Source organism: Lycorma delicatula, chromosome 1 (genome assembly GCF_047948215.1).
Source record: "Lycorma delicatula isolate Av1 chromosome 1, ASM4794821v1, whole genome shotgun sequence".
Lineage (NCBI taxonomy): Eukaryota > Metazoa > Arthropoda > Insecta > Hemiptera > Fulgoridae > Lycorma > Lycorma delicatula.
This window is the reverse complement of record NC_134455.1, coordinates 234,712,494-235,280,573: the sequence shown is the minus strand read 5'-3', so window position 1 is coordinate 235,280,573 and position 568,080 is coordinate 234,712,494. Positions and strand designations below refer to the sequence as shown.

At 31.7% G+C, this 568,080-nt stretch overlaps 3 protein-coding genes across 3 annotated transcripts; 2 read left to right on the top strand and 1 right to left on the bottom strand.

Moving 5' to 3' along the window:
• Positions 1–33,822: 33,822 nt before the first annotated feature.
• Positions 33,823–98,583, top strand: LOC142329662 (sorbitol dehydrogenase-like). Its single transcript, XM_075374335.1, has 8 exons — positions 33,823–34,091; positions 71,150–71,183; positions 76,810–76,974; positions 78,902–79,061; positions 82,403–82,587; positions 84,993–85,171; positions 94,708–94,829; positions 97,793–98,583. Exons 1-8 carry the CDS (start codon positions 34,005–34,007, stop codon positions 97,947–97,949), a joined length of 1,089 nt encoding a protein of 362 aa, XP_075230450.1. The 5' UTR covers positions 33,823–34,004; the 3' UTR covers positions 97,950–98,583.
• Positions 98,584–147,681: 49,098 nt separating this feature from the next.
• LOC142329654 (lachesin-like) lies at positions 147,682–563,191 on the top strand. Its single transcript, XM_075374331.1, has 9 exons — positions 147,682–147,778; positions 259,102–259,368; positions 372,352–372,473; positions 414,569–414,776; positions 435,574–435,744; positions 455,500–455,628; positions 471,951–472,092; positions 530,419–530,567; positions 562,948–563,191. The coding sequence occupies exons 2-9, from the start codon at positions 259,245–259,247 to the stop codon at positions 563,100–563,102; spliced, it is 1,200 nt and encodes a 399-aa protein (XP_075230446.1). The 5' UTR covers positions 147,682–147,778; positions 259,102–259,244; the 3' UTR covers positions 563,103–563,191.
• Positions 383,296–384,525, bottom strand: LOC142318522 (uncharacterized; the record flags this gene model as incomplete). The annotated part of the gene is made up of 1 exon (XM_075355086.1): positions 383,296–384,525. A coding segment is annotated over one exon (1,230 nt), but the record flags the coding sequence as incomplete, so codon positions are not given.
• Positions 563,192–568,080: the final 4,889 nt, after the last annotated feature.

Sequence of the window (568,080 nt, the reverse complement as noted above, 5' to 3'; positions counted from 1 at the left end):
CTTGTGGAGAAGTGATTCTATAAAACTTTTGGGGAAAATGTAGCTTTCTTCTTTCCATTTCATTTGTGAAACATTTATCTATCCTTCCTGTACATTCAACTATTATTGGCCACATAAAATTTTATGAAATTCTCAGAAAAACATTAATACAACATACAGTTTTTCTAGTTGGGCAGAAATTTGAAGTCTTATTGAATAAACTGAAATATTTACCTTAACTAAATTTCTTTATCTGAACTAAATCTGGTCTAATTTTTTTATGCTATAGTATTTTATCTTTATCTGCTAGATTTGTTAATCTATTAGCACCTATTAACACCTCTTACACTGTTAGTTTTTATGCTTTTACATTAAACGTGTTAAAAAGCCTACTAGGCTGCTCTAGTAGTTAAAATTCAATGTACTTTTTTCAGATCAATTTTTTTTGTATTTTTATCACAGTTCCATGTCTAATTGGTAAAACCCCTTATTTTCCCTTACTTTAATGTTAAAGGGGATGATTTTACAAGTACATGAGAAATAGTAGTTTGCTGAAAAGCTAAAGAATTATCTGCATCATTTTAAGTAATCCAAAACAGTTTATTTGCCACAGAATATCAGAACTATTTTTTACATCCTAAAGTATAGAATATTTAACAATATTTTTAACAATTACACAAGGTTAGAAAGCAATGAGTGCAGGTTATGTTTGGTGAGATTATGTTTATACAACTGAACAAAAGTGATATTTTAACTAAATACGATAATGTTATCCAAACAACTAAATGCAACAATTGCTGTGAAATTCCAAAAATTAAGTTATGTTTTGATATACAAACTGTTTGAAAAACTAGCCATTATTCAAAAGTTTCTCTCTATGGATTGTACAGTAAAGCTGTCAACACTAATTGATCTACAAAATTTCCAAATTTTATTTGAAATAAACTCAATGTAAACATGTTGAAGTTCTGTAACTCAAAATTCAATTGTATTACTCTATTTAACAGTGCTTAAATACATTTGCTTAATATAAAAGCATTTGCCTAATATAAAAGAAATTTTTTTAAATATTAAGGTGGTTAACTTGAAGAAAAACATCTGCTAAAAAAACTACTGAAATATAGTAAATATTGCAGTAAATATAGTAAATATTTCACAAATTGTATCAATATTTACCTGCCGTAAGTTCTTATTCTTTTAACAGAGTTTTTAATTTTGATATATCACAAAAAGTATTAAGTTAAATTTGCAAAAATAACAGTGATTTTAAATAATTTTTTATAAAATTGATATTTTGTACCATTAAAATTGTAAAATTTTGTTAACATTATTCTGACAAATTTTACCATAGTTTTCCTTAATCCACCTCAAAAAATGCTGAGATCTATGTATACAACTGAAAAAAAAGGTTTGTTTATGGTTTATTCTTACCTTATCCTTTGTAAGTGAAAATTTTGTGAAAAAAGTGTAATTTTGCTGTACATTTTAATTGAAACGATTAATTTGGTCCATTATTCAGGTGAATTTGTTACACCGTGAATAAAGGCTACATATTCATCATACCTTTCATAACATATTTCTACTTATCAGAAAATCATAATTGTTGCTTCTTTTGTATAGAAAGTTTTTCACAACAATGATAAAATTTCTTCGGTAAACTTCTTTTTGCGTGAAATCAGCTGAGACAGTAAGCGGTTGAGAACAACCTTTTTATTTTTTTATCCTACCATAAAATTTGTATTTTTAAAAAATTTAATCCTAATTGTATTTTGCAAGATATAAAAATATATTTGTTTTTATTTGTTTAAAGAATAAACAGAGATTAATTTATACGTCTTTATGTACAGACACATTATACATAGAGATTATCGATGTGCATGTTTTTTGTTTATTATCGATGTTCTAAAATTTTAAATCAAGATTTAAATTGTATGCTATTTTTTCTCAGTTCCCAGCAGGTTAGTTGGCGTTCTGTTAGGTAACATGTAGTAAACACGTTGCAGTTAATCAATATGTAATGAACACGACGGAGGAACGAATGACTAACGTTAAAATTCATCGCAAATAGAGAATATTTATTGCAAGTAGAGAATACTGTGAGTTTATTAAGTGGTATTTTTGGTATGAGAAACGCTCCAAATAAAACTGTGAAAAGACTGGTTGAAATATTTGTACAAACAGGTTTGGCTAGAAAAAATAAACAGACAGGCCGAACTCGTATTTAGCCAAAAATACGGCTGTGAGAGGTAGCTGGCGAATGTCGCGTTAACATCAGTGCGCCCCATCGGTCACTGCAACTGGACATTTCAAAAAACACGATGTACAGATTTTAACGAAAGAATTGCGCTCATTCAGTTAATCCAGGAACTGAAGCAAGACAACAATTTGAAAAACCGGCATTCGTTCATCGGTTGCTGTAGTATCAGTTGGTAAAATGCAGTTTTGCTAAAAAAAAAATCATATTTAACGACAAGGCAAATTTCCACCACAGTGGGTATGTCAACAAGCAAAATTGTTGAATTTGAAACACAAAAAAATTTCTGGTGATTTTTTGCGGTTTTCGAACTGTTGGAAGATAACGATTTGTACTGTTGCCAGTTCTTTAAGTGATCATTATTCTGGATATTCATGACTGTCTATGAAAAACATTACTGTGTCATGATATTGGACTTTGTGTATCCTCATTTGGAAAACATATTTTTGGATGACTTGTGGTTCCAGCAGGATGGCGTACCCACTATAAGTGCGTGAATCAATACATTTGTTGAGGTAGAAATTAAATGAGTGACTAATCTCGTTCAACAGTGAAGTTAATTGGCCATTAAGACCTGTACAAATGTCAAATTGACACTATGAAGAGGAATCAGCAGCTGCAAGTTGAGAGATTTGAAGTGTTTATGATGTTATTCCTAGTTTCATGGCAATTATGATACATGAAACATTCAGATGTTTTAGTTTCTTGCAAAGTGAAATTTTAATTTTTCAAGGAGATGAAAACTGCTCTTTAGGAAATAAATTGTTTTGTGTGCATGATATTTACAAAGTACCACAAGTTGAGTGATTCTGTTTACCCAGGAAAATTTATTAAGAACAAAAACACAGTGTACTAGTGCTTGAGAAAGTGTCATTGTGACAAAGTTTAAAAGATTCCAATTATGGTAAACTGTAAAATAGAAAAGTATGGATGGCTAAAAATAGTAATATTTCTTTTGAAAAATCTATATTTAACTTATTTTGACTGATGCAATCATTGAATCTTTTTGTAACTTATCTAACAAGATTTTATGCTAACATGGTCATCCTGTTTTTAGATTGCCCTTATTATGTATACTTGAAGCTAATTGAGCTCATTTAAGGAATAATAATGTTTAGACTGGCCACCTAAACACAAGTTAGGTGGCTATTTCCAAGTTAGAAGACTATAAGCAAAAGTTGTTTTTTTAAATGCAGAAAAGATGTAAAAATGTTTTGTGAGCATGTTATTGAAAATGAAACAATTTCAGAATAAATGAGATTTTCTTTGTAATTTCCTGTGATTTTCCATACAGAACATTCTGTATGAATCTCCCATACAGAACAATAATTCTTTCAGAATATTTTCTGGATAAAATCATTCTCAAATGCTCTACTTGCGCATACTATACCTATTTTCTCCTAATCCTATGTTACAACTATAGTAGATGATTTATAGTATAAATAATTGGCAACTACTAACTAATTTACTTTGCAGCAGTTTGTATTTTTTCTTTTGTATTTTAATTTAGATTTATTAAATTAGCTTATTTACTTGAAGCTATGGCATGACATACCCATCATATAAAGTCCCATATATATTCATTCAATGGAGTATAAATATTCTTGATTGAACATGCAATAGTGACAACCCAGTTAGGATAGTATGAGAAATTGGTCTGCTTTAATAAAAAATATGAGTGTATGAGAAGAGGACTTTCAGAATAATAATGAATGGAAGGAATGATTAATGATTCTATTCCAAAAAATTAAATTGTAATTTACAAATAATTGTTTGGTGAATTTGCAGCAGCTTCTCTTTCACAATTTGCATCATAAATTGAATTTAAAAGCAATAGAAATAATGTACTTTGATTATGAATTGTGTAGAGTACAAAATATATTACTTTCAAAATAAGGGTAAAAAATAAAGTATTATTGGGTAAAAAAGTACAATAAGTTTTGACAATGGAGTTATTCCAAAATGCGTCAATTTTGGAATGAAGCTAAGAATGAAGCTAAGGAAGATAAACTGTACTCAACATGGAAATTGTAATGTTCTTAGCAGATAATATAATAATTATTATCTTAATAACAATTTTAATTATGGGATTTAACAAATTGACTGCCACACTGAAAACTTCTGCAACATTTCCAGGGCTGCTACACTTATTCTGCTAAAAATATTCACCAATGCTGCCATTATTTTTTTCAATTTCAATACCGATTTTGTAACTTTATTACTAATTTTTGATACAAATTTCACTTTGCAACTTTACTTTTTGAAATATTGAAAAATAAATTTGAGACATAAATTTGTGTCTCAGCAACTTATGACACACCAACTGATGTCTCAGAATGTTAAATATATTTTAATTGAATTATAATATATTTTACTTACTAACAACCGATTTTGTTTATTTTTAATTCTACAACAGAATTGTTTGAAAAATATTTTTATTATTTGCTATACTTTTTTTAACATAAATTAAGCTCTGTAATAAAATCACATTTTATTAATAATTATCCTTTGATTTGAGATATCAATTCAAAGTAAAAGTTGAATTTAATATCTTTAAGAGTACTTAATATTAAAAATCTCAACTAAACTTAGTCAGTTAAAATTAATTCACATTTTATTACAACACTATTTGTTTACTTATCTTTTATTTGGTGATATAAAAAAAAATTCTTTAATTTTAAATTTAAAGAAAAACTTATGTGTTACATACAATATGTATGTTGTATGTAACAACACAAAAATATACAGAATTTTATATATAAAATAATGTGTAATTTGATACAAAAAAAAATTTTAATTAACAATAATATTGCATTTTAAGTGTGACATTACACTGAGACATCATTTAATGTGTTATGGCAGTCAATCTGTTAAATTATAATACGGATGAGAAGGTGTACAGTTGTTAGATTCATTTTTTTTTTTTTGGTGGTTTTCCAGTACTTGTTGAGTACGAGGCTTGTTTAAAAAATACGAAGACTAACGTCATAAAACAAAATGTACTTTATTTAGAAGTTACTTGTCTGGGTCCCATTCAAAATACTCTTTTCCCCAACACACACACTTATTCCAACAGTGTTTTCACTTTTGGAAACAGTCCTGGAACACTTGTGATTTTAATTTCCTTCGTCGAATTTGCTTCAATCTCAGGAATCAGACGATTCCTGAAGACTTATTCCTTCAAAGGTCTTTTGAGTTGGGGAACAAGAAGTCACAAGGAGCAAGGTCAGGTGAGTAGGGTGGGTGGGGAAGAACAGTGATTGAGTGTTTGGCCAAAAACTCATGAGTTCTGAGGGCTGATTGGTCTGGAGCATTGTCGTGATGAAAAGAGCAGTGGTGCATCTTCAATTTTTCGGTCAAAATCTCAAAACATGATCGAACTGAGATCCTATACTCTTCAGCAAGCTCTCTGATGGTTAGACATTGATTTGCCCAAACCAGGTGTTGATTTTTGTCTACGTGTGAGTCGTCAGTTGAAATGGAAGGACGTCCAGGACGCTCATCACCTTCAATCGACTAACAACCATCTTTAAAACGTCCATGCCACTTAAAACATGTCGCACACTTCATAGCAACGTCGCTATTAGAGGAATTGGTAGGTCAAATAAGTTATATTAGAGGTAGTTGAAAACAAGCTGTCAGATAATTCAGCTACAATTGTATGTGAAACAGGACTGTATATGTTTTTATTTTTTATTGGGAAGAAGGTTATTGTTAATTTTTTTTTTTTTGAGCAGATTGTATTTTTATTTTGTGTATTAATCAAATTTTAATAAATATACTTGCTTAGTAGGATAATAATCTAGTCAGATTACAGAAGATGATTATGTTCTAAAGAGATAAATATTAAATCCCAGATCATGTGGGAGGACCTACACATAACTTGGGCCATTTCTGCAGTGCCAGACATTTGCATATTCAAGGAGTGTACTTAATAATTGGTTACAGAGAGCCAACTGTAATAATCATTACAAATACTGGTGCAGTATCTTCTTCTAACTCCATCAGCTTAGAAAGTTATTGTGTTCCAATTGTAGTTCAGGTGTTTTAACTATCCAGAAATTAAACATTTCAAGATATAGATATAGTGAAAACTGTTTAATGAACCTCATGAATACTTAATTGCTTTATGATGCAAGAAATGTACAATGAAGGTATAAACATAATTTTCATTAAACGAAATGTTAAACTAGTTGGTTTATCAAACAGGATAGTCAAATCCACATCAAACAGCCCGTCATAAATTCTCTTCTAAATTTACTGCACATTTTACAGTTTCTTTGTATGTTTGGAAACAGAAGCTTAACCTTTCTTCAAAATCTTAACCAGAATATTTTATTTCATTTTAGAAATATATTAAAACATTCAAATATGACAGAAATGCAAAAGCCCCCCAAAATGGTCATCAGTCTCTATCAATACAGATGGTTTTCTGTTTACATTGTAACTTTATTAATATTAAATTTTTTTTGATAGTACAGTTAAAAAAAAAATATTTCTTGATTTTATTTCCTTAATGTGATATATACTTTCTTTATTTTTACAACAGGTTTGATTTGTAAATTTTAAATCTGTATTTTCTGTCCCATATTGGTTGCCACATCGTAAATATCCAGCTGTAATCATTGAATTAAGTAAGGGTGGTAGGTGGTAAATCTTGTCATTTTCTTTACATTATTTTTATAATTCTTTTTTTTCTGAAACCCCTAGCCCTTGTTAATAGATTTAGCACTTTTTACATGCAAAAAATTCATCTCTCATCATAAATAAAAAGTAACGGGTTACTTGTAATTGGGCATAAAGCTGTAGTTACCACAGATAATAAATAATATTTAATAATTTTATTTATTGAAACATCTTTACTCAATCATTAACATTGCTCTGATCATGGTTTTTACATGGTTTATGAGGATCAGGAACAGACAAATTCTGGGAGACATCTTTTTCTTATTATTTATGAAATAGCATGTTATCTTTATTGATGCAATCTATACAAATTATATCATAATCAGAATAAAAAATTTAATTAATCTTTTGTTTGTGATTTTTATTTTAATTTTACATAAGTCAATAATGGGTTTACTTTTGTAGTTGTACTGTTAGAATTTTTTTTTTATAAGTTGTTTTACATTCAATACCACTATTTTATGCATTTCTGAGCCAAGACCCTCAAATATAATAATGACTCAAAATAAATAACTTAAATGTATAATTTAAAAAATCAAAAATTGAATACAGCAAATAATGAAATGAAAAACCACAAATGAACATAACTTTTACTAGGAAAGAACATTACAATTGTCATAATTAACTCTGACAAATTAACCATCACACCAAAACAAAAGTGTCGGTTCATTTTATTTTACTTAGTGGGGTATTAATTTTACACCTTTGTTTATTTTCATAGCATTAAAAACATAAACGCAGTTATCTTTTAAAATAATGTGAATACTTATTGTTTAAATGATAGTAATTCTAGAAAAATTCTAATTGCATATTTAAATAAATGCTACAATATAATATTCTGTACGTGTTTGATTTCATTGCATTTTATTTACATTCGTATGCAGGTGATATAAATATTTAAAGCCTGCTACTAAGGAATGACAACAACATATGCAGTTTTGAATAACTCATAAATAAAGAACATTAATGAAAATTTTAAATGCACCAATATAACAAAAGTATTTTGAATAGATTTACTGTATAAAAAGAAGTAAAAAAATTTTTATAAAATATTATTTCAGCCTTGTTTATATTTGAATGTTACTTACTTTATTGATTTCTGCTATAATCCAGTTACCTGAAGTAGTACTTGAATGAAAAAGGTGTCACTTACTTTAAAACAAATCATTAAATTATGATTCATTAATTTTAGACCACTTACAAAATTCCTAGAAAATGTTTACAGACAATAGTGACAATGGTAAAAGTTACACCAACATCCAATTTCATAATTCAATAAAAATTAAAATCAAAATCAAATCTTAAAAAAATAGATATTTTTATACATTCAGAATAATGATCTTCCATAATTATTTCTCTCCAATAGTTGAAAAGTACTTAATGAATGAGATATTTGATCTTCTCTGTCTGTAAGTTTACACTACAGAAAAAGTTTGGAAAATGAAATATTTAGGAATGACTTGATGTTGATTAGCCTAACCTAAATAATCATGGAAGAAAGAAAGATATGCACTTGATTTCTGTAGTGCTTGACTCTACATTTTTGTTATGAAAACTTTACTGCAATAGATTCCCTTTGAATACCCTTTTGACCTTTTGAATATATTGACAGAATCCATCCATTATTAAAAGAAGTACCTTATCAAAGACTGATAGTTAACAAATCTTGTTACTTTACAAAAAAAAAATTAAAAAAAATATGCACTGGGTAAATTGAATTTATAAAAATTACAAACAACTGGTCAACTGATCCCATTACTATGGTGTTGTTGTAAAACATAACAAACCAGGTAAGACTTAGAATACTTATTACCTTGGTAAAATTGTTTTTTTTCTTTCCATTAAAGAAAATACCATTCTAAGGAATATTTAAAATAACATATAAAAAACTATTCTGCCTTACCAATTTTTTTTTTGTAGAATCATATAAGGACTTTACTGTTATGAATGTGATGAATCTAAAACTACAAACTTATATGAAGGAAGGGTTAAGTACAGCTAATAAGACAAAAAATAGTTTTCTTTCAGAAAAATCAATGAAATACTTGTTTTACCAGAAAAATGCCATTTTAAACCTCATTATTACACAGATTTTATGCATTATCAAACTCAGGTAAAGTGATGTGTATGTATTACAACTGTTTATTGCTATTAGAATTTATGTTACTGAAGTAGGTTAAAATTGTTTTTTTTTTTTTTTTGCTGTAATTGGAAGAAGTGGGAAATTTTCAATTTAAAAAGAAAAGTATATTATCTGTATGTTGCTTTAATAATTTTTTTTTGTTTGCTAACTTGAATTAATTGAATGTAGTAAACTTCATAGATTTTCCTTAAAAATCCTTAAAATGGGTGACTTACACCCACTTTTATAATTAAATCTTATCTCTCTTAAATAATTTCTTTTTTTAAATTATTACTTAATTTCATGTAATATATTGATTTAGTTATTTGGTTATTATCTGTATACATTTACCTATAAAATATTCAGTCTAATTTTATATTATTGTATTTTAACATGTTTGAATCCTACCTCAAAATCTTATTTTTTCTCTAGTCTTTTAAATTTTCATCTATATTTCATCACAACTAAATGATCATTATCATTTTCCGCCTCTGGTAGATATTTATATTTGAATCTCTTTTTACTGACATGTTGGTAATATCTTTAACTGTGTGTGATTTTATTTTTGTTTGTTGGATCATTTGTAAAAGTTCTATAATTCTATTTTTTTTTAATTTCCCTTTTAAGATGTCTCTTGTGTATTAATGGTGTTTATTAACATATTTTAATTGTAAATATTATTATGTCTATGTACTAATTTGTGAACCAGTACAGTTAGAGTATATATTTTATGGCCTTTTTTAACCATCTTTTAATATTTTATATTAATTAAAATTTGATTCAGATATTTATATATATACAGTATTTTATACATTATTAATCAAAATTATATAATATGAGTATAATATAGTTACATAATTTACTCATGTAGTTAATAATTAGTATAGAATCATTTACAGAAAGTAAAAAGAAATTTCCATTTTGATTTTCAAGCAATCACATCACCAGTTGTAACAAAAGTATTAATAATTATTGTAAATCATATAACAGTGATAGAAAAAAAACTGTAAAAACTATGCAGAAACACAGGCAAAATTTCTTGTGAACAAATCAGACATTTTCAGTGTAACTGACAGAAAAGTTAAAAAAAAGATTTTCACAGATCATATTCTAGAGAACTAACCAAAAATGAATTGTTCAATTTTGAATTGAGTAATGAGGAAATGGAATGCTTAGACACATTTAAAGAAACATGACAAAACTTTCTGGGTATGAATTAATAAAAAATTATTAAGAATTCAGGGAAAAAATTATAAATTCGTATAGTACTAATGGATCAAAAATCATTAGAAAATGCATTTCTTACATTAACATTCGGACTTCTTTCCCCTAAATCTTGGAGTAGTAACTGTTGAACAGGGTGACCATTTACACCAGCAATCGAAGTGAAATCAGTGACGAGATTTTGAATTTGGGAATTTATTGTAAAAATAAATTGTGTATTTTTATTAAGGTACAATTTTCAATGTACCTAAAAGCACTCATTTCATTTAGCAGTGCAGCTGCCAAGAAGTTTAAGATATTTATATGAATATGAAACCTTGTAAATATTAAATTATTTTAATATTATAATTTTAAATGTATAATTTCTGTTAGACTAAAAAATTCTGTTTACATAGAAACATTCTGCGTACATAAACCTATGTAATCTAAACAAAAATCTATGCAGAAAAAAGTTGACATACAGAAAAAATTTGATAAATTTGTATTTTTTTATAACAGCATTATTTACAAATTTTATAAAACAGTAAAGTTATTACATAATCATTATGACAATAGTTAATAATCAGTTTTTTTATGTATTGTATTTATTCAATCATATCTTTAACAAAATGATATCTTTGTCTGGGTCATTGAAATTAAATCATTAAATAAAAGTTTGATTGCTGTTGTAAAAAAATATGATAAAATATACAGTGACTATAGTGATTACAGTGTTTTTATCTACTGTAATCACTAATTAACAGTATAATTTGGTCATTAATTAAGTGATTGTTGAGAGATTTTTTAATAAAAATATAAACTTTGAACTTGCAACGTCTGTTACTTTTTAGATAACAATACTCTTTTTTACTAAAAAAAATATATATATATATATATAATAAGGGAGTCTGTCACGTTTCTCTAATAACAATTATATTTTTCTTGATAACACATTCTTGATAACACATATTTACTTTGATATTTATCACAGAAAACACTAATCACATGACAAAATGTATTTAGATGTACTGCAAAATGGAGCTATTAGCTTTTCTACGTGGAATTGATAGAATTTGAAATTGATTTATTTAATTATAATTTATTTTTATCAATTGAAAAAAGTCTTACTGAAAAATAATTTTTGTTGACTATTTTAAAATATTTAAGTACAAGTTCCAGTTTCAAGAATTCTATTTATGGTTAATTCAAAGTCACTTTCCCTTTCAAAAGATAAAACTCTAAGGTTCACTTAGAAAAGTCTAACCTGAGAGTTATTGCAAGTATCACAATGAATTTCAGGAATACAAATTCAATTATTTGATGAAGTTCAAATTATATAATTTATTATCAACCCATACTTTTCTAAAATTTTGCAGTCATTTAAAAATTTTATTCCTTTTTACTGAAATTCATTTCTCACAACAAAAAAAAAAAACTGTCATTTAGTAATGTGAAAGAAGTTAGCAGGGATGTACTGAAATGACAACTAGTTGAATTACAAATTAATTTTAAATATCTTGAATCTCCCATCTTTTATGCAAAACTTAGTTATATATTTAATTTTATTGACTATTCAGTTTAAAAAAAAAAAAAATACTTATGTTGAAAAAATCATATACTACCTGCAAAGTAAGTAAGCAGATAATATTCACAAAATTCCAATAATTAGAGTCATATCAAAGCTTGAAACGTTGAAAAATTCCCAATTTGATGTAAAACTATGCAATTACTGAAAATTCTGTGTATGTATGGAGTAATGTAAAAATGGGCACTCTGTCATTTCATCAGTGCATACCTAATACTAAAGGAAAATATGCCTCTTATCAACAGTTTGACCTAATTACAATAATCTAATATTTTTACTATTAATATTCACATTACTTTTTAATTAATGATGCATATATTCAACATAACATATGAAAGAAATTTTATGCCTCTTTACATAATATGCATTCCTAATTGTTTTATATAAGTAATGTTTTCTTAAAAAATAATCAATTTTACATTAATTAACTCTTATTACATTCTATTCTTAAGAATTCATTCCAAATAAATACAAACAATACTCCCAATTCCTATTCTACTTTTGCTTTCTGATCTATTTTTATTTTTCTGATTTATTTTATTTTTGGTTTCTTTTTTTAAGTCATACTTCAGTTAATAGTAGTAGTAATAGTAGTGCAAAAGAAAAGAGTTTATTGTAAAAAAGTTAATTTTTTTTCTAATATTTGAAGTAGTGATCCATTAACAAAAATAAAATTAAACACTAAACCGTAGTTTGATAAGAAATCTAAATGCAGAAATAAATAATGAATTAATATTATGCTTATTTTAAGGTTGAAATAACTGACTAGCAGATCACAAAATATTATTTTGCAGGATATTGGATTCATTACTTCTTTCCGCAACCACCATCCACCATCTAATAGTAGTCTTGTACAGTCTCAGGTTGACCATTCCCAAACCCACCAGGTTGGTTTAGTGGTTAACTTGTCATTGCAGATCAGCTGATTTCAAAGTCGAGAGTTCTAAGGTTCAAATCCTAGTAAAGGCAATTTAGTATGGATTTGAATACTAGATCATGGATACCGGAATTCTTTGGTAGTTGGCTTTCAATTAACCACACATTAGGAGTGGTCGACCTGAGATTGTGCAAGAACAATTTTACTTCATTTACATACATATCATCCTCATTCGTCCTCTGAAGTAATACCTTACGATGGTTTTATAGGCTAAACAGTAAAAGAAAAGAAAGGTCGATCATTCTTGAGATGTGTGGTTAATTGAAACCCAACCACCAAAGAACATTGGTATCCATTAGATTTCAAGAAATGTAGGTGAAAAATTGTTTAAAATTTTTCTTAACATAAAATTTTGTATTTAATTTTTTTATCATTCAAAATATTGAAGAATATTTTCATGATAAAATGTAAAAACCATTTTTCCTTTAAATGGAAACATGACCCCAGAAGAAAAGCCTAACTCCTTTGTTGAGAATTTCAATGAAATGTCCCCTGGAATGTCGGCATTAACCCCTAATTGTGAATCATAAACCGCATTTACTTTAATCATGCAGAATCTAATCACTAACAAAAATGTCCCTACATTTAATCTATTACAAAATATTTCTGATAGCCAACCTACAACCATACAACTACAACTATATGGCCTGTTGTAATATTATAGAGAATTGAAAGAAAAAATCCATATTGATTTCATGTTTAACATTAAAAAAAATATCATAAAATGATTATATTAACCTTGAACTTAAATAAACAGTATTGTAATCATATATTCTTACTTCTTATTTGGATTACTTTGTACAAGAATTAAGAATTTCATTTATCACGGATTTCGATAGAACATTACCGGTACGAGTCCGCAGAACCCACCGGATTGGCCAAGTGGTGAACACGTCTTTGCAAATCAGCTGATTTGGAAGTCGAGAGTTCCAGCGTTCAATTTCTAGTAAAGCCAGTTATTTTTACACGGATTTGAATACTAGATCGTGGATACCGGTGTTCTTTGATGGTTGGGTTTCAATCAACCACACATCTCAGAAATGGTCGACCTGAGACTGTACAAGACTACATTTCACTTACACTCATACATATCATCCTCATTCATCCTCTGAAGTAATGCCTAATGGTGATTCCCGGAAGCTAAACAGGAAAAAAAGAAAAAGAAGAGTCCGCCGACGGCGAAGCCAACGAACTGCGTTTACAGTTCCAAACATGACCTAACCTAAAAGTGAAATGAAAACGGGGAAAAACATAAACATGGAAACATTATATTTCAATTCAGTTAGATTTGAAGCATCTAGAAACAGAGTATCCAGAAACGCCTGGTAAGTCGCCACAGATGTTAAAGTGTGGCACGACCACCAAACCCGCACCGAACACTGGACATCACGTTCTATGGCTTTGGGCGATAACATGATTTTACAAACTGCCAGGGGTTGGGCACCTGGTGCACAAGAAGAATGCCGATGCTAATCCTGTTGGACGTAGCTAATGCATATGGTTCAATAACATGGGAATCAATTATGGCATCGCTGGATTCGAAAGGGATCAGTGCCTACCTGAGGAGACAAATTTCTGAGTATCTGTCCAACAGATGAGTTGATACTGACACCCAGAACGGAAGGCTGAGATTTTAGATCTTCGGGGGCGTGCCGTAGGGGTCTGTCCTGGGGCCGTTGCTTTGCTCCTGGTCTGTGATGGCGTCCTACAGCTTACTTTGCCGGCTGCAACTGAATCAGTGGTGTACGCTGATCATCTGGCTGTTCTGGTCAGCGACAGGTCTGAGGCTGAGCTGGAAGAAAGGGGAAACACGCCCTTAAATGCGATTGGGGATTGTATGCGGGGACACGAACGTGAGCTGTCTCCACAGAAATGTGCATCATATTAACGGGTAGAAGATCGGTGGGTAGAATAAACCTCATGCTAGGACAGTTACTACAAAAGAAAGACATGATAAAGTACCTGGGGTACAGATTGATAAATCATATAAATTTAATCAACACGTAGCAGACAGTTCTACATGGGCGGAAAAAATCTTGAAATCACTGAATGCGCTGATCACTACTCAGTCGGCCCCAAGGGCTTCCGATTAATCATGTCAATAATAACTTCAACATTGTTATATGCCACCCCAGTTTGGGGTGGATCAATAAAGGTCATGAGGAACCGGGCAAGTCTACAGAGGGTCCACAAGCGTACATTGTTGGGTGTCACGGCGGGTTATAGAACTACGTCGTACTGCGTGGTGTGCGGGTTGGCGTCAGTATTACCAATTGACCTGCAAGTTAGAGTGTGAGAGCCTTGCTACGATGGTATGGGGAAGAGTGAGGCCGAGGCTAATGTAATGGAGACATGGCGTGAAAGATGGATGACTGGAAATGATGCAGCCTGGACAAAGAGATTAATCACAGACTTAGACATATGGACGAAAAGGAAACATGGTGATATAAATTTTTATACATCACAAATGCTCTCCGGCCATGGAACATTTGAAAATTACCTCAATCGATTTGGCAAAGGGGACTCTTCATGCTGCATGTTTTGCAACAGAGAGGACACAGTGGACACACCTTATTTATGTGTGCACAATGGCATCTTTGGCGAACTCAAGCAGGCATCGACAGACTAAGACCCGAAAACCTGGTGTCCTTCATACTGACCTCAGAAGATAACTGGAGGGCCTTCCACACGTATGCTATGAAGGTGTTACACGTTAAGGACTCTGAAGGGAGACGCTATGGACTTTAGTGTAGGGAAGGGTGAATAGCCTCATCCGTGAAAAGTGGTATGCTTAGGTGTGCCGGTTCCGATGAGCGGTGGAGACTCCGGGATTAGCGTAGGTCAGGGATAAAATTAAGAACGAGACCCGGCCGTCGTGCATAGTTGGGCCCGATCACCTCGTGCGGCGGTTAGAGGCAGGCAATTGTTAAGAACAAGATCAGGTATCTGGGAGAGGGGTGGCCGGGGAACGACATAGTCGGCCTGGTTACCCCCTCACAGAGATTAGAGGCAAGCAAAATAAAGATCAAAAGATCCGACCGGTGAGGGGGCCGAACTGCCCCCGGATTTACTGCCGGTGGGCGGGAGGCTCCCTTAGAGTAAAAGGACACTTACCTGGGGTTAACTTTACTTAACTATTTGTCCGGCCTAGGGGAGTAGGGTGGAAAGAAAAGATATCATTTCTTCCGCTCAAAAAACAAAAATTTCTGTAATATAAATAAAACTGTTTTTTTACAAAATGATCCTGATATCAAAAAAGTAAGAAGACACTATACTTCTATTATCAAAATCCGTTATTAATTTAGAATTTTGTTTAAAAAAAATATATGTTAAATATATGTAATAGACAATAGAAGATATAAAATAATAGATAATAAACAATGTTTAAGTGTTCCATATACTAAGCAAAATAAAGAAAATTTGTTACAAAACTTACCGGTCTGATTTCATTTATTAAACAATGAATAATCATAAGAATTGTATTATTTCTGAAAATATGATATTTATTACATGTAAATGAAATCGGGCCGGTAAGAGTTTATAATAATTTTTTTAATTTTTGCTTACTATATCGAACGCTTAAACATTGCATATTATCTGTTATTGTATATTTATTGTCTATTACATATGTTTAACATGTATTTTTTTTAAACAAAATTCTAAATTAATAACAAATTTTGATAATAGAAATATGGTGTCACCTTTTTAGATAAATTTCATAAGAAAGCTACCTATTGTTATGGGTACTGTGATTCAACTTCCGGAAAATTTTGACATACTTTGCAATTCAGATCCACCACATCCCAAAATTACCGTCAGTTCAAAAATTTATATGTACATTTCAATACACTTTCTTGTGGACACGATAACTGACGTAATTTTGCGCCAATCACTTTCAAATTGATATATAAAATATAACCACCCAAAATCTCGATCGTGTTCGTTAATGGGCAAAATCAGACTAGGGGGAGGGGCGATAATGGAGCGCTTTTTCGAAAAAAAGAAATATCGCTATAATTTTCTTATTAAGTAAAATATCGAATTCGTTTAAAGTTCCTACTATTCTTTGGATAAGGGCCTAAAACTTATATAAGTAAAGTTTTTTGTTATCACCAATCAGTGGCCCAGACGTGAAAAAATGGGATTTCGAAGACAAAAAATATGATACTTTCCTTAATAGGCACAGTATCGAATCCGTTTAAAGAAGTCGTTAGTCCTCTAAACATTATCTAAAACTATTGTCTGAAACAATTTTTGATATGACCAACCCTTACGGCAAGGGTTATTCCTTAAATTGTAAGAAGATGGAGCTTGTCGTATGCTAAACATGTGAAACTTTATTTCACATGCAACCATTGTCGTATTGAGTAAATTTTAAGTTTTTCTTAAATTTATGTTGGAAATCTTTTTTATCCCCTACATAGCACCGGTGAAATCTACCTCCGCCTTCCGGCGTGCTGAAAGGGATTTTTTGATATCAGTATCATTATGTTGCAAACAGTTTTACTGATATTACAAAAATGTTTGTTTTTTGAGCGTAAGAAATGATATGTGCGAGACTCTTACCGTACGGTTTACAATTTCGTTGTAATTAGTTTTTGGATACTTTATACACTGTTCATAAAGTCGTACAACCCAACATATAAATCACTGTATATTTATTTTATGACAAGATTAGCTTAATATGATACCGAAAACTAACCAGACTAAATTTTTAATATTTTCCACTTACATGTCGCAACAAATGTTAAAAATACCCAACTTAAATGTTGTTGCAGGCCTCAAGCTGGGGTCCTTCTTCATTTTCGATGCAACTTTCCTTGGATCTGCTGCACTTATGTTAGAGATTATGTTTTTTTCAATTCATCCAAAGTGTGCTGGTAGTTTTTAAAAAAAAAAACTTTTTAGATTATCGTTAAATAAAATTCTGGGGTGAGAGATCCAGGGACCTGGACCCCGGAAGTCCGCGGGAAATTAAATGGTCATCGCAAAATTCAAGTAACAACTTCTTAATTGAATTGGCAGCGAGGCATGTAACACGCCTTTTTCTATTTAGCTTCTGAAACACTTCAGAGGATGAATGAGGATGATATGTATGTATATCATTGAAATGTAGCCTTGTACAATCTCAGGTCGACCATTCCTGAGATGTGTAGTTAATTGAAACCCAACCACCAAAGAACACCGGTATCCATGATTTAGTATTCAAATGCGTATAAAAGTAACTGCCTTTACTAGGATTTGAACATAAGAACTCTTTACTTCGAAATCAGCTGATTTGCAACAAAGAGTTCACCACTAGACCAACTCGGTAGGTTTGGGAATGGCCAATGGCCAGTAAAATGAAGTTTTTTCTGTCAATGATGACAGTAAAAAAAAAAAAAAAAAAAAAAAAAACAGTTTTTTTACACTTTCTGTTTCCCAAAATCTTAATACCAGATTTTTGGGATGTGTGACTTTAACTATTTTAATACAGATTATACTTGATTTCTTGATATATATTTTACAATCAATGTTAATAATTAGTTAAGTAAATTACATCCTTATAAACATAAAATATTAATTAATTTTAATAACTTGTATGCATTATAGGCAGCTTAAATTTTTATATTTTTGTTATATATATCCTTTTACGTAAACTCACTTTTCAACGAATGATATTTTTAAGTTAATCATATTTTTAGCAGACAAAATATGTACTCAAAATATTGAACAGAAGGTTATTTTTTCTTTGAGGAATTATAGAACAAAAAATAAACGTCTATATAACAAGGATTAATTTATAGTAAAAAATGTAACGAAAGTCGTGTGTATGGTGAACTACCTGTTATTGTTTAGATTGCAGGTATTAAAAGCTTTACTAGTTTATTTTGATAATATATTTACAGAAATAAAACAAGTTTGATAGTAAACCTGAGACGACCTATATCCGACCACTGCGAAACCTCACATCACTATCACTTTACAGCGTTGAATATCGTTACAGAGTGTGTTTTTCACACAGCGTGTAAAAATTCAGAACACTGCTAGATAACCTCGTTTCATTATTTATTAATATTAGGTTATAAAAGTAAATCATGGTTTACTGTAATAATCTAAGATAATTAATAAATAGATAATTAATAAAGATAATTGATAATTACCTAATCGGTAATAATCTCAGATAATTATTTTGCAACGCATAAAAAAACTTTGACAAAAATAACAAAATAAAAACAAACATATTAATAATAAAGTTTGTTATATTTAGTTTGTTAGTGAGCTTGATTTTAACGTTTAAAAAATGTTTAACTCTTAAAATCTTTTAAAAATTTAATCTAGGCGACGGACATGTTGTTTTAATTCAAAATTTCCGTCAATATAGATGTCAATATCTAAAGAATAGTTTATTTTTGAACCGTAATAATATATTACCTTTTTAGAACAATCTTGTTTAGGTAATTAAATGCTGCGCAATATATTTTTTGTCTGTCAAATAGACTTTTAAATTGTGAGTATTATTATGAGTTGTAATAGAGCAATTTATACATTTGCTAGATAATAGTAGTTTATATTTCAACTTTTTTTAGGAAGTAAATAATGTTAATCACATTACCAAGTTTTGTCTTTATAACGAACTACAACCCAAGTATACAGTAATGTCATTCCTGTAGAATCTGTTTGATTTTGTGAAGTGTGAATTTTCCTCGTTGTTATAGGACTGTCGCTACTGTATATGATAGCGCAGCCTTGAACGTCAGGAGTGTAGTCGTGTTTTTAATTTCCGAAGTGTGTTATAAGTTACACATATTTGTTCATTTGAATGCTTTCAGCATTATTTACTTAACTTTTCTTTCCTGTTAAGCATCCGGAAATTACCGTTCAGGTATTACTTCAGAGGTTGAATGAGTGATGATATGTATGAGTGTGTAAATGAACTGTAGTCTTGTACCGTCTCAGTTCAACCATTCCTGAGATGTGTGGTTAATTGAAACTCAACCACCAAAGAACACCGGTATCACCGATATAGTATTCAAATCGTGCAAAAGTAATTTCTTTACTAGGACTTGAACGCTGGAACTCTCGACATCCAATTCAGCTTATTTGGAAAGACGCGTTCACCACTAGACCAACCCGGTGGGTTTAACTACTTAACTTAGTGTATAACTAAGTTAAGTAACTTAGTGGCACATCTATTATACCACTTTGCTGAGCGCAAGCGGCCTTGTCGACCACGGAGGGCTGGATGGACATTCAAAATTTAAAGATTTCTGTGCCCAAGACGAAGTTTATGCTTCTCAAGGATGTAGACAAATTATCGTACAGTCGAAACACCCACATTAAGAATAAAGGCTGTGTAATCAGCCGAGTGAGAGTTCATAAGTACCTTGGTGTTTTGTTTGCTGAGAAGTTGCTGTTTAGCAACCACATTAGCCAAGTAGTGGCGGACGCCGTCTCAGTGATGCACAAGCTTAGAAGGATTGTTCGAAAGGATTACGCGCTGTCGGGCCGTCAAATGTACATGGTGTACCGAGATGTCTTCGAAAGCATGACCTCTTATGATGCATCCGTTTAAGCGTATAAGTTGGAAAAAAATCGAGCACTTATTCAATATTTAATGAGTGCCCAGAGCAGAGTCTTAACCGTATGCACTGGTATGTTTATAACTACCTCCTACGAGGCTATCACCGTATTGGGAAAGGCTCTCCCAGTCGATTTAATGGTGAAAGTTTGGGCGGCCATGTGGAAATTTCGAGGAGGTAGTGAGGCCGAGGTATTTGGAATGGGGTGTGAGCCGGTCCTGTACCGGAGCGGAACGGTGATCGCAATGCACCGGTTCTAAATTTCGAACAGTTGCCCATCTCCCGCCTGCGGAGGCGGCTTTATAGCCTCATGATGAAAGTATGGCAGCAAGAATGGCACGCCACGACTAAGGGTAGATCCTTGTATAGATTTATTCAGGACCTGGGGGGGGTGGTACGCTTCTAGTTCGTTTTTAAGGGCAACGGGAGCCCAAGTGCTCTCCAACCACGCGAAATTGAACCAATATTTGTTGTGTTTCCACCTGGCAGCCGATGAGCTACGGGAGGTCCAGTCAAACGAACACCATGAAGTTCGACTGCCCAGCTCTTGGGGGGAGGGGGGCTAGAACTCAGGCCACCCTGAAACTTAGAGGTCAAGGGAAAAATTGGCCACTCATAAGCGGCGAGTTAACTGCCGTTGCTTTGTTCAACCCGCATCAGTATTTTAAGGGAAATAAGACTCCTACCGCTTGCTGCAGAAGCCCCCTTCAGGAAATTGCTGGCCATCGGTCAAATATATCAACAAGCGCTATAATATGGTGGACAGGTACATGCTGGCATTCAGCGATCTAGGCATGGCAGCATATTGCTGTCCTTGACGGAATAAATTTTAATTTACTGACAAGTCATATATTTTATATGTAGACGGGGTGCGCCGACCCATTTTAGTAATATATGACAAGTGAACGGTGGGACACACAAGCGAGTGGTGTAGGGCACCTCGCTTATTCCGCTCACGCAGTTAGGTAAGCTCTAGGAGCTAATTAGGATATTGATCGCAAGACCGTTTTGAAGAACAGTAGCCGTTTGTGATACGGACATTCGGTCTTCTGCTTTAGGGCGATCGAATGCAGTGGTTGTGGTGGAAGAAATGTCAGACAAACCAAGCACGGGGACTGTGGCACCCTGGAGTGGTTAGACCGAGTCCCGGCGGGAGTGGCTTTTGGGTTTCTTCGGTTAGAGGCAAGCATTGGAAAGAGCGAGTCCCGGCGGGGGCGACTCTAGGGTTACTCCTGTTGGAGACAGGAATCAAAAATACAACGAATTATGGATCCCCTGAGTTCCAAGACACTTTCCGGGGCTGAGTAATGCTGTCCGGCCTCGGGAGGGAGTAGGTGTGATAGTAGTAAATGAGATAGGAGATTTACTCGGTTGGGCGCCATCACACATACACACAAATACACACTTTCATTAATATCTTGAGGAACTTGTTAGCGAGTCCGACACTCTCCCCAAAAATGGGGTTCCTCTGATTCACCACAAAAATAAAAGAAGAAAAGTCAATTAGTTACATAAATGTCAATTCTGCACATTTTTATAGATTGCTCTTTAAATAAAAAAAAAACAAAATTAACTTCTATTGTTTAATATAAATATAAAAATGAATGGAATTAATTTTATTGTGAAATTAAAGCAATCTTAACCTAATAATTGTTACATTTTGTTGTTTTTATTATTATTATTATTATTATTATTAAGCACCTACTATTATTATTATTTCACGGACTTGTGAAGCGACCAAATCCGGTAAGGTGCGGTCGCTATTTGGCGTACAACACTTGGGGGAATGACTGCTATTACCTCTCTCCAGTTGGGTTACATAATACCTCACACACACGCTAATAAGCACACACCCACATCTCCACCACAGAAGTACAATAAAACACACAGAAACAGAAAAAAAAATTGTTCAATTCAGCGCTCTCCTTAAGATATGGTCTGTATCATTTACCGCTATTTCTTGAATTTCCCCTAATCTTAAGTTCCCTTGCACTTTCTTTCAATCTTTTTCCTGGTCCTTAGGGATCATACCAAGCGCTCCGACGATGTGGGGACGATGGTTTCTCCAACTGTAAAAACATATGTAAATGAAAAAACAATATTATTTACTCGTTTGTTTATGAAAGATATATATTTTGGTCCTGTGAAATACTTTTGCGAAATTTTCTTTCCACGAGAAACGTAAAATATTAGTTAAATTATCATTTTTAAATAAAACATAAATATCCGAATACACTCATCAATGCTCCAGAAGCTCAAAATTAAGGAATTAGATACGTTTATAAAAGATTAGTTTTTTCTTTTTTTAATAACGAGGCTAGGTTTTGCAAGGTATTTGTAAATTCATTAAGCGTGACATGATCAACTTTTGGAAAAATTTTCCGTCTTGAAGAAAATAGTATATAGTATGTGCACATGAAATAGAGAGAAAATCTCTTTTCTGTGAAAAAAATCATTGAATTTAAACAAGCCTTTCATTATTTTTTCGCCGAATATTTACTTACCAAAATTCATTTACATCATGACGTTTCATTTAAAAAATGAAGTTTACAATAAAAATATTTATCGGCATTATATAGAAATTAAGAGAAATTTTACTAGTCTTTTATTAAAAATTTCTTGAATACTAAAAAAAATTATCGGTCTGAATTATTGGTTTTAGTAATATGAGTATAAGGAAAAACTTATCAGAAAAGTTCCGTCAATTATGAGAAAAGTAAAACTTTTGTTTGAAGTTAAAATTCTTCCTTTGAAATTTCATCCACATCCGAATTCTTATCATCGAATTTTCTGCATCTAATTTCAAATTCCTCCGTAACAATTTTCATCAATTTTTTCTACATTCAATAAATTATCTTTAAAAAATTATACTTGCCCAGTGTTATTTATCATACGAGGTTATGTCGCACACCCTTAAAAATAACATTATTTAAGTAACTAATAGAAAATTTACGACTGAGATTTGTTCTCACACCTTGCGTTTTCTTTTTGCCTAAGCAGGTAAAATAGAATTTAATTCTGATTTGCATCGTGGAAGCCTCAATTATACCCTAGTACTGAATGATTGTTTTCTTTTAAAGTATTATTATAATGTAACTTTATAAATAAGGTAGATATTTTGCTACTAAAAAAATATCCTTCCTCATTTTACTGTCAAACCATACATTCCATTTTTCGTCAAGCAGTTGTCATCTGTAGTTAGTCGATTTCTAGTTGGGGTTGGTTTTCTTACACGGAATTGAATGGTGGTGTAGCCCATTAATATTATTAGATTTATGGGGAAATGGTTGATGTAAAATGAACATTTAATTTCCTTTTGTCATTCTCAAAAAATTTGCTCATGTGTCCAAAATACTCGTACTGCTGACTCAAAATACCAACAAAGCCCTGCAAGAAAATCCTCTTTTCTCAAATGCCTATTAAAAGACCATATACCTTATCACTCTTATAATATTTCCCAAATTTCATATTGTTATTGATAAAGAAAACTTCATGTTCCTTTAATAATTGAATAAATGGTCTTTCAAATTGTAATTTGAGGTGACTTGACTCTTACTGTAAACCCCATTTTTTTAAAACGAGTTTTATCATTTTTTCTGAAATCAATCATTTCTTAAAAATGTATAATTAAATTTTCCAGGGAGAAAAAACTTTTTTGTACAAGATAAATCTCTCGATTACTATTTCTTACGACATTTAAATAGAAGCTATCAAATTATGAGGCTTTTATCTACAGAATTCGAATGGTTTTTTTGCTTAAGCGTTAATTTAGAAATGTAAGTCAAGCAAAGTTAACTTTCTTAATAATTTTTTTTGTTTAAATCGGATCAATAACCCGCAGTAAAATTAGCCCTTTCAGAGGCTTTTAGGTTTAGAGTAGAATCAATTTTTTCTTTCTCATCTAATTTTTCAGTTACGTTCTAAATAATATTCCTCCTACCTTCTTTCATCACATTTTTATAATACGCAAAATTATAAATATATATAAACGCGACTATATATTTCTAAATTACAAATAGTACACAAAGCAAAATTGTATAACCAAACAGAAAAATAACAACTGATTTTAAATTTTATATCTAAAAACGTAAAAGAATGTAATGCACTGTAACAAACAGATGAATAGAATGTTTTACTTCAATTAACTGCGATCCCACAGTATTTTACTGGACTTCGTTTGATAAAATTTTATCTAATAGAAAAACAAGTCTTTCACCATTTTACGGTAGTTGAAAAGAATATTTCTTATTTCGAACAGCTCTATAATATAAAATATACTTATAACTAATATAAATGCTGTTATTTTATTCCATACTTTATTTTAAAATTATTACTTAACTTACAAATTAAGAAATTAATGAACTGGGCTGCCAATGTAGAGGTGGAATCATGTTTATTTCATCGGGTTCATCTTCTCCATTAGAAATTTCTGTCGTAGAAGAATTTGACTGTTACTCGCTTTTATCATTGCTTCCTCCAAACCTAATAATTAATTCATAAGTTAGTACAACAATTAGTCGGTCTGGATCAAAAATTCATATTTGATACAGTGATCAAAAGTTTTCTTCTAGTCTTCGGATGTTAACTCAGTAAATTTAGTTTTCATGAGTTTTTCCACTTCGTATATTTTATTTATAATATCCCTTGATGAACTACTATTTTTTACACTTGCCCAGATTTGCTCGATGGGAATAAATTCGGGATGGGAACACGATAACCTGACTATACTATTGCATTATTGCTCAAAGATTTATCAAAATGGTGCTCATTAAATATTAATTGCTTCAGTTTAATAAATTCGCAGAGTTCAGCATTATACATTCTCTCATAACATGGAATATTTTTACTTCTGAATAATTAAAATTTTTTAAATATGTGTATACACATATTTTTAAAAAAAAAACAGCTGATTCGCTTGAAACAAATTTTTCTTTTTTCCAGCAAACGTTTTAGATTATCCTCACTCCGGTTTTACCTAACCATTTATTTTTCCTTCGCATTTCTCTATTGAAATAAAATCCAAATCTCGAATGTTCAGTTTTTAATACCGACAGTATTGAATAGATACAAGTAAGTTTCCCATAGTACGTATGAAAATTATAAATTTTATTTCTTAAAGAATTTTGTTGAAAACTTCGATATTGACTTTTTGTTTGGACGATGTCGTGCTTAGCGGGAGTCTAAATGTTTCATTTTCTCTTAATTTATTGTGCTAAGTCAATACGTTTCCCAACCTATGAACTGAAGTATCACTTACGTGGGTAGTTTACAGTTGAAGTTCTCATCGTGAATTTCCGATATTTCGTTCCGAATTGGTGTAAAAACGTTAATAATTTCACACTCCGTCTCGTTTCTTAAAGAAACTCCTTCATGTAAACGGCGAGGTGGGCTGGGTTGAGGCATTGCTAATTACTTTTATAAATATTTAGTGAACTAAAAAGAAGATTATGGCCCTAGGCTAGTCGAAAAATACATTTTATAATGCAAACCGTAAAATAATATGCACTACAATGTTGTAAAAAGTTTAAATGACTGTCACATCATTTACAGAACAGTAGAAACATCGCGTAGGGTACTTTCTGACGATTGTACCCTACAATCGTACAAAGTACGATTTTTAGTGGTATAAATTCTAGTGAATTACACTATATATATATATATATATATATAACACCATATTATAACACTATACTATATATTACACTATATATAAATTCACTTCTATATGCAAATATTGCGATTTCTTTAAAAGAACTAAATTAGAACTTTTCACATTTTAATTAATTTCGATTGGCTCGATAAAGCATAATTTATCGGGCTCGGTACATCCCTGTTACTGCTAACAGTAAGAACGGTTTAACACCCCATCACACCTGCTACTTGTTGTATTTATATCTTTTTCGGGATTTATTCCTCATTTAGTTGCCGTCAGGAAGAGTTGTCAAATTGAATTGATGCTTTGAAAAATCTCCAGGCTGATATATTTATCAAATTAAGAAGCAAAGGGAATGTGAGGAAATAAAACGGTTAGAAGAAAAGGAAATGTATATTTGGGAACAAATTAATAAAATTCATCAGTAAAGCCCTGTACTCGAATATAGTATGTAGTCTGTATGAAATTTTTACTAATAAAATAAATTAACACAGAAGATTGACAAAATTATTATAAATTGTAAGAAAATAGCAGCAAACAATAAATTACATAGAAATAAAAAAAAGTAAAGAATAAATAAAAATAAACGTTGCAGGAAGATACATAAGTATCTATATTTGTTATTATGAACAATTTTCGGAAGAGAAGGTAGAATTTCTACGAGGGACCGAGTTGACCGGGTAAAATTTCTTTTTTTTTTATTTTTACGGGTATCAACTACTATGGGGAGTAGTCTGATGAAAATTTGTTACATATGAAAAAATGCCATGCCTGACTGGGATTGCATTTCCTATGAGGGACCGAATTGACTGGGTTCTTTTCCGGGCGGACGCAACTGACCGACGTCCAAATTTATTCTAAATATAAATAAAATTTAGTTTAATATTTTTAGTCCTAAAGTGTTAAATACAATAGATTTTAAAAGCATACCATTCTACAAGATAAGTTCAAAATATTTCCTCTCTACAGCTTGATAAACCTTAAGTAATATCCATTTATAACTTGTATCATAATTGCTAATATAGGTGAGAGTCGGATTTTTATATCTTTTTATGTCGGCAATGTTTACAGGTTTTTTTGCATACTTTTTTTTTAAGTAACCCCAAAAATAGTTCTCTAGAGGAGACAAATCTGAAGATCTGGTAGGCCATTCTGTGGTATCTCTACGACCTATCCAATGATCTGGAAATATTTCATTTAAAATCTGACTTACCCTTAAGTAATAGTGAGGGGACACCACATCTTACTGAAACCATACGTTTTCTAATTAATTGTTGTCCAAAATTTTCCTTGATATTTGGTAAAATACTGTTGACTAACAAGTTGCAATAATCACCGCCTGTAAGATTTCCATATAAAATAAAGGCCCTACAATACGATTACCAACGATTCCTGCCCAAACGTTTACTTTCTCGGGGTACTGTGTATGACCCTCTAACATCCATCAGGAAATATTGTTCCAGTATCGATAGTTGATGACTGATTATTAAATGGCCTATTCACATGGCAATTTAACGTAGATTTTTCATGGTAAGCTTGATCTATAGATCTCTCAGAGTACAATTACTTTTTTCCTTTTTTTTTTGTTTAACCTCCGGGTCCGCATTTTTTCTGCAGAGGATGAGATGAATGTTTTGTAGCGTGTGTGAAAAAATGCCATGCCTGACCGGGATTCGAACCCTGGACCTCCGGGTGAAAGTGCAGTTACCTAGATTTACAGATTGTACTTAAGAATATGGTAGAATGGAATTTTTTTAATGTATATAATTTGCGATGCTGACAGGGATTATAACTCATTTGGATGAAAAACTGAATTGTGACCTCTCCACCATGGAGGCCTTCAAATACGTTATGTTATTTTCAAAAATCTGATGCAGACACCACATGACTTCCTTATATGCTTAATAAATTACATACACACATTTTTTTTTTTTAATTAAAAATACAAAAGAGTTTATTCCATTAATAACTTCTTATATCTTTTCATATTTATTTCTTTTTTATTTTTATTATTGAATTATTATTTGTCGTAAAACGTTTTTACAATCAGAGGTTAATAATTAATTATTAATAAATCAATATATTTAAATTAAAAAAACAAGTTAAAAAAAAAAAGATGAAGTCAAATTCGAACCGACGTGCCATCCCCTTGTAAGATGCAAATATTTCAATTAATTAATTATTATTTTAATTAAAATTCTATTTGGCTATAACTCTGGAACCAATGAAAATAAGTACCAGTTATGATACATCGTTAAAAAGCTCTCAGTGAGAGCTTATTACTGCAGTTAAGCAAAAGTCTAAAATCCATTATTTTAGATTTTGAGCTTTTTTGGACACTTTTGTCCAGTCGATTGCTATCAAAAGGGGAGGTGCACAACTAGAGGTTACAACAATCAAAAATCCAAAATTTCAACTAATCGTTTCAGCTAATCGTTTTTGAGTTATGCGAGATACATACGTACATACGCCTTACCGAAATTAGTCAAATTTGATTCAGGGATGGTCAAAATGGATATTTCCGTTGAAATCTAAAAGCCGAAATTTTTCACGATCACAATACTTCCTTTACTTCGTACAAGAAAGTAAAAAACGCTATTTCAACTTTTGAGGAGTAATTTTTGTTTCTTGTTGAGTCACCTAATGACCAATATGGAATTTAATAAACTACATGTATGTTACAAGTGAATCATATATCATTTTTAATCCAACTTAATTACGCATCTTAGTATTGTTCAGTCACTTTAGTAATTTAGCTTAAAAAATATTAATAAGTGCATTAAAACTCTGCGAGGTCTAGTTGTTACAATTTTTACTTTGATTTCTAAGTTACATAATTATTTCTACATTAATAATGTAAAGTTATGAAGAAGTCAATTTTTGAAATTTAACTAAAAATATATTTATTTTAAGTTATAAAATAGTTTTATATAAACAGTAAAAATAAAATATCTTTCATATCTTCTTAAACTATTTTTTACTAAAAATATCAGTTTTATAAATTTTCATAAAAATCTGATGTGACACCACATGACTTCCTTGTACAACTATTAGACTACATCTATGAAACACATTTTTGCTGCATTTCATTCAAACTTATTTCAGTTGAAAGTTGGCAGTTGGAAACTTGGTAAAACCAAGTTTAGTTCACAGTTACTTTGGAGCAGGCAGGTATCAGAACGGTACGTTTTTGGAAAAATTTAAAAATTTTCAGACAATTTCTATTTCTTGTAAATCTTGTTCTTATTTAATTCACATTACAAGTTAATCAAGTAGTAATTTTTAAATAGATCAGATCATCTGACTTCATTTTTAAAAATGGTCTCTAACTATTCTCTAATTTAATGGTTAGTGTAGCCACTAAAAAGGATATTGTCGACAATATTCGGATTTCATATCGAGCCGTTAGTACCTGGATGGCTGGTGTAGGATTGGAACTAGCGCCAGAAAAGTCAGAGATAGCCTTAATTATTGCTAGGAAACGACATCAACCCTGATCGTTGAATTGGAGAGAAGGAGGATTGTTTCCAAACCAGCCATCAGATATTTGGGGATATGGGTTGACGCGCGGCTTAGATTTGGGACCCATATCTTGGAGGCCAGACAGAAAGCAGAGAGTAATGTGTGCGTTTGCGGCTCTTAAGCATCTTGGGGTCGGCTTCTTGCGGTGAAGCCGTGTGAACTCTGTTCCTGGTGCCCGATGGCGTTCTCGTTACTACGGAAGACAGTTGCCACTTGGTATGTAGTGGGCTGGTAAGTTCTGTGTTGTGAGTCTGTTTATGATTTATTGTGATTTTTTACTGTTGATATTGGTTATTGCGGTTGCGTGAGTGTGTGTTACTGTGAGTGTACATAGTATGGAAAAAAAATCTACGTTACGTGTGTTGTTTTCCTTGTTATGATGTGTGTTATTTGTTACTCCTTGTGCTGGTGTTATCCTTGGTGTTGTATGAGTTGTGTTGTGTGAGTGTGAGTTTGTATGTTTCAGTTGTAACTGCGGTGACCGATTGTGTGTGCGGGCGTTTACCCCCTTTTGATGTAATGCTGAAAGCGGTTCCCAGGAGGGGCAGAAACTCAGGGTAGAGGTTTAGTCGGTAGTGCGCAGGAACACATACGCACTTAATAAAATCTTGCTGAACCTGTTAGCAAGTCCGACACTGCTTCAGCGCCTGTATATGGGATTCCTCCATCTCTGTAAAAAAAACTATCCTCTAACTTAAATGTATGCTCTAAGATTTCTCTCCTGTAACATTTTTCCTGCTCTTAGCTCAAGTTTTGCTTCTGAAAACAGCTTTGTGATACTATTATGTGTATTAAATCATGGGTACTATTATTTAATATGTAACTATTACTTAGTTTGTTTTCCACAACAAAAAAATAAATAAAATTAATTAAACACAGCATAGAGAAATAGGGGAAAAAGTTAAATGAGTCATTTGTACCATTCTGTTTTATCGATTAGTGAATACCAATTTTGAAACTAAAAATAACATAGGTGCTAGAACTAAACAAGTTACTGAGTGGAAAGTAAATAATTAATGTAAATAGATTTTTACCTAGAAGGAGTTACATGATTATAAGGTTATTCTATATGGAAATATTTTAAAATAACCTCGGTAAGACTCGTTTTGTAAAGAACCTGGTTTATTGGGTTTTTTGACAACTTCTTAAAAAAATAGTTAGATTTTGGAATCTTCAATTAAAAGACTTACAAAATCCGTCCCATAATTCTAGGATTGAAAAAAAAATAAATAAAAACAACTGTTTAGATTTTTTAGGTGATTCGGCCCTTCTAACCCAAAACATCGAGTCGGAAGAAATTCAATTTAATTTTTTAAAGAAATAGCTGAAAAAAAATTAAAAATCTCCATATAAAGAAATAATTAATGAAAAATATAAAAAAATGAACTTAATTCATTAAAGGTCAAGCTTTGAAAAAATCCAGCATGTGGAAAAAATTAAATATTTAGGAGAAACGATCCAACAGAATGCCTTAGAAAAAAAGGGCATTCCATGAAAGAGACAGATTCTTTCATGGATTTCTAAAGAAATTTATTAAAGATTCCCTATCCATAAAATCCGAAATTCTTCATAAATCGAGATGTTTAGATCTGAACAGTACAAAATAAATAGAAAAAGTTACAAAAACAGAAAGTTCCAAGGATAATCTCCCTACCCACAAAATAGAACTAAACCTGTAGAATAAAAAATTATTTCTATGTATACTAAGCAACGGAAAAGCTCTAAGATTCAATACGAAAGATAAGATTAACGTGTTTCGGGCATCTTTCAAGAATGATAAAAATAAATTGACAAAAATACGAATTCTTTAGAAAGAGAGAATATACATTAACATATTTGTCAGAAGATAGAAAATATCGAGAAAAATATCTGTGAAGAGAAATTTCAGTATAGGATATTTTAACTAAAAAAATTAAAAAAAATGTAACTTTTCCAAGCTAAAATAAAAAATTAAGATTTAAGGAACAGAAGAAAGAAAGAAGAAGACATAATGAAATGATGAAGAAATAATGGAAAAGGCGAAGAAACAAAAATTATGAATCGGTTTACGAGTGTATTGGCTAGATCGAAAAAAAGAAGATAAATAAACACATTAAAACTAAATTAATTTAAAATCAATTAATTTATTAGTTTAGTTGATTAATTTAATTTATGAATTAATTTTATTTTTAATAAGTAATTTTTTACTATTAATGTTAGTTTAATATTTAATGAATAAATTATTTCATTTACATAAAACTTTTTTTCTGAGAGCCGTTTATCATCGTAAATGTTGAATGGCTATAAGTTTTTCGAACTCCGTCATCTAAACGAAATAAAATTGATAATTTAAGAATAAAAACGTATCTTTCACGATGGTTCAAGTTTATCTAAACTTTAATAAAAAACTTTAATAAATGCTTTTAACAACCCATAGCTTATTATTAGTTAAAATATTTCGTATTATAGTTGTAAAAAGTTTGAAAAAGTTAAAATTTTTGTAGTTTTGAGCTCAACTGCTGACTGAAGAACGCCTCACCTATCCTCAAACTTCTGGTTATTTCTCTGTCCCATCTGCTAATTGTTATTTATAACTTCTGCGTAATATGTTTTTTACTATTTTATTTTTTTCTCTCTAAACAAATAAATGTCAAATTTATGATGTTTTTAACTCCAACCACTGATGTTTATGAAGAGGTGGTTTAAATCCTATTTTTTATGTTTTTTTTTATCACTAATTTCGTGAGAGTAAATTGACTTTTAATAAGTCAATTTACTTTCAAGATATATGAGCATGTCTATGACACGATGTAATTTTTAACATAATTAACGTAACTAATTTAACATAACTTGAAATTAATTCCATGTTTTTGCTAATACTATTTCATGTGTGAAATACCATATTACGTTTATCGTCAGAAAGTTACAGCACTTCAGATAATGTGAAGTGGTTTACAATGGTATTTTAAAAAGCTTATTTATTATACGGGCAGATGTTTATATTTTGATAAAATTATTTATTACTTCTTCATTATTATACCATTATGAGTCAGTGCATCCAATTTCAAAAATGATATTCACTTGTGAATTAAATCAGTTGATCCCTGATCTGTACTTTTTCGGCTATAACGTTTTGGAAAAATATATTAAATCGTTCAGATGTTCAGTATCGGTATAAAAAGAAGTTCTATATGTAAACATTCAAGGGTACTTGTTAGAAATAAACCTAATAATACTCCTAAAGAAGTTTGTGTTGCTACACTAGAAGTGACAGAAAATATACCAAGTGAATAGATTTTAGCAAAGGAATTATCTGACTGTAGTAATATTTGGTATGCAATTGGTTTCTTATATTACTCATAGAAAACCTGTCCAAATTGTTCGTCACTGTTTTATATGTATAGGTTTTGAACCATTTCATGCATTTAATCAACACACTTATCAAATAACCCAATGATCTAGGAGTTGGTTCCTTTTTTATTAAAAAAGTAGAATAAATTGCAACATAAGTTTAAAGAAATACACGGAATAAAGAAAATATGTTTTAAATATAAAAAAATCCTTGGCTCTTTTCACACTATATATTATATTGTTTGAATTGCATTAATCGTAGACCCATCGAATCTATTAGACCCTATCGTAATAAATAATCTAAATAGACTTTGTTATATTTAGGCATACTTCAGTCCATTTATTTCTGAAACTTGTAATTATTCATCTGGATTTTTACTTCTATTATTTCACATGCTGTAATACATCCATAGTTTGAGTTTAAGTAGTTTCTTTGTAATATGAAGGCTTGACGAATTTGAACCCCGAATTTTCTGATAAAATAAATAGAACGATAAGATTCATCAAGAAGATACAGAAGAAATCTTTACACTTATTTATCCGTATATAATAAATACAAGGGTTAATATTATAATAATGTGTGTGTTGTGTGTGCAGGGGGAAGTAGGCTTGTATTTGAGTAAAAATTACTTTTTGTTTGTGTAACAAATTTTTTTATAAAAAAACATGGACTGGTGACCATAGAGCAATTAAAACATAATAATTTTATTGTATTTTCAAGTTTTAAAGACGAAAATACAGACCAAACGTTTTTTGTAGATAATAGATGTTAAACAACAAATATTATCTGTAAATGGGCTATTTTCATAGTTTATATATCTAATTACAATGTTAATACATAACTATTTTCTTGGCTATAACGTAATCTTCTACATGTCTAACTAATAAATTTATAAAAAGTAGAAATATACGACAATGCTTCGCTCTGCAGTTTGTGGTGGGTACTATTCTCACAACAGCAACATTCATAAGAACGCCAATTAACCAATCCTTCCTTCAGTTGACGTCTCGGATCGTACAGAGCGTTGTGCACGACTCTTTCATATCTGTATCGGTAAATTTGATCCATACGAAATTTAATTTTTAATTAACAAATCTTTTTTTTAAATTCAAATTGTAAGTTAGTAAGTGTTCAAACATCGGTTACTTGCAGTAAAAAAATATTATAACTATGAGTGCAAAATCCAGTACTAATCACGAAGAAAAGTTTGATGATAATTTAAGCGCCGTCTTGTACAAAATAAAAGATTTACGAATTGTGAGTAAAAGATAATTACTTTTATTTCAAATTATCAGGTGTAATAGTAATAATTTTATAATTGATACAAGTTACTTTGTTTCAAAAATTTTGTAGAGTTTTAGAATTACTAAGTTTAATTTAAGTACACAATTTCGTTAAAATTACCACTCAACAAAGTTTTATTAAGATAGTATATTTATAAATGCATTACTTGTTTATAATTGGATAGTTCTTATTAAGTAAACTCATTTGTATCTTTGTTATAAAATTGAAAGCATTCAATTCTATGAATCGGGTGAGATTTTCAATCATTTAATTTTTTTTTTGTTTTCACGTTTTTTTCTCGATAATCTAGTTGTACTTGATGTCTTAAAAATTAGGTACTTGATAAGCTAGAAATTGAATAAAAAACAGAAAATCATACATTAACTACTGTGACGAAATACTTGCTGCTGGCTTAAATGATTCTCGATTTTCAGTTATATTTAAATTATCAGTTTCATGGAAATATATTTTAGAACTAATATTAGCTAATACCGTCCCAATTTCGAATTGTAATAGCTGATGACAGTGGAGTATTTTAATCAGTGTGAAAATAAATTTACCCGTAAATGGAGTTGAAATATTGACTTGTAACTCCAGAGAGGAGCTGTCATAACAACTGATTAGGGACAATATTGTATTCATTCAGAGGGTTGAGGCTGAAATGTTGAAGAATTCAGTAACATTTTTCTAATATTATAATTTATGAAAACTTTTCTATTACACAATTTTCAGTATAAAATTAATGAAGGTAACCTGTATGTAATTGATGCAGAGGTTTGTTTTTTACCTGACCTAATACTTAAAAATCCCCGTAAAGTTAATTTTTTTTTTGTATGTATTTAGTGTTATTTTTATATGTGTCTTTTTTATATTCTGATCGCCGTTTTGGGAAATAGTCATCAAAATTACTTTTACACTATTTTCAGCGGAAATAGTTAATACAATATAATGTTTAATAATCCTACTTCAATATTGTCCACATCTTAGGTAATTACTTTATTTTATTGATTTAACTCGCCCTCAAACAACGTGACAGCAAAGTTTATCTAATCTGAATTGGCTACATAATGTTTTCAAATATTTTACTGTACTTCGCTTTCAGTAACTACCAGAATCAAACTGTTAGATGATTTGAATTTTAAATTATACTGTATTAAATATATTAATCTCATTTTTGTTGTCTTTAATGCAATTAAGGATAAAAACAAAGCTAAGGAAGTCAAAAGTAATGTTACGTTTTAAATTAAAATAAAGTATTCAAACACTATGCTCGACAAACGGTAACTGCTTTATAAAGGAAGATAGTAATTTACATCTCCCTCATGTAAAATGATATCCTATAAATTTAGTTGTCCAAGGATTTTTCTTCGCCCATGGATAAATTAATTTTATAAATTTAAGATTCCATTTATTCCATTCTCAACTACCTTTCTCTAGTTATCTTTTAAATATGTGACCTTAATCAGGTACAATAAAAACTGCCAAAATTAAATGCTGTACGTGTATTAGCACATCAATCTGCATCATACAGAAAAAATGGATTAAATTTTCTTAAGCGGATTTTCTTTAGTGATCCCTATAGACAGTTTTCCGCAGTTCACTTTTACTTTTACAAATGTACGAAATTAGCCCTTTTGAAGATACTTTCTCTTATATCTCTCAAGGATTTTTTTTTTCTGAATTGTAGGTTTAACGAAAGATTGATATTTTGTCAATGAATATTTTATTCGCTATAATTCTATTTAAATGATGGTCTTAATTGTTTTATAAACCGTTAGACAGATAATTTCAGAATTCTGGCTTAGTATAGGGGTTTTTATGGTTTTCAGAGAGTGGAATTAAAATCGGCTAGATTGAAAATATACATCTGAAAATATCAGTATCTGAATTTACTGTATTGAAAAATATACGCGTTCTAAATTCAGATCACTCATAAATGTTCATCCTTTATTGGTTTTGTTTGTCTTATTATCAAGTATATTTGCATCACTTATCTTTATTTTGCATCACTTATCTTTAGTATTCAAAGAAAATAATAAAAATAAATAAATGGTAAATCGTCTATAAATCTGGATTACGTTTGTATACTTTTTCGAGCTTTTTTTCTTTGTAGTTTATTTCAATATAGAGTAAGTAGCTAAAACAGGTGATCGCAGATTTATATCTTGTTTTGAAGCTATGTGACTTGTCATTTACAATTCGAATTAAAAATAATTAAAAAATTATCTTTTTTAACAAATTAAAAAAAATAGAATTCCTTATAAATTTTTAGCATTCATTATAACTAAGTGGCAAGTTAATCTTATACAAGAAATTATCTATACCTGAAAAAAGGGAGAAAACATTTTAGTAATATTCGTAAGTAATTTTTATGAGTATCGTTTGTAGTTACTTTATAATTTTCTTATGTTTTTTACCATATACCAATTAAGATTATTATTTATTGTATATTTTAGAGGGAATTATTCTGATAGTTCCGTTAAATTTTTTTTCCAAATTACTTTTGTAGAAGATTTTTCAAAGTAAAAATTATGTGGGTCTGCATTATATGATTTGAAGATAATTAATTTCTAGTCGACATCCACTCTTTATTTCTATTTGAAAATAAGTTGAACCGTTAACATCAGTGATTGTATTAGACTGTTGTAATACAATGATTTAGAGCATCATATTATTTTCACGTGAAAATTCATAAAATTCGGTCGGTAAATTTGTGGTTAGTTTCCTTAAAACGCGTGTGCTGCATTTAAAAACTATTTCAAAACATTCTTTTTACAAAATTAAGAAAAAGTATTCCCTAACAAAACATTGTATTTTTGCATTCCATAATTAATTCGTTGACTCTGTAGCAGTCTTTACGTCTTTATTAGGAAAATAAGTTTTGCATTTTATATCCGGATTTCTCATCAGCGTTTACTCATAAGATCAATCATATTTCAAATAAAGCTACGAATTTTTAAATTCAATAACTGTTCAATGAATAAACCGATATCTCAGAAACGAACAATATTTACTTAGTCAATTATCTGTTAAAATTTCTGCTTATGTACTTATAAGTAATCGCCATTAAGTTTTATTTTTTTTTTTTGTTTTTGGTTCCTACTCTAAAGTCGAGATTTAAAGATGAAGTCGAAATTTTAAAAGCTTTTTTTACTGCGTAACAGTTTTTTTAGCAGTTTATTTATTTTTTATTAATTAGTCGGTTTACGATCTTGTGGCTAATGGTTTAGTTAAATCGTTAGCAGACGTTTACATAATTAAATTATAACAATTGTTATTTCGTATCTTCTACCTGAAAATTGTGACTATTAAATAAAAAACAAGTGTGTTTTTGATATCATTTAACAAGAAATCATCTTCAGCGGAACTTTGATTTTAAATCAAGCTACGGATAAAATATCTCAGCTGTTTTGAATAAATTACTTTTATAGAATGACTAGCTTTTACCCGCGGCTTCGCTCGCGGTAAACCTTTAAACGAAATACGCGAGCAACTATGTCATGTCGTTCAGTGGCTTTTTTCCCGGGCATTAGCTCCTTAGTTACATCCTGCCACGAAGGATTACAGGTCAAAGTTACAAAGAGGTCAGGCCTGCCGTAAGTTCGTACATAAGCAAAAGCGTCTTGAGTGTATTCATGCAGATAACGGGGACTGTTCACAAAAGTAGAAGGCAGAATAACCATCTTGCCTATGTCGTTAGGTCTAATATTACCATCTGCGCTAATCGCATCTTGTAGATGAATGTAATTTTCAGCTCGTAATTTCGTCTGGTTTATAGAAATGTAACGAAGGCGTTCGCTGTCTACTTTAATATACATATCTACCAAGAACTGATGAAAGAGTTGCCTAGACCACGAAAGGAGATTGAAGTCGTGCTCTTAAAGCAACTTGTGATACGCATAAACATCCATCCAGGAAACTTATTGGGAACTGGCTGTCTTGTTGTTGGATTAATGACTGGAATATTGAAATGATATCCTGGTTCACCTTTACTGAAAATTAACGGGTACTGCAAAGCATCATAAAATTTATGAGTATCGGCTACGCATTTTAGCGTATTATCACGTGCCCGTAACACTATGTCTCGTGGAGAGCGTGGGTCACCAGTAACCAAAACAGCAACTTCATTGATCGTCGGCGCATTGTAACGCCTCTCATATTCGCCACATGGAATCCGATCAGCATAAATGACCACTATATAATTATCTGGAGGCCAGTTTTCTATTGCACTTTTAAAGGTATTTACCAACAAATTGTGGCTGTGTAACATACGTTGAATTTCAATACTGTATCTCTTTCGATTCCTTCAATATACTGACAACAACGGTTTACTTCATTTTCTTCATCACCCATAAAATACACCTGCAAAAATTTATGCTGTTCATTATCTGCTGGACAAAGTGATCCAATTTGATGATATATCTGTCCTTGTACAGTAAAAGTTGGTGAAAATCCGGGCATTCATATCACTTTATCTACTCCAAAGGATTTCATTTGGAAGCAAGAGTTATACTTTCTGATTTTACTTAAAAATTGCTTCAACTCATCTGTAACACTTAAATAAAGAGTTTTCAAAGGCTCCTCTTGTTCACCAAGTAAAAGAAGCGAAACATTACGACTGGAACAGCACATTCCAGCAGTTTCATCTTTCCATTTCAAAGCATCGCAATGCTGACATTTTCTATTCATTGACCCAATACCAATTAAAGAATGCTTATGGTATTCAAGTGAAGGATCATATTGAAATCCAGAATTATTAAATACAGACCAATTGTTACGCATTAAATTTTCGACGGCGCGCGATTTGCATTTCTGCATGAACAATTCTTCTCGCCTGCGATTGTTCTGGAGTTTCTCTCGCTCTTATAGCTGCCTGCTGTTCAGCTTGTCTTTCTAAACGAATTTGTGTTTGAATTGGCGTTTCAGCTGCTCTTAAGGTAGCTTGGCGTTCAGCTTGCTCATCTAACCTTTCTTGTCTATGAGAAGTTGTTTCACCAGCCCTCAAAGCACATTGTCGCTCGCTTGTTGTCGTATTAGTTCTGCGTGAGCGGAAGATTCTTATGTTCGCGCAACTTTTGCCACCCGGGCCCGTGATGAATCCCTGGGCAGGTTAGATTTGCCTTCCGAGGCATTATAGAAAAAAAAAAACAGAGTAAAAACTGAAAGTAGCGTTAGAAGTAAAACAATAAAGTAGAGCAATTGTATTGCTTAGAAGTGACAAAAGAATAACAATAAATATAGAAGGATTCGACAGCAGAAGCACTATACTCAATTGAATAGTGACTTGACCATCGGTATTACAGTGGTGGATTAGCACTTTATTTCATTTACTTACTGGAACTCCAGATGGCGTTGAATTTTGTCAAATTTTTTGTCGGGCGATCATACCTACCAATGTAAATTTTTTTATCCTCCCGAAAAAATATGTTTTTTGTTTTTACTAAAAAGTGCCCTATGTCCTTCTCAATACTTTTGAGAATACGTGTACGAAGTTTCATGATGATCGGTTGAGTAGTTTCTGCGTGAAAGCGTAACAAACAAACAAACAAACTCACATTCACATTTATAATATTATTAGTAAGGATATTAGTACGGTAATGTCTTAATAAACATTTTACCCATTTTTCTTTCCACAACAAATTTGCTTCGAATATTCAATGAATTATCATTGTTTACATCATATCATTGAGCTATCATCTTGTAGTTCCGGTTTTATTAAAAACCGGAACTAAAAAGAACTCAACCGGAATTTAAAATGTCTTCATTCTTTCATGAAAATCTTTCGTAATTTTTTTTTTTCGTTGACAGGAAGCTGTTTCGTAAAATACCAATAAAACCTTTTTCTAAATTCTTTAAAATTCTACTTCGTGAATTTAGTACTTGTCGCCTTCCAGAACCAAAATTGCGTTGGTTTTAATAATGAAAAAGGTTTTTCTAAGAGGACCCAAAAACCCTTTTCATCTAAAATATTCGTTTCTACCTCTTTAAATAAATTTTATTAAGGGTCATACGTATGACGAGATACTTCATCAATATAAAAATAATATATATTTTTTTTAATTTACGTGGAATTAAATATAATTAAATATTGGTTAATATTGTTTTCAAATATTAATGGGACAATAAATTGATGGGCCTAATCTGACTAAATCAGTTTTTCAGCCATTTGATTCTATAACCTACAAAGATTTAAAGGAGAAAAATCAGCTAAAAATTAGGTTAATTTTTAATTAACCGCTAAAAATTGTTTTTTCTTTAGTGATGTATTACTAATTTTATCCGGCTGGTTGCATTAGTAATGTGCAATATAAATCCATATTTGGAGAAAATTTTAAATGAAAACAAACGCTACAATATCGTTAATTTGTTTTCTTTACCCGTATGTTTATAAGTGTAAGTAAAATGTTTATAATAAATGATTTTTTCTCATATAATGATTTCATTATTGTTTACGTTAAAGTTGTAGGCTAATTACGTGAACTTCTTTTTCATATCACCGCAACCCCGAGCTTGAGAAACACACCTATATAATGAGTGAACTTGTTTTTAAGAAGCTACCTACAAATATAACTAGTATAGTTTTCTGCTTTTACTACAAATGATTTCGTTTTGAGAAAAATTGGAATTTAAAAAGACAGTCTATATTTATTTAAAACAAATTTTACGTAAATATTCTGGATAAAAGGTAAATAAAATGCAAAAGGAAAATTAAATGTTAACTTAAAACTAAAAATAATCCCACGGAGAATGTCCAAAGGTTCTTAATGGTACAACTGGCAAGATGGAATTATCAGTATAAATAAATTATTACCTGTTTTTTCTACTTTAGAGCTTTGTTCCGTGATATTTGAAAGTATCACATCTTTCGCAACCAAATCTTTAACTAGAAAATAAAATAAAATTAATAGCCCCTAGTTATAGTTTATACTTTAGCCCCTGTTGGACTAAACATAATAACTTACTTGTTATACTGATCACTTATTTTATTAGAAATAGATAATTTATAGGAAAATTATTTTACAGATGTAGAATAAATACAACCTTACTAACAACTGAATAGTTGCTTGAATCATATGTATTTTACTGTTAGCTGTTTAGTTAGCCTGCAATTTCAAATATCTTATCAAAGTTGTGAACTTTGATGAAGAATTCTTACCCTTATTAACGAAAATCATGCATCTGAGTCAAAAACAGTAGGGAACTTCATATTATGACATTTATAATCTCACTCGTTTATCTTATAGTCTGACATTTTTAGAATTGTAAATTTCAAATCAGATATTAAATACAATGGAACCATCAAACGTTTTCTGTGGAATAATACAAATCCTCAAAATCGAGGATTCAATTATATTTGCATCCCTCGTCCACTTGTAGAAGATGATTTATAATCCAATAATTGTAAATTATAAAATAAATTAAAGAATGTAACTTTGTCTAAGAATTTACTGAAATTTATTATTATTATTTTTCTTTTTTTTGTAATCTTAGAGTTCTATCCAAATCAGTTCAGAAATTTTTTCTCACGTTTATTTGCTTAGGCATATTTTCTCAATAATTTTACGATCAAAAATTTAAAGACAAAATTTGAAAATGTCATGAGAAACATTTTTTATCATCATTTCTTGTGTCGTTAACAGTTAACTGAGTTAATAATAGGTAATGCCAGTGGTGGTTTAATAAAAAATGAAAATCGAATTGACAAATATAACAAACTATCCTTAAATATTAACATCCACAACCCACAAAACCAAAATAAAACCCAGATTCTCCACCCATACCACCAGTATTAATAAAAATGGAAATTCTAAATCAAAAAGGCAAAGCTTCAGCAGAAATAACTTGCCAGTAACAATAGTCCAATTACTAAATGAATGATTCCATTGAAATTATAATATGATGCAGATGAATAGCTTGTTTGCAGATGAATATGCTGCTGTTAGTGGATGGTTTTAGACTAATACCACTGATTAGCAGTTATTTTCTACCAGGTAAAACTAGACTGACCCACTTAGTTGACAACTTAATTGTAAATCGTTTTAAAAGTTGAAAAAACTTTCTACTAAAATAGAAAAATTAATAAAGGAAATTGATCTTCCTATCAATCCTAGAGAAATGGGAAATAGAAACTATATAGAATAATGATATTTAATCAGATATAAACGCCTTTAAAAATTTTCAAATTGAAATAAAATGTCTAAAAAGAGTAAAGTTAAAAACTGGAGAAGGAAGCACGAAAAACTTACGCAGAAAATTTTTTGTGAAAGGTGACCTTAATAAAAAAAAAATTCCGTATTATCATCGTTTTTAATTTCCGTTAAAGGATGACTTTTCATTTAAGAAATTTTATTAAGTAATTATTGATATACTCACATATATATATATATATATATATATATATATATATGTATGTTCTACAAAATTACATCCGGGGCATACAAAATATTTTCCTTATAGACGAGCAGAACTCTATATTTAAAATATAATATAGTTTTCGTTTGACATTGATTAAATAAAATTTCCTTTCAATTCTGCACCTTTAAAGTTATTGTTGTAATCCATCTTCTATTTGTAAATAAAAGAAAAGTTTACTCGGAAAAACTGTCGTAGCTCCTTTCAGAACTTGAAAATATTTTCAACAATGTTTTTTTAAGATTTTACAAATTAATATTCGTTTGATTTTTTCACGAATCCTAAGCAAAGTCATAAAAAATTCTACTTTTTGAAGAGGACCATAAAGATGAAAATATGCCAAGTTGCACAGCTAATATTTTAATCACAATCAACAAAAACTCATCCTGCAAGTTGGCTAAAATCGGTTATGCTAGTTTTGTGTGATTTTTGAACAGGCATTGATTAAAATAAAATTTTAATGATTTTTTGTTTTTCTGAGTAAACTTTTCTTTTATTTAAAAATAGAAGATGAATTACAACAATAACTTTATAGGTGTAGAATTGAAAGGAAATTTTATTTAATCAGTGTCGGAATAATCATGTACTTCAGTTTTCTATTACGTACAAAAATATGATGAAAAGGTATAATAAAGATGTTTTAAACAATGTAAAGAGCAAATCTTTCATTTTATGCTTATTGATGTTATATTTATTAATAAAGCCACACTGAAATTATAAAAAGGGAAAACGAATTAGCATAACTATTTGAAGATTTGTTTTATATGCAACTGTTTTTATTGCTGATTTATCTTGTTAAAGACATTTTATTCCCGTATTTTTAAGCACTAGGCACAATTAAATGAGAATCAATTGCAAGCTCTCAAATCTCTATACAAAAGGTATTTATTGATATACTTAACATAGAAAACCTTGTTTGAGTCTGAGAAGCTAAAAACTATCTAATCTGTACAAAATATTTTACCCTAAGCTTAAAAGCATCTTCATTGTGCATTGATAAATTTAATAAATTTATTTTACAACTTTCCTGTAACTTAACTTTATGCCTGAACGGGTGTTAAAAATTATATTTAAATTTTTGTTAACTTATCTATTTAATTTTTGCGAGTAAAGCGAATTAAATATTATCATATGAAGTTACAAAAACATTTTTAAGGAAATTTTATTGTTATACATTTTTTTAATAAGCATTTCCTTATCTAAAACGTTTAACTTTTCAATAAAAAAGTCTAAAATATAACACAATTTTCGGAGCTACCTCCACTTTTTTTTAACTCGCGATAATCGATCGAGTGATTCTCGAGGAACTTAAATTTAATCAGGGAAACAGGAACATCATGCAACAGATTTGCAATGACTAGCTGTTGACATCGGTATCCACTGAAATGCTTAGGAGTTTAGCAGTGCGCAGCTGACCGCTGTTCTGAGTATTCGTCTGCAGTACAGTGCATGTGTCTAACCACACATCGTCGTTGAATTACTTGACCGGAACGTGAACGAACCCTTAAAGTCAATCGACCCTTTAAAAAGAGACCCACCAGTTCTACCTGGAAATATTAGTTCTATTTCTATTCTTTAACAGCACGAGATGTGTAGAAGATAACCTTTATATATCAACATTTATTTAGAAAGATTTAGGGCGGAAAGTTTTAGGTAAGAAAAGTCTGAAATTATAGATAAAAAATAGGCGACACGTCACTGAACGAAAAACTTATAACACGTTCAATAAATACTGAATAACAGAAAGGTTGACTGATTGACAACGAATTGAATAATGGTTCTCAACTTATCATTGCAAAACATAACTTTATATTTTTAGATCCAAGTGAAAAAAATTAAACGTTGAATCTACGTCATAAAATTCGTTAAAGATGACAATAAGAGTCACGATTAGAACAGGAAGAGTCGCAATGAATGGATTTGATACAAATTTATTTAAATGCAATTAATGGAGTTTCATTAGTCAAAAAAAAATATTTTTATAAATCTGATAACCGAATAGATCAGTTATATTTATTAAAATAGGAACTAAAATCTTCATAACTAAATATCAGGATGCTTAATATAACCAAACAAAACTCAATGTTACAATTTTTTTTTCTTGTTAATTTTTTTTTGGAAAAAGGATGAAAATAATTACTTTTATCATGAAAGAAGAGTGAAAAGTAAACTGTGTGATTTCTGATAAATTATTTTGCTTGAAAATTCTTGCCTCTATGTGTTTCAAGAACAGTAAATAAAATTTGTTTATTTTAAAAATATTAACTTTTAACCGATATTTATCAACTCACAGACCATTGACAAAGATTCTGATTAATAATTCATGAAAATTCAATATTTTTTTATGTTTTAAATGACAAATTAATTTAATAATAAATTTTTCTGCACGTGAAAATAGGAGAAAAACTCTTTTACTTTTATTCTGATACAAATTTCGAACTATTTTTTCTAAAGAAATATAGGAGATTTAATATAGATATATTTTTAATTATCTGTTTAAATTGGTTTCTATGTTTATTAATTCATTATTTGATGCTGAATATTTATTTTATTAATATTTTAGTTATTTTTTATTATTTTCGATTATATAGGATATATTTTGTTATTTTTAGGGATTTTTCTAACAATCTATGTAATTTTCTGATAATCCTATCGATATGTAAAGCTTAATATTGTTGAGGCTCTCCATAATAATATATCTGAAGTTCGATTTTCCAAAACATTTATTTCACATTCTATTTCGTTAAAAGAGGTTTCTTTTTTCTGCTTGAAAAAGAGATCGTCTTTCGTCAGATTAGATTTTCTTCAGAGTCGTTATTACCCAGTGTTACTTGCATAAGTAAGAAGAATTGTTAATACGTTTTAAATAAAAATTGATGCTGCTATTTTGAAGCTAGAAAGGAACAAATATGAACAAACATACAATCCGAGCTTACCATCTGATTCTTCATGAAGAAGAGTAAAAACGGAAAATTGATGTAAAAATTGCTTAAAAAATACAAATGTTAGGCTTGAAATGCAGTCATATATTAAAAAAAAATTAAGTTGAAAAAATTGAAAGTTGCTATCATTGGTGATGAACTTTGTGATATCAAGCAGAAGGTTATGACCAAAAGGGTAAATAACTTCACTGTTGATAGGCTTAAAGGTAACAGAGGAGAATACTAGAGATATAGTCTAACGGAATGAATAGATTGTTAAGAAGATTGGAGGAAATGCGGCCACTAAAATGTGGTTTTTGCAAACTGAGATGTTTAGAAGAAATCAATAATTTCTTAAAATAACATTTAAGTGGCGACGAGTAAATCGCAATTAAAACTAAATGTATTTAGACTGTTGAATATTTACTATAAGAGTGTTTGATAAATTACATGCACTATTATTTTTTACCTTTCGTTGATTTTTATCTGGTTTATTTTCTATTTATTTTAGTTTTTGATAGGTGAATTTAGTATTTAGGAAATTCACAAAAAAAGTCTAACTAGTAAATAATTTGTTTAATTAACTAGAATACTAGTAGCAGTATCATAATGTTTTCATAAACTACATCTATTCTTAAACTGAGCAGGATTAAAAATTATCCATAACAATTTTGATGACGTAATTTATCACACAAATGACTGAGACAGTTGTGTTAAAGTAAAATTTGATCTGTAAGCCTCAATAATAACATATTAAATATTTATCACGTTAATTTTAATTAAATTTGTTAACGTAAAATTGTAATTTATGTTCATTATAAAACTTCCCTTAAAACTTTATTACGATTATAGAACTTTTTTTATAAAAGAAAAGATAAGTCTTAGGAAAGTATACTTGAATATATATTTGGATATACTAAAAGGTAAAATCAAGCAATATTTATTAACAACAGAATGTGAGATCATTAAAACTGATGGATTTTCCAAAAGCAAGATGTTTTTAATTTTGTAAATTAAAATGAACGGTTTTTTGTGCAAGAAACCTTTTTCTTAATTCCCTTTTACTTGTCAATTTTTAAACTTAGCCATTGATTTTCAATGTGATGAATCGTAGTAGGTTAAGTTTTTTTTTTCATTTTTATTATTGTATTTGATTCTTCTTTACCTTTTATGTCTTAGACCAGCACAAAGAACTTGATGTTTTATGCATTATAATTGATGTATGAAGTTCTTAAATGGTGAAGAATGCTAAGTCTGATTGAAGAATATTCTGATATTTATATTAATAATAAAGAGGTTTTTCTCTTTAATTAAACAATTAAATATGTGAAGGATTCTTTTTTTTATATCTAATAATTTCTACTTATAGCGGCAATTGCTGTAATAAATTAGAAAATGACGTGTAACTTTTTATAGAAAAAAAAAAATCGTCATTCAGTTATGGGCTAGAATCAATTCTATAGAACAGCGGGCTATATCCAACAAATATTTTTATCTTCAGTTTACCGGTTCTCGTGTTGTCCAACTATAAAACGGTTTTTTGCGTTTCTTCACTACGGATATCAGTTCTTACCTGCACGAATTTTAATTTTCTCCATTTTTTTTTTTTTTTACCAGGACAACTAGCATCTTCATAACTAATTGTATAATGGTCTACATTTTAAAAAAAATAGAAAGGTAAACTTTATTTTTAACGTAGCACATTGAAAATATAATTTGGAATAATTAAAAATTTATTAGTTATTCTTGCAAATCCTTCCCACTAAACGATTCTAAAACAGGTATTTGAATGAATTAAGTAAACTCAAAGCCATAAAAACTAAACAAAAACCTTAGCTGGTAAGCAGCCATGGATAGCCGGCTACGGTTGTTGAGTTGATATTGCTAGACCTACTGCTCAAATGCGAGTTTTTTCGCTTGATATTTTGACAATATTATCGTTTCTTGACTTTGCGATTAGATTCTTATTCTCACCGAATTTCCTTAAGTGTAAACCATATTGTTCTGCTCCTAAAATGTTTACTTACTTTTTCTTTTTCAAGTATTCAGTTATTTGATTGGTCTGATTCTATTGTCTATTCTTTTTTAAATACATATATGCGAATGTTATATATTTCCACGAGGGAAATATTTCCATGTTATTTCTCAAATGCAACGTTTAAAGGAACGTTTGTATGTCAAACCTTGCGGTAAAGGATAAGGAAGAAATTGAATAAGATATTTCGCATTGCATTTTCCTACACGCGCAATTGTCCATAATTATACCTGAAACCAATACTATTACATATATTACTACTACATATTTATATCCCAGATATCACTATGATGTAGAAGTTCTACAACGACCTGGCGGACAATTGCAGGAAAGAACCCACATGACGCAAAAGGAAAAACAAATCAAAATTCCCTGTTACACATTACAGACATAATAAAGCATTCTTAGAAAAATCATTAAAAAATCTTAAAAATCTTACAGTTTTGGGAAAAGCGATAAAGTAGCGCTGTTTGCATTATAATGTAGGTAGTATAGTACATAATCGTAGGTATATCATAAAGTTCTCCCTAAACTTTCTCAACCTATTCTATACGTGAAAATAATGGAAAACGTTCATATAAACATGTCATAAAACAATAAAATGCTTCTTTTGCGAGTTACGGCTACTGAAATATTTCGCTCGGATTCCAACTACCCTGGTGAAATAAAGTCCTACAGAAATTTTTAGAACGTTAATTAAGAAGAAAAATTAGTGATTTCCTTTGGTTTTTGAGCCGAAAAATCATATAAAATAGTTCCCAGAACTTTATCTGCAGTTGCTTTTGAGAAATATAGGGTGAAAACCAATAAATTGGGACAAAAGCCCTGCTTTTATGTTTGATGCACAATAGCCCTTTGTTAAATGGGTAATAAACTCGTAAAATATTTAAACAAAACTTGTAGCAAATCTATTTCGAACAAAATTGTATAAGATAAGTTGAATAAAACAAAGAAAAGTGAAAAAGTCGAATTATACTCATGTTTAGAAGAAATACATTTGTAAGAAAAGTACTGATTTAGTGTAAATAAAAACAAAATTCATTTTTGGTAATGTCAAAAATTTGTAAAAACTAAATTTATTGTTAAATATTCCTTTTAAAAAAATAAAGAAAACAACGGGAAGTTACACTACAATTGTAAAATAAAAATAATACATAAAAATTACTTAGGTAATAAATCGTTTGTTAATGACTATACAATAGATTATTTAAAAAATTATTATTTCAAAGTTAGCAGTAAAGTAACAACAGCCGATCAACATTGCGCAATACTATATTAGTGTGTTAATCATTCTGTAAGGTATATTAAGTATATCGGCTACTGTGAACTGCGCTTTCATAAGCAAAGTTTTTCAATGAATTTTAGTTTGAACGTGATTGTTTCGCCAAGAATTATCGCAGCAACTTGAAGATACTCCTTTAGCGCTGAGACGCAAAATATACTGCCAGCACGATGGAATTTTATTTAGAAACAGTAGCAAGATACCGCCCTCCCTACTTCTCTTGTGCCATTTCCACTCACTTAAATTATCATTTCCCTGAGAAATGGATCGATCGTGGAGGTCCTCATTCCTGGCCACCAAGATCACCTGATCTTGGTGGCCAGGAATGGCCAAAAATCTATTATTATACTAACTATTATACTAATTCTTTATTGAAAAATATTGCATACAAAACAAAAATAAATTCCCGTGAGGAATTAATTGTTCGCATTATGAATACGGCTGTGCAAGTTAAGAACAGCCCCGATAACTAAAAAGAGCACAGTACAGAAACTTGTCAAGAAATGTATTGAAATTGACGGGTTCATTTTTGAGCATTTATTATAAAGTGGTAGCACAATGCACTTTGGTTTAGTGTACTGTTTCTAAATAAAATTCGAACTCTAAGTTTTCTTTGTTTTTTCGATTTATCTTATACAATTTTGTTCAGAATAGATTCTCTGCAATTTTCGTTTAAAAACTGTATCTGTTTATTACCATTTAACAATGTTATTGTACGTCAAACATAAAAATAGGGCATAACCCCAATTTATTGGTTTTCATCACAGATTTTTCAAAAACTACCGCAGATAAAGTTCTGGGACCTATTTTACTCAATTTTCAGATCGAAAACCATAAGAAATCACTAATTCGGCTCCTTAATTAACGTCCTAAAAATTTAAGTATGATCTCATTTCACCGGGGTAGTTGGAATCCGAGCGAAATTTCACTAACTGTAACTCGCAAACAAAGCACTTTAGGATAATTCTTACCATTACTTTCACGAGTAGAGTAGGTTATGAAACTCCCGGGAGAACTTCGTGGTAGACTCTGTATATTTCACTCACGATAAATTGATTTTTCTTTCTTTCGACTACTTTCATCCTATCACCTAAAAAATTACAGAAAATAAGATAAACTTCTTGACAACAAGAAATAGCTCGAGTGAATAAAGGATTAATTATTATCTATAAATGATAGAAAATTAAAACTTTTGTGTAGTATAAAAAATTAATATATACGTTCAAGTTGTTAATTGTTAAAATTATGAAAAGAAAATTTACTATACTGTTTGGAAATAGTATTACTTATGCCTGAAGTAGATGTAAACAAACCACTTCAGCTCAAGATTTGATTAACAATGATAGAAAATCAAAACTTTTCGGTAGTACAAAAAATTAATATATACGTTCAAGTTTGTTGTTACTTGTTAAAATCATGAAAAGAAAATTTACTATACTTTTTGGAAATAGTATCACTTATGCCTGAAGTGGATATAAACAAACCACTTCAGCTCAAGGTCTGATTAACAAAACATCCATACCGTGATCAACAGATCACGAGATAGATACGTACTATCTGCCCCCTGACATGTCCAGGTATCGACAAAGATAAGAATAGAATAAATAATATTTTTATTTTTTTTTAATTTCAGCAGATAAACTTCTTCTTTTTTTTTTGTCTTCAGTCATTTGACTGCTTTGATGCAGCTCTCCAAGATTCCCTATCTAGTGCTAGTATCTTCATTTCTGTATACCCCCTACATCCTACATCCCTAACAATTTGTTTTACATATTCCAAACGTGGCCTGCCTACACAATTTTTCCCTTCTACCTGTCCTTCCAATATTAAAGCGACTATTCCAGGATGCCTTAGTATGTGGCCTATAAGTCTGTCTATTCTTTTAACTATATTTTTCCAAATGCTTCTTTCATCATCTATTTGCCGCAATACCTCTACATTTGTCACTTTATCCACCCATCTGATTTTTAACATTCTCCTATAGCACCACATTTCAAAAGCTTCTAATCTTTTCTTCTCAGATACTCCGATTGTCCAATTTTCACTTCCATATAAAGCGACACTCCAAACATATACTTTCAAAAATCTTTTCCTAACATTTAAATTAATTTTTGATGTAAAAAAATTATATTTCTTACTGAAGGCTCGTTTCGCTTGTGCTATTCGGCATTTTATATCGCTCCTGCTTCGTCCATCTTTAGTAATTCTACTTCCCAAATAACAAAATTCTTCTACCTCCATAATCTTTTCTCCTCCTATTTTCACATTCAGTGGTCCATCTTTGTTATTTCTACTACATTTCATTACTTTTGTTTTGTTCTTGTTTATTTTCATGCGATAGTTCTTGCGTAGGACTTCATCTATGCCGTTCATTGTTTCTTCTAAATCCTTTTTACGGTCGGCTAGAATTACTATATCATCAGCAAATCGTAGCATCTTTATCTTTTCACCTTGTACTGTTACTCCGAATCTAAATTGTTCTTTAACATCATTAACTGCTAGTTCCATGTAAAGATTAAAAAGTAACGGAGATAGGGAACATCCTTGTCGGACTCCCTTTCTTATTACGGCTTCTTTCTTATGTTCTTCAATTATTACTGTTGTATTTTGGTTCCTGTACATGTTAGCAATTGTTCTTCTATCTCTGTATTTGAACCCTAATTTTTTTAAAATGCTGAACATTTTATTCCAGTCTACGTTATCGAATGCCTTTTCTAGGTCTATAAACGAGAAGTATGTTGGTTTGTTTTTCTATAATCTTTTTTCTACTATTAATCTGAGGCCTAAAATTGCTTCCCTTGTCCCTATACTTTTCCTGAAACCAAATTGGTCTTCTCCTAACACTTCTTCCACTCTCCTCTCAATTCTTCTGTATAGAATTCTAGTTAAGATTTTTGATGCATGACTAGTTAAACTAATTGTTCTGTATTCTTCACATTTTTCTGCCCCTGCTTTCTTTGGTATCATGACTATAACACTTTTTTTGAAGTCTGACGGAAATTCCCGTTTTTCATAAATATTACACACCAGTTTGTATAATCTATCAATCGCTTCCTCACCTGCACTGCGCAGTAATTCTACAGGTATTCCGTCTATTCAAGGAGCCTTGCAGATAAACTATAAGTTCTTAATTAATCGTTTCTCTGTAAAATGTTTTATAGCATACCTAAGGTGTTCAGATTATTTGCTTTGTATTCATAAAGCCATTGTCTAATTAGTTGCCATATTTTCTGACCTTTGATGAAGAGGCTTTTTAATTTCGTTTTTGATTGAAAATTAATTTTATACTGCAATATTTTTGAATAGTATATTTTTTTTAATAGTTAACAAAATATTCTCAATATTAGCCTAATAACTACCCTAACTGTTACGACTAATTAGTAAAGTATGGAATCGGTTTTAAACCTAGAGAGGGAAGCTATCAATAAATTTTAACAGGAAAGTCATAAGATGGGTGTACATTAGTTTAAAATACTACTGCCATAAAAGATCTGAGAATACGATGCTGGACTAGTATAATAGTTTAAAACTAGTGAATGTAATACTCAATAGTAAAAGAATTTAAAGTTCAGGGAAAAATATTACTGACACAGGCGGAAAAGAATACGAAAAAAATTTATTGGAAAGAAAAAAATAGTGATTTTGCTAAAGATGTCATTCGAAGATAACTCATTCCTTTAATTTTTTAAAGGAGTATCTTGCACTAGATTAACATTTTAAAAGAATTTAGAAATTTTTCAAATATTTTAATGTCATGTTTATCGTGTTTAAAACGCTTAGATTTTTTTTTTTTTTTTTTTTTTTTTTACTGAATAAATGAAATTATTTTTACTAAAGAAAGAAATTAAATAATTAAGAGAACAAATATGCGCGATTAATGGAATACGCTAAGAAAGTGCAGTGAGATAAGGACGCAACCGAGAATTAAGTGCGTGGAGCGTTTCATTTTTACATCCGTTGTAAACATTCTTGACATGGACTAATAAACCTACTCAAGTTTCTGTTAAAATTCAATGAATTTCCTTCTCTTCTATAGTCTTTCAAATTGAACTTCCAGTTGCCAAAATACGTGAACATTGAACTTTTTTCAAGGACGTTTTATAATCAATTTAGATAAATTTTAACTCATTTGTAATATTTCTGTACAAACAAAGAATTGTAGGTTGATTTTTTAAGTGTCGGTATAATGTATTTATTTTGTATTTTCTTTGGTTTAATCTTCAAATCAAATATATTTTTATAATTTTAATGTTTTTACTGGTTGCTAGTTAGGGAGTCGCAATTATTATTATCATCCAACAAACAGTTGTACAAAACGAACGATCCTAAAACAGATTTAGATCTACGGGATTCACCTGCGAGTTAAATCTTGCGAGAGTAAAATTAACATCGTACAGTGATTCCAGAACAAATTATTGAGAAATATAACAGAAGTGCCGTGGTTTGCAAAAAACACTGAGACATGATTATCTGGGAGTTGCAAGCGATCGAGAAGAGATACGGCGATTCGGTACTAAATGCAAAATGAGACTGAACAGACATGCGAACTGGCTCGCAGTTAACCTTCTGGATAATGTCTCGGATGTTAGGCACCTAAAGCGGCTGTACATATTGGATCCGTGAGGTTTTACGAGATTTGGGGGGAATCAGTTATCTTAGGATGTTATGCATCTTCAGAATGTTTCGTTTCGTAATTTACTTTTGTTGGTTGTATTTTTTTTTTTTCACTGTTTCTTCGTTTAGTTTGTTTTTTGTTATTCTTTGTGTGACTGATAGGACTACTTTTTGGTGTTTTCTTGTTTATGTTTTGAACTTTATCGTTCTTTGGACTCAACATTGTATGTACCTTTTTTTTTATAACTCCCTTCCTCTAAGGACCGATCCTCGATCCCGTATAACACGGCCTTGAGGGTGCGAGTTGCCTCTACTCTCCCGGGAGGGCATGCCAGACCCGGCTATGCCGTTCCTGAGAGCACCCTCCAGTGGCTGGGTCTCGGTTTTTTAATAAGCGGCTGCCTCTAATCCGGGATCCCCTACCGGGGCCCCAGACCGGGTCTCGGTTTTTGATTTCCCCACCTAAGGACCCCAGGAGCCCCCATTCAATCATTGAAGGTGGGACGCCGGAGCATCCCACCCCTCCTGAATGGGGCTGTCTTCCCTGCTAACGCTAACACCTCTTGCCCATCTTCCACTTTTTCCAGGGTCTTCTTTCTGATGATGTTCCCTACTTCCTTACTGACTATAGACCAGTTTCCCTCACCATTAAACATTACCTCCACTATATTATCTACGGTAACCTCTCCCAACCTCGTCCGTATCATCGCCCTGTCTTCCTCCCACCTTGGGTACTGGAAGACAGTATGTTCTGCAGTATCCCGCTCTCCACAATACTGGCAGCTTTCAGACGACCGTGTTATATATTTATGTGTGCTGCATAAGATATGTGTGCATATATGATTCTTTGTGAAATTTCAACGGAGATCTCTTTGCATGTCATTTATTTATAGTAAGCATATTTACTCGTGGTTCCGGTTAATTGGGACTGATTATAAAATAAAAATATATTTACTAACAAAAAAATCTTTGTGCACAAAGGTATTTAGCCCAAAACAAATAATATATGTAAAAGAGACAGTCTACTTTTATGAATTTCAGGCCAAAAAATTAAAAATACCATTATAATTTAGTTAGAAAAATCTTTTAAACTAAATGTTTGATCACTTCTCAAAAACGTCAAGTAATGCTGTAAAATTTTATTTTCAAATGCAAATAACTCATGCACTTAATTATTTATCCTCTGTGAGTATGCATCAGCGTAAAAAAGTGTATACTTTTGATGTTAAAAAAAGCAGTAGTTAATTTAAAGGTTATTTTGAATCCAAGAGAACGAGCTGTAACGAAACATTCTCAAATAGATTTGTTTTTGAAATCTATAATTTATCTAAGATTAACATAAAATAATATCGTATTAATTAACGTATAGGTCTAAAAATAATCTTATGAGTCTGATATATTTTAAAGCTTAAAATACAATACATCGAACATTATTATATTTAATAGTTTGATAACCGGTTTTTATAGCAAGTGTTGTTTTCCTTATAATGCCATCGATCAATGTGCAGTGTATGTATCTGGATTTCCTTATCAAACACAGTAATTAGTTTTTTGTTCATATTTGCAAAAATAAATTAAAAATTAGTTAATATGAATATAGATGATATATCTATTTAATGTTACGTTATGTAAATATTAAATTAATTATGAAAATAATTACTCAATTGGTACAATCTTTTTTTTATTATTTCGAATCGGCAGATATATGAGTATAAATTAATTTTTAAATGTTAAATCTGAACTACACTCATATCAAAGAGTGTTAGATAAGCGGAATATTGAAACTATTAATTTTTTTAAGGAATAATAGAATCAAAGGGCAGAGATAATTTCATACGGATTAATAATTTAAAATTAATAACATCTTTAAAACCCATCTGAATGACACAACATTCTCAAAAACAGTTACACCATCATTCTGAAAGTTGGACGTTTAATATGAGTAACCTCTGCTCTACTAACTTGGTTTAAAGTAGCAAAGTTAATCTATCAATGTGGCAAATATTATGCACCTAAAATGGAGAAAAGAGATTTACCAGGTATATGACTAACCCATAAATGGATCCATTCAACAAACCATTTCTCTAACTCTAAAACTAATATATCTTTATTTCCATTTTATAATGAGCGTAAGTAATTTCCAGTAAATCTACAATAACCCACCGGGTTGGTCTAGTGGTGAACTCGTTATCACAAATCAGCTGATTTCGAAGTCCCGAGTTCTAATTTCAAATCGTAATAAAAATTAGTTACTTTTGTACGGATTCGAATATCAGATCGTGGATACCGTCTTTCGTGGTTGGGTTTCAGTTAACCACACATCTCAGGAATGGTCGATCTGAGACTGTACAAGATTACACTTCATTTACTTTCATACATATCATCCTGTGAAGTAATACCTTATGGTAGTTCCGGAAATTTAACAGAAAAAAGAAAAAGTATATCCACGACAAGAACTTCTTCCTTAAATATAACAATGATTCACGAAGAAAAGAGTATTTAAACGCAAACAAAAAACGTCTAACCATCGTGAAAAGGAGAAATTAAGCTTCCTTTTTGGAAAAGTATCTAATTCGAGTACCTTTTGATCCTGAGCAGAAGTAGACGCGTTCATGGAATAGCCATGATTACCTTTTTCACATCTCACATGACATTTTGCTATCTCACACAAAACGAACCTATATCGTACTCCAAGTTTTCAATGAAAATGACCAGGACGCAAATTAATTAAAAGAGTTCTTAATCGCAACGTATAAGTGACGCTATACTATTACCGGTTCTAGATAATTTATTTACGATGATTTGAAGTTCAAACAGTTGATTATTTATCTTAAGAAAGCGCCCAATGTATTGTCATCCTGGGGGGACATGTATCGGTAGTTTGCGGCCAATTAGAGCTAGATGCTTAGATACATTAAATAGCAACTTTTTATCGTATTACTTCTAGAAGTATAGGATTAATACTTCATATTAGTTTAGATAACGAGCACGGAGTTTCTCTTTCATAAAATTCATTGAAAGAGAAACTTACATATTTCTTGTGCTACAAAAATTCAATGCAAGCGCTCTTCGTCATGCGGCACATACAACCGTTAAGCGAGTTCGTTTCATAGTTTTACCAGCATGGCTGGTGTAATGGAACCGACAGCCGCTTCAATCCTGTACTTCAAATCGGGTAGATGTGTAGATAGCGGAGTAACATACAAAAGGTCCATTATAAAACCCCAAAGGAAATAAATCACACGGGGTCAAATCAGGTAACCTAAGAGACCACCCCAAACAAGCTCTCTCATCGGGTCCATGCCGATCGATGCAGCAGTTGGGGAAAAAGCCATTCAACCAATCCCGTACTGAATCATGCCAGTGACGAAGCTCAAAATCTTGTAGGATAATAAAATTCTCTGGTTCATCTTAGAGTTGAGGAAAGAACACGAACCACCATATCCAAATAGCCAACTCCTGTTACGCTTGATTAAGCGACAGAATAGCCCGTAAACTTGTCGAGATATTTTCACAGAAAAGATTTAATTTTGAGGAGTCTCTTTCGCACTGTAAGTTTATGGAGATCTGTATCCCAGGTAAGGATATTATGTGTGTTGACGTTTCAATTAAGATGCAGTGTTGACTCATCACTGAACACATTTCGTTGAAGTCGTCATCTTCATGCTCCAACATTTCGATTGTGATTAAGGCACAGAGTAGACGATAGGCTTCAGAGCCTGAGTAGCTGTAAAAGGTATCGGCGAACATGTTAGCCTTTCCGTAAAACACTGCACATTGTCATCACCGGCATTTTTTGCTGCTGGTCTTTCCTAACATACTACATAGGAAAGAGACTGACGCGTTCAATATTTTCTTCTGATAGTCGTTCCGTACTCTTCCCTTTACACATACAACCAAATTGATTTTGCTTTTGACGATTGATATTTCCACTTGGAGGATCAACTCAAATTGTCCTTCTTCCACTTTAATTCTAACCTTAAATCAATTCTGTACACCTCATTTAAGAGTATAACAAATTAAAACCCCGGTATTTTTTTTTTACATCCGGTATAGACAATATATTTTTTTCGAATCTGAATTCCGTTATTTATTTACGCTTTAAAAATGGGTAGATGTGCTGCAGGATCTTGTCTATTATTATTATTAATGACATAATCAGAGCAAGTTAAGATATTACTTTAAGTTTCTTTTTTTAAATAAACCGTTATTCATTTGAGTTAAATACTTGGCATTGTTCTCATTATACATTGTTTTGCTAATTATTTATTTTTCTGCTTACTAAATTTTTGTTTGTATATTATGCTCTTTTAATGTACTCTTTCATTATTTAAATTAACATCAAACTTCTGAACAATTTTTTATTAATATTTTCCTTGTGGATTAAGTCATACATGCTTCGTGTATTTTTTAAAAATATAAATCTTATAAATTAATAAATATTTTAGTTTTCTATTTAGTTTACATCTTTTTTATTGTGTTAATCTTTATTTTTCTGTTTTAAAAACTAACATTTGAATGCTTTATTTTGTGAATCGTTAAATATTTTATATGTGTCTTAATCATTTTAAAAACATAACCTATTCTTTTCAAAAAATTGTAACCTAAATATTTTTGGACCCACTCATCTAAAGCCGAGTAAATCTGAGGCTATCCGTACTGATTAAATATTTTTGTCTTAAGTTACATATATAAAAATAGAGTCATCAAAAGTAAAACTTTTAGTCGTTAAAAAGTTTAATTATCCTTCTCGGGATAGTTTATACATTTCCCGTTTCACCATAAACATTCAAATCTTTTCGTGAGTATTAAAATACAAATTTATCTCGTCGGATAGATTTTTATTTTACTTTTTGGTAGTATTACTTAAAATATATACGAGTATATTGAAACAAATTTTTTTTTCTTTTTTTTTTCTTATTTTTGCATTATACTTAATTTTATAAATATGAAACCCCTACTGAATCTATGTAATACATAAATTTTACATGTTATTCTATGTAATAATAAATCATTTTTATTACTGGCAATTTATGTAAAATCTAATTTCAAAATACATGTTAATTACTACAGGTTAAATGAACAAAAAAAAATGATTTTGTTATATTTTATTTATAGTACATATAATTTTGCATATATAATTTGCTGTCATGTTTAATACATACATATATCGTTTATATATGCAATTTAAAAAAAAAAAATTATTTTTTCAATAGATTAGTAATTAAGGTAATTTTTTATAAGTTATATTTCATGGTCATGTGTCAGTTTATTTTTTTTTTTATCTCCTATATTGCCTTTTAAATACTTTGAAAATTTCAAGTCATTAAAGTACTTCATTCATGAACTAAATTGTTCTTTTGTTCAAAAATTAAAAAAAATAATGTATTATTATTTACTGGAGCCAATCATTTACTAATTAGACTAATTTTTCTTAATTTTGTAATAAAGAATATATTTACATTGTAGACTGATTAATAATAAAGACATTTATATCGCGTGGTTTTATATTTGAACGACTATTATTACTGTTATCATTACAACTGTAGTACATTAATACTGACATAACCATTTCTTTCTTTTTTTTATAAAAACGTTCGAATTTTGGAATAACTAGAATACATAAGCTATTTATAGTACAGTTCATTGCATTCTATGTTTATTAAATTTTTCCATCGCCTATTTTGTTGATTTATTATCCAAGAATTATTTACAATTAAATAAGTTTTAGTGGAATTATTTTAGTTTTATCTGAACAAATGAAACAATCTATCGATTTTGGATATCAATAATTAATTTATTTAATTTAAAATTTTTTTATCGTTAAACCAAAAATCCATCAGTTTTTAATTGCAATAAAGTTAATTCAAACGCTTCAATAAATCATGAATTTTGGAAAACATAAGTTAGGTTAGTTACTTTAATTTTCTTAATGCTAATTTAGACTATAAAAGACGTATTTTCAGTTGCTGTAAACCCCCAAAAAAGTCTCCGAAATTGTTATTAAGATTGCGTTATTAAGATTAACGGTTGAACTAATGCAGTGGGAAAAACTTTTGTACTTGAACCTTTGTTATTGTTATTTTATTATTATTTATACATACGCATAGAGCTGTGCTGTTTTCAAACTCCATACACGGTTGATTAAATGACCGGAGCACGGTGTTATTGGGAAGTGCTGACGTAATAACCTATACGCATTTAGTCTCTGATTTTATTTGTTGGAAGTTTTAAAATCAAGAGTCATCACAGTACGATTCAGAAATCGCTCCAGTCGTGTTGGATGATCTATCGTAAAAATTATTAGAAAAATTTATCAAGTGGTTGTTGCACTTAACAATTGACTTTTTAAAACTTATTTAAGATCAGGTAGTTCTGTAAATCTGAATTTTGTGTGAATATTTTACTTAATGTAGTATTTCAAAGAATGAAATTTTCATAATAATAATAATAAGAAGAAGAAATGGTGTCGTATTGTTGATAGCCTACGTTACATTATTAAATTTTTTTGCCGATTACCTAATAGTTATTTTTTATCTGTTTTTGCTAAAGCAGCTGATTAAAGAAATCCACACTTGTAGCATAATACAAACAATTATTCAATGTATCTACTTATAAATGTGTTATAACAGTATATTATGAAGATAAAATTTTTTTCTTACTATTTTAATTAAAAAAAAAAATCCCACACCGTTTGTTGTTGTTGCGTAAATTGTCTTTCATTAGTTTCAGCAATGGTGCTGTTTATCGGGTCAGTCTTACAAGGTAGATCATTCAATGTACGCATTAGAGCGATTTCTGAAAAAATGTGTAGCTTCTCTAGTGTAACAGAATGTTCCATTGTTGGCCCTCTGTTGTTTTTAATTTCTATTAATGATATTGAGGAAGCGATCACTTGTGATTAACTGTTGTTTGCAGACGACGTTAAAATATGTTCTACAATTAACTGCGCAGTGATCACTGCAAACTACAACAGGTTTGACAGAGTGGTCCTTTGGGCCAAGAAAAATAAAATACCATTAAATCTCGGCAAATCAGTTGTTGAAACCTTTTCTCGTAAGACAGAACTTCTGTTTTTATTTATAAGGAAGATAATCAGTTCTTACGCAGAGAAAAGCTATTTATGAGTTCGACTTGCTCTTTGATTCGAAATTTCTTTTTATGGAAAACGTTCACTTTATTGTCAGCAAAGCAAGGAGGAACCTTGGATTGATCAAGCGGATAGATCGACACTTTGGGAGTATCAGTATTTGCTCTTTGCTGTACAAATTTCTTGTCCGAAGCCGGAATTTGAAGTTTCGAATTTTCATCAATAATTTGGAATCGAGAAAGAACTTGCACGGCCGAGTTGATTGAGAGCATCCAACGGAAATTTGTTGCTTGGATGGAAAACAAATTCCCTAATCAACTGGTAAATAGGGATTATCAGGTCGTGCGTAATGACTTGGAATTGTCAATTTTAAAAACACTTCGGATATTTTATGATATTGTATCTTTTCAAGATATATTGAGAGGTAAGAGCATAATTCCAATAATATTGCCTGAGAACACCTGTTAGAGATTGTAATAAGTATAAATTTAGAATTGCAAGTGACTGAACAGTTGCTGCCAAGTATATCAGAATAACTGTCAATGATAATGAGTATGACGTGGTTGATACTTTCCGTGAATCAGCTGTTTTTAAAAAGAGGTTACGTTAAACTTTCCTATGTCAAAATTAATATTATGCTTACCGACAATTATAAATCGCTTCATTCGATTTTATTTTATTACCGTATAATATTTTATTTATGACTTCATAAATTTAATTTAAGATAAAAACATTTTTAGTAGTTTCTGAATTTTATTCTGTATCTTGGAAAATACACAAAAGTATCAAACTGTTCTGTTGTTCCAAACGTATCCTTTCTTGCAATGGAAGGCTGTTTTCTATCTCTAGTGAGTGAATCAGTTGGCTAGAAGGCGAGTTGGGATCCGTAAAAAAATTATTATTATTACTTTTAAGATTATATCAAACAAATTTTTGAAAAGGAAAATATTACTTTTTGTACTGTTGACAAAAATATTATGTTCATTGTAATGGAATTTCTTATATTTAGCTAACATCTTAAATTGTTATTTATTTGATAATTATCAGTATTCTTACGTCTTTTTGTTAATTAATATCGTTTTTTTTCTTTAATGGCTCAGAGAATAAAATTACCCTTATGAAAACAGTAACGCCATCAAAAATCCAAAAGAAATAATATTATTATTATTATTATTATTATTGTTGTATAATTAAGTTAAAGCATTATGCTTATGAGCCTTAGACAAGTGAATACACAAAAAATAACAAAAAAGAATACAATACATTATCAAACAAAAAAAAAATCAAAATTAGATCAATGAGAATTCAAAAGTCAACAGTCACACTACAATCAGACTTACAGGAATAGATAGTACCTGTGATATCCTTCAATATCTTATCCAATCGACCATTAAAAACAATAAATGGAGCACTTACAACGTCTTTAGGCAGTACGTTCCAAAGATTAATCACTCTTGCTGAGAAGAAATGAAATATTGTTTTATAGTTGTATCTGCCAGGTTGTCAGAGGATAGAACATTGCCATATAAATTGTAATCATGGTGGATGTTATTCCGTCCCAGAAGTAAAACCATAACACTTAGAGACATTTAGTTGCAACATCTGCTCTTCAGATCATTTTGAAACACAGTCTACATAAAACTGAAAGTCGGCAAGTGGCAAGTCCGAATTGTACATTTTATTGTCTTCTGTGTAAATACCAAAGCAAGACAGAAATCCCTTAATGATATCGCTAACATAGATTAAACATAATCGGACCAGTACGTGTCTCTAAGGGACTCCGTTGGCAACTCGTAATTTACGCTACTTATTTGTAGCCAATTAAATGAAGAGCATACGATTGACTAAGAACTCTTTAATCCACTGACAGACGGGGCCGCGAATTCGGTAATGTTCCAATTTGTATAGTAGTCTATCGTGAGGGCTTGTCGAAAGCCTGCTCAAAGTTCTTAGTAAATAATATCTATTGAGTTTTGGTTGTTAATTACTTGAGCCCAGTCATGCAGAATGGTCAGCTGATTGGATAGAATAGATCAGCCATGAAGGAAACCATATTGACAGCGAGGAATGATAGCGTGGTCCAAAGCAAAGTCTAAAGCAACCTTACCTGCTTCATCACAGCACCTTCCATAATTTTACTTAATATAGACTGTATGTACACTTATCGGTCTATAGTTAGAAGGCGATAAGCGCTTTCCTTTCCTTTGCAAAAAAAAAGTAACAGTTGAGGTTCGCCAAGAAATTTTAATAATCCCGCTGATAGTTCTGTTTATCAAAGTTTGCGAGAGGTTTAGCAAGAGCCTCAGAACAGACACTAGCAGTGAATTTATCCAGGCCAAAGATTGAATTGACCATGTTATCCAAGAGCTCCGTACAAATTCCTCACTTAATTCAATTGAGGAAACTGTTTTATCCACTTTTATCTCCGGAATTAACAATGGAAGAGGTCCGAGATGTTTGGTAGAAAACGCCTTAGAAGACTTCAACAAGGAGATCAACGATAATTTCGTAACTGTCCACGACCACGCCACTGGAATTATTAAAAACTGGCACCCTTCCTTAACATTAAATTTCGTATTTATAAATTTTAAAAACGAATTGCTGCTGTTTAGAACACCAATATATTTCGCAATTGATTCACGTACCCGCTGAATTAACTCATTAGACAATGAACTAAACGCTGCGCTATCAACATGATCACTACTTCTAAGGTATTTAGCCCAAAGGCTTCTTCTTCGTTTTCCTCAGTTTTATTGAATTAATCTCTAAAAAACTTGAGTATTTACCCTTCTATCATTCTATTTATCTTTCCTTACATTTCTTTACGTCATTTAATTTTTGTGTAATTTTGATTATTTTGAAAAAAAATTAAAAGTAACCATTTTTTATTTAAAATTAACTAGTTGTTAACCCAAAGGCTTAAAAATTTCAATGCACCCATCAACTACAATCTAAAGAATACATAAAAATGAAACAGAAGAAGACTTACCAGACAGTAATCTGTTCCTTTACCCTTCATAACTCATTGTTAAATACAACAATTAACCACATAATTGTCATTATTATTCACTATTAATGTCATTAATATTCAACAGGATTATAGTAGTCATGAAACTATTAAATGTTTAGATAGGCTAAAACAAACTAATCGGACATAAAGATTGATTTAGAAGTTATAAATATATATTTATTTAATAATTTAAAGTATATAACAAACTTTTGAGTACAAAAAGAAGTTATGTCACTTTATATGACAAAAAGGCATTATATGACAAACTTTTGAGTTTTGTACAATACGTTCTATTTTCTTTATGAATGTGGTGAAGGTATAATCCAAAGTTTAAGAATTTGTTACAGATGCTCTTTTATAAGAGTGATGCCACAATACAATTAACTACTTTGTTGTATTAATTTTAGCAAAGACCTTGTGAAATGTAGGTTAATAGTCAAGTAGGTAGTCAATAGTTTAGTAGGTTAATATATCAATGTATTGATGTCCAGTAATGTACAATTGAAGAAAAAATTAACATGAAGCCATTTCTTTTTTCGGTTTCCTAAAGATAATTAAATACTACCTTACTGGCAGTATAGTTTTTATTTTATAGTTAAATGTTCGTTTATTTTAAACAATGAATTTCAATTATTTAAGTACAAATGTTTTTTATACAGATAAATAGAAAATATACATAATACTTTCAACTGTTTATAATCGAAGTAGTTTTAACAACCATAATAAAATATATAAAACTTTTTTCCGTATAAATTATGTTGCCTCTGCTATTCCATTTCAACTTTATCATTAAATCGGTTTCTTTAATATATATATTTTTTTTGCTACTTTGAAATTTTATCTTGAACCTGATAAAACTTGACCTTGAGTTTTATAATTTTGTAATGCAAAACAAGTAACAATGAGTACCTCATTGATCGTATTTTTTCATCCATTTTTTAATAATAACGTAAATCAGTATTGTTTAATATGACTGATTGGCAAAATTAACTAGAGTAATCATTTGCACACATAGTACATTAAACATACATTTTAAAAAGAAGATGAAGTGAATTAAAGATGTATAAAAATAATTAAGAAAATTAAAATTATATATCTGATAATAACAGTAAAAATACAATAAAGTAATTATAACTGCAACAAATACACTGATAAATAACAGATACAACACAAAGATCCTTTTTGCAGACTTCCTGCCAGTTATCCTATTGCAAGTGCTTAAATGTCACATTGAAAACAAAAGTATTTACTAATGAATTTTTTCCAAACCAGTTGCAGATTTTTAATAATATTTCATTTACTACACTTTAAAGGAGAAGAAAGTTGACAGTTTGTAGATGAAGTTTCTCTGGTGATTCCTTAATAAGTTTTTTCTAGATAAAATAAGTATTTACTACAAAAAAAAATGCTTATTGTTATCTAAAATTATTGAGAGTTTCAATTGTAAAACATATTGTAATGAGATTCTGAAAAATTAGAATGTACTAAAATTCTTAAAAAAAGTAAAAATAAAATTGTAATGAATAATAATAATAATTAATAACAAAATAAACAATACTTACAATGCATTACAAACAATTACAGTAGTATGCAAATTAATCTGTACATGGGGAATTTTTTTTTTTTTTATGTTGTTGCTACACTGCTTGACCATAACCATTCTTTAAGTTTTCTATGTATTGTGAGGTTATTGTTCTTTGATTATTTAGCAATTGCAATGTTATAAATAGTGTTTTGTGAGTATGTTTCATTTTTATTACAAAATCATATTTTCATATTTTTTGTTCTGTCTTGAATATATAATGGGCATATCTCCAAAAAAATTGTTTGAAAATTGTTTCTCTTTCTGAATATGCCAGTGTGACACAGTGACAAATAGCTTCTGAGTGTGTTGTTGGACTAGCGACAATGAATGCTGTTTTAAAACAATTTAAAGAAACTGGTTCTTTTCACCTCATGGAAAGACAAATTTGGCTGTAAAAGAAAAACTATTTCACACAGGATCGGAAATTAGTGAAAAAACTAAATTGATCCAAAATTATTCGCTTTAGACTTAAGTTGAGCATTAACAGCCAATGTAACAAATTTACATGTGACAACTGTTAGATGCCGACTTCTTACAGCTGAACAGAAGCTTGTTGGCCAGCTAAAAAGCAGTTTTAACACCAACAATGTGTAAAAAGAGGTTTTTGTGGGCCAAAGCACATGCTAACTTACTAAAGAAAACTGGAAAAATATTATGTTTTTGACAAGTTACAGTTTTATGTTCAGGAGTAGAGGGTTCCAAAAGTTAGAAAAGCTCAGATAAAAACACATCACCAACTCATACCCAACAATCAGTTAAACATCCCTAGAAAAAAAATGTTTTGGGGTTGTTTCACATTTGAAGGTCCTTGTTCATTACTTCCAGTAGATGCATCTTGAAAAGTGATGGATATATCAAGATACTGGAAAGGGTTATTACACAACTTCAAAACACGTTCCCACAAGGCAACGAGGTGTTCTAATAAGATTTTGTTGCCATGTCATACTGCCAAAAAGTGAAAAAATCTTTTGGAGTATGAAACATTAAAGTGCTCCCATGACTAGCAACTACTCAGATTTAAACCCAATTGAAAATCTTGGGGCAATAAGCAAAAAACAACTCTCAAAAAAGAATTGTATCCCAAAAATTGATCTCATTAAAGCAATAATATTGGTTTCATTATGAAAAAAAAAAATGAGTACACTTGTTAAACTGATGTCAAAATAAGTATGTAAAGTGATTTAAAATAAAGGACATATTAATAATTACTAGATATTGTACAGGTATGACTTTTTTTTAAATAAAGTTTTTTATTAAATAAATTAAGTTTTTTAAATAAATGTGTTCGGTTTAATTTGCATGCAACTGTATATCTACCCATGTTTATAGAAAAATAAATAAAGAAGTTAAAATAATTGCTGACTAGTAACCACCTCATTTCTTTAGATTCATCTTCTTTTTTTTATAGACATTTAGGTTTATTTTCTTTTCCTATTTCCTACAAACTTTATAAAATGAAATAAATTTAAAAATATAAATAAAAACTACTTATAAAATTTATTATAATGAATTATCTTTCAATTTTTATATTTTGGAGTCACAAAAAATAATACAACCACTTAGGGGTTATTCAGCCTTGTCCTGTTACTTGCGCTAACTGGTGCCCCCTCCCCCCCAAAAAATCAGCTTCTGATCACATAATAACCCTTAACTTAGCATTGAACTCAAAAACTAAAAATTCAAGGAAGAACTGAAAAAATAATTTTTTACTGTGTTTCTTTGCAGTCTGATGAATTATGTTTTTATTTTTTTATTTTTTTTTTTGATTTTACTTTAAACATTTTAAAAAATAACTGTTAGTTTTAACTCTGAAGGAATCATGTTCCTTGGCAAATTGTATGATTGTTTAATGTTCAACTAGAAAATAAATTAAGATGAATATCTCAAATAGAAACTTAACTCAGTACATAAAAATTAAATTTATTGTTCTGTATTAAATTGAAAATGTTAATTTTAAAAATTACAATTTTCATAAAACTACAGAACACTAGTTTTCTTTCCTTAATTCACTATTTTCAGGGTTCCTCTCATTTGTATCATCAATATTAAATTACAAAATGATTAATCAAATCAATTTATGTAAATTACCAGTATATAATGTAACTAATTTTAAGAAATTTCAATATGTAGAATCCTGGCACCAGTCCATGATAAAATATAACTTACTAATAATTTTAACTTTATAATTCTTTGAATTAGCTCTTTATTTTAGTAAGAAACTCACATTTATTCATTCTTTAGAGAATTTAGTTCAACCAAAAAACACCAAATTATTTTAATAAATTAAATAAATAAATGTATCTTTTAAACAAATCACCAAAAAGAAAAACATGTTCTTAGTTTCTCTTCTAATTTAAAATGTTGAAGTTTACACCAAACTAAAACTAATCATGTATTCAATATCTCAACATTTTCTAATTTATCATCAATTTCAAAAAACTAAAGTTGGAAGAACTGATTTTTTTCAAATATATATGGATAGGGCAATAAAATACATTATTTTTTTGTAAGTTGATAAAGGCAATAATAGGATATCAAATTTTCAGTACTATCTTAGAGTTGTAAAACTATACAGTACAAAAAAAAAAACAGTATTTTTATTTAAATATCCAAACAATGCTTTCAGTATTTTAGTATTTTGATAATATTAATGTAAGAATGAATGTTATAGTGAAAACTTTTATTACTATACAGGAAGACATTCACCTGTTTCATGTGCATTGGTCCAGCAAATATATCAACAAACTGCTCTAACACACAATAGCTACTGAATCTTAGATGATTTCAGTTAATATTTGCTAATGTTGTAATTGTTAAGGGCAAAATCAGCGATATTTAAATTTGACTTATTTAGATTTTACTAGTAATCAGAATTATTAATACTACTTACTTATTCCCTGTAAAACGAATGAGTTAATTTTAAAGATATTTCATTAAATGAAAATTGATTTGATTTTTTTTTTTGACATTATACTCAAAATACTTTTTATAAATTATGTAAATTGCTATTCCCCATGATTCTTCTTGAGATTCACTACAGAAACTTGAAGCTTGTGCATAGGAATATGAAATGTAATTTCTGTTGTGAATGAAATATGCCACACCTGACCGGGATTCAAACCCAGGATCTCCATATGAAAGGCCAAGATGCTACCACTCGCACCATGGAGTCTGGCAACACTTGAACACAATTATTAGAAATCACTATTATTCAAAGCCTTAGCAGTGTGTAATGAGAAACAAAAAATACTTACTGTGTCCTGCTAGCTCAGTAGTGCAAACTGCTTACAAAGAATATAATATTATACTAGAGGTGAAAAAAGAAAAAGAAATATTTTTTTTAGCTTTTTTGAGAAGTAATTGGAACTAAATTTATTACGAATATTTTTAGAAATCATATCCATACCCAGGATTGTGTAGTCTTTGAAAGTATCAAACTGAAATAGAAATTATTCTGATAGACTCCCAATGGAGAAAATCATAACTATATGCTGTAAATTTGTAAATATTTAAACTTAATTGCACTACTTGAGATGAAGTTTCTTTTTTACACCATCAATTTTTTCCTCATTGCAATGTAATATTTTGAAAACTTGTGGGGGATCTTTTTGTGAATCTACTTCAGTATTGAAGTTGTTTAGATGTATTGTTTGAGATGGTTTACAAATTTTTGAAATTTTTTTACTCAGTTTAAGCGTACACCTAACTAGATGTATTTACTGCCAAATTAATACAATATGTATTTCTGTAAACACTTTTTTTTAAAGAATACCTTTGTAATCTCTGAAAATTGGAAAGGTGAAGAGTAAGGAGATCCATTAATCTTTAAAAAGGTTAACTGCAGAATTTTATTTATTAATAATTTTGGACTTTATATGTTAATAGGAAAGCCGCTAATAATAATGTCTGCTATAGCAAGATGGAACTAATCTCACTCTTTCAGTTGAACAATTATTTATCTGCACAATCATATTCTATGGGACTTTTCAGATAATAAAATTCTAATTTATTTTTATATGGAATACAGTAACAAATTATTTTTTTAGTATATAATTAGGTTCAATAAGAGGTCAAGCCATTCTTTATTATTATAAAAGCAAGCTCCCATTATCAGTTACTGTATATATGTATATTTATGTTTCTGAGTGATATTTGCCCTTGTTGACATATCACACTTTTGATAATCATGTTCTTGACATACAGATTTGCTCACTTACAGGTCACAGATTTCATGATAATAAAATTATCTTTATTGACACGCTTGATTAGGAATTTAGTAGGCTGAATATCATAAAATATTTGTAAATTATTTATTTTTATAATCCAAATTATAACGTAATTTAATTTGAGAACCTTATTTCATAGTGTTTTTAAGGAGTGTTTTTTCACAGTAAAACCTAAAATGTAATTTTATCTACCATCATATATCTACTAAAAAGTATGTTTTTATGTTTTGTCAAACTGGTCAACATATTTATTTCAAATTTTCTACGTTTATTTATTTCATAGCCTAATCCTTGCAGACCAAGTACCTCTTCAACACTCTTTACATTCTTTGCTATTTTTTACTACAAAAAAGTTCCACAGTGTGTTATTTAATGTAACCTGTACATCTTGAATTTTCTCTACCTCTCTTTTCTTCAACTGATTTTTGAAAGTTATAAAAGGAGTCAGTCATTTTTATGATTTGTCAACATGTCCCATTTAATTCATTCTGTGCTTTAATTAAATCACTATCAGAGATTATATTTTATATGTGAAATGTATTCCTGTTTTACATTTCGCCTTATTTTCAATTCTTAAGCTTTTTATCATGAAGGTAATATATTATTTTCAAAATATTTCTTTGAAACACCTACAACAAGATTATTTATTATTTTTCTAACACGTTAATGCTTTAATGGCTACAAAGTAATTCTGAGGGAATAATAAATATTAACTGGTAAATTTTTTTGGCTTATGAATATTATAATTGGTAAATAATACTATGAATATGCTGAATACACAAAAATTATCAGGTGATATTTTTGTAGCATGTTTCTTTCAACAGTATAAAAAAGAAATTATTTTAGGCGATGTTAGATACTTTTACAGCTGAAGTATTCTCCTGTTAGCTGCCTCCATTAATATTTCATTGGAATTGTCTACATAGTGAAAAAAATTATGCTTACAGAAGGCAATTGGTGCTTCTTATATCATAATATAGCTGTCATAATATAACAGAAACGGGGGCAAATTGAAAATTGTGAATAACAGAACAGTTTTTGTTACATCTTGAACAAAATTAATTAATCCTGGAGTCTGGATCTATGGCCTGACCATCTAGTTGATCTTCATAGTTTATCTCTACCACAAACTTCTTATTCTCATACTTATCTCTTAATCCCTCTTCAGTTTGTATTTTATCAATTCATCTAATTTTCATTTCAAAGGTTTCTGCTTTTCACGTGACTCACGTTTTACTATAAAGTATTGCATTCTACATAAATATACATATATGTTTTTTAAGTCTTTCTGATTCTTAGATTTATATTAGATAGTAAGTTTTCCTTTTAAACAAACCTCCCTTTGGTTTTAGCAAACTACTCAATCTGCCATATTGACAGTATGAAATTGATGCCCAGTTATAATCACTGTCCTTTTTTTAATCATGAGAGATAAATTTTGCAAATGTAAAAAATGACAATTCAACTGGAATTCAAACCCAGAATTCTCTGGAGGAAATCAAAATCACTTCCATCTCACAACAAGTTAATATCTCTGTAAATTTTTTTATTGTTTTAATGTAAATTAACAGCGTTAAGTAACACATCAAAATATTTCTCTAGAATAAATCATTTACAAGTTCAGAAAAGAAAATTCTGTATATCATTTAATCATTTATGCACAATGCACTATTAAAACGTATCTTTTTTTTCACAAGTACCAAATTTTTTTGTACAAATCTCTGTTAAATTATACTAGATTATAATTTTAATTGATGTTGTAAAAGTTTATGGTACTGGTACGACACTTATCATTTACTTTTCTTTTTTACTTGATCTAATTATAATATTCTATTTTTAATTATTTATGTTAACAGGAGAACAAAAAAGTTCCAGAACCAAAAGACAATGGTAAGTTTTTAATAACTTAACACCTTTTTAACGCTATTAAACATTTATCTGTTTTAAATTTTAGATACTGTATTAAATACTATTTATATAAATGTATTCTTTTTTTTATTACAATATAAAGTTTTTATTTTTTTTTTAATTTGAAAATGATACAACATTTATTTTCTTTATACTCATTGTAATAGGGTAATAGAATAATTCTGTAACTAAATAGTAGAATGTTTTTTTATAATTGTTTATTATTTTTTTTTTTTTTTTAATTTGGATGGATTATTTATGACTACTATAAAATAATTACATTAATAACTATAATAATTTAAAAAGCAAAAATACTTTTAATTAGAAATGTGTTTTTACATTTTACTAAATATTTGGTTAATATTTATTGTTCATCTTTAGAATCAAATATTGCATTTTATTTAAAGTTTAAAGTTGTTGATTAATTTTGTTCTAAATTTACTTTCAAAAATTTTATGAGCTTTGTTTTCCTTTATTCTGTGTAGCAGTAGTTTTCTTTTTCCTCCTAACAAACTCCAGAATACGAGCATGATCTTCGGTAGTAATATTTTTTATTCTGAATTTATATGAGTATGCAGTTGTTCCATTAATATCTAATGAAATTTTAAGCGATACAGACTATCTAAATGGCACTTTCTATATTTAATGTTTTTATGATGTTGGCGAACATAATTTAGAATTGTGAGATCATTGTTTTTCTCTTTAAAAACCTAAACTGCTATTATTTATTTCCAGTTACGATCTGTATGTAATATATTTATAGTTATACTTCATATAATTGTGCTTGATATAGAGACAGCAGTAGTGATAAGAGTAAAGAAGGCATTTTTCTGGAGTTGCATCATTCATATTAACAAAACTAAACAAAGAAAAAATTCACTATTTTTGTCCATAAATCTGGCTAAATCTTATTAACAAATTAGTTTAGAATACTAAGGAAACATGATTTGAAATTTTGTTATTAGTCATTTTTCTTATTATTTTTTTTAATATGATAGAAATGATTTGTGGACATATTTTAATGGGAATATAAAACAAATAATGGTATGGGAAAATTCACATTTCATTGTCAGGAACTGAAAATGCGACCAGTCAGTTCAGAGTCTGAATGCTAATCACTACACCAATTAGCCAGTATTAATGAATTAATATAACTGACAATGTAATCTAATGTCATATGAAATCACTTTTGTTTGCAACATTAAAAAAGATGCAGTTTTGAAGTAAAAATTTTGGAGTAAGATTTCTTTCATTCAAGTAAACACACAATTCTCTTACTGACTAAATTACTTACCTGATCGGGTAAGTTAGAAAATTCTTAGAGAAATGTGTAAAGTAACTCATATTTTATATGTTAAGTTTATTATATACTATACTTTATTGGTCTGTTTATGTCCTATGTAATTTGGATACCATTTTTTTTTTTTTTTTTTTTTTTTTTTTTTATTAATTTAATATATTTTTGAAAATTTTTCAAATATATATACACATGTATTAGAATTTTGCATACATAGATATGTTATTTAAAAACTGATGTTTCTAGTTGCAACAGGAACATAAAAAATTGATGTAGTATGTAAATCATTTTTTTTTTTTATTACTTATACATTTTTCAACAACTTTTTTTTTGTCTATCAAGTTGTTTATTTTTTTTTAAACTCTCACAATCAGATATACTGAGATTTATAGTGTTCATTTTTGTTTTAAAGAATGGATAATATACATGTTAATGATGCAATCTACTAATCAATTTCTTCTTATTAAACCTGAAGTCAGTTATGTGGTATCAGAACATCAAGATCTTTATCTTATTAATTTTTCAGAGTTTTCTTTTACACCTTCACTTTTTAAACAAAAAAAATTATTTATTTTAATTTTAAAAATGCTTTATGAATTTAATTTTTAAGAAGTCACAAAATTTAGATAAGAAGACATATTTTGACACTTTAATCTTTCACCCAAAAAAATATTTTCAAAATTAAATAATAAAAGTCAGTTAACCCTATTATCAGAAACTTATATTTAGATAGCTTAAGTCTGACATCTTTGTTATAATGCATTCAATGATAGGAATATGATAACCTTTCACTAATGAATAGGAAAAGGAAAAGAAAATCTTAAGGTCACTGCTTCTCTATGTTTTAAAATAACGATAACAGCAATGTGAGTGATATTGTTTTTTTATTTTTTATGATGTGTTAATTATTTTTGCAATAAAAAGGAATTAATAGATCAACAAACCATAAATTAAAAATATAAATTTATTAACAAATTTAAATGATGTATTTTAAAATAACACAAATCAACAATAGTTTTATACACGTAAATTATTATGTATAAATTTATTATCACTTTAAGAATAAAAGGTTTGTAAATAAATTGATGAGACTTATAAGTGCATTTTAATACATTAGTGAATAATTTAAAATATCCAATTCTTATTTTTAATTTTTGCAAACAGTCCTGTAATTTTTATCAAAGTTTACATTAATGTAGGTAGAATAATTAATGGTGTCAATCAACAAAAGCATGAACTTCCATTTATATTTAAAAATTAACACTCTGCTGTCTTCAGTCCTGTTTTAAAAAAAATAATAATATACATGTTAAATGATGCAGTTTTCTAATCAGTTTCTGCTTATAAACCCTGAAGTATGTTATACGGTATCAAAACATCAGATAAGATGAAAATAGAAATTACTTTTTAATATATTAGGAGTTGGAATAGTTTCTTATGCTTTTTCCCTTTCTACTTAATCCAGCAATATTTTGAAAAAATCAGGTGTTTTCGTCCCACTACTCATCAGTCCAGCTCTGTGAATTGTATAACATCAACAAAGTACTGAAGAATTAGTAATGTATAGAGATATCCAATGATTAATACTTCTCACCTTATTAGAACAGTAGGTTTTTACACACCAACATTGTGCATATAACTCAGAAAGAAAAAAATCCAAATGCCCTTGCTCAAATTTTGTTGGTAAGCAAGTATCTGTGCTCAGTCAAGTTACTTCAATGTGTAAAAATAAAAATAGCAGGTATCCAGAAATATCTTTTATGGTAATGCTGCTGCTACTGCATACTGATTATTACAAATATTTTAGGTTTAATGATTAAAAATAGTAATTAATAAAATGTTTATTTCATGATATTTTTAACAAATTTGTCTTCTGTATAATTTTCAATGTTGCTATATTTAAACACAACTATCTGCCAGAGATAAAACATGCAGACTCACAAATCCTTTTCAATACACCAACACAATCAAACAAACATGTGGTAAACATTGAAGTAGATGTAGTGTTTGGTATTTTATAAGCCAAATGAAAGTACAAATCTGAACCCAACCTGTACCCTTTCAATATTTATATTCTATTTTATTACATTCTATTACATATAACTGGCGCCAGTTGAGGAATTACGATAGAAACTTTTATTGGTCTACTTGCTTTCTACAAATTGATAAGTTACTACAGTCTTACAAGTACTTTGAACGATAAACAACAAATAACAACTTCATTTAGTATAATTATATACTTATAAAAAAGCTAATTGATAAGTTACTGTAGTCTTACAAGTGCTTTGAACAATAAACAACAAATAACAACTTCATTCATTATAATTATATACTTATATTTTATAAGTATATTTTAATTGAAATTAATATTTAGCGATTAATTTTTTTTTTTTTTTAATTTTAATTTTATGTAAACATATATTTTATAGTAAAATGTATGGTGACAGGTAACTTTTTGTAAGCATTATACTGTTCTTACCTTTTATTGCATTAGATTTGATGTTATCATTTTAATACACAATAATTATAAGTAATACACATATTTACAATCAGAAAGATAAAATGTGTTTAAACACCAAATACTTACAGTATCAGTAAATTATACTCAAGAGTGTTTATTGATAACATCTTTTGAAAACAATCTTTCACAAAATAAATCCTATGTGGAAGCACTTTACCAAATAAACAGGAATGATTAAGAACAACTTCTGTAAAAATTAAAATTATCTAACAGCAAATATTGAGGACAATGTCATTGTGGACAATTATCTTGTACTAGAATCAAAGTTATAACAAAAAAATTGAAATCTAAACAACATATGTAATATACAAAAAGCTCTGACATATATGTAGTACAAAATGGCACAGCATACAGTATTTCTCCATTACATGAGCTTATAAAATGGTATGTAGATTAACAAAACTAAACAATTGTACATTCAAATTCTTATAAAACTTAAAATACAAGTGTCTTTTTAAATAAAATTTATTTAAACTTTTAAAATACATACTGGTGAAAAAATTTCCTATTTTATAGTATTCTTTTGAATATAAATTATTGTAGAACCTTTAGTATAGTTAACTTAATACAAATAGGTTTTTGTTAATTTGTGATACTTGAAGGGGTTAATACTATATACTTAACTCACACCACAGATGGCCTAATTCAAAATGTATGTGTTCTTTCTAATTTCTACATATGCAAAATGTGCTAATTATGTTGCTATCATAACCCTGTGTAAACTTATCACAAAAACATAGTAGACAATTAAAATACATAATATAAACATTCTAACACAAACTACTAACAAATGAACAGAATGCATCTTTTATCACTATGTAAAATACAGACTTGCAAAATTTCCAAACAAATTACATCATCTACTACACACACCAAGTACAATGAAATATTTAATACTTTTTTTTTAAACTCATCCTCTTACTTGTAGACAAGACATATTACAAAAAATGCAGAACAGAATCAAAAACCCAGAAAACCTACTTAGTGACCGAAGCACACAACACTAATACTTGCTTAATAAAAATTGTTAATGTTTTCAGAAAAAAGATATAACTTTTGTTGAGTAAGTGTTTCAAGAAAAACAAAAAATCAACTTACATTCACACTTATGTACTCGTTCATTCACTTACACACTAACAGAGATAATTCAGCACAAGCATACTAATTAAATTGTAATGACTTTTCTAAATGATACACACAACAAATGAAATGCACATTCATCTGCAGATAAAATGAACATGCAAAAGCTTTATACTTATGCAGAATCAATCTTTGCATATCACCTCTCATAGAAACAACATAAATTTATTGATAATAACTACACCACAAAAATGTTATTCAAAACCAACCTTCGTAAGCACTGTGAAATTTATTACTCTACATTCCACTATACTCTACTTAACTGTATATTAAAGGGTTTTCTAATAACTTCAAGATGGAAGTTGTTAAAAGTAACAGTTCCTAATGACACCAGAAATCTCTGAGATCAAGCTGAATAAAAACTCCAAAAAAATAGTCTTTTAATAAAACCATTTTCTCATATTTAGAGAGTTATTTTTCATTACTTTTATAAAGTTGGATGGATGTTGTCATTATGATCAAGAAAATTTTTGAAATTGTAATTTAAAAATTATTAAAACAAAATCACTTTATTAGTATTGAAAAATCCTCTGGAAGAATAGTTACCATGTAATATGAAAGTCAGTTGTTTATAATTTTTAATAAAGTGTTTATCATATTTTGTCATGTAATTCTACGTTTCTATTTAATTATTATTTATTTTTTTATAGAGGTGTTAGTAAGAATGGCGTGTGTTGGTATATGTGGCTCTGATGTACATTATTATGTTCATGGACGAATAGCAGATTTTATTGTAGATTCACCAATGGTTGTTGGACATGAATCAAGTGGTGTAGTTGTGAAGGTTGGAAAAGATGTTACAAATTTAAAGCAAGGCAAGTATTTTTAAACATATTTTAACAATATTAAAGTTGGATCATAAAATTAGTAATGGTTGTTAAGCACAATGCATCATAACATAAAAAGATAAAGATCAGCACCTGTATTAGTATAAAAAAAATCTGATAAGAACAACATGTGACTTCCTTGTACACCTATTAAATTACATTTACATATTTCTTTAAAATGAAAACTACATAAAGTTTACTACGTAAAAGTTTTTTTTACAATGAGAGGTTAATAATTATTAATAAATCAATATATTAAATTTAAAAAAAAAGTTAAAAAAAGGAGATGAAGTCTGATTAGAACCAATGTGTCTTCCCTAAGATCAAGTATTTCATTAATTAAAATTTTATTTGGCTATAACTTTGGAACCAGTGAAAATAAGTACCATTTATGATATATCATTGTAAACCTCTAAATGAGGGCTTATTACTGCAGTTAAGAAAAGTTCAAAATTCAAATATTTTTAGATTTTGGGCTTTTTTGGACTCTTGGTTCAGTCAACTGTAATCAAAAGAGGAGATGCACAACTAGATGTTACAACAGTCCTAAATCCAAAATGTCATCATCCTACAGCTAATCGTTTTTGAGTTATGTGTGACACATAGGTACACACATTATGCCGAAACTAGTCAAAATTGATTCGGGATGGTCAAAAAGGGTATTTTTGGTTGAAACCTGAAAACTGAAATTTTTTGCAATCACAATACTTCCTTTACTTTGTACAAGCAAGTAAAAATAAATTAATTTAAAATTACTTACAAACGTTTTGCTTAAGTATTAATAGGATGAAGAAATCAAATTATATTTTATCACGGTTCAAAAATTATCTTATTGAGTTCGAATTTTGTAATTACGTTTACAGGGATATAACTGTAATCTTATAGAAAGTATAATTTTAATGGTAATACATATTACATTCATTTAAAATACCTACAACCACCTCTTAGATATCATCTGAGCTCAAGATAAGGGTTGATAAGGGTTAATATTGGATTCATAACATAAAATATGTTAGATGATTAAATCTTAAAAGAAAATTTTCTGTTTTAACCTGTTATTGATGTGGACTTTTAATCAAATATCCTAATATGTATAAACCATATACGAGTATAAGCATATGACCTCTCTGTGACTTTGAGTGAAATATTTTTAGATTCAGTTAATCATGACGTCCTTCGTTTTGTGGGATATTTATAAAAATTCCTTACTGCAAAAATTGTAATGAGATTAATCTAATACTGATTTAGGTATTGGTTTCTCAATATTTTTCTCACATTGTTATGCAGATAAAATAATTGCGAAGTAGAGAATTCAAGTGTATAGCTCTTTGATTATCACATTTGACTTGTTTAAATGGGTATTATTGATATTGTAATCTTGCTAGAAGTAATATCAGTAGTAAAAACAATTAAAGAATATTTCGTAATACATGATTGCAAAATAAGAGTTTACAGTTTTGAATGAAAATGAGTTGCAAATGAGTATGGTCAATACTTTTATATTATTTAATGAATCTTCCACTTGTAGCCTTTCATTTGGGCAGGTAGTAGATAATGCATAAATCAAAAGCACATACTTCTACATGCCACAAGAAGATATATATTTGTGTTGCTTCTACAGTGCTCATTATAGTAAACAGAATTAAAATATTGTGCAAACAGAATTAAAATACCGTATCCAATTAGTTGAAATAAATATACAATAAGAAAGTGCTATTTACAGGTTGGAAATGGAAAAATAATTTTGTAAACAATATAACAAACTTCAATTTTTATTATTAAACTGTTGTGCATAGATTAATAATAATTTAAAGTAAATTTACACACAATTATAATTATTATTTTAGTTTAGATTGTAATTTTTTGTAATAATCCTTAGATAGTTTATTTATTAATTTTTTTTTTGTTTTTCTAGGAGACAGAGTGGCCATAGAACCAGGTGTTTCATGTAGAACATGCACATTCTGTAAGGAAGGGAGCTATAATCTATGTATAAACATGAAATTCTGTGCAACACCACCAATTGATGGGAATCTTTGTCGTTATTACACACATGCTGCTGATTTTTGTCATAAGTAAGTTAGTTTACTAGAATAAAATATATTAATATACACTTGTTCAAATAAAACAATTTAGATTATTAAAATAAAAGCAAATAATTTGAATATGTTATTAATTATATATTTGTTTTTTTTTCTTAATTAAATTATCAGACATCAACTACCAAAGTCATTATTCCTTGTCAGTTCTTAAAATAAAACTATAACTATAAAATAATACATTATTGATAAGGGTGTAAAGAAGCCCTATTAGCTTGAAAGGACAGCACCAGAAGAAAATATAAAATCACAAAAATCATACACATACAAACACTTTCGTGTATATGTCTGATATTAAAAACTTACCAATACATATTTTAAGAAAAACACTTAGTCCTTGATAAACGCTCCACAACTGCATGAGATGTAAAAGGTGCCATTCAGTACAAAACAGACATAAAAACAAAATAAATAAATAAATTTTCTCTCTGACAATAGAAGCTTATATCCAGAAGAGATACATTCTAAAATTAAATTTAGAAACTATAGAAAAGATCCACTGCATAAAGCAAAGACAGTAGGGCTCTTACTCATGACTTTTCGGTTGAGAACCTAAAGCTAGACCTTTCAGCCATATCAACGATATCATTGATTGCTCGTTGCAATCTGTTCCAGACCATTGCAGTTTTCGTGCTGGCATAGAAGATCGTCAGATCGTTGACATACATACATTTACCAATGTCCATTGGTATTGTTTGTAGAACCCTGTAGACGGCAATTGTAAACATGGTATTGCTGAGGGGTTATTCCTATAAAATTCCATTTTGTAATTGCCTACTTATTGAGTAGGTGTTGCCGACGTGTAATTTTATAGTTCGCTAGGTTAAACAGCTAGTGATAATCATGGGGAAATTTCCAATTAGGTCCCATTCATGCATTTGTTTTAAGATTCCATACCTCCAGATCATGTCAAATATTAAGGCGAATATATTGATGTTTGCCGATAACATTAAGATATATGGCAATAAGAATAATGTTGCAGAGTCAAAATTATTGCAACAGGATATTGACTAGGTAAATGATCAATCGTCAATAGAATGCCATTGAACCTCCATAAAACAGTTGTTGTAACATTTTCAAGAAAGACGAATGTACATTATGGCTGAAATATAGCTGGTGATAACATCAGGGGAGAGACCAGCATGCGTAATGTAGGAGTGCTTTTGATTCAAAAGTGTTGTTTAGTGATCACATTGATTGTATTGTTTCAAAGGTCAGAAGAAATTTGGGGTTGCTCTATGGGATGGAAGAAGATTTCATAGAGCAGATACAATATTAAACCTGTATAAAACTTCTGTTAAACCCCTACCCAAATATTGTTTCATGATATGGAATTACAATCGGGACTATACTAATGATAAGGTAGAAGCAGTCCAGAAAAGGTTGTTGTCAGCCTTTTGCTAACAAAATTTGTACAGTGGTCTGTCATACAAGGATGATTGTCAGGATTTGAACATTTTAACACTGGAAAAGAAAGAGCAATATATGATACAATGTTTTATATAAGGCTCTTAATGGACAAATTGATATTGACCTATCGAAAATAGGAATTCGAATCCCAGATGTGAATGTGAGAAGGGACTGGTTTGTTCACAAAGATACTGGTCAATTGAGACCACTAGATAGATGTTTTTGAGTTTTTAACTACTTATGGAGAGGAAATGATGTATTTGGTTCAAAACCTAATGAGTTGTGGAGGATTATACTTGAAGAATGCATCGAAATTGGAAAATCAAGTTGCATGGATAACTGGATAAGCAGCGACAAGTGTAGCAAGTTTACTTTTGACAGGCTGTAGCATCATTGGTTACAGGTTTTATATTAATAGGGTTTTTAAAAAAATTAATTTTATTGTTAAATCTTTCTTCTGAGAAGTTTTAATTTTCTGTTATAGATTATAGTTTTCCCTTTCCCGATAGATCAAGTGTATTACATTTAAAGTTTTAAATGCACTTGCTTGCACATTAGAATAGGTCATTCTCACTTCCCTGTTTAGAGTAGGGCTCTTTTCATGGAGGTTGGAAATGGCTGTAAGGGATATGAGGAGGCCATCCAAAAAGAAAAAAAAGATTATTATTATTATTACATATTATTGTATTATTTAATTAATTAAATTTGTAATTTAATTTATATATGATGAAAGATAAATAATAGATGCAAATGAAAATCTAACTTTATTTGCATGATGTTCAATGAAAAATATAATTTGTTGCAAATATTGTACTTAAAAAAATGAAAGCCAAAATGGTTAAAAAAGTAACAATTAATTTATAATATAATTAATACAGAAAATATTCTGTAAATGTTTATAGGATTTTCTCATTCATCTACATGTTAACGAGATGTATATAAATCCATTGTGATAACAATGTGACTAATAGTAGAACAATATTACTTACTGATAGTATTGCATCAACTGTTTCAATATCTATAATAAATTTGCAATATTCCATTATTAATAAATTAATAAAATGATGTTGTTAATAAAATATACAAATATATTTCATTTACTCATTGTTTACTACTTACCACTTACTAGTAGGAATTGATTAATTTACTGATATTAAGTAATGGTATTAGTTAACTGTAGTATCATCAGAATGAAGCAGTAATTACTGTAGTTGCAATTTTTATTTATCAGTTTTTCTGCAATATAATACTTGTATTAATTTTTTATTTAATTAGATAACCTCCTTGAGATAATGATAGTGTCTCAACCTTTTGTTTAAATTTTTTTTGAATTCAAATCCCAATCAGGCTTGGTTTTTTCTCATCCTACTAAATTTTTCTCCCTATATTCCCACATTCAAACTTAAAATAGAATGCTACAGCTACAATCTAAGACAGAATTTTGCGTAAGAATGGAATAAATGTTGTCAAAACTTTTTTTGAGAATGTACAAATTACTTCAATATGAAGATTAAGTATTTAGAAGTTAACAGGGTCAAAAGTAAATATTATAAATTTATCATACCATGTTTTGACTGGTTTGTATTAACTTTGAAGACAGATAGTACATAAACTTGATTTGTGAAATAACAGTTGATGCTAAACACTTGTATCTACATCATACACATGGAATGCAGGATTAAAGATGTATGAAAAACCTTTTGCTGTTTCATTCATGATTTAAAATTGAAGTATCAACACCTAGGAAAAAGCAATTGCGGTGAGGCCTGAACAATAGACAACTTATTTCTTAAAGTAATAAGATAGGCCGTGTAGTTATTAAATTTTTAATAAGTTAACATATTTGGAATGTACAAGGATAATTTCAAAAAAGGTAAATTAATTTTTGTTTCCTCCTTTTTGCATAGGTTACCAGATCATGTCACTCTTGAGGAAGCAGCCTTGCTGGAGCCTCTGTCTGTTGGAATGCATGCTTGCCGCAGAGCTGGAGTGCATATAGGAACTACAGTCCTCATACTTGGTGCAGGTCCAATCGGATTAGTTACACTCATTACAGCAAAAGCTATGGGTGCAAATAAAATTATAATCACTGGTAAAGTTTTCAATGTTTACTATATTTAATGCAATAATAAGTAGTATGAAATCCAAAGTTAGTAATATAGAAAATTGTATTTTCTTCTATTGTTTTATTATTTCCCCCACTAATAAAACAAAGAACAGCAAAAATATGTTGATAATTCATCAAGCATCTAAAATTAAAAAATTAACATTTTGGTACATTATTTCAGTAGTCATCTTGACATACTTTAGATATTGTTGGAAATGAGAAAGACAATTAAGGAGGGTAGGTCACTGGTTGGTTTGCTTGCCATTTCTCCTGCCCCCACCCCATTCAATTGCCCTAAAGTATAAGACTGAATGTCTTTGCCACAAACAGCCACTGAGCCTTGAAACAGTTTAGCGACCAGTGTCCTAAATAACTTTTAGAGTCTACCTAATAATGTGAGCGGACCACCAGCTTACGTGTCCCAACTGCTCACTTGTCATATATTTACTAAAATGGGTAGGCACACCACAACAGCTACTAAAAATATATATGACATCCATAAATAAAAATTCATTTAGTCGAGACAGCAATTCACTGCAAAGCCCAGGTCGCTGAATGCCAGCAAGTACCTGTCCACCACATTAAAGTGCTTGGAGCCTTAATTGGCTGGTGGTCAGCCATATATTTCTAGGTTAGCTTCTGACAGCAGTGCGGTAGGGGTCTTCCCTTAGGTAAAATACTGATGTCAGTTGAACATAGCAACCTCATCAAGAAACTCCCACACAGTCCAACAATGTGGCTCTCGCCACATTGACTCGCCGTTTGTGAGCGGCCAATTTTCCCCTTGACCTCTAAGTTCCAGGGTTACCCAGTCTCTGGCACCCCCAAGAGCAGGGCAGTCAAACATCAGGTGTTAATTTGACTGGACCTCCCAGCAGACACACAGCTCATCATCTGCCAGGCAGAACCGAAACAGATATTGGTTCAAATTAACATGGTTGGTGAGCACCTGGGCACCAACCCAGTTCAGTTGCCCTTAAATACGAACTCAAGGCATACCATCCCCCCCAGATCCCATATAAACTTGTACAGGGATCTTTCCTTAGTTGTGATGTCCCATTCCAGCTGCCATGCTTTCATTGCAAGGCTCTGAAGCTTCTTCCATAGGTGGGAGATGGGCAACTGAGCAAAATTTACAACAATTTTTTTATATGGTGCATTGTGATCACCATTCTGCTCCAGTACTGGCCCGGCTCAAAACCATATATATCTTGGGAGGCCGAGATATTTGGGATGTGCAATTTCCACATGGCTGCCTCAACTTTCACCACTAAATCGATTGGGAGAGCCTTTCCCAATACAGTGGTTGCCTTGTAGGAGTTGTTTTAAAAACACCAGAGCATACAATTAAGGCTCTGCATTGGGCGCTCCTTAAATTTTGAACAAGTGCTCTATTAATTTCCAACCTAGGCGCCCAAACAGGCGCCATGTAAGAGATCATGCTTTTGAAGACACCTTGGTACACCATGTACATTTGACAGCCAGACAACCCATAGTCCTTCCGAGCAATCCTCCTAAGTCTGTGTATCACTGAAACGGCGTCCGCCGCTACTTGCCTAATGTGGTTGCTAAACAGCAACTTCTCATCAAACAAAACACCTAGGTACTTATGAACTCTCACTCGGCTGATTACACAGCCTTTATACTTAATGTGGTGGTTTCGACTGTACAATAATTTGTCTGCACCCTTGAGAAGCATAACCTTCGTCTTGGGTACAGAAATCTTTAAATTTTGAATGTCCATTCAGCCCTCCGCAGTTGACAAGGCCGCTTGCACTCGATCTTCTAGCTGCGGTTGTGAATTACCATGAACTAATTAAACAATACTAATTACCATGAACTAATTAAACATAACAAATTAAACAATTAATTAAGACGAACTAATTTTTAGAACAAATTAAGGAGGGTAGAGTAAAACCTTTAAATGTGGTCTAGCAATACTAGAAGATTATTATTTTAAACTAACAGGTTGTAAAATAATACAGGCACTTTAAGAGAAAGAACATTTTTTGCAATTATAATAAAGAAATATTATTTCTTTACATAATTTTTTTAACTGCTTAAATAATTTGATGATTTTACAAACAATAGATGTAATATACAGTTACACCTGGGTTATGATTGCTGTAGCACCTTTATTGATTCAATAAATCAACTGATTAGCATGTTTAAGTGAAAGCATTCCCACTCAGATGTTTTAAAACATTGGGATCATGTGATCTGCTAAACTGTTATGGAAATATAGTTGCAATAACACAGTAGTTCTTATCACACCAAACCAGGATAGCAATGATTTGTTTTAAATAAGACTTCCAGAATGTTATTTCTCTCAATTAATTTATAAAAATAACTGAATAACTGCTTTTTATAAAAAAAATTGTTTCTTTCAGATATTGTAGATCACAGACTAAAAGTAGCAAAAGAACTTGGTGCAGATTTTGTTGTTAAAGTTAATCCAGAAGATAATGAAAAAGTATTGGCACAAAGGATTCATGATTTACTTGGTGGTTTACCTGAAGTAACAATTGATTGCAGTGGCTTTCAAGCAACAATTCGACTTGGACTTGAGGTAATAAAAGATAATTAAATCAGTGACAGATAGAATAATAAAAGTAATTATAAGTATTATAATAAAGATATATATATAAAAAATGTTTTATATTTATAAATTTTTATAAAATAACATATTTATTTATATCAATGATATTTATATTTGATATGGATAACTAATAAAACTTCATCTCCACATATTTCAATTTTCATTTTATGAATTTTTCACTTCAGCAGAAAGAAGGTTCTGATTCTTTATAGTTTTTGTTCTGGATTTTACTAGTTTGTAATAAATAAGGTTTTATTATTAAATTTCCTGGAAATGCAAGACATTGGTTTTGAGTTACATTATTAAACAACTAAAATGAAATCATGTGGAATTTCTTAATATTTAAAAATGAATTTATAGGAATAAAATGCTTGTAACAATTGAATAATTAAATTATAAAAGATATTTTTAGGCAAATTAAAGTAGTGGTAATAATGAAATATAAGAATATGCATTTATTTGTAAAATTAAAGTGTTTATTAAACTTTGTAAAATAACAATTAACTTATTAATTGCAATAATTAATATTCAAATTATTGATGCATTAGTTATAAAAGCTTTAAAAAAATAATTTAAGATAACAGCAGTTCGATATAAAAATTAATGTTTGGAAGTAGCTTAAGTACTTGCAGAATATGATGTAATTAACTAAGGTAAATAAAAGTAATCATTTATAAATATTAATAATTAAAGAAATTGAAGTATAATTTAAAAAGTTCATTCATTCCTTAATGCTATGCTGTTTGAACTTTTTATACGTCCATAAAGTAAAATTTATGGCAACTATAATAATTTTACCCCAAATAATTTACATAAGGGATTATACACAGTAAATTGTAATAAATGTATAAACTATTTATTTGTAATTTTAAGTTTGAATGCAGTTTTTATCAAATGATTTGTGCTTTCTTAGAGAGCGTTATTGACAATTGATATTTAAAAGTATTTGTAATTAATTTTAATACTTTGATTTTAATCAAAAGTAAAACACACATTGCTTGCTATCAGATGTATTCATTAGTATCACTGAAATGTTAGTGTATTCAACTTTTTAAGTCTACCTTCATTGTTCACCACAGTTGAATGTAGTAAATGGTTAATTGTTATTCTAATAGTATTAAATTAATGGTTTAAGCCCTTCAATGCAATGTACACAGAGTGAGGTCTAAATAGAAGTAGAATTTAACTTTTACTAGGTAAGGCTGACATCTAAATAGTGAACATTGATATATATTCATTTAATATTAATATAAAAATTATTACAAATGGCACTTAACATATAATTACAATTTAATTATAATTAATTAAAATTAAATAATACAATTAATCCCAAAATCTGCAATTCAATTTTTTTAACTAAACAGGTGTGACCAATTTAAAATGACACTGAAAAATGAATTAAAAAAAAAATATATATATATCAACAAGCATTACATGATTTACATCATTTATCCAAGATTAAATGTGACAAAAGTTTTTCTTCAGTGGTTTGAATGATTTGGAGCACTTCATTCTCTTCTGTGTCAATTTAAAATCTGACTGACCATGGCTCTACCTCTTGCCAATATGAAAGAGATAATTCTAATCTTTGTCTTTGTTACTGGTTTTATCCTCATAACTTGCTTATATAACCAAATTCACAAACCCTGTGTAACTCACCAGCTTTATTCCTTTTATAAAATTTTTCTCTTTTTCCAGTTTATCTTCATACCCCACATTTTATACTCTTTCAACCTATTTAATTTATAACACTCTTTTGTTACATCAAATTTCAAAAGCCTCCATTCTTTGTTGTCTAGCTTTCCTATTCATATTTTGCTGTAAAGCTGTACAATTTATATAAGGATTTATTAATTTCTAAATGCATGCTTAATACCAGCAGATTTCTTTTCTGCAGTAAGCCTTTCTGGCTTTGCAAGTCTGGTTTTAATATTTTCTTCACTGTGTCATCCTTCTCATCTAACTACATAAGTATTAAAATTCTGATAATTTTGATACCTTGTTATCAACCTCAATTTTTAGCTCCTCATATTAGCATCTTTTTTTGTTACATTTCATAACCTTTGTTTAGCTTTTGGCTGATCTTAATGATGCTGCTTCTTCAGCAAGACCAAAAAAGACAGTTGAATTGCCAGAATGTTTTCCAGAAAAATGTGTCTTCATAATAAATAAATTTAAAAAAATTTGTTAAAAGTTATTCCATTACTTAGGTTGGGGAGTAGGTTTAAGGACCTATTGTTATATAGTTACCATTAATAGTATTGTTTTGAAGTTTCTTTTCAGTCATTGAATCCAGTATCTCAACCGATATATTATTCATGGGTTGAAATATTTTAATTCTGTTGTAATATTGCACTTACTTGAGATATGTAAGAATTTTTAAAATTATTTGTTATTATAAAAATACTTGTTCTTAAATGACATTTGAGAAACAACATCTGAAAGTATGACTGATTATTCATTGGCTGTCAATCTCACTTTTATTTTAGATAAAAGAACATCAGTCTTGTATAATAAATTATACAGATTCAGATTTTTATGATTCAGATAATAAATTATAAAATTATGTTTATAATAAAAAGTAGAAATCTCAGATCAGATTTTTATGAAAATAATAAAGATTGTTAAATTCATTGCACAAATAAATATGCTCTTCATTAAACTTTTAATTTGTTTGAATTTTCTCTTTTGTTTCAATATTTAGCAGACGAAATATTTTTGATCGGTGAAATTCAGCTAGTATCTTGGCAGATATTGCACAGAACTGTCTTTGGTTTTAATTTTAACAAACAATTTTGAGAAATATGCAAGCGGTTGAAGTTTCACTCTTTGCTTGCATAAAAAATATAAGTATCCTTGCAGACAATCTTGAAGTTATGGGTTTGCGTTAGTATTTTGTAAGCTAAAAATGAGGATATGCATATTCTGAAGTTATTTAGTTAAAATATTGTTTTGTAAAACTATTTAAGTGAATATTTATAAGCTGTATTTGGAGACTTTTGAAAAAAGCAAACTTCAGTTGTGTCTTCAGGGATACTCAGATTCTTTTTTTTATATATCAGTAATTAAACAGTTCGAATTTACTAGATTTACATTAGTGTTTCATAAGCTAAAAATAAGCATATCCATGTTTTACAAAATGAATACAATTGGCTGGAATTACTGGTTCTGTTAATATATGTTTGGTTTGGATGTGTAGTTGTAAAAATTCATATCTATAACTTAAAAAGTTTTTTGTGAGTAATTATTTCCCTTGTATAAAAGTGAAAAAGTTACCATTATATCAAAAAAATTCCAAAATTAATTTTTTAGAATTAAGAAATTAAAAGATTTTTGAATGTTTATCTATTAGATAATATTTAATATAAAATTATTCTATAAATATCTTTTCAATTGAATAATAACATTTAATTTCATTAGCAAATACTTTTTACTATTACTGTATTATATTTCATTTTAAAACTATTTTATAGTTCATTTTATTTATTGCTTTCTATATTATAAAATATTACATTTTTAATGTCCTATTACAACTACGAGAAAATTATTAGACATATGCTAGTGAGTTAGCATCTTCAAATATTAAAATATTGTGCTATTTGAATCATTCTTCATGAAAGTGATCTACCTTTTTAAAAATAAAATACATATTTTTAAGAGGATCAAGCCTTCTTGCAACCAATGAGTCCCTGCAGCCACTTTAGTTAATAAAACTTAAACATTGCTAGTATTAAAACTTTCTTTTGTAAATGTGTTGTAAGAAAAAAAATTAAATTACTTAATCATGTCCAAGAGGTTTAGCTTTCATGGCCTCCATGGACCTCTACCCTAAAAAGGTTTTATCAAATGCATACGTTTTTTGTTTAAATGGTGCTATTCTATCCACTATTTTAAAATATATTCTACTCTAAAAACAAATCTTTATCATATAGGAGAAAAAGTCTCATCATGTAATATTCTGCCTGTTGGCAGGTTCCTTCCATCATTGTTGTCTCCATCTGTTCCTATCCAATGCTTTTCTTTTCATCTCATCATAACCTTCACTACCTTTTAAGTCATTTATTCACTTCAGCCTCTTCCTTCCTCTTCTTTTTTCATCTTCAACAGACCCTTGAAGAAGTATATTTATTATTGCTTTTCCCATAATTATATGCCTGATCCAGTTTCCTTTCTTCCTTCTGATGGTCACCAATATTGTTCTATTTTCATTTATTTTTCTTAATACTTCTAATTTATTTACTCAGTCCACCCAGTTTATCTTCTCCATCCTCCTCCAGACCCACACCTCAAAAGCCTCAATCCTAACTCTTTCCTCTTTCCCCAGTGTCCATGTTTCACTACCATACAAAAGTATACTCCAAACATTGCATTTTATCAATCTCTTCCTCAGGTTCAGATCCATATTGTTGTAGAGTACGTCTTTCTAAAATTGGCTTCCTTTGCCATTGCAATTCTTGTTTTAATCTCTTCTTTACTCCTCCAGTCTTCAGTTTAGTACTGTCCCGTGATATGAATATTTTTTTACTTGTTCAATTTTTCCTTCTTTTGTTACAACATCCATACTTTCTCTCTCATTTAGGTTCACAATTTTGGTTTTTCTCAAATTTATTTTTATACCACATTCCTTCATTCCTACTTCCAACACTTTATCATTCCTTGCAGTTTCTGAGTTTAATTAACTACAATAAACAGATTGTTAGCAAATCTGACACAATTTATGTTCTTCCACCTATGCTTATTCCTTTTTGGCCATCTAATATTTCTTTCAACTTTTCTTGAAATAAAGTGTGAACAGTGTTGGTGATAAACCTTGCCTTACTCCTCGCCTAATCCTAACCAACTTTAATATTCTCATTAATTTTCAAAGCTGCATTTTGCTTCATATACAATTCTCTGATTAGTTTCCTATCCTTCAATTAACTCTATTTTCTTTCAAAATATCAAGTAACCTTTCCCACTGTACTCTGTCAAATGCCTTTTCCATATCTTTAAAGCACAAGCTCAATCCTATTCCTCTTTCGAAACATCTCTTTCCAATCATTCTAATCAGTCCTACAGCTTCTCTTGTTCCTGTTTCTTTTCTGAATCCAAACTGTTTTTCCCCAGTATTCTTCTCCATTTTTGTAATCAACCTTCTATTAATAACCCTCAGCATTATTTTAGCAGCATGTGATATTAAGCTGATACTTCTATCTTTACAATATTTGGTTCCAACCTTTTTAGGTATCTCTATCATTATTGTTTTAACAAAATCTTCTGGCCATACTCCAGTATCATAAATTGTATTATATTTTATTTATTCCTTCATTTTCTTAGCATTTAAAAGTTCTATTGTAAATTCATCTACTCCTGTAGCTTTCATAGTCTTTTTAATAGCTTGTACAATTTGAGATCTCAAAATTGGTGGGCCTTTCTTTTCTTCCATAAGTACTACTTCTTCCACCTCAGCTTCCTGTGCTCCTGTTTCCTTCTTCCTACAAACAGGTCCTCCTTTGTATTCTTCCCATGGTTTCTTTATCTCATCTTCTTCATAAACACTTTTATCATCTTTCTTTGCAATTTCTATCATTTTATAAGTAGAATTTCTTCTATCCCATGTGACATTTTTTATCTTCTTATACGTGTACTTCTTTTTCTTTTCTAAACTTCTACATCTTTACATTCTTCTTTTAGCAGTTTTTCCTAGCTTTATGTATTTTTCTCTTTAACTTGTTATTCAGTCTTTGAAAGATTTTTCTGTTGAATTCTTCTTTATTTTTATATTTTCTTCTTTCTTCAATTTTTCATATTATTTTTTGTGCTATTCAAGGTTTTATTGCCTGGTTACCTTCATAGAAACCTAGCACCTTCCTTTCTCTGTAACTTCCCTCATAGTTGATTTTATCCTTGACCACATTTCCTCCGTCAGATCAGTTTCCTTTTAACCTTGAGTAATTACCTTTGTCAGCATTTCACCCACTTTTACTCACGTTGTACCCTCTAGCCCCTCTATTTTCCACTAATTCACCTTCATTCAAGTTTGAATCTTATATTCATTTCCATCATTAACAGAATATGATCATTTTCTATGTCGGCTCCTGGAAGCCCTTTTGCCTTCTTAACAGCATTCCTGTATCTATTTTCAACCAAAAAATGATTTCCTGAAAGTGAGATTCATCTGTTGGTCTTGTCGAAGTATGTACTTCTTCTTCATTTATGATTCTTAAATACCATATTCATAATGAGTAAATTATTCTCTTGGCAAAATTCAACCAGCCTGTCTCCTCTTTCATTTTTGTGTTCCCAATTCAAACTTGCCCATTGTCTTTCCATCTTCACTTTTTCCCACCACTGTGTTCTAATCCCTTATAATTATTTTACAGCAATCCTATTCATTTTCTAATACCATCTGAATGTTATTGTACGTCTTTTCAACATCTTCATCTTTATACTCTGATGTTGGGGCACAACATCAAGAACAATTACTAGATCTTTTAGCTGCATTCTAGTCCTTAAAGCCATTAGTCTATCATCCAGATAGATACTTTTTGTAGTCCTCTTGCAACATTAGTTTAACGGCTAATACAACTCCGGCTTTCCTGTTTCAATTCTTGAGTAATATAAGGTAACTTCACCACTTCTCAACTCACCTCTTTCCTCCCATCTAACCTCACTTAACTTAACTATTATATCCATTTTATTTATTTTTATTTCTCTTCAAGTTTTTCAACTTAAGCTGATAATTTTCTCACATTCCACGTACCTAATCTCACAGCTTTGTCTTTTCTATAACACTCCTGCTGCTTATCAGATCCAAATAGGAAATAATTTTACCTCCAGAATATTTAGCAAATGAAAACATCACCACAGTGTCTGACAGGGAAAAATTAATACAGCAGTATTCAATTGCCTTTTGTATCCTAATAGATTGTTGTACTTTTAGAGAAGATTTGAAGCCTATCACCCCTTTTTACGCTACAAACGACTTGTGCCCTTCAATTAATAAAAATTTGAATGTTGTAGCATTAGAACTAGTCTTTTATAATATTGTCTCAGATGAAAAAATTTAAAACCATAATGCTATCAAAAGAGTTCAGTCTTTCTTGTCCTCCAATGGCCTTTAGCTCTCTTTAATTTAAAATTGAAAGACCGAGAGATAATATTTTTTTATTCAGTCATATTACTTAGGAGTAATTTGTTTTGTTCAGTGAAATATTACTTACGGACATGAGAAAGTTTTATATTTCTGATATTTAAGCTTTCTTACCCATAAATCCTGAGATTCATATTTCCTTATTTCCTTAGATCCTTTATCAAGAAAAAAGATTGTGATATTTATACCTTTATTTTGAACTCTAATCCTTTGTATTACAAACATGAATATTTTTTTTGCATATGTCAAGTTATCCTATTTGATATTAATAAAAAAATAATACTTTAATAAAAAAAAAGTACCTTTAATAAAAAGTAATTAAATACATTCTTGGAATTTTATTTATTTTCTTGAAAACAAAAGTGAATATTGAAATGATATTGCATGTGCTAGTGGAGTAAAATCCTTGAATAAAAAAATAAAAATATTTAAAACCTGAATAAAAATAAAATAATGCCATCTTTGATTTTTTATTATTATTTGAAGAAAGTTACTACCCATCAAACTCACTAGCAAAGATATAATGCGACTGGTCATACAGAGATCCAGTACTACTTGTGAAATGAAATTTTAAGAAACTGTGCAAAATATAACTAAATATATAACTAATCAATGAATTGTATTTTTATTATTTGTCTCCTTTTTTGTTAAGCTTCGTCATGGAAAATATGTATGCAAATAGAAAATAAAGGTAAACTTGCTATCATGGCAACCAGTTTCTGTGATCTTTTTTTAGAGTGGAATTAAGGCTCCAGTAAATTCTAATGATCACTGATAAAGAATAAAACTGATTAATAAAATATATAAATATAAATCAAAAAAATTACAATGAAATTGCAAATCATACAGTAAAATTCTTGCAGATAACAAAATGATACTGATATCAAAAAAGTGAGAGACTACACCTCTATTATCAAAATCTGTTATTAATTAAGACTTTGTTTAAAAAAAAATACATGTGAAATATATAGACAATGGATATACAGTAATAGATAATAAAAAAATTTTAAGCATTCCATATAATAAACAAAAAATTGAAAAATTTATTACAAAACTCTTACCGGCCCGATTTCATTTATTAAACAAACTCATTTAATTAGCAGGGGTGGTATTACCCCTACTAATTAAATTTATTCATTACCACAATTTTGTTTAAATTTGACAATTATAAATTTGCTGTCAAAAATTTATCATCTATTAGCGTTTATACTGCATGTTGAATTATTGGTGATTCAACATCTTTTCTTCAATTACATATTTGTTTTGAAAGTAATTTTCACCATATATTTCGCTACGACTTGTATTTATTTTAAGTATTCAATATTATTTCAAGTTTTTAACTTTTCAACGTGATGGAAATTCAATTTTTTTCATTGTATATATGTTTTAACGCGATATTTTTACTAAAGGATATGATAGAAAAAAAATCAAGTAAATGCGTTTTGCATTACTTTCTTTCTCATATTCTGATTTTTTTTAGCAACAGATAGATGTATTGATAATTTATTTATCTATTCTTACTTCGTTAATTACCGTATTTTTTATATATAAAAATATTGAAAATACCATTTAGCATAGTTTCTTTGACGTTCTGAATGTGTTATGATAAAAAAGTTTTTATTTCTCCATCAGTTAGTTCAAATAGTTCTAATTGTTGAATAAAAACTTTACCAATCGTATTTATTTCTGTTTTATTTATTCCTTTTTTTAAAAAAAAAACTTGTATAATCTCTTGTAAATTAATACGTTTATTTTTTTTAATGAAGTGATGAGAATTAAAAAAATTGTTTCATCTTCAGTACTTTTATTTACATAAGAGCATTTACTATTAAAACAAGTTGTAGTATATTTTCTATTAAATTTTATTATTTCAAGCACATTAGCAAGTTGTTGTATGCTACTTAGTATAATCAAGTACTGCTACCTAGCGGTGCGATTCGTAAATTCACCTTTTTGAGGAAAAGTGACATATTTGAGTCCGGTGGTTTGAATTCGATCTATTTTTTGAAAGTATTCTTTATTGCAGATCTAATTTAACTCAAATGTAATGTTTTCATGATTACTTTTTAATTTGTTTTCCTATTTTCATTCCACTTTTAGGTTAGGTCACGTTTAGAACTGTAAACAAAGTTCGTTGACTTCGCCGTGCCGTCCAGATATGCGGACTCTTACGAACGAAGTTCGAATGAACTTCTTGATTAACTAAAAACTGTCTTTGACACATTTTTTCATTTCAAGCAAAATTTTTTTAAATAAATCTAATTCTATTTTTTATTTTTTTAATAAATTTTAGCTAATATTACTGTTTACTGGTCTGATAAATATTATTTTATAATTGCTTTTATTATACACTAATTGCTTTTAACATTTTTAGGCAACCAAAAGTGGAGGCGTAATGATATTAGTTGGTATGGGTGCTAATGAAGTCACTATACCACTGATTGAAGCAGCTTGTAGAGAAGTAGATATCAGAGGAGTATTCCGATATGCTAACGAGTAAGTTTCTGTTTTTCAGTGTGAATACTGTAATTTTTTTTGTTGTCATTTAATGGTTTGATGCAGCTCTCTAAGATTCCCTATCTAGTGCTAGTCGTTTCAGTATACCCCCTACACCCTACATCCCTAACAATTTGATTTACATACTCCAAACACCTGCCTGCACAATTTTTTCCTTCTACCGTCCCTCCAGTATTAAAGCGACTATTCCAGGATGTCTTAAAATGTGGCCTATAACTATATTTTTTCAACTGCTTCTTTCGTCATCTATTTGCCGCAACACCTACTCATTTGTTCCACCCATCTGATTTTTAACATTCTCCTACAACACCACATTTCAAAAGCTTCTAATCTTTTCTTCTCAGGTACTCCAATCGTCTGAGTTTAACTTCCATATATGCTCCAAACATATACTTTCAAAAATCTTTCCCTGACATTTAAATTAATTTTTGATGTAAACAAATTGTATTTCTGACTGAAAGCTCATTTCACCTGAGTAACTCAGCATTTTATATCACTCCTACTTTGTCCATCTTTAGTAATTCTAGTTCCCAAATAACAAAATTCTTCTACCTCCATAATCTTTTCTCTTCCTATTTTTACATTCAGTGATCCATCTTCATTATTTCTACTACATTTCATTACTTTCGTTTTGTTCTTGTTTGTTTTCATGAGGTAGTTCTTGCTTAGAACTTCATCCATGCCGTTCATTGTTCCTTCTAAATCCTTTTTACTCTCAGCTAAAATTACTATATCATCAGTAAATCGTAGCATCTTTATCTTTGCATCTTTTACTATTACTCCAGATTTAACTGTTTTGTTGTTGCTGATTTGACTGTTGCTGTTTGGTTCCTGTACATGTTAGCAATTGTTCTTCTATCTCTGTATTTGAACCCTAATTTTTTTAAAATGCTGAACATTTTATTCCAGTCTACGTTATTGAATGCCTTTTCTAGGTCTATAAACACCAAGTATGTTGGTTTGTTTTTCTTTAATCTTCCTTCTACTATTAATCTGAGGCCTAAAATTGCTTCCCTTGTCCCTATACTTTTCCTGAAACCAAATTGGTCTTCTCCTAACACTTTCAATTTTGTCTTGGTTTTCTCCTCTCTCCTCTCAATTCTTCTGTATAGAATTCTAGTTAACATTTTTGATGCATGACTAGTTAAACTAATTGTTCTGTATTCTTCACATTTATCTGCCCCTGCTTTCTTTGGTATCATGACTATAACACTTTTTTTGAAGTCTGATGGATCTTTCCCTTTTTCATAAATATTACACACCAGTTTGTATAATCTATCAATCGCTTCCTCACCTGCACTGAGCAGTAATTCTACAGGTATTCCATCTATTCCAGGAGCCTTTCTGCCATTCAAACTTTTTAATGCTCTCTTAAATTCAGATCTCAGTATTGTTTGTCCCCTTTCATCCTCTTCGACTTCCTTTTCTTCCTCTATAACACCATTTTCTAATTCATTTCCTCTATATAACTCTTCAATATATTCCATCCACCTATTGACTTTGCCTTTCGTATTATATATCGGTATACCACCTTTGTTTAACACATTATTAGATTTTTATTTATGTATCCCAAAATTTTCCTTAACTTTCCTGTATGCTCCTTCTATTTTACCAATGTTCATTTCTCTTTCCACTTCTGAACACTTTTCTTTAATCCACTCTTCTTTTACTAGTTTGCACTTCCTGTTTATAGTATTTCTTAGTTGTCAATAGTTCCTTTTACTTTCTTCATCACTAGCATTCTTATATTTTCTACGTTCATCCATCAGCTAGAGCTACAATAAAACTTTAAAATATTGAAATTATACTCCACTGAGCTAAAAATATTATTTTTCATCTACCATTGATGTATGTAATTCTTTCTAGTAATATAACTTGTAAAAGTTATGTAACTAGTTGTAGATTTCATGCTGTGAAAGAGATCAACAGTATTATCTATTTAAATCAAGAAAGATAAAAAATCCGTTCATAGTTCATAAAGATTTTTTTTAAATGAATGTGTTCATAAGTTTTAATTTTTACTCAGTTAATTTTAATTTTAATTTTTATTTAATTGTTTTTATTTCTCACTTTAAAACAAATAACAATAAAACTCATTAATTTATCTTGAAAAATGATTGGATAATATGTACTAGTGAAATGTTACAATAATTTGTTGTAAACATTTCAAATCTGTTGCCAGTATTCCAGCAAAATATAAAATTACTTTTTGTTTGTCATAGTATGAGTAAGGTTTTTATCTATCTGCTTTTGAATATACTTTATTTCTAAAAAAATTATTTCCTAATGAAATATTATTTAGCTGTTCAATTTTTTTTTTCAATTAATTTACTTCTGGTGATAGTTTGCCACTGCAGTTGGTGCTCTCAGACAATGAGCTAACTCAATTTAATAAGAAATTTGTCATTTTCATTTACCAAAAGGTGTACACACTTTTATTTATTTATATACAAACCAAATATGTGTGTTTGAGTCCTTTTATAAATCAGAATATACAGCTGAATGTACAGTTACGCAAGTGATTAACAGTAACAAATTCTTGTTATTCATCCTTTAGTTATGTTTTATTGTATTTTTGGATGAAACATCAAGGAAAATTTGCCTCTGAAACCAAGTTGACCACTTACATGGTTAATGCAATTAAATAAATTAGTACTAGTACAATAGAAAAGACAATTATTTTTTGTTTTGTCTCATAGATTAGATTGGCTCTATTATTATGTTTTCAATTTAGCCTTACCACAGCCCCATAGTGTTTAAAAATGTAAAAAAAAATTAGCCTTATATTCTAAGACAAACTCTCAATACTTTGGTTTTTTCATTCTGTTACATCAAATGGGAGTCAGTGTGTTCAAGCAAATTTTTAAATTATTAAATATTCTTTCTAGTTTATATTTAAAATCAGTTATTAGTAACATTCTGTATTTTGTTTTATTTTTCAGTTATCCAATAGCTCTAGCTATGGTTGCATCTGGAAGAGTGAATGTTAAAAGACTTATTACACATGTATACAAATTGGAAGATACTGTAGAAGCATTTGAAACTGCAAGAACTGGAGCTGGGAATGCTATTAAAGTTATGATCTATTGCAATACATAATATAAAAAAGATGTTACATCAAAGTATATGATAAAAGATTATTAAATTATTTGATCTATAAGAAATATATTTACAATCAATTATTTATTACAAAAAGAAAATTTTGTTAATTTTTAGAATACTGCTTATAACTTTTAAATTTACATTGTAGGTTCACATTAAGTATATTTGTTAAGTAGATTTACACGAAACTTCAAGTTGATTATATTCTGAAGCTTTAATTTGAAATCAAAATTATACATTTGTAGTTAATTATTTATATATTTCACACATTTTTAACAGTTAGTTAAAACTTTAAATTCTTTAAGTTGTTATGTTAGTTTATTTGATTCATTAATGAAGTAATCAATTCATATCATTTATTTTGCTGAAATCATACTTTATTTTTAAATGGGAATATTCTTCAAGTATTTTACTGTTTAAATCATTAATATTTAAAGGAGTTCTAAATACATTATGCTTTATATATTAGTTATGTTGTTGTAATACAGTATAAGAGAAATATGTTATATCTATTTTTCTTCTTATGTTTAGCTACTATATAACATATTGTTAACAGATCATTGTTATGGATTATTTCCAATAATTGTTTGATATAAAACATGAAAATTATAATTTTTTTTTAACAAAATAATTTAATTTACAAAAAGTTGAATTTACTTAAAGTAATTCCTTTCTCCTTTATGCTCATTCATTTTTCCTATTCTATTTACATTTTTTTTTTAATCTGAGATGTCAAACACCTACCTGATCTCTCAACAAAAAAAAAACAAGCTATCTTACCTCCCATTTAAACAATTATAAAATAACTTTAATTTCCTAACTGAGGTCTTCATTTCATGATATATCCTACACTTATATATATCTGATGCAATATCTACAGGTAATTAATTGAAGAAAGAAAGGCTGCTATTTATTAAAAAAAAGTAAATTCTAAGTTTCTTCTTGATACTACAAACATTTTCCACTTAACAAAGAAATCTAGGAATTTTCTATTTACTTTATTTTTTATTTTTAATAAGAAATTTTTAAATTTGGTGACAGCACTCCAAAGAAAAAGAGGATAGTTTTGGAGGGGTTTGCCTAATGCTAGGAAGTGTCTGGTACCATTGACACTGCATAATAAGTTAAAAGATGAAATTAACTAAAAAAAAAAATGTTTAAACCTGGTAAAGAGATAGCCTTAATCTATAATAATTTTAAAATTAGGTACTACTGGCCAACTTTATGTAATAACACTCCCTTAAATTGGTAATTTTAACATAATTGTTTTTCTGCTTGTTTGGTTAGAAACAATGAGAGTAGGAATAGTATTTCAACCAATAACATCACATATATTTTGAAACAACACATACTGACAGAAAAACTTTACTTATTTATTGATCATTAACTATAACCTAACTTCTGTACAGAATTTATTTATACATATGGAGGAATAATTATATTATATTGCATTGTATTAAACACTTGAATTCACATAAATTTAAAAATTACTAAACCACTTATCGAAAAAAAATTCTCAAAAAATAATAATTAAAAGAAAAAAGAAGATTGTGATGAACTATCTGGGGGAAAAGTTACATAATAATGCTTTATGAAATTAAGCAAAGTAAAAAAGAAAAAACTATACCTCTGTCTAAACCAAAAAAGTTCTGTATCAGTTGTAAAACACATGTTTACACCAAGAGCACAGTATTAGTACCATTTGCTTTATATTATCTAATTCAGAAAATAAGGACACAAATCTATTCAACTTTATTTTTTTTTGCAAATTAGTGATGAATCATCACTAGCAAAACATCTGACTTTTAATGAGAATCTAAACCAAAAGTTTGTATTATGAACTGTTTTGTAAGTACACCTAATCACCTGAGATCATTTTTGCAAAATGTCTCAGTGGTTATTAAATTTACTTTATTGTAATATAACTAGTTAAGATTTATCATTATGATAGTTAATAGATATGAACAAACTTTACATATGTATATTGTGGAAAATAACTTTTAAAATAAAGCAGATAACAAAATGATCTATTTATATATATTACAAACATAATTGAACTGAGCTCTGAACCTTGTGGTGCACCACATGTAATAGCTGAACACAAACTTAAATAATTTTTTACCCTTACACACTTTGCTCTAGCCAATATATAGCTTCTAATCCAGTCCAGTGCTAGACCCTAATACCAAAATTCTCAAATTTTTGCAGCATTATATGATCCAGTTTATGATCAACAAAATCAAATGCTTTTGTGATATCCAGAAAAATTCCAGCAACAGTTGAACCGGAATTTAATTCATCAAAGATGTTGGAAAAAAATTTAAGGACATCTGTAGATTTATCTTCAATAAAGCTACATTTGACTAAAAAATACAATTTTGTTTAAAAAAATTAATATACATTTCTTTACAATTTTTTTCTATAATTTTTGAAAAGCATGAAAATAATGAAATTGGCGTATAATTGTTTATATCTCTAGCTTCACCTTTCTTAAATAATAGAATCACAACTGCAGCCTTCAATGACTGGGGAAATTCACCTTTTTCAAAACTAAAATTAATAATATATTTTAAAATAGGTACTATGTGCTTACAGATACATACTTGTAAAAATACATGTAAAAATGATGAGATTCCATCTATTCCAGGACTCTTATTTGAATTCAATGATTTTATTGAACCAGAAACTTCATTAACGCCTGTAGGTGCAAGGAAAACAGAATCCCTGACTCTTGCCCTAGGAAAAATGATTTTGAATTCTTTTGCAATAAAATTTATATCATGATCTAAATTATTGTTTAATAAAGATATTACCCTTGTAAAAAATGCATTAAACTATTCAGAAATTCTTCGGAATTAGATATAAAATCATGGGACTCCTCATAAGCTTGTACCTTATCCATTTACCCAGTCTCAGATTCTAAACCTTGAATTTTATTAACAGTTAACCATTGTTTCTTAACATAATTTCTGTTTTCACAAAATAAATTCAAATAATGATTCTCTTTATGTATAATCATATCCACTTTTAATTTATTTGAAAAATGATAAAAATGCCTCACTGATCTAATACTATTAGGTGATTTTTTCAATTTTTTTTTATGTAATTTATTTCTATACTTTTGCCTGTTATGTAGCTCAGAAGTAATCCAAGGTTTTATTAATTTTATGCCTGATGATTTTCTTTTTAAATAAGTAGATTGACAATTTTTTTCTTTTGAAATATGCAGCTGATATTTATCTGCTCAAAAACAGTGTTCCAATCAGTACCCTCCAACAGTTTATCCAGTGCAATATAATCAATTTTATTTATTTCTTGAGTCTGAGAAACACATTGTGAGTTTATAAAAAAATCCATTCCAAGAATGCAGACTACAATGTCATGAATACTTCTGCCAGAAGAAATCACAACAGTACTACGACTAATCTTATCCCTAACTCTAACATAAATATGATCTAAAGAACATTGATCTCCGTTTGGACTATTGATTTGTTCAAACCCATTGCTGTTCATTAATAATTGATATTCATGAACATTAGGTCTGTTCTAAGATACATAAATTCATATTCCCAATAAAGCCAAATTTTTGTGTTTAGATTGCAGAAGAACTTGATTAAATTCCTCTAAAAAGAAAGGAACAACGCAGTCAAAATGATAAATAGAAATAATAGAAAGAAAAATATCTGCATCAAAATCAATGGTTATTTTAATTGTGTCTACAGATACCATCTGAGTTACCACTGTTTGAGTGCATAACCACTGGGACATGAAAACAGCTGTTCCACCAGCCCTATACATTTTATTACAATTTGCAAATTGATTATAATCATCAATCATAAAACAAGATATCCATATTTTAGTTAAACAAATTATGTCCTGTAAATTATTTAAGGAATCTAAAAAAATGTTTTAACTCTCAAAATTTTCCCTAATATATTTTGAAATTCATTTTGGATCGCAATCAAGACTAAAAATCATAAAATATTCCTTACCCATAGTGAAAAATCAAAGAGATTACATAAAAATAAAATAAAAAAATATATATAAAGAATACGATAATACTTAAACTAATTTTACAAACTAAATTGCCCACAATTTTTCCAAATCTTCACTAGAGGTGATACATTTTACTGGCGATACTTGATTTTCCCTCATGAGGATGTTCGCATTGTGGACCCAAAGGAAAGAATAGTTCTTATTTTTCTTCACCTCCCTAGCTGCCTTATACAACTTTTTTTTTTCTACAAGGCCATAAGTTCTCATTAATGTAAACAGAAACCACAGGACACTGGTAATCCAAGATGCCCAGTAGAAAAGTTCCTCTAGACATGTCTCTTAGTTAACACCTCATTCTTCATTTCTCTCCTAATAAATCAGATGATGATTAGTGAAAGGCCATTCACTGCCATGAAACTTGTTCAGCCAATGACACACATCAATACTTTCCCTGTTTGCATTTTCATCCAGAGCTACACAAACTCTTCTCACAGTTTCATACAAATCTTCATTTTTTCTTCAGATACTCTGAGAATTTCAGTGTTATTCCAACAGCTGTATTGTTCATCCTTCTCTAAACAAAATTCCAGATCACTGACTTTTTTATTAAGATTAATATTTTTTTTTGTTGCTTCTAATCTTCTTAAATTTCATTAACTCTTCTGCCTGTTTTCTCATGACAATGTTTGATCATCAATCTTTTTATTTACAAATTCAAATGAATTATTAAAGTCAGCCTTCATTCTTTTTCTGTCCTGACTAGCTTCCTCAAGCACAAATACAAGCTGTGAAATGTTTGTTTTACCTACTTTAACATTCAACCTCACTCTCATACTCTGTCTTCTCAGTTTAGAACACGAGGGTCAACGCCAGATTTGTTTCTCAAAAATTAAACAACCAATATCAGCCTTAGTCATGTAAACACAATTAGCATGTCACAGCTTTATGCATTTTTAACAAACGTTTTATGTGTGTTTATACCTGAGTCTTACATATACTACAATCAGACATGATAATTTCCCTTCTACACTAAACCATGTATGAAACAAATATGCTGCGTAGAAGTTCTTCTTTTCAAACAGTAAACAGAATCATCACAATACAGTTCAATATTACAGTTGATCAAGCAAGAGTCAAACATAAAGAGCAGTCGGCCTCCGTGGTGTGAGTGGTAGCATCTCGGCCTTTCATCCAGAGGTCCCAGGTTTGAATCCTGGTCAGGCATGGCATTTTCACACACGCTACAAATCACTCACCTCATCCTCTAAAGCAATACCTTTACGGTGGACCTGGAGTTAAAAAAAAAGAGCAAAAGGTTTGTCAACAATGTTCATTATCAATACAGTGGTAAGGAACAATAAATGCTAAATTAAAACTCCACACTAATTCTACTCGAATAAAGTTCACTGATAACAGACCACCCACCACACACAACTACTCTCACCAACATATGACTGAATACTGAAAGTTGACTGAAAGAATCATGAAAGCTAATCAGCAGTCCCATGTTTAGTAATGATTTTGAAGTCTGTGTTGTAATTAAAGATTGATATAAATTAGTGTTTGAATATATATGTTACTGAAATAGTGGGGAAATTATTAGGTAACTGATAGTAGAAATCTGTGTCCAATTTTTAATGAACATTAAATGAGTACTCGAAAATACATGAGGCTGAAACAGTAAAAAAAATTGTTAGGTAGTTGGTAGAAGACTCTTGTGATCGATTTTAATGTAAATATTTTCATAACAATAAAGGGAAGTGATGTTTCATAATAGTAAAGGGATGTTTCATAGTAGTAAACTACTGGATTGTAAGTAGTAGTAAACTACAATGGACTGATCAACTGGATGATCAGTCCATTGATATCATCCCTATGCTATGTGATAGTACTGCTTCCATTCCTATTTGAGATGAGTCAGGTGTTGGTATGCTGAGGTAAAAAGAAGCTAATACATCATACTTAAAATAATAAATTTTGTCTGTTGAAACAGTCCTCATAACTCTTATTCCATATGTAATAGAATAAATTTTTATATTTTGTAAAAATGCATTCAAAGCATGTAATATAATTAAGAATTATCAACCTGTTTTGATAGTTTGGAATTAAGAAAAGCTTATAAAATAATTTGAAATTAAATAATATTATCTGACCTCTTGCTGTGTAAAATAATTTTTTTTTATAATTTAATTTGTTCAAACTGTGATATCTAAACGATTTAACTTTGACTAAACTTTATTATCAGTTTTAGTCTTAAAATTTGTATTTATAATTCTTTTGTCCTTAGCATTTTTCTTCAATATTCAAATACCACTGTGTATGTCTTTGTAAGAGTAATTTATTTTTTACTTGGTATAGAATAATATCAGTGAAAAGCATCTCACTCCATCAAAACCATGTTTATAAAACCAAAGTCCTTTATTAATCTAAAGAATATGCCCTTTATCCCTTGAATTGTATAAGATTCATCCTTACTCTGTTTAAATCACCTTAAAATCAATTTACATCCATACTGATCTCTTGAGTTTTTGCTGGAACAGTCAAAGTTTTCCATTTAGAAGAATCCACCTGCATGAAAATAACCCTTAATTTCACCCGTTCAGTTTTGTTTAAACTCTCTCCAATAATTCATAAGGTACGTATTTTATCTTAATGAATGAATATCAATCAGATATGCCCTCTCAGTTAAGCTGAAAAGCTGCTCTTTTCTACCTAGTATGTTTACAAATTTGTCATAATCTATCACTAACTCCTTAAGTCCAAATATCTGGCTTGTATTTTTAATGACTTAAATTTTTTTTCCTTTTTTAGTTTAAGCTCTGGGTCCACCATTAGATATTGCTTCAGAGGATGAGATGAATGATTTGTAGCATGTGTGAAAATGCCTTGCCTAACCGGGATTTGAACCCGAGATCTCTGAATGAAAGGCCAAGATGGTACTACTTGCGCCATGACCATAAGGCCGGCTTATGACTTAAATTTATTTTATCTAATTATAACTCCGTCACCTAATCTCAACCAATTAGTGAATACATTTCTTGACTGACAACATGTAGTATACCCACATAATTCTAGTTCTTAGAAACCTTTAAAAATATCAATATTTTGGCTTAATTATTTCACTAATACAACCCTGAAAGAGTACTACATTAAATAATAAACAATTCCTTGCATAATAGTTTATTTTAATTGTAAATAAATTAATTTTCCTTGTTTGTTATTTAACAATTATATTTTCATAACTTTCATGATTTCCTTATAAACTTGTTCCATCATGTTTTTTTACTATCATTAATATTGTTGCTGAAGATAACTTGTCTAACTAGCATAGAAACTCTTTTTTCTTTTATAAGTTAACTTTATGAAATTCTGCAAATAGATCTTTTAAATACTATGTTTTACTTAAGTTTTAACAGCTTTAAGTTTGAAAATTATGTTCTTCACAATTCATTCTACATTATAAATTATTCTGTAGTAAAATAATATTTTTACACTATTATTTTGCATTTTTCTTAATAGATTAACATTCATTTTTCTTTTGAGATGATCAATAAGATTTTCTTCATTGCTGAATGACAATCTTTAACAAATACTCTTTGTAATTTACATTGACAACAAAGTGTGCAAGACATCAAAATGACTATACAGTTGGTGTGAAGTTGGTACACAATTATTATATTTTTTTATTTTAAAGCAGCCATGGATTTTATTTTATTTTAGTCACTATAATAGTTCAAGTTTATGGTTTTTGATATTGATTGCTTTATGATAAGCATAGACTACTTTAAATGAGAAAATAAGGCCAAATTTTTTTTATGGCTCTAGTCGTTTCAGATTATTAAAAAAAAATTTTTATGATTTAATAATATTTTTATAGAAATTTAAATTTAGGCTTTTAAATATAAATATCCATTTGTAGGAAGCTGTACTCCAACTTTATATATAATTCTGAAATTTTTAATATAAATCATGATATGATCTTAATGAAGTAGTAAGTATGAAATGTAATGAAAAATATTTTTACGAAACAACTACAAAAGATGTTACTTCTCTAGTTAACAACTTATCAAGAATTTATTTTTTCCATCTTTTATAAAACTTAAAATATTTGTTTTATTATACTTAAGTTAACATCATTTCACTTTTTTAAAATAACAGTTTTGTAACATTGCAGTTCTTAGTAGCCTTTGGATCCAGCCTGACCATAAATTGTTTAAAGTTTGCAATCATATTAATATAACACAAATGATAAAAATGAAAGGAAATAACTATATTTTTTCAATTTAAAAAAAAAAATTATTTTTCTTTTTGGTATTATTTTAATATCAATGTGAAGCCTACATACGTATGTATGTATATATATATATGTAATAGTGAATATATTTAATATACCAATTTCTGTATTTTCTTTATGTGAATTTTTATCAGCTCAATTTGTGAACACATTTTCATTCAGTTCTTTTTATTTCCCTACAACTGGATTAGTTATGCAGCAGCTGTGTGAATTTTAACACTTGTTAGTTAATATTCACAATTTTTGTAAACATGAACAAAATATGTCAGATATTACATTTTGTCAAGCTTTTTGGTATAAACTACATTCCCAGTTTAACTTTCGGTGTAAATTTATCATGCTGGTAGTCTATAAAAGTTAATCTTGGAATGGTTCTCCCTAAACTGTCATTTTTTTGTAACATCTTCTGCTCACATCATGCTCATTTGTTGTAAGTATTCTTGTGACATATTTCTTCTTTTCTTCCAGTCGTTGCATTCAAAAAATTTGAATTTGGAACCTTGGGTTCTGTAAGAACCATCTTCAGAACTGAAATATTTGTTCTTAAGCTGTCCTAGGCAAGAAAACATATCATTCTCTTTCATGATTGATGCTTTGATTTGTGTATGATTAATGCCTCTTGACTGAACAAAGGCCTCTATTTCATTGCTTAGCAATTTTCTTAAAGTATTATAATCATTTAACTTCCTATGAAATGTAGGAAAAGAAAAATTTGTATAACTGATACCCAACATTCAACAAAATTGAATTTTCAATCTGTGATCAGTTTCTTTGGAGTTAATAAACAGTGTTTCATGGACTCATTGGCTTGTAGCAATTGATAAAAAAAATTGTGTTTTTTTATTTCCTAGTACAAAGGAAGTATTGTGATCATGAAAAATTTTGGTTTTCAAATTTCAAAGGAAATATCCATTTTGATGAGTTTCAGCATCTGTGCAAACATGTATGAACATGAACATAATAGTTGAGATCACCAAATTGTCCAGACATTTATGTTGACATAATTTAAAAACATATGAGGACCAATTGTTATGCTTTACGCAAATATCACGATTTTCATGAATAGGGCGAATATGAGAGTTCCTGAAGATGGAAATTAACTTTGAAAGTGCTTGAACGTGTTGAATTCAATACTTGGTAATCATTTTTTTGTGTATTAACTATAATTATATACTTATACCAATGGGCCATACTTAACAAAATTATTAAAAATTTTAATTAATGAAATATTTGGATATTACAATAGGAAGGCAGATATGTTTGAATCAGACTTTATCTCCTTTTATTTTAATTTAAATGTATTGATCTATTAATGATTAATAATCTCCGTTTGTAAAAAAAGTTTTACAGTAAATAATAATTCATTAATAACAATAAAAACAAAATATGAAAAAATATCAGAAGTTATAATAAAATAAAATTTCATGTACATTTCATTTAAAAAAAATATGTGTATGTAATTTAATAGGCATACAAGTAAGTCATGCGGTGCCCATATCAGATATTATTCTATTAAAATCTTTTTGTATTTGTTTTTTTTTTTTTTAACACAAAGATACAAAACACAAGCAACACTAAGACACAGCAAAGCACAAGGCTTCAAACGGACATCTTCACATCTTACCTAACATGATTCCCCCAAACCAACTAACCGAAAACGCGGAAGCGCAAACCCTGCGCCTAATAAAGATTTGACATCACCGTTCGTGACTGTGAATGCCTCAGAGAACGAACGAGTTAAATCAATGTTACACTCATACCAATCAAAATTATGTCTTACGCAACATAGAAATTTAAACCTACACCCAAATAAGTCGACCAATTTAAGTCACCTAACAAGGGGAACGCAACATCATTCCGGTCCGCGCAGGAGCCGATTACAAACTCACCACCCCCCACCCGGTCACATCATGGTGTTTCGCGTGCCATTACCAAGTCACGGGTAGGACCGCCACCGGCGGATGGAACCCACAGCCCCGATCGCATGAGTTAACATACCCCGGCGGCACGGCCACCCACATCAGCAAGAGCCCCAAATCGAATCACAAACAATACCATATATCCGTGGCACGATGTTAATGCGCCTACCTACAACCAATCCAATGCCTAAGCCGGAACCCTAGCCACCGGGGATCCTACCACGACCGAGTACCTCGATTAAACTCCCTCTGCAGACCTACATACCGCGAAGAAAACCAGCCATTATACACCACTCCTCGCGGATAACCCAGTTAATACGGAGATCCAGAAAGGAATGTATTCTCTCAAGTTCCCTAACAGCTCGTGAACGTTCGACCTCGTATAAGGGACAGACGTAAAGGACGTGGACCACTGTATCATCACTCCCGCAATTCGGGCATTGATTCGAATCCATCAAACAAAACCTAGCCAAACTCTCCCGAAAGTCACCATACCCGGAGAGAAACTGTGTGATATACCGCTTGGGGGAGACCCATCCAATCGTACCTAAATCAGACACTATAGGAAATATACTATGCGTGTAGCGACCTGTGGGGGATTTTTCCCACCTGACCTGACAAGACGCAAGGCCCCGGTCTTCAATCTCCTGCTTTCGTTCTGACGTCAATAGGTGGTTATTTACCTTGGAAATGTAGCGTTCCTTACGCTCGTTAGCCAAGATATCTATTGGTTTGACTCCGGCTATAACACAGACTGCCTCCCGCGAGACTGTTCTATACCCGCCTATAACAGCCAGCAAGAGGAGTCGCTGGGCCCGCAGCAAAATGTCTGCGCAATACCTAAAAGCCATGCCAGACAGGCACAGCATACAACATAATCGATTCTCTGACACCTTTATAAAGGATACGCACGGTATGGTAATTCAAGCCCAATCGGGATGAATGACTACGGATTTCATAAAAAGCATCAGCGGCCTTTTTTGCTACATAATGTAGAAGTTCCTTGAACTGGAACTTCTCATCAAGGATAACACCCAGGAATTTTTGAGATGTAACGTACCGAATGGGGAGACCAGCCATCCCAAACCGAATTCGTCGGGTATCAGCCAATCGGCCCTTAAGCAACATCATTGTGGTTTTGTCAGGGCTGAAAATCATCTTATGTTGAAGACACTACATCCGGAGTGTCTCACAAGCATGAACAGCTCGGAACTCTACCACGTTACGCGAATCCCCTTCAATCAGTTGCAGCGCGTCGTCAGCATAAGCGACGACACGACAACCACATGGCAACCTTAAACGCAACATCGAATCGAATTATATGACCAAAGAAGGATACTCAGAACACTGCCCTGAGGGCATCCTTTAGTTAAGGTCTTACGAACCTCCAAGCCGCCTATTTACGCGAATCCTGTTTACACACCTAACTACCGGATCAAGAACTTTAGACAAATTCATATCTTTGCTCATAGTGCCTTCTTATGCAGTACGCAGTTTATGTCTCTTTTCAAGTAATTTTCAAATAGCGATAAACAACCTTTTTTATTAATGACCATAGATGATCGATAAGCACTATTAGAGCATATAGTAATCTACTTTATCCCATTTTAAGTTATTGTTTTCAATGAATGATTTTATTTGATTAAACATGTCTTCGCCTCTCGTTGTAATTAATTGCCTCAAGTTTAAAAGCTTTTCATTAACATCAAAATTTTCATTGATACAGCGCAAAAAAATATTTCATTGAGCAGGTCAATATTATCAGTGCTTTGATCAACAGCTAAAGAAAAATATTTACATTAGGCTAAGCAGACACAATTTTCGTATTAACGTTCATAGCTAGGTCATCTACGCGACGCAACACCGTATTTCGCGGACGGGCAATTTGTTCCACCACTTTTTTTAAATGTACGCGTCAGAAGTGTAATTAGCAAAGATTTGTAAACTAGTTTTCATAATTTCTTGCCATCAGAGCAAGATTTCTTTTTTCGCGCTAGAAGTAAAGAAATTTCGTAAAAATTTCTTTACTTCTAGCAATTTGACCGTTTATTAAGAAGCGTCAAATTAAGAAGTTTTGACCATTGACGTTAATTTTTCATGTTTTTTTGGAAAAGTATTTGTTGGCTTAATACGGATTTCTTTTTTTTGTTAACGAATTTCATTCTCAAAGATGTACCGAGAGGATACGTTTCATTAAGATTGCTTTGGTTTTGCTTGAAATGTCGCTCCAAGTTAAAGTTTTTATCACTACTTCACTAGAATCAGAAATCAAACAAACTGGTTTCGATGTATTTTGATTAGTAAACAAAAAGAGTTTCACTCACGCATTATTGAATTCATGAAGAGCAATATTTTTTTTCATATTTTCGTTTTGAAGTAGATTGCTTACTGAAAGACATAATACGAGAAAATTTAAACGATACGCACGAAAATAAAAGTAAAAAACACGTAAATCTGATCTGATATCGCTTCATACGATTACTATGCAGTTCCCCAAGAAACGAGTTGACAAAGCTATTGGGCACCCATATTACTGACTCCGTCTCTCAGACATGCCTGACGCCACAGTAAAGAAACACAAAAATAACAATTCAAAGGAAATATAAATTATAGATACCGGCTAGTTTTGTTAACATTAAAATCCGTCACAACGAAAGAATGCGTATATTAAATATAGTCTACTCGTTTATTCTACTGAAAACAAAGTAATTATTGTAGAGGAGACGTAGAACGTTAATTATTGTTTCGGTTATGTTTTCAAATTAGGGCAAATTTCATTTTTTTATCTAAAGTTGACATTCCAAAAAGGTTTATATTTCTATATTCTCTGCGTACCACTCACCTGAGATGTGTGGTTAATTGAAACCCAACCACCAAAGAACACCGGTATCCACGATCTAGTATTCAAGACCGTGTAAAAATAATTGGCTTTACTAGGACTTGAACGCTGGAACTCTCGACTTCCAAATCAGCTGATTTGGGAAGACGCGTTCACCACTAGACCACCCCGGTGGATACTGCCCGCGACACTGCATGCCACAAGTGATACGCGTGCTACGGATTGGGCACAGATACTTTATAGCGTCTTTAGGGGTCTCCAAAGCATCACCCCATTAACAGGATCATTTGACAGATCAATCAATCGACCTTAAACCTCAGGTTTATTATCTTTCTTCCTCTATTCAGATTCCCTTTTGTTCTTACTTGATGTATTGTCTGGTGGTTGCACCTTGGACAGTCTCGAAATTTCTTTTTGAGAGAGTGATTTCATTTTATTGCCAATCATTCTATCATTGTGGCTAATATTGTAACAAGGTTTCTAAAAGGCTGATCTGGATCAACAGCAGAGCAGGAACAATAGCCGCTTCCTGAGCATAAGTTGTCGTTGCTCTCAGTCGGAGCCGGCTGTAGGCGGTAAGCAAGTAGGCAAATGCCTACGGCGGAAAAACTGCCTAAACTAGAGCGCAAAAAAAACTAAACACAACCCACAAAAATTTATTTTGATTACTTCAATCTAGAAAATAATATTATTTATTATTTATAAGTACAATAGTAAGTACTAAGTACAATAATATTATTATTTTACTAGCTTTGTTTATTGTTTTAAAAATGTATTTAAATTATCTGATATAGTAGGTGCCACTTTTAGTTTATAAGTTCGTTGTTAGCTCGTTAAAAATCTAAATTTTGTTTTTTAATAAAACAATTTTCCGTAAATCTGTATTTGTATTATTGTCTCAAGTCAACTATGTCATTTCCCTGGTCAGCACGGTTATTTTATAATTGCTTTTTTTGTAATTTTAAGTTTTTTTGAGCGTGTGGACGGCATTTTTTTGGGTTTTCCTACGGCGACAAAAACGCTAGGGATGGCTATGTTTCAGTTTGCAATTGCGCGAAATAATTTATTTTTCGTTATTTTTATGTTATTTAGGTTAGTGATTGTTTTTTTTTTGGGAATGGTTTGTTGCAAATATCCCTTTCCTAGTCAAGTGTAGTATTTTTTTTTTTATCTTTTGCGCATCAGAAGAAAAGATAAGAGAAAGAGGAAAAGAAGGAAGAAAGGAAAGAAAAGAAGAGCGCAGGACAATGCAGAAATTCCCGATAAAATTCTTAGCCAGAAACATCTAACCTATCCCCGCCTTGGGATGGTGATTAGCCGCACGATTGTCGGGCTAGGACAAGGGCAGACGCCTGTTCTCTTTCTTTTCCTGTTTAGCCTCCGGTAACTACCGTTCAGATAATACTTCAGAGGATGATATGTATGAGTGTAGTCTTGTACATTCTTAGTTCGACCATTCCTGAGATGTGTGGTTAATTGAAACCCAACCACCAAAGAACACCGGTATCCACGATCTAGTATTCAAATCCGTGTAAAAATAATTGGCTTTACTAGGACTTGAACGCTGGACTCTCGACTTCCAAATCAGCTGATTTGGGAAGACGCGTTCACCACTACACCAACCCGGTGGGTAAGGGCCGACGCCTAAAAGTCATAGATAACACGGCTGCCGAAATCCTAAAGTCTTAAGGTTGGTTGCAGATGGAAGATTCTAGACACCTCTCCAAGTGACTGTGGCACTCGTCACGAGAGCCGAAGTTTCACCACATAGCATCTCTATAGTCCTGATGAGGGACACGTGATTAGGACAATAAGAAACCTTAATGATGTGGTGGCTCCGGTTGATTGGTCTGGAGCCGGATACCAACTGAACATCAACAACGACGGCCTGCCGATCTTTGACTGCAACTATGGCAGGTTTCTGGGCACCTTTGTCAGTGTCACACTGATGTTCTCGGTGGACGATATAGTTCTTATCACAAGGAGCTGTCGCCAAAACAATAGCAATAGTATGGCGAAAAATTCACCCGCTTTGTGTCCGGTAGAAGCCCTGTATAATATGGACAGTGATCTCATCAACACATCAATCAGCTCTACACCTGACAGAGCGCAGGTGCTTGCGACCACGAGATGTTCCAACCGTGGACGAGAGACAATTGATCGCTGTGTGGATATGTTGTACATAGTCCCTACCCGGAAACCCACCGGGTTGGTCTAGGGTTGAACGCGTCTTCCCAAATCAGCTGATTTGGAAGTCGAGAGTTCCAGCGTTCAAGTCCTATTAAAGCCAGTCCTTTTTACACGGATTTGAATACTAGATCGTGGATACCGTTGTTCTTTGGTGGTTGGGTTTCAACTAACCACACATCTCAGGAATGGTCGAACTGAGAATGTACAAGACTACACTTCATTTACACTCATACATATCATCCTCATTCATCCTCTGAAGTATTATCTGAACGGTAGTTACCGGAGGCTAAACAGGAAAGAAAGATTGAAGTCCCTTCCCGGAATAGCCAATCGCCTGGAGACAATCCAGGCAGTGGAGGACGAGAAGTAGCTCGTAGCCGTCGGTAGACTGACTGAGAAGATCGCGCTGATACGCGGCTCGTCTTTCCCTAGAAAGAAGAAAAATGTCCCCTCAAGTGAGGGAACGATGGTAAAAGGCGTTCCTAGCTTGTACCCAGGAAGACAGTAAATTTGATCGGGAGAAAGGGAAAACCAGACTCTACAAAGCGGAGAGGCTGGTATAAAACATAGCGGGGATAGCGAGGCCGAGGCAAGGAATCCCAAGCCCAGCATCCCGAGCAGTAGCGTGGAAAAAGAGAATATGAACATCATATTGCAGTCTCAGCCACTTTCGGACAAAATATCTGACAACTCGGTTGAGCTCATTGAGCACAGCCGCATTGAACTTCCCCACCACCAGAGAGAGATACATGCACGGTAGTAAAAACGACTGCATTGCCATCACCCTCTGTTGTGGTTTGAGTGGGGCGCGTGTGAGTAGACTGAGGTACTCAACAAGACACCTCTGGCAACTAGTTGGCACAACGGAATCAAAGTTCACCCCAAGATTCCGCCATTTCTGGACTGCTTCAAGTTGTGGAATTGAGCCAGAGGACAGATGGAATTGCCCCATAACCAGGATATTAAACGTCTTGCGCTTGCCATGCGAAACAGTGGAAAATGCAAAGCACTTTCCAACATTTAGCTTAAGGCCATACCACTCAGCAGCGCACTCAAAACGCACACCAAAACGTCGCCTGGGAGCTCTCGGATCACCAGATAAATGATGTAGGAAAATATTATTGACGACCGGCGGTCAACCTGATAAACAACCTGTGAAACACGGAAAATAGGGTAAGAACGACCACGGAGTGAAAAGGCGGTTAATGAGAAGACATAAAACCGATCAAGGAAAGAGGTCAATGGTTGGGGGGGGGGGCAAACCCAGAGATTTGAGGGCCAAGGGAATAGCTCCGCGGGAGACTGAGTCAAACGCTTTTGCAACATCGAGAGAAGCAATGTGCAAAGGCGTAAGGGTGCGCGAGCATTATGAATGGCAACAGAAAGGATAAAGTAGTTTTTTGCAAAGCCATCGTCTTGAGGAGGGATGGAAGAGGCAGAAGGCGCAGTGTCAACCAAAGATTCGCTAGAGGAAGAGGATGGAGAGCATCTTTGACCATCCTACAATAGTCTATCTGTAGGCATGCACCCCTTGATAGCCTTCAGGGTGCGACCAGGCAGAAGGTCTAGTACTGGTTGATAAACATCACACTTTGTCCTATTGTGCCATGAGGCGTAATTCCTAATCAGACCAATCGCAGACCAGATAGCTGGCAGAAATGACATAGAAAAGATGGTACTGTACAGGCGGGAGAACTTTAGGCAGGTTAGTGATCTGACTAAGAGGAGTTGGTTGACCGGCCAGTCTAGATCATCCAAGATGTTTATTGTGAAATCGAAACCAACTTTGGATACAACCCACTTTGGCTAGCAACCCAACAGGAATGTTGAGAACCCCCTGTTCCTCGGAATAGCATCCGTTTTTACCTCCCCTGTCCCAGAAAATATGCATGGGGCAAGCTACTAATTGCACCACAGGACACACTTGCAATGAGGGCAAAGGAGAGCGTCCAATGGAAAGGTGATGAATCACACAATCCCTCTCCTGGAGGAGCAGACCTTAAGAAAGTATTCACCACTTTGGTGCCTTTCTTTTTTTTTTATTGAGTTATTAAACCAATAAATACAATATTCAAATAGAGAAATACTAGCGACTACTTAAAGTGTTGTTCAACAGTTATTGATTCATGGTATATAGTAATTCATGGTGCATAAATAATTGTTCAAAAGTCTACAATTCATGTTTACAATAAAGGATAGAAACACCAAAATATGAAATTCAAAAAAATGTTAACACTAAGTAACAAAATTCTGCAGACAAATATATTCTTCAAGGAACACAAGTAATTATATTCAGTTACTTCTAAGCTGAATCACTAAATCTGAAATACAATATAATGCACCCAATATATTAAAATTCAATAATTAGTCCACAGTCAGTAAACACAGTACTTGTAGGATAACAAAATAAACACCAATATCATAATATGGCGTTTGATGATACCATTTCAGAATTCAGGAAAAATAGCACCTTGTAAAATTATTAGGAAAAACAAAGTATAGTTCAATAGGTAAACACTATAAACCTATAATTCTAGGATGCACATCCATAATCAAAAACAAAATAACAAATTATAACAGCTGATAATGCTGCAATCTGGATCCAAAATTCATAATAAATGATTATAATATCAGACAATAGACAAACAACACAAAGTTGAAGTTCTGATAATCAGACTTACATCACTTATAAGTACACAAAATGTAGTAAATATACGAAATAAGTAAAATACTTGAAACAAATATAGTCAGAGATCCATAGCAAAATCATTGTAAGAAAATATTAAATAAATTCCACAACATATTCAATAATGGTCAGAAATCAATAATCGATAGTAACCAATATTCTTAGTTCAGATATTATGTAAGGTAGAATAATCAATTATAGTTCCAAAATCTACATCAGCAAAAATATTATATATTGTGAAAATATTATATATATTAGTAGGTAAGTAAATAAATATCACCATAAATAGATTTAAAAGGTTCCAAAATAAGTTTCAATCAGTTGCCAGTAGTTGATAAATGGTAGTAGATGAATTCATAAATAAGAAAATAAATCCTGTAAATAATTAGAACTCAATAAGCTAATTAGTTGATTTATAATACCAAAAACAAATCATCACCAACAAATAAATATTAATCAAAATTCTTAAATTTAGTTTAGGTTTTCAACTGTTCTGCATTTGCTTCTACATTAGATAGGTCACTCCTGTTTAGAGTATGTAGTGTTTTGTGGATGTCGGGGTGGCTATAAGGGAAAATGTGTGGAGGCTATCCATAAAAAAAAATATTATTATTATTATTACTGATTGAAATGCATTTAAGAAAATAATTGCCTTTTTGTGGAACAAAAATTAAAGCAAACACAAATTGAAGCAGCCTCCACAAAAACATTTTTCAGAATTTGAATAAAGGTTCCTTTCAAAAGATATAAAATGATTTCTTGAGGAATGTCTGAATATTAGCCAGTAGAGTACAATATTTTTAAAATATGTCAGTAAATTTACCACTTCTTGCCTAAATATATATAAAAAATATTGTACATCTTAGAGAAATTATTATGAGCAGTTTAGTTGATTTGATTTCTGTCACAGAGAAATTTCAGAAAAAGAATGTACATCATGATTTACTTTCAATAATAAACATATGTTTAAAAGAAGCAACATAAAAAAAAAATATATAATATTAACGGAAAAAATATAATAACTATAAATAAAAAATTAACTTCATAAAATATGAAATATATTTTTTTTAAATCTTTGCGAAAGACTTAACATCTTATTTTTAAAATATTTGAAAACTGTGCTTATGGGAGATTTTTTGAACCTAATTGCTCTTCTTCTTCTTCTTGCTGTGCTGGATAGGCATTAAACCTTACCAACTTTAAGCAGAAATCATAACCACCACTTAAGCAGTCTCCCCACACTTCTCTTTCATCTTAGTTATAATTAATCACTTGTTTAACCCATCTAGTCATCTTGTATCCACTCTAGTCATATGCTGAAGCCAATTTTCCTTGTAATGAGCTATTTGTTCATTAAGAGAGATATGTGTAATTTTCTTCTTAAATCGTCCCTTCTTGAACAACCTTTTACCAATCTAAGAAATTGCATCTCTGCCTGAACTTTTGATTTAGTCCTCATGCAAACAACCCATACCTCACGTCCTTACATTATCAGAGGGACAGCCATTACTTTTGTAACTTCACAATTGTACCTGTTCTAACTTTATTGTGAAGGGACTTCTTATTGTCCCACACAATAAGACTTATAAGGTACAATAAGGTATTTTGAAAACTCTGAAGTTTATTTTCTACATCTATATCTGATCTAAAGCTGATATCGCATCCTAAATATCTAAAACATGTAACCTGTTCAACTGGTTTGTTTTCCAAAATTATTTTTGATCCTATTGGATCCTTGCCCCAGAAGGTCATACATAACCTTTGTTTTATTCATTGATATTTTAAAATTTTATTGACTACACATGTTATTCAATTCAAATATAATTTGTAATTTAGAAAATATAGTTGAATCAGAATTGTAATATTATAAATTAGTCATAAATATAAAAAATGTACTTGACTTAAAGGTAAACTGACAGCATTCTTATGTTTCACAAATTTATCAATTTATAAAAATATTATTTATTGTACTGAAGTAAATTACTTTTGAAAATGGACTTTTAGAAAAGTTGAACTGAATTTAGAGCATAGTTGAGTGGTTAAAAAACCACTCAAAACTATTAGTGAAGTCAGGGTAAATGGGAAGTAAGAGTCAAATTATTGTATGAACGAAGAGGAAATCTTTTTAGGGTGTCAGATGGCAATGCAATAAGATACTCAACCAATGAGTTACTTTGTTTTGCTTCAATTCTTTCACTCAATAAAATGCACTGTTTTATTTGTACTTTTATTTGAGTACATTCCATATAAATGCATGAGTGTATACAAATAAGTAATGTATTAAATTATTTTTTAATAAAAATAACAGAAAATCTTTCTTGAAATCCACTTTGTTAATTTATAAATGAATCTATTGTTTTCTAAAACTATTATTAAAATAAGGAAATATAAAATTCAAAATTAAACTACCAACCAAATATTGAGTATTATAATGCAGCTTGTTAATAGAGAATAGAATTAATAAACATCACTTTTCAAAATAATCTAATTAACATGGTGATTTCCATTATTAAGTAATTAAGTCAGAACTAAATTAAAGGTAACAGGATGAAACAATTTGAAAAGTTATGTGTCAAATGTTTGAATTTTAAATTTCATGATTTTAAATTATATTTATTATATTTTGATAAATTACAAAGGAAATACTAGTTACTCTATGTAGCATTCTAAAATTATGTTATTTACATGAGTGATTTCAGACAGAAATATAATAGGCGACAAAATAGAGAAAAGAGTAAATTGAAAAGAAAGGGGAATAATAATATTGAGAATGCTTGTGATATCATTACACAAATGAATCCATTTGCATTCATCTAGTGGATTCATTAGCCAACAGTATTTTTTGCATTAGCTAAAATTTAATGTTGAATATCACCTTTCTCAATCATTTGTTAATTTGTATTACATAAAATCTAATTTTCTACTAAGTAAGCATTTTCCTCTTTTAACTCTTGTATGACATATTTATTTTATAATATGTTGTAATAAGCTTCAATTAAGTTTCACTTTTTTGAACATATTGGTGTAGTAATTATGTTCAGCAATTGAGGACGTATTATTCATTATTGAACAATGAAAACGTTTAATAATTTTAATTTTATTTTAATAATGTGAAATTAGACATACTATATGTATATTTTAATTAGGAAAATAAAAAATTCCTGGCTCTTGCGGGGATGAACCAAAGAATGGCTGATCTAGAAACCCAGACGCTAACCTCTATATTAAATGTAATGTGCAAATGCAGATAATGTAACAATAAAAAATCACACCATAGTCATTGTTAGTTAGTATGTTGTTCACCTTCAGTGTAACACAGTTTATCTTAGTACTCTAAATAAATATTTGATGCGTCAAATATACTTCACAATTGAAATAAATATTTTTATTGCTTGTTGATAAAATAAAATAAACTTTAAATTTAAACATACTATAAAAATGGTTACAGTGACCAGAAGATATTTATGATTAAACATAAATTTAACCATATAAGGTTATTCAAGAAACTCAATCAAAAACTACTAACAAAAAGATGTAGGCAAACTATATGAATGTTATACTATGTGAAATTGAAATGCTAAAATAACAAATATTTTTTATTATTAAATTACATCATTTTTTTGTAATCAGTTTTAATTATCTATTTAAGGTTATAAGAATTATATTAATTACTAGATTTAGCAATTTATGAAACTACTTCTGTGAAATGGAAACAGGTTATGGAATGGGTTTTAATAAACCATGTATCAATGTAATACATTACTAATTTTCTTTTCTTTCAATTTAATGGCTTTTAGTCTGATGAGGAATGACATAAATTAACGTTCAAATAAGTTCTAAAAAAAAATACTGCAGAAAAACAGTTACAGATAACTGAAAATTATTATAGAAAAAAGAAAAAGGTTTGTAAGTTAAAAATTGTTGTCCTATGGCCACATTAGCAAGTATATAAATTGAAGGATAAATGCCAAACGTATAAAAGTGAACAAAAAGTAAATGAAAACATGAGAAGAAAGGAAACTGACTCTTTGCAGTTAATATAAAGTGAGGATCTCGCGGTCCTCCCAAACCCTAACCGGACACACGTGTGTCTGGATGATTTTAAAAGTAAATTTCTCTCGAAATAAATCTTCATTTGATAAAAAAACGATGTAATCGCTTTTTCCCCAACAGTCGCGAACGCGAAATTTTTTGATATAGAATTGTAAGACAACCAACAATCCCATTTTCTAATCCAAGAAGAAGAAGAAGAAGAAGTTTTCTGAAGGACAGCGATAATTATGGAAGAAAAGCCCAGCAGCCACCCGACGGAAGAGAGAAAAGGCTTGCACTTTCCCCTGTATTGCTCTTTCAGGGCTACGGAACTATTCAAGGTTTAAGGTTTGTAAATTATTTACAGCCGGTTTACGGAAAGCCAGGCTACAGAAGAAAAGAAGAAAGCAGATTGAAAATCGGTCCGCCAACACGAAGTAGAATCCGTCCCGACGGATCCCAACAGTGACGCAGCAGCGAAGATAGCCTGAGTGAAGGAAGATTACTAATTTCACCTTACCTATCACCCGCCATCCTCTTAACCTAATTCTTGCAATTATGTCCCCAGCCAGCACATGTGACTCCCTCCGGAAAGGGGAGCGCATTGCTTCCTCCAAACATAAGGGCTTCCCGAAGGCATTAGGCTTCCTGTTAGGCCGAAAGGCGCTACCACCAAAAGGACTTCATGGGACGGACTGAAGGGGAATCACGCCTCTTCAGTCCTTCGGGACTGAAGCTCATATGCGCCTAATCTCTCCCCGGTCAATTATTTATCACTGATTAAAGGACCGGAACGCAAATAACAACTCCGCCCATAAATAAAACACAAAAATCTATAACCGCCACTAAATAAATAATGATTCACCTTTTCCATAAACGAAAGACACATCATAGCAGCAAAGGACATTCGTCCAGGCTCTGCGATTAGTAGAGAGGTAATAAACTCCCGCTATCCTTACGTTCCGTTCGGTAATAGAAGGTTCAATGTAGGAGAGGGAGATTGGTGAAAGAAAGATGAAATGAAACAGAAATAGACAGAAAGTTACATGAAATTTTGATACACAGAGTAATTCAGTAGAAAAGAGAAATAATTTGTGAACTGATTCTAGAACTTAAATTAAAAAAAATTCCTACATCTGTTAGAAAATGATTTGTTATCGTGTCACGGTTAGCGAAAAATAAGGCCCGGATTTCATTTTCCCGGTGAAATGAGGTCATACTGAAATTTGTAGGGGATTATATTAGGGGTAAACTAGATGGCATCTTCTGTTTTTTGAACTGAAAAATCGAATAAAATAGGTCCCAGAACTGTATATCCAGCAGTTTCTATTATATCAAACATAAAACATAAAAGTTCGGTGATGAAAATTACGTTTTTTAAGTTTAAATACAATAGCTTTGTTAAATAACTAATAAATGCGTAAATTTTATTATCAAAACTTGTAGAGAATTTAATTTTGAGAAAATTGGTGTAATAAAGTTTCTGAAAAACCAAAACAAAATTACTTCTATTATTAAAAACAAAACTAGCTGAAAAATTTCATTTCAAAAAATTTCAAATTTAATTCGTAATAATTAAAAACAGCTGTTTTTAGTACAATAAATTTAAAACTTTAAAAAATTAAAATACTTTTAATGTAATTAAAAAAACTACTTAATGCCGTTTATACTGTATTAATGTACTACACATGTTTGCAAATTCCACCATTGACGTCGATGCACTTTTCATAATCGTTTCCTTACATTTTCTGTCGCCAACCTATCTTCGCGCTCTTTGATAATACAACTCAATTCGTTTCACCAGTGAGAAATTTTCTATAATTGTAAGCAATTCATTGTTTAAAAATTTAAGATAACTTTTTCCCCTGACACATTGTTCTAGAATGAAAGGCCCTATAAATTGATTGACGATCATGTCGCACCAATTGTTCACCGAAAATCGTTGCTGGGAATTTGATTTAACAACAGCATGTGAGTTTCTTCAGACCACCGATGTGAATTCCATTTGTTGTTTAAAACTAAATTAATTATGCCATTACGGGTAAAAGTAGCTTCGTCCGAAAATAGTATGAATGGAATTAAGTAATAATTTGTATTAACCCATGGACAAAACTGTCGTCGTCTGGCTTGATCAGCAAGCTGGAAGTGTTATACTTTCTGAACGTGATAAGGACGCAGTCGTGAGCATGAAATTCCCTCATACTGTACTTTGTGGAATTATATGAGACGCGTAGAAATTCTTCGAGTCTGTTGTAGTCTTAAGCTCTACCACCTGAAGAATCTCCCCCCTTGGATCACTATTTAGTGGTTGTTAACATTCAGATAAAACACAAGCGCTGGGAAGAGTACCAATCTCACGAAGATTATTAAAAATTTAATAAAATACTTTACGGGTAGGAATTACACGTCTAGAATAGTTAAGTCTTTATTCTGCCAGAGCACTTCCATCGTAAAAGCCATACACAGGAACCATATTGAATATTCTGCATGCATACAATTATGAGTTATACAGTTATACAGAGTTATGAGCCAGCCTCCATGGTGCGAGTGGTAGCACCTCGGCCTTTCATCCCAGGTTCGAATCCCGGTTAGGCCTGGAATTTTTCACATGCACTACAAATCATTCATCTCATCCTCCGAAGTAATACCTAACAGTGGTCCCAGAGATTAAACAAGAAAAAAAAGTTGCGAGTTGCCAGCCTAATTTTTCAAAAATCTAAATTTATTGTAATAAAAAAAGCTGTTTTTAATTTTACAAATTCGTAACATTTTTCTGTTAAGGTTTGTTCTGTTCTATTTTATGAAACTCAGTTTACTCACACCATCATAGTTGGGATACAATTCATTAGCCACTCCATCATTAATCAGTCATTCAGCAATCACTACTGCTTGACGATGAACTTAAAGTTAATCACCATCAACTAATTTATATAAGGTTCTGCTTTCACCTCTTGAATATTAGATTCAGAAGATTCATTAGATTCTTAATATCCTAAGTGAGTTTTTCCAATTGCTTACTGTCCTTGCCAGAATTGCTCAAGTAGAGTTTCTCTTCAATTAATCATTATTTGTGGCTGAATGAAAAGTGTAATAAGTGAGGTGTGAAATTTGCTTTTACCATCACTATAAAACTAAAACATAGTGCTCATGAATTTCCATATTTTCATATTTCAGTCAATGATGGTGTTTTTGTGGTTTTCTTTCACTCGATGACTGAATTGTAAATTTTCTCCATTCCTTATTGTTCCAGCATTTGTATAAAATCTGTCTCGGGCATCTGATGTAGTATATTACGACACAACTGCATCTTCACTACAGCATCTTCTGACACAAGTGTGTAAGAAGATAGTATGTTTGTTCTACATGTGTAGATTTCTTTATTTCAAACTTCAAAAACCTACTTAATTTTCAACATATTGATGTAACACAAACATACTTTAAATTTCTGTTTTATTCCTTTCCGGTTTGTCTTACTGAATATGTTTTCGGGTGAAACATGATGGTGAAACTTTATCTTCCATTAAAAGTTCTGTTTGCTTTTAAAATATACAAGTGAGTTTTTGCTAAGAATACATTCAAAGACATTAAGTTGCATTAAATCTCAATGTATTTCTTCATTTTTTCTTTCATATGGTAATAATTAAACTTCGATTAAAATATGTGGACAAATTTCCAGACCTTCATAAGTTGTACATAGCAACTCTATAGTACTGTATATTTTAGTCAAGTATTCTCTTACATTACTGTTAATTTATTTTTCCTCTTTAAAACCTAATTAAGTAATTTTCCCTCAGTCCCATATCAATAAAAATTTCTGTAGCTTATTAGGTATTTCCTCTCATTAACAGAGGTTTTCTGTTTGCATCTGTAATACATGCACACTTTTATGTCTTTTTTTTTGTACAAATTTCTGTTATTTTAATTTATTCCACTTTCACAAAAATATATTCATTCTCTATCCTGCACATTTTCGTCAACTATTCATCTCTTTCAACTTTTAATTAATTGATTCCTAAAAATAAATCTATCCCAATTTTCATTTTTTTGTTGTGTTTTTAAAATTTATTTTTCTTTTAAAATTACCCATACACTTCTACCTTATTTATTCTTTTGTCCATTTCTAATCCTCAATCTGGTTTCGTTCTTTTTTAATTTTAAATGAATATATTTTTAATTAATGTACATTTCATCTCTGTTGTATGGTTTACCTTCTAAAAATTTTAAATTTTACTATATTAATTTGTATTCACAATGTACATCTAATTTGGATAAGTATTAAAATTTATAATTTTTGTTTCACTATAGTTTATATGATCATCATTTTTTATATATCAGTCTTGAAGCCATTATATGTAGAACACCTTATTTAACTGACTCATTTAAAATAAATTAACTAACATTGAAAATTAAAGAAACAATGTAGATTAATTCAGGTCAATTTATGATTTGTCTAAAATAGTTCACTAGACAATTTAATTCAACCAGGAAGAGGGCATAATTTTGGTAAAGAGTAACTATAAAAAGTGATTCTTCGACCAGTTTTCAAAATTTAACTCATTATTCACTCAAGGTCATTGAAATGACTTCCACAGTAATGTGATTCAAATGTTCTGGTCTATAAAAATTCATTAATTGGTTTAATCATTATGTGATTTTGTTTGTACTCATGTAAACAATTACAGTTAACATTGAGCAATCTTTTAATATACCATTATCAAAAAGATTCATCCAATTTTATGGTTTTCCATTCTGCTGGAAAATGAATTCTCAGAATCTGTTTGTAACTGTGAGAAAAGACATTTCAACATTATATCCAGATACAAGATTCCCAATAGCACTGTTTTCTCTAAAAAAGTATGACCCATAAAGCTTTTCTAGGGTTGTAAATCACATGCTTGTCTCTTGAATGTGGTGGTTCCCCGTATCCTTACCTTGGGGCAATTCACCTTTTCAATTAAGTAAAAACATAGGTTAGTCACTGAAAGCATAAAAGAAAAAGATCATCTTCCTGCTTATCGAGTTTGGATTCACAAAACTGCACTACACTCATTGTTCAGTATTTTTGTTGTTTGAGTATATCTTCCCACTCTTTCACCACTTTGTCCAATGTTATGTTAAATAGCAGGGAGGACAGTCCATCTCCTTGTCTCATTCCCGTCTTAATTTCAAAAGGTTCTGAAATTTCGCCCATAAATTTTATTTTAGATTTAGTTCCAGTTAATGTTTGTTCTATTAATCTTCGAGTTTTCTGAACTAGTCCTCAAATTCCTCTAGAATTTGGAAAAGAAATTGTCTGTCTACAGAGTCGTAGGCTTTTTGAAATCTACAAATGTGTAGATCATGGGTTTACTTCTGTTTTTTTTAAATTTTGATTATCGTTTTCTGTTCCGGGCATGACCTGTTAGATCTTTAGATCTAAAGCCTACTTGATAGTCTGATAGGTACAGTTCCTGTTGTTCTTGTGCTCTAGTTAAGAGGCAGGATGACAGCATTTTGTATGCCACCGGTAAAAGTGAAATTCCTCTGTAGTTGTTTACGTCTGTGCTATCGCCCTTCTTACATAATGGGTGAATTAAAGCGGTTTTCCAGTATTCCGGGATCTTTTCTGTCTGCCAGACATCTTGAATAATTTTTGTGATTTCCTTCAAAGAATTAGATCCTAAATTCTACAGGAGTTCGGCTATTATTCCACATTATTATTATTATCTTATCATCATCATCCTCCCCCTTAGCCCTTCTGAAAAAATTCCTACTTACGTGCCTGTCTACACACGATAACAAATGTTCTTTCACGTTTCCTGTTTGGTCTCCAATCGATGTTGAACACGTGTTCGGATTCTAAAACTTCAGCTTCACACCTATTAACTATGCGTTTATGTCAAATGCCATTAGATCTCCAATTGAAGACGCACTTCGAATTTAAGTCGCAACTGACATTTTGACCCTTTAATCTGTAAAATGTGCGTTTTAAATTCAAAGTAATACTTTATTTGTTTTTTTGCATTGCATTCAAGTATAGATCTCTTTCAAAAACTCTTTATGGTTTTTCTTATAAGAGCTCTGTAAAAAACATTTATTTTTTAAATATATACAGTAATTTTTATCGAAGAAAAATATTACCGTACTAATATATAAAACGCATATTGAATAGAATTTGCATTAAACAAATTTTTTCTTCGTGTTTACCTCGGATTGCCTCGGAAGAGAAAACCTCTCAGCTGGCACAATGAGTGGACTTTCCTGAGCTATGTACAAAATTCTATCTGATGCGCTCAAAGTCTTAGTCCGACACACCAGAGTGACCTGCAGATTTCCCTTTACACAAACATCTTTTTTCTTGAAACTGTTGGTCACATCGTCCAGTGCTCTGAGCAGTAGAAGAAAGTCACACTGGCAGTTGTCACCGACACAAACTCACAATCGTTTAATGCAGAATGATTCCTGTTGAGGGGTTTCCATCTTCATCCAGATCGATCCAAAATCGTGTTAAACATGAATTATATAATCATGTTTAGTTAGTGCGAGTAGTAAAAGAATTTTTTTTATCATACTGTAGCACAATCTTTATATAAATAAATGTTTGTAACAATATTATAATTTCTATACAACCACTTAAAAAAGACTTTTTTTTAATACAAATTTAATTCGATCTTCCTTTTACATATTTGAAATGTAATATTTTTCTTCGATGAAAATTACTGTATATTTTTATAAATAAATATTTACTATAAATAAATATTATAAGAAAAACCATGAAGAGATTTTTAATGACATCTATATCTTGAATGCATTACTCTAAACAACCATCAATCAAATAACATGTCTAATCCTTATGTCACGAAACAGTGCAGCAGATATAAATATGAATTGAGCATTTATACGTTATACCTCAGAAGTTTAGGCTGAATCATCTGTCACTCCCACGTTCAAGTACAATTACTGTTTTATGCGTATAAATATGTACTCTATGCTACCCTTTGTCTGACGCCGTGACTTGCCGATGATAAGAAGCAATTCAAAATTTTGTTATGTCCTTGTTATTAATATTTAATAATAACAAAATCATTTGAAATGCTTCCCACCATTATTCAGTTCAGTAAAAGAAAGTATTTCAGTTTGTGTTATCGTGTTTCTCCATACGGTACGATAGTTTATAGTTCAATTTTATAATAGTTTTATTTTCATTAACAATGTTATTTTCATTAATTTTAATTTTCGCTGTGTTTTTGTGACGATCGGGTTTTAACAATCAGCGATTCTGTCGTGAAATATAAACCAGGAAAACTCTTAAGTAGCTCAAAAAAAAAATAATGAGCAACGTATATATAACCTTAAAACAAGACTTCTCTGAAACTGCAGTCAGAAGACATTGCTCAGAAAACTTGACTATTTTACTAAAACCACTATAAAAAAAGTTCATTTGTTTTATTTCAACAACTAGCTTCCTAACTTGAACAAATTATTAAATGCGTGAATAAAAACTCTGAACTGCCGAAATTTTCTCGAAATACAATACATCGTATTTTAAAATTAATGAATTTTTGTTTGATGTTCAGAAAAAATAATTCTTTTTTGATGGAACGAGAAGATACTATTCCACTGCGTAGGGATTATTTAAGAGAAATTTAGTGACTTCGTTGAAGAGTAAGATAATTTTATTATCTACATGAAACTTCGATTAATGTGGGACATGTACGAGTAAAGGTATAGGTGATAAAGAAATAAAGAGCGCTAAAGATGCTTTTATGAAAGTATTTTCAACTGGGGTGAAAATCTCTGCTGGAAAAGTTAAACGATTAATAGTAAAATCGTTTTACTATTCCAAGCGTAATTTAAGTGTAAATTTACCAAGTGTAAATTTACACTTCCTAGCGTAGGAAGTGAAAATGGGTTTATGAACGGTGGTTTACGGATATTAAAATCCAGATCTTCCCAAGAGTATCACGATGAAATGAATGGTGAGAGTTTTATGCAGTAGTTTAATAAAATTGTCAAAATTATTGCTGAAGGGTGCGTTATAGTAATAGTTAATGCTCCGTATCATTGCCTGAAAAGTGAAAAAATTCCAAATGCTTTTATTCTAAAATCAGAAACTTACGAATGGATGAAATCAAAGAAAATCGCGCACACTGAAGAAATATTAAAAGAAGAATTTATAAAATTAATAAAGTCAGTTAAACAAAAATATATTCTTTATAAAATATATGAAATAGCAAAATTGAGAAGTTGTGTCGTGTTGCGTCTTTCTCCATACCATTGCAATTTTACCCAATAGAATTGATATGGGCGTCAGTCTTAGGCTACAATGGAAGTAATTGCACAATATTTAAGTTAAGTGATGTATAAAATCTATTGATAGAAGGTTTTAATTGAGTAGATGCAAATGCTTGAAAAATTTGCATTCAAAATGTAATTAAAGAAGAAAAAGGCATGGGAAACGAACAGACAGTTGTGTGAAAATATTATTGAAGATATTGTGATAAATTTGGGAAAAAAAAATGTTTACAGTAGTAAAACAGGTAGCTTAACCGGGTATTAAAGAAATACTTTGAAGTAACAAATTTGTTTTGATGAATTTTAATAAAGCGGTTACGTACATTTTTAAAATTCTTGTTTTTAAGATAAATATATCTTTTTATTTTAATTTTTATAATTATTGTATTACTAGTTGTTTTTAATTAATTTTAATGTTAAAACTAAAGAGAAGTATTCTGTTTTTTTGTTTTTTTTTTTATTGGATGGATTGCTCTAAATTAAATTAAATTAGAATCATATTCTTATATTTTGGTTTGCTGCACCCCTTCATAAAATAAATTATAGTATTGTTTTGAAATTAATTTCCTGTTTTTGAAAAGTTTTACAAATGTTTTTTCTATTTTTATCAGCCTAATATTATAATTACCTTAAAAAATCCCCAAAGCCGTCAAAATATAATATTTTCTTATTAAAATACTAGATTTTGTTCTTTCTAATTAAGTGTGGAATAAACAACTGTTTGCTCAGAAAACTCCTAAATATGCGCTAGTTTAAATTATTTCAACGATTCGATTTAAAATTACGCCAAAATATTGCTTCTAGATGATCTTTTGAGAACGCTAATGTGAGTTTTAGTTCCCTAAAAACGGTTAATTGATGTATACATATGTATGTATACCATAAGTTTTACAATAAAATTAACAATATAGTTATAGCTGCTCTGTCGCTCTAACAAAGGGTAATTAAGTAATATTTGGATTACTGAAAACAAAATAATTTTAGATAATGGACGCAGTAAAAAAAAGAAGAAAATTCAAATGGGCTATGAGCAAGAAAGGCTTGGTAAAATGTTGAAGATATAATATACGAAGATATAATAAATGAATGCTAAAGTAAAAAAAATGGGAAACAGCTGGAAGCCGGTGAACGAATTGGGCAGTCAGGTTGAGAATGCTGCAACATTTGTTAATTAAAAAACTTTGAAAGCGAAATAAAGGAAGCTTTAGTAATTAGAAAACAAACCGAAGGGCAGAGCCAGAGGTACTGTAGATAAAAAGATTTGTGTTAATTAGATAGGTGTCTGGGTTTTAAAATATTTTACGTGTGCATCGATGTAATGTATGAAATAAACGAGTATTTATTTTAACTTATAAAACAAATATTCATAAGCAATTTTTTGACAGTTTTATTTTTATAAAAATAAATCACTCAATTATGAATTTATTTTATATTAAATAAAAGATTACTTTTGTAATAATCAATCTAATTAGCAATTAAAAAAACTATTTCAACTTATTAAAAAATAGATTAAAACTTCATTGCTGCAGTTATTGTGAATAACTAACGTTCCACATATGTATTAAAAATAAACTTCAAAATATGAATTCAAAACATGTAATTTCCTATCACAGTAGTAAAGAAAACATCATTCAAAGGATTTTAATTTTGTATGATTGATTTTTAAGGACGATTAGAAATAATAAATTCTGAAAATTATTTCTCATTGAAAACATTTTTTAAATTATTTTCACTTGGGTAAAGACTATACTAAACTATTTTGATTTGTTTCTGTCACGGTATGAAATCAGATTGTTATCTCATCCTTTTTGAATAAAGGACCTAAATTTGATTCTGGTTCTAGATTTATTACAATACTGCCAGCTCAATAGTAAGCGTCTTCTGCCTTGATTCAATTGCTTGTAGGAAGACAATTTCATAATAGCATTTACTATACCTCTTAGCTCGAATTAACGCCACACTAATTATTTAAATCAGTATTACCATTCAGACACTTAAGTTTATTGACAATAAACAGTGTTAATGACCGTGGATAATGGGTAGAATTTGGTTAACAAAAGAAAGCATCCAAGTTTGAGTTACTGAAATTTTATAATCAGTGAGCGTAAATAAACATAAAATAAACTAATTAAAGCATTTTAGATTTTACGTTATATCAGAACTCGTTATTATTAGAAACTTGTCTTTTATATTAAAAAACACCAGAAAGACAATTTTACTCCTTTTTGTTAAATTCAGTTTCCTAGTTTTTAACTTCCACTAAACTAGCCTGTAAACTATTGGATTGAAATGGAATCATTTAACACAGATTCAACAAATGCAAATTATTTGTGTTGATTATTAGGAATACAATAGACTTTAAAAAAATAATATTTATGTTTCCAGTTATCGCATCGACATGATGTTTTAATAGCTATAAACCGTTTTATAACAGAAATTTAGAAAAAAATTTGATCAATGTGGAACATTATTCATCGTATAAACTCGTTAAAAGGTACCGTAAAACTTTTCAAAGGTAGATCGATCCCGCGACAAAGGGAATAAAAGAAAATCCGTAATGCATCTGGGAAATATAAAATATTTCAACAGTCTTATGGCAATAATACTCGTAGTTATCGTTTAGTAAAACAGATACTTTTATTCAGGAGCCTATCTGATTTCATTAACTTTCTCATAAAATTACAGCATGTGCCCGAAAAAATGTTGGCGGACCGATATTTTACTACAATCTGTTTATTACTAATTTAAAAGTCAAAGAATAAACATTTTCGTTAAAGTAGAAATTAATTTTTTTATTCACGAAACAGTATACTAAACGTGCATTTGTAAATTGAAAGCAATTTATCATCTCTGTGCTTACATTTCATTATCCTTCTCCGAATAATCTTCCTCACATCCGGCATAAAAATATCAAACACTATCTCTATCTATACATTCTCATTTTTCCTCACAGTTGTTTTATATGTTTTCTAATTTAGTAATTTCTCTCTCTATCCTAGCGCACTTTATTTGATTCTCTCCTTTCACACCTCAATTCTGATATTACTTGGAATGTTATTTAGTTTTTACTGATCAACTTTCTAGTCCGTATAGTTATATAGGTTATGTTTATGTATAGGTTTAATTTCTTTTCGTTTATCTGTGGAATTAAAAAATAATAATTTTAATTTTCTTACTTGTCTTTATTAATCAATCTTCTTTTGATTTAACTTCATAATACATTATCAACAGAAATCTTATCTCATTTTAACTGATCTCATAACTTTGCGTTCAACAAGACCCAAATTGTTAAGTGTTTTTTTAGCAAAACCTTCTGATAACAAAGGCATGAAGAAAACCTAGGCTTTGCTTCAGTTAAGTAAAGCTGTTATAATTATACAAAAAGTATAAGATCAATCAGTTACTCAAGCAGCAATGACGAAGTTATTAAACTTCTTCTCGTAAAAATATGTAAATCTACAATAAATCAATAAATCGATTAAATAAATCTATTTTTTACCCTTTTCCAGCTATTGCAATATATACAAGACACATTATAATAAATAAATATATATATATATATATATATATATATATATATATATATATATATATAAGTACTAGCGACCCCATCCCCCGCGCTACATGGTTACTTGTGTTTCCCGATGCGGTTTAGCCGCATCGTTTAGCCGGTCAGAGCTCGCTTCGCTAACCCTTCCCGTCTAGCCCGAGGCTCTACCCCCCTGGTCACCACTGTGTTCATTAAACTCAATCTTGTGATAATAATAATTATTAATAAATATTAAAACTTGTTCAATTTACAAAAAAAAACAGCCTATTGTAATTTCTTCAGAGCAACAGTTTGGTCAGTACAGGAACTGAAACATTGAGTGATCTGAAGAATGCGGTTTTTAAATAATCGGCCTCAATCTTAAAAACAGTAGCTGTAGCTTTTAGCAATATAGCTATAGCTAAGTTACGTGTACGAAGGACGGGTAAAATTGTATGTTGTCCGATTGTCAGTGTTACCCGACAAACACCACTAGGAGGTGACAGAACTCAGTTTCTCATTTTTTAAAAACTATTTTATTTTTTGTTTTTTATCCAAATAAGCGGAGGAAGGTGCAGCCAGTCGCATCGCACAAACAGTAACAGTGGCAGTGGCTGTGTTGGTTGAGCAGCCGCACCGTACACCGTCACACTTCTTAAAAAATCTTAATTCGAAAAATTTTAATAAAAAATACTCAAAATTATTTTTTAGATATTTATCTGAAGAGTATTTTCAAGCCCAAATCTAGTAAATATTTTATTTAGTACAGTCGGAAATGGGTAAATTTTCAATCATTTTTCAAAATGTTTAACCTTTCTTCACCCCTTCTCGACCCCAAGGTCGAATTTTGAGAAATATAGAAATTTTTTTTTTAATTTTTGCATGAGGATTACACAAACCAAAAGTCAAGTTCATTTGTAAACGAGAAAAAAATAGTAAATTCTATTTTAACCATTTAAACTCGGAATTTCAAAAATTGTTTCTTAGTGTGCACGTTTCGCTGTGCGTTCATTATGAATCACTCATTACATGTTCTTGTATACATATATATATATATATATATATATATATATATATATATATACACACACATACACACACACACACACACTCGTATTTAAATAAATTATATTAAAGAATTAAAAAAAACATACATTTTTTTTTTATTCATTCATTTTTCCAAGTTTATTTTACTTGTAACAGTGTATTTTTTTCAAAAAAAAAGCTCACCATATTAGTCTTATCGTAACCACTATTTCCGAAATATCAGACATCAACATGACGGACTGATGACTGTCAAGGAGATACTTTCGGTATAATAGCGTAATTAAGGGATCTGTAAAACATTTAATAATGTTTTACAGATCCCTTAGTTACAGTATTCAGAATAAGTCTACAATAACCTTAATGTTTACAAAATAGTACACACAAACAGCACACATTCAGGGAGTGATAATAGTAGATATTCTGTTCACATCTGCAGAATCCTCAATTTCAAAACTGAAAGTTTTGTGAAAAATAGTTGCTTATATACGACACCAAGTAGTAAGGTAATTAATAGAAAAATCTCCTAAAATTTTGAATATGCGTTTGGTTGTAACTATGACTAACAAAGACATAAACTGAAGAAATTTCAGTTAAAACAGGTCCTCGGTTCACGCTGTCAATAAAATAGAAATATTTAAAGGAAGGAAAATTTAAGTTTCACACATGTGCGTATCTGGAGGGGGAAAGTGGGCCACCTTGCTCCCATCCGATGGAAATTTTTTTTTTTAAATAGAACCTTTGTTCTATTAAAATATAAAAATATATTTTAAATATATTAAAATTTGTATATTAAAATATATAAATAACAAATTTTTGAGATATAAAATTAAAAAAAAAAAAACATTTAGAAAGAAACTAATTACATAATTACTAATTAACTAATTATTATTTAACTAATTACAAGAGACGCTTCATCTGTGAGAAGATTTTTTAAGAAGTAATGATACACGCCGGCGCCATCTTACATGGGGCAAAAAGAGTTTTCTGGAATAATCTCTCACTCTAGTCTCATCTCAAGGTACGACGGGAATATTCCGGAAGCTATTTGTCAAGTATATAAGAGCGCACGCATTTTTGGTTAGAGCCAGTGCAGTTGTTACTTTCCCAAAAGTGTGTAAGTAATGTATGCAGTTTTTACCACTGTTAAGTTAGTTCTTTCGTGCTAGCCACCTGCTATCCAATTTATTATAACGAATGGATATTAGAACATTTATTGGTAAGTTGTCTTCTGTGACTTTTATTATTTTATTTAACTTGCAATGTATGTATCGTAAATTTACATAAGCGCGGCTCTTACTTTAAAAGCTTATAACTTAATTCTCTTGTTCTTCATTTTTTTGTTACCTTTCTATGCTTACCAGTGTTATGCCACTTGGGACTATTTTGATCTTTCAAAATAAAATAGTTTCAAATTTAAGTTTATAATTTTCATAAAGTTATTCGAAATATTAAATACTTTCGATGAACAATTAAAAAATTAATTCAAAATGTGGTTTAATTACCAGTAATGTTTTTTGGCAATTGCTCGGTTTTATATTTGAAAATTTGGCTCGTTTCTAGTTTATCTTCAGTTCGTCAGTAAAGAAAGGAAAAAATTTACTACCTTGTGACAAATTTATGATTATGATATGGATATATAGAAATATCTGTTTTGGAGCTCGAGTCCAAAAATGTGGTTTTTAAAAAAAATGTCTGTATATCTGATAAACTTTCTGCCGATGATCCTTAAATAATTTATTAATGTTATAATAATAACATATTCTTTAATTAAGCTCAGCTAGTACAATCATATACAATATAAAACTCAATTTTGAAAAATGTCATTTAGGACCTTCCTGGTCAAATCAATGCAACGAGATGCCAAATCCGCGTGCCCATTAATATTTGGTCAAATCAAATTAATATTTTTTTTAAATTTTTCAGTGAATTTCAAACGAAAAAATACCAGCAGCAATAATGATAATGAAGACAAGGAAGCAAAACCATCTTCTGGTTCAAACAATACGACTGCGTTACCTTTTTCTACGTTTCAAACCACTTAATAATGTCCTGGTACCTTGGAAGAACTACGATTTGCGCAGATGCGCAAATAGAAGTGGTTGGGTTTAAGTTTCGACGGATGTTCCACCATGTCTAAGAAAGAAGAAGGTGTGCAGGCGATCTTAAGACAAAAATATAAAAAAGCCTACTACTTCTAGCGTAAAAAAATGCTTATGAGATGCATGCAGTGGCGTGTAGATCTTCATCTATTCATCAGAAGCATTAATTGATCGGGATTCCGCTATTATATAACCTGTAGCAAATGCACTTCAATTGAAGACTGTTGACATAGTCAAAGCCAACCAGCACATTCAACCTATTCTTGAAATGCTTCGAATCAGGAAGATGCGGAGAACATCATTACTGCCGTCTTAAAAGAAGGAGGAGACATTGCAATGCTCTTGAATGTTGGTATAAGTGCCACCACTCGTATTATTGGCCGACAGAAGCATAGAAGCAATCATTCAACCAAAAATCCATCAGGTTTTCTGTACTAATTTCTTACTTGGATTCTATTACATCATCTTTAAAAGTCAGATTTTCTGCAGACAAATCTCCTGAATTTTCTTTGATAAATTTCTATTCAAGTAACATGATAGGTGCTTTATTGGTGGAATGAAGTGAAAGTACTTCATCTTGTGCAACTTTCTACAATTTAGAAGTCACTGAAGAAGAAAGGGAATTGTAGTTCAAAATTTGGAATGAGGTACAGGAAGTGCCAGATATTATTGAAATTTTAAAAAAGAGCGAATTATTTTTCTCGACTATTAGAAAGATTTACTAAAAATTCTTTCTAATTTTTCACAGTCCTGCTCAATAAGTATTACTGAGCTTTCATTTAGCTCCTTTCGTCGAATAAAAAAATTCCTAACAAGCATCATTGGTGAAAATATGTTAAATATGTTAGCTATGTTAAGCAATCACCGACAATAGGGTTTTACCTACAGGGAACAATTAGGTGAAGTTGTAATTATAAAATTTGCATCTATTCTTCGCAAACTATTGTTACAATATTAGTTGTATTTTTAAATAAATATTCTTCTTTTTGTTATTGTATATTATTGCATAGCAGTTCCCTTTTATGGACTATCGTTCCATCATGAAAGAAGTTAAATTCAGATAGCTGTCCCCCTTCCGTTTTGAGTTAGATACGCCACTGGTTTCACATATAAATTAAGCGTTTTTGTTTTTAATATTAATCAAGTTGTATGAGATTTGATATCATGTAATTTGAGTTTTATTAACTAAAAAGGATTTTAATTAAATTAGAAAACTATTTTCTCTTGTTAGTAGAACATTAACAATAGTAATGTTTAATGAGAATAAGAAAGTGTAGTATGTGAGTGAGATAGTGAATGAGAGAGATAAAACTGAGTGAGAGAATGATGGAGTTTATCCTGATTGTACGTATTAGGGAGTTGAGGTCGGAAGACAAACAAACAAACAACTTGAAGTTTAAATCAAGTTAGATGTGATTTGAAGAACACCTACTACAAACCCTTTCCTAATAGTACTACCCTTTCCTTCATATTCTACCTATAGTAACCAACCACCCTCTTAATATTTAATGCTACCGCATACCTCTCTTCCACAACCACTAACACCTTACTACACAATGTCTTACATTCTAAATTCTGTTCAAATATTCTCTCATTTCAACCTATGTTAACTTCTCGAAATATGGTACACTGTTACTTATAATTTTTAAACTAAAATTATTTCAATAGATATTTCGTTAAAAAAAAAGTTAACTTTTGTTATTTACTTAGTTATTTATGAATAATATTCTGTCGTAATAAATTAAAAATATCCCTTGTGATGAGAGGTAGCTAATACTATACACCAAGTTGTAAAATGATTTATATTTACACACATAATCAATTAAATATTGTTGTTTAGCCAGAAAATGAATTTGACTACAATTGTTGGTTCTTCTAGGTTATAAACATTTATGTTGTTTTATACTTACGTAATTCAAACTCAAAAGCTACACATTCAAAATCTGGTTTATACATTGACTTCATCAGACTTCATCTCCTTCTTTTACTTCCCTGTACGAAGTAAAGGAAGTATTGTGATCGCCAAAAATTTCGGTTTCCAGATTTCAATGGAAATATCCATTTTGACCATCCCTGAATCCATTTTGACTAGTTTCGGCGTGACGTTTATACGTACGTATGCATGTTTGTATGTACGTGAATATCTCGCATAACTCAAAAACGATTAGACGTAGTATGTTGGAATTTTGGATTTAGGACTGTTGTAACATCTAGTTGTGTGATTGCAATATCGACTGAAATAAAAGTGTCCAAAAAGCCCAAAATCAAAAACAGTTTGGATTTTGCGCTTTTTCTTAACTACAGTAATAAGCCTACATTGAGAGCTATTCAACAATACATCATAAGTGGTTTTGGTTTGCTTGGCATTTTTTCCGCCACCATCCCGGTCGCCCTAAAGCATACGACCGAATGTCTTGCCACAAACGGCTACTGAGCATCCTTGAAACAGTTTAGCGACCAGTGTCCTAAATAACTTCTAGAGTCTACCTAATAGTGTGAGCGGACTAAGCGCGGTGTCATGCACCACCAGCTTTCGTGTCCCAACCGCTCACTTGTCATATATTTACTAAAATGGATAGGCGCACCCCGTCAACTACTAAAAATATATATGACATTCATAAATTAAAATTTACTTTGTCAAGACAGCAATTCAAAAAAAAAAAAATCATAAGTGGTACTTATTTTGATTGGTTCCAGAATTATAGCCAAATAAAATTTTAATTAATGAAATATTGGGATCTTACTAGGGAAGGGACATCGCATCGTTTCGAATCAGACTTCATCTCTTTTTTTACTTTACAACTATTTATGTCTTTCCGTAAAGAAAATCACCACCAGTCCATTACACATCATCTAAAGAATTATTTCATGATTTTAAGGTAGTAACAGAAACTCGATTATAAAAAATTACTAAATTAAAAAATAATTTGTTGTCATCCACACATTTAGACAGAGAAAGAGAGAGACAGAAAATTGATAATATCTTTTTTAATTGCAATGAAAATTAATGTTATAAATTGCATAAAGAAAAACAAAAAATGTTCTATCTTCTTTTAGAATAATTTATCGTTTTCCAGTTAAAGAAAGACAAAATATATTTTTTCTATCTTTTTTTGCTTGTAACGTAAATATTTTGAATAGAGATAGAAAATCTCTATTAAATTCATTCTCTCTTTCTCTACCATCATGTCAACATCAACTAATAATAACGTATATCATGATATTTAGGTGCTGTAAGCTCCAAATTTGCTGTAATCAGTATTGTGACAAGTGCGTACGGAGGCTACTAATACATAATGGGTTTGCGCCCTTTGACGTCGGGTTGTAGCGGGTTGCCGCACCATTCACCAGAGGCGACAACAGTAACTGATACGAGTAACAATTATTTAAAAAATGTCATTTAATAAAATAAGTTGTTTTTACTACACAATTGTTTTACATTGTTATATCTTATATTGTGTGTGTAATGTAATGAAAGACATAATGTAAGTAGGCAAGAGTAGAGGGAGTTGGTTATCAGACTGCATTTTCTAATATACTGCAACACTAATTATTATACCACACTTCGTGATAATGAATTCGCCCGTTTTACTGAGTGCGCTTCCTTGGATATCTCTTTTAAAAGGGATTGCATCCAAATCATCAACGCCTCAAGAAATTGAGATGTTGCAATGGATGTACTCTGTAAAATCGATTAGAAAATTAAAACAGCCGAAGTTATGGATCACCTTTGAAAAGAATTTTGAAGGTGGCCTAGGACTCGACATCACGATGTTTTCGGTAAAGGAAACCATGAGTTTTTTCTTAAACAGATTGAAAGTGGTCCATGTCTTCGAAACGTGTCCGCTGACGGAGTACGGTAATTTTCGAATTTACTATCGCAGTCTCCACCTAAGTCCCAAATTACGTGTTCAACTACAATTTCTCACGAGTGCCGTTTACAACATGGTAAAATTGGTAAATATATCTCATGTTAGTAGAATGAAACAACCAACAATGGTGATGATAGCGAGAGTGATTTCTGATTATAAGTACATAGTTATTTTATAATAATAAATGATAAGATTTAAAATTTTAGCTTAGTATATTTTAATGTCATATTTATATATGTGTATTAATATGTCATTTAAAAGTAAAACATTTGCATGTGTTGGCGGGAGGTGATAGTGGGTGAGGGACTGGTTATGGAACTGTACATCAAAGGTAGAATAAATGATATTGCATGTGAAAAATTATTCACCCGGTAGGTTACAACAGTAGTAATACACGTTCAACCATGAATACCTTAAGCTTAACCTGGCTAGCAGTTATTAAGGAGGTCCAACAGGAGTTACCTAACGAAAGATGTATTGAGCTATTACGAAACATTTACCGTACGACACAAGTTAATGACGAGCTGGTTTAACCGTTCATGTAAATAACGGTTGACAAGTCGTTTGGGTTAAATTCTTATAGTATGTCCATATGGATGGAATTGGAGGACTATCTTCAGTAAGAACTTCAAGAGTATTTCTTCAGTAGTATCTTCAGTGTTAGGGTAAGCGTACCGTGCTCGTTAGTGAACTGTGTCCGATAAATGAAGAGGATGGTTGTATGACTCCGAGGATGAACTACCAAAAACTAAGATTATATCCCGATTCAACCTCTAAAAAGAATCTGTTGCATATGTATGTTCACAACTGCCGGCTACTTGCAATGGGTTGATTGTTGGTAGATATAATGGTTGGTAAGGCAGATGTGTACTAGTCAGCGGATTGCTGTGCTATTATCTTGGATTATAAAATTGTTTAGGGAATGAATAATAATAAATATGCAATAAATATTAATGTAATTTAATAGATAAAAAAAGTAAAATAAAAACTACTGTAATTTACCAATAAAAGAATATAAATTACTTTCAAACTACTATATACAATTTAAAAAAAACAAGAATTTATAATTTTAGACTACAATACATTATTTTTTTTTTAAATAAATAAATTATAATTTATTTCTTTACAGCTATAATCACAGGAAAACCATAAATGTAGATACGAAAAATAACATTTTTAATTTAAAAATATTTATGATCAAATAATTGCGGTAGTTGTTCGATTCTAGGTTTTTTTGCACGAACCCACCGGGTTGGTCTAGTGGTTAACGCATCTTCCCAAATCAGCTGATTTGGAAGTCGAGAGTTACAGCGTTCAAGTCCTAGTAAAGCCAGATATTTTTACATGGATTTGAATAATAGATCGTGGATACCGGTGTTCTTTGGAGGTTGGGTTTCAATTAATCACATATCTCAGGAATGGTTGAACTGAGAATGTTCAAGACTACACTTTATTTACACTCATACATATCATCCTCATTCATCCTCAGAAGAATTATCTATACGGTAGTTACCGGAGGCTAAACAGGAAAAAGAAAGAAAGGTTTTTTGCACGGTATCAAATTTTGATCATCATCCTCGTCCCCGTCTGTCCGTTTTAAACTGTAATGATCGTACGGAAGTGTGTCGGTCTTTTTCTCTTCAATTTACCTTTTGTCGTCGTAAGGTGATGAATATTGTTTTGACTAGTGAACGGAAAATATTCAGTGATCGTCTCTTCTTATACAATGTGCATCGGTAATGGTGATGGCATTGTGGAAGAGACAACCCTTGAAAAGTTCATGTCTAAAATCTTTCGCGATAGATATCCTAAGAACAACTTTGGCTACAGTCTTCTCATTTTTGTCGAACTCGTAAATGGTGTATATCTTTGCACGTAACCCCACAAACTCGCGAACTGGTTTACCGTTCATCTCGTCCTTAAGTTTATCGAATGCTTCTTGTTCACTGTACTAAAGCACCAATGGTCGGAGCGATAATCAGAAGCATCGAATCATTGAAATCTTCGAGAATATCGTTATATATATCTTCTGTTTGGATTTCATATATTTTGTAAACGTAAAAGGATATTTTGTAAAAGGATTTATCTTTTGTAAACGTTTTGGTTCAAAAACGTTGAAGCCTACAGTGGGGTGAAACCACTCGGTCGGTTAGGGTTTTCCGTTCAGGGGCAAGCGGATAATCTTCATGCGGGTCGTGAAGATGGTCAGAATACAATAAATCGACTTCCAAGATGTAGCCCTTGTCACTTTTTTCTTCGACAGAATTTATGTAAAGGTTTTCGAATTCCTCTTCACTCATCCACCGAAAACCCCCATAGAACATAGGCTCCACCATTGCGGTTCCATAAAGGTTGCTAGAATCGGAGTTTGTGTTCAGGTGGTGGGACGGGTGCTGCCGTATTGATCCGGAATCATGATGGGGTAGTTGACCTTAGCGTATCTGTTCGAAATCATAGCGGAAATCATTTCCCTAGAACGCGGACGATGTGATGGACGTCGTATCCGCGATGGTTATGGAAACTCGTCGTGGTGGTTGCGACGAGTTTTGGGGAAAAGATTGTGGAAAAATAATTGCGTTTGCAATTCAAGTTACATTCGTTATGACGGGTACCGAGATATTGAACAGTCGTATGCGATGATGGTGTACGCGGTCAACAAGCAGCTGACGATGGCACAAAAAGCAATCTGTAGCCTCAATAAAGGTTACTGTGTCCTCCTGTGTTGTCTTCAACGGGTTCTCTGCGGTCATAATCTTATGTAACCGACTACCGTGCTCGAGAAGATCATCTAAGATATTTTCCACAATCTTATCCCCGACACTCGTCGCTCGGTGCAATATAGGACCGAAATAAATCTTCCTCTTTACGTCAACAATTACATAATTAACTCAATGATAACTGGACGTCCACTTAATTCGTGAAACTGGTATAAACTGGTTAAGGGGTTGCAGCGTCAATCGGTACTGTAAAATACTCGAAATCAGCATAAACGGCATACGATGCATGAAGATGGATGAATAATCCCGAAATCCGTAACACATTTCCTTTCTTTGTGAGGAAGGGGCATCTTCATCCGTTGTAGCCCGTTCTGCTTACATTCGACAATATATATCGTCAAGTTCTGTTTTAGAACAAGATCGTCGGACGACCTAAATCGATGTAAACAGTAAGGACTATACTGACAGGTTGTTTTGTGATTTGCCAGTCCAGTCAAGAGTCGTGACTGTTCTTTTTAATCTGTTTCTTGTGTTAATGAAAGAGTAGTGAAAGTTTTCTCAGTTGTCGCCTGCCACTAATAACAAATGGATCATGTGTGCGCGGCCCCGGTTATCGGTAACACGAACTGGATATAGACGAACATCGTCTTTCGCCAGTTCGTAACCGTATTCATTTATACTGATATCCGGGTTCTGCCGCTCGAATCGATCGAAATCTTTAATTTTTACAGGGTACTCGATACCGATCATCTTCGCCTCCCCTCGAGTCAGACATAACCGGACTGACGGTAGTTTCGTCCAGGTTGGTTGATGAGATAGGCCAAAACTGATCATAGGAAACATTTTTGATAATAAAAATTTTTAACCTTAATGACTGCTTTTATTCTATGTATTTGCGATGGTATTTCAATGTATGAACTAGCGCCGTCGTTTAGGGGACGATACCGAACAACGATTAAATCTACACGATTCACCTTATTTAGTACCCACCCACTACCATTCTGAATAAATTGGGTGAGAGTCTCGTTGATATTTTCAATAGACTCCCGCCACTGGGCATTGATAATGTAATTGCTAAATCTGCATTAATTACCGTTTTGGTTTTCCCGTGTAGATGAAGGCTGCAGAACATAGTCTGATGATTCCTTCATCCTTACGGTCTTTTCCATTACAAAATTTACCACCATGTACGTAGCTGCAAAAAATATTAGTGATTTGTTTTTTAATAATTGTGAAATAGAAGAGGAAGGTAATAGTTATTCAGAATCTTAATACTTATGTATCCACCATTTGACGATGCCGTCGAATCGTCTACCCTCCGTCTTAAGGCAATCAATAATAGATCTGTTGTGCTGACAGAAGACCTCTAACACGTCAACATATTCCTCGTCCTCCAGATTCCATCTAACAAGCAAGATGTTGATAATAGCGCGGACGACTCTTTGGGTTGACATATTTTCTATGCAGTACAATAATAACTGAAAAAAATGAAATTGCACATTCTTTTAAAAGGTTTTCTAATGTTATTTTTTTTCTTTTTTTATAAACAAATGAAATTATACATACCTTATTTTATTAAAGATTTTCTAACGTGTAATGCGTTTTGTTATCTTCTGTTTTCTTTGTTTCAGACCGTATTCCAGCAGATCCGCAGAACACATGGACGCCTGAAAACAGTCCTTTTTAGGACTACAACACTTTAAACCCCATACTGTAATGTTAGGACGATTGTTTTAGGACAGTAGTCTGTTAGCAATACCGGATGTAAGGTTCCAAGGCCTGCGGCCGTAATCTGATATCAGGTTCAGAATCTGTTGTCGAATTACGCGGCGAATGGTGAGAAGAGTGTTTGAATCACATTTAAAACATTTTATACTACTTATATATATATATACATATATGAATTATCGATACGATAAAACTTTGTTATTTACGATGAAACTTCTCTAAAGAAAGACAATTATGTCTTGTTTAAGATGAGACCTCACAAAAAAATAAAATTATGCATGATGGATTTTAAATGTATTACTTTTTTTAAAAAGAAAAACAATATTAACAACAAACACACTAATCAATATTTACAGTTTGAAAGACAGATTGTGTATGATGAAATCGTGCGAAGTTAACTTATATAAGAAGCAAACACGGCTTGATTGCTGGTTATAACCTACTGAGGAGAGAATTGGTTTTTTTATTTTAATTGGTAATTACCTTTTTAGAATGGTTATCCGAACGCTGCGATTGATTGACAGGGCGTGGCACATTTTTCACGCAACTCTGCATCGACATTAGGTCGTATTCGTCAGCTTTTCTTCAGTTACGCGCCAAATGTGTACGGTGAACATCTTGTGCTGCTGCTTCGTTGTCGCACGCACGTAAACACATAAACACACGCAGACACCGCCTCCGCGTATTCTAGCCACGACGAGGTTCTCGTTTCTTCACTGTGACGTCTCCTGGTGCAGCGCCCACAACCACCAGGATTATTCTCGAGGTACATCTAAATCTTTATTTGGTAATTATTTAGTTGAGGTGCCTCACTCTGAAATCACAAAAAACATAACAAATCGTTGTAAAATCTTTTGAAATATATTTTATGATGGAAACGAAGTGTCGGAAAAGTAGATATTTGAATATTGATACACTTGTTAATGTAGATTCTCACCTCCGGGTAATGTAGAATTCTTTCTTATTCTCTACAATACTTTTATTACTTATAAAATTCATTACATTACATTGTTGTCTGCTATTCTCACACGGCGTTTTCTCAGTTTTCTTTATAGAATTTATAATGTTCAGTAAGTAAATAGAGAGAACTACAATGGATGAAAAAAAATTTGCTGGACCTGAAATGTATCTGTAAAAATTGTGAATTTACATTTATTATACTTATTGAATTCTCTCAGTCGGTTGATAATGCGAGACAATTTTTTTACAATCATGGCATTTTCCGAAACACAGACAATGTCCATTTCCACGAAATGAAGGTGAATGAAGATTGACACATTTTTCGTTGTAGAAAAGGCCTTCGTGTACTTAACAAACATAATAAATATGAAAGTAAATAGTGTAATGTAGCCATTTCGCAATACACCCAATCATGGTTAGCCACTGCTAAGTTAGAATTACCTGTTATTTTACTTTTCTCCATAACATGGTGTGTAATAAATCCACCTCGGCAAGATATGTTGTGTAGTGAGCTAAATTTATCGTCTAGTGGTGTAGTAGATTGGAGCAATTATTTTTGGGAAATTTGTTTTGAATATTTTGTACTAATTCGGAAAAGGTTGGTGGAGTAGGCAAAGTTGTAGAAATTGATGAAGCCAAAATCGGTAAACGAAAATATAATCACGGCAGAATTATAAATGGAAATTGGATATTAAGGTGGAATACAACGAGTCACAAAAGAAGTTTTCAGTAACAACACGTGATAAGAAAACTTTGCTCCGAATTATAAAGAACTATGTGCACCCAGGTACTACAATTATTAGTGACTGTTGGAAATCTTATGATTGTTTACAAACAGGAGGCTTCCAACACTTAACTGTTAATCATACGTACAATTTTATACATCCGGACACTGGGGCATATACGCAGACCATTGAACGTTAATGGAGGAAAGTAAGAAGCAATGTTATGGAAAGTACAACGCGTTATGGAAATTCCATACACCATTTCCACGGAGATATGGCCAAATTTTTATTTAAAAGATAGTATTGTCATTATAAAATACGATTTCACTATTTATAGCGAATTATAAGTGAGATACACATTGATTTGCCAAATCGCGCGTTTGATGATTCTGCAGAAGTATAATCACAATCTGATTAAGATTAACAATTTCTAATTTATTTTCATGTTTATATCTTTAAATATAATGTTTCACTATGATATAAGTATTTTTTTCGATTATTATTGTGTTATGTGTTATTTCTATCACTATGTAAATTTGTAATAATTTTATATTTACCGATATCCAAAATACATCATTAAATGAATAAATATTAATTATGAATGAATTTGATATGTTTTTTTGTTATTTCAGGGTGAGGTACCTCAACTAAATAATTATCTTTTATTCATACACACACACACACACACACACACACACACACACACACACACACACACACACACACACACACACACACACACACACACACACACACACACATACTACCTCCTGACGGAAAAAAAGGCGGGACGGTCGTATTATGATATTTTTTCTTCTTATGTCGCGAGTAGGATGCTAGGTTAGGAAGGGTTGTCGGAGTGTGATTGTGACGTTTCATGATGGAGGTGGCGGGTTTAGGAGGTTTTAGTATTAGGTTCTTACTTATGTAGAACAAATTTCATTCCGCATGTCGGAGAGCTGCAGCGGCCGATTAGTTTATGGCGTCAGTCAACTGCCCGGTTGACCAAACGTCGCCGGTTCGAAACCTAGCCGGACCAGTTTCTTTCACTGTAAATATTATTTATTTATTTAATTATACCACCGGTGACGAGTGACATCACTACAACAGCTGTACACCAATCCTACCAACCTCTGAAATAAATAAATAATTAATATTTACACACGACAAAAAATAAGTACTTTGGCTACCCTGTGGAATTTCAAATCTCCCGGTCCAACACGACAAGGGAAAATGGAAATTCCCGCAGGAAAATATGAAATTTTGACTGCGACACTAGCGCTTCTGGTGGTAGCCAGGGATCCTATTGACACTGTAACCACATTTAACTACTACTGTTGTACATACGTTGTAACATAAATTTAGTAATATATTTAGTAATTTCACAAATTTTGATGGTAAGAATTCTATGTAGTGCAGTTCTACAAGTATTCCACAAAATATTTTTATACATAGTCTCATTCGTTTTTTAAATACAACATTAAATCATTTTTTTATGTTTCACATAATAAATATTATTTTCACACAACATTATTAAGTTATTTCAAGTTAAGTATTTCATAATTATATTTTCTGAATTTTTAATTTTCAGTTAAATTGTTTCATTTCAATTTAATCCTTTAATAATAACTAACTTAATAATATATTTTATAATTATTAATTTTTTAAACACTTAATATATCTAGTCTGATTCAGATTCAATGTCATTAACAGTTATTACATCCGCTTTACTTTACAAATAATACGAGTGTATAATATTTTAAATAATTCTTATAGTAATATTTCTTTGTAATAATATTTTTTTTAAACATACTGAAAAATATTTCAAATATTTCATATAATAATCAACATACATCATCATATTATTAAATCTTTTGTATTAAAATATATTTTGTTATATATACGAGTATATCGATTTACTAAAATACGTAATCTATTGTTTCATAATTATTTATTGTTCATTACTTCATTATCATCACTTTTATTTTAATATTAATTTCATTATTATTTGGCAACTATACTATTTTACTTAACCATATTATTTCTTATTTTCACTTATTACTAACGTCTGTTAGAAAATACTCTGTTACTAATGTTATACAAATTCATTGCTACTTAGCACACTTTAATACATGTCCATATACATCATCGACCGTACATGTTGTATTACAAGCTCCTTCAGATTTCTGTAGTATGAAACCGGGCTGGCAAGAGTTTTTGCATTTTCAATCAATATATTTGAGAAAATTTGACTAATTTTTTATTATATGATTTGTGTTAAGTATGTATACAAGTATATAAGAAAGTTGTTTATCTTCAATTATTTCTCGATGATTTCGTATTATATTAAAAAAATTCTATCATTTAGTTACAATATTAGTAGAGCTGGAAGAAAATATTTATTGATGTATATGTTTGTGTTTGAGAAAATGAAGTTGAAAAAATATATAACAAATATTATCTCGCCTTTTATATATATCTGTACTCTTTTGATTCGGCAATGTCTTTTAGAACTATACATAAATAAAGTGATGAATTTTTATTTTAAATTGACAGCAAATTGTCGCTGAAACATTAACTATTTTATTGTTTTGGGACTTTATATATATATATATATATATATATATATATATATATATATATATATATAATAAACATAATAACAAATAGAAATTCATGATGACCTACATAACCTACATACATGATAACCTACATAGTATGATTACTCATACTTTTGAGTAATGAGTAATCAAATTATATTGAAAAACATAATGTTTTTCTAAAATAATTTTCTGTTAAACTCATTCTGGGAGAAGAAATATAATAAACGTCTTCCAAAGTAGTGGTGAGGAGCTTACATATGGTTTTTTAAGGCTAGGCTACGAATTAGTGTAACCCATCAACATTATGCAATGAAAGGTAGGATAATTTATTTTTAAATTTAACATTTCTAAGCAATTCATAAATATAAAGAAATTAATTAAGTTATTATAATTGTAGAGGAATTTATTTAAAGAAACTACCGTGTATAAACTGCAGATCCGTTTAAAAGATTCTATAATAATCTTGTTGCTGTTTGTAATAAATAGGCAAAAATTAAAAGTAACATTATTTAGCAAATAAATAGTTTATTTAGTACAAACATAACTGAATTGTATTGCATATTACAGTAATTACATTCCAAGTTAAATAACTACAATATACAATATAGTTAATTTCATTGAAAAAGTTATAATAACAATAAAATATTCTGAATTATATGGAATAAAATACTACAGTACATTATCATGAATATACACGTGTATATATATATATATATATATACACGACAAATACAAATTACATATATGTAATATTATGATTGAATTCAACATACCAAATATTTCACACTGCTTAGAAATAAGACTAACATCCATCTACGATTAATAATATACCTAAAATATTTTTTTTTAAATTCAGTGTGCTATCTTTGATATACATAGATAAATTATTAAAGATTATTAAACGTATGAAATATATGAAATAAAAACATAAAAGGGATTACAAGCAATAAATTCTAATTTCTTTATTTTTTCGGGAAAAACTTTTATTTTTTTACATTGTATATTGTATTTGTTTATTATTTAATGTTAAGAAAAACTCAACAGCAAAACGTATAAACTTACAAATGTAACTTATAAGCAATAAAGATATCATATTATAAATATGGTATATATACCATATGTATATATATACAGGGTCATTCACGGGAACCGGATGTTTTTAAAATAATCATAAAAAATTGAATATTTACTTTAAAAAAATTTGATTGGTACTGAAGCACTTGTTAAATCAAAGCATTTGTTACTTACTCATGAACGAAAAATTATGTCCGGCAAGTGATGTCCATTTAGGGCAATACATTGTTGTAGCCTTTCACGGTAACTGGCCTCAATTCTTTGCAGCATGTCTACATCAATCTGGGTGACGTGATGACGAATTGGGATCTTTAGCTCCTCCAATTTACGCGGGTTATTGCCGTACACACGCGATTTCAGAAACCCCCACAGAAAAAAATCACAACTACTCAAGTCGGGGGACCGAGGGGGCATAGGAATGTCGGCGAATCTGGAAACGATCCGTCCCAATCTGGAAACAAGTTACTGAGAACAGCCATCGTTGCCCTCGCTGTGTGCGTTGTAGCTCAATCCTGCTGGAATAACACATTTTGAAAATCGATTTCCCGGTTTCGTAACTCGGGGATGAAAAACGTATTCAACATCGCAATGTAACGATCAGCTGTTACAGTTACGGCAGCGTCATTTTCTTCAAAAAAATATTGTCCAATAACACCGACCTTTCCTATTGCACACCAGACAGTCACCTTTGGGCTATGAAGTGGTCTCTCGTGAAGCTGATGTGGGTTTTTTCCGCCCAATACCGGCAATTCTGTTTGTTGACGAAGCTATTCAGATGAAAATGGGCTTCGTCACTCATTAACAATAACAAATTTTCATTTTCTTCAAAAATGGTAAGCATTTGTCAACAAAATTGTAATCGCTGCGTGAAATCTTGCTCGTTTAACTGCTGCACGACGGCTATCTTGTAAGGATGGAAATGCAGGTCTGTATGCAGAATTCGTCATACCGTACTTGTGCTCATTTGAAGCGCTGCTGAATACCTCTGAATAGAGCGGCGTGGGCTTCTGACAATGGCTTCCCTTACTCGTTTGATGTTCGGAGTTCTAGCAGTTCGTCGGGGACCCGGTGGTTTTTTCTTCAATATTGAACCACTTGTTCGAAGGTTGTTTACCCATCAAAATATTGTGTTACGAGAAGGGACAGTTGCATTACGATGGATATTAAACTGACGGCGGAAATCTCGCTGAACAGAAGTTACGGATTCGTCATTTCGCACAAAACTGTCATACGCGTACAGGCGTTGGTCTAGCGTCCACGGCTCCATCTCAATGACTAAAATGTAAATGCTATGAATAAAGGAAACGTCAGACACCAGCCACGTGCCCCTCCCACCACGAACGCCCGAGTACAACCCACTTCAAAACATCCGGTTTCCATGAATGACTCTGTATATATATATATATATATATATATATATATATATACACACACATACACACTTACTATTAAGAAAAAGATTATTATCACACATAACTACATCGTGGCGCAATACGTAATTACATCGTGGCACTTCAGGAAATAAAATTAGTTTATTACTTTTTTAACTCTAGTTAGTGTCGACAATATTTCTACCAAGGGAATAATTCTGCACGAGATAAATTTGAATACAAATTTGGAGCACACGCCGCACAAAAACAATTACATGAAAATTGTAAAAAACAAAGTTTCGTTTGATTTTTTTACTGAATTTAACATCCAACAACTTTAATTAAAATACTGATGTACAGTTTTATGAATCGTGCTGATACATGAGCCCTGGTTTAATATAATTATTAAACTCATAGTGTAGTGTAAGACGATATATGTGTATCAAGGCTAAATAAAACAAATTTAGGACAAAATCCTTTTTATGTCTCTGAGTCATTATACACTGACACAATGTAATAATTGATACATTTTATGTACAATACAAAAATAATATTAAGCGAGTAAATAGCTAAGAGAAACAGAACGTATGAGAGCTATCGAAAATGTAATATCATTTTAGGATTTAAATAATACTTTTCTTGGCTACATATCAAAATGTATTTTGGCTTTAAATTAAATTTGTTCTAATGTAACTTTTCTATGTTTCTTTAACCTGCCAAGCTAAGTTAGTACATTATAATTTAATTTAATTTAATTTATAATTATATATTAAATAGAACTAAAATTAATTAACAATTATAATTTTCAAACTGTTAAAAAATAGTTTTAGAATTATTATTTAGCAAATTATTACAAGATGATATATTTGAACATTGGGAGACATGTATATTTTACTCATATATTATTGTTTTGTTGATTTTTACAAAATAATGTGAAGAAAAAGTACCATCTCTTTCTTTTAGCTTAAATATAATTATTACAGGAGAATACAAAACTGAAATTCCTTCCGCGCGTACTTGAATTTTATTTTAATACTAATTCCGAGCAGTTTTTTCTTTTTATTTATTTTATTGAATTTGATTTCAAACTCAAACTGAATTTATTACCATAGTAACGAAATAAGAAAGATTATTACTATAGGTAAAGAAAATATTTTTCAACTTTTTATTTGTCTAGTAGACGATTACTTTTAAACGATAAAAACGTTTTTCTGTTTGGAAAAATTTTTTGGCAACATTGCAAATTTTTAGAATTGTTGCTTTGTTAAAAACTGAGGAGGAAGAATGTGAGAAGGCATAATATAGATCCCGTACATTTTGGGGGAGATAGGTGGATGTGGTTAAAATTAGAGGAACGCATACTACCTTTTTGATGAACAATCCGTCTAAATTTATCTGCTAAATTTGATATTTATATTTCTTGTTTCTTGGTTATGTTTTGATCGGCAGGTACTGCTACATCGATGATACGAGAAGATGTTGCAAATTATCTTTATTTGTACTCAGTCTGTATATAATCCCAATCTGTATAATTTTTATTATACCCAATCTGTTTACAATTGTTTTGTCCATCGTATTCTGATTGTTCCCTTAGATCTTGTGGTAGTATTTTCTATTAAATGACTCGGTATATATGATGAAGTTATACACTTTAACTAATTCTGAGTATATGATTTCGGCTATGTTACTTTGTTTGCGTAGTTGTGCCTGAAAAAGGTTTGCATCAAGAAGTTATGATCTATTATTTCAAGAAACGGATACATGTTTTATAGTTTTGTTAGATTTTTAAAACTGTATTTGCTTCAAAATTACTAATGGCGCTGGACAGCTATGCAAATTCATTCCGTTTTTAGGAATAATTGTTCTTTTTGAAATCACATAAATATCTTTTGAGGGTGTATTTAGGATTGACCTTTTGCTTCGCAGTATCTTTCATTCAGCACTTTACTTGCTCATTTCTCTTCTTTTTGTTATTTGTTACCTTTCGTATGAATTTCCTTAGTGCTGTCTGAAGAGAGGTTCATTTTCCGTTGTAAGTTCGATGTGTTCACTGTGGCGGATGTGACTCTTGTCACTCTTTTTCAGTAGTTACAAAAACGTAAGTTTTCTTCTGATTTGTCTAAAGAGTAGTTTAGACAAATAAGTTAAATTATAAGTTATTAAGTTATATTATTTAATTTCATCTAAAATTTGTTATTAATTTTATAACTGTACATTCTTTTAGTGTGTTAATAAATTAATCGTTATTTTCGACAGCCGTTTGCTTTAGAATGACTTTGTGGTAAATATAAACAAAGCATTAATTTAGTGTAAATTTATATTTAAAGATATCCAATTGAAACACTATTTATCTAAACATAATCATGTATAAGTCGTCCTTTTCAGAATGAAGGCGATTCTCAATATAATGTTCTTTCTGTAATGAAGGTTCTTAAAGTTCTTGGAATGAAAGGTTTTCTTGGTAAAATATCCTGTCCTCGACAATGTGTTTTATTAAGCTGAAGGTTAAATAATGATTTATGGTATCTTTTCTGTGATCATCTAGTTTCATCTATTTAAAGATGATTGTGGAGAATACAATGAATATATCAAAATGTATAACTTGTGTTCTTGTAAATCTGCAGGATGTGATTTAAAAGTAGTTACGTATAAAGAATGAGAGTGATGAATATTTGTTTAGACGGCGTTTGCTCAAATTATTCAGTATTAAATATTTATATAACATAAAAAACTAACATTGTGTTTAGAGAAAATAAAATTTTTTACTAAGCTCTTTTCTATGTATCAAGTACCAATTTGTACGAATCCTTTACAATTATAATAACCTGATTACTTTCTTTGTATTTATTAATTTGCTAATAATGTTAAATTTAAAAATAAATTATCGTACCTTTCATTGCGTAATGTTGGTGCGTTACACTAAACTGTAGAGTAGCCTTGAAAAACCATCTGTGGACACCAATCCTCTATTTTGGAAGACAGTTATTGTATTTCGTCTCCCAGAATGAGTTGTGCAGATAATTATTTTAGAAAAAAGTTAGAAGTTATGTTTTTCAATATACAGTATCCTGATTACACATTACTTAAAAGTTTATCTTAGTCTTCGTGAATTTCCATTTATTATTAATATTGTATATATTACTATTAAATAATCGTAATTATTAACAATATTACTGAAAGGGTGTTTATTTCTAACAATCCATTTAAGTATTTCATAGTTTTATGATAAAATTATTTTTTAATTTAGTCATTTTTTATAACCTTATTTCTGTTACTCTCTTCAAAATCATGAAGTAATTCTTTAAATTTTGTGTACTAAACTGATTTTTTGTATGATGGTGATTTTCTTTACGGAAAGTCAAAGTTAATTGTGTATAGTAGAACTTCAAAACTGTACAACTACATAATAAAAAAAAAAAAATCAGATCTAAAAATAATATAATAAGTTATTTATTAATTTATTTGAACAGAAGACGTATTCAGGAATACTATATAATCATATTGATAGATATTAAACAAGATTTTTTATAATTATATTTCTATTTCCCAGTCGCAGCTGAAAATTCTGTTAATAAGATTTTAAAACAATAATCTATTATTGTATGATTAACTTAGCGTCTTTGACGAAGATGTTTATTTTATTTATAATTATGCAGTGTTTTAAAGTAATTTACTAAAAAAGAATGGCTATACAAAAATAAAATTAAACGTGGGTAAAATGTTAAATTTCTTATGAAAAATATATACATACATGTTCAAATATGAAAACTCGTAGATTTTTTCTTTATTATGTAAAGATTGTAAACCCGTATCCTTATTTTATTGTTCTGGTAACCAATTATTTAATGCACGTGTTTTTCTGTTTTACTTTCTTACGTGTTTAAAGAGTTAACATTAATTAGGATCCTAAATTTGAATTAAATTAAAAATAAATCTATATGTATTTTATAAACAGTTATTAAATAATCCAAGTGCAAAATTATAATCTCTCTTTAAAGTTACTTAAAATAATCCTGTCCTACTAAAGGGCGTTGGTATGTGTGTTCGTCCCCCTTGGCTTAGCACTGAAATGTAACGATCGATCACTAGCTGAAAATCCCGATTCGTTAGTACATGTGTCGTGGTGGTCAGGTGTGTACTTATTATAAATCGATATATCGCAAATATGTCGACACGTATATTAATAATATATATTTTTTTTTAATTATGTTTGTTTTTCTTCCTAATATAATGAAATATAACCAAAACGTAGGCACCGGAATGTACCGATTGTTCAGTTCCTTGCCCTCCTTATTAATGGTAAATAAACTATCTTAACTCTTTTCTTCTTAGTTATGTAAACCATATAAATTTGTTTTGCCAGTCGAGTTCAACAACTGTTTTATATTATATATTTTTTTCTTTCTAACAGTATTGTTAGTATAAATCAAGAGATGCCGGCCTCTGTAGTGCGAGTAGTAGCGTCTCGGCCTTTCATCCGGAGGTCCCGGGTTTGAACCACGAGCAGGCATGGTATTTTCACACACGCTACAAATCGTTCATCTCATTCTCTGAAGCAATACCTAACGGTGATCCAGGAGGTTAAAAAATCATTTTTAAAGACGTAATTTAAAAGGTTAAATTAAGTACAAATACATTAATTGTATAAATCTTTAAACATTAATATTGTACATGTACACCAGTTTACATTTAACAATGTGAGATAATTTACTAATGATATAATATTTAAATAAGTGAAAATGTGTCTAAATGTGTTATAAATAAAATATATATTGATAATATCAACAAGGGCTTTATTTAAAGACGTTGATGATCCAGCGGCATAAGTTCTGAGTAATAAAAGGGGCACTTAGGCACAGTTATTCGAACCATTTTTTTTTCCACCTGGTCGGATATGTGAAGATTTGATTTTTTTTCTGTCAAAAAAAATCCAGGTTATATGTTACAAATCTTTCAACATATCAATTTATGGTTAATTAAAAGCGAGTTATTAAAGTTGCCAATTATTCAAATGAAATACAGCCTACAACAACTTATTTCTTCAAACCGTCAAGTAATTTCATTTAAATCTTTCTAACATTGTTATTTAAGACTGTTAATTCATAATGAACAGAGAACAATTAATTAGACAGAGAGAATCAATTAAATCTTCTGTAACTAGAATCGGTACATTTATTGAAAAATATAATGTCTCTCAAATTGATGTTCATCTTTTACGAATTAAATTAAGAAACCTTCAAGAGTTGCAAGGCAAATATGATGCCATTCAAACGCAACTTGAAATGGAAGATGATGAGATTTGTTTAGATCTTGTACAGGTTGAAGACGATTTATGAAGATTTGAATGTAAATTACAATGTTTAGTAGATAATATTAAGCAAACGACAATTGATCAAGTAGTTAATGTAGTTACAGCTACTAAGCTTACGTAACTAAAACCGATTAATTTACTTTTTTTCAGAAGTAATGTTCTTGACTGGCAACATTATTATAGCTTATTTAGCGATTTAGTACGTAATAGAAACGGTTTAAGTAATTTCCAAAAATTCCACTATCTACATATCGCCTTGAAGGACGAAGCGTTAGCTACTATTAAAAATTTACCAATTACGAATGAAAATTAAACAATTGCGCTAGATCTATTAAAAGGGCATTTTACCAATAAATATTTAATTGTAACTCATAATGCAGATCGTATTTTAAAAATAAATTCTATAAAATAAAACTCTTCGGATAATTTATCCAAATTTAAATCGAAGAAACTTCATATGTCAATGCTGTTGAAGCAATACATATTCCAATCAATTCATATGAATTTATTTTTGTTCAGTTGTTAACGTCAAAGTTAAATTAAAATACCTCCAGATTATGGAAGAGGAAACTTTCAAAAATGTTTCCCACCTTCAAAGATTTCAAGGAATTCCTTGAATTTAAAAGACACATGCTTAATAAAATAATGCAAATTAGTCAAACCATCGAGGCATTCTAAGACATAATTTCAAGAGACAACGACATTACAATGGAACTACATCCTATACTAAACGTTTTAACGTAAATGCTAACAAGCAGAATAAGGCAAATAATTTTAGCTGTTATTCAAAATTTAAAATTATAAGCAATGTAGAATTTGTAATTTAATAATTATTAAAATTTTTGTAAGAAAGTTTTTAATTTTTCTATTAATGAACGTAAAGAATTTCTGGAACATCACAATTGTTGTTTCACTTGTTTATGTAAGGGCCATTCAGTTGACGAATGATATTTTAGTAGTGTATGTGAGATATGTTCTCAAAAAAATAATACTGTTAATCTTATAAATAATATTAATTCGAAATTAAAGAACATTAAGTCTAAAAATAATTATTCGTCATTTAAATAGCAGTCAAACAAAAATATAATTTTATCTACCGCATTATGCATTACCAATGACGTTCATGGTAATCCTCATACGTGCCCAGTTTTACTAGACCCTGGCAGTCAAGCAAATTTTTGTACTTATAAATTCGCACGAAGATTAGAACTTCCATTTACAAAAAAATGATATTCCTATTTTAGGAATAAATAATACATTTTCTCAATCTGAATATAGTGTTGTATTGACATTACATTCTTTATACACGAACTTTTCATACCAATTCCAATGTACTATTTTAATAGAAATAACAGATAATCTACCTTTGATATTTCGCATTTTAATTTGCCTCATAATCTCTTTTTTTCAGATTCTGAATTTAAAATTGCCAGCATTTAAAATTTGCAGAAAAGCTAAAATTGACATCCTTCTTAGAGTACAATTTTACTTGAATTTTATTTTACCTAGGGAATTTATTCGAAACTTTAAATATCCTGTTCTTCAAGAAACCAAATTGGGATATATTCTCATTGGTTGCTTTCTATTAACTCTTAGAGCAATAATACCATTGCATGTTTTATTTCTCGAAAAGATTCTATAAATCTTTCGATTGCACTTGAGAACTTCTGAAAAATTGAGGAAAGTAATACTGATATTCCAATTAATGAAAGTTCTATTTGCGAAAACATTTTCAATTCAATTTTACTCGAAACAATCAAGGCAGATTTGTAGTAGCATTACCACGAAAACCCAATAATATAAGGCTAGACGCTTCTTTCGTAAATGCAAAGAATAGATTTTTATCGTTGGAAAGAAGGCTAAACAACGATTCCAATCTTAAACGTGACTATTCCACTTTCATACAAGTATATTTGGACTTGGTTAAAATGTCATTACTTAGCTCCGATGATATGTTAATAGACAAATCAAATATGTGTTACTCCATCATCCGGTATTTAAATCAACTAATCTAACTACAAAACTTCGAGTGCTTTTTGACGGTTCAACTAAAACCAAACGGTTTATCTCTTAACGATACTTTACTAGTCGGATCTGTTGTTCAACAAGGTTTATTTTCTATATTGTTAAGATCCCGAATTCATAATTATGTCATTACCTCCGACATAAAAAGATGTATCGACAGGTACTAGTTAAATCCAGTGATTCTAATTTACAACGGATTCTCTGGATTAATTCTCCTAAACAAGAGATAAAACATTATGCACTACGAACCGTAATTTATAGAATCTATTGTGCACCATATTTAGCCATAAGATGTCTCATTCAAATATCAATTGAAATTTAACATAATTTTTCATAAGCTTTTAAGGCTATTAAAAATGATATCTATGTCGATGATCTCATCACCGGTTCAGATAACCTAAAAGAAGTTATTAAACTAAAGGACGATAGCTCCAAATTATTACAACAGTATGGTTTTTCACTTCACATGGTAATCTAATAATTGCAGTATTTCTATGTCTAATAATAATTCATCCATACCATCTATTCAAGAACATGACGTACGTACTCTAGGAGTTCTATAGAACATTTCAGATACACTAAATTTTCAAATCATTCTTTCTAATAATTCTAAAATTTATACCAAAAGGAATATTCTTTCTATCATAGCAGGTGTCTATGATACTTTGGGACTCATTGGCCCTATTATATTTTTATACAATTGGTTTATGCAGTCATTATGACAACTCAATTTGACTGGCATGAAATATTACCCAAACCATTAATAATAAAACGTCTTTTATTGTATACTCAATTGCATTTAATTGAGTCACATAAAATAAGTAGATCCATTAAATCTAACAATAATAGTAAAATTCATTCTATTCAATTGCATGGTTTTTCTGATGCCTCTATTAAGGGCTATGGTTGTTGCCTTTATATATGCACCTTATTTGCCAACCATATAATTACATCTAATCTATTATGTTCTAAATCAAAACTAGCCTCCTTAAAAAAAATCACATTACCCAGACTTGAATCTTTGTGGTTGTTTACTACTTATTTGTTTGTTCGTGAAGCTATCTAATGCGTTAAAGAAAAAAATTGACGATATACACTTACACAAGGATTCTACAATAGCACTTAAGTATTTATAGGTAATAGAATTTCTGAAATTCAGCAAAGAACTTCAATTAACAATTGACATTACATCAAATCCTCTGATAATCGAGCAGACATATTGTCTAGAGGTTGCTTACTAAGCAAATTAATTGATGTGTCAATGTGATGGCATGGTCCTCCTTGGCTATTACAATCTTCTTCCAATTGTTCGTAATGTTACGTTTAATGATAGTAATTTAAATCCTGAATGCTTATTAGAAAGGGGTAATACTGTGTTAATTTCATGTGTATCTAATGCTGTACGTTATTGAAAACAAAAGTTTTCATCTTTACAAGCTTTATTACAAACATTTAACTTCTGTTTCAGATTCTTTCACAATATTAAATCAAACCCGTCTGAACGTAACTTTGGTAGTCTAACCACTAAGGAATTAGATCATACTCTTTCCTTTTTTATATTTCAATCACAATTCATGTATTTCAATAATGAGATAAAGACTCTTAAGAAAAATCTTGTTATTGATAAACAAAGTAAGTTTAGTTCAGTACATCCATTCTTGGATGATTCAGGTTTAATCCGTGTAGAAGGTAGACTTCAACATACTCTCCTACAATATCACGTTAAACATCCTATTATTTTACACCTTAGTTTGAACATTACGAAATTAATTAATAATTCTGAACATTTAAAACTCTTACACACTAGTGTACAATTAACACATCATTCATTGCAAAAGAGATACTGGGTAGTAAATGCAAAAAGAATCATTTCATCAATCATTCATAACGTTAAACTTGCTTTAGGTTTCATGCAAAAACTCAATCTCAACAACTTGATCAGTTGTTGGGATTGAGTTTTCCTTCCCAAACATTCTTTTCTTGCGCAGTAGATTATAGTACCCCAATTATAATTCGACATGGAGGGTAGACACCTAAAACATTGAGTAAAGCTTATACAGCGCTTTCTATATGTTTAGTCACTAAGGTTTCTGATTTGACTTCACAATCATTTATTTCTGCCTTCAAATATCAGTTTCACTCAGAGGTATACCTGCTAAAATATTTTTTGATAACGTTGCTAACTTTCAGTCTTCTAAAAATATTTTTTACAACTTGTACCGACTTTTTAAGTCAGACAAATTTAAAACAAATATTCAAAATTTTCATCATCACAAGTGATTACTTGGTTATTTATTCCTCCTTTATCTCCCCATTTTGGTGGTTTATGGGAAAGTGCAATCAAAAGTGTCAAATACCATATACGTTATGCAATAGGAAAAACAGTTCTCAACTTTGAGGAATTTTATACAGCATTGACACATTTCTTAACTCTTGCTCTATTTTTGCTATTTCACAGACCATAGAGACCCAGTACCACTTTCACCTGGACATTTTCTTATTGGATGTCTTCTCATATCTTTACCTGAAACCAATTATCAAAGGGGAAATTAAAGGTCGACGGCAGTTACTCCAAAAATTTATACAATCCATTTGGAGACGATGGTCAAAGGACTACCGACATTATCGTCAATGCCACAAATGATGTTTTCCCACAAGTTCTGTTGGAGATCTAGTTATGATCACCAACGAAAATACTTCATCCATGCATTGGAAGCATGGTTTATCCAGGTTTATCCAGGTTCTAACAATTTAGTCAGTTGTAAATGTACTCACAGCTAAAGAGAGTTCACAGTTCACTAAAGAGACCTATACATAAATTATTTTTTCACCAACTTTTAAAGATTAACATAAATTTTATTATTTAAATGGATAATTTTAATGATGATATTTTCCAGACATATTATTTGATTTCATATTTACACTTTATGTTATTACTGTAATTTCATGTTATAATTGTAATCTCATGTTATGATTTAACCTGTTGATTAATCTATTGTTGTTGCAAGCTAAATTCATATTGATGTAGTTATTACATAACATTCATTTTGTTCTACTCTTTTAAACGATTTTCAGACTGTTTATTATATTACATACATGCACAAACATGCAAACATATGTATTCATTTATATATGAATGTATGTACATTCGTATATACATACAGACAAACAACATAAACTTGTATGTACATACAACAAACATTATATATATATAATATATATATATATATATATATATATATTCATTTTGCAGCGGATTGATGATCCCAAACAGAATAGATTTTCTGATTTTTATGTATTATTCATTTATTACAGCGAAAATGATTTCCCATTATTTATTTATTATATGCAATATTTATGCATTATTGACTCTAATTCTTCATTGAAATGAAGTGTTCGCCAATGATTACACATATACGTCATAAGGACTCACAAACAACACTATAGATTATTCGATTTACTAGTAAAGATGATTATTAAAATTTATATGCACTTGTTTGTTACAAAGAAAATATTCCTGATAAAGCAACGTGTTATGTATCCGAGCTCTATGATTATTATTCATTACTATTTATTATTGTATTATACACAAACTGATATGACCATAATTTAAAAATATTGATTCAATAATTTAATTATAAGCCATATGTATAATTAATTTTTTCTGATATTTACATCATATTGTATAAAATACATTTAAAAATCAATTATTGTTACATGTTAATTGCTGTAACTTTACTTTAATAATCATGTTATACAGCATCTTAAATTATTTTTCTTTATATAACACATATTTATAATTATATTACTAAATTTATCTACATTACAAAGATTATTTATATTGCTTCTTGTTATCACTTGTAATATTTCATTACAGTATTATAAAGGAAAAATCTTTGGGATTTTTGACAGGCAGCTATGTTCAGTTTCATATTCTCCTTATTAATGGTAAATAAATTATGTAGCTCTTTTCTTCTAACTTATTTAAATCATATAAATTTGTTATGATAATGAGTTCAACACCTGTTTTATGTTATATATTTTTTTCTTTCTAGTAGTATTGTTAGTCTAAATAAATTAGTAAACGATGTAACTTAAAAGGATAAATTAAATATAAATATATTATTTATAATTCTCTTTAAACATTAATATTGAACACGTACACCATTTTAAATTTTAAAATGTGAGGTAATTTACTAATGATATAATATTTTAATAAGTGTAAATGTATCTAAATGTGTTATAAATTAAATATAAAAAAATATATATTGTTCAGAGTAACAAGGACTGTATTTAAAGATATTAATGATCCAGCAACAAAAGTTCTGAATAATAAAAGGAGCACTTAGGCACAGTTATTCAAACAACTGATCACTAGCAGAAAATCCTGATTCATTAGTATCAATTTCTAAAGTTAAATTTTTATTTTTAACTGTCGTTATATCAATTATCACCACTCAAAATAATTATTTTTATACAAGAGGTAACCAATTTTGCTCACATAATAATTCCACTCCAAGATGCTACCAGTCAGTGCAACCTCTCCAGGCATGCCTCTCCAGCTAGTATTAAAATAAAATGTGAAATAAAATAAAACTTCAGTCTAACCTAAAAATATAATTTCACTTTTTCTTTCTTAAAATAAATAAACAAATTTGTGAATAACATTACTTGCAAAATAATCTTACATTCTGCTAGTCAAGCAAATTTTTTTATAACCGAATTACTTTTCACTGTAGCTAAGTAGTCAGATTGGTAGTCCCGGCGAGGAATTTGTCCACACTGCTGAAGAAAGGCCAGTCCATATAGGCTGGGTTTTGTTACAGGGTCTCCTTAAGTGCAGCAGAAGAAAGGTGTTTCAAGTGTTAGTTTCTAGAACATAAAGCGGCCCGGCAGATCTAAGTATGTTTTAATTGTGGCGGCGAAGATCATCTCAAGGAAAAGTGTACAGCATTTACCAAGTGTGCCAATTGTGATAAGGAGGTCCACAGCTTTGGTAGTAGGAGATGGTCCTAGACTCCCAGATGAAGGATCTTACAAGTTAACTTAAACAGAAGCAGAAGTGCTTATTATTTGCTCTGCGTTGCTGCCAGAAGTGTCAGGTATAAGTTGGTTATTGTCAGGAAGCAGTAGCTGATCTGGTGGTCATCAGCGACCCCAACATAGGTGTGGTGGATAGCAAGCAGTTGGTCAAGGACGATGCTCGTGACGCCGCCATATTCTGCTTGGCACGGAATATTGTGCCATATCGAGCTCAGACCAGGGTCGCGTGTATACATGGATCGATGTTCCGGAAATCATTGTGATCAGTTTTTATGTATCCCCGAACATCAACTTGGACGTTTTCGAGGTCAGGGTTGATGATATAATCGAATTCGTCCTCCATAACAGAAATCCATGTATTGTGGCGGGTGATTTCACCACTTCATATGTACAATGGGTTGTCTAGCCACCAACTGTAGATGAGAGACTCTGGCCGAAGCAAGGCAGTTGCTGGACTTTCTTGGGTCAATAATGAGAGGGTGGCCACATTTTGTAGAGTTGTGTAGAAGTTCCCTGGACTATACTTTTTCCCAAAAAGGTTTGGTCAATAAATAAAAGGGTTAAGGGTACTCGATGAAGAGACTCTTAGTGACCACCTTTATATTGAGTTCGAGATACCTCAAGATACTCATAAGATAGAGGCCCCCTCTAGGGCTTGGAGACTGGACTATAAAGCTTAGGCAGCTTATAAGGATGTACTAGCAGAGAAACTCTCCGAGGGTATTATCACGGCTGATAGATTCTCAGGAATTTTGTACGAGGCTCTCGAGATTATTCCAGAGAAGAAGATTGGCCATTATATCAACCGTGAGGCGTACTTGTGTAATGTGGAAATTTCGAACCTTAGGCAGGAGTATTGAAAGGCTAAAAGGGCCTTTCAGAGAAGGAGAAGGACTGGTACCGACAACTTATTGGCCAGACACTGGGTGTCAAGTTGCAGTAATAACAGAAGTTGAAGATTGGAAAATCTAAGAAAGCCATGTGGGTAGAAACCTCTAAGGAAGTAAATGATAATTCTTGAAGAAACAGGCACAAAATCGTTATGAGACGTATTGGTAGAAGTTACCCGTTCTCTCTGGCGTAAGACAATGGAGGTGGTCAGGTAGCAGATGTGACCAACTGAGTCGAAGAGAGATTGTGGCGCCGGACATCCCTCGTTTTATGGTTGGAGAGCTCTATGCCACTTACTGTAAGTTGAGGTCAGATAAAAGCCCAAGGTTAGATGTGACACCTCTAGAGGGATGAAGGCTGCAGTTGAGGTTGACCCACTAGCTGTATTACAAGTCGTTAGTCATGTATCAGTCAGCGGAGCTATCCCATAATATTGGAAATATGCCAGATCGGTCTTATTGAAGAAGTCTGGCAAAGATGATAGTGTGACAGAGATTCAACAGATTATGAGCTACTATCCCTACTGAACACCTTAGTCAAGCTATTTGAGGCAATTATTCTGTATACGCTAAAGGGTGAAGTTGAGGCAAGTGGTGGACTCTCGAAACTCTCGTTCCGAGAGCTAACGAGAGGAACGAGAGTTTCCAAGCTGTTTCCGAGCGAGGAGGTCCACTATCGATGCGCTACAACGGGTTAATTCCATAGCTGATACAATAGCTAGTGGCTCTAGGTACTTTAGGAAAGTGCCGATATTGGTCCTCCTGAATGTCAAGAATGAATTTTATAGCACTAAGTGGGCTGCAATTATGGAAGTGCTTGATAGAAAGAACATCTCTCCCTATCTAAAGAGGGTGATCCATGACTACCTGTCTCAGAGGAAGAACTTGGGCCTTTGCGGCTGATAGTAAAATAGAGTTTCTCATGGAATATGGTGGTGTTTTAGTCGGTGGTAGTCTCACACTACCGTTTACGCGGGCGGATGGTGGCTGGCACAGCGTTTTCCTCTTCCTACGAAAAAAAAAGATTGCTTAGGATAATAATTTAGATATATTAAAAGAGTTAAAGACAGATAAAGCTATCTGTTAAACGAATATGGGTTTCCATTACATAAATGTTTACTAATGATTCAAATATAATTCTTTAAACGATAATTGTGAAAAAGATGAAAATGTAATCATATTAGGTTTTTTATGGAAAAATCTTTCAGACAAATGGATATTCGAATTCACTAAACGAAAAATAACGTGCTGACTAATATGAATATTCTGTTTATCATTGCTGGAATTTATGACTCATTAGGCTTGATTGGGCTGTTAATATTCTTGCGCAAATATTTTGCAACAATTATGGCAAATTAAATGTCATTGGGATGACACCATAACTGGCAATTTAATGTCCCAATGGAGAGACCTATACATTCAATTAAGTTCAATTATCTAGAATACCACTAATAGATCAATAAAAAATCATTTAAATATTTTCAAATAGATTTCACTTCCAAGACTTGAATTACGTGCTTGTTTACTACTAACTCCTTTGACCAATCAAATTTTTATATATCTTTAAATAATCACATCCATGAAATTCATTTAAATTCCGATTCCATGATTGCATTTCGTTGGATTCATGGTGAATCAAGGTGGAAGGAAGATAGGTTGCCTTTAGAATTTCAGATTTACATATAAACATCAACTGATCTTACATCTTAACGCACAGTTAACAAAGTTAATAATCATAAGCGAAAATTCACGTGTTTTACATGGAGGCATTCAAATAGTTCCAATTCTTTACGAGAAAAATTTTGTATTAGCAAGGGAAGATCATTATACGATCTAGTTATTCAAAAATGTATAAAATGCTTTCATTTTAGTGCCAAAAGATTAAATTAACAATTTGGTCAATTACCATCTCTTTGAGTTACGTCGTCTAAAACGTTCTCTTTTTGCGCTGTCAATTATGGTGATCCATTAATTATTCGGCATGGTGGCAGAGATCAAATGCCGAAACAAAAACTTCAAAAACTTATATATCTATTTATACGCCTTTTATCTAAGGATATACATTTGAAATTAGTATCCAACTTAATTTCAGAAGCTTTCACCGCCGCATTGAAGCACTTTATTTCTCACAGAGGTATACCAAAACAAATGTTTTCCGAAAACAGAACAATAAAGCTGCATCCAACATTTTGCATGAATTATTTACAATATTTAAATCAAAGAGCACTTCATGTATAATGGTAAGTGCTTTTCCACATCACAAGGAATAGATTGGTCATTGATTTCTTCTTCATCCTGCAGTTCCATGGTTGGTGGGTAAGCGGCATAAAAAAAGTTAAATTTTATCTTTGCCGTGTCATAGGACAAACTATTTTTAGTTTTGAAGAATTATACACCGTACTTATGCAAATTGAAGCTTGTTTAAAGCTTCATTACATGTCCATTATATGTTGTATCTTCTGATTCGAGGGATCCAAATCATTAATACCCGGACACTTTCTAATTGAATTTTCTCAGTTCAACTTCTGACCGTGATTTTAATGAAATGTTTATTAACAGTTTAGGCCGTTGGTACCTAATGCAAGAATTTATACTATCCATTTGGAATAAATGGTCCAAGGATTACTTGAATCAATTAAAACAAAGTAACAGATGGCAAACTCCTAAGACGAATATTTGTGAAGGAGACTTAGTATTATTATCAGACGAAAATACTCCTCTTCTACAGTGGAGACACGGTGTAATAGTTCAATGTTTTACAGGAACTAATAATGTAATGCGTGTTGCCGATGTCAGAATACCAGTCGGAAAACGTCATAGACCAATACACAAACTACCGTTTATTACCAATTTTGAAAAGTGAATAAGTACTTACATAGCACATGTTCAAGGTATTTACGTATGATATTTATTTATTCAAGGTTTACTTATTCTACGTTTTTATTCAATTCAAGAATTATTTGTTCAAAATTTTTTCGGTTAGTTAGTTACTTATTATTCGAGACTTAGTTGTAAAGTAGTTTATCAGGTATTAGTTTTAATTACGATCATTTTATCAATAAACTTTTTAAAAAAAATCTCCGATTTTTTTGCTGGCAGTATGTTCAAAGAAGAAATAATTTGAATACTTTTTTATTATGTAAACGGTCCTGTAAATCCGTATCCTTATCTTATTTCTCTGGTAACCGATTATTTAACGAACATATTGTTCTGTTTTATCTTTCTTGCATATTTAAGGAATTAATATTAATTATGAGCTAAATTATATTCAAACAAAAATGAATCTATATCTATTTTAGAAATAATGTATTAAATATTTGAAGTGAAAATTATATTGCTATCATTAAAATTACTTTATAAAATATTGAAATAAAATAAAACTACAGTCTAACCTGAAAATATTTGTTTATTTTCTTCTTAAGCAACCGGCATAAAGTACAAGGAATTAGCCAACTAATAAAAATGTGAGGCAAGAATTGTATAATATAAAAAGATAATAAATTATAGTGGAAGAAAGATTTGCAGCCCTTTCGTTCTCAAGTATAAAATTTATTTGTTGCAATATTTTCTGAGGAAGATGAAAATAGTAAAGAAACCTCTAAAATATTAATTACGGATGTACGTGTAATATTTCATATTGTATATTTTTATATCCTCTTTCTATATTAATTATATAAATGCCTTTCACGTTACACTGTAAACTACGTTTGTTATATAAAATTAACAAAATTTGAAGTTAGTACCTTTATATATGAAATAATAAATATTAAGTTGTGAAAATAATCAGTATTTTTTAGTTTTATTACTACTGTTTTATAAATTATAATTTTTCTTATACTTTCTGACAACATTTTTACTAAACAGAAGCACCTTACTAATTTAACTATAGTTATATTAGTTTACATATTTACTACTTCCACAGTATTGTAGCTTAAGTGTACAATTTACCATAAGATATTAATTAATAAAATAGATTGTTGAATGTTTAATTGAATTAAGGCTTTAGCGTATTAAAAAAAAAGAGAAGTCATATATTTGCCCAGTCAAGTGACGGATTACATGAAAACTACGATTAGATTAGTACTACGTCTTTTTAATTATTAATAAATATAGTTACAGAAATTAATATGTACAATTTTAGAAGAGTAGATCAAGAGAAGCTGTGTTTTTCTTAATTAAGCAGATATTAACGTTTTATTGTAAGGAGGTAAATACCAAAACTGAAACACATCAAATATATACACATTTAATACATACAATATAAACGAATATATGATATGTACATCACATATGTTATATATTTTGATATAGAGTAAAATAAAATGCATAATTTTATAAATACAAAGTAAGCTAAGATTAAATAAATGGCAGGAATTCCACTTTCTTGATATGCTTCAATAAAAATTAGCAATTGCGAATACAGAAATAAGAGAATGCAATTTATAGTCCTGTTTAATAACAGTCGACATGTAAATATTATATATAATGAAGGGGTTAACCTTTCTGCAAGAACTTGTATGATCAAACGTGCCAGAAATATGAAAAAAAAAATATTAGTTAGAGAAAATTTAAACCTTTCAAAATGCTTATTTATAAGTTTTACAATATTATCATTAAAACGTTCCCCACCAAAGCTCTGGTCAGTTTGAATCTGTCACATCTTCGTGACGCGATAAACACCTGCAGAGAACGGCTACAGATCGGTCGTCAAGAAGATTTATTTCTTTACTCCTGAAGGATATTTTCAATAGTAGGAAAAATATTATTAAAATTCATATAGCTCGAGGTGTAAAATGGTGATTTTAAGATTGATGCCTATTATCAAACATTTTATGAATAAGAACAATCTTTTTTTTATTTTTTTTTATTCTGCTCCTCGGGTCGGATCGGCATTCAAGTAATAGTCAACCCAGGGGGGCGGATCTTTTATTTACCTCATTCGCCTGCCCCAAAACACTGAGGCGGGTAACCGGGCCCGGTTATGCCGTTGCCGGGCCCCGCCACAGTAACCGGGACTCGGTCTTCCCTCTTGCCTGCCTCAAGCCACCAGGGAGGGAAACCAAGTCCGGCTATGTAGTTCCCAGATACCCCCTAGTTGTCGTGTCTCGGTCTTTCTCTCTATTTTTAATACTTGATATTCCCTGCTACAGTCACAAAATTCTATTTCTTTCCTCTGAGGAATTTCCATGACCAAACCCTCTATAGCATTCCATTCTCCATTCCCTTGTATCATACAGTTTACAGTGTTTTCGGCCGTTATCCATCCAAGGCGCCTCTCTCTTTACATCCGATTCATCTGTCACATTCATAAAATGTATGGTAAGGTGAATCTACCAGTCCACAGTATATACAGTTGAGCATCTCTCGCTTTCCAAATCGGTGTAAATATTTGCCAAATTCTCCATGGCCGGAGAGAAGCTGTGCAACAAAGCTGTGGTAACTCACGTCACCATGACCTCTCCCCAGCCACGGTTCTAATCGCCGTATCATTCTTCGTGTCCAGTGTATTTGAATCACCGCAAGCCCCCTGTCACTCTTGCCATAGGAGAGTTTTAGCATCCTCCCTTATCATACCTTTTTTTTCCCTGTGTTGGGCTATAAGTTGAATGGGATGCACTCCTGCCAACACTCGCCGCTGCTGCCGTCACTATTCATTACGCTGTCGTTATCTTTAAAGTGATTCTCCTTTGCAGTAAGGTCAATCGCTTCACATTCCTTTTCTTTTCTAATGTACTGTACCACATCGGTGTAGCATACAAAATTATAGCCATAACGGCTGCTATCAGAATCTTAGGCTTTGCAGCCCTCGGTCCCCATTTGGACTGCATAAAGCGCCTCAGTGAATTAATGGCTCATTCCGCCTTCGCCTAGATTTCTTCCAAATGTTTGTTGAACAGTCATGACTGGGCAATCCATACTCACAAATATTTTATGTGGGGTATCATCCCAATTCGTACTCTATCAACTTTTACACCTATTTGGCGTACTTTCCTGCGGTCTATCACCGCAACAAGTTATGTCTTTTGGGGAGCTAATTCTAATCCTCTTATCCTAAGACAGGAGCTTATTGGTCTAACCACTGAATACGAACAATCTAAAAAAGTTTTAAAGAACATCAGTTCGTTTTGCATACTCGTGGGTAGTACAACTTTTTTTCAAAATTTAACGATATTTTAAACCCACTTTATGACTTATTTTATGGTTGTTTATGTTGAAGTTGAAATATTTTATTGATCATAATAATGCCATTAATTAACTCAAAAGGCAAAATCAAGTTAGCAGCCCAGTCAAGATTAACTGTTCGTTTACCAAATGTTATTAAATTTCATTAATATCAAAAAAATAAAGCAATATACTTTTTTCCAACTGATTTTAGTTACCTTAAATTTCTTTTAAGGGAAAGCATAACTTTATGGCTGTTCGTAAAATATATTGTTTGTAAATTAATCTGTCTTATAAACTACTTTCATCTTATCAATGAAAATACAATACTTTTCAAATGTGAAATCAATATTCCGTACATACTGTCTAATTTAAAAATGTCGATCATTTTTACGGTACCAGGTTCAAACTGTTTCTCAAAAGAGTTTCCGGTAATAAAATTTAAATCTATTTTAAATAATATTTTTACACTTATTAATGCATTAAATTATGATTAAATGTTTACAATTATTGTTATTAATGCATTATTTTTATGATTACTTCTAAATAAATAAGTTTTGTAACTAATTTTTACACAAAATATCGTCGTGAATAATAGTCGTATGTGTATTAGAAGCCCGCTTTTTAGAGAGAATGACTCTCCAAATTCGATTTAATTATCTTCACACAATTTTTTTTTGAGATTGTAGAATAAGAGAATCTGTTTTTCATTCCTTTGCTTCAAATTGTTGTATACTCAGCTAATTTAAAGAACATTTTTATAATTATTTTATGAAGATCAGTGAATATATTACCAGTTACAAGTACAAAAATAACAAGAGAACAAATTAACCAACGTAATACCCAAACAAGCATACGCCTTCTGGAGTAGTTGGGTAAAACAAATCTGTTGAATTCTGTAGCGTATATTATTGTGTTCAGCTTCCACCAAGATAATTGATTTTTGAATATCGAAAAGGTGTCCAACAAAATTCTGCGAACCTTCGCCAATCCTACAACGAAAATACGAATATTATCCCGCGTCTAAGCAGAAGCCACGTAACAATCAACGTGTAAACACTTTGAGCCTTTATCAAAACAGAGCAATATTTTTATTCGAGTATTGCATAACAGTTTTTTAATTTTACATAAGTAATTAGAGTCTCAGCCTGTTAAGTATCAAGATTTGTGTTGTAAACCTTACTTATTGTTCTGAGAAAATTTTAAATTACAACATAAAAGTTACATATGCACAAAATAAAATATTGTCAACATAGAAGTTGTCAATTTACAGAAATCATTTAAGTTAATTAAAAAAAATATATACGTAGTTAGTAATTTACATTAAAAATTGAAGTATTAATAAAAAAAGTAACACTGAAAGCCGACACCGGCTGATTCCGTGACACTGAAACAATGAAACCGAAATTTTTAAGTGATTGGAATTTTTTTTTAATTTTTAAATTAATTTAAAAAATTTTACTACAAAAAACTTGACACAATTTAGAATATTTGAACCTTAGTAAATTGGTTTAAACTCAATTAATTTTATTTCTGCATTGTATATTTTGAAATAATTTTTGGAATGTCTTTAATATTTTGGTGTAGTGTAATTTCAGTGATTTTGGAATATCAAGTCATATGTGCTAAATTTATTCGATAAATTTTATTTTACGCTATGCAAAATAAATTTTTTTCTGCACTGTTTATAGATTTTCCAATGAATTAGCCATTAATGTTACTCATTGTTTCCTTTAACAAATCTCTTACTTGGTCAGACGTAGTGCGGAAATAGGCATACTGCGAATTTTTTTCTTTTTTTTCTGTTTAGCTTCCGATAATTACCTTTCAGATTATACTTCAGAGGAAGAATGAGAATGATATGTATGAGTGTAGTCTTGTACATTCTCAGTTCGACCATTCCTGAGATGTGTGGTTAATTGAAACCCAACCACCAAAGAACACTCGTATCCACGATCTAGTATTCAAATCCGTGCAAAAATAACTGACTCTACTAGGACTTGAACGCTGTAACTCTCGACTTCTAAATCAGGTGATTTGGGAAGACGCGTTCACCACAAGACCAACCCGGTGGGTAGGCATACTGCGAAACTAGTAACCACCCACGTCACTCGAGAACCGCAAGTGTCGCAGCCCCAATCTTGTGACGTCATCACCAGACATCCCGTTGCAGTATTTTTGTGTTAGCGAGGCCGCCATCTTTGGCGCAAAATTTGAAACTAGCTGCCATTTTAGAATTTACCTTTTCCTGTGGTAAATTCCCTTTTCTTTGTCCTGTTGGACAAGGAGATTTTAAATACCACAGGGTTGCCAATCTAATTACTTTGTGCAGTTGAAATATTACATATTTGTCTTATGTAATTTATATAATATTTCAAAGGTTGGAAACACTAACGTACAGCTGTTAGTTGTATGTTAGTCGTAGGCTATCACGTGTGACGCTACAGGTGAGTGAAATAATTAAATAAATGGAAGATATTTAAAGCGAATAGAAGTAAATCGTGTGGCTAGGTTTTGAACTCGTGACCACCGGTTGACTACGGTTGTGGTTGATTGACGCCTTAAACCGATCTACAGTGGCTACCGAGGCTACAGCGGCTCCTCGGCATACTGAGTGATATTTATTCTGTATAAGTCGTGCGAAAATTTGTTAATTACCTATCGCCATCTTGTAACGTTACAACCTTCCTACCCCTCACCAATAACCATCTCCCCAACCTATCTTGCACCCTGTAGCGATCTTTCTACCCACTACTTAAGAAAAATGTCTTAAGAAAATCGTCTTAAAAAATGTCTCCCGAAAAATTGTCTTAAGAAAAACCTGTTATGAGAAATTTCAAGAGAATATCCATAAGATATATGTAAATAAAGTGTAGGGGTACGAAGAGGATGAACATTCTCGTCGTGGACGTCACACAGGAAGGCGTCAACGAGTCTGCAGACGTGAGCATATGAATACATCATCGTTGTAGTGCGATGCTCGCGTGTACCTACGCGAGCGTGCATCAGCAGAGTAGCATGAATTTTTAAAGTGCGACGTATTGCACGCGTTGAAGAAAAGCTAATGAACACGTTAAAGCGTCGATTTTAAATTGTCATTCCAGTCGTAGGCGCAAAAAATGCCACGCCCTGCCTGCCTATCGCCGCGCTCGGATTTCAAACGGTGCATGCGCACTATCCAGATTGTTACGGCTATTCGCGCGCGTTTGACCTAGAACATTATTTAGCTATTACCGAACTTCACACACCTCACGCCTTATATATCGCATTATATTTTAATAAAATAATTGTTACATTAATTCTATGTTTATATGTGTAAATTCTTACAAAACCTACATACGCGCTGTTAACACTTTAAAGTCCTCACTCGTAATGAGATAATTTACGTCTTTAATGCTTTTGAAATGTAAAAACCACCAACACGTATTCGGTTGTAAAACTAAAGTTCTTAACTAACGGTTATCAGTTATGGATGATCTTGAGCATATCTGAACAAGTTCATCAAGTAATTCTAAGAAACGCTCGCCCCCATCTTTTTTAATAGCCTTAATTAACTTTATCAAACGGAAACGACACATCCTGTTGCAAATTGCACAAAAGAAATCGGTTTTCCAAACCGTATAAGAAAGTGGTAATTACTTAAATCAAAGAAAATATTGTAAATAATATGTTACAAACAAACATGTTACTAACATGTTACCCATGTAACATGGCAGGTTTATATGTTTTATATTAATGAGAGAAATCTATCTCCGAGTAGAATACTATAAAACACTTTAATAATTGTTTTTCCTACAAACTTAATTTTAAATCCTCATTGACACCATCGTCTTTCAAACCGTAATAATTTAGCTTCATCCAATGATGTCGTACAACTTTCATTTCGTCTTCGATATATCTGTTTGCATATGTTTTTGATAAATGTAGTTGAAAGCAACACAATTCATTATCCGAAGAATCAGAATCATAAAAGATGATAAAAAATGCGAAACTCACCGTAGTTCATAAATACCTTTCTAATGTTCAACAATACGAATTCTATACCGATATGAAGATCAACGAACTTCTTGCAGGGTAGTTTATGTCAGAAAACATCTTCATCGTTGTAAACGTTAACAAATGATATGGCGTCCACAGTCACAGTTACAGTGCTCACACTCGAATGATTGTCGAACGGTTCGGTTTAGATATTATGTCACTTAACTTTCTCTCAGCCTTCTCGGTAATGTTACAAAATAACTGGTAAAGTTAGTTTTCAACGACAACCTTACACGTGAACGGACTATCCTGTAGTAATCTAAATTTGTATTTAATCTAAAATGTATAAACAGTGTTTGATATTTCTTCACATTTCCTATAATCAATTGCACGAGCACAATTATTCGGATAACCCATGACTGCAACAGCCAGATTTCTTACAATCAATTGCATGACTTTCGTTATCATTATCACAGTGCACAATTAGCATCAAAAAACGATGTTTACTTAAACAGGTGATTCAAAGAAACAGGAAATTTTGAAAGTTGTGTTAGTAGCCGTGGGCGATTGGTACCACAAGATAAGTGGCGCCAGCCTCTCTAACCTAATCTGCCATTTAGTTGTCATGGATCCTTGGAGTGGTGCACAACGTGCATTTGCTATCAAAGCATTTTTACAAAAACAATGACAGTGTGGAGGGAGCCGTAGAGAATTTCACCGTCATTTTAATCTGTGACGGCACGACTGTCTTCTATCAGCACGTGCAATTAAAACATGGATATCTAATTTTGAGGAAAATGGTTCGGCAATGAAAAAAAACCTCCAGGCCGTGAGCGAACCGTCCGTACACCACAGAATGTTCAAGCTTTACAAGATGCTGTCACACGAAGTCCACATCAGTCAATCCGTCGTCTCTCAGCATCTTTACAATTACATAATTCAAGTGTTCGAAGAATATTAGTGAAGGACTTGCAATTCCATCCATACAAGTTGCAGATCGTCCAGAAATTGAAACCGAACGATGCAGTTGTGCGAGTAAAATTCTGTAAAGTAATGCTTCAGAAGATAAATGATAACGAAGGTTTGTTCACGAACTGTGGATGTCAGACGAAGCGCATTTCCACCTCAGTGGATTTGTTAACAAGCAAAATTTCAGATACTGGGCACAAGAAAATCCTACGAAACTACACCAGCGTCCGTTGCACAGCCAGAAAGTGACCGTGTGGTGTGATATGTCATCTTACGGTGTTATAGGCCCTTATTTTTTTCAGGATGACAACGGTCTTGCGATTACAGTAACGTCGGCTAGTTACGTAGCCATGCTTGAAACCTTTGTTGTGGAACAACAAAAGAGATTTCCACCAATTCTTAACACAGCCTGCTTTCAACAAGACGGAGCAACACCACATACTACACGAATATCGATGGCAGCTGTACGCCGATTGTTTGCACAACGTGTCATTTCACGAAATGGTGACATTAGATGGCCTCCCAGATCGCCTGATCTCTCTGCTTGCGATTACTTTTTTGTGGGGTCACCTTAAAAGCAAAGTGTTCCACGGTAGACCTGCTACAACGGAATAACTGAAGGCAAAGATCCGAGAAGCAATTGCGGATATTCCAGTTGAGATGTTACGTCAAACCATGATCAATTTAACGAAGAGACTTCGTGAGTGTATACGTAGAAGAGGTCACCTGCAAGATGTCATCTTTAAAAAATAAACTAAAATGTATGTAACCTAAAATGGCAACATTTGTACAATTACATTAAATAAAATTCATTTTCTAAAAAAAATTTCATTAACGTTATTTAATTTTTTAAATTTCCCGTTTCTTTGAATCACCTGTATATGGTACCACCAATCTCAATTCGTTAATAAAATCGGTAAAATACATTTTGACAACCATTACTATAAATCTGATAACCTTTTGCTCAAAAACAATACGTCTTTGCAATCGCTCAACGACCATTCATCTTTATGATTTTATCGTTTAATCTTATTGATATCTTCAAAAATACACGGAAATCAGATGCTCACCACAATTTAATCGATGATTCCCTGTAACTTGTTTTCGATATCATCTATGTTCGTCTTATACGGTATACCTACCAGTAGTGTATTCGGTAAAGTGTCGTCAGTCTCTTAGATTATTGGAGTAAGGAATAGTACATTTAGAATATCCTTTAGATGGATAAGGTTTATGATCGGACCGCCCGGTAACAAAGACACAAACCATGCGGACACCTCCATTACCTCAACTTGAATGGTCTGCTGCAACTGACTATAAGTTTCATAGTTGGCGTTGTAATGGAAAATTACTCTAACTGTATTGAAAGGATCTACATCGGTGTATGTAATTAAAGCAAAAGGAAACACTACGGTCACAATTTTCATCAGATGTCGCAACGTCCTTACATGACGATAGGGGAAAAATATCACTATCAACACCGATGCGGCTATATCAGCATTCATCGTTAAACTGTGACTACTTTCAATGATCAGACCCCTTTTATGTTTAACTTAACTGAAAAAAAAACATTATTGGTTGCGTTTCCACACCACCCTGGAGGTAACAAACGCGGTGCGTTGAAATTTTATTTTTACATGAGTGACATCTCTCCCCAGTAGGCCTACTATAAAACACTCAAATTTTTTTATATAGTTTTCTTTTTTGTATTTATTCTTACACGTCTTTTCTTGCAAATATTTGTATCTGATCCAATGCAAGTACAAATTCCAGGCATTAAGTCAAGTTGGAAGACAACAACTACAATTAAGACCGCTAACCAAAGATGTGAATTCATCAGCATCTTGTGAGCTATATAGCGACAGTATGCAAGGCAGAATAGGCTCGAAAGAATGCGAAAAGTTTTCCTTGATGCAGTTTTACAATGTGGTAAACTGTGCGAGTTAATTTTTTAACCAACAACATCTTATACATAACATGTTGAAAGAACAGTAAAAATCGTTCTTGGCCAATTCTTCTTTGTTGTTTACGTTTGTGTTTTCAAATGATTGCAAACGATCCGCCTCTCTGACTAGAACCAACGGCTTTTTACATAACCTTAACAACTCCAGGTAGAAACAACCAGTTTTAAAGCGCATTTTCCACTCGCATTGAGGTTGTGGCACAGAAAATTTACGATGTAATTCGAACTCGGCTTTGGTGCGTCCTCCGGTGTCACCCGAACATCGTAATTAAATCGACGGAGGAATTCGGCTTTCTCCCGTCTCCTGGTTGATATTGTAGCGCGCTGCGAACACAACGCTTTCATAACTTCCTCACTGAATACAGCGTCACCGTAATCCCCATTTATAATGTGAAAGTGTTTCTCTAACGAAACGGTCATTATAATACACGGTGTAATACACCGTCGCTATTGCTAGTTGTTAAAACATTTGACAAAACCACCGATGGAAATTACAATATCAAAAATCGAAGGTTGTGCAACGTGGGAAGTCCCATTGACAATGATGATACTACCACTTCCGGTTTTAGGCAAAAGATTTACATTAAGCAAAGCGGTTGACCAATCGATTCATACCAACGGTTTTACCGTCGAACAACAACTTACTATCCCTTTCAAATAAGCGTTTGTTTGATACCTTTGAACCTGTTGACACGACTAATGCCGTTAATCTCAATTATTTACGCAATAGCATGTTTGGTGAAAAAAATATTAGTGATGAGAAGGGAAGCGATTTCATGAATTCTGGAGAGGTGATAAGAGCAAAGGGTCTTGTCACAAGGGGAAATGTTAATCTTAGGGAACATGACTTAAACAAAGTATCAATGAAAAGTTTTTGTTAACAAGGATGGAATGGTAAATGCTAAAGGAAGTGTCGTTACCAACGTTAGGATACCAGTAAATTTATCAAATCTAACTACACTGGGCTACGTTGTAGATATCTATTCAGATTTTACAGATTTAAATAAAATATTTAGAGGACCTCAATTTTTAAAAAAATAAAGCGAGACCCCTTAAAGAAATTTAGACTATGCTAGGGTGCAAATCAAAAACCAGTCTAATAATGAAGAAGAAGAAGAAGACTCACCAAACACAGGTCTAAATAAAAATTAAGAAAGCTTACAGTTCCTTCATCCTTCGCCTCATAATAAAAATAAAGAGAATCTGACTAATAATAAAACACGCCCATAAATCATAGCTCCAACTAAAAATACAGTACCCCCACCCATCACGGATCCATGCAAAGATTTTCTTACATTCTTCATCCAATTAATAATTAATTACGTCAGTAGATAATCATAAAAATTCAGTCTCACTTCAACAAGGAAAGGATGAGGAGGTCAAAACTGGAGTGTCAGTAATTGGATTGAAAAGGGTAAGGTGATGAAGTCTAAACAAATCGCCACTCTTAAACATGATGGCAGACTGTTAACATGTCTAACTGCAGAAGCTTTAGGTTCTTATATTGTTGAACTAGCATTAATAGGTTCTAAAAAGGTAGTTGATAAAATGATAAACAAAGGCATCTCGATCTATTGATAGTATAATTATATATTCCAGGGTATCAGTATGTGAACTGGGAACCAATTTAAGAAAACGCTTAACGAAAAGCAATCTGGGTATAAACAAGTAGGATGCCACTTTTAAAGAACACGACATCGCATACGCTACGTATTGGTTTGCTTGGCATTTTTCCTGCCACCACCCCATTCGGTCGCCCTAAAGCATAACACCCAATGTGTGACACAAACGTCTACTGAGCCTCGAAAGAGTTTAGCGCCCAGTGTTCTAAAAAGCTCCTAGAGTTTACCTAACAGAGTGAGCGGACTAAAGGCGGCGCCATACACCTCCGGCTTACATGTCCAACCGCTTACTTCTCATACGTTTACTAAAATCGATAGGCGCATCCCGTCAATTACTAAAAAATATATGTTACGTTTTCATACCCTCTTGCCGTCGGGTGCTGAAACCTAGTGAGGGTGAGGGTGCCCACAGCAAGCTATGGTCACTAGACCATCACGCGACTCACTAGCTGCTCCCTCGAGCACAGTACGTAGCGTTTTAAAGCAGTCTACACTCATACCTGACTCAAGGCGGTCGTGTCCGGATGGACTCTCTTAATCTTTGTTCGGATGAACATTATTTTAAGTTTCAGTTAGCTTATGTTTGCTATTTTTAAAATTAAGTTATAAGTTACAAGTGTTATGTTACAAAATTCTTTTAAATCACCAAGATGGCGTACAATTAAACAATACTTCAGTAATCAACAAGGTGTTGTCTTCATTCATCACTATGAACATATACAGTTCATCCTCGCTCTAAAATCTACTACAACGCTGGTGACCAACGGCGTCCCGTCGACGTCGCAACAAGACTTTTGGTCCTCCGTCACCGAATATTTACGCCGCCGGATTCAATACACGTTTTATGGTCATTCGTCTTCACATTCAAGAATCAGATTGTCAAGTCACCGTACCTACCGGATCGACTATTGCATCTGTTAACCGACATTTCGTCGTCAAGTCGGTGTATTAACGACACAGACTTAGCCGTTCTACAGCATTCATCCATGGGTTTCCATAAGGTCAAACCAAGTCAACAGCACGGTATTTATAATTTATTTATAAAAAGTGTATCAAAAAATTAAGGTGTTTGTTAAAAGTGCAATTAAAACATTAACATTAGTGAAACATTCAAATGTTCATGAATATTTCAATAGTTAAATATTTCAACGTTTTATAATACAGTTAAAATTGTATCTATGAAGCTAGCCAGGATAGAGCTGAATGCGGCTCTCTTATTATCTCGACTATTCAATAAAGTTAAGTGTATTTTAGGTATAAGGTTTCATTCAATCTATCTACGAGGGATACTTACTGTACGACAATTAAAATGTAGATTAAAGCGTTCCTAATATTTTTGTGAATCCCTTAAGACTTCTTTTAGTTTATTCACAATAGATATTGTTGACATTTTTCTGACTCTTCAATTACTGGAAAATCAAGGAAGAACTTGTCCCGTACGTTAAATATTCCCTACAAAAAGACAGTTGCTTCCCCTACTGTAAACTTCAGTAATTAACTTATTGGACAATTTTATACTTTTAAATAATTGTTTCCTTCAACTAACCTCTTACTTGATCAGTTTAAATTAAAACGTAAATATGTTTCAAAGTTAAAAGTTCCTTATACTTTTACAGGATGATATTCATCTCTACCAATGTTGAAGTAATTGATAATTTTGAACTAAAAATAATATTAATGTTACTAGTAATACAGTAGCCAAATTTATTGTTCTTCTATTAAAACTAATGAAGCTCGTTTACAACTCTCGGGTTCTAAAGTTCTCTTTATATATTGCTGTGTAATGTGTAAAAAATAATAATCATATACAGAGACTTCAGAGTCCTTTACGATTTTTCAGCAATAGTAGACTTTTATTAGCAAGCCGTTAGGAAACTAAGTAAACTTAAAATCCAACTAATTTGCTCAGATTCCTGTTTTTACATTCCTGACAGTCTTCTACGATGACTAAGTACGGCTTGAATAAAGATGCATTATATCGAAAACATTTAATTTTTTAGTGCTTCAGTGATAACTATGAAGTGACAAATGAAAGTTGTATCGCTGAGAAAGTTTACAATTATGGAGACAAGAAAATAGTCGGAATTGTATATGTGACTATTTTAATTACAACCGGACCATACGTCAATTGCGAAACATCTTTTTAACAGTAATAAACAAAATATATCTTAAAATAAAATCACTTTCGACATATATGTTAAAACAGTATAAAGCTCAATTCTTGTTTAAGCCTTACCTAATTTGGGGTCGTTTTACCATTTCAGCGTACTAGCTAATACGTGAATATACTAGTACAAGTAAAACTTGAATATAGTTTTTGATTTTCTAAGACTTTTTTTTGCTAAATGGGAAAATGTATTTCTGAACCTATTGCAGCATTAAGAAAATTTTTAACTTTACGAAATAACTTTATTTGAAGATCTGAAGATGATTTAAATCTACTGGTTAAGTCTACTACCAGATCTGAAATTTCAATATAAATGAATTTCCTTTATTTAAATATTAACACATTTATCTCAGGGTTATGCCAAAAATGTGTAGCTTATCCTAAAATATGACTCTTTTAAAGGAGTTTATAGCTAGTATAAACCATTTCTAAGGAAGAAAGGGCCTCCCTATATTGGTTGGAAATGGTAGTAGCTAAAAACTGCCTAAAGAGTGATATATCTTTCCAGATATATACATATTTTTGGCGTGAAATAGAGAAAACAAATGTCAAAGTAGCCAGACATAATTTCAAGTTTTGTTGTGGATAAAAAGTTGTTAAAAGTTTAACAACAAGTTTCGTTGTTAAAAAGCGTATTGAAAACTGTTTTCGATAATTACTCAGTTTCAATAATTTGTCAAAAAACATATACAACGTTTATAATAAAAGAGAACTTTTATAAATGTTTATCAACATTTAAATGTTTATAAACAGAGAACGTTTATAAAAGAGAGTGGGACCACTCAGCAACGTATATAAATCTTCCTAAAAGTACAAAAAAATAATGAAGGATTTACATCTATTTGTATTTTTAACTAACTAATGATCTAATGAGAAGTATTCTTATAACTAACCAGAAATCATTCTGTTATTAAATGCTTAGTTAGATTTTCTTTCAATTTAAAACATCATTATATTTAAAAAATATTTACAATAAATCTTGTATTGATTTATAATTAATTAGCTACCAATAATTAGTTAGAAATATCAATTCCACCTAAATGTTCAGTAATTTACGGGAAAATTTGATTTAATAATTTTACAAGATTCTTCTTTTTAAAGTGATTTTCTTTTGTAATAGATCTTTTTTTTTTAAAGAGTCTTCTTTGTAAAATACATTTTATTGTACTAGAACATTATACTTTAGTTCCTCTAAACATATGAAAGGAGATTAATAATCTTTTATTATTATTATTGCAGATATGATGGAATGATGAGGGTAGAAAATTGAATAATGTGTAAACAATACCTATTCCTGAAAAATAATGCAGTTTTATAATGAATTAAAGTTATGCTTTAATAAATGGAGCTAAATGCTAGCATGTATTCAAAAAGCTTAAAAATAAACACAATGTTAAACAGAACATTGTATGAAAAATGAAGAAATAGAAAGGCCAAGAGGTTTTTATAGGAGAGAAATAGAGAGCAGTGTGTTGCATTCAGCTTCACTTATAACTCAGTATGACTGTCGGAAGCGGAAGAAGTCTGTATAATAAAATGGAGAATTATTCATAAAAAAAAAAAAAAAAACATCTAGACCGCTTGTGGAAAACTTTTGCGCCGTTTGCTTTTCACCGGGAATGAAGGGCATACAGAAAATGGAGAGGTAGTGGAACTCCTGTATTGCATCTGATATTCAAAATACTTTCTCTTTTCTTTCTCAATCTCCCTAGTTCTCTCTTTTCACAAACCGAAATTCTGTAGCCTTTTTACCTCTTCTTCTAATCTTATAACTCTGTGACATACACCTTCCCAGTCACAGTTTTAGTGCAAGAGAGTTAAATTTAACCGACTAAAGTTACATAGTTTAAATGAAATACTGTTCTTAATGTATTTTGTGTCCTTGGTTGGCTTTCCCACGACATGGAGGCGAGTTTGAATAGCAGATATACTTTGAATAATATTCTTATTATTTTTCTCTTCATACAAGAAGCATTCTTTATTTTAATTTGGAAAAGAAATACAGTAACTGGCTCATTATTTTGTTTTGTTATATATAACTCCTTTTCGTTCAGTCTTTTCCCCCATCTCTTTTGTTCTAACATCAGCACTCTGAATAATATTATGTAAATTTTCCTAATTTTTTCACTCTTTTTCTTACTGATTTAAATCTGTTCTTACTGAGTGAGCTTTACTTAAACTAATTTTTGGTTGGCTTCCACCATTAAGTGCTACTGCTCCTACTGTTTTTTGATCGTTAAATTATACAAAATTATTGCAATTAAAGTATAATTGAAAAACAATATATATACATATATACGTATTCATAATTTAATTAGAAAAATATTTTTAATTTAAAAATATCCACTTCAATTTACGAAGGAAGAATACTTAGATTACATATTATTTTTCTTACAAGGCGGCAAAATTTGTTCCAGTTTACCCATTTTTTCACTTGTAGCAGTCAGTAATCCTTTCATCAATAAAGCCAAACTTCGCACTTCGGTGTTGATGTATAGGTTTTTTTAATATAAATCATTACAACAACAAATTCTTTTTGTTCAGTCTTTTTTTTTTTTTATATGGAGTGGTGGGGAAGTACTATTTACGGACGCTCCCGAGGGGGTAGTGTCGGACTCGCAACAGATTTCGCTAGATGTTATTAAAATGCGTATGTATACCTGCGCCCTACCGACTAAACCTAACCACCTCACCAACTCCCCCCGCCGAGCCGGCCCGGCAATTAAGCATTACTTGGCGATGGGAGATGCCTTCGAGCTCGGGGGATCCAGTCCCCGTGCATCATCACCGCCGCCCATCCCCGCAAGCACGGACTTACGACAGTTTCGCAGAAGGCTGTCCTTCCCCCATCGCTCTCCGATCCTTAACTTCAACTTATCAGAGGGCTTTTTTCATAGCCAGATCCCCAGAACCAAGACTCGGTCTCCTTTGCACTCATTTTTGCAACACGTTTTCCTACTACATTCTATTCAGATGGACACTTTAACATATACTCTACGCAGTTGGCCGAGGTCAATCATTCCAAGTTACTTCGCCTTTTGGCCTGTCTCCATCTATCGCAGACAAAAAACGTATATTCTGGGGTATTCTCTTTTGCACAATAATGACACTCCGGAGACTCCCTTCTACGGAACCCACAGATATGTGGCAAACCCACCATGATCCAAAGGAAACTGGGCGAGGTAGCAACCCACCTCGCCGTGCCCCCTCCGGATTCACAGCTCCACCCTTTTTATCAAGTGCCTAGTCCACGCCGCTCTCTTTGGGGGAGCTCCGTCCCATTCCGCCTACCATTCCTGCATGGCCAGTTTTTTGGCATCTGTTTTAGGAATACCATCAAACGTTCTTTTTGATTGTGCAGTATGTAAATAAATCAGGATAACGCCCGCGATTACTTCAACCGCCAAACTAGATTTAATGTGATAGGCACAAACGACTCCAACGGCCGTCCACCGTTGTAACACTGTGAACTTTCTCACATTCCGTTTTCTAATAAATACGTCAAAAAAATCCATGCAGGAACGGTATAAAGCAAAATGGACAATACCACAATCATTATTATCCTTCTCCTTGTCTGCCAATGGCCTTCTGTATAGTCTTGAGCGGTCTTTATAGTTCTCTCCCATGAGTTACAACTCCATAGATAGATTTAAATGGAATTCTAAAATATAAGCATACACTTCTAGATAAATAAATGCAGTGAAATAAGTGAGTTTATAGAACTTTATTTAATAGCGAAAAGCCTGAAAATATAATCCTTCTCGAAAACTAGGTCAGGTACATTGAGATAGACCTTACTCAAGCCAGCTGTCCAGTTTGTTAATTACTGAGGAAACCAACTAGTGAATAGACTGATTAAAAAATTATTATTGCTAATTTAATCGTAATTAATTATCATTAACTAGTCATTAGGAATAGTTTATAAATACCTATATTGACTTTATAGATAAATATTGACTTAATCAATAAAATATATATTTTGTTGACTGAAATAATCACAATGGACTCGCAGGATACTGGTTTTAGAGTAAACAATGTTAATTAAGTCAACATTAGCAATTTAGGACGTTATTTATTCATTTAGAAGGCGTATAATTAATTTTATTAAGTATAATATCTGTCATAATCGTAAGGGTGTTGTTGCCTTTGCAGGAGTCACTCTCCAAAACAAACAGTTCTCAAGAACAAGTATTCCGTGCCAGCCTTTCAAGGGAAGATAAAAAAGAGAAGTGGTTTACTGCTGCTTTCCTCACAGAGTCGAATGTAAAACTGAATAGACACTTCACAAGCTCAGTGAAGAATAGGTGATATTCAGTTCTTTATGCGATACATTCACTCTGTTCATCATAGTGGCTGGCTATAATATTTACATCATTACTTTTATCACTTCTCGGCTATTGTACTTTCAGTAACGCTTCACATTATTAGTTGGTTTACTAAAGCACCTAAGTACAATTTTTTTTTGTCGTAGTCAGCCGGAGACTTTTGTGTACATTAATTCATGGTGATGTTCTCACCCTCATATGTTCTTGAACACAATGACATTTTTTGATTCCCTCATAGATTTAAGAGTGATCTATACTACCTCTAACGCCAGCAGGCATTTTCAAAGATTTTAAAACATAACTTACTGAAGTCAGTCAAATAACTGATCAGATATACCTGTCTGTAACCGTTATTAAATTTATGTCACTTTCACTCAGCCTACTTTTCACGCTGCCTATTCTCTTGAATAGGTAGTGTTTTTAATAAGTGGACATACCATCTTATCCAGTCTTCGATTCACCGAATCCTCTAAAGTCAGAAGATGTTGTGGATGTTCCATAAAATTATCTTCGGCGGTGACTCGTTGAGAAGGCAACTAGGGTAGCTCTTAAGTACTACCACCATATGGTGAAGAAATACTTTGCATAATGTCATGCTATATAATGAAGCTAGTTTTAGAGAATGTATAATCTTTGCGATGACAACCAAATTTGACGTAGTAGGTCAACTTGGTTGCAAGACGACCAGATAGCAAAATCGTTGAAAGACCTTAAATATTTTTATAAAGTGTGAAAGAGGAAGTTAATCGCCACTCTTTTGGTCCTGATGCGTTCGCATCTGTGAAAAAGGCTCTTCTGCTACCTCCACAGGTTTCTGGTACAAATAAATCACAAAATAAAACACTAAAGTTAAGCTCGTCCTCAATCGATCCGGGGGTCTTCTTTCGGTTCACAAACTAATCCTCCAGAAGGCTCTAAATTCGAGGAAGAAAGGATCCATATTTCCCAGAAAGAGAAAAAAGAAATAACACAATCAATGGTGAGCTAATAAATAAGCAGCAAGCCACAATATTGCTGTAGCCGAGTCACTAAAAAATATCTAAATTGAAGGCATATTTTGTCAGCATAGCTTAGCTGTAAGCATTTATATGGCATAACTAGCCGAATACGTGCTGAAGAACCAAGATATAAGATACTATTCTTGCACAAGAACACAAATATGAGGGACTTCCTTAGGGTTTCACGTAACAAAAGAAATTCTTGGGGTTTCGAAATAGCTTAAGAGAAAGAAATCACAGTTTTATCCCTGGACTGTAAAACGTTTTCTAGTGCACAGAATAATTTTGATACTGGTGACTGAATACGTGTTTAGAGGGTTCGACCTCTAAACATATAACGACCTCTAAACATACCAACAAAGTTGTTGCTATTATGTAAATACTTTATGAATGTCTGCACTCAGGGCCATTATTTCTCTGCCATGCTAGTACCTAAAGGTGTGGTAATTATCTTCGAATATTTTCTACTTAATTGACGCATTATATGCTGACATAGTTGTGTAACAAATAGGATAGGAGTAAATGGATTCCGATAGCTTTGAATAGGAACTGAAATTTCTGTCCATTTAAGTCAACTGTATAGTGTTATCTAATCGACTAACGTACGGAGAATAGTCTCGACTAGAATTCAAGAACATTAAATGCGTTAATCAAGCCCACCAAATCAACCTTTAAAATGTCTGATTTAAGACTAGCTAATAACTTATGAAATAGTTCATGATTTCATCTAAGGTGACCCAAACAAGACGGTACGCTATTCCCTTACGAATATAGTTGATCGAAAAAGGGTGATTGCCGACTGCTGCTGCCAATTGCAGTTGTAAATATGGAGCGTAAAATCGAAGCGTGAAGTGAATAAGAAATAAATAAATAATAAATAATTCAGAAAAAGAGGGTGCTCCTTCCGACAGGTAGTCTCGCGTTATGATCAACCGTCGCGTCATGATCAACCAGATCTGTCTTCAAAAGTACTCAAAGAAGATGAGGAAGATGCCATGTTCTATCCTCTGACTTGAATATACTGCGCAAACGAGTTAGATTCTTCTAAGAGACAGTAACAGAAGTACTGAAACAAAGACAACAGAACAGAAAATTTTCTGAGCTTCGGACACGAATGAAGAAAGTACAAGGTTCCCTTTGTTGGCACCTAGTTTTTGCAAAGATCCAGAAGACAAAAAATACCATACTATTGGGAAACTGCTAAAATAAAGGTGCTTATAAAAATCGAATGAAGCCAGGTAAGGCCACCATTTAATGACGGTGACCCGAGTTATTAAGCGACTGCTGAATGAGGAAAACTCAGAGAAAACTGATTCAAAATCACGACAAATATGGTTTTATAAAAGGGATTGCCACTGAGGACTACATTATTGTGGCCATTTCCGAAGTGAAATTTATTGACTGTCAGTATATCATTGGAAATTTTATTTGAATTCTATGCAGCATTTCCTTCCATGTGTTGGAATTCGATTACTTAGAATTCTTTACGCCACAGCTTTGCCATTTTTAGAAAATAATTCACCAGTTACACATAAATCCCCTCATCTGTCTGTCCAAAAGTCATTTACCTGGAAAATTCAAAGAGTTCTGTATTGGACTCAATGCTCTGGAACCGTTCGGTTGACGTAAGTTGGATTTCCATGACCTAATTAAGTGATGACTTAATTTGGTTCCCAATCTTAGACTGTAATACTGTCCTAGCTTTCGAGGATGACTGCTTACTCTTAGTGTTATTAATTCAAGCATACAGAGAACAGATTACTATCACTGTCTTGGAGGGGTTGCATGAACTAGAAAAATTAAAAAAATTGGTGTCTAAGACGAGGTATATGCTTCTAAATATGAAGTTTCAGTCGGAACTCCTGAATTAGAGCATAACGGGGCTAAAATTAACAGAGCCAGGATCTGTAAGCATCTTGTAATTCTGATGCTTGATGGTATATTTCTATAAATAATTAAGTCGCCGGATACTGCCAAAGAGTATCATATAATGTAAAGGTCAGAAGTACCAAATTTTTGGGTAGCTGAAAGTGGTGTATAGAAGATATTTCAAATGGGCAGTGTCCTTCGCCTCCTTGGTTTGGGCTTACAGATTGGATTTTGAATAATCTTACTCTAAATTTTTGGAATGTCCAGCACAAAGCCCTTATTGTTTCCACTGATGTGATTAAGATTGACTGCCACTCTTGAGGCCCTAGAAATCGTGTTAGATTGGACTTTAAGGTGAATGAGGAAAACTGGTATCTCATTAACGGCAAGCTTTGTGGGCGAACCAAACTGTCGGGTTGTGCAGCTAAGTTCATTTTATTTTGCTAACTTTAAAGTCAATCTCAGTTATTAAATTGACGAGTGTCTGGCGAACGACGAACACTTTTACTTTTAACAAATGTAACTTTAGTAATTAAATAATTTGTTAATATATATAATAGTAAAAGTTGCTAATTCTAATTTTTAATCTGGATTTAGCTGATGCAAAAGTGAGATTGTGGAAAAAAATACCAGTTCCCAAGAATAAAAAATTTACCAGTACACAATATCATTAATTTCAGATGAAGCAATTCTAAATAGTGTGTGTTTTACCTCCGGTGCTTTCCGAGTATCACGATAAGAATAACTGTAGTAAAAATAATGATAATGTAGTAAAAATTAATACTCAAACGTAAGAAGTCGATCGTAAAAAATAATGAAATCATTTTGAGAAAAAAGGCTTTTATTACAAACATTTTACTTATACACGTAAAGAAAATAAATATAAAAAATAATGTATAATATAATATAATATTAATAGACAATAATATAAATAAAGAAATATATTTTTATATTTCCTATAAAGTATATATTATATATACTTTATATAAGTACCCATGTAACGAAAAACAATTAATTAATGATGTGGTTGCGTTAGTTTTTCATTTTCATTCGTTTTTTTCAGAATAATGTTCCTTTTATACGATTTAAATGAATTTAATATCTTTAGCTTCTGAAATCTGACAACTTCGTAATTCAAAATCTTTGTAATTCTAACTAAACTTCTGTTACCTTCAGATTTCAGTTAGCGAAGCATGAATAGGATTGTATCAATATAAATATTTTTTTTTGTCTTCAGTCATTTGACTGGCTTGATGCAGCTCTCCAAGATTCCCTATCTAGTGTCAGTCGTTTCATTTCAGTATACCCCCTACATCCTACATCCCAACAATTTGTTTTACTTATTCCACATGTTGTCTGCCTGCACAATTTTTCCCTTTTATCTGTCTTTAATACTAAAGCGACTATTCCAGGATGCCTTAATAAGTCTGTCTCTTCTTTTAACTATATTTTTCTAAATACTTCTTTCTTCATCGATTTGCGGCAACACCTCTTCATTTGTCACGTTATCCACCGATCTGATTTTTAACATTCTCCTATAGTGCTACATTTCAAAAGCTAATCTCTTCTTCTCAGATAGTCCAATTAGGTACTCCAATACTCCAATATATTTAAATGTTTCTAAACATTTAAAAAAGTAACTTTTAATTGTTTCGAGTGGTTACAATTAGTATATTAGAAATAATCTATGCTTTTTTTTTTATCTGAGTTTGTACTTCTATTATTATTGTAATTAATTGAATGGGACCTCATATGAATTTATTCCTGTTTATTATTTCTTAAGTAGTCATGATTGATTGTGTTTTGTAAGTATTTATGAGCCTCTTCCAAAGATGGTTTAAATCTCTCAAGCCATTGAGAGATTTAAACTGACTCAAGCCATTAAGTGGGTGTTAATATTTCATAATTTTCTTGTAATAAATGTTAAAACATATATGAAGGTCACATTAGATATGTTTGCCATTTGAAAATATAAGAAATGACGAGCTATTTCACAGGAAAACATAATTTTTTTCAACACTTTTTTATAAATGTTAGATCACTTATTTATATGGTAAGATGAGGATACATAATGCTGAAATACATAACGTTTGAAAATATTTTATTTTCAAATAAAAACGGGGAAAAATGATATATACACTTCAGAAAAAAAATTATCTTTTGAAAAATAATCTCAAACAATAAGGTCTTTATTTGTAACTATATTATGTGAGCGTTAAACATTAACCAGAAGAAAAACATGAAAAAGTAAAAGTTGTGTATAATGTGGAATGAACATTCAATTAAACGGTAACGTTACATGGTTTGAAAAAAGTAAAAAAAAAAACACACTACGCAACAGGTTTTTAAACCTATTAATCACCTTTATGAGATACAATTCTAATTACACTAGTCACTTTAAATATTTGCCCTTGAAGTTTGATGTTAATAACTCGCTTCATAATAGTGTAAAAATCGGGAATAATCTTATTTTATTCTAGATTCTTTTTTCTGTAAACTTATGCAGTTTTGTTTCATTACTTAAGTTCATCTTGAAAATGAAAAAAAAAAAATGTCATTTGATTGCACTTTTACAACTTAACTTAACTTCCGAATGAAGCGCAGAAAACGTTTCCTAAAATGTTGCCTATTTGCCGTTTAATATTTTGTCGTAGTTTTCACTAGTTGGTCATTTTTGAAGCACACTATTAGTAACCACTTAGTGCCACTATATATTGCCACTAAGTGGCAATTTTTCAAGTAGTTAAAACTTTTAACTAGAATTTATACACATGCAAAAATCTGTTATGTCATAATTTTTTTCTGTTTTTTCCTGCAATTTTTATGGACGTGTAGAAAAACTATTCGTGGTTGAAAGTCCTCAAAAAAATATTATTAATTGTGAGAAATTATTTATTAATTTGGAAGTTTTTATATATATTTATGAATGAATAAATTTTATATTTATTTTTGAATGCCTTCCTCGTAGATTTTACTGTGTAATAATTATTCACCTGGTTCTTCATTTTCGGGGTATTGAAAACTATTACGTTAGACTTATTAAGGGTGTTAAAAATATTTTTTACATGGGTTAAAATGTATTATAATGAATTATTTTTTCTTTGTTTCCATGCTTGCTTTTTCACCCTTTTGGGTTTACTTACTTAAAAGATCGAATAAATTCTCAATTTATGCCATAGTCTTTTAGCATCCACTCAAATTCAAAATATTTTTCTACCATTTCTCCATTTTCTATTACTTTTTTCATTCATAATTTTATAACCTTGCTGATAATACCTTCTCCTTACCTCTCTTTCTCTCTTTGTCTTTTTCTATTTATCCTCTAGAACCACCATAAGTTATTACAGAGAATGAGTTAGGATGATATGTATTAAGGTAAATGAAGTGTAGTCTTGTACAGTCTCAGGTCGACCATTCCTGAGGTGTACCTTCTCATTACCTACTGTTGAACTCTGAAATGTTAAATAATTCTAACTTGAATGAATCAAAATAAATCAAACAATAAATATTAAGATAATATAATCCTATTATTTATTTAGATGCGGCCGAAGCTAATGAGTAAAGTAAAGACTGAAATAATTTCATATCTTTGTTTTAATAATGACTGACTGAATACTTTTCTTTGGTTTCATCCATTATACTTCTAACTTTAGAATTCAGGTATTTCTTCCACTATTTTAAACGCATCCCTAATCATTTCACGTGTAGAGCAAAAACATTTATAACGATCTCTCAAAATTTTACTGATTATTAACCGCCTTCAAAAAGGTGTATTTGACCCGGGTATATATATAAAATGTTTGTTCATGTATAATGTTTTCCTATCAATACAATTGAAAATAATCTTGTTACAATCGACACAGCTAATTTTCGCAGTGATACCATAATGTTGAAAAAATCTTTTAGACGAAAAGGTTAGTCTGAAAATTAGCATATATCAGTAATCGATATATTATGTCTTAACATAACTCTTAAACTCTCTGCCAATTATACATTATGCAACAGGCCACCAAAGTTATTGACGTCTACCGAAATAACATTCCCAGGGGGAGTTCTAACTAATCTTGCAGCTTCTTGTGATTCATCGATAACGTTAACAATACAAATTTTATGTGTTTTTGCTGTCTTATCAGTCATATTACGATTATTCATCAACTAATTTAATAATTCGGAATATTCTTATAGCATTTTCATCTACAAATTTGACTTTTAGTGGTACTTTTCTTTTTGCGCCAAGCGTTTCCAATTGGTCAGTTGTAACTTCGATAAAAAGCCAGTTATTTTATAAATCAATGAACTCCATGTCATTTCTTTGTTTCATGTTTACTGTTAACTAACAAAATGAAATGTGATGCCACAGATCTATTTCTGCTTCACACCAAGGAAGTTGAAGAAAACACCAATAGCCTTTGACCGGAGGCAGCTGCATTATTATATCACCAAAACGGAGCTCATTAACCCCGCTGAGTAACTTATCATTATTAATCAAATACGGAAAATTTATCAAATAATTGTTTTTTTTTTTTTTTTTAATGAAATCAACATCAAAATGCGCTAAAACGTAAGAAATAATTTCGTCCAAATAATTAATTAATTCCTTAGTTTTCTGAATCGTTTCCAAAACACATGATCATACTTATGCAGTACTTGAATAGTCCTGCAAATGGCATATATAAAAATACGTAATAATTTCAGACGGAAAAGCAGACAAAGCATCGGTCTTTTCTTCTTGCCATACCTCTAATGTGGGGACCCCAAAGGGATCCCCTCACCGAGACTCCGATCTTAACGCCTCGACTTTAAAGAGGAACCACAAAGGAATCCCCCACCTAGACTGCGGTCTTCCCCCCCCCCCCCGCGGAATTGCAAGGGAATCCGTACCCGATCATCGATGGTGAGTCACCGGAGCCTCTCACCCCTTCCGGATGAGGCTGTCCCTTGCAGATACCACGACATCGTTGTGCACACATTCATGGCGCTAGCGCAGGTGGGGCCACCTTACATCCTCCAACCCCGGAAGAGAATTCATGCGATTAACACGACAAACAGTGAGGCTCCTGCCTGCAGTCCTTCTTTATGTGGCCGGCCATACCGCAGGTAAAACAATAACCTCTCCGGTTTGGGCGAAGACAAAACATGGCCCTGTGTCCTTTACCCCAACACCGAAAGCAAAGTTCATCAAAGGTACGTCGAGTCACCCAGCAGGCCACCCAGCCAATACGGATACGCCCGTCGGCTAGTAACTTCTCTGCAAGAAGAGGCGGCACTGCCAAGGTGACCACCTGCGTTGACTCGTTGCCCAGACGCTTAGACAAAACTTCTACGGACACTGCCTCCCCAATGATAATTCGGAGCTCTCTCAAAAACTCTTACTTTGTAGTAAACTCGTCTACATCCTTGACGATGACATAAACCCTCGTACCATCCATCCTTTCCAGCCAGTGTCGTAGTGGTACCCTCAACCTTCTCCACAATGCTCTGCTGAGTTGTTCTGCAACACCACTGTCAGCACGTACCCGGAAATGTAATTCGCATAACTAGGTTCTAGTATATAAAGCGCTTCAACATTGGTTCTGCTCATAGCTATGAATGCTTACGTATAACACTTTCTAAAAATTCATCTGAACCGAAACATAAAATTACATTTGGATATGTTGTTCACTACAATATCACACAGTCTTCTTAAAGAGATCTATTTTCGTTGTTATGAGGAACCGGACAACGTATATTTTACGGTTACAATAAAGGTAAAGAAATACATTGTGTTCAAAGACAAACTTTGAAAAAAATTGGATATTGTGACATACCACCACTTAGAAATAATTTTAAGGACACGTTATTTAAATTCACTTTTAGAAAAATATTTTTATTTTTTTTCAAATATTTTATTATATTATGTCACAGGGCATTAGTTTATCAAGTTTGTTATATTTTGACTAAGTTTATTGTTTTACTTACTTTAAATAGTATTTCATTTACGAATATCATTTAAGTAACTTCTGTTAATTGCTGAAGTATATTATTTGAAAAAAAGTATTATGTTGAGTTTAAAATCTCTTCATTATTATTTTTAACACAAAATCTCACCATTGTCAAGTCATTATCGTAGTACTAGATTATAATTATTCATACGGGGTAGTTAAAAAGTCTTTTTTATAAACGACTCAAACAAGTTTTCATACATAATAATTATTGTTGTAATTATAGATTAAAAGTTTTCATAATCAAGTATAATCTTACTTAATGCTCTATTGGTACCTATAATATGTAAATCGCTTTACATATACACTCACACACACGTACAACACATGCACCTACCATATCCATATAATCACAATATTCACTAAAATATATAAAACCAAATAGTTTATTGTGTTTTCACATTCACTAGAGCTATGCTTTTTTTTACAGAGAAGAATTTAATTCAATAAATATATACTTATTATTTTTTTTGCTAACTATATATATATATATATATAGTAATTGTATATAATTTATAAATTTCACACACAATTCATTGAAAAATATGATTGGATTCGAAGTAAAATTTTTAATTAGAAAATAAATTGTTGTGAATAAAACTGAACTAATTAATTATCTGCTGAAACAAAATTATTTGATATATTCCGAAGTGGCCCACAAATAATATTTAGTGATGAAATATTAAATATTACTAATCTGTTGAATCAATAAGAAAAAATTAATTAAAAAAAGTTAAATTTTGAAAAGAATGAGAACTTAATTTTCATCGATAGTACTGAAAGAAAGATTATAAAAAAAAGTAGATTATAAATAGAATAAGGTGGCTAGCCTCTGGTGGTTGAGCGGACAGTCGTACTTCCAGGGTTGTAGTAATATTAGTCATGAAATTATATTTGTGAAATTAATCTTTTGGCAATAATTTTCTGATTCAGCCAAAATCGTATAAGGCTGGTATTGTATAATGCCGGTCGAAATCCGTCAGGGACGATGATGGAGTTGTGAACGATCCTTGGATGGCCTCTGATATCCTTGTTGCTTCCTGACTCTGATGACCACGGTTGTCTTGAGTCAATCAGAAAGTCAGTGAGTCTTATGAGAAAGAATCGGTAAGTCTTATGAGAGAGTGTCTTGAGAGACAGTCTATTGTTCCTGGAAACCGCCTGAGCTTAACTCGAGGTCCTGACGTCGTATAGAATGTTTTCGAAATAAATAATTTAGTAATGCATTTATAATACTGAATCTTCCGAAACAACTGTAAACATGAATATTTTCTAATAACTGTATTAGATATAAACTGTATTCTAATAATGTATTAGATTTATTAACATAAATCGCCAAGTGAATGTTAATTATTACAACACAAAGAAAGAAGAAATAACGATAGTTTTGATTTTATTTGATTTACGACTAATTACGTCATACTGCCTTAAAACATATTAGCAAAGTTTTTTTTTGTATCGCAATCTATATACATAAAAGGCAATGTTCGTATATGCGTCCGCTATAGACTAAAATACTACTGGACCGATTTATGGGCGGTGTTTTGCAAAATGGTCCACGTTGTCCGGAAAAGGTTTAAAGCAATTGAAATCCTCGATCTGACCAGTAAAACGAATGGTTGGGGTATTTTGAATCAACTAGTAGTTTGAATTAAATCCGATAAGTAGTGTTGTTGTTTTGACCGTTGGATTTATTTTCATTCTGACTTTTATAAAGTGAAAGGTTAAATTTTATGAAGTTCTTTAATGTTCAGTTTTTTAATGTTTTATCAAACTTTCAATTGAGTTCATTTAATCTGTATATACATTTGAGTATGTACTCAGAAAAAAGGTAACAGGGTGTTATAATGCGTGTTATTGACACATATTTGTGGAATTTCAAGTGTGAAAAATGAATAAAATATAATTTAAAAAACAACGTTAAAAAAAAGTCAATAAATAAAAATAAAACTTGAGAAAAGAAGGAAATAAAACAAGTCCCTTTACTAAGCGCAAATTACCTTTAACGGGCATGTCCCATAAAGAAATATTTAAGGTCTTATCCCTGAGATTAAAAGTTAAGTACTATGATGAATGGTATAGAATAAATGAGAATAAAAATTAAAGATGAGATTTTTTACTTACCTTAAGCATAAAGTATGAACTTTTGTAATATTTCTAGTTATAAGAAAAACTACTAAGCTATTGCTTAGTAATCAGTACATAACTAAGTTTTTTAATTAGTAGGTCTACATGGATGCGTAACTTAATTTTCTGGCGTAAATTGATTTATGTTTGTCGTTATATAATGAAATTATTTTTAATATAAAAAAGGGCCAATAAATCCATTTTTTAAGATACATCTTTCTTTTAAATGATGATGATTTTCAGCTATGACGGGTGACACGCACTTATGTTTCGTCTCTACTTTTTAGTTAAGTAACCGCTTCATTGTGCCAGAAGATTTTCTTTTCTTTCTTCCTTTTAAAACAACATAAAACAATAAATTTTATATCAAAATATTTCGTATAAAATTACATAACGCTAGATAGTTAAATATGCAGTCAAACAAACTAATTTAAAAGTAAAAAACAACTAAATTAGATAAAATGTTTATTCATTTATCTATTAAATTAAATAATAAAATTATAATATCAAAAGTTTCATTTGTGTGGCTCTTAACGGTAGTAAAAATCCCGTTAAATAGATATGTTAGTATTTTACTAACAGCAGGAAAGAAATTAAATACTGTACATCGGTTTTGGTCCAGACGTTTATGAACTGAACAACTTATTATTTACTTTATTTTATAGAATTTACATGTATTTTAAGGAGGAATTACAAGTGGATAAAATGACGGTGGAAATGCCAGAGTTTTACCCGTAATCGAACTCGAAACCGGCTGACTTTGAGGAGACCTTGTACAGTAATAATTAAAGTGTAACTTCATTTGAAATCACGTACATATATTATATGTATAGCTGTAATAAACCTAAAAGAAGAATATTAACATAATTTTTTCAGATTATTTTTCACACGGGAAAATTCTTTCGGATTCATTCTTTTGAATAGCTTTTCTTCGAAAATATTACTGATATTACTTTTACACACCTGCAAACGACAAACAGTAGTCGGCCGCATAAAAATTGTACGTGAGGATGTGAGTGACTACGCTATAACGATTCACATTGACCGTATTACAGTCTGCTCTTCGTTACATTATAGACATGTGAATGAAGGCTGAACAGTGAGTGGAAGTGAAAACCAGCAAGGAATAACGACCTTCCGTATAACAAATTGCTCACAACTGTTAAGCTTCTGAATACCGTTTCTCTAAAGAAGATACGGAATTATTTAATAACAAGATGTGTCACACAAACTTCAAAGTATTGTTGAAAATAAAATTCCGGTAGTTGAGATTACCATGTTTTAATAATCTCCTTTGTATTATAAATTTATTAGTTAAAATTGTACCTATAACTTGCATTTATAAATTGTATTTATAAGACTACATCTACAACAAAAATTGTGTACTAGTTTTATGATTGGCTTAATTCATCAGATCGTCCTGATTATTAATACTCCGATAAATCCGCAATATGCTGTCATTGTATGATGAAATTATCTTACTCCCGTTTTCCAAAGTGTTGGTTTACTTTGTAAAAGAACGGGGATTTAAATAGGCTTATAAAACTGTGATCCTAAAAAACATTAAAAGTTACTAAACACTACCACTCGATTGTTATAGGTCCTCAGATTACTTTATTTATCAATATTTATTTTAATGTAAAAAAAATGATATACATTATAATAAGATACATTTTTCAATATGTACAACCCCAAGCATTTTAATTTTTGTTCGTTAAAAATAATTTACAGTTGGTCAAATGATTACAATATTACTACATAGCAGTTAAGCATTAACTACAGCTCTGGGGGGATTCCTATTGTCAACGAACACCTGGAATTTATAACCACACCTTCTGCCAAAATATCCCACTAACCGGCGGAAGTAGCTACCTTCCGTCCGGCAAGGTCCGCAAAACACACTCCATTATTCCCTATCACCACATCAGGGATGACCTTCATAACGCTTTGAATCGTCATCTTCTTTGGCAGAATCAGGACAATAACGTAAGCGGTCCGCCCAACTTCAACCACATCACCAGATAAAAGAGCGGTGCTCGACATATTGATAAGCACTTGTTCTGCCTGTAGACCACCTTCACTAACCAGTTTCCCAACCCAAGATGCTCGAAGAAGGGCTGGATAAAGTTGAGTGTGGCCAACACCCACCGCTAAGTCCAATCTAAGCCACGTCTGAGAAGCTTCACCAATTTCCCCAGAATATTTCACCAGTGTAGAAAAATAAAATATCTTTTTCGGCCAACTCCGTTGAACCAATCGAAAAAGTGCCTCATCAGAGACCCCTTTCTCAAGGGCCTGAAGTAAGTTGCCCTCATTACGCCCTCCATCAGGCATCTGAGTCAGACCCCCACCCAGGGTCTGAGTGGCCATCTCTTGAAGCAGCACAGCCCGCTCAGATTCCAACGCGTCTGTGTAGCTTTCTCCATCATTTCCGGCCAAGTGGGCTGCTTTTCTTGAGGCTCTGTACTAATCTCGTCTAAAACGTTCTTAAACATCTCAATCATTCGAGCGAGCCCGTCCATGTGTAGGGAACTCTCTCCGTTTTTGTGTACACATTCTGTCTGATAAGTGAATTCATCTCCCTCACGTTTTTAAGTAGAACTTTCGTATTGAATGCTAAACATCTACCCGCCGTTGAAATCTTCTAACCTCACTATCGGTTCCCCTTTCTTCTTCTGGACCCCTCTTCCATTTTTTACGCTACCTGTGACAACTCGTGTCTCTCTTGATCAAAAACTTCTTTCCTGTAGGACAAGAAGCCCCTACAACTAGTTCTCGGCTTCTTCTCTTCAGCACAGAGGGGAAAAGCCGCAGCCTCCGCTTCGTCGATGGCTTCCAAGTCAGCTGCTCACCTCCTGTTTCATCATCTGATATCATTGGCAAAGGCGGGAAATTCTCCTCGAATTCTTCACCACGCCCAATCCCTGCTGCCCCACCTCTAGTTGTTCTTCGAACAGTACCCATCTTTTATTGTTTTGATTCTATTTAATTATTTTCTATTTAAAAAATTATGTTTTTGAGTATACGTGACCTATATTCTCGTTTATGTAATTATTAGTAATATGCTTTATTCATTATAATTTTATTTCAGAATGGGTAAGTTTAAAATCTATCTGATATTTCTACGACAGATGTTACATTACAACAGATGTAATGTTGTCTTACACTAGATGTTGTTATTTTCATTAAAGTTGTAGTAATCTGAAGGTATAGTCAAAAAAAGAGTACTGAAAGAAAAGGTTGACGTTTAAAAATTACATGCCATTCACGGAAGATTGGTCTGATAAAATTATAATCTTGAACACTATCATAGAAAATTTGTGAACGGGGAGGTTGCTACAGAGCTAGTTATGAAAATAGATGGCATGATTTTTTTCCACTATACGATTATACGACTTAAAACTTTTTTCTATGGAAGTCAGGTATTAAAATAACGAGTCGGCTATAAGCAGTAATTACTGAATTAACACTATAGGACAATATTAATTAGACGAGTTTAGTGAGCAAAGCGAGCATATATTATGTTTGGTTATTTTATGTTGATTCCGTGTACTGACGAATCGTACGTATATCAATAAACTCTAACCAAACATAACCTACGCTCGTTTTACTCGCTAACCTCATCTAATTAATTTTAAATACACACAACGTTTTATTTTTAGTTAAATAATTTATTTCATTATTGGAAAAAGTATAAGCCGTGCACTCTTGTAGTGGAATAGGTCCAATATACAAATTATTATATGTTATAAAATAAATGAGATTAAAGGTTCGATATTGTTTTAGGTAAATCCTAAAAGATTTTTGAATAATAAATTTAGATAATATATGCTTGCTTTAAGTTCAACTAATCACAGTCTAATCTTCATTTAAAAATTTCCCATTTGATAATGTTTTGAATATAAATTCATTAAAAAGGTGTATACACACACACACACACACACACACACACACACATATATATATATATATATATATGATTCGCCTGGTATATATATATATATATATATACCATGCGAATCATTTGTGTTTACACCCTTAAAATAAATTATAGTTATTTATCCATTTATTTTAATTATCCCTTCTTTAAAAAAAGGAAAGAGCAAACAACAGTTAGTCGATAATTAAGATTTAATATAATTATTAAAAAAAAACTGATAATTTTGTCAACCATTTTTAAAAATTAAAATATATGTAACAAACATTAAACTGCAGTCATTGTAATTGGAAAACATGACAATCATTTATTAGTAAAATTTTACAATTATACATCAGAAAAAAACCAAACGTTAAAGAAAAATTTTAACAAGAATTTTAAATAGTTGCAGGGAGCCTGGAAAAACTTTCACAGGTTGTATTTGGTTCTATTGTTTGACATTAAATAAAGCAGCAAGAACATTTCTCTTGTGGAATGAAAAGTCTCTCAGGGTTATTTATGGAGCAAGAGTTGATTTAGGTGCCCAAGGGGATGTGTTGGGGGTGAATTCTAGGGGCAAGAGGTGCAAGGGGCAGAGCAGGGCACCGGAGCGTTGAAGTTCCTCACCGTGGAAGAATAATCGGTGACCCTACTGAGATTTTATGGGCCCCGCTAATCCTCCTCCTATAACACATTCCCTTCCACATTTCAACTACCCTCTCACATCATGTCGATATTCTTTCACTTCTCTAGTCGCTCTTCGTCTTATATCATCAAACTGTACTATTTTAACGGGTCAAACTGAATTTTTCACAAATAAACTTATGAATTAAATTAAACATCAATATCGATATAGAATTAATATCCTACTTCTTAACTTAACTATCACAGGATTTGCAAACGCTCTCTACAAAAATCTTTAAATAAAAAGGAATTTATTTACAAAATCAAGTGTTATACGAATATCAAATTATAATTTCGTTTATATTTTATTTAATTACTAACTTATAACTTGTTACTTCTTCATATTTCTCAAAATATAAATGTAAATATTTTCTAAACACTTAAATTACGTACCAATTTACACTTTCATTTACTTTTTTCTCCAATTTTATCTATTGGGTAGAATATTTATTTTATTTTTGTTTTAAATTTTTGTTTTATTTTGTCAATAAGTGATTTAAAAAAAAAAGAATTCAAAAGTGATCTGTACATACATAAATACATATATATATATTATACCTCTACTCATTCGTAAATATTTTATCCATCGGATGCACAATTAGGAACCTAAATTATTATTTTGGAAATGATGGTAATTATTTTAGAAAACCAAAGTAGTAGAAATACCATTCTACCAAATAAAATAATTTTCTTATATTTACTAAAAAATAAAAATAATTAAATTACCTTTTACTTTTTTTGTATAACTTTACGACCTTTTTTTGATATGAAAGAGCGGGTATAAACTCCGGTGGTCTTTAGCCCGTTAGAAATTGGTAGCGTTTGAAAAGATGTCATGCCTTACCGGGATTTGAGACTTGATTAAAAATTTTACCTTAAAAAAATTAATAATGAATTTTGAGAATTTCATTTTAGTAACACACTACTTTAGTTAAAAAACTATCTTGTAAGCCTACTCCTATAAAGAATAATTTTCACAGAGAGATTATATTCACTGTTACCTTTCTGTAGAACCATAATTACACTAGAGATTCTACAAATAAGTGGACTCAGTCCCCCTATTTGTAGATCACAAATAACTATCTTTGTGATCAATTATCTTATTGATCACTACACTAACTTGTAGTTTATCTAACTGCAAAACAATTTAATACTCAACAATACCTCAAATACTCCCGTATAGCAAGGTGCTAACAATTTTATTATTTTTCAATTTTTTTGTCGGGTTATGAAGAACTTGTAATAATTTTTGAAAAAAAAGATGACCATGTCTATTTTTGTTGTTGAAAATTTGTGTAAATCTTCTTTTTTGCATTATTTAAGATAATGAAAGATGATCAGTAATTATTAAGTAATAAAATTAGTCTCAATAAATATGTTTTGGCAAAGAAACATAAGACAAACGGCCATCGCTTCTCGTCTGAAATAACTCTGATGTAGGTTATCTTCTGTTCTGAAATATTAGATAACAGCGTCCGTAGCCTTTAACTATAGTGATCTCAGTCTATTGCTGGATGACTAAAAAAATATGTTTCACGAGATACATATATTGTAAGATGTGTGCAAATACACATCTTTATTCTTTTTCAAAGTGTTTAAATCAAAACGCTACGTGTTCCCAGATGTTTAATGCACTTAAATAGCTTAATTAATCTATCTGTGAAATTAAATGTGTTAATTTTTTTAAATCTCTGGTATCTTCATGTGAATTATTTTTTGTTTGTTTTTAGGTTTTTAATATAAATAATAAATTTTCAGGTCCTCCTGTACTAAATAAACAGTAAGATTAAAAAAAAAGTATACTCCATAGTAAGACACAGCAAACTAGAATGATGAATGGCTTCGTTACTGCTTTGATTTTGTCAAAGCAGCAACAAGAGTAGATGACTGAGGACCTCTATTTTATTTTTGAGTTGTTCATTATCATGAATTCAATAAGGATGTTATTGAAGGCCAGCCGCTAAGTGTTGAAGTGAAGGAAAAAAGGATAGTGCATAGGTATTTAATTTAAAGAATCCGAACATTTTAAATCCTATTTGTGAAAACTGGAAGTTCCTGTTCTTTTCAATATTATAAAAATTAATTTTTATTTAAAAATACTATACTTATTTATAAATTTAACAAACACTACTTTTGATACATTATTTTTATTCAAGAGGACAGATGTTTCTTTAAAATTCACAATTTTTTTCGAAAAAGGTTGCTTCGAAGTAAGTAATTACGATACATTTATTTACAAATAATAAAATGTAAGTTATTAAAGAATTTTTTATTGTACTTTAAGATTGATGGTTACTGATTAAATTTCAGTAATATTTTAAACTAATTTCTTATACAATGTTCGTTAAAATTGACATCGCTCTTGCGAGATCTGGAAGAAAAATCACCAAAAGAGGGACAGAATGTGATAAAAAGCAGGCTTGTTCTTTATTTCAATTCCTTTTTAACTGTGATATTAAAAGATAAATTGATAGTAATTAATTGTTTTAACTTGTAAAACAAGTTTTTAGTACACATATACTGATATATGGATATACTGATATGTGTTTTAGTACACATTCAGTATATCCATCAGTATTTTATAGCTCAGTCACTCCGTTTAAGGCAAATGTTATTTTACATATAGCACAACCACGTTGTACATTTATAAAAAAATCTGATGTAGACACCACATAACTACCTTGTATGCCTAGTATATTACATATATACATATATATATATCTTTTGCTGCACTTCTTTTAAACTTATTTCATTTGAAAGTGAAATACGATCCTCTAATTCTTTAATAAAGTGGACGGACAGTTACACAATTTCTGAAATATTAGTTTTTATTAAATCAAATATTTAAACAATTATTAATTCAACAATCTTACATGAAATATTAGGTTAGAGTAAAATCACCTTTATCAGACGTATTACTAGATCAGTATTACTCGTGTATTCCTGAGTTGTTGATTAACAAACGTTTCAGATTTCTGGTGTGTCGTATAAATAAAAGTTAATAATAATTAAACTATTTCGTTTAATGAATACTGGTTACAAATGTCAATTTCGACCTTACGGTGTAAAATATTCAGTTTTTATTATTGGATTATTGGTGAATAAAAAAAATGAAAAAGAAACAATCATTCAGGAAAAAGAAAGATAACATGAAAAAATATATTTCAATAAAACGACAAGAAGATGAATATGAAGAATAAGAAAATGTTAAGAACAAGGGAAGAATAAAAAGATTAAGAGAAGATGATGAATATAAAAAAAAAAAAAATTAAAAACTAGAGAACGTGTACACAAATTAAGATCAGAAGAATTATTTCAAATAAATCAGAGATTAAATGACTGGCAAAAAAAAAAAACAAACAAACGAAACGACAATCAACTCCGACTTACGGAGAATATTGTCGGACAATATCAGAGGAGTAATGAACTAAAAGATCAGAAATTTTGAAATTTATTAAAGATCGGGCATGTATGCCTTACTGTACATGTTGTTCACATGAGGGTCTATTTTTCAGTCGCCCTGTAGTTAACTTTAATGTAGATAAAATTAAACAGAAATTCCAGAATAATTAAATAACATTATACAGAAATTAAACTAGAAATCCAAAATTAATACGATTCTAAATTATAATTTTCAATTAATATTAAAAATCAGATGTAACACCAAATCTGTTACGTATAACTTATATAATATTGCCTATTAAATTACATATATACATTTTTAAAAGTACATAAAATTTTATTTCTTTGATAACTTGTAATTATTTTCATACGTTTTTTTATTGTTATTATTGAATTATTATTTATTGTTAAAACGTTTTTACAATCAAGTCTTAATAATTATTAATAAATCGATATATCTAAATTAAAAAAAGTTAAAAAATAAATTTAAAAAAAAGGAGATGAAGTCTGTTTCGAACCGATGTGCCTTTCCTTGTAATATATTTCAATAATTAACAAATACTTCATTAATTAACATTTGAATTAGCTACAATTCTGGAACCAATTAAATAAGTGTCACTTATCATATATCGTTCAAAATCTCTGAATGAGGGATTATTACTGCAATTAAGAAAAAAGTCCATAATACCAATGTTTTGAGATTTTGGTCTTTTTTCGACCTTTTGGTTCAGTCGATTGTAATAAAAGGGGAGGTGCACAATTAGATCTTACAACAGTTCTAAATCCAAAATTTCAACATCCTACGGTTAATCGTTTTTGAGTTATGTGAGATACGTACATATGTACGTACAAATGTCGTCACGCTGAAACTACTCAAAATGGATTCAGAGATGGTCAAAATTGATATTTCCGTTGAAATCAGAAAACCGAAATTTTTCGCCATCACAATACTTTCTTTACTTCGTACAAAGAAGTAAAAAAGGAAATTTGTTTTGCGTAATTAAAAAACAATCTGAGTTTATTTCTATTTACGTTAAAACCGCCATCACGATACTCTTTTTGTACGTACTTAATATTTTTACCTAAAATTAAGAAATTTAAAATTAATGAAATTATTTAAAATTTCAGATCAAACAACTCGTTTTCAAACTTTAGGTAAATACCTTTTAATCCAAATATAGAATACAGATAAGAAATCAGATAAAGACAGGCTCTGTCCATCCCTCTAAAAAATATTATTTTATACGTCTGATTAAAAAGAATTATAAAGTTTTCACAATTTTTCGTTTTATTTTTTTTTACTTTATCTCATTAAGAAATTTGCGATAAACATCACAAAATACATCCACAAAACATTTTAGATGGACGGAATTAACTAACTAAATTCTGAACAGATTTGAATTATTATTACATATTACTAGAAATAAATCACACGTATAAAAATGATCCCCAAAGACCGAGAGATCGAGCTGTCTATTCATTTAAAAGTGGAATGTCATGGAATTACCTCCTTCACTAATTTTCGTTTTCGTTAACGTATCTCCCAAACTTCTCCTAGGAAATATTTTTAAAATCTTTACCTATCAAAAATATAATTAGAGGGTGAGTGTTCGAAGTTAATCTCTATTAATTACTTAAACCCCAAAAGCACTAATTTTTATTATTTTATCCAGGTACATATTTTAATGATAAAAAGTAGAATTTTAAGTGTTCAACCCACGAGAATAATGTATAAAATCAGTTAAATGTATGTAATGTATTAATTCTCACAATGAGGTGAACATTAATTTCTTCTTTTATCCCATCTGCCCCATTTTTTTCTTATAACTTTTATGTAGATAAATCATCTGAACTAAAAACACCGCTTGTCAGAACTACTTTCCCTAACAATATTTATGTTCATTTCAGAGCTAGCCCCTCTGGTATAGAGGGAAGATATCGAGGTGTTCTGAATGCTCCTCCTTTTGATGAGCCTGGCATGTTGAAAATATAAGTGCATTCAGCTATAAAAAAAGAGCAACCAAAGAAAACTTCTCTTCAATTTTTCTTATAAACTTAGTATGGCATATTTCTAGCGATACAGAACGATTGACATCTTCTCAAATAGCTCATCGGTTCACCTCAACCATTTTTTACCTAACCTACACGACATTTATGTTGTTTTAACCGGTTTAATAATAAATTTTAACGTACCTCTTATTTCATTTTTCAGAGGTTACTATTTAAACAACATATGAATGTAATAAAATATCACTCGCACGTTCAAGTTTTTCAGAAACCTTGGTTTTGAGAATTTAATGTTTTGTAAACAGTTTTCTCTCAGAATTTAGGTATCTACCAAATAATGGTTTAGAAAATTTCAGACCCAGACAGCAAAAATACGAGTTTAATATGAGAGTAATCCTTATGTTTCCAAAAATTCTTAAACGACCAGAAATTGCAGCAGGGAAAATTGTGTACTTTGATTTATTTCTATTACTCAGCAGACAGAATTTTTATGATATATCTTATGATATAGTTAAAATGAATTGAATCCTAACATTTATAAAATTACTATAATACCCTTTACTTTTTCAGCTATTTTTGAGCTAAAATTTAGCACATCCAGCGTCGGAAAATACATAATAAACCTACAAAGATGAGCTATACTTTTCATTCTACGCAAATTTTTATTATATAACGTACCTCATATAGAATATTACGATCATTTTATACTTACAATTTAGGGATGCGCTTGTGTAAATGTGTGTGCGTGCTTGCAAACGCGTATAAAACGAAAGGTTATGGGTTGTATTTTAAGCTGTTCATAAAACGTTTCATTTCGCTGTTTTCCAGATCTTTGGATTGAGATACTGGTTAAGTTAGACACACTGTATCCTCATGGGAATTTAATAAGAAATGTAGAAGTACAGCAACCGGAATGAAGTAATTTAAAGATCGCTTTGAGTTCCTCTAATATCCAATACACATTGACTGAATGAGTAGTATTCCATCTGTCATAACCCTTATTTCACCTCTATATAGCATTACCTGTTTTCTTTTCTTTTTTTCTCTCTTAATTTCTCGCATCATATAACTGTATCCATTCATTCATTTACTCTGATAAATAAATTTTCTAATGTGTTTTTTTAAAGCTTATATAACCTGTTTTAATGCAAAGTAAGATAAGTTTATTTTGTATTAGGAATAATAATAATATAATTATAATAATAATCATCCCCATCTTCGTGGTGAAGTGGTAGCGCCTCAATCTTACATCCGGAGGTCCTGGGTTCGAATCGCGGTCAGACATGGTATTTTTCATACGCTACAAATCTCCATTCTCATAGGGTAGGGAGACTGAAGCAGTCGATGCCCATCATCTCAAAGAAAAAATATTAAATAAATAAAATAAGCTGTTTGATACTGATTTATAGCGTCGAAAATATATCCAAGATATACAAGTCATGCTTTATTAGAATAATAAAAATAATTTTGCTTTAACGCATATCGATCCGTTTTTGCATACATTTATTCCTTTCTTATAATTTTCAACAAAAGAACCGTGTAATTTTGAGTACGAATAGATTTTTTTTTGTTGCTGCATCATTAAACCGTTAAAAATAATAAAAAAGAAAATCGCTGATGAGAGATGTTTTATTTAAAAACTTTAAAGTAACAAGAAAAGATAAAGTTTGTACAGAATCTGGTTACAGCTGAAAGTTGGTGGTACACTCTTGGCATCAATGACATGTAAGATGATTTTAATTTGCCTATTTCAGAATATATTATTTCCACCGTTTTTATATTACTCCTACATCTGAAAAGTGGGAATGAAGTTTTGATTAATTAATTTACGGAAAATAAATCTTACATACATAATTTCTACTCATTTATTTAAAAATAACAGGAAGAAAATTGTATTAATCTGTACAATGAAACATTTTTATGTTAACCATGCAGCAGATGGATGAGTATTCTTCTGTTTATTTAGTTAATGTATTTTAACAATACTTTTATTTATTATTTTCCTAATTTTTTCGATATAATTTCATCATCTTTAATAAAATAATTCTTATTATACTTAACAAATAAAGCAATTTTATAAAATTATATCACATCTTTATTCCATTCTCTGGAAACTCAGTAACGAATACAAGATAAATCAAAAGTAAATCTTAAATATAATCCTCTGATCTTATACCTACAATCACTTAAGTTACTTATGATCGGGAAGAAAAGAAATTCTAATAGGGGATAAAAATTTTTCAATTAAAACCTCTCTAAGCCGTTTTATAAAACTTTTCCTGTAATCATAGGTACTGATGTCAAGTGGTAATTTTTATATTATCTGCCGTGAAAAATATGGCTTACAATAAAGTAATATTATCCTATTTCATAAAACTTCTTATTCCACGTCTTGAATTATAATTAAGTCTCCTAATTTACTTTTAAATTTTGTCTAGTTATGATTGATAATAGTTTATTAAATAGATACAAATGACAATCCTTTTTAAAATTAAAAAGTTGAATAAACGTTCTGATTTTCAACGTAGAAACTGAAATTTTGAGTTGTTTTTTGGTAAAATGATGAATTCACCACCTAAGCTGAAGGCTTTATATTTTGATTATAACAAGAACTATTTTTAGCTTACGAAAAATAACCCAGAAAAATAAAGATTTGAACCCAGAAAGTTTTGGATGAAAGAGGAAAACACTAACACTCCGCCATTAAGGTCAGCAAGTGTATTCTGTAATTAAGTGGAAAAATAAACGAATGGACTACAAACATCAAATGACGTTTTTGAAATTTTGATCACTTATTTATCATTTAAAAAATATATTTATTTTCTAAAACTAATAATTAAATTACTAGCCTAAATTGGGGTTGTTCATGTGTAGATCGTAAATCAAGCTGAATAAATCGATCGTGACTTGTAAAGAATGGATATGACACCGTACAAACATAAATATTTTGAGCTGATGGTCTCTCAGCAAGTACGTATATATAGTAATTTTTATATAATTAAATTTTAATAACTAAAAGTGAAGTTAAAAAATCTTTACATAAAAAAACAATAGATTAAATTTGGTAAATGGCATACTCAAAAATCTACTAATCGAAATTAATTTAAAGATTATTAACTTAATTACCCTTAATAATTAGTTGTTAATAATCACCGGTTAAGTGTCGGATAATTTTATTATATAATACATTCTATTCGTCTAAATTTTCCTTGAATTGGTTTCTTCTTATAATAAATATTTTATTAAAAAATTAGAGTTAAAGGTTACTTTAAAATTGCTAAAATTATGCAATTTGCTATCTCATCTATTGTGTTTCTTTGAAAAGTATCACAGTTTAAAAAGCGTATTTTTGATTATGTCAATAAGAAACTTTAATAATAGTTACACTAGTCGTTACGTGTTATCACCTTTCCGTTTTTTATTTACAAAAATTCTTTTATAATAAAAAAGTTGCCTTTAAAATTAGTTTTGAAACAGTAATTTACTTTTTTAATTGAGACAGCTATTATTATTATCTAACATAAGACAGCTACTAGGCTTACTATTTCAGCGTTTTCGTTTGAATAATATAATATCAGATTCAAAGTACAATAAATTTCAATTTCAGATTTAAAATTTGTTACCAATATAAGTAATAACAAATAATTTTTTTCTTATTTACTTTAACTTAAACGAAATAAGCCAGCTTTTCCGAGTTCACAGTATGGGATAATACAATCAAAAAAAGAGTTGAAGCTAGACCAATATAAATAATAAGATAAAATATATATAACTAAATATAGTTTTATGTATATAATATAAATCACCTTAGAAACTTATGGTAGCCGAAAAAAGGGGTTGTTGGAGTTATGAAAAGTATTTTTCGTGGGAGCCCTGAGAAGGGCTGTTCGGTACGGAAGCTAGTCTCCGGCAAAGTCGGATCGACCCATCGGGTGATAGTTGGGGAGTTTCGGCTATACCATTGGAATCGGACCGAGCTTTCTCTCAGCGCCAGTTGGGTCCCCGATACAGCGAACGCTGTAGTGGAGGCCCTCAGAGTCCCGCAGTGTTGGGTCGGCGGTCGTCTGCCGCCGACGCGGACGAGGCGGTTCACATCGAGCGGTGCTTGTCCGGCTCCTTCTTTATTATTAGTCCTCCTGGCGCTAGCGGGCCTCATGCTGTGCCGGCTGGGCCTGTTGCTCCGGTGGGAATGCTGGCATTCGCCATGATATGTCACGCTGGGCCAGCCAAAGGGCTTCTTCTTCTTCTGCTTTTGGTGGAGGTTAATGACGGAATAAACCCTCGCTGTGCTGATACTGCTTTTAAATAGGCGCCTATAAATGGTGGGCCACAGCTCCGATGTGGTGGAAGAGTTGCGCGGACACCCCAACCCCGTAGGGGAAGACACCCGTCTAGTGACGGTCGCCACCTCCCCCCGTTCCTTGCACAGTTGGGCATTAACGGGAGTCGTCTATCGCCCTCTGGCTTTTTACATTTCATAGTAAAAAGCCTGGACTTGTTGGAATGCTACCGATGTAAATGTCTAGCGAGACATTTACATCAGTGATTTAATAACTCAGCTTATTACCTTCATTGTAGGCCTCGTCCGGATATCTTGAATGTCCTACATTGTATCCCTCTGAACTAGCCAACCGAGCTCGCGGAAGCGCGAACCCCGGACCAAGTTCTACATTTATGAGCGAATTTCGTGAATGTATCGTAATTTGAGGCAAAATAAACACAACATACTACCAAACATGTTGATCACAACAACGAAATTTAGTCCTAATTCAGTTAGTGAAACTCAGATTACACTTTAATAAACCCCTGACTTAGATAAATTATGGACTCCGACTTGGATCACTAGGGAGAGGTGGACCGACTTCCTACTCCCACTCAGCTCCATCGCAGAGTCCCGCGTGACATTCACCGCAATAAACAATCGTCGAGATGCCGCTACATCTCACGCCTAGATGGTGTCCCATGCCCATCGGCAGTGCAGCCCCCGACGACCCCCCGACTTCGCCGACAGTGTCGATTGCTCGTTCTAATATGCCCTCGTCAAAACGCCGCTACACCTCACGGCTGCATGGCATCCCATGCCTATCGGCAGTGCAGTCGCCTTTCCGCCCACAGCTTTATAATTATTGATACCTCTTATCTGACTTACCGTGGCTCGCTGCCAAAGGGCCTACCTTCAGCCAATCAACTTTCCAGGCGGACCCTAGCCCCCCAGGTTCCTATTCTACTAGATCCCTTCGGCCGTCCTGCGTAGGTTGAACAAGCGAAGGAAGCCAACAACAATTACCCAGTCTCAGCGAACCCTCCAGTTGGCCCGCAGAACAAAGAAGAAGATAACTCTCTCGAGTTCCCTTACAACTCTAGTACGCTCAGCTTTGTACCGGGGACAGACATAAAGGACATGGTCCACCGTGTCATCGAGCCTACAGTCCGGACACAAACCGGAGTCAACCAGGCTAAACCTGTTCAAACTATCTCTAAACGCAACATGTCCCGAAAGAAACTGAGTAATATGCCAGTTGGAGGAAACCAAGCTAATCGCTTGCAACTCTCTAACATTTTGAAAAATACAATGCGTGTATCAACCAGTAGAAGAATCGTTCCACCTACCTTGTCAAGAGTCAAAACCTTGGTCTTCAATTTCTCGCATACGCCCTGACGTTAGAAGGCCTCCTTTCTTAGAAATATACCACTGGCTACGTTCCGTAGCCGAGATTTTTAGGGGTTTTATGCCAGCGATGACAGTGACTGCCTCTCGCGAGACAGTTCTGTAGCCGCCGACAACAGCTAGCAATAGAAAACGTTGGTCTCGCAAAAGAATGTCCCTATAACATTGGAATTGAAAACGATGAACCTGGACGGGCGCAGCGTACAACATTATGGCCTCACAGAAACCTTTGTATAGAATACGCATGGTAGGATAGTTCAACCCCCAATCGGGATGAATGACTCTACGGACACCGAAGAAAGCATCAATGGCACTTCCGAAGTGCCGTCACGAAGAAAGACAGTCCCATTGCTGAAGTAACTCGAGAGAGTTCTAACCTCGTTTAGCGTGCAACCACCACTGCTGTAGTTGAAACAAGGCAGAGGGCCACCACAAGTTATTGAAAACCCCATGTATCCAAAAAGACACCGAGTACATACTTGCAGTCGCTGGCTGAAGCCAAATCCATAACCCTAAGAATCGCGTTCTCTGTGCCCGCCAGGGAGGAAACTACTGGTCGTCCATCAGGATATGATTAGAAGTTAACCTGCTTTTAATGCGGAGGTACAAGACCTTCTCGAAAACCTTACCTACTACAGGTAAGAGCGTCAGAGGAGGGTAAAAGGAACTTACAGTGCGATCCTTGTCGCCATCCTTGAAGAGCAATTTCAACACACCACATTTCCAACACGCTGGGAAGTGCCCAGCAAACAGCAACCTATTGAAAACCCTAGTTAACAGACCATGAATCACAGGCAAGGTGCGAGCAAGGAGCTCCACCGTGATACCACCATATCCGAGGGCTTTATTCCTAGTCAGGCTACAAAATTACTTGACGGACTTCAGGCTCAGTAATTTCTAAAGACACAATCTCAGAGCGAAAACCTGCAACTTTCCTTTGTACACGTCGATGATTCGAGGACTCATCAATCTCGGTATTATCTGGAATAGGTCGTCCATCAGATGAGTGAGAACACGATCTTTATCTATGCCAACATCATCTTAGGTCGACAGAGCCGATAGAAGAATGTCTTTTTTCCGCTTATGACCAAGAACTCAATAAACAACACCCCACAAGTCCTTATTCTCCTGTTCTTGAAAAAAAGAGCGCCAGGAATCTCGTTTAGAAACCTAATCTTATGAAAATACTCGGTCCTCTTCCGACGATATCCGCAATCAAGACTGCACGCCGATCAAGATCATCCGCACGCTGTGCGGCTCTGCTCAGCCGATCCATAGTTCGCTTCATCGCAGTTAATTCCCGAGTACACCATTCAGCTACTCTCTCGACCCGCACTCCAAGGGATAGAGTGTTCAGCGGCTTCAACTACCGTAGACGAGAAATTCTCTACCAGGTCATATAATGGGACCTTGTTCAGACTGCGAGTAAAAACTCTCCGGCTGGCCGCAAGAATGTTAGAAAACTTTGGTCAATCCACTCGCCTGTGCAGGAAGCGCCGATGCTGAACAGGAACATCCGCCATAAAGACTTCGCACAGCCCACCTCCTCAATCAAAGACTGTTAGCTGGTGATCGCTTTCGCAATCATCGACTACTGACCAATTTAGAAGACTTCCGGAAACATCCTTACCAATGGTAACATCAATGTTGGTACCATGGACGGCCCTCCGCAAACCAACTGCACCGTCGAAGGTAGTCAACTTACCTGTTACGTTAAAAACATCAAGCTGATGCTGCGCGATGAAACCTATTAATTCGCCGCCATCGACCGTGATCCTACTGTGCCAAAGAAGCAATTTGGCATTCGCATCAACTCCTATAAGAATAGGACGACCCGCTACCAGCCTAAAAATTCTATCCCATCTTTCCAAGTGCTGTTCAGTGGGATCTCTTTACTGAAAGTACGAACTAACTACAACCAGTTCCAAACCATTCACAGCAAGCTTAACAGCGACGTGATGCTTGTTAGAGGCCTGCCGTATAAAGGCGCTATCTATCGAATTTCTGCACAGTACAACAGATTTGCTATCACCAATAAAAAATTTATTCCAGCCTTAAAAACCTGGCAGATCACCACATACTGGTGCTGTAGAAGGAGAACATCGAGGCTCCTTTTCTCAACAACCTCACCTAGCTCTACTTGGACTGCACAGGTTCCCTGGGTAATATGTTGACCAAACCTAACCATCGAGAGAGTTGAAGTACCTCTCAACCGCTTTCAATTAGTAACCACACTCCTTACTATTGACAGAGTGCCTATGACATTTACGCAACCATTTACAGTTAACGCCATACGGAGATTCTTTTTTCTGCGGACAGTCGTCACGCTTGTGGCCGTCCTTGCTTCCTTGCTACAATGTGCGCAAACCGAGGCATACTTACAGAACTTGGCCCTGTAGCCAAACCTACAACACTTAAAGCATCGCTGCACGTCAAGGTACTCCCTGAAGCGACAGGACGCGAAGTCAACGAAGATTCATCCCTCCGATACGAACTTCTGGTGGAGACCAGCCCCTAATTCGATCACTCCGTGATACCATGGGGCATCACGCTTACCAGTCTTGAAGACAAGCCTACACTAATCCTTGAAAGAAGCCTCATCCAAGTCCGTGTTCTATTCTTGAATGAGAGACAGAACCTCGTCATCGGAGAGGCTCCGTTCAATGTAATTCACGATGACGCGGGGCCTTTTTAGACCCTTGGGGTCTACTTTCACCTAAGCCTTTTGACCGCAGGAGGCTCCTTAATGACACTGACTGTCTCCTTATCTTCTGCAACAACTACCAGGCCTTTGTTGGTCTCCTTGATGTCCCTAATCTTCTCCTGATTCCAGTCACCAGAAAAAGCAGCCTAGAAATCTCGCTTAAGATCTTGGCTCGTGGGCTTCGAGCCCTCCACCTTATTTACGAACAAAACCACCGGCTTTTTAGCCGCCTTGCTGGCTTCTTGCTTAGTTCGAAGTACATCAGCGTAGCACCTGGGCTGCGCTGGGGCCTGAACTACGTTAGGCTGGAATTTAGGCTGAAATATTCCTGAGACTTAGAGGTCAAAGCCTCGAAACCACCTACAACCGCCGCAAAAGCCCTCTTAATCGTCACGAAACGGGAAAGAACCGTCTTCCTCGTTCCCATGTTGACGCCGCCGGGGAGGGCTAGAAAATCAAACAAGTAGTCCAGGTCTTCCTGGACTACTTTAACCAGCAGGGCAGAACTGCCAAGTCTGCCCTTCGCTTTTAGAAAATCCTTGACTGCCGGGGTTGCTTTAGCCTGGGTGAGTGAGCCCTTATCCATCTCACTCACCTCCTCCTCGGAAGAGCTTGTTGATGGCAAAGGCTCCGGCTTCCTCTTCCGCCGGGACTTTTTAACCCCCTGGAAACCTTCCATGGCCGAAGATTCCCTAATCCTACCTGCAATCTGATCTAACGAGATTCTCACTGTCTTTCTCCCAACGCACTAAGTTGGGCAAGCCCACAAACACGACAACTGCCCGCAGCGAGACGGGCAGCCGGAGACCTTAAGTATTCTTCTGTCACACTATGCACCTCTTCGCCGCTGCTGGATCGATTAAGTGCAATACGTCCAACGTACGGCAAGAAATTACGGATCACTGCCCTCGTTCTTAAAAGAACGCGAGTAAGACTAAAGGTTAGGTTTTATGTACATTGGTCGATATAACTGTATTTCCCTTTATGACAGGCTAGAAATAAGGATTAAACAATTACATTCTTAGACTGTTAAAAAGATGTGAAAACTTATGTGATATCGTGTGCAAGATCTTTATTAAAATATAAGTCTGTTATTTTTACCCATTTTTTCTTCTTCTAAAAATTCTATACACTTCTAAACATATTTGAGAAAAAATGATGTGAATGACTAAGTTCTATTTTACTTTCCCGGCGAATATAACTAGTATGTATTAATAGGGAAAGTTTGGGAATTAGATAAAAAATGCTATATCGTGTCTGTTGCAAATCCTTTCGTTTTAGAACCCACTAGTGCATTTTGACCATAAAAAAAATTGTGTATAAATGTGCGTACGTAAGTACGTATGTGTGTGTCGCACTTCTTTTGGCCTTTTATTTCAGGATTGATCAGTCAGAATTTCTTCAAATTAGGCTCAAATATTTCTATATTTGGAGCATTGGTCAAATAGTTTTTAAAATTCTTTAAGAGAGTAGGGGAATATTGCGAAAAAACCAATTTCGATTTTATTCAGAGGCATTCTAGAGAAAACTTTATCAAAGAAAATTTTTCACCTACAATGCATGTATAAATAATCCAAAAGTTTAAAAAAAAATTCAGCTCCCATCTCTTAAAATTGAAATATATGTTTTGGTACCTTCCTTCGGTTTAAATATTTTTCAAAAATTTGTTGAAATGTTATACTTCATATACAGAGCTATCAAGAAATGACTACACATTTTTAATTTATGACTCTGAATCTAAAATGCTGATAAGTTTTTGAATTTTTTTTTTATTTCCCTTCATTGGAGGAGAGTGTTACGATTTAGAGAATACTTTACCAAAGCAAATTTGTCTAGCTTAACCTATGTATGGATATTTTTAGAAAAATATTTCTTAAAATTTATTTTCAATCTGTAAAAAATATATATTCCGTTTTAACTCTTTTAATCTTTATTATAATTTTTTTTTATCCCTTAATGAGCTATTAAAATTAAACTACCTTTGGCACTTATATTATATTCCGATCCTAAAATGAGAAGAAAGTTTTTCCATTACTTTCATAAAAGTTACATTTTATTTTTTAAATATTTTTAAACAGTTCTCCTTTAAAAGAATTTGTTTTATGGGATCACTTCTTTATAAATAGATTTTTACTCATTTTCCCCACAAACTGAGAAAGCGCCAAAAAACAAAAATATTTTTATTCAAAATTTTGATAATTTAAATTTTATTTTGGTAATCATGAGTTGAGAGTCCTGGTCATGCAATACTTTTCAATTTTTTTTTTCATTATATCATTATAAACATGATCCAGACAATTTTGAAATAGTTTAATATAACTTCTTCTTTTCAAATATCTTCACAATTCAACCCATAACGTCTCAATAAGGCACATTACAACATACAATTAAAATAAAAAGGAATGTAACTGTCATTACAGATGCTTAATTGTTGTTAAGTAACCATCAACGAGAGTAACTGACATATGAGTAGAGTACTAGTCATTCAGGAATAAACCTACTTCAGCTGTACAACATTGTACAGTTGAAATTGTAACCGCAAAGCAGTTGCATTTTTATACTACGGAAGGAACATCAAGTGACTGGCTTCATAGTATTTATTTCTATAGCTATGTTTATGAACAATAAACTGCATTATGTTTGTTACTACCAAAAAAATGTTTGTGTTATACTTGTATTTCTGGAAGTCAAAAATTATAAAATTTTGTTTAATATATTTCACCTTTTATAAAAAGTAAATCAGAATTCTTAAGGGAAAGGACAAAAAATTTTGAAGACTGAGAATAAAAGAGCATTTTATTTAAGATATGGTAATTTTTCTTAGTAAAAATAATAAATCTAACAATAATCCTTTTATTTTTTCCATACATAAAGAATTAAATGTTTAAATTAATTGAGGTGGTTAACATTTTTTCCCGCTAAATTATCCAAATTATTCAAACTTCAAATCTCTCCTTCCAGCTCTGTAGTAAACCCTTATTCGGTAACGAAACAATAGTTCGTAGAAGACATAATGACCTAGTGTAAAGGACAGTTCTATTTCAAATTTAAATATTTTTTTAATTATTTTATTTCATTCCGTTACAGATTTAAAGTGCGCTTTGCGTACTTCGAATTTTCTTAAAATGTATAATAAATATTTCTATATATCAGTTAAAAGGATATTATTTAGTACTGTATCAAAAACATATTTTATAACTGATATAGGGAGGTTTCTCAATTTATATGTAAAAAATATATGTTATTAATAAAGTAAATAAAAAAAATAATAATTCTTCCTTGTTTAAGTTTTGTGAAATTTTCGACTTTGTTTAATACTTATTGCTGATGAAAAACTTCCTAATGAAATAATGTAATAAAAAGAGTGAATTAGAACTTGAAAAGACCTCGATCAGCTTTGTCTGATGAAAATATGTCACGAGGTAATAATTTAAATGGTGACAAATCACACCTCCAATATGCAAATGTCAAATGTGTAGGTCTACAGAATAATCAGAAAAGTGGCTCCCTTCATAAGATCTCACCTTTCCTAATCAACAAGGTTGAAGCGCCTCCCCCCCAAGAATGTAAGAAAACCGAAAGACGGATCGATACTAACAGAGACTTTCAGTGATGAGCATAGTCAATCGCTCTTACGTCTAAGAAATATGGGAGGTATAAGTGCTGTATATCATAAAAACATGAACACTAGCCGAGGAGTAATTTTTTTCCGGGATTTTCTTGAGATGACGTTAGAGAAATTGCCAAAGAGCTTCATCCCCAAGGTGTTATAAAGTTGAAAAAAATAATGAAACGTCAGAGTGGGATGGAAGAACTTATATTCTCCCTTGTTTTAACCTTCAACCTTCCCACACAACTGGAGAAAATTGAAGTAGAATACCTATCGGTAGGAGTGCGACCATTCATCCCTAACCCACGGTGATGTCTCCAGTAACCGAACTTCTTGCCCGAACACCGCAATATGTGCTAGATGTGCAAAAGAAGGCCACAAAGATACTGACTGTCAGGAGGAAGAAAAATATATTAATTTTGAAGGATTGCATTCTGCTCGCTCGAGAGATTTCCCAACTTTTAAAGAAGAAAAAGCAATTTTCAAAATTTGTACCGAGCAGAAATGATCGTTTCTGACCGCATGAAATAATACAAAAAGACACTGAACTCCCGGAACCTAGTTAAAAGAGACATCTATTTTGCAGCCGCTACATCAAGCCTAGCCTCTTCAAATGCAGGTAATAAACAGTGTGGAACCTTCAGTAAATTAAAAAAGCTCGTTCTGATTTTATCTGATCAAGTAGCCTCGCTCCCAGCAACTATTTCAGAGCTAAGTAAGAGTACAGGTAAGAAAAAGGTATTATTAGTGGAAAGACGGAAGTGGTTCAATGAAAACCACTTTAATCACTACACCGCTAAATAAAATCCTCTCTGCACAACCTACGCAGCAAACTTCCAAGATCCCTTTAAAGAGATTTATCAAAAAATCAGCGCCTGTTACGGTATCTCCAATTTCCTAGACTTTCAAATTCCCATCACCATCTCAAGGTCTCTTCGAGGATATGGTAGGGAATGAAGTGTCCGAAGAAGCAAAGCACGTTTTAAAAGTTATAAACACAAGAAATAAACACCGGATAATATTCGACAAATAATCTGTACACAGAGTTATTTACAACAGAAAATCAGAATCACCTATAAATAATTTTTACATATCTGTAATTATATATCTACAAATACCTATAGTTACCTCCATCTGTGAACATTATCAAGTAAAACGTTCAGGGTCTTCGTTTCCGGATTGATGTTGGGGTATTTATATGAGTTTAAAAACCTTAAGTGATGTTCTTCCAGGAAAGCACCTTCTACAACAAGATGCTATTTGAGGCTATTTCTGTGGGAGACAGAAAAATAGAATATCAGTAATAAGTGAAGGTAATAAGTGAGGTAGAGAAAGAAAGATACAAGAATACCACTAGCTACCCATATCCCCACAGTTACCGTAAGATCTCTGTCCCATTCAAATTACAAATTTGCAATCTATACTCTCACTCAACTCCGAGTTTGATGCATTAGACATAAAATTTGATGCATTAGATATATAAAATTTCCTTGTCCAAATAACATCTCCATCGTTAATAGCAGAAAACATTAATGCTAACCATATTTCATTGGGCTCAACAATCTCTTCCCCTCGAGGAAATATCATTGTGAGTGAAACAGGACCCTTTGTCTACTGAATGAAGGATCATGCACGTTTATGTCGCCATCGACTTGTTTTTTGTCCAGCATTGACCTCTCCTTATGCTCACCAAGTTTACTCCTTCATATGAAGTGGTCTATTTGTGACGACTTTCACGGCAGCGACCATAAACCAATTATCATGGCTTTTGGTGCCGACCGCGCGGTGAAAAAAAAACCACGGAGATGGATTGTTGAAAGAGTAAATTGGAACAGTTATGATAAAGCCTTCCCGTCACATTATGACGATAGTGCTGACGCCCTCCATCAAATTTCCTCTTTTATCTCTCTGCTACTCGAGAATTCTAGTAGATTCATTCCACAAACATCAGGAAATCCAAAGTTTTAAGATTACTTCTTTCTTTCTCTTTCTGTTTAGCTTCGAAACCAGAGTTAGCTACTGCTTCAAAGAATGAATGAGGATCATAGTATGAATGTAAATGAAGTGTAGTCTTGTACAGTCTTAGGTCGACCGTTGCTGAGACGTGTGGTTAATTGAAACCCAACTACCAAAAAATCGGTCATGCATGACCGGTCACCCCGGTAGGGCATGGCATTTTCACACGCTAAAGAATCTGTCATTTCATCTCATCCTCTGAAGTAATACTTAACGGTAGTACCGGAGGCTTAAAAAAAAGCACCAAAGAACATCGGTATTCACAATCTAGTATTAACATCCGTATAAAAGTAAATGCCTTTTCTAGAATTTGAACATTAGAACTCTCGTAACCTTAAGATTGCTTAATAAGATTTAACTAAAAATAAATTTTGATATTATTTCGTTATTCACCTTACATATATTATCCTAATTATTGTATTTCTTTTACTATTTAAATTTTATTCCTGTTATTATCTTAGTTTTAATCATAGTTTTACACCTATTTTACTAAAAATTTTAATATCCGAGAAGAAGCCTCTTGTTATTATTTTGACCCTGGCGATGATAACACGAAAGCGTTTCCTCCCCCCCCTACCCATCAAAAAAAAATAATAATGAATCTACATCAAAAAATAATTAGAAAGTTCTTGGGTAGCCGTTTTAAATTCATACACTGAAACTATTTAACATCAAATATATATTAAAAAAAAACTGTTTCAAAAGCTTCTTTGATAGAGACATACCATTGATTATCGCGTGATAATATTCCTGTTGTCCATATTGTAAAGGTTCTAGACGTATTCTTAGATGGTATATTTTCTTTCAATGAACCGATTAATTTCGAAACAAAATTAAATGTAACTGTTTCTACTTTTTTTTAACCTCCGAGACCACCATTAGTTATTGCTTCAGAGGATGAGATGAATGATTTGTAGCGTGTGTGAAAATGTCATGCCTGACCCGGATTCAAACCCGGGACCCCAGGATGGAAGGCCGAGAGGCTACCATTCGCGCCGCGGAGGCCGGCAACTGTTTCTACTTGAAATACTTTAACTAAACGCTAAGCTTAACACCATTGACAATTATTTATTACATTTATGTTTAAACCCACTAATATACAATTTTATAGTTGGGGGTACTTGAAAAGTCAAGACTAATATTTGCAAGTAATTATACTCGTATTTCCGAACGTTGTTAAAATTAATAACATTATTTCTGAAATGAGTATGTGTTGGGTAAAGTTAACAAAAAACACACAGCTCGTATTTGCCAAAAGAAATTGGACTTTAATGAGAAAGAAAACAACTGAACTTATGTTAAATCATAACCTTAAAAACTAAAAAGAAATTATGAAATTAACATAACTTAATGATACTTAATAAATATCAACTGAATCAACATATGAACAATGATATTAAATGAGAAAATACATGAATATACATTAAACAAGAGAATATAAAACACCTTATTTTCAATTAGATACTTATAAACATAACATAATAAATATAGTATGACTGGAAAACTATTGAATTACTGACATATGCTGTAATATTGAAAAATTAGCAATGAACAAATGTCATTAACTTAGAAAAATAAATTACAGTAAATCTTAATTATTGGCACTGGTCTTTCCTGATTTATGAACATCTTCAAACTTAGCATTAAATAATTAAAACTAGCAATTCTAGTTTAGTGTAGAAAAAAGGCCACAATAATATTCTAGTACAAAAAAAAGTTAATTACAATAATCAAATTGAAATAAGTAAAATTATAAGTAGAGTTCATATTAGTAAACAAGCTTTCTTGAAAATATAAAATTACAAAGAAGTCCTAAAACATTACAGCACATCAGGAGTAATTTGCTTTAGGTTAATTTAAGAGAAGTAATATGAATACAGTTCATGAGTAGAAAAGAAATAATCTCGGCGATTAACAAGTTACAAGATTAAATTATAGAGTTAATTACAATAACAACAAATTTTAATAATTAAACACGTAAAATAGGTTGCAGCTGAACGACGACACAACCTTTTATATAAGCCACCTGTCGTGAATAAATGGTTTTTAAACTAAACTTGAAATTGAAATGCGTAAAGGTACGACGAACTGAATGTTCTACAAATTTTGATGATAAAATAACTGTTTAACGTAATAAATAATGAAAATTGTACTTGCCTTTAGCACACAAATATTAGCAAGAGACGAACTCGTGAATGAAGGTAAATGAATATATACAGTAATCCTGGGCGTAGCCTGCAGTGGTGTATCAGGAATGCAGGGGTGAGACGTGGTTTAAAGGTTGAGCAGGACTTGGCGTCTCAAATATGTAGCAACGAGTTTAGAGAAATTCTGCATCGATGAAATGTAATCAGCAGCTCGAGAAGATTCAGCGTCAATAGAATTGGCAGTATGTAGTGATTGAAACACTTTTGACAGAGACGTAATATAGTGAATTTGAAGAATAACTTAACAAAGAAACGAGGCTGGACGAACATAGAAAACTGTGAAATAACGAAAAACTGACGAGTAGAACTACAGAATATTTTGACAGAGAAATACCGCAACGTTTATGAAGACGAAGAAAGTATTAACATTATATGAGCGAAAGATAACATCGAAGCCTGGTCCTCCAAGTCTGGAGGACCAGGATCCGCACAGCGTGAAAGTCAGGACTAGAATGACCAAAGCTGGCGTGGTGAGAAGTAGGGGAAGCGAACAAAGCAATGGACAGAAGAGTGTATGTGTGTGTTGACAACAAGAGTAGTGTCTAAGTGTTAGTATGAGAACGATTAGAAAAAACGTGTGAAATTCGGGAACGAAGACATAACAAAAATAATTTACAAGCAAGCAGGCCACTAAAGAATTACGTAAGACAGGTAAAATAAATTTCTGAATACGCAAGTTGAAGAAATGACATCAGGGCAAAAAAAAGAAATAGACTTCTAGGAACTATGACAATATTGAAATTGGTTGAGAATAAAACACTTAAGAATAATATATATATTAAGACTAAACTGTAATAAATAATGCAAGATATGAAATACGTTGACACCAATATGATGATGCAGTAAGTCAAACTGAAGACAGAGGTCAAATAAGAGAAATTGAATATTATTGTTTCATAGCTATTTAAATAAATGTAAATTATTTTGCATTAATTAAAATTTGAGCATCCTTTCTCTAGTTTGACAACACAGCTAACATATATGACAGTTCCTGGTGCAATAGAATAAAAATTGACAAAAATAAAAAATCAAGATATTATAAAAAGTAATAGACAAAATAAAACCATTAAAATACGCGTAATAAATGAAGTTATTTAATAATAAACAACAGGAACGAGAAAGAACGAGAAGATATAATGATAAGACGGGGGAAAATAATCATAACATGTTAGATTTGCTTAAGAAACCAGCAAGCACTATGTTATCAAGTGTTTTTTTTATTCAGTTACTACTTCTCTTTGAATGGTCACACAATGAAAGTCGGACGTTTGAAGTGTAAACGTCCCTTTGCGTCATTCATGACAGGTATCCCCCAAGGGGCTTGATTTTCTTTACATACATAAATATATTGCAAACAATTTTCTCAAACATCGCTCAGAGATACGTAATACTTTTTCATCAAGTTGGTATTCACAAACGTGAGTTATTATGCCATTTATTTAATTCTTCGATGTTATTTTATTTTTTTGTCAAAATTAATTTATTTGAGGAATAATCAAAACATTTTAGAGACATCACTCTGAAATATTTAACTCACTGCTTTGTTATTGACGAAAAATTAAAAAAAATCTAAGAAATTTCCTGAATTATAGAACAATTACAGTATATCTATAACTGCATAGTTCTCTAAGTGAGTTTACAGAATAATATGCTGTCTAGAACGTCCTTACAATACATTTTAAATAATCGAACGGATATTAACAAAATTGAGAACATTGAAAGGAAAATAATATTATCTTTTAAAAAAAAACAGCGGAAAAATATTTTATCGATTTAATTTTTCACGATGTCATTTGTTGAACATATTTTTCTATCGATAAAGAAGCGAAAATTAAGAAAAAAGTACATTTTTAGGGATTTTATTTACAATTAAATTGTTATAGCAAATGAGTAACACTAATTACTAATAATAAGATTACTTTTAGTAGTTTGAATGTATTCTGTTTATTTCATACATCTAACAAATTGTTTTAAGAAAAGTACGCAACTCAATGATTAATTTTCAGTTGAAATGTGTATATTTGAAATGCAAAAAGACAGTTTTGGAAAAATTATTAGATTAAAAATAAAACATTCATCTTTTGTTCATTGATTTCTGGATGTTACGAAAACGTTTGGGTATAAAGACAGGTCAAAAAAAAATCTCTGGTGGAACTTTGTAAAATACAACATCAATACTTAGGCGTAAATTGAATCTAATTTCTCTTTGCTATAAAGAACACAATACATGTAGTTCTAACAGCGTTTTAGGAAGTTTGTTAAAGATTTTAACAAACCTTTGAAAAGAGCTACTAAGCAAATAAAAAAATTGATAACAAAATTAAAATAACTTGACCGAAGAACATCTCATTGGCTTCTACGGCAGATTTATTGTTTGTGTAAAATAAAATTAATCATTAAAAATATTTAAACATAAATATAAAAAACATAAATATAGTACGGTTAATTCTGTCTTGAGAAGAAAATAATCGCATAATCTCAAATATTTTTTTTAGTTTTTAAAAGTTATTGTGTTTCTACAAGGTATAAATACTTTTTGACTAAATTTGAAAACATTTTATTTTTCAGATAACTTTTTCGTTGCTTAAATGTGATCTTAAAACAAAAAATAAATGTCATATAAAGTATGATGATTGAAAGCAACTGAAATTCACTGCCCAGCCTTTGCCTACGATATTGGAATTTTCTTGACGACTCTCAAAACGGCAACAGAAAAAGTAAACCATCTAAGAAATTGCAGAGGAAGTAGGCTGTTTCCTTAAAAAAAAATTCATGACCATCATCAAAGATTTTCTCAAGTTCCTAAATATGAAGTATGGAAAAATCAATAATGTCAATAAATGAACATCTGGGTAAAATAATCCAAATTAATGTTTAATCAAGAAAGCCGGTCAAAAAAATGAGAAAAATGAAATGGCCTACCAACTAACAGAAGATATTTGAAACAAAATAAACATCTCAATAAAAGCTAAAATCAGGCATTACAGTACAGTAATTAAACCAGAAGGCCTGTTCGCTTCAATATGCAACGACAGTTTAAAATCAGGTAAAATAAATACAAAAGATAAAAAGAAAAAATCTTGAGAAAAATCCTTTTATCAATAAAAATAAGCAAAAAAAAGCTGTTTCAAATTTAAAAGTGACAAAGATCTTTACAAATACAATGAAACTGAGAAAATACCAGATCCCATCAGAAAAACAGAGCCAAATTCTTCAACCATTTAAGAAAGTTAATATTAACAGGCTCAAGAAACAAATCTTCAACCAAATTTACCACAAAAAAAATGGAAATCAGTGGACCTCAGTGGACTAAAAAGACCTAAAATAAAATAAAATATCTGTAGAAATAATACAAGATATAAAATTCAGAAAACTGGTACAAGATTTTAAGGGTTTTTAAGAGAAAGAGGAAACAGAACCTTCTAGTCAGAAGAGAGAAAGCAAAAAGCGGGGGAATGAAGAACCTTTAAGACAAGGAAAGAAGACGCCCGGAAGAAAGAGAATGGTTACAAAATGTTGCTTCACGTAGTCCTCTGTCAGAAACCCGATAAAAATATGCTATATACAAACTTCAATCTTTTATTTCATCACTATAAGAATTAAAGAGAAGTCAACGGATAAAATAATTAAACTTTACTTCGTAAGGATTGAATAATAAAGAAAAAGTAATTCTTTTCTTAAAAAAAAAAAAAATTTTTAGACTTCACATTATACTACTTTTTGAATCGCGTAAAATAATGTTCTTGTACCATAAACCCATGATGGTGTTTTCTAATTTTTACTATACGTAGCTGAAAAAAAAATTAAATACTGTAGCTTTGCGTTTTATCCCCCAGTAAAAGTCTAATCCGTAGTCACTTTTTTCATGTAGTATGGTGGAAAGAGCTATGATTATGGACCTGCTTGGGAACTCTTTTTTCTATTCAATGGTTATTCAAAACGTACAGCTAATGATTGTGCTGTTTGTCAAATAAAACAGGCTCTCATAATCCCTTCTTACACATTCATTCATACATGTTTAATCCAACATTAGCCATCGATAGTATTTGGAGGTTGTAAATATTTTTTATATTTTTTATCTAAATATAGACCTAAGTTACAAAATCTGCTTTTTTGTACATGAAACTTTAATTTAATTTTCTTAAATTTTTTTAAAAAATTTATTAGAAAATATTTTTTTTTCTAAGTTATACTCAAAAAGCTGATATGAAATGAATAGAAATAATAATAATAATAATAATAATAATAATAATAATAATAATAATAATAATAATAATAATAATAATAATAATAATAATAATAATAATAATAATAATAATAATAATAATAATAATAATAATAATAATAATAATAATAACAATAATAATAATACGCTTAAGCAGATGAATGACAGATTCATTAATGTTTTATTACGAAGGAAAAATTATTTCGTAATTTATTATCTCGTTTTAACAAAAACTAATGGATATTAAATAGAAAAACGAAATAATATTACCTTAGAAATATTTTTTTTCAGAAAGTACGCATTCTTAAATAATACATGCACAGGCACACGCGCGCACCCATCTGCTGGGAAATCACATGAAAAATGTATTACGCCTCTCTGTTCTCATAGTAAATCCATCTCATACAATTTCAACCACAAAGCTTCCTTCCCCTTTCCCAAGATTTCTTGTACCCCTTTCCTATCACCTCTAACCATAATACTTCCCTTTCAAAGATCAATAATTGATCTATAAATCTGGGATAAGTCGGGGTCTAGTCTAACGCTATTTTTCAAGAGGAAGTGTGCGGTCTCGGAGAGCAATCCATCTTTTTCAAGACTCTTTTCTAGAAGAAGACAGGAGTACAACATGCTTGGAAAACCCAATTTAAGTACCGATTTATGTACCATGAAATACTTTTATAGTGCCTGATTATTTCCTCTCAAAATCACATCTTCACAAACGAAAACATAAATATTTGCGAATATTGTGCCCCTTTTTAATTTTCCCTACTCTTATAATAATAATATTAACATTATTATTAAGTGCAATAATAATATTATTATTATAATTATTACTATACAAAATACTTTTCAGATAAGTAAGACAGACAATGATATTTTTTTTAAGATTTTTTTCTCATATAACAGTATATTATTTAAGAATCCATTTTAAAAATACTATTGACTTAATACTAGTATTTCATTATATGTAGGTATGCAAAATTACTAACGTAGATATGCAAAAATGAGGAGTATTTTACTAGAGCACAATAAACTCACAATAAATGTGTTTTGAAGGAGGTAATAACTAAAAATAAATCAAAACCTAAATATCAAAGACAAGATTCTCCTTCATTTAATATAATTTTACGAAAGAAGGTTGAATTCCTTTATATTTTGATTTCATCAAAATATAAAGGTAGTAGTGTTACGAAAGAAATCACTTTTTGGATTACTAGTAGACGGTATTCTAGCACTGGATTACTTGGGTAATACATACAATTTTATCTTATTAAGAAAAAAATTTAATTAACTTAAAAGAAGGAAACACGAACGATGAAAACCTAAAACTAATATAAAACGTAACCAATATTTTAGAAAATAACTAAATGATTATCTGTGGTAAACTATTTCTCAATTTACCCATTGATCGGTCATAGAAAAACAGGTGACAGATGAGATTATTTTCCTATTTTACCATCAGCAGTAAAAATTTATGTAAATAAACTAGTAAATATTTTTTTTAGGACGGTAATTAATATTACTTAACGTCCTCTTGCTAAGAAGATATATACATAAAATGACAACGTTAATCTACGATCTACCTTCAGATATTTAATTTAAGATTTTCATTTGATTCTTCAACAATCTGAAGTTGAAAAAAAAGCTTTAGAACTCCTTTTACTCCTTAATTATTAATTAACAGTTTCGGGACTCTAATGTTTTCCTTGCATGTGAAACCCATTTTTTCATTATAGATATGTATTCGTATTCTCTTCTGATCGACAGAGCCAAATATAAACTGTCAGGAGAGAACCAACAAAACATGATCCGGGCTGATAGTTTCATAGAAACCAAAAAAATAATTCTATAAAAAATTATTTCATTAGATATAAAAATGCGCTATCTAATTCTAATCGGGATTTCTACATTAAAATTTTAATTACTACTAATAAAGCAATAATATCTAGAAAAGTCTAAACTATTGTTAACATAATTCGCAAAATCATAAAACTATTATAAAGAAACTCGAAAAAACCTTATAAAAATTAACTGATTGGTTTGTAAAACACTACAAAACCGTAAGCCTCACAGATTCTGGAAGTAATGTCCTTTATCTCATCTCTAGAGTGAATTTGAAGATGGACAAGGTTTTACATTTTTTTGTTTATTTTGGTCCGGTACGCCTTCAAATTTACATATATGAAGGTTTTTCTAAAAATCTACAAAAATAAAATCAGATTAACTTAATGCATATTATCATTGCATACGGTAATTAGGCGTTAAACGTCGCTAGTACAAAATTTAAATATGAATAAGGTAAATAGAAAATTTATTTTATAAATTCTGAACAAAATTATTATATGCATATCTAAATATAATTGTAATGGTACTCAAATCTGCAACTTTTTTGTTACGTTTCAGGCTTCTTCTATGATTTATACATAAAAAATTGATGGGTGGTATTAGTAAGATTTATTCTCACTCATAGTTAAGCTTTTTTTCTCGTTATGTTTTCTAATTATAATGATTTGATTTTTCTATAAATAATAAAAACCTTCTATATTAATCGGATTAAACTTAAAACTAATATATCATTTTGAAATGAATTATTTTAAAATTAAATTTTATCTCAGATAATCCTTTTATGAAACTTGAGTACTATAGATTCACCAAAGAAACGGTTAATATACTGTATCTGTTTCTTCTACTTCATCTTACCGTTAGTAATTTCAAAGCTTTAATCTTTACTTCCTTGTACGAATAAAGTAAGTACCGTGATCGGTACCAAAAAATTGATCTGAAACCAAAATTTTTTGGTTTCCAGATTTCAACGGAAATATCCATTTTGACCATCCCTGAATCCATTTTGACTAGTTTTGGCGTGACATCGGTACGTACGTATGTATTTTTGTATGTATATACAAATACGTATGTATGTCGCATAACTCAAAGATGATTAGCCGTAGAATGTTAAATTTTGGATTTTGGACTGTTATAACATCTAGTTGTGCCCTTCCCCTTTTGATTGCAATCAACTGAACAAAAATGTCAAAAAAAGCCCAAAATCTAAACAAATTTGGATTTTGGACTTTTTCTTAATTGCAGTAATTAGCCCTAATTGAGAGGGTTTCAACCATGTTATATCATAAGTGGTACTTATTTTCACTGGTTCCAGAGTTACAGCCAAATAAAATTTTAATTAATGAAATATTTGGATCGGGATTGGGAAGGCACATCGATTTGAATGAGACTTCATCTCCATTTTTTAAGTTTTTTTTTTTATTTAAATATATTGATTTATTAACAATTATTAATCTCTCATTGTAAAAAAAAAACTTTTACGACGAATAATAATTCAATAATAACAAAAAAAAAAAAATGAAAAAATATCAGAAGTTTTTAATAACGTAAAATTTACATACTTTTAAAGATGTGGAAATGAAGTTTAATAGGCGTACAAGGAAGTCATGTGTTGTCCACATCAGATTTTTTTCAGTTACAATGTATGGTCCTGAGATTTCATCTCTCAAATTATGTTTTCCTCTTTTATTTATTTCAACATATTTCTATTATCAATCAATTTTTTCTCTTCCTGGGAAACTTTCGACCTTACATTTGATATTAAAATATTTTAATTTCGTTTATGTAAAAAACTCCTCTCTCATATATTTGACATATCATATTTGCAAAATTTATCCTTCCAATTATTTATTTCTCTACTTCACTAATTAGCCTGTTCTTTCCACCTTGACTCTCTTTCAGACGTTGCATACTTTTCTTTTTCTGTTAAGCCTCCGGAACCATCGTAAGGTAATACTTCAGAGGATGAATGAAGATGATATGTATGAATGTAAATGAAGTGTAGTCTTGTACAGTCTCAGGTCGGCCACTCTGAGATGTGTAGTTATTAAAATCCAACCACCAAAGAACACCGGTATCGGAAGTAGCTTCCTTTACTAGTATTTGAACCTTAGAACTCTCGACTTTGAAATTAGGAGATTTGTGATGACATGTTCACTACTAGACCAACCGGATAGACTTGTTCTTTGCATACTCTATTAAGTTTTAAGGAGTTGATAGGATTACGAGTATTTGCCTTAAACACAATTCTCTGATTATAAGAAAATGTACATAAAGTTAATAGTTGCAACAGACAAATTTTTTCGATCGTGTATTTTTAATTCCATTAGTCCTTGGGATAATTACACTTTCTGAATATTATCTTTTCTACATAATAAATGTTTGTCGTTACTATTTTGTAAATTTCTGCTAATTTTTTATTGTAGATCTTAATTTTTAAGTTGTTAATAAATAATTCGAGTTGTTAATAACTTTAAATTAACGTTAAATTACACACTTCTGGGGAGCGAATTACACACAGAATCACATACCCACTGCCACACAGGACAGAATACAAATCTTATAAAAGTTTTACAATATGTGCACATGTAAACTCCTGCATATCCAGACCATGTTTTGAGCGTGCGCACATGTGTAGATCGTTTACGAGAAATACGGGCCCCTCGTTTTAAGACGCAGTGCCGGAATTAATGACCTCCTTGTAGACCTTTCCTATACTGTACGATGCCACCTGATAAGCTTGTACAATTAATCGGAGGGTAGAAAAGGAAGGGAAGCTGTGTTTGGTAACTATAGTAACGAGGACTTGTATTGCCACGCAGTAGCTATATGTCAGCGTATTACAGTTGATTGTGTGTGTATGCGCGCGCGCAGAAGCAGACCATCAGTTCGCGTTTTGAAGTGATAACGGGAGGCTGCACGAGTTTTGGTCCTCTCAGAACGCGGTTTTCTACCGCATGATTAACATATCCGTTACGAAGTGCACATTTCTCAGTCGGTAAAATCTAGATTAAATTCGTGATAACATCGTTTTTTTTTTAATTATTAAAAACCGTCCACAATTAATACGAAATACTTCTTTGGTAAGTATTTATTTTGATACTTGACTATCTAACCTCAATAAACTTAATTGTAATCTCCCGGTGAAAGAAATATAAGTGATGATATTTTACTGAAGTTGATGTTATAAAATATTTCCTTTCGTGTTCTGTTGACAACATGTATTTATGTCTTGATTCTGGAATAAGGTGAACTGTAATTTATTATTTTAATTTTTAGTGATAATACACAATAAGGGCACAATAAATTAAAAATAATTTTAGTGCTGAGTTGTTAAATTTTTTACATTTTTAAAGGAATTATATTTGTTTGTTTATTATATGCATATTCTGTTTCTACAGGTGGTAAAAATTCTGAAATTACTTTATTCCCACGTATGTAAAAGAAAAAAGAATTAGACTGAAATTAAGTTTTTTTAAAATATAAACATTAGGGAATATCTTCATTAGATAAATTATTATAATTTTTATTTTAATAAATTATTGCATTATGAAAAGCATTGCCAGGAGTTATTCTTGCATTCAAGAAATTAAAATCATTAATCAATTATACACTATCTATGTAAAAATAAAAAGAATTAAATTTTCTAAACCATTTTTAATAAAATAAAAAAAAACTAAATAATTTTTTTTTTAGATTTTAAATGCAAATCTAACATAAAGAGCTTTTTATGCTTGACAAATTTTAATATATAAATATCTTAATAACTTGTAATAACCAATTTCTTACAACTTCATTCTTCTTTCTAACGATAGTTTGTTAAATTATTTTTAATAAAAATAATAATTAATAATTTATTTTTAATAACAATTTATTAATTATTAATTAATAAATTTATAATAATAATTTATTTTTTAATTTGAGCCTTTTATCGTTTTGGCTAGGTCCATATTACATTTTTTTAATTGAATTTTATAACGCGCACACGCACACACACCTATACATACTTCCTGAAATGTTATTTAATGAATCTCTGATGGTAAAAAAAGTCACTATATTTTTTTATAGATTTATGAACATTAAGTGCCATAACCGTAAGAATTGAAGGCAACTGAGATAAATCACACTCTCTCCCAATAATGACCAGCATCCTCTGCTGGTCACTAGGAAAAATGAAGATTCCAGTTGCCTTTTTCGCTTAGCCTAAATGTACTGTTGCAGAAGACCACCGAAATGTAGGTATATTCAGCCCTATAAGTAATACTCATAATGTTGGCAAGATGGACTGAACATCGTTTACTTAATAACGATGTTGATTATTCAGTTTCATAGTTAACACAATACGTTAACTATTTAATGACATCAACTGAAAAAGCAACTCTGACTGTTACGTTACAAGTTCTTTATAGCTACAGAATAATCTTTCTTTGTTGAAACAATTAATTATATATACTACTTCAACTCAGCAGTGGAACTTCATTGACGGGTAGAATAAAAAGAACAAAAATGGAAGTTAAAAAAAAAATGATTTAATCAACGGAAAAAAGGGAAAATTTAAATCACATTATACCAAAGTTTGAATATTTATTTTTAAAGAAAATAAAATTAGTTTTATTTACTTATTTTTTTTAATATCTTTATAGTCGCATCAAAAATTAAGTCATTAGCGACTTATCAGTGTAATAATGTAACTGTACCGACAAATGTGTAGTCTTGAAAAAATTCAGCCCGACCATTCCTGAGACTTGTGGTTAATTGAAACCCAACCACCAAAGAACACCGATATCCACGATTTAGTATTCAAATCCGAATAAAAGTAATTTAACCTCGACTTTGAAATCAAATGATTTACGACGAGTTTATCACTAGACCAACCCGGTGGGTTAAAATAAAATTATTGAAACAAAGGCCAATTATTTAAATTGTTCATTTATGCTAGACTCTCTATATGTTTGTATAAAAACAAAAAAAATTAATGAGGGGGTTAAGACTGTCAGAAACGAGAGAATTTTATTTGTTATAATACATGTATACCTGTATATATATATATATATATATATATATATATATATATACATGAAATAATATTTTTATGATATAATATAAAACTATGACTTACTGTATTATATATATATCATTATTTCTATAGGTATATATCGTAAAAATCGTTAGAATTAACATTTCATTTAAAATTAAATTGTTCTCTTTTAATAAAGAGAATCTAAAATAAACTTAAAATAAAACTAAGTTTGACTGAAAAAATACTAAGCATAAAATATTAACTACACTATTTTACATTTTGTTCCTACAACTAGCTATGTTTGATTGTCAGTTATTGTGACAGAATAAATGAACAGTAGAGGTATTACTTTTATTTACACTCACAGGCAAAGCTACAGATTTTTACTTAAATAGTAAGTCACTGTTCTAGTAACGTATGGAAACACGTTGTTTGAACTGATAAAATATGTTTCTGCGTAGACTGTTTATTGTGCGGACTATTAATCGTATTTTCAAATGATTACAAAATTTATTACGTGATTATGATAATTCACGAGCAATGATAAATTGTAATTATGGACGTACGCATCAACGCATATCATAAAGTCTACTAGCAATAAATTTCTTGATTGTCCAGAAAAAGTATTGATATTATTTGTAAATACTTATCTTTCAAAAAAAGTTTTTCATTTAATTTTAACTGAATATTTGTTTGTTTCTTGTTTTCTTTTAATATTTAAATTAATTTCAAATATTCATTACAATACAATAAATTTTCAAACTTGTTTCTTCTTTATGGTTTTTAATGTTCAAAATTACTGGTAGAAAACTATTAGAATTTAAATTTAAAAAAATAACACTAATTATTAATCAAATTATTCATTGTAACGTTCTGCTGTTTTGTGAAGGAATTATTCCTGAAGTAAATTGTTGAACATACATTAGGAAGAAAGTATGCTCAATGTTCATACGAACTTGTAATCCAATGTTCTCATTCTACTAAAATTTATTTTTTGAATCTGAAGCAAAGATATACTTAGCGAATGCAGTATTTAGTAACAACAAATTAAAAAGAGTCCTTAAAAATTTCTAGTATTACAATGTAAAATCTTCATAGTTGAAATCTAGTAGTTGAAGAATAGAACTAAATATTCTATATTGTGGGGATAGTCCCCACAGAATATTCGTGATTATATTGGTATTTTTTGTTGTCAAATATTTTTATAATTTTTATTTTAAAAAAATAATTTTTCAAACAGTTTATTCATTAAAATTTACAGAACGCAAGGTGAATGTATTTTGTTTGGGAGAAAGTCCAAATTAGTGTCGGTCATAACAAACTGCATGCATGAACTGTACATTTATCTAAATCCTCTGTTAGTAAGTCTAATTAAGTGGATACCTATGATATCCGATTAGTTATAAAATAGTATTTATTAGTTTATAAATTAATATTATTGTATTACAAAAATACAATACAAAACTGACGAATGAAACACGGCAAATTTCAAAACGAGACAGCACAAAAAGACACTGATCAAAAATATTAAAAGAAAATTTATTCAACAAATAAAAACTAAAAATTTGTCAGCTTCATAAAAATATAAAAAAGGGCGTACTTTTAACTGATGAACATAAAGTTTTTATTATGTGAAATTAATATTTCGAATTTGGAACAGAAAGGGAAAACTCGATTTTGTCTATAAAATGATTCTGTCTGAACGAACATCACATGCTCCTTCTCCGAATGTATTAATATTATTGCCACCACAGAACCTGCGTAAATTGGCAGTCAAGGGGATAAATAATTGCATAAAGCAAAGACGATTATATTATAATGAGGCGTAACATCGAACCAAGTCTAAAGAGATTTATTTCTTCTCAGTAGAAAATTAAGTAAAATAATAATAATAAATGATCAATCACAACGATTTCCATTTTCTGAAAGATAACACGAGAAAATTCTATACAGCGGGATTAACCTCTAAGTTTCACAACAAAGCTTATTAGAAAGCTGTAAAATTTATAAGAAGTAATAAATAAATATTATTCATTGCTTCTATATATTTTTAACATTTCTATCTAAAATTATTATTTCGTCTTATAAAATAATAACACTGAACTGACAGAAATTTTTTAGTGAAATTTAAAACAGCTAAATTTATAAAAATGAAATACCACTTATAAATAAATAAAACTCAGTAAAATCGTAGTACATAAAAAAATCTATTAAAAATAAAGAATAAAAATATATTAGTTTTTTTTTTTTAAATCTTATACATGCTTAATTTTACATGCATTGTTTAATTGTATTCATTGCATTTTTTGTTTGTTAAGAAAATAAATGAATATATTGTTTAATTAAATTATAATATTCATACGTATAAATCATATTTTTCATTTATTCTAACATTTCAAGAAGATTCAAGAATTTTTTATGTTTAGTTTGTACATTAATCATCGGATACTTCAGTTGTTATTTTCTACTAGAATTGAATAAATGATTGTCTATTGGCTATAAAATTCATCTGATGACCGTGTGTCTGATGCTTGTTGATCATATAATTTGGTGATAATAATATTGATTACTTTGAAGGTTTTTATCTATTGTTTTAAAAATTAAGAATTTGTTAATGTCGTCATGGCTTAATTAATGTAGGTAATTAAAGAATCAACAAAGGTACAGTTTGAGGGGGCATGGGCTGAAAATTAACTGCTTGCTACTTTCATGGGTCACGTTTAAATGTAACAAAAAATATGTCTTCACCTTAACAAATACAAAAAATAAAAGCAAATAAGTGATGTTTTCATTAAACTGGTTTAATTGTTTTCTGTCCTGGAATCTAGATTGTAGCATACTAGATTCGATAAGGTAGTTATTTCCCCCAGCTTTAAGTCGAGTTCCAAAAATTAGATTGGCCATTACCATCCGTTATTTTTGTTTTGATTGTTGTATTAGAATGTTACCTGACTAATATATTTTAGAATTCGATTTAAGTATCAATTGTTGAATGCTTTACAAGATGGATTATCCCTTGTAATTTTATATATGATCTGAAAAATGATGTATTTATATAAAGGTGATGACTGAAGAAATTATTTGGTTATTGTGTCTGTGTATCTAAGAATCGTCATTGGCATTTTGAACAATGAAGCGTTAAGATTAAGAGGAAACAATTATTTAAAAGTTATTTCGACAAACGAATAACATTAGTGATTTTGGGAAATTATATAAGTGAACCTATATGCCAGAATAAGGGTATACTTCAGATTCCATAAAATATATAGGCTTAATAAGCCTATATATTTTACATTTTACAATAGTTATTGCAGTGATGTGAAAAAAAAATTAAAGTATCGGAAAAGCTACTGCAAATATGCAGGTGACAAATCAATATCGTTCTAGTAGAAACTTTTGACTGCCGTTTTTTTTTTTTTAATTCCAAGTGACAGAATCAAAATTCTGTACTTGCTGATTTAATTAAAAACTTAAAAAGGATTAAGTAGCATTTAATTAAACAAAACCTGCAATGCAATGAAAATGAGATTTTGTAAAATCGTAGGATTTTACGATCTTAGGATTTTACAGATTATTATCTCAGTCTCTTGGGTGTTAATAGGAATATATATTTATTAAACAAAATATTCACTAACTTGTTACAAATTTTCAATCTTAAATCACTTTTTTAAAAGAAAAAAAACAAGTATTGATATAACCACACAGAAAACACTTTATATCTTATTTTCCTTTCTCACAAATATAAATATTTCACTTCTTATTTTAATTTTCCTTTCTCACAAATATAAATATTTCACTTCTTATTTTAATTTTTTTATTAAACGTTGTTTTCAAGTTTTAACTGTTCAAGATGTAAACGTAAGAACGTAACAAAGATTTATTTAATGGCAATAATTTTTTGTTGGTGAGTATGAATACCTTTAATAAACCATACGACAAAAAGATTTTTTATTGTTTCCAATTTTGAAAAACAAAAGATAAATAAATTTTTTTTTCATACTTTAGCTACTTTATTTTTATAAAAAGATATAAATTATTCTTAGATATTTGTTATTTTTGGGATATACAAAAATATAGAGAAAACATTTTTTTTTCCTATTTCTTTTGTTCTGGTAGAATTATATATATGTCTGTTTGTGTGTGTGTGTGTGTGTGTGTGTGTGTGTGTGTGTGTGTGTATGCGTGTTTTTTATGGGGCCGTTTAAAAGATGTACTTAAGAGAACGAACGATGAGTGGAAAGGAATGGAAATAAATTTAAACATAATTCTTACATAAATAAATATATGTTAGTTTAGTGTTACATTATAAAAACAGATACGATTTTAATTATGAGTAATTCTTTCGTAATTCTTTGTATACATTAATGTTTTCCGTCGGTATGTAATAAATGTTATTTGTATAATTAAAATTGAAGTTTTTTGTTTACTTTTATTGCTTTAGATTCTATAATCTTCAATTAGCTTTCAAGAAAGCTAGAAGCTTCATGCTTCAAGATAATATTTTTTTTAAATAAATAATATTCTTTGTGTATAACGTCTTAGTAAACGGGACTGAATATAACTGTTATTCCTTTTTCTTTATCTTTAATTATTATTTATATCTTAATAAAATAATGTTGTCAAATTATTAAAGGATTAAGGCATAATTGCAAGCAAAAGGTTTAACAAAGTGTCATAATTCTGGCAAAGAAATTTTAACACTTTCCCTGTCTCATGCGTTTTCCTAGAGAATACGTAGATAGAATACCGCACAAAACAACAGAAAGAAAGACAATTTTGGCAAATCAACAGTTTCAACTAAAACTGTCGAACTTTTTTTGCTCAAAAAATAAATATTGTTACTGAATTTGAGAATAATCTACTCAGTAACTGAAGAAGTTAAAATGATATGTAAAAAATGATTGTACAAGCACTTGGTAATCAAAACTCTAATTATCATCTCAGAAACAGAGATATTACTGAGACGCATCGTAGACATCTGGAAGAAAACTCCCAGAAAATTATAATTCACTAAATAAAAATAATAAAGATGGAAGTAACGAAAAATCAGTAAGTCGAAGAATTTGAAATTACATTTTATGTTGCTTTAACTACAAAGAACAAACAAAATAAATACTGCGTAAAAATATTGTAGCATCATTAGCTAATTTCGAAATAACTTGCACAGGACTTCCATCTTGAGCTGGAACACAACCAGCTTAAAAGTGTATATCAGGAAAATTCAATTTTCTGAAACTACCTCAATCACGAGTCTCAATAGCGAATTTTCCAAAACCGAGTAACTGACTGTATACAATTCATACTAATATGCTTAAATGGTAGGACACCGACACAAATTCCATTGGAGAGCCAATCCTAGGTATAATATATTGTGGATAATATTATTCGTTAATTCAGGGCTCATTTAGAAATGGATCTAACTCTAAACAATCAGTTGCCGAATCAAACGATAAGCAGACCTCTATGAAAAACACAGAAATAAGGAAACACAGAAATAATAGAAGCCATCTATTGGCTTAATAATTTGGTGGAAAACTTTCTTCACAATTAAGATCAATCCTTTTGAGCTCAGATTTCTAATAAGACCTGTTCCTTAAAGTTCTGAAGAAAAATAATCTTCTTTATAGAGCAGATAAAAAGGATAAATTTATCATTCCTAAAGAAAACCTGCTACTTCTGGTTTTTGGGATGAAATGCTGAATGAATACGTTTTCTTCCAAAGCACTTTCATGCTGATTTTATTGATAAATGAGATGCCCTCACAATAAAAAATCATTAATTTTTGGAAAAATATCTGGTTTGATAAAAATATCCCATAATTCAATTATCAATGCAATTTTCGATATTGTAAATTAATAATATTAAGGAATTAAAAAATAAGAGGAAGTCAATCATTTGTCACTTTAAAGCACGTGTTATTGTTGATCAAACTAACATAGAAAGGCATCTAGAAGGTAGTTCCGATATAGAAAAGCTTTTCATTTCTTGGTAAAAATACACTATCAATACATAAAGCAAACTGACTACTTGTATTCAGAGCGTAATTTACCATCAAAATGCTCTACCTACATTCACACCTGCAGGAATTTCAAATCTAAAGGCAGATATAAAGTTTAAATTTACAGACAGAAATATGGAGAATTAAAAATTCTAACTTATCCATGCGTTTACATTTTCCAATGTGCTGAAAAAAAAAAATAGTTTGTTTCTAAAAAATAACAGTATTCACTTTTATCATTCGACAACAGGATTATTTTCTGTAAAGACAGCGCGTCGCCTTATTACAAGAAAGAACCTTACTGTCATCCATTGTATTTTTTTTTTTTAGTAAATAAATAAAATAACGTTCTTTTTCAGAAAAAAAAATAAAAGTATTTTGTCGATGTCTTTTCAAATTATCTTTTCTAAGAAAATCACGAATTTTCGCAAAGTTCATCATTTAAAACGAACAAATAAGTACACGTAAAATTTCTCATCGTTTATTTTAACGTAAAGGTTTTTTACGAATAAGATATTGATTTATTTCCATGAAGATTTTCTTATTCGCAGTTAATTTTTTCTGCATTGCCTGGATAAAAAATAAGTCTACCAAACAACAGAACTTATTAAAATTAATCTAAAGAGCTTATAACAGAAAAATATTGCATTCCAATCAGTTAAAAATTATATCTGCAACACTTTCACCAAAAAAAATATAAAGAAAAAATAAATTTCTAATAAATTCTTAAATCAAACAGCTCAATTTAATAAATTAAGATTAAAGATGTTAAACAAAATGATCATTTGAGAAAATTAGTTATAACTTTATGTTAAATAAAAAATAACAACAATAATAATAATAATAATAAATAAATAATAGGTAATAACAGTAATAAAAATAATAATAATAATGAATAGGAAGATAATTCCCAGGTCCGGAATTTACCATCTTTGTTCCACGTTCAGGGCGACAGCAGCTGTACATAAGTACAATACACATAGCTGACCAATGGGGCTCCAAGTATTTTCCTCGGAAATGTGATATTTCAATCGACCTGCCTTTCTTCTTTAGGTACTAGACTTTTTTAGGTACTATACGTACTAGACTTTTCGGCTACCTGAAGATATAAAATAATTGAAATCGATTTTGGTAATGGACTTACACCATCTTTAGAACTGGCGATATGGGGCCAGGGTCTATATGATTACAGGTGTAACGGAAATCCTTCCGTTGTTCACATGTACTCCGTGATGGCAAACATTTAGCTAAGATGTCCATGTATGTCGTTGCATGGAAGGCCTGAAGCTTTGGTGTGTAGGGTCTAGATTTAGTGTAGAGATTGCGCATCCGCTCTTTGTCAGGTCATATACCGGTTTCACCGAAGTATCGGGCCCGACCTCCAGAGTTGGTAGCCCTGGACTGGGGGTGTATCCCGGTGCCTAGCCTTGCTACAGAAGAAATTAAATCTTAGGCAATTTCAACAACAACCGAACGCAGCAGAAGGTTCACGTAAACAACCTATTGTAGAATCAACCGTATCGCCAGAAGCGAAACTTGAAAAGGATTATGAGTGAGGAAGAATACGAAATCAGGGGAATAGGCTGCAGAGATAAGTCTTCAATAACAGTTTACCCAGATCAAATCTAATAATGATCTTGTAATAATGAGAGCAAATGGTAATTTTGTGAAGATATGTCCTTTTTTTATCGCTCTTGCGATTAATAATTGGGAAGATTCTTTGACTACAGAACATAAGCACTAATTGATCCTCACAGCACCCTTTTTATTTCAAAGGGTGTTGCAACCTGTCGAGATCTTCTAAACTGTACTGAACAGAAAATTCTGGAGAATGAGAGTGCCTAAGGCTGAATATGAGTGGGAATGGCGAACTTCTATCTTCTACCTCTCATATTTCTGACCTTTAACAGATCGACCTTACCGGAGAAATTGCGCACAGCATTATACCGTCTGGAGGTGTTAGCTTTTGTGCTGCAATCCATGAGACGCTTCAGTTGTCAGCGATTTGGCCACACCACGGCTCGATGAGAGACCAGAAATATCCGTGTGTGGTAAGAAATTTACTAAGGGAACCATGCAAGGATCCTGCTGCCTGTATAAACTGCAAAGTACAATGTTCATGTCAAGAAATTATCCCGTTTACAAAGCTGACGTAGCTGTACAGGGAGTTAAAACGTTACAAGTTAGCTATTTTGAAACAAAGAAGATTGGAAGCAGTCGTAAATCTAAAACAACAACTCTAGCCGCTGCCAGAGCAGCAGCTAATACTCCTGTAACAACTGTTGATCTGGATCAGCTCTTAGAAACCTCGCTCCAGTGTGAGCCACAATAATAGAAAGAGTGATTGATAATAAAATGAAATCACTCTCTTAATAGGACGATACAGAACCACCCAAGATAATGCATTGAATAAAAAAGAAGAATCTGATAGAGGAAGAAAGAAGTCAAACCTGAGGTTCAAGTTTGATTACTTGATTTGTTAGATCATCTGTCAAGTGGCTGATTGCTTCGGAAACCCCTAAGAAGGCTATGAAGCCATGCACTTCTGATGTAATCTCGCCAAAACCACAGAAGCCTCGTAAAACTACAAAGGTGAGATCTGTTTCCTCCTGACTTTGGCAGCGGCTGGTGCGACTCCTGTCGTGGGTGTCTTCCTAGTCCCCGCCTCTCAATCGGCACTTAGACGGAACGCCGAGCCATGCCCGTTGTCACCCGCCGCTACCTTAGTCTAGGCTGGGAGGTATACGGCTGAAGATATTCTGATCGTACATGAAGCTAAACGAAGGATGAAAAGAAGAGTAAAAAATGATGGCTGGAGGGGAAAACTCAGAGATTAACTCCATAAAATATAAAGGAGTGGATTCTTCAATGGATGTTCGTCAAACATCCTTGAACGCCAACGCTTCGTACATGACGCGGACCCAATTTTTATATGTTTGCAAGAACTACATTCCCGTTGAGATGAAAATTTCAATTTAAGAAGATATATTAGATATCGGTGACACCAACTGCTATATTTAATAGGAAATGAAGTAACATAGTCATAGACTACGTAGCTTTAATCATCGATATAGCTACACCAAAATGGTTGAAATAAACAGAAATCTGCGATCAAAATGAAGCGTCCACTGCATACACTGAATTTTGATTGAAGGAAGATGACACAATATGATTAATTACTCAGCCTTCTCCAGCCGTTTTACTAACGGGTGATTTCAATGTACAAAATCCTATTTGGGGATCGGATCAGGTAGATCCCCAAAGAAGAGAATAGAATAAGTTTGTTTTAAACTCTGAATTTTAAACCATGGCTGAGTAATTTATTTTAATGCCAGAGGCTGACTGACGTCCGGTAAGTGCTACAATTATACCGAAATACTCTTTTAAGGTTTGACAAGATCTTCCTGAAAGTTATCATTTCCCGGTGTAAATCACGACTAATTATTCAAGAAATTTAATCCCATCTCCAAAAGATAGTTGTTTAGGACGACAAGCTTCTCTGTTAATACGGTACTCCCCGAAACAACAGGGGTTATTGAAAATGAAGTCGACGCTCTGATCAAGTTACATTTGATTCGACATCAAGATATATTCCTAGAACATCCGAGAAACTCAAGAAGCCATCCGCTCCGTAGTGGACTGATGATGATAAAATGAAGAAAAAAGCATCCAACGTTTTCAAGAAAGGTTGAACAGTAGAATATCTCATTTCCTTTCAAAAACACAAAACGAATGCGAAAAAACTTACGGCAGATTTCAAAAAAACGATTCTAGCAGCAGTATGCATCATCTATCAGTAAAAACACGACTGCATCATATGTTTGGAAGGAAGTGAAAGCTAGCTGTGGAGGTACAAACTTTAATTCCATAACTTGCCTTCAGTGTGAAGATGAACTTACCGACACTCCAAACGAAATTGCTGAAATATTAGCCAATTAATTTGAAGAAGCCAGTGAAACTATTGATTATGATGACCTTTTAGAAGTCAAAAACAGGGCCAAAGGTAAGCTAATTTTTCGTACTAAAACGAATTTTTCATATACGTAATGTAGCATTGAAAATAAAATAACTTGTGAAACTGTGGGAGGAAACCGATAATACGAGTCTGGACCAGACGAAATACATTACGTCACGGTCAGATAGCTAAGTAATGAGCCAAAGCTCAGACTGTTAGAATTACATAATCAAACATGGCGGGATGATTTCCCGCCATATTTTTGCAGTTAAAGAACTTTACACTTATCTTAAGACCAAGATCTTAAGACATGCTATGGGACTGAATTCTGCTTTTCGATTCTATTTATCTCCCTGTAAATAAATACTGACTATTATTGTAAATCCTGTTTTTATGTAATCTCTAATTGACCTTTATGATTATTTGTTGTTATTGACATGTAATATTATTATTCTTACTGTTTCCATTATCGTCTAATAGATATTGTAATGCCACAATGCCACCAGTATTAATGCCATAATTATTCTAATTATTATTGTGAGATTCTTTTTGTGTTTATTATTATTATTATTATTACTACTACTACTACTACTACTACTACTACTAGTATCCTGATTATTATTGTGGTTGTAATCACTATGATTAATATTTGTTTATTTACTATTTTTCATTAATTTCTTTATTATTGTCTCTTATTATTACTATCATCACCATTGTAATTAGTACTGATCTATCTCTTTTTACTTATGTTTTTAAACCTATGAATTGTAATTGTATAAACATTCTAAATTTTAAATCTCTTACTATCTTGATCGAGCCACGAACAGGCGGACTATTGAGAATTAGAAAATCCTTTTCACCTTTCCTTTTCTTAGTAAGCGGGAAAAGGATGCACATAATTATTATTTTAGAAATTACTACGGAGAAACAGGCAAATATTTTTATAATTTTTAAATTTATTCATGCCTACACAGCTTAAATAATAAAAATAAAAACACATATCCGAATTACATCACTTAAATTGTGATTATTTCTGTCTGTACCTGGTAGAATGTGCATTTGTGCCCATGCTTGTTCCATTTAATACATCTCAACAAATTTTTTATATCAGAGGTTCTATATTTTTCCTTATTTAAACAAAATTCTTTATATTAAAACGAAAAAATATATTTAACAAAAATAAATATCGTGCTATTATTTTTTGCCCATCATCAGTCATTCATTGAAAGCCCTGTATATCAGCAATCAGCTTACAATTAAAACCTAACCATGTGCTATGACGGAGAATAAAACGTTAACTAGATCCGGAATCTAAACGTAGTAATTAGTGAGTTCTACTATAGACAAGTTTAATTAAAGTATGTTCCTGGCAATAAAAACAAACTAAATGAAAGTTTTCAGTTAGACACACCAAAAAATCTACTGCATTAATTTATTTTTAACACCTAGGATTTACCTAATAGATTCTTCAATCCATTGTTTCTGATCCTTAATTATAATATTAAATTTCCTGTTCTGCAAAATTATTTTTAAATGTCAACAAATATGATAAAGTACTTAAACATGCCCTGAATAATTAAGTATCTGATGATAATTAAAGATATATAAGGTAATTAAACATCTTTGGTGAGAATTATTTAATATATATTTATTTATTTTTAATAGCCTAATGATAAGCAATGAATATATTCTATAAGCAATCATATATAAAATTAGTTTTAAACTATTTTAATTAATTTGTTAACTATTTTTTATTAAGTAAGTTATCAGTTTTAGTTACAGTTAGAATAACTGTAAATTCAGGATTAGTTGCTGAATTAATGCTAAAATTTTGTATCTCCTTAAATTCGAAGGTCATTCAAATGACAATGGAAAACATCCATTCGTATGTAAATCATCATCAATGTGTTTGAATTTTACTTTCTTCATTTTAAGCCATGAGGCAGTGATTGCATACTAGAAATTTTATAAATAACAGAACATAAACTGATAATACAGCTATATATTTTCTTAAAGAGTATAATCTAATTATTTAATAAAGATTTTCATTTTAAAATCAGTTTCAATAGTTCAATCAGTTTTAAAAAGTACGGAATAAAGTCATCAGAATTTTTTTATCTTAATATACATATCAACCTTTAAACTTTTCTACCTAATTTCTGAATACATTTATTTTCATTAATGAAGTGTAACGTAAACTCGACTTCTAATTTTTAATTAATATTTTTTGGTATTAAAACATATGAAAAATGTTACAGATATAGCCATTTTATCTCTTATTATATAATATATGTATATATATTTTAGAATTACAGTTAATAACACAATTTCCAAAAAAAAGAAATTGGTGAAAAAAATTAATTTATTCAGATGTAATAATTACTGAAAACATTCAGAAACCTTAGTGTCTGTTGCAGCCACAACTCTGTGATATTCATTTAAAAGGTAAAGCGACATTTTTAATCCAACGGTCGTCGTCCCTAAGGAAAATGAAATAAAATTTTTAATATTTAGCCGCAAGAAATAATATTTCCTGAGAAAATATATTCATAATGTAATACAAACAGGATTAAAAATGTAATAATATTGTTTATTTCTTATATCAACATTTTTAGATTAAAAGTGAAATTATTATAATAGAGATTGAATTAAAAAATAAAATATCATCCCTACAAAATTTATTTATGATACTGTATTACCTATGATTTATTAGACTTTAACCTAATATCTTTTTTATTAAAGATATAACATAATATGTTTGTTTTCCATCTATTTTCTATATAAATAATTGTTTACGCCATTCTGGCATAAAGTTTTCCGTTATTTTCTACGAATTCCAAGCTAGGGTGGGTCCCGTTGTTTTGTTACAAGGAATGTTTAAATCTCACTTGGTTTCGTACTTCTGGGTCTGTAAAGTCCACCTGCTTCTATTATTGTTCTTGTGTTCGACCCTCCCACCATCATCCTTAGCGACCGCGCCCATTCTTCTATCGAGTTATTTCTGACTACCCTTTTCATACACCCGTTATTTTTTCGTCCCCTTACTAATACATACACACACTCTCCTGTCCACTACCTGGATCTGGTTACCCCCGCTTTCTGTCGCCATCTTTTCGGCAGAGTAAATCCAACATCTCACCACTGCAATACTCTCCTGCAAACAAAGGTTACCACAAGGTAACATTCCTCACTCAAGCAGAATCTCAAACTCATCACTACACATCTGAGATTCTACGCATCACGCAACCACCAAACCACATCACACCTCTGTATTCCTGATTCACCGTGCGGACTACGCCCAGGATTACATAGGTATTCATCTTTACTTGCTGTCACGAGTTCATCTCTGGCTAATATTTGTGTGCTACAGGCAAGTTAAGTTTTTCATTACTTATTACGTTAAACCACTATGTTATCATTCAAATTTGTGGAACATTCAGTTCATCATACCTATGCCGTTCAAGATTCAATTTCACTTTAGTACAGTCACGACAAGTCATTTACAGAAGGCTGTCATTGTTCAGCTGCAACCTATTTCCTGTGCTCAATTAAGTTCAGTGTGATTATATTGTAATTAACTCTCTTGTACTGTAATTTTATCGTGTCCGTTTCTACGTTAAACTAGAATTACATTTTTACATTATTTAATGTTAAGTTTGTGGTTCACAAATCAGGAAAGGCTAGTGCCAATTAAGATTTACTGTAATTGATGTTTCTAAGTTAATGACATTCGTTCATTCCTAATTTTTCAATATTACAGCATTTGTCAGCAATGCAATAGTTTTTCAGACACACTATGTTTATTGATGTTATATTTTTCTAAAGTTATAATTAAAATTAAGGTGTTTCATGTTCTCTTTCAGGCTTCGTCAAAAACGTATATTGTCAAAATCTGTATTTAGAAGCGTGTACTCATGTATTTTTTCATTTAACTATCATTGTTCAGACGCTGATTTCAGCTGATGTATTAAGTAGTTTTTAAGGTTATAATAATTAACTTATATTAATTTGTTTTCATTAAAGTCCAATTTCTTTTGGCAAATACTAGCAGTGTGTTTTTTTTATTTTTTATCTTTACCCAACAATAATATTAACATTAATAATAATAGTAATAGTTAGACCTATTTTAAAAAGTTTTTTAATGGTAATGCTAAATGTAGTCATAAATAACTATTAATTTTAGCTATTTTCTATTAATTATTTATCGATTGTTTTAATTATTCGAATATTTATTTAAGCTATAAGTTGGGTAATAAATATGTAGTTAAAATAATGTAAAGCAAAATGAAGAAAGAATAGACGTTAGAGTAGAAAACCTCCTGGGTCCATGCTATGCTTTGTTATAAGCACGGACAGTCGTGGGGGGGGGGGGGTTCCAAACAAAAAAATCTATATCAGAAATATATTGAAACTACTTACTGATTTCTATGGAAAAGTGGTAAACCGGTTAGGCCAACATACCTGTGTAGCACAAAATAAATTGTAAAAATGTTAAACATTAGTTGTTTTTTTTTTTTTATCTGAATTTTTTGGGCATCGACTGCTAAGGTCATTAGCCCTCGTCACATTCTTTAAAAGAAATTATTATCAGCATCAGGATCGTCATATGTAAGGGTGTAAAGGGCCCTTTCATTTTATTTAAAAGCACAAACTACACAAAACATTTAAGACATAAAAAACAAGGACAATCACAAACACTTACGGGGTGTAAAGGGCCCCAATATTAAAATTTGAGATAAGGTTCTTAAAAGACCATGAAATTAAAATTAAAATTAAACTTATCAATACCATTTCTTTCTTTATATATATATATATATATATATATATATATATATATATATATATATATATATATATATAAACTACCGCATAGAGTATCTTTTATCACAGCTTTAAACTTCCATTTTATAGACTTTTAAGAAGTCCACTGACGTGTAAAAATGCAACTATATTTTCTTCATTTCCATTATCCAGATCAGCACTAATATTATTTGTAAAACGGAACCTCTTTCTGAGGTCCTCATATATAGTACACTCTTCTATTAGATGCTTGATTGTCAGTGTTTTATTACAAACACCGCACATCGGTCTTACTTCGCCGGTTAACAAATATAAATTTGTTAATCGCGTGTGACCGATACTAAGTCTGGTCACTGCTACTTGTTCACGGCGAGTCAACTTAAAGTCGCTTTTCCATTTATAAGGAGAAGTTTTTACTGAGTTTAATTTTGTATTTAAACTCCTCCATTCAGCATTCCGCTTGTTTCTTACTATGTTTGTTAGACGGTTTTTAACATCTGCCACTCTTACAGGAAATGCATCCAAATCATCGCAGACTGTTGCCTTTCTGGCAGCTTCGTCTGCGATTTCATTACCTGTAATACCAGCATGCCCCGGAGTCCATACAAATACGCATCGCTGTCCTCGTTGTTTTAGTACGTATAAAATGGACAGGATGTTTGCAATTAGGACATCCTTAATGTTCTTGTTCCGAATTGCGACAAGGGCACTTAATGAATCGGAACATATTAGCACTCTCTCTTCGCAATAGTGTTCAGTGTAGCGAAGAGCCTGCTGAATTGCAGTGAGTTCTGCCGTGTAGACACTGGCCACATCTGGCAGTCTCCAAAAGTGGGCTTCTTCATTTACATATATTGAGCATCCAACACCATGTTCGGTTTTAGAACCGTCAGTATAAATTCTAATATGTTCTTCGTAATTACTGACGGTTGCCAAAAATTCCTGCTGGATGATCACTGCTGGTTTCTTTTTTATTTCTCCTTCAGAGAGATCCAAGCTTGTATTTACCGCTGGCAAGAGCCATGGCGGTATTTTTCTAGTAGAAATTGCCAATGTATCTGGAATTGCAATTTCATATTTATTTCTTAATTCGTGGTTCCTAATTCCGGCTGGTCTGGAGTAGGTAGCACGACGTTCGTATAATGCAGCCATGGGATGATTGGCAAACAATTTATTATTTATATGAGCAGGGAAAGCCCATACATTTGCTGCATATCTTAACAGGAGAATCTCTCTTCTATAATGTAGTGGCATTATTCCGGCTTCAGACATCAGACTAGCCGTCGGACTTGTGCGGAAAGCGCCTGTTGCATATATGTTATTCCGCTATTATGAACTACGTCTAACTTTTTTAAATGCGACTTCCTAGCGGATGAATATACGTTACATCCGTAGTCTAGTTTAGATTGAACCAATGCTTTATACAATCTCAATAGTGTCTCTTTGTCTGAGCCCCAATTTAAGTTCGATAAACATTGTATAATGTTTAGGGCTCTTTTGCATCTATCACTCAAGTCCTGGTTATGTAATCCCCATGTAAGGGATTTATCCAATTCTAGTCCTAAATATCTTACATTGTCTTTATATTGTATTGGATTATAATCAATTGTCAACGAAGGACTTTAATGAGGAATTCTCTTCCTACAAAAGTGTACACAGTAGGTTTTTTCTGGTGATTATTGGAATCCGTTATTCCTTGCAACTTCATTTAGAGCATTGATCGCTCGTTGCAATTTGTACTTCAACATAGCAGTCTAGTTGCTGGCATACACAGTTGCCAAATCATCAACATAGACGCTTTTGCTGATTTCTACTGGAATGGCTAATATCAAATTGTTAATGGCTATGGTAAACAAGGTACCGCTCAACGGCGAACCCTGCGGTAATATAATAATTATTATTATTAATATTATATTATTTTATATTAATATAATTATTATTGTTATTTTTTATTTTTTTTGAGGTTTTTAGGGGCATCGTCTACTTTGGTCATTAGCCCCATCCCACTTCAAAAAATAAAAAATAAAAAAGGGTTCAATATTTCACATTTTCATGTGTCAAAAATAATAATCAAAATTTTTATTTTTCTTATAACTTCTGATCCAATAAAATTACTTTCTAGGCTGCCTTTCGGCCATCCTTTTTTACGTTTCTCCATTCTTCTGACGGCCTCAACCTCTGATGACAGCGTATCTGAGGCCTCAGACATGGCATCGTCTTCCTCTATTTCGGATGCGAGTGACGTTCTTCGGCTGACGTCAGTTGATGAAACTTTCGCCGGTGCTGTTAGCATCTTTGCTAAAGAATCTAAATTAATGTGCAATGATGTCTCCGCGGCGGATGAGCCGGACTCTATCTCTACTGCAGTACTGGGTCGGCTGAAATAGATGCTCTCACCGAAGCTGATCTTTGCGCTTTTGGAGGCTCTATTGGTACACGTTTTATTTCATCTGCGTCTGGTGCTTTTTCTATAATAACTTGCACCTCCATTTCCGCAGATTCAGGTTTTCTTGCCACAATTTATTTAGATTTGTGACTACACGACGGAGTGATCTGTTTCTCTTTGTCAGATAAATCAAGATTTTTAATTCTTACACAAGTTGGTGACTTTACTATCGCAGATTTAACTGGTTTTTTAAACAGCGCTGGTGTGTCTCTCATGTCAACGGCGTCAGTCCGGGGATGAGCCTTCTGATCTTTACTTTGTTTTCTCTGATGAGTCGACTCAATCTTTGAATCAATGATTCTTTCAATCATCGTCGCAAGACTTGGTGCCATCTTGTTAATTAACTGTTCCACATTAATTTTAGATGTGGAAGGGGCAGCCGCTGGTTCTGCATAAGAAGTCGATGGTCGTGGTGTACGTTTATTAATAATCTTCTACGCTTCAGGATAACTTACCTTCTGAAGTGTTTTAACTTCCTGAATCGCTGTTTCTAATTTATATGTAGGGCAGTTTCTTGAACGACAATTGTGATGCCCTTTACAGTTAACGCAGGTTGGAGGGTCTTTACATGGGTCACCCTCTTGTGTTTTCTCTCTACATATACATATTTCCTGCGCTTCACATCTTGCTGCTGTGTGTCCGAATCGTTGACACTTTAAACATCTCATCGGCTGCGGGATGAAAGCTCGTACATCAAGCCGATGGATGCCAGCTCGTACCTTTTCAGGAAGATTCGGCCTATTAAATGTCAAAACCTGCGAGGCCGAAGGAAGAATCTCACCATTTCTTCTCATAGTAAGTCTGCGACATTGAGTTACTCCATGACTGGACATTACTTGTACAATTTCTTCTTCTGTACAATTAAGAAGATCGCGATAAACAACAACTCCTCTGGATGAGTTCAGTGTGCTATGCGGTTGGACAGAAACCGCAAATTCACCGATCTTCTTCAACGTCAAAACTTTCTGGCTTTGCATGTCGTTGATGGTTTCGACATGCAATCCATTAAAAGTTTTACGTATTTCCTTGACAGGACCACCAGCACAATTTGTAATTTCTCTTGCGATAAGGAATGGACTAACTTTTTGAAAGTTTCCATTCTCCCTTGTAATAATTAAAAATCTTGGCTTAGGTGCGCTATAGCCAAATAGACTTTTCTTTAATTCTTTCCTGATTCTATCAGCATCTTTCTTTATCCTATCAGATTCTTTACATTTTTCCTCTTCGCTTGCGGCGAATCGGAGGTTTCTAAACGAGGGTGTTTACGTGCACCCTCTGCCACGTTTGATTGTTCATTATTCATGAACAGTGGATCCCTTCTGTAGCAAGGCTAGCCGCCGGGGTACACCATCACTCCAGGGCTACTAACGTTGGAGGTCCGATCCGGTACTCCGGTGGAACCGGCATATGTTCTGGCAGAGAGCGGATGCGCAGTCTCTGCACTGACTCCAGGCTCCTACTCACCGAGGCTTCCAGAGCTCCCATGCACCGACATACATGGGCACCATTGCTACATGCTTGCCATCGCAGGGGCATGTGGACAACGGAAGGGTCTCCGTTACACCTGCAATAACATTGACCCTGGCCGCCACACCGCCAGCTCTAAGAGTGGTATAAATCCATTTCCAAAATCGTTTATTCCATTTCCTGCAGGTAGCCAAAAATTATTATTATTATTATTATTACCGAGGGGAAATCGTATGCCGAAACGCTCAGTCAAATTCGGAAGGGGGTGAATCTGGAGGAGACTGAAGCAGAGGTAGCGGCAATAAGGAAAACTAGGGCGGGAGATGTCCTGATTGAACTCGGCAGCGCTACCAAAGACAAAAAGACCTTTAGCGCTGTCCTAAAGTCTTTCCTCGGAGAAGGAGCCGTAGTCCACAGTCTGGAACCGAGGGAGACCCTCGAAATCCGAGACCTAGACTGTGTCACAGAGAAGGAGGACGTGGAAGCAGCACTGAGAAGAGAGCTCGGAGATATAGGAGACTGCCGAGTTAGTGTTACCAGTGCTAATTCCAGGGGGCAGAAAGCAGCATTAATACAAATTGGAGAGAAGGCTGCTTCCAGACTACTCAGCCAATCCAAGATTAGGATTGGCTGGTTGTACTGTCAAATCAGACCCAGGGCACAGGTCCCACGGTGTTTCAGGTGCCATGGGTATGGGCATCTGGCTCGTGGATGCAAGGGGCCTGACAGAAGCCGGCTCTGCCATAAGTGCGGGTTAGGGGAGCACAAGGCTAAGGAGTGTTCGGCCCCCCTTCGGTGCATGCTCTGCCAAGAAAAAGGGGTGAACGCTTCGCAGCTGGCTCACATACCTGGAACAAGGGAGTGTCAGGTCTTCCGGGCAGCCCTGGAGCAGGCGAAGAGAAGGCTCCGTTAAATGTTGAACATAATACAGGCCAACCTTAACAGGAGCCGGCTAGCTGATGACTTGCTGCTGCAGCTAGCCAGAGACAGGGAGGCCGATTTGGTGCTGATCAGCGAGCAGTACCGGGACCGTGACGACTCCCAATGGTTCCGAGACTCGCTCGGGACTGCCGCGATATGGATTCCGTATCGCGGCAGAGCCCAAGTTCGGAGGCATGGCGCAGGCGAGGGTTTCGTTTGGATCTGCTGCGGTGAAGTGACGATTTTTAGCTGTTACCTCACCCCAAATGATTCGATAGCGGATTTTCGCCGGAAAGTTGACGCGCTGGAGGATGTCATCCTCGCTGCCGCTGGTGAGATGGTGGTAGCTGGGGACTTCAACTCCAGGGTGGTAGACTGGGGTATGGCGCATACCAACTCCAGAGGGAAATACATTCTGGTCATGGCGGCACGTACTGGACTCGTGATTCTCAATACAGGGAACACGACGACGTTCCGCCGCCCAGGATATTTGGAAACCATTCCTGATATTTCCCTCACCTCCGAAGAGTTGGTCACGCTCGTCCAGGACTGGAGAGTCCTCGAGGATTATACCGGTAGCGACCACCAATACATCTCATTTAGAGTCCTAGATGGTACACGAGAGCTCCCGGGGCCCCCACGGCAGGCGAAAAGATACAACATCAACAAAATTGACGAGAATAAATTCTCCTCAAAGATCTCCTCAGGGGTGGTAGCCCCTGAAAACTTCGCCAACGGGGGGAACGCTGGCGCTGAAGCCGTAGTTGCTGCGACTATGCGGCTGATCGCTTCTGCATGCGACGCCTCCATACCCCACGGGGGCCAAGGCACCAGAAGCGACCCGTGTACTGGTGGACACCGGAGATTGCGGGGTTGCGCTGGGAGTGTCTTCGACTAAGACGAGTGGCGCAACGTGCGAGGAATCGCATAGACGCGAACGCCAGGTCAGCCGAGTACAAGACGGCAAAGAAGCGGCTCCGTCGAGCCATCAACGTGAGCAAGGCACGCTGCTGGAGAGAACTGACGGAGACCGTGGATGCAGACCCTTGGGGGCTAGGTTACAAGATAGTAACTCGGCGATTGGGGGTCTCGCGGTCACCAGCTCCACTAGACGAAGCTAAAGCGGAACACGTCGTTAAGACGTTGTTCCCGGCGCACTCGGTCCGTGCCGAGCGGGACTTCAGCGACGTGGGCGACTTCCCGCTCTTCTCCATGGTGGAATTGGAAGGAGTCCTACAGTCGCTGAAATGTAAAAAAGCCCCTGGTCCCGACGGCATACCGGCCGAGGTACTCAAACTAGTGGGGCGCTGCAGGCCCCGTCTTCTACTAGACATGTATAATGCATGTCTGAAGGCTGGGTCTTTTAGCGCCAGGTGGAAGACCGCGCGTCTTGTGCTAATTCCCAAACGAAAAGAAAACCCAAAGTCGCCGTCCTCCTACCGCCCATTGTGTATGCTTGACACAGCTGGGAAGGTATTGGAGAAGCTGTTAAAGAAAAGACTGGTTACGGCGATGAATCAGGCAGGTGGCCTGTCACCTAACCAGTACGGTTTCCGGCAGGGTCGATCGACCCTAGACGCAATTCAGGAGGTTGTTGTTGGGGCAGTGCGGCGAGCAGAGGACCACAATCATTTTTCGCGACGTGTGGTCCTTCTCGTTACGTTGGTCGTAAAAAACGCGTTCAACTCCGCACGATGGAGCGATTTGATTCGGGCCCTGGAGCATTCGTTCCATGTGCCTCAATACCTTCTGAGAATGGTAGACGCATACCTGAGGAACCGCGGTCTCATTTACGAGACCGCAGCAGGCTGGCGTAGGACTACGATCACGTCAGGGGCGGCGCAGGGGTCGATTCTCGGCCCCGACCTTTGGAACGCCGTCTACGATGGCTTGCTGAGGCTGGAGATGCCTGAAGAATCTGCCTTGGTTGGGTACGCTGACGACGTTGCGCTACTTGTCGCAGACCGCGACGTGGAGCGCGCCCAACTGAGGCTCAGTCGGGCCATGCACAGAGTCGGTGCCTGGCTGGACGATCATGGATTGTCTCTAGCTCTCAGCAAAACGGAGATCGTAGTTCTCACAAAGAAACGTATCGACACCCTTCTTTCCCTGCGGGTCGGGGTAGAGGTTGTCGAGACCAAGCCGGCCGCAAAGTACCTCGGTATGATGATTGACCGGAAACTCAGCTTTGCTGAGCAGCTTTGTACAGCCGCCGACAAAGCTGCAAGAGCCGTAACTGCTCTCAGCCGGCTTATGGCGAATGTCGGCGGACCGAAGGCCAGCAGACGGCGATTGCTGATGTCCACGGTACATTCCATCCTGCTATACGGGTCGGAAGTGTGGGCCCAGGCATTAAGAGTTGCAAGAAACCGGAAGCGGCTCACGCAGGTGCAACGCACCGCAGCCTTGCGAGTCGCTTCCGCGTATCGGACGGTCTCCGAGCCTGCAGTACTTGTGGTCGCCGGCGTCATACCCATTGCTACTTTAGCAAGGGAGCGCCAGGCGATCTACGGGAGGCGGCGGGCAGGCGGAGACCGGGTGACCATTGCCAACGAGGAACGCACTCGCACATTCCTCGCATGGCAAGAGACCTGGGACCACGAGACCAAAGGACGATGGACCGCAAGGCTTATTCCTCTGGTCAGACCGTGGACGGAGCGACGGCATGGAGAAGTGGAGTACTACATGACCCAATTTTTAACGGGTCACGGGTACTTCCGCGCTTACCTCCATGTCATAGGAAAAGCGCCGTCCCCCGACTGCCTGTATTGTCCCGGTGTACGGGACGACGCTGAGCACACCTTTTTCAAATGTGCTCGGTGGGCGGCAGATCGAGGGACATTAGAGGCGGATCACGGAGCACTGAGTCCCCACAACGTGGTTGCGATGATGCTCCGTGACCTGGGCAGCTGGGAAAGCGTAGCCCGATTCGTCGGCAACATACTCAGGGCCAAAAAGGTTGACCTGGACAGTCCTGAAAATTAGGTAGCACCTAACAGGCTAGTATAGGAGGACTTGACCGGAAGTAATGTGATAAACGGTTCCGGGTCGAGCCCTGGTAGAAAGGGGGGTGGTTTTAGTCGGTAGTCCGCTGATGGTGATTGGATAATACCATCAGCGGGAGCCCGACACTCCGTGCGTAAATGCATTTCCACCTCCCTCCTCAAAAAAAAAAAAAAAAATTATTATTATTATTAATGACGTCAACTGTTATCATAGAAATTTTTCTTTTTTTATAATAGTTACATGGTTACGAATGAGACTTATCGGTTTTGCAAGACCTACTTTGGTTGCTAGGGCGTCTAGTAACATTGAACGGACGTAAATACGGGAGGGCTTGAATTAAAAAAAAACATTAAACATATTAAAAAGTTTGTTAAAGTTCTTACAGTCAAATCTGATAAAAGTTACAAGATAACAATTTACAAAAAAATTATAATTCACAAAAAACATTAAAAACAAGCATCCAGGTTGTATAAAAACTATATAAACATCCAGCCACCCACTCACTCACTCTTTCTCTCTCATACACAAACATATACACACACGCACGCGCACACACACACACACACACACACACTAACTCACAATAATTTGAATGAATGAAAATTCTTTAATAAAAATGCTTAAATTTTTACTGAAATAGCAAAAGTTAAAGTCCTCATATTGTTATGAGTTAAAACAGATCGACTGCTTTGTCGGCTTATCTGTAATAAGTTTTTATTTTATTAGTAAACTTATTTGACAGTGCATTTGTGTTTTCTGTAAACAATTTTTTCTGTTTTATCAAAGATAGATGTATTTTTATAACTTAACAGAACACCATACTTACCTAGTTTATTTAGTTATTAAGTGTGTGAAAAAGAAAAATGGAAAACGTAGCCTGCAATGTTAGACTAATTACTTAAATAATTTTTAACATTTCTTTTAAACTAATATCATCGTATGCCCACGAAAAATATCTGTGTAACTGAATTATGGTTAGTAATGCAGTTATTGTTCAATACTGATAACATTCGATTTCGTGTCCTTTTTAACTTTTTTTTTGGAGGTTTTAGGGGCATCAACTACTGTGGTCATTAGCCTCTTTCCACGTTAAAAAAAAAAAATGTCTTTCCTCTCCTCATAAAACCAGTAGCGGCGTAGTCAGAAGGTCAGTATTGTCAAAACAGAACAGAATAAATAGAGATATCAAAGCTTTTTGAAATTCCAGAAAAATGCAAGATGACAAGGGCCCTTGCCACATAAAAAACGTCAAAACTTATTAAAAACACAAAAACAGTTTCTATCGAAATGTCAAAAAAATATCAAAATAAAATAAAAACCTTAGCCACTAATTATATCAAAGACATTAGAACTAGCTTCTTAATTTCTATCGCCTAGGTTTACCTTTAGGTCATCCTTCTTTACTTCTTTTTTCCATCTTCCGAAAGGCTTTGATATCGAATTCGAAAGACTCTGATCCCTCATAAATTCATCCTTCCCATCCTTCGGAATAAATTAAGGATACATCAGATGATACCGGCTCAGTGGTGCGGTCAGCAGTGCATTGGAGTTGAAACTTGATGAACTCCCCGCTTAAGGATGTAAATTGGCAGAAGTGCTCGCCCTCTCGTTCAAAGAGAGGGCGAGCCCTCCGTGCTTTCGGTAACTCCACTATTGATATTTAAAAATCCTTTTCTTCAAGCACCTTTATTTCAGGCTTCTCAGATCTCTGAATAGAGATTTTGTCAATGTGAACTTTAACTTGTGATTTACTCTGGCTTTCTCTGAGCTTTCTCTTCATTTAGCTTCACTTTAGAACTGGTTGAAGGCCCAATCCTCGGCGGAAAATTAGTTGGTACTTTAGCAACATCCACTAATTTCTGTAGTGGTTTATGACTTGTTTCTTTAACTCTCTAGTTTTTAATTTCTCCTTAATTATGTGATAATTTTCGCTAATGCTAGTGCCAGTTCAGATATTACGTCTCCTGTTTTAAAGACAGCTGCACCAATCTGACCATAAGATACAGTCTTCGGTAATCTACTAGTCACAAATTTATTCACTTTGATGTAGCTGATCTTCTGTATGATCTTCATAAATTGCTACTTGTTTGTAAACTTGAAAGTTAAGCGATCTTGCTGAAATTTGTCCATGGCAATTGACTCACACAGGTGGGTCCAAACACAGGACATCACGGTGAAATGACTCATTACACGCACAGATCTGTTTCAACATCTCGCTGAATTCTGTCGAAATTTCTGGCGCCCGAAATACCGCAATGGATTTGGGATGAATGGAGGAATATCTAATAGATGAAAACCAGCTTTTATCTTCTCCGGACACTCGGGTCTGTTGAACGTCAGGACACGCGACACGGATGATATAATTTCTCTGTTGTGTCGTGTGTTCAATCTTCGACATGTAACGACTATTATTGATGAAGCTATGCAACAATTTCTTCCTCTGTGCAGTTTAGCAGGTCTCTGCACACAACAAAACTCTTGTAAGCATTTAATGTATTATGTGGGATGATTTCAATGATGTTGAGTCCCATCTACTTCGCTCTGAGTAGCCATGGCAACTGTAGGTCGTTGTAAGTCTCAAAAATTAATCCTATTATTGTCTTTCTTCCTTAACAGGTCTTCCTGCAGCTTCCGTGATCCCATGAGCAATCACAAAAAAGGACTTATTTTGATAAAATCCTCTTCTTTTTCTTTATCACCAACTTTTGGTCAGCTTTTGGTACTTTTAGTCGATACTTGGTTCTTTCCTTCTTTGTTATGTTGCTGATTTCTACACTCTTTCTCCTCTTCGCTTTCGAAGACAAAGGCTCTCCTGGACGAGGGTTTTTACGTTGACCCTCTGCCTCGAAAGTTGTGGAAATTCTTAAACCTATAATTCGCAAGTCAATATGTTACAAGGTGCAGGCACTTCCTGTCCACACTCCACCCAGCATACTCACTTCGGTGAGCATATGGAGAGATCGATGTTAGATACAATACCAGATGATAAAGACATGAATGTGTGTGATCTATTATTCACTTCACACATGAAGTCCCCAGCTGATCATCAGAGCCAGCACACCCGGGACCGACCCTCAGAGCTGGGGCTGTCCAACACCTCCCGCTAAAAACCCCTCCTCCGTTCCTCATCATCTTTGGCTCAAAGCACCGCCCGAGAAAGGAGGCTGAACGCATCCCAGCAAGCTGCAGAAGCGATCATATAAGGTAGCAGGGAAGCAGGTGGCAAGCCAGTAATCTCCGCACGAGCCCTTTGTTCCTCCCATTCAGGGCACCGAACAGGGTGTGTTCGACGGTGTCACATTCCGTGCAGTACATACAATTGGGGGTATCACGCCTCCCAATACGATGAAGATGATTGCCAAAATTGCCATGGCCTGTGATCATTTGAGTGGTGTAATAGTCAAGGTCACCGTGTTTTCTCAGACACCACAATTGTAAGTCCGGTATTAAGACTCTCGTCCAGGCTGCCGTTTCCCCGGCCAGCCACCGATCTTGCCACTTGTTAAAAGTCGAGTCCCGTACCAATTCAGCCGATCTCCCGGTGTGCCTATTCGTCCATTCCTTTAACAATAGGTCGCGATTAAGGTTAACCTGAGCACCTTAACGTTAACTTGTACTCTTAAAATACACCATTATAACATACAGTAGACGTGTTGCATAGAAATTCTGTTTTTTTGCTGTTTTTTAAATATGTATGTCTTCTTTTTTATTTAGATTATCATTCATCATCATTGTTAGCTACTAATTACAATTATTTAAATATTTTTTGTCCTATCTGTTTTTTGTAAATTTCATATCAGTAGTTATAATTTTAGATAAGAGAGTTACAGTTTTTGTACTAAACTAATGTTTTTTGTTCTTTTTTCAGGTTTATTGTGATTTCTAAGCCATCAATAATAATGAAGTTTAGGGAATGACAAGAAAAAATCGAATCATGTTGATGTCGTCAGATTATTTGACGTCATCAATTAATACTGATTGATATGAAAATCTTAGATGATGACTTGAAGGATGATGAAGATGAGGATGATTATGACGATTAGTATGAAATTTTATACCGCTAATTTGTATCAATATTCTTGCATTTCAACTGTTTTCTCGTTACTTTTTCCTGTAGCTACCAGTAACTGGTCAGGTATGTACACATTTTTTTTTTTTTTGAAAGAATGCCAATTCATATACGAATTTTATTTTATATTGTGTACTTTTCGTCGTTAAATAATTAATCTGTACATTAGTTTATAATTGTTAATGCAATTATTTTCATAATTACATTTTATAATTACGACCATTTGATTACATTACATATTTTATATTGAATACAAATATTTAATAAATGAACGATATTAATAAATAAAGATAGTAACAACTACGAATGCCATCAAGATGTTATGTAATAAATAAATATGGATAATAAATACAAGTAATAATAAACACAATTTATATCAATGAAATTATATGATTTATTCAATTCTCCTTTAAGTTAAAACAGTGTATAGAAAGTACAGAAGTAGTTATATTAATCTGTTGATTTATATTGTCTGTCCCAGTCTTTCTTATGGCTGTGACGCGTTTAAAACACCTGAAGTACAAGAGACAAAACTCAGAGTTGCTTTATCTAACTAATAATATTCACTATACAGCCTATACTTATAGTGAACAGAATTAAGGTGTCACTTGAATCAGTAAATACAATTTACATTTATGGGCTCGGCATGCTGTCATGCAACCGTATATTTCTTTTAGTGAAGAAGGCTACAGAAAACACTTCACACCTTACTTTCTCAAATAAGTCGACATGGAATGCTTGATATTATTAAAAATGGCTATGAAAATTTTGGGACTGGCTTATGATTAATAAGCCAGTGATTAATAAGTCACCAACAACCGTTATGGTTGCGGCACAACCATAACAGCAAAGTAAAAATCGAACTTGACTGGGAATCTTCTATGAATTTACGTTAAGGCTACAGATTTATTGATTGTTTACTAAATGTTTGTTTAATGACATAAAACTGTTTTTTGATTAAAATATCGTTTTGAACTGTACAAACGCAATTTTTGTAACAACAATTTTGCATAACATAATTTTTTTACGAAATAACATAATACGATTCTCCGTAAAAATCGTGCTTCAATATGTTTTTTACCATTTGAATAAATTCTCAAAATAGTTTATAATTTTTGTTCGACATTTTGTTAAAGTTATAAAAAATAAGTTCTAACTTAGATGTTTTCTTCTGTTAAGCTAACTGTGCCTGTTTATTCATGTCTCACTAACGAAGAATGCTGCAAATGTGGGACTTGTTTGACTACTCTCTTGAATCCGATTGGTCTTCAATCTCCTTTCCCATTTACTGTAGATTATTAATAAAATTATCGTATATTATAGTATTTTTATAGAGAGGTTTTATTGAATTAAAAAAAATGGAAACAAAAATTGAGTTTTTTAGAAAAAACGTCTTACACATTTTATATTTTACTTTTTTATACATTTTTTGTTAAGAGAAGTGAATTGACACTGTTAAGTGACTAGAAATTGACTGGATAATGTAATCCAAAGACAGAATTATGTTCGTTCCTCAGTGGTTTTGGGTTCTATTCTTAACTGCTAAAAACTGACCATACGTTTTTATCTCATCTTTAAATACAATACGGCAAAGTATGTGACAGTTGTGGAATGTCTAATAATTACTGAAATTATCAAGAAGATATCTAATTGTAAGCAAAGGTTGTTCCATACAATAACGATATTTTTATCAGCAAAAATAAGATATAAATACCTTAATTTAAACTTATTAAATTAAAAAAAAAATATTAAATTAAGTATCTGAATTTCACATACTCAAGAATTTAAAGATTAATGTAAAAATAAAAATTAGAAATAAACAGCAAAATTTCATAACGTACCTGGTACTAAAATATTTTATCTCCCTCCGACAAACCTTCTGCTTCGGAAAAAAATTGTGTGCTGTAATTACAACCCATTAGTTCATTATTGATTATTTTTTAGCAATTAATAATTAAGCAAGTTTATGGCTATTAACATTTAAAATATTTTAAATGTAAAGATTTCAAAAATATTTAAATGTAATTACATTAAATGTAATGTGGTTATTATTACTATCGTATCAGTACCCTTTAATAGTAGTATATTTGCATTACATATTGACTAAGCAAAACATATTAATTATTACAGTAATTTACGAAATATCATTTTGAAACGAACATGAAATAATGCTGATCTCAATCATTTTAATTTTCAAATTATTATAAAAGGGATACACCACAGTTTTGTTTCAACATGAATAATATATTTGAAAATAAAGTGTATGTAACAGATCTGAAAACATTACCTCACAGTTTAGTCATTTAGAACTCGTCACAACAATTAAGTAAATAAATAAGTTCTTTCATTATATTCAACCGAAACTGGGCGTAAATTACCGATTTTTTCATAGAGAATAATGCAAGAGAAAACTTTCATAATTCTTGGTAATTTGATTAAGCCTGTTCAAAAGTCATGTTCCATATCTGTGACAAATATTTTACAGCTTTCATGTATTTCCACTTGGAACAATTTAACTCGGAGAAGGTTCCTTTTATCCCTTCTTTTGAGATAAGCTTAATAATCGCTATATTAGTATTGTTTTCATTAATTTAAACCATTCCTTCCTTCCAGTTAAAAGTAGCTGTGAGGATATTATTATTATTATGTAACCTGTAAAAGAAGAATAGATCACAGCAATAAATTCACAACAAAAATGTAAAATAATTTTTAATAAAAAATTTCTTGATAAATGTATTTTAATGATAATAATAAAAATTACGCCTAACTGCAATCTTTATTTGCACTAAATTATCAAAATTAGTTTTTGTTGTAGAATCATTCTTAATTTGTATGTCATTACTATTTAAAAAAAAAAAAAAAAAAAAAAAAAAAAAAAACAGATTGCAATAATATAAAAGTGCATAAAATTATTATGTCGGCCTAATTGTAATATTTTACTAATTTAATGTTTTTCCCCATTTATTTCATTTCAATATACTTTATACGTTGTAATAATAATAATAATAATAATAATAATAATAATAATATATAATAATAATAATAATAATAATAATAATATCGCCCTGAGGTAGATAATCCCCAAGTCCGGAACACAACATCTATGTTCCACGTCCAGGACGGCAACAGCTGTACCTTTGTACATCACATATAGCTGGCTAACGGGGTTCCGAGTAAATTCCTCGGTTATGCTTTGTTAAGTTTGACCTGGTTCCAACTTCAGGTCACTAAACGGACTGGATTTTTGGCTACCTGCAGGAAATGAATAACAAACGATTTTGGAAATGGATTTATACCACTCTTAGAGCTGGCGATGTGGCGGCCAGGGTCAATGTTATTGCAGGTGTAACGGAAACCCTTCCGTTGTCCACATGCCCCCTGCGATGGCAAGCATGTAGCAATGGTGCCCATGTATGTCGGTGCATGGGAGCTCTGAAAGCTTCGGTGAGTAGGAGCCTGGAGTCAGTGCAGAGACTGCGCATCCGCTCTCTGCCAGGACATATGCCGGTTCCACCGGAGTACAGGATCGGACCTCCAAGGTTAGTAGCCCTGGAGTGGGGGTGTACCCCGGCGGCTAGCCTTGCTACAGAAGGGATCAATGTTCATGAATTTTCCTGAACAAACTAACGTGGCAGAGGGTGCATGTAAACACCCTCGTTTAGAAACCGCCGATTCGCCACAAGCGAAGAGGAAAAAAGTAAGGAGAGTGATAAGATTAGAAAAGATGCTGATAAAATCAGTAAAGATTTAAGAAAAGCTTTGTTTGGAAATAATGTTCCCAAACCAAGATTTTTGGTCATCACAAAAGAGAATGGTAACTTCCAAAAGGTAAGTCCATTCTTAATTGCTAGAGAGATTACAAATTGTGCTGGAGGCCCTGTTAAAGAAATAAGAAAAACTTTTACGGGACTTCATGTAGAGACTGTTAATTATACACAGTCTCAGAAGATTCTAGGACTGAAGAAAATTGGAGAGCTAGCAGTACGTGTTGATCCCCACGGCACGCTCAACACCTCAAGGGGTGTTGTGGTCTGTCGGGATCTTTTAAATTGTTCGGAGCAAGAGATTGTAGAGGAACTGGCAGCACAAGGAGTAATAGAGTGCCGTCGATTGAACATGAAAAGGAACGGTGAGGTCTTACCCTCAGCTTCTCATGTCCTCACTTTCAACCGACCTACTTTGCCAGAAAAGATAAGAGCGGGGATTCACCGTTTGGATGTGCGGGCATTTGTCCTACAGCCAATGAGGTGCTTCAAGTGCCAACGCTTTGGCCACACCGCTCTTAGATACGAAAGACCGCAAATATGCGTGTGCGGTGAAGAGGTGCATGAGGGAGAGCCGTGTAAAGAGCCTCCTACATGTATTAATTGCAAAGGAGCGCATTCTTGTAGATCAAGGAATTGTCCTGTCTACAAAGATGAAGTAGCTGTGCAGGAAGTAAAAACCCTGCAAAAGGTCAGCTACTTCGATGCAAAAAAGATAGTTAACGCCCGTAAGCCTAGAGCAACAACTTACGCTCAGGCTGCGGCTGCCGCTCCTGTCACTGCACCAGTTGCTGTCGATGAGGGTCAACTCATAAGTAAACTAACTCCGACCTTGGCTAATATGATTGAAAGAATTATAGACAATAAAATGAAACCTTTCAATAGTAAAGAGCCAATAAAGCCAAAGATATTAGTACAGCCTCCTCCCGAAGATAAAACAGCGAAAGCTGCTCTCGCTCTGAGGAAAACGGACGCCAAAGCAGAATGCCAAGTCCGTCTTAGTGAGATTCTTGATGACAAGAAAAGGATAATACCTACAGAGACTGTTATGGAGGCTATAAAGCCTCCAGCAACTGAGTTGGCCTCTAAACCCCAGAGGCCACAAAAAATCACACAGGGGGGGCGAGTGTCCCCCTATATAAGAGTTAGAGGTGGAGTAGCTATATTAACATCGACTAGAGCTACCACTGAAGCGGTTGTTCTAAACACCAACTTACAAGCGGTCGCCGTTAGAATGAAGCGACCGATTAAGATCACTGTCTGCAGCATATACTTACCAAATTACGATTGGAATAAGGATGACATAGAAAGACTAATTTCCGAGCTTCCCCCACCTGTTTTACTGGTGGGCGACTTTAACGCTCATAATTCTCTCTGGGGATCGGATCGAGTAGATCCCCGTGGAAGAGAACTGGAAGGGTTCCTGATGAATTCAGAACTTATTATTTTAAACGACGGATCAGGAACCTTTTTCAATGCCAGAGATGGATCGACGTCCTATATCGACGATCTTGCACTTATAAGCGGATCGATAGCACCGAGGTACAGCTTCCATGTTATAGACGATCTGCATGGAAGCGATCATTTCCCGGTGCAAATTGTAACTGATGTTACAAGAACAATATATCCCATCCCTAAAAGATGGTTATTTGAAAAGGCAGACTGGACGAGCTTCACAGCTAGAACGATACTCCCGGAAACAACTGGAGTTATCGGAGACGATGTCGACGCCATAACAAATGCAATAATTGAGTCGGCATCGAGATATATTCCCAAAACATCTGGGAAACTTACAAAGAAACCCGTTCCATGGTGGAACGATGAAATAAGTGAAGCTATAAAAAGAAAGAAAAGGGCGTATAACGCCTTTAAGAAGCGTCCTAGTATAGAAAATCTTGTTGCCTTTAAGAAATACAAGGCGTATACAAAACGTCTTATGATAGATTCGAAAAAAACGATCCTGGCAGCAATACGTGTAATCCATCGACAGAACTACTACTGCATCAGATGTTTGGAGGAAAGCGAAGGTAACACAGCTGCTGGTCCGGATGAAATTCACTATAATATGATCAGGCAGCTGAATACCACTGCAAAGTGTATATTATTAGAACTTTGTAATAAAATATGGCGGGATGGAACGTACCCGCAGCTGTGGAAAAAAGCTCATGTTGTTCCAGTACCAAAGAAAAATAAAAATTTAACAGACCCCAATAGCTACCGTCCTATTTCTTTGACGTGTGCTATGGGGAAAATATTGGAAAAAATGATTAATAATCGACTCGTCTGGGTTTTGGAAAAAGAAAACCTGATATCACCGTATCAAGCAGGTTTTCGACAATACCATTCTACCACTGATCAAATGATCAGCTTAGAGGACATTATATATAACAGCTTTATTACAAGGAAACATTGTGTCGGAGTCTTCTTTGATCTTCAGAAGGCTTTCGATATGACCTGGCGTCATGGTATAATGCTCCAGTTACACGAATGGGGCATTCGTGGCAATCTGCCTATACTGCTCAGCGACTACATGAATGACCGTACCTTCCAAGTACGCGTCAACAATGAATATTCATGTGAATGAATTTTGAAAAATGGCATACCGCAAGGTTCGCCGTTGAGCGGTACCTTGCTTACCATTGCCATTAATAAATTGATATTGGCCATTCCAGTAGAAATCAGCAAAACCGTCTATGTTGATGATCTGGCAATCGTATATGCCAGCAACAAGACTGCTATGGTGAGGTACAAATTGCAACGAGCGATCAATGCTCTAAATGAAGTTGCAAGGAATAATGGATTCCAATTCTCACCAGAAAAAACGTGCTGTGTACACTTTTGTAGGAAGAGAATTCCTCATCAAAGTCCTGCGTTGACAATTGATGATAATCCAATACAATATAAAGACAGCGTAAGGTATTTAGGACTAGTATTTGATAAATCCCTTACATGGGGATTACATATACAGGACTTGAGTGATAGATGCAAAAGAGCCCTAAACATTATAAAATGTTTATCGAACTTAAATTGGGGTTCAGAAAAAGAGACATTATTGAGATTGTAAAAAGCATTGGTTCAATCTAAACTAGACTACGGATGTATCGTATATTCATCCGCTAGAAAGTCGCACTTAAGAAAGTTAGACGTAGTTCATAATAGCGCAATAAGATACGCAACAGGTGCTTTCCGCACAAGTCCGGCGGCTAGTCTGATGTCTGAAGCCGGAATAATGCCACTACATTATAGAAGAGAGATCCTCTTGTTAAGATATGCATCAAATATATGGGCTTTCCCTGCTCATATAAATAATAAATTGTTTACGAATCATCCCATGGCTGCATTATACGAACGTCGTGCTACCTATTCCAGACCAGCCGGAATTAAGTACCACGAATTAAGAAGAAAATATGAAATTGCTATACCAGAGACTCTAGCAATTTCTACTAGAAAAATACCGCCATGGCTCTTGCCAGCGGTAAATATAAGTTTGGATCTCTCTCAAGGAGAAATAAAAAAGAAACCAGCAGTGATCATCCAGCAGGAATTTTTGGCAACCGTCAGTAATTACGAACAACATATTAGAATTTATACTGACGGTTCTAAAACCGAACATGGTGTTGGATGCTCGATATATGTAAATGAAGAAGCCCACTTTTGGAGACTGCCAGATGTGGCCAGTATCTACACGGCAGAACTCACTGCAATTCAGCAGGCTCTTCGCTACACTGAACACTATTGCGAAGAGAGAGTGCTAATATGTTCCGATTCATTAAGTGCACTCGTCGCAATTCGGAACAAGAACATTAAGGATGTCCTAATTGCAAACATCCTGTCCATTTTATGCGTACTAAAACAACGAGGACAGCGATGCGTATTTGTATGGACTCCGGGTCATGCTGGTATTACAGGTAATGAAATCGCAGACGAAGATGCCAGAAAGGCAACAGTCTGCGATGATTTGGATGCATTTCCTGTAAGAGTGGCAGATGTTAAAAACCGTCTAACAAACATAGTAAGAAGCAAGTGGAACGCTGAATGGAGGAGTTTAAACACAAAATTAAACTCAGTTAAAACTTCTCCTTATAAATGGAAAAGCGACTTTAAGTTGACTCGCCGTGAACAAGTAGCGGTGACCAGACTTAGAATAGGTCACACGCGATTAACAAATTTATATTTGTTAACCGGCGAAGTGAGACCAATGTGCGGTGTTTGTAATAAAACACTGACAATCAAGCATCTTATAGAAGAGTGTACCATATATGAGGACCTCAGAAAGAGGTTCCGTTTTAGAAATAATATTACTGCTGATCTGGATAATGGAAATGAAGAAAATATAGTTGCATTTTTACACGCCAGTGGACTTCTTAAAAGTCTATAAAAATGAAAGTTTAAAGCTGTAACAAAAGAAACTCTAAGCGGTAGCTTATATATATATATATATATATATATATATATATATATATATATAAAGGAAAAATGGTATTGATAAGTTTAATTTTAATTTTAAATGTATGCATATATACATAAGGGTGTTTTGAAACGTGGCACGTATAGTGATGGGAGGTAGCCCTCTTGCCTAGGCCATTTTGGCTCACCTGCATTCAAGAGCAGTGAGTCGGGGTGTGTCCGATGATGGCATGGGGGACCCTCAAGGGTGGATTGAGGGCGCGAGGCTGTGGGTGTACGCTGTGCATGCCTATAGCCTGATATAAGAAGGATTCAACTGCCACGGCACCCTGGCGCGACTGATATACTGCTCTTCGGCGGTTCTGGTCGCCCCGAGGGTGCTTAAACAAACTATAAATGAGACTCGTAGAAGAAAGAAAGAAAGATATGGTAGGATAAGTTTTAATTTTAATTTAAATTTAATGGTCTTTTGGGAACCTATCTCAAATTTTAATATTGGGGCCCTTTACACCCCGTAAGTGTTTGTGATTGTCCTTTTCTTTATGTCTTAAATGTTTTGTGTAGTTTTGTGCTTTTAAATAAAATGTAAGGGCCCTTTACACCCTTACATATGACGATACAGATGGTGATAGTAGTTTCTTTTAAAGATTATGACGAGGGCTAATGACCTTAGCAGTCGATGCCCATAAAAATTCAGAAAAAAAAAAATAATAATAATATCCTTTTTATACATATTATGATAATTTATAAATTTTTTAAATTAAAATTTTCATTACAAAAAACTGAATGAGTATAAACGTGAACAGAGAGATAAATATATAAAAATAGATGAATAGATTTGAAGTGACTTTTGCCTGCAATGAACGGTTTTTTACTAAAATACACACTACCACATGCATGGAAAATACATGTCAACCTCATCATATTTATAGTATGTTTACATATGAATTCAGAAGTTAATGTATATTTTTAAGCGCTTTGACACCTATAGTGAGTATATATCTATATTTAGTCATCTAATATTAAGGTAAAGTTGGCTGAATACGAGTCCTTTTTCATTTCCGTATAAATATTATATATGCTAGAATAGTGGTTAAATAAATCCGTGGTTCTCTAGGTCTATATATTTTTCTTTGCTAATGTTTTGAGTTGCTTGATGCGAAACAATGTACTAAGAGGATTTTCATGTGTTATAATACACATAAGGAGTTTAATTTTTCTGTTATTTTTTTTTTACGAAGTTTAAGTCAAAAAGATTTTACGGTTCTGAATGCGATTCTAGAAAGGGATTTGGATGTGATTCTGAAAGGGATGAAGAAATTTAGGTAGAGAATAAGTGAAGAGTCAGATGTTTTGATGAATTCATTCCCCATTATGTATAAAGAATCTCTTATACGTACTTTTTATGATAAAAAAAACCTTGATTTTTAGAGAGAAAAGAACTTTTATTGAGAAAACAAAACCGACTCTCACTATTTCAGTTTGTATTATCTTTATTACATGTTTATAAAATACAAGTATATTAGCATGATTTAAATTTGAAAAAAAAAATATTACTTCATTTTATTTTTTTAATATCTTTATAGCCTTATTTCCTTCTATCAGCAAGAAATATCATCCATTTAATTTATTTTTAATGCTGATATAGATTGCATTATATATATTCTGCTAACAGGATATCAGTATTAGCATTTTATACATCCACCGCTCATATCTAATACGGGAAGTACTAATAATTCCAATTCTGTAGGAAAATATACAATTTAATTTTTAGAGATAGATTTACTGATGGTGCAGCATCATTTGTTTGGATTCTACTTTTTTTTTTGTTTTGAAAGAAAGTTCAAATATTACATTTGAAGTTGGTTTTTATTCATGTCACTTTAATCTACTTAAAGTGACATGAATAAATAAGATACGAGCTGGTACTTCAATGGTCAAATTATTTTTAGTTGAATTGAATGATAAATAACGAGTTTATTATTACATAGGGCAGACAAGAGACATTTGAAAAGATTTTCGACTCCGATGTATTTGGCCACTCATTGACGTGTTTAGTAGCCGACTGCTGCGCAAATAAGACATAGACAATCTTATCCTTCAAAATGTTGATTAATGTCAAGCATAACATAGCACTGATACCTCATCCGACTAGGTAACGACAATAAATGTACTATTGTAGTTGTTAAAGTACAACTGTACATTCGTTTTAATACCAATCTTTTGCACAAAAATTTCTGAAAGTTATTGGAAACAATTGCAAACACTTGAATTGCGAGGAAAAGCTTTCTGCTAGTATTTTTGTAGTCAAATTGAATAAGAAGAATTTTTTTACTATATTGAAGTAAGTATTATACTGAGTCCGTGAGTAAATAATTATGTGTGTATCTATATATGTGTGTGTGTGTGTTGTGGGTGTGTGTGTGTGTGTGTGTGTGTGCGTGTGTGTGTGTGTTGAGTGGTTGGGTGCTCTTGTGTTCAAACATGTTTTGGTAATTGTTATTTTACGATGTATAAAATAAATTAGTTTTTATTCTTTATTAAATACAATTACTAATTTATAATTTTTTAGTGGATTTACTTATTTATAGAAAATTAAACATTTTTAATTAATTCAGTTCACAAAAACTTGAGGATTACTTAACACATAAAAAGAAATTAAAAAAAAAATTTATTAAAAATCAGTAATATTAGCCGCTTGTATAAAGCCACGTAGAACTTTAGATAAACAATTTTTAAAACGTAACAATAACAGTAACTTAAATGATAATTTATTTTCTGAAAGATTGCAGTCAACATTACTAGACAAAAATTGTTAAACATTGAAGTCTAAATTAGTACATGTTTTCACGATTATCAAATAAATAATTTTTTCTTGAAATTATTATCAAGTACAAAATAAAAGCCACTACAATTTATTTATTGTGTTGAAATTTTAACTTAGAATAATTATTCAACCATATTTTTTTTGGCAGAATAAGTGGAAAATCTTTTATTTTTATTGACAAAATAAAAAAAATAAATGAAATTAGATAACTAATGAAGTGAAGCTAACTCGCTATAACGTAATTGCAGTCAGTACAATCAGTAAATTATCCTAAGCATTATTTATTAATTTACTACAACAAAACAAACTAATAATATTAAACACCAGAATAGTTAAAATATATTAATCTACAGTGAAAACCTCCAAAAATTACTTATCTCAAAAAAGAACAGTTCCAAAATAAAAAGTAGGAACTGTTTTTTATCCGACCTGAAAATTGTAGTTTGTATCTACATTACTCAAAAACCTCAGAAATGCTTCACTGCAAATCGACTGTACATCTAAAGTATCCCAAACCAGCTTTCACGTATACGAGGCTGTATTAAAACCTGTACCTCCCGTTTTTGTTTGAATTAAAACACCGCAATTAATATACCTATAATGCATGTCCTGCACATATCCTGACAATACCAAAACTTACAAAAACACCTTAGCCTGACGCCATATATCTTTTATTTAGTTTGCGAGCGGCATGCAATTTTCTTTCTTCTTGCTTTCTCGTTTGCTGAGATTGTTCGCCAGTGGCACCGTTTTATACATTAAGGGGCGTGACTTTTTTCTACTTATCCTCCATTCTATGGACCTCTTTACTATAAGGTATGCTACTGGTTCTTAGTCTAATCACTATGAGATGGCATAGATATATATATATATTCGTTCAAACTATCAGACCGTTTGGTTCGACGCAATATGTCTGCCACCTTGAGCTGAGAAGAAATCTCCTCAACATCAGCAACAAGGGTAGTTTCGGTTTTCTTTCGTACCAGAGCATGGAGGGACGCCACTTGGTTCATCCGCATCCACGTTCGGCAAGACGTATTGGCCGTTACAAACTGCCCATGCCCAAGAGACCCTACCCCTCCCCCGTTACTAAAAATTGGGTTTCATTCTCCGTTTTAATGATGGATAAGTGGGATAAGCTCCCATGTGCTGCTCCCAAACACTGCCTCCCGATACGGGTACAAATACTGATCGACACGCCGCTCAGCGTGAGAGCAGACGCGTCCGGATTTATGGTTCTCTTTTCATCTGGGGAGGTATTTTGGTCCTGGGGTGGTCTCGATTGGGAAACACTCCACATTTACGTGTGGCAGGAGAGAAAAAATACCATCCCGAGGACGCGCCACCTACGGACGCGCTCGATGTGAGACAGAAAATCCTACACAGGGTTTAAACAAACCTCATGGACTGATTTTATGCTGTTTCTTTTTGTTTGTAATCTTTATAATTTCTGATGTATTTGTTTTAAAGAAAATGTTGTAAATAATCTGTAGTTTCTTTTTATCAGAGGGGTAAAGTTTTTGTCTCTTTTTTTAATTTTTTCTTGTTTAGGAAAAGAGGTAATGACCATAGTAGTCGATGCTCGAAACCCTGAAGAAAAAAAAAATAATAATAATAATTTGAGCATCCACTTCATGCAACTTTTAAAGGTCAACTATTCTTGCAGACCATCGGTAGTATTTAGTGAAAAGAAATGTTCATCTTTTCAGCTAACAGTTTTCTCGTTCACAAAACTCGAAACCCGCTCTTTACTTGCTTTATAGTCTATGAAGAAAATATTCTAATATCTGATTATTTCAACACACAGGTGCATAAGCTCTTTACGAATAGCAACAGAACATCTTCAAACACACTTTACAAGCTCTTTTTCAGAGTATGCAAGTATTCCATCATTCATCCATTTAAAGCTTTATCAAATAGGTAATAATTGGGGAATCCTTAGTTTTTGTCAGTAAAGAATAATTCCTATATTTACTCCATTTTCTTTTCTGCAGCCCGACTGGAATTTAATCCCCAAATTATACTGCATGAACTTCAAAATTACTGTAAAATTACTGTATTTAGATTTGATTGAATTTCTATTTATTTGATCAATTAACTATTTTGATATCTGACAGCATAATACATAGGAGCACTAATAAGAACAACCCTGTATTTTAAGACCAAATTTTGATTTTAGAAACAAATTTCAATCCCGTAGCCGACTGGTGGTAACATCTCGACCTTTCATTCACCCCTTTCCGGGTTCGAATCCTGGTCAGGCATGGCATTTTTCATAAGATACAACATTTTAATTTCATATTCCCATGCTCAAGCTTCGAGCTTATATGGTGAATTAATCATAAAAAAAAGAAATGATAATACTTAAAAAGTAGTTCTACACGTTTATAATTTTGAAGATCAAGGTAACTTTATTCATTGTAAGAAATTATGACCTGTTTTCTAATACTCAAACTTATAACCATTATAGCCATCGGTGTAAAATACATGTTTTTTTCTTATAATATCGGTCAAAAAATTAGTGTGAGTGAGTTAAGCAAGTAAATGCGGTAATAAACGGAGTTAAATGGTTTGCGAAAAACTTCTTATCATGGTTTTCATGAAACGAACGTGGCCATTAAATGATTTACCTAAAGTAATATGAAACGACGCAACAGCTAGGTTATGTTGCTGGAGGGTGGAAAATGGGTGAATAAGAGAAACTAAAGAGACGAGATAGAAAACTAGAGAAGGAACGTGTTGCAGAAGAGCGTTAAGTTAAAAGTAATTTGCAAGACGTTGGTGGGTTCGTTGGAGTTTGGAGTTTAAAGTTTGATGTTTGAAGTAACGAAGTAACGGCACACGAAGACATAATTGCTATCTTATTCCGTGCTCCTGTTGCTGCTGTTGTGCGGTGCAACACACCACTAACAGATCTCTTTTTCGTCCTTTCCTCCCCACACTTCTCAACAAAACCCTTGCCGCTCACTCACTCACTCTCTCTATCTCTCTCTCTCTCTCCCAGCAATTTCCTCCTCATATATATATATATATATATATATATATATATATATATACATATAAAACAGATATTACTCGTAGTATTATATCCAACCTTTACCCTTTTACATCACTTCCACTCAAATTCTCTTTCTTGAATAATGTAACGTAAAGTTTCTATAAAGTTATTTTCTTTCAACGAATGACATAAAAACACTGCCAGCTAAGTGGAAAGTTATACGAACAATAATGTATTATTTGTATTTGCTAATCTAGCCTTTACATTACTGTCCAATTTATCAACGTATTTTCTTACACTATATACGGTCGAATAATTTATTTGAAAACATGAACTAACATCTTAAATAAATAAATTATGGAAAAATCTTATAAATAACGGGGAAAATCTATTAAATAAAATTAGAAAAACCCTTGTCAAGCTGAATTTATCCTTTGATACCACCTAAGAAGAAATGATATTTTAATAAGTATTCACTCACAAGGCTGAAGAAAGAACGGGTGTCTCTTCTAGAATGAAATTTTGTGTCCTTTTTTAGTTTACAGTTTGAATCATCTTCTCCTAGCAATTTATCGTAGAGTCAAAAATATTCTATACCGTTATTATTTATCGGTTACTGTTTTACATTGTTATTGAGAATGTAATTGAAAACTTTTACAGATGTGACAAATGTTTATAAGTTTTATAGATCGTATTATAATAATAGTAATAGATTATAATTACAATTATAATACAGATATAATAATAATAATAATTTTATCAAACATTGCCCTTGGTATGATTATACAATAAATAATTAAAATATAAAACCCACTTACCAACTAATTTTTTATGCGTTCAAGCGCTTTCAGAAACGAATTCCGACTTCAGTAACTTAACTGAACAATAACAGTGGAGACATTCATAATGACAGGAGGTTAAGTCAACACAAAATTAAACACATGACGACCACTGTTATATATTTTATACACTTTACATAACAATTTTACTTCTGACAACGAAGGTTTTGTTTCTTATGAATAATATAAAAAATTTATGTTCCTGAAAATGGAATTCGTTTCCGAAAGCGCTTGAACGTGTAAAAAGATTTGTTGGTAAGTGGGTGTTATATTTTAATTATTTATTTTATAATAATAAAAACTACAATTTATTGCGATTATTTTAAAAGAAATATACTTGTAAAAATTTTATCTATTCTAATGCATAATATTAAAATAGATATGATACGGAAAATTAATTAATACAGCTTTTCAAAATTGAATTTTCCTAATGGAACATATGTTAATTGTTTGATGAAGATCATTGAAATAATAAAAATGGATTAAAGGATATATCATTTATATATCATTTGATAGTTACAAAAACATAAAGAATATAATGATATAAGAGAATCTTAAATCAACTTGAGAATCATAATTTGTACAAATAACAATTTATGAGTACAGAGAGTGAATAAGATTTAAACACAGTGGTTAAATTTATGTGGAAAATAGCTATTTCGTAATAGTTGGAATGAGTTTTAGGTATATGACTAATTTACTGATTAAATTTACTTAGGTAGTTTCTAGGTTCCTAAGATACTCTCTGCCATTAACATAATAATAAAAACAGTTTTCTTCTTCTTTCAAGGCATAAGCGGTCTACCCCTTCACTCCGGTCACAAAGAATATATCCTACTCACAGTTTAAATAACCTACGTATTCCTGGTCTCTCAAAATCTCCATGCTGATTTATATTGCCATATTTTTCTTAGTATTCTTCCATTCTGCATTATTTTTAGATGCGCCAGCAATCTTTCCTTATTGTTTAATATTTCTGGTCTCTAATTTAAAAATACCTAACTCTTTCCGGATGTCTTCATTACAGCTTTTATCTAATCGTGAACACCCCATCACCGACTCGCTCAGAAAAAGCATCTCCGATGTTTGAATGTTATTTAAATGTCTTCTACTAGGAACCTACGTTTCAGAGGCATACAATAAAACAGGTACAGCCATCGTTCTATAAAACTTTAATCGGGTTTCTTTTCTTGTTTTCTTGGTCAATGTACGTCGTACTGTTCCACAAATTAACTGTAAATTAATTTCTGATCAATATCTTGATCAATGTCATACGTTATGTCACATCCAAGATAACGGAAATGAGAAACTTCTAATATCTTATTATCCAAATCTATCTTGGTATTTTCTCCAGAAAGCCATTTAATGTATTGAGAGCTTCGTATTATATTCCGATCAAACCTGTTGCAGTTTAGACACAAACCTCTGAAGTTCACGATCATTTTGCTGGATTACAATTTGATCTGCAGCAAACAGCATTTATTTAAAAATATACCATCAACCTCAATCCCTGGATTCACCATCAATTTCCACCTCCTGACAGTATCATTAGGATATGCACTACACTTTGACGCATTCAAAATATATAATAAAAATTATTATTTATTATATAATTACTTATTATCATAATTATATATATATTATTATTATTATTATTATTATTATTATTATTATTATTATTATTATTATTATTATTATTACTATTATTATTGTTATAAATTGTTGTATTATTATTATCATTAGCTCTTTTCCCAAGCAAAAAATAGAAGGGGAAAAATCCTTCTAACTTTGATAAAAAGAATCAGGAGATAAATTAAATCGTCTTTTAAAACAAATACATTAGAAAACTTAAAATTACAAACAAAAAACAGCATAAAGATTTCTGTTGATTTATAACTTCCCTTTTTATTTAACACCTATGTTTACCCCTAGGCCACCCTAATTTACTTTCTTTTTCCATCCTCCTGCTTCCGAGAACAGTGCACCTGAGATCTCGGACATGAAATTTTCTTCTTTTTCTTCCGATACTACATAGTGTGATGGTTAGGATGCTCTAATGCCGGTACCTGATGACACCGACACAGGTTGAGCGAAATATTATTGCATCCAATTCTAGACTGGGTACACTCCTCGCTGAGATTTTAGGTCGGCTGAAATGCTCACTCTCTCTTTTGGAGTCCACTTTGTATTTGGACGTTCCATAACTTTCTTTTCGACAGTCTCTATAGACTTTCTCTTTCTTAAGCTGGACCCGCATCCCACCATGCTCAGACTTCTGCATTTTCTCAACACCTTTCTTCACCTTTTGTCTGCACGAAAGAGTATGTTTGGTCTTTTCAGATGTCTCCTCCAAATCCTTTTGTACAATCTCCACTGGTCCCTCTAACTTATTGGTATTGCTCTTTCTTCAATGAGAGAAGCTTTCATTCTACTATTTATGATTCTATTCCGTAGCTGCAAGACTTGATGCAAAAGTAGAAAGTAGTTGTTCTCCACTGACTTTTGACGATCAATGTGTAGCAATTACTAGTGCCTAAGTTGACTGTTCGGTTGCTAACAATTTTTCTTGCTTCCGGGTAGCTGACATTTTGTGGTGTTTTCACTTCCTGAATTGCAGTATCCATTGTATGACCGGTAATTTTTAGAACGGCTGTTATATTGCCCGTTGCAGTTAATACAGAAAGGAGAATCTCTACACAGCTCGCTCACATAACTTGCCTCATCACACAACCATATTTGTTGCCTTTCGCGTCTGAGTGCAATGTGTCCAAATTATGGCATTTGAAACACCGCACTGGTTGCGGTATGAAAGTTCACATGTCCAAACGATGTATGCAAGGCACCTTCTCAGACCAGTTGAGTATATCAAATGTCAAAACATGAGAAGCGGAAGAAAGAACCTCACCGTACCTTCTCATATCCAATCTTTGGCATTCAAAAGTATAGCGATTTTTTCACAGGTCCAACAACATACGCGGTAATCTCGTGAGTAGTCAAGAACACATTAGAGAACTTACCATTCCCTCTTGCAATCACAAGAAGCCTGGCGCTAGATGTGCTCCTTCTTGCAAATAGTTGCTGATGACTTCTGAGCTCGTTTCTAATTTTTATTGAGTCCTTACTACTTTTCCGTATCGCTTCAGGCGAATCGATAATTTCTAGACGAGGGTGTTTACATAAACCCTCTCTCAAGTTTGGTTGTTCAAGATTTTGCGCATAAGGTTTATTCATTCTGTTGCAAGGCTAGCCGCGTTGGTACACCCCCACTCCAGGGCTACCATTCCTGGAGGTCCAGTCCGGTACTACGGTGGAAACGGCAAATGACCTGGCAGAGAGCGGATGCGCAATTTCTGCACTGAATCCAGACACCTACCCACCGATGCTTTCAGAGCTCCCATTCACCGACATACTCCTACATGGGCACCTTGCTACATGCTTTCCATCAGAAGGAGCATGTAGATGACGGAAGGGTTCTCTGTTTCACCTGCAATCACATCGACTCTGGCCTCCATATAACCAGCCCTGAAGGATGTATAAGTCCATCTCCAAAATCGTTTTAAAATGTACATGATGCAGATTGCCGAAAATTCTAATCCAAAAATAACATGAACATGAAAATCAGGTAAATAAAAGATCACATTTCCGAAAAAAATATATTATTATTTTTTTTCTTCTCCCTCGCTTGATTGCGGTCTTAATCTGCACTGACTGCCTATACCAAGTCAGTACAAATATTTTTTTGTAATTCTGTATTAACGAAAGGTCTGACAATGTTGCAAGTTTTGAGTATGACTGATTTCTGGATACTTCTTTGTATGTATGTACGTATTGATTCCTAACTATACTAGATGTGGTGTGAATGTGTGAGGCTCTTAATTGTTATAATGAGAGGGATAATGATGAATTTTTTTGTTTCCAGAGCCTTTTTATTTCTATTGCTAGATCAGTGTATTTGGATATCTTTTCGGTGTGTTTGGCTTGGATTTGTATGTCGTTGGGGATGACGATGTCAATTAGGTAGGTGATTTTTTCTTTTTTTGATTGGAAGGTAATGTGTAATCTATTGGCGGGATTGTTTTATCCGTGTGAATGTTGACACCTCAGTATAGTTTGCATTCAATATTTTTGAGTATGAATGTTGTGTATTTGAAGAAGGGATCTGTGTTTTCGATGAGTAAGTATGTTGTGGTTAGTGGTTGGTGTATCACTTTGCATTATGTCTGGCTGGGTATTCCTTTATTTTGCAGTTACCGAAAGAAGCTCCTTATTATGACTTTACCAAGCACTTATCCACTCCTTGGGTCGCTGTAACTTAAAAATAGACCGAGTAGAAGTTCTTATAGATGCATAGACCCTAAAGTAGGGGAAAATTACGAATAAAGATAGGAATTATCTTTATTATCTATAATTAGAAAGGTCTGTAATTAGATAGGATCTACAATTAGATAGGAATTATCTATAATTATTAATTATATTTATCCAGAATAAAGATAGAGGCCGTTGATGAGAAGTATACTCATATAGTAAAATAAAAAATACTCAAATACACTGAAATATACTCAAATACAAAGAAGGAACTGCCGTGGAACAAAGATTCCAATTAGAAGTTAGGTACAGGTTCGCTTCTAGACAAAAGAAATTCTTATTAATACACCACAGGGAGATTGTTGTACTTTAACTTAGGATAGGGATAGTACGTTACTACCAATTATTTTGTATTGACTAGTGTAAATATACGCTGCAAGTAAACCTATTTAAAAACTCCTTTATTATGGAAAACGATTATTTTTCAAACAGAGAATTTTTATTTTTTTATGAAAATAATTTTCTGTTAATTCCTGATTTATGATTGTCCATGTATAAAGAATATTTTTTTTACATTTTTTAAGTAAAATGTGGCTCTCTGCATTTTCACAGAGCAATAATGGAGGCGCCTTCCTTGGTTAAATATTCCGGAGGTAAAATAGTCCCCCGTTCGGATCTCCGGGTGGGGACTACTAAGGAAGGGGTCACCAGAAAATTAAAAAATAACATTCTACGAGTCGGAGCGTGGAATGTTAGAAGCTTGAAAAAGGTTGGTAGGCTAGAAAATTTAAAAAGGGAAATGGGTAGGACAAATGTGGATATAGTAGGAATTAGTGAGGTTCGGTGCGAAGAGGAAGGCGACTTTTGGTCAGGTGATTTTAGAGTAATTAACTCAGCGTCAAATAATGGGCAGGCAGGAGTAGGTTTCGTGATGAACAAGAAGATAGGGAGGAGAGTGGAGTATTTCAAAACGCATAGCGATAGAATCATTGTAATAAGGATAAAATCAAAACCTAAACCGACAACGATTGTTAACGTCTATATGCCTACAAGCGCCCGTGATGATGATGAGGTAGAGTGTGTATACGAAGAGATTGATGAAGCAATTAAAGACGTAAAAGGAGATGAAAATTTAATAATAGTTGGAGATTGGAATGCAAGCATTGGAAAAGGCAAGGAAGGAAATATAGTGGGTGAATACGGGCTGGGCAAAAGGAATGAAAAAGGGGACCGACTTATAGAATTTTGCACGAAGTATAATTTAGTAATTGCCAACACCCAATTTAAAAATCATAATAGAAGAATATACACTTGGAAAAAGCCAGGCGATACTGGAAGGTGTCAGATAGATTATATCATGGTTAAGCAAAGATTTAGAAATCAACTCGTTGACTGCAAAACTTACCCTGGAACAGACATTGATAGCGACCATAATTTGGTGATAATGAAATGTAGATTGGGGTTTAAAAACCTGAAGAAAAGGTGTCAGATGAATCGGTGGAATTTAGAGAAGCTTGAGGAAGAGGAGGTAAAGAAGATTTTTGAGGAGGACATCGCAAGAGGTCTGAGTAAAAAAGATAAGGTAGAAAATGTAGAAGAAGAATGGGAGAATGTTAAAAAGGAAATTCTTAAATCAGCAGAAGCAAACTTAGGCGGAATAAAGAGTACCGGTAGAAAACCTTGGGTTTCAGACGATATATTGCAGCTGATGGATGAACGTAGAAAATATAAGAATGCTAGTGATGAAGAAAGTAAAAGGAACTATCGGAAATTAAGAAATGCTATAAACAGGAAGTGCAAGCTGGTGAAAGAAGAGTGGATTAAAGAAAAGTGTTCAGAAGTGGAAAGAGAAATGAACATTGGTAAAATAGACGGAGCATACAGGAAAGTTAAGGAAAATTTTGGGGTACATAAATTAAAATCTAATAATGTGTTACACAAAGATGGTACACCAATATATAATACGAAAGGTAAAGTCGATAGATGGGTGGAATATATTGAAGAGTTATACGGAGGAAATGAATTAGAAAATGGTGTTATAGAGGAAGAAGAGGAAGTTGAGGAGGATGAAATGGGAGAAACAATACTGAGATCTGAATTTAAGAGAGCATTAAAAGATTTAAATGGCAGAAAGGCTCCTGGAATAGACGGAATACCTGTAGAATTACTGCGCAGTGCAGGTGAGGAAGCGATTGATAGATTATACAAACTGGTGTGTAATATTTATGAAAATGGGGAATTTCCATCAGACTTCAAAAAAAGTGTTATAGTTATGATACCAAAGAAAGCAGGGGCAGATAAATGTGAAGAATACAGAACAATTAGTTTAACTAGTCATGCATCAAAAATCTTAACTAGAATTTTATACAGAAGAATTGAGAGGAGACTGGAAGAAGTGTTAGGAGAAGACCAATTTGGTTTCAGGAAAAATATAGGGACAAGAGAAGCAATTTTAGTCCTCAGATTAATAGTAGAAGGAAGATTAAAGAAAAACAAACCAACATACTTGGCGTTTATAGACCTAGAAAAGGCATTCGATAACGTAGACTGGAATAAAATGTTCAGCATTTTAAAAAAATTAGGGTTAAAATACAGAGATAGAAGAACAATTGCTAACATGTACAGGAACCAAACAGCAACAATAACAATTGAAGAACATAAGAAAGAAGCCCTAATAAGAAAGGGAGTCCGACAAGGATGTTCTCTATCTCCGTTACTTTTTAATCTTTTCATGGAACTAGCAGTTAATGATGTTAAAGAACAATTTAGATTCGGAGTAACAGAACAAGGTGAAAAGATAAAGATGCTACGATTTGCTGATGATATAGTAATTCTAGCCGAGAGTAAAAAGGATTTAGAAGAAACAATGAACGGCATAGATGAAGTCCTACGCAAGAACTATCGCATGAAAATAAACAAGAACAAAACAAAAGTAATGAAATGTAGTAGAAATAACAAAGATGGACCGCTGAATGTGAAAATAGGAGGAGAAAAGATTATGGAGGTAGAAGAATTTTGTTATTTGGGAAGTAAAATTACTAAAGATGGACGAAGCAGGAGCGATATAAAATGCCGAATAGCACAAGCTAAACGAGCCTTCAGTAAGAAATATAATTTGTTTACATCAAAAATTAATTTAAATGTCAGGAAAAGATTTTTGAAAGTATATGTTTGGAGTGTCGCTTTATATGGAAGTGAAACTTGGACAATCGGAGTATCTGAGAAGAAAAGATTAGAAGCTTTTGAAATGTGGTGCTATAGGAGAATGTTAAAAATCAGATGGGTGGATAAAGTGACAAATGAAGAGGTATTGCGGAAAATAGATGAAGAAAGAAGCATTTGGAAAAATATAGTTAAAAGAATAGACAGACTTATAGGCCACATACTAAGGCATCCTGGAATAGTCGCTTTAATATTGGAAGGACAGGTAGAAGGGAAAAATTGTGTAGGCAGGCCACGTTTGGAGTATGTAAAACAAATTGTTGGGGATGTAGGATGTAGAGGGTATACTGAAATGAAACGACTAGCACTAGATAGGGAATCTTGGAGAGCTGCATCAAACCAGTCAAATGACTGAAGACAAAAAAAAAAAAATTAAGTAAAAATTATACTATCAAAAAAGAGAAAATTAGATTCTGGAGTTGAAATGGTTGTTTGATTAGCGAAAATAATCGATTTTCGATAAGTAAAATGAAGATAGCTAAACTCATTTTTATGATATTCTACATAACACCGATCAACTTCCTTACGATATCTGAATCATCAAAAATTAAGTTTCTATACATAAACTTTGTGATAGTCTCATGTTTTAACGTCAGTATAGGAATATATTAATTTTTTAACAGTATTTAGTGGTAACTTAACTGAATTATAAGAAGGAATTACTTCACCGAATTTAAAATATCCTGAATTTTAATCATTTAAAATAATTAGTTTTCATTTAAATATCGGTTTAAAAATTATGAATAATAAATCTAGCTTTTAAAATGCATAAACGTTCTTTTATGCTGACATGAAATCAATTTAACTGTTATCAGCAAAATTCAGTACTAAGAAATAAATTATTTATTTTCACGTTCAGAATCAGTGGCTGAAAATTAAGTGAATCGTTATAAAACTCCAGATCCTTCATTCTCTTTCCAGAAGCAACAACAAAGTTGTAATTAAAAAACTTTGCGTGAAAAAAGCTTAATCGAAAACAGTTTTACTAACAGCTTTGCCGAGTAAATATACGATCAAGTACACTTTAAAACATGAATAAAGTATGTACCGGCAACTTATAAGATTTCTCTTTAAATTATGGTTCTGTTCAAAATTTTTTAATTTGCAACTACCAGGAAACATATTTCAATTTCTATAAAGGCAGAACATTTTTTTTTTTTAGAATTAAATTTACTACCGTTGCGACTTACATTATTTTAAGTAATATACATTGAACTTCTAAATTTTTTTTTTCAAATATTCTAGTAATAATGATTCATTCTGCAATAAAAACTTTACCAATTTTTTTTGTTTATAGCTAATCTTTTATTATAGTTGGTAGTATTTTATGTATATTTAAAATATAATATTTTGTGAGCAGTACAGAAATAGAGATTAAAAATTAAGACTACTTTTATTCAACTAACTTAAATAAAGTCTATTTAATATTTGTGATATCTATTAAGTTTTATATGACTGTTTTGAATCCGAAAAATTAAAGCATTCTTAAAGTTGCAATTCCGAATATTTATTAACACCTATAAAACAATAAAAACGATACGTAAAAATATTTGTCGCAATACTTAGGAAAGTATGTTATAAATCAACGCAATTTTACGCTTTACAGGAAGAAATTAATAATTAAGATTTGTCTGTTACCTACCATCTGAATGATTTTCGTGTCGAATTAAAAAATACAGTATTTTTTTCAATTAGTTGGTAATCTATGTACAGTTACTCTGGTGATTTATAATCTAGTCAGAATCTAATATTTAAAACATTACTCTTATTCTTCTATACGATAAAATAATAATAAAATCCTTTGTATTTGGCTATTCCCTTAAACGGAAAACTGTTAAAAATTCTACACTGCAATGTACAATTCTAAAGTGCAAATTGTCAGATAAGTAGGAAAGGTCGTTGCTTTCAAAGTTTAAATGGGGAACTTTAAACTGGTTACCCGTTTTAAAATGGGAAACCATTTTTATCTCTTCGTTATAATTCTTAACTTTTTGATCTTTATTGTATCTGGTGGTAATATTGAAACCAAAAAACAAACGAAGAGACATCAAATGCAATCTAGAAGAGTTTGATTGTTATATGTGAGTTTTATTAGTCTGACTTTTTAGATTTTTTCTACCCAGTAATTTTTTTTTATCTAAAGAATTTTAAGATCATTTGTGGCACGCCAGATTGTTGAAAATGATTTTTTAGTTTTCCGACTGAAAAAGTTAAAGGATTTCAAGACTCGATAAGATTAGTCGTTCACCAAAATTTTATTCCGTACGTACAGAATTGAAAATGTTTCTTTAAATAATATTAAAACGTCTTAAGTGTATGGTTTTTTACGTTCATATTATTTCCCTTGTAACCGGGTTATTCTATTGGACTTATTGTTACATCTGGATGGTCACTCACTACCTTCTACTGAAACCTTAGTTTGGTTCATTTGTAAGGTAATATTTACTGGAAACTGCAAATCTTATCTTCAAAACAGGATGCTGAGTTTCACAGTCAAAGAGTTAAGAGTTTATATTAAAGGTATGATGTATTTCATATGTGATTTTGAAGAAAACCCCATTTTTTCATTTTATTTTATTTTTTTTTTTATTTTCATCGATTGAAAATATTTTTTTATCTTAAATCTGTGCTGAGCGTTTCAATTATAAGAGTTTTTCATCATAAGAGGAAGTTAATTTTTTTCCTGTTGCATTTATTTTTTAAACTTCATTGCAAGCAGATAAGAAAAGCCAAAAATGTATTAATCGTAATATTTATTAGTATTCCACTGTTAAAATTATGATTGAAGTTACAGTGGAAACTACAAAGATTTCAATATTATAAATTTCTACGTCTAATAAAAATAAGCCCATTCTGCAAATATCGGTAAAACAGGTCACTACGTTATAATTCCGCAGATATAGTAACATAAGATAACTTTTTTTTATTAATATATACATTGAACTAATACAGTAGATAATATAACATAGCAAAAAACGTATTTCAGATAGTAGTACTAATATATAAAATAATAATGTTTTGGGATATTTTACAAAAAACCCTTCTAACAAAAAATTACATCACCCGCTTAGGTAAGGTAATTGTGATACATTAAAATCTCCTACTAATTTTCTGATATCTCATGAACAGCTTATCTGAATTTTTATAAATAGATAATAAAATCTAATTCACTCCATTATTAAAATTTCACTTTGTGATCAAACGTATTTATTGACGAAACGTTATTTAGTCAACGACTTAAAATATTATTACTAGGTAATAATGTTATGAAATACGACAAGCTCCTTGTTTAAGCTTTTCTCCTATTCCAATAATGAAATATCAGGATAAATTTTCTCCTAAATTGTTCTTCAGAGTTCAATAAACCCGTAATAAAGACCATTTCGGCTCAGATCTTCCTGAGCTAAGGCGAATATTGATGCATACAAACATAATGGACATTCTAATTTTTATATAAATACATCACGTATACTAATAAAAGAAATTATACTACTAAAGTATGATCCTTCTGATGCAGATATTTCCTTCTTCAAGCAAATATGATTATATATTTTAAATTGACAATCTATAAAAAGTAACATTATTGTAAATTTGGAAGGCTGTATAGTAAAGAAAACACAATAAACATCTTTCTAAATATTCATATGGCCTGCATTCCCGTCAAAAAAAAGGAAAATACAATTCAATTTTAGAAAAACTACTCCATGTAACCGGTTAAAATTTGAAGCTAAAGAAGAATTCAGCATACTGACAAAGTTTCTGATTCATATTCTGTTCTTATTTTTCATTATTTATTTGAAATATTAAACTTTTATTCCTTCCTTGTTTTTCTATATTAACAATTTCAGCGATAGAGCTACATTTATTGAAAAATTCTTACCAGAAAATCTTTTATGTTATCACGCCATACTATTTGTGCTATCAAATATCCACTGAATATTTAAAAAGTTTCATTTACATTCTTAAAAAAAAATTTGTACGTTTTTCTGCAATGATTTTAATGTTCACTTTCCCTTTCACAGAGTAAATAATGTAATGGTGTACACTGAACAAACATCAGTATATAAGTCTGATCATCCTTATTATATAAATTTTATTGAAGTACAAGAAATACACGGTAAGTTTTTGTGAATTTGTTATGAGTAAAAGGTGAATATATAAGTTAAGCACTAAAACTGTATTAATTCAGTAGTTTAACAACGTTTACAAATATAATTCTTTGTATTCGAAGAATCCATTTTAAAATATATACGAGAAAGAATATTCGTACACAGAAAGTGAATTTTTTAAATTATTTACTCGAGAATGTTCACTATTCAATATTTTCAGAATGAATTTCAAATTAAAAATTTGAAGACGTAAATGTAAATACTGTTGCTGATGTATTAATTATTTTCTTTTACATCTTACATCTTTTTGAAATTTCTTCAATAAAATTAATTCGCAAGTAGATCCTCTTATCAAGCCCACCTAGTGGTTAATTCGTCATTGCAAATCATCTGATTTGGAAGTCGAGAGTTCAAACGTTCAAATCCTAATAAAGGCAGTTACTTTTATATGGATTTAAATACTAGATCGTGTATACCAGTGTTCTTTGGTGGTTGGGTTTCAATTAACCAAAAATCTCAGTAATGGTCGACCTGAAACTATACAAGTATTCACTTCCTTTACATTCGTACATATGATCCTCATTCATCATCTGAATTAATACCTTACGGTGGTTCCGAAGGCTAAACAGGGAAAATAGAGGTTCTCTTATCAAAGATCAGACATCATTATATTCTTATTATTTTGTTAAACCTATTATTTCTGAAATCATAGGTTGATAAAAATTTATGTAACTTACATACGATGTTACAATCGATATTCCTACATACAGCAAACCGTGTTACAGTAGATAAAATGAATAATTACTAAGGTTACTAGTTACACTAATTCATTCTTAAAGAAATAAAATTAATTTGATTGTATGTTTAAAATCAGAAAAAAATGCGTAGATGAAAAACCAAACAAGTGTTTTTAATTGTTCGTAATTTTGAACATTACATTTTTATTTGACATTTGTTTAAAACGTAAACAAGTAATAAATGTAATTAAGAAAGAAAGATTATATGAAGGAATTATATAAAAGAGGGAATTTATTTCTGAAGTTAGTGTACTAGTGCAATCATTAGGAGCAGAGTGTGAGGTGTTCAAAGGACGGGTGACTCATGGGACAGAATTGTGTGGTGTAAGTTAGAGTGTGAGGGTGAAGTGGTTCAACAACTCTCGGTGTTACCAACTCGACGGTCCATAAATCTCTATTTGAATAGCGACAGTAACAACAGAGCGTGGAGCAGCAAGTGTGCGGATTGTGCTTCTGTAGACGACAGAGAGGACGGCGTTAGTGTAGCGTAGAATGGACTTTTGATTAACCCATTTCTTCTTAGTAGTAAAGGATGGTTAGTTGAATCTCTCCTCTACGCTTTCATCCCGACCGACCCCCTTCGTATACGGTTGTTCTCCCAGTAATGTCCTACTTGCATTCTTGTTCATCGGTTCACCTGAATGGAAGCTAAATTACTCTGCTCCACAACTAACCCCCCTACTTACCTTCCTCTTCTGATCTATCAAACGTACTCGCCATGAACGAATCTGACACAATGAAAGAGTGAAAAGTGGGAGTAGAATCCCACTTCTCCCGAAATTGTAGAACAAGATTGTAGTAAGATGTTAGTAACCGGCCTGTTATTACTCTTGCAAAACTTCATTTTATTCCCCTTCATCGTAAAACACAAAGTTATACTACCGTATAACAAAACAATTTCCTCGGTGTAAAATTTAAGCTCGAGTTCTGTATCTATTGTTTATATTAAAGACTAATACTCAGAACGATTTATTTATTAGTAAATTTTTAACGACTCTTATGATAGCTATTTAAAATTTCTTTCGTTTTTAAAATTAGTTATAAAGGCGTTTAGAAAATTATTCACTATCCAATACAAACTATTTATTAATTTTTTTCAAAATTACACATATTTAACGGTATTATAAAAAAATTTGAGAAATCAAAATTCAATCATACCTAGTTATTTATGATAATAATTTGAAACAAAAATTAATTATAAGTAATATCTAACGGTGGTATTAAAAAGAGGCCGTAGTTTCTTAGAACTCGAAAACCCACAAGAGAATTTAAGTAAAGATGAAGACGAATGTCAGTATTCAAAACCAGTGACATTTGAGTGTTTGCTTAATTTATTTATAAAAAGAGTAAATGTTTCTTTAAAGTCCCTTTTTACAGTTAATTCCACAAAAATTGGAAAAATAAATACATGAATTACACATAAGATGTGAATATCCTTATTCACATCTTATGTGATAATAATAATTTTCAAAAGATTTAACAAAACAAGCACAACAAAACGAGCGCAGAACAACAAAAGAAGAGAAGAGGACCAAGTGGTCTCTTCATGGTCTCCGACATCGAGGATAAATAAAACTTCACTTTTTAAGGATTCAATTATTCTTTCAAAGATCAAAAGTCAGATGTACTTGGTGTTTTGATTCTCACTATCAGTGTGTAGATTATTATGTAGAAATGTATCCATCTTGTACGAATACAAAGTAGCTAGAAAATCATATAAATAATAGATGTTGTCAAAGACTGAAATATTTTGCAAAAGGTAATAATGATGAAAGGAGGACTTCTCCCAAAAGTTTTATTTTAAATTTGTGCAAATTATTCTGGTGACAGTAAGTCTTCATTTGTTCTTTTATGAAAATAGCGGCAAAACTTGAACTCTCATTCAAGACCTGCTATGGTATTTGGATCACTTTTCATCTGAATCAATCAGTGAACATCTGTGGAAGACGAGAAGGAAAATCATATAACAGAGTACGTGACATACACTTTTCATGATGCTTCAGATGAGTGTCTCTGTAAAACCATTTGATAGGATATGAATATTAACAGATATAATCAATGTGATTCTGTTTTCGACGTATTATTAAGCGGATGCGAAATCCATATGAAGATTTTGGTAGGGGAAATCAATATCACTGACAAACGTTGGGAGGACAAGCCAGTTGTGAAGTTGAGGTTCTAAGGAATGGGTATGTCTACTTGGATTATTTCTGTTTTACCAGGTGGTCCGGTCTTCTAAAAGAATCATCTTCAATTTAACTGCTACTTTTCCAAACGGAAAGCGGAGTTTGATGCGATACTGGGAACATTTATTTTAGCATTACTATGTCGTCCGGACTATGTCTCACGATCTCAAACGTCTTTTGAATAAAAAAAAATTTAAAAATTGTATTAGAATTAAAGAATCGAGAGGAACGTTACGTCAGAGAATTATCATTTATAACAAGAAAGTTTGCAAAACTGCAACTTAATAACCACTTCGTTCAATAATATTGTAGTCAGCATGAAACATGTGGCTTTACACCTCACTTACGATTCTTTCATCACTCTGCTAGATGAGAAATTCACCTTTTACGTTCCAGAATGTCGTCCGTTTGCTGTGTACGGAAATAACATTCACGTTTAAAACGTTACGTCGTTATTGAGATCCCGTTTACGAAAAAGTGAATCGAACTATTGTGGGGACCACAAAACTGTCGAGTCATTAACACTGACTACTTTTAAGGTTTTTTTTTCATTAAACTGCACAATCGCAAGACTAATTGGAAGAAATAAAACGCTTATCATAACCTGCTGTGAAATATGGAGAGGGTGATTTTCAAATACTACCAGCAGAAAAATTTTATCATTTATTTGAGTAGCATCAAATATTTGAACTTGTATTCAGACATTCATCAATGTCTTTAACGATGTCTCGTATACAATCATTTATCCAACAAAACCTTACAAGATTTACTCATCGATTTACAGTATCCATGAGTACCTGCATGAGACATGAAAATGGTGTTTATGAAATATGGAGCTTCTGTAGTGTTTATCAAATATGGAATACATTATCGTATTCATTTTGAACGATAAGATAATGAACGAGCTGTTTCAAGTTTATATGAAACTTGAAACTTGATTTGAAAATATTTGATTTGAAAGTTTATATGTATTAGACTATTACCCTTCTAATATTGCAAATCCGTTTAGCGATGAAGATTTAAGATACGCTAAATTTTTTTCAATGAAACTGGTTTATTTCGGATTGATAGATGATGGACAGACACAAACTATTCTGTTGTCACCAAAATTATTTGTGGAGTCATAGAAAATAATAAAATATATAAAAAATAATAAAAGTAGAGGTACAATGTTAAGTAATGTTTTATAGTAAGCCTCCTAGAAAGAGAATTCACTTGTTAATAAAAGAAAAATCTAACGCACCACAAATTACTACAACATGAAATTTTATTTCTATTGTAGTGGAGAAATACAACCAAATAATAATAATGAAAACTGAAGAGACCTGTGGTTAGTGAAAATTAGAAAATGCAAATTCATCGATGTAGGGCTTTCTGAAGAACAACTAGTACTATTATGAAATACAATAGTACTAATGGAGAGACGATTGTGAAGAATGGGCATGGTAATCTATATTTTTCTGGATTGTTTAGTCAAGTGTAGATTTTTATTTTTTAAAAAAGCTCTTTTCAAAAATAAAACACAACACGTACATATACATACACCCACTTACATGCACACAAACAAATTTAAACATCCATGCGGTAACGCCCGGCGTTACCGCATGGATTAATGTTGTGAAAAAAAAATCTTTTATTTTTTTCACAACATTAATCAATGTCTAACCGGATGAAAAGTCCCAAGGCCTGCGCTACAATCTTCTAATGAAGGGTCCGACCTCCAACAAACTGTACCGCGTTTTGGTGAGGAAAGTGTTTGCACACACACACAACACACACACACACACACACACACACACACACACACACACACACAATCTTATTGAACATACAATTTAAGACGCATGCACGAAGGTCAAGATTGTGCTTAGTTCTCACTGCTACTCAGTTGCACTCAGTTCTGCACTACTACTGTATTAAGTTAAATATTGTAGTTTAAATTTGTAAACGAACACTATATATTCACTATATATATATATATATACACTATATATATTTGTAAACGAACAGAACTATAAATCTAAAAATATATTTCACAATAAAAGCTTGAAACTTTAAAATCAATTTTCCCCTTAAGTACTGTCAAATTTATTATTGGTTGTTTTACTACCACGTTATCACTACATAACCAAGAGATGTTTTGGAATGAAAATGAAGAATTCTATTTTATATACAAATAAATTGAAATTGGCTTAACTTGGATTAAATAATATATTTTAACCCCAAAAATTATTTTTTCCTAGTTACCCTAGAAGGGTAACTATACTTCTATATTTTAAAACAAGATGTGATCGAGTTGGTAAAATATATATATATATATTATATATAGATGCATACATATGTATATATATATATATATATATATATACATATGTATGCATCTTTTTTTCATAACGAATCTAGAAACGTGCAATAGATATCTGGAGACTTCTGAAATTTTCATAAGAAATGTATACATATACATTTATAAAATAAAATTTTAACTGGTAAACTACCCGATCATCTCAAAAAAAAAAAAGATATCTTGCACCTTGATGTATTTGAATTTTAGTGCAACACTTTTGTTATTTTGCATAATTTCTCCGAGTTGTATTAAAGAATAAGAACAAATTTAATAAATATGTTCTAGCCTACATTTAGACCCTTTGATAGAAAACATGTACAGCCAGTAGTATTAAATGTCAGATAGATCATTAGACCGCATCATCGAATCCTTTTAAGTCCAGAATGACCTGCGAAAATGGGAGAAAGAGATAAATGTAACGTGCTGTCCACACTTCTTGATCTAACCGAATAAAGTAACATCTAATACGGAACCATTTTTTGGAACATTCAAGTAACCATATGAGATATAAGTGATGAGGGTTCCCGACCTTTGTTAGGAAATAATATTGTCGCCCATGATGACGATTTGCACTTAGTTGGACGTTTACCTAAAGAACCTTATTTTATAACCGTTTCAAGGCTAGTAATTGTTGTTTTTACGGATGGTAAATAACTAATCGTCTGTTTAATGTGAAGTGTAGTCAAGATAAGTTATCCAAAACCGCTTTGTATATTCTCTTTTGTACTTGTTATTTATAAATATATAATGTAAAATGTACCTGCATACACAGCATTTAACCTGATAGTTACCGCGTACACCAAATAATAAAATTATCCAATAAATAATAAACACCATTGCTCTTTTGTCGGGAGTTGAAATTACACGTATTCTTTTTTTGAAATAGATTATTACGCTGACCTTCAGCGAAGTAAAAATAGGTGATTAAGTTAAGCGGTAAGTGCTCACCTACCGGTAAATTTGATTTTTCTGCGCTGTGCGAGTAGTTTATCTGTTAAATTTTATTTTATTTATATATTTTATTATAAATTTACAAATAATAATTAGAAAGTACAGTTTTCTGTAATTTATCTAAAATACAACTCATTAAAACAGACAATTACTAGTTAACCACCCAGCAGAATACAGAATTACTGGAAGCGAAACGGGTGGAAAATAAGGGTTGATAGGGGTACGAGCAACTTGTCGCACGAAGTGTTATAAGCTTAAGGGGGAGTTGGGGATAAATTGTTTACAGTGAAATATTAACCTAATAAAAGGATAAATGGTGGGTTACACACCGGGAAATGAGCATGCTAACATTCAGTTCATTCACCGCAATTATTTTGGATACGCTGCAGGGTGCTTGCACACTCATACGACTTATAATTAACTGTTATTGTAGCGTGACATCGGGATTGAGCGTTCTATACATAAAACTCTACTTTATCTTATATGCTACTATATATTTTTTGTACTTATTGCTTTTAAAGTTTTAATAATTCAGCATTAGAACGTAAAATAGTAAACTATTATTACTTTACTTCATATTGTAGATTTGATAATATTTTTATCAATTTAATTTGTATATCCAAATCTATTATTTTAATCCACAAAATGAATATTATGGAATAGGTTTTTATACGTATCGGCTTTTTAAAAGTATAAAGACTACTTCCTATCCTGATTTAATAAAATCAATTAATTAACCTTCATTCATAATGTACAGAAATGAAACTATATTAATTTACTAAATGTGAATAAGTAGTAGACTGGTTATCAATTAAACAAGAATGGTTTTAAAAAGTTTTATACTCTATACTGTATTGCAGGATGATGTGAAAAAAGACAAAGTTTGTGATAAAAAAAAGGTTCGATTGAAAATTTTAAAGGAATTTAAGGAATATTATTTTTATGTATAAGAACCAATTATAAACGAAACAATTTTACAATATATAAACGTTATTAAATAGAAGTAGTTGATTATTCTGTCACTCCTACTCTAACAGGGTTTTGTAACCTCAAATGAAGACAATGATAATTACAATTTTTAGTCTTTGTTTGACATTTAATTAACGTTTCTTAACGTCCATTTCTTCGTAACAGTTAGTGTTTGTATTACATTTCGTTTTTTCTTTTAATATGTCAGCGTATATTGCAGCAATACGTTTATTTATTTTCGTCACTTTGTGGAAAAAATGAAGGTTTAAATAAAGGCCAGATTGTGACACCGAAGTGTTAGCGGCAGAGACCCGACGAATTATGCTACACAAAATAATATGTTGTGATTTTTTTTTACACAAATAGAGTGGAACAGAAGAAATATGGTTTGTCTAGCTTTATTCCATTGAACATTGGTTTATTTCCCAAAGGATGTTAACTTTGAAATATTCCACCCACAGCATAGTCAGGTCCACCCCTTTCCTAAAAACACCCGCAACGTATTATTGGAAAAGTTCTAACTCACCCTGTTCGTTTTCTCCTTATTCTTCTTCCTTCACCTCATTTCCAAAACATCGCAATAATCTCTACAATTCTACTAGGGTGGAATCTTATTCAGTCAAACAAATTTTAAAAAAAGTTGCCTTCGGGAATGAATTTACGTGTGATTTGTAAAGTACTGCCGTCTAATTAAAATGATTGAGACTCAGATATTCTGTAAATGTATACAGACTCATTCACAAGCACTCCTATAAGAACTTTTAAAAAATAAATAATCAGCTTTAGTTCTTTTAAAAACCAACATGCGTATTAGTTCTATTTCCTGCATTAAACGTTCATCAACAAAATTATACAAAAAAATATTTTTTATTTATATTTTTGGTTGTTCGCATTTTATATAATTATTTTTCTTATACAATGAATTTATAATGTATATTTTTAAGAAATCTAATTTTCCATTAACTACGAATGAAATTATTAATAAAAAACCTTTAATGTTCCATAATAATTTCATGATTCCATGATCATTTCAAAAAAATATACCTAAAGACATAATACTTTTAATTGGATCTGCTGCCTGTTTAAATTTATAAAATCAGATATATTGGCAGAAAAAGCCACGTTTTTGTAAAATAGATTATTACATATATAGCCTATTAAGTTTTCGTCTGCAGAGAGTCTAAAAATACTTCAGATGGCATAGTAATAGGTTTTTTTATTGGATGAGACTTTTATATTGGATGAGACTATAATTGCTGTTTTAGATCTCTGATTCTGAAGGAATTATTTCGGCTGATCATTACTTTGGTAGTCAACTCGCAAAGAATTTATCCATTTTTATGAATGAAAGGAATCTTGAGCCTCTGCTCATCATTTCTTGGATCTAATGATAAATTAAAAGTTTAAAAAAAAATAATGTGCTGTTCAAAACATATTAACATGTAATATTAAATTCGTAATAAAGCTAAACAATACGTTCCATACCACTACTGGTCTAGACGAAGTACAGTTTCAGGGATTTGTGTCTCCATAAAAATATTGTAAAATGGAAACTACAAATTTAGCAATTAACTTTGATTTTTCGCAGATCTATTTAAAACGCTGTGACGATGACATTTAAAAGTTTTAAACAATCTAATTACAGTTTTCACAGTTTATATTCAACGAAAATTCTACAAAATACAGGATCATTTTCAGATTCAACCAAGAAGCCTTTTCGATTAATACCATAAAAATGTTTATAGGCAATCAACAACCATAAAAAAGACAAATTTTTATATATGCTTTATGTACAGTGTACTTTTACGTAGCTGATAGTCCGTCTTTTCCGACAAATTAATTCTATAATTCTACTGTACAAACTCTTAACCGGATGATATTCTTGTTATCAGGAAATTTTAATTTTTCAAGTTAAAATATCACCACAGTCTCAGTACCGGCATTTTGAATGTAAAAAATCAACTCCCAAACTAAAATAGCAGTTTTGTCCTAACGAGATGGAAATATAATCTCAAATATAACATAAGACATAATAAAAACTGTTTTTTGTAAAACGTTATCTTTATTTTATCTTCAATTACAAATATAATAATTGTTAGTTGCGGCTACAGATCTTGTGATCACGAGACGCTAGAAAGAAAAATAATTTAAATTTTAAAAATAATGACCTTTCTTTGTGTAATATTAAATGTAAAATAATTTAAAATAACGGTTTGGAAAAAATAAACATTGTTTTTTCTCTCACTAACAATACATTTTATTTTCTTCTTGAAGTATAAAATTAGTTTTTGTTATCATCAGTGACTATTCATTTATAACTTCTTTTACCCATATTCAGCCTTAACTGAGATTCCTTCTAAATTGTTATTATCTATTGCAAATTTGTAAGAAAATAAAAATTTTCTTACAAAGATTTAGATTTTACCTGAAACTAATACAATACATTCTAATCAAATTTCCTTATAATTTCATGGAAAAAATGTTAAAACTAAACGAAAAACAAGAAATTTACCCGTATCTATTTTGAAATTTGTTTATCTGTATATCAATTCTTTCATAATGTGTAAAATTAGTTTTCCCATATTTCACTAAACACTATTGTAAGTTGCATGCATCCTCTCAATCTCACTCCTTTCTCCTTATACTCTAGATTTATGGCAAAACCAGAACTTATGACAAAACGTAAACTTTCTCTCCTTCTACCATATAATCTTGTGCGATCTTTAAAAATTAAGTATTTTTTTCTTCTCTTTTTATTTATGCCAGACCAAAAATTGACCATTCATTATTTCATCCTGTAACTCCCTAAACCAAGCCCAAGTTCTTACGTTATACATATATAAACGAATATTACTGATCCCCCTTCTTTTTTTCCTTCGTTTACTCCAGCCCCCCTTTTTTCATTATTTCAATATTAATTCGATTCTGCTATTTGCTTTCTTTTGGTCTTTTCAGCAATTTTTTCCCTTTTTCAATCCAGCCCAGGCAGATACTTTATCTTCGTTTAATCGTGATTTCCTCTCTTCTATTTCTGTTATTTCTGACGAACTGCTATTCTAAGTCATAAAAAGTCATACGCTTACCATTTTATAACAAATTTATTCTCTCTCATTACAACATTAAATCCTTGAACTCTTTTTTATAGCTCATCAATATGAAGATACCACTTTTCTTAATCTCCTTGTACCCGTAAAAAAATTTCTTTTATTTTGATTAATCTAAAATTCTTTGAAGATTTTTAATGTTCTCTTTGCTTTTAAAATTTTAATTTTCATGAGCAATGAGTCCAACTTTATCAGGGCAAGGCTATTCTCTTCTTTTTTTTTTGTAATGTAATCAATATTTTTACCCAGTGAACCGAGACAAATAGTTCAAAAGACTTTTTTATTTCTTCATATAATAAGGAAAAAGAACAACCCAAGTCTGCAAAGAATAATGAATTATAATTTCTCTTCAATTCTTGTCTTTTCAATTTAACAACTAACATTTTTATATTTATTCTTCCATTATTCTCCTTTACTGTTTTTAAATATTTCAGAAAATTCCTTATAACGTTAGATAATAGAATATTCAGATCCTCCTATTTATTCGCATTATTAGAATGTTATATAATTTTTTCTCCATTTCTTTCTGCTTTGATAATTAATTTACTCTACTAAAAAAAATAAATTCTTACATTTATCTTGTTCAAATGATACATAATCATTTTTAATAATGAATTTTCCAGTGAATTATGCAACGAAAGTTCTGTCGCATGTTAGCGACAAAAATAAAAATTCTTTCTAGAAACGATTTCTTTGCTGTTGTCTCTTCCGAATTTTTCTTTGTCAATCTGTTAAACTATTTACCCTCTTCATATTCTGTGCCACTCTTACTCTGACACTTTCTATTACTAGGAGTTTCTCTTCCCGATACAGTACCATTTATATTTTATGTTTACGATGTTGAACTGCACTATCATATATATATTCTTTTACAATTCTTATTGCCATTCTCCTTTTATTAACTAACCATTAAATTTTTCATTACAGTTTAATTACTATTTTACTAATAAAAAATAAACTTACGTATCCAGATTCCCCTCTTAATTCAATACACCTATGTATAAGAGAGGCAATATAAGCAAATGTCGAATTTTAATCGGTGATAGATTTTCTCGCTTATAGAAACCTGGTTGATCAATAGTATTTATTCAACATCTGCGTTTTTTAATATTCACTACAAAATCTTTCTTTAGGCATTTTTATTGTAGAGAAATTGTGGTGCTCATACATCACAAAATTTATGGTTCGTTAATATGCAACAACTCACTATTATTTTAAAATAAAATAAAATAACCTTTCTTTTATTTAAGGAATGCCAGAAGCATTATATTGGAAACAAAAATGTAGTCATAATATTCCTAAATTCATTCATATTAGAAGATATAATTCAATCGATTTTTTTTTATTCATTAAAAAATTGTAGATTGTTAATGTTATTAATCATGCTGTAGACGAGAGACGGTACTGTTCAGCGTTTTTCCTCAACAGTCAGACTTTTGACAAGGTATGGCATTTAGGGTTGCTCTATAAGTTGGAAAAGGTTTTATCGCATGTTTTCTACGTAGTGCTGAAATCTATCCTAGAATACACTTGTTTTCAGGTTAAACACGTAGAAGATTTGACGTATACAATCAAAGGTACATCAGGAAGCGTTCTCGGACCCATTTTGTATGTTCTGTTTACGGCTGACTTGCCAATTGCGGCAGATACCACAGTAACAACGTTTGCTGAAACACTGCAATTCCTGCTGTCTACGAGGATCCGGCAACTGCGTCTCGTTTTATTCATCATTATATCACTCTTCTCATATCGTGACTTAAGCGTTGGAAAATAAAATAAACGAAATAAAATCAAAGCACGTCACGTTCACCCTTCTAAGGAACACTGTCCTCTTTCTATCTTCAATTTTCCGACTCTGAGATCTCGGGACTGTAAATATTTGTGTTTTCATCTAGACTGACGACTTACTTGAGCGAAACATAACAAATTTAAGCAGAAACAGTTGGATCTAAAGTTAAAAACATGTACTGGCTGATAGGACATTGATCTCGGCTTTCAGTAGAAAGTAAATTATTGATTTATAAATCAGTCTTGAAGCCTTTTCAGGAAGGAGGTGGAAATGCATTTACGCACGGAGTGTCGGGCTCCTGCTAGTGGTCTCATCGAACTGCCACCAGAAGACTACCGCATAAAACCTCCTCTGTTTAATTGGAGTAAATCCTACGCACCCTGAAATCGCGGCATAGCATTACTTCGGGGTGCGCAGGCCTCCTAAATAATTCGCCTGTTCCAAAAAAATGTGTAACACAACATTAAATTAACTATACAAGCACACCATACTAAATACAAAGTTTACGCAGCCTAAATTAAATTGTCAAACAAAGACAGTAACCACGTTAGAGTACGTACATTTTTTCTTTTTTTATCGAGCACTCATCTCTAGCTTACTGTACTATTTTGAGAATTTTTACAACCTAAATTAATGAACTGGGTACGCTCCGAAACGATGATACAAGAACAACATCCCAACTGCGTAGGAGAAGACACCCGCCTAGTGACGTTCCGGTCGTCACACCACCCCCCGTCGTTAATAGCTCTGATGGTCTTTAACGGGAGTCGTCTATCGCCCTCTGAGTTTATACATCTCATAATAATAAGCCTGGGCTGATTGAGATGCCACTGATGTAAATGCCTCGATAGACATTTATGTCGGTGATTTATTAACTCAGTTTTGCCTTCGCTGTAGGCCTATTCCGGACATCTTGAATATCCTACATCGTTTCTCTCTGAACTAGGTAACCGAGTTCGAGGAATCACGAACCACGCGCCGAGTTCTATTTTATTGGGCCAATTTCTGTAAATGTCAAAAAATTCGAGGCAAATTTAAACACAACATACCACCAAAAATGTTGCTCGCAAAAACGGAATTTAGTCCTACTTCCCTTACTGAACTCAAGTTTGGTTCGTACCCCAGACTTAGGTTAAATTATGGACTCCGATCTGGTCTACAAGAGAGAGGCAGACAGACATCCTACTCCCACTCAGCTCCATCGCAGCGTCCCGTGTGACATTCACATCTTAAACCACCGACAAGATGCATTGGATCCATGCCCTCGGCAGTGCAGTCGCCATCCCGCCTACAGTGTCATGTGTTCATCATAATCTGCCCTCGTCAAAACGCCGCTATACCTCACAGCTGCATGGTAACCTATATCCTCGGCAGTGCAGTCGCAGTTCCGCCAAAAGCGTATACAATTAATAATCACCACAAATCTATCTAACCGTGGCTCGCCGCAAATGCGCCTTCCTTTGGCCAATCAACTGTCCTGGCGGTCCCTAGCCGCTCGGGTTCCTGCTTAACTAAATCCCTTTGGCCGTCCTGCGCAGAAACGAGGAAACGAAGAAAGACAGCCACAATTGTCCAATATTTGCGAGTCCTCCAGTTGACTCGCAGATCAAAGAAGGAGTTTACTCTCTCAATTTTCCTAGCAACTCTGGTACGCACAGCTTCGTACCGGGGACAGAAATACAGGACATGGTCCACAGTGTCATCGACCCTACAGTCCGGACCCAAACCAGAGTCACCAATCTAAATCTAGACAAACTATCACTAAAAGCACCATATCCCGAAAGGAATTGAGTTATATGCCGAATGGTGGAAACCCAACTAATCGCTCGCAACTACCTAATATTTGGAAAAATGCCATGCGTGTATCGACCAGTAGAAAAATAATTCAACCTAGCTTGCCAAGAATCAAAACCTTGGTCTTCAATTTCACGCATACGCCCTGAAGTTAGAAGGCCTCCGTTCTTGGAAATATATCGCTGGCTACGTTCCGTAGCCAAAATATCTAAGGGTTTTATGCCGGCGATCACAGACACTGACACTCGCAAGACAGCTCTGTAGCCACCGACAAGAGCTAACAATAGAAGACGCTGGGCTCGCAAAAGAATATCCCTATAATATTGGAATTGTAAACCATGAAACCAGATGGGCGCAGCGTACAACATTATGGCCACACAGACACCATTATAAAGAATACGCATGGTACGATAATACAACCCCCAATCGGGATGAATAACTCTACGAACGCCAGATACTTCTAAACGGTAACATACCTAATCGGAAGACCGTCCATTACAACCCGCGGATGACGATTTGCGGCTAGACGTCCCTTCAAGAACATCATAGTGGTTTTCTCCGCACTGAAAATCATCTTATGCTGAAGACTCCACAACTTTAACACCTTACATGCCTGTGTCGCTCTGAGCTCTATCTCAACACGCCACTTACACTGGACCAGCAGCAGGCCATCGTCGTCATAAGCCACGATGCGACAGCCTATGGGCATCCGCAATCGCATGAGAGAATCGAACTCCACGACTCAGACTAGTGGACCTAGAACATTGGCCTGTGCACAACCTTCAGACCTTCCTACCTCCCAACTTCCGTCGCGAAGGATGACAGTTTGTCGCTGAAGTAACTCGAGAGAGTTGTAATCTGATTTAGCGTGTAACCACGCTGCTGCAGTTGAAACAAGGCAGAGGGCCACCACAAGTTATTGAACGCCGCGGATATGTCCATAAAGACACCAAGTACATAATTACACTCGCTGGCCGAAGCCAATCCTTGATCCCAAGAAGCGCGTCCTCTATGCCCTTACCGGGGCGGAAACCACTGGTCTTCCATCAGCATATGATTAGACGTTAACCTACTGTTAATGCTGAGGTACAAGACCTTCTCGAAAACCCTACTTACTACAGGCAAAAGCGTCAGAGGACGGTAAGAGGAACATACATTGGGATCCTTGTCGCCACCTTTTAAGAGCAATTCAGACACCACGTTTCCAATACGCTGGGAAGTTCCCAGAAAAATAGAACCTACTGAAGCCCCTAGTCAGAGGATCAACAATCACTGGCGATCTGTAAACAAAGAGCTCCACCGTGATACCATCATATCCAGGGGCTTTATTCCTAGCCAGGCTACAAATTACTTGACGAACTTCCGCCTCAGTAATTTCTGAAAACATAATCTCAGAGCGAAAATCTACAACTTCCATTCGGACACGTCGATGATACGAGATCTCACCAACTGCAGTATCATCTGGAAGTATATCTTCCATCAGATGAGTGAGGACACGATCTATATCCATAACAACACCATCCTGGGACAAGCCGACAGGAGAATGTCTTTTTCCGATTATGACCAAGAACTAGATAAACAACACACTACGGGTCTTTATTTCCTTGCTCTTGTACAAAAGAGCGCCAGGAATCACATTTAGAAGACCTTACCTTGTGAAAATACTCTATCCTCTTCCGACAATAATCAATTCCCGAGTTCACCATCCAGCTACTCTCTCTCGACTCGTACTCAAGCCGCGTTCAAACTTCAAGTAAAAACTAGCAACTTGGACGCAAGAATCTTTGTTGCGAAGTTCAAGACACCACCCCGACACCACCCTTGCTCCATAGCTCAATTTTACCAGGACAAGATTATTCACATTGAGGAGAAGATTGGAAATAATTTCCTTGATCTTCCTTCTAGTATCTTCCGCGATACTCAAGGAAGGCGATAAATTCTATAATATTAATACCAATAATTTAAGAAAGCTGATAAAATTAAGATCAACAATATTAATCGATAATAATTGTGAACGCAACCGTATGTACATAATCAAACTCTATGTATATATATGTATATATACATAAATAAATATACTTATACATACGTATACAAAAATACACATATATAACTAATATACTAAAATGCCGACATACGTAGAGTGTTCCAAACGACCCCAGGGTAGGCAATCTTTCTAAATCATTGGAAATTTGGCGCGAAACAAATATGCAACAGCAATTATGTGGTATAATTTATATATATATATATACATACACCGCCCGAATGAAGATGTAATATAGGCAATCAACATACCTCCCGGGAATTCTGGCCCAAATTTGGGATGCAAGCTACTGGTTCCGCAATACTTCCGAAACGCAATATACATTTTAACCAATTTAAATTATAATGCCAATTTTAATCAAGAAGATTTTAATAATTTAGTTACATCAACACACTCGTCTAGAGGTGGCCTAAGTCAATATGAAAAATTTTAATGATAACTTCACTTTCAACAAAGTTAGCGAGCACTTAGTACACCGGTAGTACCCCGAAATATGGCTTAAAAATCATAATTTTACTAATAAATTTATATTCGCACTCACATAAACATCCTCTAATACACTGTAAACAATTTCACACAATAACTTAAAAAACGCTAAAGTTGTGAGCACGTGGCGCCGTCTTAAACACTAAGTAAAAAGTGTGAATAAACGAATAGATTTAACAAATATCGTTTAAAATTCCTAATCCAACACCAAAGGTATTGAATAAAACAACTAAAAGTCCAGAAATACTTTATACTAACATTAATAATAATAATTCTTCGAATATACTAGGCCACATGGCCACACGGCCACACGCCTCGATTTTAAACACACTATAAAATCCAGTTTTGAAGCCTGTTTTTACCTATGGGCTTCAATTGTGGGGTACAGCACGCAACACATTTGGATCGGCACCCGAATTACTTGGCGTTTAATTTAATGGATAACGCGATCAGTGATTTCAAGATTGGTAAGGAACAATATTCTTGGTTTGCCTTAACGTTTCAATTAGGTGACTTTATGGTCTGGCTATACTGAGTGCTTCTGTATTTCATCTCTTTTATTTCGTTGTTATCGTTAAGTCATCAGCTGCTTCGTCTGCGACTATTTAATGTATGATCAATCGTAGATCTTATTTACTTATTGCTCAATTATCTTGCTGAACAGATTGTAAAGTTGCTGTATCGTTAAAATAAAAAAAATAAAATATTGTAGATATAAGCATTGAATATGTTAAAATACGTATATGAGTACTCTCCAGTTATGTTGTATTTACACTTGAATTGCCGAAGGATAAAAATGTTTTCATCATTAGTTCATTATTATGAAAACTAAACATCGAAAAGCATATAATTTGTTTTCAATGCCCTTAAGGAGAAAAAATGAAAAGATGAATTAGATGTATATGCCAACATTAGTCACAACAACCAAGCAGCAGATGAGAAAATAAGGAACCACGGTCAACCTAAACTTTCTGCAACAAAAAATCTAATCCAGTTAAAGGAAAAGTTTTTAAATAATAATAAAAATTTCTATAATGTAAATATGTTTTCACGTTTTGTTTAGTCTGGGTTTAATAATTTACTTAAATTTTATTAACGTTAAAAGTACATTTATTTCTTTATATGCTATAACTGAATGTGTTCAAGGAAAAAGAAACAAGCTTTGGAAGAAATTTATTTTTTTTTTTTAATAAGAATTCGGTTTTTGGTGTACACTATGGAAATTGAAATCAAAATATTAAATTCTTTTCAAATGCTGTAAGACCTTCGTAATCTTTTCTTTCTGTAAATAAAAATTATGTAGCATTTAAAAAACATTTCAGGAATAATTTAAATAACTGAAGAGTGACTATTTGTAAGGTTATATTTTATGCACGTTTCAACAGAAAAGTTTCTCAGAAAGATTGTTTTTATTGGAAACTCTAGTTAGTTACCTGTTACGTAAATAATTAAAAACAAATGATTACTTGTCGATTTTAATCTTTAATTAAAATAAATAATTTGGGAAATATTAAATTAATTACATCTCCCTTTGAAATTAAGTAAATGTAATGATGAAAATTATTTACATAGTAAACAATACTAGATTATAATTTGTTTATGCAACCACCTAAATAACATTATTGTCTGCCCTAAACTGAAAAACCTTATTTAACTGTTGGTCCAGGCTGAGAGAGAAAAAGGTAATTATTAAACAACTCCTAATACGTAAGGTCTGTGGTTGCTGTTGTTTTCTACCTGTTGTTCTACCTTGTTTTCTACGAATGAAACGGCAAAATTATAATTTGAAGTAATCACAAAATCATAAAAATACCTGTAGCAAAATCACATTTCTTTAATGATGATTCATGTAGTTATTTTTTACCACCTTTCATTCAGTAAGACAGCGTCCACTACGTTATGCATTTTAAAACTTCAGTGTCGAATTTTAATCGGTGATTTATTTCCTGGCTGATAGAAGCCTGGCTGATCAGTAGTATTTATTCAACATCTGCTTTTGTTAATTTACATTGATTTTATATTAAACAATCTCCGATATCTCATCAGTTATTAGAGTTGTAAATTCTCATTAGAATTCCTTCTAACAAGGATGTATTTTTGGATGTATTTTTGTACTATTCAGTTATCTACCTCGAAAATTGTATTATGATATGCATAGTTACCATATATTATGCTTTGTATATTATTACTGGATCAATGTGAGAATAAATAACATTTGAGCTTACGTACGGAAAAAAACCGAAATTGCAGTCTTCAATACTTTTTATACGCCAGATGTAACTACAATAGAAAAGATTTTATCTTAAAATGACATTGATATTTAAGTCCGTTTTCAAGAAAATATACAATTCTTGCATTCATACACGGTAACTATAATTTTTTTAGAAATTTTAAAATCTTATTTTGCTTTCTTACAATTTAAGGAATAATATAATTTTATTATTTTATTTTATTTTTATTTTATTATTTTAAACGATACAATTATTATTTACTTTTATTTTATTTGGAGGTAAATTTATTTAAAAACGTTTCAAACGTATATATTAATATACTGAACAGACATACATGAGTAAACCGAACTCGTTTTTCATGCGATTATTGACTATGATAGAAAAATTGTTGCCAGGTACACCATTATATTATTGATTAACAGTTGTTCAATAGATATTTTATTCGTTTATATTAATTTTGCGTTAAACATTATATCACTTAGTATCAAATATAATATTACAATCAGATGTCCGTTTTTCATGTTTATTAATAAATATCTATCCTGATTTACATTGACTGTAAATGATTGGGGCTTATTTATTAGTATCTTGTATTTGATGTTTAGTGTTCTTCTTTCGCCTTAACCATTAGATTAGTCTGTATTCTATTTCTTTGCCTTCTGCGTCATGTCTTTACTAGAATGGCAAAACTCAATTTTCTCTATATAAGCTTATTTCATCTTTGGCCAATATAAACCAGTGTAGATATTTATTAATAACCGTTAAAAATAAAATGAACAGAATTTTCTTTGTATTATATAATTAATTAATATGGCATTAAATAATATTTAAAAGTCTCATTAAACGTAGTACGGCAGTTAAAAAGTTAAAACGTAATATATAAATCCAAAAAAATTATGCGAAGTTTTTTCTTAATTTTAAATCGGTATTCACTTCATCAGACAGAAAATGCCACGAAAAAAGTAACATCAAATACAAACTTACGCGTACGAGAATACTTTCTTCGTTTTTCTTATTTTTTGTTTTATTTTGTTTCTGATTTTTTTTTTTGCATCACCACTGTAGCTATAATTTGATTACTGGGATCAGAAAAAATTATCATTTCTTAATAATGCAAAACATAATAGTTAAGAAAATTAAATTATTAGTAATATTTCTAGTAATAACAAACAAAAGAAGAAGAAGTTAGTTGTCATAAAATTTATTTTCACATTTTAAAACAAAGAAGGGATTTACCATTAAAGGACTACATTTATAAAATTATGATATGACGCACACTGAACATGCTTTCGGCAATCACACCGCACAACGGCGCCTTTGCTCTCTCTACAGTTTTAATAACTTTGTAAAACAGAGAATTTTTATTAATTTTTTATTTTTTATTTATTCGGTATTCATTTATTTTCAATTATTTATTGTTTATTTTGATATTTACATTTATTTATTATTTCAGTCAACTGATTTACATATATTTCGTTATATTAGAAATAATTTTAAGTTGTTTCTACTATTTATAATTAATATGCTGCGGAATTACAGACTAGACAGTGTTATTAATAATGTTTTTACAAAAGGATCCACCTAAATAATTTCGTCAATTCTACATTTGCACCAGTGTAGTGATGCTATGCAGGTCGGTGTAGTATTTATGACTGGCACCGGCTGGGCAGCGCGATTTCCGAGAGCATTTTCAAACTGTTCATCATAATTTAAAAAATAGATTGCTCTGACGAAAAAGAAGGACCTCAACAATATTTTCGGTATTTACGGGTTAATCTAAAATGTTGTTGACAACATACGGGTAAGTTTCTTATTTGTGGTTAGGTTGGTAGCTTACCTCCAAATTCAGATTTTTAAGTTGAATAATTAAAGAAATATGTATCTCGTCGATACAGATAATCTTAGGTTAATTCTTTTATTATTATTTTTTATTTAATTTTTTTCTATTTTTTAAATTATTATTGTTCATGTTTTGTTTTGAATCTATTTTTTGGTTTTTGTTGTATATAGAAACGATAAGGGTTGGAATGTTCGTAGAATTAATGAAGTATAAAATGAACACGTCATAATAAACGTCTAAATCTGCTAATCGTAAGTTAGTTCGCAGAAATTACCAAAAAATAAACAATCAAAATAAAATTAATAATAATCTTTCTGACTATTATTAGCACAGACATATGTAAAGAGTTAACTGCAGCTAAGCTGATGAATGGGTTGGAGAAGTGAGAACGCGTGGTGAACTCTGCATGAAGCTATACATTTAATAACGTGAAGGATTGAAATGAGAGACTGCTAAATTAAAGCATTATGACAATCTCATAATACCGTTATCAATAAAATAATACTGTAATAACGGCTTCATAAAGATTCTATGTAATAAACATTTAAAGATTCTATGATTTAAGTGTAAAAAAAACCTCGTTAAAGACAGGATTTATAAAAAATAATATATTTAATGTTATTTCATATATGCACTACATGTATACGCTAAATATTATATCTGGAAATTATATAAAAAAATTAAATAAAACAGATTTGAAGATATTTCGAAATCAGTAATTATGAAAATTAATTAATATAAGAGATTTATATAAAATAAATTAAACTTAACCATAGGAAATTTTGTAGAAAACGCTTCCAAATATTACTGAAAGTAAATATGAAGGAAAAAACTCTAAATAAATTGAATGTTGATGTTTCACTATCAAAATAAAATTGAATTCTCAAGAATAACAACATATCAAATTCATCCCTTAATACTAGTAACGTGTTGGAGAAATATAGATTTTAAAGAAATATTAAAAATTGTTAAAATATTATTTAATACTCAAAAAGCTTCTTCTGATATTCCCAAGCTGGAAAATCCTCATTAAAAATTAAATTTCGTTTTTCATTTATAATAATAAAAATAATTTATTCATCTCCCTCTGTCGAAAGATAATAATAATTTAGTTTTAAAATAACTGCAAATTTGATATTTTTCTCCAATAGTTTTTTATTTAACTTTTTTTTAATGTTTGACATTTTACTTGTCATGTTTTAAAACCTTTTTTAAATGACATTAAAACTTATTATTTTTAGTAATTATTGTAACATTTTTATTAACAGAATTTCTAAAGTCACTTGATCATTCACTATTTAATAAAATTCGGAAGTTCTTGAACTAGAAATTTAACCAAATTTAGATACTATACGCTCTAAATAATGTCGTTGTTTGTCCAGGTGGTATTAAATTCATGAAAAATAAACTGGCACATTTTAATATACTTTTCTTAGTTAAATTTTTTTGAAGGTTAATCTATCAACAAGGAAATTAGATAAAATATTTGATTTCCTGGTCATTTTTAGGCCAAATTTTAACTTTATATAAACACAACATGTTGCTTATTCTTATAAATGATTAATTTTTATTGAATCTATGGAAATGCATCCTTCAACCTAAAGGGACTTAGAAAAAACGTTTTTAAATGTAATTCATGTTTAAAACGAAAAATACATTTTTTTAAGTATGTAATAATGTGAATTGTTTTTTAATAGACATACAATCATAAAAAGCTAGTAAAAAATAAAAAGTTCATTCTCTTTACACTAAATCAGATCTTGATTAAAGTTTGTATACATTCATTATAAACTTAAATGAACCAAAAAATATTTTTTTTTATAAAGTAACTTACTAATAATTTAAAATATAAGAATCAAGCAACTGCTACTTGACTGTCTTAGAACGAAAATATAAGTTTTTTTTAAACTCTTTCAAAAGAAATATAATAAATATAAAACACAAATAATAGTAATAATAATAATAATAATGAAATAAAAACGTATGCTTAAAAAACAATAATAAATCAATTAGAATTGAAAGTAAGATTGTGGTTTAACTAAACATGATTAAAGATCAAAGAGTACAAAATTGTTTTACTTTAGAAAGGCCATTTGAGAGCGATTTTCGCGTGCAATAATGCTCAAAGAAGTACGAAAAGTTCTTTGCCTTACTGCATTCAAGCAAAAAACTTAATGTGACTTTTTGCTTCGTAAGAAGATGCCCAGTACTGGAGGCTGATGAGATATTAGAAAACTTGAAGGGGTGAAAGCACTGACGACCCCATCAGATAACAACCTCCTCTACAGCTGCTTTTTACTCTTTGCATTCCCCAAGCCACGTTGTCGACGACAGCCAGTGACGTAACAAATTAATCCTAGTCGGAATACAGTTTTTTATATATAAAAATATTGAAAAATAAAACAGCTTATTTTGCGTAAACACGCTTAAGATCGGCAAATAAACGTAATGTTAATTATTGAAGCAAAACAATTTTTTCATATGTAAATAATTATACTTTTTCTTACACCGAAAATACTCTTCATCAATTAAAGTTTTATTTTTTTTTTCAGCTTGTTATTTATAATATTACACCATTTTATTTCTTATATTACGGGAAATAAAATTTATTTACAAAATAAACAGAAACAGCACATTATTATTAACAGCCACTAAAATGTATTTTTCTGCTAAATATCTTTTAATTCGATTTTCAAACACAGTTGTGTTTGGTTAAATTTGAATTTTGTTAATTACTATGAAGAAGTTCAAAGAAAGTTAACAGTTACAAAAATTTACATTTTTTTATCATTATTATCTTTTATGTTAATGTAGCAGCAACTATGACGACAGAGTTACTATGTGAACGTTATTTAATCACCGTCAGAACCTATTTAAGCCTGGTGTGTGTCAACTGATACTTCCATCATATTTTCTAATATTTTTTCCTGTAAATGTTAGAATGATAATGAGAAATAAAACCTTGTAATAACCAAGAAAAGCGATAATTTCATAATAAGTTCAAGTATTAACTTATCAGCTTTCTTATAATCAATTCTTATTTGTTGGGAAGTAATTTATAATATCCTGTTAGAATTTGTGTCTTTGGAATTCTATTTCTGCCAGATTTATTTATCACAAGCTTTCTTGCCGTAAACATACATACCCCAAAAATTGAATCATTTTAACACTTAATGCTTATCTGCTCATTAATCTTAAATATAACTCTCAGTACTAAAATTTTGCCAATAAGGGTAGTACAGTTGTAAGAGATAATATTAAAACTGAATATTTGTCTTAGTTTTTTGTATATTATTTCATACAAAGAAAGTTTGCTTGCGCTATCTAAAATTATTGTTTCAGAAACTTGCTACAAATTAACAACTCCGGAGAGAGTATGATTATCTACGTATTTAGTACTAGTATTTGCTCTTTCAGAAAACTCTATATTAAATTATGGAGCACTTGTTAGATAGTTCAGTTTTTATTATACTATATGATAAACAAACGTTCAATTAAAACATTTGCATATACGTAAATTCAGCTCATAATTTTTATTTTTAGGAATCTTCATTTCCTAAACGTTTACATAAGACAAAATGTATATTCGATATGAGTTTTAGTTTAGTTCAGTATATTTAATGGTTACTTTCTTACTGATTATTTCATATGCGCCAAGTAGTATGTAGTTTAGAGCAATCTTTTAATTATCACATCCATTCAGACATTTCATCACAAAAATTTTAAAACACAATTCGTAGAAATTTAAACGACAAGTTAAATTTTTAACGATCGCAACTATCTTCTTGAATTAAGATTGCCCAAAAAATGTTGTACTATCTAACTACCCTAAATAAAGTGAAATTCATACACATTTGTCCTTAATTTTTTAATGAAATAAAATGGTTGTAAAACTCAAAGAGATACAGTAATTAGAGTTATTTTTTCTCTTAAATGGGATCTAAATATAATACTAATTTTAAATATTTTTTTTTTTTTAAATAGAAGTGACATTTTGTAGAATTTTCTTCAAACGTTTTTAAAAATATTTACGATTCTTTTAATATCAAAATAATGATATTGACTCAGTAATTACAATAGATAAGTGATTCATCTCATGACCTCTTATTTAATTATAATTTATTAAATAAGATGGCGCACATATCAGCTGCTTTTCCTATATTGTTTGTATATAATGTTACATATATTACCGTTGGTTCCGGGTGACCGTTGTTACAAATCCTAGCATACTATCCGTTATCTTCTTCACAGATGAAGTCTAGTACTACTTGTCTGGCTACGTCAATTTCCAGAACACAGTATTTGGGCTGCACAACATTTGCATACCATTCATGAAGAGCTTGTGCATCTATTGAAAATCGGAATCTAGTTTGCAGTACTGTAGAGAGAATATTGTGTTCAACTTTTTTCGAATTAACTGTGAACACCGAAGAGTGCCGATACGCTTCAATTTATTGAAGTTAATTGAAAAACTGAATAAAATTTGACTATGTCGAGTACTTTTAACAGGACAGAGCCAAGTGCCAAACTCACGGGAGTTCATAACACTGATTGAAAGTTTCTTTGACGACTGCATCATCTCCAGAACTTGTGGTTATCGCGATCACCTGATTTAGCACCAATAGATCTTTTATTTTAGAGTTTTCTGAATCCAAAAGTATACGCTACATGCTGTTGGACATTAAACCACCTGAAACAGAATATTACGAGCTAAATAAGAAGTAAGAACAAGCCAAAGCTCCATCAGTCGACCAGGAATTTCGAACGACTTATTCAGTTGAACGTCTTGAGGTGGACGGAGGATGTTTTCAACACTGATATAAAGGTACAGTGAACTCCCAAAGATACAGTTGATTTTAAAATCAATTAAATGTTTGTAGCACCATTGTATAATCAAATACATAAAGGAAATGAAGTTTTATATGAATCAATTGGTATATTCTGTAGTAAATATCAGTTTAAAAAAATACTGAGTTCGCAATATTGAAGAAGTTATGAAGGCATAACTCATTCATTCAAAGATTTTACATACATTCAACAATTAAAATTTTGTAAACATGACTATGATTTTTTTAAATAGCCTAGCTAATGAGAATTGACACTAATGTCAATTTTCATTAGTTAAAACTATTTTTATAATAGTTTTAATTTATTTATTTTATTACAACTTTAAATTCATTCTACTATCATCTACGTCATAACATCGATAAATAAATTATTTATCTTCTTAATACTTAGAAATTATTAAAAGAGATAATTCTTGTTACATTTAATGTCATTAGTTAGTGTCGTGCTTCGAACATCATTTATAATAAATATTTAAAAATCTTTAAGAGATAATTGTTATGTATTTAATTTCATTAAACGGTGTTTTTCAATGTAAATATGTTAATGGTAAGTTAACACAGAAACTAAGAACATTTATTCTATTACACTATTCTGAAAAACGTCGTGACATTGTTTTGGTATCGCTCAGACATATAAAGTGTGACAGATGTGTGAATGAAGAAGGATAACTGTGTACTGTAAGCTCTAAAATAAGGAGTAAGGCTGGTGCGGTGGGGTAGTTTTCTATTTCTCTGGGTGTGAAAAAAATAACGAATGGTAGTGTCTACTGTACGCGTGTGAGCAGATAAAAGAGGAAAGAGAACCGAAGAAAGATATTATAAGACGAGTTATAGTATTAAAGTGTAGGTTCACGTATGTAAGAGTGAATGTTTGTGAATGTGTATGTTTGTGTGTATGTCTACGTAAGCGTTAGGAAAAATTGGACAATGGTTTATCTCTCATCCGCATTGGTATGCAGCCCTCGGTTCGTACTCTATAAATCTCTAACCGTCAGTTTCTACACTAAGAAGACAAGAAGAAAGGAAGAAAAGAAAATACAACACAAGACAGCAGGTGCTGCGCTACCATTCCTTGGCTTCACTTCAGTACTTCTCTTCTCACTATTACCATTTTGAGTGGAACCTTGATGCGATGGGCAAAAAGGATGAGAGTTACTGTAGTCAAGATAACAAACTCTAAACGCGTAGAACCTCTTTGTTTGTTTAACGATTGCGAATCGAGATCAGAACATACTTTATTTATGAATAAACTAACAAAGAATATCATATTGAAGTTCTGCCTCTTAATACATAAAAAGGTGATATAAATTAAATATAAAAAATATTCTAAATCATCTAATTCTTTGATACCAATCAATTAATTACAAATAATTGTGATTTATACGAGTGTGTGTGTGTGTGTTGTATATATATATATATATATATATATATATATATATACACACAAAACACCAAGTTGTGTAATGGTGTCTCTTCCATCAATACACACATAACTTTATCAGCTAATAGTAATAAATGACATTCTAGTTTTTATAATCCAGTTATCAAGTCTGTTATGTACAAAATCAATATTGATTAGACCAGTTAAAAATCGGTGGTTACTAGAATGATTACGGTTCTCCTCTCAAAATTTGAGAAGGTGAATAATTAGTTATGTACGATGTGTGTTTGCGCAATCCTATGAATTTTCTAAAAGCACATATTTCTACGAAGGCTTGATGTTTTGCTAGACTTTTAAAGATCTGTGGACAGAGAGTAATACTTAACTTACAGTTCCCAGACAGCACCACTCTAAAATCATGTGGATCATGGCCTCACTAATCTTATTCGTCTGCTTCAAAATATTTCGTTATCTTTTCAACATGCCTTCTTACTTTTGGAAATCAATATCAATTATCCAACTACGTCTACTTTCTTTCACTTGGTTCTCCAACCTATTGTGTTGCTCCGGTCTATCGATCAATACCGTCAGGTTACAGTATATCATGTATCAGTCATCTTCAATTACGGATATCAAATCGTGATGTATTAGGTGAATTTGTTCCCAGATATCTATCGGTAATTGGAGACTTCGATTCAGAACTAACGTTTGGCGAATGATTTTGGAAAACTTTTTCTTGTATGAGATGTATTTCTTCATGATTAAATCTGTATCCATGTATGACGTGCTCGATGAACGCACTACTGTCTAATTAAGAGGTAAAAGACTGATGGATATTAGTATTGCATGACCTGGTTTTGAATGGCAGAAGCCAAATCTTGGTCTCCTCAAACGGCTTGGCAAACCAAAGTAAATAAAAAAAAACACCTCATAGTACATCCATGAGCGTTTCGTAAACTGTATCACGAAGCACTTTTACTCACATCCATCTATTTTGTCACTTTCAAAATGGCACTGTGTAAGAAAGATAAAATCAGTATTGCTGAGGTTTAATGGTGTGTAACTGTTTTTTTCCACTATATCCAAAGACAGCAAGAAGGAAGTGTTAGAAGTAGTATCTTTGGAGTAATTTTTGAGGTTCAGCAGATATTTTTACATAAGTCAAGAAATCCACATTCACTACGCCATTTTCTTTCTTTAACACTTGCAACGTCTAAAACATCTGTAGATGTGCCAACCATGCCAGGTAAACATTTACGCCCCTAAGCCTATTCAGATCGGATAGTGTCCAGTTTGCACAGCTCACCAACAGTACGACTTAGATATGAATAGCATGATTTTTAAACTGGCTGCTCAGCTATAAATTTATTTGCGTAAAGTTTATCTTCCAATGATCTTTCTTAATTTTTACGATCTTCCTTTTTTATTTTATTTTATAATGATTTTTTGAAGCAGTGTTAATAAAGATTATATTTATTTTGTTTTTATGTATATTTTTAATAAAAAAAAAGAAAAAGTGACAATTGGATCTTCAAATTCTTCACATTTCGTTTTAATGCAAGGTTTTTCATTTTATTTAAATTTTTCATTAAATTTTCAAATAAGGATATTTTTCAATCCTTTGTTCGGTTTACGTAATACAAAAAAGGATTTTTTTAAAAAAAACTCAGAAAATGATAGCCAAATTTTTTATTTTCATTTTTTAACTTTTTGCATTAGTCCCTTAGTACGCTAATTAGCATTTATTTCAGTATTTTATCCCGTAAGTAAATTCTTATTGGACTATCTGGAGAAATTCATATAACCGCATGTACTTTTTCCTTTGATTCAGTGAATCACATAATAAATAACGTTTTAGAAAATTCTAGTTTTGTGACGAATGAACTATTAACTTAATTTGAGTAAGAGGTCGATATATTTTCTTCTCCCATCTAACCAGAATTACAAGGACTTCGGCCACTTGTATAGACAATTTTTTTTTCAATTTTACCAAAATAATTCCGATCTTTTTACGCAGATTACTGTCTTTCAGATCATAATTATCAAATTGCAATAGCATCATTTAATAATGAAAACGAGCAACAAGAAAATTATTAATTTTATTTTTTCAAGTGGATAATCAATAAGGATTCAGTTACAAACTTGATAAACTTGGTGTCAGAGAAAATTGGTAGAGTAATAACAAAATTAACTATGATGAAAAATTTAAAAATTTCTTATTGAGGTTTCAGAGTGTTCTGTTTTCAGCCTTTTCTTACCCTTTAGTAAAAGAGATGCAGATTAAACATAAAAGAAAAACGCATGTATTACAAAAGGAACTGTAAAATCTATTCCTACTTTAACAAATCTCCGTGAAATGTTTAAATATAACTTGTCTGATAACCTCCAGAAATCAAACAAAACCTTCAATTATTTTTTTAGTGAATCAGTACGTTTATTTCCTGTTGATATCCAGTTAGTTAAAACTTGCCGTTAGATATAAAAAGTAAATATTCCGTGAGTATTGCTGGTATTTCTGCTATTATTTTTAAAGAAGTAGTTGATGCTATTGCTATCCCCCTTACAAATTTTATTTATGAATCTTTCAGTAATGGAGTTTTCCCTAGCTGCCTTAAGACGTCTGTTATTTTTAGAGGAGGAGCTGCTTACAGTTGGTTAAAGTTATACTTTACTAACCGTGAACACATAATTGAAATTTCATCTTTTGATAAAAACACTACGTAACATTTAGGTCCGTACTTCAAGATATGTATTAGTAAAATATTTACAATTACTTATCTTTTTACGTTACAATTACTTCAAGTTCTGTTCTATCTTCACCTTTGAATTAATTCAAATTAACCGAAAAACATTAATAGGAATCCTGTAAAACGTAATCGGTAAGCTACAATGATCCAGCATGTCCTGGACAGTTTTTGACCTTAATTCAGGGAATAAGTCATAACACGATCCAACTCTGATTAAATCACGACACGTCAATCTCAAAAAGTTCCTGTTGTTATCAAAATCATCAATTTATCGTCTACTTTTAAACAATTCATACTCTTAATAACATTCATATTTAATACTACAGTCTATGAGAAATCACGTGTCTTTTATGGTATTAAATTGTGATAAAGGTCCTTCAAATACTTACAATGTATTACTTTAATATTACAGATAAAAATAACAATTAGTAGAGTTTTTTATAACCCGTTATGAAATAAACTTATATTAAACATCAAGTGGTGGACAAATCTTCTCTCTAGAGGTCGTATTTTAGGCATCTGTTTCTTTAATTCTTTTTGTTAAATTATATAAGTCCATTAATGAGGAAGGTATATATATATATAACTGAATAATATAAAAATTGGTATCCGTAAATCGCATACAATTTTGTTAATACGCACCTTAAGAAGCACCACATAATAAACCGTGGATAACTTGTTTGTGAATTTAGTGTGCATGAAGTCCAACCTGTGAAATTTAACAAACATAGCATGTGAAATCTGGAGAAAACAATGACTGATTTGAAAAATAAAATTTATAAATGTGTTTTTGAGCTAATATAGTGAAAAAATAATCCTTTAGATATATAAAGTTCCATCAATGTCAAATAAAAATAAATTTAATACAAAAAATAATATTACTTATGAAAAATACTAACGCATGTATATATTTCCGTTTTAAAAAAACGTTTAAATCATGAGAACCTAAACTCAATCATTTATATTTCTTTTCTTAATCCACGATTTAGAAAAATATCCAGAACAATTATTTTATTATGGTCTTTCAAGGTCCTCATATATTACATGGTGGTCTTCACTACACAGAAGCTAAACAACAAATACATCTCAAAACTATCAAAGCGGTAGACCGCTGATACATTTATTACCCCAACTGACTTTATCCGTAGAAATTTCACTTCTTAGGAGAATTGCATTCACCGAAAGAATAATGCATTTTTCTAAATTATAAAATTTTAACACATGTAGGTTGTTATCATTTAACATTACAGTTGTAATTTAAGTAGCTTTTTTAAATATTTAATAATTATCTATCATAGAGAAATATTTTCCACTTCTACATATACTTCCTGTATTTGCAATCGATACAGCTTTTATGAACCGCACTGATTTAGAACAATATTATTAATTCGAAATTTTCTTTTATGAGGAGTAAATCAGTTCTATTTAAATCGGATCCATTTGTCTTAGATTATCCGTCATATATTATTTTTAGTTTCCTTACTTTTATTTGTTAATTCGTTTTTTCTAATATTGGTTATTTAATTTTTTCCCTAAATAGAAATGCGGAATAGAGAGAGACTTTTATGATATTAAAGGTTTGCTTTAATTTTTAATCATCAAATTAATCAAATATTTGATCATTATCTTAAATTAATCGTCAGATATTCATTTTTACACTACTACTAATTTTTTTTTCACGGCTTATCGTACAAGCAAAAATATTTATTCTTCGGTGTGAGGCTACGTTGAAGTAGTTACGTATAACTACACTACATTTGGATATACCCAGAAGTACGCAATACCATTGTGACGAATACTTAATGGAGTTGTATACAATAATATATACATTGAAACATACATGCATACACATAAACACACACACACACACACACAATATATATATATAAATATTAGCATAGGCATTTGTGTTACAGCAAGTGTAAGAGAGGACTTGATGAATGTGCCACCCGCACGACCTGTTAATTTGCAAACAATGCATTTAGCCTCACCCTTCGTTCCTTCGCTGCTCTACATCCCACAATCTTATACCATCAACCGACCCAGCACACAATTCCACCACGTTCCATCATTTTATGCTGCGCTGCTGAATCTCTCACCAAACAAACTAACCGAACCAGCAGGTAGATAACTTCCCATCCTTAAAATTTTCATTTAAATTATAAAATACACAAGAGATGGTTATCAAATTAAAATGTTCTATTTTATTAATTTATTTTACCTCTGGGTAATATTTCATATTTACGAATAAACTAACTATTAGAATATTTTATTAATTTTTTTACGTTCTACATTCTTTTTGAAGGTAGCAGTAACAAGTAAAATTGTTAATCATAATTAAGAATAGAACGCAATTCTACTAAACAAAAATTACTTAAGTGAACCTATCGAAAAAACGTTGAATCTGGAAATAATAATATAAAATTAATAATATATTAGATTTCTATAAAAACGTTTTTTTAGAAATAATTTTCTGTACTTCTACCGTTCTCACTAGCAGAACGGTAGCGTTCCTATCATTCACGAGAAGAGTATATGTTTGGATTTCAATCAGGCTTACCATTTTTCACTCGCTGTGACAAATTTTATATACAATATCCCAATGCACAAATCATCAGACTTCCAGTGGTAAAATATTCTATACAAAAGAAACATTTAAAAAGAAACGTAATAACCACTGCCTTGAAATTAAATTTATAGTTTTGAGTAGAAGTTTTACTAAATGTCAGTTATTCTGACATTTCGGCCAAGGGAATACAGAAAAGTTACTTAAAAGAGAATAAAAATATTACAGGAAGAATAATTATATTTAAAGAATTCTTTTTATTAAAAGGGCTTTAAAATACAAAAAAAATATCAGTTATTATTAATAACTAGCAATTAGATTTTAATTTAATATTACAAGTAGAAAGACGGTACGAAATATTGGAAAATAACATTTATACTATATTTCACTATTAAAAATGAGAATTTTTGATCTACAAAAACTTTGAGATTATTAATCTCACTGAGAGTATCAGATTACTCAATTAAAGGGAAGGTAAGCAAACTTGTTTGTATGATTTTAAATTACTTGCTGAGCTAAGCAGATTACATTAGGAAGAAACGTTGACGTTAATATGGATAAAAGGGGAAGACACGATTCAACACATGGATTCAAGGCACCAGTACAAGGGCATTCAGGAAAATATTTTTTTTTTTTTTATTACATCGATTTTTATTTAGCTGTGAAAACTTTCATAAGAGAAAATTATCCTGAGTCTGAAAGCAGACGAATTTAAAGAAAATATTTTATAAAAAGATTAAATTAGATTGCCTAAAAGACAAATAGACTTGATCAAGTATGTCTATTGTGAAATACTTCATAAAAAAGTTTTGTTAATGCCACGTAACCTTAAGGGCAACCTTTTTGATTTATCATTAATTTTAATACTGGACTGTCGTAGAAAAATGAAACAAATAATAATAATAATAATTGTTATAGTTAAAATAATTGTTTTTAGTCTTAAATTACAAATTTGCGGTGACTACTAAAAGATTCTTTGGTCTACTAGTATTCCCGTGAAACTGAGAAATGGTATTCCTTATAAGTTAAATAAATCTGGAATAGAAGTTGAATATTCACTCACATGAACAAACGTGGACATAAAAAAGTAAATAGCTGCCTAAGAGCCCCGGATGTCTGAGATTTTCTTAATATCAAACGAATCAATGAATTTGAACAGTTATATTTTCTACGACTATCTTTATATTTTCGCTGTATGTGTTTATCTGGAGTGACTAAATTTAATAATAAAGCTGAATAGCCAGCACGTAAATACTATTTTTATAATCCACGAACTGTTTTAGGTATAATCTTGCATAAAGGCAGACACAAGTGGAATAATATCTTAAATATTAAAATATCTTTATTTTAAATTACATAACTGAAGAATAATAAAATCTTTAAAAAAAAGTCAATGTTTTACTAACATTTATATAACTGTTTTCAAAAGTTGAGTGGCAATTTTCTGGAACAAACATCATCTTTTATCTACTTTTATATCAATTCTTTTACTCGACCTTATCTTCTTCGAAACATTTCCAATTGTTCAGACTCTTCACCTTATTACTTATTTGTTCGTTCATTCGTAAGTTCCACTTCTCTGTAGAAAGCATGGAAGGATGAGACGAAAATTAAGTGCCAGGTGGGTCCTACTTTTATTTCCTCCAAAAGTTTCCCATTTAGCTGTTTTGTCTCAAACTTGACATTTTTCTCCTTTCTGATTCTCTTGCTTCGTTTTTACTCTGTATTCTTACTTTTTATTATCCCCCTTTAAAAGTTAAATCTTAAAAAATGTTTACAATAAAATAGAGACCGTAAAAAAATGTATAAAAAAACACTAGCAACACGCTTATTTTCGTTGAAATGTTGCTTGAATACACTTACGGTAATAAGAATAAAATTTTAGTCAGCCAAATAAATTTAGTTTACACTTTTTAAATCACACACACACACACACACACACATATATATATATATATGTATAAAATTAAGGAAATTTAAATATCGATAGAGTAATTGATCTAAATCTGATTAATCCGGTTAATATTTATAATCGCCTCCAATGTTAGCGAATTTAATTAAATATATCGGTCATTTTACATATTCTTCATATTAACATATTTTATTTATTAAAATAACTCAACTCTAAGCACTAATTACGGAATTTATTATTTCAATAATCAAAATATTAATGTTAATTTGTCGAGGTTAGCGAGTGAAGCAAGCGTAGGTTATGTTTGCTTATATCATGTTGATTCCTGGTAATGACAAATCGTACATATATCAACATAACCTCTCTTTGTTTCTGTTTAGCCTCCGGAACCACCGTAAGGTATCACCTCAGAGGACGAATGAGGATGATATGTATGATGGTAAATGAGGTGTAGTCTTATACAATCTCAGTTCGACCATTCCTCTCACTCTTTTTTCCTGTTTAGCCTCCGGTAACTACCGTTTAGATAATTCTTCAGAGGATGAATGAGGATGATACGTATGAGTGTAAATGAAGTGTAGTCTTGTACATTCTCAGTTCGACCATTCCTGAGATGTGTGGTTAATTGAAACCCAACCACCAAAGAACACCGGTATCCACAATTTAGTATTCAAATTCGTGTAAAAATAACTGGCTTTACTAGGACTTGAACGCTGTAACTCTCGACTTTCCAAATCAGCTGATTTGGGAAGACCCGTTAACCACTAGACCAACCCGATGGGTTAGTTCGACCATTCCTAAGATGAATCAAACATAACCTATGCTGGCTTTGCTCGCTAATCTCGTCTAATTAACGTAAAATATACAAATTATATATGTTGAATGCAATATATTTATTAAATTCTCCAAAATTGGAGACGATTACACATATTAACCGGTAATTGTGTATAATCACCAGATTAATCAAATTTACCGTAACATATACTATACCACACATAATTTACTATATACCGTACATTACTATATCGTAGTTTACTCATTTTATTTTTGTATATATTACAAGATAAAACTTAACTTAAAAAAATAGGCTTAGTCATAGAATCGACAAGAATCTTAGCCTTATTTATTAAAATTGTTTAACGTTTATGAATCAACAATTCATTATTGGTTGGAATATTAAATATTTATAAAAATTTCTGACAATTTCTGATTAAGTAATATATGTGATAAGCGTCTGATGTAATTACTATGAGAATAAAATAACGCTAAGTGATTGTTATTTTTTAATGTACTCTATGGTACGGAACATTTTGATAAAGAATAATCTACCACAAATACATGTAGAAAGGGTCATGTGCATATGTTTGTACTTAGTAAATTCTTATCACTGGTATACTTATATTTTGGAAAAAATCCTCTTAATGGAAAACTTCTCTTATTTACGGAATTAAATTACTTTAATTTCACTAGGTTCCTAATTACGTATGTATATAACCGGCGAATTTGTAGGCAACACCTTAATCTGTTTTTTTTTTTCAATAATTACTTGGCGTTTTAATTAAGAATTTTAAAATTATTATTTCAAATCTGAAATACATTTGGTGTTTTCATTAAGATAACGCAGTAAATTGTAATCAATAGTGTTCGAGTAATTTCTTCTATTATTTTATAACTACCATCAACTGTTACCCAAATTACATAAGGTTTTTATTCACGAATTTCTACTCAAATGATCTGGGTGGTTATTATTAGTTGTACTGACTAACAGACCGAATAATTCGTACAATTTAGAATTGTTTCAGGAGTTATTTATAAAACTGAATTTTTAAAAATTCTATGCTTTCAGGAGAATTGAGCTATATTTATCTAAGTATGTAAAAGACACATATGCAAACATTTAAAAAGAAAATTTAAACTTTCACTGACATTTTACGGTTTAAATGTTTACGGGATATTTGTAAATAGTGTAGCTTTTCATCTAATTTTAAGTAAAATTATAATTTACGAAAGAAGTAGATTGCACGCGGTGAATATGGTATCTCAGACAGGATTTACTGTTATTACTGCGGGAAATTATCTTTATTTTATCATTATTAAAGGAAAATTAATTTTAAAAATATGTAATAAAACTTGTAATCAACATGCATATTTGAATAATTGATGAAAATTGATCGTTCCTGCACTAAAAAATAATTCACGTTTTCATTTATATAGTTCAGTGCACACTATGAGTAATTACTTCAGTTATGAGTAATGGTGTATCTCTTAATGCTTAAAGGAATCGATGCTTCTAATAATTATCGTTTAATAGTACTTTTTTCTGAAGCCCATTAAAGATCTTTATTTTATAAAACATTTTGTAATTGCCATTTAATTAAAAAACATTTTTGTCTTATATTTTTAATCCATAGTTCATCATCATTCATTTATTTAAAATATTAAACGTAGCAAACTATAAATTATAATTTTCTAAGTTTTTCAGCACTATTTTCTTACAATTTTTACAATTTACCATCTCTAAAATAATTTTAATTCATACTAGTTAATAATTGTTTTCTTTTCGAAAAATTTATAATAAAAAATTCGTTATTAGATTTTATGGTAAACTACCTGTAAAAAATAACGAAAAAACTCTTCAATTTTTAAAAATGTTAACATTTGGACAGTTAGTTAAAATAGGTAGTGTTAATAACAATTATGAGCGAAAATAAAAAAAGTGCTAAAAGTTACATAAAATCCGTCAAAGTGTCATTTTTTATTCTATATATACATATATATAGAATAATTTTTTAATATATAAAATGTTAATGCTGTGAATAATAAATAAAATAAACAATTATGATACCATCAACAAACCTACAATGAATATATCTCAGATTTAGTCGATAGTTAATAAATTCTGCCATAACTTTTAAAAGAAAGGAGAAAACAATTATATTTTCATGATAAAAGATTAAGAATAAAACCAAACATTTTTTGGTATCTAAACAAGAAACTGTTGTAGATCCTTTCCGACTACTAAATAATAACTTTAAATTTTGGTCAGATTTTTTTAAAAACACTCATGTATTTTTTTAAATCGCAGAGAGTGTGTTAATTGTTCTCCCAATATCTTTTTCTTTCGTTTTACTTCATCAATTTAATACGTATTTTATTTAAAAATGTAAAAAAAATATTTAATTTCAAAACGCATAGTGATAGAATCGTTGTAATAAGGATAAAATCAAAACCTAAACCGACAACGATTGTTAACGTCTATATGCCTACAAGCGCCCGTGATGATGATGAGGTAGAGTGTGTATACGAAGAGATTGATGAAGCAATTAAACACGTAAAAGGAGATGAAAATTTAATAATAGTTGGAGATTGGAATGCAAGCATTGGAAAAGACAAGGAAGGAAATATAGTGGGTGAATACGGGCTGGGCAAAAGGAATGAAAGAGGGGACCGACTTATAGAGTTTTCCACGAAGTAAAATTTAGTAATTGACAACACCTAATTTAAAAATCATAATAGAAGAATATACACTTGGAAAAAGCCAGGCGATACTGCAAGGTATCAGATAGATTATATCATGGTTAAGCAAAGATTTAGAAATCAACTCGTTGACTGCAAAACTTACCCTGGAGCAGACATTGATAGCGACCATAATTTGGTGATAATGAAATGTAGATTGGGGTTTAAAAACCTGAAGAAAAGGTGTCAGATGAATCGGTGGAATTTAGAGAAGCTTGAGGAAGAGGAGGTAAAGAAGATTTTTGACATCGCAAGAGGTCTGAGTAAAAAAGATAAGGTAGAAAATGTAGAAGAAGAATGGGAGAATGTTAAAAAGGAATTTCTTAAATCAGCAGAAGCAAACTTAGGCGGAATAAAGAGAACTGGTAGAAAACCTTGGGTTTCAGACGATATATTGCAGCTGATGGATGAACGTAGAAAATATAAGAATGCTAGTGATGAAGAAAGTAAAAGGAACTATCGGCAATTAAGAAATGCTATAAACAGGTAGTGCAAACTGGCGAAAGAAGAGTGGATTAAAGAAAAGTGTTCAGAAGTGGAAAGAGAAATGAACATTGGTAAAATAGACGGAGCATACAGGAAAATTAAGGAAAATTTTGGGGTACATAAATTAATATCTAATAGTGTGTTAAACAAAGATGGTACACCAATATATAATACGAAAGGTAAAGTCGATAGATGGGTGGAATATATTGAAGAGTTATACGGAGGAAATGAATTAGAAAATGGTTTTATAGAGGAAGAAAAGGAAGTTGAGGAGGATGAAATGGGAGAAACAATACTGAGATCTGAATTTAAGAGAGCATTAAAAGATTTAAATGGCAGAAAGGCTCCTGGAATAGACGGAATACCTGTAGAATTACTGCGCAGTGCAGGTGAGGAAGCGATTGATAGATTATACAAACTGGTGTGTAATATTTATGAAAATGGGGAATTTCCATCAGACTTCAAAAAAAGTGTTATAGTTATGATACCAAAGAAAGCAGGGGCAGATAAATGTGAAGAATACAGAACAATTAGTTTAACTAGTCATGCATCAAAAATGTTAACTAGAATTTTATACAGAAGAATTGAGAGGAGACTGGAAGAAGTGTTAGGAGAAGACCAATTTGGTTTCAGGAAAAGTATAGGGACAAGGGAAGCAATTTTAGGCCTCAGATTAATAGTAGAAAAAAGATTAAAGAAAAACAAACCAACATACTTAGCGTTTATAGACCTAGAAAAGGCATTCGATAACGTAGACTGGAATAAAATGTTCAGCATTTTAAAAAAATTAGGGAATCAAATACAGAGATAGAAGAACAATTGCTAACATGTACAGGAACCAAACAGCAACAGTAATAATTGAAGAACATAAGAAAGAAGCCGTAATAAGAAAGGGAGTCCGACAAGGATGTTCCCTATCTCCGTTACTTTTTAATCTTTACATGGATCTAGCAGTTAATGATATTAAAGAACAATTTAGATTCGGAGTAACAGTACAAGGTGAAAAGATAAAGATGCTACGATTTGCTGATGATATAGTAATTCATGCCGAGAGTAAAAAGGATTTAGAAGAATCAATGAACGGCATAGATGAAGTCATACGCAAGAACTATCGCATGAAAATAAACAAGAACAAAACAAAAGTAATGAAATGTAGTAGAAATAACAAAGACGGACCACTGAATGTGAAAATAGGAGGAGAAAATATTATGGGGGTAGAAGAATTTTGTTATTTGGGAAGTAGAATTACTAAAGATGGACGAAGCAGGAGCGATATAAAATGCCGAATAGCACAAGCTAAACGAGCCTTCAGTAAGAAATATAATTTGTTTACATCAAAAATTAATTTAAATGTCAGGAAAAGATTTTTGAAAGTATATGTTTGGAGTGTCGCTTTATATGGAAGTGAAACTTGGACAATCGGAGTATCTGAGAAGAAAAGATTAGAAGCTTTTGAAATGTGGTGCTATAGGAGAATGTTAAAAATCAGATGGGTGGATAAAGTGACAAATGAAGAGGTATTGCGGCAAATAGATGAAGAAAGAAGCATTTGGAAAAATATAGTTAAAAGAATAGACAGACTTATAGGCCACATACTAAGGCATCCTGGAATAATCGCTTTAATATTGGAAGGACAGGTAGAAGGAAAAAATTGTGTAGGCAGGCCACGTTTTGAATATGTAAAACAAATTGTTAGGGATGTTGGATGTAGAGGGTATACTGAAATGAAACGACTAGCACTAGATAGTGAATCTTGGAGAGCTGCATCAAACCAGTCAAATGACTGAAGACAAAAAAACATTTTATTTAATTACATAATATTATTATTTATTATTTTTTTAAATTCCTTAGTAGCATTTTGAAGGCTTATTTGAATATTTTACTATAATTTAATTATTTTTTTAAAATAAACCTTTACAGGTATATCACTATAATAGGTTCGTCAAATTAATTAATATTAAATAATTTGACTTCCTTAAATGAATTTTATTTCTTTTGTTACACGTATTTTTATATAAATTTTTATCTAAATCTTTTTTTTTATTTTTCACGGATAATAATAATGACAATAAAATTCTGTTTTTACTTGTAATCGACTCTCTTTTCAACCATTTTTTTTGGACCCTGCTCGATAAATTCCAAATATATTTAGTTTATAGCTTTTGAAAAAATTTCGTTTATCTCTGCCATTTTGTATATGAAAAAAAATCGTAACTATAGTGGCAATCTTATAATCTAGACGAACAATTCGATAACAACTTTGATCAAGTGTTCTGGAGTTTAATGTCGCAAAAATTCATAAATTTACCCATGCCAGTACATATAAGATTGTCATACGCATAAAAATATAAATATATTTATTGGCAATTAATTAGGATTTTCACATCTACTCATTATACTACTTATTACCGTTGTCAAAAAAGTTACAAAAAATAAAGAAAAATAGGAGACTCGCGTACTGTACGCGCTATTAAAACATATATGAGCACTCTACGATCATATTTAATCACAAAACAAAACAAAACCACCATTGATCTACTGCATTTTATTTATAGATAACATAAAAGAATCTTCACGGTCACTTGACAAAATGTACGTATGATTTTAGCTTTTTTCATAAATAAATTAGATGTAGTAACATTCTTATAGGAATCCGCTAATTCAGTTAATCTGAAGAATAACGTTGTGAGATTTATCATTATTATTACATTTGAAGACGGTTTGTACAGTTTTCCATTGGTTACACGTAGGGAATTAATCATACATTTTTAAGGAATAATGCGTTTTAACTAATTGCAAGCTACCTGTTGAAACAGGATATTTATTGGCAGTATTGTCAAGTGTGCAAAATAAATAATAATGTATGAATAATACTAGAAGAAAAATTGCAGAAGAGATGATTTAGAGTAGTCACTGTAAAATATAAAAAAACACGTTTTCAAAATATTTTCACTAATTTTACTTTATTTAATTTGTAGTACACATTAATCATCACACCCACAATGTTTTATCACCCTTGACGTTAAGACACGTATTTTGACTTCTTCAGGTTTAACAATCCGGCCTTTATGTACTAAAATTCCGGAATTTCATCAAACATTATTATAGTCGTATTACTAGTTTTATTAGTATGGTTTAACATTACTATTAAACCATTCTAATCCAAACATCCTTATATTTTTTCTACATATTTTATTAGTAAATTCTGATTACCTTGAAATTTAATTCCATCCATACCAGTACTGTTCGTTAATACATTTATATCACCAATTTGTAATTGAGAATATAATAATAGCATATAACATTTTAATACACTAATCTTTTCTCAATAACTGTAATGTAATTCCGTTACAGTTGTAGTTAACGGTACGCCGATTCTCAAGTAATTATTTTTAAACAATATAATATAATAGATTCTAAATTATTCCCTACCTATATTAATACTTTAAAATTTATATCACAATGTAATATAAGACTTAATGGTAAATAAATTTTAGTAGCATACAATTTACATATTACTGAAAAATGTAATTCAGTCAATTCTTCTTAGATGTCCTCACACTTTTTTAAATTCGTATAGATTTAAAAAACGCGTGAGGGCAGCTAAAAAATTAAAAAGTGTGAGAGAAATTATTATTAATAATAAATTATTATTAAAATAAATTATTATATTATTATTAATTATGTAATAATAAATTATTATTTATTTTTAAATAATTAAAAATCTTTAATTTAAAATTAAAAGTGTGCTAAAAAGATTATTAAGTGTGCGGACAGCTGATAAAAAATTATTACTTTTAATTTGACTTAAACATATTTTATACACTAGATTAATAAATTCTTTGATTGTCAGAAAATGTGAAATTTTAAAATAAATGATGTTACTTTACAGGGCCTAAAGGTATTGGGTTAGAATATGTGAAAAAATGATAATGTTATTCTCTTCTAAGCATCAGAGCGAAAACATATAGTAACTTTCTCATGAATGCTACCTTTTATCTGTACATTAATCCAAAATCCTTGCACTTTATTGGGTATTTATTTTGAAGATTAATGGGGACCCTTCAATTTTAAAATTTACGTACATGCAAATTCTTGTTAAACTTGTATAAAAATATTTATAATTAGAATATATTATGTATTTTATGGGAAACGAAGTGCAAATGACAAAAACCATTTATAACTTTCTTTTTCACTGTTTTTCAGTTGGTTGCAGTGCATAAAATTATTCATATTGTAATTAAACTATATATAGTGGTTGTTAACTGCACAAAGTACTCCGTGAGTTTACATTATATAATTCTTTTCAATATAAGTATGAATAATATTACTTCTACGTAATTTATGTTTTATGAATGTTAATTTAGGGAGATATTGTAATATTTTAGATTTAATTACTTAACAGAAAGTCTGTATAACAAAATATATTACTACTGCTTATACTTATTAGAAAATTAGTGCTCACATTTCCAGGAACTGAAAAAAAATTATGTGTTGTTAGTGTACCGTTTTCCTTATAGAAGATAAAATTTCTATTATTTAAACGCAAATTTTCCTTTTAAATTATGCATTGTTTACCTCATAATAATAGTTATATTTATTTTGATATGAAATATTTTATAGCAAATCTACTAGAAGAGTTTTATGTTTAACAAATTAATTATTTATTCCTGTAATAATAATTTATTGGAAAATAAAGATAACTGGGAAGCAGTTAGTTCATACGCTCTAATCCGGCAAAAAAGTGACAAAAAATTATTTACTAGGCAATTAATCGGTAATATTATGAAGGAGGTATTATTATTATGGAGGTTATATTTGTGTAATATTATTATGGAGTTTCACAAGAGCATAGATTCCAATTAGGTTAAAAAGTAGTTTTATTATAATGTTTGCTTTTAATTCTATTAACGTAGTGTAGCTGGGTAACTTAAAGAGAAGAGACTGGGGAATAAAATTAGACTATCTCGATTTTTTACTTTATTACGAACTAAGAATAATTTTCCATATACTCATATATATTGTATATAAAATTATTCTTGGTATATTTTTAATAACCACAGGCTAATCCCTAATTGCAACTGCTTCTTTTCATTTTCAAGAAGATAAAAAATTAGTATTTCAGTGCATGAAAAATTTTCCTTCATTTTCTTAGATCTTTTGGTTTAAAGATGTTACCACACTGCCATGGAAATCAGCAAGTGTATTAAAAATCAATCAAAATAATAAATGAATAAAATAACGGTGTTACTTTTGTTTTTTTACATTCATTACAGATAAAATTGTTTTCTCTTTTCACTCGTAGGTTATGAACTACAATATGAATAGTATTTTTGCGACACACGTTCAGTTTACTTCAGGAGGCCTACATTTTTTTAAATATGCACAATAATATCTATATTCGCTACTGCCATTTAACACTATAAAAGTACCTAAAGTGAAAAAAATCCCTTTCTTTTCAAATAAGATTAACTACGTAGTTATAAAAATACGGTTTTACCAGTTATGCTGCACACTAACCGATTGTCTTCACTTGTAGGGCTTCATTAAAAAAAATAATAACATTATTCTTGCTTAATATTACCATTTTGTAACAACAATTAAATTAAGAGTAGAAGCAACAATGAAAGTAAAAACAAGAGGGAACATTTGTTCACATAAATATTTTTGTAAGCTTTAGCTAAAGTTGCCAAAGTTGAAAACAGATTCGCGCATCTAAACTCAAACAAGAACTTTTCACTACGGCACAAGATATTCTGTGCTCTTTCACCTTTCATATTTTCTGTCTCGGTCTTCTGCTTACATTTCTAACTTTCTTTCAATGGTTTCTCTTATCCCCTTTGCATATTCTTCGTATTTTTACCCTTATTTTCTTTGTCATGTTAGTTTTAGATATTGTTGTTACCCCTACCTTCAACTGTTTCTCATTATCGACACCTTTCATGTAACGACGGTGGTTCAGAACTTGTTGTTGTTGAACACTTCGGTTGAGTGGGTTCTTTGAATTTTTAAATTATTGTATGGGTACAGAGGATACAAAAATCAAATTTAATAAATTTACCACACTTAATTACGAAGCTTAAACCAAAAATTAAAATTACTAAGGAGAGTTTATAATATCAAACGAGAAAATATATAGGTTTTCAATTTCTGTTGATTAACATGAACAAGTGAGGAGTTGGGTACATAGGAATCAGCTAAATTCTGAAGTTTTACTTAACTTTCAATATTTCTGACTGTGATATCACAAGATGAGAATAAAGTAGAACAGAAAACTTCATTCAAAACCACAGATTAAATACTTTAGGAGTTAGAAAAAGAACATATAATACAGAGGGGACTGAAAGAATTATTTCAGTCGGAATATACATAAAACCGATTCAAAGACAATTATACTCGGATAAATACCTTAGTAAAAGCATGACGAAAGGGGAAACTGTATAAAAAATTAGATTTAATAAGCATGTATGCAACGAAGAAAAAACCTGATGATAATGAAGTATATAAGTAATAAGGAAATAAATAATAATAAGACATTTGAGGCGAACTTTAAGAAAAGAAAACCTTACATTCAGAAATTTTACAAGAATCAATAACTTGAACCATAAAAACACATATTGAGTAAACAGTTTCACTATTGAGTAAGTGTAATGTATACAGCGCACTGCTTCATGACAGTAGGTTTACATTACTCTATCGCACTACTCTGTGTCTATCAATAATTCGTATTATCGTAACGCTTGCAAACACCTGATATACGACGGAAATCGGTCAGACTGGCTTTCTAGGATTTTAATATATAGCTAATATATGACGGACGTAACAATTATATTACATAGCCTCCATCTAAGTACCAAGTAGCTCAGTTGGTTAAAAATGTCATATTGACTTATAACACTACCCCATAAACGACTAAAGCAATTGTGACCTCTAATGGCCTTGTCTATCTCTAGATGGCCAGTCTTCGGCCTATTTAGGAAGACTTTCAATACCTTATAGTAGGTGCCAAAATGTGTTATGTAACGATATATTCCATTAATATTATTAAAAAAATTAATAAGCTATGAATTTTACTCGCCCTAGTTAAAAAATGTTAACATGTAAAAATAAAACACTAAATAAAATGTAAAAGTATATATTTTTACTTTCCAACATTCATTGTATCATACTTAGCACACTGTGGGTGCGAATTAGCTGATGGACGTCATATAACCAATCACGATTAAAGCAATATCATTTACCGAAAACGTGCTTTTCGTGACGCAGCTTACCGAAGTTGAAATTGGGAAAAATTCAAAATAAATTGCTTATTTAAAAGTTCTTAGTCAGTCTTTGAACATTCAGTATCATTTGATTTTTTCAGATGTTAACGACTTAGAGAAATTCATTATTTTACCTCAACAAACAAATGTTATATTGTCCCTAATTATTCTTAAAAAACATTAAATTGTGAAATCTGTCTATTGCGTATTAATACGTGCGTACTATTCCAAGAAAATAATTGATGTAGTAGTATTCCAAGCAAGTGTATATTTCATTTAGTTTTGCGTTTGATACAACCAAGAATTAATTTGTTAGTATTCCGATTAGTAATTTGAATACATTAAAAATTCGCATTGTGAGGAACGTTTCAGCGGTAAATAAAGTCAGCATAAATGCAATTAATGAGAAAAAATTATTGAATTCTGTGTTCTGTAAAAGAATTGTTCAAATATGATACGTTCGTAGCCGGTATATCAAATAAAAACACTCTGTGTAGTGCCAACTTTAGGAAAGATACTTAAAAGTATCACTACATCTACAACTTAGTCTATCCGACGGTCATAAGAATCACTAAGACTCATAGTGTGAAGAAATAAACTGATGTACTTTCGTAGTAATAAGCGTAGTGCACTGTCTACCCCAGTTCTAACTTACTCTACACTAACAAGTGTATATATATATATATATATATTAAAAAAACATTCGAGTAGCTATCTGATGTTAAGATTTTATGGTTGATATGCTTTTACTTTCGGAATAGAAGTTGAAAATACAAAACTACTTTCACCAATTTCATTCTCTAAGTAGTTTGAAGGATAATACTGAAATATTTTCTTTTATAGAATATCGTAGATAACATAGTTCCTATTTTCATTATTTATGCAACAAGAAAGAACTGTTGGTCGATTTAATAAGCGATATGAGAACACGCTGAAGAAATGTATTTGATATACGGTTTGACAGAGTTCTACAGACAGACCCGGTGTTATCCAAAAACAAGTACCAAATTTGACAATACTATATTAAGGTATAGTTAGATGTACGCATACGCTGATGAGAAGGGAATCCGAACACCTCTCGCAGCTTAAAACGAGGAAGTTTTTCCAGGAAACGCCCTGCAGTAGCAATTACAGAAAGTTGCTATAACAGTTTCTCGTCTTCTTTGACGGTATAATTACGATAAAGTTGGTTTGATTCTTTTATTGGTGTAGTGTAATTTCTGTTTGGCCAGAAATTAAGTGCGTATACACACATATATATTCCTGACAATTAAAAGTGAAGGTATAAGACGCTAACAAAAAATGATTTTGAAGAAATTTTATAATTACGCACTCTCCTAAATTATCAGGCGATTAAGTGAACGTGACATTAAATATATGTTTGAAGAAAGTAATCTCAGTTAGAATATTTTAATAAGTTTAAAAATCATTTATCCTTCTCTAAATAGAAATATACTTAGGCCTGAAATACATTCTTTACGCTTTACACCTTTACATTACACTTTTCTATTACTACTCGTACTTTACACCTTTTCTTATGTAAAAATGTTATTTAGCGGATAATTTTTATTTTGATAATACGAATATGTGATAAGCCTTTGAATAACTAGTTAATAACAATTACATTCAAACTAAAAAGCAAGTTAATGCTCCAGTGTGAGATAAGATAAATATTTTAATGAAATCTGTAGCGGTAACAAATAAAGAAAAAGGGAAACGTGTCCACTATCGCCACCTGTAACGCGTTTATAGATCAAAAGCAATCTGGTACTCGTGAAAATAAATTACTAACTACAGTAAGGGTTTATACACGTTTGGACCCCCATAGCAAAACGAAGAGTGAGAGTAATGCAAGCCGTGTTTATTTTTATTTCACAAGAAATGTGACTCTCCCGTTACCTCTCCTATGTACCTCGCCATTGCTCCGATGGTTTATTAATGTAAGGGTAATTTATAGCTAGTCTCGTGACTCTTTTCCCCATACACTCTGCTATTCAGTTCACCGAGCGAGTAGTTCCCTCCCAAACTGTAGTCTACGTTCAAAAACACCTATGAAGTCTTGTTGAAAATATTCAGGTTTTTTACTTGCAGTACATTGAAGATTCATTGAATCATTCTCTCCAGTTTGTTTCTTGTTTGATCAATTGTAAGCCAAATCTTTGGGTTTAAGTCAGTAGAATTGCGTGATACCTTTGTAAATTAAAGTGAATTGATTTCGTTCCATATCTATTTTTTTTTCGTTTAAGACCTAATTTTTTCAATTTAATGTCGCTGATCGTATATTTTACATAGCATTCTAAATGGGCAATTGTTAGATTGCACTATTTGACAATTGGAATATGTTAAATATGTAAACTATTTGAAAGATCGGGTGCCACTGAATTAAAAGTGGATAAATCACAATAAAATAATTTAAAATCAATATTTTTTTTTTTTTTTGGCTACCAACGTTGAATGCTTTATTATTTTACAATTACCATTTACAATTATCATAAAAAAAATATTTTTGTAATATTTCATTTGTTTATACAAAATTAAATCTGGAAAAATTAAATTAGATCTGTGATTAAAAGTAGTTCAATATATTTCTCCATATTTCGACAAGTTTTATGCACCTCTCCTTTTCTTTCTATTCTTACTTCTCTCCTAGTCTTAAAATACACCCTACATCATCAAATACCCTTTTTAAATATTTTATTTAATGTTGGTTTATCTTTAGGGTTTATGCTGCGTGTAGTATTTCAAAAGAAAATGTCATTACCTACAAAATGATTCATTTAATCCTTTACTTAACTTAGTGTATTGTAATATTTATAAAGTAATTGAGTAAATTATTATTATTATTATTTTATTGTTAAAATTAATTAAATACTGAAGTTTATTTTACAAAAAAAAAAATAGCTATTTAGATTTTTTCATAAGGAAGTAAAGATATATAATTATGTGAAATTGTAATTAAAAGATAGAAAGGTTGATTGAAAGAACGTAGCAATTATATTTTTATATAAACTCCTCTATTTCTCTTTTTTAATTTTTCCTTTTAGTGTTCCCACCCCACGCCTTGCGTCAATGTATTGCACCAGTAGTCCATTCATTGTTCATTGGAAGCTTCATTGTTGTCGAAGATCACTGTTGTTTAGAAGAGAATTAACTCAAAACTCGTTTCTTCATTGGACGATTGGAGCGCTTTCTTTTCGGTTTTTCTTTTATTAGTGAATGAATTCGTAGGATTCCATTCTCTTTTACTTTTAATTCTCGTTCATGTTCTTTTTCCTCACTATCTTTCCTTACCTTCACGTTACTTTTATTCTTTCATTTTACTCTTTATCGTTTTCTTACATACCCAATTAAGTTTTACGTAATTCTGACATTGTTTGTGTTTTCTTTCATTGTATTAAAATTTCCTATTTAAAGGGTTTGTACAAGTCTTTACATTTTACTACTACTCAATTTTTTTTTTAATTTGCGAAATCACGTCTTACGTATAAATATAAATAAATAATTGCAGAATTCATTTATTGTTAAAGCGCTTCTCATGCATGATTAAACTCCCTCACTTTATCGAGAATTTTTTTCGTTGCTTAATAATAAATAAAGTAAATAAAGTACTATGCTACTAGCTTTTCTGCCTGATTTGTTGTAATTTTGAAGAAAGCATATAAAACAAAGCTTTGTCTGCTCTATTTGTTTGTACGATTATTGATAATACTTGAAGTTTATTTTTAATGGAATACCCATACCAAAATACACATAACATACTAAAATAAACCCTGAATTTTGAAATAGCCTCTTCAGTTAGTAATTGATTACATCTGCAACTAGGTTTGCATTATCGCCAGTCAAACAGTATAGTACTATCGGCACGTAAGTTGGCACAAAACTGCAGCATTCAGAAAACATTTTACACGGTACCAGGCTAATTGAAAACATTGTCAGTTTAATGTAGCAGATATTTATAACCAAAAATGCATACGATGCTATTAATTTAAAACTACTATAGTATCCCAGTTAATATTATTATTTTGAAGTACTTTAAATAATTATTTTTTCTACTCACTTGCTGTAGCTGTAATTTTCAGCTGTAGCTGCTATTGCAATTGCTGTAGCTTGCAAATTCCGAAGTCACTGTCGTCGGTAGATTCTACAGAGCTCGTGTCCGATTCTGAATTAACATTTATCACAAAACTGTCGATATGTACATCATATAAATGATCTTCTTCAATGTACTTTTTTCAAAGTTGACAAGTTGCTTGCAGACATTGCTTTACTCAGCTTCAGAGACTTTATGAAATTCCTTTTCAGCTAACTTAAGAACGTCCTACATGTTGAAAGTTGCATTTCTTTTATCTACTTGCCATTTCACTTGACTCCAAATCATTTCAATGGAATTTCGGTTGCCACATTTCGCCCTGACCTACGAAGAACTGTGTGACCATAATTTTCGAAAATGACATCTACTAGAAATTTCTTCTGATTTTCTTTGGATAATTTTATATCATATATTTAGTCTTCGTCATAGTAGGAAAACAGTTAATTCGTTGTTCGACTAACCATTTTATCATATCGCTTTTTAAAGAGTTAGAAGTTTGCTGCTTTTGTAGCAGAATGTTGTGATACTATGCGTTATCTAGTACAACAACCGACCGAGGTGGCAAGTTGGGAGTACATATCTCCCGTAACCATATCGTGAACTTTTCGGAATCCATCGATTTATGATAATCTCCTTTCTTGTCTGACTCATACATATATATTGTTAATAAATTCTTTATTACAGCCGGAATATTTTAACAATTATTAATTGTGAGCCTTCGGGTACTGGTGTTTTCAGTCCTTCATGAAAGTTGGTTGTATCTACCCACGATTTTGGTATCGCATGACTTCTGAGAATGTAGGTTTCATCTGTGTATACAATCGGTCTTCCTTCTTCACAAAATAGGGAAATTTTTTTGTAGAAATTTCATTCTTTGCATTTTAATTTCATGCCGTTCTATTAGTATTTTCCGGTTGTCTTCTGTTTATTCCATCTAAATCTCATTTTACGTAATATTTCCCTTAATTCACTCCCTTAGAAATTAATTTCACTTTCGCGGGCTTTTACACATTCTTTTCACAGTTGGAATGCATTTTTCGGTTGCATAAAACTTATTTATTAAACGCCTCAAAGCATCCATATCAAACAAATCTCAACTGTACAGAGTGCTGGGACAACGTACATGTTTTCTCGACGAAACGAACACGGATCACTTCTCAGTTTCATTTGATTTCCCTTCTGCTATAATTCTTTGGACCGTTCGTTTTGACACTTTTGTCGCTTGAAAATTTGTATTCAGTACTTCAGTTTTCCTCACTATTCAAGTTCCGGCATTGTTTTGTGAAAAGAAATTGTAAACATTGAATATAATTTCCTTCGCCTGACTATGAACTAATATACCTTTTCCTCCTAACTTGGGCATTTTAAAAGAAAATAAATGTATTGAAATATTAAAAATTTACATGGCTGAATTTATGACAAAGCCTTAAATGAAAACAGCACAACAAATAGTAAAAATAAATCACTAACAGCTATTCACTTCATCAAGTAAAATATGCACCGCAGTAAATGTTTCTATAGTAACCACTTCTAGAACATAACTACAAGCGGTGTGTGACATATGACTCTTCGCAGTACAATGATTTGAAGAAATTAAAAATAAGTACTGGTAAATGAAATTCTTAGAATTTCGTTTTGTATTTACAACTCATAAATAGCACATTAGTAATGTGTGATTCTACTATTATTAGTTGCTATATAACAAAAAGTACGCCTAGATAACAACATCAATATGTAATGTAGAATAAAACTCAACAATTACATATGCTACGGCAAATTTATGAAACCTGTTTTTTATATATTACCCCACCACAAAAGACAAATAGAAAAAGATAATGTTTTTAGTTTGCTTGTAACAGAATGCAGAACGCTAGTACGTAGGCTTTCAGTCCCTGCGCTAACATATGTACCGATGGTCATAACAGCTGTTTTAGATTTACGGCTTCCTAACTGCATTTACAAATTAAGTTATAGTTTTTTCCGACCACACTTGTAAGGAGCAGAGCAATACTTTCAATGAAATTGAAATGATACTTTACTTTCAAGATACCTATTTCATCTTTAATGTTCCCAAAATTTTAAGCCGGATGATACAGTGATTCCTGAAATTACTAATTTGTTTATAGCGGTTACATGTTGTAAATCGTCTGATTAACGGTGTTTGTTGTTTGAGTTATAATATTTGTGTCGTAAGCAAACATCATAACGCATTGCATCAACGGCCAGTTATAAGGTCTTTGTTAATACGAAGTGTTGAGTTGTATTATGTGAATATTGGTGACGTGGATAAATAATTGTGGTTAAATGTTTTAGTACAATTAAAAATGAATAAGTATATTTAATTACAATTTCATAGAAAATGAATTCAAAAGAAATAATGCTACTATTATTGAGTCAACCAATGTAGTTTTTAGCATATTTACGCAAGAAAGTGAGTTGATACTAGCGATTAATTAGTTTTAAGTATAAAATTAAATTAAATGAAGATTCATCAGTGACAATAACCAACTAAAAAAAATATTAAATTAATTAATAAAAATTTTAAGCAGTTATATTCAAAAAACAAGCGGTCATAAACGTTAAAGTATTGTTTTATAAATACCTTGATTGGTAAAGGATTTTATTCAGTTTTGTAAAGCAACTGTGTTTGTAAAAATTAAAGTGAAGTTTTTAATAATTAATTAGTATATATAATTTACATTTACGACTGCGTGATCGCAAAATGAACAGCAAGTAACGTTTGAGGGACTTAGGTTTTTATAAAAAATTGTAATTGATTTGCATTTCTCCGGCCACCATCCCATTCGGTCGCCCTCAAGCGAAAGACCGAATGTCTGTGCCACAAACAGCTACTGAGCCTCCAATCAGTTTAGCGACCAGTGTCCTAACTCCTAGAGCTAACCTAATTGCGTGAGCAAACTAAGCATGGTGCCACACACCACTTGCTTCGTATCCCCCCGCTCAATTGTCATATATTCCAAAATGGGTAGGAGCACCCCTTCAACTACTAAAATATATATGGCACTAAATAAATTAAATTTATCCCATCAAGACAGCAATTAGCTGCCACGCCTGTGTCGGTGAATGCCAGTAAGTACCTGTTCACCAATATTAAAGCGCTTGAAGCTTTAATTGGCTGGTGGCCAGCCATATCTCTCGGGTAGCTTCCCACAGCAGTGAGGTAGGAGTCTTTCCCGTAAAGAAACTAATGATGCCGATTGAACAAAGCAACGACAACAAGGAATACCTACACGGTCCGACAATGCAGCTCACGCCACGTTGACTCGCCGCTTATGAGTGGCCAATTATCCCCTTGACCTCTAATTTCGAAGGTGGCCTTGAGTTCTGTCCCCTCCCCTCCCGAAAGAGCTGAGCAGTCGAATACCATACGTTCGTTTGACTGGACCTCCCTGCAGACGCACAGCTCATCAGCTGCCAGGCGGAACCGAAACAAATATTGGTTCAAGTTCGCGTGGTTGGAGAGCCGTGGGCACCCATTGCCCTTAAAAATCAAAGGAGAGGCATACCATCCCACCAAGTCCTGTATAGATGTATACAGGGACCTTCCCTTAGTCGTGGTGTGCCGTTCTTGCTGCCATGTATCCATCGCGAAGTTGTATAGCCTCCTCCTCAGGCGGGAGATGGGCAACTGAACGAAACTTAGAACTGGTACATTGTGATCACCGTTCCGCTCCGGTAAAGGCCCGGCTCGAAACCGCATCCCAAATACCACGTCCTCCCTGCTTCTTTGCAACTTCCACAGGCAAACGGACGCAGCATAACAGGCCATACCTTCGAAGACACCTCAGTACACCATACACAAATGACAGCCTGTATTCCTTCCGAGCAATCCTCCTAAGCTTGTGCATCACAGAGACGGCGTCCGCCGCTACTTGCCTAACATCGTTGCTTAACAGCAACTTCTTATCAAACAAAACACTTAGGTACTTATGAACTCTAACTCGGCTGATCACGCAACCTTTATACTTAATGTGGGGGTAACGACTGTACGATAATTTGTCTGCACCCTTGAGAAGCACAAACTTCGTCTTGGGCAAAGAAATCTTTAAACTATGCATGTCTATCCAGCCCTCCGCGGTCGTCAAAGCTGCCTGCGCTCGGTCTTCTATCTGCGGTCGTGAATTACCACGAACTAACAGCAGACAGTAATTGGCGAAAGCCTGAGCCGTGACCCCTTCTGGGAATGTCAGTTTCAGAAATCCGTCAAATACCAGGTTCCACACCAGGGAACCGAGAACCCTGCGGTCTTCACCTGGTGACGGACTTTTCCACAGCCATTGCGCATCTCTAAACAGAGCCGTACAGTAAGATAAATAGTGTCACCCACTACGGCCTGCAGGACTATAGGAACATTGCGACTTTCCAACTCATAGAGGATAAAACTCCAACACAAGGAAGGAAATGCTGTCTATATGTCAATAAAAACTGCCAAAACATATTTACAGTCGGCGCCTTCCACCTCGGGAAGAGCATTTAAGATGCAATCCTTGGTGCCAAGCCCTTTTATGAAGCCATACTGGCTTCAATTTAGATGTGAGTTCATATCGATGCTTTCCCAAAGCTGTTCCACAACCAGCCTTTCAAGCTACTTGCCGATTACCAGCAAGAGGCTGATTGGTCGATAACGGCTGACCTCACTCGGATCCTTTCCTGATTTTAAGAGCACCCTCACCATAGCCACCTTCCAACAAGTCGGATAGCAACCCTTGCTTAGGCACTCCGAGAACAGCCTGCCAAGCCGCTCTCTAATGACAGGCAGCAGATAGAAAATATCCGGGCCAAGTTGGTCAGTCCCCGGTGATTTTCTCAGTGCCATTCGAGAAACCACTCGGTCTATATCTACGGGTTCCAGAGCCCGACGCTAAGGAATGGTGACTCATACGCCCTAACGCCGGCTTCTGCTTCATTCTCCGGAGCATTTGGAAACAGAGTATCCAGGAACGCCTGGTAAGTCGCCACAGATGTTAAAGTGTTGTCACGACCACCAAACCCGCATCGAACACTGGACAGCCCGTGCAATGGCTTTGGCCGATAACATGACTTCACGAGCTGCCAGGGGCTGCGCTGCAACTCGCGCATGGAGTCTTGCCAAAACTTGAAAGTGTCCAAAAAGCCCAAAATCAAAAAAAAATTGAATTTTGGAATTTTTCTGAAGTAATAAACCCTTATTGAAAGCTTTTCAACGATACGTCATAAGTGGTACTTATTTTCATTGGTTCCAGAATTATAGCCAAATAAAATTTCAATTAATGAAATATTTGAATCTTACAAGGGGAAGACACATTAGTTCGAATCAGACTTCATTTCCTTTTTTATAACTTTTTTCTTTAATGTAAATATATTGATTTATAAATAATTATTAACCTCTGGTTGCAAAGTAGTTTTCGATAAATAGTAATTCAATAATAAAGATAAAACAAATAGAAAAAATAGAAAAAAAAAACAGAAGTTATTAATGAAATAAAGTTTTACGTACTTTTCATTTAAAAAAAAAAAAAATGTGTTTATGTAATTTAATAGGCGTACAAGGAAGTCATGTAGTGTCCACATCTGACGTTTTTTTTAATTCTACAATCACAACCCAGTTTAGCTTTTATAAATGAGAATATTGTATTTTCTATTGCTAAGTGAAAAAGTCAGAAGAGCACTTCAAGAAAACATATATGGTGTACTATAGTCAAGTAAAAAAGAAGATTCATTGTTATCGTGATAAAACTTTCTCGTTTTGGTGAAGAAAATAACTTTAAAGGGGAAATGTTTACAATAAACCACACTAGACTATTATAACTTTGAGTAAAAGCATCTATTCATACCTGAAGAAAATATATCCATTACTTTATTCGGAAATAATTGATGAACTCGTATTTCTTGTTCATTAAGCTAAAAGAGGAAAGATTTCTAAACCTTTCTCTAGGATAATAAACAAATAAATTTGTTTTTAGGTTACGAAATAAATTCTTATGAAAAATTCTACGTAATCACAAATTCAGATGGTAGTGTTCCTTTTAGATTTCCTTTAGTGTTCCTTTTTGTTGAATTAAACTCAGTCTAATGCTTAACTGAGATTTATAGATATGATAAGTATAAAATTCTGCTGGATCAAAATACGTTATGGTGTGCTTATTCAGGCTATCACCTTGAAATTTATAGTTTAGAAATATAATACACTAAGTAAAATTTAAAACACCTTATATAAAACAACTTATTTTTAGTTGTACATAAAAAAAATAAGTTTTGTACATTTTTTCAGCCACCAGCAAGGAAATGCTAAAAAAAATTATATTCCATAACTTTAACCTCAAGATTGGTGTATGATTAAAAAGAATTGATTATAAGATTTACTCACTACAAAACAATTACTCTTTATAACCTTCTTTAGTATCTAATATAAAACCTCCATTTTGTAATTGTATAGTGAAATAGATTTTCATTTATTAAAAAAATGTTAGTGTAGTATTCGAAATAAATTTATACGATGCCCCTTACTTTTCTGCATCTTATTTAACACTTCTAGCATGTTCTAAAGTTGAATGCGAAAGGGATACAAACAAATGCAGCCTCCTCAAAAAGAGGCTGTATTTTCTACTTAAACGTTTTAAATTTAAAAGTTTAATATCTATTTATAACTCGTGAATAGCACAAGCTAAACGAGCCTTCAGTAAGAAATATAATTTGTTTACATCAAAACTTAATTTAAATGTCAGGAAAAGATTTTTGAAAGTGTATGTTTGGAGTGTCGCTTTATATGGAAGTGAAACTTGGACGATCGCAGTATCTGAGAAGAAAAGATTAGAAGCTTTTGAAATGTGGTGCTATAGGAGAATGTTAAAAATCAGATGGGTGGATAAAGTGACAAATGAAGAGGTATTGCGGCAAATAGATGAAGAAAGAAGCATTTGGAATAATATAATTAAAAGAAGAGACAGACTTATAGACCACATACTAAGGCATCCTGGAATAGTCGCTTTGATATTGGAAGGACAGGTAGAAGGAAAAAATTGTGTAGGCAGGCCACGTTTGGAATATGTAAAACAAATTGTTAAGGATGTAGGATATAGAGGGTATACTGTAATGAAACGACTAGCACTAGATAGGGAATCTTCGAGAGCTGCATCAAACCAGTCAAATGACTGAAAACAAAAAAAAAAAATAAGTGAATCTATACGAGTGTACAGATATAGTGACTGTGTACTTGATATTATTCATTCAAATACTTCTTTAAATTAAATTGGTTTTATTATATTTATACAGTAATGAATCATCACAAAAGTAGAAATAATTAATATTAGAAAAGAATTACTGATCACTAATATGTATATATTAGTTATCAGTATATATATATCCATTTTTTTAAATTTTTAACTCAATAAAATAATACTATTATATCCCATAACCTCAATTATCTTTTTAATATTTCAATTCATTTTTATTGTAGTTTTCAATCACACCACTGAAAAATAAAAATTTGTCAAATCATCCGCCATTAATAAAATTAAATAAATTTTTCTTAATGCACGATTTAGTTCGTCTCTACAAGATACTTTCAACAATGTTTTTTTCTTACCTACTCGTCTGGTACTTTATTTTAGAATTTGATAAACCTGCTTAATCTTTACTTGCTGATCTAACGTCATATTTTAAGTCTGTTCGTTCAACAGTGTAAAAGTTAAAGAGAAACAAGCATACTGTACTCCTGTACTGATTCACTTCGAAATCCGTGCTTGCCTTTCTTCATCATTTATTCTTACAACTCCCTTCTGATATTTAATACGGATTGAAAATTATCATCCTTCCCCAAATATATGTGACATTTTAAACGATTTATTGCAATAAATCGTATTAAAATAATATTTATTGCAATAAATACGATTAAAATGATGGTATTAAATGCTTTCAGCCGCTTTACAAATGCCTTCTAGGTGGGTTTATTCTTGTTTAGCCTCTCCTAAAATTAATCTGAAATCTAGAACGGCTGCTTTTTTACACGTCCTCTTTCTGGAAACACATTGCTAATCATCACATACATTTTCTATCACACCTTATACTCGTCTGTAAAAATTCTGGAGGACTGTCTTGGTTTAACTATTCAATAGACTGCCCTTGTTGGTGTACTGTACTGATAACGTGAGAATATGTGTGCATCAAATGTTGAGTAAGGTAAGAAATTTTGTTTTTTTTTCATTAATCTTAAATACTGATGTTTAAAGTTATTCAATCATTTTTTTCCATAGCAATTTAAACGGTACATTATTAATTGCTACTTCTTTTGTCTAGTTGAATCTCAGAGATCTATCAAATTTTAATCGTAACATATACTCGATTGAGATCAGCATCAGTTTCATTTTCCATTTCCAGGAGTGCATTTTGTTTTTACGATAATCTACTTCTTCATAATCCTAGCACCTGGTCCTCTCCTCCATCTCTCGATAACAATGATTTTCCATCGAAATGCGTCATCATTTAAAGCAAAAGAAATAAAATTATTTATTGTAATTTTATTATTTAAAGAAATTATTTATATTTATATCTTCTCCAGAAGCAAGTAGAAAATAGTATAACATCAAATTACTATTTTTAAAGCTATTGAAATAAATATTTTTAGAAAACAATCATTCTAGCCGTCCTCCGTGGCGCGAGTGGTAGCATCGCGGCCTTTCATCCGGAGATCCCGGGTTCGAATTCTGGTCAGGCATGGCATTTTCACACAATACTTGTCATTCATCTCATCCTCTGAAGCAATACCTAATGGTGGCCTCGAAGGTTAAAAAAATGAATCATTCTAATTTTAACCCTAGAAAAGAAAGAAATTGTTCTAAGCATTTACGTTTATCCGGAATGAAGATTTTAAAAACACATAAATTAGAGAAATAGCTGTACGATGTTTATATTGTTTCGAAAACACATTATAAAAGATAAAAACTGACATATGATGACATATGATTTTTGTAATTGTAAAGATCTCTATAGTGTAATTTAAACATATTACAAAAGGATTAGGTATCAAAAAATTAATATACTACTAATTATAAATAGTTTAATAAAATATCTTTGGACTTAGATGTGGGTGGAATTAAGTTACAATTAATCCACATTATTACAAATCATGAATAAATGATAATTGCCTTTTGTGAAATAAAGACTGTTTAATGTATAAAGACCAGGGTAAATGAACTTTTACTTGTAGTAGTCAGAACGTAACACTACGAGTGTTACGTTCTAACACTACGAGTTAGTATAATCATCAGACTGGGTGACCGTTACGTAGTTGATTAGATGGAGTGAATAAAAACTAGTCCCAAGTAAGTCGCAATATATTTCCACCACAAAAGTAATGGTAATATATTAGTATTTAATGAAAAGAAAAATACGAAGTGAGTTTGTACAAATAATTAAAAACTCGTTACTTGCAAGATAATGAAAACACCTTCGTGAATTAGTTAAACTTAGTTACATATGTTTGAAACATATTGTTAATATAATATAAATTTTCTTAAATAACAAACTTACCTAATTTGAAATGTAAAAATTAACTATCTAAATTAATCTTGAATCACCTTCGTAGTTGACATTCGATCATTATTAACCATATCTCTACTTCAACTTCTTTGCTCACGGTAATAAATAAATTTATATTTTACTATTTGGATTCTGTATACCCTTTGTGTGTTTAGCCGTCTTCAGCCTTTTCTATGCTTCAACTGACATGGAAACCTGATGATAAATTGCTTCGCAAGTATATGAAACACTTTCCAAGTTTAGAATTTATTATCAAGATCGCTATCTTTTCCGTGGTTTAAATCATTTCTGTATCATAAATGGAGTTGGATTCTATAACAAGAATCAGATTCATCCCAGAAAGGAATGTTTTGGAGAAATTACATTATGACATTCCCATATAACTTACATGTTTATTGTGAAATTGCGAGTGACATGTCAAATGAGGTTGTTCACGCCTTTTGTTATTATAAAGTTTTCTTAATTCTATCATATGCCAACAGACAGTAATTTTTATTATCTGAAATTACCACACCAAGGGTAATTTATATTGGGGCTGTCGTCAAACCGGTAACATAATTGTATGGAATAATCAGGTATAATAATGGTATTGGAATATCAGTTTTCTTAACGATGGCATTAAAAACTACATTTTTGCCAATAATTCTTTTGTTAACACTTCATTATGGGAAAAGAATAGATTTATATTGAAAATAGTAACACTTTTTTTTTAGATATATATATATAAATATAATTATATATATATATATATATATATATATATATATATATATATATATATATATATATATATATATTAGCTAATGTATGTAGACTTGTTATAATACAACCAGTAAAACTGAACATTGGGTCTGCACGATTATGGGCGGTATGTTATTGTTTATCACAAATGTACCTTAAGTAAACACTGCTTAATATTTTTCCAAATCATATTTAAAATTAAACTTTTGCTCCTATTTAAATGCGCAATTTTGGCCTTCTAAAATAATTTTTGAAATGATTTGAATTTAATTACAAAGAAATATCTGATTTATTTATGTGAATGTCCTACCAAAAAAAGTTTTATTCTTTATGGTAGAGGAGGGGTTTGCCTCCAATTAATTATTCTTTGTATAATAGGGTTATAACTCTTTTACAATTATAGAATAGCATTCCTCTTTTTCTTTCCAGCTCCAAAACTTTGGATGAAACTTGGCTTCTTCTGTAATGCCCCTGAGTTCTTTTCGAACCTTCTCTATTTTTCACCAGCTTTAGACAGACAAAACCTATAAAAACACCACAAAACGTTCAGATCTCTGCTCTTTTTTGGTCTTCTGTTCTTCCTTCTTTCAATTACGCTTTTCACGATGAACTTTAACGTTCTTGCTACCTCCATCTTCTACACATGTCGTACCCAGAATATTCTATGGAATTTATTGAAGGTCGCAACATCTTTATTGGCAAGAAAACCAAATAGCCCATATTTGTTTTTTTTAATTTCTACTGCTGGCCTATCCGGTGGACCTAGAACCCTCCTCATTATTCTTCTTTCAAATTCCTTCAGCGCATTTTTATCCTTTAAGACTATCGTTTGTGATTCGTTTCCATATGTTACTACTAGTCTAATCAATTTCAAAATGTTTTAATTTTGGCTCCTGTGGAATTGCCCTCGATTTCAACAGTTTTTTAACATAGAAATCCTTGGTTTATTAGATTATTCTTTGTATTAATTCTCTTTGTGTCAAAACTATTTCTTACCAGAGACTCCTACATATATAAAATTTTTTAGCACGTAACGTTTGATCCTTTTAAAGTCACACTTCTCTTTCTGCTATCATTCTTAACCATTTTTTTCTAAATTTATTTCAATCAAGACATTTTTCTCGGTTATTCTTAACTTTAAAAGTAACTGGCTGAACATTATTATATTTTTACTTCCTTGTACGAAGTAAAGAATGTATTGTGATCGCGAAAAATTTCGGTTTTCAGACTTCAACAGAAATATTCATTTTGACCATCCTGAATACATTTTGACTAGTTTCGGCATGACGTCTGAACGTATGTAAGTACGTACATATACGTGTATCTCGCATAACTCAAAAACGATTACCCGTAGGATGTTAAATTTCTGAAATTCGGACTGTTGTTACATCTAGTTGTGCACCTTCCCTTTTGATTGCAATCGACTGAACCAAAAGTGTCCAAAAAAGCCCAGAATTAAAAAAAATTGGATTTTGAACTTTTTCTTAACTGCAGTAAAGCTCTCATTGAATTTTTTTTAACAATATATTATAAGTGGTACTTATTTTCACTGGTTCCAGAATTTTAGCCAAATAAAATTTTAATTTTAATTAACTATATATTTGGATCATACAAGGGGAAGGCAAATCGGTTCGAATCCGACTTCGTATACATATATTTTTGTTTAATTTTTTTTTTAATTTAATTATATTGGTTTATTAATATTAACCTCGGATTATAAAAAAAAAAAAATATCAATAAATAATAATTCAATAATAACAATAAAAAAAGAATGAAAAAATAACAGAAGTTATTAATGAAATAAAATTATACGTATTTTTCATTTAAAAAAAAATGTGTATATGCAATTTAATAGGCGTACAAGGATTATAAATTATAAATTATTGAAAGTGAGAATGTTTTTGCACTAGACTACATTTTTTAAAGTTTCAATTTTTTTAAATTATCTCTTTTTTCTTGACCTTTTTATCTTTATTTTTTTATTTTATTTATTTATTAATTTTTTATTTTTTATTATTAAATCTACTTCAGTGATGTATTGTAGAAATATTTATTTACTGTCTCAGTAATTACTTGACGTAAAAACTACATAAAATTGCAATTTAAAAGTTTCAAACTTATCAGATCTTCACATCTATCAATACTCATCTCTATCCTGCTCAACCATCTTGCTATGTTCTTAAATATTATGCTGAAGTAACGTAAGTCGTTCGTCAATTCAGGTCAAACTAATCTAAAGAAATTTTATAGAGTATTTACAAGATGAAACTTATTTTTAATAAGAATAATGTACGTAATTCTGATTAAAAAATTCAGTATCAAAATAATAAAATTTTTATTGCGATTTTTGTTTTGTTACTTCAAAATATTGTAAATTATTAATGTATCAATTTTTAACATTAATTGTTTGGAATTAGCTACTAAAGACATTTTGAGAGACCACACACTAGTATTTCGCTTGGTGAATAATTTATGATGTTCACAGGTCGTTCTGTGAGCGTTATTCTCTCATCATAGCAGGCGATTTTCAGGATATGAATTAATCAGATCATTAGTAAACAATTTATAAGGGACATAAAGTACATATTTACCACATATTTGTTCTACTTTATGAGGAAATAAGCCAGGATATTGCTTATACAAATAACACTTCTCAAACAATTTTCAACATTGCCATTTATATACACATGAGTAGTTTTTGAATCAAATATAAAAATTCACATCTTTTCATTCCTATTTTTCATAATTAAATTGTAACCTCATTAGAATAGTTGTCAAATTTTACATGAAAACTTCTTCAGTCTTTGAAAATCAGATTAAAGAGTTCTGGCCTAATTTTTTTTCTTTTATTAATAAATGATTATTTTTTCCAGATCGGTTCATAATACACTATACAAAAAAAGACAGATTAGATGTAGAAAAAAAAATGGGTAGGTGTGCTATTCCACGGATTAAAGAACTATCCTCCAACATTTGCCTGGACAAAATTGTATATTTACTCAGATTGATTAAATTCAGTAATAAGGATTTTTTTTCTGAAACGGTATATGTTTAATTTTTTTTTTTAATATACTTATTCACAGATATACGCTGTGTATTTTTAACAAAATTAGTTTATCAAATTCTGAATTTAATAGTTTTAGAATAACCTTTTCATACAATATTACTGTATATTGATGATCTAATGTCTGTTTTTCAACAGCTTTTCTTTTGGGTTTCAACTAATAATAGAAGGAGAAATAGATTCTAATATTTTGTATTCTCACTCACTCTACTCTCTCACTCTTTCCCTGTCTGTTTTTGTGTATACGTTTTAGGCAAGAGTTGAGAGAGAAACCGGGAATCTCCTCACACTACACAATTTCCTTACAAATCCTTCTTATAAAGTTTAACCTCGAGTCCCGCATGTTGAACAAGAGCGGAGTTATAAGGGAAGAGAGTAACAGCTCCTCCTGAGATGAGAAGAGTCTGCCACTTCAACCGTCATCCAATTTCAACCCTTTCCCGACCATGCAAAACCCGTATACCAGCAACACCACCAACCCTAAACAAATAAATAATCCCTCAAAATTGGGTACAACTGTATGAAACATCATTCCCTGCGTACGAGGTTCTAAAACATCATCCCATTTTCCCCCTCGTTTTCTCGTCTGATTTCTACACCAAATATCATCATCAAATAACACTCATCCTCTATCGTGTTCGAACCTTCTCCCATCTATTTTGAATTATTTAAGCCTAAAATATATGCATTTATGTACGGCATGTATATTTTCTTTCGTCTTTAAGTCAAAGAATTATCTAATATAAATTGAACATAAATTAACTATATCAATCTGGATGTCTGTATTATTAGAAAAATTATATGTCTCTTTTACATATTAAAAGTATATTAAATCATATTATTGTTATTAGATCATTTTTCCATTGCCGTAAACCTCTCTAAACGGCTATGCGGTCATCAAACAGAAACGTAGGCTACAGATACTGAAAAAAATTCTTCATCACCATACAGATAGAACAAAACAGACCTAGTTTATTAACAAAAACGTCTCCTTGAATGAATGGTACAGGAAAGAAGTCAGAAATAAAAGATTTTTCTGGACGAAATTCATGTATGATAAGTTAGATATACCTCAAGGTTTTGCCTAGATTCTGCTCTAGTTTAAAAGACTTACTACGACACTTTTAAGGTCATCATAACAACGATCTTACAGTTGTCACAGCTAATTCTGATGATGCTTACCGTCTGATGCGTTTTACGCAGTAAATTAATCAATCTAAAAATATTGCCTCCAACCATTCCATTTACACAAGATAAAATCAGCTTAAAAAGGATCTTAGAGATTCTCGATTAAACATTTATTGTGCAAGAAATATACAATTACGTTTTCTTTTATTTATTCTCCGCCAAATAAACTTTTGTCGAAAATGAAATGAAGTTATAATTTAATTACCATTTTTTTTTGCATTTTGTTCTTTAAAAGTATTTGAATAAAAATAATTTAAAAATTATATGGAAAATTGATCAAATGCATAAAATGTTTTAGAAAATATGAAAAGAAAAAATTACTAAAAAACTATGAATAAACAATTTATAAGCATTTTCTGTTAAAAGAAGCAACTGATCTGAACTACAGTACATTATTTTTAAAGGAAGCAAATTTTTAAATCCGATAAAAATCAAAGGCTACACAATGGTAAACAAAATGTTTTAAATCTGTATAATAAAATATATAAAGTTTCAATCATTAGTTTAACTAGTTTGTATTTAGCCACTTAGAATATGTTTCTGTTGTGTCGCTTTTTTTTTTTTCTTAATTTATGATTCATTTTTATTCAGTTTAAAATAAATAGATTAGATTTCAAATGTTATCGCAAGTGATTTTCTTTATACTTTAAGGAAATTGTGTTTTAATCTCTTAACTGTATACGAAATGAATGCACTCAAATCCAGGATGCAACACAAAAACTATAATGCTAAAGTACGAAAACTATGGTTAAACTAAGACATAAAAAAAAGAAATAGATCAATTTGGGAAATCAAAAAGAAACAGTCGATTAGGGTGCTATTTTAAATAATAGGAAATAATAGCAGCTAAATATAAAGAGTTCTGACAGAAAATTCAAGGAGAGTAAAAAAACATTAAAAGAAGTAAATTAGTAGAAATCATCGGTCTCAGCATCTCTCAGCTAAAATAAAGAGAAAACCGGGAAAGACGTAGTGAATTTCATGCTAAAAATTATCAAAAGGTAAAGAAATTTGTTAACCTCAGAATAATTCAGGAAACTATTACAGAATTGCAACTAGGTTAAAAGGATTATTAAATGAGTTAGTTTTAAATCTAAAAATAAATACCTGAAAGTAACAAGAAACTTCATACAGAAAAATACCACACAATATTTAACAAAGATAAAACCAATAAAATTAAACAATTTAGAACCGAAGAAAGGCCGATTATTACACTGATAAATCCACCATTTGTCAAGCCATTCTTTGAATAAATCCTGAATGATTATTTTAGTTACTGACTAAAGTTTTCCACTTTTGTCAATAAATAAATTTTAATGAACGCTGAAGGAGAAATGAAACTTATGCAAACATCTTATTAAGAATTGTAAGCAGATTTACAAAGTGATGACTAACAAACCAAATGAATGCAGTAGAATGCTGAATTCATTTTACTTGAAATGGGTTAAAGAAAGATTAATCTCCAGAATGCATTAGAAATTATTAAAAACATATCACGACACAGTAGTAGAAAAGAAAAACGCTACTCTTCATAAAGAGACTATTCCATTTCCTTTCTTTACGTTTAAAACATATTGTATGATTTAATTAATAAATGACAGAGAAAAGAGCAATCATCTGTAAAAATACAGGTACGAAATATTACCATTATCTCTGTATCACCTAGATTCAAACCCTGAAAGTGAAATAAACTGAAGACAATTTGTCGCATCCGACAGCATACATTTTCGACAATACAACAAAATACTTTATAATTTCCTTAAGAGATGACAGAGTATTAATCAAATAATTAATAAATAAATATATAATATTAAATGTCATTATCATTAAATTTAGAATAAATTTCGATAAGTTGTGTTTCGGAGATACAGAAAACTCGTTAGATTTAGTGCCGCGTTTAATGTTCCTTTGTTGTAGATTACGTAACTTATTCGTTTAATTTATTTTTACTGTGTTCAGCGTTATATTTTTCTAAAGCAAAATTATGGGTTAAATTATTTAAACTTATTCTAATTATTAAGTAAATGGTATAATAATTAAATTATATAAATATGAAAACAATAAATGGATTAGGAAACTGTAATTAGATCACATTAATATGTCATAAATACTGACATAAGATTGCCATTATTTATAAGAACGCTGTAAATCTTATTAATATGTACAGTGCATAATAAATGTTCTGACTAATCCAAGTAAAGCTTAAAAGAAAAAATTAAAATATTAAAAATGGAACAATCTAGATCCATTTAATTTCAAGTGAAAATAAATTTGTAAAATTAACACTCCCAACTAGAAATGAGGGAACGTGTGTTACGCTCAGAAAAGAATAATGGTATAGATTCCATTAACTCGGAGATAAAACGACCTCCCTCCTCATATCTCAGAAGCCATAGCGGAGAAGCGAGTCGAAATTCGTGACTATAGCTGTCTACACATTTAGTAGTAAGGAGTGTTTATCGTGGATTACTGAATGAATGAATGCAAAGGGTTATTTTGCTATAAGAAAAAATACGTTTAAAATGTTACATTTATATTTGTTTTTGCTTTAGCTAGGTCACGTCGATTCAAAAGTGTGAATGCCTGGAAATTAGGTATTGTCATTTTCCTTTTTCAGCATTCATATTACTTTTTATGCAAAGAAATAGTAAGTGGAAATATATTTTAAAAATCCGATAAATGATTAATATATTCAATTAGAATAACATTATTTTTACACGTAAAATTTCTTTGTGTAACAATGTATTACGTTTTGTATAACTCTATTATTTTAGAAATACTGCGTTTCATCGTGAGTGATAGCTACTAATTACATAGCAATATTCCTTACGCTTAATTGTTACGAAATAATGTATTTGTTTTTATGGAATATTTTATTTATCTGAAATAATTAGAATTAGCCGGAATATTTTTTTAACATATATTTTATATGATATTTTTATATTAAATACTCCAACAGTTTGTGTGAAATCGTCTCAGGTTGAAAAGAATTATTGTCGAAATAAAAATTTGTTCGAATTATTGAGGAGACTAATTTTACCGCCACCGAAATTAAGTGTATAAGTACTCATTAAGTGTATTAGAACTCATCAATTAAGTGTATAAGTATTCACCGTTGGCAACTCATTTTAAAACATACTTCTAATTTAAATCAACGAAAATGAAATATTATCATGAAAATTGCATTTATGTAGTGCTTTAATTTATGTAGTAGCATCATTTCTTTTAGATTTATAAGAATTTTTAATTTTTAATCAGCTTATTTCTAAGATTTAATTCGTTCCCAGATCCTTGTGCGGTTCATAGATCCTTCTTTCAGATAAACTTTTCTTTACTTTGAAAGTTTAAAATGTCTATAAAATTCACAAAAACATTATTATTAGTCGTAATTATTTTCTCCTGAATTATTAAAAGATCTTTTTACTCCCAGTTTTGAAGGTGTAAGTCTGTTAAGGTTGGATAAATTTTAATTTAAATACATATCAATGTGTATGTATTAATATATATATATATATATGTGGAGTTCGCGCACTTTTGTGTGCGAACAGAATATTTATTGAAATGGGGTTACTTTATTCTATCAAAAAGATCTACATATTTTCATTATATTGACAAATTTTAGTAAATCTAGAAATAGCTCTAAATTAACAATTATTAATATCAACAATTGATATTTTGTTGAAGAAAACATAATTGTAAAACTTGCGGAAAAATTTACATGTATAGATTTAAAACAATTGTATTTGTGTCCTCTATAGCAGGCTACCGTTGAAGTCAGGTTGAAAAATATTATTTGAATTAACCTTGACAGAAGGAAAATATAACCATCCCTGAGAAAAAATGAATACTCACATTTTATCTTTCATTATATATTCTACTCTTCTAAAAATCCTGTAATTTAGAAAGCTTGGTTGCCACGTTTTTCAAGTTTATTAAGACCAGAAAACTGAAATTAATCTGAAGAACCTCCTTATTGCATAGTCAAAAAATTAAAAATTTAAACGAACTTATAATAAAACATATTTAAAATAAATAAATGTAACATGCAACACATATTCTAATTCAACCTAATAAAATTAGACGTATGTACTTAGAATACCTAATTTTATTAATGGAAAAAGAACTATAATCCTGATTTTACTGTATGTTTGAAACTTATACGCTATTTAATCGCTAACTTTAGCCAAAGAAATTAGCGTCACGTAATTATAGTTTAGTATCGCATTTCGGGAGTCGTCTAATCCCATATATTATTTTAGCTACACATAAAAAATGTAACTTATAACATTGTATTCCTTGTTTGCTAGAAAGGCTTATCGGTAAAAATATTTCACGTCACATTGATGGCCTTTCCTTTCTATTGTCATTTTAATTTCTCTGAAAACTTTTATTGTAAGAACTGTGAAGTAAAATAGGAAAAGAAATATGATTCCTTAAGACATCCATTCGATACAATGTTTTAAGCAAAGAAAAATATACATGTATCCTCCTTTCAATACTACAAGGAGAGAACTATTATAAGGATAATCATTCCCAGTTTTTTGTTAAAGACTTACAGTAATATTTTGACTCATTCATAATCCGCAATTATAAAGGCAAAAAAAAACTTTGGCCATCCCTCAGAAAGTTTTTAAAATTTTTATTAGGAATTTATTTTTTACTCGAAACAACAATGATCGACGTAGTTCATCGATTAAGTTAGTGCCTTTCCTAAAAGAAGTCATAGCGGTATCTATAATGTGTAAAGCTATACTAAATACGGTGTATACAACTAATAGTATAGTCGGTACATAACAAGATATAGTTTATTTTTCAGTGTCAAATAATAAATAAAAAGTTTATTTACATTATATCATAACATTACTTTCCCAACAAACATCAGATCGCTAATTTGGTGTGATTAATTATAAGTAAAAAATAGTATATCACACAGACACGTTAATCATATTCTTAGGTAGCAATTAAGATTTCATTTAAAACTCAATAATTTTACCAATAATATATAGGTAATTTTAGTTTCTACAGTTGCAAAATTGTGAATTATTAATTTTACTGTATAAAGCTAGGAACACACTTAAAATTAATCATTATTTGACAAAATATTTCTTGTTTTAGTCGGTAATTTTTTCCTGTTAATACTATCATCAAATAATTTTATAAGGAATAGCTTATCTTTATTTTCATTTATATTTAAATTGGAAACTAAAAACTTTGGCGTAGGTATTGTTAACAATAGCTGAGTGTCAATTCGTGCAATTAAAAACTAATACGAGGGGCGGCTGAAATGTATGCACCCTGGAACGTAATAGCAGAAAAAAAAGTCCTACACATTATGATTCTTGTGAATTGTCAATCTTACAGAGACAAGAGCACATGCTATATCAACACATTTAAAGTGCGATGATTGAATTTTTACAGCAAATGAAGTGAACGTGAGTGACATTCATCGTAACCTAAACTGTTGATTGAAGTACTAAAAGTAGGTGGGCAATAAAATTTCGTGCATCAGAAGCTGGTAAAGCGAATATTGAAGATGACATAGCAGTGGTCGACCACTTTCTGTGATTAATAAGAGGCACTAAAAGGAGGTGGCTGAATTGATTCAAAGTGAGTATCACATCACACAACAATGCATAGGATATCCGGATAAGCAGATAGAAAAAACAAGTAAAATACATTGTTCCACAACTGGGATAACATAAAATCTGTTCGCAGCAGTTGCCAAAAAACTCATAAAAACAAAAAACATCGAAAGAAATTACGTGAACTTCTGAAACGATACTGCAACGAGAGAAATGACTTCCTTTTCAATTCTTAGAAGAGAGACGAAACTTGGATGCTTCATTATGAACCGGAAGAAAACCGGCAAAGCGGGGAATATTTACCTTATGGTTCTCCACAGTAAAAATAATTCAAAATACAACCCTTTACAAAGATTACAAATAAGTGTACGTGACACAATAACAATTACCTGATACAACGGTTATATTGTATGATATATCAGTGACTACCTGAAATCTGTGTCAACTCTAAATTCTGTGCGATACATAGTGACGTTAAAACACTGAAGAGACGTGGGTGCCGTGTTCGACTACACACACAGCACCATTCTGTTGCACGATAATGCTCAACCACACACATCGCATAAAACCGCCACGGCTCTTGTAAAATACTCATCAGATTTGGCTTTCATTTCTTTCCGCAATTAAAAAGGGATATTAAGGTATTTATTTCACCACGAATGATGAACTAAAGAACGCAGTGAAGTCGTGAATCAAGATAAGACCGCCAGCATTCTTCATTGACAGAATGAGAAACCCGGTTTACCTTAAGGAGAAACGTTCAACTGAAATTGGTGTCTACTTAGAAAAACAAATGTAAGTTGTTGAAGTAAATAAGATGTACTTTTATGCCATGTTTGTTTCATTTGACTATATATTTTCTTTTGCCAGTTAAAAAAAACTTTCAATTAAATAAAAGCTTACATTTTAGCCACCCTCGGTATTTTTGCGTGCTGGTGTCACTTAACTGAAACTGTTCATGCTTTGAATCATAAATAGTTTTTATTAATAATTAAGTACAACATAAAAATTATGAATTCTCTTGCGGGGCGAATGATATATACTAAAACCTCAATTAGTAAATATAAATAGGGGAATTAAGTAAATTTACTGAAACAGAGGAATATAAGCAGAACAAGAGTAGAGATTGTTTTTCGTTGAACAAATGTTTGTTGATTTTATATTCACACCATACTACGTGTATTCTTGCTGTCTACTTATAGCTCATAAAATTCCATTAATTTTATTTCAGTACTCTAATAGAAAATAACAATTATTATTATTATATTTATTATTAGTAATATATATTTTCCTCTTCTTTCATTATGTAGTCACCCTGCATTATATACTGTAACATCTTTAAAATATTACAAAATTTATTTTGAAGATTAAAGTTATTAAAATTAACAGCAAAAATTAGCAGACGTATCTGTTTAGTTCATGACATTCTCTGATATCAACTGATTGCTTCTATATTAATCTTGGCAAATACATATGTTATTAATAGTAACGAGTACGAAAAATTTACTATAAAATATATTTATACAGTACGGTGCAAGGGACTTTATTAAATTGAGGATTTTTTTTCGTCATTAATAAATTTTGAGATCCTAAAATTGAAATGTTATTGGATTGTTTATTCTAAATAATGACACACTCACCTGCAGTAATATCGTACATGTACTCCTGCTAATGTATTCAGTAAATGTTATTCGTGGTATTTTGTTATATCTAATTATTATATTGCTTCCTCACAATTGCGTTTTGTTATATTATAAATTGTTAGGCTGTACTGTTCCAGAGTAGACAAAAATTAGGTTAAATCTACTTTTTTTTTTAAAGAGAACTGAGTCATATAATTTAGTTCTTATTTCTTCCGAATTCAGATAACCGAAGCGGCAAATTGAAATAATTATTTTTACCCGATATCATACTCCATATATATATATTTTAAATAAAGTATTCAATTAAATTATATTTCACATTTTAGACAAAGTATCTTCATTAAAATTTTCAGGTAAAAACCAATTACTTTTCACATGATTCGTTATTAAAATTTCATTATAGCCTCGTTTACGGTCGGAGCAGAAATCAGGATGAAATTGTTTGCCCACAACTCAAGAAAGGACGTATCTTTGCAGCTTTTATTGTATGAATATTCTTGTTTATTTTAACCAATAGGATATACTTGAAAACCATTTCTGTTTCTTCATGAGACATTCTGTATACTGTTAATTCCTCTTAGGTTTATACGTATTTCTATTATTTTTTTATTTAATTTTAAAATTGTTAATCGACAATAAAGTAACAAGATGCACTCATTACTACTATTGTCAATCATCATTGATTCCATTAATTTTTGTTTTTCACTTGATTGTATTGGTAGTTATATCTCACAATTGTTAGATGATATTTAACAGATGATAATAATTACTGTTTATTTTATTTTTAACCATTTAGCTTTTACAATTATTTGTTCCTGACAAGGAAATGTTACATTTTTTTTATTTTATTCAATTGAAAGGGAAAAGAAGGAAGTGAATGGAAAGAAGGATATTTTTAATAAAGTACAAAGATTAATTTAAATGTCATTGGTTGTGTTATTATTATCATTGTTATTATATTATTATTATTGAATGAAACAATTATTGAAACAATTACTTGAATTATTCTTTTTTAAGTAGTTTGTTTAATTTCTTTAATATTTTTACTTGATCGGTAATGATTACTTGTAAATTCGTTTGTTAAATTTTAATTTAGTCTCTTTCTTCCCTTTTTAATTTTTTTTTTTTTTTTTTTGTTTTTGTGTTATTCATATCTATCAATTTTTTCAACAATTTTATAATTTTATTTCTATTTTTATTTTTATTTGTAATTTTAATTTTTTAAATAGTTAGTTATTAATATTTCACATATTTATTACTGCATAATTATTTCAGGAAACATTGATAAATTTTGATAATTGATAAATCATGACGAATGCACATCAATAAATTCCTCTTTGTTAATATTTTAATCATTTTCACGTGATTATTACTTATTTTTTAAGAAAATCAGTAATCAAATAATTATGATTATTTAATCTTCTTTCGTTTTTTAACAAACTTAACTAAAAAAACTCCCTTAGAATGAGTTACTGTTTAATTTTACAATAGTGTGTACATTAAAAAAAAATTCCTGGAAGGCGGAGCTAGATTTCACCGGTGCTAAGTAGGGTATAAAAAAGGTTTCCACCTTAAGGGTAAGAAAAACTTCAAATTTACTCAATATGACAATGATTGCATGTGAAAAAATTTTACATGTTTAGCATACGACAAGCCCCATCTTCTTACAATTCCAGCAATATTTTTGTCATCCGTTGCCGTAAGGGTTGGTCATATCAAAAATTGTTTCAGACAAAAGTTTCAATAATTTTTAGACTAACAGCAACCACTTCAAACCGACTCGATACTGTGTCTATTAAGAGAGATATATTATTTTTTGTCTTCGAAACCGCATTTTGTTCACCCCCTGGGCCAATGATTGGTGATATCAAAAAGCGTTACCTAGATACGTTTTAGGTCCTTATCCAAAGAATAGTAGGAACTTTCAACGAATTCGATATTTTACCTAATAGGAAATTATAGCATTTTTTACGAAAACGCCACCCCCTCATTTCCATCTCCATGGTCCGATTTTTCCCATTAACGAACTCGAGCGAGATTTTGGGTAGTTATATTTTATGTATCAATTTGAAAATGATTGGCGCAAAATTACGGCAATTATGTGTCCACAAGAAAGTGAAATATATACGAGTATATATATAAATCTGAATTCCGGTCAGACCTGGCATTTTCACTCGCTACAAAAATTGGCAGTCATCTCATTCTCTAAAGCAATAGCTGACGGTGGTCCCGGTGGTTAAAAAATAAAATATCTAGAGCAGTCTAGTGGTGAACTAGTCATCGCAAATCAGCTGATTTCGAAGCCGAAGTTCGAAATCGGCTTCGGCTGATTTCGAAATCAGCTGAAGTTCAAATCCTAGTAAAGGCAGTTTACGTGCCTTTAGTAAAGGCACTTTTATACGGACTTGAATACTAGATTCTGGATACCGGTGTTCTTTGGTGGTTGGTGTTTCAATTAATTACACGTCTAAGGAATGGTCGACCTGAGACTGTACAAGACTACACTTCATTTACACATCATCCTCATTCATCCTCTGAAGTAATACCTTACGGTGATTCCAGAGGCTAAACAAAATAAAGAAAATGCTAGAGTAGTTCAAAATTGCATTCCTAGACCAATATAATATATAAATAGAATAGAGCGCGATCATATCAAGCCGAAAGTTGACCCTGCTCACGTAAGTTTTGTCCCTTCCAGAGGATACTTTCATTCAACAGTAGGCTGATATTTTCGGTGTTGCAGTTAGGCATTAGCGGCTGAAACAAGAACGACGTTATGCTTAGAACCCGAATACCGCTTTTGTCACTTAATATATTGTTGCTATAACATAGCCTACATTTAATTCCAAATGTTGGCTTCTTTAAAAGAAATAATCATTTTATAACATGCAAAACATTTAGTTTAGAAAAATTAACAGTGTAAAACTAAGTGGATAACCCTCATTAAAAATTATATATTTTTCCTTTTCATTTCGAAAGTTAATAGTTACACCTTATTTACGTAAATTTCAGAAAATTGCATCAATCATCAATTATTATATTTATATTCGTTTTCTTTCATCTCGCTCCACATGCTGTGTGTAGTTTTTTTCAACGAACAATTAATATTCCTAATATCCTCCAGTTTTCCACTTAAGATTTATCTCTCTACTACTTACCACAAGATCTTAGAACGATTTTGGTTCAGTTTTTATTTTAATTAAATAAACTATAATTATTATCCAAAGGTTAGCATGTTATTTATTGCACAACCATATTATGCAGTTTTTATGTAGTTTCCACTACCATTGTTAAAGAGGAGCGAGAACAAACAAAAATGTCTGTTTAGAACAATGTTATTCATTTTTTTGTGATAAATTAGACTGTGATTAATAGGAGAGTAATTTATAAATAACTTAATCGAGGCGTTATCATTATTTTACAATTTATTGTTACTTTGTCTAGCTTCACTAAAAATGTAAAAAATATTTTGTAATAATATTTAATTAACTGGAAAAAAGTTAATAGTCTTTTTTAGATCCATCTAATATAAAGGGAGCTAATGTAAAGTTATAACCTCAATGCATAAAATTATATGGAAATATGAGCCATATGAGAGATATGAATTATTTCACTTCAGATTTGTTTTTATATGGTATTAGTAATCACTTTCGACCTATAAATAGGACGAAAATTCGTATAGAAATAGAAGAATTTCTTTTATCATAAAAGTTCTTTTTAAAAGAATACAACACTCATCTAGTGACAGCATCATATCTGAATCTCCCAAATTCATTTAACCGTAAGCAAACATACCAGGTAGTTAACAACTAAGTTTAACTGAAACCACTAAGACAGAGAAATAGATACCCACATATCATGAAATATTTTTATTTTTTTTTAATTTTGTATGCAGTATCCGAAAATACTAATTAATAGTTAAGTTTTTGTTTTGAAAATCAAAAATCAAAAATTTTAATTTTTAATTTCTTTTTTTCTACTTTCACTGTTTCTAAATATAATATATTTTTTTTTTAAGGCTAATTTATTTGCAGACTTCAACTATACAAAAAAGAAACTACAAAATTAATCACCTTTCAACGAATAGTACCGAAAAAATTACCAACTTTACCTGTTGTAAATAACATTTAATAAAGAAAGAAATTTATATTTTTGTAAGTAAACTTGCACTTGATTGTACATATAAATTGATTACACTCATAAGTATATAAATTGATTACATAGTTTATTCACTGCTGTCAATCCCCTTACCATAGAACTGAAGATCTGTTATATTTGTACTTAATATTAGACGTTACAAATACAACTTTTGCCTTCAGTTGTACTACAGTTTCTTAGTTTAGCCCTTACAGAAGTGCTTTGTAAATAAAACTAGGGTTACTTCATGTCTTTACCGAATTTCTCTCGACCAATATTTAAACAGTGAGAGAAGTAAACTCCATCAAACGCATGCCGACTGACCGCCCGTAACTACCAACGAATTCCTCTTCACATCTAACCACGCCTTCGGTAACCAAGAAATTAATAATTTAGATCTAATAATTATTACAATAATAATAGTTTCTTCAGTTCTGCTTGATGCAGTAATTGAGATCTGAAGAACAGATTTTATCGTACGATTTTAGGAAACATTAACCAAACTATGCTTTTTGTCGTAAGGCGTACGTTGCAATCTGTTAAACTAGTGAACAATAAGCAACCCGCCCACGACTCAGTGAAATGAGGATGATGTTTATGACATGTAAATGAGGTGTCGACTTGTACAACTCAGACCATTCCTGAGACGTGTGATTAATTGAACCCCAACACCAAAATACACCGGTATCCACTGTTTAGTATTCAGATGCGTATTAAAGCAATTAACGTTTACTAGGACTTGAACCTCAGAACTTTCGAATTCAAATATTGTGCTGTTAAACAACTGATTTACGACGATGAGTTAACTATTAGACCAGCGCGGCGGGCTAATAATTATTTTACACTCATAAAAATATTTTTTATTTCTTTTAAACAGATTTGCACATATTGAAATTCTTATAACACTACAAAAATTGTGATTAGAAAAATGGTGTGAACCTTTTCCTATTAGTAGATTAAAATTAAAATTTATTTATAATAATGTTAACTTTGTTTTAATCTTATAATCAAGTCGTTACACTCTTAAAAATGGTGTATATAATATTATAATAAAAGCAGTGTACAACTAAAATGTAATATACCATTAAATAAATATCTTTGTTTGAAACGGTAATATGAAACGTGGGTTTCGGTTAAACATAAACCACTCAATACTATCGATCTTATAACATTCTTAGTTCACTTAAAAAGTTTTTCAACGCCTGATCACTGTTTTTCAAAATATATTTTATTTCTGTCAAACCTTGTAATTCTATACCTATTTCATAAATGGAGAAAATAAATCTATCGATAATAAATGAGCTGTAATAATTTTCTAAATGATTTCATTACTACTGATTGATTAAACCTTAGTTAAATACTGAAACATATTTGGCAATTCTACAACTGTAATTAAATTTCATTTGTGCTGACGAATTATATATCAGCTGTTCTTTGAGATAGTCGTATGTTTGTGTTCTTTACCTAGAATTTGTTTTTATGATATATTTTGTTATGTTCGTTCTGTTTTATAATTGCGGTTGTGTTTTGGAAGTTATCATTAGGTGTAAGTTTTATTATATCTTTTTCTTTCCTAATATCTTAGAGGATCATTCGTTCCGCCGCTCCGTTGCTAAGGAGTGTTCATTGCATGTCATACTGTTTTGTTTACTTTTTGCTTGTTTCTTTGTTTTTATGGTTTCTAGTTTCGTTTGTGCTTATGTTCGCTTAGTTCTTACATATGGATCAGCAGTTCACCTTCGGCACATATGGAAGACGAGTGGTCAGCTGATATTGTAGGTTGTCGTGTACCGTCCAGGAAACTTGGTCCGCTACCGTCGTTGGATAGGGACTCGAGGAGGGCTGCGCGCAGGAAGCTTATAAGAGACGACTTGGCAAACAATCTGTCAGGTGCGTCGAGTGATAACGAGAGTTTAACCATGGAGTCCCAGCCTACTACTAGTCAGTGGAGGACGATACCTGTGCCAAGGAGGAAAACAGTGAATCGTAGTCCTAGCAATGGCGACATACCACTATCGAATAAGTTTAGTGGCCTTCCACTATAGGATACGGAAGTTTTGAAACAACCTGAGCCAGTCAAGCCTCCTCCGATTGTGCTTTACGGAATAAACGACGAGCTGAATTTGTATGAACTGCTGGAAGCGGCTGTGTGCAAGAGTCATTTCAGCATTCGACTGGTTGGAGGTAAGCAGCTGAGAATAATCTCTAGGGACATCGAGGCGTACAAGAAGATTATACATGTTGCTCGAGAGCACGGACTGATAGGTCATACTTATACAAGGATGGATCAACGAGCCATTCGTGTTGTAATCAGAAACTTGCACCACTCTATTCCACTGGAGATGATAAAGGACGAAATCGAAGGCCATGAGCATCGGGTGAAGGACTTGATAAATGCACGCCACAAGATAACTAAGGAGCCCACATCGACTTTCTTCGTGAACCAGGAGCCACAGGAGAACAATAAGACCATTTTTGAATTGGAGTACATTGCCAATTGCAGGGTGTCATTCGAGACGCCACGGAAGCCTACAGGCCTCGTGCAATGCATGAGGTGTCATTACTATGGGCACACTAAGAACAATTATATGAGGCCTTTCCGCTGCGTGAAATGTGGGGAGGGCCATCGGACTGCTGACTGTCCCAGAAAAGACAGGAGCATTCCTGCAATCTGTGCCTTGTGTCAGTCCGACCATCCGGCAAATTGTCTAGGCTGTAGAGTATATCAAGAGATATTGGAGAGGAAGCGTAGGCGAAAGGGGAATTGGAACTCGCAACTTGCTCCGAGAATCGAACCCGCTAGTCGCAAGGTGGCCGGTCCGGCGCTTGATGATAAGAAATTTCCTTCGTTGGGTCGAGGGGTGCCGAGGATAGTCAACGCGGAGCCTGAATCTCTCCATAAAACGTATGCTGCGGCAGATGAGCGCCAGCTGTGTGAGGGCAGTGTGGACAAGCTGGACAGGCTATAGACTTCCTGGTTTAACAGATTGGGAGTCTGATAGTATTACTCTCCTAGGTGCTCTCCAAAATCTGTTTTTCTACGAATCGCAGCATGGAACATTAACGGCCTACTTTCTAGGCGTTAGGAGCTAGTTGTTATGGAAGTTTCAGATTCCCTGGACGTCATTTTGATATCGGAAACACTTTACTGACCGGAACTACCTCAGGTTTCACAGTTACTCTGTGTATGTGACAAATCACCCAGATGGGTGGGCCCATGGCGGAACCACGATTCTCATTCGGAGTTCTCTGCGGCATCATCAACTTTCGGGCTTCTGCATTAACCAGGTTCAGGCAACCACGGTTGAAGTTACAAACTGGTTCGGGCCTATTAGTCTGTCTGCTGTGTACTGCCCTCCACGGCCTACTGTTACTGATGAGTTGTTTTCTGATTTCTTTGCGACTCTGAGTTCTAGATTTATTGCCGGAAGAGACTGGAACGCGAAAGACTCATTTTGGGGTTCCCGGTTGACTACCAGCAGAGGTAGATCGCTGAAGAGATGTGTTCAATATCTGCACCTGGACGTGGTATCGGGATTACAGCCGAGATACTGGCCTACGGACCTGACGAAGATCCCGAATTTGCTTGACTTTTTGTTACCTCGGGTATATCATCCGCATACACTCTGGTGGAGAACAACTACGATTCATCGTCAGACCACTCCCCGTTCTACATACACTGAGCACGACGGTGCTATGGAGGAAAGAGAGGCCTATTCCACGGGACGAACGGATTGGGTTTCTTACCAGGATTGGATCGAAGAGAAACTGACTGACCCGTTTCCACTCGATACCCCTGGAGATTTTGATTACGCGACGTACTTTTTGACGTCGGTGATGCAGGAAGGAGCATGGCGGTCTACACCTGTTGATTTGCACTCAGCCAGAGACAATACCTATCCAAGGGAAGTGACAGAACTAATTGTCTCGAAACGGCGTCGTCAGCGGAATTGGCGTCTTCTTAATAGGACGGCGCGGAGGTTGAGGAGGTTGTTGAGGACTATCAGGGACGAGACATTCAAGGAGTACATAGGAAATCTTTCTTACCTGAATGGGATCGGAAGCTCCTTATGGAAGGCTATAAAGGGACTGCAACGATCATCAGGAACGCTCCCCGCCCTGCAGAGGCGTACTGGATCATGGGCGAGGACTGACAGGGAAAAGGCCGATCTATTTGCTTCACATCTATTGGTAACGTTCCGACCACACGATGCAGAGGGTCGCGGTGATGTGGATGTTAACGACTTCCTTAAGATCTCGATGCCAGTCAGCTTCCCGATTAAACCGATCTCTGCAAAAGAGATACTGAAATTAGTCAACCAAGGAAGGCGATTAAGGAAGGCCACAGGCTTTGACTTAGTGACCCACAAAATGGTTGTCATGCTACCCCTTAACGGCATCAAGTGCATCAGGAATTTGTTTAACGCTGTTCTGAGGACGTCTTACGTCCCAGCGGAATGGAAGGTGTGGCAGGTGGCGATGATTTTGAAGTCAGGGAAGCCTGCACAGGAAGTTTCTTCTTACAGACCAATTAGCCTGTTACCGTTCTTATCTAAATTGTTTGAGAAGCTACTACTGCATAGGCTTAGGCCAGTGTTGGAGAGTAGGGGGATAATTCCGGACCATCAGTTTGGGTTCAGGTGTGGATTGTTCGATTCCACAATCGAACAACCCCATAGAGTCATCAGCAGGTGTCTGAAGGAGCAAATATTCTGCTTGGTGGCGTTCTTAGACATCCAACAGGCCTTTGATAAGGTATGGATACCTGACTTACTCTACAAGTTAAAGCAACAACTTCCTCAACCATAATTCCTTGTCTTGTGGAATTATCTTGAGGGGCGTTTTGCTCAGGTGAAATGTAATGACGAGTTTTCAAGGTTCTTTGAAATTGGATTGGGTGTCCCTCAGGGCTCTGTGCTGGGCTCTGTGTTATATTCCATATTCAATATTGACATTCCGGTCCTTTATGATTGCATCGTCGCCACGTTTGCTGATGACACTGCTATTCTGGCCGTTAACGAAAATCCTGGCCTAGCCTCCCAGACCCTACAAATGCCACAGGATCGTGTGAGCTAATAGTGTGGAAAAAAAAGTGGAGGATTAAGGTTAATCAAAGTAAGTTTGGGCACGTCACATTTGTCATGCGGAGAGGTGACGGTCCCGGTGTGTACTTCGATGTTGTTTTCATCCCGCAAACGGCGACTGTGCAGTATCTGGGACTTCACGTGTATCGGCATTTGACCTGGAAGTGTCACGTGAGGATGAAGAGGAAACAGCTAAACGCAAGGTACAGGGAACTTCATTGGCTGCTACGGAGGAACTCAGGCCTCACGTTACCCAGCAAGATCTAAATTTGCAAGGCTATTCTGCGCCCAATCTGGACGTACGGTGTAGAATTGTGGGGAACGGTTAGTACTAGTAATGGGGAAATTATACAACGATTTCAGAACAAAGTAGCGAGGGCAATTGCCAAAGCTCCGTGGTTCACGCGGAATGATGAGATTCAGGATTATCTGGAGCTCCCATGGGTTCGTGAGATTGCACGACAGCGCAATGTCAAATACCTGCAGAGGCTTGAGAATCATGTAAACCACTCAGCAATTAATCTATAATTAATTGATAACACTCTGCAATTAATCGATAACAGCAGAGACTTCCGACGGTTGAAACGAGCCCATGTACTCGACTTAGGGTCTGCTTAACAGTTTGGAATCTAACACCGTCAAGTTTACTGGTGTTATATATAATTTATTGTTACTTCTCTTTCTTTTTCTTTTTTATTTGTTATTAATGTTTGTTTTGTGGCCAATATGGTGTTGAAATTAATAGTTCGTGATTTATGACTGAGCTTGAAATTTCATATTTGACTTTAAGTTTGCTTGCCACTTTTTACTGTGAATTTAATTATTTTGGGGGTTCCTTAAGAACCTTCTTATCACGTGCTTTTGTCAGGAAACTTACTTATGGCTCCGCAGGAGAGCTGATTGTAATATAATTGTTATTGAGCAAAAAATAACTTGTACTAACATTCGGTGTCAATAAACAGAGAAATAATGGAACTATTTATTTCGGGATGACAAATAAATACGTTAAGAAAATCAATATTCCAGAATTCATTTAACATTTTCAGGAAATTGGTATGATTAGAATGCATCAGAAAAATTTTCAAAAGAAACTGAAAATTATATCATATTTTTGTCCTGTTGTTTTGTCAAAAAAAAAAAACATTATTTCACGTTATATTATGAAGTTTAAATTATGGCTTGAAAAAGGGTTTATAGAAGAATTGAATAAAATTTTATGCAATACATATTTCTAGCAGTATGGACCAAGTTGGTAAGATATTAAAATAAAGCTGGAGCATTATTTCGGAGTAAAAGGAAACGATAACATCTTAAATAATCCATTTTAGCTACTGAGAGTGGCTTCTCATAAATGTCAAATGAAATGTTTATAAGGGCAAACGGACTGGAAGATAAGATACTGTATAATCCGCTTGAAGAAACAGAAGCAGTACGACGGTGAAGTTAAAACGAGGGAAGTGCATCGGAGGGAGTAGGAAAGAAGCTGGATGGGAGGTCCATCTGATTTGAGCCCTTCCCATATTTCCCCATCTCAAAAAGTAGAAGAGGTTTGTAAGACAGAAAACTGGAAAGAGAAAAACAGGTATATTATGGAGGACGAACGAGAGAAATGGAGTGTGAGAGGAAGCGACGTAGATGAGAGGAAGAACATCGGATTTTGTACTCCATCTGTAGTTCACTCAACAGTTTTAGGCACATCGCCGTTAATTACTTAGAACATAAGTTATTCAGACCTCGAGAACGTTATCAAATATTTACTGCCGACCAGATACATAAGAGAGAGAGAGAAGAAAGTATGTTGCTGGTGCGAATAGAGTAGGGATGAGAGGTAAAGAGACGGGTGTGTCTAGATGTGAGATAAGTCTACGAGATGTCGACGGTCCAAAGCGAAAGGCTATGTTTTACCTAAAAAGATCGAATAAATTTCAACTAAAAGAACTTTGTATTCCTTCTCTTTCTCTTATTCTTTAAATTTTTCTTATCATATACTTTTCCGGTTCATATACTCAACTGTACAAATATACATCTACATACAATCCCAACATGAACAAACCTTAATAATTCAAATATTTATAGATACACAGAATAACATTAACTCATTCTGAAACTATCGCATAATATATATATTATAATTTTAACCATGAACAATCAACAGTAAAATAATAAATTATCATGATATCTTGAAAAAATCTTTTGTTCATATTAACTGTATTTTACACCTACATAATTTCAAGTTATTGGAAACCATACCAACATTATTATATCATTATCAGAGGAAGTGTCAGTAACAGAACTTAACCTAAGATTTATATCTTCATGATAAATTTATTATCGGAAATAAAAAAAAAAAATAGTAAGATTTGTTATTATTTATTACTAATTTAATAGAATAAACTTCTACAAAACTGTAAATCTCTTATAAGAAAAACAAGAATTAGCCAAAAGTTAATAACATCTAAGCATATTTTTTTTCCAGATAAAAGGATTAAATAATAAGAAAAAAATATATATATTCCTCAGTTTCCTTAGAAGCTGACTTGTTTTTTGGGTATATATGTTACTAAAAACAACAGTTGACCATGAATTTATAGAGGTTACTAGACAAAACATATAATAAAAAATTATCACTTTAACGACTGTATTTATCGCTAATAGTAGATAGAATAAAGCAATCATGAGGTAGCAGATGATTTACTTAGTAGATAGACATGTTTCTTGTAGATGTTCTATTTGCAGCTCCCAACTAACTCAAAATTTCTACTCATTTCAAGATTAAATTTTAGCAGTTAGAAATGAAAATCTCATTAGTAGGGGGTTTTTGATTTTCATTTTTAATCCTTTTTGTAGTTTCATTAATTACAATCTCATTAACAGGGTTTTTTTTTAGTTTTTCCTTTCATCTTTGTTTAAAGCCGATTCTTCATTAAGCTAACTACAGTTCTGGGGGTTGTCATCTGAGGTGAACATTACCTCAGCAGAACTCAAGGAACCACCCAGATAGCCGGGACCTAGTCTTTTGATTATTCGCCATGTCTCAATTGAGGGAACCCCGAAAGGATCCCCCATTGGGAATCCGGTCTTTACGCCTTGCCTCTTGTAAGAAACCCCCTGGGGGTGCACCACCGGGATTACGGTCGTACATTCCCCCACCTTGTCTCTAATGGGAAACCCCCGTAGGGATTGGCCATCGGGAGTACGGTCTAATTACCCCCCATGGTATCCGCCAGGAGACCCCGAACATTTATCGGTGATGTGACGACGGAGCGTTTCACTCCTCCTGGAAAAACCTACCCCGCGTCGAAGCCACCATAATTCTACGCTTGATAGCGAGTACACCTCACTTCCGGTGAATATTTCCGCAACCTCGGCTCCCCAAAGCGTGGCCAGAGTTTTTGCAGAAAGTGCAGCGGAGTTCCTTCTGGAAATTTATCTTAACAAGGCCAACATCCCCGCAGTTAAAACATTGGCCGGTCCTGACACAGGGACACAGCTTTGCCGAGTGCCCCGTTTCGCAGCAACCCAAGCACCGCTCTTCCAGCGACCATGCCATTACTCTGCAGGACGTTCATCCAAAACACACCCGGTCGTCACAACCTGAGTGGACCCGTACGTAGGTCTCATTGAAAGCACATCAACCGTAACAAAGTCAACGGTAACACGACGAAGATCTGTCATGAACTTTCTTTTGTGTTTAAGGCATCCACATCCTTAATAAGGACATGGATCCGCCAATCTGCCCTTCCTTCCAACACCGTGGTAACAACATATACCTCTCTGTAATTTCCCTACAGAGCCACTCAGCATCGTCCTCCTCGTCCCGTACTTGAAGGAGAAAGTCTTCGCCCGGACCTTGACGAGCAGAAAGGACACCAGACTCGCCCGACGAAACGTTGTCCTTGACTGTTTGCAGGAAATTTGCATAGGACTTCCCCGCCGCTTTCACGATCATGGTCGCTGTAAGCGCTCCCACCGGACTCTTCTCTGGAAGACTCTTCTGCACCTGCTCACTTGATGCATAGTCGTCAAGGAACACCTGGAATTCACAGCCAATCCTTCTGTCAAAATATTCCACTAACCGGCGGAAGTAGCTACCGACCAGTTAAGCAGGTCCGCAAAAACAGACCCCACTATCCGCCATCACCACATAACGGATTTTGTATTTCTCCCGCCACCATTCCATTCGGTCGCCCTAAAGCATAAGACCGAATGTCTGTGCCACAAACGGCTACTGAGCCTCGAAACAGTTTAGCTACCAGTGCCTAAATAGAGATTATCTAACTGCGTGAGCGGACTAAGCGCGCTGCCATATACCACCGCCTTACGTGTCCAACCGCATATTTGTCATATATTTAATAAAATGGGTAGGCGCACCCCGTCACCTACTAAAAATATAAATGACATCCATCAATTAAAATTTACTTCGTCTAGACAGACAACAATTCGCTGCCACGCTTAAATCGCTGAAAGCCAGCAAGCACCTGTTCATCATATTAAAAAGCTTGGAGCCTTAATTAGCCGGTAGTCATCCATATATCTCTAGGTTAGTTTTCCACAGCAGTGCAGTAGGAATATTTCCTTTAAGTAAACTACTGATGTAGGTTGAACAAAGCAACCGCATCAAGGAACTACCCCACGGTCCACAATGCGGCTCTCGCCACTTGTGAGTGGCTCATTTTTCCTTTGACCTCTAAGTTCCAGGGAGGTCCGGTCTCTTGCCTCCCGAAGAGCAGGGCAGTCAAACATCAGGTGTTCATTTGAATCACATCATGGATTGCCTTCATAAAACTATGAACCATCCTGTCCTCCCCCTTGGCACAGTCAAGGACAATAACGTAAGTTGTCCGCCCTACCTCAACCGCATCACCAGATAAAACAGTGGTGCTTGACTTATTGACAGACATTTGTCCTACCTGTAGACCCCTTTCAGAAAGTGAAAGTGGATGTGAAAGTTTCTCCAACCCAAGGTGCCCGAAGAAGGGCTGGAGAATATTGACACAACCGCCATTAAGTCCAGTAGACACGTCTGAGAAGCTTCATCAATTTCCGCAGGATCTGTCACCAGTGAAGAAAAGCAAAATATCTTTTTTACTGAGTCAGATCCCACCAGAGGTCTGAATGGTCACATCATGAAGCAGCACAGCCCACTCAGATCTCACACACATCTGTGTATCTTCCTCCATAATTTCCGGCTGGGCTGCTTTTCCTGAGTCTCTGCACCAATCTTATCTAAGACATCCTTAAACATCTCAATCATTCGAGCGAGCCTGTCCATGCTTAGGGAACACTCTTTGATTTCTGTTTTTGTGTGAACATCTTGTTTGGTAAGTGAACTCACCTCCCTCTTTAAGTAGAAGTTTCATATGCAAAGCTAGACATCTCGCCCGCCGTTGAAAGCTTCTATGCTAGCTATCGGTTCCCTCTCTTCTTCTGGCTCCCTTTTGCCATTTTGTATGCTATCTGTGACAACCCGCGTCTCTCTTGATCAAAATCATATTCCCTGTAGAACAAGAAGCCCCTACAACTAGCTTTTGGTTTCTTCTTCTCTTCAGCACAAGGGAAGGAAAGCCGCAGCCTCCGCTTCCCCGATGGCTTCAAAGTCAGCTGCTCACCTCCTGCATCTATTTTATCATCTGATCTCATTGGTGGAGGCGGGATATCATCCTCGAATTCTCCACCATTCCCTATCTCTAGAGTATTTGGAATTGGCGAATCCATACCCATCAGCTACCACCGAGCCAACATCTCCAACTTCCTCACCCTACGTCTAGGCTCCAAATGGGATGCCTCCATACGCCGATATTCTTCAGCCGAGGTCTCTGCAGCGCTATCAGTCCCGCTACTATTAGGGGAAGCTTCCTGCATTACCAGACCTTCATCTTGCAATGGTCCTTCGTCGCCACAGATGAACGAAATCCAGATGTAAAACAATCACGTGAGGGACGCTCATCATCACCAGGAGGTGGGCTCGCACCCTTCGACACCCCAGGATGCAACATGTCGAGAAGCATTACAAAAAATTTCTTCAGTCCAAACACTAAAAAATTTCGACGTCGATATAAACGAAAAGGTTCGACTTAAAAAAACTACAACTCGAATGTAAACAAACTATCAGTTGTTAATATGATAATTAGCAATGACTGAGTTAAAGTTAATTTATTAACAATAAATAAATTAATAATAATATTTAATTATTAATTTTCTCCCCCCTTTATAATGCAAATACTTGATTATAACAAATTATTGTTCGATTTTTTGTTTAGGTACAGTAGATAGTAACTGGACCAGAGAACCAGAGTTTTCAATTCCAATTGGAAATTTGACTACACCAGTTGGTAGAGAAGCAGTGCTTTCGTGCACAGTAGATCATCTCGGAAAACATAAGGTAAAATATATTATCATGTTAGTTCATCTCATTAAACAATCGTTACATATTTTATAGACATAATTAACTTCATCGTAAATTTTGATATTATGAAACTAAATACATTTATTTAAGATTCAATTCATGGTAAACCAAATCAGCGAGCATACTCGTATGCAGAATAAAATATTATTCTGATTTTTGTTACTAAAAATATTATCTATCCATTTTCAAACCATAATATAATTTAGAATGAAATAATAACTATACATTAGAATTAAATGAATTTATCACATAATTGATTTAAAATTGATTTTTCAAAAAACTTAGGAGTGAGCAAAAGAAAGAAAAACCTGTTATGAAATGAAAAGTGTGGGAACTAATTACAAAAAATGCGACGTGTCGGCTATGAGCTACCAGGTATGGTGTTTCTCCGAATGCAATGATTCTTCCATCTTTCTCCAATGTGTTGCTTTCCCGTAATAACGAGAAGAGTGGCTCATGTACTATCGCTTATGGATCTGACAGCCAACACTGAGCCTGCTACGGCAGCAATGTGACCGTATAGCGGTTTGCTTCCGTAATACGGTAAAAACCGTGATAGACCGTTGCAACCGAGGGGAGGAGGACTAGAATTTAGCTTCAGAAAAAATAGATAACTTTCAAATGTTTTCAATAATTAAAGATGGTGTCCATCAACCTAATCAACGAAGTTGGCGACTGAAGTGTATTGTCTTCTAGATGATCTATGATTTATAATTCTGCTGGATGGGAAGGTCAACATAGGTAATGAACTACCACCACTCTTCACATCAGGTGGCTGTGTTTGGAATTCTACTTGTGAGCGAATGCTCATATTGTATGGTATCAATCTCATATTTGAGGTAACAGGTATTCAACAAAGTACTCAACAAATGTAGAAAAGAGAAATAAAATTACTTAATTTTCGAACATCTTAGAAGAAATTTTACTACTTACGGAGGTAGGTTATTAAGTAGTATTAAACATATTAGGTACTTCTGTATTAACCTAAATAGCGTCATTTTTCATGTAAAGATACCTTTTAGAGGTAGATTATCAACTGCAATGTGGTCACAGGCTCAACGTAAAATTTTTCTACTTACAACTTATCCCCACAATTTGAATTTTGCATAAAAATGGGATGTTAATTAATAAATGTATATCTCAATATAAATCAGATTGAATGAAATCAGTAAAATATTTTAAGAACAAGCAGTGGATGAACAGTGAGAGTACATGTAGGATGTTGAAATGTTGATTACAAAAATACTGATAAATTGATAACTCATGCGGACTTTTGATACTTATTTTGATGTAATTAAAAGTCAAATGATATTTGACTGATGTAATGAAAAGAGAATGATGCTACTGATTTTAGAGTGGTGAAGATTAATCTTTTTTTAAATCTTAGAACAAGTAATTTTATACTATAAATAAAGTAATAGAGAATAAAATGAAATTAGGGCCCTTAAAATTTAAATTTATAATAATAAATCTAATATTGTTACGTTTACACGAGCAGATTACTTAATTTTTTCTACGAATGTTACTTAGTGCCCAAACAATATTAATATCAACCCTATACCAAGATTTTTGGTCATTACGAAAGAGAATGGTAACTTCCAAAAGGTAAGTCCATTCTTAATTGCTAGAGAGATTACTAATTGTGCTGGTGGTCCTGTCAAGGAAATCCGTAAGACGTTCAATGGATTACATGTCGAAACTATCAACGACATGCAAAGCCAGAAAGTCCAGGCGTTGAAGAAGATCGGTGAATTTGCGATTACTGTCCAACCGCGTAGTACACTTAATACATCTAGAGGAGTTGTTGTTTGCCGTGATCTTCTTAACTGTACTGAAGAAGAAATAGTGTAGGAAATGTCTAGTCAGGGAGTGACACATTGTCGCAGACTTACTATGAGACGAAATGGTGAGATTCTTCCTTCGGCCTCACATGTTTTGACATTCAATAGGCCAAATCTTCCTGAAACGGTGCGGACTGGCATCCATCGGCTTGATGTACGGGCATTTATTCCGCAGCCGATGAGATGTTTTAAGTGTCAACGTTTCGGACACACTGCAGCTAGATGTGAAGCGCAGGAAATTTGCATATGCGGAATGAAGATACATGAGGGTCACCATGTGAAGACCCTCCAGTCTGCATTAATTGTAAAGCGCACCACAACTGTCGATCTAGAAACTGCCCGTATACAAATTAGAAACAGCCAATCAGGAAGTTAAAACGCTTCAAAAAGTTAACTATCCTGAAGCGAAGAAGATTGTCAATCTACGTACACCTAGACCATCGACTACATACGCAGAAGCAGCTGCTGCTCCCCCCACATCTAAATTCAACGTGGAGCAGTTGCTTAATACGATGGCACCAAGTCTCGCAACAATGATAGAAAGAATCATTGATTCCAAGATCGAGTCGACTCATCAGACACAACTAAGTAAACATGAGAAGGCTCATTCCCGGACTGACGTCGTTGACATAAGACCCGTACCAGCGCAGTTTAAGAAACCAGCAAAACCTTCTATTATAACGCCATCAATAGACGTAACGAAGAAAAGTCTTGATTTATCTGACAAAGACCAAAAGATCACTCCGACGACGAGTCATAAAGCTAAAGATACTGAGACAAGAGTACAGAAAAAGCACCAGACACAGACGATAATAAGACTGTACGTACAGAGGCTCCAAAAGCTCAGAGAACAACTGTGGTGAGAGCATCTGTATCAGCCGGCCCAAGCACAGCCTTAGACATTGAATCAAGTTCATCAGCCGCCGAAAGTGCATCGCTTGCGAGTTTAGATTCAATTGCAACGATGCTCACAGCACCATTGAAGCTTTCATCACCTGATGTAAGCCGGCGAACGTCATTGGCATCAGAAAGAGAAGACGATGCCATGTCCGAAGCCTCAGACACACTGTCATCGGAAGTTGAGGCCGTTCGCAGAATGGAAAAACGCAAGAAAGGATGGCCGAAAGGAAAGCCTAGGCGGTAATTTGTTGGATTTTTAGGTTTTGTTTGTTGTTGGTTTTTTTGGTAATTTTGTTGGATTTTTAGGTGGTGATTTGTTGGAAATTAGAAGAATGTGAAATTTTGAACATTATTTTCATGAAAATATAAATTAACGAACCTTTTTTTTATTATTTTTTTTTTTTTTTGAAGTGTGATGGGGCTAATGACCAAAGTAGTCAATGCCCCTAAAATCCTCAAAAAAAAAAAAAAAGTACATACATTAATTACTTTTTTAAATTAAGTTAATTGTATAGTATGCCTAAGGTGAGCAACATTCCGTAGAAATATTTTTTCCAAAACAAAAACTGAGTATTTTAATCCAAAACTAAAAATATCATCGCTGGCTCCTCAATGGTAGTTCACAGATCTTTACGTAGCTACTAGTTTAAACATAACAGTCTAGCGTAGAAATAGTTTTTCTCTAATTTTATTTTAAATATCAGTACTTGATAACAATGTATTTCTTCTAACATTCTGTTATTGTTCACCTCAACTTTTTCCCATGAAAACATAAACAAAAATCAGGTATTCTTTGTACACATGGTAATAATTAAAACCGGAATAATGAGTAGTATCTTAAAGATTATTTTTGTGAAAAAAAAATAGTTACATAGTACAATTATTTTATAATGGATCTCCCAAGAGATGCAGAAAATGAGAAACGGAACCCAAAGCAACTTGAGACCAATAGAATAATAGAAAAAAAAGAATAAGTAAATCATTAATGTTTCATTGTTCATGTTCTTCATTTCAAGAAGTAGTATGTTTTTATGAAGAGGAATTTCAATAAGTGAAAACTTGAGATCGGTCCCTTCGCCGTCGACTAAATATTTCGTAAATTGCCTCTATAAAGTCGATGACCAATCTTCCGTTATTATTTTGGAAGTTATCTCTTTTCCATGACCCCTTAAACTTATTTTATACAAAATTCCTCCTTCATTTATATTCTGCAGTCATTTCTTATCATTTCACACGATAATATTCGTCAAATCTTCCTACCATTCTCAGTAAAAATAAGTCTTATACAATTGTGTAGTCTCCAGATAGAAGAATCTGTGGACATATTTATGTAGGAACAAACAGTCTAGGTGGTCAGTTGAGTTTGCGAAAATTATTCATTGCAATAATTCTGCACATGATTCTAATTGCAATAATTCTGTATGGAAACTCCGCGTACATCAAGTTTAAGTGTACAAGGCAAAAGAGTTGTTTGTCCAACTCTTCTGTCTTGTTGGTGGTTGAAAATTACGCCTTATAACTTACATTAAAGTGACGGTGATAAAGTTTTACATGAAGTTTTCTGTGTAAACATATAAGAATGTGTTGACAAAGAATATGATTTCTTATATCAAAGTATTATTTTTAGATAGAAATGAATTAGATTATACTTAATTTAAACCAGATCTCCTTTCCACCGATGGTTTTTGGTGGAATGCACATTTAATTGTTTCTACTTAATCTTTACGAAAATACTTTTTTTTACTGAAAACATTTATAGATTAAAAAGTAAATACATCTCTTACTAGAGAATTATATATTATAGTATTTTATTATTATTATTATTATTATTACTATTCACTTATTTTTTCAGTTCTATTAATAAAATTAATGTACAATGAATAACAGACTTAAGTAAAATTGTAGCACTGATAGTATGTAGTTACAGATAAGTAGTAATTACCAGTTGCCAACCTCTATGGAATAGTGGTAGAACTGCAGTCTTTTATCCGGAAAAGATTCCAAGTTAAACTCTCGTCAGGCAATGAATTTTCCATACGTTACTTTTACTCCATATTCCTACGCAATTGTTACATTAAAACTTGCTACTCATTTGTTAATATTCTATACGCAAAAATTTGTTTTATGAAATACAATAACTGTATTATGAAAATATTTCCTGTACGTAAGAAAACTGTAGTATTGTAACAGATTATAATGCTTAGTTAATCTACTCGTAATTTGTTGTAATAATGCATTTATGCATATGTGTAATATAGAAAGAAGTATTTAGTTTATTAAGTAAAGATATTTTCTAAATAGTAAAATCTTTCATCACAAATTCAAAGAACTTGGAAGATATATTATTTCAAGTGATAAATAATTTGGCGATATGTGTGGTGAAATAATTTTCCTTTAGTATTTTATTTAACGAATAGTATTATTTAGTAAATAGTAGCAACATTTTATTTAAATAAGTTACGTCTCGGTCTTTCATCCAGAGATCCCAGGTTCGAATCACGGTCAGGCATGGCATTTTTCATACGCTACAAATTTCCATTTTAAATTCCCATGCACAAGCTTTGAAAAATTAATCATTTAAAAGAAATTATTTCCGTTTGGAAAATTCCGGTTAATTTTACTTTGAGTGAAAGTAAAATGAAAATCGTATTATAAAAGAAAACAAATTTGTAGTTTATTTTACCTTTAAGTGAAATAAATCAGTTTAATAAGGGGTATTTTAGTAAACATATATATTAGAAGCATAATTATATTTCTAGAATGTTGAATGAAAGAGAATAAAGTAAACTTTCACAAGATTTCACTTACTGTATGACAACCTGTCAACAAATCTCTTTTGAGAGTGAAAAGATGTTAGTAATGTTAAGCAGACAGAAACAACTCTGAAATGACAACATGGTGTCAGGATTTTAATCACTATACCAAACGTCTTAATGTAAATTCATCTAAGCTTGCCACTCAAAATTAAACGGTAGTTAATTTTGCTGTATTCATTGTAAGTTTACACTCGATATTATATAACTGTTTGAAAGTTAATGATACTGATTTTTCAGTATACTGAATCTTAAAGTTTATCTATCAAAAATAGGCGAATTTTTACAATAACCCGATTTTAATTCGGTTATATAAGTAATTAATTGTGAGTTAATTTTAATTCTCCCGTGAATCAGAAATTCTGAAACCTGAGTATTGTTACATCCAATCAGTTTCCAACAAAATTTGAAACGCCTTCAAAGATCATTTTTTCACTATAATAAAATCAAACTTGATGATTCTAGAGAAAATGAGCAAAATGTTTTCTTACTTTTTTTTACTAGTGACAAAATCACAAAAGTACCTTCAGTTATTGTGATTGTATGTTATGAAGTGCGTCTTAGAAAATATATAATCCAAAATGTCTATCGTAATTCCATTAGGACAGTTTTTTCATTTTCAAACCTCTCCTATCCCATGATACACCATGTGTGAAAGCTGTAAAATGCATAAAAGCAAACATTAAGCGGTGGAGCTTCAGGCTATAATCCGACAATATATTTTCCTGCTTTTGAATCGCATGTTAAAATTAAGATATGAATGCGTCCAGATTGATTTAGTATATAATCAAAGAAAATATATTACACATTATAGAGATTATGCTTAAGTGAGTACGCGATTTACATTTTTTTTAAATTTTAATAATTAAACCGGCTTTAACATTTTCGTTACAGAAATTGCTCTATCCAAAATAAGTTGAAAAATCAGAAAAAAAATACTGCACGTAAAAAGCAACATCCAAATCAAACATATAATGTCATTTTAAGAAAAAGAGATACAAGATTATAAAACAGTATACCTTAATTCAACGAAAGGTAGATAAATAGCAGAACAAAAAACTTACTGAATCATCCTGTTTATAATATAAGTACAAAGACCGAAGGTTATTTAAACGAATACAAATCGTGATAAATTGCATGAAATAGACTTAAAGTCAATGACAAAAACAAAACAATGAAATATTTTTTGACTAGTAAAACATATTTTTTAAAGCCACTGATGAAACCATAAAAAAAGTAGTTCAAAATAAAAAACCAACCAAATCTTAATCTTATCGTTAATCTTTATCTTATCGTTTATCAAATCTTAATAACCAACATAATAAAAAACCAGTAAAATTTCTCCAACTACATTAATCAATGCGTATTACATAGTACGATAAAGTTAACTTGGTATACATAAATATAGATAATTATTGAAGACTTTTGTGTTAAACTACATGCAGCTATATCCGTACACGTGAGATGTAAATTAAAGTTACCTTTTTTTTTTTTTCCTCTCAGCTCCCCTGGGCCGGACCGGCTTGTTGGTATAACGCCGCCCAAGGGAGTGTCTTTAAACTCAAATAGGCCTCCCCACCTACCGGCTATATACCGGCAAAGCAGGTCGGCCTACCGGTTAGCTCTTTTTGAGAGTTCTTTATCAATATTGCCCCTTTGGGGACCCAAAAGGGCAATATTAATACACCACATTATTACACCACGCCAGACCCAGTTCGCCGCGACGCAGCGCCGGGTCCCTTCAGTATTCAGTCTGCTATTGCCTGACTGTTACCCGTGGAGTCCTTGGTAGCTCATCAGTGCCAACACACCGCAGCATGCTGGACCTCACCAGCAAGGCTGTCCACCCAGTCCTATTCTAGCCAACACCTTGTCTTCTCTCATCGGAGTATTTCTGTAGAACAACTTCTATAACAAAACTAGCAAAATTATTCCAGTTTGACTCGCTTCTTAGCATGTAGTCTATTGTTGTCTCTGGAGTTATACCTGTGAGTGCCTTACTATGTCTAAGTGTGTCCCACCTATTGCACTCAAAAAAGGTGTGCTCAGCATCATCTATCTCGTTGCGGTAGTTGCAAATTGGCTCTCCTCTCTTGCCTATTTTGTACAGGTAGTTATTGAAGGAACCATGTCCTGTAAAAAACTGCGATAGGTGATGATCAACCTCACCTAATCTAAGTTAAAGTTACCTGCACTAAGTTAACAGCACATCACGCATTACAAAAAAAATAGTTGCCGAAAATTAGAGTTACAAAAGCTTGATCAAAATATCTAATACAATTTAGTTATTAGTGTTACTGAAGTCATTGTAGATGTAGGCAATAAAATAAGTTTGAATTATTTGATCAATTATATATATATATATATATATATATATATATATATATACTACCTCTACCCGCCACGCTTCGCTGTGGCCCATTGTGGTTGCATGGATGAGAAATGAGAAACAAAACAAAGCATACGTTTCATAGAAGTTTAATTTTGCAATACTTGTGGATATACAATATTTTTTTGTTTTTCCACTGTCTGCGTAGATATAAAGGCTATCTGGTTTGCCGACTCGGGAACAGGCAACATACAGTTGTCCATGTGAAAAGCAACCCGCATCTAAATCTAAACCACACAATTCTAAAGATTGACCTTGAGCTTTATTGATTGTGATTGCAAATGCCAATTGAATTGGGAATTGCAATCTTTTAAATTGAAATGGTGTATCGGTCGGGATCATGGGTATTCCAGGAATGAGGACATCTTCATCTTTGAAAGGCCCCGCTAAAATCGTTGCTTCCACTACGTTATTCATCAATTTCTTAACTGCAAGTCACGTGCCGTTGCAGAATTTTGGCTGATTAATATTCCGCAACAGGATAATTGGCACACCTTTTTCAATTTTAATATGTGTGGTGGCATCCCTGGCAGATCAAGTGAGTTTAAAAATTCCGTTGGATAATTAACTACTTCATCTGCTTCCACAACGGTGTCTATCGACTTGTATGTAATTTCCTCACTTTGAATGCTGGATTGAATAACATTATTAAGTTGATAGACACCTTTATTCTTTGCGGCAAGGATAGCTCGTTCACTGAGCTAATCGTGATTTCTATGATTAATTTGAATATCAGGAAATACTTCTTCGATCAGTTCTTCTTTCGATTACAAAAATTACAAAATTAACAGGAAATGATATTCGTTTAGACGTCTCATCGACTGGCAGCTGTCCGTTTCCAATGTCCAGTAACTGTCGTGAGAATACCTCAGCTGATGGATCATTCTGCAACTGGACACGCATATTCGTAGTCAACTGCAATGTACGTTCGTGTCGCCACAGTGTTGAATATTTCAGGCAAGCATTTATTTCGTCTGCTGGTGTCGATCGAGAAATTACAGGCAATGTTTGCCTAAAATCTCCTGCGAGCAATATCAAAGCATTCCCGAATGGTTGAACGTTTCTACGCAAATCTCGTAACGATCGATAAAGAGCTTTAAGCGATTTTTTATTTGCCATCGTGCACTCATCCCAAACAATGATTTTAGATTTTTGTAATACTTTTCCCATACAGGATGCTTTGGAAATATTGCACGTTGGAGTCTCAATGATATGCATGTTTAATGTCAACTTCAGAGCTGAATGCGCAGTCCTTCCATCTGGTAACAATGTCGCAGCTATTCCAGACGAAGCAAGAGCTAAGGCTATCTCATTTTTTGCTCGGACCGTTGCTATAATCAATCTAATGAAGAATGTTTTCCCAGTTTCTGCTGGCGCATCCAAAAAGAAGGTACCTCCAACTCCGTCATTTATCATTTGCATTATGCGATCATAAATGCCTTTCTGTTCACGCGTTAATTTTGGAATGTTTGGACTGAAGATCACCAATGTTGTAACTCTGTTCACGGCGTAAATCCACGTCAAATGAAGCAATCGCAGCTCTGGTGGGTGCTGCCATTCCCAATTGACTAAGAACTTTATTTGCAATAGCTAAGCACTTGTCTTCAATTTATCAATGCTTCGTTGTAAATGCCTTCTGTAAATTCCATGGTCATATTGGCATTTTCTAGTCGTACTCTATGCAAAATATCCTCAGCCATACGTGATCGAAATATTTCCAATAACTCTGTGGGAGATGAAGGGAAGCAAGCGGTCAATATAATTGCGAATAATGGGAGAATTTGGTTTGGATATGCAGTGTTGCACGCATCATTAATACATATATCCTACTGTTGATCGTTTTCTAATAAATTCAGAGCTTGACACCCAGCGCGGAAAGTGGCATGTATGACGCCGTCAACAATTTGCAATTGCTGAAAAGATCTAGGACCAGGCACATTTACCAATAGCATGCGAAGGAAAAAACATTCGTCTTGATTGGGATGCACTGTATAAAGTCTACCAATTGTATTTTCTCTGAAAATGCCAGGTTGACCGTCGACTGGATCCCCTCGTCTGCGTCATACGAATACTTTGTTAGTTACATTCCACGTGTAATAAGAGGAAACTTCTAAATACATCTGAATACTTCGGAATACATCGCCAGTGGCGAAAGCGTCTTCCTGTCATAAGGTGAAAAAAGCAGTCAGAGTTGTACCAGGTGGATTAAGGGTTCTTTGTTGCACATTTGCATCTGTGAAATAAACACGCTGTCCATTCTCTAAATGTACTGCTAAGTGAACCACAGTTGGATTGCGTTCATGCATGGGAACTGAAAAAATTCGCCATGCAGCTTCATTGCTGCTTATGTATCTTCCAGCCTGGTATTGTGCAATTTCATCGATATGTCGTACTGCATTTCTGTCACTATTTTCTGATTGCACACTAAAAACTGCCATATCGCTGCCTTTATTTACATACTTACAGATGTATTTAATTGATTTGACGGATTGCAATATTCTACGTTATGTGGGCTTTGTATGATTTTGACAACAGAGGCGAATATGGAACCACCCAACGGTTGTCTACATCAATATCACCATTTTGAATGTGTATAGTTGCCGAATTCCCGCCATCTTCAGTTTGATCGTCTCCTATACCGAGGATATCCATCGTCTCCTGTTACTGCATTGGCTGCGAATGCTCGACGATATTGCTTAGAGGATTTACCGTCTACCATGCATGGTGAATTCGGATTTAGTGTACCGCATGGTCCTTGAATCATGATTTTGATAACAACTGCATGCAAATCCTTATCGACGTCGGCCCGTGGAATCTCAGCGCATATCACATCATCGATTTCGTCTGAAGTTATTTTATCGTAGAGCCAGATTAGTATATGCGCATGTGGCAATCCTCTCTTTTGCCATTCTACTGAATACATCCAGCAGCACACATATCCAAACTTCATTTTTCACAATGAAATCCATCAGCGACTTAAACGTTTGTCTGAAAACACGTGCTATGATGTCATGCCTATCCACGTGTGATTGCTTAGGAAGTAACAACTGCTGTATCTCGTCCGAAGCTGGATTGCATGTGAAAGTGATAAATAAATCTGGAAGACCATAATGATGAACATATGACATTGCATCTTGAGAATATTCTTGCATGTGACGTGGCCTACCTATGTATGAAGATGGCAAAATAGTTAGCTTTCCAACGTTGGTTGTATTACCGTCATTCAAAACTGCATCTCGCAAATGAATGTATTCTTCAGAGCGGAGTTTGATCTGATTCAAACGGAGGAATAGCAAACGTTCCGTTTCATTTTTTGCATACATATCCACAATATACTGATGAAACAACTGACGGCATTTCAAAGTATAATTGTCCTCGTTCCTGCGAATCATTAAGCGGTATGCGTAAAAGTTCATTGAGCTGCACTTTTTATTGATTTCTGCACCACTTACTGGATTTATCATTTTCACATTGAAATGATATCCATCGGCACCATCCCAAAAGATAACTGAATATTGTAAAGTATCGTAACAACGGTGAGTTTCTGCGACGTTTATCAATTGATCGTTTCTTCGATGGAGAACAATATCTCTAGGTTGGAACTGATCTCCGACTATGACAATTGCTACTTCGTCTATAGTTGGAGCATTATATCTCCGGACATGTTCTCCAGCGGGCGTTTTGTCTGCGTGAATGACAATCTTGTGGGTATCTGATGGCATCATATCAATTGCCGTTTTGAACAAACGCACCAAATTGTTCCTTTCATGAAGGAGCGTCTGTAGCTGCGAAATAATGGATCTTCTTAGCGAGGTATGTATTCCACAACGTGCATCGACTTCATCTGTATCATCACCAATGAAGTACATTTGAAGGAATTTATGGTCACTATCTGTGAACGGGAACAGGGAGCCAGCTTTGTGATATATTTGCCCTTTGATTTTAAAAGTTGGCATGAATTGAGAAGTCACGATTTCCGCATCAAATGACGTCATTTGGAAGCAGGAGTTATATTTCCTGATGTTCGATAGGAAATGCTTCGATTCAGTGGTAGATCCAGCAAGTAGAGTTTTCAATGCAGTGCATCAAGTTAAGGCAATTTGATTTTTCCGCCAGCGCAACACATCCCTTTCGTTTCATTATTAAACTTTAGAGCCTGACAGTAGGTACAGACATGACTCATCTGGCCAATGACAACATGCCGACTTGAACTATAATCAACAGCTGGATTTTAACGGAAGGCAAGACGATTATATTGCAGATTCAGATAAGCTCTTCTTTGGGTTCGTGTTTCAGCTATCCTCACCCTGTCGCGTTCATTCCGTTGAAAACGAACCAAATCTGTTGCTGCAGAACGCGACTAACGTGATCGTAATCGTGCATCCTCAAGTCTGGCTGCTCGTCTTTCTGCTGGTTCCACGTTACGTATCTGAATGGTGCTTAGTCTGTTCCTCTCTCGTACGGATGCCCTCTCTTCCTCAGTCATATTCGAAAGCCGTCTTCTTGATCCTTCTGTGCGGCGAGTGCGACGGCCCAAATTCGATATTCTGCAAAGCATTATTTCGGTTTTCACTGAAATAGAAGGAAGGGATAAGATTATAACCTCGTATGGCTCTCAAAGATTTAGGTATAAAACCATGACAGAAAGGACAAAAAGTTTAATAACGAAAATTTTCATTTTGAAAAGCCAAAACGATTTATTTAAACTTTTTTCAACTATCTCTCATGGTTCTCATAGCTGCAGCTCGACAACAATGAGACACAGGGCAGAAAGTATTGAAAAGTGGCTAAATATTAATAATATTAACTAAATACATGAATTTAAATAAATAAGTAAAATATTAGTTAAATAAAATAGTTAAATAATAATTATAAAAAATTAATATTTTTTATGACCATCTCTCATATAAAACATAACCTCTACTTACGATTTGGTGAAAAGCGCAGCTCAATCACGACACAATCACACAAAAGTACCTCGATTAAAGTGAATATTTAATTTAAAAGGATATTATTTTCTGTGTATTTGGTTATTTCGACGTTTTTTGTTTGCATAGTCTTAAGTCTATCTGGGCTATAAGATGTTTTAGCTATAAAATACAGATGTTTTAGCTGTTAAATATAATTCAAAGAAATTTGTTACTTAATCAGTTGTGATTTTGTTTACATTGGCAACGGCCATAAGGGCTCTTTGTGATTGGTCGTTGTAATTGATAGCGGCCATCTTGCATTGATCTGATTGGTTTTCCTTTGTTTACATTTGCATCTGATTTATTAGCCTCTTATTTTTTTAAAAACTGTACAAATTAAAAATAGATAGATAGATTTATTAAAAATAGATGAAAACAATCTTTGATGCGGGTTATATATCGTGCTAAAATTTGAGCTCAATCGGTGCAGAAAATTTTGAGTTTTTAAGCCGGACACAAACGAACTTAACATTTTTATTTATATAGATATACACGAGGTCTGTTAGGAAAAAACCGAACTTTATTTTTTTAATTTTATTATTAATTTTACAGATTAGTCCTTTTTCCCTTCAAACTATTCCCCTCCCGTTCTCACATACTTTTCGCAATGGTGTTTCCACTTCAAGAATCAGTCCTGGTTAACTTCATTTGAAATGTCCTTTAAGGTTAGCGACAAATCTGCTTTATTATCATCAATAGTCTCAAAAGAGAGTCCTTCATCACTGATTAAAAAAAAAAAATCCCAAGGAGCCAGGTCTGACGAAGGAAGGAAAGGCATCCGATTTTTGGCAAAACTAACGAATTGAGAAAGTTGAGTGTGCGGGCGATTCGTAATGGTGAAGAAACCATAAATTTTCTTGTCACAAATTTGGTCCCTTTTTGTGGATTTTTTTTCACGTAACCGTTGTAAAACGCCTTAATAATACGCACAGTTTACTGTTTCACCTTAAGGCGAGAATTCAAAATGCACAATTACATTAAAATCGTAGAAAACAGAGAGCATCACTTTGACATAGTGATTTATCAAGTTAAATAACTAAAAGCAGACAAAAATAGTCCCAGGTCATTTCAAATTTTATTAAATAAGAAATTTTCAGCTTTTATTCAACGCTAAATAAATGAACCAAACTGTCAATGACATGAAAAATCTGTATGAGGTTTTTTAAACTCTGTTTTATTTCTGTTTTAATTAATGATTGTAACAAAAAAAGGAAAAACGAATATTAAAGCCTTAATAAAATACGAGGTTTATAAAACGTATATGTGAACTACGTATTAGGCCGTATAAAACACGTTATATTACGGTATAAAAAGTAGTGTGAAATTGTATATTCATAAAAAAATTTTTTAATATTTTCTCTTATCTATAGATATCGCTCAGAATTTTGTATTAGTATATATTTTCATAATCTCTGCATTTGACGTGGGTAATACTAAAATGCTTATTTATAACAGATTTTAGGTTAACCGTTCAAAAGTAATAAAAAGGTATTTTGATTAAACAACTTGAGGTGCAATTTGAAAAGGGAAATAATCTAAATTTAATGTAAGACTTTAAATCTGTCTAAAAGATATTATTTTACTAAAACAGTCAATGATAATAAATGCATGACAGATATTTTTTATCTTACATTACATAAAATCTCTATTCCATCGTCAGTTAGCCGTCTTGTAGAACTGTCACAGATTGTGGGATTATGAGATAGGGCAAAAATCTAGCCTTTGAATTGGAGTGATTTAGTAACTTGTTTGTAAATCGTTGCCATTTATGTTTGATACATGTAGGTCAATAAATCAAATTAAATATTGTGTTTGAAATCATGACCGTGCATCTATCAGTAACCATATTATTTGCAAGTGAAAAATTGAATTCTTTTGATACTGAAGACAACAACCTTACACAGCTACACAAGCACAGCGCAATAGCCATACATAAACTTTTATTATATACGGATTTAATAATAATAATATTAATGTATTACGAATGATTATAAATATATTTTACAGGATGAATTTAATGAAACTTGGGTACATCAGCAGAAAGATTCTTAAGAGGATTACAGTGAATCATCGGTAGGTTTAAGGAGGAAAGATGGATTTATAAATTGAATAAAAATTGGATCTTGTTGTATGATGATATTACTGTGACTAGAACTAATGGGTATTACGTACTCCTTGAAAAAATTAAAGTCTATTTTCTTTATCAAAAAACGTTTAAAATGGTTACAATTTTGCAAATTTGAAAGGTTACATAGGTTGCAATTATGAATTGGTGAAGAAATTTTTTCTATATGACAAATTCTCCAGTGAAAATCATTTTCATTTATGAGTGAGATGTAAGAAATTTCACCTGATGACTAAAGTGAATATTTTTATCGCGCTTTCTAGTGCGGATAATGGACCTTGAGAAGTCAAAATGACCACATGACGAAGTAGTAGAACACATCTTTTAGAAATATTTAACCGAATGAAATCCGTAAAGCGAAAACTGCATTTAAAGCGTAAAATCAGCCGCTTTATTTGCAATATATATGTCTGTGTGCAAAAGCACAATACAATCGTAAAAAAAAAATTGTAAGGCCCTCAATTGTAGAGAAATTAAGATAAAACATCGAGAGGATCCTTCCTTTTAACATATTAATTCTTTCTTTCTTATATTCCATAGCAGCTGCATAAGTAAAATAATATAATGAAGTCTAAATAACTGGCCAGAATATTACTTTCTAACAAGGATTCATAGGTACACATGTTATATATTAGGGTGGAATAGGTTTTGCGTGTACATTGTCCTCTCAGTCTACGTACTTTAACACGGTTTAACACAAAAATAATGTCCTGTTAGTGATAGCTTTAAAATGGCACTTAGTACCAATTTATTGCAACTTAAAATGCACAATCTGGCTAACTTCCAACGAAATAATAAATACTACAAACTTTCTATGTTTCTATATACACAAAGTACCTTCTGTTCTGCATTCTGTTTTTGTCCCAGTATATTCTTGTAGCTTCTTTATTTTAAAGCACTCATCCGTTATTATTTCCTGTTTGCTTAATACAAACCGTTAAAATAATGTTACTAAAGAAAATGAAGTTCCTTACAGTATCCTTTATATCGTTATATAGCGTTAAATTTTTGAATTATTATTGTTTTAGTAAAAGAAAAAGAAAATAAACAGAAGGAATTACATATTTATTACTACCGACAACAAAATGGAACCACAAATTATTTATATTAATGAAATTTTGTAGTTGTTATCATAGTAACTCTTTTTTTATAAGCATTTTTTATGAAAAAAATATTACATATGTTTTTTAACCTGGTTTTAACACACAACATTAACTGTTTAGTATTTTATCATGTAATATATCAAACTTTGATGCTAAATAAAAAATTGATATATAAATAAAAACTAAAAAATATATATAAATTTAGATATTCTGTATTTATAAACGTAAAAGGATCACCACGAAAAGTAAGTAAAAAAATTACCGTGAAAATCCGTGAAGTTACCGTGAAAATTTCATTAATAAAACAGAAATTGATTATTAAAATTAATTTAAGTATTGGTTAAATGTCACTATTTTCTTGTTAAGGGGCTAGGCATAAAGCTCAGTCTATCAATACCTATTAATTTGCTAGCTTTATCTTATTCTTTTTTTTAATTTATTTCTGTTTTGTGTCCACTCCACAATTTCCTTCCATATAGTGATTGCATACTCCACTTGTAACTCCATTTTTTGCCACTCAATTACTTCACCGTGATAACGTAATAAATCATCTTCTTCTTCAGATTTACTGATATTCAGCAAGTGCTATTAGTAAAATTAAATTTTCAATTCTTACTACCTAAGTCTTATATAGTGTTAGATTATTCGTTTTCGTTTTAACCTCCATTATAAGTCTTTTAATATCTTAAAAACTATGTTAAGATCCTTATACTTTCTACTCTAAATTTCTTAACAGATTTTTTAAAATTAGGGTAGCACCGTAATCTTTAAAATTGTAAAATATAAGTAATTTTCGGAATGAACTAGCTGAAATAATGGTCTTAATGCAAAGGTAAATGATTTTTTTTCAGCTCCATTTTCCCATTCTTTGTTACTTTGAACTCAAGAAAATTTCTATAATTTTTATCTGAAAAATGAGGTGTGATGACAACTTCGTTTGATATTTCCAGCCCTTTAGAATATAAATTTTAAACACAAAATCACTTTTCCAATTTCATTCTCTTAAGGATGATTTAAAATGTAATTTAAAAAAATAAGATTTCATCGAATTTCTTGTTGTTGGAGAAAATAATTATTCCAAATCGGGCACGGAATGATTATTATCTCTTAAACGTGTTTAAAATACCTACTGGAATTAGGTAACTCACGTTTGTCCTTTCTCACTCTTGTTTTAATTGCACACAGCCCCCTGATTCCCGCTTCGTTTGCCCATTCCCAACTTCTTCTCCTCCTTTCGCTCTAGGCTTCCTCCTATGTTAGGGGAAAGCCAAGAGCTGTGGAGTTCAGGACTTCTCAAAATTAACTTCAAATACGTTACCCTGTAATTTTACTACGATCGTTTAAGGTGATCCTTGTTCAACATTATTTATTTTCTTTACGCTTATCGCACACTTTACGTAGTTTTTAATTCTTTGAAAATCATGTTTTATAAATCATCCTTATGTGCTTTAGATTTTCTAGACTTTACGTCTAAATTCAGTTACAAACTGCCAAAAAGACTCAATCATCTTTTCTGTAAATTTATTTATATTTTATTTATTATTTTTTTTTTTTACTGCATGAAAGGAATATCCTAAACTCGTAGTACATTTACGAGTAGATGTACTAATAATGTAGATAATTGTTATCTTATAAATTGCTTAGTGAAATATGTTGATCCTCCATAAGAAAATATTAATACTTATAAATTGCTATTAATTCATCTTTGATTTTTGTTGGCCAGGGATCGACAAACAATAATTTAGTCGTGGTTATAATAAGTAATGTTTTTTCATAAATTATGGCTGAAGTACGTTGTAGAGCCAAATTCTGGTTTTTATCATAATTGAATAAAAAAATATTATAAAAACTAAGTAACAAGATAAATTACAGAAAAAAAAGCTGACAACACAGTTGTGGGACTTTCCTGTCGCACGGCGTTACTATCGCATGGCGATACTAGCGGCCACTTTGAATACTTTTTTCACTTTAAATATTATTCATTCAACAAATTCTACCGCTCACTTGTGACGTCACAAAATAGCAGTCGACTACAAGAGCTGTACGTCAGTACTATACTAGCGCTTCTTGTGATGAGAGGGGGTACTATTGACGCAGTGTACTCACTTAGCCACTAGTATATTTAGAGCATTTTTTGGAGTGGGGATACGACTTGCAGATTTATTTTTGCAAATATTATTATTTTTTAATTGTTAACAAATTTGCGTAAGAAAAATAAGACATTAATTAGGCGAAATCTTGAAATGATGACTTGCTATGCAGGTGACTGCTGTACAGCCTCACCCCCTTGACCTTTTAAGTTGAAAATTTAATTACATCAATGCCCCATATATATATATATATATAGAAGTAATTTGATCCAGTTTTGCCAAAATCCGTTCAGTAGTTTTGGAGCTATAGGAATGCGACATCGAACACACACACACATGTACATACGAACATCCGGAAAATTTCCATGCGATTTTTTGGGTTCCTTAAGTGTTGAAACGTCAAGATTCCGTGAAAACCACATATGCCCAAACTGAACCGATTACAATAGTTTACCTTTTAAAGCTTTAGCGCTAGACGAGAAAATAATATATTATTCACTACTTAAATTACACATAGGTAAAAGTAAATGATATTACTCACTCTGATTTTTGATATTTTTTAATCATTAAAATAAAAACAAAATCATTCATTTTTATAATTTGACTTCTCACAATATTCATATTACCTAATACAACTCACTGATTAAAATTATAAAAAAAACTAAAACAAAAAAATTTTATTTCTAAATTTGGGATTAACAAGACAGTACTTCAAAAAATACTACCAAAACTATTCAAAATAAATAAAATGCGATTTACGGTTGAAATTCCCTTAAAAGGCTTTTTTATCGTTAAAAAAAAAATAAACAAGTTTATGCATTTGATATTACTTATATATATATATATAGATTTTTGAATCTTACATTTCAATTTGCACTTTTAAAAAATTAGACAGGGATTTAAAAATTGTAAGGTGGACGGAAAGTTACGATTATGAAATAAAGCAACTAGTTTCAATGAAAATCATGAAAGGAATCTGGAAAAATAAACACTTTTATTATCATTTAATACTTGTCCAACAATTAAATAAATAAATAACTGAATTCATGAAATGTATCGGTTCATTAAGAGGTTAGTTTAATATGAACTCCTGAAACGAGAGTGATGTCTAGTTTTAAACAATGTGTGTCCTGTGTTCTGGTATATCGTACTTAATGTAATGGAGTTGCAAGGCTTCTAATATATCACAATGTGACGTCATGAAATGCAAATACCATTTCCTCCTGGGGGAGCCTTATAGTTCCTCCTGTAGCTCAATCCTGAAATGATGGAGACATTCACCTGTACACTCTCATGTCTATTCATGAACATTGAACTGATGCTGAAACTTATTCTAGCCGCTGTAATTACTGCACCAATATTATAATCAAAGCAAAACTGATACCTGAGTAGTGTAAATCTCTTTATTAAAATAAACTCCTTAAAGCGGTAAACTTTTTCATCACACTATGAAATAACTTATAGGTATGTGAAATACTATAACAATGTTAAAGTTTACCAACTACCATTTTTCTCACAATGGAAATAAAACGATCACCAAGAAAATAAAAATATTAAATCCTTTGTAAATAAAATTTATTAAGTAGTAAAAAATTATTATAAGAAAGTGCATAATCGGTACAATTTTATAAATTCGTTTGAAATTCTAAATTACTTCTACATAACATTATATAAGAATTCGTTTTACAATATTTTTGAATGAAAAGTTCATTGGTGTAGTATCGGTTTTCTCAATTGTAATTTACTTTCCTTTGAAAACCTAACTTTATTTACTACCAAAACGTGTTTAATGAACCAATCTCTTTATTAAAAATAAAAAATATTAATACTGAATCATAATAGGCATTAGGCAACGTTTAGTGATAACCTTTCTTTTATATTATATTTATTTGTTAGATCCCGTAACCGTAGTAGTTTTGTAGGCTGTTTGGCATGATAACGAGTTATTCCTAAAATACTATACACAATCTCAGAAATAGTAATCACCCCGTGCCATGTTCACTAAGAAAAGCAGAAGTAAAGTTTTTCCAATGTGTCAAATACTTCTCTGTGTCAAATACAATATTGCACACAGTACGCTAAGCTCACTGAAATACAGATAGTTAGTGTTATACTTGAAACTTAGGTTTACTGTAGGGACTAGCTGAAATGGAGCATTATTACTCTCCAACCAAGCACCTCTAATTGACGCATCTTGTATCGTAGTTCCTTTACATGAATCACAAACTTAACCGTAACTGTCCGTTACTACAAATAAAAAAAATTATATAATTCAGCAAGCTCATTCTCTCAAAATTATCATAGGAATGATAGATGTTGCAGAAAAAATGTTAATTTATATATATACCAAAACCACAGAAACCACCGTTATATTCAATCAATCAGTGTTTTTTATGTGTATGTCAACGATCACTACCCTTCACACTCATTCACCAACAGAGACCTACTGAAAGAATGTTGGAGTGAGTGTGAGATCCCTCACAGTTGTGTGTGAAAGGCAGTCGAGAACAGCAGTCCAGTAGTATGAAGTATCATGCTGAGAAAGTTAGTTGTGAGATATATTACGAAAGCTCACTCATTGACCTTGATACACAAATAGTTTATTTTAAATTCTTGTTATTGATTTAATAATGGGTAAGTAATCTAAATACATATCAACTAACTATAAAGACATTAAATGATACGGTAAATCCTTCTGTATTTCTGGTATTATGCCCTTAGATCCTTTTTATTTTTATTTTTTGTATTTAATACTACGCTTAACTGTTTATGTGATGTTTTTTCAGTTAAGTGAATACTTACATATCCCATTGTTATTCTTGTTTTATTCAACGGCGGGTATGATTACAAAGTTACTTTGTAATTAACAATAAAATTTTCTAAAATCACAACTCTACTGTAACAACAGTAAAAAAAAATAACCAAAACGTTCATTCACGAGAACATTGTAATCTGCATTATCATATATTCAACTCTCGTATCTAGAACAGTAGTTCTAGAACGTAGGAAAGTAGAACCTTTTTCTACTTTCCTGTAGAAAAAGTTCTCAATTCTTATACTTCATGTGTCTGTTTATGAATTATCTGCGTTCATTAATAAATTTAAGCCAAAATAAAAACAGTAATATAAAAAAAAAACTTGTAATAAACTACGTTAACTTATTAAAAATCCTCAAAATTTAACGTTTGAGAAGCATAAAGTTAAATTATAACAAAGCAGATTCAAAAACTTTATTTTTGAATAAAAGAAAAAACACCAATAAGAATAATAAGTACCATTTTTTTTACGCAATTCTCAAAAAGCTGGGTAATAGAAACACATCAGTCGATATTCAGCATAAAGGAGATAACAATTTAAAGAATAAAATCTGCTGTATAATGATATATAAAACGTGCTTGAAAACTTGATCCGATCCTTTCATTCAACATATAACTGAGTTCAAAGAAGAGTTTTTTTTATCATACATTCAATTTATTTTTGTTACGTTATACCATTATTCGCGAGTTGTAAAAGAAACCGTGGTTAACGATGAAAAAACGGTTGGGTGCTCACGTATGTGGATGTAGATGTCTATGTCAGAATACGAACGCAGAAACTTTTTAATAAAACATAACCACAGAAGTAAATGAACAAAAACTATGTAAAACTGTATTTTATTTGCAAAGTAAATGAAATAATGACGGGTACTGTTAGAATTTACAGTTGAGATAATATAATTCCATTTAACTTTACTCACGTTAAAAAGTTAGTAATGAATTTTAAACAAACTAAAACAAAAAGATTAATTTAAATTGTAAAGAAAAATAATTCATTAAGGTAAATGTCTAGCTACTTTTATTAAATGAATGAATGAGATAAGCAACAAATGCCGAACAAAAATGGTTATTTATAAAAAATTTTACATAATACATTAATAGATTTAACGGGCGATGTAGAAATTACATTAATAACATACATGTTGAAATACACATGTCTTCAATAATATTATTTAAAGTGAATAATGTAATTCTTGTAATTCTAGCTTCAGACTGTCTTAAATATTCACCTCTGCAAATCTCAATAATGAACAAAAGAGAATAGCATACCTCTTATTTTTTTCTGTTAGAGGATATTTATAGTGATGTCAGTTCCTTCTTGACCATGAAATCCATACAAATACGAAAATTATATTTATATGCCTATCAAGCTACCAGAAGTGCCCTGTTAATTACTTGTACATAACGGTGAATTATTCCAATCAATCAATGGTCAACTACATTTTATATAAGGTACAGATAGTTCAAAGTTAAAACGTTTTTTCTCGCTCCACACTCATCTTAATGTAAATCATTCATGTTTTCAATTATTCTTTCAGAGCAGCAGAACGAATTTTAAAATTGTGTTAGATATCTGTAATAAGTACTTTTTAACGCTTACTCCTTACCGTAACAGAATAAAAAAGAAAACAAAAAAATGTCGATTTAGTGCAATAATTCAGCAATTTTTCAATTGATACTTCTATTAACATACTCGTGTTTATTGTTCTGTAGATTTAAATTTATTTTTTGGTTTTCTGTTGGGTAACTCAACTTTTTTTCTGTTGCGAAACTCAACTTTTTTCTGTTGCCAATAACTTTCACAGTTATTGGCAGGTTAGTAGTGCTCTTAAACTTTCAATTTGTATATCTCGGGTTTGGATCACAAACAAGTTTGGGATTTTTTATATGTTTCTCAAACTTTTAATAGTATATTACTTTGCACAAGGAAATTACAAATAACTACTGTAAATAAACTTAGGTAGTTCTAGTTCATTACGGTCTTCCTTCGTTTACATATTGTACGCTTTGAATAGTGATAAATACCTTTTTTAAACAGTTGGACTGCTAGACAGTCTGACCTCTAAATTTTACCAATTTTCCCTAATTGTGTGTTTAAAAAGTTCGTTATTTTCCTGCTACACCACAATTCAAGTTAAAAGTTTTTTTTGTTATAAATATTTACAATTAATTAGTTTCCTCAGTTTACACCATAAATAAATTTTATGATACATATGGCATGAAAGGTCATCACCCAAAGATATTCCTCAAGATTAAAAAAAAATAAATATGACAATAGATAACACATAAGTAACGGATAACAAATTGAGGTGAACTTGCATAAGTAATTTTAAAAAGAGACCAGTAGTGAATAACACAAATAAGGAATAATAATAAAAAATCGTAGATCATATTAGGTATACTCAACCCGAGACACATATTTTCCCTACTGTTATATAACTCCCTCGTTGTTATACTATAATTCACCTCAAATTACCGCCTCACAAGCAGCGTCTTTCCCTATTTCACAAAGAATATAAGCATCAACAAGGCGATCTAAACCATCAATATCCGTCACCTAGTTCCAAAACATGGAGCCTTTTGAGTCACTTAGTATGCAAATTCAGTCGGGATGCGTGTTTCGAGCTAAAACGAAAAATCTCTTTTTTTTAAAGTTTAATGTAAACTTAAAAATGTAACTTATTTGTAATGATTAGTTTAAAAAAGTTTGAACTGAAATCGTAACGTTTTATTATATAAAATTTCCCATGAAATTCCATATTTTGTAGTCTTAAGCTAATGTATTAAAATAAACTTCAAGATTCTATATAATGTCGCTTAATTAATTTTTAAAAGGAGGATAGAATTTTGATTTAATTTAAAAACTTAAAATTCTAAGAGTAAAGACTAACGTATATTTTTGTATTCCTTCAAAAATCTTTGTTAGCGAAAATAGAACTTGTAGATATCTAAACATAACTTTTTTTCCGAACTGCGAACGTCAATGTGCCTTTATAATAGAAAGTGTGAAGTATTATTGAGCTTGGATAACTAACAAGAACTAGCAGAATTGTGAATTCTTTAAGCACAAATTCAGTCGAAAGTTCGGTTTGAATATTTCATCGAACAGTAGACTAAGTTATGTGATGTGAAGGATTGTTTGCAGATAAACAGAAAAATAGAAGTTAAACTTTATTATGAGCTTCATAAAAATTTTCTTTTTCTTTTACTGTCGATAAAGCGCAGAAGTAAAAGACTGATGTCTTAGAGACAGTTAGCAGTTTACTTAACTAAGTATGGGTTATTCCCTCTACAAGAACCTTATTAAGTAAAAGGTGATACTTGTAGTTTCGAATTTCATTTCAAATTAACACGATTGATATTTCACACATTTTTCACCTCATCTCTCATCTTACTATATTGAATTTTAGGTAAAATTTTATATTTACATTTCTTAGTTTACAAACTGGTATAATCTAACACATTACCCTTCAATTTTTTTAAGAGTGAAAATTAAATTATTAATTATAATTGTTTAACTACTGACAGATAAGAATTAACAATTAAATTATTTTTATAACTAACTGTCTGTTACGATAAGAACAGCCCTTTTTTTCTTTTTTAACTATGTTTACTAATGATTATATTTTGTTTTGTACTATTTTGAAGAAGACTAATAAAACTAACATAATTTATGATCTACACAGCTCTCATGAGTTGTTAATAAATATTTTAATAATATAAATTAATGTTTAATAATATAAATAATAGTGTTTAACAATATAAACTACTCCGCCAATCCCTGTGGAGAAGTGGTAGCGTCTCGAGGTTTCATGTGAAGGCCCCGATTTCGAATCCCAGCCAGGCATGACATTATTCATACGCTACAAAATTTCATTGAGTTAAATGACCAAAGCAGTCGATGCCCGTCATCTCATAAAAAACATAAATATAAATTAGTTGTATTTAAATTATTATTAAAAATTTCCAAATTCAACTACCAAAAACAGTTGCTTCATTGCGTTAGATTTCTGTACTGCTTGAATATTAATAAATTTAAAATAAATTATTCTACTTCTTAGCATTTAAAGCTAGTTCATTAAAGATGAAATAAGAATTATCAGAGTTAGAAGCATCAATCTACTTTATACATTAACCATATTTTTTGCCAGTATCTGATAGTAATGAAGAGTTGTGTAACCAATGATTTTGCCTAATAAATAATATAATAATATGTTTGTATTTTTTTACTACTTTGAACAAGAATATACTTATCGACTTATTAGGGAAACTTTGTTAACAGATAATTGCCATTACCTTAAAAAGCGAAAGTAATAAAGTGGTAGCCTTAAATGAGTACTATCAAAAGATTTCAATTATTAAGAGTGTATGTAAAGAGCAATATTACCAAAAGTGCACATAATCATAAAAAGTTATTCGTCAGTGAGTAATCTTTTCAGTTGCGCCAATGTGTACTGTTGCTCTGATACTAAGGTTTTCCCCCCCTCTCTTTCTATATCTCTATCTTCTGCGCGTGCGCGCGTGTGTATTTTTCCATGCATCATTAATTTGTTAAAATATTAAATGTACTAGGCAAATCAAGCTAACAAAGTTCGCTGTGAATTGGGTAACATTTTTTAGTTATTAACTATATTAAAAAAAAGTAAATAAACATAGCTACAAATCTGACTATTGTTTCACTCAAGAAATCTCTTTATGATTAATATCTAGAATAGATATTATTAATAGATATTATTTAGAAACGATGCAGATTAATTTTTTCAAGGTTCAAGTTAAAAAAATCTTACAATATAAAATATCTTTATGGAAAAAGTAATTAAAAGTTCCAAAAAAAGGAAATAAAACCGTTTTCAAAAAATGACTCTAAAATATATTAAAAGTAATATTTTCATCAATCTTATTTTTCAAACTCTGATATTGTATGGTGTGGAAAAAAAATAAAACGGATTAGACAGCTGTGATTTTATTTATATCTACCTAATAACCTGATAATTACAATTATTTATTTTTATTTATTTATTTTATTTACAATTTAAAACTTACATGATCATCCGTCAGACCTAAGTCTGTCGACAGATATACTAAAGAATTATTATTAAATTATTAAGTGGTTAATGCAATAACCAATTTTATGTAACAACTAAAGATATTATTAGTTTTTCTAATAGTTATAATAGTGGTACAATTATAAAAATTAATTTAACAAAATTAAACTATATATTTAAAAACTAATGAACAAATTATTTGTTTAATATTTGTTATGTATTAGGTTTAGTAACTAAAACTATATTCAAGAAACAAAACTATATTTAATTACAACAACTAATTACATAATTAATATTTTGTTGCAACAATTACATAAAGAAAATAAATAACTAAGCTTTAACCATTCAACAATACATTATTTATTGATTTATAAAAATTATCAACACTAAAATAATAAATATAATCATGAATAAATCATAATTGTCTGGACTGTCAGAATAAATCCAACATGAATCCTGTTAGTACATAATACGTTATAGTTAATGCCCACTCAATGAGAAGTTTTTTTAAATCATTTTTTTTTCATTTTTACATTATTGAGGTGATTCGGAAAAAAGACTATAATATAATTATAATCACTATAGGCGACTATAATCCGACGGTATCGTCCAACTACTCTCCTACAACGTTATATTGTTGACGGTTTTAGAGTTTTAATGACAGTACGAAGTTACGAGGGTAGTTTCTTTTTGACATATCATTCCCCATGGAAATACAGAGCTTCATAAAATAAGCTAGTACTAGTGTTACTATGAATTCAGCTTCTCACCGGTAAAAGAGGTTTTAAATCGATCTAAAAATGTTTTAGTCTTTCGTTTCAGTTTATAATCATTTACATATAAAAACTGTTTTGTTTAAATAAAATTTTTGTTTCGGACAAAAAGTTTTGTCGTTGTTAGATCATTAAAGGTAGAAAGTAAATTCTAAAATTAGTACTTGCATATGAATTATTTGCTTGATGATTTATTGTACATATTATTATAATTAAAATGATTCTGAAATATTTTTAATTGAACCAGCAAACGACATTTTGCATATATATTCGTATACTTATTTTTTATTCATTTACGATAATTCTTATGTAAAATTTCCAAAAAAAATTAGGTATTTTATTTATTATATTTATAAACTTTTTATTTTTTTTATCGGAACCATCTGTCAACAACGTGTGCTATTCTATAGCGTAAGTCTACTGATGAGAATAATTGAATCAATTTATACGTTAATTAAATTGGTTGTGTAAAAAAAGTATTTAATGAAGTATTAATATTTAAACATTAACAATATGGATGTAGATAATTTTTTTTTATGTAGATGTTCTAATATGAGCCCAGAATAATAAATTGAATGTGTTTGTTTGTTATATGCGTGTGTACATGTGTGCGTTCATACACGTGGGTTTGCTTACGTGTCCGCGTTTTAATCTAAAGTCATGGATATAAATCAATGCCGTTGTCTACACATTGATTTCAGAGCATTGTGTTTGTTTGCCTCTCATTATTTCTGATTTTTGAAAGAAAAACTGACGAAACATCTACGTAAGGAAAGATTTGCAACTATTTTTAATGCTGTAATAATAATATTAACGAAAAAACTTTAACAGTTAAACCTTGACCGTAGTAGTACTTTAACCGTAATAACTCTGACGGTTAAACCTTGATGTAGTAGTTTATTGAACCAATAGACTAATAATTATATACACACTCCGTGAACACCTTAACAGACTTTAAATTTTGCGTTTATTTTAAGACTTAATTAGTATTGTGTTATTTTTTTTCTTTTGAATTTATTGGAAAATAAATTTGGTAGAGAAGTTTTAATCAGTTTCAGTGTTTAGTAAAACATTCTATATATAATTTTTTTTTTTTTTTTTTATATATAAGAATTAATTTTATGTAAGAATAAGTTACTACGAAAAATTACATTTTAAAAACTCATTCATTAAAGTTAGAAAGATCTTGTCTTTTGTTTTGCTGATTATCTTTTTATTGGTATGGAAATTGAAATTAACTAAGGAATAACTCCCCATAAATTATTTTTAAATGATTATAAAGAAGCCATTTGATCAAGAATAATTGTTTACTTTTATTAACAAAAATCGGAAATAGATCTTTCATTTCTGATAAAAACGAAAACTTCGGCTTTTAACTTTTTTTTATGAAGAAATAAGTTTGGTAACAAAAAGGCTGTCATTTAATGCAATAAACAAATCAGAATAACCGAAATCACTTTATTAAGTTTTTTACAGTTGCTTATTCTTAGTTTTAAAATGTTATATATCATGTCTTGTAAAGATCATTCATGGAGCAGGAGATTATTAATTAATAAAAATACACCTCCGGCATTTTTTAATTAGTTATTTTCAATATACTTTATTACGAGATATTTTAGTCAAAAAACAAAAATTACAAACAGAACATTTATTTCTTTCTGCTGAATACAATTTCTGTAATACAGTTTTAATAAAATAAATATTTTATAAAGGAACAAATACTGGAGATTTTTATACAAATAAAAGTTAACAAAAATTCTTCTAAACTTAATGTAATTTCTTTACTAAAAAGAAATATTTACAGAATACGAGGTTTGCTAGTTCCCTTCATTTTGTTTGCATTACCAATTAAATATAATATTTATTGTTTCTGTATAAGAGAAGATACAATTTTAAAAAAAGTAGATTCAAATATCGGAATATGTTAGACCAACATAAATAAATATAAATAAGTTAATAATTTTTTTTTTTTTTTAATAAATAGTATCGTTGAGTGTCCAAGTAGTATTCAAGAAATACAAGTTTTATGAAAAAATTCCCATGAGAAATATGAAATGAAAAAAAAATCTCTAGTTGCTCCCCCGTAATAGGCCTGCTTGCTAGTAGTTAGTAAGCAGTAGAGAGGCTTTTTCACTTACCTCAATTGAGATTGTATCAGAAAATTTTGTTTTGCTATAACGCACGAAAATAGTTTTAAATTAATAAACACAATAAGTGAGTGAAATTTGGTATATTTTTAACTACATTTCTTCGGATTCTTTATTTTGGTGATACATTGAATTTACAAAGCACATTCCTTTAAAAAAAAAGCTATAGTAATACTAAACTTTGAGGAATTTCAGTTAAATTTTGAGAAAACAGTGTATTTTAAAATATTACAATTTCCCTGCTGAATTTTGGTACGGTTATCAAGTGAACATAATCGTAGATTTAGTTGTGCATTATCTTTTTTTTTTGTGTATAAACACTATAACAAAAATAGAAAATGAATGCATTAAATTTTTTATTTACACTTTTCTTTATTTTTCTAGAATTTGCAGTAGTCATAAGTTATCAGGTGTTTTCTATTTTCATCTCAATCCTATGTTTGGGGACAAGATTTTATTTTTAAATATTATTCATTTTACACTCTTTCTACGGAATAACTCACGATATCTAACTGCTTTGCCGCTTACATCATACAAAATTCGGAGATCATGCACGTGACTTTTTAAACTATACGCAACTTTTCTATAATTCTACATAATTATTATTTACATGAAAATTATATATATATGTTTTTTTTAAATTTAAATGTGTGATATACTGTTACAAACGTTTTTGAAGTAATAATAAACGTAGTTTGTTGAATAAACGTTTTGCTAAACAAACTATAGAAACCAACTTACTTTTTGTTATGAAGGTTTATTTTTTTTATTCTTAGAAAGAAGCAATTATATATCATTAAAAAAATCCACAGTCGTCATTTTTAAAAATAATACAACCTTGTCTGTGACAATACATGACAATATTTATATTCCACAAAATCAGTATTCGTTCTGATATTTTTTACCAAACTAAGTAATTTAAATGCTCAGTAGTTTTTTGTTGAATTTTCTGTTAATGCAAACCAGAAGAAAAAATGAAGTATGATGAGATAAGAATAATTTTCATGCGTGATAAATATTTATAATTGTAGTTCCAGTAAATGCCGTAAAAAACTACAAAGGTGACTCAAAATTATTCAATGAAATAATATGTGTTTCAGAGGTATTCTAATACTTTTTACAAACACAATGTCAGAAAACCGTTATTATAAAATAATCAAACAGGAGTAAACAAAGAAAATTTTACTTACGAAGCTTAAATCAATTTTTAGCCAAAGAATTAATCTATAGTCTCAATGTATTTAACCCCAAGATCATAGAGCTCTCATAATTCTTTTTGCTATTGCGCTTTGTTTACAATCGATTCCCTACATTTTGAAATCATAAGTAAATCGAGTGATAAGTTATAACATGAATGAAGACTATCTATGCTACTCCTCGTCGAAATCAAACATTAATAATGTACATTACTTCTCAAGAACAACAAGTAATGAGAGTTTACCATCACAATGCTAGAAAAAAGAATAAATAAAAATAATAGATTACTAAAATTAAAAAAGGAAAAAGATTTCAACAAGAATAACAAATGAGACAATACGTAAGATTAACTGTAACAAATAAGAATAACAGTAACAAATGAGACAATATAATCAAATTTTCCAACCGAAATTTAAGTGATCAAGAGTTAAAAAAATGTTAATAGATAGTACGACCAAACACAAGTAATAATTCTTAATGCATAAATACAAGTCCAGTAATTTCAAAAGGTAGTAAATTCTCACCTTACTCATTCACCATGTAAATGTAATGTAACCAACTGTAACATATAAATCTGAAACGACAGATACAATGTAGAAATAAGTTCATCAAGAATCGTTGACACCATAGTCGCTTCAGTCTATTGATTTAATATCCTGTGGTCATATATAATCCAGATCTAACACATGAAGCCTTTCTGTCGTTTAATGTACCCAATATTGTCCAATAGATTCACAGGTAGACGGTTCATATGTGTATTTTGTCTAGATATGTAGTCCATGCTTATCCTCTGGATTTCCTTACGAATATTTGGTATCCTTAGATAGTCAAGGATCTCGGATTTCTTATCCACCAACTAGTACATCCACATAAACCTAGCTTTTAATTGCTTCCTTATTTCTTTTATGTGATCTCTCCAGATCGTAAGACGATCTAGAAGCAAACTGAGTTTGCTTCTAGATCGTCTAGAGGTGAACAGGACAGAAAAGATCTGTCCTGTTCACCTTGAGAGGTTCTAGGAGTGATTTTTGGGCATAATGCGTTCTCTTCTTCTTCTTCTTCCTTTCTAGATTTTCCTTGTACAAAGGATATAAGTATCCTTTGTAGTTTTCGGGATTGTCTAAATAACACAATACACAGGTTGTCTTTCTTCTGACAATCCGCGGCTCTGTGGCCGCCCGCACGTTTCACACAACGGTACGGCCTTGGTGACAACAAATACATTGGATAATCCCACGATACCTCCTTTTCTTTCTTTTTCCTGTTTAGCCTCCGGTAACTACCGTTTAGATAATTCTTCGGAGGATGAATGAGGATGATATGTATGAGTGTAAATGAAGTGTAGTCTTGTACATTCTCAATTCGACCATTCCTGAGATGTGTGGTTAATTGAAACCCAACCACCAAAGAACACCGGTATCCACGATCTAGTATTCAAATCTGTGTAAAAATAACTGGCTTTACTAGGACTGGAACGCTTTAACTCTCGACTTCCAAATCAGCTGATTTGGGAAGACGCGTCAACCACTAGACCAACTCGGTGGGTTCACGATACCTCTTAGATTCTTCAAACCTAACACTATAGTTGACAATATGTCTTAGAATAACATTTTTTTGTTATTATCTTGAGATTTTAGGTTAATAAAAATAATTTGGTATCGGTTCTTTGGTAATCCGATGTCGAAGTTAACAAGGTTCGAAACCTGTGTCCTAGATTTTCAATCCCTTCCTTGATCGCATTTATCGGAACCGAGAAGTTCCATAGTACTACCCGAAACCCCCTCTCGTCTTTTCTAGCAAAGTTATGTCCTCTAAAGTTGCGTTTTCTGAACAATTGAGTAACACTCTTATAAGCGTGTAAGTCTTTCCAGATTATTTTCAGTTTTTTGCTATTATACATAGTTGTATACACACACACTGCAGTCTGATTTGGTTATTACTGTTTCTAACAATTCGTTGGGTTTTAATATGTCAGCAATACCGTACAGAGCTGTTGTTGGGGGTTTAACATTCTCATTTGGATAATTTGTTCGCAGGTCTTTTCCATGGAAAGGTCTTCAAATTGAGTAGAAGGTGCCATTATAAAATCAGTTTGCGACACCCTTGGTGAACGCAAAGTTGGTACAGTTTGCCATGATATATTGTCTATCAGGAAACCCACAATATCAGATCCCCCTTCATTCCCTGAGATATCACTAATACAATCAATAATATTGTCTCTAATCAATCTGCGACGTATTGCTTTTCGGAGGTCTCTGCTTGAATCATTATTGGCCACATTATTGCTTGTGAAAATTATTGTTTACAGGTGTTGTATCGCCGTCGTCATTATGAATAGCAAGTAACTGTTCCATAATAACGCTACAGACAATAGGTATCTAGGTTAGGTTCTATAAATGGTCAAATAAATTTCCATAGTATTTATAAAAATAATACAATTCAAGCAAATTATTCGTGGTACAATACCGATTAATAATACAAATTCTGTGCTACGTCTTGGTTCACTATTTCCACTATTTCAAAAATAAATTAGCATTAACAAATAAACCAATTGTAATCCACTTATACAATAGTTGTTACCTGCATAATTTTAAGGTTATTTAAATTTTTTTATAACTAGTGATTAAGAAACATTGAAGCATTTTTCCAGCTCATGGGAAAGAAAAATCTTGTAAAAAGAATCACAAGCAGTTGTAAAAGTGTAAACTGATTATACAAAAGCTGTAAAAAAAAAATATTCTACTCTGCAATAAAAATGGTGGCTATTAATATTAATTACTTGATAAAAATTAATTTCAGCTATCAATCAAATTCAGCAAGTGAAATTATACAAATTTTCAACATTATCTGCCATAAAATGTTGTAGACATTTATTTTTTCCTATAATATCTATCATGGTTTAAAAAATAAGAACTGTAATTTAATTGAATTTTTTTGTACACTTTCAACCATTATAGTTGCTTTCTCTGTTTAAGTGCGGAACGTCATTAATCATTTTTCTTAAATTAAGTACTTTTACGATAATTAAGGGAGAAAAATATTAGTCTAAAAGATTAATTAAAAAATTCAGAGTTAGTTTTTAAATGTTCATGTAAATTATTTAATTGAAAGCTTGTAATATAATTTACATTTCTGTGAGTTTAAGTGTGATATTCAGATCAAAGACCAACTGCGCAACAGTCCTCATCAAATATATTTTTTCAAGGTGAGAATAAGATATGTGCAATTAAGCGTGTGCAGGAGGGAGTTGAATAAACTATCTGTACGAAGGTTAAAAATATGATAATTTGTTGAATAGTTTGAGAGCAGTTTATTTTGATCGTTTAACAAAACATATTTTCTTTGGAAAATAACTTTGGATATGATTTCCCAAACCGAAACCCAAACGTAGCTGTAAGAATAATTATGTGTATTAAAATTAATAAAAATTATGTATTTTTAAATTCTTAATAAAAATGTAAAAAATATTTTTTCTTCTGGTATTTGTATAACACATTACTGTTGAATGAATCCCACTTCCCCTTGAACCAGCCAAGCCAAAAATGTCTAATTAGTTGGTAATTTATTCGCCTATCACATAAAATTAACTGATATTTAAGTAGAAGTGCAATATGCTTTATTATTAAACAGACCATTACTTTAAAATTTTCCGAAGAAGTATACAGGTAAGTTCATCATATACTTCCTTAACTGTGCAATCAATATGTGACATAATCAACTTTTTATCCAAGTTTCAATAAGTGTGGGAGAAAATCACGTAATTAAAATCATGAAAAAATATTGTAATAATATATTAAGCCTGAAAGAATACATAAGTCTAGGAAAGAATAAAAACTAGGCAAATCGAACAATAAAACTGTTAAGAATTAATTATATGTAACAAAATCATGAATAAAGCACCTCATAAATTTACCTTAATAAATTCTACACCTCATAAATTTACTTTCACTACTATGTGCTTTGCAACTTGATTTTTTTTATTTTGTTGTTTTTATCAGATTGTCGATTTAAATTTTGACTTAAAATTGCTGAATATAAATAGAAGTAAAAGTAACACTGAAACATTTTATATATATATATATATATATATATATATATATATATATGTATGTATAAACGTAGACTTATTTACTCTTCTCGCTGAAATTAAATTGAAGGACGAAATAGAATAATTTATTGATAAAAAAATAATAAAATACTTTTGGATACGAGAAAATCTTCTTTTTATTGCAATAATTGTGAAACAGAATGTGAATTTATAGAAACAAAAGGAAATATTCGATTACGAATAAAAATTAATTAAAAATAAAACCTGGAAAAAACGAATCTGAAAATTACGTCAAAGGCTACACATTATTGCTATGCCATACTAAACAACGTATCCAAACCAATAACTATGGTATTCTCTTTACATATAAACTAAAGGGCCTAACAACGATTTCCATACATGCGGGCTTTCGACACACATCGAATTTCCCCCTCGACCTTTTTTATAAATAGATTTGCTTGCACAAATCGAGCCAGGGTAAATTTCTATTTATACAAAAATATATTTACATCTATTGAAATAAACATGGCATTTAATTCCAATCATACGATAAAATCTTTCTCTTTTTAAATATAATTTAATTAGAAATTAAAACAGAAACTCAATTTCCAAGAGAAACAAGACATATTTTAATAGAATCAAAGTTCTGTCAGATGTATTAAAGATTGAAATTAATTAAATTTAATCTTTTGACAGATTTTCCATTACTAAATAATCCACTGATGTAATTATTTTTTTGTTTAAAAAATAGCGAGTTAATAAAGTTATTGTAAAAATAGAATCATTAATACGTAAATTTAAAAAAGTTAAATTGAAAAAAGATTGATGTAAATTATTTTCAGTTTAATAAAAACTTTTGGTTTATTTACTCTCTCTGAATAAAAATATTTTACGAAAAAAAAAAAAATTAATGTATGATTTTATGGCTAATGTTTCATTTTTCAAAATTTTTGTTTATTTACTGTAGAGCTGAAAATGAATTTTAACATTTATATTGAGATTTTATATTTGGAGACTTCAGATAGTACTTTTATGTTGATTCGGTCTGATTCCTCTATCATACAGGAATAGTGTTATATCTTCATTTCTAGGGGAGGCTTGAATACAAGAGAAAAATACAGATTGTTTGGAGGAAAGATTGTTATGTGATGTGACGGAGTTAGGAAGGAGGGGGTCATCCAATATCCTTCTATCACAGACAATAACTCCATTACTACATCTCACTTCCCCTCGGTTCCCCCAACTACTCTACACAACCGGCTGGGAGTTATATCAACAAGATGACATTCCAATAATAGTACAAAAGTTCACTGTTATTATTACGCGTTATTTCTACATCTGTCAAGTTTCTAGACTGATTTATAATATATATATATATATATATATATATATACATTTTTGTCTTGCCATTAATTAATTACCTTTCCACAACTAAAGCTGAAATCCAGGAAGTAAGCCAAATTTTAGAAATTCATTATTATACCAATACGAATAAAAAATAGGCTAGCTATAATTATTTAATTCTTAATTTATTTTTTGACAAATGATAAAGGATTTTAAAGACATGAGTTGTGAACAGACTGTGAAGTGCACCAACTCATTATTTGATACTTTTATGACGACTAAATTGAACAACTTTATTTATTTTTCATAATTCATATGATGAAAAATAAAATCACATGAAGTAAAAATAAATTGCCGAAGTTGGATAAGAGGAAAAATGCTCATTTGTTCGTAAAAATAACATTTTCAGACCAAACTGCAGAATTCTTTTGGCATTATTTACGTGTAAAACCCCTCCTATGAACAAGTGCCTTCTCTAATTCCTAACTTATACTGTGCTGATTGTGTTATTTTAGTGTGGAAAACGTTCTATTCATGATCGAAATACATGAGCAGATTTTAATGACTATTTTCAACGTAACAAAATGTTTTACGCAAATGTTTCTTCAAAATGATCTTAGTTAATAATTCTCTCAGTTGGTAGTAACAAATTATAGAATACTTAAACGGTTATAATAGTTAATTTGTAGTATTTCTGAGAGTAAGTTTTCATTATTCTACATTTTGTAAATTACTTGAACGGCGATTGAATAAGAGTTATTGATTTATACTCATAACCCTCAAGTTAAGAAGATCTAGGAAAAAAACAGATTCACCAGAAAGAACCTAACTAGTAGATAGCATGAAAAAATGTTCTTAGGCTGTCAGAATGCAGTTGGCTATAGGAAAAAGGTAATTCTACGTGTTTTACTGCTAATATCTTATAAGTCTTAAATGAAAACAATATTTTACAAGTTTGCTGGTTTAACTAAACTTATTATTATTATTATTTAGGTTTCATAAGGGACACTGTACGGTTTTATTATGACATTTTGACAAAGGTATGTGAAGTAAGATTAATTGTTTTTTAATATCCCTGAAGAAACAAACTACATTACTTTGGAAGATATTCTGTTTAATAAAAATTGTTTTTACAAAATTATTTTCTTAATTATAATAAAAAATTCTTACGCAATTCTGAGCATGAAACCCGATTTTTCGTTCTTTTATTTTGTTTCCTTCTGTTTTGCTCAAAGACATACCCAGTCATCATCATCCTCAAATCGGGTAATAACACCTGATTACATCGAACAATATTGATAACTACAGATACCGCAGATAAAGAAACGTCCACTTTCAAATTGCAGCATCACAATGAACCGCGCTTCTATCTTGCTTCTTTCAATTTTTTTTGGCCTTAAATTGAACGTGGCACAACAACTCTATCAATCTTAATCAAATTTTCACATGTACAACCTTCAGATATACTATTACAGAATAAAATTTATTTAGTAGTTTTGGAGATTTTCGAACTACAAAAGTTTATATTTAGGCCTATAAGTATTAAATATGTAAGAAAACACTATTTTAAGTGAATAGTATTTTCGTACTTCTCAGATCTCCAAACATAAATAAAATATATTTTCACCCCCCCCCATCATTAATTTTTCCATACCACTGAAAGTAACATTGTACTTTTCTTCGAAAAGTCGATAAAAATCGTTTTATGCTAATTTGAAAATAATTTCCTAATAAGATAATTAATACAGTAAGCAATTTTAAAAATCATTAAAATTTTGTGAATTATTGTTTCAAAATTGTAAGTTATCAGAGTCTTGAGAACGTAGTTGGAATGATGATACTCGGATAGTTTTCTCACAAATTTTATTTTACAAGCCGTGTTTGCATCACATTTTTTTAAATACCTTTATTTAAATTAATTCATACGTTATTTTTACAATAGTGAATGTGCTAGTTATGAACGATATTGGTATGGTGTTAGTATAAGGAAAATATTTTCCAACGGCAAGAGAATACATTTTTAAACAGGTGTGATTTGTATATATATATATATATATATATATATAAATGTTAAGTTCGTTTGTGTACGCTTCAAAAACTCAAAATGTTCTGCACCGATTGAGCTCAAATTTTAGCACGATATATAACCCGCATCAGAGATTGTTTTCATCTATTTTTAATAAATCTATCTATCTATTTTTAATTTGTACACTTTTAATTTGGAAATGTAAACAAAGGAAAACCAATCATATCAATGCAAGATAGCCGCTGTCAAACACAACGACCAAATTTCTTTGAATTATATTTAACAGCTAAAACATCTGTATTTTATTAAAAAAAAAAAAAACGATAAAAAAAATTTTAGCACGACATATAACCCGCATCAAAGATTTTTTTCATCTATTTTCAATAAATCTATCTATCTATTTCTAATTTGTACAGTTTTATAATAAATAAGAGGCTAATAAACTAGATGCAAATGTAAGCAAAGGAAAACCAATCAGATCAATGCAAGATGGCCGCTGTCAAACACAACGACCAATCACAAAGAGCCCGAATGGCCGTTGCCAATGTAAACAAAATCACAACTGATTAAGTAACAATTTTTTTTGAATTATATTTAACATCCTAAACATCTGTATTTTATTAAAAAAACAAAAATGACATAGCCTTACCTCTTGCTTCGTCTGGAATAGCTGCGACATTTTTAACAGGTGGAAGGACTGCGCATTCAGGAAGTTGACATTAAACATACAAATCATCGAGACTCCAACGTGCAATATTTCCAAAGCATCGTGTATGGGAAAAGTATTACAAAAATGTAAACTCATTGTTTGGGATGAGTGCACGATGGCACATAAAAAATCGCTTAAAGCTTTTTATCGATCGTTACGAGATTTGCGTGGAAACGTTCAACCATTCGGGAATGCTTTGATATTGCTCGCAGGAGATTTTAGGCAAACATTGCCTGTAATTTCTCGATCGACACCAGCAGACGAAATAAATGCTTGCCTGAAATATTCAACACTGTGGCGACACGAACGTACATTGCAGTTGACTACAAATATGCGTGTCCAGTTGCAGAATGATCCATCAGCTGAGGTATTCTCACGACAGTTACTGGACATTGGAAACGGACAGCTGCCAGTCGATGAGACGTCTAGACGAATATCATTTCCTGATAATTTTTGTAATTTAGTAACATCGAAAGAAGAACTGATCGAAAAGTATTTCCTGATATTCAAATTAATCATAGAAATCATGATTGGCTCAGTGAACGAGCTATCCTTGCCGCAAAGAATAAAGGTGTCTATCAACTTAATAATGTTATTCAATCCAGCATTCAAAGTGAGGAAATTACATACAAGTCGATAGACACCGTTTTGGAAGCAGATGAAGTAGTTAATTATCCAACGGAATTTTTAAACTCACTTGATCTGCCAGGGCCTTTCAAAGGTGAAGATGTCCTCATTCCTGAAATACCCATGATCCCGACCGATACACCATTTCAATTTAAAAGATTGCAATTCCCAATTCGATTGGCATTTGCAATCACAATCAATAAAGCTCAAGGTCTATCTTTAGAATTGTGTGGTTTAGATTTAGATGCGGATTGCTTCTCACATGGACAACTGTATGTTGCGTGTCCCCGAGTCGCCAAACCAGATAGCCTTTATATCTACGCAGACAGTGGACAAACCAAAAATATTGTATATCCACAAGTATTGCAAAATTAAATTTGTATGAAACGTATGCTTTGTTTTGTTTCTCATTTCTCATCCATGCAACCACAATGTTCCACAGCGAAGCGTGGCGGGTACAGCTAGTATTTTCATAGAAATCGTAACTATTTCATAAGTGTTTAATTAGTAAGAATATTATTTTATATTAATCAATAATTTTTTTTCAATATAAATGTGCAATTGTTAATTCATATTTTTATTTATTTTTTTCTATCTTTGCCATAGCAGTGTTACTACAGAACGTTACGGAGTGTATGATGGAATAAACAACTCGTATGCTCAGAAGAATCATAATTTGCGTCAGAATTGCCGGTATATTTGTTATTAAAATTTATGACAAAGAGTACTCGTTAACGCTTTTTAACGTAAGTTAGTGGTTTTACAAGTCATTAGGAGTAAATTGTTTTCACAGAAATGTTAACAATACGCCAGATACATTTGTACGCCAGATACTTAATCCGTATGAATTAATATTTGTATACTTTTAATGATGGGATTACATTATAGATAACATAGAACTTTGAGGTAGAAGTTGATATTTTAGCTTGAATCAGTATTGTAAGCTTATAATTATTATGAAAGAATATAAAAACAAAACCATAATTTTCCAAATAAATCTTTTTTCGAAATGTTAAGCATAGAATATCAATGCGCAAAAGGTATTTCTTTGCCTTTACATAAGAAACGAGTGGACATCTTCCTCTTCTAAATATACATGTAACGTGTTTGCATTTTGGATATTTTGAATTTTTTTTTGATTGATGATTTCGGAACATAGGCTTGAAGCTTTTGCCTAGATAATGGGAATGGAATTTTGTAGCGTATGAAAAATGCCAAGGCTGGCAGTCGAACTGGAATTCGAACAACAAGACCTCAGAATAAAAGGTCGAGACGCTACCTCTCCGATACGGATATCGGATTTTAATGTTTTACCTTATAAAACTATATCTATAATTATAAATGACTGTCAGGCTACAGTTGAGCATGTTGAACTTTATATTATCGGTATATCTTTCAGCATAAAAGCGTACAAGCTTGCTAGCAAAATCTTTAAAGGAATTAATATTTACAGGAGAGATAAAAATGATGTTTAGAAAACTAGCAAATGGAAGTATAAAACGCTAGAAAAAAGGTTACGAAAAAGTATCGGAAGCTTGAGGAAGGCTGCTAGCAATGCTCTGTAGCAAGTGACAGTAACACTATTGATCTTAATGCTTATTGCCTAGTTAGTTTATTATTCGATCGCTCGCGAAGAAGTTGGTATATAAATATTTTTTAACCCGTGAAATTATTGTTAAATGAAAATATTTTTTCTGAAAAACTCAAGTTTTTCTACCCTGAAAACTAATCATCAAACAGACAATAAGCAATGGAAGCACGGTAAATTTAATCATTTGCCTTGCAAATGTTTAAAAAAGATGGAAAAAATATTTTATAATTTCACACAGCGTCAGCTCAAAAACACAACTATACTTTAGATAAAATTAAGGGTGGCATTTGGAAAAAGCGAAATAATGCTATAACAAAGTTTTGTTAAGGTGTGAAAAAATATGAAATGGAAAAGCATATTTAATTAAAAATATCAGTAAAGATAAAAATGTTTTTGCAAAATTTATACTGTAATATGAATTTAATTTATATTTAGTATTTTAATACAAGTATCTTAATTGTAATTGTCTGACTGATGAATTGTTAAAAATATTTTATCGATGAATAATTATCTTTAATTTGCTTGTTCTTTCTCGAAAAAAAGGGACAGCGGTAAATTAATCACTATTTCAATATTATCTTCATTATTTCACATCCAAAACACAGAAAAAATGGTAGTGAGCTATTTTATAAACCCAAACCTAATTGATTCAGTTCTGTTCTGAAGTTTTAATTTTCATTTATTTCTGTCGCTGATAAAATGTATTAAGACAAGGTAATCGCCATCTATGATTATTTCGTTATTTTTTTTTTTTTTTTAGTAATAGGTATCATATATTTTTCAGTTGTTAACAAGTTGTAATTTTCTCTTTTTCAGTTATTATTATATTTTAAAAAATATTAAACCTGTTCTTGGGGTATTGATTTGTGTAAAAAAAAACAAAAATTACTTGCAGTTGAATTCTTCAGTGACTACTGTTTATAGGAGTCTAACTACTGTTTATATTACCTAACATAAACATTTATCTCAGAGATCATTTAATGATCTCCAACCAGTATTAATGTTTCTGCAGAAATCGTTCCTACACTAAATTTAATTATGATTGTCTACTAATTTCAACAGTTAAATATGTACAAACTTTCTAAAGAAGAAGTACCTACCTCTTTTAGGGTGAATATAATTTTATAAGTTTCGAGATAAAATTAAATTCCAATAATCCGAAATAACCAAGTTATTATTAAGTTAAGAAAAAATAAAAATTGTTCTAACAATCTCCTTCCCACAACTGCATTACCGACCTGAATACGTGTTACCGTTGAATTTTATCAACAGTTTTTATTATTATTTAAATAGCAACTGTATATTTATTTATGTATTCACTCTTCAATTACATTTAATAAAATATCAATTCAGACAGATTCGAAGGTTGTTCCTATGAAAGGTGAAAACGCAACTACTCTTACTACTCTGTTATGGAGGACGGTCGAAACTTAGATTATTTAAGTCAAGTTTTCTTAACATAAGTGCTATTTTATTTTACTTCATGTATTAAGTGAATTTTTTCTTTAATTTTACAGGTTGGATGGTTAAGAGCAGAAGATCAAACAGTTTTAAGTTTGCATACAAGTCTGGTCACTCATAATCCTCGAATATCATTAACTCATGACAACTACAGGTCTTGGCAGCTTCATATCAGACAAGTAAAAGAATCTGATCGTGGTTGCTACATGTGTCAAGTTAATACAAGAATCATGAAGAAACAGATCGGTTGTCTAGATGTTCACGGTAAGACACATGCATTATGTATTAACTGAGCAGGAGTGTATGCGCGGCTGAGCATGAATAAGGCTATTGTATTATTAGATAAGTTTAATTAGACATCTCGTATAATTAATCAATTTAGCTCACAAATCTAAGGCGGTTTTAGAGTAGCACAGTTATAGAAAGTAGTAAGTTAACATCTGATTTTTTTTAAATTAGTTTACATTCACTCCCATTTGGATAATATTCTTTTGTTCTGGGATATATATATATATATATATATCGTTTTTCTAATGATCTTTATGTTAGTAATTTATTAAATTTTTACTTAATTATAATAAAATGTATATCTATGATAAGAAAATGTATTTATTTTCTAAAATTTACCTCAAAGTTTTGTTAAACGGTTGTTTCAATGGGATTTTTCACTCTTATTTCAGTCATTGTTTTCAGTTAATAAATTTTACGATTATTTTTTTTTTTGCTACTCAAACTTAATACTTTCTTACTATTTTTATTTTACAATTTTTTAACTCTTAATCTACACGTACAGCCAATAATAAAGCTAACGTTTTTTCTACCTATTGTATCATTACCTTATTTAGAATGATAAAAAAAATATTTTGATAATATTATCCCTACATATAATTCATATGCCGTGCGGATATATGTACCAAACACCTGTATTTCAAAAAAAGGAAACTTAATCTGGAAAATAGAAAACTAGACTAAGTTAAAATGACTCAAATATAAATAATTACCTATTTTCATTTTGTTAATTTATTTCCTTCTTGTAGAAGGAACAGTATGGAAGTAGATTTTACTAGTGACTTAGAAGTGTCATTAGGTATTCAAGAAGGAAGTTGTAAAGTGCCCCTAAACGATATCATACCTACTCTCGTGAAACTACATGATAATGCTCAAGTATCAAATATATATACAGTATATAAAATAAATCCGATCTTAGACATTTCATTAGAGACTGCACGTAAGTACTCTTTGTCTAAGCGAAATGTCCCGTGATATGAGTGAGTGAAACAAAGTGTCTCGAAGAATTCTCGTAGGAATGAATGGAGTAAGAGCATCAACGTAATTTGTAGTCGATAAATATAAGAATAGAAACAAAACAGCAAATCCATTACTTCCCTACAATTTTATCTATCATTCTCTTTCCCAGATACTTCACGAAGCTATAGACGAGAAGAGTTCTGAAATTAATATCAGTTAAGCTATAAGATTAAAGAAATATTTTCCCTTGCTTCAATACGATCTATACAATCTCGGCAAACTGTCATTTTTTTTCTAATACTAAATGTTGTCAGTAATAAAGAATGATTTTACTCAACTGCAACTACCAAGAAATGACATGCTTAGAAGAAATTGACTAAGGTAATACAAAAAAATAAAGAAAATTTCTCTTATTAAATTAATTATCCTAAACAAGTTTATCGAAAGTTTCCTATTTCCAGCGTATACCTTTGTTGCCATGACACAGGTATTAATGCTTCAACCAGAAGCATTTCATAAAATCAAATCTAGTCTAACAAAGAGCAATTTTATAAATTCGCCGAGAAGTGTAATTATTCTACTAAAACATTTGATTCATCAATACGTTACACCAAACTGCTTATGAAACTTCGAACTCCTACTATACAAAGTTAGGAATATCAGAACTGCACAAACCTTTATTCTATATCGCAAATGTTTGTTAAACATCGCGTAAACCTTTTTCGACCAACAAAGGTTTAATCAACGAAAAAATAAGGCTAAAATGATCGTGACCTTCTACAATGAATCACTGATATTAAGTCATATTTTATATTTCTTTAATGATTTTTTGTGATTTCGATTTTTTTGTGTGTAAAAAATTTTATCAATTTTCAATTAAGTAACTTATATTTTGCTATGAATTTTGAATAGCTGTAACTAGGTATATTTTTGTGTAGCATTTACTTCAAAGCTAAAATTATAAAAAAAGTAGAAATTAAAATCAAGTGTAAGTTTTTTATCAGTAACGTGTAAAATAAAATTTCATTTAATATCTTTTTTTTATCTATTTATTGGCTGCTAAGTTAAACCTATAAATGTCTTCTGTATCTATAAATGTCTTCTGTATTCTGTTAGTACTAATACCTTTTTTTAACTAGCCTATTTTCCTAGTTGTTTTTTTTTTTTGTTTTGAAAATGTTATACTTTTAAAACATATAGATTAAGTATAATAGAAACGTCTGTTTCTTGAAAACATTTGTTTTCCTAATACATTATTTCTGATAATATTTACTTTATACTTACTTCCCTATGCTATTTAGATAAAATATAAATGGAAATCTGTTCAATCGTTTTAAACTCAATGTAGTGAGTGTGTTTTATTTCGTACCTGCAATCTTAAAATAGCCGTTTGTATGATTTTTCGAAATTTTTTACAAAATATATAAAATACTATTTACAACCTTATAATTTCTATTTTTTTTTTTAATAAGAATGTTTAATTTATATTTAAATAGGCAAAATTCGTATTTCTACATTAACTGAAGTAGGATTCTGTAAAACTGGAATACTTTACTGAAGGAGAGACCTTCTAATCACCATGCAGTTTAATTCTTGTAATCATCGCTTTGGGACTACTCTTTTATCATATATAAAAAAACGTAAATTTTAAACAATTGACATCGGTAATCAATGAAAATCCTCTTACACATTAAAAAGAGTATGCTCTGTAGTGTTATGGCTTAATTTTAAAAGAAAATAAATTGCAGCTGGGAAGAATAGTTTCAGCATAACGAAGGATTTCAAATATCCATTGTGTTTTGTTTTTCTTCTTATTAGTTTCGTAGGTTCTTACTTCAGCATTTTTATTACAATAGTAACATACGTATATGTGGAGAGATACTTCAGTGAGCTTTTCAAATCATGTATATTAATCACTATAAAATTATTTCACGATTCAAGGGATCATATCATTAATACAGTAATTAATAATCAGATGATTAATTCCAAGTCGGACACTGAAATAATTATATTAATAATTTATTGAGATTAAAATATTTCAAAATTCTTAGACTTCAGGAACTGAATCATCGATATGTAAACAGTAAGCAATAAATCTGTTAAAAGTACTCTTTGCAGTAATAAAAACAAAAAAAAAACCCAGAAAATCATAAGCTAAACATATGAAACCATGAGTTAATAAGCCCTACACGTGACAATCCTCTTTTATTTGAATTGGTTTTAATTAATTTTATATTTTAATTCTTTCAGGCAGCTTATGAAAATAAAAAACCCAGCATGTAAAGATTTTTCTCCGTTGATCTGTTATTAGTTATCACAAGTTGAAAATCATTCTAGGCTTATTTTTTAGTAACTCATCAGTAGCGGGAGATATGTTGTCTGAATTATTAACTTAGAACTTTTTGTAAACGTTCAGGCAAAACATTATTAAAAAAATTTAATCATTAAAAAATGGTTTGCAAGATTATTATTTTTTTTTTAATTATAAATATTACGAATAATCCTTTCCTGTGAAATAAATAGTCGTTTATTTACTCCCAGAAAAACCACTTTGCCACAGCATAGTTGTAATACATTAACCCATAATAGATTATTGAAATTTTATAAATATTGTAAAAAGTAGATAAACTCTGTAAAGATTTAAGAAGCTTAAGTCTAGCTTTTTACATAGTACGTACGATCAATATGATCACTTCGTCCATGATTAGAGTAAAACATTTGGATGTTTTATCTAATTTAATTTTTAATTTCGATGGTGTAAGTTATAACATATTAACTTATGTCATGTGTTAAAACTGGCTATGTTTGTTACACTCAAGAGAAAAACATTTTTTTTAAGGCATTCATAGGCTTTGTAAAATCAAGAGAGCTTACTTTATGCTATTAATCTGAATAATTTGAATTCAAAATGGCCCTTATAAATTCTATTATATTATCTGGAAAAAATATTCTATTATTAGTATTGGCTTATTAGTATTACTAACACTACTATTAGTATAATAAGCAGTATTGATATGTACTAATAAAAGTACTTATAATACTATCCTTTTGTAGAATAGTTGACATTAATATTACATTCTTAGTTATGACATGTTATATTCTTAGTTGACAGTATCTGGAAAAAAATTAATTGTGAACTGGAAGAAAGATAATTAAATTTCAGAACTGGAAATTTTATTGTAAATCAGCTTCTTTAGTTTTGTTTAGAAGGTTTTAAAAAGAGAAATCGGTGCATAGTTTTAATGTTGTCTTTTCTCTTTCTTAAAAACTGGCTTATCTAACAAACATTTTACTCAGAAAATTTCCTGCAATTAAAGGATTTATTATTCAGTAAATTGCTTTAAAGGCTATTGATGACGGCTGATGCAAGAATGTTTAGTGAGATATCAATCCAGCCTCTACATTTCTTATTTTTCTAAATCATTACTTACGCGGTCAACTATATCTTAGACTCATGAACATTAAATCATCAATTAGCTTTCCTTCATAATTAAAACCAAACGTAGAAAATATAGAATGTTTCATAATAGAATTCGTGATAAAATCATCAGAAACAAGTGTTATTAGAAACAAGTCATCAGAAAATAACAATATTGGAGTTAAATCAGTAATAGAATGTTAATAAGACAATGGATTTATAAATAGCGAAATAAAGTTAAATTTAAAGTAAATATTAATATCTAACTTTATTTTAATATTCCGGTTTCAAATAAAAATTCAACATTTTATGTAACTTAAAAATATTAAGGATAAGAATAAAGAAAAGATCCAACTCCATTCTTTTCTAATGGATATTCAGTATTTTATATAATTTATAACTATTTATATAATTTCTTAGATTACACGGTATCCATTTTTTTTTAAACTTCACCACAAAAAACAATGACGTTTGAACTGACTGACTCAATAATGTTGATGTTTCGCATATCGTAAAAAGGCAGACATAGAGGAAACGTAGAAAATTTTATTTCGGTTTATTTTATTTATTCATGTAACAGATTTTGATCTGAAAACATGCCGATTGAAGTGTTCAACTCACAAAATAAACTTTCTAATCTTCCAAAGTCTAAATTTGGTTTGGTGGAAATGTATATCATAGTTATTTTACTAACAGTACTTAAGAGAAGTGTAGATCTTTGATTTACGATCTTGGATGATGTAAATAGTTCAACGGCAAATCTTTAGTCTAAATTTATATTAACACATAACATCTCTCGAGTCAGAGATTTTGAAAATATCTATGCATAGATTAAAAATTTCAGTAACAAAAAATCTCATGTGGACACCACATGACTTCATGTTACTCCTATTAAATTACATATATTTTTTATTACATTTTTTTCATGTTGTTTTTGTTATTATTGAATTACTATTTATTGTAATTTTTTTTACAATCAGAGGTTAATAATTATTAATAAATGAAAATATTTAAATTAATAAAAAGGAGATGAAGTTGGATTTGAACCGATGTGCTTTCCCCTTGTAAGATGCAAATATTTCATTAATTAATTACAATAATTACAATTTTATTTGGCTATAACTCTGGAACCAATGAAAATAAGTACCATTTATGATATATCGTCGAAAAGCTCTCAATGTGAGCTTATAACTGCAGTTATGAAAAAGTCCAAAACCCAATTTTTTGGGATTTTGGACTTTTTTGGACACTTTTGGTCTAGTCAATTGCAATAAAAAAGGAGTTAAATCATTTTTCCAATTTAAGCCGCTTATTTTGGTAAATATGAATTTTGACCCATTTTAAAAATGTCCACCATATCGCAATTTTTTGAATATGAGTATTTGAAAAAAAGAGTAATTTTTTTGTGACACATTGATTAAGATATTATCAATGTATTGTCAATATATGTAATAAAACCTCTTTTATTTTCATTAATACTTTGTAAAGGATTAATGACTAATAAGAGTTAATTCATATCTTCCTTTTTTATATATTATTACGTGAATTTTTCACGTAAAGTTTCAAGTTATGAGTTTGAAGTACGGGTGCCAAATCATGTTATTTTAATCCGTTCTTGATATATGAATTTCAATTCGAAAAAAACAAAATAAATGATTGCATTCACTAACTGAATGCGTAACAAATTATTTTTAAATGAACCTTTTATTTTCATTTAACCCTTTAGTCACGCTTTTTTATTTTTTAAACTAAATTTTTTAAACTTATACAATAAATTAGGCTATATTTTTTTTTTTTCAAGTAATGAAAATTTAATTTAATTAATTGGTATCCAAGTTACAGACAGTCCACTATAGTGGACACCATGACTCAAAGGAACCGTATGAATGGAATATTCTCCTTTTTGTACTATACTCATTTTTGAGGTAGTTGGGCAACAAAAATAACCTTAAACTGCTTTTCTAATCTAATGTAATGTAAATATTTCAAATTAATGATTTTCAAAAGCCTTATAACTTATGAATTTAAATTCAAAACGCACATATTAACTTATATAAAAATTAATTGTCTGTAATTTAATTTTTAGATGTGAAGTCTTATATGTCTATTTTATATGATAAATTACAAAAACATTTTTTTCTCTGGCTATGCACAGATGTATTTTGCACTTTACAATACAAATGTGTTTTTACTGCAGTTAATTTTCTTGCATCGTGATGCATTTTTTTTTTTTGGTCAAAATCAAGCAAGTGATTCTTACCATCATACCTTATATCTTCAACCGGTTGTGTCTCCTTTCTACTTTTTGAAGGTCTGGAGAATCCCTGTGGGGACTCAACTGACGATGAACACCCTCGTTTCTTCTCTAGAATTTTACCACATAATATTAAAGCCTCTGTAGGTATTGGCGAAAATGAATTAAGTCCAGAACCTTTTTATTTATTTTTAATTCTACTGCCTCAAATCTATATTGTAACCATGTTTTAGTGACAGTTAAATCAGTAGCATGTGTGAACATTCCTAAAGTTCACTTTCGAGAACGAATGAATGTTCTGTATATGGAAATCAAAGTCACATTTATCACGCACGTACCCGAATGTCCGGTGCCGAGCTAGGGAGATTATTTCGGGAGCGTCACAACGCTGGTACGGCGCGCTTAGTGAACGACGCCGATGGCGAGAGCACCTATACTGCCGCTTATTACGCCTTATGTCTGTTACTTCTTACATCACAGACCGATTTTGAAGAAAATTGTCGTCGAATATTAGTCGAAATAAATATCACGTATCATTTAGTGTCAGTTTTATGTTAAAATTAAATCTATTACGCAGTCAATGTCTCGTTTTTATTTCAATCCAAGGCACTAAAAGTGACTCGCTGACATACAGACCGATCAATTTTTCTGTAGAGTTGGCAAAATGAAGAAAGTAAAATTTTTCATTGGAGACTTTTAGTTTTGTTTCAAAAGTACAATGGTGGCTCTCCCATTTAACTCTACAGATAAGCTGGTCGGTCTGTAGCTCCGAGGATCTTCATCCAAGGTCTATAATGTTTCAAAGCATTATAGACTTAAATCAACGGCCGTTCGCCCCGACACAGCCCCATCCGATTTTTTTTTGTTTTTGGTGTAAGATTTTTACCATCAAAAACGTTTTCTACTGACTTTGCTGCTGTTACACGTGTGTACTCTACAGCATCTTTAAACCTATTAGCAGAAGATTCATCAACAGTGGCGTTTACTGACAGAAGGCAGAAGGTGTTGTTGTTAGCGGTTGTCTCAATTTCACCTTCATCCCATACTTAATAACATACATTTTCAGGATCAGCTTCTACTTTGTAACCAGAAATTTCTGGAGAATCAGTATCAAAATTTTTGCAAGAAACAGATCAAGATTATGCAGTCACACACTAAAACATAAAATAATAAGCATGACCGAAAAACCATTTGATCCATTGGCCGATTTTATAAAGTGAGGTCAATAATATCATTAATTGATATATTTTGCAAAGAAAAGTACTTGCTGTTAAAAATATTTATCTCATCAGATTAATTCTCATCTTCTGAAAGTTCACTATCTGATAAGTCTCCATTTCCTAACATTTCTAACAACTCACTGTCACAAATGATTTTGTTCCGAAACATGGTTAGACAACACACTGTTTACTGTTGTGTTAACAACACTAAACAAACAATGCTTCAGACTTACTGGTGATTCATTCAAATTGGTGATTCACGTAAAATAATAATAGAGTATACGGTAATATAAGTTTAGCGCTATTTTATTCAGAAATTAAGTTATTTTACATTAACGATTTATTATACAACTGAAAGCACAATAATTGATAATTCGTATAAAATCCCTACATATTAAATTTATTGAATTTTTTTAATATTCGATTGAATATTTAAATTAATTCATTTTTAACGGAAAATTATTATTTTTTTTATTTGTTTTTTAAAACGTACTAGTTATACTAAAATAAAAGTAAGCCTAGAGCATCTTTAAAAAACTTGTGATACAGAAGGCGCATTTAAGGTTTAATAAATTGTTCTCTATGAACCCGACGGAGTTCAGGAGTATACAGTTGCACACTAGAAGGTTTGTTACTGGGAGTGATATTTCTAAAACAGCCTTCAAACAAAAACTGTTTAAATTATAAGCGGTAAAACATGACGTCCACTGTAGTGGATACGATGACTGAAAGAGTAAGCTTCTTTATATCAAAAACAAACTGCCAAATATTAGAAAAATATTAATGTTTTATTACCTACTGTATACACCAACAATAAAGTGTAGAAATATTTATAGTTATAATAGTTATAATTTTTTAAACATAAATTTACTTATAAGTTTTTTAATGTAGTTTTTCTTCTGCAAAAATTAACTAAGGTTTTGTTCCTCTGTCCTGGTATTTTTGCGGTATAACGTTTTGTGTTATTACCTACGCATAAAATGAAGTAAGTTTCTCAACATGCCTGTACACGATTTATTTTTAACATAGCTTTGTTTGTTGTAAAGCCTTGATGTAAATCGTTTTTCTTCGTTATTTTATTTAAGCTGCTTACGTGTTTTAAAGATTCATGACAAAATTAAACATCACATAAAAGCGAATATATCGCTAACAGTTGTTAGTTGAAGACTTCGTTATCAGAAACGACGGAGAAAATGGTGGATTCATTCAATAATTGGTGATAAACCATATAGAGGGAGTTGTGAAAATTTTGAAAACTTACAGATGAAGTTTCATCTTGTAGATAAACCCCACAATATTACGTTATTTTTATTATCGTATGTCAATAAATTCATTTCTTCATTGTATTCTTTCTAAATTCATTATCTTCTTTTTAAAGCGCGTGAATAACTTAAAAATAGAGATGCCTATATGCGAGACAGTATAGGAGCTGAAGACAAAATTATCAGTTACAGTGTTATTCACGTAAAATAATAATAAAGTATACGGTAATATAAGTTTAGCGCTATTTTATTCAGAAATTAAGTTATTTTACATTAACGATTTATTATACAACTGAAAGCAGAATAATTGATAATTCGTATAAAGATAAACACAGTAAAATGATAATCTACATTTTTCGGATTATAATGAGAGTGATTAGTAGAGGAATAAAGTGATGGAGCGATATTATGTTGATTGCTTAGACTACGTGGAATTGTTTTCCAAAAGACAAGACGTATTTTCCTTATTAGGTTATGAGTTAGTAAGTTGATCGCAATTTTGCACTGATTGTATCAATTTTATTTAGAGATTTACTTTGTCATACTGTTTAATTCACTAACTTTTGACAAGAATAATAAGAGGAACAGTTTGCTAGACTTTCAGGTTTAGTTGTGTCGGAGGTTCCTTTTCCTCCAATAGATATTTTTCAAAGCCTCATTCTACTTTCATTTTGTTTTAATTATTAAATAATACACATAAAGATTATCCAAAATAATTTTTATTATAATGACTACAATTATCATTATAGTTATATTTATTGCATGAACATGAAACAACCAAATCACTTCCATTTAATTACAATTTTTTTAAAGGAATCGTGTAATTAATTATATTTTATTTTTTATATAGTTTTAATTAAGCAGTTTCTAATTCTTAAATGTATTTCACAATAGTGAGTTTCATAAATTATCATTAGTGATATTAATTAGTGTTACTAGTGTATTAATTACATAACATTAGTAATATTAACGAGCTTACCTCATTTATACTTTTTCTAATACTACTGTATAGTCAAATAATACTATAGGCTTATTTATTTCTCTACCATCTTCTTTATATTAGGTCATACTTTTCGAACGTCTACATCACACAATTTCATTCCTGCTTTTTGTTTTTTGTCGCAATTTAATAATCAGTGTCACCAATATTATACAAACATTTCTCAATTTAACGTTTGAAATTCACGTTCAATTACGTTTTGTAAGTTTCAATTTCAGTTTTGTAAGTTTTACTATTTATATATTCCAAGTGATTGCAAGAATTGGTCAACAGATTTTACGAACAATATAATTCTGTGTTATTATACAATATACATTGTGTTCATGTGCAGGCGGGGTAACATAGTATCATTTATTTAAAAATTAATAGGTCGTGATCCATTCGCGCATATTCCTTACGTTGTTAACTTCAAGGTAAATTAAAAATGTTACCTTAAAGTGGTAATTTTAGGTGCTAGATACATTCATATTATCATCATGGCTGTTATACAATCCATTCTTTGCAATTAAAATTTATCTATTTATTCATTGACTGTGTTATTTTCTATAAATATTTTTATTTTTTGATCTTTTATTTGAATTTGTTTCACTGCATCCATTAATTGCGCAATATTTCCTTTTTGAAAGTTCAATTTCATTGTTAAATTAAAAATCTAACTGTTAACACTTAAAATTCAATTATAATATAGCATGAGGGATGAGGACAAATTGTAAAGTTTGAAAAGTGATTTAGCAGATCAGCGACTTTGTAAGATGGGATATGTATATAAATAAGTATAGTCAAAACCTGTGACTTATAGAAAACGAATTTTCAGACAGGCAAAAACATTCTATGGGATTTTACTTTAAAAATTTCTATTAATATTAATAATTTAGGATCCATAAAAAAAATCAATATTATAATATTTATAATTTATAAATTACGATACTTACCGTTAAATACTTCGGTAATATTTATTTGTCACAGTACAGAATTTTCTGATGAAGGAAATAAGAATAAATACCAACCAAAAATTAATCTAATTTTCTTGTAAGTGTCTGAAAATTAACAAACCGTTAAATTGTAACAAAAACATTGCTGGACTATGAATTTAATAGACTCCAAGTTTCACTTATGAATCTTCAAAATGGATCTCACAAATGCATAATGATTTTTTTATTCTTTTTTCCTGTATACATCAAAAATATATATATTAATAATAAATATAATTTTCCTGCAAGATAATAGTGAAAAATATATTAATAATAAATATCATTTTCCTGCAAGATAATAGTGAAAAATATATAAAGGTACAACTAGCTGAAAAAAAATTATATATTTCTATGTTAACGTAAGAAAAAGCAACTTTTTGTTTTATTTAAGTATTGTAAATTATAATTACAAAACATGTAAATTATTATTTTAAGTAATATAAATAAAACGTTACTTTTACTTATTTATTGCATTTTACATCAGACCTCTTAAACATATGTTTAATTTAAAAATTCTATTTCTGATCGAAGTTATTTAACTTCATGTAAACATAACATAAATGTTTTTTCTCGAATAAAGATCACAGGAAATATATATGAAAGTTCAAAGATCGAGGTTCAATCCAGTATAGTTCCAGTCCAGTATAGGTTCAATCGGAGTAGTATAGTCTTAGTTTTAATTAGGGCACCCGTCAATTAAAGCTCAGCCTGAAGCTGGGCTCGATCAGTTGCAAAACTGTATTTGTTATTTGTGTATTAGAAAGCCAGTGTAATTTTAAATAAAAAAAATTTGACCATTAATCGAAATAGTAATACCATAACGAATTACATTTTACGTTGGTGTGTAATGCAATGAGGTTTTTTCTCATTGCTAAATGAGAAACATTGCTAAATGTTGTGAGAAAGATAATCTCTTCCCATCAATATAATTTTAACAAAATTTATTTTTAAAAATCTGATGTGAACACCACGTGACTTCCTTGAACGCCTATTAAATTACATATACATAGTTTTTTCTACATTAAATTTAAACTTATTTCATTTAAAAGTGAGATACAATCCTTCAATTCTTTAACAAAGTGGACAGTTACACAATTGATAAAATATTAATTTTTATCAGCATCAAATATTTATACAATTATTAATTCAGCAATCTTACGTGAAATATTAGGATAGAGTAAAAGTCCCATTATTATTCTTTCAGTAAATGTAAGCCTTATATCTCCCTAATAATATGTTTTTTTTTTTGTTTTTTTTAATTATTATGATGTAACCAACCATCAACAAAATGAAAATAAAACGAAACAGAAGAAGCTACTAAATTTTTAAGCGACATTTATTATCAAGTAGACTGAATCACATGCGTAAATAAAAAAATTATATATTTACATAGGAGAGATGGAGAACCAAGTAAGTGTTACCTATTCACGCATATAATATTTCATTATCATTATATATATATATTTTTTCCATTAAATTCAATGAAAATGAAAACAAACTTGAAAAGGTTACTAAATTTTTAGTTTACATTTTTAACACGTTTTTACTGGATTTAAAATGAGTACGGTGTTTTAGAGTTTTTGTCTTTCTATATTTTTCTGAATTTATAAAACTTGTTCCCCCAGTTTTTGAATTTTCAGTAGGTCTCCCATTTCATCTATACTATAATATCAAAAGAATGACATTCAAATCTTTAGGTAAAATTGCAGAATAATGAGCAATATTTGTTCCATCATCAGTATATAGTATGGATATAGGCTTTAAAGACACTGAATCATCATCATTGTTGAAATTATTTTTTATAAACAAGAAATGATTTTTATTCAATAGCCCTGAATCATCTTGTAATTCCCTTAAATTCTTTCTTTTATTCATGTCTTTTCTAATTCTGAAAGAAAATAACTATAGCGACCTTTTTCTATAAAAAGTTAAATCGGTATAAGGCACCTAACATCGACACACAATATTCAACTATAATAAAGAAAAATGGCCTTAAAAATTTCCTCAGCAATTTATATTAGTTTATATGTTAATTTTGTTTCACGTTGCTCAAGAAATATGGTGGAAGTGAAAACGTGTCGGATCCGTAACCATGCACACATCGGTTCGAATCCGACTTCATATACATGTATTTTTTATTAACTCTTTTATTAACATAAATATAACGATTAATTAATAATTATTAACCTCTGATTGTAAATTTTTTGATTTAAAATGAGAAGTAAATAAAATTTTATATCATTAACAACTTCTGATTTAACAAAAAAGATTTTTTGGCATTGTTATTATTGAATTATTATTTATTGTTAATTGATTTTTTTTACAATCAGAGGTTAAAAATTATTAATAAAGTAATATATTTAAATTAATTTTTTTTTTTTGAATTTATGTATACGAAGTCGGATTCAAACCGATGTGCCTTCCCCTTGTAAGATCAAATATTTCATTAATTAAAATTTTATTTGGTTATAACTCTGGAAACAATGAAAATGAGCACCACCTATGATATATCGTTGGAAAGCTTTCACTGAGAGCTTATTACTGCAGTTAAGCAAAAGTCCAAAATCCAAATTTTTTGGATTTTGAGCTTTTTTGGACACTTTTGCCCAGTCGATTGCTATCAAAAGGGGAAGCGCACAACTAGATGTTACAACAGTCCTAAATACAAAATTTCAACATTCTACGGATAATTATTTTTGATTTTGCGAGATACATAAGTATGTACGTACGTACTTACAGAAATCACGCTGAAACTAGTCAAATGGATTCAGGGATGGTCAAAATGAATATTTCTGTAGGAATCTGAAAACCGAAATTTTTCATGATTATAATAATTCCTTTACTTCGTAGAATGAAGAAAAAAAAGAAACATATTTTTAAAATACTTACAACTTATACCCAATAAGTTGCTGATATTTTGAAATTGTACAACTATACAATACTCATACTCTTAAAACACTAACTGCCGTCGTGACTATGTCAACACAACCAAATAAATAATATACAAAATATTTATTATAAACAAGAAAACTTAGGAAGTAAACATTTTTAAATAGGATTCTCTGCACCAGAAATGGCTACGCATGCTTTACTAGTGTATAAAAGGCTATTTTAGATTTTATTTCAAGGATTTAATTTTGGAATTTACAGCAGTTCGTGTCACTCTTCTGACTGAGGAAATTACAATAATCTTCTGTTATTCAAAAAGATTTAAGTAAAATTATTTAATGCACATCATTAAAATCATACTGATTCTCATTTATTTATTATTTTTGATTATTTTTTTATCTGTTTTATATAAGTCGTTTTCTTTTGCTTCAATATTAATTTCGAGATATCTTTTAAAAATCTTCCATTACTTTATTATAAATTTAATTAAAATTATTTTTTCAAATTTTATAATTTACTAAATTAAGAATAAAATTACTTTATTTAATTACTTAACATATGGTTGGTTATTTCGATTAAATTATAAAATAATATTTTTATTTTTCTTACAACTATCCTTAGTGAGTAATATAATTGCATAGCCATTGTCTGTGTATGTGCGCGCATGTGATAATTATAAAGGTTGCCGACTCTCAAATTTTGACCAAACATACTTAATGTTTATCCGGTTACTGATAAATTTTCAGTCTAATATTCCCTAATATCTTCCCTGATATTCCCTAATAATAATAATATCTTTCTATTCAATACATGAACTATACTTCCGATTTTCATGAACGATTTTTAAAAATTTTTCTTATGATTCAGTAACAATTTCAAAACGTTTTATCCCTTCTTTTAGAAGGTTAGACGTGGCCCAGGCAAACACTGAACTATATTTTTAGTTCTTTATTTTCTTAAGTTACTAAGTAAATTAATTAGTCATCTAACTTTAAATTAGGAGAGAAACTATTTTAATTGTACTTTTATTTCTGTGATCTGGGTTTATATCAATTTCTATCTCAAATAATCACCTGAATTTATGTTGGACGATATATCATTATTCACTCTTCTGGACTAAACGGAGTTTAAACAGTGCATTAATCACAGAAAATCTCATAAATGTGTAACCATTGTAGTTTAGTTAATTTTATAACTGAATTTTTCAAAAATTGACTATATTTTTTATTTTGATTTATCTCAACAACCTTCCTAAAAGTAATCTAATACGTTGGTATGGAGTGCATTCAATTTCAAACTTACAGTAAAAATATACGACTGCTTTCCAATTTATTCTTAGTAAGTAATCAACATTGATTACTCATTTATTTGTCCCTCTTTTTCTTTACGTGAATATTACATATTGTCTGAAATTATTATTTTTTTTTTGTTTTTACAAGTCAAGTTAAATTTCAGCTTTACTTTTCTCCTATATGAATTTTGCATTATACTGAAGCACGGTACGAAACAGTAAGAAGCAATATGAATCCAACGAAAAGACTAATATGAAAAGTGGTAAAAGAAAAGGGAGGATGGCAACACAATTAAATGATAGCTTATTCGAGCAAGATTAAAGGGGCTGAGGGTTAAAATGAAGAAGATGATGCTGGGGCACGTCTCAACGCTAAATATAGGCTACACCCTATAAAGCTACCCCTAGTCGTGTGCCAAGACACCCCTACAGATAATCTCGATAAATCCCCCCTAACTGCTGGTCTATCTGCTACGCATTTTTGTGCTACCCTCTTGTTAAACGTCCCTTGTCCCACTACTCCAACTAATATCGTCCTTTATAAGCTGTACTCATCTTTATTGCTTTACTACTCCCATTACATGTGCCTTAAATAAACGGCAGATTAGTTAATGCCTAAATTTATTTAAAATTATCAAAGTAAGACGTATTTTACATAAATTTTGCAAAAAAGTACGTAACAGAAAAAATTAATAACTTTATTCATTTTGACTAGAAATTTAAATAATATTTAAAATAACCTAATTAAATTTGGTGTTAGTAAAATCATTGTTTGGGTATAGAATAATTCGGACAGTAGATTTACATGACTGTTAAAAGAAAATAAGTTTTGCCGAACCAAAGAATCTGTAGCATTCCATAACCAAAAAAATATTCAGCATTATGAAAACATGATTAAATGTAAGCATATCTTAATTTTTATTTTTATATGGATTAATGTATTGAGTTAAATATAAAAAATACATGTTTGAATGATAACAGTTTGAAGTAAATCAAATAAAAAATGTTTAACTAATTATAATGCACGATTGTTTATTTTAAAACACTCAAGTAATTATTAGTTATTTTAGCATTGTAATCTTAACTAATATAGTTACTACAGTTACTTGTGGTTTTCTTTCTAGGATAAAGGGTCGATATCACAAACTAAGTGCACTGTGTAGGGTACGCAATAAGCTACTCCGACGTGTACCAAGACACTCCTTCAGATAATTCTGATGAATCAACCGTAACTGCTGGTCTAAATTGTGTCCTTCAGAGTGTACTTAGTTTTTATATCGAGATGATGATCTGTTCACAGAAAATAGCTGATATTTTGAAAACAGAATTTCAACTGCGGTAAGAATTTGAAGTTTCTGCGGAAACTATTTTTCAACTGTTTCATTGGTCGATTTTTGAAGCAGGTGTGTAAGATGTAATACATGAATTAAACAAAACATAATATGAACTATATGAAAGTATAATTCATAATATATCAGTTGTATTTAAGCTGATGAATGTATTTTACAGTAGTTGAACATCAGCGATAAATTGATGTTATATTAGCTTAGACAGTCCTATTGCTACTTAAAATCACACTCCATTAACTCTGAAAAAAAAAATATTCCAACACTCTCTTACGAAATATAACTCATTTTTACATATTGACTAAGTATTTCAACTATCACAACGCTTCCTAATATAAATCCATTATTACTGTGTATATACGCACCAGTGAGCACTTATACAGCGGTATGATGTTTCAACAGGAGTACATATGCCAATATGGTATGTGACCGTGCCCTGGCACATGCAAGAGATTGAACTCTCTCTTTTTCCTGTTTAGCCTCCGGTAACTACCGTTTAGATAATTCTTCAGAGGATGAATGAGGATGATATGTATGAGTGTAAATGAAGTGTAGTCTTGTACATTCTCAGTTCGACCATTCCTGAGATGTGTGGTTAATTGAAACCCAACCACCAAAGAACACCGGTATCCACGATCTAGTATTCAAATCCGTGTAAAAATAACTGGCTTTACTAGGACTTGAGCGCTGTAACTGTCGACTTTCCAAATCAGCTGATTTGGGAAGACGCGTTAACCACTAGACCAACGCGATGGGTAAGAGATTGAACTCTAAGGTAGTTATTCCGAACGGGGCGGTGCTGCGGAATTTCCAAAGCACCGACATCTACTATCTGGACGACAAAAACTCGATGTGTCCACAGTCTACGTGATTGTAGTAGAAGATGATGACAAGGATCTGCTGATAGCGTTTAACAAGACTAGGCAGGCAGAGAGTGGCAAACTCGTACTGTCTGCACCTAATAATGACGCCAGCGACTGTTTCCAGAAAACATTGGAATTTTGGGCGAGGAGGAAGGTTCAATCGCACGATAGGTTGTTTCTTCACGTTATTGATGTCAAGACGCCTATGGCGCAGGTACCAGAGGCCCAAAGACAACCGTTGTGACGGTGAGCAGAGTAGTTAAGGTTTACGCGGATCTCCTTAAGTAGGTTAAAGGAGGTATCGGGGACGACCTGTCAGTGGACATTTTATCTGTCCGAAAGAGCCGTACCGACTCCAAATATGACGACATCAAGAGGAGGTTGGCTCTCACGTACAAGGTGTGACGATGGGTGACCGGCATCTGGAGGCTCGCTTGGCCTCCTTATGTGTTAAGGATCTTGACCTGGACACCATGTAGGAGGAGGTCGTGGCTTCTATTCAAAAGGAGGAGGGCTCCTAGGTCCCTATACGGGCCTTACCCTTGAGGTCAGCGTACGGTGAAACTCTCAACGCCACCGTCCGGATCTCCCGAAGGGAGGCAACGTAGTTGACCGATAGAGGACGGATCAAAATTGGATAGCACTCCAAAGAGTGGAGTTGATGAAGGTTATCGTCGTCAAGTGCTACAGATGCTGGGGCACTGGTCATAGGGGTGTGGAGTGTTGCGGGCCCAACAGGTCTGCCATCTGTTATAATTGTGGAGTCAGTGGCCATAAAGTCAGTACCAGTAAGGAACCCAGGAAATGCTTGGGTCTCTAGCTGGGTTGCGGCATTCCATAGTCAACTGGATGAGAACTAATGTCAACAGGGAGGGAGTTAAAACCGCTCTCCCGGTGAGGAATCCTCTAGGGGGTTCCCCATTAGAGGCTAAGGCACCTAAGGACCGAGACCCGGCCGCTGGTGTGGGAGTGTCAGGATCGGCCCTGCACTACGGGTTAGAGACAGGCGCATAGCAGAAATGATCAAACCGGCTGGCTGACCTGTCATGCCGGTAGACGGAGAGGTACGTTGGAGTTAAGGACAACCCCCTTTGCTGACTTATTCTTGGGTCTGACCGTGAAGGGGGAAAATCTCATATTTATTTCTACTTTAACTAAATTCCGTCCACATCTGAGCTCAGTGGCTTTTCTGTTAACATTGTTTAAATAATACATTTGTAATAGATAATATAATAATGGCACATAAAAATCTTTGATAATCTAATTCTTTCACAATATCAATTTATAGTAGAATATAATCAATCCCATTATAATTACATTAACGGTAAATTGTCTGTTAAATCAACCTTTTCTAACCAATTTAATTTCAAAAACATAATTCATGATCTGTAGTTATTTCTACTAGCTCTTTAAAGCCTCTGACCTTTAATCACTAACGGCACATGAATTTTAGAAGGATAAAACGTACTGCTGAACAGTGTAATAAAATCCGTCTTTTTTTTATAGGACTACCCCTTTTTTAAACTCTATAATCGGTAATAAATATTATTAAAAGATTTAAAAAATGTTTATTTCCAGCAGTTTTCAAAATATTTTGATGTTCAAATTTTACATTAAATTAAGGAACTTTATGAACTTGATTAACTACTACTTATTTCTTGATTGCCTGAAACTGTTTAATTTAAAAATAAATGGTTTACTTCTTAGAGCGTAACACAAGAGCATTTTAAAGTTAATTTGTTTTGTCCCTGTTGTATTTTGTATTGTCTTCGTTAAAAAACGAAGCTAAAATATAAAAGGTAGTTGCTTTTAAAATAACAAAGACTCGCTACTAGTATCTATTTTCACGCTTCAGCCCTCTGTTAGTAAATAAACAGTTTTTGTTAGGTCTCATCTAGAATAAATTGTATAAAAAATAAGTCACAAGTTTAAAACTATTGCTGTCACATATTTTTGAAATTTTTAGGTAAGAGTTCGCTTAAAATCTTTAGAATTAGGTAAGGATTCGCTTAGATACTTACAACAGAAAATTTCAATCGAAACCGGAGTTGGCACGATAATATTGTCGGAGATACATTAAACAAAAGTAATTAATTAATACAATATAAAAAAATTTTAATTTTAAATTTAGTGTGATTTTTCGTATACAACTTTCATCGGATAGAATTTATCAGTCTTATGAGGTGACAGGAGAAAGGCTACCGTCAATAAATCAGTACCTCAAAGCTTTAAGCTACAGTTATACGGTGTCTGAATAAATCTTCCTTGATAAAAGCAGATTTAATAAAAGAATCTAATGTTTAAACATTTTTATTAACGGGATATAAATTCATATCGCGAAATTTTAAAATCCAGAGTTTCAAATCTAGACTTTTTACTTTCTTATAATTCTTCTGACTAAATAGAACAAAAGACATAATGTTTTATTACGTTGGTTTCATAGCCAAACATTCTTTTTTTTAATTTTATTTTCACTTTCGAGTAAATTATCTTTGAATCATGAGAATTGTTATCTACTATTTAGAAAAATAGACACAATAATATTTCATTAGGGACAGTAATTTTTGGAATAAAATGCTTTAGTGAAGTTTTATTTTCCCGGTAGTAGCTCTATACTGTTGCAACAGCATAGTTGTAAAGAAAACGTATAGCGATCGACCAATATTTTGGGTAGCGGGTTTTGGAAAAAGTCGAAGTTTCAAAAAATACAAAAAAGTTGGATAAACTTCTACAAGATGTACTTACGTAGTTTTCATGGCCTGTAATTGATTAACGTTTTCGGACTCAACATACATTCTTCAAAGATGGCTCAAAAAATAACTATATATGGGGGCACTAATGACATCATAATTTTGAAAAAATTACAAAAATGGGGAGGCGTATTTTCTCCATTTCTATTTTTTTTTACTTTTTGCATATTGGTCGTAGAAAGATGAGTTTTATTAAGATGAAAGCCAATTGGATGTATTATTTATTTATTTTTACTGTAGAGCATTGGGGTCAAATGGGACCCAGTTCTTTTTTGTAAAACTATCCTCTAAATTTAATATAATTTTGATGATAAAGACGTAATTTGATTAATGAGTTAAATCGGCTCCAAATTTTTTAACTGAATATTGTGATTTTTTTTTGCAATTTTACTCTAAATATTTCATAATTAAAAACAGTATTGCGTATTTGAAATAAAACTCTGTCAAGGGTGAAGCCGGAAAAGTTACCCAACCGTTTGCCGTCTATTTTTATGGATTTGCTTAAAATTATTATTATTATATTTTATTTTATTTTATTTTTTATTTCAGTTCCACCAGATATTATCTATCAAGAGACAAGTGGGGATTTAGCAGTACTAGAAGGAGACAACGCAACTCTAGTTTGTCAAGCAACAGGGCATCCTCCTCCAAGAGTTACATGGAGACGGGAAGATGGAATTCCAATATTCTTAAAGCAGTCATCAAGAGAAACGATTAGAGGTACTTATATCATCATATTAAAATATATTTATTATTTCGTAAAAGTATACTATAAAAAAAATGAAACTTCATTCACTCTCAATATTCACAAATTATTTATTGATAAACTTACGAACAAAAAGAGATTGACTTTTTTCAATATCATTGAAAATCTTTGTTCATCACAAAAATCTCTAATTCTTTATAATCTTGAGCATACTTTATAATTAAAATAAAAATAAACAATTTTGGTGAAATTAAAATTTACTAAGTATTCATTTATCATTTAATATATTTCAATAGAATACTATTTCTTATTTTATCGCTGTTGATTCACATATTTATAGTTACTTTCCAAAATAATGAAAAAACATTTATGGGATTTTAAACTAATGCAAAATTTCTTCCCGAAACTCTAAGGAGAAAATATAAAAAAAAGAGAATTTATTTAAAGCGTATAGGTTGCTTAAAGTGTTAATGTAGTTTTAATAAATATATTCTATTAGCGGTTATCTCATCAAATACAAGTCTTCAGAAGTGTATAGAAGTGGATATTTTCATTTTCAACACCTTCTGTAAATTATTATGTAATTGTTTGTCGATAAACATATGTAAATTATTTATAGACTAAACTAAGTGATGGCGCCTCTTTAAAGTTGAACACCGCGTATTTACGTCTTTGTAAGTGCATTTTGTTGCCGGCCTCCGTGTCACGAGTGATAGCGTCTTGGCCTATCAGCCGGAGGTCCCGAGTTCGAATCCCGGTCAAGTATGGCATTTTCACATGCTACAAAAATGTTTATTCATCTCATCCTCTGAAGTATTACATAACGGTGGTCTCGTAGGTTACAAAAAAAGAAGAAAGAGCATTTTATTGATTATTTTAACAGATTTTACCAAGTCATTTGTACTCGTTGTTATGTGACTAATCATCATGTCTGATTCAGTTTTAGCACAAATATCCAGGAAATTCTCTGTTAAATATTCATAAAATATATATAAAAGTGTAGCTGTTTAGTTTTCGGTTAGTCAGTTACCCTAAAATACGTTTCATATATTTTATTTTTAAAAGGTTTTAGAGTAATTCCAAAAATAGAACCTTTTTGTATAACTAGATTTTGAAGGGCTTATTTTTGGTTGATTGTAAAATCCACAACTAAATCCCTATTCATCAAATTTGTTCAAGAGCCAATAATGAAATAGGATACATTACCTGGCTTTGTTACGAATTCAGTGTTATAAGCTATATGGAAGTAAAGTTATGATGAGCAGATCTGTTATTACAATTATTTCTACTTGTTATTTCACGGCAAACTTGGTGGGAAAGGGTGGGCAATTTTATTAGATTCCTTTGGGTAACAAACTTTTATACCTCACAGTGAGCACATTGTGTGCATAAGTTATACAAAGCGCACATTTACAAAATAAATCACTCATTTTTTTTTTCTCTATTGTTGTAATAGTTATAATATACATAAAGTAATATTCCATATTTATTTTATTAAAACACACTTGCACATGGTAGAAATTATTTTATGATTATCTTATGATTGTTATATACCCATTATTTAATGTTATTTAAACGGAATCCACTTTTATTAAATAAAAAAAAAATCAAGTATTCAAAAAATAAACTTTTATTGTATTACCTCTTCTATCTGCTCTCTACCTTTGAGTTCCATATTTATTTAGATAAGAATGTTCCCTCTGCGAAGTAACGAAACCGGTTAAAGAACGTTTGATTTGACAAATAAGGTGTATAAATTTATTTTATGTAATATTACGATTTTTGATCATAAAATTAAACTGTAAATAAATAAAATTAAAAAAATAACAGAAATAAATTAATAAATGAAATAACGCAGATCAGATGGAAAACGAGTAATGGATAGGTCATTTACGCGCGATGGTCATAAGTAATGGTCTTTATTACATTTCTGTTACTCAAAAAGAGCCATTGTATACTTAACGAATAACAAAATTAACTTTACGAACTAGACGCCTGCTTAAAATTTGTGTGGTTGAAATTGACCTTTCCATCATCCTTAACCTCATATGTTACATATGCCATTCAAAACCTGTTTCCTATTCCATAGATTATATTTACGTCAGCTACATAAAAATTGTATTTTTATAGTTATTAAAGTAAAAATTGCATTTTCATTTATATTACGAATTAACATACAAACGTATGATGTTGCAAATACGATAGATTAATTGGTACATATAATTTCCTAATTTTTACTGACATAAAATTTTAATCTCTTTGTTCACATATAATAATAATAACAACAATCGCAAAGAATATCTGATCTACTGAATCAAATTTTTAGTTTTCTCCACGCATGTAGTCAATTCCAGAAATTCAGAAGATATTAACGTTAGATCTGCAGGGTTTATTGTGAACTATTATAATATTGTGCGTAGAATTTCATACTAATACCAGAAATATATTAGAAAATAAAATACGTGTTTTAAAAATAGATAATGGAGATTGTTAACTTTCTTTGAATTTTTATATAAAGATGTTAATAAATATTTCGTTAGGGTTTCAACAAAATATATGAAATAACATTTATCAGTACGCATCCACCTCGATGATTAATCGAGCCCATAACACGTCCGAGTAGGAGTAATTGTCGGCATGTGAACGTAAAGTGGGTTAAACGGTAGATCTACAGCAGCTTATTAACTTACTGTGGTATAATCAACGAATACATTTGTTTACACAAGCTCCCTCTCACAAAACGACAAATCTGCTAAGACAGAGAGAAATATTGGGGAACGAAATTGGTGATGTCAGTTATGCGATGGTAGCAATTTACATTTATCTAACACCATCCATAAACAATGCGGTTATGCAACCAGGTGAGAAATGACCTTTGTAGGCATTGGAACTTTATAACGTAAATACAAAGCTCTTCCACATACCTAAATACTGCCGATTAAATTATGTGCAAGTGCCTGAAGCATAGATAAGTTTTGAGTAAAAATGATGTATGGAACAATTACAGTAAATTGTTTGAATTTATACTAAATTGTTTCATATTTATTTACTATATTTTTTTTTTTATCCATGAAATATCGATAATTCAATAATTAAACGAAATAACTTTTTACTTTTTTTAAATTATAAATATGCATTTTTAAAACATAGTTTATTTAATGCGGTTAATAAATACTACGTTGATACTTTTTTCGATGATATATTTTTTTCGTCTGTAATCTCCTCGCCCCCCGAAGCCGAATCCGCAGTTACGCATAAACTCAGCTCAGAGGGTGCCTTCGCCTCAAACTACCACGGTCCCCTCCCCAAGTAGCCGAAAATCGGTCTTTTGTTACATGTCATGTCTCTATTGAAGGACCCCAAGGGATTGCCCCATAGAGACTCCAATCTTGTTTACGCCTAACCTCTAATGGAGACCACTAAGGCATAGTCAGTCCGGCTTACATCACTTTTACATCCATTGTACCCTCCGGATAATTTACGTGCAGTGGACTGCTCCACAAGGACCTGGCCCGCCTTAAATTTGCCCGCTCGGTCCAGGTCCCGAATCAACGGAGCCTTACGGAACACCGGTGCGTGTTGCGGGTGTTTAACTACCAACGCCATATAATCCAATCAGACCCAACATCCTCTGGCAACTCAGCAGTGTCCTTCACTAGAGTTGAAGGTAGGAAGACCTCCTGAGGCCAGCCTCTAAGAACTAACACATCAATGTCTGCCTCCGCAATTCCGCATTCAATCGCTCGCCGGAGCTCGTCAATCGACGACCTAGTTTCAGCCCGTTGTAGAATTCGCTGTCTGCGACGCCATATCAGTAATGATAAAATATGTTTGTGTAGCCTCATCTCCTGTGCTCAGCCGAATAGTTGATTTCTCTTTAGGCTCCACAGATATTTCATCCAAAATAGCTGCAAAATCCTCCTACGTACGAACATGAATGTTCATACACTCGGAACACTCTTTGATTTATTCTTTAGTGGTCCTATGTAGTCGGACCAGTGAACTCAACCTCCTAACTTTATGCAGCAAAAGAGTCATGTTATGTACAAAAAAAATTTTCCGTGATTGAAGGAAAATTACATGCAATATGTGCGCTTGCCTCCGTTTGGCACATCTTCTCCTATACATGAGAGGTCCACAAAGATGCAGAAATCTCTAGATCAGAGGCTTTCTCCGGCAAGTATAAGAAACTGCTGTATATTTTTGCTAGTAAATATATTATATTTATCTGCAACAGCATCATTATTATACTCAGGTGACATAAAAAGTACAATTTCTTCACACAAATTCATGAATAGAATCGCCTACCTGCGATTATTTGGTAAAATTTTTTAATATTTCAAAAGGAATTAAATTAAAAAACTGGTTCGAAATTTGTAAATATAGTATTTTTATTATATACAGAAAAACACTACTTCGTGCAGTAGTAAATATTTTTCAACAAATACATTTTTTTTTGATTTGTATAATTCTACTAAAACAAATAATACTAGATTTTTTCTCTAATCTAATATGTTTGTATTTCTTATAAATTAGTAAGTTTCAAAAGAATAAAAATTGATATTTTATGCCGCTGAAAATACACTTTTTTGGTACAACGCTACCGTTCTCTAAAATTATTATTCATTTTTGAACAAAGATTTGAGGAGTATCATTGAGCGAATGTATACCTGGTACCATTCGCTCAAAAATATGAACAAAAACCTCCAAATTTGTTAATGTTTGTCTTACACGTAGTTATATTTTTTATTTAGATTAATACGAGGGTCGTCCAAAAAGTAAAACCCGTTTTTGTTTTATAAAAACTTTATTGTATTATTTTTAACTTTAATATGTGCATAATAATCTATAAATTTTAAGGGGACCTCGTACCTTATATCTTGCACATGTTAAATTTACCATTTTCATGTTCCTTGTTCTCAGCTTCCATTACAGATACTTGACTGAATATTTTACGGTGATATGTTACTCCTTTTTGTACACACTGAGTAAATATCAAACCATTACATCAAGCAAAAGATTTTTAAAATAAAAGAAATTAAAATTGCAAAATTATTTTTATTTTATTTTTTTAAATAAAATGAACAAAAAATAGAAATACTAATTCTACTGAAAAAAATAGGTTGGTATTTGGTCAGTATATGTATTAATATGGTACAAAATTACAGTCAAATTTTCCGCTACCTGTGAGCAATAGTTTTCGAGTAAAAGAAAGGTAAGTGAGAAAAATATTAATTTTCGGTAAACGAAAATTGATATAAACAATTACTATACCACCATACCTCAGTCCATTCGAGTTTCATATTCAGAATTATGAGAATCATCTTATACTTCTTTTTATGTTCTTTACATGATAAACTTGGTTGGCTTCTTTATTTGCTTTTTGAATTCGCATGTAATCCTGATGCTTGCATGCTGTAACCGTACTTTCACCAAGGGTAAAACCTAATTTTTCAAAAACTTTAATTCTTCTGCATTGTACTTCATTAAAATTAATACATCATATATATCTTTACTTCAGTGTCTTTCAGTCAATTAAAACACTTTTGGCACTCTGCTTCATATAATGTTATTGAAGGATTCATTCGGATTTTGGGTAAGCCTATGGACACATTCCCGTAACAGAGTAGACTAATTAACCAAATCTCTAAACAGAGATTTTAAAACTTCAGCAACAGAAGTTGGAGTACAATTTTTACATGAATATTGGGCATTTGTGAACATTGCTATATTATATTTACACCATGTACCCTGATCTTTAGGGCAAAGCATATGATAAGGCCGTTCATCAGTCGAAATACGATGGAAATAAATAGCCCAAACATTGCGTCTCATTTCTTCAACACTTTTGATATTTATTCTGATAGCATTCCCATAATAATTTTGTAGAATATCTGCATCCTTTTTTGTAAGACTGCCTTTTCCTGACATTTTTTCCAATCACTGAGGACTGTATTTTTCAACTTTGTCGCAATGACCGAAATCAACTACACATGCGCTTCTGATTCTGGCCAACACACTCCAATTTTTCTGTTTCAGTTACACTATAAGAAGACGATTCTAACATATTTTTAAAAAAATTTACTGCCCAATCACCCAAGTACTTAGTGTACTGTATTCCATACAAATTTATGGAACGGTTAAAAATTTCAACTCCCCCAGCACATTCCATTCCGTCACTTACACCCGAATAATTTGCCGAACAAGAACCATTGTTTTCATGTATTTCTCCTGATATTTTGTCTTTTTTATATTTTCAACCTTGGCAGTATTTATATACTATTTCCACATCTACAACGTTACCTGAGACAATATTTTTTGTAGAAACAACACCATTTAATCTTTAGAAACTACGTTTCTGCCAGATGCCATCAACTGCAACTCAGATCAGTGGAGCCATCATTATGATCTATGCCTTTTTCAACAGCTGCTTTCATTGATTGTGGATTTTACAACATTTCCTAATATATTAGTTAGTGTCATAAATCGAGAAGGCTTATGGCAGATTTATTACTGCGCCAGAAAGCTGTAATGAAAGTTGTAGCAGAAGACTCACCCTTACATATTGCTCGCATACCACAGATAAATCAAATATTATTTTCATATCCACGATAAGGTTTTTTTGCTTTTTTCAAAGATTTAGACGTTGCACATGATGAGCATTTTAAACCTAACTTAGTGAGTAATTCTAATCTCTTAATAGTATTTTCAAAAAATGATAAACTACTCTCACTATCACAAAATCCACACTTATAATGTCAGATAATAATGTAATATTTACAATTGCATTTCTATCTGTTAAAAAAGTACTGGAATTATCATAAATTATAATAAATTTTAAGGCAACTAATTTTTTTTTTCGGAACTACTAGAAGTACTAGAGGTTTCTAATTCAGTATCATAAAATCTATCTTACACAATCGTCAGTTTTCTAATTTTTATAGAAACTTTACCTACAATTCCTTTACATTTTGAGAATATTTTCTGGGTTTGTGGCATTACTTCAATAAAGCAAACACTAAACCACTCAAAATACCAAACTTCAGAGACAAATCTACAATATTTTTTCACAAACGCAAAAAGTAAATAAATAATGCAACAGATGATTATTTATGTAAAATAATCAAATACAAACATTTGAAATGAATCAATGATATAAAGAAAAAACGTAAAATGTCTTTAAAAGATTTCAAAAAATAAATAGATAATCTATAATTGCACCGGCACCAAGCATAATACTAAACATGGCACCAAAAATGAAGAATGTAAACGGATTTAATGATTTACAACCTTTTGAAAAAAAAGATTTTTCCCCATTAATTTTTTTCCTCAATACTCATATTATTTATGAATAAAGAGGTATTCAAAATAACTAAAACGTGAAATTAAAAAAGCGATTTTTTTCATAAAAACCATGGTCAGTTCTCTAGCTATTTTTCTACATAATCACCTATTGTTCAAGCATTTGTCAAATCGTGAAACTAATTTGAATACCGTCGTCAAAGAAATATGTCGCCAGTCTATCTATTCAAGAACAGCAGCATTCAATCAGTCAGTTATTAATTTTTATAATCAAAGAAAAATATATAATCTCCAGATATAATGAAGTTAAAAAATCAAAACATTGTGTAATATATTTTTGTATATATTAAATTGTAAGGTAATATGTAGAGATCATTATAGCCAAAAGACTAATCAATTAAAAAATTCCATTTCAGAATAGTTGTGAAAACCCTAAAGGAAGCAAGAGTCAATCAAACTTTTCCAAACATATTTCTTGAAATAAAAGCAATTTAAAAATAAGCTGCGGTATACAGCATAGAAAGCCAAACTTTTCCTCTTTCAAACGGTATCCTACATTAAAGTACAAGATTACCCAAAGGATTTTAATTAACTAGTTTTCTTTGCTTAGCCAGTTTTTTATGAAAACGTTAAAAAACAACAACGTTACAAAATCGTTATGACATTTACAAAAACAACAAAGAAGGGCTATTTTTGTATAAATTTTTTTCTGTTCTATTTTAAATTTCATTTTTTACCCATTTAATACATTTTTTTTTGAAATAGAAAATATAACCAATATGTAAAAAATTGAATTCTCCATTTTCACAATTTTTTTTTTCTCAATATACGGTGTTGCGATAAACGAAAAACAAATTGTTTTTTTCGCTAGAAAAACTCCCAAAAACCCATATTCTTTTCTTTTAACGTAACACCGTATGTCGTTCATAATCTCATCAAATTTCCATCTATTGATAATAACTACCGGTATGCATGTAATCAGGCGGTGGATTTAAAATAAACTTAGTTTTTTTTTTAAATCGTCCAATAAGAATGATTAATGTTGAGATAACTAATAAAAATTCTATATTTACCAGCAGAAACGTTTGTGTGGAGTTTTTTCCTCGAAAAAACCTTTTTTGAAAGGTTACTTTATGCATCATTACAAAAAGAAACTTCGTACATGACCGTATGAAGTAACGTAACGAATAAAAATATTTTTCTATAAAATATATTTTTGTCCAGAAACATGATCTTATGGGCACAAATATTTCTCTAAAGATTTTATAATAGTTTATTAGTATGCAAACATTTTCTTTTCCAGCCTTATTGACCCTCTCACACAGATATTTAGATTGTTATTTTGTAGTAAACATTTTATTATAACAAGAATATTAGTTTTTTTATCCTGAGTCTATACAGGATCTTTTAACCGTATAAATATCTCGAAAAAAGATTTTCACTAGACTAAAAATCATCCTGTATGCTTAATTCACTTTACATACAGAGAGTAAAAAATGGCAATCATTGTTAAGAATAATATCTAAGATCCTTATTTTTGGAAGTGATGTAAAATTGATAATACGAGTTATTTTACAAAAGTAAAATATTTATATTACTCAAATACGCAAGCAGGGGAAAGATGTCTTTTGGTGAATATTCGAAAAAAATTTTAAAGAAGAACAGTTATTATTAAATCATACATTAAACTTAATGGTTTAATAAAAACTTAAACGTACAAAATTTAAGAATAATTTTATGTTATTCAAATCAAGACAGAATTGCTTTATTGATTATTCTTATTAAAAAAACATTCTATATTAATCATTCCCATTGATAAATGTTTGATTAAAAGAACAAGATTAGTATTTTCTACATTATCGGGATATGAATATTTAGTGAAACTGAAGTATACTTTTAAAAACAAATCCATCAAATCTTTTTGTCTTAAGTTCACTAATATTAGTTGTACAAAAAATTAACTTTTATTAAATCTCTCTGTTGAGTATTTAATGGTATCTTCTTTAAACTTTTAACTATTAAGCTTATAAAATTACTATCATAAAAACAATTTGTATAAGCTAGCTGTTACGTTAACTAGGGCCTTTTATCTAACATCTCAGCCTCAACACAAATACCTTTCTACATTGGGAAGAAAACTGAAATCTAGGGAATAGGCATTGTAGCAATTTTCATAAAAAATATCAATAAAATTTTTTCGGTGGGTACCCAAAAAACTTAATGTATCTCAGAAAATATAAATTATACCATAAAACAAATTTTGCGTCATAAAAATAAGAAGTGCGCCTAAAAAAGTAATATGTTATTAATTAACAAAATTTATGTTAGAGCTGAAAAATAAGGGAGTATCAAAATCAAACAAAAGTCAAAGTTAAAAACTTTTTTAAACTTTACTTTTCTCTTTTTTCTTTTCTCTTTTTTTAAGGATTAAAAAAATTAACAAGCTTTTTGGTAAAATATTGTAATTTACATCCCGTCACCACTATATTGCGGTTAAAAATATTGCTACTGAAATAAATACATCATTTTACAATGATTATTTTTAGGTTCTTTCTAATATAATAATTAATTTTTTTTTTTTATTATTCATTTGCAGGAATTTATTCATATCTGAAATAGTTGTTTCAAACTGTTTGTAAATTTCACCAAAAGAAAAAATGTATTACTACTAGCACCTACATAACAATCTATTCATATGAGAATTGTAATAAAAATTTCATTTTAAATAAAATTTAAAAAATGCAACATTATGATCGAAACCCAGAAACGCATTATTTAAAATACAGTATTGATTCCTGTGAGATATAAATTTACGCAAACAGTAATGACTCATCGCATGGCATGATATAGCAACTAATATATTTATTATTTTACAATAATTATATTATTTAAAATCACCCTTCCTGTAAACTTCTTAATGCAGTGACACACTACTACATGAAGTAGCTAAAGCACTAACGAAAAGGATTGTAATGATGAAACAAGTTAATATAATTTTTACATTAACAACTTAGATACTCATAGTTATAAAACTACTGAATTAAATGTCTTAATTTATTTACCTTAAATTTATAACTAAACCTTCAATTAAACCGCTGAGTATTTTTCGTTCTCTAGATATTATTTTACCGATAGTGCCCATTTATCTCGGTGTTGAAGTTAACAAACGTGTCGTGATATTACCATACACCTGTTGAAATAAATAGAATAACCTACAGTTATTCTAAGTAACTGATTTTCGTTGTTTCCTAAATTAGTGCCTTTTTGAAAAGCCTAGAGTCAAACAACTTTCTAATTGTTACTATATTCTTTTTCAATACTAGGTTATAATAAGGATGTAAATTTAGATTCAGTATGTTATCTGCTAGATCGGTTTCGTACCATTTTACTGGTAACACTATTGCATTTACTATCCACGAATGTATCCTTGTTGCAAATAAATCAATGAAGCAGATATAATATCGGTTGAGGACCGAAAATTCGATATACAGTAACATCGAAATTGTTACTGTATATCGAATTTTTTTTTATATAACATAGATATATATATATATATATATTCTTTATTTTTGAAAAATAAAACGTATAAAAATTAGCTAATCTTAATTTTTAAATAATGAACACAGTTATGTTCCTTTGTTTATTTTTATTTTTTATCTATTAATTTTTTTTGATATTGCTGGGAAGTCCTATTAGCTATTTAAAATATGAAGTTTTAGCGTTCTTTGTATTCTTTATTTCATTAGATGTTTCTTAGATTCTACTACACTTCATGAAAAAAGAAATGTTTTAAATTAAGGAACTGAAGATTACCACCAATGCGGGCCAGGCTGAACGGTTTACAGTTCACCTGAATATTTCTACATGATGAATTCCAGAGATGGTTTAAGTATTTTCTTGTGCAATTTCCTTTAATATACGGAGGAAAGTTATATATTTGTCGAGTATATTTAAGCCGGTATATGCAAAATCGTTTAAAAACATTTTGCTGTCCCATCTGAGTTAAAATGCCCTGATCTTTAAGTGATTGTAGGATTAGTTTCTCTACTTACAGTAGTCGTTTTTAATTATATTTCGCTTTTCCTTGAAACCGCCTCCAGTACCATACTAAGAATTCCGGGACATAAACAATCGATTGGCTGAGGACAAGTCCAGGAACTAAGTGTTTTACATGATGACTTCTTACTGAACTACCAATGAGATAATTCTGAATATTCTAAAAATATCATACAAAATGTAATAGAAGAATGAACTCAGAACTTATTGAGATGAAGTTGATTTACAACAACGTACAGTAGTATTGCGGTGATGCCAAAAAACCCGGTTTTATTACAATTCTAAATATTAATTAAATGTAGAAAATTCACATAATTTATTAATTCTTTGACAAGATCTAAAGACCCTCACAACCGAAAAGGGTTTATCAATCAACTCAGCTGCTATAAAATTACACCCGGGAAAAAAAACAAACTGATAAGCAGCATTTTACTCATTGAACTGAGCATCTCATTTATTTAAGTTTGCTGAAATATTTATATCTCACCAACCAGGCTGTGGAATAATTATATAATAGAAAAAAATTATTTCTCTTATTTCTTTCCAAAACCTATTAGTATTATTCTTTAAATACGATTAGGAATTTACACTTAAATTAGATTTAGTTTACAATAACTTTACGGGCTTTAGTTCTTACTTGATGTTATAGTTATTAATTTATTCTTTGGTGTTAATACTTCTATACGGCAATTCACGAATATTTATGAATAAATTTACCAATATATACATGATATATATAATTAAAACAAAAGTACTGTCTAAAACATGTTTGAGAACATAGTAATATTTTAAAAATATTTCATTGATGATGAGAACTACGTTTGTGAATGTTGGGAATTGGAACTCAGCACTGTAGTCCGTTGCAATGATGGCATTCGTTGAATTTGCATTCAAAATTCGATCGCTCATCACCCACCGCTCTTTTACGCGAGATGGAAGGCGTAATCTGACTGCTGATAAAATTCTACACCCCTCTATATCACCCACCTCATTCATAGTATTCCCGAGGGAGTCCGAAAACCTAATTAATCAATTATCCCTTCTCTTCACTTCTACTCTTCCTCTGTTCCCATAAACGCCCTTACTGCCGTCATCGCTTGCTATTTCAACATAACTCGAAATGTTGGCAGTACTGTCGGAAATATTCAAAACTTGCAATTCTCGCAATAATTCTGTGCCAGAATCATCTGTCATGTTCAACTGCTTAAATTTATGGTGTTTATATAGGTAATTATTTTGTAAATAAATGCTTTATCTTTAGTATGAATTTCATTATAATGATTTAGTACAAAGAACACTAAAAAATATTACATTTATTGTATTATCTTGCTATTAATCTGGTATACTGCAGCCTTATGCTCATTAGGTCGTTTATTTTTTAGCAGAAAAACAGCTGCACAAGATCGATGTACTCGTATTATTTTTTTTTTTTTAATAAAAATTCTTTTTCCATGTTAAATAGCCAGAGATTTTATTTATATTTTCTTTCAGCAAATTCGAAATTATTACGATATATTAAAATCAAGCACAATATGCGTACCTGTTGAAAGTTTCCTTTATGCTTTTTAATTTTAATAGATATTATTTAGGTAATTTGGGTCATTTTATTTAAATAGAATATTTTTTCGTTTACTTAATTCAATGATTCTAATTAAAGCGCGCGAGCATACCGTATTTAATTTGCGCGGATGTAGCAGTACTAGCGCCGACGGTCGGCACTAACTAAACTACTTTAATTTCACAACTTACATAGAACAAATTTCGCTTGTACAGTCGGCAGACTTGTGTAGCCGCGTGGCTTAACGCACCAGGTACTAAGCCACCCGGGCGATCGTGATAGAGACCCAGCCAGACCGAGTTACTATTTTTGTACTTAAAGTATTATTTATTTATTTAATTCTACCGCTCACCTGTAAAGTCACAACATAGCAGACGACTGTAACAGTATTTTTGGGGTGGGGGTGCAATTTTGCAACACTTTTTTTGCAAATGTTGTTATTTGTAAATTGTTAGTAAATGTCTCTTAAGAAAAATATGACCTTAATTAGGTCATATACTGACGTAACATATACTGGCCAACATACTGAGGGTGAACTCATCCCCTACACAGCTTCACTTCCACGTTTTTAAGATGAAAATTTAATGGCATAATGCCCCATATACAGATGTAATGTGACCAACTTTGGTCAAAATCGGTCAGAAGTTCTGAAGATATAAGGTGATTTAGAGGTCAACACTGAACACACGTACATACGAACATTAACATCCGGAAAATTTCCATGTGGTTTTTTGGGTTCCTTAGCGGTCAAAACATCATGATTCCGTGAAAACCGCATATGCCCGAATTGGACCGATTACAATACTTTCCTTTGTTATAGCGCTACATGAGAAAGTAAAAATTTTAAAAAGCACTTACTGTATTTCTCTTAACACAAAATTAAAGAAATCGCAATTCCGAAACGTATTCCAAACCAGATAATTTATTCGTGGAAAGTCTGTTTAATAATTTATAAGATGTAATTATAATACGTATAATAAACATATTTTAACAATAAGGGTGTATTATTTTTAAAAAAACCTGTTGTAAATTTAAAAAAAAACAAAGTAAATAAACAACTGTTCATTAACATCTATTGAATTTAAATTTTACATTTTGTTTGTTTTTTTTCTATTCGGATGTGGAATCTAACGGATTAATTTTAGAAGCTCTGAATATCTGATAGCTGTCATTAAATTATCTATCACTACAAAACCACAACTAATAGCATTCCGTTAACAGTATATTGTTGATGCTCATGTTGCCTGCGTTTGTAAAATTTACATTACGTAATATCAGGATTCAATGCGGTATCGCAGTTACATTATGCAAACTCATCCTTCAGTTAATTAATTTAATAAGTAAGCCTCTTGCTTGCAAGATTTTTTCCATGAAATATATTCTATTGTATCTTTTCTAGAGTAATATATTTATCTTGTTTCGTATATATTTTTATAGGTTTATAAATGTGTATGTGTGTGTGTGTGTGTGTGTGTGTGTGTGTGTGTGTGTGTGTGTGTGTGTGTGTGTGTGTGTGTGTGTGTGTGTGTGTGTGTGTGTGTGTGTGTGTGTGTGTGTGTGTGTGTGTGTGTGATTGTGTGAGTGTGTGTGAGTGTGTGTGTATGTGTGTGTGTGTGTGTGTGTGTGTATATATATATATAGACGGAGTTTTTCTGAAATGGTAGGCTGTCATTAAAAATCGGTTGAGAAATAACTGAGTTACTGCAAAAAATTGGTGTAATTATGTGTCTGTTTTCAAGTTTAATTCAAGGAAATATTAATTGTTTTTATTTATTGTTAATTTTAGTATTGTAAATTAGTAACAAATTAAGTAATAATTTTCTCACAATAATAGACATAATAATGATGACACAAGATTACAACATGAATTTTCTCCGATAACTCAACTATTTGTTAACCAATTTAAAAAAGTAAAATGTCATTTTGTTCAAAATAAAAGGCTTAATATTTTAGCAAAACATCAATTTTGATAAAACTAATATTTATGGAGATATAACGGATAGAAAAATAAACATGGCCGCCATTTTGTAATTTGCCAAGGTATTTAAGTCCTGATTTTTTGATGATTTTAAAACTTTATTACCAAGACGCTTACTAAATATTAATGTGATTCGTCTATCCGAATTTGAGATACAAATTATTTTATAACAATAACAAAATGGTGGACAGGAGGAGAACGAAGGAGAAATTACCATTTTTCCTAAGGATATTTTTTGTTTAGTTTTACAAGTAGAATCCGAAAAAGCATAGACAGCCCACCATTTTACAAAACTCTATGTATATATGTATATATATATGTGTGTGTGTGTGTATGTGTGTGTGTGTGTGTGTTCATAAGCAAAATCGTGTGTGAGAGCACTTAAACGTCTGTGTTAATTTTTTTGTGCCTACGCTTTTCATTACTGTGATTTCATACTGCACTCGTGTACAGTAGCTTTCTAAACTCTTGTAAGTAGTATGGCACTGAATAAATAATATCTTATAACTTCAGAGAGCAGCCTAATATCCAAGCTATAAGCAGGACTAAATGAAGTGTATTTTCTTTTTAAGACTTTAGTCCCTAGGCTACTGAGTGGTTTGTAAACCTATTAGAAAGCGTACCGAAGCCATCTTGGCTTAAATTTACTCGATTCATACCCAAGGGCACAAAAAGTTGTCTACAGTGAGAAAAGTTCCCTAACTTCTTGCTAACTTTATGGTGTAATCGTTTATTAGCAAAGGACACAAGACGAGTTCTTCATTATAGTGATAGTTTTTTAATATTTTCACAGTAGCTGGTACATGTTTTGTGTAGTACATTATTTTTTATATATCTTACATCGCTCTAACAACGACAAACAGATTCCTAATAATAACTAACATCTTTTCTTTCATTGTAAATACTATTAATTTCTCTCGAAAAACAAAATTACGAAACTTAACGAAACATATCTACTAAAAATCCTCTGAGTTAAAAAATTAAAACAATCGTCTAATAGTTTTCAATAATAAAACAGTAATGAATAAATTTATGATTTACTGATAATATAACACTTCATTTTCCGCTAAAAAATAAGTTGTATTTATCTCTAAAAGAGTCCGGTAAGTCAACTGATGTACATACTAATGTAATTAGTTATATTTTTATATAAATCTTTACTTAAAATTGTTTTGGTTTTACTTATTCATTCACGCGTAAATTTATTTCCGCTAGTGTTGAATCTGGTTCTTAGTCCCTTTTGGATAATGAAGTATAAATTGTGTACCCTTTAAAAACATTCTAAACCAAGTTAATCTAAAGTTATTTATCCATTATCTTCAGGATAAAAGAAACTCTATCAGGAGGTCGTCATCACGGTATTTCTTGAATCAGTGGTAGAAAAATATTGAAATTCTACAACGGGTGCCTGTTAGGTCCCTGATTCCCACTAAGATATCAGTTTAAAAATGTAACCTGTAAGGATGTAAATAGAAGTTGAACTGACTGACCGAATACTGAATGATACTAAGTTTTATAATTAACCAGAATCAGAATCGAGAAAGAATAATAAATAATTGTTGTTATTTTACCAACTGTCCTACTACGAGAACTTTTAATGATGAGTTTTTGGCAATCGAAAGGGATCCGAACAATGAAAATAAATATCTAAACTTTGTAAATTTTAATGATATATTCGTTAAAGCCATTTGTAATAGTTTAATGATAAAATACAACGCAACTATGTATCTAGTAGCAGAATATTTTCACTTTGTCCTGAGCGCCTAAAATCATCATAACATATGGAACTGTTAGAATAACAATTTGGGGGTAAACTGACTGGTCGAAAAAAGATAATTTTATTATTTAGCAATACAAGCGATTACACTTTGAACAAAAACAAATTTTTACAGTGAGATGGGATTATACTAGAAATATAAAAAGGTACTTGCAATTTTCAAACAAGCACAATATTGTGTATAGGAGAACATTTGTGGGAAAAATTTGGGAGTTCAGTTTTTTTTTAAGAAAGTGTTAGATATAAGTAATACTTGCGGACAGAATTCAAAAGAAATATTTAGGATCGGTAATGAACTAATCAATTATTTTTTCTATCGAGAAGGTTTTAAGACAAGATGACGTGTTATCACCATTTTTATGTAATCTACTTTTAGAATCAACGTATAATAGGTCAAATGTCGGTTGAATCTCACTTGGCCAGACATTTAAATTTGTGTGTATCTGATGAAAAGGACTCAGTGGAAATTAATGAGCACAAGATAAAAGTACAATGTGTAGTTTTGGAAGAAACCTCGGGATGAACTGGATTAATATAGGCTAGCCAGAATAAATGGAGGCGGCAAAAGAAAATTTGATTACTGAGGCTTAACATGACACAGTTGGCACAAAAAGGTTTGGTAACAGGTTGATAATTTTATATTTCTGGGCTTTATATTAAACGATTTGAATGACAGGAATTGATGGTAAAATTAATAATGGAGTAGGGTATGTGCGGCTCTTTGTAACAGCCCATCTACGAGAGGAGTTTATCTAAAGCTACGTGCATGTAATAACATGTTATGTTCTGTAGCATTATATGGAATTTTATGAACATTAATACGTAAGTTAAAGCATACTTTTGCCTAAAAAAATATTATCTCTAAGAATGAAAGAAAAGGTTTCAATAATGAACTTCCCTTTTTAACGCGGCAAATATTTATTACAAAAATTATTGAACCGCCGACTGAAGTGAATAGACGCCATAGTTTCCATGTTAACGAAATTATTATATTAAGTGATTTTCAGTTTACATCCGTTTAAAAGACACTTCCAGGAAAAACGACCTTGATAAAAGTTACTGGATAATATTAAAAGGAATTTGAAAAACTTACAGAAAAGAGACCATTGAAGGAAGTACCAAGGCGTAAAAAAATGGATATGACTGATATAGAAAATCAAAATACTGCATGGATTGCCTGGTGAACGGAAGGTAAGTATGTATGCAACTTGTATATTATTAAGGAAATTGAAGGTTTTCTGTTTTAAAGTCGAGAAACTAGTATAAAATTAAATGTATAATCTAAAACCATATGGAAGTAATAATGCATTAAATTACTTTTACTAATAGTAACCAAGATGCTGAATCTTAATAAAAGAAATATTCTGATCTGGTAAAATAATCTAAAGTAAAAAACTATTTTATTCAAATCGGTTCCCTTTAATTAAAACGCAGTGAATTCCTACCAGTGGATTAAGGTTTTAATTTAATTCCGTTCTATACACGCATATACAAACTCATGAGCATGGGTAGAGTTTATAACTATAAAAGTGTTTTTGTTTCTTGGTAAAGAAACATATTGTATTTACTATTCAAGCATTTTTCAGATTATACAACAAAATATGTTTCATCAGCTATAACGAAAGAAACTACATTAAAATAATCCATCATCACTGATGTGAATCGTCCGATGCAGAAAGCACACAATACTATTGCAATCCCCTTATAAGTAACAAAAAATCGGATACAAATTCAGTAAAGCACGCCTTCTGCAAACCCTAATAATTTTCGTATGACTTCAGCATAATTTGTAACATAATAATTATACATAGGCAAATATTAAAGTTTGAAATTTATTAAATCCTTCAAATTCCAAATTAAGTTAATAGTTTTTTTTTTTTTTTTTTGTCTTCAGTCACTTAACTGGTTTGAAGCCGCTGTCCAAGATTTCCTATCTAGTGCCGGTCGTTTCATTTCGTTATATCCCTTACATCCTTCATCCCTAACAATTTGTTTTGCATATTCCAAACGTTGCCTACCTGCACAATATTTTCTATCTACATGTCCCTCCAATATTAAAGCGACTATTCCAGGATGCCTTAATATGTGGCTTATAAGTCTGTCTCTTATTTTAACTATATTTTTCCAAATGCTTCCCTCTTTTTCAATTTGCCGCAAATCCTCTTCATTTGTCATTTTATCCACCCATTTAATCTTTAACATTATCCTATAGCACCACATTTCAAAAACTTCTAATCTTTTCTACTCAGGAATTCCAATCGTCTAAGTTTCACTTCCATATAAAGCTACACTCCAAACATGAGTTAACATAGTTAATATAACCCTCAATTTTATGGACTATAAATAACAGTTCACTTGCTTGTGTTATAATCATGATTTAATTTGCACAAACACAAAAAGCGACATGAATTATTTTTACAATTAGAGTTAATTGAATAGGCTTTTGAACTTTCTCAACTAAGATCAGTAATATAGATCTTACATACAATTAACACGCATTTTACTTCACATATCAACAAAGTACAATTTAAATCTTTCGTGTATTTTCATTATTTCTATTAAAAAATTAATCAGCTCTTAATTAATTAGATATTTTAATTAATCATTAAAAACCTGAATAACGTTTAATTTCACTACTTTAAACTGGGTCAGAATTTCTCGGAAGGTAGAATAAAAATCAATTATTCTTTTTTCTAAGAACACGAAAAACTTTTTTTTATTTTAAAATACTTTTTCACAGATTATTTTGGGCGTTTTAGTGGGAAAAGGTTTGATAAAATCGTAGGTGAATATACGAAAACATCGAAAACATGTTAATCTTTTTAGTCGATAAAAATTCGGTTTCCAATTTTCCTTGCTAATTAATAAAACTTTTATGTTGAAATGTATTATAATGTATAGTAAATTTACTATGTGTAATAACTGTAACAAAAGCTGATCTCTGAATAGTTGTCTGCATTCAAAACTTCTTTCTTTGATCGGTATGGAATGGAAATATTTGTATTACACCAATGTTAACAAATGTTATATTTGATTTTTCTCACGACAGTTAGGGATTTATTTTTGTGAGGAAAATTTAATTTTTATGATTTTTGCAGTTGAAAGCTACAATGGCAGCCGATTATCATTATGGAAAGTAGATAGAAGACAAATGGGAACATATCTCTGCATAGCTAGTAATGATATTCCACCAGCAGTTAGCAAAAGGATTACATTACAAGTCAATTGTAAGTATTTTAATGATTTATTATCATGTACAGTAATTGTTATACAGACTAGTGCGAACGTTTGTTTTCTTCATATTAGTTATGTTTTTCCTTCTTTTTACACAAATTCTTTATGTAATGTTTACAATATTGTTAAAAATATCATTAATGGTTGCTATAAAACTTATTAATAGTTCTTTATTATAAAATTCATACTGCACAAACTGGTTACTCAAAAGGAATATGTAAAATCTCTTCGTTTATTCGCTGAAAAATTCGTCTTTCCTACAGTCGTTAAATTTCTGTCCAATAGTGCATTTCCTTAGAGCTATTATAGAAAACTAAGTACGCTTTAGTTAATCCAAAACGTATATCCTAATAGTAATCGGTACAGGACTTTACATGAGTTTGCTTGAAGAATTGATCGAACGTTTAGAATCAATAGTAGGATCAACTCGTAGAATCAATAGTTCCTCTATCACACCACCTTTTTAATGCAAACCACCAATCAACTAATCCTCTACATTCTCTAGCATACATATCGTATGCCATTTTTTTTTAAATTGTATATTGGTTAGAATGAATCGCAACTTTAATTCTTTAATTATTTTTGAAGTTAAAAATAGAATAGAAAAAAGTATTAAATCTTACTTTGCAATGATTGATATTAGCAGTATGGTAGCATAAGCCGTGACTGGAGTTTCCTGTATTCTACTTACACCTCTTTTGGACAAAAATAACCGTAAGTTTAGGTTTTAATACTGGTAAACCACACAGAATCAATATAAATAGTTTGCAATTTTTTAGCATAATAGCGAAAGTGTATATGTATATATATATATATATGTATTATATATATATATGCATATATATATATATGCATATATATATATATATATATATATATATATATATATATACTTTACAACAAGATTTATTTTATACTTAACGTGCTAAAAATGATAGATCATTAGTTATTCGTATATCTAAAGCGAAAGGTTCAAAATTAAGTTGTGATACAAATAAATCATGCCAAACTTCAGATTATAACAAACAAATATCTACAGTAAACTACTTTAGAAGATAAAACATTGCATACGTATTCCAGTACATTCAAATGTTCAAATCACACAATTCTGGCTAAATAATAAAACGAACTCTTCTCAATCAAATGAGATGAAACTCTTCCGTATATTATCTCAATAAAGAAATATCTTTCATTTAAAAAAAAAAGTGTTTGTTATACAATAATATATATAACAGTAATTACTTTTAAATTAAGATAAGTCAGATAATACGTAATATTTTATCCCAAAAATATAATTTAAAATATCCAGTATCAATTACTTCTTTCCATTTCAACTAAACGATTGCTTTCAATCCACGTAAAATTTATTTTTACTATCATATTTTGCAAAGTTTACCTAAATAATTTTTGAAGGTTCATCAGATTGCCACATTACGTTTTACAAACTGAACATCGAGATTTTGAATGGAAGCTTTTGGAATAATAGATTTATTATTACATTAACAGTGGCATTACAGTTAAGTGACATTAACGAAAGATTTGTTGAAGAAAATAATAATGTTCTTTAATTAATTATATCATCTTTTTTTAAAAAGTACATATGCAGATGGATGTATTTATTTAAAAAGAATAGATTTAAAAAGTACTTTCATTTTCATATGCACACAAGATAAAAATTTAACTCGTTATTTACAGATATTCTCATCAAATAAATATTTCATAATTTATATTAGACATTTATCCTCAATACATATAAAACGTATATTTTTGATGGTTTGGTAAAGAAATCGAAATTAAAAATAAAAATTACGAAATACAGTTGTATTTTGTGTATCTAGGAGTGTATGTGTGTGTGTGTTTTATATACACGAGTATATATATATACTGTGTAATATATATTACAATATATATATATATATATATATATATATATATATATATATATATATATATATTGTAAGTTATATTGTAAGTTAATATGATATATAAATATAAGAGAATTCTTTTGATTGGAACCAAAGGCAAGTAAGTCTATTCAAAAATATAACAGATATTGCGTTTCAGTTTACTGTTACTGGACATATAAGATTTTATGATGTTTATTTGTCCTGCTGCGTGCCCTGTCCCATTCTATATCGAGAACTCTGAGTATCTTGTTGATCCTTGTATCTGTATAGCATAGGCTATAGGTATTTCATATTACTGGAGGATATAATGTAACACCTTATTCAATTTCATTTCACATCCACTGGTTGAATAAATTTAATCGAAATCTCTCAAAAATAAAATAAAGAGAAAATATTGAAAATCATACATCATCCGTTTTATTCTTCTTTATTCAGACAGAAAAACTGAAAAATTTTTATTACTAAGTAATCAAACCGTATAATTCAAAATCTATACCCACAATAATAAACCTTTTATTATAATTATTATTTATTATTATTATTATTATTTGTCTCGGAGATGTTTCACATCCGGAATTTCAGTATGAGGAGCATACCTCATTCAGTGCTGTGGTGCATTTAACACAGTTCGTACAGTCACGCACGTGTCCAAAATTACTGATTTTTGGATTTTTTGGAATTATGACTAGGATCCAGGCCAACATTTTCTATGTATTTCTTAAAATTTTTGTTAATTAATCCATTTGCTGTTATCACAATGGCAATGACTTCTATTGAGTTCAGGCTGTAAATTTCTTTATATTCTATTGCCAGGGAGTTGTACTTGGTTATTTTATCTGGTTTCAGCCTAATATTGTGGTCAGATGGGTGAGTGACATGAATGAGAAGAACAGTTTTTCCTCTAATACTGTGTAAACCATGTCTGGGCTACTTGCGGGAATAAATTTGTCAGTATGCATGGGGAGGTCATAATAAAGTCTATATTACTCATTTCCAATGTAGGTCTGGCCTTATATACACAATAAGGACAATGCTCCCTGTCATCTAAAAGTCCTAATTTTAATGCCAGTGCCTGATGGGGTTCATTTTCCAACAACAAAATTCATCTGGATATCATTGCTGAATACAGTTGTAATATTCAGTAGACATGTAAGCTTTATATCACTGCTAGCATACAATTTGAGATCGTCTATGTACTTCAGGTTGTTGGTAGTGTATACACTTTTACCTTTGTAGTCATTATGAAACCGAGATCTGATTGGTACAACATACATGAGAGAGGGTTCACAGCTAAGTAGAACTACCAGAGGACTCAAAGTATCGCCCTGAAAAATACCGCGTTGTATTGGGATTGGTTTTGACTTATTTACTCCTCCAGGGAGTACGAATTCTACACACAACGAACTCATTAACTTCTCAAGGAGATCTTTAATACTTTGATGAATGCCGTATATTTCTAAAATATGTAACAGCCAACCATGAGGTACCGAGTCATAGGCCTTCTGATAATCTCTATCCATGCAACTGACACATTTCTTTTCCTTTTCTTTGCCTGCCCTCCTGTTATTGCATGTATGACTAACTGTTCCTTGCAACCTTTGGCGTTCTTCCGGCAACCCTTTTTTTCTCAGCAAGAATGTTTTCAGATGTTACATAATTAGTGATCTTACGAGCCAATATTGAGGAGATAATTTTGTATACTGTATTTAAACATGTGATTGGTCTGTAGTTTTTTGGATCCTGAGTTTCCTTAGATTTTGGTTTCAGGTATGTGACTGCCTGGGAGATAAAAGTGGGTGCTTCGGAAGGATTGCGGAGCAAATTATTCAAACTCGTTACCAGAGGGGCGTGGAGAGCTACCAAGTACTTTCACCAAAAATTCTGAATACCGTCAGGTCCTGCTGTTTTCCAGTTTTGTAACTTTTTACAACTTGCTTGATATCACCTGAGGAAACTATGGGTGTATCCATGATTGATATACATCTCTTTGCCTCGTTCTGTATCCATTGTACCTGGTAATTGTGGCTCACAGTACTGGCCGAAAGTTGGCTCTAATATTCTACTATGGTACTCATGGTTTGTGGACTACCAGTGCAATGTATTTCACTGAGACTGTAATAAAACTGTCTCTGGTTGAGGCCGAATTTCCTTTTTTCAGATTTTCTCTTGTTTGATGTGTTTTATCATCGAAGTCTTTTTCCCAGAACCGCAATTTTTTGCTTGAGAGTGTTGATGTGCAGGTCCAATTTTGTTTCGATTTCTGGATCATCTTGACCGATTTTTCTGTAATTTGAGAATGTTTTGACTCTATCGCTGAGATGCTATTTACAATAGTTGCGTTTTTCTTCCACACTGACAACTTTGCGATATCACTTCTGAATATTTATTTTGTTCTCAATTCTTCTCTTCCATTTTAGTACCTGCAATACTCTTGTCGAACATGAAGCCACTTTTGGTTCAGGTTTGATGTTCTGAATACTTAATACAGTTGTTGCAGCACAATACGCGTGTAACTGTAAGGATTCCAAAGTGGATATGGTTTTTATGCCGAGAATTTCGTTAACTGTATTCAAGAGTTGAAACTCCTCTTATTCTGGTAGAGGATTTTTGTGGTATGGATCAGTTCTGCAAAGAGATTTTCCTCTCCAGTTCTTCCTTGATTTTCGAGGTCTTCTCATTTGTATTGGGCTCTTTACTAGGTGCAATACACTCTGCTCCAGAAATTAAATAATGCTGATTGGTGTCTGCATTTAAACATACAGGGTCAGTAATGGTAATTGAACTATTGGAATACTTAAAGATTTCATTTTTAATCATGTTTTGTTCATTGATTGTGATAACAAGACTTTGGATTTAGGTATAATGTACCTAAATCGGTGACATATGTTTTGTTCAGTAAATTTTCCCAAATCTGGTCAGAGATTGTTGAGTTCATGGTACATCATCGCACGATAGTTAATTTTGTCTTTCCCATACTGTGTTTCTATGTGACATGACCTCAATAAATCACAGGTATCCACAGTTATCAAAGTTAATATTATTATTTTTCTTGGAGTTTTAGGAGCATCGACTACTACGGTCATCAGTCCCTTCCACAGCAAGAAGAAAAAAAAGGAAGAAAAATAATCTTTCCTCCCCCTTTTAAAAAGTTTAAATAACTCATATGACAGTCAGTAGAGTAGTCTTGGTAATATAAATCATCTAATAAACAGACTTGTCATGGGATTAAAATTGTAAAGAAACACAATATGGCAAGGGTGTAAACAGTTATTGCTACTTAAAAACATAAACCATTTCTAACGAAACGTTTTCAAGAAGTCAAAAAACTACTTCAAACAAGCACTATCAAAAATAAGCTTACAAAATATTAATTAAGAAGAAAATATTCACTTATATATAAAAAAATATTTAACACAATGATGACAAGGGTGTAAGGACCCCCTGCCACTTAAAAACACACAGATCACTTTAATCAAAGTTTAAATGATTTTCCATCACGCAAAAATAAAAATATTCATCCATTCGTTAAAATTTGACAAAAGCAAATAAAACAAACTTTATCTTAATGCCTATCGCATAGGTTTACCCTTAGGCATCCTTTTTTGTTCCTCTTTTCCATTTTTCTGAAGGTCTCGATGTCAAATTCTGAAGTAACTAAGGCCTCTGAGATCGATCCTTCAGTTCCTCAGGCGGAAATCGCGGAAAATCTCTTATTGCCTGCATAAGTGGCGTGGTGAAAAGTAAATTACAGTCCAAACTAGATGCACTCACCACTAGAACATGTTAGGCGTCCAAAGTCCTCGCCCTCTCTGCTGAAGGCCTCCAAGATTTTAGGGGGCTCCATTTTTTTCCTAAACCTCCTTTTTCTAAGATTTTTACCACTATCTTGACACTTCCCTGCTGGGGGATTTTATTAATTTCGACGTTTTGTTCAGGCGTCTTTTTTTGCTTGCACTCACTGTCCTTCGTTTTCAAAGGTTCATTTCTCAAAGGAAACTTTTTTCCTTAACAGCCAGTTTTTTTTTTCGTTTTAAGCTATCCTCTTCGGTTGGACGGTTTCTAAGTATGTTAACGACGATACGTTCAACCATACTAGTTAACGCTGGATCCAATTCCGCAATCATATCATTTGCATTGAAGGAAACTGCGGATAATATAGTTTGTGCATATGACAAAGTCTTCGGCGATCTATTTTTTTAATTTTCTCCGCTTCTACGCAGCTCACTTTTTGAGTGGACTTAATTTCTAGGATTGCTACCTCTTCATTGGACAATTTCTAGATCTCGCTGAATGATTCCCCTGACAATTGACGCAGACAGGTAGTTCCCTGTATGGGTCATCAGGATGGGGCGGTTCACCACAAGCACAAATCTGTTTCCTAGTGCAACATGCCGCTGTGTGTCTATACCGCTGATATCCAATAAGAAATTTAGCCGTCAGTATAAATTCTCATATGTACTTCATAGGTACTGACGGTTGCTAAAAATTCCTGCTGGGTGGTAACTGCTGGCTTCTTTTTTATTTCTGCCTGAGAGAGATCCAATCTTGTATTTACCACTCGTACGAGCCATGGCGGTATTACTGTTGCAGAAATTACTATCGTCTCCGGAATCACAATTTCATATTTTCTTATAAGTTCGTTATAGTATTCCGGCTGGTCTATAATAGGCAGCACGACGTTCGTAAAATGCAGCCCAACGATGATTGTTGAATATTTTATTATTTATATGGGTAGGAAAGGCCCATATATTTGCCGTATATCTTAGCAAAAGGATCTCTTTTCTGTAATGTAGTTGCATTATTCCGGCTTCTGACATTAGAATATTTGCCGGAGTTGTACGTAATGCGCCTGTGGCATATCTCATTCCGCTGTTACTACGTCTGACTTTCATGAATGTGACTTTTTAGAAGATGAATATACAATTTATTCGTAATCGAGTTTCGATTAAACCAATGCTTCAGTAGCATTTCTTTATCTGAACCCCAACTGATGTTGGATCAACATTTTAATAGGTCTTTTTTGCCTTTTAATAGCGATTTTTAGGCCTTTTATGCATATGTCACTTAAATCCTGTATTTGTAAGCCCTATGTAAGGGATTTATCTAGTGATAGACCAAAAATCTATTGGATGGTCGTCAATGGTCAAAGCAGGACTTTGGTGAGGAATTCTCTTCCTACAGAAGTGTACACAGCACGTTTTCTCTGGTGAAAATTTGAATCCATTATTCCTCGCGACTTCATTGAGAGCGTTTATCGCACGTTGCAGTCCCGTGAACAAGGTACCGCTCAACCCAAGCTTTGTGGTGTGCCATTTTCCAATTTTTTCCTTTGAATATTCGTTGTTGACACATACTTGAGAGGGATATTCATTCATATAGTTGCTGAGTAATATTGCCAGATTGCCGCGAATGCCCCATTTATGTATTCACCAGGAATTCATGTATTCATAACACCAGGTCACATCGAATGCCTTCTGCAGATCAAAGAAGACTCCAACGTTTTCTTGTGATGAAGCTGTTACATATTATGTTCTCTAAATTAATCATTTGACCAGTAGTTGAATCGTATTGCCTGAAACCTGCTTATTTTTGTGGATAACAGATTTTTTTCTAAAATCTAAACCAGTCGCTTATTTATCATTTTTCCAAATATTTTTCCCACAAAACACGTCAAAGTAATTGGACGGTAACTATTGGAATTTCTTAGAATTTTATAATTCTTTGGAACTGCAAAATATGAGCGTTTTTCCACTGTTGCGGGTACATTCCATCCCGCCATATCTGATTATATCGTTCTAACAATCTACGTTTGCAGTGATATTCAGGTGCCTGATCATGTCATAATGAATTTCATCCCGACCAGCAGCTGTGTTGCCGGCTTTCTACAACGCTTTCTAAGTTCTTCTATTTTAAAAGCTACATTATATGAAGAATTTATTTCATTTCTGAAAAATTAGCAGACACTCACTTTCTGTTTTATGCTTTCTAAAATACTCAACTTAGTTATCCGTTTTGCTGGCTTCTTCGAAATTGTTGGCTAGTAGCTCTGCAATTTCGTTTTGAGTATCTTTAACTTCATCTTCGTATTGAAGGCAAATTATGGGAGCAAAGCTTGCACTCTCACAAACAGCCCTTACTTTCTTCCAAACGTCTGATGCAATTGTGTTTTCTGTTAATGGGTGACAGGTATTGCTGCCAGGATCGTTTTTTAGAATTTATCATAAGAATTTTTGCATACGCCCTATATTTTTTTAAAGGAAGTTAGCTTTTCTAGTGTTGGACGTTTTTTAAAAGCGTATAAGCTTTTTTTTGTTTCTTTTAATAGCTTCACCTATTTCATCGTTCCACCACGGATCAGGTTGCTTCTTGAGTTTCCAAGATGTTTTGGGAGTATATCATGATGCCGAGTCAAGTATGGCATTAATTATCGAAACCAGCTTCGATAACTCCAGTTATTTCAGGGATTATCGTCTTAACTCTAAGCTCTTCCAATCTGCTTTATCAAACAGCCATCTTTTGGAGTTGGGATATATTTTTCTTGTAAAGTCAGTAAAAATTTCAATGGTGTACCTCGATGCTGCCGATCCACTTAAAAGTGCTAGCTCACATACAGAACGTCTATCCTTCTCTGGCACTGAAAAAAGTTACTGAACCATCAACTAAGAGAATGAGATCAGAATTCAACAGGAACTTTTCCAATTATCTTCCACGGAGAGCTACTCGATCTGACCCAAAGAGACTTATGTGCATTAAAGTCACCCACCAGCAATATGGGAGGGGCAAGTTGAGAAATTAATTGCGCTATGTCATCCTCCTTCTAGTCGAAATTCGGCAAGTATAGGCTGCAGATAGGGATCTGAAGCGGACGCTTCATTCTGATTGCGACCGCTTGTAGATTTGTGTTTAGTTCTATAGCTTTGGTGGTAGCTCTAGTAGATGTTAATGTGGCTACCCCACCTCTAACTCTAATATTTCGCAGCTGATCCCTCCGAAATTATTGTATCTTCTTAATTGGAAATTTAATTTTGACAGAAATGTGTTTCTTACAACAAATTGGGTCTACATCATGTACCCATTGGAGCGCGTAGATGTTTGATAAACCTTCATTACTGTTCTACTGAAAAACCGAGTCGCTAATATTTAGTTAGTTTTTGTCTGGGTTTGCCTTTCAACCATCCTTTTCTCCTCTTCTTTTCCATTATACGAACATTTTCGTGTTTTTTTTAAGATTGACATCACCAGTATAGCTCCCAGCCTCCGAATCGGAGACCATTGAAGCCGCGGAAGACGACGGACATGAATGGGGTGCTTGGTGTAGGCGCCGATTTTGAGGCGGAAACCTGGGAGATCCCCGCAACAGGAGCTGCACCAGTCACGGCCTCAGTCAAGGAGAAACAGGCACCCTCTATGGTTTTTGTTGGCCTCTGTAGTTTAGAGGCCAACATAGTTGCAGGAAGCTTGAGAGCCTCCACAGAAGACTGCAAAGCAGTCTCTTTCCTTGCACCATCATCTAGTAGGCCAGTCAGATGAACTCGGACATCCGCCTTATTATCTGTCTTCTTGTGAGCGGATGCACTTTTGGTCCTATTCGAGTTATCATCAGAAGGTTTTTATCAATCAACGGCTTTGTGATTCCTTCACGATTGACCGACTTCATTTTCTTTTCTATAATTCTCTCACCAAAGTAGGTGCAAGGTTGCCAATAAGCTGGTTTGCATCGATAGCAGCTGGAGTAGGAGCAGGAACAGCAGCCGCAGCCTGAGCATAAGTTGTTGCTGCTTTAGGCGGTTACAATTTTCTTTGCCTCATGGTAGCTAACTTTCTGCAGAGTTTTGTCTTCCTGCACAGCTAATTCATCATTTGTAAAGAGGACAGTTTCTTGAGCTGCACGAATGGTGTCCCTTACAGTTAACACATGAAGAAGGATCCTTACATGGTTCCCCTTGATGAACCTCTTCACCACACACACATGTTTGCGGTCTCTCACGTCGAGTAGCGGTGTGGCCAACACGTTGACACTTGAAGCAGCCGCACACCCAATCTGTGGATTCCTGCACGTACGTTCTCCGGCAGGGTTGGTCTAGTAAAGGTAAGGACATAAGAAGTAGAAGGTAGAACTTGGCCGCTTCTTCTCACGTCCAACCTGTGGCACTCTATCACTCCTGTGGCGTCAATTCCTCAACTATTTCCTGCTCTTTGCAGTTTATAAGATCCCGACAGACCACAATATCCTTTGAAGTATTGAGTGTGCTGTGCGGATCGACATGCACAGCAAAAATAGCCAATATTCTTAAGGATGTTCTGTGACTGCGCATCATTAGTAGTCTCCACAAGAAATCCATTATAAGTTTTCTTGACTTCTTTAACTGAGCCTCCAGAACATTTAGTTATTTCTCGAGCAATAAGAAAAAGGCTTACACTCGAAAAATTGCCATCATCTCTTGTGATTACCAAATACTTGGGTTTTGGAACATTGCTCTTGAATAGAGCTCTCTTCAGATTCTTTGCATCACTTTCTATCCTTCTATTTTCAAAACTTTTTCTCCGCTTGGCCTCAGGCAAAATGGCTGGTTCTAGACGAGGGTGTTTACGTGAACCCTCTGTCACGTTTGTTTGTTCAGGCTGCATGAAAAGTTGATCCCTTCTGTAGTAAGACTAGTTGCTGGGGTACACTCTACTCCAGTGCTACCAACCCTGGAGGTCCAGTCCGGTACTCCGATTAAACTGCCATACATCCTGAGAGAGAGTGGATACGCAATCCCTGCACTGACTTCAGACCCTACACACCTAAGTTTTCAGGACTCCCACGCACCGACATATACGAGCTCCTTAGCTACATGCTTGTCATCGCGGGGGGCATGTGGACAGCGGAAGAGCCTACGTTACGCCTACAATCACTTCGATCCTAGCTGTCACACCGCCAGCTCTAAAGGTGGTGTGAATTCATTTCCTTAATCATTAAAGCACTTGAAATCTGCAGGTGGCCGAAAATCAAGTCCTTGTATTATGGCCCTAGGTGGAATCGGGCCGAGGAGAATTCCATCTCCGAAGGAAAACACTCGAAGCCCAGTTATGTAGCCAGAATTATGTACAGCATGTACATAATTATGCCAGCATGTACAGCTATTTCTGCCCTGACGTGGAGCATAGATGTTATGTTCCTGACGTGGGATTATCTACCTCAGGGCATTATTTTTTCATTTATTTATTACTTTTTTTTAAGTTTTAGGGGCATCAAAAGCTAAGGCCATTAACCCCTTCCACATCAAAAAGAAGAAAGAAAAAGTAGACTTAAATCGTTACATTTCGCACGAAACTAAACACTGTTACTTAATTCCTGATTATACACTAAAGCAAATAAAGAAATACGATCACTGAGAAGCTTGAATCTTGAAGATACTCTATTAGTTTGGTTTACCTCCTAGGCTTCCCTTTCGGCCATCCTTTCTTGAGACTTTTTTCCATCCTCCTTACAGCTTCTACTTCAGATGTCTCACAAGCCTCGAACATAGCATCTTTCCTCCATTTCCGATATCAACGATGCACTGCCACATCTGGTGATGATAATTTAGAAGGAGCGGTCAGCATGGATGTTACTTAATCCAAAGTCGATTCAATCTCTAATGGTATACTTGGGACGGCGGAAGTATTCGCAGTCTCCTTTGGTCTCCTCTGGGGTTTTAGAAGTTCCGTATGTGCGGGTCCTATAGCGTCTAGGTCCGCTGCTTTCGCCATTATTACTTGCATCTCCATCGGACTAATTTCACGCTTTTTCTGCGCCCTCGCCACACCATACTTCATCTTATGACAAGTCAAAGGAGTGATGTTTTTGGATTTTTCAGATGAACCCTTATCCTTATGCACAACACCAGTTGGTGGTGACACCATAGCGGGTTTTGCTGTTTTTTTCGTTGAGAGGATTATTATTATTATTATTGTTTTTGTTAAACGTTTATATTCAGTAAAACAGCGTAAAAGGTATAATTTTAATATAAAAATTAACAATTAAGAAAAACTGTACATATTTAATGAAATTTTTTACAGGTTTATATTTTAGTATTTTTTTTTTTTTTTTTTATTTAGCTTGATTGGTTTTATTATTCAGAATTAAGGCAAATGTGTCAAACGATGTTGCATTGATGAAATAATGATAAAAATTGATTATAAACGAATTAAATTATATGCAAATTAATATTTAATATGTTTTGTAATATTCCACACTTGTTATAAAATCCCTGTTAACAATTTTCATCAATGTTTCAAATCCCTATTCAATTCGTAATCAAGCTGATTTTTAAGAGGTAACGAAAAATTCATTATATCCAAGATAGCTACTAAAATTCTCGCATTACAAGATACATTTAAAGTAAAATTTAAACACATCGTTTTATAATTACTACGTTTTATGATTTTTGTTTTGATTAATAATTTATATGTGATACTGTATGCCCTGCAGAGTTTATCTTTTCTATAAATAAATTAAAATTAACCTGGGTTTAGGAAAAGAGTACCGGCGTAATGTTCAAACCGATATTACGGTGTAAAAAGTCTAAACCTTTCTAAAATTCGAAGGCACATTCTGTATTTTTAGTGAAATGGATTCTGCCGATGACAATTGTCTGATGAATAATCATCAAATCTAAAGTGTCACATTACCCGAGTCATTTATTTGACAAATTTATTATTAATCAAATTAGCATCTTAAGAGAGTTAATACAAGCAAAATCTAATTTATGTAATATTAATGCATATATATGCACTAAAAGAAAAATGTATACCATAAAAATTTCACACTTTTCACAAATACTACTCCTGCAGGTTTACAAGTATATTTTAGTATATACTGTGGCTAATGGGTTGAAAACAGTAAATGGAATTGTCAATATTTGTTTAGTTTTAATTTAAGCAATTGCGCAGTCTAAGAAATTGTACATTAATATCGGTATAAAATGTAAATTAAATTTTCATCCCATCAAATAATGCTCACACCGCCGCAAGAGGTATACTGCTTAACGATTACTCACAAATTCCCTCTTATAATTTTTCACCACACGTAAATCTTTGTTTACTCAAGCACAGTTAATGAAAAACGCTTTTTGGATGAAGGGTTCATTCAAATGTTTCGTTTTAAAAATAGTAAGGAGATTTATTCCATAAAATTTTACGATAGAAATTACTATTTACAGGGCGGAATCAAGAAGTAAGTGGAGATATTTTCTTTGAAGCATATAACAAAAAAAAATTTCATTTAGGAAGAATTCATCGCTTATATATAGTACAATTGTTTATTATCTACTTTTGGAGTATTTTACGCGTAGATAAAAGATAATAAAGGAAGAAAATGAACATTCTTATGTTCATGAATTATGGGGATTTGATAATCCCGAGAATAATTAAGTAGGGAATAATTTTAGCGTGTTAACATACTGACTAGTAGGCATGAATAATGAACACAATTTAATAATTGTAATGAAAAGTAAGAGAGGTTTATGAAAACAGAGAAAAGAATGAGAGGATAAATAAGCTGCTGAGAAATTAGCAGCTAAAATTAGTTTTTGAACAAAAAATAATAGGCCTGGAAACTACGTGAATTTCAATTACAGGTACTATAGACTGTGAATAGATAATATTGATCTAAAAAATAATAGAAAAGAATTGCTATCGAATTATATAATAGTAGTATTTTTAAAATCCACTGAAATAAAAGTCTACAGACTTTAAAAAAAAAAAAATACTTGTAAATAAGGATGGTAAATTACAACTGATAAAAGGAGAGATATGTTTAGGTGAAATATTAAACCCTGACCAGCATTGCACCAGAATAGTAATATTTTTTTTATAAAATAGAATTTTATTGAAAATGGAGGGAGATTTTCGAAACAATAAACAAATTAACAGTATTCGTACAAGTGATTTTTTTTGTAAAATAAAAGCGCTGAAAAATATAAGTTGATTCAATTAGATTTTAATTCAAAGTATAATTATAGTAATTATTTAAAAGTATAATTATTTAATTCAATCTGGTATAGTAGCGAAAAATAACCCGAATGCCCCGAATACTTTCTGTAAAAGAGAAAAAGATAATATCTTACAACCAGATTGTTTATGGAAATCTGAGTTCAAAAATCATTAAAAATTTTAAATAATAAGCAGTAAAGATACTTTATTTATATCTCAAACAAGCCGGTCAGGTTAGCTTCACTTGCCGGACTGTCTAGGCAGAGAGCTGTACCGCTGGACCTTCGACGCGTTCGTACCTCATTTTTATGACAATATTAATTATTTTACAGAAATAATTAAAGAAACGAGATATTAGTGTGTAGAGAATATTTTTGTGAATATTTTTCTGTTTTTATATTTAAAATAAGCGTAAGGAGCGAGTAGATTTAGAATTTAAATAATTTTTAATAGAATTATAATGTTTAACACTAGCCATATTGATAACAGGGACTTGGCTTAGGGACGTCGTCTTGTTTGTTTAGTCTTATGTTTGTTCGTGTGAAGTTGTGTTAATTGCCAGTCCAGCTGCTGCTACTGGCGCAGAGCGGATCAAGTAACTGGTGCAGAGTGGATCACGTAATTGGTGCAGAGCAGACCGCCAGTGCGCCGGGTGGCTGCGCACAAACGACTCTCTTCCGCTAAATAAAAAACAATTTTTGTTGCTGCTATGTATTAACTAATAATCCCTTTCTTTTATTAATGAAATTAAATAAGTGAAATTAATAATTATAATAAATAAAAACATAAATATAAAATTTAAATAAAAATAATCTACGATTGGAAATTAAATTAAATAAAATCTGCAAATTACTTGACAACGGACTGCTTCTAGCGGAAGAGAATCGACTGAGAGATAGTTGCCGGCACGACAACATTGGTCCGCTTTTCGCCACTAGCAGCTAAAATAAAAATGAAATTACCAACGACAAACAAACAGACCTACGCACCACCCTTTTCACTGCCTACGAGTTAAGGAAGCATTGTGATCGGGAAAAATTTCGGTTTTCAGATTTCAACGCAAGTATCCATTTTGACTGAATCAAAAGTGTCCAAAAATATTTGGATGTTGGACTTTCCCTTAACTGCAGTAATTACCCCTCATTGAGAGCTCTTCAACGATGATAATTATAGCCAGAATTCTGAGAATTAATTCCAGAATTATAGCCAAATAAAAGTTTAATGAAATATTTGGATTTTAGAGAAAGACAAATTTTTAGTTTAAATATATTGATTTATTAGTAAACATATTGTAAAAAAATTTTTACGATGAATATAATTCAATAATAAAAATTTAAAAAATATTAAAAATTTTTAACGAAATAAAATTTTATGTACTTTTCTTTTAAAACAATGTTTAAATGTAATTTAATAGGCGTAGAAAGAAGTCATGTGTTGTCTACATTCGATTTTTTTTATAGAGTGTGAAGAGCAAGCCTTCATTCATAAGAGAGAGATTTAGTCTTCAAACTTATTTTATTAAGCAGATAAAAGAAAAGCTCCCTATGAGTGATTCATGCGTCTAGAAAAACACTATATACTAAAGTTGGACTAAAAATTTACTGTTTAGATTTAGGGCAAATAGCTGGGAATGAGGTTTGTATCAGATACTTAACTGTTATAGAGTAAGATATCACGAATGACAGATATTAATTATGTCCATGTATCAATTGAGAAAGGAAAATAAAGGCCTTTAATTTTATATTAAATTCTGTATTGTTTTCTTATCTACAGTAAAATTATTACAAAGTGTTCGCGTATTAGCTGAAATTACCTTTGAGTCGATACAATTTTAATCTTCTCTTCTTTGAATTCTCTTACTCGTGGTTTAAAATTCTTTATTAGAAAGAAAGAAGCAAGCACTCCTTTATTATTTTATATAGTCATAGTATATTATTACTACCGTAATCATTTTGTAGTAACTATAAAAGTTCAACTTCTGGAAGTCTATTTTAACAAAATTCTGTTAACATCTTTATTTATGACTAATAAATATGGAGATTGTTATTTTTTGAAATGACTAAGCCATTTTTACATGTAACTGGTTTCTCATGTTAGTATCGAATTTATGAGAATTGGTCGGGCATTGAACACCTAAAGGTTAAACGGAATTTTGATTAATTTGGCTGCTATATGAAAAACAACCTATGAAAGACTAAAAAAATTACACCCCGCAAATACTGTGTGGAACAAAATTAATATTAGAGGTAATTAAAACAACTTCTCATTCTTTATATCATATGTATAACGTATATCACATAATCATATATATCACCTATATATAACGCTATTTTTATAATTTAAGTTACTAGTAATGTTTAATTGTATACAAAAAAAATAATGAAGTACATAATTTTCTTTTGAAGAAAAACTATGATTTTCTATTATAATATTGTTTTATTTTTTTTCAGTTCCACCCCACATTCATGTACCTAATCAACTACTTGGAGCGCCTCTGGGTACCGATGTGCTGCTTGAATGTCATGTTGAAGCATTTCCCAACACGATAACGTATTGGCTTAGAAATAGATCCGATATGCTCATGAACGGAGGGTGAGTGAAAATTATTTTAGTGTACTTTAATTCTAATTATATCTCGGTTTGTGAATAAATATGCATTTGCATACCAATCAGAATTAATTCCAACCAGTGAAATTGAATTAATTCTACATTAGATTAATAATTAAAATTTACATTTTTAACGGTTTGAACAATCAATATATCTGTAAATGAAACTGAAGTACAGTAAATGTTACAGACATTTTTCCCGGCTTATCAGAGGACACCGCTTTAATGTAAAACCACTCTAATTTGAACTGGTCTTACAAGAGTGCTGACTTTGTAATTTTTTTTTCTTTTGTATAATTTACTACATCTTTGCGTAGTTAAAGAACATTCAATATTCCATTGTTTTCATCTGAATTTATACAATTTTCGGCGAGTTTCTTATTATATTATTTTATTGCTTTTTGATTTATGTAACATTTCTATCTTTCGTGGAAAAAACCAGTCAGAGAATTGTAGTCTTACATTTAATATTTATACTTTACTTACTCGTAGTCATATATTTATTAAAAACAGTGTTCGGATTGATGATCCCGGTAAAAATAAAAGTATAAACATTGATAAAATGATAAAAATGACTCGTTTTTAGGATTATTGAAAAACAGTAACTTTCCATCAGCTTAATTTAAGTTTACCAAAAATTCTTAGGGTTTTATCACACCGGAGATATATTAAAAGATACAAATCTGCATTTCTATTAAAAATTCTTGCATTTTTCCTCATTTTTATGTGAAAGTTTTTATTGAACAATATTTTTCACAACACATTACTGTTATTGTAATATTATTTACTTCTGAGAATCTAGTTATGCTTCTAGGATACTTAATATTCCAAAGCAGAAATTTAACAACAAACAATGTAAAGCTTTTACATCTTATGAAAAGTATTTATGAAGCTTTTACTTGATGAAAACTTAGGGATAAATTAGAAAGAAATACTGGAAGTAAAAAATAAAGGTTAATGAGTAATAAAGAATAGATAACTAAAGATTATATAATACTGAGTACGTAAATAGATAATATAAAATAAGTTACAGTGAATTGGATACTTTGATCTCCGGGATTTTGAGTACAAAGATTGTAATATAAACCCGTTGTTTGCTACGTTCATTCTTCATACAGTGATGGTTTATTAGTAATTTTTACACATTTATTTTTCCAGGATATATGTGTTGTTAATCAAAATCAAATTGATAACAATCAATTCAAACTAAAACCGCTTCCCATCGATCTGTCAACCTTCCCCATGAAAAGCATAATCTTAGCGCTGCCCTAAAAGTGAGTCAGTTATTAATTCCAGTATTTGCTACTGACAAACAGTAGAAAAATCTTTTGTAAAATTTAGTATTAGATTTGACCATATTGATTCCGTGAATTGTATAAGTTGGTAAAATTAACGAAGAGTACTTCATTAGCGTACTTAAGAGTATCCTCTAAAGTTCTGCTTCAAAGGTATAATCATTAAATGAAATTGAGCAGATTTTTTTTATTGATTTAATAACAAAATATTACAATTGTTTAAATTACTCTTTAATACTTATGACATTAATAAAATAAACAAGAAGAATATTAGTTTTACCTTACTAAGAACTGATGAGCTTTAAATCTTATATCATCCATTTACTTTTGAATAAAGAAATAAACACAATTTATGATTGATCATATCATATTTTACTATTATTTTTCATTGTAGGGTTAGTATTGTATGTAGTGTAAACTACATATCTGTTAATGTTATGAAGAATTTCAGTTAAATTTAAAGATTTTACTGTCTGTTGACACTTAGTTTTATTTTATTATTGTTTAATAAAATAATGATCGAGTATTAACATCTTAAATAATAAAGATAATACAGCAGAGATAACAACATTTTAAAGATAGTTTTAGATTCTTACATTATGGGTAAACACCCTTCATAATACTGTATTAACGATGTTTAAAGTGATTCATTTCAGTTTTTACATAGTGATAGATTTTAGACCGAGGTTGGACTGTATTTTCGTAGGTGACGAATGAAAACAACGCCTTGTTGCTTGTTAAATAATGGTTTAATGAATTATTGTCTTGTATAACTTGACATAACTACGTATTACTTGACATATAAAAATAAAAAATTAAATAAAACATTAAAACTAACGTTCATCCGAACAAAGAATGGAGTCCATCCGGACTAAGAGTATGACACCATACTCTGACTGACCAAGGCGAATCTGATCCGCCTTGGATCAGATTCGAGCGCCAAAAGCTAGTAACTATGAGTAACACTGATTGTCCAACCGGACGAAATGAAAAATGTGACCGCACCGCGCGGGTTTCTAACGTAGAATGCTAGTACGAACTAACTTTCAGGTGAGGGCTAGCACCCACTAGATCACAGCACCGGACGGCTCGACGTGGAAAGGAACACATAAAACAGGTTTTTTTTTTCAAATATACCTAAAAATAAAATAATTCATCATTATCTTATAAGCTTTATCAAAATTATGTAATGTGCCTTGAGAAAAGAGTTGATACACAAATAAAATGTATAACAGCCAGTATTATAATTATTGTACTAATATATGATTTTTCTATAATTGTTTAAAATTAAAATAACTAGGCTACGCTTCATTTTAAAATCACATTTTCATGAAGTATAGGACAGTTAAGAGATTTAAAGATACTACATAGTATTGTATATTAGGGACGTTCTTATATGGTTGGTTTAACTTTGGTCACATGATATTAAAGCTTGCTAAACTTGAATATTATGATTAATGAAAACAGTTTAACGAAACCAACGATTTTTCTGTTTCAAAAAATACATATAAAAATATACAAGTATAAAGAATATTACTCTACATGAAATATCGAAAAATCAGAAATATTTACCTGTTTATAGGACAAGTAATTGGGCTACAAGTTTATTTTAATAAAGATTTCATCGAAATAATTATTAAAAATTTTATAAACAAAAGTTTTTATAAGTCGCTAATGAATTTAATTGTTAATGCGACTATAAATAAAAGTATTAAAACAAAAACTTAAATAATAGTTACTACTTAAAAAAAATAAATAAATAAGAATTATTAAAAAAAATGAACAACCATTATTGCATATTTACATTACTTTTTAGGGTACAGTTATGAACGGATCTTATTAACAAAAAATCTGATGTGGACACCGCATGACTTCCTAATACACCTATTAAATTACATATACACATTTTTTGCTGCACTTCATTTAAACTCTTATTTGAAAGTGAGATACGATCTTACAATTCTTTAATAAAGGGGACACTAACACAATTGCATTGTGGTGAACACTACACTCCATCACATTTTTTGTGGTGTCCGTATCAGCATTTTATATTAGTTTATATAATCATTTTGTTTCACACCGCCCAAGTAGTTACGTGGTGTAAGTGAAAACGTGTCGGATCCGTAACCATGCACACACGGTTCAAATTCAACTTCTTATACATATATTTACAATTTTCTTTTTTATAATTTAAATATATTGATTTATTAATAATTACAATAATTATAATTAATAACATATATGATAATTATTAATCTCTGATTGTAACAAAAAAGAATTAATATGAAATTACATAAAAATTTATTTCACTAATAACTTCTGATTTTTTTCATATATATATTTTTTCAATCGGAGATTAATAAATCAATCAATATATTTTAATTTAAAAAATAATGGAAATGTCGGATTCAAACCGATGTGCCTTTCCCTTTTAAGACCCAAATATTTCATTAATTACAATTTTATTTGGCTATAACTCTGGAACTAATGAAAATAAGTACCACTTATGATATATTGTTGAAAAACTCTCAATAAGATCACTGCAATTAAGGAAAAAGCCCAAAATCCCCCAAAAATTGGATTTTGAGCTTTTTTGACACTTTTACCCAAAAGAGAAGTTGTACAGCTAGATGTTACAACAATCCTAAATCCAACATTTCAGCATTATACGGCTAATCGTTTTTGAGTTATGCGAGATACATACGTACGTACAGACGTCACGCAGAACCAAGTCAAAATGGATTCAGAGATGATCAAAATGGATATTTTCGTTGAAATCTGAAAACCCAAATTTCTCGCGATCACAATATTTCCTTTACTTCGTACAAGGAAAAAAAAAACAGAAGTAAAATTTAAGCAGTGTATCATGATGTTTTAATTATTCTAAGAATAATGGTAATGTAATCAAGCGAATAATAATTTGTTTTTGTTTAATTGTATAAAATCCGTGATTGCAAGCAAATAAATAGCTGCAAAGAAAACTGCGCAATTACCTGAATATGCTGTTTAAGTGTTAAACATTTATAGGTACTTTTAAATATATGTCTTTGATTATTTTTTTTATACATTCAGTTTAATATTAACTTTCTTCATTTCATTCTTTTCATTATACTTTATCTCACACTTTGAAACTCATCGTCTCATGAATTATTTTTATTCATACCTTTTTGAAATGAGAAATTCTATGAAAAACAGAGCTAAACAGAAATAAAAAAGAACAGAATAATGTTAATAATAAGAAATAACTGAAATCATTTGTTAAAAACCGTAATTCATTATTTCCAACTTTTAATAACATATTGGATATGTCACAGTTTTTTATCTTTTTAAACTGCACCAGTCCAGTATTACAATTATCTTGAAATATTTCTCGGAAAGGTAAATTTGCACCTTTTTTATAAATAAATGTAATTAATAAGTTTTAATTGTAAGATCCAAACAAAGATATTTTTAATTATATCCAAAAAAAGAAAGAGAGAAGGTCTGTGCAAATTAATTATAAACAAATCATTCGTTAAAAATCGGGTGATATAAATTATGATATTCAGAAATGTTACTGCGTCCTTACAGAACATTAACATTTTATTTTTATCATTATAACCTAATGAACAAAATTACGTTATACGTATAAATGGAATTGGATACAAATCTATTTTCAAATTAATTAATCTAATGTTAGTATTTTTTACTTCCTTTTACGAAGTAAAGAAAGTATTGTGATCTCAGTTTTCAAATTTCAAGGAAATATCCATTTTGACCATCCCTGAATCCACTTTGACTAGTTTCGGCGTGACGTCTGCACGTACGTACGCATGTATCTCGCATCCAAAAACTTGGATTTTGGACTTTTTTTTAACTGTAATAATAAACCCTCATTGAGAAATTTTGAATTTACCCACTATTTTTCTTCCAACCCCCTAAAAGTGCTTATAGTTGCAATAAACATTTATTTAAATGGAAGTATTTTTTCCTCAATAACTTAGAAATATAACCTTTCAGAAAAAGTATTGTGTTACAAATTATTATTATCAGAAACATACGTTATTAATGTTTTCAGAGAATACATGAATACTAATAACATTATCTAATTTTATATTTATTTCTTTTAGAATTAAAAAAAGTCTTGTTATTAAAAGCGCATGTTCAATCGTTTTACGTGCTGGTCACGGGGGGAAGGATTTGATTAATCCTTAGGATTAATAACCTTAGATATTCGATATTTATATTTAATAAAGATTTATAATCAGTATTATGATTATAAATTGGAAATATTATATATATATATATATATATATTTAAAGGTTATTTGAGTTTCTTTTTATGAGTAGTAAGTTAACTGGTTATCTCAAAATTCATTAAAATGCGAGGCTGTTCTGAAGAGATAATTTAGTCTCAGTTTAGTGTGAAACACTTTAGTCTCAGGGTCTCTAGAGGACACTTAGTCAAGGTCACACTATTTCTATACAATCCTTGTGTAATACAGGCAGTTTCACACATAATTTTGTGGTAATTGGCCAAGTTTTATCAACATTTTTATTGTTTTGTTTTTTTTTGGGTGATTTAGTCTCTCAGTTACATTATTTCCTTTTAGCCTCCACAGGCAGGATTAATTCAGATATTACTTAAGAGGATAGTCACCATAGTTACATTTTATTTAGCGCTCTTTAAGTTACTTCCAATATTTTAAGAGTAGTTAATATTGAATTAGACATTTTCATAAATTAATAATTTGAGAATTCAAATATTAAATAATATTAATTTAAGAATATTAACTTTGTTTTCTTTCTTATCGACTAAAATAAGTGCGATCATTAAATTTGTTAAGAACTTTGATTTTGTAGTCTTTAACGTGTCTTCATAACTCTTTTATTAATTTATTCTAGAAAAATATTGATGTAGTTATACATAGTTTTCACCATTATTGATGGGCTAATATAGAATTCGCTAATGACTTTATTTGTATCTATTGCTTTGTTTTCAATCAGTTTTCTGAACAGTGAAACTATAAGTAAGTTGCACAGGCAGTAATGACGTAAAAGGAGGAATCTAGTTATCCCTCCAAAGATAATACAATCATACTTTAAACAATGTACAATAAAAAAAGAGGAATAAAATATAACTAAGCTTAACAAAGTACAAAAAATTCGAAATTAACTGTTCAGAACAAAAAAAAGTTAAATGGTAACATAACATAGCTATTGAGAACAAAAAAATTAAATGGTTAACAAAACAGAACAAGCTATTGAGTATTAAAAAAAATTGTCACAAGTCATACATGAGAAAAAAAAAGAAGACTTAACAAATAAACACTGGTCACATAAGAAACAAAGATAAAACCACGATACTTAATATATAAACAATAAAAAAATGATAATTCATATTACTAAATACAAACTAATTCAACAATAATATAAGTAAAAATTTCAGTAACAAAAGATATTTAGCGCATAACAATCTCTAGATCCAATATATGCAGCCTCTTTAATCGTCTCACATCTTCGCTGTTATCCAAAAATTAACAGCCAGATGGTTTTCGTGCGCGTTAAGCTTAAGTACATACTTTGAACTTAGCCAATGAATTTCTTCATGAATAGATGGTATCCCTAGATAATCGTGGATATCCTTGTTCTACACAAACCATGGCGCCTCTGAAATGTTCCTCAGCACTATGTTCCGAGACTTTTGGATGAAGTCGATATTACTGTTGCTTACCCAAAGTTGATCCCACAGGCCCATTTGTCTTAAAAATTATTTTTCTACAACAGTTTGTTATTTAACGATAACACGGACCTTCTTCCTAATAACTAGTTCAACCGTCTAAGTTTAATAGGTAATTTTTCCTCTTTTATCTCACATGATTTTTCCATCTTAGGCGGCGGTTCAAATGAAGTCCTAGATATCGTACGTTGTCCGAATGAGGTATGTGAACTCCATCCAGTTACACTCGTGAGTAAACTCCTTTCCTCATCACAAACATCACAGGACTCGACTTTGCAAAATTAAAATGTACCTTCTATTTGACTAATACTAATAAGGTTTAACTCTGATTGCAGTTACTCCCACGCTACTTTTGGGTTAACGACATGCGCCATAATCGTCGTGTCATCAGCAAAGGACATAAGAGTGATATTTTCAGTGCTAGGAGGATCAGCAGAGTAGATTGAATACAAAACCGGGCCGAATGCTGTACTCTGTGGAACCCCCAGTTTCGTATTAAAACAACGTGATAAGTCTTGGCTATATTTAACCAGTGAGAAACTTTCATCAAAGTAGTTGTGTAACACCAAATAATATGATTGCGGCAGGCTCGTTTTAAGCTTGTAAAATTGATCACGCTACCATACCTTCCCGAAAGCCTGTTGCATATCTACCAACACTATTCCTGCCTTTCCAAACAACTGGCGATGACATAAAAAATTCTATGAAATTGTTCAATGCTGGAGTGTCCATTCCGGAAACCAAATTGCTGGTCAGGAATAACAATGTCCCTTGGATAGTCTACGCCATCCCTACCACCATGCTTTCTCTCGGGAATCGAACGCCAGGCTACCTCTTGCATAACCAAGGTCAGTCGCCAGGTCACATCATCTATGTCATTTGGGCATTTCAAAGTAACTGCTCTAGGCAGCATGTCCTCCACCCAGCTTCGATAAGATTCCCAATCTCTCGTACTGGGGATTCCTTCTTCTTTACAACTATCGTTCTAACGGTCAGCAGAACTTCTGATTCATCAGATAAGGAATCACAGTTATTCTCAATATTGGTGTAAAAAAGAGAATCTCCCGAGACGATATAAAAATCTAATATATCAGGCACCTTTATTACATCTGAAGGCCAGTATGTAGGCTGTACTCCAGAAGTTACGTTCAGCCGCAGATTGTCAGTACTAACCCTTCAAAGTTCTCCCTCGAGTCGTTATGAGCCAAGATTCCTAGAGTACATGCTTTATGTTCCAGTTACCCTCCACAATAAAACGGGGAACCCAAGTGACAAAAAATTCCAAAAACAAGTCATTTGTGATCGCATGATGCGGAGGACAAAACTGCAGATAATACTGTTGATCCAAGCCAGTCCAATATTTCAATCGAGGTCGCTTGCTAAAATTTTTGATTAAATAAATTTGGATAGAAAAATCACTGAAAGTAATGTAATCGATTAGGAATACATTTAGCTAAATTTGACAGCAGAAATCAGGTTTGTATACCTTATATGTTCAGTGTCTATATACAGATATAAATGACAAAATATATTCAGTATAAGTTACACTAAAAAATGCACTGTAAAAACGATTTTTAGAATTAAAATTTTTTTTCATGTGTATTACACACGTATTTTGAATAATAATTAAAATACATTACGGTATTTATAATTCATCACATAAGCTTGGAGGCTTCGGGCCGATACGTTAGTGTCCTTATAATTTTAAAAAAAATTATTAAATATGTATTAAAATAGATATTATTAAATATGTATTTAAATAAATGCAACCCGAAACTTTAAAATAAAGCAAGAGTCTAGAGAAATGTTATTTATTTAATTGCAAATACTACGTTAAACTTCTGTATTAGAATACTATCCCGTAAGACAACCTTATGAATTAAGATAAAGAAAAAATTATTTTTCTGGGTATTAACTCATTGTAACTCTATTTCCTAATGCTTGTAAGAAGTATTTCAACCGGTAGTGTAACCGGTTTTATTATGTAATTATTTCATAAGAGTTCCAAAATATGGATATTATTTCGAAGTAGATAAATTTATGAAAAAGTGGATTCTACTTTAGCGAAGGATTAATTTCTTGTTTTTAAGTGATTTATAAATTCTCAGTACATATATAAAAGATGTATAATATAATACATCTTAGTACATAATTTTAATATAACGGGTGTTTCAAAAAGGACGCAACCATTTTGTTTGACGACGTTGATTTATTAAAAAAGTATTAATTTTTAATAAAATACTTATGCACCAATAATCAAATTACCTTTAATAACTTTACAATAAATGTTCAAAACGATTTCCTGTAATCCCGATGCTGGTTCGTAAACGTTTCATAACAGTTCCAACTACTTTTCGTAATGTTTGCTCACTAATGTTTAAAATCTCACTTTAAATGTAAGCCCTCAATTCGTCAAGTGTGTGAGGATTGTTTATAAAACTGCAATTTTTAAATTCCCGAAAGGAAAAAATCTGCCGGTGTAAGATCTGGGGATCTTGGAGGCTCCAACCCTTTTGATATCAAACGATGGCCAATAGATTTCCGTAACATATTCAGCGTTTCAATAGCAGTAAGACACGTTGCGTTATCCTGGTGGAACCGATATGCTCGTTCGTATAAATCTAACACGTCGATAAACTGTTCGATTAAGTTACGATAAACCACACCGTCTACGGATTTGTCAAAAAATAAAGGGCCTGTTACACGACGCTGAGAGATCGTACATCAAACACTAATTTTACGTGCGTGTAATGATCGTTCTTGAAACGCGTAAGGATTTTTTAACGTTGCATAATTGGCAGTCTTGGCTGTTAATGTAGCCATCCGAGCGAAATCGTGCCTAGTCACTGAAATAAACACAATCCAACATTTCGATACCGTTGTCATCAACAAGAGAACGAAATCGACGGCAATATTGTAAACGTTTTCCAAGGTCTACGTCTTTCAGTTCTTGAAAGACACCGATGCGAGCGTGTGACTGTAATTTTTAAGTAGTCCTGAAAGTTGTAGATAGTGAAAGCCCGGCCTTCTGAGCGATTTTCTGGGTGAGCGAGTCAAACGTTCTTTCACATCCTTCAGAACTTTTACTGTTAACAGTGACGGTCGACTTATGCTTTTCCTTTCATGTATACTCCCGGTTTCACGAAACCTATTAATCAAACGCGATATTATCGACTTATTAGGAACTGAAGAATTGGGAAATTTTATCCGAAACTCGTCTTTCACTCTTTCGAAAGGTTTATACGCACAATAAATCTCAATAATAAATACAAGTTTGTCCTTGGAAAACGACATAGTTAACACAATTGAGATGAATTTATACTGGTATATTAGCACTAGTGCATAAGAAGGACATTTCAATGTTACAAACGGCTAACCTTGAGTATAATGTTGCCAACTAACATGTAAGGAGAAGTAAAATTTACCAATGCGTGACTTCTACGTTCTTAATCTTAGAGCTGAGTCCTTTTTGAAACACCCGTTATAATAATTATAAATACTGATCAATGTTAAATAGATATATAAAAATGCATTTCACAGTATATGAATATATCTTCAAAATTATTTTACCTGCATAAAAGGAAAATCGATATAAAAAACCAGTATGCATATTTTTTATCCATGCACTTGCCTCCTAATACAATCAATCATGATATTACATAACATCATTGTAAATTCAATCACTTAAAGCACAGGGTGTTTGTGAAGGTTATTTCTTTACCCTTAATAATTTGAAATCAGGTTGGTTACTTAATCTTTCTTGAATATTATTTTATTTACATTTTATTTATAAAAAAAGTGTTTTCCTTACATAAGATGTTTATTAAATGTTTCACACAATATTTTGGATGTAATATAAAAATAATCCTGACAAGAATTCTTAATTAAAATTATTTTATTAGGATAAACCAAAATTGTATTAAGCTGTGACGGGATTTTTCATTTTGTTAATTAGAAGTAAAAAACACACATTATAAAAATGTATATTTTCAATAATCGTTACTTGTTTTAATGATTAGGAGCCCGGCTTTTTTCAAAAGTTCCTAAATGAACGCTATTCTGAGGTTCTAATTAAAAATTTTTGCATACAATATTCAATAGCCATACACACAGAGGTTATTCTTCTTTATATTTAAGAAAGTTTTAAAGTACACGCAGTTAAGTAATAAACTGTATTTTCTTAATTAACCGTTGAGAACTTTTCTTCCTCATTTTCAATGCATATAAATCTCTCTGTTTAAAACTTTCTTTCGGAAAGTTTAAAATTGAAATCCTAATATATAAGGATATTGTAATGAGGTGTTCTGTATTTTATGCCAACTATTGAGAATAAATTTTCTAGAAAATCGATTACTTAAGAAGGTTTATTACTGCAACAGAGGTATATAGTATCATTAGAATGCACTACGATATGCTAACCTTCCACTAGCGGGGGCGCATACGAACTCGGAATAGCAAGGAACAACGTAAGCAATAAGAATTACACGACCGTTGAGAAACTGCATAACACTGGATTTAAGTTTCGTTACTCGTATTACTGGCCGTTCGCAGTAAAATTAATTTTATTAATTTCAATATGCTCTTTTTGTATTAATTCAATTAATTATCCATTATTATGTACCTAAACGTATGTTTATTATGTTAGAAAATTTAGGATATAATCTATTTCAAGGTTCTGTGTAACTTATCGAATGTACTAATTTACATTTCTTACTGCAAGCTTCACCAACCCTCTTATATCATATCTTTATATGCAAATTTTTTTTTTTTTTTTTTGGATAATATTATAAACTTAGTAGCTTTTCAGCAGATAAAGCACATTATCTCAACATTGAAATTTAATTTGTGGTTGATAAGGTTATTTTAAAAAATGGATTTGCAAAATAATACATAATATATTATTAGACAGATATATACAGTAAACTTCTCAGTGTAACTCACTGTATATAGATTAAGTATTATATGAGAAAAATCTGGAATAGCCTCATTTAATTTACGTTACAATTACAAGCCTGAAATATATTTTTCTTCGTTTTTCTTCTGAAAAATGATTGTGTAGAAAATAGATTTTTGTAAGGTAATACAGTTACCTTATAAGTTTAATGAACGTAAAGAAACATTTTTCATATTTCATGTTTAATACTGTCAATGAATTATTTGTGTAGGTAATCTTACATGAATTAACAGTCACTTTAAACCTCTAAACTTAGTCTAACGAAAGATTTCTAAAGAAAAACAATCATTCTATATCACTATTACCAGTGAATTTGAGAAATAAAGTAATTTTCTATTGTGTTTCCACTGAACTGACTACATTGCTGCTTATCAGAAAGCCATCCATACCGAAATTTGGGTTATATTTACTCCAGTATTATCCATTAGCGAGTATATAGAAAAATAGTTTGTCTCAGAGAAAGCTGATAAGACTTGTTTTCAAACGCTTAACATCCAAAAACAAAGTACTCCTTTCCGTAGAACTTAACGCACAACTTGCGGGCTTCCCATGTAGTGAGAGTATGGCAGACTAACGACAAAGAGAACGAATTTAACCCTTTTGGGCTGTATCAGTCCCGCATCACTCAATAAATCTAATCGTAGTGCTGCACTCACCTGCTAACTTGTGATCTTCACGTTCTCCAGGAATACCAAACACTTAGGATTGAGTTGGGGAGTTCCGGGTATCTCATTGGCAGCGGACATCCCCGAGGGGCTCCCCACTTCCTCCTTGCCCAGGCTGTCCCATCATCATCCACCCATGTTGGCTATGACACTCATATCCTTTCTTTCTCTATTTTCTTTCGTAGGATACTCATCAACATAGTTGCTATTGCTTTCAGATACCATCGACTATTATAATTTTGTTTCGTTCAGTGATAAGAATTGGATAGAGGAATTAATTGATTTTATTTCAAATATTTGTTATCTAATGATAGCATAGACTGGTGAAGCACTATTTATTATTATTATTATTGTTATTGTTGTTATTGCTATTATTAAGAACATTCTTTACGATATTTTGAGGGGTTTTCTGGTTGCTGAGGACTGTTTATCTGTTTGTTTACATTTATTTATTTATTATTTTTTTTTTTTTTTTTTTTTTTTTTTTTTTTGTTGTTATTTCTCTTTATTATTTTGCAAAAGTATGGAAGTGTAAAATCTGGGCCTTTTACCTCTTTTAAGTGATTGTCTTTAATTTTCTGGTTCATACGTTGTTCACGATGCCGGGCAGCGCGGATCGTTGTCCTCTATGTGATGAGATTTTCTTTGGGAAACAGAAGTATTTTCGTTGTGTGGTGTGCACAGTTCGGTGTCATCAAAAATGTTTGGGACTTTCGGCGGAGGAGGTTAGATTGTATTCTCAGAGCAAGAATTTTAAATGTGGCTCTTGCATAAAGAAACACGTCATTATCGATGATAACACTTCTGTTGGACACAACGTTGAATCTGATAATGGCACTGTTGGTGGTTCTATTCGGGGAGATATGCTGTCTGTTAAGGGTGTTGAATGTATTTTGAATGATACGGGTCTTCCAATGAATCCACCCAAGGTGGTTTGTGATAGCTGTTATAAGCAGAGCGATATCATTGCGGATAAGGATTTGCTTCAATCTCTGCGGTCTGCTGTTGACGAGGGAGTTCTGGAAATAATTCGTGCCCTCCAGTCTGAACTTAAGGATATAAGGTTTGAACTTAAACGTCTTCGATATGAGAATTCTGAATTAAAGTCTTCGATTAGCGAAATAAGAGGTGTAGTCGTGTCTGGCATGGTTGTTCAAGGTGGAAGTTTACACAGGGATGTTCTTTCCTCTGGTTCTTCTTCTCTTTCGCCTGCTAACCTTATTCCTGATCCAGTTAGACCTCGTTGTGGTGATGATAATATTAACCTCTCCTTGCCATCTCACTGTGCTACTTCTGTATTTAATGCGGCTAAGAGGAATAGCAACATGACACGAGTGCGGAGTTTTGATGCTGGGTGTATTCAGGATGCAGTGAGGTCATCCGGAAACGCTTCGCATGTGGGTTACAAAAATGCTGAGGGACTTACTTCTGCTACAGTTGACGCTGTAAATAAATCCGCTAACCCTGTGAATGATGTTTTGACTGCAGCCTCCCATGATGTGGCTAAGAAATCTGTTTGGACTGTGGTTGGCTCTGAGAAGCGTAAAGGCCCCAAAGTGAAGTCTTTTCTTGAGGGTTCCATTGCTCCGTCTAACCCTAAGAAAGGGGTGAGGTCTCGAAATGCTGTTTTTGGGAAAGGCGACGTATGCTGTGATTTGGTTAAGCCAGGGCTAAGGCTCTTTTTGTTTCGAGGTTTAACTCTTCAACCGGGGTTGGTGATATCACCAAGCTGCTTGGGGGACACAACTTTCAACATCTTCAGTGTATTCGTCTGAAGACTAGGTACGAGTCGTATAGCTCGTTTCGAATTGAAGTTTGTGCTTCGGATTTTGACAGCTTGGTTCGTCCTGAGATCTGGCCTGTTGGTACGCTGTTGGCTCCATTTTATGGTCCGTTGAGGCCTGATGCAGTGTTTGTAGAAAAGGGTTCACGGGAGGATGGATTGCAGCTCGGTAGCGATGGGTAAATTGAGGATGATCTACCAAAATGTTCGTGGTTTGAGGACTAAGCAGGATGAAATTTTCGCGTCCTTGATTGATTTTCACTTCGACGTGGTTGCCTTGACTGAGACTTGGCTTAGTGATGAGCACTGTGATGTCAATCTGTTTCCAGACTGTTACCATGTTTTTCGGGCTGACCGAGATTATGCTGCTACTTTGCTTCAGCGTGGTGGTGGTTCAGCTATTCTTGTAAAATCAAGCATTAGGTGTACGAGGAGGAAGGACCTCGAGGCGTTTCCTGAAGCTGTATGGGTTGAGCTAATTCGACCAGGCATGAAGAATTTGTTGGTTTGTGTTATGTATGTTGCTCCATTTTTAGCTTCAATTCTCCTCGACCAATATTTTGATTTTCTGTATAGGCACGTAGATATTTTAAATTTTGATATTTGTATTGTAGGCGATTTTAATGTATCTGGAGTGTGCTGGTCTACTAGAAGTCTTCCTGCAAATATTGGGTTTTATGCTAAATGTAAAGCACGATCGGTTTTTGATTTTGTTGACATGATGAACTTGGACGTTTTTACACATGAATCAACGGATCCTTCCTTCTGTAATAATGGTTTGGATTTAATTTTGACTAACTGCAGGGTTTTCACTAGAGCTGCTGAGGCTCTTGTTTGCCCTGATAAGTTCCATCCTCCGTTTGAAATTGGGTTCCTTGAAGTCGCAACCGTTGATGTGGCGGAAATGGGCCTGGTTTTTCGCTATGATCGTGGTGACTATCGTGCGTTGTATGACGATGTGAGGTTTGCTGATTGGTGTAATGTTCTCTTGACCGTCGATTTGGAGGAATCGGTTCTGGGTTTACAGAAGATAATTACTGCAGCGATTGATAAACATGTTCCTGCATTTCGTCCTAAGTCAACAAAATTTCCTCCTTGGTTCAATAGGAACATTGTTAATCTTCTCAAGAGGAAGAAGGCTGCTCATCGCAGGTTTAAATCTTCTGGTCTGTCGGATGATTATTTCTTGTTTTCTCGGCTGCGTAGAGATGTTAAGTATGCGATAGCGGATGCCAGAGTGGTTTGGGCTCGGAAGTGTGAATCTGACCTTTGTTCTAATCCGAGGAATTTTTGGAAGTATATTTCTCGACAGAAGTCTAACTATGTAAGGACTCCGGCCCCTACTGTCGATGGGCGGACTATTTCTGATCCTCGGTTGAGTTGTCAGCATTTTGGTGAATTTTTTCAATCAGTATACCAGGACTTTCCTACGCAGACTACGTCTGGTGGCGCCTGTATCAACAACCAGCGGATTCTTGACATTCCGATGGTTTCATCTTCTGACGTATCCGGTGCTATAGGAATTCTTAACGCTAGATCGGCGGTCGGCTTGGATCGGATTCCTGCGTTTGTTGTCAAGGGTTTGAATGAGATTGTTTCTCCTATCCTTGCTTCCCTGTTTAATTGGAGCTTGTCGTCTTCTTCTTTTCCGTCCCTATGGAAACACGCAGTTGTTACTCCTATACCTAAGCCTGGTGTCCCTTCCCTGGATAATTTCAGGCCTATTTCTATCATCGGTACTTTTTCCAAAGTCTTCGAGAGGATTCTATTTAGACATGTTTATGACCATGTTCTCCCGATGTTGTCGTCATTTCAGCATGGATTTATTAAAGGTCGTTCACCAGCTTCTAATTTGGCCGCCTTTTTGCAGGATTCAGTTAATGCAATTGAGCATAGGGGTCAAGTAGATGTGATATATTTTGATTTTACCAAAGCTTTTGACAAGATACCCCATCATTTGTTGTTAGCAAAGACCAAGGGCTTCGGCTTCAGCGATCGTTTTAATGATTGGCTATCCTCTTATCTTCGTGACAGGCGTTTTTCGGTTCGTTTTGGTGGACAGATGTCTGAGGAATCCTTCTTGGCTAAGTCTGGAGTGCCGCAAGGCTCGGTTTTGGGTCCCCTTCTTTTTATTATTTTTATAAATGATATCGGGCAACTCTTGACGTGCAATTTTCAGATGTTTGCGGATGACGTCAAAATATATTGTCCGATCAGAAATAGTATGGATCACCTGTTGCTACAATGGAATATTAACAAGGTTGTTGAGTGGGCTGACCGCAATTGTATGCCCTTGAATTTTCGGAAGACCAAACATTTGACTTTGTCTCGTAAGACGTCGAGCTCTGTTTTCAGCTATAGGATTGGTACGCACGTTATTGTCGCTGAGACATTGGTTGAGGACCTCGGGGTTTTATTTGATGCGAAGTTGTATTTTCACGAATACGTTGCTCGGATTGTCAGTAAAGCACGCCGGGACCTTGGTCTTGTCCTTTGGATTTGTGGACGGTTTAGCAATATTTCCACTTGTAACCTGCTGTACAAGTCTTTGGTGAGGAGTCGCTTGGAGTACTCGACCGTGGTGTGGAATAGTACACGACGTTTTGCCTCTGATCTGGTTGAGGGTGTTCAGGATAGGTTCTTGAACTGGATGCGTTTTAAGTTTGGAGATTGTTTTGTTGGTGCTAATAGAGAGGATATGTTGAGGCAATTAGGCCTTTCCAGGTTATCTGATAGAAGAACGTACTTTGACTTGGTTTTCTTTTATAAAGCTCTGCACAACAGACTTCCGACGCGTTATCATGTTGTCTTGCGGAACCAGGCCAGGTCAGTGAGGTCTTTTAGGCAGTTTGTGACGCCGGTTGGTTCCACCGTGTCTCCGATTGAGCGGTGTACCAGTGTTGCAGTGGAGTTCCAGGATAAGCTAAGCTTTTGGGAAGATGAGGCAGCCTTCGTTAAAAATTTGAGAGGGTTACGTGGCGATGGATCATTGTCCTTGGTGTGATGCTCACTTTCATGATTTTAAAATTATTGTTGTTTTTTTTAAGGATTATTGCTTATAACTTGTTTTACTTGGAATGTATTAGTAATGTTGTCTTTTTGTTTTTGGATGTTCTTTATGTGATATTGTGTGGCATACAAAGGTTTTGTAACTGTTCTGTTGCACAATAAAAAAAAAATAAAAAAAATAAAAAAAAATTATTATTATTATTATTATTATTATTATTATTATTATTATTATTATTCATAAAAATAAAAAAAAATAATAAAATAATTTTTATTAACTGAAAGTATGGGAAATAGTCTTGAATATTAAAAACATACAACGAAGAGTTAAACAGAAATAGAATGAGAAAAATAAAATAAGAATATTAGGAAAATAACAAATACAGGAGTGAGTTTACAGGTCTGTGAAGAGGATAGAAAGTAAGGGAAAGAGACAGAAATTGAGTAAAGAAGAGAATTATTTTCATTCTGCGTTATTTCTCTGCTGTTCGACAAGCCTGATTAAATCAGTTCTCTTACAAAACAGCAACAGCACCAGGAGAGTTGGTAGTCAACTGTACAAGACAGAAGAGAGGTAGATGAGGAAACTTGAATTTAAGAAACGAAGATAGAAGTGATGGTGAGAGAGAAAAGAATGAGTGTGAGAGATGGTGTGGTGCGGGATGGGGTAAAGATATAATCTAAACTGAAAGATTTAGAGATGCGACGTCTCACAAGTATTCCACTGTTCTGTTGCTAGACTAAGCTTCGGAATTATTTCCATTTAGATCTGTCTCGGATCGTACTCCACTCCCTGCCAGCGCTTTGATTTATATTCAGGTAAAAAATTTCGTATCGCACTCTGGGACGGCCTTCTCTGCGTCTCAATTCCTCACGACTATTGCAGTCAATCAGTTTAAATTTCTTTAACGTTTCACTAAAGGGAAAGATCATAAACTATCTTCTTTAATGGAAAGAGAAATCACGATGTCGAATCGAAAGGAATGATGTAAGAAATTAATACGCTAATTTTGTATTAAAAAAACGACTGTTATTCATTTCGTTTTCTTTATTTCACCTTGTATTAGGTATGATCCACTAGCACAGGCGAAATGCATAGAAACGTATACTTTGAATTCAGGATCATATATCTAGAATCTAGAGCAGATCACATGCTAATTTTTAAAAGTTTTAGGGAAGAAGCAGACATTATATCAATTACTAAACCTTACATTGTAAAATATACTGTTGTCTTAAACTCTAAACTAATTATTTTATTTTATTTATGAACAGATAAGGATTACTTCGTAATTTTTATTAAATTAGTTTAATTCAGAGGTGAAAATACATCTATATAAATAATAAGATTTATGTATGTAATAAAATATAATGCATAAGTATAAGGTATACATATATTAAGAAATAACCGTATCGTCCTGTTAACTAACATGTAATGTACACAATCACAATAACAATGACAACTAACTGAAATTACATTTTAGCTCAATTTTTTAGGTGCTTTAACCCAACGCAGAAGTTGAACTACCAATGAAATAGTCTAAATTCTTCTGAAGTTTCAGTTTTAAGAGTAAACTGATTTCAACATTTTTATTAGTAGTAATTGAAATAATAACTGGAAAACGCTCCTTTTATGTTTAGTTTTCTTTCAGTTTAGAACTTGAATAAAATCATTACTGTATCTTCTAAGAAGCAACGTAGAAAAAGTTTATTCTACGCACAATACTATTAATAAGTGATTACATTTTTTTTTATTTTTTTTTTTTTATTTTAGATAAACGTATTGTTTATACGTTGTTATTCAATTTTTTTCTATGTAAATATTTAATTTACTGTGAAACTGACTTTAACGAAATTTAGTATCAATTGACCGTGTACTATTTGCAAATAAAAAGAACCAAACCGACCAGTGGCAATTTACTCAACTCATAGTTTTAATTCAACATACTTCAACTGAGTTTTAGACTATACCAAATCAATAGGCAACACAAATTTACATAGTCTTTCGGATAGATACAATGTTTGATATGTTGTAGAAGGTAATGCAGGATTTAGTATTCAAATCTGTACTTTTATACGTATTTGAATAGTAGATCGTGGAAACCGATGTTTTTCGGTGGTTGGGTTTCAATTATCCACACACCTTAGGAATGGTCGACCTGAAACTGAAGAAGACTACACTTCATTTACATTCATACATATCATCCTCAAAAGTAATACCTTACAGTGGTTCCAGAGGCTAAACAGAAAAGTGAAAGAAGGTGACCTAACCTGAAAAGTAAATCGTTCTAAAACATTCTAAAGCCATACTCAAGAACAACCAACAATCCATGCAAGACTAATTGTGGAAAGTTAGAAGTGAAATGTCGCCTTGTATATTCACTGTTGCACATCACACGCTAAGTTCACGAAAATTGTAGAATTGATACTCAGTTATACAAATACCTTCTTTATTTAGTTCACCTCAGGGTCTGGTTGTTTATTGAACCTCATTATTCTCAGAATAAGCACCTCCGACTCGTAGATTTTGTGCCTTATGTATATAATTGATCCCAGAGCTAAATAAAAAACTCGATAAAGTAGAGTAAATTAATAAACTATCCGTTTAATTATAAAACAATACATCAGTTGATTCTCCTTTACTCACTAGAAAATTTTTTTTCAACTGAAGTAAAATATTATAAAACGTAAATAATTTTTAATGTTTAAGAACAAAAACTTGGATTATTTTCTTGTATTAACAAAAATATCCGAAAAAGATTTGCTGAAATACAATAATACCTTTACTTTTTGTAATAAATAAGTTATAAATTAAAAAATAAATCTACCAAGGATCGCCTCAGCAAATGCCATTTTATCTAAAATATTGCTGAAAGTGACTGCAGTATGTTAGTGAAATTCGTCAGCGTAAACGTCAATTTTACTACAAATTTCTAAACATGAAATTATTTTTTTCTACAAAAAAGACATTAAACACAAGCTATAACTATAAAAATAGTAGATTATTTTAAGAAAATTTAATAAATTCTACGATTTTAAGATGACAATTCCGATAGTCAAAATGTTTATATTAATTCTTTAAAAAGTTCAAGTAACTTTTAATAGTTATTTATCATTAGTATTATAATAAACGTAGATTTTTATTTTTTAATATCAAGGTTTCATTGGTAAAATAATAGTTATTTTAGGATTTCTAAAATTTCTAAAATAGAAATTGTTTTCATAGACCTCGGTTGTAAAACTAGTATTTAATACTCAGGATTTCTTGTTTTTAGATAATCATTCTTCCCCTAACGGTCCGGAATTCCAAAGAAAAGTGCCCTCATTCCTTGCTTTTCGTACTGTATTGACTTCCCTCAAAATCTTAAGCCATTCATTGTAACCCTCTTCACATTTGACCCAACTCTACCAATATATGAAGATAATTATTTAAAAGGAATTGAAAATTCTACTTTAGTTGATCAAAAGTTTATTCATTGGAAGTATTGTAATCATTTAACTTTATATATGAATAAACCACATGCTTGTCCTTCTCAGATAGACTAATATTACTGATGTCATGAATAAAATTCCAGTTAATACTATCTGCTTTGCCGGCCTCCGTGGCGCGAGTGGTAGCGTCTAGGCTTTTTGGAGGTCCCAGGTTCAAATCCCGGTCAGGCATGGCATTTTTCACACTCAACAAAATTGTCATTCATCCTCTGAAGTAATACCTAACGGTGGTTAAAAAAAACCATCTACAGTATTTCTGTTCCTAAAGTGAAATTTCTAGGTGTTGACAATTGCAAATTATACTGATTTTTGTTTTGAAACGCCTAAATAAAACGTTAAGCTTGTCATCATTATTATGCTTACTTATATTTCCGTCTAAAGTATAATGTCGTCCTTGGGCTCCCTCAAAAAATTATTACGAGTTTTCAAGACACAAAATTGTGCTGTCAGACTACTGTTTGATCCCCATAACTGATAAGTATGAGCCGTGTTGAATGATATTTAAAAAAATTAAACATAACTTGTCCTTGTCTTTGTATTTATGAACTGCAATCTTTGCTAAAAAGAATATTCTCTTATTCTTAAAAAATAAAATCCACCACACTATCAAACGGACATCAGAACTCTTTTCAATGACTCTACACAAAACTTCGATTTACTTGAAAGGACATATTTATGCTTCCAGTGCCATTTTTGATAAATTGTCGAACCATTTAAAAATCTTTCCGCAAGTCTATATAAAATATAATTAAAAGATTTTCTTTTACAGAAACAATATTATTTAGCTGTTAAATCTCTAAATAATACTAATTAAAAATTCTTATAAACCCTTGATTTTTCTGCAATTCATTCAAAACGTATGTAGATATGTTGAGATAATTTTCAATAACGCCATCTGAACTGTCAATTATTTTGTAGTAATTGTTTTATATTTAATATTTTCATCTATTTATCGTTTCCAGATCAAACTATTTATTTAGTAAAGCACAATTGCACGATCTGCTTTATCTTCCTATATTCATAATGGTATACAGCTCATTCAAATTCAAGAAAATAATCTGAACATAAATCTAAGCTCAACCGAACATCAATCAGATACATATTGTAAGGTGCAATTTTTTTCTAACTGGATATTTAAATCACAAAATTCTTATCATTATTAATATTTATATTAATACAATTTGTATTTCTAGATTTCTTAGTCGATTAAACACTTTCTGGGCAGGAAACATGTTTATGTAACACTAACTCATAACAAATAAAATTCAGTATTGCAGTGAATCTACACATATTTATGTCAACGATCTATTGAAAGAGTGGATAAGTCATTTTTACGATGAAGGAAGAAAAGAAAAGTAGTACGATACGATCTCACAATACTGAAATTTCTGGTCCGTAAATGTTTTTAGAAGTTTTAAATATTCAAAATTTTATTTTTAAAGGTTTTTTAAACTTTTATTTATTAAAAGTAATACGTACTGAGATTCTTTCGTAAGATGTATACAAACAGGAATTCTAATTAGCTCGCCAGCTAATTTATAAAACTTATTAATTTTAAATGTCGCAAAATTAACATACCTTTTACTACCTATTTCATGAAAATAGGTGCTGTCGTTTTAAAGTTATAGGGATTCAAACAAAAATAACATCATCTTCAATTATCCTTCTCATGAACAGGCTGCTCAAAAAATAAATATTAAGAATTAATCTTGAGTAAATGTAATAATTAATCCTGGCCGTGAGAAATTGTATCAAGTAGAGTTGAAAAATACACATTTCACAAAGTCCTGTAATCTATGCACAAAAATTGGAAGTGTCAGAATGTTTTTTGATAATTTTAAAACATTTTGAAGTTTATACGCTACGCAAGAAATTTTGAGATTCAAAATAGATTTTAAACTATTGATGATATTTCCTTACAGATGTGTTTAACTGCGGCTCTGGAGGATTCACTAATAAAATATGAGACGCGTTTTAGAACGGTAGTGTCAAATTTTGTTCATTGGTATTTGATAACAGATTAGGTAGTGATCTTTCCATGTACACAAGCATAGTAATTGTTATTCCAGAGTGTAATGTTACTCAATGCTGGGGCGAATTGCTGCTCAAATATACCATGAAATTTAATCCATTGAAGTATAAGGTAAATTTATATGTAACCTTTACCGCTGACTACATAAAAATAATACTACTCAAATTATATTGGATAAATTTAACTAATGGTATGAGTAAAATACTACCTATGCATTAAACACACTGAAAGCAATAGTTAAATAATACTTAAAGAAAACATATTTTCCACAAAACGATTATTTTTCCCTAGATTTTCAAAATTGATATGAGAACCTAGTATTGATTTTATTTTTATGGAATCACTTGTATACATTCCTTCGGATCTATATTTGTAAAGATACCATTTCAATTAATCTTCATTGTGGGTTTAATATTCTTTTTTTTTAAATTTGGTCAGATATAGAATTAAAAATTGTTTGCAATCAGGTCTATTATTTCCTTTAAGACTGACAAAAAAGTTCAATTTGGGTCTTAATTATATCATAACACAAAAAAATTCAACAAATTTTTTAAAGGGCTGACTTCACAGTCCCGTTTGTTATCACATTACCATAAAAATTATGGCTATTACATAATTTACTAACCGAGCCCTAGAAATCCACTGCAGTCAATAACCAGGCGGTACAGAAATTAATATGATGAGTTTGGATTAAAATAGTCCCAGATGGAATAAAACCAGTGGTATGATTTTTGTCATCTTTAATAGAAAATTATTCTTAACCGAACTCGCATATTTGTGCTTGTATCTTTGATATTTTTAAAAGTACAGGATCAATGTGCATGAAAGAAATGGTTAAAAATATTCAATTGTTTTTGTTTTACTTATACGTATAATTCACCACTAAGTAAATAATAAATAACGTAAAAGATAATGTGAAGAATTTGTCTGAAATAGTTACCTGCATTTTTTGAACTAAAGTAATTTGCTTATAGACAATCTAATTGATTCATATCTAAACATGAGCTTATTGCAAAAGAAGAGAAAAATACTAACTTAAAAAAAGTAGAGTAGAATATATATCTTATATATACATATATATCAGTGGCTAGTTTATTTGAAACCGAATTTTTCACATTCACCTGGGTCTTTCTAACTGCCTTAACTGATTGATACATATTAACCGAATGACTAATAACAATTAATTGAAATAGAACAAACGGCAAGAGATTATTTTTCTATTCCACCAAAGTGACGGAAGATAGACGGTCTACTTCGAGTAGAAAAATTTCGAAATTAATCAAATTAAGTGAGTTATTACAAACAGGGCCTGGAAAGAATAAAAAACAACCGCACAGATACACGCGCGGGCACAAATTCACGCATAAATATATATATATATATATAAAATTCACTTTAACCAATATCATTTTTTATTTCTTCCTCTCTCTCATTCCGCTAACTGAATACCTAAGCTCAGTTTCAGTTAACTTCTTTTTCTTTTTATGATGAGAAATGAGTTTTGTTCATGGATGGAAGGGGTTCGAACCTAAAATCTTTCTGTTGAAACTCGGAATGTTGTTTTAAAATTTATATATATGCATAACATTTATACATTATAGATTCTGTAACAATATCAATCCTTCAGTTAAAAGTTTAAAACTTATTTAGCCTATCATATAGTCAAAACAACTGTGAAAAACATAAAAATTAATATAAAGGCTAACATAAAACAAATTCTAATTGAATCATTGGCGTTATTTTCAAATTTTGTTTAAAGTTTTCAAGAGTGATAAAACAAAAGTAAAAAATATGAGCAACATACTAAAAATTAGTTAAATACTTAAAATTAATTAATAATAAATATTAATATATAATTAATTTCTAAAAATTAAATTAAAAGTTATTTAAAGAATTAAATACTAAAAATTATATTTTAAAAAACTTTTAACTTTTGTCAGTGTAAATATCTAAATTTTATAAATATTACATAAGTATAAATATACTCGAATTATGTATATAATAGTTATATATAAACAACCCTTGATACAGCTTCATTCTTTAGTGCTGTAAAAAGAATGGGAAGACAGCAAAAAGTGCTGCAGAATTTTTCCCCATACTATTAAAAAACGCTCTTAACTGACCGATTTTTTTATGAAAAATGCTTTCTTTTGAAATCACTAAGCACATTATATTACACAGAATTTAAATTTCAATATTATTTTAATTCTACATGCACTGTCAGTTGCAGAAAATCAAGGCTCTTTATATACTCATCTCTCTCATATACTAGATTGTGAATACTGGTGTTCTTTGGCGATTGGGTTTCAATTAACCCCATATAACAGCAACGGTCGATCTGAGACTGTACCAGATTACATTTCATTTACATTCATACATTTACATCCTCATTCACCCACTGAAGTAATACCTTACGGTGGTTCCCGAAGCTAAACAGAAAAAGAAAAAATCTCTCTGATATAATACTCACAACACACACACATACACATGCGCACGCACTCACAAATACCCACACACAACTCTTATTTGATATTTAATTATGTCTTCATGTGTATTTAAATGTGAAGAATATTTGTCCTTATCACTCTCTTGACAAAGTAAAATTTATCCATAACATATTTTATGTGTGTTCAGATCATGATTTATAGAGACCCTAGCATTTATATTTTATAAGGAAGTATATTGATGATGATATACTGAAAAATAAAGCTATTACTAGGTTTAAAAAAGCAAATAAGATGTTCTGTAAAAGTCAAAACATTTATAATGTTAAACCGTATTTCTAATGTTAATAATCTATCAAAAACATGTCCTTTAGTGATTTATTTAAAGTTTGACCTGCTCAATGATTTTCAATAGTCGCAGTATTTTGACTGTGCTAAAGTAGCATAATAATTAGTATTTTAATTGAAGTCTGGAATGAATTGTTTGATGATAATTATACTTTATTTTATTTATTTTTTATTTATTTTATTTTTAGGTTAAAAAGCTTAATTGTGGAAGAGGAACGATAAGACCCTATAGATTTTTATTTTTTTTCATATTTTCTTTCAGTTTATCTTTTTAATAAATTTTAAGTTTTATTTAAAGTTATTTTACACTTTATTTTATAAATAAATATTTACCATAATGTTGTCGAATATAACGAAAAAGAGTCTAATATACCTTATCATTATTACGATTAATCTAATAAAGAAAACTAAATAGTTTGTACAGTGAACAAATATACAGACAAAAGTGAAACAAAAAATGTATCTAATATGAATAGATTTTAGATAACAGAGTAGATACATAAGTTTATGGAATTCACCGATTAAGCAGCCGTTCCAGTTACGTAGGTTCTTAATTATACTTTGTTTTTACAGATGCTAACTTCTTATGCATTTAGTAATTACGATTTAATTTAATTTCTGTAGATTGAAGCTGTACGGTTTATACTGAGAATGTTATACACATTGATAAAAATGTGATTTATGTTAATAGAAAACTCATATTTCGAAGACTAATGTTAGTTACTTCGAAGAAAAATTTTTCATCCAATTTTTAGTAATGTAGATGTACCTAGTTTAATTTTTCTTAATATTTTAATTTTCAGATAATTATAGAAAAACATAGATAGGTGTTTAAAACTTTGATTTATAAATGAGCTGTTCTTATGGATGTTGTATTCAAATAAAACTTAAATATAAAATATTTAATACTGCCTATTTATTTATTTTATTAGCCGTGAAACGGTTCCTGTCGTATGTTGATTTACGACACAAAAATAAATGGTTTATAGATGATCAATTTACAGTGGCCACTTAGTTGTAAAAAATGTATAATGAGAATAATACAAAGTTTATTATTAAATGCACATAAATCTGCTTGGAATAAAAATTCATGCATTATATAAATTCAGATTAGTAAAAAATTTAATTTATGATATTAAAGGATATTATAGGAAAACGCGCGAAAATAGAAAAAAAAATTTATTTACAATTTATTTTATTTACATAACACTGGCATTTATGTAAATTAGTAACACACCGGTTTTCATACGAATTGAAAATCAAAGTTAAGTAAAATCAGGCCTGATACGTAAATGACTGATTTTCATTTATATCATGCGCTACTAGCAGCACATGACCCTAATACATAATAATACTTTGCATTATTATAAAGTAGAATGGCAGTAGGAAGAGTGTCCAACCGTGAAAACCTGCCAAATCCCACCCACCTAAGCTGTGTAAAATAGGATTGGGAAAAATATGCGAAAACACAAAATGAATAAAATTCGTGTTAAGTTATTACATTTTAAATTTGACAATGAATCACGTCTACAAGTATATTATGTTTTCATACTTAAGTGTTTTTTGCATTAAGTATATTAAACAAAAAGAAAAAAAAACATATTTTAACAAACGTTGTAATCTTTTTCCTATTTTTCAGACGTTTTACAATTTTTACTAAGTCGAAAACATGAAACTTACAGGAGTATTGTATTTTTTATTATTCCAATAAATATATGTCAATTTTTTTTTTACAACCATTATTTAGCTAAAATAATTTATTTTTCTTAATCTTTTTAAAAGATTTCTAGAAAAATATTGAAATAAATCAGTTGCTGGTTGGCAAGCTTAAAAATTATCATAATTTGTCTAATATATCTTTTTTATAAATATATATTTCTATTTATTTACGATCACCAAAACATTTACAAAAATATGGCTGAAACCTAAATAACAAAATCGGTTATCATTTTTGGAGAAAGAAAAAACATAAACCCTTTCTTTTTGTGAAATCTGATTACTATTTTACATTTTATTAATGAAAATAACTGCAGGAACGGAGTGTGCAGATGGGCGGTAAAACAATTCGTTAGTTGTAATCGTAAGGACCTATGACGCGCTTAATTATTTTTAAGATACAGTATGTGAAGGAAGGTTTTGAAAATAGATATTTAAGTTATTCTTGGTGTTTACTCAGATCAACTCCAGAATTTTCATTATAACCGGCTATTAGATTAAGAATTTTGAAAACATACTAGTCATACTTGCACTACGACTCGCCTATAGTACTTTCCACTTAATGAAGAGTTGCTCTAATGGTAAACACATAAGAATATTTATAATTAATAATTAAAATAATTATACATATCGGAATAATTCCTATATATTATATTCAAAATCGATTGTTAAATTAAAAAAAAAAAAATATGATAATTATTTCACTTATGCAATCCGTATTAACGTATAACAGAAAAAAATACATCAAAGAATTGAGAATTAGCTGTTATTGTTCATGAGTTTAGATTTTAAATTAATCTTTAAAGTACTAAATATAGAAGTTAAAATATTTATATTTATTACAAATTTTAAATTTAATTCATACGTTCTGCAATAAATAAATATAGTTCGTTTAAAATACATATACGTAATTATTTTTGTGTAAAGAATAGGATAATTAATATCTTTTAAATACAGTTATTTCATCACTAAAGGTCTTATATTCTAAATTTATTTTTAATATATCCAGTTTTTACTGTTTATTAATCACTTTAAAATTTGGCGATTTATGCTATTTTGCTGATTATGATAATGGTAAATTATCTAGATCAATATTGTTATAATTCTATTTTAAGTAACAGAATACGGAAGATAATGTGAAACTAGAACGATTTTATCGTTAGTTAACTGTATGCAACTGGTAGAAGTATTAATTTTATTTAATCTGTTACAAAGTGTTTGTATCAGTTCTAAGATTATATATAAAATTTATATGTACTTATGTAGTATACATAAGCAATAAATTGAACTTAAACTTTTAAAATTAATGTTAATTTTATGAAATAGACTAGAGGTCACGGATTATATCCTGAAAGATAGTAAGTATGAAGTGATTCCTTAGATATTGTTGTTTAGGAGAAGCAACTGATGATACTACCTGTGATGAGTGATGAGTTAGGTCTGTGAAATTCATGCGCATAAAATCAAGACAAATTAGTAAAGTGAATTTAAATCGACTTTAATAAAACGGTGGAATTACTATTTGATATACAATTATAGATAAGTTAGATAGACATATTGTGAAGAATACTATAATTCCTATAATTCTAAGATGTCTCCCATTAAAACCTCAGATTTTTCTAAAACTAAAACTGAAAGAACTCATAACAATAAAGTATAATTTGTTTGAGGACGCTTCTATTTGTTAGGGTCCACATGGGAAAGAATAACAAGCAGTGAGTAGATATTAATTGAAAATCCAGGAACAATAGAAAGAATAGATAGATCCTCGAATCCTGGATCCTGGATCCTGGCATAACCACTTCTACGTACATCTCTTTTCTTTAATGTTGAAGAAATACACAAAATTCTGTGATTTGGAAGAATTTTGGAGGAAAATTAGTGGGAAAAAAAAGTAAGTATAGTGCAAGTAGAAAGATAAATGAAATTTGTACAGTCGTTTGAATAAGTATGTATGTTTGATCGAAGAAGTCAGAAGAAGAATTTAATCCAAATCTCCGGGAAGGATATTAAAACTTGATAATGAGTTACTAATGCTTCCCAACACAGTAATGCAATACGTGATAATGCATCCTAACACAGCCGTAAGGAAGATATCAGTTACAAAATCTAATGGAGAAAAAAAGTTAATTTTTGGTATAAAGTTTGTTTAAGATTAAACTCTTTTCACTAATACAAAAAATATGAAGTTGAAATAAAGAATTGTGTTTTTTCCTTTAATAAAACCACACGATAAGATCTATACTCTTTTCCTATCCTGAATTAAATGATGTAGAACTGACAAGATGTACTGATAAAAATTGAGATACAGTAAAGCAAGTGAAAATAAAAGTGGATGAGATCATATAACATATTCAATCAAAAACAAAATACTATTAAGAAGGAAATACAGACATTTATCTGCATTATAATAGAGAAATTTTTTTTTATATTTTCAAGTTTATTTAAAATCGGTTTCATTTGCGTTAACTTTGAGTTACTTAGATCACTCGTAATCACATGATAATGACTTCCCAGCAAAACTTCTAAAAAATTACACACTAGTATTACAAAGAAAATTTGTAGTAAGCAGCACATATATTAAGTAATTATGAACATTTAACACCTGACAATAGTACAAAAAAAAGAAAAATAGACGAAGACATAAATAGCAAGAAAAACAATGAAACAATAACAAGAAAAAGAAAAGACTAAGCAATAAATTTGAAAATAAAAGTAGAAGAAATAATGGACAGCACACTCAGCTGAAGTTACGACACTACAGAGTCAAAAACTGTTATAGCCCATAATTATTTTGAAGTAAATAAAAGATTTTTTATTATTTATCTATAAATTAAAAAAAAAAAAAACACGAAAAGAACTGATTTACTTTATAATTATTATTATTATTATTATTATTATTATTATTATTATTAATATATATGCTTTTTTAGAGTTTTATGAAAAGTATCATCTACTAGGCTTGCTTTCTCCAAATAAGTGACCTATGGATAGATCAAATTCTTATAAAAAAAATTATTAAAATCGAAATAATTTGAAGGAATTATAATGGAGAGTTTTGTTATACAGTCACTCATCTAACTTTGTAATGAAGTTTTTATAATTCTTGGAATTATTATACTTATTCTTTTTGAATATTATTATATCATCCAATATTATATCAATTTAATTGAATATACAAAGAAATATGCTCCTATCAAACAACAGAATTATTTAATCAGTTGTTTTATAATTTAATGTAAATTAAGATTGTTTACTTTTTATTTTTAGAATATAACTGGTGACTAACGTGTTAAAAATAATTTCTAAAACTTAAAAGCTTTTGTAAGTAATGTTGAATGAAATAGGTTTAAATTCAGTTAAATATGTGTAGAGAAGTGTTTTACAATTGTTTTCTTAGTCACTTAGTATATTATTTTGTGTAAGTTTTTTTTACCCGAGAAAAAATTGTATTTAACACACAATCTAGTCTGAATTATGTCGTTAAAATGATTTTTTTAAATTTATTTTATCTTACATGGAAAACCCGAACGTTCGTCGCTGAATTTTAAAACTAAAGTTTAAAAGATTTTATAAGAATAGTACTTTTTTATATTTAATGCTATTTTAATATACTGAAAATTTATATCTAGTACGTTTAGTAAAGTTGTTTCTTAGTGGGAATTGCGAAAAAGATTATAATTTGTTTTATTTAATAATAATAATACCAGTCGTTCATACTTTAATAGCAATATTAATTATTGTAACACCACAACTATGGCAGATTACAATTATTGACTACTCTGCGAAAAGTAATTTGATAGCTCGTGTATTTTAATAAGCTGGCAATAAATACTGCAATAGGTTACAAAAAAATCACTCGTTTGGTTTAAACTGAAATAAATATATGCGATGGATCAGATATATATTGGTTTTCTGGTTACAAACGAAAAAGAATTCGGTGCAAAGTGTGGCTCTGAGGAAGGTACGTACGTGTCTTGGATAGAACAAACGTTTCTTGTGTACATGCAGTACTGACAACTACAGATAAAACGACAGCGTATTTTAGGACTGCAGAGACTGCTGTATTTCCTTGAATTATTCATATAGTGCAACATTGCAGTTTAAAAGAGGGATATTTTAGATCTTATTTCTTATTCGCTAAAATAAACTTCTTAATATTTGTAAAGGAATTTAATCAAATTTGATTAATTTAATTTATATAATCTGGAAACAAACAAAGGCTGAAGTTATTAATTAATTTTGTGTTATATTTGTATAAGACATAAATAAGTAAAAAGAAATTCTTTAAATGTGTTACGTTAATGAAAACTAGGGTATACCGTAGAACCAGTACGTGTTACGATTTTTCCTATTTTCTTTGTTAGAATAAATTAAAATAACAGTCTATATCGGATGAACAGTCTTGTTAATCTTGTTACAGTTGGCAATGATCTTGCCTGTTTGACACAGGCCGAATTGTATTGAATCCCCATTATATTAGGAGTTCAGTTTCTCCTCGTTATTCATTGTTAAACAACAGTCGTCAAATATGCAACAAGGTTTAATGGATTCCAGTCTAATTAGACTATTGCTACACGCTCATATTTGCTCGGAGATCAAGGGAAAACAAAACACGTTACTGTTTATAGTGAGACATTTTTTTGTATTTTATGGTGAAGAAATCCAAACTTTTTAAATAATTACTTAAAGCGCTAAAAATGTTTATTTAATTAGATTATAAATTCCAATAATAATTATAATTTCAGTGTTCAAGTCCTAGTAAAGACAGTTACTTTTATACGGATTTGAAAACTAGATCGTAGATACCGGTCTTCTTTGGTGGTTGGGTTTCAATTACCCACACTCTCATGAATGGTCGAACCGCGAGTGCACAAGAATATACTTCGTTTACACTCATACATATCATCTTTATTATTATATCATCCTCTGAAGTAATACCTGAACGGTAATTTCCGGAGGCTGAACAGAAAAAGAAAGAAAGAAGATTATAAATTCCATTTATTTATTAAAAAAAGTGTTAACAAATATCCATTCTTTATCTCGTAATATGCTAGTAACATGTACATTTCCGAATAACTGTATAAATTCAAAGTAAACTTAATTATTCCTGGTCAATCGTTAGTTCATTTAAAACTATTAATTTGAATTATTAAAACAAAAATTAATTAAGCAATTAAATTTAAAAAGAAAAACAATTTTAGAAAATGATTATCCAATTCATTCAAGAAACCCCAATTAAACTAAGAAACAGAAATAGATATTAAAACTATTGAAATTGAAAAGAAATCTCTTTTGGCACGCCGGAAGATGGAGGTAGATTTTACAGGTGCCAAATTAGAGATACAAAAGATTTCCACCTTAACGTTAAGGAAAACTTAAAATTTACTCAGTACGACAATGATTGCATGTGAAAAACCGTTTCACACGTTTAGTATACGGCAAGCCCCATTTTCTTACAATTCCAGCAATATTTTGGTCATCCCTTGCCGTAAAGGTTGGTCATATCAAAAATTATTACAGATGAAGGTTTTAGGTAATGATTAGAAGACTAATGACTTCTTAAAACCTACTCGATACTGTACCTATTAAGGGAGGTATGATTCTTTTTCGTCTTCGAAACACCATTTTTTCAACCCCCTGTGCCAATGATTGGTGATAAAAAAACACATTACTTAGATAAGTTTTAGGTCTTAACCCACCGAGTTAGTCTAGTGGTGAACGCGTCTTCGCAAATCAGCTGATTTCGAACTCGAGAGTTCCAGGGTTTAAATCCTAGTAAGGGCAGTACTTTTTATACGGATTTGAATACTAAATCCCGTATACCGGTGTTCTTTTGTGATTGGGTTTTGACCCCCATGGTCAGATTTTGCCCATTAACGAACTCAACCGACATTTTGGGTCGTTATATTTTATGTATCAATTTGAAAGTGATTTGCGCAAAATGATGGCAGTTATCGTGTCCACAAGGAAGTGAAATATGTATATAAACATATATTCTGTATAAAATCTTGAACTGGCGGTGGTTTGTGGGTCTGAGGGATGTGAAACACAAGTATGTATATCGATATTTATCAAGTGACGGATTCATTCATCAATTATTTATAAATCATTATATCATTAATTATGGTTTTGTGACTTTGGACCTCTTTGTACAACTAGTTCCTCCGATAAACTGTATCATATAAGTTTTAAAAACAACAGAAAAAAAATGTTCTACCAATCCCTTCTTCAATCCAAAATTGATAAAAATAAATCAATCTTCTATCAAATCTTTAAAAAAGGGACCTTAAGATTATAATAGTGCATTCTATTATCCAATAATTAACAAATGTTCACACTCCCATTCATTCAGTTGAAGAGACGTTTTTTCAGTCTCAGATCAGAAAAAACGTTTTTATAGAAAGGTCATGTAAAACATTATTCATCATTAAAGCAATTAAATTTTAAGTAAAAGAATATAATAGAGAATTTGATTTCCAAATTAAATAACGTAACATGTAGGAAAATTTTAAATCGCTTCAAATCATACTATAAAGATATATTTTAAACAGTATAACAATTGTAAGGTCTTATAAATTTACCGAATTGACCATGCTTTAAATTATGAATTTATGTTTCAATATGTTATAGATTTTTGTAATTTATGCAGTTATATAAATACATTTTTCATCAAAAAAAAATTATACAATAAAACTGAATGGATTTTTGAACTCTAAAACTGTTTCTTCTTAAATTATATTTGCAATCATTTAAATCAATATCAAAATATAACGGTTTTCACCAATTATTTTGAAACTAAATTGTTAAAGAAACGACAGGGATAGACAAATCGTACAGTATTGTCGATTTATTTATTGATAATAATTCTAGAGTACCATTAAATTTAAAAAAAATATTTTTACTTTTGTTACGTAAAACAGTATTGGAAATTCCATTATATTTTCCCATCATAAAAACATGAGTAGTTCTTGATAAAATCTTTAATATAATTTATTATACGAGAGGTGAATCAAAAAATAAGTTACACCCTGCCGTGTTCTTGAACTGAAAGGGATATATTAATATCTTGCACATGTTGTTGTGGCAGCACTGGATGTGTTGTCTTCACGCTCCCTCAGTAGCAATTCTGTACAACATTCAGTACGTGTGTAGTGTCATTGTCAATACGGCGTGTTCTCTAGAGGTTTCGTACAGCATAGGATTGCGTTCAGTAGTCATATTTATGTGGGCAAAAAATTACAATTGTTGTGAAATTTATCGCCAAATTGTTGAGGTGTATTGTGAGAATGCAACGTCACGTGAACGATGGGGTCGATTTTCTTCACGACAACGCTACTCCTCATTCAACTCATGTGACAAAGGAGTTGCTAAAAAAATTCAAGTGGGAAATGTGGTCTCATCCGCCTTATTACCCTGACCTAGCAGCCTACGACTATTGGCCCTTTCCAGCGAAACATGGGAGAGGAGCGTTCTGCTAATGATGATTAACTGAAGGAAGCGGTCTTTAAATGGTTAAAGGAAATTGGGCGAAATTTTTATGAGAGTGGAATTGAAAAACTTGTCACAAGGTTTGTACTTTCTGTACTTTATCTGTATTATTTAAATCTGAATTGCATAAGGATAAGAGGGATATACTGACAAAAATGTAGCAGTTGGACTACACAACAGTTCCTTAACTACCCATTATAATGAGAAACATAATAGGACTATTCCCATACGTATTTACTTCAATAAGTCATTTATGTGTTTCAATTGCAATTGCATTATCGGCTTCTTTCTCTTTCTTAGACTTTCTACTTCCTCAGACGGATAGTAATGTTCAAAGGTTCTGCAGAATATTTAAATAATAAAGATATTTTATAAATTACTAAAATAATACTTTTAATGCAAAAATTTAATATCAAGGCATTATCATGTACAAAATCTACTAGTAACAATACTGGTAAATTTCATGAGACAATTTAAAAATACTTATTTTTTTCCGTAAGAGGAAGAAAACGCTCTGCCAGCCACCGTTCGCACGTGCAAATGGTAGTGTCAGTCTCACACCAACTAAAAACCTTCCCCTTATACTGCAGCCCGGATACCTGCCGTATGGCATAACTCACAGGCTGCTGTTTTCTTGCGGGCCTGCTTTGAATTATTCAAGTGAGTCCCCGTTTTAAGTAAAGGGTTCTTTTAAGAAAGAGGGCAGTAATCCGGGATTTCTTCCAGTACGTTTACGTATTGCATTTAATTGATCCGAGTTGTAACTATTGTGGGCAGGATTGGGAATCGTCGTCCATGGAAGGTTTGCAGGAGGTTAGGAAGTCCAGTCGGAAGAGAAAACCGGAGCCCGTACCGTCAAGTTCGTTCGAGGATGAGTCCAACGCGATGAATACAGGTGCATCCACCCGGGTTAAGACGATCCCGGCAATCGAGGCTTTTAGTAGTGCGAAGGGCAGACCTGGACTACTTGTTCGAATTCTTGTCGCTTCCCGGCAGCGTCAGCGTGGGGACGAGGAAGACAATTATTCCCCGTCTGGTGAAAATAAAAGAAGCGGTGTCTGCGTTAGCAGAAGGTTTTGAAACCTTAGCCTCCAAGCCCAAGGAGGTAAAGTCGTGACCATGGTGGCCCAGGCCCCAGTGGAGCCCAGATGCGACGCTGACGTGTTTAAAACCAAGCGGGAAGCCAAGAAAGCGGTGAAGAAGCCAGAGATCATCTTCGTGAACAGGGCGGAGAGCTCGAAGACCACGAGCAAGGCACTTAAGCGTAACTTCCAGGTTGCCCTTCATGACAACTGGAAGCAGCTGAAGATCAGGAACTTAAAGGAGACCAGCAAAGGGGTGGTAGTTGTTGCAGAAAATAAGGAGACTGTCCAAGTTATCTCGAAGTCTCCGACAGACGAAAAGCTTGACGTCAAGGTTGTTCCCAAGCGGTTAAGAAGGCCCCGTGTCGTAGTTTATGACATTGAACGGAGCCTCTCCGATGAGGATGATTTGTCGCTCATTCGAGAGCAAACACCAACTAAGACGAGGCCTTGTTCAAAGATAAGCGTAGGTTAGTATTCAAGACTGGCAAGCGTGATGCCCCACAGTATCACGGAATTTTCGGATTAGGAGCTGGTCTCCACCAGAAGTTCGTGTCGGTGACGAATCTTCGCGGATTTCGCATCCTATCGCGTCAAGAAATACTTTCACGTACAGCGGTGCTTTATGTGTAGTAGGTTCGGCCATAGAGCCAAGTTTTGTAAGTATGCGTCGGTCTGCGGGCAATGTAGCGAGGAGGGCCACAAGCGTGACGATTGTCCGCAAAAGAAAGAGCATCCGTCTTGTGTGAACTGTAAAAGGTTGCGGAAAAGTCATAGGCACTCGATGAATTGTAAGGAGGGTGGTTGCTACTTAAGAGCTGTTGAGATGTATTCCAACTCTCATGTTGGTTAGGTTCGGTCAACTTAATGCCCAAAGGGCCATTACAGTCCAAGTTGAGTTAGGTGAAGTTGTTGAAAATCGGAGCCTCGATGTTCTTCTTCTGCACCCGTATGTGGTTAAGAGTGATCTGCCAGGTTTTATAGATTAGAATAAGTTTTTCGTTGGTGAAAGCAAATCCGCCATGTTGTGAAGGAAGTCTATAGATAGTGTCTTCATACAGCAGGCCTCTGACACGTATCACATCGTTGTGAAGCTTGCCGCGAATGGTTTGGACCTGGTTGTAGTTAGCTCGTACTTTCAGTACAAGGATTCCACTGAACAGCGTTTGGAAATAAGGGATAGAACTGTTAGGTTGGTAGCGGGTTGTCTTATTCTTATAAATGTTGATGCGAATTCAAAATCGCTTCTTTGGCATGGTGGGATCACGGATGATGGCGAGGAATTGATCGAAGGTTTCATCGTGCAGCTTCAATTTGATATTTTCAATGTAGCCGGAGAATTGACTATCTTCGCCGTTGCAGTTCCACCAGCGGTGGTTTGCGGAGGGCCTTCCATGGTATCAACATTGATGTTACCATTGTTAAGAATATCCCCGGTAGGGTTCTCAACCGATCGGTAGTCGATGATTGCAAAAGCGATCACCGGCTAATAGTTATTGATTGGGTAGGTGGGCTGCGCGATGTATTTAGGGCGGACGTTCTTGTTCAGCAGGGTCGCTTCCTGCACAGGCGTGTTCATTGGCAAAGGTTTTCAAACATTCCAGCGGCCAGGCTTAAAGGTTTTGCTCGTAGTCTGAACGAGGTCCCCATTAGACAACCTGGCAGAAAATTTTTCTTCTGTGGTAATTCAAGCCGCTCAGCATTCGCCAAATCACGAATTGAGAGAGCGTAGCTCGATGGTGGAATCGGGAATTGAACGCGATAAAGCGTCACAGTCCGCTTTATCGCCGGCTCAAGAGAGCCGCGCAACGTGACGGTGACCCTGATCGGCGTGCAGTCTTGATTGCGGATTATCGATGGAAGAGGGCCGAGTATTTTCATAAGGTTAGGTCTTCTAAGCGTGATACCTGGCGCTCTTTTTGTGCAAAAGCAGGGAAATAAAGACCCGTGGGGTGTTTACAGAGTACTAGGTCATACGCGGAAAAAAGATATTCTTCTGTCGGTTCTCTCAACCCAGGATGGAGTTGTTATAGAAAACGATTGTGTTGGCACTCTTCTGATGGACGATCTGCTTCCAAATGATAGCGAGATTGATGAAACCTCGTTCCATCGATGTATTCACAGGGAAGTCGTAGGTTTTCGCTCTGAGATTTTGTCTTCAGAAATTACTGAGGCGGAAATCCGTCAAGTAATTTGTAGCCTGGCTAGTAATAAAGCATCCGGATATGATGGGATCAAGATGGTGCTCCTTGTTCGCACATTGCCTGTGATTCTTTGTCTTTTGACTAGGGTTTTTAATAGGGTGTTTTATCTGGGCACTTCCCAGCGTGTTAAAAAGTGGTGTGTTGAAATTGCTGTTCAAATGTGGCGACAAGGATTTCACTGTACATTCATTTTACCGTTCTCTGACACTGTTGCCTGTAGTAGTTAAGGTTTTCTAGAAGATCTTGTACCTCCGCATTAGCAGTAGGTAAACTTCTAATCATCTCCTGACGGACGAACAGTATGGTTTCCGCCCCGGCAAAGACACAGAGGACGCGCTTCTTAGGGTCATAGATCTGGCTTCGTCCAACCAGTGCAAATATGTACTCGGCGTCTTTTTGGACGACGAGTACATCGAGTTGTACTCGGCGTCCTTCATCTTACTTTGAGGAAGCACAGCACTTAAAACACAATAACGCAAATTATAAACAATATCTTGGTGCATTTTAAATTTAAAGATTCGATATTTGATTCTTGGCTTAAACACAAGAATTAGTTTAGTGATGCATTTATAATAAGTTAATTCAAAATTTTGGAGTTGAAAATTAGAGAAGTAGTACACAGTCTGGAAACCAATAAATATAGCTTTCACTCTCTCTCTCTCTCTCTCGTTCTCTCTCTCCACACACACTTTCTCTCTCTCTTTCTTTAAATTTCATTTTTCATTTACGTTTTAGAATTGGATATTATTAACTAAAAAACAAATATATTTTTTATCAAACATGGTACGTTATAGATTTCAGTGATATGGAAGTTATAAGATGATTTACATAAAAATAAATAAGTAAATAAAACTCAAATGAACTTTATATCCTTATTTTTCTTTACTGATTTCATTTTTTCTGGTAATAAGACGATATAATAATAATAATAAAGAAAAGAATACAGATTTTGAAATAACTTCGGTTGGGCGAGGAAAAACAAATTATGCTCCTTTATTCCTTCCATTTTTTATTTGCGCTTCTTTCTATTCCACCTTTTTCCCCAATAGAACATACTGAACAGATAACCGTGAAATTGGCTGTCAATATAAATCTTTAACAATGTATGACGGATAAATAATCAGTTACAAATATTAAACTACACATTCAGACATTCCTACGCTCTCACACTTGCTTGTAGGAATTGATGTAAGTGTGAATTCGAATTCAAAAACGTATTTTAGTGAGTTCTCAAAGGAACATCAGAATAATCGAATAATAATCTATACCTTACGGATAATGGTAAATTGGTTTTTGTTTGAAGTGTAAGAAATTTCAGTGGGATAGATTTTTGGAAACACCTGTACTCTCGTGATATGATAGATTTATTGAAATTTTATATTACACCATTAATTTTATTTTTATATTTAGCGTCTTCGTATTTGTGTGTGTGTGTGTGTGTGTGTGTGTGTGTGTGTGTGTGTGTGTGTGTGTGTGTGTGTGTGTGTGTGTGTGTGTGTGTGTGTGTGTGTGTGTGTGTGTGTGTGTGTGTGTGTGTGTTGGCAGAGGCGAGGACGCGTACTTTAATGAGATGTCCGTTTAAAAGAGTAAAAAAATTAACTAGAAATATCACATCTTAACAAAAACTACACCAAAGCGATTAAAATAGCTAGTTCTACCATCAAAATACGAAAGTATACATCTGATTATGCTGAAGGAGCATCATAGGTTAAAAACCACTTTTTTATAAGCCTAATTCGGTTTTCAAACCTTAAACAGAAAAGAGTGTTTCACAGCTAAGATTTTCTGGAACTTAATTCTAATAATAAAGACCTGATTAGCCCTACACAGATTCTGAATACTACAAAAAAATGTTAATTTTACGCAATTGTTATTTTCATCCTGGTTTATCGTTGTTAAACAAGTATAAGAGTACAAATAGACATATATTGTTCAGGAACAGTAAAAGACATTATGGAAATTCCAGTATTGATATCGACTAGCTTACGTTATCTCCATTCCTTTTTGTTCTGCGATATTCTTTTAACCTGAATGTACATACTAAAATCTTACCTCTCAAATGTTCACATACAATTTTTTCCCATATATTTTACCGTACATTTACATCACAATATATAAAATAAAATTAACATTTATGTCCCACCAGCCTAGTTCGTCTCTTTACAACATTCTGTCTTAAATTTCCTAATCTCTACCCGTATCAAATCTCTTTAATTCAAATGTTATACCATCCTAATTTGCAATATCCATTTGTAACATCGTATTTCAAAGACCTCTGACATTTTCCTTTCAGATTTTTTCGTTGTTATTGCTTCACTATCTTAAAGAATTACAATCCATACAATTATTTTCAAGAACTTTTTCCGACATCTTAGATTTGTTTGATTCTTTTAGACTTCTTTCCTGCATGATTACCTAATAATATTCTCCTACTCCTGGTAGATTGTGATCCCTATCTAAATAATTGTTCCTCATTATTTAATTTCCTGTCTCATTTCATTAACTCTAGATTAATAAAATTTATTTTCAAGCTGAATTAATTTATTTATTTTCTTAAATTTAGTAAGTTTTAGTAAGTTGGTTTCAACTAAAAGAAAAATGTCATCAGTGAATCTTAACATTCATATTTTTTTCCTTTAGGATAGTTACTCCAATCTCAAATCTTTCTTTCATTTCATACGTTGCTTCAGCTAAGCAAAATTTATAAGCACAAACTACACAGTGCATTTTTGTCTCACTGTCTTTGTTTACGCCGTTTGCGTAAAGTCGTTTTATTCCAATGAATTCAAAGCTATGGTTGGGTCATGTTGTTATTACAGGCATGGTAAATTTATTACTATGTTTCGTTTTTGGCTTGTCTTATGTGTATCTGTTTGTTTATATTTCTTCGGTTTATTCGAGACCTGGCGCCAGCCAGACGGGCGATTTCTGTCATCTTTAGTGTCCGCGTGTTTTCTTCTTTCGCAAATTTATTGCTGCTCTCATACACTCCCTTTTTCTTCGTTCCCATACTAATACAGGCACATATCTCTTGTTTTTTACACACACACTCTCTTAGGTCTGCATAGCTGTGGTTTCCCCCTACTTTCACTCACGTCATCTTTTCGGCACAGTAGATAAGACCTTCACCAAGTCAAGTTGCTTTTGACTCTTTGCTCTCCAATTTAGTGCTAATATCTTCATCGCATTCATACTCGCATACACGTTGCGGTATTTCTCTGTCGAAATTATCTCAAGTTCTACCCATCAGTGGTTCGTTATTTCACCGATCTCTATGTTTTGTTTTTGCCTCGTTTCTTTGTCAAGTTTAATCGTCAAATTCTGTATATTACGTCTATGCTGAAAATGCTTAAATTACTACAAACTGCCAATTCTATCAACGCCGATTCTTCCCTAGATGCTGCTTACTTTTTCATCGATGCAAAATCTCTCCAAACTCGTTGCTACATTTTTGAGACGCCACGTCCTGCTCAATCTCTAACCACGTTCTCACCCTCGTATTCCTGATACACCACTACGGACTACGCCCAGGATTACTGTATGTATTCATTCATCTTCATTCACGAGTTCGTCTCTTGCTAATATTTGTGTGCTACAGGCAAGTTCAATTTTCATTATTTTTTACATTAAACAGTTATTTGATCATTAAAATTTGTGGAATATTCAGTTCATCGTACCTTATGCATTTTCAATTTCAACGAGGGTGTTTACGTGCACCCTCTGCCACGTTGGTTTGTTCAATATTCATGGGCATTTATCCCTTCTGTAGCAAGGCTAGCCGCCGGGGTACACTCCCACTCCAGGGCTACTAACCTTGGAGGTCCAATCCGGTACTCCGGTGGAACCAGCATATGTCCTGGCAGAAAGCAGATGCGCAATCTCTGCACTGACTCCAGGCTCCTACTCACCGAAGCTTTCAGAGCTCCCATGCACCAACATACATGGGCACCATTGCTACATGCTTGCCATCGCAGGGGGCATGTGGACAACGGAAGGGTCTCCGTTACACCTGCTGCCATTGACCCTGGCCGCCACATCATACACATTGACCCTGGCCGCCACATCGCCAACTCTAAATTTGGTATGTGTCCGCCTCCTAATCATTTAATTGTTCATATCCTGCAGGTAGCCAAAGAGCCCCATACATCCGGTAACCTGAAGATGGAAACAGCGCAAAAGAGCAATATATCCGAAGAATTTACTCAGAGCCCCGTTAGCCAGCTATAAGTATTGTACATAAGTACAGCTGTTACCGACCTGGACGTGGAACATAGATGTTGTGTTCCGGACGTGGGGATTACCTACCTAAGGGCATAATTATTATTATTTCTTTTTTTTTATCTGAATTTCTACGGGCATCGACTGCTAAGGTCATTAGCCCTCGTCACACTCTTTAAAAGAAATTACTATCACCATCAAAAAAAAAAAAAAAACTACACAAAACATTAAGACACAAAAGACAAGTACAACACTTATGGGGTGTAAAGGGCACCGATATTAAAATTTGAGATAAAGTTCTCAAAAGACTATGAAATTAAAAATTCAACCCATCAATACCACATCCTTCTTTCTTTCGTCTACGAGTCTCGTTTATAGTTTTTTTGAGCACCATCGTGGCGACCAGAACCGCCGTTGAGCCGTATATCAGTCGCGCCACGGTGCCGTGGCAGTTGAATCCTTCTTATAAACAGGCTATAGGCATGCACCGCGCACACCCATAGCCTCGCGCCCTCAATCTCCACCCTTGAGGGTCCCCCATGCCATCATCGGACATACCCCGACTCACTGCTCTTGAATGCAGGTGAGCCAAAATGGCCTAGGCAAGAGGGCTACCTCCCGTCACTATATGTGCCACGCTTCTAGACTCCCTTATATATATATATATATATATATAAATATATAAAACTACCGCTTAGAGATTCTTTTGTCACAGCTTTAAACTTTCATTTTATAGACTTTTAAGAAGTCCACTGGCGTATAAAAATGCAACTATATTTTCTTCATTTCCATTATCCAGATCAGCAGTAATATTATTTCTAAAACGGAACCTCTTTCTGAGGTCCTCATATATGGTACACTCTTCTATAAGATGCTTGATTGTCAGTGTTTTATTACAAACACCGCACATTGGTCTCACTTCGCCGGTTAACAAATATAAATTTGTTAATCGCGTATGACCGATTCTGTCTGGTCACCGCTACTTGTTCACGGCGAGTCAACTTATAGTCGCTTTTCCATTTATAAGGAGAAGATTTTACTGTGCTTAATTTTGTATTTAATCTCCTCCATTCAGCATTCCACTTGTTTTTTACTATGTTTGTTAGACGGTTTTTAACATCTGCCACGCTTACAGGAAATGCATCCAAATCATCGCAGACTGTTGCCTTTCTGGCAGCTTCGTCTGCGATTTCATTACCTGTAATACCAGCATGCCCCGGAGTACATACAAATACGCATCGCTGTCCTCGTTGTTTTAGTACGTATAAAATGGACAGGATGTTTGCGATTAGGACATCCTTAATGTTCTTGTTCCGAATTGCGACGAGTGCACTTATTGAATCGGAACATATTAGCACTCTATCAACGCAATAGTGTTCAGTATAGCGAAGAGCTTGCTGAATTGCAGTGAGTTCTGCCGTGTAGACACTGGCCACATCTGGCAGTCTCCAAAAGTGGGCTTCTCCATTTACATATATCGAGCATCTAACACCATGTTCGGTTTTAGAACCGTCAGTATAAATTTTAATATGTTCTTCGTAATTACTGACGGTTGCCAAAAATTCCTGTTGGATGATCACTGCTGGTTTCTTTTTTATTTCTCCTTGAGAGAGATCCAAGCTTGTATTTACCGCTGGCAAGAGCCATGGCGGTATTTCTCTAGTAGAAATTGCCAATGTATCTGGAAAGGCAATTTCGTATTTACTTTTTAATTCGTGGTACCTAATTCCGGCTGGTCTGGAATAGGTAGCACGACGTTCGTATAATGCAGCCACAGGATGGTTATTGAAAAGCTTATTATTTATATGGGCAGGTTAAGCCCATACATTTGCTGCATATCTTAAAAAAGGATCTCTCTTCTATATTGTAGTGGCATTATTCCGGCTTCAGACATCAGACTAGCCGCCGGACTTGTGCGGAAAGCGCATGTTGCATATCTTATTCCGCTATTATGAACTACGTCTAACTTTTTTAAATGCGACTTTCAAGCGGATGAATATACGATACATCCGTAGTCTAGTTTAGATTGAACCAATGCTTTATACAATCTCAATAATGTCTCTTTGTCTGAGCCCCAATTTAAGTTCGATAAACATTTTATAATGTTTAGGGCTCTTTTGCATCTATCACTCAAGTCCTGTATATCTAATCCCCATGTAAGGGATTTATCCAATATTAATCCTAAATATCTTACGTTATCTTTATATTGTATTGGATTATCATCAATTTTCAACGCAGGACTTTGATGAGGAATTCTCTTCCTACAAAAGTGTACACAGCACGTTTTTTTCTGGTGAGAATTGGAACCCGTTATTCCTTGCAAATTCATTTAGGGCATTGATCGCTCGTTGCAATTTGTACCTCACCATAGCAGTCTTGTTGCTGGCATACACAATTGCCAGATCATCAACATAGACGCTTTTGCTGATTTCTGCTGGAATGGCTAATATCAATTTATTAATGGCAATGGTAAACAAGGTACCGCTCAACCGCGAACCTTGCGGTATGCCATTTTCCAAGATTCTTTCACATGAATATTCATTGTTGACGCGTACATGGAAGGTACGGTCATTCATGTAGTTGCTGAGCAGTATAGGCAGATTGCCACGAATGCCCCATTCATGTATCTGGAGCATTATACCATGACGCCAGGTCATATCAAAAGCCTTCTGAAGATCAAAGAAGACTCCGACACAATGTTTCCTTGTAATAAAGCTGTTATATATAATGTCCTCTAAGCTGATCATTTGATCAGTGGTAGAATGGTATTGCCGAAACCCTGCTTGATAAGGTGATATCAGGTTTTCTTTTTTCAAAACCCAGACGAGTCGATTATTAATCATTTTTTCTAATATTTTCCCCATAGCACACGTCAAAGAAATAGGACGGTAGCTATTGGGGTCCGTTAAATTTTTATTTTTATTTGGTACTGGAACAACATGAGCTTTTTTCCACTGCTGCGGGTACGTTCCATCTCGCCATATTTTATTATAGAGTTCTAATAATCTACACTTTGCAGTGGTATTCAGCTGCCTGATCATATTATAGTGGATTTCATCCGGACCAGCAGCTGTGTTACCTGCTTTTTCCAACGCTTTCGCGAATTCTTCCATTTTAAATGGTACATTATATGAGTAATTATACTCAGTTCTAAAATTTAGTAGACCTTCGAGTTCTTCTTTTTTGGTTCGAAAACCTTCCTCGTAGTTGGCCGTTTTGCTGGCCTTTTTGAAGTGATTGGATAACAGCTCTGCAATTTCATATGGAGTATCTTTTATTTCATCTTCATCTTGAAGGCTAGTTATGGGAGCAAAATCATTACGCCCACAAATCGCCTTCACTTTCCTTCAAACATCTGATGCAGTAGTAGTTTTGTCGATGGATGACACGTATTGCTGCCAGGATCGTTTTTTCGAATCTATCATAAGACGTTTTGCATACGCCCTGTATTTCTTATTTCACTTATTTCATCGTTCCACCATGGTACGGGTTTCTTTGTAAGTTTCCCAGATGTTTTGGGAATATATCTCGATGCCGACTGAATTATTGCATTTTTTATGGCGTCGACATCGTCTCCGATAACTCCAGTTGTTTCTGGGAGTATCGTTCTAGCTGTGAAGCTCGTCCAGTCTGCCTTATCAAATAACCATCTTTAAAAAAAAAAAAAAAAAAAAAAAAGATTACTATTATTATTATTATTATTATAGTACACGACGTTTTGCCTCTGATCTGGTTGAGGGTGTTCAGGATAGGTTCTTGAACTGGATGCGTTTTTAGTTTGGAGATAGTTTTGTAGGTCCTAGTAGAGAGGATATGTTGAGGCAATTAGGCCTTTCCAGGTTATCTGATAGAAGAACGTACTTTGACTTGGTTTTCTTTTATAAAGCTCTGCACAACAGACTTCCGACGCGTTATCATGTTGTCTTGCGGAACCAGGTCAGGTCAGTGAGGTCTTTTAGGCAATTTGTAACGACGGTTGGTTCCACCGTGTCTCCGATTGAGCGGTGTACCAGTGTTGCAGTGGAGTTCCAGGATAAGCTAAGCTTTTGGGAAGATGAGGCAACCTTCGTTAAAAATTTGAGAGGGTTACGTGGCGATGGATCATTGTCCTTGGTGTGATGCTCACTTTCATGATTTTAAAATTATTGTTGTTTTTTTAAGGATTATTGCTTATAACTTGTTTTATTTGGAATGTATTAGTAATGTTGTCTTTTTGTTTTTGTATGTTTTCATCTTATGTGTTTTTTATTATCACTCCGTAGCTACCGTTTTTAAAGTTCTAATTATTTTTTTGTATTTGACTGCATAATTGTTAATATTATTATTATTGTGTTTTGAATATTGTGTTTTTAATTTATATGTAGGTTGTTGACTTGTGGCTGTTCTTTTGTGACTTTATGTGATATTGTGCGGCATACAAAGGTTTTGTAACTGTTCTGTTGCACAAACAAGGCAAATAAAAAAAAATAAAATAAATAAATAAATTTAAAAAAATTATTATTATTACTGTAATTAGTATTAATAATTCTAATACAATTGTTTATTTTTTCTTCAATTTAAATGAAAATATAATTTTATTTTGTATCATAATAAGAAAAAATGACTTATCTATTTTACCCCGGAATTACATTTTTAGGCTGTTACAGCCCTTTTATTTCATAATCATTATGAAATAGATCTCGTTACCTATGCAAAATGGATAGCCTCATTTTGATTTAATCGAAAAACTTACCAAATGTAAGCCTAAAACTCTATCACTTCTCCAAAGTATGTAATTTATTAGAATTAAAATATTACACTCGATAAAAGCAATATTTCATTAAATTTCTTCTAGCTTAAGTATACGATAATTCCATTCTTAACAAAACTACATGTATGAAAATTTGAATGACTATTCATATTAATAAGCGAACAAGTAACTTACATTAATGTACTCAATTCTATACCCTCGCGTAACAGATTAAAAATCACACATCGGAAACTAGAGCCATTATAGTGCTAAGAACTAGTTAGTTATCTTATTACGGGGTAAGCACTTTCGGTAATATTCTCCCGCAATTAGCTCTAATGTCGCATGTTTTCATTAGCCATCCAAAATTATGGAGTATTATTTGCATATCTTGATAATGATAATGATAACTAACTTGTTTTTATCGGGAAGAAAATCTAATTTTTTGTTAAACTTAATTTTTAAACAATCCTACATCTGAAAACACGTAAAATTTAGTTTAATATTAATTATAGTACTATTAAATTTTATCTGGTATTTGTCTGTTAGATAATACAAAATAAGGCCTAGTTGTTTTTTTTTTTGTTTACTACCTTTTATAAATCCCTAAACAGCTCTCAGCAATGTACTTTAAAAATTTACTTATAATTCGATTATCGTTTAGGGTTTATTAGTAAGATTTCGAATGTTAACTCTGAAACAGACAATTATTTTCAATCACTTTTAGATAGGTTAATCGGTAAATCTTGGTGTATCATTAGATTCGAAAAATAAATTGACTACTTTTATCTAATTAAGTATTCCAAAAACTGTTGGAAAGATTTATAGTGAATCCAGACTTAACTGAATTCGTTAATGTGTTCCTTTTATAAAAAATATACCATAAAATATTCGTCTACATAAAATAAATCAATAAAAATTGGATAGTTGATTGTTAGCCGGCTACTACGATATACAGTTTCTACTTAAGGTAAAAGATGGGTAGGTGTCTTTCACAAGCGTTAAGTGAGGTTCTATCAGTTGTACCATCTCCTAAGTGCTAAAAGCTCCTTACCCAACCCGACATTCATGTAGCCCCTTAGAAATCCGAATAGTGGATGAAAAATTGATTTCATGAAATTCATTAAGTTGACATGAAAACATTAATTAAATCAACTGATTGATTAATTTACGTTAATTTCTTTAAAAAAAAATGCTAACTGTTTTCCAGGAAAGTAAAACTGCTTTAAGAAATCGTCATAATTTTTAATTTAATTAACAAGGTCCTTTTCTTTCATGGTTAATCACTCTGTTCATAGGTAATCACTCTGTACGTACAAAGGACTTGACTAATTCGAAATTTATTATATTTAAAAGGCGCCTGATTAGTTTATTTTTAAACAATAGTAAAAAAAAAAACCGATAAATATATATTATAGAGAGGAATAATATTCAAAACATTATTGCCGTTAAAAATATAATAAAACTAAGGAAATTTGAGATAAACAAGCAAAAAACCGCAAAGATTATGGAAAAACGAACTTTTGGAGAATTAACTTGACAAGGGTGAACTCAAATTTAAAATGGTTGTTTTTGGAAAAATGTAATGAAATTGTATAAAAAAGACGAATTTGTGTAAAAGTAATCGAAATGTATTTAATTTATTTTTATTTTTTTAATGCACTTCAGAAAATCTATATTATAAACCTGGGATAGTAAACATTACGTAAATATAATTAATTTATGATTTTATTATAATAATCTACAAGAGATGTTATAATACAGCTATTGTAATAATATTAATCACAGATATAATAACTTTTATTATTTACAATAGTTATAGATTTTATTTCGTGCGTGTCATCATAAATAGATATCTTTACATTCGTTTCTTAATTAATTTTAAGCAATATTTTCTTTGTTCTTTCGTTATTAATAACACCTAATTCTACGGTTGTGGTGTAAAAAGCTTCGTTATCATAATCCACTTCACATCTCGGTTCCAAATTTCAAATCAAGAAAATGAAAATACAGAAGTAGTATTTCTGTTAACAAAACAGAATTATTACTTACGTCTACACTGAGACCGGAGATATACGACAAAATAAAATGCAACAAAATGTAGCGGTTTTTCAGTATAGACACGCGGTCGGCTACCGTGCTTGTAGTGAAGTATTAGTGCCTTCCTACCTTCCCCTATCGCACCGTCTCCTCTCTTATTTTGAAATAATCCACTCCCTCGTTTCCTTACCATCGCATTTCATTATTAGTAACTTAATTTTCTTCACTTCGCGGTCTGATGGCAAAATGAAAGCATTATATTCTAGATTCTTCTTAGTTCAAATTATTAAAAAAAGAAATCCAGTAAAATTATTTATATCTTCAGGGTATAATAACAGTGATAAATAAACAGTTTAATTATAAATTATAATTAAGCTGTTAAAAACTTTTGGAAATACGGATTAATTATTTTATTCAAAATTTATGCATCTGCATCATATTAACTCCATGACCAGGTACAAAAGTTACAACTTATTATTTTTAATTTATTAAGATTAATTTCGCTTGCTTTTCAGTTTTTTGTAGACAATTTTGGAGATCATTACGTAACTTTCCAAATGGGTGTAAAATACTGCTTCATAATTTTCATTTGTGTAATCTTTTGTTTGTGGCGACTTCCTGCATGAATTTACAATATTTTAAAGCATGTAATATTTAAAATAAACTAAAATATAATCTAATTACTTAATCATTATAAAATAATGCATTTACTTTGCTATGTATTTCATTCTCAGTTAATATCTCAGGTTTTGAAACTGATCAGATTCACATTTACAATTTAACACGTAATTCTTCTTTAAAAGTTGTTAAGTGTATTGTTCTATTGTAATTATTATTACTACACATTTTTTTAAACAGCTGGAATTTTTACAAGATTTATTTATTAAATTTTTTTTGTAATTTTTTTAGACAAGCATGGCATTAAGTATACGTAATGAAAAGTATTTTGCAGTGTTCTATTATTTAAAATTTAAGTATTAATATTTTTAAATATTCATTAAAAAAAATATTTTTATTACTGTTAAGCTTGATAAGTGGATGCGAATAAGAAAACCAAATTTAGCGGAAAATCCGTGAAAACATTATAAATGTTATCTTGCAACTGTTAACAGGATGGAACAATGAAAATCCTTCATTTATTAAATAAGTCAAAATACAATAAATAAATTACAGCCCAACAATTAGAATTCCCCAAATCTTGTTTATTTGGTCATAGCCTTGTAAAGTGATATTAAATTCAAACTGAATGCTTTTGAGTTACTTATGCCGCAATCATTAATCTACAGAAGTCACGTTTCAGAGAAAGAAAGTCTTTAATCCATAATCTATTATAGATTAAACAACACTGTAAGGAATTGAGTAGAATATTTTTGTATCAAATCAAAAGGCAGTCATTAAAAATAAATATAACATCAATAATGGAATGTTTAATTAGAATAATCAAACAATAAATATATAATAAATACTTTAAAGTTAACAATAAATGAAAACATATGTACAGTGATGCTTAATTACAAAATAATTGCTCAGTAAGCTTAGATAAACATACAGAACTATTAAATTTATCGAAATGTTCTATATTACTCGTAAATCATATTAAGGTAAATCTAGAAAGATCACTAGGGTAATTAAGAAAATAACGAATTGACCGATTAAAGCTTGAGAAGAAGGCTTTGTGTGGATGTAACCGAATAAAATACAGCCGGAATTAATATATATTTATATCTGGTTTACTATTGTTGCCAATATTAAAAATTTTATTTGTTACGATGCTTAAAATGATAGCATTATATTCTGATGTTTTTCACATTAGGATCGAAATGTGAAAAATTCTGCGTTCGAAAAATATAAATATAACAAAGATAGTTTTTATATTTTTTATTAATTTAAATTCAAGTGTTATTTAGGTCATTCTATATACTAATGAATGATCTTGTTAGTTTTTTTAACATTAACGTTCTTTAAATTTTAAAACTACCATTATTTCATGTAAGGTGCGTGCATGCCAGTAATTTTTTTAATAAGTTTTATTTACACAATATTAATATCACACCATAATATACAAATGATTTCCAACTAGATATCGATCTGTTTTCGTAATAAATTATGGGTGATGAAAAAATTCAAATTTTTTCCAGTTTCTGAGTAAGGAATGTAACGTGTCAGTTTATTCCATCAAATCAACTGCTGAGGCATTAATCTAATTTTGTTAAAAATGTTTCATAAATTTTATTCCGCTAAAAATATGTACATTTTATTTTGTTCTATAACAAAATCTAAATTTAAATTAACTTCTTTATAAGAGTTCCAAGGGGTAAGACTAATAAATTCATTATATTTTTTAAAAATAAGTAAAAGAAAAAAGGAATTACTTTTTCTTTTTAAGTACCCATTATTATTAATTCTTTCATTAGACCAGTTTTATCTTGAAAACAAATAGAATTTCTATTCAACACAAAATAACAGGAATATTAGGCAGTACAACAAAACTTTAAGATTAACCACATCTTATTTCCCAATTTTTTTCGTATCAAATTGATCCTTTTCTTCAATTTGAAACAGAAAAATTACGACTTAATAGTGATAAAGTGTAGGCTGAAGTTCAATAAGTTCATGAAAAAAGAGAATAAAAAATGGCATTCAACCGGCTAAAAGAGAATATTGTAAAATTTAAAAATGAACAAACCATAAGTTTCGGCCTAAAAGCTACTACAACAGAAGATTCAGTTGAAAATAAATACGTATATTAAAAGAAAAAGAATTAAATCATAAGCATAATAGTCAGAAGTAATACTAGGTAGAAAACCATGAATAACAAGTAATATACTGAAACTGATAAATGAACGCAGAAAGAAAATATCGTATAAGTATGAAATATTTAAGAGAATGGAACAAAATGTATTTAGATTTTAAAAGGAGGAACATTGTCACCATAGCGATGAAAGCTGGAAAGATAAATAAGAAACTAACACCAAATTTTTAATGCGTCTATATTGAAAATACTTAATAGAAAATTTTGTTGGGAAATAGAACAAAATACGAAATACGAAACAAAATACAAAAATCGTAGTACCAAAGAGGAAATTTTATCACTCAGTTCAATTTTTGAAGACGCGCTTAAAAAGAATTATCACCTATATTCCATGTGTAGGTCTGGAGAAAGCATTTCTCCAGATTTCTTGATAATAATAATAATCTAATATTAATACTCTACAGCTAGTTTTATTCAGTTTTTAATCTGTACATTTATTCCACCTTATAACAGAATTTTATTAAGTGGATTTTTCAAAACTATTTCTTTAGAAATAGTTTTGAATTATATTTATTATATTTATGAATTATATTTATATAAAAATAATTGGAAAATCCCTGATTTCCAATTTAAACTAATTTCTTCCTAAAATTAGTGTACGTTTTTCACTACTATAAATAGTCAGTAGTATCGTCCTGATATTGCAACAAATTAAATTTTAGATTAATGTAATTCAGGAAGTTATATTCTTTGTTGGTGGATGTTATATGTTGAGCCCTTCGCACGGTAATAAAACCTTCCTCTGCCAATATAGCCCGTTTCAGAACATCAACGAAAACAATTTTTTTGATGAGAACTAATGAATCTTTATTTAAACATGAAATAGAACGATTTTCAAGCGTTTGTGTATCTGATTGGGTTTGGTACCTTAATGACATATGATTATTGAGATATTTGTTGATCGGAGTCAAAACAAATCTGAATTTCAAGAGACCCAAGTATACATAGAGAATGTAAAGAAATTTCGAATTTACTTTTGTGTTTTATTTTAACTGACATAACAAAAAGTTAATATACTAATTATATGTTTAATTAAAGAAACTGTAATTTTAACAAAGTATCCTTAGTCCATAGTACTATGAAGTAGGACCACAGTACAATGTTTTAAGAAGGATAGTCTGGTAAAATGAATTAAGGAAAATACTCTGTAGAAACCCAGCTGACGTTGTGCATCCAGAAAGCGCTTTTTATAATATTTAAATGAGAATGCAGACGGCATCCTTAAATGAGAAGGTATCCTTCCTTTATTTATTTAATTCAGTAAATCGGACATTTAACTCAAACAAAAATTAGAAACTACAACAAAATGGTAACGAAAAATATATTATTTATTTTTGATTCTCGAAAAAAGGTTTTACGAATACCTTTAAGATTGTATCCATAAAAACACATATTTGCAATGCAAGGAAAGTAAGTCGCTTGCAAAACAGACTGATCAGTAGTTTCTGACAGTAAAGTAAAACAATATCTTCGCTTACATACGTATTAATAAATAGTTTTCAATACACAGATGAAAGTGTGAGAATTTGACTAATATTTTAAAAAAATATTAGTAATATTATTTACTAACTTTTAAGTTCATTCAGATTATTGAAACAATGAAAAGAATTATCTGATACATAATTATATTTTTAATATGATAATCAGTTGAAGACTCGATTTTTAGATATCTATGTAGTAGACTATGTTTAGTCTAAAGTAGGACTTGAATATAGCATAACTCCAGGCCAAACTCTACTAGGAAAAATTACATGAATCTACCACCATGTGAAACTGTTTTTTTTCAAAATCTTCTTTATTTCATTAATAAAAAAATATTAAATAAATAAACGCTGATAACCAGAACTAAATAGCGGAACACATGCAGATTCTAGTTGGTAACCTACGAAATTTAGGTGACTTGTAATAAAACCATTTAATACATCCATATCAAAATTTATAATGTTTCGTTATATTAATTCAATATTTATTTTTATATATCTTTATATATATATATATATTGTATGCGTATGTATGTCACTGAACGCCTCCTAAACGGCTGGACCGATTTTGATGAAATTTTTGTGTGTGTTCAAGGAGATTCGAGAATGGTTTAGATTCATAATTTGGTCCACTGGAAAATATTTTTTTAATTAATTTTTTATTTATGTTTTACATTGGATCCGGCAGACTGCGCTACCATCGCTGTATCGAATATTCCATTTTAATTTTAGTTTGTCCCGACAGTTGGTGCTGCAATCAAATTGAGAAAAATATTTCGTAATTTTGTGTTAAAAAATCGCGAGAAAACAGTTTTTTAATAAATAAGAGGCTAATAAATCAGATGGAAATGTGAACAAAGGAAAACCAATCAGATCAATGCAAGATGGCCGCTGTCAAACACAATGACCAATCACAAAGAGCCCGTATGGCCGTTGCCAATGTAAACAAAATCACAACTGATTAAGTAACAAGTAGGCAGCACTAAGATCGCGTTTAGAATTGTGCGCGTATTGAGAAATATTATATTATATTATTATTTATTGAAATAACGTTTTAAAGTGTAATTAAAAAATATACATTGTGCAAATTTGTAACGTACAGTATTGAAGTGAAAATGTTTTTTTTATTTATTTATGTGTTGTTGATCTTGGAATGGTTAAGGTTCACAATTGGGTCCGGTAGGCAGAGCTGCGATCGCGTTTTAGAAGTTTTTTTTTTTAATTTATGGTATCGGTCAAACCCGGTAGTTGGTGCTGCGATCGGATTCTAGGAATTTTTTTTATTTTGTTGCTTTTTCGCATATCAGTTACTTGCGTCATATCTTAGTGTTGTACTTACATTAAAGTTCGTATTTTTAACGGACTACTGTGTTTAGAGAATAGTTGGAATTAAATCCGATAGGTAGTGCTTTTCTGATAATTGGATTTATTTACATTCTGAATTTTATAAAGTTAAAGGTGAAATTTTATAAGGTTCCGTAATGTTTTGTAAGTATCTTAATGTTCAGTATTAATTGTAATGATTTTGCAGCCACAACACTTTTCGTTAAAAAATTATTTCCACCGAATACTGTGATTAGAGAGTGGTGTGAATTAAATCCGATAGTTAGTGCTGGTGTTTTGCCATTTGGATTTATTTACATCTGACTTTTATAAAGTGAAAGGTTAAATTTTGTTAAAATGCTAATGTTCAGTTTTTTAAGGTTTTATGAAACTTTCAATTGTTGTCATTTAATCTGTAGCTTAATATCTGTTTTCAGCAATAGCGAAGCACTGCCGAGTTTGCTAGAATTGCGCGCTTATTGAGAATATTATATTATATTATTATTTATTGAAATAACGTTTTAAAGTTTAATTAAAAAATGTACATTGTGCAAATTTGTAAGGTGCAGTATTGAAGTGAGTATTTTACATGATTTTTCATGAATTTTAACGATGTATACACGTGTATTCAATAACAATTAACTTAACCTATAAATTTAAATTGTCAGTTCTCATTTGATTCTATGCAACTTATGAAGTATTGAATGACTCTTTGAAAATAAAAATTTAAGTTTGTAAAATAAATTATAACATTTATAAAATTAAAATATAAGTTACTTATGATGTAGTTTAAAGTATATTTAAAAAATTGAATTTATAATGTTTTAGCTGATTAATTTTATAAAAAGTTTTCTAAAATTATTTTTAATTTACAATTATCTAAAAATTTGGTATAATAGATGTTAAAATAAAGAATGAGAAAAATGATAAAAATGTCTACTAAAATTTATAACTATGTTTCTTTTTTACACTGCTTTAATTTTTTTATTAATTGATTAATTAAGCTGTTACATGGTTATGAAACATCAAAATTATTAAATAAATAAAAAAATATGTAGGAGGTACTTTTTTAGAATGATTTTAAGTGAAAATTAGTAGTAATGTGGATGAAAATTTACTAATTACAAAAATTATTAATTTTACGACGTTTCGAGTTTTTAATTCAATTTTCATCGGACATCTCAATATTTAGTGAAAATAAATATTAACCATACTACACATAATTAATCAATAAACCCATTACAATAATGCAACAATCACAAACTGATAATATCATACTAATAGTCATTTTAATGAAATTTAGAACACATTCCTGTTAATTTTAACTTAATTAAGTTACTTATATTTATGTGTGTGCATTTATTACAGAATAATGCCGCGTCAGGGCAACGTCTGTCGGGTCCGCTAGTATATATATATATATATATATATATATGCTAGCATAATATATATATATATATATATATATATATATATATATATATATATATATATATATTATGTAGACAGATGGATAGGAAGGTAGATAAAGATTGATTCATAATTTGGTGATCTTGTTTCATAATTTTTGACACTCGAAAAGCTAATAGAATTCTTCACTTATATTCTATTCATATTTTCAGTTATTATTAGGCATTATTAAAAATAAAATGAAAGAATGTTGAACACTACAGCAAAAATAAAATAAAAGAGGCATATTCCCAATAAAAAGGTATATTCCTTTAGTAAGCGTAATGAGTACTGACTATTGAATTGGAGAACATAATCTATTTGGTTGTGAGTAAGAAGAAATTTTTATAATGTTGTGAATGCTTTTAGACGGATTGCTTGTAGTTATTTACATTTATGGTAATGTTTGAGATTCCTGAATTCATTTAACTATTTAAAAAAGTTCTAGTTACACCTCGTAGTAGTGTTTAATTCTGTAGTAAATGGAAAGTGTTCCCGATATATTGAAACTTACTGCTACTAAAGCTATGTTAAGTCAGTGACGACCGAGGATATTAGTTTTATAAGTCATTACTCGTAAAACGGTAAGTAAAATTTTGCACAAAGCAATTAAAAAACAGTACGGGTGTATCGTTTCAATAGATTTGTATTATTATTACTCTGTGTTGTTAGTTAAAGTACGCAGTAGTGATGGACGTTAATATTTCCTTAACGAAATTTAACAAAATTAAATAAATTCAGCAGACCTTTTTAATACGCAAATATTTTCAACTGCTTTTGTCATCACCGTCAGTCACTGGTTATGACACTTGAGTTTTCAGTGCGACTGAAATAATTAAGAGCTGTTAATTAAAAACTATATAGTAAGGTTACTTATTTTTCCATTTTGCAAATAGCAATTCGTAACTCTCAATCTTTTTTTTAAGACATCATCCTTTTTTTATAGCATATATGGAAATTTACTTTCCCAGGAAATATCTTTGTTTACATAGAAATTTACTTTCCCGGGACAAATATTTGTTTATTCGAAGCAGTTTAGCACAACATGTATTAGTTAAATCCATAGTTATATAGAATTTAGATACTTTTGTCATTAAAAGTTATATTTTACCGCTCATCGTCATGGGAAATAACATGATCATCGATTAGCAAAAGTATTATTTTTGTTCCTGAAATTTTTTACAAACCTTTTTTTATTTCAATATCAATGCGCAAAAGAATCTAAGGTAAGAAAAAAATTTACATTTCAATTTTCAAAGTGCGACCAAAACTAGTTCCAAACCTGAGCTTACTTAATAGAATCTAGCCTAGAGAATACTAAAAAATGGTATGATAAAATGTTTGCGAATCCAGTGGTTGAGGGATAATAAATAATGAGAAAAAATAGTAAAATAAAGTAATATAAAGCTGAAATTGATGTTCTCTTCTTTTTTTTTTAAAGATGGAAGTATTATCTTTACGCAACGAGATTTATTATAGAAAATCTTAATTTAAGTTTTTTTTTATCGATTTATTTGTTTCATTCTATGTCGTTTCGTATTTCAAGATATCTTTAATGATATTTGGGTAAATAACTAATTTACAAGAAACTGCACATAATGTTTACTTTCTAGTCTAAAGTCTGTAATTACAATGGGATTAGAGTTCCCTGCTGTCATTTTTTATTAACCACCTCATCAACTAATACTGTTACTCAGGCACATATTATACCAATCTTTCTTCAGTAAAAAACTTTATTTAGAGTTGACGTTTTTAAATTCAGCGTATCTTCTACACCTGAGGATCGAAAAATAATTAATTAACCAAGCGCAGTCAGCTGATCTAACTAAACATTTTAAATAACTGATGAAAGTTCCGTTATGAAATTTTTTCGGGCAAGGTCTATGTTTCTTAATTGATTGCAACTGGTGGCTTACGTAACTTGAAATTTTAATTATATTATAAAGAAATATAACGATAAAATAATTTTATAATATTTACTCATTAAAATAATGTCGAAACCCCGATTATGAAATTATGTTTTTTTTTTCAGAAGAAAGTACTGGACGGAAGAGAAGAAAGATCATTACAAGGTCATCATGCAACTTGTTATACACGGATTTAAAGAAGCTGATATTGGTACATATAATTGTGTTGCTACAAACTCCTTAGGTAAAGCTGAGGGAACTCTGCGTCTATATGGTTAGTAAAAAAAAAATAAGTTAATTATTTCTTTCTGCAAAATTTCCAGACAGGAAAATTTTAAGATCGAATATATTGACTCTTATATATACTCAAACAATGGTTTGATAAATCCCGTTACAAATTGAAATACCGTTAAGGACCTTTTTTTAGAAATTGTTTTAATTTCAGTCAGGTCAAGAGAAGAATAAGTATTCAAGCCTCATCACTACAATTTATTACGATGAAAAACATTTCTTATATTAATAAATATAACATTTCTACTTTTCCTCTACATTATAATAAAACAAATCCAACGCATTATGAAAAAAACATGTTGGATGAATAAACATTTAAAATATGAAAACCACGATTTTATTTGCTCACATTTTCAAACATAAATCTAGTCTAATTCCATCCCATTGTATAAACCTTATTTATTTCTGCTTCCTTAAGATTCTTCCATCAGTTTTGTTAAAAGAAAAAATATTTCTGTTTTTTACTAAACTGAATGGTCTACAGTCAATAGGAAACAAACATTTCTGATTCATGTTACCTGGATTTACCACGTTACCTTTTTGATTCATTCTTACTGAAAAATTTGTTTAAATCGATGATGAAATGTTACCACAATTAGTTAGATCGGTTATCTTTTGATTTATAACTGTCATTACAAGAAAGGGTTGTTAAAATGTCAAATATTACTTAATTGAAAATGGTGGGAGTAGCATATGTAGTTATATAAAATAAAATTAGCACAATTTAATTTTTAAGTTTTAAATCATCTTATATCCGTCAAAAACTGTTATTATCATCTGAGAGAAGACATTTAATATATCTGATTCTCTGACAAACCAATTTTACCTAAACTAATATAGATAGATGTATCTAAAATATTGATAGATGGCATTGCCATAAAAAAGAAGAAATTAGTGAAAAGTTGGTACACCAATAATGTTTTCTTTTACCAAGCATACTTTGTTATGTTCTTGAGAAGAATTATTAAAAATTTGACTGATTCTGATACAATGATAATTTTATCAACACATAAACAAAGGAAATAATCGTTAATGCCTAGATGATTATTAGACGCAAATGAAATTGCATCGCTCTCTCATTCAGATTTGTTCCTTAAAACTTAAGTTTTTCTAAGAAAAAGTATTTTATTTCTGGTTATTTTAAACGCCCGTTCACAAATGTAACCGACAAACCAATTCTACAATACGCAAAAGTAATTTCAGTTCCACTTAAAGTCAACTTCCAATAAATCGGTGTATTTGATTCACCTTAGAAGTGTCAAGTGTAATATTTGATTTTCATACGTTTTTCTTACTTCGTTTCTAACCTATAGTCATCCTCTAATTTTATTTAACAATTTTTACTCACAAAACTTAAAAACAGATTCCAGTAAAATTAAGTAATTAATAAAGTCAACCGAGAAGAAATTGTGCGCATTAATTTTTACTAACCGTATAGTTCGTGCAAATCAAGCATAAAAAACTACATTCTGACATCGATTTTTTAATAGCTTAATTTTAAAAGGTCCCTCTTTCAAAAATTTCATGACACGATTCGCAAAGCTGGTCGTAACAAATACGTGTGTTAAATTCTTACAAACTATCTAATAATAGGCTATCTAATTATTTTTACTTTATTTTCTGAAATAAAAAGCTATGCCTCAAAGACAATTTCTTTTATTTGTAAATTCTTTTATTTGTAGTTGGCATTAAAAAAAAAATACTTTTATTGGGATTTATTTGTTTCTTATGTTTTTTAGTGGTAATATTAAAAATAATACTCTCATATCATACAGAGTAATTAAGTCAGTTTTTTCATTAAGTTAGGTATTTTCAGATATTTTACATATGCATGAAAAAAACTTGTGCGTATTAATGTTATTTTCTGCGTACATAGGTACATTTCCATAATATTTTAATTACTCCAAGGATTGGCAAATTGAAATTGTAAATTAACACTAAATTCATCGTAAACCTTATTTTTATGCACCGGTTATCTTATAATATCTAAAGTAAATTATTGTGATAAAAGTGCCAATATTTGCATGCCGTAGCAATGGTTGTTTTTTATACTAAATAGTTTTGAAAGTGGAAACAAAATTTAAAAGTGTATGTCAATAGCGATTTCTTTTCTCATGTTCTAAGCTCACCTTTAACAGTAAATTTACTATTACTGTGACAAGTACTTGCTACGATAAAAGAGTAGCCGTGATTGTGCTAATCATCTGGAGAACTTTTGTTAATATTTGTTTGAGTTTTCATTAAAGACCTTAAAGGAATAGTACAGATTTTATTAGAAAGCTTTTTTTCATCCGTATTTCGGAATGCAGCTAGCATATCAAGATAAATCGTGGGCTGACCACAAAGTTTGTTTTATCTGCTTAGAGGATCTGACAAATAGTCGAAAGTTTAAAAAATATCTTTAAAATATGGTGTTCAATGATTTTGAAGGAGTGAAAAAATCAGTGAATGCTACTTTTTCTCCTATGATGTTAAAGTCTAAAATTCCAAAAGTAAGAAAATTATTTTATACTCAAACCTTCCACCAGCTGTAAGATGTTAACTGTGTTGAACACAGTTTAATTTCTAGTGTCTCCTCCTCTCAAATATTAGATGAATTTTCCGATGTTTCCGACTCAAATACCATTGAATTTGGTAATGATCAGAAATCTCATTGAGATAAAGGTAATGAAGCTCCTCACTTTTTCAATCAATCCGAAAACACTCTATTAAACGATTTAGAATTATCAAAGGATTCTATTGAATTATTGGATTCCAGATTACAAGAAAAAGAACTTATTGGCTGCAGGAAAATTTATTTATTAGTGTAGAAAAAGAAAATAAGAATCTATTATCTTCTTTTTGGAAGAGCATGATTTGCTATAGTACAGTTACATTTTTGGTTTAACGTTTAGTTTATCAGCATCGAGTATAAAGTAGATAAATTGAGACTTTTTATCGATTCTTCTAAAAGCTGTTCTTCTGCATAACGTGAATTAGTACCTCTGTATTAGTTCTCTGAACTAGCCTCTGTACCTGTTGTTCACTCAGTTCTGTTACGTAAAACTTGTACTTACTAAAATAAAATATAAACAAAAACTAGATCATTGAGGTGTAAAATACCGAGTATATTTCTAGTTCAGAATGATAGATACTCCAAATACGAATGTTTCTAATGTTGATGAGAAAGACAACCAATATGTTAATATTGGGTAAATAAAATTGAACTACAAAAAAAAATTTGTTGAAGCAAGAACAAGAATATTTTGAATACTCTTGACTCTTGTCGACCCAAAAAAAACATACTATTGTTGCCACTTCATATACAATGAATAAGAAGATCTTTTAATATACTCCACATACAACTAATAGACTATTGTCAAATATTTTATGTCTATGTGACATAAAATATTTTATTAGTTATACCTTCAAAACCCTTACCAAAATAAAAATATATGATGTGGACACTACATATACATATAAAGATAAATTACATATACACATTTTTTTGCTGCACTTCATTTAAAATTATTTCATTTGAAAGTTAGATACGATCCTCCAATTGAAACTTGGGAAAATTGTCCGTCACTTTCCCGTTTACATTTTTCTATTCAAATTCAATTCCTCTTCTATCAAGTTCATTTTTAGAAAAAATATTTATATAAAATCAAACAATTCTACTACGTTCTAAAAAGATAACCACCGTAAAGTATCGTTTTGTATTTCTGTATAAAAATATTGTTTAGAAGCTTCAAGAAATCTATAGATTTGACTATTTAATAATCTATTGGCAATTTAAAAGAAAAATAATTTCAAATTCCACATGTTGTACTGCAACTTTGGTTGCGTTCCCATAAGTTTTATGAATGCAAAAATTCTTTATCGATTGCCTAAATTAATATATTCAAATGATTTTTCTCTATCATTCGTTTTAAAATTGACATTAAAAGAATGAATTTTTGGGCTGGTTCTGCACTAATTTATTTATGTATTACTACAGTAGAGTTTTTAGAATTACTATAATACTAAAAGTTCAATTACTGATTTTAAGTATAAAATTTTAAGTAAACCCTGTTTAAATTTTTTTTAAGTTAATAAATCTTTTTTTTTATCTATTTTTATCGTTAATTTTTATTCTTTAAAGAAAAATATAGCGGAAAACATTATTAAAACGTAATAAATAAAACAATTTACTTAATTTTATTTTACCAACATTTAGTAAATGAGGAGATTTAGTTCTGACCTTCCTGAAATCAGTAAGATAGTTGGACAAAAGTTTTATTTATTTTGGTAAATCTACTCTGGTGGTTTATTTGACGTGTTGCATGGGTTGAAAAAATGAGTAATTAACTGATGTATAACAGTTTTAATGTGACAGCTTACTGCAATAAAATATCTTGAAATTGGACAAGCAATTGTAAAAATATAGAGCTCATAAATTAAAATGTATTTGAGATTGCAATTAAGATTATTACTTAAGATCTCACTTCAAATTACTATTCAGTCTAGTAATACTACCCTACTATTCAATTTGAATATGTACTTCAAATTATATTAAAAACTTGATATAATAATAATTCTTTCCTCTTTTTCAAATTACCTGTTTTCAAAACGCTTGGTAACTGTATGTCACACAGTCTTACGTGCGGGTTATTCAGATATTTTAAATGGGCTTTGTATAATATTGTATAACTATTCTAAAAAGAAGAAAATAAAAAAGAAGTTGTAAAAAACCTGCGCTTTGCTAATGTATAAGCTGCGGTTTATAATTTGTGGCAACTCTCAACAGCTTCTTAACTGGTAAACTTAGAAAAAATAAATTGATATATTGGACCTCAATAACCCGAACAATCAGGAAGTCCCAATAGGGAATAGAATTTTGAGAAAGATTGTGATAAACCATTTTTAAGGGCACTTGAAAATCAAAATTTCATTGTAAAATTCTTCGAACTAAAATAAATCTAGCCAAACTGGAACCCATTTTTTTTTTTTTTTCACTGCTAGTTTGAAAGTGGTCTACTGTATATCTTAAACAACTTCTTAATAGTGAGATTAAAAAAAAGATTAGTAAATTTTAATCTACCTCAAAAAACTTTACTTTTCGGTGTGAGAGCACTACTTATGGAGTATTGTAGGTCACTTTTGAAACTTGCAATGAAAAATATCAAACGGCCACTACTTTGATTAGGGTTATCATAATTAATTGTTCAATGCCTTCTAAAATAATTGATCACAATTAAAAATTTTTGAGTTGCTCCCAATGGGACTTCCCAGTGCGGACTAATAAAAAAAATCGATCGTTATGCTGAATTTAATTTTTAAATGCACACAGTTGCAAAGAGATATTTAAAAATGTCCATTACTAAAGTAACATTACTACTATTTATTTTAAAAAAGAGACACAGACTATTATCCGTTCTGCATACTTTCTTTCACGATTATGCGACATAAAAAATATTTAAGAACTTGTGCATCAGTATATTTTCATTACTAGTTGAAGCGATTCTAAATGTAGAGTCCGAATTTAATTAAATAATTCACTTCGTTCAGCAGATAGTTAAAATATTTCGAACATGTACATAACAATCTATGTTTATAAATAAATAATTTCACTTAATTCTGCTTATTAACTTCTGAAGTTCGTTATAATCTTTTCTACTTTCATGTATTTCTTCTTGAGAATTAGCATTAGCGTCATGAATGATAATACAGTATTCCAATTGTTCCTTTTTCTAAAAATTAGTGTAAACAAAATGACAGTACTAGCGGGGAAACTTCCGTTCTTTGTATTTTTTCAGTCAGTCTTATTTTTATATTGCTGTACAGTACTTTTAAAATTATTCCAAATTTATTATTATTACTGTTTATAATTTAGTTAAAATGATTATTATTATTTTACACTTTCTATTTTACCTTTACTTTTTTAAAGATTTTCCTTTCATAGTTAATGTATTCGGTTCGTATCTGTAATAATATTTATAACAGGATAACAATTTATATTATTCTGTAATTCTGTAAAGTTAAAAGAAACTGTTTACGTTATATATATAAATTCTTGTCAATTTTTTTTAATTTTTAATAATGCTCAAGTTAAAGCAAAAAAGGGACCATACTTGGTAGACAAACTAGGAAAAGAGTCTACATTAATTTTCTAGAATACAGTGAAAATATCATGTCACTTCATAGAAAGAAAGTAATTGAAAAGATGGAAAAAGCTAAAAAAAATTACTAAACAAACAAAGCAACAAATTATAAAAGATGGAAACAATAAAAGAAGAAAAAATTAATTAATTTTTTGATTTCTAAAAAGAATTTTAAACGTTCAGTGCCTATATGAAACCTAATTTGGGTTCGATGAGGATGCACTAAAGAAATTAACAAACTCGCTTTCTTAATTGTCAAATTACGCTGACAGTTAATGGAATTATATAAAAAAAGCATAAGTAAAAGAAATTAATATCAGCAATAGTAAAATTTAACTTAAGAAAATACTTGTAAACAAAGTTTCAAATGAAAAAAAAACTGAAGGTAAAAGGAAACTATTAGTAGAACGAATCAAAATTAAACTATAGCGTGTTAATCATTTCTGAAACAAAGTATAAACTATATTAAAAATTATTGCCCGTGACCAATATGGATGAAACATCATATGTTTAGAACAGTCATCCATTTTTAAATACTGGATAAATATCAAAGTTGACAAAAGGAATAAAATATTAAAAAACCCAAGATTTTGGTTAGTTATTTTACTCATGTCTCCTGAAAAAGAGACTATTTAATGCGTTTCTCACAATTAAATCGGATGTAAATTAGAGTGAAATGAATTCATGGAGTTGCATTAAATAGTTAAATGAAAAACTTATCCCAAATTTACGATCTAAATCAGAATTAATCCTTCGTAATTCCTAACGATTTACCCAAACGATTACCAAGAATAATTCTTTAAAATATATGTTAGACATTAGAAGAACGCAATATTCACTGTAGTTCAGGAATTACAAAATCTGAGGCATTACTGGCATGAAAAAGTAAAAAAGAAAACAGTTAAATGTTCAATAATTTACTACGGTGTTACAGATAAGGGATTCTACGACTACCACTCGCATTCCAATCAAACTCTACAGAAATGAGGAGTTATGTGGAATGGCCGATAGCTCAAACGAACAAAATATTTGATATTTTCCTTAGAAAAGTATCCAGACGAACAATGGCGCATATAAAAGGAGTATATAAAAGGATATTTTTTAAAATTTCTTAGAAGTAAAAGTCATATCCGATTCACAAACTGATAAATTGAGATAAGTGTGAATAATATTCTGATCAATATCTTCTGGCTTCGGCACGAATGTGACAACGTCAATTCAGACCTTTGCACATGTAAATTTGAAACTGAATAAAACCTCAATAAATACAATTACTACTTGTAATTGGTTAACTTCTTGATTAAATTAATTCGTTTTTTAAATATTTGTCATACATGTTTAGATAATAATTATTTTGATGTTTAATTCTGGCCCTTTGTGTTTATCTTATCTAAAATTAGAGAACTTTTCTACAATTTAAAAAAAATAATTAAGGGTTTGATATTTATAATTTTATGATTACTTTTAAAATCATCTTATGAAGTACGTACTTCTCAAATTTTTATTCCATTTATCGATGTATTTCTTGAAAAAAATCTATACAGCCTACAATCTGCCTGTTCAGTACAACAGAACAATGTACAATGTACAGTACATTGTATATGGTACAATTTAAAATCACTTTTTACCTTGACAAAATATGTCACTAAAAATACTTATTCCAGTGCTCTTTTAATAATGCACTCTATCTATAAACATTAATATCGCTCATAAACTAAAAATATAGTTAGTCATTTTTCATAATTACTTTTTTAAATTTAAATTTGACAGAAATTTTAAATAGAGCAGAATGGTAACTGCACTCCCTGAATACTACTTAATTTTCCATTTTTTTTCCAGTAGACTTATTCAGGTAAGTAACCAGAATCTAAAACTAACATTTATGAATGAGGGAAAGGAAAATTACACATACATCAGAATGAAGCAATATCGCTTAAATAAACATACAGGAATATTAAAAATTACTATACTGACCCCTCTTAGAGTAAGGATTTTTCTTTTTGAAAGGTTATGAAAAGTTCTATATAATGATGATTATTCACGTAGTCAAACATTTCAGTACTAACTATTACAGAAAGGTTTTTAAAATTACAGTTACTTTAATCAGTTTTTATTTATCTATAACCGCGCGCATGTTTCCGTACATGCGCGTGTTATAACATTTACTAAATCCTTAAAACTAAAACTATTTTTGATGTTTTCTAATAATTTTTTAGAATCTAATTAGGTAATTTGTAATTGGTAATGTACTTGCCGGGTTATACTAAAATATAACCTAGGAGTAGACTCTTAGTAGAAGAAAATGACTGTTTGATCAGTCCCATCCCTCTAAGAACCGTAAATGTAGGCTTCGTGACCTAACAATTGTTGTCTACTTTTCTTATAACGGCTAATAGAATCTGTTATAAATCTTTCAGACTAAACACATATTATATAAGTTTAGTTTTGGCTCGTATAGACAATAGCAATTACCAAAATTTATTATTGCGTAACTCTGTAAGTTATATATTTTTTTAAATGTTATGTAATTTAAACTCGAAGTGACTGTTTTGATAATAATAACAATAATAATTTGACAAAAATATAAAATATAACCACCGTACATAACTAATATGTGATGGAAAAATTATTATACTTTTAAATTAGATTATAACTCAGATACGTTAATTTCTCCCACGTTAATTTTTTTTACCTGAAATTATTAATTTCATTTTTTTTTTTTTTGGTGGGGGGGTTGATTATGACAATAATTGATAATGACTTTTTTCCATCATATACTCGTTATGTACAATGTGTAAATTTTATATTTTTGTCATATTGTTATTCTTATCTCATCTAAATATCACTTCAACTTAAATAAATCACGTAAAATTTAAAAAAAAAAACTCACTCATAGATCATTATGGATCATTGTCATTATGTAATGACAAAGTTTGATAATTTACCAAGTCTTTGTATATACAAGCAAAAAGTAAACGTAAATATTATTTTTTAATTTTAAAATTTAGTACGAAATTCTATTAGCCGTTATAAGAAGAGTAGGCAACAATTTTGAGGCAACTAAGTCTACATGACGGTTCTTGAAGGAATGGAATTAACCAAAAAATCAGTCCTTCCCTTCTAAGAATCTTATAATACAGTATAACCCGACAAATACATTATCACTTAGAAATTAGCTCTAGAACTCGTAAATTACCAAGGAATTATGTGCCCTTCTCCTGATCTATGTTTTTAATTCATTTCTCAGGACTAAACCTTTCTCAACCAGTCAAAGTTTCGTATAATTTTTTACCAGCAAAACCTTTCAAAAATTCAACATCCCACAGCTGATCGATTCATCTGCTGTTAAACGAGCAATTATTTAATGGCTTCTATTAATAATTATATTGAATCAAATTTCCCCAGATTATGATTCTGGTTTTGATTTCGAACTTTAGTATACAAGTTCATCATGCTGCTGATTTTCTCCCTACTATACTGGAGTCTACAATCTCACTGTCTGGACAACGTGGAAGCTTCTCTTATTTTATACAACGCAAGGATTTTCCGTAGTACCTGCTCTTGTAACCACATAAAATTTCTCCAAACCACGTATTACCATATCTTATTTTATTATATATCTTTATTTTATTTTCTACTCTTATTTTTCGTAACCAAACCCGTTCACATTTACTTCTATTTAGGAAACTAAACAGATACCGTTGCTAGGTATTAACTTTGACAGGAGCCTGACTTGGAACAACATTATAGACACTAGCAGCTTTAACTGTAATATTTTCTCAACAAATCAGTTCAGAACTGTCAATCCATCTAAGAACAGTGAACTAAAAAATAATTCTACTCCACCCGATCTGCTTACGGGATCCGATTTATAATTCTGATTAACCGTCTATGATAATTCATTCTCAGTGCTTTCAGTGAAAACTCACACTTATTTAACGCCCAACTTTAAGTGACTTTCTTACTTAACCATAAGTAAACTTTTAAAATAAGCAAGATATATTCTAGATTCAGTTGCTAGATAAACAACTGATTAATAACTTAAATGCAAACAAATATAATAAAATCCCATCAAACGATTAAAAAGAAGTTGAAGAGCATCAATTTAAACAAGCCTCACATAGATTCAAAAGAAATTTTTAACGAGTGTGGGCTATATTGATCTTTCTATAAAATAAATATTCTTTTGCATATATGAGAATTTATTTTTACAGTATTACTCTTTCTTAAAATTTTAATTACACTTTTTTTTTCTTACCTCATTAAAGTTATGTTTAGGTTAAATTTTGGTGACCAGTCAGAGTAATTATTATTTAAAAAGGTTTTAATTTAGATACATGTTAAAGAAATTAATTATCATCCATTTAATCATTGAGAATCATACAAAATCACTGAATTTATCAAATGCATAAGTAAAATCGTTAATAAGATGTTTAACCTAATAAAATCGTGACATTTTATCCTTTATTATTTAAATAGACACAAATTCATTAACAATACAATGGTAATCACCACGTTTCTTTAATTTTTATTCAGTTTCACTAAATTCTTTCCTAACAAAACACCTGAGAGGATAACAATTAACAACACATTTCTGGTCTTAAAAATTAATTTCTGGTGAACTGATATGAGCTGCAATTCACTTCCGAAATAGGCTCATCAATTTTTTATGTTAACAAGTATTCCCAACCCGACTTAGTTGGCAAATTGGATAGTAAAGCGGTTTCCTGCAGCCCTCTTTAGTGAATTGAATGCATTGTTGCATATTCAAGCTCATTGATCTGCTACTTATCCAACTCTACAAGTGACAACTTCACTCTGCTCACCCCAGCGATTGACTGTATAGCTATCATCATTATCTTGAGAGTGAAAATACTGATCGCTTTCTCTTTTATCTCACATGCTTTACTAGCATCACAGTCATAAGAAAAGATGGATCATATATTCTAAATAAGCACATTAATGCGCTTCTTTATAGCTCACTATAGATATTGTTTCATGTAATTAATAAAGTAAAACCTTTGCCATTTTTTTTTTAATTGTTCAAGTTATTTTAATCTTTTACTGGCTTAAGGTAAATAAAAAAAATCAACCCTTAATTTTATCAGAAAAAAATTAAAATTTTTTAAGAAACTGAAATCTCTTTAGAATTATAACACATTCAAAAGGTATATACCGATATACTCCACATATTTGTAATCAAAACTGATGTAAATAAGAATATTAAATGAAAAAGAGACAAAAAAAGAAAGGTATTAATTAATTAACGATAATACACAACACTAACTGAATATGTGTATAAAATATGTTGTATTTTGTAATTCTCGTAATGAAATAAAAATAAAAGCGAGAAAGAAATAATAACGTAAAATTAAAAAAAGTAAACTCATGTGTACATACTACTCAAATTGATTATTTACAAATCGAACTTATTTTTTAAAGTACTTTAACCAATACACTTAAAGCAACACTTGGTCTTCAATCGATAAAAATAAATTAGTGTCTGTTGGCACTGAGTTCTGTTTCCATTTCCGGGAAATCTTTGAGTCTATACATCAGGACCCTGTAGAAATAAGTAATAACATCGCACACTCCACGTATTTAGTGATTTACACTTTAAAGTTTGTTCAAGTAATCAAAAGTAAGGTAACTGTACATTCTTATTCTGCTAATGTATTAAAAGGAATATCTAGATTTTATTATTAAATATATTGAAGAAGTAACTGCTCCTGATTTCAATATATTTTATAACAGGAGCCTTCATGCTCCACGTTTTTCTAAAACAAGGAAAATCTCTAACGTGAAACTAATTCCAAAGTTTGTAAAAATGTAGTAGATCTTCGACTTGTGTTTGTGATAGGCAGAATTATATTATTTTTTTCGTAATTGAAAACCAAATTTTTAGATAACTGTTACCAAAATGGTTTTATTTTATTTTATTTTATTTTTTTTTTTGGTTGTTTGTGGGCGAAAAACGCTTGGGCGTTATCATCGCCCGGTGGTTATTATTAAAAGGGTAATATAACTCCAAAATAATAAGCTATACAAGGTGTAAACGTAATATTAATCATATAATAAAAATTTTCTAAAACAAGCCTTCTAAAACAAGTGAATGTGGATATAGTAGGAATTAGTGAGGTTCGGTGGGAAGAGGAAGGCGACTTTTGGTCAGGTGACTTTAGAGTAATTAACTCAGCGTCAAATAATGGGCAGGCAGGAGTAGGTTTCGTGATGAACAAGAAGATAGGGAGGAGAGTGGAGTATTTCAAAACGCATAGCGATAGAATCATTGTAATAAGGATAAAATCAAAACCTAAACCGACAACGATTGTTAACGTTTATATGCCTACAAGCGCCCATGATGATGATGAGGTAGAGTGTGTATACGAAGAGATTGATGAAGCAATTAAACACGTAAAAGGAGATGAAAATTTAATAATAGTTGGAGATTGGAATGCAAGCATTGGAAAAGGCAAGGAAGAAAATATAGTGGGTGAATACGGGTTAGGCAAAAGGAATGAAAGAGGGGACCGACTTATAGAGTTTTGCACGAAGTATAATTTAGTAATTGCCAACACCCAATTTAAAAATCATAATAGAAGAATATACACTTGGAAAAAGCCAGGCGATACTGCAAGGTATCAGATAGATTATATCATGGTTAAGCAAAGATTTAGAAATCAACTCGTTGACTGCAAAACTTACCCTGGAGCAGACATTGATAGCGACCATAATTTGGTGATAATGAAATGTAGATTTGGGTTTAAAAACCTGAAGAAAAGTTGTCAGATGAATCGGTGGAATTTAGAGAAGCTTGAGGAAGAGGAGGTAAAGAAGATTTTTGAGGAGGACATCGCAAGAGGTCTGAGTAAAAAAGATAAGGTAGAAAATGTAGAAGAAGAATGGGAGAATGTTAAAAAGGAAATTCTTAAATCACCAGAAGCAAACTTAGGCGGAATAAAGAGAACTGGTAGAAAACCTTGGGTTTCAGACGATATATTGCAGCTGATGGATGAACGTAGAAAATATAAGAATGCTAATGATGAAGAAAGTAAAAGGAACTATCGGCAATTAAGAAATGTTATAAATAGGAAGTGCAAACTGGCGAAAGAAGAGTGGATTAAAGAAAAGTGTTCAGAAGTGGAAAGAGAAATGGACATTGGTAAAATAGACGGAGCATACAGGAAAGTTAAGGAAAATTTTGGGGTACATAAATTAAAATCTAATAATGTGTTAAACAAAGATGGTACACCAATATATAATACGAAAGGTAAAGTCGATAGATGGGTGGAATATATTGAAGAGTTATACGGAGGAAATGAATTAGAAAATGGTGTTATAGAGGAAGAAGAGGAAGTTGAGGAGGATGAAATGGGAGAAACAATACTGAGATCTGAATTTAAGAGAGCATTAAAAGATTTAAATGGCAGAAAGGCTCCTGGAATAGACGGAATACCTGTAGAATTACTGCGCAGTGCAGGTGAGGAAGCGATTGATAGATTATACAAACTGGTGTGTAATATTTATGAAAAAGGGGAATTTCCGTCAGACTTCAAAAAAAGTGTTATAGTTATGATACCAAAGAAAGCAGGGGCAGATAAATGTGAAGAATATAGAACAATTAGTTTAACTAGTCATGCATCAAAAATCTTAACTAGAATTTTATACAGAAGAATTGAGAGGAGAGTGGAAGAAGTGTTAGGAGAAGACCAATTTGGTTTCAGGAAAAGTATAGGGACAAGGGAAGCAATTTTAGGCCTCAGATTAATAGTAGAAGGAAGATTAAAGAAAAACAAACCGACATACTTGGCGTTTATAGACCTAGAAAAGGCTTTCGATAACGTAGATTGGAATAAAATGTTCAGCATTTTAAAAAAATTAGGGTTCAAATACAGAGATAGAAGAACAATTGCTAACATGTACAGAAACCAAACAGCAACAATAACAATTGAAGAACATAAGAAAGAAGCCCTAATAAGAAAGGGAGTCCGACAAGGATGTTCCCTATCTCCGTTACTTTTTAATCTTTACATGGAACTAGCAGTTAATGATGTTAAAGAACAATTTAGATTCGGAGTAACAGTACAAGGTGAAAAGATAAAGATGCTACGATTTGCTGATGATATAGTAATTCTAGCCGAGAGTAAAAAGGATTTAGAATAAACAATGAACGGCATAGATGAAGTCCTACGCAAGAACTATCGCATGAAAATAAACAAGAACAAAACAAAAGTAATGAAATGTAGTAGAAATAACAAAGATGGACCACTGAATGTGAAAACAGGAGGAGAAAAGATTATGGAGGTAGAAGAATTTTGTTATTTGGGAAGTAAAATTACTAAAGATGGACGAAGCAGGAGCGATATAAAATGCCGAATAGCACAAGCTAAACGAGCCTTCAGTAGGAAATATAATTTGTTTACATCAAAAATTAATTTAAATGTCAGGAAAAGATTTTTGAAAGTATATGTTTGGAGTGTCGCTTTATATGGAAGTGAAACTTGGACAATCGGAGTATCTGAGAAGAAAAGATTAGAAGCTTTTGAAATGTGGTGCTATAGGAGAATGTTAAAAATCAGATGGGTGGATAAAGTGACAAATGAAGAGGTATTGCGGCAAATAGATGAAGAAAGAAGCATTTGGAAAAATATAGTTAAAAGAAGAGACAGACTTATAGGCCACATACTAAGGCATCCTGGAATAGTAGCTTTAATATTGGAAGGACAGGTAGAAGGGAAAAATTGTGTAGGCAGGCCACGTTTGGAGTTTGTAAAACAAATTGTTGGGGATGTAGGATGTAGAGGGTATACTGAAATGAAACGACTAGCACTAGATAGGGAATCTTGGAGAGCTGCATCAAACCAGTCAAATGACTGAAGACAAAAAAAAAAAAAAAAAAAAAAAACAAGCCAAGAAGGCAAAATAAAACCCAAAACTAACATCACAGACAAAGTTGATAAAATATTAAAGATAAAATAATAGAATAAAGAAAATATAAAAACTTACCTAACTCTGATGGGTTGGCATAAAATGGTTTTATGAACGGTAAGTCGAGTACAACTTCTCCTACTTTCTACTATTGATGCAAAACAATTGTTTTGAATTCTAAAATGTTCATAAATTTTCTTATGAAATTAATTTAAAACAGTTAAATTAATTATCTAGGTAAAGAATTCATAGAGAAACAGTACACACAAACAAACATATTCACCGCAATATGCAAATGTTACATATAAAAATTCAAATCCAAGAATTCAAGAGGCTTCACCAGTATGCAATCTAAAATTTTAAAAAATTGACAAAAACAAATATTAAAACAACAAACTATACTGATCGAAAAATACCATACTTTTTCCTTGAATGTTTCAATTTACCTACAATTTTAATTTAACTGAATATTTTTACAACAGCGCTAATCGATAACTCCTTTGAAGAAGATATTGTTGTTTATCTCCGAAAGATGTTTTGTTTAAAATGGTCTCCGGTGTTTTGACAGTTGCATGTATAATGTTAAATAATTAAATTGATAATTTTAAAGCTTCATCACTTTCTTCCACGCTATTCAATGGAAAAAATATCTAAATAATATATTGTTTAGGTTTATTACAGTACCGACATTCAGAGAGAATCGTCATTTTTTTGTGGGCGTCGCCAAAAATATTTTAGAATATGTTTTATTGTATGATATTTTATAGATAAGCTATTTCTTTAATTTTACAGCACCATTCTAGACTAAATTTATACTTTGCCCAGCCTTATATAGTTATTTTACAAAGCGAGATTCCATTTTTTTAAGTTTATTAAATTCGTTATATCTCATGCAGATGAGGTAATGTAAAAAATTTCAATTGAAAATTTTTGCTATTTGTCTAGCAAATTAATATTCTTCCAAATATATTTTTGCTGAAAGGAATCTGTGTTGGTTCATCTATGTAGATTAAAGTGCAATTGTACATTTCAATATTTTCAGCGTTTACCTTCAAACCGCGTATTAAAAAACTTTAATACGTGTATCTAATTGAAACACTCCTTTTTATTACTAGTTTTGCATTTTTCCGTTATTGCTGATGACTCACGACTAGTAAAGGATATGAATTCCAAAGCTTTCTCTATATTATTCCTCACCAGAAATTCTCTACATATGAGCAAAATAATTAATTCTACTCGTCTTACAAGCGCATACAAGCTTATCTTGTTTGCTTAATTCAAATATAAATAAATATTTACTACATATCTATTTAACTATAATTCTGAAACAAATTGCTGCTTCAACTTTCGTACAAATAAGTCACGTGAACAATGAGTAATGATTTAGCTCTATAATTTATCCGCACAATGCAATGTGTATTTTAATCAAAAGAATTAATTTTATATTACGCAAAACTGATATCGCTGAATCTCGCTATGAAACTTATACGAGTACTACATCTATATTTAATATTCTCCCATTATTTATTGAATAATTTTGCTGCCAAAGACTGGTTAAAATTAATAAATATATAAATTCCAAAGTAAACATACATTATAGTAAACATGCATAATTATGAAAATTCAACAGAATTATCAAGTTTCTCATAGTACAACTGAAAGTAATCACAAATTCAAATAAATACGTAAAACCTATGATAACCGTGTAATAAGAAAAATAGTTTTTCCCTGGGTAAATTTACTTTAAATCTATCCATTTCTTTTTAAGTTAATATAACTATTCAAAATAACTCTATAATCCGCCACCATTTGTAAATTGGAGCTTTATATTATTTATAAGTGATATATACTAGGACTGTTTATAAATTATCCGACTAACAGAAATAAAAAAAAATTGCTTTTAATTTACTAGGTCCTAAATTTAAATATTTATATTATTTCTTACCATAGTCCCGGCCCAAATTTAAGCACTTGAATCGTGAAATCAGCTTGATTATTTCCGCTTCAAAGAATGTTGCGACCAAAGTGGGTACTTTGGTCGCAACATCTGCGAGTTCATCAATATTTTTTGAAGTGTTGAGTAACTGGCGAATTCTTCAATTTTTACGAACATTAAGTACCTCGCAAATGGCGGGAACCGCAAAAACGCCTCAACATTTCACCACTTATTACTCAAGCGATACAGAATAAAATGACAATTTTATTCTGTATAGCATATAGTCATATGCGCGATGGATATTCAAGCTTAGCTGATGTCTTCTGCACATGCATTATGTTGACCAGAAGTTAATTTATATGTTTATAAAAAGGTAGGCTTTTTGGTAGGCTATTGCCTACCTTACATGTAACTGTACGTGAATTTGTTTCATCGTTGACAAACTGCTAAAATATAAACGAAGATTCTGTGAATAGAAATATGAACTTGAAGACAGTCAGTCACCAGTGTTCAATTACACACTAAGACTATTCTTGAAACAAATTGACACAATTTACTAACATTGATGGTAGTAACATCAATATTTACTAACATCAAAAAATTTTAATTAATACATTTATATTAATTCTATTATACAGTTCACTTACATGATTTATAACTGTATTCCAAATCTGGTAATACTTTGTATACACAATCACCCTAATTTTATTGATCTTTTCCTTCTTAAAACTCCATGTTAATGGGGTTAAGACATTAAAGTGAGTCAGACATTCACATACTATGTCAAATATCTTTCGTACATACTAACAAAATGATTATGTCCTACCCATTTTGATATTCGTTTTATTTATCAAGAAAAACTTTAAGACTCCCAACAACATATTTTCTCCAACCATTTCTGAAGTTACTCTTACTTTGATGAACTGACATTTACCTAATTTTCCCTTTATGGCTCTAGTATTTTCTAAATTGGCACACATACTATTACAAAACGTTCAATGGTATTAAACTTTTCATTTTGCACTACATCATTTTTTCATAACAAATAAATTAATTTTTGTTTAAACTCTAGTTGTTTATTTACCTGTAAATCTATGAATTTTCCACTACTTGATTAAAGTAATCATTCTCTTACAAAACATATATTAAATCTGAAGAACATTTTCTAGTTTTCAGTTACATTTTGCTTCATAGACTAACAAACCTTTTCATGTTGCTTCTTCTTAGATTCAATCTCTTAACATGTTTCTTGCAATCCTAATAGGTTGTTTTTATCTTACATTTAAGAAGTTAATATAATAAATTTTTTTTCTCCATCTCTTATTAATAATATCTCTCAATTAAGCTTTCCTTTCTTTTATTGTAGTTACAGATACATAATCGTCATAATCTTCTCTGCAACGTATAGTATTTAAAAATTTGTATTATCACATCCTCAAATCAATATGCAAATCCTCAAACGGGACACATTTGTCTATAAAAAACGGAGAATCTGTCAGCTTAATTCATTCAGTATCACGTTTACCAATAATATAGATTCATTAAAAAAATAATTTACTGATAATATTTTATAACTGTTAAATTTAATATATCTAAGAGTACTGTTGAATCACAAAACCAACTTTGTTATATTAATTCTACATTGAAGCACTGATTCACAGATAGTAATTAAGAACACTGATTATCTTATCAAACATACCTTTCTTATTTTTCTTTGTATTCAGCCTCTTGAATGTCTCTTTTCAGTTTCTAGCAGTAATTGGAAAGCATATTTGGACTTCATTTTCTCTGGTAGCATGTTTTCATCATTTGTAAATGCTGGTGAAAGCATTCACCATTCTCATCAATTACACTACCAAGATTTGGTGGACAAAACTCCAAATGTGAATACAACATGTGTATTTTTAGAAACAGAAACCAGCTCAATTTTTTGTAGTTATCAAGAAGTTCACTCACAAATTCTACATAGGTCTCAGCCTTTCTTTAGCATCAGAATGATTTAACATTATTTTGAAATGTTACCCATGCTACTTACTAACATTCATTCAAACACCTCTCAAATTCTAAATCCTTCATTAGCTTTTATATCTGTGGTTCTTTGATTTTGATCCTGGGAAAATTAGTCTGAGGTATAAGAAACCACTGATCCACTGCTTTGACAAATCTTTTTTATGTGTAATGGTGGAAGATATACATTCTTCAGATTCGCAAAAACTTAACACATAATTTTTTTCACAGCTATGATTGTTTCTTTCTTTGGCCAGTATCTTTATTGTAATGACATTTCCTTTCTCTACTGTCTCACTTGTATAAAAAACAACAGTACTTAATACAAATGTGCTGCAGTAATAATAAAATGGCACCCACCTTTAAGTCTGTACATATGGCACAAGAATGCTTTTGATACTGTGTTTATCATTAAAAATTCATCATTTGTGCTGCATAAGCAAGAGGAGTTGAAGATTTCTCATTTCCATTGCGAAGGAGGATGGTTTCAAACTTCTTTAAGAAATATCTATCTTCATTGGGTAGGAGGTAATGTCCTTGTAAATCCAATAAAGGATTAACATCATTGCATTGAAAAAATATGCTGAAATTCTTTCTGACTGAATGGAAAAACATATTTCACTGCCATTTTTGAGGAGGTTCCAGCCATTTTAACCTTGATATCAGTAACTCTGACTACATTTTAAATAATCTTAACCATATCATTCAATTCTGCTTGAGTAATTTTTTGAGGTTTATTGCCCTTTTTCTTTAGTTACTAAATCTTCATAGACTTCTTTATTGTCAACATTTTCTTCTAAGCTCCAAGTTTCTGATGGATGACAATCCGCATTTGTAGATTAGAAACCATAAGTAAATTTCATGACAATAACCCACGTTCTAAAGGAATTTCCCTTGAAACATCTTAATTAGATACATTCTACACATCAGCAATAAATCAGAGGTAGCATAAGCATTGATTAATTTCAGCCAGTAATGAAGAAAGTAAGAAATAAACAAAGTGAGAAAATAAAAATCGTAATAATTTCCAGTACTGCGAATAAAACTACAACATAAAAGGAAAAAATAGTAACAAAGGAACAAATAATATTAGAAATATAAATCATCATAAACATAAAAAAAAAACTTTGATGATGCACAACTTAAGAGAGGCCTCTTCCTAAATACTGTATCACCTTTAGGTTCCAAGGTCCAATACAAGTACCTGCTTTAATCATCCCATATTTCCCATTCTCTAAGTGGTTAAAAGCTAGATAGTTAATTTGGTTGTTATGGCTTATTTTGTTATTTGCAAATCAATCAACTTCCTCTCAAACACAAGATAATCCTAAATATTCATGAATTTCATTATTCCGTACGAACCATAGTTTATGTGTAATGCTTCTTACAAATTTATTCTGGAAACGCTGAATAATTTCTATGTTACTGAGAGATGCCATATCCCAGATTTTGATTCCATATGTTCAAACCAGTTTTAGAATCACTTTTTACAAAAGTAGTTTGTTAGAGGTAGTTGAGATCTCCTACATAATAATCAGTATAACTCCTTAAATTTGATATCTAGCTGTTACCATTTCCTAGGCAGTCACCTCTTCTCATCATGAATGTCATGTGAGTCCATTTCGTTTGATTGACCTTTATTTTCCATTTCTTCAACCACTCGGCTAGAAAATCTAACCCAGAGTGCAACTTAGTCAAGGCTTGAGTTGGTTCATCATCAAAAGCCACGATTTCCATGTAATTGGTAAACAGTGCAATAGTGGTATTGTCTGTGAATGGAAGGTCTGCAGTGAAACTGGAGTAGAGGGTAGGCCGCACATATCTGTACTAAAAGATGTAGGAATAAAAAAAGGCCTGATTCGCGATGTTATTTGCATGAAAGCTAGAACAGAACTAATTCTCTGGTCTGGGTTATGTCACAGTAAAAATAGTGTCTGAAATGACGGTATCAATTATGATTCCAATAAGAAAAGGCTATTAATTAAATCACATTACTGTGATAAATCTATTTTTCCTTGAAGGAATGATAGTAACAATGTCATATTAGTTACACTGGTCACTTCTCAAAATTATTCACTCTAAACCATTTACAAATATTACGTTATTTATGTATACATTGATTCGCAACAAATATTTACGTGTTCCTTTTAACAGAAAATAAATCGTTTTTAAAATCTTCATTTTTTAACAAAGACAATTAAAAAAGATGAACCCTTAGGAAAAATTTTGAAGTCATATTTATATTCAGCGACAAAAAAATACATAAGAATAATTTAAAATTCTACATTAGCAAAACTCTTGTACACCAATTGAATAGGCTAATGGGGAACTTAGGTTGTAGCTTATTGCAAATATGAGAGAAAATCGTCCGTGTAGATGCTATTACAATGAAAACATTTTAAAAGTTTTGAAGAAGTGGTTTTATCGTGGTTAGGGATCAAGGAAGACAGCTGAAAATTGGGTATGTCATAAAACGCATTGTCTATTTTTACGTAAAAGAACGAAATCAAAAACGGTATTAGGTCGATTTCCAAAGCAAAGTTTCACATCTTCACCCCGAAAGGAGTTGGGCTTCAATCTACAGCTTAAAACCTTTCCCGGGGTAACATGAATGTGCCTGAAAATTTGAAAGTCGGTTGGTTCTCGCGTGATACGATTGCAAGCGGACAGAACCGTCACAAACTTTCGTATTTATACATTAGATTTACTAAATGCAACACGTCAAATTTTAATGCATTCATACATCTTAGTATGTACATGCTCATATTTTTCAGCCAGTTTTTAAGGTGATTTTAATTTTATTGTGTTCTTATCATTTGTTTCTTATATCTAAATAGAAGTATTGGCAAGAACGTTTTATGTTAAAACTGAAAATACAAATTTGACATTTATTGTATATTTAAAGTAACATGTATTGCCCAAGAACTGTTTCCAATTTTGTGTATGAATATACGAGTATAAATATAATATATATATGTGTGTGTGTGTGTGTGTATGTGCTGTTAATATTTCCTTATTTTAATTCTTACTTATTTTTTTATTTAATCAAGGTAGCGCGAATGGTTTAATTATTGTGGTTTTATGATAAACGAATTTTCATTTATATTTTAATTCAATAACCATTAAAAAATAATTTTGACAGTAATATGTAATAGATAGATCTAGGATGTAAGAGTTAACTAACACCAAAAATGTTTTTCGCCCCTAAAAAACCCCAAAAAAATAATACATTTATTTTACTTATGCACATTATTAAAATGCAATAATAATGTAGGATGATGAAACCTTTATTTTGTAAAAGAAAGATAAATCTTATTTTGAAACCCTTCAAAATAAATACCAATCGGCAGTCAAATGGTTTTTTGAACTGTTAAAATAATCATCAGCAGTAACGGAATTAATCAGAGGTAACGGAATTAACACCTAAAAATAATCATAAAAGCAGAATGTAAAATTTAAATAGATAACAATCGATTATTAAAGAAATAACCATAATAACAGAGCACTAACCATAGGTTCCTTATGTATTTAGAAAAATAAAAAAAATTATCAAATATATTAACAGTCCAGCTTGATATAAAAAGTTTAACTAACCAAGTCTATGCTCTATACACCTTACACTCCATTCAACTTAAACAATACGCACTGTTTTTTCCACTAATATTTCGTAGGATAAGGCGATCTTTATATTAAGAGACCAATAAGAAGAAATTTTAAGGCCACAAATTGCATCGACTGGTTACGTTTAGTTTGTTTAGCCGACAACGTTTATTTGGATACTGTTATATACACACGTCTGTGTAAATTGAGAAGCCTTATTCTACCATTAATGTTTCAACTACTGAATTGTTGAACTATCTCAACAAATCCTACTTTAATTTCCTCAATTTTTCTCTTCTCTAAAATTCCGTTGTTGTGAACGTACCCGATTAAGTAGTGCTTATTATTTCATTATGTAGTTTTTTTTATTATAAAGTCATATTTGACGAAATAATAATAATAGTTGATTTTGTTTGTCTACTCGTATTACCTTTAATTAATGTAGAACGAGAAGTAGGTATCCGGGAAGTTTAACTGCGTTGAGGGTATGGAAATGATGTGAATTCCATTCAGTGTTCTGCAGAAACCTAGAACGGCAGTAGAATTATTGTAAGTACTCGGCATCAGCTGGTAGGACTATCAAATATCTGAATACTGAATCAGAAAATAAAAAAATTCGTGTTGCGTTACCTTCAGTATCATAAGGATGTAGTATTATGTTCCTATAAGTTATTTATACAAAAATATATTTTCTGTATTGTATATCCAACACTTTTCCTCATACATTAAATACGAGTACACAATATTTTCATACATACAATACACCTATTCCGAATGTGTAATTTTGATACGTTTTATTTTAAGCTACATAAAAAACTTAATTATTGATTTATTAATAATTTAATAATATTTATTAATGTTATAATTTAAAAAAATTACTGTTTAAAGTTAATAAAAACCAAATAAACAAAGCCGCATGTTTTTTTGAACCAGAAACTATTTAAAGACTATCTAAAGAAAGGAAGTAACAACGAAGGTGGCCTCATAAAGATAATAAATAAGATTTAATATTTGGTTTACCGCAAGTTCTTTAATCACGCTAAGAGCAATAAAAATTATAAATAACAAATATTTCTAATAATGTATTAAAAAATTAAATTTTCTATTAAATATTGTACACCCAGTTAAAAAAAAAGTAGTTGTTAAAATCAACATAATATATAAAGTATGTTGATGTCAAAGAAGTAAGTGAATTCCATTGCACGAATATTTTACAGTATCAGGTTAAATTTTGTATGACGATTCGTAAAATTAAGTACTGTGTATGTTGATAATATTGTTAAGACTGAACTATGAACAAAAATTATTTTCCTTTTTTATTGCACTGTTTACAATTATTTTTATGGTTTGTATTTTTACATTAAAAATAAATAGCTATTTATTTTAATGAAAGAATTAAAACAAGATTCATACAGAAGGCCGTGATCAGGAGTAATTTTCACCTGTTTTATTGAATGAAAATAAAGTATATCCGGCGATAAGTCGGAGAATAATTTATGAACTAAATACTCATGCATAAGGAAGTCGTACTCGTTTTAAGCCGATGTGAAACATAGAGAATATATATTTTTGCATATAAAGGTTTCTTATTTTTAAATAATTCAAATAAAAAAAATATTTAATCGTAATTATTTTAAAAATAGAAACTACCCTGGGAAAAGTAACTCACTAATTTTATGCAATACATAAGCATTTACCCAATTTTTATCATAAATAATGTTTCTTACATCAACTTAATGACCCGCTCGGAATAAAAACAATTTTTATGAAGTAACATTCCTCCTCAATGTGTACCCAACCAGCATATTTCAGAATATTTCAAAATTGATTCAGATGAAGCCTATTAAATCGTTCTGACAAAAACGAATTACAACATATTTTATATTGCATCAAATCCAAACAGGTAAAGAAAATTTCTATATGATTAGAACAAGAAAACAAATTCTGGGATCTAATTGTAAATTGCATTCTCGAGTAGCCGTATAATAAGCAGAAAAAACACTATGAATGAATTTTTTTGCGGCTGAGGTTAATAGTGGTCCTAAATAGTGTAAGAACGTTTCTTATGGTCTCAAGCTTAAGCTGCGATTACCTGTTTGCTGAATTTCTATTAAAACAGGAAATCATATTTCGGACCAATCGTTCACTCGGACGACAACTGATGTGATTCAAGTATTGTCACTGTGTTTTATGAGTGCAGCTGTGATTTAGCTCAGATTATGGTCAAAGAGCAGGAAACAGATACGCTGTCTATTAGAAATTTGGAAGACATTCCTGCATCCATTGCGATTGGTATCCGGGTGAGGATGGCAAGGACGGATGTAAAGAAAAAAACAAGAACAATTATTTATGATGTTAGAAATATCTGACTAGGAAAAAATGAAATCATCATGCGGAATGTTTTAGATTAGTGGAATAATTTATCTTTACTACTATCGGAATACTACGCGAAGTAATGAATAATGCATGAAAGGATGTGACTATGGAACTTGAATTGGAGAGCAAGAATAACGCAAACTGTCTTAGCTGAATTATTTGAAGAAAATGATCGCTAACGCTAATGAAAATTGCTGTTTGATCTATTGGGTATGGCTCATTGAAAGTTTCTAATCTCTTGTTCAAAAAATACCCCTGCTTGAGAAGGAAAGTCACTGACATTACATTCTTGAAAAACTTTCATTTCCTGTTGTATATTTCAGCAGCCTTCAGTACTGTATTTTTATGAACAGGTTCAAGTTATTAGTAATGTTTCAAAGAATGATTAGCAGTTTTTCGTGACTCCATGATGAGTAAGAAGAATAAATACTGAATTACCAACACAGCGAATGAAGTATGGTAATTAACTTGTGCATTAAAGAAAGATAATGTCAGTCAAAAAGGAAGGACGCAAGCTCTTGAAATAGTCGATAATTTGAGAAATGAGCAAAAATTCAATATATTGGAACTTCTGGATAATTTTACCCAAATTTTGTCTGCTTTGTTTGTAGGAAATTGAAGACCAAGGTGTTGACTCTAGGCAGGTTAGGTGGAACAATTTTTCTACTGGTCGGTACACGCATGATATTTTTCCCAATGTTAGGCAGTTTCGGGCAATTAGTTGGGTTTCTACCAATAGGTACTCAACGCAATTCCTTTCCGGACATGGTGCGTTTAGGGATAGGTTGGTTAGGTTTGGTTTGCTAGAGTCGGGCTTGTGCCGCGACTGTAAAGTTGATGACACTGTGGGCCATGTCCTTTACGTCTGTCCCCTGTTCGTAGTTGAACATACCAGAGTTGTCAGAGAACTAGAGAGAGTATCTTGATCTGCGAGTCAACTGGAAGGCTCGCAGAGAATGGGCCATTATGGCTGGCTTCCTTCGTTTCCTCGCGCTCAGTAGGACTACTGAGAGAGTATAGATAGAATAGGATCCCGGGCGTCTATGGACCTCCTGGACAGTTAATTGGCCGGAGGCAGGCGCGTTGGCTTCCCCGTCGAGCAGCGGTTAGATAGAATGTGGTTTATTTTTTACTGAAAAGCTGCTGGCGGAACGGCGACCGTACTACCGATGGGCATGGGATGCCATGCAGCCGTGAGGTGTGCCGGCATTCTGACGAGGGCAGATTTTGAAGAGCAGACGATACTGTCGGCGGGATGGCGGCTGCGCTGCCGAGGACATGGGACACTATGCAGCCGTGAGGTGCACCTCGACGATGGTTACGAAGTGAATGTCACGCGGGACTCTGTGATGGAGCTGAGTGGGAGTGGGCAATCAGTCCGCCTCTCCCTGGTAGACCAGACCAGAGTCTGAACTAAATAACCTAGGTCTGGAGTTTGAACTAAAACTACTTCTCTAAGTGAAGTAGGTCTAAATGTAGTTGTTGCGATCAACATTTGGTGGTGCGATGTAGTTAATTTGCCTCTATTCTAGAGACATTCACAGAAATTGGCTCAATAAATGTAGAGCTAGGCGCGGGGTTTGTGCATCCGCAAATTCGGTTAGCTAGTTTAGAGGGCTACGATGTCGGACATGCAAGATGTCCGGATGAGGCATGCAGCGAAGGCAAAAGCTGAGTTTAAAAAACACCGATGTGAGTGCCTACCGAGACATTCACATCGGTGACATCCCAACCGAGGGTTGGCTCATTACTTTGAGGTGTAAACAGTTGATGGTCAATGAGACGACTCATGTTAAAGCCCATCAGGACGGTGAGCGGGGAGCTATGTTAAAATACCTCTGGTCCCTTGATGCGTTGCCAGAGATTTTTTTAGCTATTTGGTTTGCATTTAGTGTTTTGGCTGTCGGTAACTTGTGTAACTCCGACAGTTCGAGGCGTTTCTGTTTGTATACTGCGGCTGCTCTTAAGCATCACTCAATTTAGACTCTTAATTTTCCCTTCTTTGTGATATAAAGCACAGATTTCTGCAAACCTGTACCCGCCTGACCACGGCAAAGTGGTGGCAACGATTTCTGGTCGTAAGTCCCCGTCACGAGAAAAGGAAACTCCCTTTTGTCCTCTCGCGTTCTTCTAAGAACGAGAGTTGTAATCCGTAGTTTTATAACTGATACAGAAGCGGCTAAGAGATACGAAGAGTGACAGGAGAATACTTACTGTCTTCAAGTGCACGTGGCTCGCTGCGGGCAGTCGAAACACCAGTGGGCTTTCTCAATTTTCCAGATCCAAGACAGCGAGCGTCTCCTTAATGACAAATTAGGCTAGGAAATCTCCGGCCATGTCAGAATTCACCTAAGTAAAGAAGTCTAGGCGGAAGAGGAAGACGGAGCCTGTTCCTTCGACCTCGTCGGAGGAGGGGACATCGTATATGGATACACGGTTACCCACCCAAGGTAAACCAAATCAAGTAGTGTAGGTGTTCAAAAAAGCAACGGGCTGACCAAGCAGTTTTGCCCTTCTGGTTAAGGCAGCCCAGGGAGACCTGGACTATCTCATCGAATTCTTGGAGCTCCCTGGCAGCGTATGCTCAGGTGCAAAGAAGACGGTTCTTCCTCGCATAGCGAGAATTAAGGAAGCACTCTCTGCTGTGGCAGAAGGATACGAGACTTTGGTCTCTAGCTTCAGCACAGCCCAGGCGCTATGCGGAGGTATTACGTAGTAAGCGGGAACCCAGTCGGGCCAAGAAACCCGAAGTCTTGTTTGTTAACAAGACGGAGGGTTCATCCAAATCAAGTGCTCACCAGAGTAATCTTCCAGGCGGCCCTTTACGGTAGCCGGAAGAGTATTAGGGATAACAAGGAGACCACCAAGTGTCTAGTCGTCGTTGCGGACAACAAGAAGACGGTCCAAGTCATCCAGGACTCTCCTGCAATAAAGAAGCTTGAGGTCAAGGTGGAACCCAAGCATAGTTCTCAGCCCCTGGTCATAATTAATGACATTGACCAATGAGGAGGTTCTGGCCTTGCTTAGGGAACAGAATACCGATTTGGACGAGGCCGCGTTCAAAAAGGAGTGTAGACTTGTCTTCAAGTCAGGGAAGCGGGATGCAGCTCGGTATCATGGGGTATTGGAATTAGGCGCTGGTCTCTTCAAGAAGTTCTTGCCGATGGGTAGAATCTTTCTGGATATTTCATCCTGCCGCGTCAAGGAATACCTTGACCTGCAACGATCCTTCAAATTTGTCGCTTTGGCCATAGGGTTAAATTATGTTAGTAAGCGTCGGTCTGCGCGCATTGTGGTGAGGAGGACCACAAGCGTGACGACTGTCCGCAGAAAAAAGAGGCTTCGACTAGCGTCAACTGTAAGAAGTTGTGCAATAGTCATAGGCACTCCGTGAATATCGAGGAGTGCGGTTGTTAGAAGAGAGCAGTTGAGATTTATTTTAACTCTATTGATGGTTAGGTTCGACCAACTTATTGCCCAGGGTGCCTATATAGTCCAAGTTGAGTTGGATGAAGTTGTCGAAAAGTGGAGCCTCGATGTTTTCCTGCTACCCTTACATGGTCAAGAGTGTTCTGCTAGGTTTCAAAGACTGGAGCAAATGTTTCGTTGGTGATAGTAAATCCGCCGTACTGTACAGGACGTCTTCAGTGTTTTCATACGGCAGGCCTCTGACACCCATCACGTCGTTGCAACCCTACCGTGGATGGTTTGAATCTTGTTGTCGTTAGTTCGTTCTTTCAGTACAGGTATCCCACAGAACAGGATTTTGAAAGGTGAGATAGAATTTTCAGGCTTGTTGCGGGTTCTTATAGGTGTTTATGCGAATGCTAAATCGCCTCTTTGTCACAGTGGGATCACGGATGATGCGAATTGATGACGCGAAGTGATTAAAGGTTTCATCGCGCAGCATCATTTTTATGTTTTTAATGTAGCCGGTGAATTGTCTACATTCGCCGCTACAGTTGAATTGCGGAGGACTTTCCGTGGTACGAACATTGATGTTACCATTGGAAGAATATCCTTGGTAGGATTCTAAACTGGTTAGTAGACGATGATTGCGAGAATGAACATCGACTAATAATTTTTGAGTTGGTAGGCGGGCTGCGTGATGTCTGCGTTATGTTCAGCAGGGGCGCTTACCGCATAGGCGGGCGGATTGGCCTTCGTTTTCAAATTTTCCTGCGGCCAGGCTTCAAGTTTTTGATAAAAGTCTGGACGAGTTCCCTTTAGACAACTTGGAAGAGAATTTTTCATCTTCAGTAGTTGAAGCCGCTGAAAAGTCGATCCCCAGAGGCACACATCGAGAAATAGCAGCTGGATGGTGGACTCATAACCTGAACGCGATGAAGCAAACTGCGGGCCGGCTCAGTAGAGCCGCTCAGCGTGAGAGTGATCCTGATCGGCGTGCAGTTTTGCTTGCGGACAATCATCGGAAAAGGACCGAGTATTTTCATAAGGTGAGGCGCTCACCTACTCACCTACCTCGCGCTCTTTTCACCTAGCGCTCATTTGTTCAAGAGCAGGAAAATAAAGACCCATTGGGTGTCGTCTATAGAGTACTTTGTCATAAGAAGAAAAAATACATTCTTCTGTCGGCTCTCTCGACCCAGGATGGAGTTGTTATAGACAAAGATCGTGTCCTCAGTCTTCTGATGAACAATCTGCTTCCAGATGATACTGAGGTTGGTGAAACCTCTTATCACCAACGTTTTCGCAGGGAAATCGTAGGTTTTCTCTCCAAGAATTTGTCTTCTGAAAATACTGAGGCGGAAGACCGTCAAATGATCTGTATTCTGGCTAGGAATAAAGTTCTTGGATTTGATTGTATCACGGTGGAACTCCTCGTTCGCACGTTTCCAGTGATTCTATGCTCCTTGACTACGGTTTTTAATAGAATGCATTTTCTGGACATTTCCCAGCGTGTTGGAAACGTGGTGAGTTTAAATTGCTCTTCAAAGTTGGTGACAAAGACCTCACTGAAAGTTCTTCTTACCGCTTTCTGACGCTCTTGCCTGTAGTAGGTAAGGTTTTCGAATAGGTCCTGTACCTCCGCATTAATTGTTGATTAAATTCAAATCGTTTGCTAATGGACGACCAATTATGGTTTTCGCTCTGGCAAGGACACAGAGAACGCTATTCATAGGGTGACAGAAATAGCTTCAGCCAGTGAATGCCAATATGTACTTGGCCTCTTTTGGAAATATCCAGGGCCTGCAATAACTTGTGGTAGCCCTCTGCGTTGTTTCAGTTACAGCAGCGTGGTTGCACGCAAAATGAAATAGAGACACTCTCAAGCTATTTCAGCAACAGAACTGTCGTCCTTTGTGACAGCGGTTCGGAAGCCTCTGTCAAAAAGTTATCCACCAGACAGTGTTTTAGGTCCGCTCATTTGCATTGTCAAATTCAACTCTCAGTTGCGGTTGAGATTACCCGGTGGCAGCCGCGTCGTCGCATATGCCGACGATTGTTTGCTGCTGGTTGGGGGAAATTCGTGGAATGAGATAGAATTCAGAGCGACCCAGGCATGTAAGGTACTAAGGTTGTGGAATCTTGAGCATAGGATGGTTTTCAGTGAGTGCAAAGAAAACCACTATGATGTTTCTGAAAGGCCGTCTAGCCGCGACTCGTCACCCGCGAGTCGTGATGGACGGTATTCCCATTAGGAATGTTACTGTTAAAAAAGTATCTGGGTGTAATTCTCGATGAGAAACTTCAATTCAAGCAGCACCTACATTTTGTCGCAAGGAAGTCTGTTGATATTTTCTTTGGTGTTCGTAACGTCGTCTATCCCGATTGGGGGTTGAATTTCCGTACCATGCGGATTATTTACAAGGCCATCTTTGTAAGGCCATAATGTTGAACGCTGCGCCCGTCTGGGCTCATCATCTGCAATTTCAATGTTATAGGAATATTTTATTACGAGCCCAGCGTCTTCTTCTGTTAGTTGTTGTCGGGGGCTACACAATTGTCTCGCGAGAGGCAGACTTATTGCCGGCACGAAACCAATTAATATCCTAGCTACAAAACGTAGCAAGCGTTATATTTCTAAGAAGGAAATATAACTTCTGGGCCAATGCGAGAGATTGAAGACAAAGATTTAGAATCTTGGTAAGTTAGGTGAAATTAATCTTCTACTGTCAATATTCGCATGGTATATTCTCAGATGTTAGAGGTTTGCAAGCGATTAGGTAGGTTTCCCCCAATCGGTATATAAAACAATTTCTCTCTAGAGATGGTGCCTTTAGGGAAAGTTTGGCTAGGTTTGGTTTGGTCGATTCGGGCCTCTACCCGAACTGTAGGGTCGATGATACCGTGAATAACCATGTTCTTTATGTCTGTCCCAGGTACGAGGCTGAACGTACCAAAGTTATGGAGCTTGAGAGAGTAAATTCCTTTCTGGATCTATGGGTGAATTGGAACACTCGCAGAGAATGTACCATAGTGGCTGACTTCTTCCGTTTCTTCGCATTGTGCAGATCAGCTGAGAGAGTATAAGTAGAATAGTACCCCGGGTGGCTAGCATCCGGCTGGACAGTTGATTGGCCGGAGGTAGGCACATTGGCATCGAGCCTCGGTTAGTTTGAAGTATTTTTGGAAGTAAAGTAGCAGAATTGCTGTCGGCGGGCCGGCGACTGCACTACCGAGGGTATAGTAATCCATGCCCGGAGAGATGTAGCGCCGTATTGACGAGGACGGTTTATGAATGAGAAGCACTATTGCTGTTGGCGGGATGGTGACTGCACTACTGAGGGCATGATTGTTCATGGTTGGTTGAGGGAATGTTTGCCCATTGTGTAGCACCATCTTGACAATGGTAGTTTATTATGCGATAAAAAGACGACTTCTGTTAAAGCCCATCCTGGCTAATAAATGTGGGGGGGGGGCGTGGCGACCGAAACCCACACAAGTTAAGTATCTTCCCCTACGGGGTTTGGGATGCTTCCTTAAAACTGTGTTTGTAAAACCATTTACACAGAAAGACAAAAGGGAATATAATTATTACATTCTGCATAAGTTATAAGGTTTTTTTCTTAATGTAAAATTGATACAACTGAAGAAAAATTGTGTACTCTTAACAGGGTATTTTGATTGTACTCTCAAGAATGAATGGACTTAACAGTTTTATTTTTTTTATTTTAATTAGTTTAAAAAAATAATTACGTCATTATTATTATTGTTATGATGACAGGAATTATTATGACTGTTTTTGTAACCTCATTATAAATTTGGTGATGTTATAAGTTTTATATTTATGTTTACCTTTCAATTTTACCAAAATATATGAATAAATGAAGAATATTAAACTTTAGAAAATAATTTGTAGTATTACATTTTTAGAAAAATTCTATTGATTTCTTCCGAATATTTACAACTTTATGAAATATTTTTTTCAGGATTGGGTGAAACAACAAAAAGGTACAATTCAGGGTCAAATAACAGAGGACATTTAAAAGAAAATTCAATTGCTGCTGCTCCTGCTGCTGTGTCTGGAATATATCAAAGAAGAATAAATCTACTAATAATTTCATTTTATCTTGTCTTCAGATGACATCAAATAATAATAACTGTACCATAAAACATTTTATTGTGATAAAATTGAACATTTAGATTTTAACTTTTTTTCATTGTATCGCATACAGTTACATAAGTGAAGACTTTTAAAATAACTAAATTTAATTGTAATAAAGAAGACTTAATAAATTAATCGATGATTTCTTAAGGTTATCACCATTGTTTTCAACGTAGATTGTACAGTTCTTTCCTTTAATATGTATTTATGGATTTAAGATGGTGTATGATAAAAACAGTTAAAAATTAACTGATTGATTGATATAATATTAACATATTTTTTTATGGTTATTTTGTGCAGTGATTACAGAAAATCATTGTACATTTTTGAACGCATTTAAAAAAAGTTGAACTCTACAGTCACGATAATATATAAAAAATGCGAATAATTTAAAACAAAAGTTCGCACATCCTGTAGTAAACAAAACCGCCTATATAATATATATGAAAAATCATTATGTACTATATGCTGAAAATATTAATAAAAAATAAGTTTCTTTTATGCATAAGACTGACTGTTACACAAATATCTTGACCGGTATTTACCTGAAAATTGAAAACGTTGCAAACCAGTTGGCCTCTCTTCTAACTCAGAGCTTACAAAAAAATCTTGATAAAGTTTTTGCGCTGCCGAGACAAAAAATCAAATAAATAAACAAAATTTAAGGGTAAATGAATAGGTTATCCGATATTGTTAATTTCTAGAAATTTCTTAACAAAGGCACCACTAAAAATGGCTGGAAAACGAAAACCCATTAATATATTGAAAAAATTACTTTTAATACTGTATTTAGTCGGTTCCTATGCTATTCACGGCAACAATGCGAGCAGATTGGAGTATCAAAACATGAAGTGACTTCCCTTTACTTTACAATAGGAATTTATTGGTCTTTTTATATTTATTGGAATTTTAATAATTTAGTCGAATTTAGCAAAATGGTATTGTGAAAGGGGTATTGGTAAATACGGTAAGTATTAAGATACCATTTTACTTAAATACTTCAGAAACGTTACTCGCACAAAAGAACAAGCAAATAAGTAACCGAAAATAGTAACAAAAATTAAACTTGTCTTAGATCATCAGAAAGAAACACAAAATTCAAGTGAAAATCCTCATATTTGTCTTGATAACATTCCTTGAAAAACTCAGTCGGCTACCAGAGAGCTCTTGACTAATATGTTAGAATTTGCTTAAGTTCTTTAATGAATGGAGTAAAGCTTTTAACAACATAAGCTATTTAAGCATTAAGGAATTTTTCTATATTTCAATTATGTCATTATTTATTAATATTTTTTACAGATTTTGCAAACTATTTTAGTTTAAGTTCAATAATTCATTGTGTCATGTGTCAAGCCAGTCATTTATAGTCCTTATCAAGTGACAAGTATCATTTTAATCCCAATGATCAAAATATTTTTCACTTCTAATCTTGAAAATCCTGATAATATAAATAAATTTATTTTGCAAAAGATACAGAAGAAATTAGTAAGGTCTTCATCGGTTACTTCATTCGGAAATCAAAAAATCAAACAAATTCTAGGCTAGGTTTTTTATGAATTTGTTATTACCTATGGTTGTCTAGTACTTTTCAATCCTTAAACAAAACATTTTTTTTTTAATGTAGGCTTTAATATTCTTTAAACTTATTAGTGAATGCTTAATTTCCTCGTAATACTGCAATTTAATATCTTAATATGAACATGACATACAACTAAAAAATGTACTACAATGAAAATACATGATCACATTAAATATTGTTTTAAAAGTGTTATTACCTGTTTATAATCTTTGTTAATTATAAAAAAAATCCATATTTGTTAAAACAATAAATAACACTGATAATAGAAAACGTTTTCTTGGTTTTTCTTTGTTAAATACAATTAGCCTTCAAGCATTGAAATTTTTACGTAAAATTATCATTTTAAGCTGTCAAGTTATTTTTTTAAATAGCGAAGTGTTTTTCCCCAAACTTTGTTAAAAGTTTATTATTAATTATTTATAAAAAATAATATTCACTATTTAATGAAAAAAAGGATTGTATGCTTAAAATAATTAATAATATACTCATACAGCAGCAGAAAATCACTACTGATACGTGTTTTAAATGTTTTTACAAAAATTAGTACAAATTACTATAAACTCTTCATATTACATGGTTATATGATTTAATGAAACTTTGTAACGTAGATTAACTTCAAATTATTATTTTGAGATTTAAGTTAGACTACAGCTGCATAACTTACATTAGAATCCAATTTTCATTAAATGTTATTTGGTTGTTCCAAATAACATTACAATGTAATTCATGGCTAAAAATTAAAATCATAACAATTTACTGAAATAAAGCTCAACAACATAAGCTGTGTTTTAACATTTAGAAAATTATCACAGATTTTTTTTGCTGTCTATTGAAAATTAAATTTATATTTTTCTTTCAATTGCATTATATAACTTTTTTTTTATAAATAAGCTCAAATTTCTTGTATGTTACGTAAAATAAAAATAAATTTCATAAAACGATATTACTTCTACATATTATTTTCTTATTCCATACATGTGCTTAAAATTACTTTACAATTTCATTTCAATTTTTAATTACTTAATTTTCTCTAAAAACTATCACCATTTAAATATATATATATAAATTTAAATGTTGAAACTATTAAATAATATTACTATAAAACCATTAGATATGATGTTAAACATAGATGTACACAGAAATGCTTACTCGAAGAAGCGAATCCAAAATTAACTTCCTTTAGAATTTGTAATTTTTGGTTGAAAAATCTCATTAATAAGTATGTGAATTTAACTCAGAAAAATAAAAATATGTTATCATAATCGTATCCTTGTGATACTTAATCATACGAACGTTATCGATGCTGATGTTAGAATTGAGAAAGTTAAAATAAATGGAAGTAAAGTTGTATAGAAATACAATCCAGTCTTAATCATTTTATAACTGGCAATTGTTAGGTAGACAGCAGAATTACTGAAAATTTCAGATGTCTTAAAGGTCGTCTCAGATGACTTATTTAGAAAATTATAAGGCGAGAATAAAAGAATTAAAAGGCGATTGTGGCATATACTCTTATATAATATTCCTATATATTTTACAAATGGAATATTAAGGTCTGATTCTAAATAAAAATGGGTGTTGATGATCATTCGCAAAATATTTTATTGCAAAACCTCCATTATTTATGACCATGTTCAATAAATTGCGTTAAATGAATGATGGATCTCATACATTGACGTAGGTTTTATTAACAATGTTGTCATATGGCTTCAATTTTTTTTATTGATAAGTTGTCCCACGAGATCAAAAAAATTCAACTCTTTTTTTTTTTAAATATGATTGCTCAACGACAGACAATGTCACCCAAATAAAATATATTTTACCTTTCTTTTAATGGGTATTTGTGAAGGATTCAAGAATACCGAAGGACCAGAATTTCATCTTGAAGTAAAGATAATAATGTTTTAAGTTACTGATCTTAATTCACATTTTTGAAGTAAATTTTCAAGACCCAAGATAATATTGAGCAAAGGTAGTAAGCACCGTACACCGCAAGACATAGAACCATTATTGCACCATCTGATATGGCAATAATTGCCATATCATCAGCGTGACTATTTCATCTCGTTGATTTAATAAGTTGGATGTATATGCACACCACAGAACTGGAGATAAGAACGCCTTATCGGATATCCCACTTCCAGTTTTAGAAATTCAGACAATAGACATTGGTGGACTTGGAAAGAGAGATCATTCAGTACGAAACTGAGATTTAGATACCGGACATGTAGAAATCTGGGAGTTTTTTAATCTGGTCAGAAGCCCAAATGACAGACATTATAAAAAACAGATCGGAAAATTTATTGGTGGACTTTCGTTGTTCAGGAAAAGAATAATGATGCAATACGTCTGACTGGACTGGAATGTGCATTTTCGTACTGCTACATTGAATAGTGTATTATATACTACACACCACTGCAAGGAGTCTTTCAGTAATTTTTTTTAATCAGATATCCCCTGATTACGCCCTATGATTAAGTCAGTGTTACATTTTTTTACTTATAAGATGAAAGATCTCGATAATAACGATAAGTATGTAGAGGTATGGAAAATTTTTCTTCAGTGTCTTGCATAAATTGTAGGTTAGTTTGTCTGAAATTCGTCCTTGTCGATGTCGTAAATTCCTTATCACTATTTACCTGAGAATAATGATTAAATTGAAGCCAAAATTACGTTGATGTATGTACGGTGTATTTCCTTTCAGCCAGCTGTTTTTCTACCCAACTTGATGTGCTATTTTTGTACTGCCTTGATTTGAACGGTGGAATCTTTTTCTTCGGTTGACTGGAAAATCAATTGAATTATCGTTTAGCTTAAGATAGTCGTGATTGTATTCAGTGATGACGTGCTCTATGCTTTTCCTTAATAATAAGGCGTGTGGTATGTGCATATTTAGATAGTTGACTAATATTCCTGTAAAGAATAGAGTATTTCCAGGCAGCAGAGAGTACTATACGAATAAAATATTGAACAGGATTCGTTATCATCAATTCGTTTGAGTAGCACGCTTTGGATCAGTTTTATAGTACTTTTCATAAAATTTAAATTGTCTCTACTCAGAGGTTACAGATAATTGGTTGTGTATTGGCAGATTACGAATCGAATGTCAGTAATACTGGAGTAATAGTCTGAGGATAATTCATGTAGCATTTCAACTTTGATTGCTACTGAAGTTAGATATTTTGAAGCCAAAATATCTAATATTGAAGGAATTACGATCCTTGCAGAAGACCAGTTTACAAAGCCTATAAGGTGAATGTTTTTCTAAGTTTAGATCTCTGAAGGATTGATCACCGATTGCCCTTTTAGAGAAGTCATATGTGAACTCTGCTGAGAGTATTTGGAATTTTATTTCCTCCTGCAAGACTCTTACTACAT

What these genes read in the sequence shown, in the direction of transcription:
- LOC142329654 (XM_075374331.1), top strand. Translation starts at nt 259,245, where the DNA reads ATGATGAAGATGAGGATGATTATGACGATTAGTATGAAATTTTATACC. An exon ending in GATTACATTACAAGTCAATT is followed by an intron (nt 455,629 to 471,950) that starts GTAAGTATTTTA and finishes ATTTTTTTTCAG; the next exon opens with TTCCACCCCACATTCATGTA. An exon ending in GGGAACTCTGCGTCTATATG is followed by an intron (nt 530,568 to 562,947) that starts GTTAGTAAAAAA and finishes TATTTTTTTCAG; the next exon opens with GATTGGGTGAAACAACAAAA.
- LOC142329662 (XM_075374335.1), top strand. Translation starts at nt 34,005, where the DNA reads ATGAGTGCAAAATCCAGTACTAATCACGAAGAAAAGTTTGATGATAAT. An exon ending in GCTGCTGATTTTTGTCATAA is followed by an intron (nt 79,062 to 82,402) that starts GTAAGTTAGTTT and finishes CTTTTTGCATAG; the next exon opens with GTTACCAGATCATGTCACTC. An exon ending in GTATTCCGATATGCTAACGA is followed by an intron (nt 94,830 to 97,792) that starts GTAAGTTTCTGT and finishes TTTATTTTTCAG; the next exon opens with TTATCCAATAGCTCTAGCTA.